The 428,877-nt window shown below is 45.4% G+C and overlaps 2 protein-coding genes across 4 annotated transcripts in view; one reads left to right on the forward strand and one right to left on the reverse strand.

Moving 5' to 3' along the window:
* depdc4 (DEP domain containing 4) overlaps positions 1–1,159 on the reverse strand; it is a 32,175-nt gene extending 31,016 nt beyond the window's left edge. For 2 of the 3 annotated variants that reach the window (XM_038780985.1, XM_038780981.1), the window contains exon 1: positions 1,038–1,159. In XM_038780985.1, the coding sequence (XP_038636913.1) occupies positions 1,038–1,104 (67 nt within the window). In that variant the 5' untranslated portion in view covers positions 1,105–1,159. Of the gene's footprint in view, positions 1–1,014 lie in introns of all 3 variants that reach the window. The other variant, XM_038780983.1, reaches the window with a different exon arrangement.
* Positions 1,160–70,596: 69,437 nt separating this feature from the next.
* On the forward strand, positions 70,597–361,888 carry LOC119955117 (protein phosphatase 1 regulatory subunit 12A-like). Its single transcript, XM_038781005.1, is given in 33 exon segments — positions 70,597–70,894; positions 179,915–180,045; positions 203,514–203,632; positions 214,097–214,256; positions 214,911–215,055; positions 226,958–227,032; positions 230,896–230,984; positions 231,120–231,274; positions 231,519–231,646; positions 245,213–245,329; positions 247,207–247,443; positions 249,756–249,853; positions 249,941–250,096; positions 258,217–258,363; positions 271,226–271,251; positions 271,254–271,345; positions 271,347–271,363; positions 273,925–273,941; positions 273,944–274,037; positions 278,371–278,394; positions 287,332–287,394; positions 287,396–287,420; positions 293,872–294,063; positions 316,049–316,211; positions 320,142–320,278; positions 326,203–326,265; positions 338,746–338,762; positions 339,154–339,295; positions 339,934–340,038; positions 346,101–346,148; positions 347,911–347,961; positions 358,200–358,372; positions 361,749–361,888. Coding segments are annotated over 32 exon segments (3,399 nt in total). The 5' UTR covers positions 70,597–70,663; the 3' UTR covers positions 358,335–358,372; positions 361,749–361,888.
* The last annotated feature ends 66,989 nt before the right edge of the window (positions 361,889–428,877 follow it).

The following is a 428,877-nucleotide window of genomic DNA, read 5'->3' on the forward strand; positions in this document are numbered from 1 at the left end:
GGGGGGGGAGAGAATTGGTTGGGGGGGGGAGAGAATTGGTTGGGGGGGGGAGGAGGAATTGGTTGGGGGGGGAGAGATGGTTGGGGGGGGAGAGAATTGGTTGGGGGGGGAGAGAATTGGTGGGGGGGGGAGAGATTTGGTTGGGGGGGAGGGGGAGGGAGCAGGAATCTGGTTGGGGGTGGGGGGGGGGAGAGAATTGGTTGGGGGGGGGAGAGGAATTGGTTGGGGGGGGGGAGATGATTGGTGGGGGGGGGAGAGAATTGGTTGGGGGGGGCGAGAGAATTGGTGGGGGGGGGAGAGAATTGGTGGGGGGGGGGGATGGGGGGGAGAGAATTGGTTGGGGGGGGGAGAGAATTGGTGGGGGGGGGAGAGAATTGGTTGGGGGGGGAGAGAATTGGTTGGGGGGGGGGGGAGGAATTGGTTGGGGGGGGAGAGAATTGTTGGGGGGGGGGGAGCGAATTGGTTGGGGGGGGGGAGAATTGGTTGGGGGGGAGAGAATTGTTTGGGGGGGGAGGAATTGGTTGGGGGGGGGAGAAGAATTGGTTGGGGGGGGGAGGAGAGATGGTTGGGGGGGAAGAGATGGTTGGGGGGGAGAGAATTGGTTGGGGGGGGATGAGAATTGGTTGGGGGGGGGAGAGAATTGGTTGGGGGGGGGAGAGAATTGGTTGGGGGGGGGAGAGAATTGGTTGGGGGGGGGAGAGAATTGGTGGGGGGGGGGAGAGATTGGTTGGGGGGGGGGAGAGAATTGGTTGGGGGGGGAGAGAATTGGTTGGGGGGGGGGAGAGAATTGGTTGGGGGGGGGAGAGAATTGGTTGGGGGGGGGAGAGAATTGGTTGGGGGGGGGGGAGAGAATTGGTTGGGGGGGGAAGAGAGAATTGGTGGTGGGGGGGGGGGGGGGAGAGAATTGGGGGTTGAAGACATTGTGGTTTCGGTAGCTTGGACAGAATCTTTGTGTCCCAATCGATTTCCCCGGGAGCTGTGCCATCACTGCCAGGTGAAATAGCGGCCTCCCACCTCGAGCCGCCTCTTCTCAGTACCTGTCTTTCTCCTTAGGGAACTCCGGCTCCCCAACCGCCGAAACCGGGGTGTTAAATTCAGCGCCATTCCCAGCCGACTTCACTGCAGACACGTCCCTCCTGTCAACGTCACCACGGACACGCCTTTCCTGTGAACGTCACTGTGGACACGCCCCTCCTGTGTGGACACACCCCTCCTGTGAACGTCACGGCAGAGACTCCCATTTCCAGCGGCTGACCTCAGGCAGTGTCTCAGGCAGCGAAGTTCAGTCTCTCAGCCGGAATGAGGGTTCTTGGTGACCCACGGGAGCTTTGAATGACCAATGCACCCGAACACATTAACATTCGAAATTGGAGAAGTAGGCCATTCGGTCCCTCGAGCCTAATCTGCCGTTCAATTAGACAGAGGCTGTTCTGTTTGTGTTGTGTTCAACATTCCTATCTATCCCAATAACCTTTGAGTCCGTCGCCGAGCAAGAATCTATCTATCTCCCCCTTAAAAATATTAAATTACCCTGTGTCCACCATCTTTTGACACAGTGAGTTGCAATGTTGCACAACCCTCAGAAAAAAAAACAATCCCCCTCATCTCTATCTTGAAACGGTGACCTCTATCTAATTCAGTAAGAAGTCTTACAACACCAGGTTAAAGTCCAACAGGTTTGTTTCAAACACGAGCTTTCGGAGCACTGCTTCTTCCTCACCTGTTGTAAGACTTCTTACTGTGCTCACCCCAGTCCAACACCGGCATCTCCACATCATGGCTTCTATCTAATTCAACATTTTTAAAGAAGTGTTCCCTAGTCCTGGACTCGCCCACAAGAGGAAACATAATTTCCATGTCCACCTTGCAAAGACCATTCAGGATAGTATATACTTCAATCAAGTCACCCCTCACTCTTCTAATCTCCAATGGAAACAAGCCCAGCCTGCCCATCCTATCTTCATAAGACAGCCCACGCATTCTCCGTAACAAACTAGTGAACATTCCCTGAACTGCTTCCTTAAGTAAGGAGACCAAAACTGCGCACAATATTGAAGACAGTCTCACCAATACCCTGTATACCAAAGCAGAACATCATTACGTTTATGTTCAATTCCTCTCATTATAAATGATAGCACTCCATTAGCCTTCTTGATTACATGCTGCCTGTGCATATTAAGTATATGTGACTCAAAGAGGAGGATACCTAAATCCCTTAGCACATCAGCATTCTGTAGGCGTTCTCCATCGAAGTAATGCTCTGCTTTTTAAATTCTTCCTGCCAAAGTGAACAACTTCACATTTTCACAGATTATGTTCCATTGGCCAGATTTTTGCACACTCACTTAAACTATTTGTATCCATGCAAACTTTGTATGTCTTCTTCACAACATACCTTCCTCCCGACCTTTGTGTCAACTGCAAATTTAGCTACCATGCCTTTGCTCCCTGCATTTAACACATTGATGTAAATTACAAAAGGTTGAGGCCCCATCACAGACTCCTGTGGAACTCCACTCATCACATGCTGCCTATCAGACAAAGACACATTTATGCATAATCTCTGTTTTCTGCCAGCGCCAATCTTCATTCCAGGCTAATATATTACCACCTACACATGAGCTTTGATGTGGCATCTTAGCAAATTCTTTCTGGAAAGCCAAGTGTAGTCTATCTACAGGCTTCCCTCTGCCCATTGCATACTTTACTCCTTCAAAGAACACTAGTAAATTGGTTAAACATGACCGCCCTTTCATAAAACCATGCTGATTCTTGCCAATTACTTTGTGCTTGTCTGTATGCCACGTTATAACCTCATTAATCAACGATTCCTTTTTTTAAAATTTAGTTTAGAGTAACCAATTATTTTTTTCTTCAATTAAGGGGCAATTTAGCATGGTCAATTCACCTACCCTGCACATCTTTGGGTTTTGGGGGTGAGACCCATGCATTCACAGGGAGAATGCGCAAACCCCACACGGACAATGACCCAGGGCTGGCTCAGGAAATTAAGGAAATTCGGCATGTCCACACTGGCTCTTACCAACTTTTACAGAAGCACCATAGAAAGCATGCATCAAAGCCTGGTATGGCAACTGCTCGGCCCATGACTGCAAGAAACTTCAGGGAGTCGTGAATACAGCCCAGTCCATCACACAAACCTGCCTCCCATCCATTGACTCGATCTGCACCTCCCGCTGCCTGGGGAAAGCGGGCAGCATAATCAGAGGCTCCTCCCACCCAGCTTACTCGCTCTTCCAACTTCTTCCATTGGGCAGGAGATACAAAAATCTGAGAACACGCACAAATAGATTCAAAAACAGCTTCTTCCCCACTGTTACCAGGCTCTTAAATGACCCTCTTATGGACTGAGCTGATTAATACTACACTCCTGTATGCTTCACCCGATGCCGGTGTCTATGTATTTACATTGTGTACTTTGTGTTGCCCTATTATGCATTTTTCTTTTCTTTTCATGTACTAAATGATCTGTTTGAGTTGTTCGCAGAGAGATATTTTTCACTGTACCTCAGTACATATGACAATAAACAAATCCATCCATCCATCCTTAGCGCTGTGAGGCAGCAGTGCTAACCACTGCACCACTGTGCTGCACCTGTTAATGATTGATTCCAATACTTTCCCCATGATAGATGTCGAGCTAACTGGCCTATAGTTTCCTGCCTCTCTCTCTTCTTGAATACAGAGGTTACATTCACTACTTTCCAGTCTGATGGAACTTTTCCAGATTTTTACAGATTTTGGAAAAAAAATTTAAATTCATTTAGAGTACCCAATTATTATTTTTTTCCAATTAAGCGGCAATTTAGCGTGACCAATTCACCTACCCTGCACATCTTTGGGTTGTGGGGGTGAATGTGCAAACTCCACATGGACAGTGACCCAGGGCCAGGATTCTAACCCGGTCCTCAGCGCCGCAGTACCAGTGCTATCCACTGTGCCGCATGCCGCCCTTCAAATTTTGGAAAATTAACTCCGACACATCCACAATCTAATTAGTCGCCTCTTTTGAGACCCTAGGATGTAGTCCATCAGAATTTGGAGACTTGTCAGCGAGCACCTCCATTAGTTTGCTCAGTCTTGCTACAATCTTGATTGTAATTTTGCCAAGGACGGCACAATAGCACAGTGGTTATCACAGCGCCAGGGTCCCAGGTTTGATTCCCACTTGGGTCACTGTCTGTGTGGAGTCTGCACATTGTCCCTGTGTCTGCGTGGGTTTCCTCCAGGTGCTCCGGTTTCCCTCCCACAAGTCCCGAAAGAAGTGCTGTTCGGTGAATTCTGAATTCTCCCTCTGTGTACCCGAACAGACACGTGACGACTAGGGGATTTTCACAGTAGCTTCATTGCAGTGTTACTACTTGTGACAATAATAAAGATTATTATTGTAAATTCCTCTCTCTCTTCCATCTCCTGATTTACAGTTATTACAGAAATGTTTCCTATTGAATACAGAGGCAATATATCTGTTCATTTCATCAGCCATTTCCTTACTATCGACTATTAACTCTCCATTCTCACATGCTAGTGGACCAATGCTCACTTTACTTACTCTTTTCTTTTTAAATGCATGTAGAAACTCTGCGTCTCCATTTTTACATTCCTTGTTAGCTTTCTCTTGTACTCTGATTTCTTTCTCCTGATTAATCTTTTAGTTATTCTCTGCTGTTCTTTATATTCTGACAAATCTTCTGAGTCACCTGCCTCTCAGTTTTACAGTTATGTGTTTTTCTTAAGTTTGATGCTTTCCTTAACTTCTTTGGTTAACCATGGATGGTAGTTCCTCTCTTTAGAATTTTGTTTCACAGCAGGAATATACTTATTCTGAGTATTCTGAAATATCCCCTTAAATGTCTGCCATTGGTTCTCTATTGATCTATCTCCTAGCCTAGTATCCCCATTCATGTTAGCTTGCTCAGCTTTCATGCCCACATAGTTGCCCTTATTTAAGCTTAAAATAGTCGTCTTAGACCCACTCTTCTCCCTTTCAAACTGGATGTAAAATTCAATCATATGGTTGCTGCTACCGAAGGGTACCTTCATTCTGAGGTCATTAATTAATCCTGTCATATTTCAAGATAATATGTTGGGGCGGGGGTTAAGTGACGAATTAGGGTTTTGAGTGATAAATGACTTTTGTTGGGGGTTTTGAGTAACTGATGGGGGTTTTGAGTGACCGAAAGGGGCTTTGAGTGACCAATGGGATTTCAGTGATTATTGGGAGTTTTGAGTAAGTGATGGGAGTTTTGAGTGACTGATGGACGTTTTGAGTGACTGATGGGGGTTTTGAGTGGCTGATGAGGGTTTTGAGTGGACTGATGGAGGTTTTGAGTGACTGATGGGAGTTTTGAGTGACTAATGGGGGCTTTGAGTGACTGATGGGAGTTTTGAGTGACTAATGGGGGCTTTGAGTGACTGATGGGGGTTTGAGTGACTGATGGAGGTTTTGAGTGACTGATGGGGGTTTTGAGTGACTGATGGGGGTTTTGAGTGACTCATGGGGGTTTTGAGTGACTGGTGGGGGTTTGAGTGACTGACGGGGGTTTTGAGTGACTGATGGGGGTTTTGAGTGACTGATGGGCGTTTTGAGTGACTGATGGGGGTTTTCAGTGACTGATGGGGGTTTTGAGTGACTCATGGGGGTTTTGAGTGACTGATGGGGAGTCTGAGTGACCGATGGGGGTTTTGAGTGACTGATGGTGGTTTTGAGTAACTGATGGAGGTGTTGAGTGATTGATGGAGGTTTTGAGTGACTGATGGGAGTTTGGGTGATTGTTGGTTGTTTTGAGTGACTGATAGGGGTTTTGAGTGACTGATGGGGGTTTTGAGTGACTGACGAGGGTTTTGAGTGATTGTTGGGTGTTTTGAGTGACTGATGGGTGTTTTGAGTGACTGATGGGGGTTTTGAGTGACTGATGGGGGTTTTGAGTGACTGATGGGGGTTTGAGTGATTGTTGGGTGTTTTGAGTGACTGATGGGTGTTTTGAGTGACTGATGTGGGTTTTGAGTGATTGTCGGGGGTTTTGAGTGACTGATGGAGGTTTTTGAGTGACTGATGGGTGTTTTGAGTGACTGATGGGGGTTTTGAGTGACTGATGGAGGTTTTTGAGTGACTGATGGAGGTTTTGAGTGACTGATGGAGGTTTTGAGTGACTGACGAGGGTTTTGAGTGACTGATGGGGGTTTTGAGTGACTGATGGGGGTTTGAATGATTGTTGGGTGTTTTGAGTGACTGATGGATGTTTTGAGTGACTGATGGGGGTTTTGAGTGACTGATGGGGGTTTTGAGTGACTGATGGGAGTTTGGGTGACTGACGGGGGTTTTGAGTGACATGGGGGTTTTGAGTGACTGATGGGGGTTTGAGTGATTGTTGGGTGTTTTGAGTGACTGATGGGGAGTTTGAGTGACTGAAGGGAGTTTTGAATGACCAATGCGTTTTGAGTGATTGTCGGGGGTTTTGAGTGACTGATGGAGGTTTTGAGTGACTGATGGGGGTTTTGAGTGACTGATGGTGGTTTTGAGTAACTGATGGAGGTGTTGAGTGACTGGTGGGGGTTTGAGTGACTGACGGGGGTTTTGAGTGACTGATGGGGGTTTTGAGTGACTGATGGGGGTTTTGAGTGACTGATGGGGGTTTTCAGTGACTGATGGGGGTTTTGAGTGACTCATGGGGGTTTTGAGTGACTGATGGGGAGTTTGAGTGACTGAAGGGAGTTTTGAATGACCAATGCGTTTTGAGTGATTGTCGGGGGTTTTGAGTGACTGATGGAGGTTTTGAGTGACTGATGGGGGTTTTGAGTGACTGATGGTGGTTTTGAGTAACTGATGGAGGTGTTGAGTGATTGATGGAGGTTTTGAGTGACTGATGGGAGTTTGGGTGATTGTTGGTTGTTTTGAGTGACTGATGGGGGTTTTGAGTGACTGATGGGAGTTTGAGTGACTGACGAGGGTTTTGAGTGACTGATGGGGGTTTTGAGTGACTGATGGGGGTTTTGTGTGACTGATGGGGGTTTTGAGTGACTGATGGAGGTTTTTGAGTGACTGATGGAGGTTTTGAGTGACTGATGGGGGTTTTGAGTGACTGATGGAGGTTTTTGAGTGACTGATGGAGGTTTTGAGTTACAGAAACATAGAAAATAGGAGCAGGAGGAGGGCATTGACCCTTTGACCCTGCTCCACAATTCATTATGATCATGGCTGATCATCCAGCTCAAAGTTAAATCCCGCTTTCTCCCATGTCCTTTGATTCCCTTTGCCCTAAGTGCTATATCTAACTGCTCCTTGAAAACATACAATGTTTTGGCCTCAAGTAATTCCTGTGGTAATGAATTCCATAGGCTCACCACTCTCTGGATGAAGAAATGTCTCCTCATCTCTGTCCTAAATGGCCTATCCCGTATCCTCAGACTGTGACCCCTGGTTCTGGACACCCACCACTGGGAACATCCTTTCTGCGTCTACTCTGTCTTGTCCAGTAATAATTTTAAACGTCTCCCCTTGTCTGCGAGGATCTCACCCCACAAAACAAAGATGTGCAAGGTAGATGGATTGGCCATGCTAAATAATCCCTTAATTGGAAAAAAATATTTGGTACTCTAAATTTATTTGAAAAAAAGAACATCCTTGCTCAGACAAGGAGGCCAAAACTGCTCAATATTCCAGATGTGGCCTCATCAAGGCCCTGTATAATTGCAGCAAGACATTCATGCTCCTGTACTTGAATCCTATGAATGAAGGCCAGCATACCATTTGCCTTCTTTACCACCTGCATGCTTTCCTTCAGATACTGATGTATGAGGGCACCCAGGTCTCATTGCACATTCCCCTATCCTAATCTATAGCCATTCTGATAATACTCAACCTTCTTGTTTTTGCTATCAAAGTGGATAACCTCAAATTTATCCAATTATACTGCATCTGCGATTCATTTTCCCACTCACTTGTCGAAATTACACTGCAGGATCTCTGCATCCTCCTCACAGCTCACCCTCCCACCAAACGCGATGTCATCTACAAATTTGGAGATAATACATTTTTTCAAGTGCCCTGCTATAAAATCTTTGCTAATGGGTTGTAGAATTTTTCCCACTACCGACATCAGGCTTACCGGTCTATAATTCCCTGTTTTATCTCAACCTCCCTTTTTAAATAGTGAAGTTATATTAGCCGCCCTCCAATCTGCAGAAACTGTTCCAGAGTCTATAGAATTTTGGAAGATGACCACCAATGCATCTACTATTTCTAGAGCCACTTCCTTAAGTACTCTAGGATGCAGATTATTAGCCTTGGGGATTTATTAGCTTTCAATCCGATCAATTTCCCCAACATCATTTCTATACAAATATTAATCTCCATCAGTTCCTCCTTCTCACTAAGCCCTATGTTCCCCAACATTTCTGGTATCTGATTTGTGCCCTCATTTGTGACGACACAACCAAACTATATGTTTAGTTAGTCAGCCATTTCTTTGTCCCTATTTTACATTCACCTGTTTCTGACTGTGAGGACCTACATTTGTCTTCACCAATCTTTTTCTCTTCACGTTCCTGCAGAAACTTTTACAGTCAGTTTTTATATTCCCTTCCAGCTTACTCTCGTACTCTATTTTCTCCATTAAAAAAAAAATGAATTTAGAGTACCCAATTAATTTTTTCCAATTAAGGGGCAAGTTAGCGTGGCCAATCCACCTAGCCTGCACATCTTTGGGTTGTTGTGGCGAAACCCATGCAAACACGGGGAGAATGTGCAATATTTTCTCCATCTTAATTAATCCCTTCATCCTTCTTTGCTGAATTATAAACTGCCCCCCATCCTCAGACCTGTCGGTTTTTCTTGGCCAATTGGTATGCTTCTTTCCTGGATCAAATACTATCTCTAATTTCTCTTGTAAGCTCTGGATTGGTCATCTTTCCCATTTTATTTTTGTGCCAGACAGGAATAAACAATTGTTGCAGTTTGCAGTTTCCCCATACATTCCTGAAATGTTTGCCATTGCCTGTCCACTGTCATCCCTTTAAGCAACGTTCCCAAATCGATCAAAGCCAACTCACACTTCAGATCATTGTAGTTTCCTTTATTCAGATTCAGGACTCTAGTCTCAGAATCAACTACTTCACTCTCCATCTTGATGAAAAATTCTATCATATTATGGTCGCTCATCCCCAAGGGGAATCAATGGGTTTTGAGTGACTGATGGGTTTTCAGTGATTATTGGGGATTTAAGTAACTGATGGGGGTTTTGACTGGCTGATGGGTATTAAATAAGAGACCAATAGAGTTTTTCAAGTGACTGATGGATTTTGAGTAACCAGTGGGTTTTCAGTGGCTAATTGGTTTTGAGTGTCTGATCGAGGGTTTTGAGCGACCAGTAGGTTTTGAGTGATCAATGGTGAGGGTTTTGCATGACTGATGATGGGGGTTTGAATGACTAGTGGACTTCGCTGAAGGATTGGGAGATTTGGGTGACGGGGGATTTAGGTGATCGATGGATTCCAGTGACCGATGGGGCTTTTGGATGACGAGTTCCAGATCTTATAGTCACAGAATCATTTATGACACCAAAGGAGGCCATTTGCCCCATTGAATCCATGTTGGCTCTCTGCAGAGCAATCCAATCAGCTCATCTCTCACCATGTTTGAGATGTTTATTTATTTCAAGAGCCCATTCAATTTCCTTACAAAATCATTAACTGTATTTCCTACAACCCACATAGACAGAGAGCTCTATATCAATTCCACTCGTTACTTGTTACTAAAAATGTCCTTCCTCGGGGTGGCACGGTGGTGCAGTGGTTAGCACTGCAGCCTCACGAAGCTGAAGACCCGGGTTTGAACCCAGTTGCTGGTCACTGTCCGTGTGGAGTTTGCACATTCTCCCCGTGTCTGTGTGGGTCTCAGCCCCGCAAATCAAAAGATGTGCAGGATCGATGGATTGGCCATGCTAAATTTCCCCTCAATTGGAAAAAAGTATTGGGTGCTCTAAATTTATATTTAAAAAAAGTCCTTCCTCAAATCTCCTTCGTGTATCTTGTCCAAAACCTTTTCTTTGTACCTGTTAGTCCTTGTACCATCAGAAAATAGGAACAGCGTTTCCTTATTTACCTTATCCAAATTTATCATGAGCTTTTATGTCTCGATCAAATCTCCCCTCAAATCCTTTGATCCAGAGAGAACAACCCCAACTCTCCCAACATGATCGTTAACTAAATTCCCCACCCCCATCCCCATTCTGCATCATCGAGCCGATGGGTAGAAGGAAAATTTTAGCCCAGTTTTTCTGGGGGCAAACTCTGCAGCTTCTTCCTGACCCACAGCCTGAAATGCTTAGAAAATAAGGAGTGCTCTTCCATTGCCCAGCCTACAGGAGCACTCCACCAGTAGCTGATCAGATTGTGGTCTGAACCTCAACTTTCTGGCTGTTCCCCGTAACCCTCAACTCCCTTGAAGATATAAAATCTATTCAACTCAGTCTTGAATATATTCAATGACCCAGTCAGTCTCCACTGCTGCCTTGAGTAAAGAATTCCAAAAATTATCAACCCTCTGAGAAAAGCAATTTCTTCTACTTTTTGTCTTAATTGGGAGAATTCATATTTTTTAAATGCCTGCTCAGTTCTAGATTCACCCATGAGGGGAAATATCCTCTCAGCATTTACCTATCAAGAGTGTTATACCACTCAGAGTGTTATGTTTCAGTAAGATAATTTCTCATTTTTCTATACCCCAATGAGTATTGACCCAACCTGCCCAACCTGTCTTAATAAGGCGACCCTTCACCTTTTGAAACAACTTAGTTCACAGAACGTGCACTATCTCCAATGGAACGATATCACTCCTTAGATAAGGAGACCAAACTGTACACAGCACTTTAGGTGTGGTCTCACCAACACCCTGTTGTTGCAAGACTTCTCAACTTTTATATTCCATCTCCCGTGCAGTAAAAGCATGTATTCCATTTGCTTTCCTAATTACTTGCTTTCCCTGGATATTAACTTTTTTGGTTCATACACAAGCACTCCCAATCCCTCGGACCCACAGCAAATCTCAATTCAAATACTTGGTTGCCTTTCATTGGAACTAATATCCAGCATTTTTTGTTTTATCTCAGTTTTGGTGAGAGGTCATTGACCTGAAATATCAGCTGGGATTTTACCAGCCCATTTTATGACCGTGCAGCATCGTACCAGTACTGGCACATTGTTACACAAGGCTCCCAGAGATTTCCTGTTGGAGGCTTTCCTTTATGAATGGTCAAGAGACCATGGCTACTCACCACCTCGCTAAAATAGCTTAAAGAAACACATTCTGGTGTGGTGACGAGTGGCACTAGCTCCTTCTCCCTGCAGACTTGATTGAAGGCACCTCTATTTGTGGCACTTTGCATCTAGCCCTCTGAATGTACCGCAGCTAAAAGAGGCAGGCTGCCATCCTTAACTGCATGCGGGTTCCAGTAGCTTCTGCTACTGGTAAAATTCTCTCCAAGGTCCCGCCCTTCACCCACACAGGCTCAGGATATTTGCATATTGGCAGCAGGAACCAGGGTGTAATGACTTAGGCCAGGCTTTTGAGATTGGCCAATTAGAATATTACTGGTCCAATCAGGAAATCCCTTTCTCTGTACCGGCAGGCAGGAAGGTGGTTTAAAGGGTGTCTACTTCAATGCTAGGAGTATCTGGAATAAGGTGGGTGAACTTGCAGCATGGGTTGGTACCTGGGACTTCGATGTTGTGGCCATTTCGGAGACATGGCTAGAGCAGGGACAGGAATGGTTGTTGCAGGTTCCGGGGTTTAGATATTTCAGTAAGCTCAGGGAAGATGGTAAAAGACGAGGAGGGGGGCATTGTTAGTCAAGGACAGTATTACGGTCGCAGAAAGGACATTTGATGAGGACTCGTCTACTGAGGTAGTATGGGCTGAGGTTAGAAACAGGAAAGGAGAGGTCACCCTGCTGGGAGTTTTCTATAGGCCTCCAAAAAGTTCCAGAGATGTAGAGGAAAGGATTGCAAAGATGATCCTGGATAGGAGCGAAAATAACAGGGTAGTTGTTATGGGGGACTTTAACTTTCCAAATGTTGATGGGTCCGTTTTTGTCCAATGTGTGCAGGAGGGTTTCCTGACACAGTATGTAGATAGGCCAACAAGAGGCGAGGCCACATTGGATTTGGTACTGGTTAATGAACCAGGACAGGTGCTAGATTTGGAAGTAGGTGAGCACTTTGGTGATAGTGACCACAATTCAGTTACGTTTACTTTAGCGATGGAAAGGGATAGGTATATATCGCAGGGCAAGAGTTCTAGCTGGGGCAAAGGCAATTATGATGCGATAAGGCAAGACTTAGGATGCATAGGTTGGGGAAGGAAACTGTAGGGGATGGGCACAATTGAAATGTGGAGCTTGTTCAAGGAACAGCTACTGTGTGTCCTTGATAAGTATGTACCTGTCAGGCAGGGAGGAAGTGGTCGAGCGAGGGAACGTGGTTTACTAAAGTAATTGAATCACTTGTCAAGAGGAAGGAGGAGGCTTATGTAAAGATGAGACGTGAAGGTTCAGTTAGGGCACTCGAGAGTTACAAGTTAGCTAGGAAGGACCTGAAGAAAGAGCTAAGAAGAGCCAGGAGGGGACATAAGAAGTCTTTGGCAGGTAGGATTAAGGATAACCCTAAAGCTTTCTATAGGTATGTCAGGAATAAAAGAATGACTAGGGTAAGAGTAGGACCAGTCAAGGACAGTAGTGGGAGGTTGTGCGTGGAGTCTGAGGAGATAGGAGAGGTGCTAAATGAATATTTTCCGTCAGTATTTACGTAGGAAAAAGACAATGTTGTCGGGGAGAATACTGAGTTACAGGCTACTAGGCTAGAAGGGCTTGAGGTTCATAAGGAGGAGGTGTTAGCAATTCTGGAAAGTGTGAAAATAGATAAGTCCCCTGGGCCGGATGGGATTTATCCAAGGATTCTCTGGGAAGCTAGGGAGGAGATTGCTGAGCCTTTGGCTTTGATCTTTATGTCGTCATTGTCTAGAGGAATAGTGCCAGAAGACTGGAGGTAGCAAATGTTGTTCCCTTCTTCAAGAAGGGGAGTATAGACAACCCCAGTAACTATAGACCAGTGAGTTTTACTTCTGTTGCAGGCAAAGTCTTGGAAAGGTTATAAGAGATAGGATTTATAAACATCTAGAAAGGAATAATTTGATTAGGGATAGGTTTTGTGAAGGGTAGGTCGTGCCTCACAAACCTTATTGAGTTTTTTGAGAAGGTGACCAAACAGGTGGACGAGGGTAAAGCAGTTGATGTGGTGTATATGGATTTCAGTAAAGTGTTTGATAAGGTTCCCCATGGTAGGCTATGCAGAAAATACAGAGGCATGGGATTCAGGGTGATTTAGCAGTTTGGATCAGAAATTGGCTTGCTGTAAGAAGACAGAGGGTGGTGGTTGATGGGAAATGTTCAGCCTGGAGTTCAGTTACTAGTGGTGTACCACAAGGATATGTTTTGGGGCCACTGCTGTTTGTCATTTTTATAAATGACCTGGAGGAGGGCGCAGAAGGATGGGTGAGTAAATTTGCAGATGACACTAAAGTCGGTGGAGTTGTGGACAGTGCGGAAAGAAGTTGCAGGTTACAGAGGGACATAGATAAGCTGCAGAACTGGGCTGAGAGATGGCAAATGGAGTTTAATGCAGAAAAGTGTCAGGTGATTATTTTGGAAGGAGTAACAGGAAGACAGAGTACTGGGCTAATGGTAAGATTATTGGTAGTGTGGATGAGCAGAGAGATCTCGGTGTCCATGTACATAGATCCCTGAAAGTTGCCACTCAGGTTGATATGGTTGTTAAGAAGGTGTATGGTAAGTTAGCTTTTATTAGTAGAGGGATTGAGTTTCGGAGCCATGAGGTCATGTTGCAGCTGTACAAAACTCTGGTGCGGCCGCATTTGGAGTATTGCGTGCAGTTCTGGTCGCCGCATTATAGTAAGGATGTGGAAGCATTGGAAAGGGTGCAGAGGAGGTTTACCAGGATGTTGCCTGGTATGGAGGGAAGATCCTATGAGGAAAGGCTGAGGGACCTGAGGCTGTTTTCGTTAGAGAGAAGAAGGTTAAGATGTGACTTAATTGAGGCATACAAAATGATCAGAGGATTAGACAGGGTGGACAGTGGGAGCCTTTTTCCTCGGATGGTAATGGCTAGCACGAGGGGACATAGCTTTAAATTGAGGGGAGATAGATACAGGACAGATATCAGAGGTAGGTTCTTTACTCAGAGATTAGTAAGGGCGTGGAATGCCCTGCCTGCAACAGTAGTGGACTCGCCAACACTAAGGGCATTCAAAAGGTCATTGGATAGGCATATAGATGATAAGGGAATACTGTAGATGAGCTTTAGAGTGGTTTCACAGGTCGGTGCAACATCGAGGGCCAAAGGCCCTGTACTGTGCTGTAATGTTCTATGTTCTAAGTTCTGTATATAACAGATATACAGATCCTCTGCATTCCCAATGTAGACAGCAAGCTGAATGCATCTGGTTGTTCAGCTGTTGGTTTTGTAAATAAAAGGAATTCTGGTGAAGGGGTTCTGCCTCAGTGAACTTATTACACAGACCATGGCAGTCCATTTACAGCCATTAACTCTGTGTCTCTCCACAGATTCTGCTAGACTTTGAGTATTTTGATCAATTCCTGTTTTTATTTCAGATCTCCAATATTTTCTTTTGGCTCCAACAGAGAGACAAATATACAGACAGATATAAATCGAGTCAGAGGCAGAATCTTATGGAGCCGAAGTGGGTTTCAAACACCGACTGGAGAGCTGGCGAGATCCTTGCGTCCCATCTTTTCGGGAAGGCTTTCTGCAAGTCAGGCACTTGACAGGCCAGGGATGGGATGTTCCTCAGGATGAAGGGCCCCGGGGTGGTGGCCCTGCCCTCTGAGAGGAGAAGTTGGTAGCTCTTTTGAAAGGCAGCACAACTGGTAAAGTGTTAGCTGCTGCCAGTCCAACACCCAGCCAAGGCCTATAGGATCATCACTGGATCTCACGTTGCAGGTGATTGATGGTGAGATTGTGTTGAAATTTCAGAAGAGGTGTGGGCTCAGCAGCAAGGCAAGGCAAATGGGAAGGCTGTCCATGGGCCCTCCTGTTAAAGTCTTGATTGGGGTGAAGACAGGAAGGTGGTGAGGACCCCACCCACCACCAACCTGCCTGATTAAATGGCTCCCTACCACCTAACTCACCACTGGGGCGGGGGAGGGGTCACAAGAATAAGTCCATACATTGACAAACAGATAGATAGACAGATAGATAGACAAATCTTTCAGATAATGGTATTTAGAGGTCAATCTGTCTGCCCGTTAAGGTGCAAATTAAAGATTCCACAATATAATTTGATGCGCAGAGATTTCACCTCATGTCCTGGCCGATGTTACTTCATTAATCAGAATAAAAACCACCAAATCATTGGTATGATCAGAAGGGTGCAGCACTGATTTTCTCTTATCACCTGTCCATGAACAGAAGGTGTTTTGAATTAGCTTGTTTGAAAGAATATGTGGAGTATTTTCCCCAACCCCTCAATTTTTGTGTGGTTCAATTCTACTAATAGGCAACAGAAAACCCGAGTTAGGATTAACTCAGACGGTTTGTTTATTTCACACATTCAAAACCCACAAAAAGGAGTGTTTGCAATGTTTCACTGCATTTGCAGAGTAAAACTGAGGTAGGGGAGAGAGAAAAAGGAGGTTTACTGCAAAAGGACCACAGGAAAACTGAGTTCCAGAATCCAATGAGGAATTATTTCACGTATGCATGTCGAGTTCGGCTGTCTGGAGACCAGTGTTGTAAGATTCATTTTTAAAATGGTGCTGGTGTCACAAGATGAAGTTGGTGCACAGAGATTGGGGTGGCTCTCTAGGTACAAAATCATTCAGCAGAGTCATGTCAGATGGGTCGGTTGTCCTGTCTGGGCAGAGTGGCTACTTCGTGAATTTCCAGTCGATGGTAAAGCAGCAAACTGGGTGTGCAGTCCTGAAATGGAATATTAAGGACCAGTGTCTTGGGTCACGTGACATTCCTCCGCCACAATGATTTCCAAAGAAATATTTATCGAGCGTCTGGAATTTGATTTGTTTTCAGGACTAATAATGTCTCAGCCAATATGGGTTGACAGGGGTGTCATTTATGTTGAGGATCTGGTGTTTGTCTCCACTGTCTCCGTAGATTCACCGATTCTGCTGACGAGGTTGGCTTAAGAAAAGCAAATGGCATTCCTGTAGCTCCCTTCAAAATTGGCCTGAACAGTTCCAACTTGTCAATAGCTCCCTCAGCACTATGTTCCAGAAACTGAGAAGATAATTTGTTCTGGTGCAAAAGTCCAGTTTAAAAATAAAAAATAATACGGAAAACATTTTGAAATATTGAGGGTGTTGTGTTTCTTTTCCATGTTGGAGTGTCACAACATCATTTAATTTACTCTACTTAAGACCAAGGGGTGCCACATCTGCTGTGAATACCAGTGTCCATATTTCAAACATGATTCAATAACTGTATGCTTTGGGACTTTGGGGCATATGGTGGCACAGCAGTTAGCACTGATGCCTCACAGCACCTGGGTTCGATTCTGGCCTTGAGTGACTGCCTGTGTGGAGTTTGCACATTCTCCCTGTATCTGTGTGGGTTCCCTCAGGGTGCTTTGGCTTCCTCCCACAATCCAAAGATATGCAGGTTAGGTGGATTGGCCATGAGAAATGCGTAGAGTTACGGGGATAGGGTGGGTGAGTGGACCTAGATCGAGTGATCTTTCGCAGGGCCGGTGCAGACCCAATGGTTGAATGGTCTGCTTCTGCTCTGTAGGGATTCTATGGCCTCTTTTTTTTTCATAACTTTAGAGTGCCTAATTCATATTTTCCAATTAAGGGGCAATTTAGCGTGGCCAGTCCACCTACCCTGCACATCTTTGGGTTGTGGGAGCGAAACCAACACAAACACGGGGGGAATATGCAAACTCCACACGGACAGTGACCCAGAGCTGGGATCGAACCTGGGACCTCAGCACCATGATGGGGCAGTGCTAACCACTGCACCACCATGCTGTCCGATTCTATGGCCTCTATGGACATTCTGAAGATGTGAAAAGTGCTATATAAATGCATGCTCTTTCCTCCCTGCTTATTCCCTGGCTGTTTGCCATCGCTGTATTTATAAGGCTGTTCTTCTCAAATATGTTCAGGTTGGTGTGACCTGAGCAGACTGCTCTCAATCTCTTTGGCATTTTCTCGCCACACAAAATATTTTACAAACATTTCAAACAATAAATCAGCCCCAGGAAGTAAAACTTCTAAATGATAAGTAATTGAGAGCATATGTGTTATAAATCTAATATATATTTATGTGTGTAATACATTGTTGTCTCTACCTGTAAGTGGCTATTATAGACATTTTCATTGGACTCACTAACTGTGCTGATTATACTTATACAGTAGAATTGTTTTGCCCTGTCGCGGAAGCGATGGGGTTAGAAAATGTGGTGAGCTATTTCAACGTCTATTGACTTCAGCGGGAATGGATAATCCCGCCATTGTAACCTCCTACAAGTTGACAATCTTCCGGGATAGCTCCATGCTCCAGTTTGGCCCTCATCAATATTTCCAAAGCCATCGCTCTGCCATTGGCAAGTCATCAACTGCGTAAGCTGCATTATATTTTGTTGCCGCAAAGATAAAAAGTATGAAGGTTCCCACACTCTGGATTCTTGTAAAACACGAATAGAAGTTTATTCGGGATACTGCTCATAAAACCATGATGGTGATCTGCTCAAAGCCTGTTCAAACACTCTGCTGCCTTCATTACACATCACGTGATGCATGACCAGCAGGAATGTATCCTCTCATACATACTTCACTAATGTAATGACAACAATTAACATTTTAATTTTTGAGTGGTTAGCACTGCTGCCTCATAGCGCCAGAGACCCGGGTTCAGTTCCCACCTTGGGTCACTGTGTGGAGTTTGTAAGTTCTCCCCGTGTCTCACAGTATTGGGTTACGGGGATTGGACGGGATGTGGGCCTAGGTAGGGTGTTCTTTGAGAGGGTTGGTGCAGACTTGATGGGCCAAATGGCCTCCTTCTGCACTGTAGTGATTCTCTGATTTATTCAACTTATTTCTATACATATACACATTTCAATCAGACAGTCTCTGTGATGGACATCTATTCCTTTTTAGTTGAATTCGGTGTTCTTGAACTTGACTATTTGTGACCTCAGAAGTGTCCTCGTTCCTTTCTGTAGATAGTATTTCTTGGGTAGTTATTTCAGTATCTGACACTATTGGCATCGAAAAGTCCTCAGAAACAGAATCCGCACTCATCATTGTCTCTGGTCTCTGTTCTGAAGTATTGCTGTCCAGAATGCTCCAGGGAAGAACCTCTCGAGAAGGTTCTGCAATCTCATTTAGTGCAGTAAGTAACTGATCAGCATGACATCGCCAAACTCTTTCATCATCCGTTTATACGGTGTATGATATTGGACCCGTCTTTGGTAGGATTATAGCTGGTACCAATTTCTCATTGGTGAGGTCGCTCCCAGCTAATACTTTCTCTCTCTGGTTGAATACTTGCTTTTCAGAGATTTTCTCCCTCCTAACAATTTTTGCTTTTTGTTGTTGGTTGACAGTCTCTGAAGTATCAGGTGGAGTCAATAAATTAGACTGTGTTCTTAGTTTCCTCTTGAACAACAGCATTTCTGATGAACAGTGTGTGGTAGTATGTACAGTGTTCTTGGAAGATATCAGAAATTTGTTTACTCTTCTTGATAATGTTCCCTGGTCCTGATTGTGGTGGTATGATTTGCATAGCTGTCTGCCATTGGTGCAGAACACCGGCTTACCATTGGCCCTGGTCGGTCATGTGCCTCTCGACCGATTGGTTGAGACCAGTCATGTGACGGCTCTCCGATTGGTGAGTTAACCACGCCTCCATACCGAGGTATAAATAGTCAGAAATAAGTGCTGGTGGTCCGGACTGGGGAGAAAAACCGGATGGCCATCGACTATAGCCAGACCATCAACCGGTTTACGCAACTGGACGCGTATCCTCTCCCCCATATTTCCGCCATGGTAAACGATATTGTGAAATACAAGGTCTTCTCCACTGTGGACCTTAAGTCCGCTTACCCCCAGCTCCCCCTCCACGCGAGTGACCGCAAATACACCGCGTTTGAGGCAGATGGGCGCCTCTACCACTTCCTTAGGGTTCCATTTGGTGTCACAAATGGGGTCTCGGTCTTCCAACGGGAGATGGACCGAATGGTCGACAAGTACGGATTACGGGCTACCTTCCCGTATCTTGATAATGTCACCATCTGCGGCCACAATCAGCAGGACCATGACGCCAACCTCCAGAAATTCCTCCAAACCGCAAAACTCCTTAACCTCGCATACAATAAGGATAAGTGCGTGTTTAGCACCTCGGCTACGTAGTGCGTAAAGGAGTGATAGACCCCGAACGCATGCGCCCCCTGATGGAACTCCCTCTCCCCAATACCCTCAAATCCCTCAAACGCTGCCTGGGTTTCTTCGCTTACTACGCCCAATGGGTTCCCAACTACGCTGACAAGGCCCGTCCCCTCATTCAAACCACGACCTTCCCGCCATCGACAGAGGCCTGCCAGGCCTTTAGCCGCATCAAAGCGGATATCGCAAAGGCCACGATGCACGCCATCGACGAGTCCCTCCCCTTCCAGGTCGAGAGCGACGCATCAGAAGTTGCTCTGGCGGCCACCCTGAACCAAGCGGGCAGACCTGTGGCCTTCTTCTCCAGAACTCTCCAGGCTTCTGAACTCCGCCACCCCTCTGTGGAAAAGGAAGCCCAGGCCATAGTCGAAGCGGTGCGACATTGGAGGCACTATTTGGCCGGCAGGAGGTTTACCCTCCTCACAGACCAACGGTCAGTAGCCTTCATGTTTGATAATGCACAAAGGGGCAAGATTAAGAACGACAAGATCTTACGGTGGCGGATTGAGTTGTCCACGTACAACTATGAGATCTTGTATCGTCCTGGGAAGCTCAATGAGCTTCCTGATGCCCTGTCCCGCGGTACCTGCGCCAGCGCACAGATAGACCGCCTCCGCTCCCTCCACGCGGACCTCTGCCATCCAGGGGTGACCCGTCTCTACCACTTCATTAAGGCCCGCAACCTGCCTTTCTCCATCGCGGAAGTCAGGGCAGTAACCCGTGACTGCCACATCTGCGCAGAGTGCAAACCGCACTTCTACCGCCTCGAGCGCGCACACCTGATCAAAGCATCTCGCTCCTTCGAACGTCTCAGCATTGACTTCAAGAGGCCCCTTCCCTCTAACAACCGCAACATTTACTTCCTGGCGGTAATCAACGAATTCTCCCGCTTCCCCTTCGCCATTCACTGCCCCGACATGACCACATTGACCGTCATTAAGGCCCTCCTCTCCATCTTCTCACTGTTCGGCTACCCCGCGTACATACACAGCGATCGGGGGTCCTCCTTTATGAACGACGAGCTGGGTCAATTCCTGCTCAACAGGGGCATTGCCTCTAGCAGGACGACCAGCTATAACCCCCGGGGTAACGGACAGGTCGAGCGGGAGAATGGTACCATCTGGAAGACCATACTACTGGCCCTCCGGTCCAGAGATCTCCCTATTTCCCGATGGCAAGAGGTTATCCCCGATGCCCTGCATTCTATCTGCTCACTCCTCTGTACCGCAACAAATCAGACACCTCATGAACGTCTTCTTGTCTTCCCAAGGAAGTCGTCCTCCGGATCCCCTCTCCCGACGTGGCTGGCTGCCCCCGGACCCATCTTGCTCCGGAAGCATGTGCGGGTGCACAAGTCCGACCCGTTGGTGGAATAAGTCCAGTTACTCCACGCTAACCCGCAGTATGCGTATGTGGAGTACCCCGACGGTCGGCAGGACACGGTTTCCGTCCGGGACCTGGCACCCGCCGGCGTGCGGCCTCCCCCCCCCCCTTCACCACAGACCCCCCCCCTGTTTTTCCCCCCCAGCGCCCCACCCAGGCCACCCCTTCCCCATCCATGGCATCTCCACAGCCAGCTCGGGTGACGGAGACTGTTCAAGGACCATCGCTCCCGGACTCCAGGACGTCAGCTGAACCACCACCATCGGCTGAACCGACGTCACCTACTCCACTGCGGCGGTCTGCCAGAACGTCATGGGCCACGAAAAGACTGATCAAATCGATTTAAATTACAAGCTCCATGGACTTTGTTGGGACTTTGTGTACTATTGCTAATTGTCTGGGCCAATGGGAAGCCAAAAATGTAATAAAAGAAAAGAAGAGAAAATTTTTGTTCTCCTGGCTGCTACTCATACCACCAGTTCTCTCTCTCCCCCCCCCCCCTAGCTCTCGTTGATACCCCCCCCCCCCCCCCGGCTTCTTTCTCCGCAAGGGGTGAATGTGGTGGTATGATTTGCATAGGTGTCTGCCATTGGTGCAGAACACCGGCTTACCATTGGCCCTGGTCGGTCATGTGCCTCTCGACCGATTGGTTGAGACCAGTCATGTGACGGCTCTCCGATTGGTGAGTTAACCACGCCTCCATACCGAGGTATAAATAGTCAGAACGCCCGGCGGTCATCCATTTATTGTAGTCGACCGCAGGGCTAAGTTCTTACTTATTAAAGCCTAACTTTTGTACAGCAACTCGTCTCACGTGCAATTGATGGCTCATCACTGATAGAATGCTTTAATGACTGCACAAAATATCCAGCCAATCCATTTGTTGCTGGATGATATGGAGCTGACTTGATATGGTGTATACCATTCCCTTTCAAGTAGTCCTCAAACTCCTTCAAAGTAAACTGCGTACCATTATCACTGACAATCTGCTCCGGTGTTCTAAATCTGGCAAATCTTTAATCTAGTTTCACAATGGTTTGCTCACTCTTCGTTGACTTCATTATAACAATCTCTGACCATTTTCAGTGTGCGCCCACAATCACCAAGAATGTACATCCCTCCAGTGGAACAGCATAATCGATACGTATTCTCGGCCATGGCTCAGTTGCCCCATTCCCACAAATGTAATGGTGAAGTGTTCCTTAGTTTTGCACAAGATTGGCATTGCCCAGTTTTCTCTTCAACTTGAGCATTTAATTCCGGCCACCAAAAATAACTGTGTGCCAATTCCTTCTTCCTCACCCCCCCCCCCCCCCCCCTCCCCCAGGGTGTCTCTCATGGAGTTGGTCAAGGACTCTACTACGCAAGCGCGGATCCTCCACAATAGAATTCCTTTCTGAACTTTCAACTCAAGTCCTCGTGTGATATAGGATTTGAGATCTGGATTTTGTCTGTGAACTTGTCACAGCGTTCTTTTTGGACCAGGTCCATCACCTTACCCATTACTGGATCGGTTCTTATATAACTTCGAACTTGAGATGAAGTCTCAGGTACACTATCCACAAGCAAGGAATACAAAATAGTGACAAAATGTTCTTCAGGGTCATGCCTGACTCGCAATGTCAATTGTGATAAAGCACCAGCATTTACCTGCTGCTCCGACTTGCGATACTGGATTTTGTAAATGTATGCCAACAATAGCAATGATCATCTTTGCAATCTACTCGCTGCCAAAGAAGGCATACCTTTATACAGCCCAAAGATTGCATTCAAGGGTAGATTATCCATCAAAAGAGATTTGTGGACCTGAACACCCATATCCATCTACCTGTTAATACTCTTAAGAATTCTGACATATACTGTATATTTTCCACATGTATGCAACCTTCCAAAATGCATTACCTCACATTTGTCCAGATTAAAGTCCTTTGTCGATAATGCGACTTTGGAATTCCTGGATGACTTGAAAAAGTCAAATTTTTCCTTTTTAACTCTCAAGCTGTGGCTCTGTAACTGCTTCAGGACGGCTTCCAAATACTCTGGAACTGGAATCTCCACTGTCGGAATTCTCCGTTTTGCCGGCAGCCCGGGGATTCCCTGACGGTGTGGGGCTGCCCACAATGGGAGACTCCATTGGCCGGCTGGTGTGATGGAGAATCCCGGTGGCCCACCGCACCAGAAATCCTGCCCCAAGTGTTCCTATTCACTCGAACTGGTGATGAGCATGTCATCTAAATAACATTGCACTCCATTCAACCCACTTAGAGTTTGATCTATTGATCTTTGAAAAAGAGCAGATGCAGATGTTATTCTGAAAGGACGTATTCTGCAATGAAACAGATCTTTGTGTGCTATGATGCTGATTGGTGGCTGTGATTATGCAGCCACATTCATCTACAGAAATGTCTGTGAAAGATCAATTTTTACAAAATTTCTGTCACCCAGAAAGCCTAGCAAACAAGTTTTCAATCAGCAGCAGTGAATAAAGATCTGTGCATAATACTGGGTTCAATGTGGTTTTAAAATCTCCACAAATTCTCACTGTGCCATCACGTTTTAATACAGGAACGATTGGTGTTGCCCAATTATTTGTAGCAACAGGTGCAGTGACTCCTGGTCGTACTAATCTTTCTAATTCTTGTCCAACTTTAGGCCTAATGGCATATGGTATGATTTTAGCTTTGAGATATTTGCGTGTGCTGCCTGGCTTGATTTTTAGGTGTTCCTCAACGCCAGTCATAGAGCCGAGTGAATTTTCGAACACCTTTGTGTACTTCTTCAGAAGTTGTTGCAACTTGCTCTTTGAATCCACTAATCGATTGACTGCTTCCCAAGCCTAATCTTAGCCAACCATGCTATGCCAAACAGAGCAGGAAGGTTTCCACAGACAATGTGACAAGCCAATTTTGGCATGTGTGCATTTGCTTCTACGTTGACCCTAATTCATCCTTTTAATGGTATGACCTCTTCAGTGTACGTTATTGGGAATAAATTTAATGGTTTTAAAGGCAGATGCTTCAGCTTTTAAAAAATAAATTTAGAGTACCCAATTCATTTTTCCAATTAAGGGCAATTTAGCATGGCCAATCTACCTACCCACACAAACAAGGGGAGAATGTACAAACTCCACACGGACAGTGACCCAGAGCCAGGATCAAACCTGGGACCTCGATGCCGTGAGACTGCAAATGCTACCCACTGCGCCACCGTGCTGCCCTAATGCTTCAGCTTTTGATAGTAAATTGTCTCAGGTATTAGCGATACTGTGTATCCACTTCTATTTTAAATCATGACTTTTGGATACACACAAGAACGTTGTTGATCGCCCTGCATTGATAAAACACTAGCTCTAGCTCTTCCAGTAGCTCAGTTTCAGTCTTTTGAGTGACCTTGAGCTTTATCCACTAATTTGTAGAGATGACTAGATTGTTTTACTGTGTTTTCCTTCTTGCAACTTCATGGTGTAGGAGACATTTTCTGAGCCCAACATGCCTTGGCGATGTGGCCCTTCTTGCCACAATTCTTAATTGTATTCGATTTACTCCAGAATTCCTCCGCTGAGTGTCCAACATGTGTACAATGGTGACATGGTTGCACCTTTGCAGCCTTGTTCCTTGTAGTATCAATTCTGTAGATCTTGGCTCCAGGCCCTGTGAACCTTCTGTTAGCTCCTTAGATGTGGTAAGTTCCACAGCAGCTTTTAGAGCTAAATCACTTATAGGAAGCAGCTTCCTCTGAATAGCTTCACTGCAGTGTTCACAAACCATTCTGTCATGAAGAGTATCATCAAGTGTTTCACCAAACTCACAATATTTAGCTAACCTTCTTAACGTTGCCATGAACTGAAAATGCTTTCATCTTCTTCCAGACTATGGCGATGGAATCAAAATCTTTCTGCAATCAATAAAGTTTTGGGGAGAAATGTCCCTCAAAGATTTTCATGAATTCGATGTAGGACTTATCTCCTGGTTTTCCTGGTCAACTAGATTAAGTGTCAGCATTAACGTTTTATGCCCAACTAAGCTGAGAAATGTTGTGACCTTTAGGTCATCCAGTGTCTGATTTGCACTTAGAAACAATTAAAATTTTTTCTCATATGAATTCCATGTCTCATAACCCTCATCAAACGCATCCATGGTACCTGGATTCCCTCCATTATTGGGTCACGGCTCATGTGTGAATGTGCAAGTCCCGAGAATCTTCCATTGTTCCCGATGTCATCCTTCTGTTAGTTGACTAATCTTTTCTTCAGTGATTTTTCTGCCTCAATCCTAGTCCCCAGTTTTCTCTTTTGTTATATTTTATTTTTTGCCACAAAGAGAAAAGTTATGGAGGCGCCCATACTCTGAATTCTTGTCAAACACAATGAGAGGTTTATTAAGAGATATTGCTCATACAATCAAAATGGTGATCTGACCAAAGCCTGTGCCACCACTCTGTTCATGCCACTACACATCACGTGATGCAGAACCAGCAAGAATGTATTCTCTGATACATAACACGAACCTCTCTAGCCTCCTTGAAGACGCTCCTACCTCTTTGACCAAGATTTTGGGCACCTGATTGTTTATCAATCCCAATATCTTATGTGGCTTGGAGATAAATAATATCTATAAAAAAATGCCCTGTGAAGCACTTTTTCAAGATAATATGTAAATAAACATTGTTGTTGTAAAGGTGCCTCTTTTACATCAGTTAGTTAAAAGTTTCCCCAATGAGACTTAAAAAGAGCAGAAATAATGTCCGATCAGAGAATTATACTCACAAGAGTTCACCTCAAACAAAATACACCAGTTCAAAGTATCATACTTTTATATCTTTAAAATTTTAAAGAGGAACTTCTTGTATTTAATTGACTCACTTCCTGACTCCCCAAGGTCTGTCCACCATCTACAAGGCACAAGTCAGGAGCATGATGGAATACTCTCCACTTGCCTGGATGAGCACTGCTCCAACAGCACTCAAGAAGCTCGACACCATCCAAGACAAAGCAGTCCATTTGACTGCCACCCCTTCCACAAACATTCAATCCCTCCCAATGAACAATGGCAGCAAGTGTGCTATCTACAAGATGCACTGCAGCAATTCACCAAGTCTCCCTCACCAGCACCTCCTAAATTTACAACTTCTACCAACTAGAAGGACAAGGAGGAAGGCACATGGGAGCACCACCACCTGTAAGTCCCCCTTCAAGTCACACATCATCCTGACTTAAGACTATACCACTGTTTCTTCATTGTCACTGAATCAAAATCATGGAACTCCCTCCCTTAGAACACTGACAAAATACCTTCACCACAGAAACTGCAGTGGTTCAAGTAGGTAGCTTACCACTGTAGTGATCTTTACTTGGGTATGTACAGAAGGGACTGATAGGTAATGGAAAGACCACTAGGGGGAGCACTGATGTGTAGAAAAATGGGAAGCAACCAGCCCTCTGGGCTGTTAGGTGGATTAGACTGTGACGAGAACAGAGACAGAGATTTAGCTCAGGGCTGCTAGTGTGGTCAGGCCTAGTTGTAGTGTACGGAAAAGTTGTAACCTTTCGACTAGTACAGTTCTTAAAGTAAGAACTCACGCAGTTATTTAAGTTGGGTTGCTCAATAAACCTTCTGTAAAACTTCTAGACGACTTTGAGCCTTCTTCCAAAGCCTCTACTGTAACTGAAGTGAGTAGCACAGATTACCTGCCTTGCAGGTAACAAAACATGGTACCAGGTTGACTTTAATCGGACAGTACTAGATAGATTAGGGTAGAGACCAGAAAGAACCAAAACAAGCAGCAAAAGTAACAGGCCAGCCACTCGGCTGTGGAAGACTTTGCAGCATTTTGATTCCAAACAACCTACCGAAGTGATGGACCACACACCACATCCAGTTACTGAAAACTACCGGTAATTTAAATAGTAACTGGAAAACGTATAAACAGCAGCTTCAAATATACATGGCGGCTACTGCCCTAAATGCAGCCACCGACGAGAGAAATATTGGGATATTACTCTCAACTGCAGATCGGCAAGCTGTAGACATTTATAACTCTTTTACGTATGGTGACAATGAAGATAAAACTAGCTTTCAAGTGATATGGCAAAATTTGATGAACACTGTAAATCACAGTCAAATGAAATCATGGAACGATTTAACCTGCGTAACAGATTCCAAAAAAGCGGGGAGACTATCTCTAATTTTGTCACAGATCTCCGATTGCTAGCACAAGGTTGTAACTATGCTGATGTAACAGACTCCATCATCAGGGATCAATTAATCGATTGTCTCTCAGATGGAAATTGAAGGGAATCCTTAATGCAGCAAATTGATTTAATTTTAAAAACTACCATAGCAAAATGCCTACAGCAAGAACAGAAAAAACAACAGTACCTGGAGCTTCTTGAAAAGAAAAACATGGAGAAAGTACTCCATGAGGTGGAAGATGTAAAAATGGTGGCCTCTCCTCACAGGCCTTCTTTACCGGCCGCTGGCACCCATTACAGCATGTCTGCACATGCGCGGTCAGGAGAAACGCAATCACGCAAGATCCTGATATGTAAAGTACCGACCCCAGCCAGATGAGCGAGTCGCGCATGCGTGATCGCTGCCATCGCGTGACATCATAGACGTCATGATGTGCTACCGCTACAGCACCGCCCATTTAAAAGGGAAGTATCCTGCACTAAGGAAAAGATGTTCAAAGTGCTCCAAAATGAATCATTTTGCCTCCCAGTGTCAGTCCACAGCCAAATATTACTCTCCAATGCAAAGACATGGAAATTTCAAGGTTTGCACAGTAGATGCAATGGACACTCACACACCCGAAGAAAACTTTGCCAACCACGAAGAGTTCCACTCCTGGGAGAACACATCTGGCATTGGAATCATAAATGCCACAGATGAACCACATGAGCTGACCACACAGCCGCATACCATTGAATCCACAAGTGAATGCAGTGCCACGGTGAACAACTCCCCAATTACATTCAAGCTTGACACGGGAGCATCCGCGAACCTGATGACAAGCAAAGATCTCGCATCCATCCCAGGGACACCTGCTGCAAGCAAGTTAACAGACTACAATGGCAACCAGATTGCCTCGAGGGATCATGCCACCTACAAGTAGTTCATAAGAAAGTCACAAAAGGACTACGTTTTGAGATCATGGATGACAAAAGAAGGTCACTTTTAGGTGCTCAAGCCTGATTTTTTTTTAGTTACATCTCTGCAACTATGAAAAAAACAGTGAAAAAGGGGGATGTAGTGATCTTTACTTGGGTATGTACAGAAGGGGCTGATGGGTAATTGAAAGACCACAAGGGGAGCACTGGCATGTATAAAGGGGGAAGCAAGCAGCCCTCTGGGCTGTTGGGTGGATTAGACTGTGAGGAGAACAGAGGCAGAGATTTAGCTCAGGGCTGCTAGTGTGGTCAGGCCTGGTTGTAATGTACAGAAAAGTTGTAACCTTTCTACTAGTACAGTTCTTAAAGTAAGAACTCACGCAGTTATTTAAGTTGTGTTGCTCAATAAACCTTCCATAAAACCTCTGGACGACTTCGAGCCTTCTTCCAAAGCCTCTGCAACTGAAGTGAGTAGTACAGGTTACCTGCCTTGCAGGTAACAAAACAACCACCACCTTCTTAAGGGAAATTAGGGATTGGCAATGAATTCTGGTCTAGCCAGTGAAGGCCACACTCGATGAACGAATAAATAAAAGTGGAAAAAAACAATCATAGCAGCACGTGTGCTGAAAGCTTTTGTCCCTTCTCTGGTGAATTGTTTTAAGGTTGTTTGGTGTCACACTAAGAGGACTGGAAGCTTGTGTGGTTGAGCATAAACAGTTTATTGGTAACCCATAACTATGTACATTGGGTATAGTCCTATCTAGGTGGTATAATCTGACCAACTTCCCTCAGATCCTCTCTGCACCATTCTGCCATTGTCATGTGTCTTTCTGCATCATGTGATGAGATATCTTTAAAAATATTTTTGGGACCATGTTGGTTTCTGTACAGGGAAAGAAAGCTGTGTATGTGTGTGTCCAGGGTTAATTAAACAAGGGAGAAGTTACTGGAGATAGGGGGCGGGATTCTGTGATCCTGAGGCTAAGTGTTGACGCCATCGGAAACGCCGTCGCGTTTCTCGATGGCATCAACAGCCTCAGGATCAGCAATTCTGGCCCCTACAGGGGGCCAGCACGGCACTATAGTGATCCACGCCGCTCCAGCTGCTGACCCTGGCATGAACTGGGCGCCGCGGGGTCCGCGCATGCGCAGTGGCACCTGCGCCAATGCGTGCTTGCGCAGTGGCTCCCTTCTCCGCGCCGGCCCCGACGGAACATGGCGCAGGGCTACATGGGCCGGCGCGGAGGAAAGGATACCCCCAGCCAGAGAGACCGGCCCGCCGATCAGTGGGCCCTGATCGTGGCCCAGGCAACATCGGAAGCCCCCCCCCGGGGTCTGTTCCCCCCTTCTCACCACAGGCCGCCCCCGGACCCTTCCACGGCGAGGTCCTGCCGGCTGAGAGCAGGCGTGAACGGCGCCGGCGGGACTCGGATTTTTTACGATGGCCACTCCGATCCCAGGCCGAGAATCGCCAGGGGAAGGCCGCGCGGAGCGGGCTCTGACTAGCGCCGCGCCAACCATGCCGGCGCCAATGCCGCTAATTCTCCGCTCGTGTCCCGCCGTCGGGGCTCGATTTGCGCCGGACGCGGTGATTCTCCGGCCCTGCCCTGGGCTGAGAGAATCCCACCCAGGGTTGACTTTGCGGGTTAAGAGACAAAAGTTTAAAGGTGTTAGATTGATGCATTTGTAATGAGAGGCTCTGGTGAGTTTAAGTTACATGTAAACAGGTCTGAAATTTGCATTGTGAGGTTAGTGGGAAACTAGGTTTTTCAGCTGTTGAATTTCAAAAGGGAGTTCAGAGATGGTAAGGAACTTTTCCATCTTACAAAGGTTTGATGGGTTTTTTTTAAAATTTAGAGTACCCAGTTCATTTTTTCCAATTAAGGGGCAATTTCGCATGGCCAATCCACCTAGCCTGCACATTTTGGGGTAGTGGGGACGAAACCCACGCAAACACCGGGAGAATGTGCAAACTCCACACAGACAGTGACCCTCAGCGCCGTGAGGCAGCATGGCAAAGGTTTCATGGTTAAACAGGGAATCATATTGATCGAAGGTAGAGGCAAAATAGAAAAAAATTGAAAGATTTTTATGTTTGGAGAAGTTGAATTCAAAGAGGTGTTTGAGGACAATGAAACCTGAGATGAAAATTATAGTTAAGAAAGGATGTGCAACTGAGTTGTGGTGGCTGAGGGGTAAAGCCATGAAAGCCAACTCCTTTGTAGCAAGAAGCTGTGAAAGGTTTGAATTAGAGACAACTACCCAGCATTAAGACAAAAGAGTCTTCGTTTTCAAAAACAGTTTGTTTCTGAGCCTCCTTTTTGGAACTCCACCTTAGAGTGGCAGTGTTGGAGAAGTGGTGCAGCGTAATATTCCTGCATTGTTATGGCTAAAAATCTATAAGGGGTGTTACGGCCCCTCAGGGACCAAGCACTGTGTTGTATCCGATTCCCCTCCTAGACCATGGAATATGAACTCACCTGGTAATTGAGGGGGTGCAGGTCGGGGCGGGTGTCCCTTCAGGGTGAGGAGTGGTTATTGTGTACAGTAAATAAACCTCATTCTTATCCAGCCGATCCATGAAGTCTCCTCCTTCAGCTACTACAAGGGGGCTGTTGCACTTGTGTACTTTTGACCAAGTAGGATCTTTGGGCCCACTTCCGTAAGACTGCTTTAACTGCGTAATTTAAATCTCGTGTGTTCAAGCTCTTTTCCCTTATCAATAAATCTTTTTTTTTAATTTGAAAGGTGTTACTGGAGTTCTCTGTTTTGGGAGGGGGGGGGGGGGGTCATGAGCTCTTTATCCTCATTTTCACAATTAAAAAAACTTAAGACAGACTTCACTCTGGAGTCTCTCTTGCTCAGCAATAACATTCGCTGTGCGTAATCAATTTGGGGGCTTTGGTGAGATCGAAATTCTTTGAATGGATTGGAATTTGTGAATCCAAAGGATATGAGTATGAGGTGGAATCCTGAACACAGGAGTTTTGCGTTCAGAAATTTTAAATTAGTTGGCCGGCAAAATGGCTTTTGCAGTTGCTGAGACCTTTCTGGGAGTCCAAGATGTAACTGTGGAGTATTTGAAATCTCTGACTAAGGTTCAGCTGAGAGAGTTGACAGATAAGGTGCAATCTGCTGGGGTTGTAACAATAATACTGTGGGCGGGACTCTTTCCCTGGTCCCACATTAACCCTTACTACCCCAAACACCCTTCTATTACATGAATTACCTTTACAAAATGTGGAGACCCGTGAATTTCATTATTACTGGAGTGTCACAGACTTCATGGGCGGGATTCTCCCAAAACCGGCGGGCTGGCCGCGAACCGGCGCCCAAAACGGCGCAGATCACTCCGGGGTCGGGCCCCCTCAAATGTCGCAAAGTTTCCGGGCCCAATGAGCTAGCAGCGGCGTGACGCCATTCGCGACGGCGTCACCCGCCGTCGAACGCGCCGCGTCACTTGACGCTGCACAGTGTAATCAACGCCACGCGGCATCACAGCACAAAAGATGGTCCCCCCACCCCACCGGAAGACCTGCAAAGATGGCCGGCCACCGCGCAGCCCCGAGGTTCCAGGTGCGCGTCATCGAGGCGCTCCTGGACGCCGTACAAGAGGAGGGAGACCCTGTACCCCGGACATGGCCGCAGGGTCGCCCCACGCCTCAGCCGGCGCCTGTGCAGGGAGGTGGCAGAGGCCGTCAGCGCTGTGGCTGTGACACCGAGCACAGGCACCCAATGCCACAAGAAGGTGAACGACCTTGTCAGGGCAGACAGAGTGAGTCCCTCCCTGCCCCCGATGTGCGGCACACCCCCAGGTGCAACCAACCCTTATGCTAACCCAACCCTAACCCTAATGTGCTGCGCACCTCGGCCAATATACGCGCAACCGCTGTCGTGGAGTCATATACCTGTCTAACACTGTTGCCCTTTACCCCTGCCCCCCACCCGCCCCCCCACAGGAGAAGCGTGCACACAACAACAGGGTGTGTCAGAAGACTGGAGGGGGCCCAGCTGATGAGAGACCACTCACCGTCCATCAGGAAATTTGGGGCAGCACGGTAGCATTGTGGATAGCACAAATGCTTCACAGCTCCAGGGTCCCAGTTTGGATTCTGGCTTGGGTCACTGTCTGTGCGGCGTCTGCACATCCTCCCCGTGTGTGGGTGGGTTTCCTCAGGGTGCTCCGGTTTCCGCCCACAGTCCAAAGATGTGCAGGTTAGGTGGATTGGCCATGATAAATTGCCCGAATGGCCTCCTTCTGCACTGTAAATTCTATGATAATCAGGTTGTTTCTCGTGTTGGTGAGTCGAGAATGACTGGGCACTTTAAAAAAGAGATCACCATTTCTGGACGGAGATGAAGAGATTATTTTATTTTTTTTTAAAAAAGGGCCCTGGAACTGGCAGGCGGACCTGAGGACCGGGAGGTTGCCGATGCAGAGGTTGGGGGCCCGCCAGCAAGTGAGCCACCCACGGCCCTTCCCCCTCCCCCATATCCCCCCTCCCCCATATCCTCCATATCCCCCTCCCCCATATCCCCCCACCCCCCATATCCCCCCCATATCCCCCCACCCCAGATCCCCCATCCCCATATCCCCCCTCCCCCATATCCCCCTCCCCATATCCCCCTCCCCCATATCCCCTCCCCCATATCCCCCCACATATCCCCCATCCCCATATCCCCCCTCCCCCATATCCCCCATATCCCCCCTCCCCCATATCCTCCAATCACTACTGCGTGTCTAACCACGCATGCTGTATTGTGGATTGCAGGACCAAACGTCGAGGCACCCGTCCCCGCGGATGCCCCAGGGCGGCCATGAGAGAGGGAGAGACCCGGCCCCTGTGGCGTGCGATGCCCGCAGGCCCCCCCAGGGCGGCCACGAGAGAGGGAGAGACCCGGAGCAACATGGGTACGACGCCCCGTCTCGTGCGGGTGCGGCGATGCAGGCATGTGACACCCAGCGACGAGGGGAGCAGCCACAGGCCCCCGTCGCAGCCCAGGACAGCCCTATCCAGGACACTCCTACCCAGGACACTCCAACCCAGGACACCCCTACCCAGGACACTCCTACCCAGGACACCCCTATCCAGGACACCCCTATCCAGGACACCCCTACCCAGGACAGCCCTACCCAGGACACTCCTACCCAGGACACTCCTACCCAGGACACCGCTACCCAGGATAGCCCTACCCAGGACTCTCCTACCCAGGATAGCCCTACCCAGGACACCCCTATTCAGGACACCCCTACCCAGGACACCCCTACCCAGGACACTCCTACCCAGGACACCGCTACCCAGAACACCACTATCCAGGACACCCCTACCCAGGATAGCCCTACCCAGGACTCTCCTACCCAGGATAGCCCTAACCAGGACTCTCCTACCCAGGACAGCCCTACCCAGAACACCGACACACATGATACTGGAAGACAGGACAGTGACACATGGCGGATTGGAGGTGCCACCCCAGGGGACCATGGACTCGGAGTCTGACGATGCACACGCCACAACGCCACTGCTTTCTCCAATACCCTCCACCATCGCAGAGACACTCACCTCAGTTGGGCACTTTAGTGATGAGGCTTCTGGTACACTCACTGGTGCGCACAACACAGCCGTACCGGTACAGCAGGTGGAGGTAGAAGCAGCAGAGGGTCTGGGAGGTCGGAGGGCATCCTGGCGCAAGCGAACATCTGCCGCCCAGAGGGGTCCTGGGTTCCTGGAGTTACCACACTCACCCATAGATCCGATGCAGCCACCAAACCTGGGACGAAGGAAGAGAATGATGGCTGGCTTGCAGCGGCTGCAGACGCAGGTGGAGGAGTCCACCCGCGTCCAGGAGCTGGGAGTGGTGCCGGTCATGCGGGCCACCCAGGCCGAAACCGCACGGGTGGCAATGGGTGCGACGGTGCCAGACATGGGGAGCAGGATGAGAGGCCTGGGGCGTTCCTTGAGGGCGGCGTGTGTGGCCCAGGATATGGCTTCTCTCTCACAGGAAGCCATGATCCAGAGCCAGCGGCAGATGGCAGAGGCGCTCAACGCTGTGGCCCAGTCTCAGCAGGCCATGGCGCAGTCCCACCTGGCAATGGCCCAGTCTCTGCAGGCCATGGCCCAGTCCCAGCAGGCCATGGCTGAGGGCATCGGCGCCATTGCCCATGTGCTAGCCGGCGTCGCACAGGCAGGGATGGGCAACTCCCTGAGCTCCATGGTTGCAAACCTGCAGACCCTTGTCAATACGAGCACGGGCCTCCAGGACTGGCAGATGACCGGCAGATGACCGGTCCGTTCGCACCCCCGACCCATGTAGAGGCCCGGGGGCCATCAGGCACCCCGAGGGAGGAGGAGGTGCTGGGGCCCGTCCTGGGTCCCCCTGTAGGGGAGGTCCCGGAACACCGCGGCACCTTGGACTCCCCCCTTCCATCCCAGGTGCATCTGGTAGGCAGCGGGCAGGACAGGCTGGCAGCTCGCCATCCCAGTCGCCCGAGCTGCAGCCTGGCCCATCTAGGCTGGGTCGCCCCAGGAAACGGCCGCCAAAGGGATCCCGAGTCACAGGGCAGGAATCACAGGAGCCCACCTCCAGTTCTGCTGTACCGTCTGGGGAACCACCTAGGCGTAGTCAAAGGGCCCGTAAGGCCAAACAATTAGGCACTGAGTAAGTTGGCACGGGTGCAGGGCACAGACGTGTTTCCGGGGCTAGGGCACGTATATAGACAGTTTGTAATTAAAATCACTTTCACACCGACAGAAATTGCCTTTGTGTTCTGTCCGAAGCGTGTGGGGGGTGTCATGTACGTTGAGCGCCAGTGTGTGTGTGTGAGGGGTGGTCTTACGTCGGCCCCAGGTGAGTGTGCCCCCCCTCCACCTGGGCCGCCCTCTCCATCCCCCCGGGCAGAGGATGGGACCGTGCGCTGCAGTGTCACGGCCGCATGCAGGGATGGTCCGGGTGGATGGTGGTACTGAGGCCATGGGTCAGACATTGTCCAACGATGTGGAGCCAGGAGCTCATCACAGAGCGGGTCGTCATCATCCTCCATGGCCTGCAATAGACACGCTTCCACCGGCATGCGTGTGAGCCCGGCCCGTTGTGCCGCAGGTGGATGTGCAATGGAGGGGTGGTGTGCATGCGAGTGGGGTGGGGGTGGTTGGTGGTGGGGGGGGGGGGGGGGGGGGGGGGGGGGGGGGATTAGGGTGTTGTTGTTGGGTGGGTGAGGGGGGGGTTACGGTGTTGGTGCTGAGTGGGTGAGGGGGAGGTTAGGGTGTTGGTGCTGGGTGGGTGAAGGGGGGGTGAGGCTGGTCGGATGTTGCCATGGTGTGCGGTATGTGGCCATACTCGCCGATTCGCATAGTCAGTGAACCGGGCGGCTATCAGCCTGTCCCGTGCCCGCTGGCCCAGCTGGTAACGGTGGGCAGCCACCCGCCCATGTCCAGCCTGTCTACCCTGACCATTGCCCCCATCTCCAACATCTGGGGAGGTCTGCGCCTCTTCCTGCTGCTCCTCCACTCCCCCTCCTCTGCCTGCGACACATCGCCCCTCTGCTGGCCTATGTTGTGCAGGACACAGCAGACCACAATGATGAGGCCGACTCTATCTGGCGGGTACTGGAGGGCCACCCCCGGAGAGGTCCAGGCACCTGAAACACATCTTCAGCAGCCCAAAGCACCTCTCTATCTCACCCCTTGTCGCTGCATGGGCATCATTGTAGCTGTTCTCCACGTCACTCTGTGGCCTCCGTATAGGCGTAATCAGCCATGACCGCAACGGGTAACATCTGTCGCCTAGCAACCAGCTCCTCAGCCGGGGGTGGCGTCCCTCGAACATGCCGGGGATGTAAGACCGCGACAACATGTATGAGTCATGAACACTTCCCGGGTACCGGGTGCAGATGTGCAGGATAATCATGCGGTGGTTGCAGACCACCTGGATGTTCATGGAATACATCCCCTTCCTATTGGTAAACACGGCCCTGTTATCTGCAGGTGGCCACACGGCGACGTGCATCCCATCGATTGCGCCCTGGATCATGGGAAAACCTGCCACGGCAGCGAAGCCCGCTGCCCGGGCATCCTGGCTGGCTCAGTCCACAGGGAACCGGATGTAGCGGTCCGCAATGGCATAAAGGGCGTCTGTCACTGCCCTGATGCACCGGTGCACCGATGCCTGTGAGATGCCGGACAGGTCCCCACTCGGTGCCTGGAATGACCCCGTGGCATAAAAGTTCAAGGCCACCGTAACCTTGACGGACACGGGGAGAGGGTGTCCTCCCCCCCAGTGCCACGCGGTGCCAGGTATGCCATCAGGTGGCAGATGTGTGCCACGGTTTCCCGGCTCATCTGGAGTCTCCTCCTGCATTCCCGGTCCGTGAGGTCCTGGTACGACGAACGGGGCCGGTACACACGGGGCCTCCTCGGGCGTCTCCGTCGCCATGGGGCCACGACGTCCTCCACCCTCTCCACGTGCTCCTCCTCTTTGTGCTCCTTCTCCTCCTCCTCGTCCTGTCGGGCGGGTGGCCCTCCAGCCTGGGCGCCTGCCGCCTGCCCCTCTGCGGCATGCTCCTCTGCGGCAGTCTGCGCCGCCTCACTGCCACGCTCCTCCTCCTCCAGGGCAACGTGTAGAATAGCGGCTGCCGCCACGGTGGCGGGAGAGACGACATCATGTCATCATTACCGGTCGGAGACTTCGGGAGACGGCGGCGGGTCCCCCCCCCCCCCCCCCCCCCCCCCCCCCCCCGGAGGGGGGTCGGAGAATCACGCCCCATGTCTGCAGTTCTAGTATTCTCTTCTTCTACCTTACATTTCTCAAAAGTTTATTCCACACAAATGGGGTGCTGACATATTTAGCTCTATTTGAGACCTAAACCAGAGAAAGTGGCTCTCACTGTGGTGAAATGCCTGTATATCTACTCTTTCCCGGTGTAATTAGCTTAGAGGTTTCATGCCGTAATTATTTCATGGTTTTTAGATCTGAAGGAACCATCAAGTCACCAGACACATGCTTTCAGATATGAACAGTGGTTTTAATCTACTTACTACAGAGCCAGCCTGTTACCCGTTGATGAACTCTCGGTGAACTGCAGGCTGACTCTGGACAAGGGTATTTATACAGCAGCACAAGGGGGAGAAGTCATGGGCGGAGCCAAGGATGGAGCCCTGTACAAACTCCTGAGCATTCCCAGAGATAATCCCCCTAGTGGTCGGATAACGCTGCTGCGTTTACAAAGATACAGTGTGAATGACCAAGTTACATTCACCGCAAGATCAGGAATTTATTACAGGCGGGTTTTACCGACCAACCTGCTGCGTGTTCTTTGGCGGTGGAGTCGGACATCCAGCGGGTTTTCTGGTTCCGCTGTTGTCAACAGGATAGCGTCGACGTGGTTTACAACAGCTACCTTTGCGGTTGTAGGGGAGGGGAGAGTTTTTTTTTATAAATGTTTTTTTATTGAGTTTTCATATTTTATATATGACAAATTACAAGTTATTAGAGAGAGAGAAAAAAAAAGGAAAACACAAAAATTTAACATGAATATTTACAGGTAAGCATCGTCATAACAATAATTGTGGCCACCCCCTTTAGCCAGCATACATATTTTACATTCCCCAATATGGCCGAGGCACATGTTTATAGGCATTTATTTATAGTTTGGTTTTGGGCCTTGGCTTGCCATCAAACCCCCATACCGAGCCCGTAGCCCCCCCCCCCTCCCCCCGGCTACCTTCCCCCGATTCCCGCCCATTTTCCCCTGGTTCTTGGCCACCCGACTATTCTTCCTCATGTACGTTGGCCACAAACAGGTCCCGGAACAGTTGCATGAATGGCTCCCACGTTCTGTGGAAGCCGTCGCCCGACCCTCAGATGGCGAATTTGATTTTCTCCATTTGGAGAGATTCCGAGAGGTCGGACAGCCAGTCTGCAGCTCTGGGTGGTGCTGCTGACCGCCAGCCAAACAGGATTCTACGGCGGGCAATCAGGGAGGCAAAGGCAAGGGCGTCCGCCCTCCTCCCCAGGAATAGATCTGGCTGGTCTGAAACCCCGAAGACCGCCACTATCGGGCATGGCTCCACCCTCACCCCCACCACTTTGGACATAGCCTCGAAGAAGGCTGTCCAGTACTCCACAAGTCTGGGGCAAGACCAGAACATGTGGGCGTGGTTGGCCGGGCCTCTCTGGCACCGCTCACATTTGTCCTCCACCTCCGGGAAGAACCTACTCATACGGTTTCTCGTTAAGTGGGCTCTATGTACTACTTTTAGTTGCGTCAGGCTGAGCCTTGCGCACATGGAGGTGGAGTTGACCCTATGCAGTGGGGGAGGGGAGAGTTAAACGTCACTGCTGATCGTGACACCCTTTTTAAGATGGTGTCCCGATCTCTGTGGAGGCGGGTATCAGCTCTATCAGGTCCTACCCCGCCAGAGTGAAGGCGTAAACCACACCCACTCGTTTTCATTTCTCAGAGATGCTCAAATAGAGAAAACTGGTCTGTGCAACTGGAGAGCGAGACATCAGTTTTCTGTCTGAGCCTGACACTTTGAAAAAATATGGTCAGATTCCACTCAACAGAAAGAAGTGAAGTAAGGCAATGTTGAAACTGGCTTGTGGTAGGAATCGTGGAACTGTTGTCACAAACAGTACCTTGCTTCTTGGCAAAAATATCATCAGTCAGCCTGGTAATACCATATTATTTCAGTGACGGAGTGTTCTGTTTAATTATAACCTGAGTCGTGTTGCTCCACCATGCCCTTCCTGTGACCTGACAGTCACGTTGCATGAGTTGGCTGGTGAGGAGTTTATGAATAGACTGGGCCAAAATACTCATCCAATCTTGTGTGATATTGATCACAGCCTGACTGCCTCACACAATCCTCATTTTTTCACTTTTCTCCGGTACCGATTTATGTTAATTGTTTCAAATGCATACCTTAAAACTTACTCACTTTTTTAGGAAATCGATTTTAATCTATTCTATAATTGCCCTTTTCATGCCCCTGAGGTTTTGTCACATCTCCTAGTGTCCACCTCCAATCTTTCACCAGATCACATAATGGAAGACATGGAGTTGAGATAAGAGGGGTGTTTTCAGGGTGGCAGCCTATAAACAAGTGGAGTGCCACAGGGATCAGTGCGGATGGGTACAATATATTTAATGATTTGGATGAGTGATGTACTATTGTTAGGTTTGCGGATGCCACAAAATAGGTAGGAAGGCAAGTGAGGAGGATGACACAAAGAGTCTACAGAGGGATACAGAGAGATTAACTGAGTGGGGAAAAACTTGGCAAATGGAATGTAACATAGGAAAAAGTGAAGTTATGCACTTTGGTTGGAAGAATAAAGGAGTTGAATATTATTTAAATGGAGAAAGACTGCAGAAAGCTGCAGTACAGAGAGATTTTGGGGTTGTTATGCATAAATCACAAAAAGCTAGTATGCAAGTTCAGCAGATAATTGGGAAGGCAAATGGAATGTTGGCCTTTATTTCAAAGGAAATGGAGTATAAAAATTAGGAAGTCCTGTCAGACATTTGTTAACCCACACCTGGAATACTATGAAAAGTTTTGGTCCCTTTACATCAGAAAAAATATACTGGCATTTGAGGCAGTCAAGAGAAGGTTCACTAGGTTGATCCCAGGTATGGAGGGATTTTCCTATAAGGAGAGATTGGGCCTATACTCATTGGAGTTTAGAAGAATCGAGGCAAAATTATTGAGACATATGGGGTGGGAAATTCCAGTCTCACACCAGCGCACGGGTTTCCTGGCGATGAGGGGTGCTGTCAATGGGATTTCTCGTTGACAATGGCAAGACCAGTAGATCCCGCTGGTGGGCCACCTCCCCTTCCGAAAAACACGCAGCAGGGTGGTCGGTAAATCCAGCCCATAGGATTCTCAGGGGGCTTGACAGGGTAGATGCTGAGAGTCTGTTTCTCCTTGTGGAAGAGTCTAGGACCGGAGGGCATAATCTTCGAGTAAAGAGTCGCCCATTTAAGACAGAGGTGGGGAGGATTTTTTTCTCTCAGGGGGCAGTGAATCTGTGGAATTCTTTACTGCAGAGAGCTGTAGAGGCAGGGTTGTTAAGTTTGTTCAATGCTGAGATAACAGATTTTTAATCAGTAAGGTATCAAGGATTATGGGGATAAGGTGGAAAAAAGGAGTTGAGGATTATCATATCAGATCAGTCATAACCTGACTGAATGGTGGAGCAGACCTGATGGGTTGAATGGCCTACTTTTGCTTTTGTATCTTATGGTCACACCAGGGCATTCCTTTGACTTATTTTTTTTTAAATTTAATTTTAAATTTTTTTTTAGAGTACCCAATTCATTTTTCCAATTAAGGGGCAATTTAGCGTGGCCAATCCACCTACTCTGCACATCTTTTGGGTTGTGGGGGACAGGGAGAATGTGAATGCAAAGACAGGGAGAATGTGAAAACTCCACACGGACAGTGACCCAGAGCCAGGATCGAACCTGGGACCTCGGCGCCGTGGGGTAATAGGGCTAACCCGTTGCGCTACTGTGTTGCCCAGATCTGACCTCACTTTCTTCACCTTTCATCACAATAAAAGATTTCTATTGGCTACGTTTGATCTTCTTTGTGCAGCTCAAAGGCAATATTATCCTTCCTCAAGCAGTATTACACAATATTACTTTCCTGCACCACAGTGCTCCCAATTTTAAAAACACATTTTATTCAGAATTTTTCATTTATAATAACTTTATAACAAAACTAACATCATATACAATGGATGTAACACAAAACAATATAGCAAAATACAACCAACCATATAAATCTCATCCAGAAGGAAAAAAACCCTTCCCACCCATAAACGAAACCTGCCCCCGCCCCCAACAAATGATAATCACTAACTCCTTGAAGAAGAAAATGAATGGCTGACATCTCAGGCAGAACCCTTCAGCCGACCCCCTAACGGTGTATTTGACCTTCCGGAGATGCAGAAATTCCATTAGGTCACCCAGTCCGAGGAGCTGGGCCTATCAATGAGGCAAAGGTGAGGACATCTACCTTCACCGCTGTTTGCAGCCCAAGCGAGTCCAACACCCCAAAAATGGCCACCATAGGACAAGGCTCCAGATCAAAGTTAAGAATCACTGACATGGTGCGAAAGAAGGAGACCCAAAAACTTACCAGTTTGGGACACGACCAGAACGTGTGGGTGTGGCTGGCCAGCTTCCGGGAACACCGCTCACACCTGTCTTCTACTCCCGGAAAGAAACCACTCATCCTAGCATTGTTCAGGTGAGCCCTATCTACTGCCATAAGCTAGATCAGGCTGAGCCGTGTACAGGAATATGTGGTGTTCACCCTGTGAAGGGCCTCATTCCACACCTTCTCATCCAAAATGGGTCGCAGTTTTCCCTCCCACTTCGCCTTCACCTCATCAACTGGGGCTGACTCCACTGACAGGATCTGCCCGTAGATAGCTTAAATACTCCCCACAACAGACCCTGCTGGAGAAAGAATCCTCCCCAGTAGGTATGACGGTGGTGTCAAGGGAAATGACGAAAAGGCATTTCGCACAAAATGAGCATTCTGGAGGTATCTGAACAAATCCATCCCAGAAAGTCCGAACTTTACTGACAGTTCCTCCAGGCTGGCAAACCGTTCCTCCACAAGTAAATCACCAAATCTCTCAAGTCCCTTCCCTCCCTATGACCTAAACGTGGGGTCTAATCTCGACAGCTCAAACAGGTGGTTATCGCAGATAGTGGTCAGCAACGACATGAGTTCAACTTAAAATGCTGCCTAAACGGATTCCATATCCTCAGAGTGGACACAACCACTGGTTCGAAGAGTACTTCGCTGGAAAAACAGGAGCAAGGCTGTTACTAATGTACCTAAGATAGAACTCTCTACACAAACTCCATATGGAACCTGAGTTGCTGACCCACCCCAAGACCTTCTCAATAATAGAAGAATAAATTAGGCAACGCTAGACTCCACAACTGCCTGTCCCTCTGAAGAACTGCCCTACGGATCCTTGGGGTCGTGCCCACTCATATAAAGGATGTTACCAATTTATTAACTTTAACAAAAAAAGTTTTAGGGAGAAAAGTGGGGAGATACAGAAAATGAAACTAAAACCGAGGGAGGATATTCATTTTAACAGACTGGATTCTACCAGCTAAAGACGAAGGGAGGTTATCTCACTTTTCCAACTTGGACTTAACGTTGCTCACCAGACAAGCGTAGTTCAGTTTCTGGAGCAGGGCCCATTCATGGACCAACTGGATACCCAGAAAACGGAAGCTAGACCTGGCAAGCCGAAAAAGGTAGCACCCCCAGAGTGGCTTCCCTCCATGGGGGATTAACTGGAAAGCATGCACTCTTTTCCAGATTCAACTTGTCCACGTAATATCATGAAACAGCTGAAGGCACTGGATATTGCAAAGGCTATGGGCCCTGATATAATTTCGGCAATCGTACTGCGGTCTTGTGCTCCAGAACTTGACGCGCCCCCAGTCAACTTGGTTCAGTACAGCTAAAACATCGGCATCTATCCAGCAATGTGGAAAATTGCCCAGACTGTACACAAAAAGCAGGACAGATCCAACCCAGGCAATTAATGGCTCATCAGTCTAATCTCGATCATCATCAAGGAACTGGAAGGGATCATCAACTGTGCTATCAAGCAGCACTTGCTCAGCAATACCTGCTCACTGACGTGCAATTTCAGTTCTGCCAGGGCCACTCAGCTCCTGACCTCATTTCAATCATAGAATTACAGTGCCATTTGTACATGGCCCATCGAGTCTGCACCAGCTCTTTGAAAGAGCACCCTACCCAAGTCCACACCTCCACCCTATCCCCATAACCCAGTAACCCCACCTAACACTAAGGGCAATTTTGGACACCAAGGGCAATTTAGCATGGCCAATCCACCTAAATGCACATTTTTGGACTGTGGGAGGAAACTGGAGCACCCGGAGGAAACCCACGCACACACAGGGAGAACATGCAGACTCCGCACAGACAGTGACCCAAGCCGGGAATCGAATCTGGGACCCTGGAGCTGTGAAGCAATTGTGCTAACCACTATGCTACCATGCTGCCCTTGGTTCACTCATGCGCAAAAGAGCTGAATTCCAGGGCAGCATGGTGGCGCAGTGGATAGCATTGCTGCCTCACAGCACGGAGGTCCCAGGTTCGATCCCGGCTCTGCTTCACTGTCCATGTGGAATTTGCACATTCTCTCCATGTTTGCGTGTGTTTCGCCCCCACACCCCAAAGATGTGCAGGCGAGGTGGATTGGTCATGCTACATTGCCCCTTAATTGGGAAAAAGGAATTGGACGCTCTAAATTTTTTTAAAAATAGTTGAATTCCAGAGGTTAGGTGAAAGCGACTGTCCTTGACATCAACTCAGCAAATGACTGAGTGTGGCATCAAGAAGCCCTAATTAAACTGGAGTCAATGGAAATCGAGGGGGAAACTCTCCACTGGTTGGAGTCATACTTGGCACAAAGAAAGATGGTTGTGGTGTTTGTAGGTCAATCATATTGCAGGATATCATTGCAGGGGTTCCTCAGGGTAGTGTCATAGACCCAATCATCTTCAGCAGCATCATCAACGACTTTCCATCATAAGGTCAGAAGTGGGGATGTTCGTTGATGATGCACACTGTTCAGCACCATTTGTGACTTTTCATATACTGAAGCAGTCCATCTCCAAATGCAGTATGATCTAGACAGTATCCAGGCTTGGGCTGACAAATGGCAAGTAATATTCACGCGACACAAATACCAGGCAATGACAATCTCCAACAAGAGAAAATCTAATTATCACCCCTTGGCATTAAATAGCATTACCATCACTGAACCCCAATATCCTGGGGTTATTATCATTGACCAAAAACTGAACTAGCCATATAAATACTGTGGCTGCAAGAGCAGGTTAGAGGTTAGGAATCCAGTGACGAGTAACTGACCTCCTGACTTCCACCATGTACAAGGCACATATCAGGAGTGTTATGGAATGCTCTCCACGTGTCTGGATGAGTGCAGCTCCAACAACTATCAAGAGGTGTAACACTATCCATGACAAAGCAGCCTGTTTGAGTGGCATCCTATCCATAAACATTCACTCCATCCACAACTGATGCACAGTAGCAGCAGTGTGCACCATCTGAAAGATGCACTGCAGGAACTCACCAAGGGTCCTGGCACAGCACCTTCCAAGCACATGTCCACTACCATTTAGAATGACAAAGGGAGCAGACACATGGGAAAACCACTGCAAGTTCCCTTTCAAGTCACTCACCATCCTGACTTGGCAATATATCACTATTCATTCACTGTCACAGAGAGAAAATCCTGGAACTCCCTCCCTACACAACTCATGGATTGGAGGAGTTCAGGAAGGCAGCTCACCACCACCTTCTGAAGGACAATTTAGGATGGACAATAAATCTGGCCTAGCCAGTGATGCCCACATCCCATGAATGAATTTTTTAAAAAGCGACAAAGAATTACCCAGACTTGAAATGTTAGCTCCTTTCTCTCTCCACAGACCTGCTGAGAATGTCCAGTATTTTCTGTTTTTGTTCAGAAAAGCTTGTTGTCTGCTGTAGGACATCTCTCAGTTCTGAACTGGCAGATAGTCCTGGACAACTAACCCTGGGATTCATTTTTTGGGTAGAATGGGAAGCTGTGTTTGAAGCTTTCTACCCATCCACATTCCAGTCGGATAAATCTTGATGTTGCAAGTGCCTTTGGAAAATCCTTGTTCTTCTTCAAGAAGGTTGTTCAAAAAAATCTTTTTATTGGCATTTTCAAAATTATGGGCGCGATTCTCCGCAAAGGCGGAGAGTCGTGAAGGCTGCCACGAAACCAGCCGTGTTTCAAGGCAGCCTCCGCGCCCCCTCCCGGGACCCGATTCTGCTCCCCGGTCGGGGCTAGCATCGCGGCCCCGTGAACTCCGGCATCGCAGGCTTAACGAATTTCGCTAAGCCCGCGCGCCAAAATTAGCGACGGCTGACTCATATGATGACGTCAGCCGCGCATGTGCGGATTGAACGACTCCAACCCGCGCATGCGCGGATGACGTCATCCGCACATATGCGTCAGACCCGCGCCTGCGTGGTCCGTAATGCCCCTCAGCCGCCCCGCGGACTTATCCTGCGGGGCGGCGGAGGGAGAAAGAGTGCGCGGGAATCGGACCCGCTGCCCATGCCACCCTTGGCACGGCCGTGGTGCGGCTGTGCCAATCGGTGGCATGGTTGTGCAGAACGCACTTTGCGGCCGTTTTCATGAACTGGTATAGCAGGTGTATTAAAAATCATGAAAACGGCCGTAAAGGCCTTCGAAATCGGCCCATCGGCCAGGGGAGAATCGCTGCTCGCCGTAAAAAAACGGCGAGCAGCGATTCGTGTCGGGGGGTGGGCGTGGGGGGGTGGGGGAGAATGGCGGGAGCGCATCGGACCAGCGTCGCCGTAAAAATTTGCGCCGCCCGCTATTCTCCGCCCCGTCGTGAGTGCGGAGAATTGCGCCCTATATACATTGCTCTTCGTTTTCATTTATTGTACAGTTACAAAGGTTTCTTCTTAGGTTTCTCTATTTACAGTCTGTCGCCGTCTCAGCACACAATCCTTCCTATCCCCCCCTCCAGCTCCCTTCTCCCTGACTCCTGACTCCCTTCTCCATTTGGAGAAATTCTGATAGGTTGGACAGCCAGTCTGCAACTTTCGGTGGTGCTGCTGATCGCCAACCAAGCAGGATTCAATGTCGGGTGATCAGGGAGGCAAAGGCAAGGGCGTCTGCGCTCCTCCCCATGAGGAGATCTGGCTGGTGTGATACCCTGAAGACCATCACTTTCAGGCATGGCTCCACCCTCATCCCCACCACTTTGGACATTGCCTCGAAGAAGGCTGTCCAGTACCCAGCAAGTTTGGGGCAAGACCAGAACATGTGGTTGGCCGGGCCTCCTTGGCATTGTTCACATCTATCCTCCACCTCCGGGAAGAACCTGATCATTCGGGTTCTGGTCAAGTGGGCTGTGTGTACCACTTTTAGCTGTGTTAGGTTAAGCCTCATGCATGTGGAGGTTGACCCAGTGCAGTGCTTCGCTCCAGAATCCCCACCCTATTTCAAACCTCAAGTCTTCCTCCAATTTCCTCCTTGTCGTGTCCAGTTCGGTGTCGGCCCTCTCCAGCAGTCGTTCGTACATGTCAATACAGTTCACTTGAACATAGAACATAGAACATTACAGCGCAGTACAGGCCCTTTGGCCCACGATGTTGCACCATCCTGTGAAACCCTTCTAAAGTCCCTCTACACTATTCCCTTATCGTCCATATGCCTATCCAATGACCATTTGAATGCGTTTAGTGTTGGCGAGTCCACTACAGTTGCAGGCAGGGCATTCCACCCCCTTACTTCTCTCTGAGTAAAGAACCTACCTCTGACATCTGTCCTATATCTATCTCCCCTCAATTTAAAGCTATGTCCCCTCGTGCTGGACATCACCATCCGAGGAAAAAGGCTCTCGATGTCCACCCTATCTAATCCTCTGATCATCTTGTATGCCTCAATTAAGTCCCCTCTTTTTTTTTATAAATTTAGAGTACCCAATTATTTTTTCCAATTAAGGGGCAATTTAGAGTGGCCAATCTACCTATCCTGCACATCTTTTGGGTTGTGGGGGTGAAACCCACGCAGACACGGGGAGAATGTGCAAACTCCACACGGACAGTGACCCAGGGCCGGGATTCGAACCCAGGTCCTCAGCGCCGTAGGCAGCAATGCTAACCACTGTGCCACCGTGCTGCCCCTATTAAGTCCCCTCTTAGCCTTCTTCTCTCTAACGAAAACAGCCTCAAGTCCTTCAGCCATTCCTCATATGATCTTCCCTCCATACCAGGCAACAGTCTTGTAAATCTCTTCTGTACCCTTTCCAATGCTTCCACATCCTTCCTATTATGTGGCGACCAGAACTGCACACAATACTCCAAATGCAGCCGCACCAGAGTTTTGTACAACTGCAACATGACCTCATGGCTCCGAAACTCAATTCCTCTACCAATAAAAGCTAACACACCATACGCCTTCTTAACAACCCTCTCAACCTGGGTGGCAACTTTGAGGGATCTATGGACATGGACACCAAGATCTCTCTGCTCGTCCACACTACCAAGAATCTTACCATTAGCCCAGTACACTGCCTTCCTGTTATTCCTTCCAAAATGAATCACCTGACACTTTTCTGCATTAAACTCCATTTGCCACCTGTCAGCCCAGCTCTGCAGCTTATCTATGTCCCTCTGTAACTTGTAACATCCTTCTGCACTGTCCACAACTCCACCGACTTTAGTGTCATCTGCAAATTTACTCACCCATCCTTCTACGCCCTCCTCCAGGTCATTTATAAAAATGACAAACAACAACGGCCCCAAAACAGATCCTTGTGGCACACCACTAATAACTGGACACCAGTCAGAGCATTTCCCATCAACCACCACTCTTTGTCTTCTATCAGCTAGCCAAGTTCTGATCCAAACTTGCGTCCAGTAGCTCTTCTAATAGTGTCTGTCGTGGTGGTTTCAAGAGGGTTTTAATAGTGTGCATGCCCTTTCTGCCTCACAATTGGATTGGGGATACGTCAGGGAACTGGTGAGGAGGATTCCATAGTTCTTGGTAAATTGCCAGCCATTTTTGGCCACCTCCTGGCCCAGGATGCCATGTGTTGCAAAGAGTTTTTCAACAATCAATCGACTGATTCTGTGGTCATAACCTTTCACTCGTTCCACCTGGAGAAGTAGTTGATGATGAGAAGGAATGATTACCCATTGCACATAAAAAGATCCATTCTCACGGTCTGGAAGGGAATTGAATGGGGATGAGGACCTCCCTTCAGTCTGGTTTGTGCACTGCTCACACCTGGTACTATGAAATCATTGCTTCTATTGATCTCAATATACCTGGACAACACACTGCAGACTGGACCTATGCTCTGCATTTCATGTTGAACAGGTGGCCTTGGTAGATACTTTCCAGAATATCTGGTTGGTGAGACAGGATTTATCAACTGCTCATCATACACTTGATTTTTGTGGGTCCGCCATTGTACTTTGGCTACTTACTATGTGGCTGAAAAAGCAAATGCATGTTTGGCAAATTCACATTTACCATTCAGTGTTGGTCTTTCTTCTGCCAAACAGCTCAAGACAGCAATAGGTCTCAGGTCATGTTCCTCAGCAGTTGCTCCACGGACAAGGACATCACCCATGTGACATTTTATGCCTTTAAGACCTGCAAAATGGTAGACCTAGTTTGTGGAAAATATTTGGGTGCTGAGGTTGTGCCAAACGACAAATCATTTAAAGATTTGTCCCAGCTGGGAGCTGGGGTAAAGAAGGTTGGTAGCAATTATTGGCAGCGTGCAGCTGGAGAGATGAAACTGTGCCTCAATACAGATTCTGGAGAGCAGCCTGACAAATACCTTGGGACAGAGTCTTGGACAAAGTGTTTGACAGGCTGGGAAGTGAGCAGTTCGGGTAGTCTGAGCTAGAATCGGATTGTGTGACAACTCATTGCAGGTTGAAGAAACAAGAAAGCTTCCAGGCTGGGTTGGAACTGCTGTTGAGGCAAATCAGAAGCTAAAATCCTTCATGGGGAAGACAGTTTAAAGGATTTTGTGACTGATACTGATGCCTGGGTGTGCTGCTGAGAAATCTGTGGGATCTGTCTTAGTTGTGTCTATCATTTAATATGTTTGTGTGATGTGCTTAACTACAATTTGCCTGTCCATTCATGCTTACGTCATTTTAATTCTGTGTGTTACAGTATAAGATAGATAGTATTCACTGTTTTCTTTGGTAACTCTCGTATGGTGACACATGTTCTTCTGTTTTGGTATTGCCTAGCTAAGCTAGCATTTATTGCCCATCTCTAATTTCCCTCTGGTTAGAAGGTGGTGCAAAACTGTTTTATTGAACTACTGCAGTCCATGTGGTGTCGGTATACCCAGAGTGCTGTTAGGAAGTTCCAGGATTTGGGCTTTATTCTGGGATTGCAAATTTAGTCCACTTTGCACCAAATGTCCTTAACTGGATCGGAACAATCATCCCAGTGTTGTTGAGCTTGCCAAGTGCAAATTGGTTGCCTCCTTTCTTACAGTGACCATACCTCAAAAGTACTTTATTGACTGTTAAGTTTTTTGGGACATCCTAAGGCTGTGACAGAGTCTATATAAATGCAGGATCTTTCTTTTGCTGACGGAAGTTGGAGATGATGCTTCAAAGAGGGAGAGAGGGAAACTCACATCTTCATGGCACCCTTGGAGGCCATGGTAAGGGAGGGAATGAAAGGAGGCATTTACCTTGGCTGTAAGGTGCACCCTCGTTAGAAAGCTGGTGTCCAGGGCTGCCTGGGAAAAGAGGTCAGTGCAGGTTAATGTCAGTGTCCTTATCAAAGAGTTAATCCTCCCAAGTGAGGAAGAAATTCAGCTAGCTGACAAAGTTTTTTAAAATTTCCTTTTTAAAAATTTAGTGTAGCGAATTATTTTTTCCAATTAAGGGGCAATTTAGCGTGGCCAATCCACCTAACCTGCACATCTTTGGGTTCTGGGGGTGAAACACACGCAGACATGGGGAGAACGCGCAAACTCCACATGGACAGTGACCCAGGGCCAGGATTCGAACCCGGGTCCTCAGCGCCGTAGGCAGCAATTAGCTGACAAAGTTTGTCAAGATATGTGACTTCTGCATGTATCTTATGTATCTTTCAAGGGTGTTCTCACAATTGCAGATTGGTTACAGCACCATTAGGCCATCTTATCTGTATTGGCTGTCCATAGGTGCTCCCACACCGTCTCCCCATAGCCCTGCACATTCTTTTTTTTCAGAAAACACTCCGATCTCCCCCCCCCCACTCTGATTCCCCCCTCCCCCAAACCGGTCTCCGCAATTGAACCTGCCTTCACCTCAATCTCAGACAGTGCATTCCAGATCATAACCACTTGCTTTGTGAAAATGTTTTCCTCATGTCACGGTTGATTCTTTTGTCAATATCTCCAATCTGTTCCTTCTTGCTCTCGATCCTTCCATATATAGAGAGACTTTTTCCCCTCTCTGCTCTGACCCCTCATGTTTTTGAACACCTCTATTAAACACCTCAGTGAAACAGTCCTAACTTCGCCAATCTATCGGTGTAAGTGAAGTTCCTCATCCCTGGGACCATTCTCATGATTCTTTCCTGCATCTTTTAATGCCTTCACATCAATTATTTTTTTTTAATTTAGAGTATCCAATTCATTTTTTCCAATTAAGGGGCAATTTAGCGTTGCCAATCCACATATGTTGCACATATTTTGGGTTGTGGGGCGAAACCCACGCAAACACGGGGAGAATGTGCAAACTCCACACGGACAGTGGGCCAGAGTCGGAATCAAACCTGGGACCTCGGCGCCGTGAGACAACCGTGCTAACCACTTGTGCCCCCGTGCTGCCCTTTTCACATCATCCCTAAGGTGTGGCGCCAAGAATTCGACCTAATACTCCAGCGAAGGTTGAACCGGTATTTTATACAAGTTTAACAAATCCTCCTTGCCCTTTTACTTTATGCCCCTATCAATAAAGCTGAGGCTACTGCTCGCTTTACTAATTGCTCTTTCAACATGCCCTGCTATCTTTAATAATTTATGCACAGATACACCCAGGTTCTTGCTCCTGCACCCTTGTTAGAATTATACCCGTTATTTTATATTGTTCTTACCAAAATGAATCACTTCACATTTCTCTACTTTAAATTTCATCTGCCACTTTTCCACCCATTCCACCAACATGTCTATGTCCCTTTGAAGTTCTGCACTTATCCTCCTCACAGTTCGCAATGCTGCCAAGTTTTCTATAATCTGCAAAGTTTGAATCTGTGCCTTGTCACCAACGTCTATGTCATTAATATGTATCAGGAAGAGCAAGTATTCCAACCCTGACCCCTGGGAAACTCCACTATAAACCTTCCTCCAGTCCAAAACACAACCATTAACAACTGTTTTTTGTTTCCAGTCAATTTTGTATCCATGATGCTATTGTCCCTTTTATTCCATGAACTATAACTTAACTCACAAGTTTGTGCTGTACAAATGCCAAGTCTGTACACGGCATGTCAACATGTTTGTCCTCATCAACATTCTCTGTTACCTCTTCAAAAAAATCCAGCTAGTCAGTTAAGCATGATTTGCCCTCAACAAATCCATTTTCTTAATGAACTCGCATTTATCCAACTGACAATTCATTTTGTCCCAAATTATTGAGCTGAGTTTTATCAGGTCTGCTGTCGTCCTGCGCATGTGTGAAATCTGATGTGATGACAGTTTTTGGAATTGGCAGTCCGTCTGGCATTTTTAAAATCTCATTAACGGGCAAGTGACCGGAATATTGATGTTACCCATGCCTTAATATGATGGGTGCATGGGAAGCAGATTCGGTGGGTGTTATGATTTTCAATGGGAAAGGCTACAAAGGCAGGTACAAACTCTACAAGTGAACTGTATAGGTCAAGGAGAGTTTGGTATTGTTGCTGCATTTATTTTACTTTCAATTTAATGGGAGTACTCCATTTTGAAGGCTCGTCTTCCAGTGTGGAGGAGGACAGATGGGCAAGGACAGGTTGTGCCCTGTGCTCCAGCAAGCTGGTTACCTGATCCTGAGCAAGAACCTGCGAAGGGGAGGCTCCAGCAGACATGACAGGTAGACGGATGAAAAGACACATGTAGCCAATCGAGTCTATTAGCCCAGGCTCACACACTTGCAAATAAAAGTGTTCCAATGGGTCCAAAGACTCCTGCTGTCCAGGGAGATGGTCATAGCAATCTGTGACACATTGGCTGCTGACAGAGCACCGAATTGTGAAAGTGGGCACCTGATGCCTGTGGCCTTCAAGGTCACAATGGCCCTGCATTCTTTCGTCACAGGATGCTTCCAGGCCTCATCAGGAGACCTGTGTGAAATTGGCATCTCTGCAACACATGGACAAAATAGTTTCCCCCTCAATCAGCTGCTTAGTATAATGCCCTCCTCTCTTTATGCACCACTGTGCTTTCTCTGGCACAGGATCAAGGTAACCCAGATTCATGTGGGATGCATCTTTTTGTATCTGTGCGATGTGAACTTTGGTTGCATTCAGGCAATTTAAGCACAAAAACTGCACTTCAAAAAGTAATCCATAGGTAGCCAGTACTTTAAGTTAGATCATGAAGGGATAAGAATGCCGGACAAGCAACAGTGGACAAACGGGTTTTTCCAGGTCTTTGCTCCGGGCTGAAAATTTCTTTCCAGAGTGTGACAGCAGTTATTTTAAAACACAGCTTCTGTCAAGGTTCATTCTTTTTATAACTGAATCCAATAGGGACCGCTTGGGAAAGAAGATTATTACCTCTTGTTGTCATACAAACATATTGAACTAGAAGCAGGGGTACGCCACTCGGCCATTCAATACGATCATGGCTGATCTGATTGTAACACATTCCTGCCTACCCCAATAACCTTCCACCCCTTTCTTATCAAGAAGCTATCTAGCTCTGCATTTAAAATATTCAAAGACTCTGCTTCTACTGTCTTTTGAGAAAGTGTTTCAGAGACTCATGACCCTCTCAGAAAAAAGTTCTCCTCATCTTTGTCTTAAATGAGCAACCCCTTATTTTTAAACAGTGACCTTGTTCTAGATTCTCCAACGAGATGAAACATCCTCTCATGATCATTCCTGTCAATACCCCTCAGGATCGTGAAGGTCTTGAACAAGTCACGTCTTACTGTTCTAAACTCCAGTTTAGAACACACCTAACCTCTCCAACCTTTCCTTCGAAGACAACCTGCGCATTGATGCCATTATTCCAGGAAGCCTTCTCTGAACTGCTTCCAATACAGTACACAATACTTCAGATGTGGTCTCACCAATGTTATATAACCAAAGCATAACCTTCCTACTTTTGTAATCAATTCCTCTTACAACAAATGATAAATTTCTATTAGCTATCCTAACTACATGCTGCCCCTGTAAACTAGCTCTTTGTGATTCATGCACAAGAACACTCAAATCCCTCTGCATCTGTGCTCTGCAATCACTGACCATTCAGATATTTATTCTTCCTGCCAAAATGTACAATTTCACGTATGCCCAATTGTACTCCAATTGCTAGATCCTTGTCTGCTCACATAGCCCATCTATGTCACTTTGTAGCCTCCTTATGTCCTCTTCACAATTTACTTTCCCATCTATCTTAGTGTTGTCAGCAAATTTAGCAATTCTACCTTCAATCCCAAGACATTTAAATAAATTGTAAAAGGTTGAGGGCACAACACTGATCCCTGTGGCACACCACTTGTGACACCAAGCCAAACAGAAAAGGACCAATTTAGTCAACTCTCTATTTTGTTAGCTAACCAATCATCAATCAATCCTTAAATGTTTACACCCTACACCATCAGCTTTTATTTTACACAATAACCTTTGATGTGGCACCTCATCAAATGCCTTCTGGAAATCTAAGCACAGTACATCTACCAGTTCTCCTTTACCCACAGTGCATGTAACTCCTTCAAAGAACTCCAATAAATTGGTGAAGCATGAGTTCCCTTTCACAAACCCATATTGACTCTACCTGACTGTCTTGAATTTTTCCAAGTGCCTTGCTTTTAATAATGGCTTCTCACATTTTCCCTACGACAGATGTTAGGCTAACTAGCCTGTAGTTTCCTGCTTTCTGACTTTCCCTTTTGAATAAAGGAGTTACATTTACGTTAGATTGGAGAACCCCAAATATAGGAGAGTTTGGAAAATTAAAACCAATGCATCAACTATCTCATCAGCCACTTCTTTTAAGGCCAAAGTGTAAAGTCCATCTGGACCTGGGGTTTTGTCAACCGACTGACCCAACAATTTGCTCAATTCCAGTTCCCTGGTGATTGTAATTCTCCTAAATTCCTTCCTCCCTTCCACATCCTGATTTACAGCTATTTATGTCCTCGAAAGTGAATATAGATTCAAAATACCTGTTTAATTTATCCATCATCATCCTACTTTCCATTTCGAGTTCCTCAGGTACACTTTCCATTGAACCAACGCTCACTTAGTTAACTCAAAAGAAATCTAAATATCAATAGAAACTCTTATTATATTTATATATTATTGTATTGCATTATATTATATGTTACTGTATAACTTTATATTCTAGCTAGCTTTCTCTCATCCTCTAATTTCCACTCCTTACCAATCTTTTGGTCATTCTTTGATGTTCTTTATATTATTTCCAATCTTCTGACCTATGACTCGTCTTTGCGCAACACATGTTTTTTCTTTAAGTTTAATACTTTCTGCAACTGTTTTATTGAACCATATATTCTTTTATCCAGTCTATTCGTAAACCACCAAATCCTGAGACAATCTCATTATTATTTGAAGGCATGTCATGCCATTTTTATTTTAAGTTGCCTGTAAAATGTGACCCTTCTGTTGTATAGATTTTTAAAAATAAATTTAGAATACCCACTTCTTTTTTTTTCAATTACGGGGCAATTTAGCATGGCCAATTCACCTATTTGAGCATCTTTGTGGGGGTGAACCAGACACGAGGAGATTGTGCAATCTCCACACACACAGAGACCCGGGGCCGGGATTGAACCCAGGTCCTTGGTGTCGTGAGGCAGCAGTGCTAACCACTGCACCACCGTGCCGCCCATTGCTGTTGTCTAGATCTACTTCCCAAAGATCTCTTTGACTAAATAAAAAGAAAAATGTGCACTTTTCACAACCACTGGATAACGCAAAGCATTTAATAGCCAATTAAGTACTTTTGAAGTATAGACATTGTTGTAATATGGGAGAGGCAGCAGCAATTTTGTCACAGCTTTATCCCACCAAGAGCAATATGATAACAGATGTTTGTGTGATGTCAATTCAGGGACAAATGTTGACCAGGACTCCGGGGAGAACTCTACTCCGTTTCTTTGAAATAGTGCATGGGGATATTTTACATCACCCAAACAGGCAGATGGGGCCATGGGTTTAAGATCTCATCCAAACGATGGTATCACTAACAGTACGGTCCTTCCTCAGTACTGCACTGGCGTGTCAATGTAGATTTTTGTGCTCAAGACCTGGAGTAGAACTTGAACCTTGTGACTCAGAGACGAGAGTGCTACTTAGTGAACCACAGCTGACATTTCAGTCGCACAACAGCTTGTAGTTTTAGCGTGGGAAAGCATCTTAAGGTATTTCACAAGAGTGCAATCAGAAAAAAATGTACACTGATATTGGGAGAAGTAACCAAAAAACTTGGTTAAAATAGTAGGTTTTAAGGAAGGCATGACCATCAATGTTTGAGCGAGCAAAGTGAGGGATGCATGTGTTGAAGGCACAAAAGGGTTTCGGCAGGTTATGGGGGCTACAGAGGGATTTGAACACTCAAACCCCTTCATTGGAATTAGAAAACAGTTGAGAATTTTTAAATAGAGCCATCGCCTTTCTATCACTCTGCCAGTTGAAGCAAATGACGATTCAGCATATCTGCTTCTGCTTTGGTTGTGTTGGTGTCACAGACTCATACCATATTCTACCAACATTTATATGGGTAATGTGGTAGTCACCACTGTTTGTATATATCGCATACATGAGATGTAATACGGTAAGGCTCCTGTACCACAGGTACGGGGGTAGATCCCTGCCTGCTGGCTCCGCCCAGTAGGCGGAGTATAAATATGTGTGCTCACTGAGCAGCAGCCATTTCGGCAGCAGCTGCACATCTCTGCTTAATAAAGCCTCGATTACACTCTACTCTCGTTTCGTCATAATTGATAGTGCATCAGTTTATTCAGCAGACCTCCGCATCAAGCAAGATCGCCTGCAGCTGCACCCTCAAGCAGACAACGCCATGTCGGCCTTTGCCCACTGGCTAGCTTGCTTTGAAGCCTACATTGGATCTGCGCTGGAACAACCCCAGAAGCACAGAAACTCCAGATCCTGTATACACGGCTGAGCTCCGATATCTTTCCCCTCATCCGAGACGCACCCACCTATGCTGAGGCCACGGCGCTTCTGAAAGAGAACTACACCCAGCAGACCAACAAACTCTATGCCAGGCACCTCCTGTCCACACGGCATCAACTCCCCGGTGTGTCTGTGGAAGATTTCTAGCATACCCTGCACGCCCTGGCGAGGGACTGCGATTGCCAGGCAGTTTTGGCCGTTGAACATTCCGAACTCCTAATCAGGGACGCTTTTGTTTTTTTAAAAAATAATTTTTATTGGAATTTTTTACAGAAAATATAAAAATATAACAACAAGTATAGCAACAAGCAGTAATATGCAACTAACAGCCCCATAACACCCACAATTCTCCCCATACCGTAACATCACATGTATCACACTCCCCCACCCCCCCCAACAAGGGAACTTAACCATAAATTAAAATTAAATAAATCAAATGTAAATAAAATAAGCAAACATAATCAACGTCCGTTCCCCCCCCCCCCTCCCCCCCCCCCACCCCCCCGGGTTGCTGCTGCTACTGTCCCAGTACCGTATCGTTGAGCCAGAAAGTTGAGGAAAGGTTGCCACCATTTAAAGAACCCTTGGACCGACCCTTTCAGGGCGAATTTGACCTTCTCAAGCTTAATGAAGCCCGCCATGTCATTGATCCAGGTCTCCATGCTTGGGGGCCTCGCGTCCTTCCACTGTAGCAAAATCCTTCGCCGGGCTACTAGGGACAGGGACGCTTTTGTTACGGGCATAAGGTCAGTGTACACCCGCCAGTACCTCTTAGAAGGGGCTACCCTCGACCTCGCGGCGATGAAGAAACTCGCGACCTGACAAACAGTTGCCTCACGTAATGTATAAGCATACGCCCCCGACCGCACGCCCCCCCCCACCCCGGACATCATGGATCGCCAGCGACTGCCCCATCGTGGACCTCACCAGCGACCGCCCCAAGCCAACCCCAAGCCTGCGCCGCGCGGCAGCCAGCCAAACCCGGGGGGCCCCAAGTGCTATTTCTGCGGGCAGACAAAGCACCCCCGGAAATGCTGCCCGACGTGGAGCGCACTCTGCAGGGCCTGTGGGAAGAAAAGACATTTCGCTGCGGTGTGCCAGGCCCGGTCGATCGCCGTTGTAACCAGGCCCATTGTTCCTGCACCCCCCACTTGCGACCCGTGGGCGCCGCCATTTTCATCCCCGCAATCCACGTGTGGCCCGTGGGCGCCGCCATCTTCCTCACCCCAGAACACGTGCGGTCCGTGGGCGCCGCCATCTTTAACGCTGCCCACCACGTGCGCCCCGTGGGCGCCGCTATCTTCCTCTCCTCAAGACCTCTGCTTGTCGGGCACCTCATCGGGCCGCTCATCGCCCGCAACTGCCACCGACCAGCTCGGGGCCTACCAACACCAGCTACAGCTCGCTTCCATCACGATCGACCAGACCCGGCCGCACAATCTCGCAACCGCATCGATGACGGTAAAGGTCGATGGGCACAAGACATCCAGCCTTCTTGACTCCGGGACTACAGAAAGCTTCATCCACCCCGATACGGTAAGGCGCTGCTCCCTCGCGGTACACCCCATTACACAATGAATCTCCCTGGCCTCCGTGGAGATCCGGGGGTACTGCACCCCTCTCCCCCCCCCATCCAAGGCGTAGAGTTCAGCAACTACCAGCTCTACGTCCTTCCCAATCTCTGAGCTGCCTTGCAACTTGGCCTGGAATTCCAGTGCAACCTCCAAAGCCTAACTCTGAAATTCGGCGGGCCCCTGTCACCCCTTACTGTATGTGGCCTCACGACCCTTAAGGTCGACCCACCTTCCCTGTTTGCAAACCTCATCCCGGATTGCAAACCCGTTGCGACCAGGAGCAGACAGTACAGTGCCCAGGACAGGACCTTCATCAGATCTGAGGTCCCGCGGCTACTGCGGGAAGGCATCATCGAGGCCCTGGAGAGCTGGAGAGTGGTAGTTGTGAAGACTGGGGAGAAACACCGGATGGTCGTTGACTACAGTCAGACCATCAATCGGTACACGCAGCTCGATGCGTACCCCCTCCCACGCATATCTGATATGGTCAATCAGAATGCACAGTACCGGGTCTTCACGACAGTGGACCTGAAATCTGCCTACCACCAGCTCCCCATCCGCAAGGCGGACCGCCAGTACACCGCGTTCGAAGCAGACGGCCACCGTTACCAGTTCCTTAGGGTTCCCTTCGGCGTCACGAATGGGGTCTCGGTCTTCCAACGGGAGATGGACCGAATGGTTGACCGGTAAGGACTGCAGGCCACCTTCCCGTACCTGGATAATGTCACCATCTGCGGCTACGACCAGCAGGACCATGACGCTAACCGTTCCAAATTCCTCCACACCGCCAAACTCCTGAACCTTACGTATACCAAGGAGAAGTGCATGTTCAGCACCAACCGCTTAGCCACCCTTGGCTATATGGTGCAAATTTGAGTTCTAGGGCCTGACCCTGATCGCATGCCTGACCCTGACCTCATGGAACTCTCCCTGCCCCACTGCCCAAGGGCCTCAAACGATGCCTGGGGTTCTTCTCATACTACGCCCAATGGGTCCCAAACTATACGGACAAGGCCCGCCCACCCGTTCACTCCACCGCTTTCCCCCTGATGGCCGTGGCTCTCCAGGCCTTCAACCGTATCAAGGCCAACATCGCCAAGGCCACGATGTATGCGATCGACGAGACGCTGCCCTTTCAAGTCAAGAGCGATGCATCAGACCAGTAGGCGGAGTATAAATGTGTGTGCTCACCGAGCTGCAGCCATTTCGGCAGCAGCTGCAGGAGGCTACACATCTCTGCTTAATAAAGCCTCGATTACTCTCTACTCTCGTCTCGTTGTAATTGATAGTGCATCAGGTAGCACGAGTTAAACCAGCCACGAGCTGCTGAGATAGCAGTTCTGATAATGAAAATCTTTAAATGGAAACAATCTAAAGATGGATCTTGAAGATTTCCCGTGTTGGGACAGTGATTGTTTCATTTGGCAGCTTGTTCCATTGTCGGATTGTCCTTGAGAAGAAAGATGGTTGATACGCTGTCTTGGACACAAGTGGTCTTTGTAGTTTCTGTGGATGGCTACCTTGGGGGCGGCACGGTGGTGCAATGGTTACACTGCTGCCTACGGCACTGAGGACCCGGGGTCACTGTCTGTGAGGAATTTGTACATTCTCCTCGTGTCTGCGTGGGTTTCACCCTCACAACCCAAAGATGCGCAGGTTAGGTGGATTGGTCACACAGACAGTGACCCCGGGTCCTCAGTGCCGTAGGCAGCAGTGTAACCATTGCACCACCGTGCCGCCCCCAAGGTAGCCATCCACAGAAACTACAAAGACCACTTGTGTCCAAGACAGCGTATCAACCATCTTTCTTCTCAAGGACAATCCGACAATGGAACAAGCTGCCAAATGAAACAATCACTGTCCCAACACGGGAAATCTTCAAGATCCATCTTTAGATTGTTAGATTAGGTGGATTGGTCACACTAAATTGCCCCTAATTGAAAAACAAATTGGGTACTTTAAAAGTGGATGGCTACCTTCCATTTTGTCATTGCCGAGGGCACCAGGTACGTGTTCCCGTCAACTCCCACTTGCTCATCCCATACTTCAGAGAACATGGTTAGCCTACTTTTCTCCCTCCTTAGCTGCAGTGATTCGCATTCCAAACCGTTGATCAAGAATGTGACACTTGTGTAGTTCCCATACTTGAAAGGTGTAAGAATAATACATTATTGAGACATAAGAGATAGATTCCGAAAATTAACAGCCAATCCCTGCACACTAGCACTTTATGTTTAAATAGAGGTTTAAGGTTCTAAATCATGGATTTATTTTTACATGTCTCTAAGGATTGGTAATTATAATTCTTAAACTATTGATCACATAATATGATGTTTTTAATCATGTTGTGTAATTATCCGACTAAATCGACTAAATCGACATCAAAATGTGTTATATTTTAAGTACGTTCAGTGGAATACACAGATTTGGACTCATTCTGGGCAGTACCCTGGCATTCCCGCTGGCACTTAGGCATTGCCACCTGAGCATCTTGGCAGTGCCAAGGTGCTGATTGGCACTACCAGGGATCAGGCAAAGGTGCCCTGCCCATATATGTTGGGGTGAGAGGGTGCTCGAGGACCCCCTAACAGGTAAGTTGGGGCATAGGGGGTGTTCTGAGGCCACGGTGGGGTTGGTGGGCAAGTCCAGAGATCGGGGCAGTGTTTAGAAATGGAGCCCCGATCTCTTCCTGCAGTGTCTAGCTCAGCTTCTTAGTGCAGGAAATGAAGGTAAAGGTGGCTTCGGTGGGGCATTCCTCGCGGAGGCCAATAAAAAAATTCCCATTTGATAGCGTGGCCATTTTCAGCGCTAAGAAACACCCTGTTAAAGGGGAAGCACGGTGGTGCAGTGGGTTAGCCCTGCTGCCTCGCGGCGCTGAGGTTCCAGGTTCGATCCTGGCTCTGAGTCACTGTCCGTGTGGAGTTTCCACATTAGAACATAGACCATACATTGCAGTAGGAGGCCATTCGGTTCATCAAGTTTGCACCGACCTCCTCAAGCCCTCCACCCTATCCCCACAACCCCGCCTAACCTTTTGGTCACTGAGGGCAATTTATCATGGCCAACCCACCTAACCTGCACGTCTTTGGACTGTGGGAGGAAACCTGAGCACCCGGAGGAAGCCCACGAAAACACGGCGAGAATGTGAAAACTCTGCACAGTGACCCAGCGGGGAATCGAGCCTGGGACCCTGCCGCTGTGAAGCCACAGTACTATCCACTTGTGCTACCTGTCATGTGAGAGTACCTTTAAGAAATGGGTGTGTATATAAATATCTGTAGTGAGAGTACCTTTAAGAAATGGGTGTTTACTACAGCAGTGACGTCAAAGTGGGTGAGGCTGGGCTGTCTGTCAGCTTTTTACTTTTGTTTTTGTGCAGGTTGCAGGGTGTGTTTTAGTTTTGTTTCCAGTGTTGGAGCTGAAGCCAGACCAAGCAGGTGTACTGCTGTTCTCTCTGCCATCAAAAGACTATCTGTTGATCATTTGGTGAATTCAGAATTATAAATGTTTTCAGTAGTGACTTTAACCTGATGTGCTTCCGATAAAGGTTTTGTTTTTAAGTCATATGGATGTTAAAAAGGAAAGCTTAAAGGTTTACTTAGTGTTGTACTTTTTGGGGGTTGTATTTGAATAAATGGTTACTGTATGTATAAGATGTTCACTGTATGTTTTTTAAAAAGTTAACTTGAGTTCATAGAATAAACATAGTTTTGCTTTAAAAAATACTTTTCCATTTCTGCTGTACCACACCTGTAGAGTGGGCCGTGTTCTCCCCATACCACAATCTATTAAAAGTTGTGGGTCAGGTGAAATCCATGATACACCTCGGGGTTCTCTAAACCCTGGCCCATAACAAATTGGGGGCTCGAGGGGGATAAAAGTCTATCTATTGGATTGGCTTAGTGAACTAAAAGACAGTAAGGGGTGAGCATATTGTGGATGCTTTTCAGGTGTGCTATTTTAGTTTAAGTAGGGAGTGTGTTGTGGACAATGGCTCTTTCAGAGGCTCAGAAGTTTTTGGGGGTGGAGACGGTCACACGCAGTACCTTACGGACAGAGACTAAAAGCAGACTGTTAGATTTGGCAAAAATATTGCAGTCAACATTTGCTGACAAAATGCGAAAAGGTGAGGTAATTATGGCAGTGGCTAAGCATTTAAAGTTACCTGAGATACAGTTTGACTCACTGGAAATAGCAAAAATTCTGTTGCAAATTAAACAAATGGAACATGAGAAAGAATTAAAGCAGCTTGAATACGAAAGAGAGAGAGAGGAAAAAGAAAGAGAAAGAGAAAGTGAGAGGAAAAAGAAAGAGAAAGTGAGAGATGAAAAAGAAAGAGATAGAGGAAAAAGAGAGAGAAGAAAGAAAAAAGAAAGAATAGTCCAAGCAGAACAAAAGGAAAGAGAAAGGGAGGTACAGATCAGGGAAAAAGATAAAGAGAGAGTTTGAACTTCAGAAAATGGCCATGAAACATGACAGTCAGTTGAAATTGGCAGGCGTAAAGGGAAAAGTACAGTAGGTGATTGTGATGAGGATAGTGAGAAAGAGTGTCATAGTCAAAGGCTTGGTGGGGATCTATTTAAATACGTCCACGCATTGCCAGGGGTTGATGAGAAGGAAGTAGAAGCCTTTTTCATTTCATTTGAGAAGGTAGCTAAACAAATGAAATAGCCACAGGACATGTGGGTATTACTGATTCAAACAAAGCTGATAGGTAGGGCGAGTAAAGTTTATGCATCACTATCAGAGGAGGTATCTGAGTCGTATGAGGAGGTGAAAAAATCCATCTTAGGTGCATATGAATTAGTGCCTGAAGCCTACAAAGGTTTAGAAATTTAAGGAAAGAACCTGGTCAAACATACATGGAGTTTGAAAGGCTCAAACAGATTAATTTTGATAGGTGGATAAGGACTTTGAAAATAGACCAAACGTATGAAGCTTTCAGAGAAATTATGCTTTTGGAGGAGATTAAAAATTCAATTCCTGATGTAGTGAGAACTCATGTGGAAGAGCAGAGGGTTAAAACTGTGAGTTTAGCAGCAGAAATGGCAGATCATTATGAATTAGTTCATAAATCAAAGCTTGGTTTTCGACATCAGTTTCAGCCTGTGAGGGATAGAAACTGGGGACATGAAAAATACTCAAGTGTAACGATAAAGGTGATCTGATGGGAGATAATTAGGAGAGTGTACCTCAGATTAAAAAAGAAATCCAGGAGGGTGGAAGAGAAATGAAAAGTTTCAAATGTTTTCACTGTAATAAACTAGGCCATGTAAAGTCACAGTGTTGGTGGTTGAAGAAAAGCACTGGGATGGCTGATTTGGTAAAACAGAATAAGACAGTCGGGTTTGTTAAAGTGGTAAAGGAAATCCCAAGTGAAGCGAAGGAGGTGTAAAAGATTGTATAACCTGATCAAGAGGTGATTGATAAGAAGGTGCCAGATCTCTTTAAAGAATTTACTTGTGTGCGTAAATTTTACTCATGTGTATCAGGAGGAGCAGGTAAAGAGATATGGGAGCTAATCAATCTTTAATGGTCAGAGATAAGGAGTTATGTAGTTTGGGAAGAATATTGCCAGAAAAGATGGTAATATGTGGAATTCAGGGTGAGAGGAGTAATGTTCAATTATATAAGGAAAGGTTTGAAAGTCCAGTGAAGAGTGGTGGTGGTAGTAGGAGTAATAGAGAAACTATCTTGTTGAGGAATAGTTTATCTTGGGTAATGATATAGCTGGGATTGCAGGTGGGAGTGATGCCTACTGTGATTGATAAGCCATTGGAAAATCAGACAACAGAAGTGTTGAAGGACGAATATCCTGGGATTTTTCCGGATTGTGTAGTAACAAGGTCGCAAAGTCACAGGTTAAGACAGGAGGAGAAATCAAAGACTGAAGATGAAGTTGAAGTGCAATTATCAGAAACAGTTTTTGATCAGATGGTTGAAAAAGAACAAGAACAGGTGGAGGATGAGGCAGATATTTTTAGTTCAGGAAAATTGGCGGAGTTACAACAAAAAGATGTAGAAATAAAATGGATGTATCAGAAAGCATACATGGAAGAGGAATCTGCGTGCATTCCAGAGTGTTATTACCGTAAAAGTGATGTCTTGATGAGAAAATGGAAACCTTTACATATGCAGGCGGATGAAAAGCGGGCACATGTTTATCAAGTAGTATTGCCGGTAGGGTATAGAAAGGAAATGTTGCGAGTTGCACATGAGGTTCCAGTGGGAGGTCATTTGGGAATAAGGAAAACTCAAGCTAAAATCCAGAAACATTTTTATTGGCCTGGACTACATAAAGATGTAGTTACATTTTCTCAATCATGACACACATGTCAAGTGATAGGGAAACCTCAAGCAGTGATAAAACCAGCGCCCTTAATACCTATTCCAACATTTGAGGAACCTTTTACAAGGGTTCTAATTGATTGCGTCGGACCGCTTCTGAAAACAAAAAGTGGGAATCAATATTTTTTACAGAATCATAGAATTTAAAGTGCAGGAGGCCATTCGGTCATCGAGTCTGCACCGGCTGGAGGAAACCGGAGCACCCAGAGGAAACCCACGCCCACACGGGGAGAACGTGCAGACACCACACACAGTGACCCAATCCGGGAATCGAACCTGGGACCATGGAGCTGTGAAGCAATTGTGCTAACCACTATGCTACCATGCTGCCAAATGGATAAGTGGAAGGGGATAGTGAGGGGTGGGTGGAGCATAGTGTGTCTTTGTATGCTGATGATTTGTTGTACATCTAATGGATGTGTCTACTAGGTTTCCAGAGGCCATTCCAGTACATAATATTACAGCTAAAAAGATTGTGGAGGAGTTAAATTCTTTACTAGATATGGACTACCCGCAGAAATACAATCGGATCAAGGATCGAATTTTACCTAAAGGATATTCAAAGAAGTTATGGATAGCTTAGGAATAAAACAATTTAAATCAACTGCATACCATCCAGAATCACAGGGACCATTAGAAAGGTGGCATCAGACATAAAAGACAAAGTTAAGGGCTTATTGTCATGATTATCCAGAGGATTGGGATAAAGGAATTCCATTCGTACTGTTTGCAATTAGGGATGCACGTAATGAGTCAACCAAATGTAGTCCTTTTGAACTAAATTTTGGTCATGAGGTAAGAGGACCACTTAAATTGATTGAGGAAAAATTGGTGAGTGAGAAATCGGAAATTACATTATTGGATTATGTGTCAAATTTCAGGGAACGATTAAATAGACCAGGCGAATTGGCTTGACAACATTTAAAAGTTGCACAAAATGTGGTGAAACGGGTAGCGGACAAGAAATCCAAAGATCGTAGTTTTGCCAGTGGAGATCAAGTTTTAGTGTTGTTACCAGTGGTCGGTGAACCTTTAAAAGCAAGATTTTGTGGACCTTATCAGATTCAAAGAAAATTAAGTGAGGTGAATTATGTGGTAAAAATAGAAGGAAGACTCACCGCGTGTGTCATGTGAATATGCTTAAAAGGTACTTTGAAAGGGAAGGAGAGAAAAAGGAGGTTTTACTGATTCTAACTCAAAGTGCGAACCAAATCCAGATGATTGTGAATTTGACATACCTCAAATTAAATTAGAAAACGAGGCTGTTCTTAAAAATTGGGATAAATTGTTGAGTTACCTTCCAGAGGAAAAATGGACTGACCTGAGTTATTGATATCACATGGGCATATTGGAGGAGATAAATTGGGAAGTACTAAAATGGCCAATCAAACTACATCTATATAGACTTAACGTTTTAAAATTGGCACAGGTTAACAAAGAGATTGAGAGTATGCTTAAAAATGGCATAATTGAAGCCAATGGAGCTCACCCATAGTGACGGTACCAACACCAGACGATACCCAACGGTTGTGTGTGGACTATAGAAAGGTTAATGCAGTGGAACGGATTCTTATCCTATCCCACGTTTGGAGGATTGCATTGTGAAAGTGGGACAATCAGCTTTTATTTCCCAACTGTATTTACTTAAAAGGTTACTGGCAGGTACCTTTATCCGAAAGGGCGAAGGAGATTTCAGCTTTTGTGACTCCAGATGTTATTTACCAATTCAAAGTTATGCCATTTGGCATGAAAACCACACCAGCCACATTTCTTTTCTTTTTATAAATATTTTTATTGAAGCATTTGCAAAATTTTTATAATAACAAACAAAACAACAATAACAGAAACATAAACATGGTAAACTAGACATTTCCCACCCAACTCCTTCTGTACATCACTTAACCATATTGCACCTACCCACCACCTACCCCTTCAGAATGGTGCTTCTGCTGACATTTTAATTTCCCCCGAGAAAGTCGACGAACAGCCGCCACCTCTGAGAGAACCTCAACATTGACCCCCTCTGGTCCCAGGTTCGATTCCCGGCTGGGTCACTGTCTGTGTGGAGTTTGCACGTCCTCCCCGTGTGTGCGTGGGTTTCCTCCGGGTGCTCCGGTTTCCTCCCACAGTCCAAAGATGTGCGGGTTAGGTGGATTGGCCATGCTAAATTGCCCGTAGTGTAAGGTTAATGGGGGGATTGTTGGGTTGCGGGTATACGGGTTACGTGGGTTTAAGTAGGGTGATCATTGCTCGGCACAACATCGAGGGCCGAAGGGCCTGTTCTGTGCTGTACTGTTCTATGTTCTAATTGGAAATAAAACAAAAATAATCTGTGATTTTTTTTTTAAAAAAAGAAAAAAAAAAAAACATTGACCCCCTCAAGGCAAACTTTATTTTCTCCAGCTTGAGTCACTGACCCAAGTCTCTACACTCGGGGGTTTCCGAGTCCCTCCACATTAAAAGGATCCGACTCCGGGCTACCAGGGAGGCAAAGGCCAAAACATTGGCCTCTTTTACTCCCTGAACTCCCGGGTTTTTTGACCAATAGATCGCTATCTCTGGACTCGGTACCACCCGCGTACCTAGCACCTTGGACATTACCTTGGCAAACCCCTGCCAGAATCCTCCAAGCTTTGGGCATGCCCAAAACATAGGAAAATGATTTTCTGGGCTTCCCGCACACCTATCTTTCACCCCGAAATACTTGCTCATCCTCGTCGCCATCATGTGTGCCCGGTATACCACCTTAAACTGTATTAGACTGAGCCTGGCACATGATGAGGAGGAATTAACCCTACTTAGGGCGTCTGCCCACAGACCCGCCTCTAACTCCCCACCTAGCTCCTCCTCCCACTTGCCCTTCAGTTCCTTCACCGGGGTCTCCTCCGCCTCCAACAACTCCTGATAGATATCCGACATTTTCCCCTCCACCACCCAGGTACCGGACACTACTCTGTCCTGTATCCTCCGTGGCGGGATCAGCGGGAAAGACAACACCTGTTTCCTCAGAAAGTCCCAGACTTGTAAATATCTGAAACTATTCCCCGGCGGCAGCTTGAACTTGTCCTCCAGCGCCTTGCCCAGTGCGAACCTGGGGTTGTTGCAAATTGAGGTCCAGGCTGACTCATCCTCCACCTTCTTATACCTCCTCCATTGCCCCCATATCTTCAATGCCGCCTCCACCACATGGGCTAGTGGAGTACCGGGCCAGCGAGAACGGCAGAGGTGCCGTTACCAGTGATCCCAAACTGGTGCCTTTTCATGGCGCCGCCTCCATCCATTCCCATGCCGACCCCTCCTCCATTACCCACTTCCTAATCATCGCTATATTCGCGGCCCAGTAGTAGTTGCAGAAGTTCGGCAGCGCCACCCCACCCTCCCCCCGACTGCGCAACATTTTCTTCACCCGCGGAGTTTTAGCACCAGCCACATTTCAACGGTTAACGAACAAAGTTGTTTCAGGATTACCCAATTGTGCGGTATACATCGACGATCTGGTAATTTTCAGCCAGACATGGACAGAACATTTGAAACATCTGATGGAGTTATCGATCGACTTCAGGAGGCAGGTTTGGTGATAAACCTAGCCGAAAGTGAATTTGGAAAAGCCCATGTCACTTTCCTTGGTCATACAATCGGACAGAGTTGAATGGTCACACGGGATGTGAAACCAACAGTTATTGAGGAGTTTCCGATACCCTCAAGATGAAGGGAAATAATGCGATTTCTTGGCATGAGTGGATTTGATCGATCATTTGTGCAAATGTTTTGTAGTGTGATTGCTCCACTGATGGACTTGCTGAAGAAACATCCAAAATTTCAGTGGACAGCGGAGTTTCAACATGCATTTTACTGCCTGAAAGCTGTGATAACTAATGCTCCTGTGTTGGAGAATTGCAAGGGGCTCTGTGATCAGATAGAACTAAAGTATCTGACTTAAAAGAGACATGCCGAGGCGCAGAGAAATGGATGGATCGTGCAGAGACCTTCTTGTTCAAAGAGACTGTCAATCAGGAAGGATTTCAGTTGGAGGAAGAACAAAATAGACTATATTATTGTACCTGTTTGCATGTGTTGTTTTTTTTTAAAGAAAAAAGTATATTTACTGTGTGCATTTCTTAAAGAATAGTGAAAAGAGTGAAAAATGAAACCATCTTGAAGTTGATGGTTTATTTTTTTCTTGGGGGGGTGTCATGTGACAGTACCTTTAAGAACTGGGTGTTTATAAATGAGTATGCATATAAATATCTGTCGTGAGAGTACCATTAAGAAATGGGTATTACTACTGCAGTGATTTCAGAGAATGGGTGGAGCTGGGTTGTCTGTTAGCTTTTTACTTTTGTTCTTGAGCAGGCTGCAGGGTGTGTTTTAGTTTTGTTTTCAGTGTTGGAGCTGAAGCCAGACCAAGCAGGTGTACTGCTGTTCTCTCTGCCATCAAAAGACTATCTCTTGATCATTTGGTGAATTCAGAATTATAAATGTTTTCAGTAGTGACTTTAACCTGATATGCTTCTGATAAAGGTTTTGTTTTTAAGTTGTATGGATGTTAAAAAGGAAAGCATAAAGGTTCACTTAGTGTGTTAGTCTTTGGGGGTTGTATTTGAATTAATGGTTGCTAAGATGTTCACTGTATGTTTTAAAAAGGTTAACTTGAGTTCATAGAATAAACATTGTTTTGCTTTGAAAAATACTTTTCCATTTCTGCTGTACCACAACTGTACAGTGGGCCATGTGCTCCCCATTCGACAATCTATTAAAAGTTGTGGGTCAGATGAACTCCATGATACACTTTGGGGTTCTCTAAACCTGACCCATAACATACCGTTCTTTCCCTAAATTCCCTACATTCTCCCCATGTTTGCGTGGGTTTCGCCCCCACAACCCAAAAAGATGTGCAGGCTAGGTGGATCGGCCACGCGAAATTGCCACTTAATTGGATAAAATGAATTGGGTACTCTAAATTTATTTTAAAAAAATAAACACCCCATTAAATGTGCCCAAAACTCTTTTTTTCACCTGATAAATCGCACCCATGGTTCCAAGGGATGATATGTGTGGCTTGAAGAGAAGTTACAGGCAACCACTGCCCGTACCTTGTTCCATGGGATTGTTCCATATCTGAGTGCACTGTCCCATGTCTCGACCTGCATGGGTCCAGAATGGTGTTTTTCGTTTCATGTGCATGTGTAGTACCCACTCTCCTATTCACAAGTTCCAAAATTGTTGACATCTCCGTGCATAAAAGATTAATTCAGAAGGTGAGATCGCAGGGAGTTGGGAGTACACTACTAAATTGGATCGAAGATCAGCTGACTACAGAAAGCAGGTCGGGTTATATCGGTCCTTTTCTGGCTGGTGAACTGTAACTAGCAGGGTGCTGAAGGGTTCAGTTCTCCGACCTCAACTGTTTACAATCTATATAAATGATCTACAAGCAGGGACAGAGTGTAACAGAGCAAAATTTGCGGATTATACTAAAATAGGTGGTAAAGCAGGCAGTGAAGAGGAGATACAGATTTTACAGACATATATATAGGCTAGGAGACTGGGACACAATCTGGCAGATGGAGTTTAATGTGGATAAGTGTGAGGTTATCCATTGTGGCCTCTGCGTCTCTGCTCCCGAACTAACTCGGGCAGTGAATTCCAGACTCCCACCACTCTCTGTGTAAAAAACAGTTCTTCCTCATGTCCCCTCTACACCTTCTGCCTCTTATCTTGAATCTATGTCCTGGTTCTAGAATTCTCCACCAAGGGGAACCATTTTATCCTGTCCATTCTATCTCTTCCCCTCATATTTTTGTACACGCCAGTTAAGTCAACGATCAGCCCTCTTTGTTCCAAGGAAAATAACCCCAACCACTCCTCTAGCTACAATTTCTTAAATGTTGTGATGTTCGCACCTCTACAGTGGCTCATAGATTCCCTACAACCTGTGGATGAAAAGAGTTTTCCTCAAATCCCCTGCACTTTGCCGTAAATCTATACCCCCTGGTTTTTGACACCTCCACCAAAGGGAATAGCTTTTTCCCATCTACCCTAACAATGTACCTCAAGAACCCAGTCCAAAGATTTGCAGGTTAGGTGGATTGGCGGTGTTAACTTGCCCCTTAGGGTGGGGTTATGGGGCTGGAGCGGGGGATTGGGCTTGGGTGCTCTTTTGAGGGATCAGCACGGATTCTGCACTGCAGGGATTCTACAATGAAGACCCCCTGTGCGAAAGAGAACAGCCCCAGCCTGGCTTCACTGTTGAAATGCCCAGGCATCCTTTCATGTAACTTCATTGCATTTGTTAATCTAAGCCTACTTGTGACAATAAAGATTATTATCATTAACCTCGTGGTGAATCGCCTCTGCACCCTCTACAGTGCAATCACATCCTTCCCCTGGTGTGGTGACCAGAACTGCACACAGTACTGTGGAATAGCCAGCGTTTTATACAGCTCCTCCTTGCTCCTATATTCTCAACATGCCCTGCCACCTGTATGTGTGATACGGTGATCCTCTTTGCTCCTGCAAACCTTTTAAAATTGTCCCCCATTTTCTCTCCATGTTCTTTACCCAAATTGCATCTTCCAACTGAGAGCAATCTGCCCAACAGGCTCTTGACGCCACCCCCGGCTGATGACGTCAGCGAAGGGGGCCGGGCCTCCAGCTCTCGCGGGATTATGCAGATGAGCGGCGCCATGGCTCCCAGGGCGATGGGATAGCCGGAGGGAGACGGCCCACACAAGATGGCGGACGCTAAACAGAAGCGGAATGAGCAGTTGAAGCGCTGGCTGGGCTCCGAGACCGAGCTCGAGCCGCCCGTCCTCAAGAAGAAGAAAACCAAGGTCAAGTTTGACGATGGCGCTGTGTTCTTGGCTGCCTGCTCGAGCGGGGACACGGATGAGGTGAAGAAGCTTCTGGATCGCGGCTCGGACATTAACTACGCTAATGTGGACGGACTGACCGCCCTGCACCAGGTGAGGAAGGGGAGAGGAGCCGGCCGCGGACTGGCACCAGGCCCGGAAAATTAGGCCGGGGTCCTTCAGCTCCATCGGTTCCGGGCACTTGGGAGGCGGAGATTAACCCCCTCCTCCCCTGGCACACTGCCTCCCAATTTCCCTACCTGCCCTCGCCAGCTTCCAGCCGGTTCTCTCTCCTGTACACCCTCTTCGTCTCCCCACCCAAAAGCTGGGCACCACACCCGCTCCCTCCTTGCCTACCCCCTCACCACCTTGCCTACCCCCTCCACCGTTCCTTCCCCAGGCCCCTCTCCAAATCCTCATCTCTCCTCCCTGCTTCCCTTCTCTAGAACGCCCCCCCCAGGAGGTTACGATGTGACATTTGCTTTGGGTGACCGGGGTTCACCCTTACAAGGAGATGTTTTGCCAGTCACTTTGTTCTTGCCCAGCTTCCTGGCAATATCTCTGAAATGAAGTTACCATCCTTTGCATGAGGGTTGGTTTCGGGCATGACACATTTGCACTGCAGATTTCGATCCTCATTCTCGTTGTCTCAGCCAATATCGCTGCCCAGTGGAGATTGAAAGCTTGAGTTTCCAAAACTGTTGCGCTGAATTTGGGTGTAAACCGAGTTAGAAAGTTGAAAATTTCCAGGCTGAATGTCAGCTCGCTTGGCCACCACTTAAACCACCTTGCTGCACCACAAGTTCAGGTTTATGAATTGCACAGTTTGTGTGATCATAAAGTTTGCACTGCTTAGGGATTTGAGTTTTTTTTGGGGGGGGGGGGGAGGGGGGCGTTGTGAAGACTGTTGAAGCCCGTGTGTAGCATATCCAGTATTTTATTCATTTGTTTGCAAGTAGGTTCTATAGTGATACTTAACGTTGCATTTTCTTTTATTGATGAAAATGCTGTGATTGAGTGTTTTTTTCCCCCTGTGAAATTTAACTTGGGCTGTATTGAAATGGTACAAATGGATCTTGTGCACTCAGCTGTGTTTCTGATGCATACTGTATAGTTTGTCACATTGTTTTAGATTGTTGTCATGAAGGCTGGTTGCTTTGCTATCTTGAAAGAATTGTTCTAATTATTGAATTTGTCCACAATGCTGAGAAATGAGAACTGAACAAATAACACATCCAGTATCTACCAGGGATTGTACAACAGTCTGTCAATGATGCTAAACGTGGCAGAAAAGCTGGTATATTTTGCAACTTGTCAAAACCCCGAGATCAGCCAACAGCTGTGGAATCTCTCCAACACACTTTAGATGTGTGTCTTTGTCTTTTGTTGCTGATAGAAGTTGTCATTGTGTCCTCTGTGATCAAAGTTCATGAAAGTATTGATTTTCTAAGCTCATTGCTCGTACATTGAAAAATGTGATTAACTTTGTTGCTGAGGATTCACACTTGCTCCATGGTTAATGTTAATGATTTCAGCCAAGGTTCAGGCATGTATCATCTACATTGATGTTAATCTGGTTACATAACATATAGCATACATGCACCTATCGGGAAGTCTTGTTTTTGAAGTTTAACAAGTTACTCCTAATCTTGTAATTTAATGTTTCAAGACAACTACTCTGGAAAAACATGTTGGACTTCAAAAACTAAATTGTTCCACAGCACAGTCTTCTGTACCTGACATTCCAAGATGACAGCAGGCGTAGAATAGAGAATAGTTATTTTATGGAAAAACAGATATGTATATCTGTTGCTGTTGCAAATGTATATCGGGCAACACGGTAGCATGGTGGTTAGCATAAATGCTTCACAGCTCCAGGGTCCCAGGTTCGGTTCCCGGCTGGGTCACTGTCTGTGCGGAGTCTGCACGTCCTCCCTGTGTGTGCGTGGGTTTCCTCCGGGTGCTCCGGTTTCCTCCCACAGTCCAAAGATGTGCGGGTTAGGTGGATTGGCCATGCTAAATTGCCCGTAGTGTCCTAAAAAGTAAGGTTAAGGGGGGGAGTTGTTGGGTTACGGGTATAGGGTGGATACGTGGGTTTGAGTAGGGTGATCATTGCTCGGCACTAAATCGAGGGCCGAAGGGCCTGTTCTGTGCTGTACTGTTCTATGTTCTATATATAAAAATATATTGAACATTTCCCTTTAAATGTAAATTAAGCTTGTAGTATAGGAAAGTATGATTCTCAGTATGCACTGCACAATGCCTATTCTGATGATATCAGATGGGCGGGTGCATTCCACCCTGCCATGCTTTGCAGTGTACATTCCTGAAATGACAGACAATAGAAATGATGGTTTAGGAGTGGATGCATTCCTTAGCTGCCAGGTTTGAAATGACCTCTGATTGAGGATGCACATTTTGTTGATAAGTAGAATTGATAAGAAAGTACAAGAAGTTTCTACTTTTATACTGGCAGCAAGAAGTTATTGCAGCAAATCTAATACATCTTCCATAGTTCAGTTCGGAAGAATGCAGTGAAGCTAGTTTTGATGATCCATGTTAAGGACATTTTTTTTCCGATGCAGAGGTCCTTTGTTTTCAAATCTGAGAGGGATTACTTTCCTGGTTCAACTTGACTACCTTGCAATGGACTGAATGTTGAAGTTTCTAAACATTAGACCCAGTTTACTTTCCATCATTAGAAATTGCTCATATGTCAATGATGAATCTTCCTGCAGATGGCTGGCTTTAAGTGAGATGTCAGTGTTGGCTAAGGTGGCAGATGAGCCCCATCCTAACCTTACAGGCTCTTCCATTTTGTATATGTCAGTTGGTAAGAGGTGGTGGCGGATTGTTGGCATGAGCCATCTCTCCGCATTGTGCTTTGTTGGCTGCTCTTGCTGATTGGATGGTCTTGATACGATTGTTTTTGATGAATCGCCAATTTGGTTGCAGTTGGGCATTTGTCTCCCATGTGTTAATGCTAACAGAGCAGATCTTCAAAGAGGCGTTAAGATTGTCTTGCACTTGAAAGGATGGCACTGTGGTGCAGTGGTTAGCACTGCTGCCTCATGATGCCGAGAACCCAGGTTCGATCCCAGCCCTGAGTCACTCCGTGTGGAGCTTTCACGTCCCCTCCCACCCCCGTGTCTGCGAGGGTCTTGCTCCCACAGCCCAAAGATGTGCAAGATAGGTGGATTGGCCATCCTAAATTGGCCCTTGATTGGAAGAAAAAAAGATTTGCATTTAAATTATTAACAAAACAGATCGTCTTTGAACTATTTACATCAGTTCCGTGCGAGCAGGTTCCCTGGTGTAGTGAGTACAAAAAATATTGGCAGTCCTGAATGAGGGAATCTGACATTGCGTCCTGTCCATAACGCCTGATGTGAGATTATCACGTCCTTTAATCTGGACATTTTTGTGTTTTGTGCTCATGCTTGTCCGTTTGTTCTCCCATTTGCTTTGCAAGAACCAATAAGACCGTGGTTTTCAGACCTTGAAGTGGTGACTATAACTCGTTCAGGCTTCAGCATCGTAGACGTGTTGGGAGTGCCACTGCCCAACAGACGAGTTCAGTGTCAGACTTTATATTACATTCTCAAATTCGGGTACGTGATACAGTATCGGTTGAGTTAGAGGTACACCACTGAATCCAGTGTCAGCTTTTTGGACTGGATAGGGTTTTATAATCTTTATCAGTGTCACCAGTTGGCTTACATTAGCACTGCAACAGAGTTACTGTGAAAACCGCCTAGTCACCACACTCCGGCACCTGTTTGGGATATAATAATAATCGCTTATTGTCACAAGAAGGCTTCAATGAAGTTACTGTGCATTTTCCAGCCCTTTAAATTCTTTGCTTTGGACTGCTGCCTCATATTTGAACACAACTCTATTTTTAAAAAAAAAATCCTTGATGTATTTTGAATTGAAGAAAATTATTTCAATTAAGACACAATTTCAGCATGCGCATCTCTGGGATGTAGGGGTGAGACCCACGCAGACACAGGCAGCATGTAAAGCACCACACAGACAGTGACCTGGGATTGAACCCGTGTCTTCGGTGGCTTGAGGCAGCAGTGCTAACTGCTGTGCTTCCCCCTCTTTGATATATTTGATGAGAGGCATGTTAGAGTCATAGCACAGAAAGAGCCTCTGGCTCATTGTCTCTGTAGGCTAACAAACACATCTATTCTTTTTTTAAAAATGTTTTTATTCTCTATTTTCACATTTTCCGTCAAAATTTACACCTCACCCACAGACAGTAAACGGTAACAAATACAAAATTAATCCCCTTAACAATAACAATGATCCCATCCTCCCACCACCCCAAACAATGGCCACCTGTCAATGGATATACAATGCCGCACTGTACCTTGCTAATGTACAGTGCCCTCTTCACCCGGTTGAAAGCAGCCCACCTCCTCGCCAGCTCCACCATAAAGGCCTGGTATACACGTATACCAGCTCCAGCCCACTGCACCACCCGCTTCCGCTTGGCCCAGCACAGGACCTTCTACTTCACACTGTACCTACTGAAGCACAGAGTCACTACCCTTGGTGGCTCACTCGCCTTTGGTACAGGTCCTTCAACTCCTTCGGGCAACCCCACAATCTTCAAATTCTGTCGCCTGGATCTGTTTTCCAGGTCTTCCATTTTTCCTCACAGTTCCTTGTTAATCTCCATCACTTTCTGGATCTCCTTCCTCATCGAGGTAAGTTGATCACTGTGCTTCAATAATGTCTCCTCCACTTCCTTCAGCGCCTCCCCTTGCTCCTGCACTTCCGTCACTCCGCTCGCCGTCACCGGGGAAATCGCCTCCTCCACCAGCACACTCAGAACATCTCTCATCTCCTTCCTCATGGTCTCCATGTATTTTGTAAACTGCCTTTCGAATTCCGCAGCCATCACCGTAGTTATTTCTTCAGCCGTAAGCAATGAAATGAAAATCGCTCCATTTTCCTTGGTGACCCTGCGGTGACCTTTCCACTCCCCGATGGACCTTCGGTCGTTTTTTTGCTCACCCTGACATTTCCCTTTACTGTGCCTCCTCTGTGCCTTCTCCCTGCTTTTGCCGCCTCTGTGGACCCTGGGACCAGGGTTAAAGCCCCGAAAAGGCTGTTCCCGAATGGGAGCCCTCCATTGCGTGGCTGCCTCCCGCCCGCCGTCACTGGACATCCAAAGACATCTATTCTAGTCCTATTTTCCAACATTTGGTCTGTAGCCTTGTATGCTATGGCATTTCAAGTGCTCATCTAAATGCTTCTCAAATATTGTGAGGGTTCCCGTCTCTGCCACCCTTTTGGACAGTGAATTCCAGATTCCCACCATCTCTGGGTGAGAGACTTTTTCACTAAATCGCTTGCCTTTAACCGTAATTCTATTCCCCCGGTCATTCATCCCTCAACTAAGGGGGGAAAGTTTCTTACTATCTATGTCTCATAATTTTGTACACCTCTATTAGCCTTCTCTGCTCTAAGAAAAACAACACCAGCCTAACTAGACTCCCTTCATCACTGAAATGCTCTAGTCCAGTTAGGATCCTTGTGAATCTCCTCTGCACTCTTTCCAGTGTAATCGCACCGTGCTATAGTGTGGCTACTAGACCTGCAGACCGTACTCTGGCTATGGCCTAATGTGCATTTTATACAGCTCCATTATAACCTCCCTGCTGTTGCATTCTATGGCTCGGGTACTAAAGGGCTTCTTAACCACTAGCTGCCTTCAGGGACCTTTGACATACTCCCCAAGATCCTTCTGGTTCTCTGTATTTTCTAGCATTGTGCCATATATGGTGTATTCCCTGGCCTTATTAGTCCTCCCTAAAATGCATCAACTCACACTTTTCAGGGTTAAATTCCACTTGCCACGGTGCTGCCTATCTGACCAGCCTGTCTCGAGTATCCTGTAGTCTAAGGCTTTCCTCCTTGCTGTTTAAGACATTAACCGTTTTTGTGTCATCTGCGAACTTACTGATCATACCCCCCACATTCAGGTCTAGATCATTAATGTACACTGCAAACAGTAAGGGACCCAGCAGGGACCATCAATGCCTATGTCACACCACTGGACACAGGCTTCTAATCACAATATAAAAAAAAAATATAGCGTATCCAATTCATTTTTTTCCAATTAAGGGGTAATTTAACGTGGCCAATCCACCTATCCGGCACATCTTTTGGGTTGTGGGGGTGAAATCCATGCAAATATGGGAAGAATGTGGAAACTCCACATGGACAGTGACCCAGAGCCGGGATCGAACCTGGGACCTCGGCACCGTAAGACAACCACGCTAACCACTTGTGCCACCATGCTGCCCTTTCCAATCACAAAAATAACCTTTACCAATCACCCTTTGCCTCCTGCCACTGAGCCAATTTTGGACATTCTTTGCCAAATTGCCCTGGATTATCCTTGATCAGTCTCCCTTGCAGGACCTTGTCAAAAACCTTACTTAAGTCCATGTAGACTACAAGAACTGTACTGCCCTCATCTATGTACCTCGTCACCACCTCAAACAATTTGGTTAAATTTGTAGGACATGGTCTTCCCTGGCAAAGCCATGCGGACCTCCTTGATTAATTCATTTCTCTCCAGGTGGGGATTAATTCTCTTCAGAATTTCTTCCGATAATTTCCCTACCATTGATGTTACTCATTGGCCTGTAATTATCTTTTTTTCCCTACTTACCTTTTTGAATAATGGAACCTCATTAGCTGTCCTACAGGCCCCTAACACCCCTCCTGTGACCAGAGAGGATTTGAAAATTTGCATCAGAGCCCCGGCAATCCTCTCCCTTACCTCCCACAGAAACCTAGCATACATCTCCTCTGAACCTGGGGATTGATCTACTTTTAACCCCACGAAAACTATGAACGCCTCCCTCTCGAGGCTCTTCATTTTACACTTATCAGGACAGATGCATAAATGTCAAATTTCAAAGGGAAAATCAATTATACTGCTTGGGGGAAAAAAGTGCTTATTGTTTTGTAAATCAGCTTTGGTTGAGGTGTTGCCCAGGGGAATGCATCAGGGCGCTCTTGTCTCCCATGCTTTACTTTATTCCTAAAAGTTGTAACATTTTTATGTGTAGTCATGGTGTCTTTTCCCCACATGGTACAGAGCTATGTAATTGATCCTTATTGTGTTAAATAATATAGTCAGTCAATCAGTCCCATGAATAAAATCTCTAAAAGACACATTGTCCACCTTGGCACAGCTGGTGGTAGTGGTCAGTAAAGCTGGCCTGTGCCACAGTTCACATTCCAAAGACAAACCTGGACTGACCTCAATGACTTTTGCCAACTAGAAGTGCTCTTGTGGTGTGCCAATCATCATGCTTCCTCCATGTCTGTCTTTTATAGCCCCTCCCAACTTAATATTCTGTAATGAGACGTGGAGGAATAAATGACAAAACTGCATTTGTGTTAATGAGGATCAATGTCACACGGAATTAGGATAACGGTCAGTATGACAGATTTGGACATGACTAAATTTCAGAATGATGTTCCTCTTTGATCAGTTTGGATTCTTGCAAGTACTAAGTATGGTTATGTCACCAGTTGGGTAAGTATGTGCTTTGTACCACCGGCTGTCAGCTGTTTCTTTTGCGCACAAAGCCACAAAAATGGTGCAATCAAGAAGACTTGCATTTATTTGATACTGTCTGGTTCTCAATGCTCCAGTACTTCCCTTGACACCTCATAATGAATCAGTCATGTTTGAAATGCAACAGCCAGTTTGCACATAGCAAGGTCCTAGAAACTGATATGCAAAATCATATTAATTCATGGTATGTAACATAGTGGTTAACACTGCAGCTTCACAGCGCCAGGGTGCCAGGTTCGATCCCTGCTTGGATCACTGTCTGTGCGGAGTTTGCACGTTCTCACCGTGTCTTCAGTAGGTTTCCTCCGGGTGTTCCGGTTTCTTCCCACAAGTCCCGAAAGACATGCCCGTTAGGTGAATTGGACATTCTAAATTCTCCCTCAGTGTACCTGAACAGGCGCTGGAGTGTCGCGACTAGGGAATTTTCACAATAACTTAATTGCAGTGTTAAAGTAAGCCTACTTGTGACGATAAAGATTATTATTACTTATTTATTTTTGGTTGTGCAATGCCAAATCCTGCAGTACTACTTGACTGAATTAATATTTGTTCGATGTGTAAATGTATACTCAAACTGGAAGTTAGCAGTAAAACAGAAGTTGGCAAAAACCAGACCTTTACAGCGTTGAACTCTCCATTCAATGTGGTTCTCACTTCTGTTTTCGCTGGGATAAGTGCTAAAAGTTAAAACTATGGCATTTTGGCCCCAGCAAATCCCTGTCTTCGGAAACATGCTTCTTAGGCTACATTAAATGTGGTTTGCCTTTGTAAATGTTGACATTTTCTGTTTGTGGGAATGGAGATGTGGAGCAGAGGGATGCCTTAGAAGGAGGCAAAATAAACTTGCTGGTATTCAGCTCCTGGAAGCCAATGTTTGGAACTTTTAAGTCTCACAAGAGAATTTGAGATCCCATTATTCAAAGGTTTGCACTCAACAATTGCAGTATACTGTAGAAACAAATGTTAACTGTGTTCATGGCATTAGAAACTAGAGATAGTTTCAAGTAAGTTGCAAGTGTGAGTGTTGCGTATAAGCTATCGCTTAGTTTATTTATATTCTGTATTTGTGTGTTAATAAAAGGGGTATGAATTTTGGTTTCATTTTAAAAGGTGTCTTTACTTCTGGGGACGTTTGTATTGTAATTAAATTTTATGATCCTTGGGGTGGATGCTGGTTTATGGAAGCTAAAACAAAGTAGAAAAACTGGGCTGCTGCCTGGCATCAGCGGTCTTAGGGTGAAAGGGAACAGAAGTTTTAGTTCAGTTGGAAGCAGGTGCCAGGAGAGAGCACTGCAGGAAGTGGGCTGCAAAAGAAAAGTGGAACCAAGAGTTAGATCCAGAAAAGAACAGGAATCTAGAAATCCTGTTAAGTGAGGTAAGACTAAGGAGCAGAGGAAAAGGCTACAAGTTAAAAGATAGAACTTTAGGGAGCAGATTTGTAACAAATTAGGCTTGCAAGAAGCCAGAGATGTGAGGAGACAGCCGAAGGTTGGCGTCTCCTTACTGCGGGTCTTTGGAGTAGTGGTGTCTTGTTTTGCACAGCCGAATACCTAAGAAGTTGCACTTCTTAGAAGATGAATCCTTAATGCGCATACAGATCCAGGGCAAAGGAACATCAGAAGGAGAGATTGAAACCCTGGATGTGGATCATTGTTGAAGGCATGCAAGTGAAAGCATTGTTTGGGAGAAGATTTTAGAAGTGTTGAAATTGGAAATACTTTAGAGAAAGGTGGAGTTCAGTTTTATGATGGTTTGCAAGCATGGGCGGGGGGTTTGGGGAGAGTTGATGAGTGATCCATAGTATCTGTTTTTGATGGCATCTATCATTTGGTTTCAGATTGTGGTGTGTGACTACAGCTACTTATTGGTTTACATGGACTGTACTGAACAGAGTACAAGGTGGAATTTGTGTTATCCTTATGAAATTGCATATATTTGTAAAGGTAAGGTTGGGTGAACGAGTAGTGTAATGTAATTTGTCTTGTCCTGTTTTATAAATGTTTATTCTTTTGTTCAAAGTTTATCAGAGGACTCTGCGACTGTTTGGTCATCGTTTTTGGACACAAAATATAAGCCAGGATCTGTCAAGCTGGGTTCCAGCCTGGATCTGACTTGTCCAGCAGTAACATCAACTGGGATCATAACAGTGGTGTAGGTTGATAGTCATGGCTCAATAGGTAGCCCACTGCAGGGACTTAGAACACAGAAATCAAGGCTGATCCTCTAGTGCAGTACTGAGCGAGAGTACACTGTCAGGGAAGCCATATTTCCGGTAAGTAGCTAAACTGAGGCCCCACCTGAGTCCTCAGGTGGCAATCTCTGGCATTTCCTGATTTCATGAAAGGTGCGAGAAAGATGCAAGTTTTCTTGAATATTTTTGGTGTGAATTTTGGCCGTCAAATGAACAGCGAAGCTAACTTTGGAAGGACAGAATGCTGCAGTATAGAAATCGGCTGTTCAACTCATCACACTCTTGTTAGCCAGAACTACTTAAATGATATGGTTTTGGCTGTGGACGTGCTTGGTAAAGTAATGTTTTGAGAGTGTTCAAATGATACAAAATATATGAATACATTATGATTTATCCAAAGGACAATTTTTGAAGCAAGCCAACCACACTTTCTCCTTGCATATGAGGTAGGAGCATCAGTAGATCATTCGGTTCCTCGAGTTTCTTCAGCTATTCAGTCAGCTTGTGGCCTCCACTCGTTTACATCCTATCCCCGATACCCTATGACTCCCTTGCCAGTAAAAAATGTATATAACAGCCTTAAAAATATTCACTGACCCTGCCTCAATTATTCCCTGGGGAAGAGAGAGTTTACAGACCCATGACCGTCTGAGGAAAATAAATTCTCCTCCTATCCGTTTTAGTTTTAAACTGTACACTGCTCGTTCTAGTCTCTAAGGGTAAACATCCTCTCAATATCCACCCTGTCAAGTCCCCTCAGGATCTTGCATGTCTCAAAAGATCACTTCTCATTCTTCTAAAACTCTAATGGATACAAACTTGATCTACCCAGATGTTTCTCAGAAGCTAACCCATTCATCCCAGGTATCAGTTGAGTGAACCATCCATGAACTGCTAATGCAATTATATCCTTGAGTAAAGAGACTAGTACTGGAGGCAATGCTCCAGATATGGTTTCACACATGTCCTGTAAAACTGTAGCAAAATGCCCCTACTTTTATGTCCATCCTTTACAATAAAGCCCAGAATTCGATTTGTCTTCCTAATTCATGTGCTGTACTTGCATTTAACTTTGATTCATATACCAGGACATCCTGATCACCTCTGACTCAGCAATCTCTCCTCTTTTAAATAATGTGTTGCTTTTTTATTTTTATGTCAAAGTGGACAAGTTCATATTTTCCCACGTTATACTCCATCTGTAAATTTTAACCTATATATCTTTGCAGACTCCTTGTGTCTTCTTCACAACTTGCTTTTCTACCTTTGTGTCATCAGCAAATTTAGCCATCATGCATTTGGTTCCTTGACATTAAATTTTGGTCATTAAATTCTCCTTAAATTCTCATTGCATTTGATGGTTACGTTTGAGTGTTTGCAACCTTCAACAAATCAGCATTGATGTGTACATGCAAAAAACCTGACCAACATGAAAGCAAAATGTGAGGGCTGGTCCCACGTGTGCACACAGTTCTGTAGTTATCCCCACCGTAGAGTATCCGAGGCCTGAAGCCTGGCATTGACCAGCCAGACTAATTGGGGAGAAGGTACATATATGTTGTAGGTGTATTTGATAAACGATGCGGTATTAGTTTGTTCAGGTTTGCAGAACTTTTTTATTTAAATACTGTGTATTGATACTTTAATTTTAAATGAATGTTAATTATGGGGCAGTGAAAACTTAACCCAGAATCTAATTACTTTGTTTTAAGTGGTTTGGACAATGCTGGAAATTGCTTTTGAGGAAAGCTTTAGATGGTAACAGGGGTATTTTTATTGCTTAGCAGCACTTGAAGCAAAACCCTTTATAGCTTGTCTAATATTTTTTTTCAAATGCACAGGAATTTTTTTTATTGCAAATTATTTAGTTGTCTACTTAGTGGAACAGAAAATCTGTGTATATTGATATATTAGGCTTTCAAAGCTGCATAATTGAGAATTTAAATTATGGTTCACAATTTCAGCTAGAAGAAAATGTACCTTAATTTTTTCAATTAAGAGTCAATTTAGCATGGCCAATCCACTTACCCTGTACATCTTTGGTTTGTGGGGGTGAGACCTATGCAGGAACTGGGGAAATGCACAAACTCTACATGGACAGTGACCCGAGGCTGGGATTGAACCAAAGTCTTTGGCGCTTTGAGGCAGCAGTGCTGACCATTGCACCACCCTGCCACCCGTTGATTTTGTATTTTAGGATAGACACTGCATTCTTGACACCCTTTAATCTATATTATTCAATTTGTTCTAGACATGCATTTTTGTTGAAGTCTTTTTCCTTTGCTATCTGCCTCCCTCAAAAACGTAGTTTAAGGCATGATGATTGGGTAGTTTGTTGCTTTTAGATTGTTGGATTATTGTAGTTCACACACTTTTTATTGGAAACAGCAAAATACCATATGAAGCAAGGGATAGGTTAATAGAGATGCGGTGGCAAACAGTTAAGGGGATATTTTCAGAATACACAGAATAGATGCATTCTAACAAGTAAGAAAAAAATCAAGGGACAGATACTAGTTAACTAGAAAGATAAAAGATGGTATTGAACTTAAATTTAAAAAAACATAATTGTGCAAAACAGGAGGAAGGTCAGAAGATTGGACAGAATGTGGCGACTAGGGTTTTTTCACAGTAACTTCATTGAAGCCTACTTGTGACAATAAGTTATTATTAATAATAAAAGGAAATGTATTAAAGTAACAATGGCCCTATGGAAAGTGAATCTGGAGATTTGATGATGGAAAACAAGGAGATGGCAGAGATTGAATAGTTATTTTGTATCAGTTTTCACTCTAGAGGATGCAACATCCCAGAAGCAGCTATAAACCAGGAAGGGAGGGAGGAACTCAGGAAAATTATGGTCACCCGAGAAGTGGTACTGAGAAATTGTTGGAGCTGTGGATTGGCAAGTACCCAGGTTAAAAGAAGTGGTCAATGAGATAGTTTGCGCAGTGATTTTAAGTTTCCAAACTCCGTATATTTGTGATAAGTAGGTAGATTGGAAATGTAATTCTATTATTTTAAAAAAGGGAGGGAGACACAGAGACAAAGTACAGGCCAGTTCGTTTAACATCTGTCATAGGGAAAATGTTTGGAGCTATTATTAAAAAAGCTATACAAGGGCACTCGGGTACGTTCATCAGGCAGACCCAACATAGTTTTGTGAAAGGGAAATCATGTTTAACCAACTTTTTTTTAATAAATGTTTTTTATTCTGTTTTCATGTTTTATATTGAACAAATTACAAATTGTTAGAGAGAGAGAAAAAAAAAGAACATGCAAAAATTAACATATATATATTTACAGGTAAGCATCTTCGTAATAATAACTGTGGCCTCCCCCCGTTAGCCGGCATACATATTTTACATTCCCCAATATGGCCGAGGCACATGTTTATTGGCATTTATTTACAGTTTGGTTTTGGGCCTTAGCTAGCCATCAAACTCCCGTAACGAACCCGTAGCTCCTCCCTCCCCCCCCTCCTGGCTACCTTCCCCCGATTCCCGTCCATTTTCCCCTGATTCTTGGCCACCCGACTATTCTTCCTCTTGTACGTTGGCCACAAACAGGTCCCGGAACAGTTGCATGAATGGCTCCCACGTTCTGTGGAAGCCGTCGTCCGACCCTCGGATGGCGAATTTGATTTTCTCCATTTGGAGAGATTCCGAGAGGTCGGACAGCCAGTCTGCAGCTCTGGGCGGTGCTGCTGACTGCCAGCCAAACAGGATTCTACGGCGGGCGATCAGGGAGGCAGAGGCAAGGGCGTCCGCCCTCCTCCCCAGGAATAGATCTGGCTGGTCTGAAACCCCGAAGACCGCCGCTATCGGGCATGGCTCCACCCTCACCCCCACCACTTTGGACATAGCCTCGAAGAAGGCTGTCCAGTACTCCACAAGTCTGGGGCAAGACCAGAACATGTGGGCGTGGTTGGCCGGGCCTCTTTGGCACCGTTCACATCTGTCCTCCACCTCCGGGAAGAACCTACTCATACGGTTTCTTGTTAAGTGGGCTCTATGTACCACTTTTATGTTTAACCAACTTATTGAATTTACTTGAAGTGAATGAAGGGAGACAGGGGCATATACTGCACATTGATTTCAAGACCGCTTTTGACAAGGTGACACAACAAAGGTTATTGCGGAAAATAAAAGCTAATTTTATTGGGGGTAACCTATTGGCATGGATAGGTGGCTCACAAAAAGCTGAGCGTAAGCATAAATGGATTTTTTCAGGTTAGCATCAGGATACATGCTGGGGCCTCAACCTTTTATGATTTATATAAATGACTTTGGATGATGGGAGGTTGCCAAATTTGCTGCTGACACAGATAGGAAAGTAAGTTGTGAAGATGACATAAGGAGGCAACAAAAATATATAGATGGATTAAGTGAGCGAGCAAAAATATCTTTGGACGAGGAAAAAGATAGTTCTCAAATATGAGTATCATCCCTCTATTGTGTTGCAGCTACAACTAGTTATTCAATTTGGATATTGTTTGTGCAACAGGGGAAAGTATTAGTTCAGGTATGGTAGATATATTGTGCAACGAGTGTTTTATAGAAACTGTGTTTAATCATCCATATGTACTAATTGGATAAGAGTAGAGTAGTCAGTTTTGTGTGTATTTGTTTTTTATTTTAAGAAAAAGTCTTTTATAATTAGTGCCTGACAACTGAGATTTTATTCTCGCTGGGGTTTCGCAAGGTTCCGTACATCAAAAGAAAACTATACACCTCCACGAACTGGTATTCCAAGTTGGGATAACAGATGCAGATTTTAAGGTTACTATCGGATCAGCTATGATATTAAATTGTGAAGTGGACTCGGGAATAACAGTCACAGATAACATCAGCGTGCTTTGTGACATTGCGTTGAATTGAAATTTCTGCAGAATGTCAGAGCCATGTTTGAGTGAGAAATTTGTCAACTTGTATATGTATCTTTTTGTATCTCATGCTCTCGGTGATATCAAAATGTTGATATCTGAATAAACTTCAGACTCCCTTTCCTATTTCAACCTCTTGACTTTTCCAAACAATTGCAATTAACTTTTTTTTTGACAACTGAACACTGATTTGCATAAATTAATACAAAGACATGTCTCTTAGTGATGGATACATTCAGAAGATATCCTCTTCTGACTTGGAACTATATTGCTGTTCCTTCACTTTTGTCAGGTCAGAATCCTGGAACTCCCTCTCAAGAGCACTGTGGGCATACCTAAATCACATGGACTGCAACGGTTCAAGAAGGCAGCTCACCACCACCTTCTCGAGGGAAATTAGGGATGGCCAATATATGCTGGCCTAGTTAGTGACTTCCACACCCTGTAAATAAATTTTCAAAATTTGCAGATCTGTACCCATCATACAAAAACTGCAGTGGATCATGGAAACCTTTCACATTAAAGGGGGTTGCTGGTGTTGAATGATGGAATATATGCCATGAATACTGTAAACAAAACTAACAATTCATCTTTGACTGCATAGCCCTCTAGCCAGCATACCCGGCGCCATTGTTAAAATGTCTGTTGGATTGTGTTTCCTCATTGTGGTAGATTCACCTGGATTAGTTGGCTACTCATTTTCAGCCTCCGATCTGGCAGAAGTAGAGGAGCTCATTCCTGCAGGATTTCAGACTAGCTGAATTACTTAGAATTGACTCCAGGTTGTTGACTTGTTGAGTATTTACTTCATCATGATCAGGTTTAATTTCTGGTGACAGATGTGGGATTTTCCAGAATGTTTATTTTGAGATTGTCATTCCAACAATTCTTTTTGTCAGTGGTTGTGCTGTGGGTGATGTTAGATCTCTTCCGATTTAAATTTATGGATTATTGAGTAACTTTATTCCCTGATATCAGTTGTGTTGGACAGACAGGAGTCCGGTGCTTCAGCCTTGGAAAAAGTCTTAATTTAGTTATAGTCTCCAGGTGTGCAGTGTTTACTATTATTGCCTAGAACTGGGTTGCAAGTCGCTTTCATGTTCCCACCATTAAAGTTTAGGAGAGCAATAGCTGTGAATTAGGGCCAGACGTTTGCACAGTTCTATCTGGTTCCTTTACTTTGTTAGCTGGCTCAGTAATCCACAAAACACGGGGGCTTCTGTTTTTGGTACATGGTACACCTAATTGAAGGCACTAATTATTCAGAATCCAAATTTTAATCAGTGCTAATATCAAAGCAGTTTAGTGCTAATTATCTGAAGCTTGGTTGCCTTCTCAATATAGGACTATTGTGTGATTTAACGAGTGGGCTGGATGGAATGACAATACGTAGATCAGAATTAAATTGGGTGTTGTGATGCCAATGGTGTTGATGAACAGACGTATTAGGCTTTCAGCCTGAGCTTGGTAGCAGACCAGAGACCTTTTTTTAAATTTAGAGTACCCAATTGTTTTTTCCCCATATTCTTTGTACCCAATTAGTTTTTTCCAATTAAGGGGCAATATAGCGTGGCCAATCCACCTGTCCTGCACATCTTTGTATTGTGGGGGTGAGACCCACGTAGACACGGGGAGAATGTGCAAACTCCATACGGACAGTAACCTGGGGACGGAATCGAACCTGGGTCCTTGGCACTGAGACAGCAGTGCTAACTACTGCACCACAGTGCTGCCCTGCAGACCAGAATCTTGAGCACTGACACTTGAGTATAGCATTGAGAATGCTGCATTGTCAGAATTTCCGTCTCAACGGATCAGTCAAGACACCGTAGCTCCTTGTACCTTCTCAGCTTGGTGTGAAAGATCAGCAACACCCTTAAAGAGCAGGAGAGGGATTCTGACATTTTGGTCAATACATCATTATAACCTTTATCAGGTCGTTAATTTGGTCTCTTCAGCCATCAGAAAAAGTGCACAATATGAAGCTAGCCTATCCAAAACAGATTTGATTTGCTGATTATTCATCATACACAGATGCCAACGACAAGTTATTAATTTCGTGTATGGGCATTGGCTGCTGACTTTCTCTACATTTTCATTTCCACAGTGTCCACGCTTCAAAAAAGCGCAATTGGCTGCAAAGTCTTTACGAATGCTCTGAGAGCTTGAAAATCTCATTTAAATGCATGTTTGTGATGGCACGGTGGTGCAGTGGTTAGCACTTCTACCTCATGGCGCTGAGGACCCGGGTTCGATCACGGCCCTGGGGCACTGTCCATGTGGAGTTTGCCCATTCTCCCAGTGTCCGCGTGGGTCTCACCCCCACAACCCAACAAGATGAGCAGGATAGGTGAATTGCCCACACTAAATTGGCCCTTAATTGGGAAAAAAAGAATTGGTTACTTAAATTTATGTTAAAAAATGCACACTTGTTCTTCCAAAATTGGCTTTGGGACACAGGTACTGGACATTTTATCCAGCATCCCAAAATCTGGAGGGACCCAAAACTGGCGACATTTAAAGATGGCACTCTGGGTAGAAATTAGTGCGCTGGGTACTACTTTGAGCTGCTGCTTAGTTTGGTGATGTCACTGATTCCTGCGTGGTTCAAACACTGCTCCATGTGCTTGTAAGTGCCTCTCTGTAATTCCAGTCTTTTTTTAGCTCCGGGTTTTTTCAGTCATGTGATAAAGGCCAGCACACAACCCTGTGGCTAGTGGGAGGGCCAAGAAGAAGCGCTTGTCGTTAAGTATTGACCAGGAATGGGAGTTGCTAAGTTTTTGTGAGAGAGGTGTCTCAGTGAAAATATTACATGGTGGTGTTGGTACATCGATCATTTATGATTTGAAGAAGCAGAAGAAGTTACTTACGTTTTATGCTGATAGTGATGTACCAAAATTAATGGATAATGGGAAAACACTACATCAAAGACTGACCATGTAGGCAGTGTTAGTAGAGTTGAGTTGGAGCAAAAAACATCCATTGGATTTCTTAATTGTCATGGCCCATGTGAAGGAGTTCTATGAAATCTAATGACACCATATGCATATTCCTCAGGATAGTATGACAAATGTTTTAAAAAACACACCGTGGCATGTGTTTGCTGTAAAAATGCAGTAAAAAAGCTGAGGCATACTTGGATACATTTTTACGATAATATTGAAAGAAGGTTTAACAGCAGAGGAAGTGTACGATGCTGATGACAACATTTATTTTGTGAGTATGTTCCCAGGAAAATCGACATTCTAGTCAGCACCAACAGAATGCAAAGATTCTAAAGACAGTTTGCTGTACTCCGATCTTCAAGTACAGATGACACTTGCTTATTATTGGAAAAGACCAGAATCCTTGGGTTTCCAAGGGGATTGCGATTTTTCCTGATGTTCATAAGGCAATAAGTGTACATGGATAACAAGATAAATTGGTGCAACACCCATTTTGCCCCTGACGCCAAGGCTCAATGTTGGTTTGTAGGTCTTCCCACGGACTGCAAAACTGTTACCCCTTGATAATTTTCTGATTCAACCCAGTGCAGAACTCCTTATCAAAGTCTATGTTTTGGGGTATTTATATCCCTATCCAGCTCGGGGGCCAAGGCAGCCTGTGTGCATTCAAGACCAGGTATGAGGCTGAATTCGTGTTGAGGATTGCCTGAACATTGACAATGATGCTCCAGTTTGCCTCTAATTCTCAGACAATGAAATATGAGACGGTCATTAACAAGAATAAAGAAATGAATGAGAATGATGACGATAGAAATGGTGCATTGGATGACCAGGAAACAGTGCCTAAGCTTTGCGGAGGAATTAATTCATGGGATGGAGCAGAAAACCTCTATTACAGAGCAGCATATTATGTGGATGTACAAAATATAAGAGGTGTTCCTGAAAGAAAAGTTCAGATATTTGAGACAACTTAAGCTGCAGAACATGTTTAAAAGAATAATGAAAGAGCCCCAACCTTCAGCTTCCTCGACCTGTGCCTCTATTTCAGCTACCAACCCAGACATTGCTGTTGATGATGATTCTTCAAATAATAATAAGATGCAATGTAATTTAAAAAGCAATAAATTTAGAGTACCCAATTGATTTTTTTTCCAATTAAGGGGCAATTTAGCGTGGCCAATCTGCCTACGTTGCACATCTTTCGGTTGTGGGGGTGAAACCCAAGCATACACGGGGAGAATGTGGAAACTCCACACGGACAGTGACCCAGAGCCGGGATCGAACCTGGGACCTCGGTGCAGCGAGGCACCAGTGCTAACCACTGCACAACCGTGCTGCCCTCTGATGCAATGTAATTTAAGAAAATAAATCTATCAGCCTTCATATGGAAGCAGAAAAACTGATGATGATTTGGTCAGTAAATAAAACCCTTTTATTCTTTATCATACTATATTTTATATGTAGTTAGTGTACATGTTATGCCTTGACCCAAAATCCATCAAGTCCCCAAATCAGGTCCTGAGCTTCCTGGATATGGGAGCTGGTACCTGGATTCTTTTCTTTTTTTTTTCTTTTTGAAAATAAATTTAGATTTCCCAATTCTTTTTTTCCAATTAAGGGTCAATTTAGCATGATCAATTCACCTACCCTGCCCTGTGGTGTTTTCTGATTACATTTGTCCATTTGGATTCCTTGGAGATGAAGCGTCAAAGCATTTTCTCAGGTGCATAACATGGCAATTCAAGACTGAAGGTTAAGCCATGTTCCATTAATTTGCTTATACCTGCAGTTTCTGTTATGTTTTGAGAAGAATGTATGTACCACTGGAGCAGCATCGGAAAGAACAGGCCATTCCCAACATTCCATTCGAGCAGGACAAACAAGCAAAAGAGAAATATAGGTGAAATAGGATCAAGTTGCCTCGGCTGTGTCGACTGGATTGCCCCAACCACAGTAGGCATGTGACCAAAGGGCCAGTGATTAGATGCTGCTGAACTATAGAGACTAGAGTGACATCTGGTATTTAAATATGAAACACCTGTGTTAAAAATTTGGAAAGGGTGGATGTTTTGGGTCCACAGTCACAAGCTTCATGTTTGATTTTTCTGGTCATGCTTTTTGTTAGCATATCCTGGTCATGCTTTTTGTTAGCGTATCCAATTTGTTGATTGAAACAATTTTGTTTTGCGAACTGCCACTGCTACCAAGTAGTAATAGCTCTGGCCACTAACTGGCTCTCTAGAGTAGGATTCTGTAGTCTGTTCAACTCCAAGTCTTGCCAATTTATATATTAAAACTCAGATTAATCAAATAAATATGGACAACATCAAAGGAAATTTGCTAGTTGTGGGGAACATGCAATCAATCCTACATTTTAAAAATGTGATGCACCGTGTCCCATCTGAGCTCTTTACAAATGTTAATTGGAGAGATTTTGTTCAAATCTGTAGCAATTTTATCAGTTGGTATTTAAAAGTTAAATGTTTAAGATGACAAGACTGCATTAGAACCATCACTCAACAAGGCTGTTCAGACTTCACTTCCCAAACCCATGATGCTATGTCAAAGCACAAGGGCAGCAGATGCATGAGAATACAACCACCTTCAAGTTTGCCACCAAGCCACTCATTATCCTGACTTGGAAATATATCGCTGTTCCTTCACTGTGAGTGGGTTGAAATCCTGGCCAGGACAGTGGGTGTACTTATACCACATGCTGAACAGCCAGCGTTCCAGGAGAATCAGGGAGCAGAGGTGAGTACAGTGGTCGTCGTTAAGGAGAAGGTTCTGGGGAAGCTGAAAGGGCTGAAGGTGGATAAATCACGTGGACTGACTGGACTACTCCCCAGGTTTCTGAAGGAGATAGCTGAGGAGATTGTGGAGGCATTGGTGATGATCTTTCAGGAATCACTGGAGGCAGGGAGGGTCCCAGAGGACTGGAATGTAACACCGTTGTTTAAGAAGGGAGGGAGGCAGAAGACGGGAAATTATGTGCCAGTTAGCTCAGGGTTATTCAAACTCCGGGTAATGACCCGTGGGTTGGTGTCAGGAGGGTCATGGAGCGATCGGTTATGGCGTTCCTGATCGTGGGAAGAAGTTCCCAAATGCAACGACCGGCATTTTAAGAATGCCGGCTGTGGGTAGTCCCCGATTGGTTGCGGTGGTTAAGGGGGTGGGCGGCGCGAGGCTGGGCTATGTGCTGGTCACTGTGCGCAGAGTGGGCAGTGGAAATGGGCGAACGGGCATCCACGTGGATGCGATGCTAACAATGGTGGCCCCAGCTTGGAGCTCCGCTCTATTGCTTGTCCTTTGCTCGCTGCTCGGCTCATCCCCTGCCATTGATCGGCAGCATGCAACCTGCAGCTACTTGGTCAATCCATTCAATGGCCAGCACAACGTCCTCCTGCACTCCTGTGACGGTAAGTACTGTTCGGGAAGTGGTCTGTGACTGGGGTGGGTACAGTGAATGGAGTCCAGGCCAGGTTTCTTGGAATACTGATTAACCGAGGCCATTCGATAGGTCTGACATATGTGAACACTGGAAGAAACCTACAGTCATCACTTTGTGTCGACATACTCTGGAAACCAGGAAGTAAGTCCTTTTAGTGAGAATGGAGCAGGAGGTGACTTGGATGTTTGGATAGTGCAATGTAGTGGAGCCAGTAAGAAATAGTGTGACATTGTGCGTGTTTGACAAGTAACTTCATCTCCTCTAAAGTCGTAGTGTGTAAAGTAAAAACAAGATTATACTTTTTTCTATAATTGGTTGCATTTCTTTTAAAAAAAATATTTTTATTCTCTTTTTTCACATTTTCTCCCGAATTTACACCCACCAACAATAAACAACAACAGATATGTCAATTCCCATAACAATAACAAGGATCCCATCCTCCCACCAACCCCCAAACGTCAGCCCGCATGTTTACACAAACAAATGACCAAAAAGGAATCGAGGATTACCCATAATCATCCCCCCCCCCCAAAACTAATGTTCGATGTTATCCAGTTCTTGAAAGTGCATAATAAATAGTGCCCCTGACTTGTAGAACCCTTCCGAGCTTCTCCCCCCTCCCCCAACGCGCACACACATCTTCTACTCCTTTAAAGAATCGGCTCATCCTCGCCCTCGTGAGGTGTGCTCTGTATACCACCTTCAGCTGTATCAGCCCCAACCTCGCACATGAGGTGGAGGCATTCGCTCTCCGGAGCACCTCACATCAGACCCCCTCCTCTATAACATCTCTCAGCTCTTCCTCCCACTTTGCTTTGATCCCTTCCAGTGGTGCCTTATCCTCTTTTAAAATAGCTCCGTACACTGCTGACACTACCCCTTTCTCCAGTCCCCTTGTCGTCAGCATCTCCTCCAGCAATGTGGAGGCTGGTTCCTCCGGGAAGCTCTGTATTTCCTTCCTTGCAAAATCTGGAATCTGCATGTATCTAAACATTTCTCCCTGTTCCAGCCCATACTTTGCTTCCAGCTCCTTCAATCCTGAAAATCGACCCTTAAGAAACAAATCTTTTAGCGTCTTAATCCCCTTCTCTTTCCATTTCCGAAAACCTCCATCCCACTTCCCTGGCTCAAATCTGTGGTTCCCCCGAATCGGCATTTCCCTTGACCCAGCCCCCAACCCGAAGTGTTGGGGAAACTGCGTCCAGATTTTAAATGAAGCTATTATTACTGGACTCCTTGAGTATTTTTCTGGAGCTATCGGGAGCGGCGCTGTTGCTAGTGCTTTCAGTCCTGACCCTCTGCACAAACTCTCCTCTATTCTGAACCACTGGGAACCAACCCCCCTGACCCAGCTCCGCACCTTCTCCACATTCGCCCCCCAGTAGTAGTATATCAGGTTCGGGAGACCCAAACCCCCTGCCTGCCTTCCCCTCACTCTGGCCACCTTCCCTCCCCATATGAATGAGGTAATCCTTCCCTCGACCTCCCTGAAAAAAGCCTTTGGGAGGAAAAATCGGTAGGCATTGAAAAATAAACAGAAATTGCTGCAACACATTCATTTTAACTGCCTGTACCCGACCTGCCAGTGACAGAGGGAGACCATCCCACCTTACCAGATCGGCTTCACTCTCCCCACCGAACTAGTGATGTTGTGGCTGCGAAGCCTCCCCCACTCCCGGGCAACCTGCACCCCAGATACCTAAAGTGAATCCCTGCCCCCACCCCCGGCCGAGACACCACAAAATACTCACTCTTGTCCAGGTTCAGCTTGTACCCCGAGAAAGATCCAAATATTCACAGTAGCTCCAATATTCCCCCTATCGACGCACTCAGTTCCAACAAGTACAGCAGCAAGTCGTCGGCATATAAGGACACCCTATGCTCTATTCCCCCCCCCCCCCCCACCCCCCCCACCCCCGCCCCCGCACTATTCCTTTGCATGCTCCCGAACTACTTAATGCGATGGCCAACGGTTCAATCGCAAGTGCAAACAGCAGGGGGGACATAGGACATGTGGAGAGAAAAGTATCTTGAACTGATATTGTTTGTGCGGATACTCGCCTTCGGCTCCTTTATACAATAGCTTTACCCAGTTCACAAATCTTGGTCCAATCCCAAACCGCTCCAGAACTGCCATCTACCCCCATTCTACCTGGTCAAATGCCTTCTCGGCGTCCAATGCCACAATGACCTCTGTTTCCTTCCCTGCCGCCGGTGCCATAATGATGTTCAAAACCCTCCTAATATTGGAAAACAGCTGCCTCCCTTTCATGAACTCCGTCTGATCCTCACCTATCACCTTCGGGAGGCACTCCTCCAGCCTACCCGCCAGTACCTTTGCCAATACTTTTGCGTCCACATTCAGAAGTGATATGGGCCTATACGACCCACATTCTGTCGGATCCTTATCTTTTTTTAGCAACAGTGAAATCGATGCCTGCCCCAAGGATTGTGGCAGTACCCCCTTCCCTATCGCCTCTTCAAACATCCCCACCATCAGGGGTGCCAACTTATCCTTGAATTTTTCATAATATTCCACCGGAAACCCATCCGGCCCTGCCACCTTCCCCGACTGCATCCGCCCAATCGCATCCTTTATCTCCTGCTCCACTATTGCTCCTTCTAATGTAGCCCTGTCCCCCTCCCCTAACCTCGGGTACTCCAGCCCATCTCAAAATTCCTGCATCTCATGGTCTTCCCCGGGTGGCTCTGACCAACTCTCATAAACTCTTCCAAAAACCTTGTTAATCAGTTCCGGAGCCACCACGATCTTTCCTACCCTATCCCTCACCTGAACAATTTTCTTTAATGCTGCCTCCCTCAGGAGCTGATCTGCTAACATACCTTATCGCCATGTTCATAAACTGCACCCCTTCCTGGTGGACAGTCGGTCGAAGCTCGCCTGTAGTTCCTTCCTCTTTTCCAGCTTCGCTGGGTCCCCATCTTCTGCATAACTCCTATCTACCTCCAACATCTCATCTATTACCCTCTGCCGCTCCTACCTCTCCTCTGGCCACCCTGGCCTTAAACAAAATTACCTCGCCCCTCTCCACCTCCTTTAGAGCCTCCCAGACAACTGCCTTCGACACCTCACCCGTACAGTTGAAACCTACATATTCCTTAATTACCGTTTCAATTTTCTCACCGAACACTTGGTTTCCCCAAAAGCCCCAATCCAGTTTCCACCCTGGCCTCTGCCCTACCCCCTCCCCAGTACCATATCCAACCAATGCGGAGCGTGATCTGACACTGCAATTGCTGAGTATTCCGACCCCTTGACCCCAGCCAGCAAAGCCTTTCCCACCGCAAAAAAGTCGATTCGCGAGTGTACCTTATGGACTGCTGAGAAAAAAGAGGACTCCTGTTCCCTTGGGTGCAGGAACCTCCAAGGGTCCACCCCTCCCATTTCTACCATTGGCCCAGCCAGTGCCTTCGCCACCCCCTGATGGGACCAAGGAGCGCGGCCGTGATCTGTCCAACCTTGGCTCCTACACCAAGTTCCAGTCCCCCCCACAATCAGCTCGTGTGTCCGAGGCAGGAATGGCCCCAAACACCTTCTTCGCGAATCCCACATCGTCCCAATTGGGATCGTATACACTTAACAGCGCCACTAATCTCCCCTCCAACGCCTCTGTCACAATCACATATCTGCCCCCCTGGTCTGCCACCATCTTCTCCACCTGGAAGTGTACCCTTTTGCTGACCAACATCGCTACCCCTTGATCCCTTCCATCAAATCCAGAGTCAAACATTTGGCTAACCCAGCCATTTTTAAGTCTCACCTGGTCCTTCACCGTCCAGTGAGTCTCCTGCAGCATTGCCACATCGGCTTTCAAACTTTTAAGATGCGCAAGCACCCATGACCTCTTCACCGGACCTCCTAGCCCTCTCATGTTCCACGTGACTATCTTTACTGGGGGTCTCTCACCTCCCCCACCTTTCTTATCCACCATCATCATACCACCGAGCCCTGCCCCATAAGCCTGACCTGTCCCTGTCCATTGTTGATATTGAACCCCTCCCACCCCTAAGAACCCCCTCTACCTTTCCCCCTGAAACAACATATCCCAGCATCCATCCCATCCTCCCCCCTCGCTCGCCTCGTAGGCCTGCTATCCAGGCTCCAACGTCCGCTGCCCCCTCTCTCCTCGCCTCCGTTCACTAGCTGACTTTAGTTAGCTAGCGCGCGTGGCTCACCCTGCCAAGGTATATCGTCCCCTTCCACCCAGTCCCAGAGAAAGAAAAAACAAAAAGAAACAAAACCATCAAACCAACCCATACAATTCACTAACATAACATTTAACCGTCGCAACATGGAACGCCAATCAACCCACCATTAACTTGAACTCTGTTACAATGCAAAGATAAGTAAATTACAATACAGTAAAAAGAAAGTTGTAGCATTTATGCATTTTCCAGCTGCTCAAACACAGTGCACAGTCTCTCCTCCAGTTCCACTCCTCACGCCTGTCCCAAGCCTTCTGCCCTCACGAATGCCTCAGCCGCCTCCGCTGTCTCAAAATAAAAGTTTTTGGCGTTATACGTTACCTTCAACTTCGCCGGGTACACCATACCAAATCGCACCCCCTTGTACAATGCCACCTTCACTCACCCAAACGGCGCTCGTCTTTTTGCCAACTTCACCGTCAAGTCCTGGTAGATCCACACCGCAGTACCATCCCACAGCACGTCACGCTTCTGCTTCGCCCAGTTTAATACCTTCTCCTTCATGCAGAACTTATGGAAGCAGATAATTACTGCTCTTGGCAGCTTGTTCACTTTGGGGTTTGGCCTTAATGATCGATGAGCTCAGTCTAGTTCGTACCGGGAGGGTTTCTCACCCTCCCCCATCAGCTCCGCCAACTTCTCAGCAAAGCATTGTGTTGACCGTGGGTCCTCTGCCCCTTTGGGTAAGCCCACAATTCTCAAATTGTGCTGCCTTGAGCGGTTCTCCAAGTCTTCGAGCTTTGCTCGGAGTCCTCTGTTGACCTCCATCACCCTCCGCAGCTCAACCCATCGAGGTGACCTGGTCGCTGTGTCGTGACACGGCCTCTTCCACTTCCTTCATCTTCTCGCCCTGCTCTTTCACCTCGGCGATTGCCTCCTCCACCAATGACTTCAATACAACTGCCGTCTCCTTTCTCAAGGGCTCCATGTGCCTCGCGAACTGCTTTTGCAGCTCCACCGCCATCACTTCGGTCATCGTCTCCACTGTAAGTAGTGCGGCCCCGCCTTGCGGTTCGGCTTCCGCCATCTTGTCAGCACCTCTGGTCGTCCTCTCATTCAGTGGCGAACCTGCGTTTCCTTCTTTCTTCGACGCTGCTCTTTGCATCTTTTAGCGGCTTATTGTTTTTTCTTTCTCTTCTCTTCTCTCCCCTTCCACATTCCTGTCCTTCATCAATCTGAATTATTCATTTTTTTGGAAAAAAACAATTTTTCTTCCATCACACACAAAAAGGAAAAAGGGGAGAAACAAAAACGTTCACCAAACTTCTTTAAACCTTCTTTCTTTCTCCTCTGCATTCCCCCAGAGCTCCCCTGGGACCGGATGTCAGCCGTCTTTCTTTATCCTAGGTGGGAACCATCCGCTAGCTGCCCGTGATGGCCCCAAAGGCCGACAATAGTGGGGGGGGGATGTTGTGACTCGGGGAAATCGCCGCAAATAGTGGCCACAGGTGGGAGCTCCTCTTACTGTGGCTTGCCTACGCTACTGGAAGTTCTTTTTTAAAATAAATTTAGAGTACCCAATTATTTTTTCCAATTCGGGGGCAATTTCTTTTAACGTGGCCAATTCACCGATCCTGCACATCTTTGGGTTGTGGGGGTGAATCCCATGCAGACACGGGGAGAATGTGCAAACTCCACACGGACGGTGACCCAGGGCCGGGATTCGAACCCGGGTCCTCAGCACTGTAGGCAGCAATGCTAACCACTGTGCCGTCGTGCTGCCCCCATAATTGGTTACATTTCTAAAGAAATTGGAATATATTTAAAACAAAGATGGTGTGTAAATGTAAGGGTGCACATGTTCAACTGAAATTGTTTTAATTTTTGGCAGTAAAAAGTCATACATTTGGAAAAATACTGTTAATTATGTTTCAAAGTTTAAAAAAAATGCCGGCCACGACCGGCCTTTAAATACGAACAATGAGTCTTCTCCGCCAGAGGCAGTGGCAGAGAGAAGGTCATGCGCCGACACGCCAATGCTTTGGCTGTGAAATCATAAGAGAAGAGATTCCTCCGCTTTGTAGCTGCAAGCAAGCAACAGGACTGTGTGAAGAACTGAAGATGGGTGATTTTGTAATAAGGTAGAGAGGGCCAGAGATACAAACAGAACAGGATCTCACAACTAAATCTGCTGGAGAGAGGAGAGTCCACGTGCTGGTGTGAACTGTATCCCGAGCTCCAGGGCCCCTGGTGAACAAAAAATTAAGAAGAAACTGAAATCGGGACCAAAGCAGTACAAAGATGATTTCTTGAGGTATGGTGCTCATTGTGCCAATGCAAATCAGGATGCAAAGCCCATGTGTGTTATATGCTGGGAAGTACTGACAAATGAAGTTTAAAACCTTCAAATCTTCAAAGACATTTGAAGACTCAGCATGGCGAGTTCGAGGACAAACCTCTTGATTTTTTTTCAAAGCATGCAGCAAGAACTTAAATCGTCAGCTGAAGTCCTTAGCAGAAAGTAACATTGACTGACGAAGCAAGAGAGATTGTGAGGACCAAGCAGGCCCACCTGTCGCATTAAAGGTAAGCAATGATGGTGTCTTGCGAAGAGCGGCCGGCATGTCTCGCGAGCATTGGCCGCATGGGTCCCGCAGGTCTGCCGGTTGGTTAAAGTGTCCCCCGCGGGAAAAAGTTTAAAAAATACTGGATTGGCTTGACTTCGGTCATTGGCAAGATTTTAGAGTCCATTATTATTGATGAGATCGCGGAGTACTTGGAAGTGAATGATAAAATAGGACTGAGGTCATGTCTGACAAATCTGTTATAGTTGTTTGAGGAAGTAACAAGGAAGTAAGACGAGGAGAATAGTGGACGTGATTATATTTAGATTTTCAGAAGGTCTTTGACAAGGTGCCGCATAGAAGACTGTGAAATAAGTTAAGAACCAATGGTGTTCAGGGTAAGATCCTGGCATGGATCGAGGATTTGTACTTCTGATGCTATATCAGACTCTGGTCAGACCCTATTTGGAGTATTTTGAGCAGTTTTGGGCTGTGTATCTAGGAAGGATGTGTTGGCCTTGGAAAATATGCAGAGGAAGTTCATAAGAATGATCCCTGGAATGAAGAGCTTGTTGAGGACTCTGGGCCTGTACTCATTGGAGTTTAGAAGGATGAGGGGGGATCTTATTGAAACTTTCAGGATTGATTGATTTTGATTTGTCACCTGTACCGAAGTACAGTGAAAAGTATTTTTTGCAACCGAGGGAACGTACAGAATACTTACATAGTAGACAAATAAATGATCAACAGAGAACATTGACAAACGGTACATCGGCAAACAGTGATTGGTAACAAACGGTGATACTGAGAGGTCTAGATAGAATGGACATGCAGAGTATTAGTAGGAAAAATTAGAATGCAAGGGCACAGCACCAGATTGAAGGGACGATCCTTTAAAACTGACATAAGGAAGAATTTCTTCAGCCAGAGGTTGGTGAATCTGTGGAACTCTTTGCTGAAGTCTGTGGAGGCCAAATCACTGAGTGTCTTTAAGACAGAGATATATCGGTTCTTGATTAATAAGGGGGTCAGGGGTTGTGGGGAAAAGCTAGGAGAATGATGAGAAAAATATCAGCCATGATTGAATGGCGGAGCAGGCTCGATGTGCCGTGTGGCCTAATTCTGCTCCTATGTCTTATGGACCGCAGCGGTTCCAAAAGATAGCTCACCATCAACTTCTCGAGGGCAATTAGGGATGGGCAATAAATGCTGGCTTATCCAGAGATGCCACCACCCCATGAATGAGTAAAAAACAAGGTGCATATTTGTTATCTCTGCAGTCTTGTCATCTGAAATAGTTGCCCGTATCCTAACTCCGCCATTACCCCTTTGCTCAATTACCTGCATTGGCCCCCAGTTAAGCAATGTCTTAATTTAAATGTTTCCACCGTTTCATATTTTTCATGGCTCATCCTTCCATATCTCTGTAATCTGGGATACCTTTGCTTCTCCAATTCTGGCCTGATAACCGCTACACCATTGCCTTCAGCTTTCTAGGCACAAGTCTGGAATTCCCTCTGTAAACCTCTCTACCTCGCCACCCTCTGAAGTCACTCCTTGAAACATGTCTCAGGTGAAGCTTATCTGCACTAATATGTCTATGTTCCTTGGCATCAAATATTGTTCCTGTGAAGTTCCTTGGGACATTGGTTGCGCCGAACTCCAAGTTATTGCACAGTTGATATCTCTGATAAATTAAGGTGACATCAGAATGAGATGACCGATTGATGAGATGATGTAGTTGATGAAATTTTATCGGCCAATCTGAGAGGAAGTTCTGTATGCTATATCAGATCAGTGAAGCGTCAAAAATTATGCAAGTTCAGGGGAAGGGGGAGGAATGGAGCTCCCGAGAGAATGGAGTTCATTTTGGCTGATAAAGATCAGGGAGTGGACAAACAGCCATGGGAAGAGGATTTGTAAACTCTGTAGCTGTATTATAAAGTTTAGTACGAATAAGTATAGGCTATACACATGCCATCTGTGCATGCTACATTTACCACCTTGTCTTCAGTATCCAGCTTTAAAATTCACATTAAGACTGTTTTCCAATTTCGTTTTACCTCAACTGATTGTAGCTATTTGAAGGCATGACCTAATTAACATTTCAGAAATTCCACAAAGATTTCAGTCAAAGTTTGCAAACAATAAGTTAATTGACTTTGGAATATTGAAAAGTGAAAAAAACTTGCATATGCTTATAGATTGTCCTGAAAGGTAGTTGCAAGTGTTTGTTGTTTCTGTTACAGTATGCTTTGAAAGCCTTCTACTTATGTTACTCGAAGATTAAGAAGTTATCAAAACTACAGTTGATGCAATGACCTATCCTAATGTGTATAGTCGGCTGTACATACATTCGTGTGCATGTTGTTACTGTTTTAAATTTTGTGAATGACTTTTTATGCTCTCCAGTGAATTGCATAGATACCTTTTGAGATCCTGAAACAAATTCAGTTAAGTTTGAAATGGGTGCTAGCTGTTTAAATAAATAAAAACTAGATCCTTGTGCTTGCTTCAAATGCTGACTTCCTCCACGGTCCCATCCGATAGATAGAATATTTATAATATCTCACAGAGCTGCAAAGTCAGTCATATCATTCTGATGTCCGTGATAAACGTAATTTCATTTTGATGTAAAACTTCAGGGTTTCCAAAGTACTGTATGTTGTACAATAAAAGTTTTCTTTATATTTTGTAAACTGTTCCTTTCAGACTATTACAAAAACACAACTTTGGTTTATAGCTGATAGGTTACTTGTTTAAAGCCTTATATGGTGGTTTATTTTGAACCCATTTACGTCATGTAAGCCTGCAATTAAACTATGTAAGCCTTCCAAGAATGAGAGGTGATATGATTGAAACATGTGCGAGTTAGACAGGGTAAATGTTGTGGGAATGTTTCCACTCACCAGAGGGCATATTGCAGAATAAGGGGGTGCTCATTTAAGATGGATTTGAGGAAGAATTTCTTCCATGATGAGTCTTTGGAATTCATTACCCCAAGAAGCTCTTGAGGACAGTCCTTAACATTTTTAAGGCTGAGATCAGTAGGATTTTAATCAGCAGGAGAACTAAGGGTTACAGAGAGAAGGCAGGAAAGTGGATGGACTGAGTGTTACATCAGTCATTATCTTATTAAATGATGGAGCAGGCTCAAAGGGCCTACTGTTGCTATTTTTTATGGTCTCTGACTTGCTGACAAAATTTCATAAAGTACATCATCTCATCAATATTCTGATGTCACCTTAATTTATCAGAGATATTTTGATGATGGGAAATGCTGCTAAGTTAGCTCTGCTGTGGACTTTGATTGCACCTATGCACAGCAGAAAACACAGCTGTGCAGGAACAGTACTATGTACAGTTTTAGCCTAATTTGAGGAGCAATATACTTGCATTGGAGACAGGTGATGGTTCGCTGGAGTGATGCTTGGGGTGAAGGAGTTGTCTTGTATGTACTCATGGGAGTGTAGAAGAATGAGACATGATCTCATTGAATGACAAAGCAGATTTGACAGGCAAAGTGGCCACCTCCTGTTTCTCATGTTGGGTTTGTAACTGTTCCAATTCTGACTAGCCCGTGATAACTCAGCTGGCAACATCTGTTGTTTGGTCATTTTCAAGTTGCAAAAGATTATCGGGGGAAGGCAGGAATGAGGGACAGATGTTACATGCAAATTTGCGGATCAGGCTTGAGTGGCCTACTCTTGATTTGTACATTCGTGTTTCAAACTGCACTTTACATTGATGTAAAGTTGCAACACCCCAACAACTCCTGGTTTCTTTCTCCATCTTTGGTGACCATGCTTTGTATTGTCAGCAAACTGAGTTGAAGAGGCAGAGTAATGTATCTAAATCATTGATCCAGATTTGTAAATAGCTCATGTCTCAACATTGATTTTTGTGGCACCCCATTCGTCAAAGCCTGCCAACTTGAAAAAGCCCCATTTATCCTACTCTTTGCTATCTGCCCATTGATTAATTCTCTAACACAGCTAATGTGTTGCCCCCAGCCCGCGAACCCGGTGTAACTTTCTCAAATGCTTTTTGCAAATTAACACCTCTACTAGTTAGTTAGTTCAGAACAGTCAAATTAATTTGTCAAACAAAATTCCCCTTGCACAAACGTGTTATTTAATCTGATCATGCAATTATTTTCTGAATGCATTGTTTAAAGTTCCTTATTAATGGATTCCAGCACTGTCAGGCTACAACAGGCCTGTAATTCCATCTTTTCTCTCCCTATCTTGCTGAAGAGCATTGTTACATTTGCTATATTCCAATCTTGTGGGGCTGACTCAAGTTAGGAAAATTATGGCATCCGCCAGCTGTTCTACAGCCCTAAGATGAAGGCCATAAGGTCCTGGGGATTTGTCAGATTTTGGCTCCTTAAGTATCTCCACTACCTTTTCTCTGATAATTACCTTAATTTCTTCCATTTTTAAATCCCTAGGTTACTGTCTATATCTGGTATGTAATTTTTGTCCCTCAAGTGCCTATCCAATTTCCTTTTGAAATCATTCAAGGTCACTGCTTCTACCACACTTGCAGGAAATCAATTCTGGGTCATTACCATGTGCTGTACATTTTAAAAATATAATTCCCCCCTTCATCTCTTTCCCAAAACAGCGAATGAACAACTTATCTTTGCCTACTGTACATAAACCTGTCCTAAGTTTGTGCATCTTTAGCAAATCTTCCTTCCCCTCCTTTGCTCTTTGCTCTAAAGAGAGCAATCCCAGCACCTCCAACCTAACAATGTAGCCTTATCCCTCATCGCTGGAACCATTCTGGTAAATATTGTGTGCACCCTCTTGAACACCCTTGCTGGCGTGGTGACCAGAAATGGACCCACATCTCTAGTTGTGGCCTAACTAGAGCTTCACACAGATTCAGAATCCCGTCCCTTGGGTTCCATCTGCCTTTCCCCACTTCACCATTCTTTGGCATTTGGTCATCCCGTTTCAAATTTTTTTTGCCCTCACTTCGACAGCTATTTTTTGGGCACCTTTATGACATGCTTTGTGACACATTTGTGTGATGACACTATATAAATGCAGGTTATTGTGAGTGTGTGGACAGTCACCAGTTCTCTAAAATGCTTGACTTTTAATGTGCCCGAAAGCCAGACTGAGATTGAAGTCATAAATTATACTTTAATGTTTATTTTCTGAAGCTAGTTTACTAGTGTAAAATGGGGAGTGTAACTGCAGAATATGATTTAGTAAAATATCTTTACGACCACATTTTCAAAGCATTGAAAATTCTCTTAAAATGAACCAATGTTTCTTGAACCAACGTTAATATGTGTTGGTGATTTGAATTATTGAATGTGATTCATTTGAGGGTCTAATGAATCTAACAAAATCTAACAAAACTGTGCTGTTAATTCAGAAAGTGTTTTGAATTGGAAGTCATAAATTACTTTCTGTGAAGTATAGTATGTGGAGACCTTTAAATGTATACACTTTAGAACAGTACAGCACAGAACAGGCCCTTCGGCCCTCAATGTTGTGCCGAGCCATGATCACCCTACTCAAACCCACGTATCCACCCTATACCCGTAACCCAACAACCCCCCCTTAACCTTACTTTTTTATTAGGAGACTACGGGCAATTTAGCATGGCCAATCCACCTAACCCGCACATCTTTGGACTGTGGGAGGAAACCGGAGCACCTGGAGGAAACCGACGCTGCCAGTGTTTTTGCATCCCTTGAACTTTGGCATCTGGTCCTGCAGCCTTGTGGTTTTTGAAACTTTGATTCTTGCCAAAAGGACTTTGGGTCTGAAGCCCAGAAAGAGGCCCTTCGGCCCATTATGTCTACACTGGCCATCAAGCACTATCTATTCTCATCCAATTTCCAGCACTTGGTCTGTTTTTAGCCTTGTATGCAATGGTGTTTCAAGTGCTCATCCAAATGCTTTTTAAATGTTGAGAGTTTGTTCATTTCAATAGAATTTCCACAATGCATTGAAAACATGGTCATAACTAATTGTAAAATACTTTACTAAATCATGTTCTGCAGTTACACTCTCCATTTTACATGAGTAAACTAGTTTCAAAAAATCATAATTTAAGGCATCATTCTCAGTCTGGCTTTCAAGCAGGTTAAAAGTCGAGCTTTTTAGAGAACATGTGAGTGTCCTCTGTTCCCATTCAGGCAGAGTTCCTCTTGTCGAGGAATCTAGTGCTAAGGACTACTGCTTAAAAATAAGGGTTGCCCATTTAGGGCAGAGAGTTCTGTCACTCCCATGCTAATATCTGTATGAAATCATTTATGCCTCCAGCAACAAAGCTAGGTGTGTTGGCCACCGACATTTGAGTTTCCTTAATGGCTGGTTTCAGCATATCGTCTGTCCTTATTCACAAATCTAGTCTTTAATGTGGAAAATTGGATTGGATTGGATTGGATTTGTTTATTGTCACGTGTACCGAGGTACAGTGAAAAGTATTTTTCTGCAAGCAGCTCAACAGATCATTCAGTACATGGGAAGAAAAGGGAATTAAACAGAATTCAAGAAAATACATGAGGATACACAATAGGGCAACACAATATATACAATGTACTACATAAGCATTGGCTTATGTCACCTGAATGCAATAATGCTGTATTACGTTTAACAGACTTGCTCATCACACTGGTTCTTCGATAACTGCTGCACCATGACTTGCTCTTCCCTTGAACACAGCTCAAAAAAGTATCCAGCTTCTGGATTTTGCCAGATTTAAAAATTCCGCATTACCCAATTTACTTCTGAACAAAGGAAGGTAGAGGCAGTCACTGTGCCTGTGAATATTCTGTACTCCAAGGTCTAAGTTGCCATACCATAAAGATTTGGTGAGATGTGAACCTTTTTTCTTACATCAACCACTTGCATTGGTTATTCCGAGCTTCTCACTCCGACAAACAAACTTCCTCAGCTCAAAACTACTGGAGATAACAAAAACTGCTGTGGCAGCAAGTAGATTGTGGTAACTAAGATGTGTGTGTAGCTTTGATGCAAAGCAAGATTCCTGGTAGTTGATAATGAACAATGCAGACCGAATCCCAGTTTAATGCAGTTATTAAACAGTTGTGGGAATGAGGAAGTTTCTTGAATTTCGTAGCTTTTAATGCAACAGTGGTGCAGCACTAAAGCAGCATTTTTAACTTAATAGTCTTATTCGGAGCAGCTTTAAAGCTTTGTTTAAATATACTCGTTCACTTGTTTGTTACACTCATTGGCACAGTGGCTGCTGTACTGGATATTCAATCTGCAGGATGCACTGCAGCAACTCAGCAAGGCTATTTTGATAGAAATAAAAATGAGGTGCTGAAAATACTTGGATCTGGCAGTATATCTGGAGAGAGAAACACAGTTTTGACCTTTTGAGTGTAATATGACTCGTAATCTAGGTAATGCTATGAGGACTTGGATTCAAATCACACAATAGCAGATGGTGGAATTTGAATTCAATAAAAAAAATCTGGACTTAAACATACGACCATTGGTGATTATCATAAAAACCAGTCTGGTCTATTGATGTCCTTTATGGAAGGAAATCTCTCTTTACCTGGTCTGTCCTACATGTGACTCCAGAATGCTTCCTGAAATGGGCGGACAAGCCACTCAGTTGTGTCAAACCGCTTTAAAAAAACGAAAAGGAATGGAACTGGGTGGAATACCCAGCATCGACCTCGGCACTGGAAACAACAATGCCAAACTCAGCTGCATCAACCCGTGCAAAGTCCTCCGTACTAACTTCTGGGAGCTTGTGCCAAATTTGGGAGAACTGTCTCCCAGATTAGTGAAGCAGCAACCTGACATCACAGTCACGGAATCATGCCTTACAGATAATGTCCCAGACACCACCATTGCCATCCCTGGATATGTCCTATTGGCAGGACCAACTGAGCCAGAGTTGGAGGCACAGTGGTATGCACTCTGGAAGAAGTTGCCCTGGGAGTCCTCAACATTGACTCTGGGAAACATTGAGATGGAAAAACGTACTTTATCTCATCCTCCATCCTCTAATTGATTGCCTCAGATGCATCTGTCAGTATCGGTTGGGTACTGCATAATCCTTTTGGAGTCAAAGTCCCATCTTCACATTGAGGATGTCCTCCATGTTGTATGGCACTACCACCATGTTTTATAATCTTTATTGTCACAAGTAGGCTTACATCAACACTGCAATGAAGTTATTGTGAAAATCCCCTAGTCACCACATTCCGGCACAGTCAGCGACACCCATGTTTGAACAAATAACAAAAAAGAGATCTACAGTGCTATCAAGTGGCACTTGCTTAGCAATAGCCTGCTCACTGACACAGTTTGGGTTCTGCTTGTTCAGCTCCTGACATTACAGCACTGGTCCAAACGAGGAGAGTGTGACTGTCAAGGCATTATTTGACTTGAGTGTGGCATCCAAGAGCCCAAGCAAAACTGGAATTGATAGGAATCTGTGAAAAGTCTCTGCAGGTTGAAGTCATAACCAAGACAAAGGAAAATGGTTGTTGTTGGAGGCCAAAATACACAGTTTCAGGATATCACAGCAGAAGTTATTCAGTGTAGTGTCATGGCCCAAACATCTTCAGCTGCTTCATCGATGACCTTCCTGCCATCGGAAGATCAGAGGTAGAGATGATAGCACAATGTTCAGCACCATTAGTGACAACTCGTACTGAAGTAACTCGTATCCAAATGCTGCAAGACCTAGATAGTATGCAGGCATGGCTATACAAGTGACACCATGTTTCACGAATGACAGGCAATAACCGTCTCCAACAAGAAAGAATCTCTCTATTTCTCCATGACATTCAATGGCATTGCCATCGCTGAATCCCCCACTACCAACAGCATGTATGTTACCATTGACCAGAAACTGAACTGGCCCAGCTATACAAATGCTGTGGCTAAGAGCATGTCAAAGGCTAGGAATCCAGCTGCAAGTAATTCCCCTCCTGACTGTCCAAAGCCTGCCCATAAGGCACAAGTCAGGAGTGTGATGGAACACACTCCACTTGTCAAGGTGAATGCAGCTCCAACACCACTCCAGAAATTTGACGCCATCAAGAGCGTAGCAACTCAATTGGCATCCCGCCAACTGCGTTAAACATGTATTCCCTCCTCCAATGGCAGCCGTATGTATCACCTACAACAGGGGTGGGCAAACTTTTCTGTGCAAGGGCCACATTCAGAAATTCACAATTCACAAAGGGCCGCATAGTATATTAAGTAAAATAATTACTTCACCCGGGTATGATTCTGGGCGCCCCATGTAGAACATAGAACAGTACAGCACAGAACAGGCCCTTCGGCCCTCGACGTTGTGCCGAGCAATGATCACCCTACTCAAGTCAACGTATCCACCCTATACCAGTAAGTAACCCAACAGCCCCCCCATTAACCTTAAAAAAAATTTTTTAAAAATAAAAAAATTATTATTTATTTTTTTTAATGACTTGGTGGGCCGCAGAAATACCTTTGGCGGGCCGCATGCGGCCCGCGGGCCGTAGTTTGCCCACCCCTGACCTACAAGATGCATTGGAGCAACTCAGCAAGGTTCCTGCGACAGCACCTTCTAAACTGTTGACCTCTTAACACTTTGAAGGACAAGTGCAGCAAATACATAAGAACAACAACACCTGCAAGTTCTCCTCCAAGCCACTCATCATACTGACTTGAAAATATATCACCATTCCTTCACTGCTGCTGGATCAAAATCCTGGAGCTCGCTTTGTAACAAGAATGTGGGTGTACCTATGTCACATTGACTGCAGTGGTTCAAGAATGCAGCTTGCCACCACTTTGACATGGTGATTTGGGATGGGCAACATGCTGGCCTAACCAATGGCGTCCACCACAACCTGTGAACGAGGAAAAATAAACCTACCATTTATCTATTGAGATAGTTTCACTGATTAATCTGCTTTATGGCAGAAAAACGTTTACATTTTTAGCCTGACAAGGCACTCTTGGGTCGCCTATCCAAAGTTGAAGAGTTTCAGTAGCATTGAGCAGCAGAATTGCACAATCCTAATCAAAATGATTAGGACCCGGTAGCTGCACAAGGGAGTGAATGCTGGACTAAGATCCGTTGTGTGTGACTAAGTCCTTCGACTAGTGCCATTGATGCTGTTCCAGTGGTTCTGGGAGCAATGGGATTTGCAAGTGCTGTAACAGCAAGTGCTTCCATTGCAGCAAGTATTATGTCTGGAGCAGCTATTGCCAATGGAGGAGGTGTAGCTGATGGAAATCTGGTGGCTGCACTTAAATTTGGTGGGACCATCCGGTTGTCGACCAGTGCCAAAGCTGTTCTGGGAGTTTAAAAAAAAAAAAATATATTTTTTTATTGAGATTTTCAAAAAACATATCAAAAACAGAAAATAACAACAAGAAAACAGTAAACACATATACACGTTTCTCCGGACTGCTGCTGCTGCCAGCCTATTTTCCTACCGTTCTGCCAGGAAGTCCAGGAAAGGCTGCCACTGCCGAAAGAACCCCTGTACTGATCCCCTCAGGGCAAATTTCACCACCTCCAATTTGATGAACCCCACCATATCATTGATCCAGGCCTCCACGCTTGGGGGCCTCGCATCCTTCCATTGAAGCAAGATCCTCCGCCGGGCTACTAGGGATGCAAAGGCCAGAACACCGGCCTCTTTCGTCTCCTGCACTCCTGGCTCCACTGACAGAGAACAGGCCACGGGCCTGACATGTACACTGACATTACATACCCTGTACATCTGTGCTTTGGACAGACAATCGAGGAGAGATTCCTCCCATTTTCTAGCTACAAGCAGCAATGGCACAGTGAAGAATTGAAGATGGATCATTTTGTAATATGGAAGAGAGGGCCAGAGACACAAAGACCAGAATCTCAAAATTGAATCTGCTGGAGAGAACTGCTCAGGAAAGACATGACATAGGAGCAGAATTTAGGCCACTCGGCCCATCGAGTCTGCTTCACCATTCAATCATGGCTGACGTTTTTCTCATCCCTATTCTCCTGCCTTCTCCCCATAACCCCTGATCCCTTATTAACCAAGAACCGATTATCTCTGTCTTAAAGACACTCAATGATTTGGCCTCCACAGCCTTCTGTGGCAAAGAGTTCCACAGATTCACCACCCTCTGGCTGAAGAAATTCCTCCTCATCTCTGTTTTAAAGGATCGTGCCTTTAGTCTGAGATTATGTCCTCTTGCTTCTAGTTTTTCCTGCAAGTGGAAACATCCTCTCCACGTCCGCTCTATCCAGGCCTTGCAGTATCCTGTAAGTTTCAATAAGGCCCCCCCCCCCCCCCCCCCCCCACACCACACAATCCTAAACTCCCAATGAGTACAGACCCAGAGTCCTCAACCGTTCCTCATACAACAAGCTCTTCAATCCAGGGATCATTCTTGTGAACCTCCTCTGCACATTTTCCAAGGAGAACACATCCTTCCTTAGATAAATAGCCCAAAACTGCTCAAAATATTCTAAATAGGGTATGACCAGAGCCTGATATTGCCTCAGAAGTACATCCCTGGTCTTATATTTTAGCCCTTTTGACATGAATGCTAACGTTGCATTTGCCTTCCTAACTGCTGACTGAACCTGCATGTTAACCTTAAGAGAATTATGAACAAGAACCCCAAGTCGCTTGTGCTTCTGATTTCCTAAGCATTTCCCCATTTAGAAAATAGTCTGCGTCTCCATTTCTCCTTCCAATGTGCATAACCTCGCACTTTTCCACATTGTATTCCATTTGCCACTTCTTTGTCCACTCTCTGAGCCTGTCTAAGTCCTTCTGCAGCCCACCTGCTTCCTCAATACTACCTGTCCCTCTACAGGTCATCAGCTGTAAACTTAGCAACAGTGCCTTCAGTTCCTCCTTCCAAATCGTAATATATATTGTGAAAGGTCGTGGTCCCAGCACCGACCCCTGAGGCACACCAGTCGTCACCGGCTGCCATCCTGAAAAAGACCATTTTCTCCCCACTCTCTGCCTTCTGCCAGTCAGCCAATCCTCTATCCATGCCAGGATCTTGCCCTTAACGGCTCTTAACTTATTTAACAGCACCTTGTCAAAGGCCTTCTGGAAATCGAAAATCACGCCCACTGGTTCTCCTTTGTTGAACTGTCTCAAAGAGCCATGTCAGACATGACCCCCCTTGACGAAGCTGTGCTGACTCAGTCCGATTTTGTTGTGCACTTCGAAGTACTCAGATTTCATCTTTAAAAACTAATTCTAAAAACTTACCATGACCAAAGTCAGGCTAACCAGCCTATAATTTCTCCTCTTCTGCCTCTCTCACTTCTTAAAAAGCGGTATTATTTGTCCCCTGGGACCCTTCCTGCCTCCAGTGATTCCTGAAAGATCTCCACCAGTGCCTCCACAATCTCTTCAGCTATCTATTTTAGAGCCCTGAGGTGTAGTCCAGGTGACTTATCCACCTTCAGACCTTTCCGTTTCCCCAGAACCTTCTCCTTAGTGATTGTCACTGCACTTATCTCTGCTCCCCGATTCCACAGCAAGACAAAGCAATGCGGTATGAGCTGCATACAGAGCTCCACAGTGACTGGTGAAGACCTCATTAACAAGAAACTAAAATCTTTAACTAAGCAGTTCAAATTATTGCTTTTATGACTTTGTTAATTGTGCCAATACAAATCAGAATGCAAAGCCCTTGTGTGAGATATTCAGGGAAGTACTGTCAAATGAGAGTTGGATGCTAACTATGTATTACCTTTCAGACATGTTTTTAATTCTAAATGAACTGAACCTCAAATTGCAAGGCAAAAATGATGATTGCTTTTGGCACTGAAAAAATGGATAACATAGGTACTGAGGTATTAGGAGCAGAGGTAGACAGTTCAGCCCATTGAACCTGCTCTGCCATTCAATCAGATCATGGCTGATCCCTTCCTGGTCTCAAATCTACCTCCCTGCCTGTTCCTCATATCTCATTAAAAAAAATATAAATTCTCTAAATTGTACCAAGTTCATTTTTTCAATTCTGGGATAATTTAGCGTGGCCAATCCATTTACCATGCACAACTTTAGGTTGTGGGAGCGAAACCTTCGCAGACACTGGCAGAATGTGCAAACTCCACAAGAACAGTGACCCAGAGCCGGGATGGAATCTTGGAGCTCGCCGCCGGCAGGCCGCAGTGCTAACCCACTGCGCCACCGTGCTGCCTTCGAAGTCTACAAAATTATGGGGGGCATGGACAGAGTGGAGAGTCAGAAAATTTTTCCGAGGGTCGAAGAGTCAATTATTAGGGGACTAGGGCAAAGTTTAGAGGAGATGTTGCTATGACACATCGAAGAAAACTGATGGTAAGTGAACTGTCAATAGATTGGCAAGCATTATTCAGCCGCCTCTGGCTGCGTTCATCAAAAGTTTTTGTCACTACTTTCCTGAGAAGTTTCAGATTTGGAAAGGGAAGAGGTGGGTGAAAAATCCTTCTTGAGTTTGAAACCCCAGGGTCAATTATTAACTTAGCTGACTCCAAATGAAGAGATTGAACTTTTGCACTTCACCTGTGGCAGCATATTAAAAGTATGCCACAAGTCCATGAGGTTGTCTGTATTCTGGAGTAGCATCTCCAAGGAGTATCCAGTGCCGAGTAAAAGGAACATTGTTTTGCTTTTGCACTTCACAACAACCTACACAGCACTAAGATTTATGTCCGAATGCTAGTCAGATGAGTGCCCCATGCCATCCGTAGACTGCTGGTGGAGATCCTCTGGGAGGAACATTCAGTCAGTAGTTCCAGGCTGTAGGATTCACTCTGGGGAGTCGCTTTAACTTTTATTAACCTGGGCCTTCACACAAAGGATGCCTGTTTAATTCACATTTATTTCCAATTCTATCAGCATGCCCAACAGCCGTACTGAGATCAGAATAGAGTTCCTCACACAGGATTTTAAAAAAGGTTTTTAAACAACTGACCCTGCCCGGTGGTTGGACTGAATTTCCCTGCAGTTCAATCTGGCTGTGGCCGTTACTTTATATCTTCAGAAAGAATCCATCAGATGAGAGAGAGAGATCAGAGCTGTGGCCCTCCAGCTTCTGACCAAAATGAAAGTAAAAACAAAACAGTCACATACAGAAAGAAACTTGACCTATCAGGGCCTTTGATAAGGCCCGGCCACTCGAAACAGTCCATCGACTGACAGCCAAGTTAATCGTGATTTGTCATCACTGATCTCCCTTAAATCTCCTGATCCGAAATCTAAACAGCTCTTTGTAACCTGTCTTGCTAGAGGTCATAAGTCAATCTTCAATTTCCCAGCCACTGGAATTAAACGTGAAGTTCCTCTTGAAGGCAAAGGTGCCACTCATTGTCCATGTTCATAAATTGAAATAGCAGAATAACAGAAATTAAAAGGAAAAAAAAACAAGGGACAGATAGGGAATAACAGGATGATCCTTACACTTCCCTTGCTGTGAACTTTGTTTTTTAACCTGTCTCTGTCCCCTTTCTATTTTATTTTTTTAAAAAACCTCTCCCTGTCTCTCTCGCTTTTAAAAAAAAAAATAAAAATTTTGGTACCTGATTTTTTTTTTAACCAATTAAGGGGCAATTTAGCGTGGCCAATCCACCTATCCTGCATATCTTTGAATTGTGGGGGTGTGACCCTTGCAGACACGGGCAGAATGTGAAAGCTCAACACAGTGACTCAGGACCGGGATCAAACCGAGGTACTCTGCAGTGTGAGGCAGCAGTGCTAACCAATGCACCGCCGTGCCACCCCGTGTCTCTCGTTTCTTCCAGGGTTTTGCGCCCTTTTTGAGTTTTCACTTTCTGTGGAGGCTCATTGGACCTTTGTCTTGAGCTCCAAGTCCCATTGGTCATGCACATGGGCCTGACCAACATCAAAAATCTAACCCATGCATGCGCGCGAGACCCAAGATTCATCAGGCCTCGGAGATGCCAACCACAGAGCTGAAGACTAAGGTTACTTTTAGTTTAATGACATTAATTTTGAATCTTTGTACCGGGTTGCTGCTGGAATGGCCAGGAAGGAGCTGGTGTGGGCCGGAGGGTTAGAGGAGAGGCGTTATCGCCATGGGGAACGGGTCAGGCGGGGCGAGCAGTCGATAAGCTATGGCTAGCCGGCGGGGGAGAGGGGCGGGTTGCCCTCTGATCCGGCTGATTTCCTGGAACGTGAGGGGGCTGAATGGGCCGGTTAAGAGAACTAGGGTATTTTCTCATCTGAAGGCGGACGTGGCTATGCAGCAGGAGACCCACTTGAAGGTGGTGGACCAGGTTCGTCTGAGGAAGGGGTGGGTGGGGCAGGTTTTTCACTCAGGATTGGACGCGAAGAACCGGGGGTGGCGATTCTGGTGGGGAAGAGGGTGGCGTTCGAGGCGGCTGAGGTAGTGTCGGACAAGGAGGGCAGATATATTAAGGCGAAGGGTAGGCTGCAGGGAGAGAAGGTGGTGCTGGTTAATGTATATGCCCCGAATTGGGATGATGCCGGCTTCATGAGGCGCTTGTTGGGCCGCATTCCGGACCTGGAGGCGGGGGGCCTGATCATGGGGGGAGACTTTAACACAGTGCTGGATCCCCCACTGGACCGGTCCAGTTCAAGGATGGGTAGGAGACCAGCGGCGGCCAAAGTGCTGAGGGGGTTTATGGACCAGATGGGAGGGGTGGATCCCTGGAGGTTTGGGAGGCCGAGAGCGCGGGAGAATTCCTTTTTCTCCCATGTCCATAGGGTCTATTCCCGAATAGAGTTTTTTCGTTCTGAATAGGGGATTGATCCCGAAAGTGCAGGATGCCGAGTATTCGGCCATAGCGATTTCAGACCATGCTCCGCACTGGGTTGATCTGGAGATGGGGGTGGCGCGGGACCAGCGCCTGCTCTGGCGCCTGGATGTGGGGATGCTGGCTGATGAGGAGGTGTGTAGGAGGGTCCGGGGAAGTATTGAGGGGTATCTTGATACCAACGACACGGGGGAGGTCCGGGTGGGGATGGTCTGGGAGGCTCTGAAAGCAGTGATCCGGGGGGAACTGATCTCCATCCGGGCCCATAGGGAAAGGAGGGAGAGGAAGGAGAGGGAGAGACTGGTGGGGAGCTCCTGGATGTGGACAGGAGATACGCGGAGGCACCGGAGGAGGGGTTGCTGGGGGAACGGTGTAGTTTGCAGGCCAGATTTGACTTGTTGACCACCAGAAAGGCGGAGACACAGTGGAGGAGGGCACAGGGCGCGGTATGAGAGTATGGGGAGAAGGCGAGCAGGATGTTGGCGCATCAGCTCCGCAGGCGAGATGCGGCTAGGGAAATTGGTGGAGTGACGGATAGGGGTGGGAATGTAGTGCAGAAGGGGACAGAAGTAAATTGGGTCTTTAGGGACTTCTATGAGGAACTGTACTGGTCGGAACCTCCGATGGAGAGAGGGGGGATGGAGAGCTTCATGAACAGGCTATGTTTCCCAAGGGTTCAAGAGGAGCTGGTAGAGGGGCTGGGGGCCCCGATAGAGTTGGAGGAGCTAGTCAGGGGGGATTGGACAAATGCAGTCAGGTAAGGCACCGGGGCCGGACGGGTTCCCGGTGGAATTTTATGAAAAGTATGCGGATCTGGTGGGCCCCCTGTTGGTGCGAGCCTTCAGTGAGGCATGGGAGGGGGGGGGGGCTTTGCCCCCGACGATGCCGCAGGCACTGATCTCTCTGATCCTGAAGCGGGATAAGGACTTCTTGCAGTGTGGATCATACAGGCCTATCTCGTGCCTCAATGTTGACACTAAGTTGGTGGCGAAGATCCTGGCCACCAGGATAGAGGACTGTGTGCCAGGGGTGATACACGAGGATCAGACAGGATTTGTCAAGGGACGGCAGCTCAACACGAATGTGCGGAGACTGCTAAATGTTATTATGATGCCGGCAGTGGAGGGGGAGGCGGAGATAGTGGTGGCGCTGGATGGGGAGAAAGCGTTTGATAGAGTTGAGTGGGGGTACCTGTGGGAGGTGCTGGAGCGGTTCGGATTCGGGGAGGGATTCATCAAATGGGTGAGGCTGCTCTACGCGGCTCCGATGGCAAGTGTAGTTACCAATGGAAGGAGATCAGAGTACTTTAGGCTCTACCGTGGGACCAGGCAGGGGTGCCCCCTGTCCCCCTTGCTCTTTGCACTGGCGATTGAACCTTTGGCTATGGCGTTGAGGGAGTCAGGGAGATGGAGGGGTCTGGTGCGGGGTGGGGAGGAACATCGGGTATCGCTGTATGCGGACGACCTGCTGTTGTATGTGGCGGATCCAGAAGGGGGAATGCCGGGGGTGATGGAGCTGTTAGCGGAATTTGGGGGCTTCTCGGGCTATAAGTTAAATTTAGGCAAGAGCGAGGTATTTGTAGTACACCCGGGTGATCAGGAGGAGGGAATTGGGAGACTCCCATTTAAGAGGGCAGTAAAGAGTTTCAGATACCTTGGGGTGCAGGTGGCCAGGAGTTGGGGGGCTCTCCATAAGCTTAATTTTACCAGGCTGGTGGAGCAGATGGAGGAGGAATTTAAAAGGTGGGACATGGTGCCGCTATCGTTGGCGGGTAGAGTGCAGTCCGTCAAAATGACGGTTCTCCCAAGGTTCTTGTTCCTTTTTCAGTGTTTGCCCATCTTTATCCCTAGGGCCTTTTTTAGAAGGGTGACTAGCAGCATCATGAGCTTTGTTTGGGCGCATGGGACCCTGAGGGTGAAGAGGGTCTTCTTGGAGCGGGGTAGAGATTGGGGGGGGGGGGGGGGGGGGGGGGGGCTGGCGTTACCCAATCTCTCTGGGTATTATTGGGCGGCCAATGTGTCGATGGTGCGCAAGTGGGTAATGGAGGGGGCAGCATGGAAACTGATGGAGAGGGCGTCCTGTGGAGATACAAGCCTGGGGGCCCTGGTAACGGCGCCGTGGCCGCTCCCTCCTACAAGGTATACCACGAGTCCGGTGGTGGCGGCTACCCTCAAGATTTGGGGGCAGTGGAGGCGACATAGGGGAGAAGTGGGGGGCTCGATGGAGGCTCCGTTAAGGGGGAACCATAGGTTCGTCCCGGGGAACATTGATGGGGGATTTCAGGGTTGGCACAGAGCGGGCATCAGACAGCTGAGGGACCTGTTTATGATGGGAGGTTTGCGAGCCTGGGGGAGTTGGAGGAGAAATTTGGGCTTCCCCCGGGAAACATGTTCAGGTATCTGCAGGTAAAGTCATTTGCTAGACGCCAGGTGGAGGGATTCCCTTCACTTCCTGGGAGGGGGGTGAGTGACAGGGTGCTTTCGGGGGCCTGGGTCAGAGAGGGGAAGATATCTGATATCTGCAAGGTTATGCAGGAGGCGGAGGAGGTGTCAGTAGAGGAGCTGAAAGCTAAGTGGGAGGGGGAACAGATCGAAGACGGGACATGGGCTGATGCTCTGGAGAGGGTTAATTCTTCCTCCTCGTGTGCGCGGCTTAGCCTCATCCAATTCAAGGTGCTGCACCGGGCCCACATGACTGGGACGAGGATGAGTAGGTTCTTTGGGGGTGAAGACAGGTGTGTCAGGTGCTCGGGGAGTCCAGCGAACCATGCCATATGTTCTGGGCATGCCCGGCACTGGAGGAGGACTGGAAGGGGGTGACGAGGACGGTGTCATCCAGGGTCAAGCCAGGATGGGGACTCGCGATTTTTGGGGTTGGGGTGGAGCCGGGAGTGCAGGAGGCGAAAGAGGCCGGTGTGCTGGCCTTTGCGTCCTTAGTAGCCCGGCAGAGGATCTTGCTACAATGGAAGGATGCGAGGCCCCCAAGCGTGGAGGCCTGGATCAATGACACGGCGGGTTTCATTAAGCTAGAGAAGGTCAAATTCGCCCTGAGAGGGTCGGTCCAAGGGTTCTTTAGGTGGTGGCAACCTTTCCTCGACTTTCTGGCTCAACGATAGGGTACGGGGACAGTAGCAGCAGCAACCCGGGGGGGAGGAGGAGTGGTGGTGGGGGGGGGAAGAGGGGAGGGAAAGGGGGGGGGGGGGAAGAGGGGAGGGAAAGGGGGGGGGAAGAGGGGAGGGAAAGGGGGGGGGGGGGGGAAGAGGGGAGGGAAAGGGGGGGGGGAAGAGGGGAGGGAAAGGGGGGGGGGGAAGAGGGGAAGAAAAGGGGGGGAAGAGGGGAAGAAAAGGGGGGGAAGAGGGGAAGGAAAGGGGGGGGGAAGAGGGGAGGAAAGGGGGGGGAAGAGGGGAGGGAAAGGGGGGGGGGAAGAGGGGAGGGAAAGGGGGGAGAAGAGGGGAGGGAAAGGGGGGGGAAAGGGGAGGGAAAAGGGGAGGGAAAAGGGGGGAGAGACGATGACTATGTTTGTTTATTTAATTTTAATTTATTTTTAAGTTCTTTTGTTGTTCATTGGGGTGGGGGGGATGTGATACATGCGTCGATACGGTCGGGGGGGGCGTGTTACAGTTATTATGGGCTATTTTGTTGCATGTCATTGTTTGTCGTTATGTTTTATATTTTCTGTAAAAAAAGTCCAATAAAAATTATTAAAAAAAATTTTTTTTTTTGAATCTTTGTGGCACAAATGAGTTGGGAACCACTATTCTACATCCCGCACCAAGTCAAATATAAAAGCAGCTTGTTGAAACATAAACCAATTACAATGGCCAAATGAAGAATATTGGCGCTTCCATGTTCTCCATGGGCTCTCGGAACCATTTTGCAATATGACTGAGTTCCAGCAATGCACTTTGAGAATAAAGGCTATGCATTAATTAGTAACTTCCTACTTTTTGAGATTTTAAATTACTGGACAGGAAAAATAATCATTATCAGCCCACTGCTGCTGCCAAATTCAACTTCAATATGCTTTTGATCAATAAATTTTCTTCTTAATTGGCTATATTTTCTGTAGTAATCTTTGGAAAAAGTTAATGCTCTTACCGTAATGTTTGTGTCATTACAAGACTTTGGTGTTTTGTGATCTGAGGTATTTAGATTAGATGTAATGTTTTGTCTTGGCTGTATCACAAAACTTTTCTTTTAGTTAGTTTGACCGCAAGCTGTGACATGAGACTGAAATATCGCAATGTTGGTTTTGCAAAATACTGTTGATTTTAATTTAAAAGCTGGGATGTAGATTTTGTGAAAAGTTTATCTGAAAAGGGATACTGTAGTTCAGTGATGGGCAATAACTTCCTGTTATTGAGATGAAATGTGTTGTAGCAAGGGTAGTTAAGTGTAATTTCCCGTGGAAGTCTTGGTTGAGACAGTGACTGGTAAAGCTGCTGCTAGTGCATTGATATTTCTTACGTCCATTTTTGGAATTCTGTGGCAGCATCAAATCTTGTCAGTTTTATTAGTCTTGCGTACATCAAGTGGTTCCAGTGCCAAGTTGCCCTTAGCATTTGGACACTTTTAATGTGAGGAACTTAAATAGAATAGAGGGTTTTCTTGAAATGGTATTTTCATTTGCATTTAAATCATAACCAAGTAATTCATCTTATCTCTGTTTGGAAAGAAAGAAAACCTGATAATTTCAGGACACATTTATGAACGCAGTCAATGGCTTTGTGCTTAATTGTGGGCGTGCAGAGATGATTTGCACGGACTCATCCCAACCATTCTCATTTCCTCATTACAAAGCTGCAACAAGGACTTCCGGTGACGGCGGGCGGGAGGCAGCCGCACACTGGAGGGCTCCTGTTCGGGAACGGAATTTTCGGCGTTTTAAAGCCTGGTCCCAGGGGGAACGGAGGCTGCAAAAGCAGTAAGAAGACACAGTGAGGTGAAATGTCCAGGTTGGGGGAAAAAAACGGCTGTGAATAAAGTGATTAACGAAATTCCGCCGGGGAGTGGAAAGGTCAGCGCGGGGACTGCAAGAAAAGCGGAGGCTGGGGCACCAGGGGAGGCCGTATTGCTCACGGCAGAAGAAATTACCAAGGTGATGACCGTGGAACTTTAAAAACAGTTCACAAAGCACATGGAAGAGATGAAGAAGGAGATGGGGCAGTATTCAAAGTGCTGGTGGAGGAGACGATTGTCCCTTGAGGGCGGCGGTATCGAGCGCAGCGGCGGAGGTGTGGAAGCAAGGTGAGACACTGAAAGAAGTGGAAGAGGCAATATCGCAGCACAGTGATCAATTCCCCTCGATGGGGAAGGAGTTGCGGAGGCTGGATAGAGACCAACAAGGGTTTGCGAGCCAAGATGGAAGACCTGGGAAACAGATCCAGGCTACAAACCTGAGGATTGTCAGTCCGCCCGAAGGAGTGGAAGGCCCCAAGGCCGACGGAGTAGTTTGCCATGATGTTGGCGAAGCTATTGGGGGAGGAGGACGATCCTTCCCGATATGAACTGGATTGGCTCATCGGTCGTGGAGGCCTATACCAAAGGCGAGTGAGCTGCCAAGAGTAGTACAGCGTGAAGGAGAAAGTCTTGTGCTGGGCAAAGCAGAAGCGGGTGGTACAGTAGGCTGGAGCTGGTATACGCATATACCAGGACTTTACGGTGGAGCTGGTGAGGTGGCAGGCTGCCTTTAGCCAGGTGAAGCAGGCACTGTACATAAGCAAGGTGCAGTGCGGCATAGTATATACAGCTAAGTTGAGGGTGACCGATAAATCCAAGGACTTATGTTTTGGGACAGCGGAAGCAGCGGAGGAGTTTGCAAAGGCAGAAGAACTGTGGCCTCATATAACTTTAGTTTTTCACTGCGTGTTGGTGTATGTACTAAATGAGTCAACGCTGCATGTATTTGGACAAGGGAAGAGAGGGGACTTTCACTTGCAATGATGGTTCTTTGGGATTTGGGTGTGTATGTGGGGGTTGTGTGCTAAAGGGGATTTCTTCGTTTTCTTAGGACCGGGCAAGGGGGAAGGAGACCCGGGCGGGGGTCTCCATGCTTGCCGGTTTAAGCCGGCCAGTGAACGGGAGCGAGGTGGGGGGAGGGGCTGCGGCCATTGGAGCCTGGCAGAACAGGTTCCGGTGAGTCTAGCCGGGGTGAAAAGTTGGGGCAAGGAACCGGGGTTGGGGGGAGGAGTTTATAAGAGGGAGTGGAGCGGAGGAGTCTGGGAGGGGAGGCGGTGGGGGGGGGGGGTTCTACAATTCATGGGTGTCACTCACGGGACTCTTTCATGGATTGGATGGCATTGAATGTTAGGGGGAGGTTTGGGGAGTGGACTCTATGTCAATGGTGACCATGATTCCTTTTTGTTTTTTCCTTTTTTTTTTCTTTTTCCCACTTTGGGAGGGTTTATTTTATTTAATGCTTATCTTGTCAGGTGTGCCGCTGTTTGGGATGGTGGGAGGATGGGATTGTTGTTAAGGGTATTGACATTGTATTTGCTACCGTTTACTGTTTGTTGTTGGGGTGTAAACTCTGAAGAAAATGTGAAAATGGAGAATAAAAATATTTAAAAGAAAAAAAAACAAAGCTGCAACAATGGATTACACCCGAATATCCTAATTGTACAAGACTGTGTGGGAACAAAATAGCTTGAGGCGTGAAGTGCTCAAGACACGGTAGGCAGCATGGTAGCATAGTGGTTAGCATTTTGGCTTCACAGCGCCAGGGTCCCAGGTTCGATTCCCTGCTGGGTCAATGTCTGTGCGGAGTCTGCGTGTTCTCCCTGTGTCTCCGTGGGTTTCCTCCGGGTGCTCTGGTTTCCTCCCACAGTCGAATGATGCGCAGGTTAGGTGGATTGGCCATGCCAAATTGCCCTTAGTGTCCAAAAAGGTTTGGAACGGTTATGGGTTGATGTGAGGGCTTAAATGGGTTGTTGCAGACTCGATGGGCCGAATGGCCTCCTGCACTGTATGTTCTATGTATGTATAAACAGTTATACGTTGTGGTGAATGATCTGCAGTTTATGCTTGAAATCCAAGGGCGTTGCCTCCGCTTTGACCATGTTTACCATAATACGTTAGAGCATAGTAAAGTAGAAATTGCTGAAGTAGGCATGTGAATATGTTCAACTGCTGTTTTAATTTGTCACAAGTATGCCACTCTTGTGAATGTCTGCTGAGGGCTGATAACCTCTGGCCACTCCCTCAATGAGATCATGAGACCAAAATGAATGTGAATGACGAGACGTAATTCAATTCTTTTGATTCCACTGTATATGCCCGTTTGTTTGTGTGTTGTGCAGCTGGATGCAATAGTCCCTCTGAATCCCATTCTTTGTAAATTCAGCAACACTTAATGTGACTAAAAAAATTTGAAGCACCAATCTTTCCAAATCAATTTTTAATGTTGATACTGTTGACTTTGTTCCTTAATATGGGCAACGTGGTAGCACAGTGGTTAGCACTGTGGCTTCACAGTGCCAGGGTCCCAGGTTCGATTCCCGGCTGGGTCACTCTCTTTGTGGAGTCTGCACGTTCTCCCTGTGTCTGCGTGGGTTTCGTCCGGGTGCTCCGGTTTCCTCCCATAAGTCCCGAAAGATATGCTGTGACATAATTTGGATATTCTGAATTCTCCCTCTTGTGTACCCAAACAGGCGTTGGAATGTTGCGACTAGGTGCTTTTCACAGTAACCTCATGTAAGCCTACTTGTGACAATAAAGATTATTATGATGTACATGTTATACAGCACCTTCACAGTACCACTGGCCTTTTTCACACCCTTGCTCAATCTTTGGGAATCACTCAAGGATCTATCTTGGCTGCTTTTTCCTCAATTGCATGTTGTCTAATGGTGATATCTAAACAAGACATGGGACTCGGCGTCTATACAGACTATGACACCCCACTGTCTGTGTGCTGTCAGATTGCTTGTCTCATATCCAGGATTTGATGAGCAGCAATTTACTTGACCATAGACCATGGCATGTAAGACAACCTCATGTTTTGGCACCAAACATTATGTTTAAGCATGTACTCAGCATATAGAATCATAGAATTTACAGTGCAGAAGGAGGCCATTCGGCCCATCGAGTCTGCACCGGCCTGTGCAAAGAGCACCCGACTCAAGCGCACATATCTCGACCATGTCCCAGTAACCCCACACTTAACCTTTTTGGACACTAAGGGCAATTTAGCATGGCCAATCCACCTAACCTGCACATCTTTGGACTGTGGGAGGAACACTGGGAGAACGCGTAGACTCCGCACAGACAGTGACCCAAGCCGGGAATCAAACCTGGGACCCTGGAGCTGTGAAGCAACTGTGCTAACCACAATGCTACCGTGCTGCCCACTGTATATAAACCACTGCACTCTCCCTTTTCTGCTTTGAAATGCAATATTTGCATTTGGAGTTGGCCGTAAATATTTATCTCAAATGCATGTTTTGCTCAATTTGTAAGTTTAAAGAAAAAAATATTTTCATTCTCTTTTTTCACATTTTCATCCAAACAACCCTCGTCATTTCAAATGCAAACATCAAAGAAAAGGATTCAGGAATCCAGCATCAACCCATACATAGTCACCAACAACATGCACAGTCCAACCCCCTCCACTTTCAACTTGTAAGTTAATGCATTGGATCAAGCAGGCAATAGGGGCCAATTTGCCGAGGTGATGCCTGGGAGTTTAAGACATGTCCACAGAACAGCCTGAGCATGGTGAATGACTAACATACATAGGGTCTATGATGAAAAGAATGCAGCATGAAAGTAGTTTCAAATGACAAATTACATTTGTCAACTTGGCAGGTATGATGTAATTACCACTGACAATGAGGACAAGGAGGAAGACTGGAGGGAGAATTGCCAAATGCAAACCATGGCATCATGCCTCAAGGCTGTTGAAAGTGGGGGAAGAGCGGGAAAATAGAATTATGATGGTAATAGGACACACTGCATAATTACGGGAAGTGATAATGTTCTCTGCAGTCAAGAACAAGAACCACCTAGGGGTGGCTGGTGCCAGATTAAGTGTTATTTTATGGCAACATGATGGGAGCTTGCAAGAGAGGGGACAAGTCGTGTTTTATGGTCTGTGTCTATTGAGTGAGGAGGTTCTGCTGATAAGAATATCTTGTTACGCTCAAAGGTATGATAATAACTTGGATTATTGCTAATTGGTATGTGACACAGGCAAAGGAGCACACAGATCATGCAATGTACCTTGTGGCTAAAGGGCTGGTGTGGGGAAAAAGGTGTTCCTTTCCGTGGGACACTGACACCAGAACAGGAAGGAGCTGTACCAATGGGATAGACTGCACCTGAATCATAATTGGACCCATGTCCTAGTGGAAAGGGTAAATAGGGATATGACAAAGGCTTTGAGCGAGTCAGCTGGAAGCGGGGGGAAACAAGGGGTTGGTGAGGAATGTTTAAGAAACATGAGCAACCTACACATAGGATCAAAGATAATAACGGATCAACCTTGTTCATGGGTGCAAAATACAGACCACCAAATAGTGGAAGGGGAATAAGAAATATGTAGGAAACTTGGTAAATTTAGAGTACCCAATTATTTCTTTCCAATTAAGGGGCAATTTAACGTGGCCAATCCACCTAGACTGCACATTATTGGGTTGTGGGGGTGACACCCACCCAAACACAGGGAGAAGGTATAAACTCCACATGGACAGTGACCTGGGGCCGGAATTGAACCCGGATACTCAGCGCCATGAGGCAGCAGTGCTAACCAATGCGCTATCATGCCGCCTGAGGGAATTTAATTTCGAACAAAGTTGGAAGAATAATCATGAATGTTTCCAATTTGCCTGTGGTGCTGAGGAACTGGGTTTGATTCCGGACCCGGGTCACTGTCTGTGTGAAGTTTGCACATTCTCCCTTGTCTGCATGGGTCTCACCCCCATAACCCAAAGCTTAGGGTAGGTGGCTTGGCCAAGCTAAATTGCCCCCGAATTGAAAAAATTAAGAGAAAAAGAATGATTCCAAGTATTCTGATATTCATTGACCTGAACAGGTAGGTTAACTGGTACGAAGTCCAGCAAGGGAAGATTTGCTATTGAATCTGGTTATGGGGAGAGGCAGAGTAAATGATAGAAGTCAAGTAAGGGGACATGTAGGTAATGGTAGCCATAACATACTCTTTAAGATGATGACAGAAAAGGGCCCAAGTATAATAAACACTGGGTTAATATGTTGAAGAAAAGCTGATTTTTGAATAGCAGAAAATAGAATCTAGGAAAACAAAATGAACAACAAACTTGACAGAACACTTGGAAAACAATGGGAATCATTTAAAACTACTCTCGAACATCTTTTAAAAAAAAAAATTTAGAATACCCAATTCATTTTGTGTGGCCAATCCACTACCCTACACATCTTTGGGTTGTGGGGGCAAAACCCATGCATACACAGGAAGAATGTGCAAACTCCACACAGACAATGACCAGAGCCGGGATTGAACCTGGGACCTCGGTGCCACGAGGCAGCAGTGCAAACCTCTGTGCCACCGTGCTGCCCCTGCTCCTGAACATCTTGACAACAAGAACACCTACGTCAGGCTGTTGTTTATAGACTATAGCTCCGCCTTCAACATCATTATCCTGACAATAACCAAACTCTGCATCCCTGTGCAGGTGGATTGTTGACTTCATCACCAACAGACTGCAATCTGTCAGGGCAGGTAACAACACCACCTCCACAATTGGCCTCAACACCGGGGTCCTGCAAGAATGTGTGCTCAGTACTTTACTGTATTCCCTATACACACAAGATTGTGTGGTAAGATTCAACTCCAATTCAATCTATAGGTTTGCAGATGATACAACTGTGGTGGGTCATATCTCAAAACAGTGACGAATCAGACTGCAAAGGGAGATAGACCACTTGGTTGCATGGTGTACCGAAAACAACCTCTAACTAAATGCTGCAAATACCAAGGAGCTGACCATTGACTTCAGGAACCATAGTATGACCCCCCTCGTCTGCATCAATGGCTTCGAAGTGGAGATGGTTCCTGGGAGTCACCATCACCAACAGTCTGCCCTGGTCCACTCAAGTTGATGCAACAGTCAAGAAAACCCAACAACGTCTCTACTTCCTATGGAAGCTAAAGTAATTCTGCATGTCTGCATCGACTCTCTCAAATATCTACAGATGTGCCATAGACGGTATCCTATCCAGCTGCATTACAGGTTGGTATGGCAACTGCTCGGCCCAAGATTGCAAGAAACTGCAGAGTATGGTGAACTCAGCCCAACGCATCGCACAAGTTTGCCAACCTCCCATTGATTCTGTATGCATCTCCCGCTGCCTCATGAAGGCAGACAGCATTATCAGAGACCCCTGTCACCCAGGCATTGCTTTCTTCCAGACCCTTCCATCATGCAGAAGGTACAGAAGTCTGAAGACCCGCACATAAGCGGCTGGTTTAGCACAGGACTAAATCGCTGGCTTTGAAAGCAGACCAAGACAGGCCAGCAGCATGGTTCAATTCCCGTGCCAGCCTCCCCGAACAGGCGCTGGATTGTGGCGACTAGGGGCTTTTCATAGTAACTTCGTTGAAGCCTACTTGTGACAATAAGCGATTTTCATTTCATTTTTTCATTTCATTCTGATATAGGAACAGCTTTTCCCCCCACAGTTACTAGACTCCTCAACGACTCTCCCTTGGACTGACTGTTCCCTGTAAGAACACTATTTACGACGCTCTATGCTGCTCTTGTTTGGCCCTTGTTCTGCACTGTAACCAATCTCTTTGTTGATGCACCATTATCAATGTACTCTGTCGATTTATTCTTTTGTCTACAATGTGCGTACTGTGTACGTTCCCTTAGCCGTAGAAAAATACTTTTCACTGTATTTTGTCTCTTTATCTAAACCAGGGGCTGATTCAGCACACTGGGCTAAATAGCTGGTTTTTAAAGCAGACCAAGGCAGGCCAGCAGCCCTGGTTCAATTCCCGTACCAGCTTTCCCGAACAGGCGCCTGAATGTGGTGTCCCGGGACTTTTCACAGTAGCTTCATACTTGTGACAATAAAAGGTTGTTGTTGTTATTATGTGGGGATACAGATCAGCAAAGGATTGATAGGTTTGATCTTGTGGCTTTGAGGTGACCTAGGAGGTCTTTAAAATTATGAAAGGTTTTGATTTAGTGGATACAAAATTCTTCCAATTGTGAAAAGCTTAACTCGCAACCAATATAAGATAGTTATGAATAAAATCAACAGGAAGTTCAGGAGGAACGTCTTTACCCACGGTGGCGAGAATGTGGAACTTGGTACCATGGGAAGATGAGAGACTTTTACTCTGTCATTCTGTAGAATTCTCTTCCCCAGAAACCAGTAGAGGCTGGGTCATTTAATTTATTCAAAGCAGAGTTAGAAATAGATTTTGGGGCGCAGCATGGTGGTGCAGTGGTTAGCACTGCTGCTTCATGGCACCGAGCTCCCAGGTTCAAATCGCCCCTTCGTGTCCAATGTTGTGCAGGTTTTTAAGAAGTAAATTGAGTACCTAATTTTGTTTTCCAATTAAGGGGCAATTTAGCGTAGCCAATACACCTACCTTGCACATCTTTAGGTTATGGGGCGAGACCCATGCAGACACTGGGAGAGCAGTGACCCGGGGCCGGGATCGAACCCAGGTCCTCTGCACCGTAGACAGCAGTGCTAACCACTGTGCCGCCCATCGTCTTGTGACTTTACTCTTTTTCATTCAATTTCTGTTCTTTAGAGTGGGACTGGGTATCAAAAATAATTGGATACTCTAAATTTAAAAAAAACAGTAATTGTGTTTACAGTGTGAAACCTTCATTACAATGCAGGCAAAATTGAAATTAAGCTGACAGACTTGTAGGCACCTTTGTTTAACGTGAAGCTAAACCGGTTTTAATCCTTTTTTAGCTCGCAAATGCAGAAACCCATGTTAAGCCTTATTCCTAATATACATAAAACAAATATAATTAACTTAAACTATCTCTATTTCCTAACATTACATATCAAGAAGTGGCTGAAGTCATTGGATACTGCAAAGACTATGGGTCCTGACAATTTCCTCTTTCTAGTTCTGAAGACTTGTGTCTTAGCTGCACCTCCAGTCAAGTTTCCCATACAGCTGCAGCATTGGTATCAACCTCCAGTGTGGAAAATTGCCCAGTAATGTCCTGTCCAAAAAAAGCAAGACAAATCCAATATGGTCAACTATCGCTTCATCAATCCACTCTTTATGATGTAAGGTGTCACTAACAGTGCTATAAAGGGGCACTCCTAAGCAATAACCTGGTCAACCATGCTCACCTTGGGTTTCCACAAAGCCACTCTTCTCCAGACTTTGTTGCAACCTTAATCTAAACATTGGCAAAAGAGCGGAATTCCAGAGGTGAAATGAGTGACTTCCCTTGACATCAAGATAACATTTGATCCTCTGTGACGTCAAGGGACCATGGCAAAGTTTTTTTTTTTTTTTTATAAATTTAGAATATCCAATTCATTTTTTCCAATTAAGGGGCAATTTAACGTGGCCAATCCACCTAACCTGCACATCTTTGGGTTGTGGGGGTGAAACCCACGCAGACACGGGGAGAATGTGCAAACTCCTCACAGACAGTGACCCAGGGCCGGGATTCGAACCCGGGTCCTCAGCGCCGTAGGCAGCAATGCTAACCACTGTGCCACCGTGCCGCCGGGACCATGGCAAAGTTGAAGTCAATCAAAAACCTTGAGAAGCGTTCCACTGATTGGAGTGACACCGAGCACAAACTCAGCTGACTGTCCCAGGACAACGCTGCAGGACATCTTCAGGGCTTAGTCCAAGGCTCAACCAGCTTCATCTGCTTTGACATTGACCTTCCCTCCATCATGTGGTGAGAAGTTGGGACAATCACTTCTAATTGCACTGTTAAGTATCATTTACAACTCTTCACATGCTGATTCGGTCTGTGTCTGCATGCAACAAGACCTGGATGACTTTCAGAGTTTTGACTGATCAGTGACTAGTGTTGTTGAAAACTCACCACTATTCTTCGAATTCCCCCTATACCAAAAAGGGCCGACATTCTAAATGGTGAACAGGGATTCTCACTCCCTGACTCCGATGCAGGCTTCGGTGGGTGCTATTCAGGTCAAACTATATTTTCAAGTTATCCCCCGGTATGACCCATACCTTAACAGAAGATTTCATCTACTTACCATTTAGTAGCATCGATTCTGGATCCTGTATTGCTAAGTAAGTAAAGTAGACTTTGGAATAACCACTGTTTCAGGTTAAAACTTTTAAGTTATTTTATTATTATATTTTTTTCTTTTAAAAGCTGCAATCACTGTTTTTACTGGATCCTTCTGATTGGTTGAAGGTACCTTCAGGCCCACCTTGACAATCAATCTTCTTTAAAGTCTGTTCTTTAGATATATTCGCTGGTTAGCTCGGTTGCTATGTCTTATCTTTCCCAGGACCGAGCTGGCTGTAAGCTGAATCTGCTTCTCTTGTTCCTTCTCTCCTTCTCTGAGTTCTGATTCTGGTTCTGCTCTGGTCTCTGGATTTATATTATTTTTCTAACAGTTAAGTTTTTATGACCTTATTGTAAAGTAACTTATTTCACTTTGATTGTAAAAAGTATCTTTGATATAAACATTTTAATACAACTAAGTATTCATTTTGACATGACCTCACCTCTCGGGTCTCTGATTACATTGTCCTTTGTGATGTTCAAAGTTCCTTTGTGATATTCAAAAATGCTTTGCTTTCAAAAGAGGTGGTGTGAATTTTGGTTTGGTTCCTGTTATTTCTATAGTTTTATTTTCCAATTGTGTCCTCAGACTTTGATTTTGGCTTTAAATTATGTTTCTCGTAGACTGATAGTCTCCCTCCAATTTTCTTTAATTTACCTGATATCGACAGAACCTCACACCTAGAATCATGAGCAAATTCAACTAAACCTCATCCTTTCCTTTCCAGTTACTTACTAAGAGAGTTAATTTCAATGAAGGTGTGAAACATTGATTTTAGCTGTATGCTAAAAATTCACTTGGTTATGACTTGAAAGGTTTACATTTATCACGTAGCTCAACTGAAACTCTCATCCATGCTATTCCAGATGCTTACTAAGATAGTTACTTTCAATGAAGGTGTGAGCCATTGTTTTTAGCTTCATACACAAATCCTGTGTGTTTGTTTGGGAGAAGGAATCTGCATTTTATAATCCTGCTCTTTGCAACTGCTATTAACCCTTTGTGGGATCTTTCCGTACATTCTCTCATGTTTCTCTCAGACCAGATATTGCCAGACTTCCATGTTTCAAATTACACATCTTTCCATATTTTCAATTACACAAGCAACCTTCATGCCACACAAGTGTCAGGCAACGATGACCTCCAACAAGAGAGAATTTATGTTCACAGTGAAGGGAATTACCATTATTGAATCCCTCAGCAGCCTAGAAGTTACTATTTAAAAAAAAATTATTTTTATTGAGATTTTCAAAAAACATCAAAAACAGAAAATAACAACAAGAAAACAGTAAACACATATACACGTTTCTCCGGGCTGCTGCTGCTGCCAGCCTATTTTCCTACCAGGAAGTCCAGGAAAGGCTGCCACCGCCTAAAGAACCCCGATACTGATCCCCTCAGGGCAAATTTCACCTTCTCCAATTTGATGAACCCCGCCATATCATTGATCCAGGCCTCCACACTTGGGGGCCTCGCATCCTTCCATTGAAGCAAGATCCTCTGCCGGGCTATTAGGGACGCAAAGGCCAGAACACCGGCCTCTTTCGCCTCCTGCACTCCTGGCTCCACTGCAACCCCAAAGATTGCTCCACTGCAACCCCAGAAATTCGCCTTCTCCCTATATTCGTACACCGCTCCCTGTGCCTTCCTCCACTGAGCTTCCGCCTTCCGGTGGTCAGCAAGTCGAACTTGGCCTAAAGGTTACGTCGCTCCCTCAACAGTCCCTCCTCCAGCGCCTCCGCGTATCTCCTGTCCACCCTCACCGTCTCTCCCACCAACCTCTCCCTCTCTCTTTGCTCTCCCCTCTCCCTCTGGGCTCGGATGGAAATCAACTCCCCTCTAATCACCGTCTTCAATGCCTCCCAAACCGTCCCCGCCCGGACCTCCCCATTATCAGTGGCCTCTAAGTACCTCTTGCTACACCCCCGAACCCGCCTGCCCACCTTCTCATCCGCCAGCAGTCCCAACTCCAGGCGCCAGAGCGGGCGCTGGTCCCTCTCCTCCCCAGCTCAAGGTCTACCCAGTGCGACGCATGGTCCGAAATGACTATGGCCGAATACTTGGCATCCTCCACCCTCAAAATCAGACCCTGCTGAGGACAAAAAAATCGATCCGGGAATAGGCTTTATGCACGTGGGAAAAAAATGAATACTCCCTGGCTCTCGGCCTCGCGAACCTCCAAGGCTCCACCCCTCCCATCTGGTCCATAAACCCCCTCAACACCTTAGCCGCCGCGGGCCTCCTGCCCGTCCTGGACATGGATCGATCCAATGGGGGATCCAGCACTGTGTTAAAGACCCCCCTCCAGTATCAGGCCCCCCGTCTCTAGGTCCGGAATGCGGCCCAACATGCGCCGCATAAAACCCGCATCGTCCCAATTTGGGGCATAGACATTCACCAGCACCACCCGCTCCCCTTGCAACTTGCCGCTCACCATCACATACCCCCTCCACTGTCAGCCACCACCGTTGACGCCTCAAACGACACAATGTTTCCCACCAGAATCGCCACCCCCTGATTTTTGCATCCAGCCCAGAATGAAACACCTGGCCTACCCTGCCCTTCCTCAGCCTAACCTGGTCCGCCACCTTCAGGTGCGTCTCCTGGAGCATAGCCACATTCCGCCTTCAGCCCCTTCAGGTGCGTAAACACCCGGGCCGGTTTGACCGGCCCATTCAGTCCCCTCGCATTCCAAGTTATCAACCGGATCAGAGGGTTCCCTGCCCCCCCTCCCCTGCCGACTAGCCATAACCTGTCCCCTACGTGCCCCAGGCCAGCGCCCCCCTGCTCAGCCCGTTCCCCACGGTGGCAAACCCCCCCTGCATACTCCTTCCTGGCCATTTCAGCAGCAACCCCGGCAGCTCCCGCTACACCACCGACCGATTTCCCCAGCATAAAACAGAGACCCTTCCCACCAAACGTTAACACAGTTATTTACAAACCCCCGGCCCTCAGTCAGAGTCCAACTTCTCGGCCTGCACAAAGGCTCACGCCTCCTCCGGGGACTCAAAATAAAAGTGCCGGTCCTTGAAAGTGACCCACAGACGCGCCGGCTGTAACATGCCAAACTTCACACTCTTTCTGTGGAGCACCGCCTTCGTCCGGTTGTACCCGGCCCTCCGCTTAGCCACCTCCGCACTCCAGTCCTGGTAGATCCGCACTACCGTGTTCTCCCACATGCTGCTCCGCTCCTTCTCGGCCCACCTAAGCACGCACTCTCGGTCAGCGAACCGGTGGAACTGCACCAGCACCGCCCGTGGCGGCTCATTTGGCTTGGGCCTCCTGGCCAGTATTCTGTGGGCCCCCTCCAGCTCCAGGGGCCCCAGGAAGGACCCAGCTCCCATCAGCGAGTTCAACAAAATGACCACATAGGGCCCCAGGTCTGACCCCGCCAGCCCCTCTGTGAGGCCCAGGATCCGCAAATTTTTCCGTCTCGACCAGTTCTTCATCTCCTCGAACCGCTCCTGCCACTTCTTATGGAGCGCCTCGTGCATCTCCACCTTTACCGCGAGGGCCGCGGTCTCATCCTCTCTTTCGGAGGCTTGTTGTCGGAGCTCTCGGATCTCCACCCCCTGGGCTGCCTGCGTCGCCAGCAGCTTGTCCGCATTCGCCTTCAGTGAGACTAGCAGCTCCACTTTTAGCTCCTGAAAGCATCGCTGGAGCGTCTTCTGCTGCACCTGCGCCCACTGCCTCCATTCCTCGAGGCTTCTGCCGGCTGCCATCTTGATTCTCTTCCCCGGCTTTTTCTCAGGCGCTGCCACCGCTATTTTGCTGGCTCCACTCCTGGTCAAGACCATAGACCACTGGGGATCCGCTGCAGACACCTTCCCACGTCGGGAACCGTCGAGCAAGTACCACTGGGTGCCCTTAAAAGAGCCCAAAAGTCCGTTCCTGGCGGGAGCTGCCGAATGTGCGGCTTAGCTCCGCATAGCCGCAACCGGAGGTTGTCTAGAAGTTACTATTGATTCAAAACTGGCCATTTAAATATTGCGGCTGCAAGAGAAGGTCAGACAAGCTGGGAATGTTTGCAGAGAATAATTCACCTGCTGACTCTCAAAGCCTGCCCACCATCTGGAAGGCACAGGTAAGGAATATGATGGAATACACTCCAATTGCTTGACGAGTGCAGCTTCAACAGCACTCAAGAAGCCCAGGAAAAAAGCAGCCCTGCTTGTTTGGCACCCCATCCACCACGTTCAACAGTTACTCCCTCCACCAATGACGCAAAGTGCCAGCAGTGAGTAACAAGGTTAAGGTACACGATGCGATGCAACAGCTCTCCAATCCTCTTAGGACAGCACCTTGCAGACATGCAGTCTTTTACTACTTGGATAAACCAGGGCAGCAGCTGCATCCTGCCCCCCCGTCTTGCCCGCCCCCCCGTCTTGCCCGCCCCGTCTTGCCCGCCCCCGTCTTGCCCGCCCCCCGTCTTGCCGCCCCCCACGTCTTGCCCGCCCCCGTCTTGCCCGCCCCCCCCCCCCGTCTTGCCCGCCCCCGTCTTGCCGCCCCCCGTCTTGCCCGCCCCCCGTCTTGCCGCCCCCCGTCTTGCCCGCCCCCCGCTTGCCCGCCCCCGTCTTGCCCGCCCCCCGTCTTGACGCCCCCCGTCTTGCCCGCCCCCCGTCTTGCCCGCCCCCGTCTGCCCCCCCCGTCTTGCCGCCCCCTCTGCCCGCCCCCGTCTTGCCGCCCAACGTCTTGCCCGCCCCCGTCTTGCCCGCCCCCGTCTTGCCCGCCCCCCCGTCTTGCCCGCCCCCCGTCTTGCCCGCCCCCCGTCTTGCCCGCCCCCCGTCTTGCCCGCCCCCCGTCTTGCCCGCCCCCCGTCTTGCCCGCCCCCCGTTCTTGCCGCCCCCCGTCTTGCCCGCCCCCCCCGTCTTGCCCGCCCCCGTCTTGCCCCCCCCCGTCTTGCCCGCCCCCCGTCTTGCCCGCCCCCCGTCTTGCCCGCCCCCCGTCTTGCCCGCCCCCCGTCTTGCCCGCCCCCGTCTTGCCCGCCCCCGTCTTGCCCGCCCCCCGTCTTGCCCGCCCCCCGTCTTGCCCGCCCGTCTTGCCCGCCCCCCGTCTTGGCCCGCCCCGTCTTGCCAGCCCCCCCCGTCTGCCCGCCCCCCGTCTTGCCCGCCCCCCGTCTTGCCCGTCTTGCCCCCGTCTTGCCCGCCCCGTCTGCCCGCCCCCGTCTTGCCCGCCCCCCGTCTTGCCCGCCCCCCGTCTTGCCCGCCCCCCGTCTTGCCCGCCCCCGTCTTGCCCGCCCCCGTCTGCCCGCCCCACGTCTTGCCCGCCCCCCGTCTTGCCGCCACACGTTTGCCCGCCCCCGTCTTGCCCGCCCCCCGTCTTGGCCCACCCCGTTTGCCCGCCCCCCCCGTCTTGCCCGCCCCCCCGTCTTGCCCGCCCCCCGTCTTGCCCGCCCCCCCGTCTTGCCCGCCCCCCCGTCTTGCCCGCCCCCCGTCTTGCCCGCCCCCCGTCTTGCCCGCCCCCCCGTCTTGCCCGCCCCCCCGTCTTGCCCGCCCCCCCGTCTTGCCCGCCCCCCCGTCTTGCCCGCCCCCCCGTCTTGCCCGCCCCCCCCCCCGTCTTGCCCGCCCCCCCGTCTTGCCCGCCCCCGTCTTGCCGCCCCCCGTCTTGGCCCCCCCCCCCGTCTTGCCCGCCCCCGTCTTGCCGCCCCCGTCTTGCCGCCCCTCTGCTTTCCCGTCTTGCCGCCCCGTCTTGCCCGCCCCCGTCTTGCCCGCCCCCGTCTTGCCCGCCCCCGTCTTGCCCGCCCCCGTCTTGCCCGCCCCCCGTCTTGCCCGCCCCCCGTCTGCCCGCCCCCGTCTTGCCCGCCCCCCGTCTTGCCCGCCCCCCGTCTTGCCCGCCCCCCGTCTTGCCCGCCCCCCCGTCTTGCCGCCCCCGTCTTGCCCGCCCCCGTCTTGCCGCCTCCGTTTGCCCGCCGTCTTGCCCGCCCCCGTCTTGCCCGCCCCCGTCTGCCCGCCCCCGTCTTGCCCGCCCCCGTCTTGCCCGCCCCCGTTCTTGCCCGCCCCCGTCTTGCCCGCCCCCCGTTCTGCCCCCCGTCTTGCCCGCCCCCCGTCTTGCCGCCCCCGTCTTGCCCGCCCCCCGTCTTGCCCGCCCCGTCTTGCCCGCCCCCCGTCTTGCCGCCCCCGTCTTGCCCGCCCCCCCGTCTGCCGCCCCGTCTTGCCCGCCCCCCGTCTTGCCCGCCCCCCGTCTTGCCCGCCCCCCGTCTTGCCGCCCCCCGTCTTGCCGCCCCCGTCTTGCCCGCCCCCGTCTTGCCCGCCCCCCCGTCTTGCCCGCCCCCCGCCTTGCCGCCCCCCCCGCCTTGCCCGCCCCCCCGCCTTGCCGCCCCCCCGCCTTGCCCGCCCCCCGTCTTGCCGCCCCCCGTCTGCCCGCCCCCTCCGTCTTGCCCGCCCCCCCGTCTTGCCCGCCCCCGTCTTGCCCGCCCCCCGTCTTGCCCCGCCCCCCGTCTTGGCCCGCCCCCCGTCTTGCCCGCCCCCCGTCTTGCCCGCCCCCCCAGTCTTGCCCGCCCCCCGTCTTGGCCCGCCCCCCCGTCTTGCCCGCCCCCCCGTCTTGCCCGCCCCCCCGTCTTGCCCGCCCCCGTCTTTGCCCGCCCCCCGTCTTGCCCGCCCCCCCGTCTTGCCCGCCCCCCCGTCTTGCCCGCCCCCCCGTCTTGCCCGCCCCCCCGCTTGCCGCCCCCCGTCTTGCCCGCCCCCCCGTCTTGCCCGCCCCCCCGTCTTGCCCGCCCCCCCGTCTTGCCCGCCCCCCCGTCTTGCCCGCCCCCCCGTCTTGCCCGCCCCCCCGTCTTGCCCGCCCCCCGTCTTGCCCCGCCCCCGTCTTGCCCGCCCCCCGTCTTGCCGCCCCCCCGTCTTGCCCGCCCCCCGTCTTGCCCGCCCCCCGTCTTGCCCCCCCCCCGTCTTGCCCGCCCCCCCGTCTTGCCCGCCCCCCCGTCTTGCCCGCCCCCGCCTCGCCCGCCCCCGCCTCGCCCGCCCCCCGTCTTGCCCGCCCCCCGCCTCGCCCGCCCCCCGCCTCGCCCGCCCCCCGCCTCGCCCGCCCCCCGCCTCGCCCGCCCCCCCGCCTCGCCCGCCCCGCCTCGCCGCCACGCCCGCCCCCCGCCTCGCCGCCCCCCGCCTCGCCCGCCCCCGCCTCGCCCGCCCCCCGCCTGCCGCCCCGCCTCGCCCGCCCCGCCCGCCCGCCCCCCGCCTCGCGCCCCGCTCGCCGCCCCGTCTCGCCCGCCCCCGTCTCGCCCGCCCGTCTCGCCCGCCCCCGTCTCGCCCCCCGTCCTCGCCCCCCCCCCCGTCTCGCCCGCCCCCCCGTCTCGCGCCCCCCCGTCTCGCCCGCCCCCCCGTCTCGCCCGCCCCCCCGTCTCGCCCGCCCCCCCGTCTCGCCCGCCCCCCCGTCTCGCCCGCCCCCCCCGTCTCGCCCGCCCCCCGCCTCGCCCGCCCCCCGTCTCGCCCGCCCCCCGTCTCGCCCGCCCCCCCGTCTCGCCGCCCCCCGTCTCGCACCCCCCCGTCTCCCCCCCCGTCTCGCCCGCCCCCCGTTCGCCGCCCCCCCCCCGTCTCGCCCGCCCCCCGTCTCGCCCGCCCCCCGTCTCGCCCGCCCCCCCGTCTCGCCCGCCCCCCCGTCTCGCCGCCCCCCGTCTCGCCCGCCCCCCGTCTCGCCACCCCCCCCGTCTCGCCCGCCCCCCCGTCTCGCCCGCCCCCCGTCTCGCCGCCCCCCCCGTCTCGCCCGCCCCCCCGTCTCGCCCCCCCTCCTCGTCTCGACAGCCTCCCCCCTCTCCCCCTCCCCCCTCTCTCTCGCCCCTCCCCCTCTCTCTCGACAGCCTCCCCCTCTCTCTCGACAGCCTCCCCCTCTCTCTCGACAGCCTCCCCTCTCTCTCGACCGCCCCCTCCCCCGAACTGCTGACCAAGTGTCACCTCTGTGCATACCTACTGCACTTCCGTCTGCATTTCATTCATCTTTGCCGCTATCTCAGTCCAACTGCTATTTCAACCTATATCCATGCTTTTGCCTCTTCATACTCAACTATTTCAAAGCATTTCACATTAATGTCTCATCCTCCACCTCTGTTCCTTTTCCTTGCCCAAAGCCTAGCTAACAAATGCTATTGTGCCAAGTCCTGTTGCCCATTGCTGTTGTCCTTTCCATGTGCATCAGCCCCACAGATTCTAAGTTAAATTAAGCAACGGGTCAGAATTTTAAGCTGTGGCTGTGCCCCATCCCGATCTCTGATTTGCGGGCAGCATGGTGGTATAATGGTTAGGATTGCTGCCTCACGGTGCTGAGGTCCCAGGTTTGATCCCGGCTCTGGGCTGCTGTCCGTGTGGAGTTTGCACATTCTCCCCGTGTTTGCGTGGGTTTTACCCACTCTACCCAAAAATGTGCAAGGTCGGTGGATTGGCCACGATAAATTGCCCCTTAATTTGAAAAAAATGAATTGGGTACTCTAAATTTAAAAAAAATAATCTTTGATTTGCAATTAGTGCTCTGCCCTGTTGTTTGTCCTACATTCTCCAATTCTACAACTTCCTGTCCACTCTCTTTGACCCAGTGTTGGTGGCTCCATTTTGAGCTACCTTAAAACTACGTGGGCTAGAAATCTTACCGTAAGTCCCTCAGCAGTTCCTCCTGATTGTCACATGAGTTAATTGTTTCCCCTGTCGACCTCTGTGAAGCATTTTGTGATGTCAGATATGAGTGCACGTTGTGGCAATATTGTGTTCAATTGCATCAGTGGACTTGGGTTGTAATTTTTTGTCGGCCATCAATCTGCGAATGGTATCCTGACATATGTGGAATGGGCTAAGAGTTCTAATGTGCAAAAGCCAGGATAACTGGTGGCAGTTGACATTTGTCACAACCAGCAGGCTTCCAGAAGTAATGACAAAGTCACCTTCTTTGGCAATGGCCGCTGTATCTTGTGACCAGTTAGCATTGATGCAAATGGAAAGCATGATGAATAGAGCTGGCAGCTACTACTCTGAAATCAACACTATTTGCCAGGTTGTTTGCTTGATATATGCATATTGTTTCTCATCTAGCTTTAGTAAAGTTGAAACTGAATGTGATTATTTTATCTACTTTTTATGCTTTTATTAAGATGCATAATGAGCTTTACTGGGAGGGTTAATATTCAACCACCCAGCTAATTTAATTCAGTGGTGCACAAACAAGTCCATTTGAATCATTCAAGCCCTCTGCAGTACAAATAGAGATTTTGCAATTCCAAATTCTGCTTGCTGGACATTGCACTTTAATTGTATACTTGCTGGGTGAAGATTGGATGAATTAATTAAAAAAAAAAAAAAAAATTTGGAGTACCCAATTGGGGCAACTTAGCGTGACCAATCTACCTAACCTGCACATCTTTGGGTTGTGGGGTGAAACCCATGCAGGCATGGGGCGAATGTGCAAACTCCACACAGACAGCGACGCAGGATCAGGATTCTTACCCGGGTCCTCTGGTCCGTAGCCCCTGTGCTAACCACTGTGCCGCATGCAGCCCTGTTGATGTAGTAATTATGAGCAAATTTTAAACATTGCTCAAGGAACACTGCTCAGCAATACCTTGCTGACTGGTGCTCAGTTTGGGTTTTCCAGGGTCACTCAGCTCATGATCACATTACAGGCTTGGTTCAAGCCACTCCCCATCCTGGTTTGGTAATATATTGCCGTTCCTTCACTGGTGCTGGATCCAAATCCTGCAGCTCCCTCCCGAACAGCACTGCAGGTGTATCTGTACCAGTGTTCTTCAAACTTTTTTCCGGGGATCCATTTTTACCAGCCGGCCAACCTACGTGACCCGCGCCGGCCGACCTGCGTGACCCCGCCTAGCCCCTGAACTGCTGTTGTAGCCACAGTATTTTTATGGCTAGTCCAGTGCCATTCCTGGTATGTGGTAACTCCTAGAATTTTGCTAGTGGGGGATTCAGCGTTGGTAATACCATTGCTTATCAATGGTTGATAGTTAGATACTCTCTTGTTGGCTATAATCATTGCCTGGCATTTGTCTGGCATAAATATTACTTACCACTTGTCAGCCCAAGCCTAGATATTGCCCAGGTCTTGCTGCATGTGGATTTACACTGCTTCAATACCTGAGGAGTCATGAATGGTGCTAAACATTGTGCAGTCATGAATGAATTTCCCCACTTCTGACCTTATAATGGAAGACAGGTTATTGATGAAACAGCTGAAGATGGTTGGTCCTTGTGCACTGCCCTGGGGAACTCCTGCTGTGAAGTGCTGGAACTGAATGGAGGTGATTTACCGACAACAACCACAATCTTTTGTGCCAGACATGACTCCAACCAGCAGAGAGGTTTCCCCTCATTCAAATAGATTCAAGTAAGACTCCTTGATCTCGTACCCAGTCAAATGCTGCCTAGATGTTGAGGGCAGTCACACCCAGTCACACATTCTTGTCCATGCTTGAACCAAGGCTGTGACGAGGTCAGGAGCTGTGCAATCATTGCTCATAGCAGGGTTTGACACAAGTTCTCTGTCTTTTGCAGAATTTAATTACAGGCTTTAATTAGTTTTCAACAAATCAAAAGTTTTCACGCCCACAACTCTACCCAGGTGTTTATTCCATCACTGGATGAAGAAGAATGTTCTGAAAATTTCCACCCAAAAATTGCTGTTTGTTAAGTTGAAACTCCGGTCCTTTTTCCTGCACACTCGGGTACTGCTAATTATTCTGACACTAAGAATTCCCTGAAGCTGTACATGAACTATAGCAGATGAATTTATGAGTTGCCATAACCCATATGAGAAGAGCATCCATGCTGTGTTTTGGTCTTGTGTCAATGAAATGATGATCAAAGTGGGATTCTGGTTTCTGCTCACACGGAATCATTTGTCATTGAACTGTTGGGAGAATTCTGAATTTGCTCGTTGTGTGCAGCAGTGAATTATGTGGTGAAAATAGCAAAAGACAGGGTAAAAACACTGATGTGGAAGAGTGAAGTGCCACTGTGGTTTGCTGTGAACTAATTTGTACTGAACTCTTTCACCCGAAACAAATTAGGCTTTGGCAGCTTTCCATTTCAAAACTGAACATGTATTGTCTGATAACATTGTGCATGGTCTCCTTTTTGATTCCAGTCACGTTGTAATTTGTGAGAATGAGTAAAGAGAGTTCAGTTTGCCAGAAATTGCATTATTTTGGACAATTATTGTATAGAATGCCTAACTTTTACCCCACTATCCATTTTCATTCTTTGCTTTGTTAGTGATATAAAAAATAAACCTGTATATTAGACAGTAATTCTAGCAGCTGATCAGAATACTTAAAAACCTATTTTTGCAACAGTAACTTTTTCATACTCTTATTTTGTCAGATGCATATCTGTGCATATCTGATAACTCTCGTGTTCAACAAAGAATTTTACCACTGTTAGCTATTTTCCTGAAATTAGATTTTGACTTTTGAGTAGTTTTCTTGTATCTTCATGTGCTTCCGTCAGAGAAAAGTGTGGTTCAGTGGAAAGGTTCACAAACTGATTAATGGTTTGACGGGCCCCAATGTGACTACATATTCCATGGCTGTAATCATCTTCATACTGTTACAGTAATTCCTCATTTAACGTCATGGTTGCATTCCTGAAAAGTGCAACATTAAATCAAAACATGAAGAGAATCCGGTTGACCCTTTAGAGAACGAGCAAAAGCTTGAGTTCGGTTCTGTAGGATTTTAAAAATATTTTTATTGGGGTTTTAGTAGCAAGGTTTGTACAAGGGACCAAGCCATTGCCAAAAACACAAAAGAAGAAATTAAGCAACACTAACTTAATAAAGAATTGTACAACAGGTTGTCAGAGTTCCCGTGCTCACATTATCTTCTTTACATGTGTTTTCACAATCAATGCCTCAACACTGCTTTCTTTTTATTTGCACTTGTTTTGGTGGTGTCTTAGTTATTTGCTGGTTGCAAACAGGTCCTCGGAGGTTTGTAGACTTCTACAGTGTCTCGTGCAATCTCTCCTAGGACCCTCTGATAGTTTTAGTTTCTCTAGCCTCAGGAACTCGACCATGTCTGAGAGCCTCTCCGAGGACCTAGGTGGCGCTGCTGACTTCAATCCTAGCAGATGTCTCCGCCTGACGATCAGTGAGCCGAAGGCCAGGGAGCCCCCCCCCCCCCCCCCCCCCCCCCCCCCCCCCATTCCCTGTGCAGAGCTCTGGATGCTCTGACACCCCAAAGGCCATCACAGATGGGCATGACCCCACCTCGATCTCCACAACACTGGACAAGGCCTCAAAAAAAGGCGATCCAGAACTCGAGTCTGGGACTGGACCAGAATGTTTAGGCGTCGTTGGCCGGGACCCCCTGACGCCGCTCGCACCTATCTACCATGTCTGGGAAGAAACTGCTCATGCCTGTCTTAGTATGTGCGTTCTATGTACTACCTTGAGCTGCAACAGGGTTAGCCCAACAAAAGAGCAGGCGGGGTTGACCTTGTACAGTGACGCGATCCAGAGTCTTCCCCTATCTCCATGCCCGGCCCCTCTCTTCCCCAACCCCTCTCTTCCCCAACCCTCCCCCATCCACCAAATTTCCGTCTCATCTTGTCCACTGGGGTCCTGACCTTTTTCTATGAATCGTCCATAAATGTCACCACATTTGTCATCTCCCAACCAGTCCACCCCTACCATTGTGTCCAGAAATGTGTGACCAGGTCTCTTAGGGGAAAGTTTTTGTCTCCTTGCTGAGAAAGACACGCAGCCGGTATGGGTTTATTCTCTTCCGGGAGTTGAAGCTCCTCAGAGTTCATAGAATCATAGAATTTGCAGTGCAAATCTGCGATGGCCTTTGGGGTGTTAGAGCAGAAGGAGGCCATTCGGCCTGTCGAGTCTGCACCGGCTCTTGGAAAGAGCATGCTACCCAAGGTCAACACCTCCACCCTATCCCCATAACCCAGTAACTCCACCCAACACTAAGGGCAATTTTGTACACTAAGGGCAATTTATCATGGCCAATCCACCTAACCGGGGGAGGAAACCGGAGCACCCGGAGGAAACCCACGCACACACGGGGAGAATGTGCAGACTCCGCACAGTGACCCAAGCCGGGAATCGAACCTGGGACCCTGGAGCTGTGAAGCAATTGTGTTAACCACAATGCTACCGTTATCCCAGGGTCGCCAGTCTAATGTCCATATGCATGTCCTTGAGTCTCAATGTCCCTCTGTCCTCCCTTCACATCCCAAATGTGTTGTTTATCTTTGCTGGTGTTAACCTGTGGTTGTTGCATATGGTATGGGGCTTCCAGGGGGCAAATGGGCGTGAGCACCCCCCTTCTGTGGGGCCAGTCATACTTCCTCTGTGGGTCTGAAACTGTTCGTCTGGGCCTGTCCTTGCTCACGTGCTATTCAAGATGGCTGCCAACTACTCCCTCATTTTTGCTGTCTCCATGTGCAAACCCTTGCAACTGATGCTCTACCCTCCAACTATTCTGGACCAACTATTTTGCCTCCTCCAGGGCATCAAAGTAGAGTTCTTTACCCTGATATGAGACCCACAGTTTGGCAGGGTAGAGCATGCCAAACCACATGCACAGCACGGATTTGGCACCATTAAATTTGCCCGCTGCTTGGCCAGGTCTGCACCAAGTCCTGGTACACGCAGATGGAATGGCCTTTCCAGTTGCACCATTTTGTGCTCCTCGCCCACCGCAGGATTCGCTGGTACCTGTAGAGCCTCACTATTATTGCCTGCGATGGTTCCTCAGCCCTTGGCCGCTGCCAAAGCGAATTGTGGCCGCGATCTACCTCCGGCTTGGCGAAATCCTTCTTGCCGACCAGCTTCCCGAGCATCGCTGCAATGTTTTGTGGGGGTTCTCTCCGTTCCCTCTGGCAGCCCCATGATTCTCATGTTTTGCCAATGTGATCAGTTTTCTTGGTCATCAAATTTGTCCTTCAACCCCTTTTAGGGTCTTGGCCAGCCTCACCACCTTGGCCTCAAGTGCCACGATCCGGTCCCTTTGGTCCATGATGGCTTTTTCGAGGTGCGTGTCATCGTCTCCTGGGCCTCTAGCTTCCACTCCACGTTGCCCATTGCCTCCCTCATGGGGCTGTCGCGATCTCCACTGCTGTCTCAACGGCTGCCAAGAGATCTCTTTTAATCTCCTCCCTATGTTTCTGGAACTCTGAGGTGATGATCATTGTGCCCATCAGTACCTCGGTCTGTGCTGGGAACTCTGCGGGGTCGACCCTCGCAGTTTCTATGCCTTCACGTATGTTTCTCCATTCTGAAACTGATGTTTCCCTCCCCTCGACTCTGCAGGCTTTTCGGCTGGGCGGCTGAATCTTTCCCATGTTGGTTGTCAGTGCGATTGATCAGGGATATGTTGGGGGCTTTTGTGTACTTGTGCCTATTTCTGAGGGTAAAAGGGCCTTAGTCAATGTTCTTAGACATGAGCCACTTTTCATGTGATTGCTCAACTCGTGCTGGCCTCTGCAAGTCCAGGTTCTTATAAGTTCAAAAGATATAGGAGCAGAATTAGGCAATTTGGTCCATCGAGTCTGCTTTGCCATTTGACGATGGCTGATCTCATCCTGGCCGTAACTCCACCAACCTGCCCATTCTCCGTAACCCTGCAACCCATTACCAACTAAAAATCTACCTAACTTCTCAAATTTACTCACTGTCCCAGCATCCATCGCACTCTGGAGTAGCGAATTCCACAGATTCACAACCCTTTGGCACAAGTAATTTCTCCTTAACTCTGTTTTAAATTTGCTATCTCTTAAGGCTAGAATGCCCTACAAGCAGAAGCATCCACTCCATGTCTACTTTCTCCATACCTTTTATCATCTTGTGTACCTCAATTTGATATCCCCTCATAAATTCCAGAGAATATAGACCTAAACTGTTCAATCTTTCTTCATATGACAAACCCCTTGGCTCTGGGATCAACCTTGTGAACCTCCTCTGAACTGCCTCCAATGCCACTGCATCCTTCCTCAAATAAGGGGAACCAAACTGTGCATAATACTCTAGATGTGGTTTCACCAATGCCTTGTTTAGTTGCAACAACATTTCTTACCTTTTTATATGGGTGGCACGGACAAGCTGGGCTTTTCCATGCTGTAAGCATCTATGATTCAATGACTATAACTCAATGGCTATACTCTATTTCTTTAGCTGTAAATGCCAACATTCCATTCGCTTCTTTTATGATCTGCTGTGCCTGCATGTTAGTTTTCTGTGATTCATGAACGAGGAACCCCCCCCCCCCCCCCCCCCCCCTGTAGGATTTATACCCTGGGAGTTCAAATATGTACATTACTATGTTGGTAAACAAAATAATTTTAAAAATAAATTTAAAATTATGGAAGAACCTCTTTGCACTTAGCTCCAGCCTGTTGTCTATCATGCTCACCACCTCTCCCACTCCTCAGCCTTCCAAACCCCTCCCTTACCGCATGCTGCCTGTTTGAATTGCAAAATGCAAATATCCCCTTACAGAATGTGCAGTTTTGAGTTGCAGGGTCATGGAGGTAACCCACAAGCTAGAGTGGCAGTGTATGCAAAGGTCAGTGGCAACAAAGATGCTGGAGCAGCCACTCCAAAATGGCAGTAATTGCATAATGCAACCCTATATTTCACTGGTACAAAATGGTATAAATCAGAGTACACAATGCCAAACATGAATGCCATCCCCATTAACAACAAGATGTCGAGTTAAATTGACTTGTATCAAGGCAACTTAAAGTGCGGACTTAATGCAGTTTCCATACTGCAGGAGGAATTTATGGCCATCCATAACTCATAATCGGCGGCAGGGTGGGAGATGCCCATGCCATATGAGCTAGATGTGAACCTGCAATATAAAGCTGGGGCTCACTCGCCAGGACTCTCCAAAGTAGATTCCAGCCCTATACATTTTGACTCTTGTGTAGGGATGCTCTTACTGAGCCAAAGGCTCGCTCTCTATCAAGCACTTAATATCGAGACATGGTGGCACTTATATCATAAACATCGAGTAACATTAGTTATTGATTTTTTTTTTTTCCAGTCCTATTCTTAATGTCTGTACAGATCCTAAGGTGCCTGCCAATGACTATCGGACCTAGCGTGTGAGCAGCGTTAATTGTTTTTTTTTCCATTTGGAGTGCTTTTACTGAATGTCTGCATATCTTATTAGAAAGCCATGAATCAGGAAGAATGCAACATGGCTCCTCAGCTGATCATTATTCTCAATATATATGAAATGTTGGTGGACAATATTTAGCCATTGATAAAGGGAAATCTCAATTTCCTTTTAGCTATGTCCTTTTCTTAATGCTTGTTTGATATACATTTCTGTGAAATGCATTGTGATTGGTCTGTACATTAATGGTGCTATATAAGTATACACATTGTTGAAATTAAAACTGGGTGACTCTTTGCAGTGCTTTCTGTAAGTTTCAGTGACTGCAACATGAGGAATGTCACAGGTGGAGGAAAGGGATATTGATCAAGTAGACTGCATGGTATCTAGCTTCTTTAATGTTGTTGCAGCTGGAACCATCAAGGTGAAGTTATTCATCACTCAACTTGCTGCTTGTTGGCGATGGAGAGGCTGAGCACAATACTCAGTCTGTGATCTGCTTCAGCAGCTGCAACATTTCCATAGCCTGTTAAGTTGCATTTCTCCTGACTAATGGAGACCAGAATATTGAGTTGGGTACTGAGTGCAAGTCATGTCCTTGGCCATCAAGGCGTGATTGGTAGTCCATCTCTTGTTGGAAATTTATTATTGCCCGACAAGTATGGTGCAATTGCCATTTGTTACTTATCAGCCCAAACCTGGATGTTATCCAGATCTTGCTACAAGTGGTAATTGGCTCAATGGTTGTGACAAATTGAAAGTGTGGCTGAACATGGCAATCGTCCACGAACAGGTCCACTTTTAACCTTGAGGCAGTGACATTGCTGAAGCTTCAGAAAACAGCTGGTTTTAAGATTGTCTTGACGAGCTCTGTAACAATGTTCAGAGGCTGAGCTGATTGAACTTCATAAACTATAACCATCTTCCTTTGGCCCAGGATGAACTCCAACCACTAACGTCACCCGCCCCCTAATCTTCACTACCTTTATGCCGTGAGCACCCACTCCCACCTCACTACTTTTTTTTAAAGCTTTAAAAAAAAAAATTTAGTGTACCCAATTCATTTTTTCCAATTAAGGGGCACTTTAGCATGACTAATCCACCTAGCCTGCACATCTTTGGTTGTGGGGGCGAATCCCACGCAAACACGGGGAGAATGTGAAAACTCCACACAAGTGACTCAGAGCCGGGATCGAACCTGGGACCTCGGCGCCGTGAGACTACAGGGCTAACCCACTGTGCCACCATGCTGCCCCTCCCACCTGACTTCTGAAGTTCAGCGCTTTTGCCCATTTTGGATAGAGGCTGTAATGTTTGAAGCCAAGCGATTATCAGAACCCAAACTGAAAATATTATTGATTTAAGCACCCCTTAATTGCAGTGATAATTGAAAGTAGATTGATAGATTGCTTTTTGCTAGGTTAGATTGATTATGTGGACAACATGGTAGCACAGTGGTTAGCACAGCTCCAGGGTCCCAGTTTCAATTGCTGGTTTGGGCCACTGTCTGTGTGGAGTCTGCACGTTCTCCCCGTGTCTGCGTGGGCTTCCTCTAGGTGCTCCGGTTTCCTCCCACGGTCCAAAGATGTGCAGGTTAGGTGGATTGGCCTTGATAAATTGCCCTTAGTGTTAGGTGTGGTTACTCGGTTATGGGGATAGGGTGGAGATGTGGGCTCAAATGGGGTGCTCTTTCCAGGGGCCAGTGCAGACTCGATGGGCCGAACGGTCTCCTTCTGCAATGTAGATTCTATGCTTTTTGTGGGGAAGGCCACATAGTTGGTTTGGTAGTAGTCAGTATTATAGGTGCACTAGAGCAAGTTTATTAGAGGTGTGATTAGTTGTGGAGTAATTTCATGATATCGTGGAATGAAAGCATTTGTTTGTCAGACACCCAATACTGGTTGAGTATGAATTTCCTTTAACAAAATATTGGGATGGTAAAAGTCATTGTCTTCAGTCCCTGTCACAAAGTTTGTTCCCTTGCCACTGATTCTATACCATTTTGTGGCAGCTGGGAGGCTGAACCAGATTGTTTGCATCCTTGGTGTTTTATATTTGACCCCGAGATGAACTACATTTCTTTGCCATCACTCAGACTGACTATTTCCATGCTGTGATACCAACCCTGCCTCCGCTTATCTGCTGCTGAAAGCCTAATTGTGCGGTAGTTATTTCTATCCTTGATGGTTCCAGTGCACTCCTGTCTAGCTTCCCTAATTCTACCTGGGCAAACATAAGGCCATTGAAAACTAAACTGTCAGTCATAATTCACACCAAGTCCTTCTGACCCATGTCCCCAGTGCTCACTGATCCATATTCCCCCCTGGTTCAATAATGCCTTGAGTTTTAAATTTATTTCATTGTTTTAAATTTATATCATTGTTTCCAAGTCGCTTCCTATTTGTGATCTTCTCTACTCCCTACAGCCCTTTGAGATCTTCGTGCTCCACCAGTTCTGGCTTGTTGAGCATTTCCAATTTAATTTCTCTCTCTCTTCCCCCCCCCCTCCACTTCATCCTTTTTCTGTATTTTAACATGCTCATTGAAACCTGTCTCTTGGTCATCTGGCCAAGTACATGGCTTTGTGTCAAATTTTGGATTCTGGATCCTGTATTGCTAAGTAAGTAAAGTAGACTTTAGAATAACCACTGTTTGAGGTTAAAATTTTAAAGTTATTTTGTTATTATATTTTTTTCTTTTAAAAGCTGCAATCACTGTTTTTACAGAAAGGTAAAAAGATCTTGCTTCTGGATCCTTCTGGTTGGTTGAAGGGACCTTCAGGCCCACCTTGACAATCAGTCGTCTTTAAAGTCTGGTCTTCTTTAGATGTATTCACTGGTTAGCTCAGTTGCTTTGTCTTATCTTTCCCATGTACTGAGCTGTGAGAGCTGGCTGTCTCTGAGCTGTCTCTGAGCTGTCTCTGAGCTGACTCTGAGCTGACTCTGAGCTGACTCTGAGCTGACTCTGAGCTGACTCTGAGCTGACTCTGAGCTGACTCTGAGCTGACTCTGAGCTGACTCTGAGCTGACTCTGAGCTGACTCTGAGCTGACTCTGAGCTGACTCTGCCTCCTCTTTAAATTCTGGTCTTCCTTAGATGTATTAGCTGTTTTAGCTCGGCTACTTTGCTTTGTCCCTTTCCCATGATCAAGCTGACTGTAAGGTGACTCTGAGCTGCTTGTTCCTTCTCTCCTGGACTTGCTAATCTCCTGTCCCCTTTCTCAGGGTTTATATATCTTTCTAACAGTTATTACGTTTTTATGACTTTATTGTAAAGTAGCTTTTATATCACTTGGATTGTAAAAGGTACCTTTAATCTCAATTTTTCTAACACGACTAAGTATTCATTTTGGGCGTGACCTCAACTCAAGATTACATTGTGCCCTTTGTGATGTTCAAAATGCTTTGATTTCAAGAGGTGTTACTTTTAATTCCTGTCATTTCTATAGTTTTATTTTACAATTGTGTCCCTAGCTCATAATTTTGACTTTGATTTTGGCTCTAAATTATGTTTCTCGCAGACTGATAGTCTCCAATTTTCTTTAATTTACCCGGTTTCAGCAGAGCGTCACACCTATATACATGACTCCCTAGTCATTCTTTTATATCTGTTCATTTTACTTCAATGAAGGTGTGAATTATTGCTTTTAGCATAATGCTAAAAATTCACTTGGTTATAACTTGAAAGGTTTACATTTATCACCTAACGCAACTCAACTGAAACCCTCATCCATTCTATTCCAGATGCTTACTATGATTGTTAGTTTCAATGAAGGTGTGAGCCATTGTTTTTAGCTTCATACAAAAATCCTGTTTGTTTGCTAAGTTTGTTTAGAAGAAGGAATCTGCATTTTATAATCCTGCTCTTTGCAGCTGCTATTAACCCTTTGTGGGATCTTTCCCTGCATCCTCTCATGTTTCTTTCAGACCAGATATTGCCAGACTTCCATGTTTCAAATGACACATCTTTCAATATTTTCAATTACAATATGAATTGATAAATTGGCAGGTGACTGTGTCTTGTTTATTTATATATATATATATATATATATATATATATATATATATCTAAGATTTTTCAGTCATGTAACCACTAAGGGTGCTTTCACACTCCATAGTTTAACCTTGGTCCAAAGTTTAAACAGCTTCATATTTAAGCTAAATTTACAAATGTAATTAAATTGAGGTGGAGTCTTCTTGAGTCTTACTTGTCTTTTCTCCAGTGTTGGGTCAGGCTCGGGTGCCCCATTAACTCCAATAATTTAGGGCAATAATTTTCCAGATGCAGGGCGAATCCAAAGATTGGTTAGAGAATTTGCACTTAATTACCAGATATAACCTAGACGCCTCTTTTTAAAAATAAAATGCCTTTTCCTAAAATGGTGAGGCAATATTGTGATTGGATGCTTAACCTGCAACCGTTAAGGCCATTTAGAATTTTTCACCTGAATGGGGTCAAGGAGATTTGCTGAATGCACAGGCAACAAAGTCTTTGGACGCTTCGACAGGCATGATCCAATAGCACATTGGACAGTGTGAAGTGTTGAATAGCCTCATGGGTAAGAATATATGGAATGCTTTACATAATGTGTTTGTTTAGATGTCATTATTGGTCTTGTGCTGTGCAAGCAGTCTGCCTAGTCTAAAATTGTATTGAGCACACTATCTATCTGGCTAAATGACAGCCAATGAGAATGCAAATCCTTTTAAATTCCAGGTATTGTTATAATGGTATTTTAAACTGTAAAGCTGGGCTTCTCTAGGATTCCTATTCCATATATAGTAATATGCTACCATAACGATCCTGAAGAGTCGAAGTAAAATCAGCTCTGCCCTTTTTATGGCCTCCTGTAACAGCACAGTAGCTCGCTTAATGAAGCCTGCTTGAAGCTCTGTACTGCAGTGCTGGCGCGGGAAGAATGTAATTTTCTTGACCGTAATTATGTGAAGGAAGCTATCTTCATGCTTTTAGCCTGTATCATGTTCAGGCCACACATTCAATTTGGTAGGAATATTAATGCTTTCACGGGGTTTGGATGTGGCTGGCCAAGTCAAGATTGCCCATCTAGAATTGCCCGTGATGAGGTGATGGTGAGCTGCAAAAATAGCCATATTTTTACTAAATGTAGCGTGTTCTTACTTCGCAAAATCGCTTTCATAATACTCCAGCTTGATGCAAATTTTTAGATAATTGTCCATAACTTTAGTTTAATCATTCCTTTACTTGGTGAACTTTTAAAAATTCTGTTCTTTTGCCTAAGTGGCTATTTGACTGTTTCCAGGTGTGGGATGGAGAAAGATTTGGCAAACATTGAGAAAGAATAATGAAAGGTATTCAGCTTGTATGAAGTAGTTAATGACTTAAGTTGAAAGGAACTGGTTTATATACTGTGTTCTTTCTGATCCTATTAAGAACAGTTGATGTTTAAAGGAGATAACTGAATCACCCAGCAATTAACCAGCAGAACTATGCCACTAGATTTCACGATTTTAAGCTAACTTTATTGCATGTATAAAGAAATTAAACAAAGCAAGCACCAGGAAATTAAAAAAATAAATTTAGAGTAGTCAATTTGTTTTTTTCCAATTAATGGGCAATTTATCATGGCCAATCCACCTACCCTGCATATCTTTGGGTTTGGGGGGGGGAGAGAGATATCCACGCAGACACAGGGAGAATGTGCAAACTCCACACGGACAGTGATCCGGGGCTGGGATCGAACCGGGTCCTTGGCACAGTGAGGCAGCAGTGCTAACCACTGCATTACCATGCTGACCTACCATTAACTTAACACTAAAACTCCTGCAGACTTATTCTCTAAACTCTTCTTTTTACTGCCCCCACCCCACCAAAAGAGTTCCTTTAGCGTATCAACACAAGGTACATTCGGCTTTTCTTGGACCAACCCAAAGGGATGCAACAGACTCTGAAATTTACTTCAATTCTGTTCACTATTCCAGCTCCTTTAAAGTACAAGACTAATGGGGATCTTACCATTTGTTTTTTGCGAAGCGGGCCTCAGTTTTCCTTAAAGACTGCGGAATATTAAATGCAAGCCTGATGAGCAATTCATATTCTTTGGCTCTTCTTGTTCAATGTATTTCCGCCTCTGTTCCCAAACTGAACTGCTTGCTTTTGTCAGCAAACGCACACAAATTAAACTAAAGGACCTTTTGCCCCCACACCCTGTCTCTTCGACCATGTAGCATGATGCTCTCAAACCGGGTTGTAAGCAAATCCTTTTACCTTCCATGTTACTCTTTGATTCTGTCATCTATGCAAATAATTTATATTGCTATTAGAACTATATGAACTTTTCTCCCATATTTCTTTTTTTTTAATAAACAATTTTATTGATGTAATTTTTGGCTTTGTAAACAGTTACAGACATCAACAGAAAGAAAGCAAAAAAGGCAAAAATGTGCAAACATCCACGTACATTCAATACTCCAATCGTAACATACTGAACAAGCCCGCTCCTCTCCCACCGGTACTACCCGCCATTTTATCCCTCCTACTCTACTGTACTCCCCCCCCCCCCCCCCCCCCCCCTTTCTCCCCCTGGACTCCCGGGTCTTCCGAAACCCCAAAAATTGCCACCCCTGGACCCATCGCCACCCTTGTTTTTAGCACCCGGGACATGACGCCCGCAAATCCCTCCCAGTACCCCCTAAGTTTAGGGCATGCCCAAAACATGTGAACATGGTTCGCTGGTCCTCCCACATTTGTCCTCTATCCCAAAGAATTTGCTCATCCGAGCCACCGTCATGTGGGCCCGGTGAACGACCTTAAATTGAATCAGCCCGAGTCTGGCACATGTCGCGGTCGAATTTACCCTACTCGGGGCCTCTGCCCACAGCCCGTCCTCCATTTCCCCGCCTAGCTCCTCCTCCCATTTAAGTTTCAGTTCCTCCGTCTGGGACCCTTCCTCCCTCATGAGGACCGTATAAATATCAGAGACTCTACCCTCCCCTTCTTTCCCCCCTAGAGACTATTCTGTCTTGGATCCCCATTGGTGGGAGGCGTGGTAAAGATGGGACCTGTCTATGAACAAAGTCCCGCAACTGTAGGTACCTAAAATCATTTCCCCTTACCAGCCCAAAGTTCTCCTCCAAGCTCCTCAAACTCGCAAAGCTCCCTTCCAGGAACATATCGCCCACCCTTCCCACCCCTGCCCGCCGCCATGCTCGAATCCCCCCATCCATACTCCCGGGGGCAAACCGATGGTTGTCGCAGATTGGTGCCCAAACCGACACCCCCGTCTCCCCTACATGCCCCCTCCACTGGCCCCATATCCGCAGGGTCACCACCACTACCGGACTGGTGGAGTACCTGGCCGGCAGCAGCGGTAGAGGAGCCGTGACCAGGGCTGCCAAGCTGTAGCCCCTGCACGAAGCCGCCTCCACCTGCTCCCAGATAGACCCCGTACCCACCATCCACTTCCTTATCATAGCGATGTTGGCCGCCCAGTAATAATTAATCAGACTCGGCAAAGCCAGCCCTCCCTTGCTGCGGTTCCTTCTCCAGCATAGCCTTCTTCACCCACGGGGATTTTCCCGCCCAGACAAAGCTCATGATCATCCTGTTAACTCTTTTGAAGAAGGACTGTGGGACAAAGATCGGGAGGCACTGAAAAATAAACAGAAATCTAGGGAGGATTGTCATCTTTACAGTCTGCACCCTCCCTGACAGCGGGAGTGCATCCCATCTCCGAAACTCTCCCTTCATTTGCTCCACCACCCTGGCCAAATTTAACTTGTGCAGCCTGCCCCAGTCTCGTGCCACCTGGATTCCCAAATATTCCTCAACCAGCCTAAACGGTAGCCCTCTCAATCTGTTCTCCTGGCCCCTTGCCTGGACCACAAACATTTCACTCTTGGCTGCATTTAATTTGTATCCTGAAAACTGGCCAAACTTCCTCAACATTCCCAGTATACTTCCCATCCCGGCCACTGGGTCCGACGCCTACAGGAGCAGGTCGTCTGGGTAAAGAGAGACCCTATGTTCTACCCCGCCCCTCACCATCCCCTTCCATCCCTCTGCGGCGCTCAGCGCAATCGCCAGCGGCTCTATGGCCAGCGCAAACAGCAGCGGGGAGAGCGGGCAGCTCTGACTGGTCCCTCGGTACAGTCTAAAGTACACCGACACTTCTCTGTTAGTTCTGACGCTGGCCTTCGGGGCCTGATATAATAATTTGATCCAATCCACCAGTCCCTCCCCGAACCCAAACTGTCCGAGCACCTCCCATTGATAGTCCCACTCCACCCGGTCAAAGGCCTTTTCGGTGTCCATCGCCACCACTACCACCTCCCTGCCCGCCGGGGGCATCATTATCACATTAAGTAATCTTCTCAAGTTGGCTGCCAGCTGCCTACCTTTCACGAACCCAGTTTGGTCCTCCCCAATCACTACGGTACGCAGTCCTCCATTGTAACCGCCAGTACCTTTGCCAGGAGCTTGGCATCAACATTAATCAGGAACATTGGCCTGTAGGACACGCACGCCTCCAGGTCTTTACCCCGCTTCAATATCAGTGATATAGTGGCTTGCGACATTGTTGGCGGCAAGGTCCCTCTGTCTCTTGCCTCGTTGAAAACCCTCGCCAAGACCGGGCTCACCAGCTCAGAAAACTTCCTATAGAACTCTACTGTGTATCCATCCAGCCCCGGGGCTTTCCCCGACTGCATGGCCTTTAGGCCCCCAATGCCTCCTCCACTCTAATCGGGGCCTCCAGCTCATCCACTCGCCCCCCCACCTACTGTTGGGAATGTTAACCCGTCCAGAAACCTTTTCATCTCCTCCGGTTCTTCCGGCGGCTCCGAAGTATACAGCTTGCGATATTATTAGCCTGGTCTTATTCAATCCTGCCGGGTCCTCCACTTTGCACCCCTCCCCATCCATCACTCTACTTATTTCCCTGGCCGCCTCCCTCTTCCTGAGTTGCTGCACTAACAGTCTGCTAGCCTTTTCCCCATGCTCGTACACCACGTCCCTCGCCTTCCTAAGCCGTTCCACGGCCCTACTCGTGGATAGTACCCCCAGTTCTGCCTGTAGTCTCTGCCTCTCCCTGAGTAAAACCTCCCCCGGGGACTCCGCGTGCTCTTCATCTATCCAACCCATTTCCCTAACCAATCTATCCATCTCTGCCCTGTCTGCCTTGGCTCTGTGGGCCCCAATTGAAATCAGCTCCCCCCCGCACTACTGCCTTTAGCGCCTCCCACAGGGTCGCCGCTGAGACCTCCCCCGTGTCATTCACCTGCAGGTAATTTCGCATACACCTCCGAAGCCTCTCACAGATCCCCTCCTCCGTCAGCAATCCGACGTCTAGCCTCCATTGTGGGCGTTGGTAGCTCCCCCCCCTGATCTGCAGGTCTACCCAGTGCGGGGCATGGTCTGAGATAGTAATTGCCGAATATTCCGTGTTCTTTACCTCCCCTATACAATCCCTGCTTAGTACGAAGAAATCTATCCTAGAATATACTTTATGGACGTGCGAGTAAAACGAGTAGCCCCTTCCTGTCGGCTGTCTGGCTCTCCAGGGGTCCACTGCGCCCATTTGCTCCATAAACCCTTTCAGCTCCCTTGCCATTGCTGGGAGTCTACCCGTTCTGGGACACGGCCGATCCAAAACCGGGTCAAGGACCATGTTAAAGCCCCCCCCCCCCCCCCATTATTAGCCTGCGAGAATCCATGTCCGGGATCTTCCCCAGCACTCTTTTAATGAAGTCCACGGCATCCCAGTTCGGGGCATATATATTCACCAGCACCACTCCTCCCCTCCAGTCTGCCCTGTACCATCAGGTATCTGCCCCCCCTGTCTGCGGCTATGCCCTCCGCCTCAAATTGCACCCGCTTGTTGATCATGATTGCCACCCCCCTGGATTTCGAGTCCAGGTCCGAGTGGAAGACCTGGCTAATCCAGCCCTTCCTGCGCGAACACCTGTGCCCTCTTAACCGGCCTATTCAGTCCCCTGACGTTCCAGGTGATCAGCCTGGTCGGGGGGGGGGCACAATCCCCCCCCCCCCCCCCCCAACGCTTCTCAGCCATAGCCTTTCTCGGGGGCTGTGATTCCCCCCCCCCCCCCCCCCCCTCCCCCCCCTGACTCCCTTGACTAGCCAATCTGCTAGCCCGGTGACTCAACACTCCGGCGCCTTCCTGTCTCATTCCCATTGTTTCCCCGTCCTCCTCCCTGGCGCCCCATCCCCCTCTCCAACCCACTGGAGCAAACTCACTGGCACAGGAAGGCATGAACATCAACAAAACAAAAAAACCCCAACCCACATCCTTGGCCCCCCTTGCTGACCGGCCCCCCTTGCTGACCGGCCCCCCTTCGTTACCGTGCCGGCTCCAGTATCCTACGCGAGCTGCACAAAAAGTACAAATCCGCCCATCTGCGCATCCTCCTGCTCCTCCACCGCCTCTCCCAGCTGCTTAACTTTAACATCTTGCGCATCCAGCCTCTGGTTCAGCTGATCCACCACTCTCTAGGTTGGGTCCAAGCTGTCCCGCTTCAGCGCTTCAAAACTGGACTTCATTACCTGGAGCATGTTATCCAGCGCCTGCTGGATTGCTGAGTCCAGGGTCCGTGTGTCCGCCATCTTGGGTTCCAGGTAAGTTTCTTCAGGTCCTTGTATCTGTTCCTTTTTCTCTCTTTTCTTCTGCCTCCTGGACTCCCGCTGTTCCATGTGCCGCAGCCCGCTCCTCAGCACTTTCGCTGCCGCCTTCCTTCAGGTCCGTGGTCCCGCTATCACCGGGAATCAGCCCCTAAACGCCCGCCGGAGTGAGAGCCCGCCGAATGTGCGGCTCACTCTGACATCGCCGCCACCGGAAGTCATCTCCCACATTTCTAACCTACAACGAAAGTTTGCAACTGGCTTTCACTTTTTTTCAGCTGGCTGGGAACTACATAAACAATTTAAAGCTTTATTGAAGTAAGTAGACCTTCAAGCACCATCATAAGCTCAGAGATGGGTCATTCATTGTTCAACACTTCTATCTCTGCCCATGTAAGATGAGCAGAAGTTAGCGTTTAACTGTAATTAACTCCATGAGCAGAAGTTAGCGTTTAACTGTAATTAACTCCAAGCTTGGTTGAAGCGCATTCACTTGAGATGCCTATTAATTTCTGAAGCAGATGCCATCAGTTATGAGTCAGTGCGTTACAGCACAGGAAGTGGCCATTGAGTTCTTGAGGGGCAATCCCGTCAGTCCCACTCACCACTCGATTTCTGTAGCCTTGCAAGTTGGCTTCGTTCAATTGTGCATCATCTCCTTTGCATCCTCTCAAGGACCTTCAGATGTTTGCTTAAGTATTGTGAGCAGGACTGGGCACAATTCCAAAGTTGGGGCGTAACCAGATCTTTATAAAAAGATTCAGCATAACCTCTCTCTCTACTCAATGCTTCTGTTATGAAGCTGAAGATCCCATATACTTTGCTACCACTATCTCAGTGTAGCCTGCCATCTTCAAAGATCAACGAAGATGCACCCCTGATCCCCCTCTTCCTTTATGAATTGTGCCATTAACTCTATATTGCCTCACATTTCGGCTAGCCAGGGGAACGAGCTAAGGTATCTGCGCCTCAAAAACTTCTTACGAAAGGAGACAAGGACGTACCCACAACCGCCACGACAGACTCTACTGGAAGACCTACTGGACGCAAGTATCCTAGATAAAGGGAACTGTAGCGACAGGTAGACCGACTGGTAGAAAGGGCCGACACCGTACTGGACGCAACAAGAAAGAAATGGGAGGAGGACCTGGGGATTGAGATAGGGTGGGGACTCTGGAGCGAGGCACTGCATAGGGTCAACTCCACCGCCACGTGCGCCAGGCTCAGCCTGACGCAACTAAAAGTGGTACATACAGCCCACTTAACAAGAATCGTATGAGTAGGTTCTTCCCGGAGGTGGAGGACAGATGTGAACGGTGCCAAAGAGGCCTGGCCAACCACGCCCACATGTTCTGGTCTTGCCCCAGACTTGTGGAGTACTGGACAGCCTTCTTCAAGGCCATGTCCAAAGTGGTGGAGGTAAGGGTGGAGCCATGCCCGAAAGTGGCGGTCTTCGGGGTCTCGGACCAGCCAGATCTATTCCTGGGGAGAAGGGCGGACGCCCTTGCCTAGACGGCTAAACGTATGGGGGGGGGGGGAAGAGGAAGACAGCTAAACCTGGGGAGAGGGAGGCGAACCGTGGAGGGGGAGGGGGGGAGAGAGGAGGGCCGGCAGGGGCAGGGAAGCGGGAGCTGGAAGGAGGGCACGTGCATGACACCTCCAGGAGCGGGGAACGAGGAAAATGGAGATGGAGGGCGGGGGCGGGCGTGTGACGGCAGCGAGGGGCGGACGGCAACAACACACAGCACGGTCAAATGTCGCACACTGTGATTTTCTCCCCGGCACCCAAATGTGTGTCCCCCCCCCGGCGCAGGCAGTCGCCTACTTATGTGGTGTGGGTAATTTTGCCAGATGTACAGAACTGCCGCTGTCGAACTGGTGCACAATACCCCACCAGTTATTCTATTTCATATTTTATGATATTTTAGTAATGTCGTGCCCTTCTCCTCTAAGTGTGTGTATATATGTTTCTTATTCTGTGTACATAACGGTAATTATACCGTGTTCAAAAACCCAATAAACACATTTATAAAAAAAAAACTTCAGCAGCAACCCCGGGGGGGGGGGGGGGGGGGGGAAAGAGAGGGCTATGGGTTCGTTATGGGGGTTTGTTCTCATGGTTTTATGCTTATTTCTTTTTCTTAATTTATTGATTTGTATTGGAGGGGAGGGGTATAAGAGATAAAAAGCTAAAGTAAGAAAAGAAGACTCGAGCATAAACTAAGCAACCACCATCTCTACTTAATTTTCCAGCCCCCCCCCCCCCGCACCTCCACCCTCTGCAATCTCTCCTTCTGGAAATGCAGGTTCCGAGAATCATAGAATCCCTACAGTGCAGAAGGAAGCCATTTGACCCATCGAGTCTGCACCGACCCTTTGAAAGAGTGCCCTACCTAGGCCCAACCCCCTGCCCTATTCTTGCAACCTCACCCTAGGGGCAATTTAGCATGGACAATCCACCTAACCTGCACATCGCTGGACTGTGGGAGGAAACTGGAGCACCTGGAGGAAACTGACGCAGTTTGTTTGAGAATAAGCCACACAGATACTCTAGAACTGATCAGGTCTCTGTTTAGTCACCCTCAGCCAGATGGGCGTTGAGTAATTAGAGGGCATTGCCATTAGTAAAACAGTAACCCACCAAAATTTAATCTTGAGCAGATTGGTGGCAAGTGTTTGGTGCTAATCATTGAACCTGAACCAAATGCTTGAAGGGAAAGAAAGGAAAAAAAGGAGTATTTCTTCTCACCTGTTTTATCTCTGGTCCATTTTCCAAAATTATGATGTATGATTCCATGGCTGCTGTTGCCAGTGACGACGTGCAGTTTTCTAGAACCTTTAATTGTCTCAAACTTTCCTAAGCCACCACTCAGGATAGAATGAGGTATGATGTCATGGTCTATTCCTCATCGCAGCCAAGAACGACTCTTTGGAGCTAGAGAGTAATTTCAGTGGCTAAAAATAATTAAAAGGTAAATGTGTTTTCGTACATGTTACTGCAACAGTGGTTTGCTATTAAGGCTGAAGGTTAAGAATTAGTACATAGAAATATATGCATTAGGAGGAGGACTAGGGTACTCATCCCTTTAGCCTGCTCCCCTATTCAGTGAGATTATGTAGCATCAACTCTACATTCTGCCTATCCTTGATAACTTTTGACTCCTTTGTTCGTTAAGAATCTCTGGCTTAAAAATATTCTTTGATCCTGCCTCCTTCACTCTCCGGGGAAGGGAAGTCCAAAGATTCACAACCTCAGACAAAGAAACTTCTCCAGTTAAATGGAAGAAACTTTTATTTTGACCTGTCCCCTAGTTCAAGTAGCAATTTCAGGCATTATTTTAATTGCCTGAAATTGGAGGAAGAATGGTGAGCTGAAAAAGTTTACCACAAATAGTAGTCGTGGGGCATAGAATGGTCTGCCACTGGCAGAGGAGCAGAAAATAGATGGACCAGAAACTGGACCACCAAAGAATATGCTTGGGATTTAAGGGTTTGAGGTAGGGTGGATGGGAGGAAACCAGGAGAATTGTTTGTCTTGTCTGTTTTATCTCCATTTGAAGATGTGAAATGCTAGTAAATATTGGCATTCAGAGGGATTTGGGGTTCTGATATGTGAGTCACAGAGCGCTAGCATGCAACTACAGCAAGCAGTTAGGAAGGCAAATGCCAGCCTCGCAAGGGACTTGAGGTAAAGGCAGAAACGCTGAACTCATTTAAAAGTTTCCTGCGTATGCACCTGAATCCAGTAACCTCTCGGGTGACCGACCAAGTGCTGGAAAGTGGGATTTGGATGGATGGCTCATTTTATTTGGCCAGCACAGACATGATGGACCAAGTGGTTTCTTTCTGTGCTGTAAATTTCCTATGATTCTAAGTCTTGCTGCAATTATACAGGCCTTTGAGACCACATTTGGATTAGCGCATACAGGAGGAAGGATATATTTGCCTAAGACACTCAATTGTTTGTAAATTGCCAGACTGCTTGTCCAACATGGAGAATTGTATGAGTAGAAATTTCCACTAATGTTAAGACAGAAGCCATTGTTTTGAGACCCCCAAACTTGCCTACCTAGCCACTGACTCTATCCCGCTCCCTGACAACTGTCTGAGGTTAAAGGAAGCTATCTGTACAATCTTGGTTTCATAGTCAATCGTGAGATGAGCTTTTGACCACATCGGTGACGTCACTAAAATTCCCTAGTTTCCTCTGCAATTTCAGCCAAATTAATCTCTGCCTAAGCTCATCTGTTGAAATCCGCACCAATTCCTTTGTTATCACTAACCGTGACTATCTTAACACAGTCTTATTTGGCCTTCTACCACCCCTAAACTTCAGGTAATGCAAAACTGCTGCCCTTATTCGCACTTGAGTCCCATTCGTTTGATCCCTGATTTGCTCACTGACCTATATTGATTCCTGTTGTGCCCACACCTTGATTTTTAAACATTTGCATCCTTGTTTTCAAATCTATCCATGGTCTTTTCCTTTCCTATCTTTGTAATCTCTCCAGCCCTACAATCTTTTAAAATTTGCTTAATTCTGGTATATTGATCAATCGTGATTTTATTCACTTCACAGTTGGCAGCCTTGCCTTTAGCTGTCTTTGCCTTCATCCACCTCCTCTCTTTTTCTCTTAAGGCACTCGACTCTTTGACCAAACTATTGGTTATCTGTTTCCAAGATCATCTTTTGTAGCTTGTGTTTTTATATAATGCCCTTATGAAGCACCGTAGGTTATTTTATTATGTAGCTATGCAGCTGGTATTTTGCGCAGTAATTAGACGCCAAACACTGCAATAGTGATTGCATTCCAAAAGTGCTCCATTGGCAGCCGAGTGCTTTGATGTGGAGATGCCGGCGTTGGACTGGGGTGAGCACAGTAAGAAGTCTTACAAAACCAGGTTAAAGTCCAACAGGTTTGTTTGAAACACGAGCTTTCGGAGCACTACTCCTTCCTCATGTGAAGGAGTAATGCTCCGAAAGCTCGTGTTTGAAACAAACCTGTTGGACTTTAACTTGGTGTTGTAACAGTACTTTGAGACATTTGGGTTCATAAATGGCATTATATAAATATAATTCTCTTTTTTAAAACTACTTTCAGGATTCTGTTCAAGGCAACTCGTGACTCAGTTCTGGTGCTTCATTTGGAGACTACTATTTTCATCTTTTCTCATGCTATAAAATAGGTTTAAAATCACAGAAACCTGAAAGCAGAAAATTATCATTGACCAGAAATTAAACTGATGAGCCATATAAATACTGTGGCTGCAAGACCAGGTCAGAGGCTTGAAATTATGCAGCGAGTAACTTAATTCCTGACTTCCCAAAGCCTGTACCATCTACAGGCACAATCAGGAGTGTGATAAAATACTGCCCACTTGCATGAATCAGTGCAGCTCCAAAAACGCTCTTAAAAGCTTGACGTGCTGGACAAAGCCTGCTTGATTGGCACCCCAACCAGCACTTTCAACAGTCACTTCCTTCACAGCTGATGCACAGTGGTAGCAATGTGCACCATCTCAGAGATGCATTGTAGTAGCTCACCAAGGTCCTTTGACAGCACCTTCCAAGACTGTGACCTCAACCACCATGAAGGATAAGGGCAGCAGATACCTGAAGTTCCATTTAAAGTCACACAGCATCCTGACTTAGAACCATATTGCCATTCCTTCTGTTGGATCAAAATCCTGAAACCTCTTTCCAAACAGCACTGTGGGTGTACCTACGCATGGACCACATTGTTCGGGGAAAGTGGTTCATCACCATCTGAAGTAGTGCTCTTCAAATTTTCCCTGGAACCCACTTTCGCCGGCGGGCCTGGTTGACCACCCCTGCTGGCGTGCCTGGGCAACCCATCATTATTGCTTGCCTTTAATACGACAGATGAGCCTGCTTGGTACTCGTGATTACCCTTGCTTTGCCATTCAATGTTACATTTCACCTAAGGGCTTCAGCTGATGATTTCAGTTCCCGCTTTGAGAAAAATAGAGAGTTTATCCTCGAACTTGCCATGCCGAGTCTTCAAATGTCTTTGCTGTTTTGAAGGTTTAAACTTTCATTTTCCAGTACTTCTCCACATACAAGAAACAGGTTAAAGGGACATGGGGAACAGTTAAGGATCAGCCATGATCTGATTCAATGGCGGAGCAGGCTCAAAGGATTGAATTTTCACAATTAATAAAGTCATACCTCAAGAAATCATGTTTATACTGCTTTGTTCCCGATTTCAGTTTCTTTATTGTTTGTTCACTCGAGACCTTGGAGCTCTGGATACAACTCGGACCACTGCTTTGTCCTGCTGTGGACTCTCCTGAGACGTGCCCTCCAGATTCAGTTGAGAGATGCTGACCTGTTGTGTCTCTGGCTTTTGTTGCAAAGTGATCCATCTTGAGTTCTTCACACAGTCATGTTGCTTGCTTGCTGGCAGTTACAAAATGGAGGAATCTCTCTTCGGTGATTTCATGCCCAGAGCACGTAATATCAGAGAGCGGGTGACCTACTCTCTGCTGTCCTTTCTGGTGGGAAGATTCCATCGATTTAAAACGAATCTGGTCCTGGGTTAGCTCGCTGCTGTCAGGAGGATGCGGTCTGCCCTGCTGGGCTTGGGCCTGCGCGCTGCTAGATCCGGCTGAGGGGGCATGCATGCGCGGGACAGCCAGCATTCTTGAAAGTCAGTCACGGCCGGCATTTTTAAAAGCCAGTCGCGACCGTTGGGCATGTCTTCCTGCAATTGGGAATGCGCGATCGATCGCTCCTCAACCCACTTGTGGCTTGCGAAGCTGAGTTTGTAAACCGCTGATCTTGAGGGCAATTAGGGATAGACAATAAATGCTGACCATAGACTGTAACTCCTGCATCCCTTAAAAATTAAAACCAGCCAATTCTTAGTGAAAGGACAAAACATTTCAGTAATGTTAGTGACAGTATGAAATACGTCTATGTGAAATTGGGGCTGTTTAGCGCAGAGCTAAATCGCTGGCTTTGAAAGCAGACTAAGCAGGCCAGCAGCACGGTTCGATTCCCGTAACAGCCTCCCCGAACAGGCGCCGGAATGTGGCGACTAGGGGCTTTTCACAGTAACTTCATTTGAAGCCTACTCGTGACAATAAGCGATTTTCATTTCCTTTCAATTGATTACAAAGTCAAAATTCTGAAACCAGCAAGGTTCTGATGCATAAAATATAGTTTGCGCTTAATTATGATCAATCTGTTCTTGGGTCCAGAAAATAATGAAATCAGACCACAATGAAGTCTTCATTAGCTGAATAGTGAGAGCAAGGGAACAGTGACCTCGCAGGTACCTCCCAAGTAATATGCAGTCAGCGTTTGATTGTTGAATGCTATGTTTGTTTTCTTCGTACCATGTATTTTGGGTTTCTCAGTTGTGCATTGCTGTAGATGTGGAGTAAATCATTATTTGTGAATGTTCATTACCATTTCCATAAATGTTTGGGCTGCGAAGTGGCAAGTAACATTCGAACCACGCAAGTGGTTAGAGACAAATGACTCTCTCTAACAAAGGGGAATCTTTTTTTGAAAAATGATTTTAATTCAAATTTTTCAACAACAAAATTGTCTCCCAACAATAAAATAAACAAGGCGTAGAAAAAACAGAAACAAAAGCCCCTCCCCCACCATACACAGCAATAAATTAACAAAAAAAATATAACAAATGTATAATTGCAAAAACAAACCCCCTTATCAGACCCATAATCCCCCCCGGGTTGCTGCTGAAATTGACCACCCTCTAACACTCTGCCAGGAAATCAAGAAAAGGCTGCCACTGCCGAAAGAACCCTTGCACCCCCCCCTCAGGGCAAACCTGACCCCCTCCAGTTTAATGAACCCAGCCATGTCGCTGATCCAGGATTCCGGGCTCGGGGGCTTTGTGTCTCTCCACTGTAAAAGGATCCTTCGCCGGGCTACTAGAGACGCAAAGGCCAGAATACCGGCCCCTCTCACCTCCTACACTCCTGGCTCCGGTGCTACCCCAAAAATAGCGAGCCCCCTAACCTGGTTCCACCGTGGAACCAACCACCCTGGACAGGATCCCTGTCACCCCTTTCCAGAAACCCTTCAATGCCGGACACGCCCTGAACATGTGGGTTTCATGTGATTCGCTGGGGTCCCAAACACCTCCCACACCTGTCCTCACCCCCAAAGAATCGGCTCAACCTGGTCCCAGTCATATGCGCCCGATGCAACACCTTCAGCTGAATTAAGCTGAGCCGAGCGCAAGAAGAGGACAAATTCACCCTCCCCAGGGCATCTGCCCACGTCCCCTCGTCGATCTCCTCCCCCAGCTCCTCCTCCCACTTCACTTTCAGCTCCTCCACCAAGGCCTCCTCCCCCTCCTGCATCACCTGATAAATTGCCGAGATCCTCCCCTCACCGACCCACGACCCCGAGAGCACCCTATCCTGCACCCCCCCTTGGCAGCAGTAGCGGATATTCCGCCACCTGCCGCCTAACAAACGCCCTAACCTGCATGTACCTGAAAGTATTCCCGGGGGGAGACCCCACTTCCCCTCCAACTCCTCTAAAGTCGCAAACTTCCCGTCGAGGAAGAGGTCCCCCATCCGCCTAATCCCTGCCCTACGCCAACTCAAAAACCCACCATCTATTCTCCCTGGTGCAAATCGATGGTTGCCCCGTATCGGGGTCCAGATTGAGGCCTTCACTTCCCCCCTATGCCGCCTCCACTGCCCCCAAATTTTGAGGGAAGCCGCCACTACTGGACTCGTAGAATACCTTGCCGGGGGGAGTGGGAGCGGGGCCGTCACCAGTGTCTCCAAAGTCGTGTCCACACAGGACGCCACCTCCAACCTCTTCCATGTGGCACCTTCCCCCTCCACCACCCACCTACGGATCATCACCACATTTGCCGCCCAATAGTACCCACACAGGTTGGGCAGCGCCCACCTCCCTGCCTCGCTCCAAGAATACCCTCCTCACTCTCGGGGCCTTCCGCGCCAAACGAACCCCGGAATACTCTTATTCACCCTCCTAAAAAAAGCCTTCGGGATCAAGATGGGGAGACACTGGAAGAGAAACAAAAACCTTGGGAGCACCGTCATCTTAGCCAACTGGACCCTGCCCGCCAAGGAGAGTGGCAACGTATCCCACCTCCTGAACTCCTCCTCCATCTGTTCCACCAGCCTCGAAAAGTTTAGCCTATGAAGGGCCCCCCAGCTCCTGGCTATATGGACACCCAGATATCTAAAGCTCCTCTCCGCCCTCTTCAACGGGAGCTCTCCTATCTCCCTCTCCTGGTCCCCCAAGTGATAGATAGAGAAATACAGTACAGAACAGGCCCTTCGGCCCACGATGTTGTGCCGAACTTTTGTCCTAGGTTAATCATAGAATTTTGGATACTACGGGCAATTTAACATGGCCAATCCACCCAACCTCCACATCTTTGGACTGTGGGAGAAAACCAGAGTACCCGGAGGAAACCCACGCACACACAGGGAGGATGTTCAGACTCCACACAGACAGTGACCCAAGTCAAAATCGAACGTGGGACCGTGGAGCTGTGAAACAATTGTGCTATCCACAATGCTACCGTGCTGTCCTTAAGAAGAAATTAATCTACACTCCATTATTCTACCCTAATCCATGTACCTATCCAATAGCCGCTTGAAGGTCCCTAACGTTTCCACAGGCAGTGCATTCCATGCCCCCACTACTCTCTGGGTAAAGAACCTACCTCTGACATCCCCCTATATCTTCCACCATTTACCTTCAATTTATGTCCCCTTGTAATGGTTTGTTCCACCCGAGGAAAACGTCTCTGACTGTCTACTCTATCTATTCCCCTGATCATCTTATAAACCTCTATCAAGTCGCCCCTCATCCTTCTCCGTTCTAATGGGAAAAGTCCTAGCATCCTCAACCTTTCCTCGGAAGACCTACTCTCCACTCCAGGCAGCATCCTGGTAAATCTCCTTTGAACCTTTTCCAAAGCTTCCACATCCTTCCTAAAATGAGGCGACCAGAACTGCACACAGTACTCCAAATGTGGCCGTACTAAGGTTTTGTACAGCTGCATCATCACTTCACAGCTCTTAAATTCAATCCCTCTGCTAATGAACGCTAGCACACCACAGGCCTTCTTCACAGCTCTATCCACTTGAGTGGCAACTTTCAAAGATCTATGAACATAGACCCCAAGATCTCTCTGCTCCTCTACATTGCCAAGAACCCTACTGTTAACCCTGTATTCCGCATTCATATTTGTCCTTCCAAAATGGATAACCTCACACTTGTCAGGGTTAAACTCCATCTGCCACTTCTCAGCCCAGCTCTGCATCCTATCTCTGTCTCTTTGAAGCCGACAACAGCCCTTCTCACTAGCCACAACTCCACCAATCTTCGTATCACCTGCAAATTTACTGACCCACCCTTCAACTCCCTCATCCAAGTCGTTAAGAAAATTACAAACAGCAGAGGACCCAGAACTGATCCCTGCGGTACGCCACTGGTAACTGGGCTCCAGGCTGAATATTTGCCATCCACCACCACTCTCTGTCTTCTATCGGTTAGTCAGTTCGTTATCCAACTGGCCAAATTTCCCACTATCCCATGCCTCCTTACTTTCTACATAAGCCTACCATGGGGAACCATATCAAATGCCTTACTAAAATTCATGTACACTACATCCACTGCTTTACATTCATCCACATGCTTGGACACCTCCTCAAAGAAGTCAATAAGTGCAGCACAAACAGCTCACTCTTTCCCACATTGAGCTTATAGCCTGAAAAATCCCCAAACTCCTCAAGTCACCTCAAGCACCCCCCCCCCCCCCCCCCCCCCCCCCCCCCCCGCCGGATCCGCAATATACAGCAGTAAATCATCCGTGTGCAACGACAGCCGGTGCCCCTCCCCCCTCCAGGCCAGCATCCGACTTGCCTTCTCCCCGTATTCGTATATCGCTCCCTGTGCCCTCCTACACTGCGCCTCCGCCTTCTGGGTGGTCAGTATATCGAACTCCGCTTGGAGACTACGACGCTTCCTCAAAAGCCCCTCATCCGGGACCTCCACATACCCTTCTTACCATTTCTTCCACCAACGTCTCCCCCCCCCCCTTCCCTATGCGCCCGAATAGATATCAGCTCCTCTCTAACCACCGCCTTCAACGCTTCCCAGACCACCCCAACTTGCACATCCCCATTATCATTAGCTTCCAAATACCCCTCTATGCACCTGCGGACCCACCCACATATGTCCTCCTCTGACAAAAGTCCCACATCTAGCCTCCACAATGGGCGTTGATCCTTCCCCTCTCCCAGCTCCAGGTCCACCAAATGCGGAGTGTGGTCCGATATGACTATCGCTGAATACTCCACCCCCACCACTCTCGGGAAATGCGCCCTGCTGAGTACTAAAAAATCAATCCGGGAATAGGCCTTGTGGACATGGGAGAAAAAGGAGAACTCCCTACCTCCTGGCCTCAAAAACCTTCAAGGATTTACCCCTTCCATCTGATCCATAAACCCCCTCAGCACTGTGGCCGCCGCAGGCCTCTTGCCCGTCTTAGACCTCGAACGATCCAGAGCTGGGTCCAGCACTGTATTAAAATCCCCTCCCAAAATCAAGCCCCCTGACTCCAGGTCCGGAATCCGGCTCAACATTCGCCGCATGAAACCTGCATCGTCCCAATTGGGGGCGTACACATTAACCAGAACCACCCGCTCCCCTTGAAGCCTACCACTCACCATTACGTATCTGCCACAGCTACCAGCCACCACACTCGACGCCACAAATGACAAGCTCTTACCAACTAAAATCGCCACCCCTAGATTCTTCGCATCTAGCCCCGAGTGGAACACCTGCCCAACCCAACCGCTTCTCAGCCTCACCTGGTCCACCACCTTAAGGTGCGTCTCCTGGAGCATGGCTACCTCCGCCCCCAGCCCCTTCAAGTGCTCCAAGACCGGGGACCCCCTCACGTTCCATGTGACCAGCTGAATCGGGGGAGTCCTTCCCTGCCTCTGCGGCGGTCAGCCATGACCCTCCCTCGACTCACCACGTGCCCACAAAACCCCCCAGGCCCGTTCCCCACGGTGGCAGACCCTCCTGGCAACCCTTCTCTCCCCCCCCCCCCCCCCCCCCCCCCCCCCCCCCCCCCCCCCCATCGCCAGCAGTTCCTCTTCAGCCCCCCCCAGCAGCAACCCGGTACCCCCCCACACAGCTGCGTAATCCCTTCCATCGTACTTCCGTAAGTCAGCCGACTCCTGCTGACCCTGGCTACTCCCGCCACCCCAATGACTCTCCCCAGTGCAACACAACCACCACCCCCCCACCCGCCCACTGCCCCTCCAGCGCGGGAAGAAAGCCCGCGCTTCCATCTCAGACCCCGCCCCCCCCGATCCGACACACGGGAAAAAGGGCGCATGACCCAGCGGGCCCGCGAACAGCTCCCCAGCTCTCCACCAGTGAAAAAACAAGAATGCACCAAAATGAATAAATAAGAGCCCCAAAAATGCAAAAAAGCAACAAAAAAGGCAAAAAGACATTAACAACCCCAACCAGAAAAACGAAAGGATACTACGGAGGATAAGCCTCCGGACTATGGACCTCAGTCCCCAGCCCCTCAGTTCGAGTCCAACTTCTCTGCCTGGACGAAGGCCCAGGCATCCTCTGGGGAATCGAAGTAGAGCTGGCGGTCTTTGTAAGTGACCCAGAGGCGTTCCGGCTGTAACAGGCCAAACTTCACCCCCTTCTTGTGAAGCACTGCCTTCGTCCGATTAAAATCAGCCCTTCTCTTTGCCACCTCTGCACTCGAGTCCTGATAAATCCGAATCTCTACATTCTCCCACTTGCTGCTCTTCTCCTTCGCCCATCTCAGCACACACTCACGATCAACGAAGCGGTGAAAATGGACCAGCACCGCCCTGGGCGGCTCATTCGGCTTGGGCTTCCTCATCAGCACTCGATGGGCACCCTCCAGTTCCAAGGGCCCCTGGAATGACCCAGCACCCATTAACGAGTTCAACATCACGGCCACATAGTCCCCCAAGTCCGAACCTTCCAGCCCCTCCGGGAGGCCCAGGATCCGCAAGTTCTTCCGACGGGAGCGAATCTCCATCTCCTCCAGCCTCGCTTGCGAATTCTTGTGGAGCCCCTCATGCGACTCCACCTTCACTGCCAGGCCTAGGATTTTGTCCTCGCTCTCCGAGGCCTTTTGCCGTTGCTCCCGGATCTCGACACCCTGGGCCGTCGTGAGTCGCCGTGAGCTTGTCCAGCGAGGCCTTAAGGCGGTTCCAAAAGCTCAGCCTTCAGCTCTCTGAAGCAGCTCCTGCTGCTCCTGCACCCATTGCTGCCACGCAGCCGGCTCCCATCCTGCCACCATGTTTCTCCTGCCTCGCACCTTTCTCTGCTCCAAAGCCGATTTTTAAACCGCTCCACTCTTGGTCCAGTCCATCCACCGGCAGAAGACCGCAGTGAATGTGTTCCCACACCGGGAAAAGTCCAACCCGCACCACAACGGGCCCTTAAAAGAGCCCAAAAGACCGAAAATAGCGGGAGCTACCTAACGTGCGGCTTAGCTCCGCATCACCGCAACCGAAGTCAACAAAAGGGAATCTAACCATCACTCCTTGACATTCAATGACATTCTCATCACTGAACCCCCCATTGTCAATATCCTGGAGGTTATCATTGACCAGAAACTGAACTGAACTAGGAAATAAATACTGTAGCTACAATAATAATAATAATTATTATTAAAAGCAGTCTGCTGATTGGCACCCCTTCAACATTCACTCCTACCACCAATGCTTCGGAAGCAGACTCATGGTCTCTGCCACTAGACGCATGGGAGCAATACATGCTGGCCCAGCCAGAACAACTAAAAAAGCAATAAGGGGGGAGATGATGAAGTATGAGTGCACGCTAGCTAGTTATAGAAAGGGAGATAGGAAGAGTTTTTTTTCAATATTTAAAAGGTAAGAGAGAGGCACAAATAAACATTGGATGACTGAAAAATGTGGCTGGAGAAGTAATAATAGGAATCAAAGAAATGGTAGATGAACTGAATAGTTACTTTGCATCAGTCTTCACGGTGGAAGTCACCAGTAGGATGCCAGAGCTCCAGCAGAACCAGGGGCCACATGTGATTGCAATGGCCATTACTAAGGAGAAAGGTCTGGGGAAACTGAAGGTCTGAAGGTGGATAAATCACCTGGATTGGTTGGCCTACACCACAGGGTTCTAAAAGAGATAGCTGAGGGGATTGTGCAGGCGTTGGTGATGATCTTTGAGAATCACTGCAGGCAGGAAGAGTCCCAGAGGACTGGAAAGTGGCTAATGTAACACCACTGTTAAAGAAGGGAGAGAGGAAGAAGACGGGAAATTTAGGCCGGTCAGCCTGACTTTGGTCAATGGTAAGATTTTAGAATCCATTATTAAAGATGAGATCACGGAGTACTTGGAACTGCATGACAAAATAGGACTGAGTCAGTGCGGCTTCGTCAAGAGGAGGTCATGTCAGGCAAATCTGTTGGGGTTCTTTGAGGAAGTAACAAGGAAGTTCAACAAAGGAGAACCAGTGGACGTGATTTATTTAGATTTCCAGAAGGCCTGTGACAAGGTGCCGCATAGGAGACTGTTAAATAAGTTAGGAGCCCGTGGTGTTCAGGATAGGATCCTGGCATGGATAGAGGATTGACTGACTGGCAGTCGGCAGAGAGTGGGGATAAAGGGATCTTTTTCAGGATGGCAGCCGGTGACTACTGGTGTGCCTCAGGAGTCGGTGCTGGGACCACAACCTTTCACAATATACATTAATGATCTGGAGGAAGGAACTGAACACACGGTTGCTAAGTTGCAGATGATGCAAAGATCTGTAGAGGGGCAGGTAGTATTGAGGAAGCAGGTAGTATTGAGGAAGGACTTGGACAGGCAAGGAGAGTGGGCAAAGAAGTGGCAGATGGGATACAATGTGGAAAAGTGAGGTTATGCACTTTGGAAGGAGAAATGGTGGCAAAGACTATTTTCTGAATGGGGAAATGCTTAGGAAATCAGAAGCACAAGGGACTTGGGGTCCTTGTTCATGATTCTCTTAAGGTTAACGTGCAGGTTCAGTCGGCAGTTAGGAAGGTAAATGCAATGTTAGCATTCATGTCGAGAGGGCTAGAATGCAAGACCAGAGATGTACTTCTGAAGCTATACAAGACTCTGTTCAGATCCCATTTGGACTATTGTGAGCAGTTACAGGCCCCGTATCTAAGGAAGGATGTGCTGGCCTTGGAAAGGGTCCAGAGGAGGTTCACAAGAATGATCCCTGGAATGAAGAGCTTGTCGTATGACAAATGATTGAGGACTCTGGGTCTGTACTCATTGGGAGTTTAGAAGGATGAGAGGGGATCTTATTGAAACGTACAAGATACTGCGAGGAGTGGATAGAGTGGGAGCAGAGAGGATGTTTCCACTTGTAGTAAAAACTAGAAGCAGAGGACACAATCTCAGACTAAAGGGACGATCCTTTAAAACAGAGATGAGGAGGAATTTCTTCAGCCAGCGGGTGGTGAATCTGTGGAACTCTTTGCCGTGGAAGGCTGTGGAGGCCAAATCACTGAGTGTCTTTAGAACAGAGATAGATAGGTTTTTGATCCATGAGGGGATCAGGGGTTATTTGGGAGAAGGCAGGAGAATGGGGATGAGAAAAATGTCGGCCATGATTGAATGGCGGAGCAGACTCGATGGGCTGAGTGGCCTAATTCTACTCCTGTGTCTTGTGGTGTTACGGTCCAACACCATCTCTTACAAGTTCTCTAAACCACTCACCACCCTGACTTCGAAATATTTTGCTGTTCTTTCACTGTTGCTGGGTCAAAATCTTGGGACTATCTCCTCAACACTACTATGGGTGTGTCCATGCTGCATGGACTGTAGCAGTTCAAGAAGGTGGATCATCATAACCTTCTGGAGGTTATTTGGGGATGGGTGACAAATGGACAGCAATACATTCGTCCCACGAAAGAATGAAAACTTAGGCAGCACGGTGGCCTAGTGGTTAGCACAACCGCCTCACGGCGCTGAGGTCCCAGGTTCGATCCCGGCTCTGGGTCACTGTCCGTGTGGAGTTTGCACATTCTCCCCGTGTCTGCGTGGGTTTCGCCCCCACAACCCAAAAATGTGCAGAGTAGGTGGATTGGCCACGCTAAATTGCCCCTTAATTGGAAAAAATAATTGGGTAATCTAAATTTATAAAAAAAAAAGAATGAAAACTTGTCATGAAAATGGCAAATGCTAGAGATACTCGGGCAACATCTGTGGTGAAATATCAATAGTTCTGATCAATTTCTCCCACTGATCAATTGCTCCAACTTTTTATAATCTTAATTATTTTCACAAGTAGGCTTACATCAACACTGCAATGAAGTCACTGTGAATATCCTCTAGACGCCACACTACGGCACCCTGTTCGGGTACACAGGGAGAATTCAGAATGTTCAATTCACCTAACAAGCATGTCTTTCGGAGGAGCATCCAAAGGAAACCCAGGCAGTCACGGAAGAGCTTGCAGACACCCCACAGACAGTGACCCAAGCCGGAACTCGAACCTGGGACCCTGGATCTGTGAGGCAACAGTGCTAGCCACTGTGCTACCGTGCGTGCAGCCCGACATTTTGATTGTGGGAAAAGTGCTTCCTGATTCCACCACCAGAGGAAATAATTTTTCTGTCTTTGCTATTTAATTTGTATGATTTTTAAACCCCACTTACCAGCTCATCTTTGAAAAATTGTGAAATTATCCACCAGTTATTTAAAAAATAAACAAACTTGTGTAAACTTGCAGTTTTTCAAATTCTAAACTTTTTTGACATGCTAGTTTTGCTGATGTCAAACCAAGGGATTTTGGCACCAAGGAACAGAACAGTTTGAAATTCTGCAAACCATAATCAGCATAAAATGTTCTTTTTTCTGGTAGAACCTGGTGAGCTGAGGACTAAAGCTCATTGTTTTCTGTTCCAATAATGTGCATGAGCCACTTCCTATACCTGCCATTTTTTGTGGTGTTTTCCCATGCTAGTAATCCAGTGGTTTCTGTGAAAGATTTCAGTGCGAATGTCTGTTAGAAACTGAATCGAGATTGCTGCAGTGAGAGCTCAAGATTATTGAAACCTGGAATCCTTCCAACCAGCAGTAAGCAGACTTGCCATCAGTTTGGCCTGAAACTGCATCAAGATCTCAGTGGTACAAGGCTGGTATTAAATCCACTGCCTTTATTAAGAAGTCTAATTATCTGTTCGCGAAATTAAAACCAGTGTAAGAATCCATTCTGAGCAAAACTTTTTGTGGATACATGGGAGAACACTTGCTTGCCTCTAAAACAAAATGTGATGCTGAAAAATTGTACTAAATCTAATTTGTCAATTTTCCTTGAAATTAATTATTTTCCTGTGTGGAGTTTGCACATTCTCCCTGTGTCTGCCCAGGTTTCACCCCCACAACCCAAAGATGTGCAGGGTAGGTTGTTTGGCCATGTTAAATTGCCCCTTAATTGGAAAAAATGAATTGGGTACTCTAAATTTAAAAAAAAGGAAGCCCAATGCCATTCATGACGAAGCATCCTGCCTGATTGATGCATCATCCACCACTTTCAACATCCACTCCCTCCCTCAAGTACCTTTCAAGCACTTATTAGACAAATTTCAGAAATTTGCTCATTAAATTTGCATTTCCATCTTGGTCTAGTGTGATGTCATGAATCTACAGAATTAAATCTTGCTTCTAGGATGTACAATTACATCTGTTTGGTTCAAGTGCCATATCAATCAATAATTATTGTTAACTGAACAATCTTTTAGTCTTAAATTTTCATGAGCAAAAACTTAGCATAATGGAAAACATCCAAGTGTTTCACAGAATCATAAAGCAAGGTAAGATTCTAAGCCACGTAGAATGGAGGTCATAAATCAATCCTCAGTTTACGAGCCACTCAAATTAAAGGTGAAGTTCATCTCAAATGCATAGGTCCCATTTATTGTACAAGCACAAAAATTGAAATAGCAGAGTAACAGAAATGAAAAGGAAAAGAACAAGGAACAGACAGAGATTAACAAGTAGATTTTTACAGTTGTAAATTTCAATGGTCCTACTGTATGACATTTGGGCTACAAGCTCTCTTAAATTAAATATTTATAAGATTTCTGTTCAAAAATTACATGTAGGTGAACAATTGACGTTGCAGCAGCATGCCCTTCCAAGATGGGGAGTGATTAAATGTAATACTAGAAAGGCAAGAGGTATAATTTGATTTTTTAAATAAATATGGTAGTTTACACTCCACATTTAAAGCGAAATGGATTGTAAAATTGGAATAACGTAAAAGTGCATGTGAGCTACTCCTTACACCAGTCCATAAGGTCCAATTTGCTGAATTGTGTCAGGCGAGTGTTATGGGCCAGGGTTTTGAGAACCCCAAAGTTTAGCATGGAGTTCACCTGACCCACAATTTTTAATATATTGTGGCACACGGCCCACTCTACAGGTGTGGCACAGCAGAAATGGAAAAGTATTTTTTAAAGCAAAACAATGTTTATTCTATGAATTCAAGTTAACCTTTTTAAAACATACAGTGAACATTTTAGCAACCATTATTTCAAAAACAACCACCAAAGAATACTACACTAAGTAACCCGTAAGCTTTCCTTTTAGCATCCAGAAGACTTAAAACACCATTTACCAGAAGCAGATCAGGTTAAAGTCCCTACTGAAAACTTTAGAATTCTGAATTCACCAAATGATCAAGAGATAGTCTGTTGATGGCAGAGAGATCAACAGTACACCTGCTCTGTCTGGCTTCAGCTCCAACACTGAAAACGAAACTAAAACACTCCCTGCAGTAAACAGCCTAAAACAAAAGTAAAAAGCTGACAGACAGCCCAGCTCCACCCACACTCTGACATCACTGATAAACACCCATTTCTTAAAGGTACATTTCTTAAACACCCATTTCTTCAAGGTACTCTCACATGAGTTATGAGCATTTATTTAAGACACTAAAAGATGATCAGAACTGCACCATTTCTATTTAAACCTTGTTAGAGGTTTCCACAAATGACACTTTCTTCCTGGCAGCAACACAAGGTCTCTTATGGTCAACAGTATTTTGTTCAACTATATCAAAATTTGAGACAGCAGTCTCTTGGTTGAACAGCATTTAGTGCAACTATATTTGCTGATTCTGCTGAACACATCCATCACATTTTGGGAATGCCAGGGAGGGATTTTGACTGTGCTCTTTGGTGGCATGCCGTTTTTCCAATTTTCTAATTCCATCCACAAAATGGAAAACTTTTTTTTCTTTTGCAACTGAATTAGGCTTCTTTTCCTCCTCCCTTTTAAATTATTTCTACCCCCCCCCCACCCTAAAAGAAATTGGTAAATCTGGTTTCTATACTTTCTACTGTCTTGCAATTCTAAGTCCTGAAAACACCCTTTAAATTAATCTTTGAATTCCCTTAAATGAATCATTTTCATTTTGAAGGCAAGATGCCTAAAATTGATCTCACCTTTCAATATGCATCCTCTCCAATTATGTATGGGATATTAGAATAACTTGCTTTCACTTGAAGCCAAATTGCAGAGTTGCAACCCAGTACTTGTCTATCCTTGTTAACAACCAGGTATTACTAAATGAAAAGGTCATCACCACCGATTCTATTTACTTTTGAACAGTTTGCTAGTGGACATCTTTTCATGTCAAACATATAATTATTTTTCTTATTCCAAAGTGAATTGGATTCCCTGCCTAAAAATCTGCAGCTCCGAAGCTATCCACATCATTTGTGCCATCTTGTAAATTCAATCAGTTTCCTGAAATATTTGTTGCCTCACCATACAGTTTGGTGTCATGAGCAATTAAAAATAGAATCCGTAGAGGGAACTTAATCCATGTTCGTTTGTCAATCGAGTTAACTGTAGAACTTTACTGCTCAGACCGCCTCCCTCACTGGTGTGGGCGTTTGACGAAAGCTAAAAATTATTATACCATATTACTGATGTTTAAGTACTCATGTGCATGCTGTAAACGGATCTGCCTTTTATCAGTTACAAAGTTTAATATTCAGTATTTCAATGTTACTGTATCTTCTGGAACTCTTTTCTCTGTCCATCCTCTCATCGCTTCATTTTTACTTTGTGCATCATAAATTGTGTAAGAAGTGGAATTTAATATTAAATTTGCACTTTAATTTTCAGCAAGTTATAATTCAGATCAGACAGAAGAGTTGCTTTAGTTTACACTACTGAATAAAGCTTCATGATTGTAAGCCAAACCTATTCCCATCAATCCAGACTTCAGGCAACATGCAATGCCAGAAATCCCTGTGTGCGCACTGTCTGTTCAATTCAAGTGAATTGAGGTTTGAGGAGTGACTTTTAAAAAAATGTTAGCTCATTGGTTGATTAATCTTAAATCAGTATCAAGATATATTAGTATCAGCAACTTGAAATATAAGCAAACCCATGGGAAAATAAAGTTAAATTTTATATGAACTGCCTGTGAGATTTGCAAGGACAAAAAGCATGCCCTAGCTTTAGAACACCGTACAGTTGTTTCTGTGTGTGATTTTGTTTTGGACTGATGGTTAAGGGTATCATTAGTGGAAAATTAAACACTTAATATGCATAGTTCTGGCACAGTATAACCTGATGCTCAGGTACAGAATAACCTGATGCAGAGAGGACTGTCCATACCATCTAATGGCACCTTCTATCCTGTAATCAAACGGCAATATTATAAGAGCATGATTATCTCAATGGATTCCATCCAAACTCAATTCAGTGCTGATTTGGACATGTGTGACTGCTCTTTCTATCTCTTTAATATATGTGAACACCCATGCCATTAATGGGCAGCACGGTAGCATTGTATGGGCAGCATGGTAGCATTGTGGATAGCATAATTGCTTCACAGCTCCAGGGTCCCAGGTTCGATTCCGGCTTGGGTCACTGTCTGTGCGGAGTCTGCACATCCTCCCCGTGTGTGCGTGGGTTTCCTCCGGGTGCTCCGGTTTCCTCCCACAGTCCAAAGATGTGCAGGTTAGATGGATTGGCCATGATAAATTGCCCTTAGTGTCCAAAATTCCCTTAGTGTTGGGTGGGGTTACTGGGTTATGGGCATAGGATGGAGGAGTTGACCTTGGGTAGGGTGCTCTTTCCAAGAGCCGGTGCAGACTCGATGGGCCGAATTGCCTCCTTCTGCACTGTAAATTCTATGATTAAGGGATTACTGTCATGGGATTACTGTCATGAACAAGCAGATCAGCAATTCAAGAAGGCCCACCAACGTCACCCAGCTCCTGAGGGAGGGTAATATATGTGGCTTTGTCAGTGTTGTTTCTTCTTCAGGAACAAAACTAATAAAAGTTGTAGGATTTTTGTGCTATCTAGTATCCCCTTCAAGATTTATTAAATTGCTGCCTCATAACGCTCAGATCCCAGGTTCGATCCTGACTCTGGGTCACTGTCTATGTGGAGTTTGCACATTCTCCCTGTGTTTGCGTGGGTTTTGCCCCCACAATCCAAATAAGTGCAGGGTAGGTGGATTGGCCACGCTAAATTGCCCCTTAATTGGGAAAAAAATGAATTGGGTACACTTATTTTTTTAAAATAAGTAAGAGGTATTGGGTACAAAAACAGGGAAGTTATGCAGAATCTTTCTCATTAGACCCAAATTAAAGGTATTACCTTCAGTTCTGCTCATCACATTTTGCAGTTAGTATGAAAATTAAAATGGAATTATGCTAAGCCTGTATTGAACTGTAGGTAGACCAACTTGGAGAAAGTGTGAAGTTCTGCTTACGATGTAAGGCGAATATAGAGGCACAGGAGAGGGTGCAAAGGAGATTTACAGGGCTGTAACTGAGTGGACATAGTAGAAAATAACATAGTTTGAGCACGAGTTGCAAACCAAAGACCAAAAGCTACAACCAGCGATCCCTTTCCCCATTTGTCATCTCAGTCAATAATTCAACTAACTCTTCATAAATTGGAAATATTGGCAAAAATGTCATGCTTTGAAAAGTCTACATTGAAAGTATCAGTAAGTGAAGCATTGTGACAAGTAATTACTCATTTTTGAAAGCTGACATGAGGCACATCGGGAAAAAATGCAGAGAGCGTGTTCCTATTTGAACTGATAGGTGGTTTGTTGGATGCATGAACAGCTTTGAAAAATAGTTATTGCAGCAAGTTGGGCCAAGAGGTAATTTGTGAATGAAGCGGATTTTTAACTCCGAAAGGCTGAGAGAATTTATAGATGAAACTTCTGTCGTCACTCTTGTTACCCATTGGTGCTACTGGCCAAAGAGCTGAAATACATTTCTAGGTGTTGGTGGTGATGATCTTAGGAAATGGTTGAGGCTTTTGTGGTTGAATGGCCAACACCTGAACAGGGTCATTAGTGACCGACTCTAAAGTAAATAATATTTGGCTGCAAAATATTTACATTTGAAATGGTGAAACTGAAAACTTCAGAATTTATTTATTGGTTATATACATAAACATGTTAAAATTAACCATTGGAAATGTCTAATTTGTTGAAACTATTCTTGCAGTGTTTTATTTTTCCAAAGGAAAATAATCACTGGAAATCTTTGTTAGTTTGCCCCATGTTCGTTCCATGCTGTATTGGATGGGGGACAAAAGCTGTCGCTGGTCACTGAGAAATTAGCTTATGTACGACAGGTAAAATGCATGTCAGGGTTGTGTGGTTAATTTTTCTGAAAAATTTCAGTTGTCATGTATTCATTTAAAAAAAATATTGTGTACCCAATTCATTTTTTCCAATTAAGGGGCAATTTAGCATGGCCAATCCACCTACTCTGCACAGCTTTTGGGTTGTGGGGGGCAAAACCCATGCAGACATGGGGAGAATGTGCAAACTCCACACGGACAGTGACCCACGGCCGGGATTGAACCTGGGACCTCGGCGCCGTGAGGCAGCAGTGCTAATCACTGCACCACCGTGCTGCCCTAGTTGTCATGAGTTCATGCTGGTTACATCCAACTGACCATGAAGGAGCTGACTCCAGTCAACCAAATTTAAAGAAGTGTATGCATTTCGCAAACTGTCTTGATTTTGACGGTTGTTGGGTAAATGATGGGGACTATATATTCCTCCACCTACAAATTGTGCAAATAGCACAAGATTTGCCATTCTATTACTGTCCTATTGTATAAGTTGAATATGCTAATTATTTTGGTTAGAAACTGGTAAATTTGCAATTGCACCCTCAAGTGGCATCAGCTACATTTCAGATCAAATATATTGCAGCTGAGCACTGACTTTCAGAGTTTGTGTCTGAATTGATCCAAATAAATTCATATTTGAAGTATTCTAGTGAGGACCTTCAAGGAAAGAACTGACTACATTTATCCAAATGCAGTTAGCCTGTTGTGCTGTCTGTGCGTGCATATAATAATCTTTGATTTGGAGGTAAAATATCTGGAACAATTAATCGTTCTGGTCCCCAGGAGGGAAAATTCTAGTTTGAGAGACAGATTTCTCCAATTATGCAGCCTCACTCTCTCAAAATTGCCATAAATTGTCCATCGAGGACAAGATGGTTGGCACCAATTGATGTCTCTCGCACAGTTGACCCTTTGTGCACCTCTCGAATCTATTCATTCAATTATTTTATTAAAGCATTTGAATCTCTATTTTAAGTGACATGCATTGTTTACCATAAGTTCATCATAATTCAGCTAGACTTTTGAAGATACTGTACTAATAGTTGCATTTCAGTATGAAATATAGGCATGGTTTAATTACTCTTGGCAGTTTGACAGTGAAATGTTAAGTTTCAGTACAGTTTTGTACCCTGTTTTAGTTTATCGGATTTCATACTCTGAATGGAACAGATTTGTGAAGCAAATAATGGTGATTTAAATCACATTCAATTGAATTAGGTTGTTTGTGAACGACTTTGTTGTGACACTGCTCTTCCACATGCTTTTGGCTTGAAACTTTTCAGCGATCATGACTGTCAATTCTCAAAATATGTCCTTAATATTCTGACAATTAAGGATTTGTCGTGTTTTGTTCTTTAAGGCATGATTTGGCTTAGTTTCATTTCATTTTCAGTGTTCTTCACCATTTTGAATGTTTTGGACATGTTATCTGTGAAGTCATCCAGTATCAAAGGCCAATTCTCCTTTATTGTGATAGTTTTATTTTGAACGTAATCATAAAGTACTTGATTTAAAATGATTTGCCTTCTCTCAGCAGTTTCTCCGAATCTGTTGGAAATCAGCAGCATTTTCTGTTCCTATTTGTTCTGCATTCATGCTTCCACTTCACCTGCAAAAGAAAATTTCTGATGTTTGGAAGTGAATGTGGTAACTCCGGGGCTACAAATTTTAATTTTAAAAGAAAGCTATTTAATTTGCTTGGTCTTGCTGTTGCATTTGGAACATTGATGAATGGGCGCATCAAGAACATAAAATATTACTTGATGCTAACTTGCAGTGCAGCTTTGGCAGCTAGTAACAAAGCCCAACCATTGAATATCTCTGGGTTTTGTCCATTTAGTACATAGACCAGTACTTTTAAGATGCTCTAGTGAGAAGGTGTGCTTGAGTTTTCTTTTGGCTCTATTTGTAGCAAATATTGAAACAAAATATTTTTCATCTCTTGTAGGCATGTATAGATGATAACCTGGATATGGTGAAATTCCTAGTGGAGCATTCTGCAAATATTAATCAGCCAGATAATGAGGGTTGGATACCATTGCATGCAGCTGCTTCCTGTGGATATGCAGACATAGCAGAGTAAGTACACAAATCCACAATTCTTTTACAGACTTGCATTTATGTATTTTGCCTTCCTTGCTCTCCTTCTATGGTATTTAGAGAACCTGAAAGGATGGTGAGGATGGAACCGTCTGTGGAGATTCAATAGTTCTGTATAATTGGCTGAATAGTGTCTCAGGGTGACTGGATGTACCCCCCCGTTTTATACTTTCGCCGCTGATTAATAGATTTTCATTTGATTCTGTAAAACTCGCGTTGATGTTAGGATTCATTACTGTTGGCACATTGAAGTTCCCCGAGTTAAGAAGTGCTACACTGTTTTAAAGCATTTTCTTGAAGATTGATTATTTTAAAGAACGAATTAGTCATCCTATTCCATCTCATTTGACTCAGTTATTTGGATATAAGATTCTTTCAGTTTGATGATACAGGTGTGACTGTTGCTTGCTCTCTGAACCTGGGGGTGTGAGCTTTGCACGCTCCCTAAACCTGGGGGTGTGAGCTTTGCACGCTCTCTGAACCTGGGGGTGTGAGCATTGCACACGCTCTGAACCTGGTTGGTGGGGGAAGGTACGGGGCTGGCACGCAGTGTTGCATTTTCTCTGAAAGTGGGGATGCGAGTGCTGCATATTCTCCGAAGCAGCAATGTTAGCAGTGTGACCTTTGCTGGTCTAATAAAGACAACATCAATTACACAATGCAGAGATCTTGGAGTGCTCTCAGTAGATTCAAATTACACATTCCAGGAAAACTTGTCTTCCGGGGGACAAATCAAAAATCTGGTCTAACCCACAAATGTTTGATTTGTAACAAGTTCAAAGTGCAGAGACAGTGTAAGTGGGCGATGTGTGAAAGTCTGTGGTGCGTTGGGAGCAGGAGAAATCAAATACCATCATTTTGTCACATTGCACAAAGTGAGGTGGGATAGCTGTAACTAGAAATGGTACAAATAAACACCTCAAAAGTGTCTAATTCAATGGTGCGGTTAGTCTCAGTATTCAAAAGTATCTTGGATTCTTTGTAGTTCAAGTGGCTGGTAAAGTTGAAGCATTTTTACCACTGAGGAACCAGATAAAGTTGACCACTGCAGTTCTTGCACACAACCATAGCTGCCTGTTGGCAAAACATTTTTTTAACAGTTAGTTGTCAACTCTCTTTATTACTTTCATTGTGTTGTTCAATTCTGCTGTGCTGAAAGTACCTGAAACAAATTGAGTATGTATAGTTAAATGTTCACTTTCAGAAAATTGATTTGGTTTGTGTTGAATGTGGAGAAAAAAACCTTGATGTTCAGTTTTAGCTTGTGCTGAGAACAAGTTTTGTTTGTCAAATGTGCGGCACCTGGGATCTTGTCAAAAAATTGGAATATGATTCTTAATTCCTTATTTGTAATAGGTAAGGCAGGAGTTCAAGTCTTGATGGTGTTTCTATTGACTGAGCCTCAAATTATTACATCGGGTGCCACAAGGAGAAACATTGCACAAGGAGGTTTGGATGAAGATGGTCCCATGTTACTTTTTTAAAATTTCCCAGCCAATGTCCTGAAATGCTCCACCTATCAGTTAACAGGAGCACCGTCACCACCACCTCAGGGCAACCATGAACAATAAATTCTGGTTTATCAGTGTTGTCTGTACTCTGATGATAACATGTACCATCTTTGTTACCTTGCGATTGCAGCAGTAGTATTAGCAATGTGAGCATTGCAATCTGTCAGCTGAAGGCTGCATCAAATTGTGAAATGTTTTTTATTGTCTTGGCTATTCTTCCAGATAATATGTGCCAGCTGTAAAGAAATATCTCTATTTTGTCTTCCATAAGCCATTCATGCTGCTGACTATCCTCTCACTAATCTGATTTCATAGAATTTACAGTGCAGAAGGAGGCTATTCGGCCCATCGAGTCTGCACCGGCTCTTTGAAAGAGCACCCTACCCCAGCCCATACCTCCATGCTATCCCCATAACCCAGTAACCCCACCCAACACTAAGGGCAATTTTGGACTCGACGGGCGATTTAGCACGGCCACTCCACCTAACCTGCACATGTTTGGACTGTGAGAGGAAACCGGAGGAAACACACGGAGAACGTGCAGACTCCGCACAGATAGTGACCCAAGCTGGGACCCTGGAGCTGTGAAGCAATTGTGCTAACCACTATCCTCCATTTTTTGAGTAACTTGATTTAACAAAGAGAAGCAATCTTTGTGCAAAGTTCTTCCTTTATTCTTTACAAATGAACTATATGGATCAATAACCTGATTTATTTAATGGCAGTTTTTTTGCTGCGTAATACTTCAAGTTGTTCTTGACACCAAAAGATGTTTGTTGACAATTAAAAAAACAGAGCAGGTCTCTCTCTTGGTAGCTGGAACCTTTCCGTGTGTTCCCCCAGGGTTGATGCGTTCAAGTCAAAAACATGCTCTGCAAAGAAACGCCGACATACCCCAGATACCAGTACACTCACTAGTAGAAATACTGCTGAATGCAGGTGACTTAGGGGAGGGGAACTGTTGGGACGTGTATGAGCAACTCCTGGTGGAGGTACACTGCCCCCTGGGCAAGTGAAGGAAAGGATAGGAGGAGGAACTAGGCATAGAGGTATGGGGAGGACTCTGGATTGAATCACTGCAGAGGACGAACACCATCTCCGCATGCGTAGGACTGATCCTAACACAGCTAAAAGTGGTGCACAGAGCGCACCTAACCAGAACTCGAATGAGCAGGTTCTTCCTGGAGATGGAGAGGGAGGTTTTGCCAACTACACCTGTTCTGGTCTTGCACCAGGCTTATTGTGCATTGGACGTCCTTCTTTGAGGCCATGTCCAGGTTTGTGCCCAAAAGTTGCGGTCTTCAGGTATCGGACCAGCCAGAGTTTTTTATGGGAAGGGGCACCGATGACCCAGGTTTTGCCCCCTTGATCACCTGCTGGAGAATCCTGCTTGGCTGGCGGTTTGCCACACCACCTAAGACTGCAGACTGGCTGTCCGACCTGGCGGAATTTCTCAGGCTGGAGAAAATAAAATTCACCGTCTGCAGGTCGAAAGAAGGCTTCCGTCGGACATGGAAGCCATTCACCAATTTGTTTCAAGACACGTAGCCAGCAACCAGTTGAGCAAGGTGGGGAGGCTGGGTGGAGCGGGCAGCGATGGTGAAGGCAAACCAAACGGAACACTAGAAACGAGGAAGAGGGACAAAACAGCAAGGGACTGGTCCAATGGCAAGCAAAGCCCAAACCAAGTTGTGTATAAATGGCTGTAAATATGTGTCTCGCCCATATTGGGAACATAAAATATGTATGCAGGTTGGGGGGGGGTTATGACCACAGTTGTTATAAAGATGCTTGCTTGTAAAGATGTATGTTTTTTCTGATAATGTAGAATTTAGAATTTGTTGGATATAAATTATGAAAACTCAATTTTTAAAAAAAATTCTTAAAACCCCCCCCAGAACAATCCATAAAAAGAGTTTAGAACTACTTTCAGTCCTAAAATTGCTAAACCGCCTTGGTGTGCTTTCTGTAAGTAAGCTCAACTATGGAGGTGCTTAAAATTCACAAATAATCTTCATCTAAACAAAATCTGAGGAAATTATACTTGGGTAGAAAAGATAGGTGGATTTGTTTATATAAATTATCTGCATTCAAAGACCTTTTAAACAGCTTAAAATCTAATTTGAACATTGAAATTAAAAACTAATCTAACTTCAATCAATGTTGACCGTACCTTGTGCTGGCAACTTTTCTGAATTTCTTAAATTGGAATCAATTTATTGCAACATTTTGCTCACTGGATAATAATTTCAGGGAAGAATTTTTCAGATGTGTGGTATCAAAACTGTTTGTGCTACTGAACATGTTTTTTCCAGTTGAGTGGGCAGAGATTGTGCAATGCATATATGAATAAAAAATTGTATGAGTTGGGAACAGGAGTAGGCCATTTAACCATTTGAACCTGCTCCACCATTTAATAACATCATGGCTGGTCTGATTGTGGCCTGCAGTCTACTTTCCTGTCCACCCCCATAACCTTGATTCCCATGTCAGTTAAGAATCGGTCTCTAACTCGGCTTTAAAAATATTTAATGACGTTCCCACCTGCCGCTCTCTGGGAAAGTTAATTCCACTACTCACAGCACTCGAGAGAAAATATTTCTCCTCGGGGAAACTCCTAATTTTTAAACTGTGTCGCATCATTCTCGTCTTTCCCATAAGGGAAAAGGTCCTCTACATCCACCCTGTCAAGTCCCCTCAAAATCTTGCGTTTCAATAAGATCACCTCTCAACCTTAAAAACTGCAATGGATACAGGCCCAGTCTGTCCAAGATTTCCTATTTACATAAACCCTTCATCCCAGGAATCAGTTGCATCAACCTTCTCTGAACTGCACAATTATATCATAGAATCCCTACTGTGCAGAAGGAGGCCAATCAGCCCATGGAGTCTGCACTGGCCTTTGGAAAGAGCACCCTACTTAAGCCCATGCCTCCACCCTATCCCTGCTTTGGACACCTAATGGGCAATTTAGCATGCCCAATCCTCCTAACCTGCACTTCTTTGTACTGTGGGAGGAAACTGGAGAACCCAGAGGAACCATGCAGACATGGGGAAAAAGTGCAAACTGCCCACAGTCACCCGAGGCTAGAATTGAACCCGGGTCTCTGGAGCTGAGGCAGCAGTGCTAACCACTGTGCCACATCACTTTAAGTAAGGACATCAAAACTCTACACAGTACTTTAGATGTGACCTCACCGACGCCGTGTAAAACTGTAGCAAAGCTTCCCTACTTTTGTATTCCACTCCTTGCAATAAATGGCAACATTCCATTTGCCATCCTAATTATTTGCAATATTTTGACTTAACAGTACTCCTTCAAAGTCCCGGCCATTACTGAAAACTTGCAATAACTAGTATTAATATAGAAGTTCAATATAGAAATATTTTGATGTGTTTTAAAATGCGTGCTTTGGGACATTTTTAATATAATTTTATAATCGAGTTTTGGCAGGGTTGGATGGGGAATGTCTTAATTGGGAACTTGCAGATAATGAATTCCTTGAACTAAACATGGTGATGTGCTCTTTTAACATGAGAGTAAGGCCACTCTAGGGTTATGTTAGAGTCTGTTGGATTGCAGTAAGCTGTCAGTATATCCAGCACTCCAAGGTCATCAACTGTCTTTATTTTCTGTGGGGGAGAGCCTACCAGCTGCAAGTGATTCTTGCTACAATTGTGTAAGCCTGAATTTGATCACATTTGAGTAGTACTGCAGCATTTTTCATGCCTACACGAGAGAGCAGATGGCAGCTTCAGTGTTATCACTTCACCTGAAAGATGATGCTTCTAACAGGACACTGTGCTTTTTCAGCATTGCACGTGAGTGGGAGCGTAAATTGAAGTATTGTGTAGTGGTGGCATCATAGAAAGTGACTTATGAGAGTCCATACAATGGTTATCGAATCATTAAATTGCCATAGCCAAATTCAATTTTGTTTTTCCATTCGGAATGTGAAAAATGAGAAACCTAGACAAATGTTTATAAAAACAAAATCAATCCGTTAACTGAATGTTAAATCTTGTTATAATTCTGATTTAAGGTGCTTGAGCTTAGAGAAAATAAAAAGGCTGGCATTGCCAGAGTAAGTAACAGCAACATCTATGCACAGCAAATCTGTCATCGTCTGAAGAAAAGAAAAAGTTAATAATAGCATTATATTTTAGTGCCTGTAAGGTCATTCTTCTAGCTTTTTTCACTGATTCAACTTGCCAAAGAGATCGGGATAGTTTGGGATGGTGGGTGGCTGTGTGCTGAATGGCACCACTTCCCAAATCTCGAGAACAAAATTCAAGCCAGACAAATGAGCAAATCACAAATTTGACTGCTATGGAACTGATGGTTCTGGACTTTGTCTGCTTGTTATTTGGAGTTCAGCGAACCAGTACATTGGCTCTCTCTCCCTTTCATCATGTAACTGCATAGATCCTTGGACAATTTGCAGGCCCTTGATATGCTTAAACTCATTTCCACCTTTACCGTTCATAATGAAATGCTCTGAGTTGAAATCATCTTCTTCCTCAAACAAACACTTTGTTTTCCGAGACTTTTGTAAAACATTGGCATTTTCCCAAAATTAATAAAAATCTGGAAGAAAATACTCTGGAAGAGTAGTGCCATTAGCAAATCAAAGGTTTTTTTTTCCCAAACGTAGAAACTAAGAGCAGGAATAGGCCATTCTACCCTTCGAGACTGCTCCGCCATTCAAAATATTCATGGCCGATCCTCTATCTCAATGCCATATTCCTGCTTTCTGCCCATACATGCCCTTTGCCGTTAAAATCTAAAAAAAAATTTTCTTGAATACATTCAGTGACTTGGCCACCCAAAATGAGAACCTATTGTCTCTTTCAGGTGCTGATGAACCCTGCCGTGTATTCCCAGCAGATTTATTTGACCATTTCCTGGACAAACAAATCCTGTATTTATTAAGGGCTAAAAACAGGAAATACACTGGTCAGGTAGCATTTGTAGAGAGTGAAACAGGTAATGTTTCAGGTTGGTAAACTGTCAACAGTATCAAAAAGATTAGCATCATACCACCTTGGCATTTACACCCTGTCACGGATTCATGGGCAGCCCCCAACAATGACTGAGATACTGAACTAGACCGGTAACTTAAAATTTTTTTTAATGTGGTGCGGAAAGATAGATTCATCCTCGGAATGCTAATATGAGAAATAGGGCTTGGTTATTTTGTAAACCAACTTTATTAAAATGAAAGAAAACAATATTTGAACACTAGCAGATTACAAGCAGTTTTTTAGCCTTAACATACTAGTTCCAACTACGTTGTACATGAACATGCAGCTATTGTTTCACTTGCACAAACACGACAACGGCATACTTGCATTTAAAAGCACTTATCTTCTGTTAGGGACATTTGTTCCGGATCTTTTTTCAAAGTCTACCTCAGTGGCAACTTTCATGACCTCCTTGGTTGATTTCCACAGTCTTCTGTGTGTTTGTCTAAGCTCCGCCCACAAACAAAGGTTATTCCCTGAGGTGGCCAGACTTGAATCTATTATCGTTATCTTGGCTGATTGCCAACTCTCATTCGCACAAAAGAATAGAGTTACACCGTTTATATGCAACTGACCTTCCATTGACGGACAAATAGGTAATCAGTCTCTGGGATGGGCTGCTGGCTGGTCAAACAAGGTTGGCCTGAAGTACAATACATCTTGAGTAGATCATCCTGGCTAAATCGGGGCATCCTGTGTATTCCCACTGAGGAGGTTAAGTCTCAATGGAACAAGGTAACTCGGGCTGCGAGCGAATCCCTCTGACTCTGCTGCAAGCAGTCTTTTCCTTCAGTCTGTTCAACCCCTAAATTACCTGCTACATCTTGGACCCCATTTCTGGAACCAAGTTCCAAATATCATCACCCTATCATGGACTTTTCCTTTTGTTTATCGCTCTTCGCTGCCTTTTTACTTTAAAAATGTCACATACATGTTTCCAGTTCTGATGGAAAGTCATTGACCTAAAACATGAACTACTGTTGTTTTCTATCCACTGATTGATTTCACCTGAGGTTTTCCAGCATTTCATTTCGAGCTTCCAGCATTTTTAAGAATCTTGTTTTTGATTTAGTGAAGCCTACCTACTGTATTATAATATCAGAGTAGGAGATTAATTAACTTCAACCCTATCAATCCCAAACTCTTAATTAATGTTCCCTGGCTTCAGACAGCTTGAGGTTATTCTCCCATTTTTTTCTGTTTTCTGTCTCAAATGTCAAAGGATGAAGGATCTCAGTTATGAGTAACTTGCTGTTTTCAACCCATGGGAGACTAACCTCCTTGAGGGAGTGCAAATAGTCACTGGTGACATTTGAATTTTCTACAACAGTGGGCACTTGCAGATTACAAAATACAGCAAAACAAGTGTATGAATGAGCATTACTTGGGTAAAGTTGCTGTGAGCAAAAATACATTTTAACCCTCATCACTGCTCAAATGTCTCCCATGTTTCTGCCTGCCCATAAAAGTAATGGGAAAGTATCGACAAAGCTTGTGGGAATGACAACTATGTTGGGTGTTTTGGCTGTTGAACTGTTGTGATCAAACCAGCTTCAACCCAAGCTGCAAACCCCACAATCTTGATTTTGAACTGTTCAAGTGTATAACACATAAGGAGTCATGTGACCCAATAAATAGCAATTGTTAAACAATTTAAGTTTGTTGTATTTGATGCACGGGATCATAGAATACCTAGAATACTAGGAGTTTATTTTCATTTTTTTGAGGGGGCTGTTTAGCACAGGGCTAAATCACTGGCTTTGAAAGCAGACCAAGCAGGCCAGCAGCACGGTTCGATTCCCGTAACAGCCTCCCCGAACAGGCGCCGGAATGTGGCGAGTAGGGGCTTTCCACAGTAACTTCATTTGAAGCCACTCGTGACAATAAGCGATTTCCTACAGTCAAATATGGGAGGATGTTGGCATTTTCTGTCCCAAGTGTGTTGAACTCCTCTTCCAACGAATTCCTCCAACAACATGATTTGGTAACTGGCTTAAGTTCTGAATATACAAACTAGGAGCAGGAGTAGGCCAATGAGCCCCTCGATCCTGTTCCACCATTTCATAACATCATGGCTGATCTGGTTGCGAGCTCAACTCTACATTCCTGCCTTCCCCGATAATTTTTCACCTTGCTTATGAAAAATGTTTATGAAGAATCTATCTACCTATGCCTTAAAAATGTTCAAAGATTCTGCTTCCATCACACTTTGAAAGACTGAGGACCCCTCAGAAGATTCCTCCTAATCCTGGCCTTGAATGAACGACCCTTAAATTGTTTACATCTTTAAGGGGCTGTTTTCTAACTGTTGCATTGAATCCAGAAAGGTTTGTAGTTTGTGTTGGTGGCACGGTAGCACAGTGTTTAGCACTGATGCTTCACAGCGAGAGGGTCCCAGAAGTATGGAGATTAAAACCTCTTCCTCATTTAATACCTTGTGGCACAGGCTGGGTCTCTTCATAACCCAGTATGTGCTTCCAAATGTTTTGCCACCCAGCATCAAGCGGTCCATTAGGACATACTTTCTTGGAACTGATGGCATGGCATGCAAGTATTGGTGTATTGTCCACGCTCCTGAAGTCCTGGACAGCCTGTATCATTAAGGAATATGATGTCAAAGAGAGCTTTATTCACTGTTCTGGGGATGAGACAGCAGTCTGTTAAGGTGTATTATTATTTGAGCAACTTTCCTGTGTCCCGAAATAATAAAACCTCCCCTTGCAAACTAGTGTTGCTAGTTTTGTTAAGTGTGCTTTACACTTAATTGCTCTGTTTTATAACCTTTGCTCTAGAGTCGCCAGGTATTTTTATGATACCACCACGAGGTTCAAGTGCTGATCAATAACTCAATACACCAGTTAGTAAGGTTCAAATCAAAACACATTTATTATATACAGTCAATTGCTACTCATGCATAAAATACTACAGAACTAGACTATTTCTAACACTAACAAGCCAATACTTAGCTTTGGAAAAGGGACCCACTAGGTCAGGGGAACAATTGGCCTCTCGTTCGATCCTGAATCTGCAGGCTTCCAGCTGGTATGGACTAATGGTTAGGAACGCCTATCTCGTAGCGTGCGTTGACTGGACACTCACTTGTTGGTGCAGCTGCTAGGCTGATCTCTGTCAAGGGTTGTTTCGAGCTGCTGGGAGACCCTGCCAAGAAGACCGAATTGAACTTGGGGACTCTAATGTATAGTCCCCAGGGGCTTTGCGCCCTTTTGGGCGGACCCCGTACCTGGTTCCAATTGATTGGACCATGTTCCCAATCAATTGGTTTGATTTCCCCAATACAGGAGCTGTTCCCTGATCGCTGGGTGGTTCCTAAGTGTCCGTTGGCCTTCCTTTGATTTGGCTCCTGCTGGCGCCGAGGAGTCTGGCTTTGTCTCGATTATCTTAACTGTTGCTATTGTTCCTGGGGATCGCTCATCAATATGCAGATGGTTCACAGTTTCAGTGCTGTCTGGTTTTCTGCAAGTTCTAATATACAGGGAGCTTTGCATTCTGCTTGCTTCCCTGTACCTGTCCATTTTTCCCTGCGTTCTTTTTTAAAAATAAATTTAGATTACCCAATTATTTTTTCCAATTAAGGGGCAATTTAGCGTAGCCAATCCACCTACTCTGCACATTTTTGGGTTGTGGGAGCAAAACCCACGCAGACACTGGGAGAATGTGCAAACTCCACATGGACAGTGACCCACAGCCGGGATTCGAACCTGGGACCTCAACGCAGAGGCAGCTGTGCTAACCACTAGGCCACCGTGCTGCCCTCTTTCCCTGCGTTTTTAACGAATCTCCATTTTAAAGTCAGGAAGTGGCCAACCCAGGTGGCTACACTAGGAAAGATTTTTTAAATTTATGCTTTAAAAATGTTTTTCTTTAAGAGTATCCAATTAAGGGTCAATTTAGTGTGGCCAATCCTGAACATCTTTGGGTTATGGGAGTGAGACCCTCTCAGACGTGAGGAGAATGTGCAAACTCAACACAGTGACCCGGGGCTGGGAACGAACCCGGGTTCTCGGCACCATGAGGCATCAGTGCTAACCACTGTGCCACCGTGCCTCCGCTGTTTTAAATCTATGGTGACAGATTTTGTCAGTTATTTTGTATTTCCTCTGTGTGTGTGTGTGTGTGTGTGTGTGTGTGTGTGTGTGTGTGTGTGTGTGTGTGTGTTATGCATGTTTAGCTGGAGAAACCTTCCAAATCCAGAGTAGCGTAGAGTACCTCACAATATTGTTCCAGCTGTTGGCACTCTGCTTGTTACAGTGCTTCAGCTCATTGCACAATCAGTTTTAATAATCAAGCAGGAATAGAATTTTTCTTGCGTCTGTTAAATAAGTTTCAAATAGTTATCTCAAGATATAAACCACTATCTGCTGAGTTGGTGCCAACAACCTGTTAGAAAGATAGCAGGAAGCATGGGCGATACATTAGCTTGTCGCTTCTGGTAGCTTTCCTTACACCTGAATGTGTGACAACATAGCAATGTCTGGTTGAAATTGTGAGGATTTGTTTCTTGTGTAGCCTTCGCTTAACTTTAACATGCATAATTTACTATGGGATTTTTTTTGTACGTCCAGGCGCAGGCCAGATATTTGGCAGTGAAATCAGATTTGTCCCAGTGAGACAATTTTCTCAAATTCTAAGTGGTGGAAATAGATCTGTGCATAACTCTACTTTGTGCACTGCCAGTCTGAGGGGTTTTGGACCAATGTGCATTGACAGATTTGTGTGGTTGGAATGGGATGAGAAATTAAGACCAATAGTTGTACATTTGGGATGATCCAGAATGTTGGATAAGTTAGGATAGAGTAGGGAAGTCAGACTAGCCCAATAGAGCTGTACAGTGGACGAATATTACTTGTATCTTTAATTCCACTCACGGGCAATGTGTTTGAAACATTACATGGTGCTTTTTGTGACCAAGAAATATCTCAACATGTTTTAAAGGCAATGAATTACTTTTTTGCAGTATAATGTAGGAATTTGCAATACTATCTTAACTCGATGCATGCAACCCGTTGGGAAGTTTGCAGGAGAACATTCTGCAGGAATGAGGACAAATTAGCCACCATTGACTGTTCTGTGGTCAGGGAAATCTCCCTGCATACCTTCTCTTTTTCTTTCTCTATTCTGGCCCCATCCCACTTTGACTGACAAAGCTCGGGAAAATACTGTAATGGGTGTAGCTTCACTGGAAAGCAGTGATGGGGCATCAACTCAGTAGTTAAACTGAAATATCGTTGGATAAGTCAAAGTAATTTACAGCACAGGAGGTGGCCATTCGGCTCATCTAGCTCAAGCTGGTTCCCCATGAAGCAGCCCAGTCAGTCCCACACTCATTCATTCAGTCCCTGTCGCCCTGCAAGTTTAATTCTTTAGTGTCCATCCAAATTCCTTTCTGAATGGTTGATCGACACACCAACCTTGGGTAGTGAATTCCATGTTAATTCTAATTGCTTTGTTTTTGAAAAACCTCTTCCTCATTCCAGCTGCATCACTTGCATAAATCTTAATTCTGTACCCTCTCGGCTTTGTACCAACAGCTAATGGGAGGCGTTTTTCCTTGTTTACCTTAGCTAAGCCTGTCATAATCATGTGCACTTGCTTCAAAAGGTGTCTCAATTTATTTTCCTCTAAGGAGAACATACCTAGACATTCTAGCCTAACCTTTCAACAAAATCCCTGGAACCATTCTGGTAAATCTGCTCTCTATTATCTTTCCTATCTTTGCTCAAGTGTGGTGACCAGAACTGGATGCAGTAACGCAAGTTGGGGCCGAACCAGAGCTTTAGAAAGACTCAGCATAACCTCCAGCTTTTGTACTCAATGCCCTGCCACAGCCAGAAATCGATGCACATGGATCGTGCAAACGCTTTAGAATTGTACTATTAACCTGTAACAAATTGGACTAGCAAGATAAGCACTGGTTACAAAAGCAGGTCAGAGGCTCATGGCACACATCGGAGATTGTGGAAGCATTGGTGGTGATCTTTCAGGACTCACTGGAGGCAGGGAGGATCCCAGAGGACTGGAAAGTGGCTAATATGCCACCGCTGTTTAAGAAGGGAGGGTGGCAGAAGACAGGAAATTATAGGCCGGTTAACCTGACTTTGGTCAGATTTTAAGAGTCCATTATTAAAGATGAGATCGTGGAGTACTTGGAAGTGAATGATAAAATAGGACTGCTTTGGCACGGCTTTGTCAAAGGGAGGTCGTGTCTGACAATCTGTTTTAGTTCTTTGAGGAGGTAACAAGGAAGTTAGACAAAGAAGAACCAGTGGATGTGATTTATTTAAATTTCCAGAAGGCCTTTGACAAGGTGCCGCATAGGAGACTGTTTAAATAAGTTAGGAGCCCATGGTGTTCAGGGTAGGATCCTGACATGGATAGAGGATTGGCTGACTGGCAAACGGCAGAGAGTGGGGATAAAGGGGTCTTTTTCAGGATGGCAGCCGCTGACTAGTGGTGTACCTCAAGGGCGGTGCTAGGACCATACATTTTCACAATATGTATATTAACGATTTGGAAGAAGGAACTGAAGGCACGGTTGCTAAGTTTGCAGATGATACAAAGATCCAGGACAGGTAATATTGAGGAAGCAGGGGGGCTTCAGAAGGACTTAGACAGGCTAGGAGAGTGGGCAAGAAGTGGTAGATGGAATACAATGTGGAAAAGTGAGAGGTTATGCACTTTGGTAGGAAGAATAGATGTATAGACTATATTCTAAATGGGGAAATGCTTAGGAAATCAGAAGCACAAAGAAACTTGGGAGTCCTTGTTCAAGATTCTCTTAAGGTTAACGTGCAGGTTCAGTTGGCAGTTAGGAAGGTAATTGCGATGTTAGCATTCAAGAGCAGGGATGTACTTATGAGGCTGTATAAGGCTCTGATCGGACCCCATTTTGAGTGTTGTCAGCAGTTTTGTGCCCCGTATCTAAGGAAGGACGTGCTATCCTTAGAAAATATCCATAGGAGGTTCACAAGAATGATCTCTGGAATGAAGAACTTGCCATATGAGGAATGGTTGAAGAGAGTCTTTACTTGTTGGAGTTTAGAAGGACGAAAGTGATCTTATTGAAACTTACAGATACTGCGAGGCTTGGATAGAATGGACAGAGAGAGGATGTTTCCACTTGTCGGGAAAAACTAGAGCCAGAGGGTACAACCTCAGACTAAAGGGACGCTCCTTTATAGCAGTGATGAGGAGGAATTTCTTCAGCCAGAGAGTGGTGAATCTGTGGAACTCTTTGCCGCAGAAGGCTGTGGAGGCCAATTCACTGAGACCGAGATAGATAAGTTCTGAATCAATAAGGGGATCAGGGGTATGGAGAGAAGGCAGGTGAATGATGATGAAAAAAATATCAGCCATGATTGAATGGCAAGGGCAGCACGGTGGCCTAGTGGTTAGCACACCTGCCTCACGGCGCTGAGGTCCCAGGTTCGATCTCGGCTCTGGGTCACTGCCCGTGTGGAGTTTACACATTCTTCCCGCGCCTGCGTGGGTTTCACCCCCACAACCCAAAAATGTGCAGAGTAGGTGGATTGGCTGCAGTAAATTGCCCCTTAATTGGAAAAAACAATTGGGTAATCTAAATTTATTTTTAAAAAATGATTGAATGGCAGAGCAGACCCGATGAGCTGAGTGTCCCAATTCTGCTGCGATATCTTATGTCTTAAAAGGGTATTTTTCTGGTTGATAGGATGTAACAAGTGGTGTGCCACAGGGATCAGTACTGGGACCTCAACTTTTCATAGTTTATATAAATAACTTGGATGAATGGACTGAATGTGTGGTTGTGAAATTTTCTAACAACATAGGTAGAAAAGTAAATTGTGAGGAGGGCGTATGAAGGTTGCAAATGGACATGGGTTTAGTGAGTGGGCAAAACCTTGGCAAATGGAGTATAAAGTAGACAAATGTGAAATTGTCCATTTTGGCAGAAAGAATAAAACAGGTGTGCTGGTGCATGAATCAAAATAGACTAGTATACAGGTCAAGCAAGTAGTTAGGAAATCAAATTGAATGTTGTCATTGTGAGGAGAATTGATTACACAAGTAGAGAGGTTATGCTTCAGTTATACAGGGCCAGATGTACAGATGTGAGACCACATAAGAACTAGGAGCAGGAGTAGGACATCTGGCCCCTCGAGCCTGCTCCGCCATTCAATGAGATCATGGCTGATCTTTTGTGGACTCTCCTCCACTTTCCGGCCCGAACACCATAACCCTTAATCCCTTTTTTCTTCAAAAAACTATCTATCTTTACCTTAAAAACATTTAATGAAGCCTCAACTGCTTCACTAGGCAAGGAATTCCACAGATTCACAACCCTTTGGGTGAAGAAGTTCCTCCTAAACTTAGTCCTAAATCTACTTCCCCTTATTTTAAGGCTATGCCCCCTAGTTCTGCTTTCACCCGCCAGTGGAAACAACCTGCCCGCATCTATCCTATCTATTCCCTTCATAATTTTAAATGTTTCTATAAGATCCCCCCCCTCATCCTTCTAAATTCCAACGAGTACAGTCCCAGTCTACTCAACCTCTCCTCGTAATCCAACCCCTTCAGCTCTGGGATTAACCTCGTGAATCTCCTCTGCACACCCTCCAGTGCCAGTACGTCCTTTCTCAAGTAAGGAGACCAAAACTGAACACAATACTCCAGGTGTGGCCTCACTAACACCGTATACAATTGCAGCATAACCTCTCTAGTCTTAAACTTCATCCCTCTAGCAATGAAGGACAAAATTCCATTTGCCTTCTTACTCACCTGTTGCACCTGTAAACCAACTTTCTGTGACTCATGCACTAGCACACCCAGGTCTCTCTGCACAGCAGCATGCTTTAATATTTTATCATTTAAATAATAATACTGTTTGCTGTTATTCCTGCCAAAATGGATAACCTCACATTTGTCAACATTGTATTCCATTTGCCAGATCCTAGCCCATTCACTTAACCTATGGACAAGTTAGCTTTGCAGTGTCCACTAGAGTTTAGAAGAGCAAGAAGTGACCTTAAAAAAAAAGATTCTGACAAGGTTTTCATTATAAAGTAACAAAAATACAGCAAACCCCAATACAAACTACACGCACCTAAACCCTAGTCCACTACCTCTTCCTCCTCAGCCGACCATAAAGAAAACAAAACCTTGACCGATAGAGCCCTCACCCCCCCAAATAGCTGACGGTAACCAGTTCCCTGACAAGGAAGATAAAAGGCTGGACCCTTCCACTCGAGATAGAAAAATTCATCCGGGGTCCCAGCCAGGCTAAGGCAGTAGACGACATTGGGGATCTCCACCCAAGTAGAATTTGCCTCTGGCGATGGATGAGGCAAAGGCTAGGGCACCTACCTTCGGCCCTGTGTTCAGCAACGGCGAGCCCGATATTCCAAAAATTGCCAGCAACTGGCACAGCTGCAGCAGAATACCCCAAATCCCCAACACAGTGTTGAAAAACGAGATCCAAGAGCTTCCAAGCTTGGGGCAAGACCTCAACATGTGTGTTTGATTGGCTGGATCAAACCTCTAGACCACTGTTCACACCTATCCTCCATCCCAGAGAAGAACTACTCATATATGCCCTGGTCAGGTGTGCCTTAAAACATAGAACAGTGCAGCACAGTACAGGCCTTTCAGCCCACGATGTTGTGCCGACCATTTATCCTAATCTAAGATCAACCTAACCTACACCCCTTCAATTTGCTGCTGCCCACGTGCCTGTCTGAGAGTCGGCTGGCGTGGGTCACGAAGGTCGGCCGGTGTAGGTCGCGAAGGTAGGCCGGCGTGGGGCGTGCAGGTCGGCCGGCGTGGGTCGCGCAGGTCGGCCGGCGTGGGTCGCGCAGGTCGGCCGGCGTGGGTCGCGAAGGTCGGCCGGCGTGGGTCGCGAAGGTTGGCCGGTTGGTCCCCGGAAAAAAAGTTTGAAAAACATTGACCTAACCTACACCTTCAATTTACTGCTGTCCATGTTCCTATCCAAGAGTCGCTTAAATGTCCCTAATGACACTACCTCCGCTGGCAGTGCATTCCATGCGCCCACTACTCTCTGTATAAAGAACCGACCTCTGACATCTCTCCTATCCTTCCTCCAATTACCTTAAAATTATGTCCCCTCTTGACAGCCATTTCTACCCTGGGGAAAAGTCTCTGGCTATCCACTCTATTCATGCCTCTCATCACCTTGTACACCTCTATCAAGTCACCTTTCTGTTTTCTTCGCTCCAGTGAGAAAAGCCCTAGCTCCCTCAACCTTTCTTCATATGACATGCCCTCCAGTCCAGGCAACATCCTGGTAAATCTCCTCTGTACCCTCTCCAAATCATCCACATCCTTCCGATAATGAGGCGACCAGAACTGGACACAATCTTCCAAGTGTGGTGTAACTAGGGTTTTATAAAGCTGCAGCAAAACCTCGTGGCTCTTAAACTCAATCACCCTGTTAATGAAAGCCAACACACCATGCGTCTTCTAACAACCTTATCAACCTGGGTGATAACTTTGAGGGATCTATGTACGTGCCTTGTGCACCACCTAGCACATGAGGAGGTAAAGCTGACCCTGTGAAGAGACTCACTCCGCCCCCTCCCCTACTAAAAAACAAAACCCAGTTCATTCTCCCTTTCAATGAAGCCTGCTCTGTTGACAGGATCCATAGCTCATAAATATTCAAAATCTTACCGTCCCCTAACTTGCCCAAGTATAGGACTTTAACCGAGAGTGAGGGAAATGGTGCCAAGGTAAATGAAGGAATCTCATTACATAGAAAGCTGTGAACCTGCAAGTTACCTGAATACGTTAACTCTCAGAAGCTGAAACCTCTCCTCCTAACCAGCAAACCTCTGTCAAGAAACATGCCCCTAAACCTCTCCAACCCCTTCCTCTCCCATGTCCTGAACAATGAATCTAAGCCAGACGACACCAACTATGGTTCATGCAAATCGGAGCCAACTGTGATATGGAGCCCTGTTTAAAATGCTGTGTAAACTAATCAAAGTGAATCAAAGAGGAAAATAGGAGTGGGGCAATAGCCAGTGCCCTCAGATGCGACCCTCCTCCATCTGCCCCCAAATAGAATACGGATCCCTGAACCACCCCTGCACCATAATCAACATTTGCCGCCAAATAGTATCATAACAGTTTAGCTTGTGCCAAAATCCACCCGTCCCCTTCCTATCCCTTGCAGTAATGTCCTACCAGCCCAAACAAAAGTAGATAGCAATATATTGACCCTGCAAAGAAAAAAAAACCTTGTGAAGGAAGGCTGGAAGACACTGCAACAAAAACCTAATTTGGGTGGCTCAGTGTTTAACACTGCTGCCTCAGGCCGCCAAAGTCGCGGGTTCGATCCCAGCCCCGGGTTACTGTCTGTGTGGAATTTGCACATTCTCGCCGTGTCTGCGTGGGTTTCACCCCCACAACCCAAAGATGTGTAGGGTAGGTGCATTGGCCATGCTAAATTGGCCCGTAATTGAAAAAAAGAAATGGGTACTCCAAATTTATATATTTTTAAAACTTTGGGAGAATATTCACCTTCACCTTCTTTACCCTTCTGACTAAGGTCAGAGAGAGTGCCCCACCTTGTTAAGTAAGCCATCCATCGCCCTATCCACCAGGCTAATCGTGAGCCATCCGGATTCCCAGGTAACAGAAGCTATTCCTGACCAGGCGAAATGGCAATCTCCCCCTCCCCAGATCATCTCCCTTCCCGGGGGGGAGTTTCACTGGAAAATATTCACTTTTGCCCAGATTCAGCTTTTACCCGAGAAGGAGCCAAAACCCGGTGCAATCGAGAATTTATTTCATAGAGTTTTCATAGAATTTACAGTGCAGAAGGAGGCCATTCGGCCCATCAAGTCTGCACCGGCTCTTGGAAAGAGCACCCTACCCAAGGTCAACACCTCCACCCTGTCCCCATAACCCAGTAACCCCACCCAGCACTAAGGGCAATTTTGGACACTAAGGGCAATTGATACTGTCTGGTTCTCAATGCCCTAATACTTTCCTTGACACCTCATAATGAATCAGTCATGTTTGAAATGTAATTACTATAATGTTTATCAATGCCATAGCCAGTTTGCACATAGCAAGACCCTAGAAACTGATATGCAAAATCATATTAATTCATGGTACGGTAACATAACGGTTGGCATTGCTGTTTCACAGTGCTAGGGTCCCAGGTTCGACTCCTGTCTTGGGTCACTATCTGTATGGAGTTTGCATGTTTTCGTGAGTTTCTTCTGGGCGCTACGGTTTCCTCCCAGAAGACCTGAAAGACGTGCTTGTCAGGTGAATTGGACATTCTGAATTCTCCCTCGGTGTACCCGAACAGGCGCCGGAGTGAGGGGATTTTGAGTAATTGCAGTGTTACTGTAAGCCTACTTGTGACAATAATAAAGATTATTCTTATTATTAATAATAATCTTCATTATCTCCACATCGGAGCATGGGTCCGTGATATGTAGTAGCAAATCATCTGCGTACAACGACACTATGTGCCCTTCCCCATGCTTTATCCCCCCTCCATCTGGCGGACGACTTCAACGCAAAGGCCAGTGGCTCAATCGCTAAGGCAAACAAATGTGGAGACAATGCATTCCCCTGCTTTGTACCCGTATTCAAAGAGGTACACCCACTCAACCTTAACACTCAACCTGAGGAGGAAGACAACACAACGTTAAATGATTCCTGAATGTTCGCCGACAACTATCGGCCCTTAGAAAACCCAATCCGTTGCTCCGAGATCCCAGGAAGGCAGGGCTCCAAACGTGTTGCCAACACTTAGCCAACAACTTAGCGTCAGCATTGAACAACAAAATGGGTCTCCATGACCCCCCCCCCCCCCCCGACACTGAATCATTTAACATATCCAGCAGAATTGGGACCAACTGATCGTCAAACCATAAAATTCGAACAGGATTCTGTCTGGACCAGGTGGTTTGCCTATCTGCATTAACCTAATACAGTTTATTCGGCGAGACCGCCCCTGTTCAATTCAACATACTCCCCAATGGCGGAGGATATACGCTGCCAAAATCTCTTATCCGCGAGCAACACGGTGTGCAATCTCCACGGGGATTGTTGAGAGGGCACAGCTCCACCATCAATTCCACACAATGCTGATTATGATCTGAGATAACGATCGCCGAGTACCATGCGCCCCTTACCTCTGGGCGAAGAGACCTACCCACCAAAAATAAATCAATTTGAAAGTAGACCCAATGGATGTGGGGGGGAAAAACCCTCCCATCTGGGTCTGCTAATATATTAACCGCAGAAACGGACACTAAGACACACACACACACACACACACACACACACACACCAAACTTTAAGACAGAATAATAGAGGAAAAAGAGGAAAATAACCTCCACCCCACAAACAATTCCCAGCGGCACAATGTACAAACCCTAACTTCACCCAGAAAAATCACTTGAGCAAAGTCCCATAACAACCCCATACCCTCTCCCCACAATACAAAAATCCCACAGTAAACACATATACAGATGAACCTGTGGCCAAAAATCTAACTTAGTCCTTGAGCACTTTAATTCACCCCCAGTCCATGGTTCTTGACAAGTTCACTTGCATCAATAGTAATCTCTTTCATTGAAAATCACCAGAAGACGAGCCAGGTACACCACACCAAATCTCAAATTACTCTTGTACAGCGCAGCCTTTGCCTTTGATGAATGCCGCATACCTTCTTACCAGCTCTGCCCTCATGTCCTGATATATTCTGATGTTGACGTCCTCCCAGCTACAGCCTTTATGGTTTTTTGGCCCACCTTGGACCCGTTTCTCGTCTTCGAAACTGTGAAACCTGACTCTGATCACCCAAGGTTGCTCCCCAGATCTGGGCTCCTGCTTCAGCGACGAATGGGCCCGGTCCAATTCGGGAGGGGACAGCAAACCCACCTTCCCCCACCAACTTTCCAAACATCTTGGACGTATAGGTGGAGCTTGAGCCCTCGGGTAATCCAACGATTTAAATGTTGCCGCCTGGAGTGGTTCTCCAATTTGTCTACCTTAGTGCTCTTCAGCCAGCAACTATGCCTCCAGGGAGACAATCCGATCATTGTGGTCTGAGAGTGCCCCCTTCACTTTCAGTATCGCTGAATCTTGCTCTTCTATCTACCAGTCCATCTTCTCCAAGACACCTGAATAGGGACCAAAGACCACCCCTCCCTCTCCTGGCTCCAGGAGCTTCGGGCTTCTGAGTCTGACAACGATCCTTTGCCTGACTTCTGCCTTGTATGGGGACCCTATCCCATCCATTCAATCGAAACAAATACCGCCATCCCACAAACATCGCCCATAAACCGGCATAAAGGGCCAAAATCAAATTACCCTGGCGGCAACTACCACATGTAAATGCTCATCACAGAGCCGCCACCGGAAGTTCCAGTAAGAGGTGACTTGATCAAAACTTTGAAGATCCTGAGGAGTATTGATAGGCTGGATGAGGAGAGGATGTTTCCTCTTGTCAGAGAATCTGGAATGATGGGGCATTGTTTAAAAATCAAGGGTAACTCATTTAAGACACGTGGGAATTTTTTTCCTGAGTGTTGTGGGTCTCTGGAACTCTCTTCCTCAAAAGGCAGTGGAAGCAGGTTCTTTGAATATTTTTAAGTCGTAGCTAGATACGTTTTTGATTAACAAGATTATCGGGGATAGGAAGGAATGTCTGGTTGAAGTTGCAATCGATCAGCCATGATTTTATTCAACGGTAGGCTCAAGTGGCCTACTCCTCGTAATTTGGGTGTTTGTGTGTCCTGGCTCGTGCCCAATATCTACTGGGCACAAGTCAGCCCTGTGATGGAATACTCTCCTCTTGCCTGGATGAGCGCAGCTCCAACAACTCTAGAAGCTTGACACTATCCAGGACAAAGCAACCCGCTTGAATGGCACTCTGTGCACAAACATTCATCTCTCCATTATTTTTAAAAAATAAGTCTAGCATACTCAATTCATTTTTTACAATTAAAGGGCAATTTAGCATGGTCATACACCTACTATTCACATTTTTAGGTTGTGGGGGTGAAACCCGCGCAAACATGGGGGAGAATGTGTAAACTCCACACGGACAATGTCCCAGAGCCAGGATAGAACCTGGGACATCGGTGCAATGAGGCAGCAGTGCTACTCACTGTGCCACATCTTTCCATCATTGAAATACAGTGGCAGCAGAATATACCACCGACTAAATGCACTGCAGGAACTCCCAGGTCTTGTTTGATAGCATCTTCAAAACCCATGACCTCCATCATCTAGAAGGACAAGGGCAGCAGACACATGGAAACACTGCCACCTGGAGTCCCCCTCCAAGCTCACCCCATCCTGTCTTGGAAATATATTGCAATTCCTTCACTCTGGCTGGGTCAACATCCTGAAACTCCTTCCCTAATAGCACTGTGGGTGTACTGTGCTACATGGACTGCAGTGGTTGAAGACGGTTCACCACTATCTTATCGTGACCAACTAGGGTTGAGTAATTAATGATTGCCTATCCAGCAACACCGCATCCCATAAATGAATAAAGAAAAAGTCTGCTTGCGTTGCCTTGCCTCACCCCACCCCTGTTGCCAAATTGTATCATGTCACACTTCTCTGTATTAATTTCCACATGGGGGTCTGACCATTCTGCTAGCCTATGTCCTGTTGTAGACAATTGGTATCAACCTCAGTTTGCCATGTTTTGAAATTTTATTTGCATCCCAAGATCTGAGTAATTTATACATAAATGAAAAAAAGCACTGACCCTTGGGGAACACCACTGTCTATCCTCCAGTCCAAACAACAACCAACTACTCCCACTTGCTCTCTAGCCTTAAGTCAACTTTTTAAAAATGCAATTGGATACTGGCCTTCTTATTCCTTAAGCCTCAATATTGTTAACCAACCTTTCTGCTATCTTGTCAAACACTTTCTTAAAATGCATATTGACAGCATCCACAGCATTCTCTTCCATCAGTTGTCCCCGATTCTTCGATTCATTCAATTAGATTAGTCCAGCATGATCTCCCTTTATCAGTGCCCAGTCTCCTTAACTCTAACCTTTCAAAGCACCTGGTGATCCTCTAACTGCCCCACCCTAGATTCAGATCCCAAAACCTTTGTTATCACTGATGTTAGACTGACTGGCCTATCGTAGCTAGAAATGTCCTTGACATCCATATTCAAGAAAAGATATTACATTTATCACTCTCCAGTCCTGTAGCAGTTCTCTCATATCTGGCTAAGCTTGAAAAATTAAGGTACTCCTTAATTTAGGTTGCACTTCATTTAGCAACCTATCAACTCGGTGATTTTTTTGGTTCCCTTACCATTCCCCTTTGTCAGCACGTACTTATCCTGTTCCTGAAGCACCCCTTAAAGATCACTGTGCCCTGTTAGTTTTTCCTGTCTGTCTCTGACTCCATTTAACCTTTAAGGCTAGATCCTTTTGTGCCCCATTAAAATTAGCACACTTCCAATTTAAAAGTTCTATATTAGATTGTTCCTTGCTCTTCTCCATTACTATTCTAAACCTTATGACTTGAGTATGGGGTGGTTGGGAGAGTTTTGGAAGCGATTCAAAGAATGTATTCCAATGGTTTTATGCAGTTAAACTTGCTTACACTTGGGAAAACTTGATTAAGTAAAATAAATTGAAATTCAATCTCCATTTTGTCAAAAGTAGGAAATTAAACTCTGTTTAGGATTAAATTCATGGAGTAATGAAGATGTTGAATTTGTGGTGTTCAGCCTCAAATTGATAAAGGCTACTTTAATTCCAAATTTATTTTTAAAAACGCCATTAGAACAAAGTTAAAATCTTAATTGGCATTGTTAATTCACATTTGCCATTTGTTTTTATCCAGTAAGTGAAATCCAATAAAGACTGTTTCTCTTTTAAACATAATTTTGCAGGTATTTAATTAGTCGTGGAGCAAATGTAGCTGCAGTCAACAGTGAAGGAGAAACTCCATTAGATATAGCTGAAGAAGAGGCCATGGAAGAGCTCTTGCAGGAAGAAATTAGTAGGCAAGGTAAGAAATGAGTCATGGGGAAATTATCTCAACAATACTGTGCAGCTAAGCTAACAGTAGAATGCAATAAATGGATGACTTTCAAATTTGTGCTAGTTCCAATATAATTGGAATTGTTTGATCCCTCAAACTCTTCAGTGGACAATCTCATCGGAAAAACCATAGTTAAACCGTGCCTTGGAGGCTATTTTCATATAACCTAAATTATCTTGCTTTCCAAAAGCAAAATGCTGTGAATGCTGGAAATCTGAAATAAAAACAGAAAATGTGAATATACTTAGCAAGTCAGGCTTTGTGGAAAGAGGAACAGAATGAATGTTTCAGGTTTTGTCAGAATGTTCTGTCAAAAGTCTTGAAGCATTAATTGTGTTTCTCTGGGGCGGCATGTGGTGCCGTGGTTAGCACTGGGACTGCAGCACTGAAGACCTGGGTTCGATTCCCAGCTCTGGGTCACTGTCCGTATGGAGTTTGAACATTCTCCCCATGTCTGTGTGGGTTTCACCCCCACAACCCAAAGATGTGTTGGTTAGGTGGCTTGGCCATGCTAAATTGCCCCTTAACTGGAAAAAGAAAAATAATTGACAACTCAAAATTTATTTAAAAAAAAAGAAAAAAAATTTGTTTCTCTCTCACAGATGCTACCTGGCCTGCTAACAATATCCATAGATTTTCTGTTTTATCAGATGCTTTCTCGTGCCTTTTAACATTGCATCCATTGGTCTCTGTCTTCACTTTCTTTTCTGCATTCAGTCACACTGAACTTTGCTTTGCTCAACATTTTAAGTCTAAGCCTGTTGCCCTTATGAATTTCAAATTGAACCAGGTTCTGAACTTAGCAGTAAGTTCGGAGAGCACTTCAGCGCTGACTGCAATCCAATGAAACTTTGCATTCCGTTCACGCTAATTTGTTTGTAAATTCTATTAGTAAATTCATTGTGACGTGGATTCTACCCAGGCAAGGCACTCCACGTTTAGATTAGGCATATAATGTGATCTCAAGGATCAACCTAATGGAAGATCAGATGCTTGTTATTGATGGAAAGAATTTCACCCAACTGCCCCACATTTTTCCTGCTTGCGGCACAAGAATAAGGGCTATCGGGAAGACTTTTCAATGAGGTTTGTCGCACGAAGCACACACTTGAACTTCAATAAATATTACAACAGGCCATTTGACCCAACCAATCTGTATTCATGTTTATCCTTTATACAAATAGTAATCCTAACTTTATGCCCTGTATCGCTGTCATCTAACCTATTAAATGTTGACTTGGTCACTGCTTCAGTCATCAACTTTGCGACTGCATTCCACACATTTTTAAAAAAATGTTTTTTTATTGAGTTTTCATATTTTATATACAACATATTACAAATCATTAGAGAAGGAAAAAAAAACACGCAAAAATTAACATGTATATTTACAGGTAAGCATCTTCATAATAACAATTGTGGCCGCCCCCTTTAGCTGGCATACATATTTTACATTCCCCAATATGGCCGAGGCACATGTTTATAGGCATTTATTTATAGTTTGGTTTTGGGCCTTAGCTTGCCGTCAAACCCCCATAACGAACCCCCCCCCCCCCCGGCTACCTTCCCCCGATTCCCCTCCATTTTCCCCTGATTCTTGGCCACCCGACTATTCTTCCTCTTGTTCGTTGGCCACAAACAGGTCCCGGAACAATTGCATGAATGGCTCCCACGTTCTGTGGAAGCCGTCGTCTGACCCTCTGATGGCGAATTTGATTTTCTCCATTTGGAGAGATTCCGAGAGGTCGGACAGCCAGTCTGCAGCTCTGGGCGGTGCTGCTGACCGCCAGCCAAACAGGATTCTACAGCGGGCGATCAGGGAGGCAAAGGCAAGGGCGTCCGCCCTCCTCCCCAGGAATAGATCTGGCTAGTCTGAAACCCCGAAGACCGCCACTATCGGGCATGGCTCCACCCTCACCCCCACCACTTTGGACATAGCCTCGAAGAAGGCTAGAAGGCTGTCCAGTACTCCACAAGTCTGGGGCAAGACCAGAACATGTGGGTGTGGTTGGCCGGGCCTCTTTGGCACCGTTCACATCTGTTCTCCACCTCTGGGAAGAACCTACTCATACGGTTTCTTGTTAAGTGGGCTCTATGTACCACTTTTAGTTGCGTCAGGCCGAGCCTTGCGCACGTGGAGGTGGAGTTGACCCTATGCAGTGCTTCGCTCCAGAGTCCCCACCCTATCTCCATCCCCAGGTCGTCCTCCCATTTCATTCTTGTTGCGTCCAGTACGGTGTCATTCCACACATTTATAGCTCTGTAGAAAAAGGTTTTGGCATTCTTAGGTAAATCTTTTGTCTTTGATTTGTGTCTTGTGTCATTTCATTATGGACTCCAAGTTACTTGAAGCTGTTTCTACCTGACCGTCCTAATTTGAAACATCTTCATCAATTCACTGATATTTGTGCCCTAATGAAACCAGCATCAGTTTGTCAAGTCTTCCCCACGGTCAGCATCTTGGTGACTGTACTCTTCCCTACCTATTGTCTTGGCATATAATTGTGCTTTCATTATAGATGTATATCACCTCGGGGCAGCATGGTGGCCCAGTGGTTAGCACTGCTGCCTCACGGCACCAAGAACCCGAGTTCGACCCCAGCCCTGGGTCACTGTCCGTGTGGAGTTTGCACATTCTCTCCAAGTCTGCATGGAGTTTGCACATTCTCTCCATGTCTGCATGGGTCTCACCCCCACAACCCAAAAAGATGTTCAGGCCAGGTGAATTGGCCACACTAAATTACCCCTTAATTGGGAAAAAAAAAGAATTGGGTACTCTAAATTTAAAAAAAAAAATCTGTATCATCTTGACTTTTATATTCCTAGACCCAATATTTTATATTTTAAACCCAATATTGTCTTACCATTTGTTACTGGATTAATTTGAAATTGTTTCTATACTGTCTCTCATAACTGCCAACCCCGGGACCGAGTCCGGATTTGGAAGCTTGCTGGTTTTGGGTTCAGGGTGGGTGGGTGGGCAAGCGAGCGAGCTGGGTTGGGTGGGATCAAAGGTCATTCGGACCACTGCAGGCGCAGGAAAAGACAGGCGCACAAAGCCAATAACCAGTTTGTGTGTAGTGCAGCACCTAGCCGAACAAGTCAGTAAGTTAGTTTCCTCATTTGATGATTAACATTCAGCTTAAAATTGTTTTTTTGGGCATGGCCAGTTTTGTGAGTTTTCAGATCGCCAGTTTTGTGAACCTGAAGTCCCTCCTCTACATTACATAAATTTCCCCCATTTTGGACTGTAAACATTACTTTCCTTTTTTTATTGGCAAGTCATATGATATTTTCTAATATTAGCAAACATATACACCAACCAGCACTGCATATATTTTTGCAAATATTGTGGGCTACTCATAAGCTAACTTCTCTTGCTCTGTTCACGATGTAAATGTAGCTGGCCACATTCCAGTCTGCCGTTTGTCTTTATGCTGTGATATAACCTATGATTTTACTGGGGATGGCTGGAGAAAAGAATGCATCTATACAGCATCTCATTTTACTGTTTAGAAAAGACTGTGTTGTTCACAAAGTAAACAGATCTGAAGCATAGTGACTGTTAAAGAGGCTAACAGTCATACAAATGGTATGATGAAAGGTCAGTTAATCTTTATGGTTAGGGCACCAAGAGAGTTTCCTGGTGACCTAGCCACTGTTGATTTATTTAATTCCTTTTGAGGTCTATAGGAGATCTTTATCATCCACCTGAGTTACAAATAGGCAAGCAAGATCTTGGTTTAACATTTGATCGAACGGACAGCATTCCTAGAGTACAACACTGAAATGTACACTGAATTCCTGGAATGTGCTAGAGCCCTCTCCGATTTAAGCATGAAGATGTCTTTTCCTGTGCTCCCAGGGTCCGAATGTCCTTTGATCCCAACCAACCCAGCTCGTTCGCCCACCCACCCAACCCGAACCCAAAACCAGCAAGATTAGAAATCTGGCATGGACTCAGTCCTGAGGTTGCCAGTTTTGAGAGACAGTTGCTGTAGAAACCACCTCTTCACGTAATACTGTATTTCAACACCAGTGTAATTTAATGTTGTGTATTACAGCCCTCCTTGACTTTTTTTTCTTTTTAAGTTGATAAATATTCTTTATTAATTGTTCACACAACACCTGGACTATTTCTCCCGGTTCTCACATTTTTCTCTCTGTATACCAAATTGAAAATATACACGACTTGGTGTTCCAAGTTACCCATCTGTGTTTTGGGGTACCCTTGCATTTAACATCAGGGTTCTTGTTAGTAGTAGATTTTGTCTTAACAAACCTCATTCGTCCAATTATTGTTTGTGTGAACTTTCTGGGGTAAAATGATTGTCAACACATTGCATTCCAAAGAAACACTTCATATTTGTCGCGCTTGGAATATTTTTGAGCTGTGACAAGACTGAAAGTTTTGCCCTGACTGGTGAGCCCCATTATTCAATAGATTCTAATTTAAATTTGATGTGTAAGTGGAATCTTTATTTCTCTTGAATCTTTATTTTATAAATTTAAAGTGCCCGATTCTTTTTTCCCAATTAAGGGGCAATTTAGCGTGGTCAATTCATCTACTCTGCACATCTTTGGGTTGTGGGTGTGAGACCCACGCAGACACGGGAGAATGTGCAAACTCCGCATGGACAGTTTCCTGGGGCCGGAATCGAACCCGAGTCCTTGGCACTGTGAGGCAGCAGTGCTAACCACTGTTCCACTGTACTACCCCCTTGAATCTCATTTAAATTTTTGCTATTCAAAAAAATCCGCTGTAAGGAAAGTTTCTTTTCTTCTGTTCAAGCCCGACAGCATACTACATCGCCCTCTGCAGGTACTTTTTTCATCTCACTGTATCACAAATCCTGGACAATAAAATTAATAATGTATTGAATATAAAATACGGCATTATAATGCAGTTTGGTTTCTCAGTTCTGTGCTATAAATGTATTGGCACATAAACTGTTCCAATAATTATAGAAATATCTCCTTGGGGGTAGGAAATATTTAATATTTAGCACCTGCCTTTCACTGAATCTATTTTCCTCAGCTTTTTTAAAACCGGAATGTTGAGAATGTGTTGGACTGCTTTATCATGGATGGTATTGAGCTGCTTGAGTGTTGTGGGAACTGCGTTCATCTGTGCAACTGGAGAATATTCAGTGTATTGGAGAGACATTGGTTGTTATTGGATGTGTTACTTGCTGTTGCAGCCACAGTATTTATGTGGCTGATTCAGTTAAGTTTTTGGTCAATTATGACACCTAGGATGTTGATGGGCGAGTGATGCGTGATAATACTGTTGAACATGAAGTGAGATACAGTAGTTACATTCTCTATTGGAGATAATTATTGCCTTCCACTTACCTGGCATGCACATTGCTTGCCTCTTATCAGCCTGAACCTGAATGTTGTATGGGTCTTGCTTCAGACAGGCATGGACTGTTTCAGTACATGAGAAGTTGCGACATGACTGAATTTTAGTTTGTGGCATAATACAACTGATCCTCAACATCTATTACACAAAACAGATGGTCTGATTTTAATATCTCATCATTAATATGGTGCCTCTGACAATGTAACACTCTCTTATCAGCACTTCAGTGTTCTCTCAACCTGGATTGTGTTCAAAATTCTGGAGCCATGAATTCCTAACACTGACTCAAGAGTGAGCTACAACCCGGGTTCGAATCCCGGCCCTGGGTCACTGTCTGTGTGGAGTTTGCACGTTCTCCCCGTGTCTGTGTGGGTTTCGCCCCCACAACCCAAAGATGTGCAGGTTAGGTGGATTGGCCACGCTAAATTGCCCCTTAATTGGAAAATTTAAAAAAAAAAGTGAGCTACAACTGATCCAAGTTGCTGCTGGATAAGAATGACTGCCTTAAACATGGTGCCAGAAGAAATGAAGTTGATCTTTCATGACCAGTTGCGTTCCTTGGAACTTTTTCTCCATCCTGAATCTAGGTTTTGGGCTGTTTTAATGCTTTGAATGTTACTATCCTTGCCTAATTTTGAAAATGTGTGCATGTTCGATCTGTGATGAGCTTTTATTGGGGAGGTCTGACTCTAGTTCTTTGGAAGACAGTAATTTCTATTTCAACTTTCATTGATTTATTAATCTCATGCTTCTCACAGTGGTCAATGTACATTTAAGTCTTTGAACTTGGCCCACCAGGTTCTTGATCTTGGCCAAGTAAGTGCAGGCGGATGTTGGAGGTCAGGCAGTCCTCTAATGGAGAAGGGAAAGTTACATAGAAACATGCATAGAAAATAGAAGCAGGAGGAGGCCATTAGGCCCTTTGAGCCTGCTCCACCATTCAGTACGATCATGGCTGATCATCAAGTTCAGTACCCTGATCCCGCCTTCTCCCCTATATATCCCTTGATTTCTTTAGCCCCAAGAGCAATATCTAATTCCTCCTTTAAAATTACACAACGTTTTGGCCTCAAATACTTTCTGCGGTACTGAATTCCACAGATTCACCACTCTCTGGGTGAAGAAATTTCTCCTTACCTCAGTCCTAAATGTTTTACCTCTTATTCTTAAACTATGACCCCTGGTTCTAGACTGTCCCACCATCGGGAACGCATTCTTTCTGAATCTACCCTGTCTAATTTTGTTACAATTATGAGTTTCTATGATATTCCCCCTCACTCTTAAATTCCAATGAATATAATCCTAACCGATTTAGTCTCTCTTCATGTGACAGTCCCGCCATCCCAGGAATCAGCCTGGTAAACATTTGCTGCACTTCCTCCACAGCAGATGAGGACACCAAAACTGCAAACACTACTCCAGGTGTGGTTTCACCAATGCCCTTGACAATTGCAGTGAAACATCCCTATTCCTATAGTCTAATCCTCTTGCTATGAAGGCTAACCTTCTCCACAGGTGCTAGGGGCTGGTTTAGCTCACAAGGCTAAATCGCTGGCTTTTAAAGCAGACCAAGCAGGCCAGCAGCACGGTTCGATTCCCGTACCAGCCTCCCCGGACAGGCGCCGGAATGTGGCGACTAGGGGCTTTTCACAGTAACTTCATTGAAGCCTACTCGTGACAATAAGGGATTTTCATTTTTCATTTCAACCTCCCATTTGCCTTCTTTACTGGCTGCTGTACCAGTCCACTTACGTTCAGCGAAGGCTAACCTATTTGCCTTCTTTATTGCCTGCTGTACCTGCCCACTTACTTTCAGCGACTGATGCACAAGAACACCAAAGTCTCATTGAATATCCCCCTCTCTCAATTTACATCCATTTAAATATCTGCCTTCCTATTTTTGCTGCCAGAGTGCAAACTAACCTCCCTTTTGTCCACATTACACTGCATCTGCCATGCATATGCCCACTCTCTTGAACTGTTAGTATTGAACTTTTGAACCCCATCTTTCAGCTGCCATACCTAGTTCTCTAAACCCCCACAACAGTATAAATCTGACCCTATTTCCAGTTCTCTCTAGCTTTGACAAAGAGTCATTTAGATTCAAAATGGTAGCTCCCTTCTCCACAGGTGCTATCAGACCTGCTGAGATTGTCCAATATTTTCTGTTTTGTTTCAGATTCCAGCATCCACAGACATTTGCTTTTAACTAGTTCTCTGTTCATTGTTGTGTTTTAAAGTCGCGATAGTCCCAGATGACCATAGGCGGCTTTCCCCTTTGAGGGTGAGAGCTGACTGGTGGTGATTTAACCTGACAACCACCAGACCTCGGTCAAGGGACAAGATTGAGAAGACGGGTCTTCATGAATAATCTCAGCCGGTACGGGGATTGAACCACCGCTGCTTGTCTCGCTCTGCATCACAAAACCAGCTGTCTCGCCAACTGAGCTAAACATATAATATTGTGTATTGCTTCAGAAGATTACAATCCTGCATTGCTGTTCACCCTTAAATTGGAAGGAGAGCTAGGATGTCCCATCTCTTGGGTGGGCTTGCATTTATAATTCTATTGTTGACGCTATTGTTTCATATTATATTCTTAAAAGAATTTCTCTAGGATTTTTATTTGGTGAATGAGATGAGTTTGTATGTCTCCAGTATATATGCCATCAGTATATGAGAAGAACAAACAGCCCTGTTTTCAAATTGGGCTCAAACGTTTAACGTGGCAATGTTCCCTCTAATTTTTTTGTGGAATGCGTGGGCAATTTGTGTTAAGTGCACAACCCCATTAAAATTTTCTTTGAACGCGCACTGGGCTAAATCGCTGTCTTTTAAAGCAGACCAAGGCAGGCCAGCAGCACGGTTCAATTCCCGTACCAGCCTCCCCGAACAGGCGCCGGAATGTGGCGACTAGGGGCTTTAACAGTGACTTAATTTGAAGCTTACTTGTGACAATAAGCGATTTTAATTTTATCTGCTTCCACAAACTCCCCTGGCAATGGGTTTCAGGCACTCACCACCCTCTTGTGTAAAGAAAAAACATGCCTCGTACATCTCTTCTAAACTTTACCCTACGGACCTTAAACCTATGCCCCCTAGTGACTGACCCCTCCACCCTGGGAAAGTGTACCTGCCCATCCGCTCTATCCATGCTCCTCATAATCTTGTAGACCTCTATCAGGTTCCCCTCAATCTCCGTCTTTCTAATGAAAACAGTCTGAGTCTATTCAGCCTCTCGAAATAGCTGACACTCTCCAGACCAGGCAACATCCTGGTAAATCTCCTCTGTACCCTCTCCAAAGCCTCCACATCCTTCTGATAATGTGATGACCAGAATTGTACGCAATATTCCAAGTCCAGTAGCAAGGTTCTATGCAACTGTAGCATGACTTGCCAGTTTTTATACTTGATGCCCTGCTAATGAAGCTAAGCATTCCATATGCTTTCTTGACTACCTCGTCCACTTTCAAACTTGCCCAGATCTATCTGACTTTCTATATTCCTAAGATTTTTACCATTTACGTCATATTTCGCTCTAAGTTAGACCTACCAAAATGTATTACCTCACATTTGTCCAGATTAAACTCCATTTGCCATTTATCTGCCCATGTCTCCAACCTATCTATGTCCTGCAGTATCCTCTGTCAATCCTCAACACTATCTGCCACTGCACCAACCTTGGTGTCATCCGCGAACGTACAAATCAGACCAGCTACATTTTCCTCCAAATCATTTATGTATACTACAAACACAGCGGTCCCATCAACAGTATCCTGTGGAGCACCACTCGTCACAACCTTTCATTCAGAAAAAAACCCTTCTACTGCTACCCTCTGCCTTCTGTGACTGAGCCAGTTCTGTATCCATCTTGTCACCTCACCTCTCATCCCGTGTGACTGTAGATTTATCTGCATCAGGAAAATCAACAGATCCATTTTCCCCCTGACAGCACCAACAACTTGCACTTCTGTTATAGACCCCACATGTGTTATGAGACAAAATTGACACTGGCTGAAGAGTGAAATATGAGGGGAGGTGACCAAATGCTTGTTTAGAGGAGCAACACTTGAAAGAAGGGAGAGAGCTTGAGGCTCAAGGAGGAAATCTCAGAGACTTGAGCCCAGATGGCTGAAGATAGTGAAGGAAATTGCACATGTGCAAGTGGCTAGGTTTGGAGAACTGCAGAGTTCTAGAGGAAAGAAAATAAACAGGGCAATGCCAGGAGGGATTTGAATGTTAGAATGAGAAGTAAAATTTGAAGTGTTAGGTTAGTAGGCTCTTAAGTAATCAAAGAACAGGACTTGGTATGACATGGAATAATGAAAGCATAGTGTTGAATAAATTCTACGTTATGGAGACTGGAAAATAGTAAGCTAATAAGAGGCTGGATGTAGAAAAATAATGGATAAGTGACTCAACACCATAGGCAGAAATAGGGGATATTATGGAAGAGATGACAAAGAGGATGTAATGGACTTGAGAGATCTCGTGGTGCTCTTTGGTGTTCGATCCAATATTGATTCCTTAAAGTTATGAAAACATATTACCCGGTCTCTTTCTTGTTGCTATATGCCAATTGTTACTCTTCTACGTGACCAAACCCTGAAAGATACTCAAATGAAATTTTGTTCCTTCCTTTGTTCCTTATGTCATGAGCCTAAGGGGAATATAAACATGAAAATTGGATGTTATTTATTACACGATGACAACTGCGCAAGCAATATCAATAATTTCTAATCGGATGTAATTCAATTTATATTCACAAAGCCTTAATTTTGAAGTTGTTAATGCAGTGTGTTCTGTCGAGCAGTAGCCTCATATAGATATCATGTTGCAATCCACATTTTAGGTGGCCATGTTTTTTGTGTCGTTTCATTGCTGCATATGGATTTGTTTTCTGTGCTGAAGCATATATATATTATATATAAATATATTATAAAATACAATATCCTTTGACTCTTGGGTATGCCAAGTTTTGTAAATGTAATGATGCATGCTCAGCATTGGTTAGGTGTGAGGATAACCTGGTTGCTGACTTGCTTTTTTAACTGGCTTTCTTTGTTTAGGAGTGGATATAGAAGCAGCTCGGAAAGAAGAAGAACGAATCATGCTCCGCGATGCCAGGCAGTGGTTAAATAGTGGACAAATAAATGACAATAGGCATCCCAAATCTGGGGGAACAGCTCTTCATGTAGCTGCAGCTAAAGGCTACACAGAGGTTTTAAAGTACGTACTTAAAATTACTCCAATACTTTGTACTTAAAAATTAATAAAGGAATGAAATGAGGAAATTGGTTCCTTTTCTATTACACAATGCACCAGAGTGCCTTGTGTTTCAAAATTATAATTACTGTGGCTAAAATGACTGGTTCATGCCCTGTAGCCATTTGATGGAGGTGGGACACTTTGTGATGCTTGCATGCTATCAAGAGGAGCATGCAACATAATTGCTCATTCACTGTTTTAGAAACTATCGTTGGTGACTAATGGCAGTTAAAATGTTGAGAAGTGGTAGTAGGAAATTGGAACGTTGAGTTGAAATCCGTAAAGTGAAGATGGCCGTAAATTACACCCACTAGTGGGGAGTTGGTTGAGTGAGCCTGGTAATAGGGGTGTTCTACTCTGTTAACATGTTCTTGTCTTGTATACACAAACCTTGAGCTTGTCTTGAAGTACATATGACTGAGAAGTGATTAATATAGTGCAGCTGAATCAAAACCTTTTCCCTGGGTTCTTGGACAACTAACTCAATTTAACTTTTTAAAGTGTACATGAGAGATCCAGAAAGCTACTTACTGTAACTCACTAAGATGACATTTATGGGGTGTTCCTTTTCTTAGTTGACTTTTTCCCAAAAGTTTACTTTTTTAAAATCCACAGACTTCTACTCCAGGCAGGTTATGATGTAAATATTAAAGATTATGATGGCTGGACCCCACTTCACGCTGCAGCACACTGGGGTAAAGAGGAAACCTGCCGAATCCTGGTCGAAAGCTTCTGTGATATGGAGACGATCAACAAAGTGGTTTGTTTCCAGCTACATTTTATTTGTTTGGCGTACCAGTTTTTAAATATTGTTTTGAGTCACAAGTGTAAAGAGAAGCAGATGGTTAAATGATTGCAAGATCAGATTGAAATAACAATGGTGTGCAAGTTGCCAGGGAAGGGCACCTATCACCCCTATGTAGCCTGACAAACAGACTATTCCAGTTCCATGATACTAATGGACTCCAAATATCCTCTGAAGTGACCAACAAACCACTTGGTTGTAAAATCAATTGTCAGAAAGTCAGCCCTCCATCACCTCAGAGGATGGGCAAAAATGCAGTCAACTGTTATGCCACATTGACTAGAATTTCAGTAACGTCATGAATCGGCTTCTCAGCATTTAAATGTTGCATTTAGGTAGCAGTACGGGCATATCAATTTATCTTTGAAATATAGGAACACATTTAGTAGAAGAAAGTGCCTTTCATGGCTTCAGCATGTTTCAAAATACTTTGCAGCTGATGGTATACTTTTTGAATTGCAGTTACTGTTGTAATGTAGAAAACGTGGCAAATGTGCACACAGCAAGATCCCACAAATGGCAATGTAATGGCCAGATAATCTGTTTTCAGTCTTGTTTATCGAGGGAAAGATATAGACCAAGATGAGAACTCCTCAAATAATGCTATGGGATCTTTTATGTTTTTTCACGAGAGATAACAGATTGTGACTTGTCTTGACGAACAGGCTCGCATAAACTTAGGCTTTCGTGTCTTGCCTAAATGTATTTATTTTCTGTTTTCAATCATGTGTTAATCCTGTGATAACAGAGCTTTGTAAGACACTCTCCTGAAACACCTAAATTTAGTCCAGTTTTTTTCTCCCTTCCTGTTTTTCCTAAAATTCTCTAAATTGTACCAAGTTCATTTTTCCAATTAGGGGATAATTTAGCATGACCAATCCACCTACCATGCACATCTTTGGTTGTGGGAGCGAAACCCTCGCAGACATGGGGCGAATGTGCAAATTTCACACGGACAGTGACCAGAGCCATGATTGAACCTGGGACCTCGGTGCCGTGATGCAGCAATGCTAACCACTGCGCTGCCCTCACACAGGCACATTCCTGATCCCCTTGACCCCATTGGCCATGCAAAGCACTCGGTGTCAATGTCATCCTCATCTGAATGAGAAGCTGTTTGGTGGCAAACTGCAGCTGTGCTTGAGGGGAGACCCATAAGGAAACCATGTAATCAGAAAAAGATGTTTCCAATATTCCAATATATTTTTAAAAAAAAATAAGTTTAGAGTACCCAATTCATTTTTTCCAATTAAAGGGCAATTTGGCGTGGCCAATCCACCTATTCTGCACAGAAAGAACAAAGAACAATACAGCACAGGAACAGGCCCTTCAGCCCTCCAAGCCTGCGCCGATCACGTGTTCTCCATTGAACCTTTCCTTCCCTCCTCTTGAACTTGTGGCTCTTGCAATTTTCATTTCCGCCCTGGGAAAAAGCCTCCAACAGTTTACCCTATCTATACCCCAAATAATTTTATAAACTTCTATCCGGTTGCCCCTCATCCTCCGTCTCGCTAGGGAGAACAATCCCAGTTTATTCAATCTCTCCTCACAGCTAATACCCTCCATTCCAGGCAACATCCTGGTAAACCTTTTCTGTACTCTCTCCAAAGCTTCCACGTCCTTCTGGTAGTGCAGTGACCAGAATTGGACACAGTATTCCAAATGTCTCCTCACCAGCATTCTATATAACTAACATAAGTTTCGAGATTTTATACTCGATATAAGGCAAGCATGCCATATGCTTTCTTTACCACCATTTCCACCTGTGCTGCCACTTTTAAGGATCTGTAGATCTGCACGCCTAGATCTGTGTCTCGCGCCTGATGTTTCTGCTGTTAATTTAAAAGCTCCCACCTGAATTGGATCTACCACAATGCATCACCTCTAATTTGTCCGGGTTAAATTCCATCTGCCATTTCTCTGTCCAATTTTGCAGCCTATCTATATGCTGTTGTATTCTCTGACAATCTTCATAACTATCCACAACTCCTGCAATCTTAGTATCTTCCGCAAGCTTGCTAATCAGACCGGCTACGTTTTCTTCCAAATCATTTATATATATATATATATTACAATGAGCAGAGGTCCCAGTACTGATCCCTGTGGAACACCACTAGTTACAGACCTCCATTCGGGAAAAACACCCCTCCACTGCCACCCTCTTGTCTTCTATGGCCAAGCCAGTTCTGAATCCACCCTGACCCCATGTGATTTAATCTTTTGCACCAGCCTGCCATGAGGGACCTTATCAAATGCTTTACTAAAATCCATGTAGACAATATCCACAGCCCTTCCCTCGTCAATCATTTTTGTCGTCACCTCAATAAATTCAATTAAATTAGTGAGACATGACCTCCCTCGTACAAAGCCATGCTGTCTGTCGCTAATAAGGCCATTCACTTCCAAATGTGCATAGATCCTATCTCTGAGAATCTTTTCCAACAATCGCACTGTCACTGACGTCAAGCTCACTGGCCTATAATTACCCGGATTATCTATGCAACCCTTCAAAACATTGGCTATCCTCCAATTCTCTGGGATGTCACCTGTGGTCAACGAGGACACAAAGATTTCTGTTAAGAGGCCCAGCGATTTAATCTTTTGTCTCCCTCAGTAATCTGTGAAAAATGCCATCTGACCCTGGGTTATTTGTCTACCTTAATGCTTTTAAACACGCCTTGTAATAATGATCTGTTCTAAAGTGTTTACGCATCCATCTGAAATATCACCAATCAACGTGTCCATCGCCTTTGTAAATATCGATGCAAAGTACTCATTAAGGACCTCTCCTACTTCCTCTAGTTCTACACATAATTTCCCTCCATTGTCCTTGAGAAAGATCTCTAGCTACCCTCTTGTTCCCAATATACATATAAAATGCCTTGGGATTCTCATTAATCCTGTCTGCAAAGGACATTTTGTGACCCCTTTTTGTCCTCCTAACTCCCCGCTTGAGCTCTCTTCCACTTTCCTTGTATCCCTCAAGTGCGTCATCTGTTCCCGAATCCTGCTTTTCCTGTCCTTCCTTTTCACCAGCACATGCCTGACCTGCACTCCCATCAACTGCTCCTTAAAAGACTCCCACATGCCAAATGTGGATTTACCCTCAAACAGCCTCTCCAAAACAACAGCCTCCAAATCCTGCCTAATCTGGTTGTAGTTAGCCTTCCCCCAATTTAGCACTTTAACCCTAGGACAACACTCGTCCTTTTCTTTGGGTTGTGCGGTAAAGCCCACGCAAACACGAGGAGAATGTGCAAATTCCACAGGGACAGTGACCCAGGGCCAGGATTGAACCTGGGACCTTGGTGCTGTGAGGCAGCAGTGCTAACCACTACGCACCGTGCTGCCCTAATATTCCAACATATTAACAAGAGTTAATACTCCATATGTTCGCACGGTTCTCATTAATCACTTTGTTCAAAAATTTAGATACACAAGCTAGCATTATAAACTTACTTGCTATTTTGAAGCTATGCTGGAGAGCTGCACTAAATGTTTTGTTGACCGTGATCCTCCAGGTTCATTTTCCTGTCACGCTGTTTATAAATTGGAACACAACGCAAGCAAGAATGACATCCCATTTCCACTAATCATGGACTGGCATTTTCACTCTGGTTGTAAATGGTGCATAAAGTTGAAGTTGGAGTGTAACTTTGATCAGATCAGCTTTTTATAGTGCAAATGTGTGGTTGGCAATTGGGATTCCATATTTCCTTTGCTGCAGTCTTGCAATGGCACGTAACAGGAATGAAAACTTGCCTCACAACGAAGATATGACAGGAGTGTGGTAGTGTAAGGGTAAACGGGGTTAGTGTTCGGTGTGAGGAGCTTAGATGTGCTTTTGATGTGCTTGGATGTAATGGCAACAAAGTAGGCTGCAGTTGAAGTCACTATAATAAAGAAGACAAAATTCTATGTCACCCTAGCAACGATCCGTGAGAGGATGTTTTCTTGGTATGGCTTGAGGTCATCAAATTCCCAAGGATTGGCTTTGATTCTGTTTATGGAAAACAAAATTCAAACTTTTGGGGAATAAATGCTTTTCTTACATACTACATTTTTATAACCCGTTCAACGTAGCAAAATGTTTTCTAGGAGCATTAACAATTGACATTAAAGCCAAAGAAGGAGTTATCAGGACAGGTGACCAAAACCCTGATCAAATATGTAGGTTTTTAGGAATGATTTAAAGGAGGACAAGCAAAGTTTAAGGACGGTCTTCCATAGCTCTGGGCTAAGGATGCTGACAATACGCCTGTCACCAGCTAAGCAGTTAAAATCAGGGATGTGCAAGAGGCCAGAATAGGAGGGGCATAGAGATCTTTGAAGGCTTGTAGACCCGGAGGAAGTTAGAGATGGGTAAGTGTAAGACATGGAGGAATTTAAAAACAAGGTTAAGGGTTTTAAAATCAGGATTATTCAAGATAAAGCCAATTTTGTAAATATGCTGCTGTTTCTTTTATTTCATGCTGAGAAACCTCAAGTGGCACTCTGCCAAATGCCTTTTGGAAGTCCACGTATGATATGTCAAAGGTATTATCCTCATCAGCCCTCTCCTCGTCATAAAACTGAAGCAAGTTAGTTGAACTTTAAATCTGCGTTGGCTTTCCTTCATCCACACTCCTATGAATGACTTTTTTGTCTCAAATTATCATTTCTAAAAGCTCTCCTACCACCCAAGTTAAAGTGCTAGGCCTGTAGTTGCTGAGTTTAACCTTGCATTCTTTTTTGAATAGGGGTGTAATTTTTGCAGTTCTCCAGTCCGCTAGTTGGTAACCTATAAAATACTTCCAGCAATATAATGGTGTCATTGAGCATCAGTTAGCTCAGTTGGTTAGATGGCCGATTTGTGATGTGGAGCTATGCCTATTCCCGAATCGACAGAGGTTATCTGTGAAGCCTTCTCAACCGTACCCCTTACATGTGGTACATAGATACATAGAACATACAGTGTAGAAGGAGGCCATTCGGCCCATCAAGTCTGCACCGACCCACCTAAGCCCTCAGTTCCACCCTATTCCCATAACCCAATAACTCCTCCTAACCTTTTTGGACACTAAGGGCAATTTGTCATCGCCAATCCACCGAATCTGCACATCTTTGGACTGGTGTGGTGACCCTCTGGGTAAATCCCCACGAGTCAGTCAGCTCTCTTTCAAAAGGGGAGAGCAGCCTATGGTCATCGAGGTCGAGGCAACTTTCACTTTTATGGTACCTCCATTGTTTTTTTGTTTTAACCTTCAGGACCACCTTCACCTCAACCATGCTCGGACCAGTTTTCTTGCAAGTTGTATTACTGGGGCAGTAGGGGCGGCTTTAAATGAAATAGTGGGATAAAGGGATTACCTGAAGGAAGACGTTGGATATTCAAGGGAAAAGACCAGGCAAAAGAGCATAGTCGCAAAAAGGATAATAATCAATGTGGCCGGAAGGGTCCGAGCTAGCAAATTTGTGTTACGCAAATAAGGCCAGAATTTCAAAAAAATAGTGAAGACAAAACTCAAAGCCTTGTATCTGTGAGTAACATTTGTCACAAAAAAAATGAATTGTCAGTTCAAATGTAAATAAATATCTGTGATAGCCATTGCAGAGGAATGGTTGCAAAGTGACCATGGCATATTCAAATGGACTTACATTTCGGAAGGACAGGAAGCTGGAAAAAGTTGGTGATGTAGCTTTGTTAATTAAGGATTACTCGAGTACAGTAGTGAGAGATGACCTTTGTTCTAAATATCAAGATGTAGAGATGAGAAATAACAATGGTAAACATGGTGGCATAGTCGTTAGCACTGCTGCTTCACGCACCAGGGTCCCGGGTTTGACTCCGGCCTTGGATGACTGCCTGTGTGGAGATTGCACATTCTCCCCGTGTCTGCGTGGGTTTCCTCCAGCTGCTCCGGTTTCTCTCAAAGTCCAAAGATGTACAAGTTAGGTGGATTGGCCATGATGAATCCGCGGGGTTACGAGGACAGGGCAGGGGAGTGGGGCTAGGTTGTGGTTTTTCAGCGGGTACGTGCAGACTGGTTGGATGGACTGGCCTCCTGCGCAAAGGAAAAAAAGTCACTTGTGGAAGTTTTTTTTATTCGTTCATGGGACATGAAGGTCGCGGGGTGGACCAACATTTATTGCCCATCCCTAATTGCCGTTGAGGGGGCAATTAAGTGTCAACCACATTGCTGTCGGTCGGGAGTCACATGTAGGCCAGACCAGATAAAGGTGACAGATTTCCTTCCCTAAAGGACATTAATGAACAAAATGTTTTTTTACGACAATTTGAACCCAGGTCCCCAGAGCATTACCCTGGGTTTCTGTTTTTTTTAAAAAAACAGTCCAGTGCCAATACCACTGCGGCACTGCCTCCCCATAACTTCTAGGTCCGTTAACAGTAGCCACAATGTAGGATGTAATACAAAGAAATAAATCATGGGAGCTTGAAAAAAGGTATGGCACGAATCATCAGTGATTTTAATCTACATATAGACTGAACAAATTAGATTGGCAAAGTTAGCCTGGAAGATGAGTTGATTGTTTTTGGAACAATTTCTTTGATCAGAATGTTCGAGAGCCAACCAGGGAGCAATCTATTTTAGACCATGTACAATGTGACAGGGTTAATTAAGGATCTCCGTGAAGGAGGCCCTCAGTAGTGGCGATGATAACATGGTTGAATTTCACATTCAGCCTGAGGGAGAAAGAGTGGGTCGACATCAAGTGTTTTAAACTTAACGGCAATTGCAAGGTATGAAGATAGAACTGGCTAATGTGAATTGAGAAATTGGGTTTGCCAGTTAATTGAGTTGCAGTGGAAGACATTTCAGGAGCAATTTCATAATCTTAACAAAGATACATTCGACTGAGAAAGAGCGACTTTGGGAAAAGGATGCACCATCCATGGCTAATTAACAAAGTTAAAGGCAGTGTCACATTGAAAGAAAAAACACTGCTCTGCAGCCACTCAATGGCATTCTTAACCTGCCACCAACAAGGCAATGTATTGTTAATCAAGGAAAGTATTACGGCGGTAGAAAGGACGTTTGAGGACTCGTCTACTGAGGTAGTATGGGCCGAGGTTAGGAACAGGAGAGGAGAGGTCACCCTGTTGGGAGTTGTCTATAGACCTCCGAATAGTTCCAGAGATGTAGAGGAAAGGATTGCAAAGATAATTCTCGACAGGAGCGAGAGTAACAGGGTAGTTGTTATGGGGGACTTTAACTTTCCAAATATTGACTGGAAATACTATAGTTCGAGTACTATAGATGGGTCAGTTTTTGTGCAGTGTGTGCAGGAGGGTTTTCTGACACAGTATGTAGACAGGCCAACAAGGGGCGATGCAACATTGGATTTGGTACTGGGTAATGAACCCGGCCAGGTGTTAGATTTAGATGTAGGTGAGCACTTTGGTGATAGTGATCACAATTCGGTTATGTTTACTTTAGCAATGGGCAGGGATAGGTATATACCGCAAGGCAAGAATTATAGCTGGGGGAAAGGCAATTATGATGCTATTCGGCAAGATTTAGGATGTATAGGATGGGGAAGGAAACTGCATGGGATGGGTACAATCGAAATATGGAGCTTTTTCAAGGAACAGGTACTGCGTGTCCTTAATAAGTGTGTACCTGTCAGGCAGGGAGGAAGTTGTCGAGTAAGGGAACCGTGGTTTACTAAGGAAGTTGAAGCACTTGTCAAGAGGAAGAAGAAGGCTTATGTTAGGATGAGACATGAAGGCTCAGTTAGGGCACTTGAGAGTTACAAGTTAGCCAGGAAGGACCTAAAGGGAGAGTTAAGAAGAGCGAGGAGAGGACACGAAAAGTCGTTGGTGGATAGGATCAAGGAAAACCCTAAGGCTTTCTATAGGTATATCAGGAATAAAAGAATGACTAGAGTAAGATTGGGGCCAATCAAGGATAGTAGTGGAAAGTTGTGTGTGGAATCAGAGGAGATAGGGGAAGCGTTAAATGGATATTTTTCGTCAGTGTTTACACTGGAGAAAGACAATGTTGTCGAGGAGAACACTCGGGTTCAGTCGACCAAGCTAGATGGAATTGAGGTTCGTAAGGAGGAGGTGTTAGCAATTTTGGAAAGTGTAAAATAGATAAGTCCCCTGGGCCAGATGGGATTTATCCTAGGATTCTCTGGGAAGCCAGGGAGGAGATTGCAGAGCCTTTGTCCTTGATCTTTATGTCGTCTTTGTCGACAGGAATAGTGCCGGAAGACTGGAGGATAGCAAATGTTGTCCCCTTGTTCAAGAAGGGGAGTAGAGACAACTCTGGTAATTATAGACCTGTGAGCCTTACTTCAGTTGTGGGTAAAATGTTGGAAAAGGTTATAAGAGATAGGGTTTATAATCATCTTGAAAAAAACAAGTTGATTAGCGATAGTCAACACGGTTTTGTGAAGGGTAGGTCATGCCTCACAAACCTTTTGAGTTTTTTGAGAAGGTGACCAAACAGTGGATGAGGGTAAAGCGGTTGATGTGGTGTATATGGATTTGAGTAAGGCGTTTGATAAGGTTCCACACGGTAGGCTATTGCAGAAAATAAGCAAGTATGGGATTGAAGGTGATTTAGTGGTTTGGATCAGTAATTGGCTAGCTGAAAGAAGACAGAGGGTGGTAGTTGATGGCAAATGTTCATCCTGGAGTTCAGTTACTAGTGGTGTACCGCAAGGATCTGTTTTGGGGCCACTGCTGTTTGTCATTTTTATAAATGACCTGGAAGAGGGTGTAGAAGGATGGGTTAGTAAATTTACAGATGACACGAAGGTCGGTGGAGTTGTGGATCGTGCTAAAGGATGTTATAGGATACAGAGGGACATAGATAAGCTGCAGAGCTGGGCTGAGAGGTGGCAGATGGAGTTTAATGCGGAAAAGTGTGAGGTGGTTCACTTTGGAAGGAGTAACAGGAATGCAGAGTACTGGGCTAATGGCAAGATTCTTGGTAGTGTAGATGAACAGAGAGATCTCGGCATCCAGGTACATAAATCCCTGAAAGTTGCCACCCAGGTTAATAGGGCTGTTAAGAAGGCATATGGTGTGCTAGCCTTATCAGTAGGGGGATTGAGTTTCGGAGCCACAAGGCCATGCTGCAGCTGTACATAACTCTGGTGCGGCCGCTCCTGGAGTACTGCGTGCAGTTCTGGTCACCACATTATAGGAAGGATGTGGAAACTTTGGAAAGGGTTCAGAGGAGATTTACTAGGATGTTGCCTGGTATGGAGGGAAGGTCTTACGAGGAAAGGCTCAGGGACTTGAGGTTGTTTTCGTTAGAGAGGAGAAGGCTGAGAGATGACTTAATAGAGACATATAAGATTGTCAGAGGGTTAGATAGGGTGGACAGTGAGTCTCTTTCCTCGGATGGTGATGACCAACACAAGGGGACATAGCTTTAAATTGCGGGGTAGTAGATATAGGACAGATGTCAGAGGCAGTTTCTTTACTCAGAGAGTAGTAGGGGTGTGGAACGCCCTGCCTGCAACAGTAGTAGACTCGCCAACTTTAAGGGCATTTAAGTGGTCACTGGATAGACATATGGGTGAAAATGGAATAGTGTAGGTCAGATAGGCTTCAGATGGTTTCACAGGTCGGCGCAACATCGAAGGCCGAAGGGCCCGTACTGCGCTGTTATGTTCTATGTAACACCCTGGACTCATGGCTGCAGTCACAGAAATGCATTTCTGTTCCCCTTGCTATTGAATCCCTTGTCATTGTTTTTCCACCCAGTCTTTCTTATGCCCAGTTGTACAGCTGAGCCTGCAATGGGCTAGGCTCTGGCTGCAGACTGTTTGAAAAATATATATTTTTATTTAAGGCATTTTCAGTTCATGTAGAAAACACATGAAACATTCATCTTTATACACGTACCATAATATTAAAAAACTCCATTTCCTTTAACACGCCACATGCTGCACTTTATACTTATTTTTAAAAATAAATATATTTAGAGTAACCAATTCATTTTTGTCAATTAAGGGGCAATTTAGCGTGGCCAATCCATTTGGCTGGCGAGAACCGAAGAGGCGCCAACACAAGTGCCCTCAAACTTGTACCCCTGCTCGAAGCATCCTCCATCCACCCCCACACCGGCCCTTCCCCCATGGTCTACTTTCCAAGACTTCTGCAAGTTCGCTGACCAGTAATAATTCAACAAACTCGGCAAATCCAACCCTCCCTTCCACCTGTTCCTCTCCAAAAACACCCTCCTAAACAGAGGTACCTTACCCCTCCAACCAGAGGTAACTTACATGCCCATAGAAAATCCAGAATGAACCTGTTTATCCTCCCAAAAAAGACTTGGGCACAAAAATCAGGAGACTCTGAAAGACAAACACAAACTTTGGTAAGGCCGTCGTCTTCACTGTCTGGACCCTCCCTGCCAATGAAAGTGGAAGAACACCCCACCTCATGAAGACCTCCTTCATCTCCTCTACCAAATTAGTACAAGATTCAACTTCAACAGAATTAACAATAGAGTAGGTAATATGAACAAAAATATACTTAACAGTGCAAAAAAAAAAAAAAAAAATCCCTCCCTCCCACTGAATAAAATTTCCCCAGTCCAATTCACAGGCGAACGCGCTCAATATCCAAACTCCCCCAGTCCATGGTCCCTTAAAAAGTTACTTGCCTCCTCCGGCGTATCAAAGTAGTACTCTTTTACCCCACGCGTGACCCACAGGTGAGCAGGGTACATTATCCCAAACAGCACCCTGTTCCTGAATAGGGCTGCCATGACCCTATTAAAACCCAGCCATTCACTTGGCCAGCTCTGCTCCCAATTCCTGGTAAATATGAACCGTATGGCCTTCCCACGTGCATTCCAGGGTCTTCTTCACCCATATCAGAATCTTCTCCTTGTCGAGGTATCAGTGTAGTCTCACGATGATTGCCCACGGCAGCTCCCCCGTTCTCAGTTTCCTCCTCAACAGCCGGGATACGAATTGTGGCCAGTGAATATAGATTATGATGGGACCAAAGACAAAAGGTTTCGGTCTTTGCAGTATTTGGTTGGAAATTTATTTTTGTGCAATTTTTGATGTTGGAGAAGCAGTGTGAGCAGAGGCAGTGGAGGGGTCTAGAAAAGTGATGGTGAGATAGAGCTGAGATATCAATGCATGTATGGAATCATATGTATTTGGATAATTTGCCTTGGAGTGGAATGTAGATGGAAAAACCAAAGGGCTCCAAAGATAGTAGCTCCAGAGCGAGTGGAAAGAAAATCAATCGCAGGTCACTTTCCAACTACAATTCCAGTGGAAAAGAATGAAACTAAACGAGGGCAGTTCCACCCAGTTGGATGATGGAAGAGAGACGTTGGAGGAGGATTATGTTGTCAGCTGTGTCGAAGACTGCAGATCATTCGAGAAGAATGAAGAGGGTTAGTTGTTTGTCAAAGCCACCGGGGATATCATTTGGGATTTTGCTAAGAGCCATTTCAGAACTGTTGTCGGGCTGGATATCTGATTCAAAATGGAATTGTACATTGGATGGGCATGGATTTGGGAGGTGACAAGATGTGCAAGGACTTTGAAGAGAAAAGGGAAGTTTGAGATGGGGCAAAGACCGGTCACGGTAAGTTCTTGAGAAGAGTTAATACTGGCAGATTTGAAGTGAAGAATACTTAAGCATAAACAAAAAACAATATCAGTGAATGTGGTGGCTGATCACTGACACCCCCCCCCCCCCCCCCCCCCAATTCTGAAGAGAATATTGTGAAGGGTTTGAGAAATGTTTTATGTCTTTTGAAACTGTCAAGCTCAGTTTGTGCTTTATTAACTTGAATTAAGCGCATGGATTAGGAGAAAGATTTTCCTTTTCTGTCAACCTCTTTTTGAGACCTCTAAATTTTGTCCATAGGGGCAGACAGCTTTTGATGTAGCTGATGAAGACATTCTTGGGTACTTAGAAGAGCTGCAAAAAAGGCAGAATATGGTAAGTATCTGGCCCCTATTGCAAATCAATGTTTTTATTTATGGCTCTTGACAGGAGATGAATTAGTTCAAAAATAATTATTGTAATTGGAGTATTCATACAAAAACATATAAAGTTTTATGCTGAGTAAATAAAGATGGAAAAAACTCTCCGGTCATAATATTAAAGCTGCCTTACATGGAAACAGAGACAATAGGAGGAGGCCATTCATTATGATCATGGCGGATATAGAATCATAGATTCCTTACAGTGCAGAAGGAGGCCCATTGAGTCTACACCAACCCTTTGAAAGAGCACCCCACCCAACCTTTGGACACTATGGGAAGTTCAGAATGGCTAATCCACCTAACATCACATCTTTGGGTTGTGGGAGGAAACCGGATGATCTGAAGGAAACCAACACAAACACGGGGAGAGCATGCAAACTCCACACAGCCACCCAAGGCCGGAATTGAACCCAGGTCCCTGGCACTGAGGCAGCAGTGCTACCACTGTGTCACCGTGCCGCTCTTGATCTTCCAATTCAATTGCCTAATTCCACTTTCCCCCATATCCTTTGATCCCTTTTGTCCCAAGACCTATATCTAACTGCTTCTTGAAAACTACTTTCTATGGTAACAAATTTCACAGACCCGCCACTCTCTGGTGAAGAAATTTCTCCTCCTCTCGGTCCTGAATCATCTACTTCGTATCCTGAGTGTGACCCCTGATTTTGGACACACCTATCATCGGGAACATCCTTCCTGCAGCTACCCTGTTTAGTCCTGTTCGCAATTTTATAGGTTTTGAGATCCCCCTCATTCTTCTGAACTCCAGCGAATACAAACCGAACCGATTCAATCTCTCTTCATAAGTCAGTCCCGCGATTCCAGGAATCAGTCTGGTAAATCTTGCTGCACTCCCTCTAGAGCAAGAACATCCTACCTCTGATAAGGAGACCAAAACTGCTCACACTGTTACAGGTGTGGCATCACTAAGGCCCTGTATAATTGCAGTAAGATGAACTCGAGCAGTACATTCCAGTAGAACTCTTGAGTACTTGTCGTTTAAATCAGAATTGACATCTTTATGGAAATTGCACTTTCACAACCATGGAAGACACACACACAGCCCCTTTTAGCCTTTTGTTGGTTTTCAGTATGTTTTGGAGTGGCAAATGTTGTTTCGAACAACTATCATTGTGCACAACTAAATATTGCTTTTTTAATATTCTATGCAAGGAAAATCTGTTTGAAATTCCTCTGTGTGGAATCTCTGTCTGCATATAATTAGTTCAAAAAAACCTGACTGCTGCCATGTAAAATTCTGCATATTGATCAATGGTTCTGCTACCAGTAAGTTCTTATTTTGCCTGTTGCTATCCCCTGGTGACACTGTTCACAAGCACTGAGTACATTTTCACATCAATGAAACCTGTGGCATCCAACTTTACCTCTGGTCAGTCATCAAGTCTGCATTTTTTTCTTCCACCTCCAGAAAATGGTTTTCCTCTCATTTACTAAAGTCCTTAACCCATTGCTTCACAGGAATTTGCTTATCACTTTGCCAGAGTCCTCTCTTCTTTTCCCTCCTCCTTTCACAACCTAAATTGGTTTCACTCTGCGGCTTCCAATAGCACGTGTCCTTGCTGTGTTACATTAGCTCTTTCCCCATGATGTTACATTTTTTGGATTGCCCTGTGATCTTGTTTCATTTAAGTAAACCTCTCGAGCTAGCTGTTCCAACTTTTCTCACCATCTACCCTTCAACTCGGCATTAACATTCTTTGGAACTCTGTCAAAGAAAAATAATTGCTAGCGTTTAATTCGGGGGAAGTGATGGGGTTGTCATCATCAAATATTATCACTGGAACAATAATTCACTGGACTAGTCATCCAGAAACCCAGAGTAATGCTCTCGAGACCTGGGTTCGAACCCCACCACAACTGGTGGTGAAATTTGAATTCATTAAAAATAAATCTAGAATTCAAGGCCTAATGATGACATAAAAACCCACCTGGTGCACTATTGTCGTTTAGGAAACTAAATCTGCCATTTTTACCTGGCCTGGCCGACATGCAACTCCAGACACCCAGCATGACTCTGAGACAACCTTCTGAAATAGTTTAGCAAGCCAATTATTTCAAGGCAAGTAGATATGGGCAATAAATGCTGGACCAGTTAGCGATGACCACATCCCATGAATGAATACAAAATATATACTTTGCAGCAAATATGAATTAAAATTGACTGTAGGTATTGATTTTGAGACCCCTTTGCCACTGTTTGGGGAGAGGCCAATACATAAAACTGCCTAATCCATGTGTTTGCTCAGAGTCAAGAGAGCAGAAGCAAGTTGTTTGCTACATGAACCAGTTAGAAAACAGATGCATACTGTTAGCCACTTGAGTTCCAGAGAAATTGATGTTTGATCTGTTGAGTCCCAACAATTATCCATCAGATTGGTACAAGCCAGAAGCTGTCTGTGTTCTTCAAGTCTTTACGGTGATGTTTGCCATGAAAAAAGAAAATTGAATTTTCATTCTAGACTCGGTCCATACCTTCAACAGCTCTTTTTGCTGAAAACAATGTTACTTCTTGAGGTATAAAATGAAATATCCCAGCAACAAATGCATACATCATTGAGACATGGTCTTTCTAACTCAGATGCGCTGTTTCCTAAAATGTGGTTTAAGCATACAGTGTGCAATGTCTTTGAGGATCCTTTATCAAAATGCAATTGGTTCCCAGAGATTGGAGAACGGATGGTTACTCAATTTCAGTCAATTGCTTTTTCTGAAATTAAAAAATAATATATGCCATAGCATAAAGCAGCATTTTGGGATCAGAATTTTAAATATTTTCTGTTTTCCATGTATAGTTTAATTTATTCAAGTTTTCAAACATGCAAGAAAATATTGCACAAAGTTGAAACTGTCCAAAACCTTGAATTTGCAAACTTGAAAACTCCTGAATTTGTTAGGCTACTTAAATTGCTCAGCTTCAGGTTGGTTGGGGTAACAGAGCCCTTCGCCTAATTTAAGCTAATTTCTCGAATGTCAAATTTATTAATTTCCTTTTGTAGCCCCTATTGGTTCAATTTAAATTAGTCCAAAGAGCAAAGAAAAGTACAGCACAGGACCAGGCCTTCGGCCCTCCAAGCCCGTGCCGACCATGCTGCCCGTCTAAACTAAAATCTTCTACACTTCCTGGGTTCGTATCCCTCTATTCCCATCCCATTCATTTATTTGTCAAGAAGCCCCTTAAATGTCACTATCGTCCCTGCTTCCACCACCTCCTCTGGCAGCGAGTTCCAGGCACCCACTACCCTCTGTGTATAAAAAAAAAAGACTTGCCTCGTACATCTCCTCTAAACATTGCCCCATGCACCTTAAATCTATGCCCCCGAGTAATTGACTACTCTACCCTGGGGAAAAGCCTCTGACTATCCACTCTGTCTATGCCATTCATAATTTTGTAGACCTCTATCAGGTCGCCCCTCAACCCCCGGCGTTCCAGTGAGAGCTCCTCCATACCAGGCAACATCCTGGTAAAGCTCTTCTGCACCCTCTCTTAAAGCCTCCACATCCTTCTGGTAGTGTGGCGACCAGAATTGAACACTATACTCCAAGTGTGGCCTAACTAAGGTTCTATACAGCTGCAACATGACTTGCCAATTTTTGTACTCTACTGTTAGCAGTCTCAAAAAACTCTCCCCAACTGCCTGTTACACCTTCAAATCAAATAAATATGTTGCGTGCCTTCCTTAATTCTGCACTTCACCTGGTCAGTTCATGTGTGCTGAATGGAAATGCAATTGAGTGTCATAATGTGAAACCATTTTCAAATTGTACCTTGATTTTTTTTTTTTTACCCCCCAAAAGCTTTTTAGGGAGAAACAAGCAAATAAATCCCCATTGATCGAGTCAACGACAACAATGGATATCAACCAACAATTAAAACCCATCAAAAGGTAAGTAAAAGTGAGATTAACAATATGTTAACGATGATTGAATTGGGAAATCAAATTTTCTGTTTCCTATTTCTGCTGATGAACAAGGTTACTCATAATCTACAATCTGGTACCTTATTGAAATTTCTCCAACAGTAAAGAAACCCTGCTGAATGAACAAAAGATTCCAGTGCATATAGAGTCTCTGGAACAGGAGAAAGTGGATGAAGGAGAGGAAGGAAAGAAAGATGACTCTAGTTGTTCTAGTGAAGAGGAGGAAGAGGATGACACTGAGTCAGAAGCAGAGACAGGTAACCTCCGAGAAATATTCAGACTGTTACCCATAAATTCAACCATGGTTATAATAATTCGACCACCTCAAAGCCTGGAATAATGTCGAATAACTTTACCCTTTTCTGAAGGTTATTGTATTTTTTTGTCTAACATTGTTGAGTTTTTGTTGTTGCAATGCGAATGCTACGACTACCTTGGGTAGCTATTTATTTTGAGAGTTTTTTTTAGTTTACTTGGTTAACAAGTACAATTTTCTTCCAGAAAAAAGCAAACCTACAGCAACTGTAAATAGTGTAAACCGTATCAACTGTGAAAGTATACAGTCTGCTGCAGTGGCCCCATCAACTATACCCACAAATCCAGTTGCACCAACATCTCCAGTGAAAAAGGTATGGAATAATTTAAACTTTAAAAGATAGCAGTAGGTGGACTAGTAATCTTGGCAGCAGATGTTTGGACACTTGACCATTGGATTTAGATCTCTCTCTTAACTGATAAATCAGAACAATTTATTGTTGGGTTAGTTTAATATTAGCTGGTTTGCTGTACCGTGCAGCAAATGCAAGCTTATATCTGAGGAGAAAGATGAAAAATGAAATGAAAATGAAAATCGCTTATTGTCAGAAGTAGGCTTCAATGAAGTTACTGTGAAAAGCCCCTAGTCGCCACATTCCGGCGCCTGTTTGGGGAGGCTGATACGGGAATCGAACCGTGCTGCTGGCCTGCCTTGGTCTGCTTTCAAAGCCAGTGATTTAGGCTTGTGCTAAACAGCCCCAACTTGTACTAAACAGCCCCAACCGCTGTCCTTTGGCCTGTCCTAAATAGCTCTGTGTGCAACCTACCTGCAGCTGTTGAATGATATAGTAATCTTGGTCGTATTTAAATTGTTCAGTCTTTCATTCTACCTTCCTAGAGAGAGAGTGACAGCATTGAGTAGAGAAAGTGAAGATTAAGCTTGAGAGATCAAAACATATATTTGTTGCAGTTGGCAGATTAAACTGCAAAGACTGGTAATGAGCATGTCAAATGAATAGATTACTCAAGTGAAAATCAGGCACAGTCCCTTTAAGACTGCATCACAACTGTCCCAGGCTAGTCCAAGAATAATAGTAATAATAGCTTGTTGTCACAAGTAGGCTTCAATGAAGTTGCTGTGAAAAGCCCGGAGTTGCCACATTCCGGCGCCTATTCGGGGAGGCTGGTACGGGAATTGAACCCACGCTGCTGCCTTGTTCTGCATTACAAGCCTCCTGTTTAGCCCACTGTGCTAAACCAGCCCCCTCCAATCCTTTTAAACAATCCTTTGTAGTGAGAAATTACAACAAGGTTACAATACATACACAAAAATCCCCCAATACTTAAGCTCAGAGAAGGGAAGAAATTTTCTAAGCACGAGAAAAACGTTTGAATGCGGTTACTCCAGCATTCTTCTTTAATTATTCATCATTTGAGAGTTGTGGCTTGAAAGATAGAACATAGAATATTAAAGCGCAGTACAGGCCCTTCGGCCCTCGATGTTGCACCGACCTGTGAAACCATTCAAAAGCCCATTTACACTATTCCCTTATCATCCATATGTTTATCCAATGACTATTTAAATGCCCTTAATGTTGGCGAGTCCATTACTGTTGCAGGCAGGGCATTCCAAACCCTTACTACTCTCTGAATAAGGAACCTACCTCTGACATGTCCTGTATCTATCTCCCCTCAATTTAAAGCTATGTCCCCTCATCATCACCATCTGAGGAAAAAGACTCTCACTGTCCATCCTATCTAATCCTCTGATCATCTTGTATGCCTCAATTAAGTCACCTCTTAACCTTCTCTCTAACGAAAACAGCCTCAAGTCCCTCAACCTTTCCTCATAAGATCTTCCCTCCATACCAGGCAACATCCTGGTGAATCTTCTCTACACCCTTTCCAATGCTTCCACATCCTTCCTATAATGCAGTGACCAGAACTGCACACAATACTCCAAATGGGCCGTACCAAAGTTGTGTATAATTGTGCAGTTCAGAGAAGGTTGACGCGACTGATTCCTGGGATGAAGGGTTTATGTAAATAGGAAATCTTGGACATACTGGGCCTGTATTCACTGGAGTTTTTAAGGTTGAGAGGTGATCTTATTGAAACACAAGTTTCTGAGGGGACTTGACAGGGTGGATGGGAAAGATGAGAATGATGCGACACAGTTTAAAAATTAGGAGTCTCCCCGAGGAGAAATATTTTCTCTGGAGTGCTGTGAGTAGTGGAATTAACTTTCCCAGAGAGCAGCAGGTGGCAACGTCATTAAATATTTTTAAAGCCGAGTTAGAAACCGATTCTTAACTGACAAAGGAGTCAAAGGTTATGGGGGTGGACAGGAAAGTAGACTGCAGGCCACAATCAGACCAGCCATGATGTTATTAAATGGTGGAGCAGATTCAAAGGGCTAAATGGCCTACTCCTGTTCCCAACTCATACAATTTTTTATACATATATGCATTGCACAATCTCTGCCCACTCAACTGGAAAAAAAAACATGTTCAGTAGCACAAACAGCTTCGATACCTGAAATTATTATCCAGTGAGCAAAATGTTGCAATACATTGATTCCAACTTAAGAAATTCAGAAAAGTTGACAGCACCAGGTACGGTCAGTATTTTCCTCCTTAAATTTCAATGTTTAACAACATTGATTGAAGTTGGATTAGTTTTTAATTTCAATTTTCAAATTAGATTTTAAGCTGTTTAAAAGGTCATTGAATGCATATAATTTATATAAACAAATCCACCTATCTTTTCTACCCAAGTATAATTTCCTCAGATTTTGTTTAGATGAAGATTATTTGTGAATTTCAAGCACCTCCATAGTTGAGCTTACTTACAGAAAGCACACCAAGGCGATTCAGCAATTTTAGGAAATAAAGTATTTCAGAAACTTTTTTTTTTCTGGATTGTTCTGGGGGTTTTTTTTTTAGAAATGTTTTTTTATTGAGTTTTCATAATTTATATCCAACAAATTCTAAATTATGCATTATCAGAAAAAACACACATCTTTACAAGCAAGCATCTTCATAACAACTGTAGGGTCGTGACCCCCCCCCCCAACCTGCATACATATTTTATGTTCCCAATATGGGCGAGACACACATTTACAGCCATTTATACACAACTTCGTTTGTGCTTTGCTTGCCATTGGACCAGTCCCTTGCTGCTTTGTCCCTCTTCCTCGTATCTAGTTTGGTTTGGTTTGCCTTCACCATCGCTGCCCGTTACCCCCAGCCTCCCCACCTTGCTCAGCTGGTTGCTGGCTAAGGGTCTTGAAACAAATTGGTGAATGGCTTCCATGTCCGACGGAAGCCTTCTTTCGATCTGCAGATGGTGAATTTTATTTTCTCAAGCCTGGGAAATTCCGCCAGGTCGGACAGCCAGTCTGCAGTCTTAGGTGGTGTTGCAAACCGCCAGCCACGCAGGATTCTCCAGGAGGTGATCAAGGGATTTCTGCTTCTCTGGGTTGGGCTTTGAGAGAGATGACATCTGTACAAGCCAGATGGTTGCACCTAAACAGAGCCGGAACCGAGTTCCTTGTAGGGTGTTTTGCTAGTGCTATAGAGATTTTAAACAAACTCAGTCAAGGTGTGGAATCAGGAGATTATTAGAGAGTAATACCAAGGTGCACAAATTACCAGGAGAGACAGATAGCACTGAAATAGAGAATAGTAAGTTAATAGATGGAGTCGGAGTTTATAAATCAGGGTTAGGGGCCTCACGGTAGCATGGTGGTTAGCATCAATGCTTCACAGCTCCAGGGTCCCAGGTTCGATTCCCGGCTGGGTCACTGTCTGTGTGGAGTCTGCACATCCTCCCCGTGTGTGCGTGGGTTTCCTCCGGGTGCTCCGGTTTCCTCCCACAGTCCAAAAGATGTGCGGGTTAGGTGGATTGGCCATGCTAAATTGCCCGTAGTGTAAGGTTAATGGGGGGGATTGTTGGGTTACGGGTATCCGGGTTACGTGGGTTTAAGTAGGGTGATCATTGCTCGGCACAACATCGAGGGCCGAAGGGCCTGTTCTGTGCTGTACTGTTCTATTCTATACTGCATACATGAGAATAGATGCAGTGCAGCAAATAAAATTGGTGTTGCAGGTGCAGATTGTCAAGCGGAAGCATGATGTTGTGATAAGACTGAAGGAAGGGAGAACTGGGTGTTAAATATTCCTGGATACGTGTACAGGGAAGATAGGGCAAGAAGAAAAAGAGGAATGGCACTGTTGGTTGAAGAAAGCATTACAGTGCTGGAAGAAAAGATGTCCCAGAGGGTTCGAGGGCAGAATCCATTTGCCTGTAGCTGAGGAACAAAAAGGGTGTAATTACAGTGTAGTTTATAGGCCACCAATTATTGGGAACGATATAGAGCATAAAATCTGAAGGGAAATTACGGAGAGGTGCAAACATTTTAAGAATACTTCGAATGGAGGACTTTAATTACCGGATCATAGACTGGGATAGCAGTGTTGTAAAGGGCGGAGAGAGATCGAAGTTCCGAGATTGTGTTCGGAAGAATTTTCGACAGCAGTATTGTTATGATCCCAGATGAGAACCCAACTATTCTCAATTTATAAAACTGAGAGGAAAGGAGACTGTGCCAGAGGAGTGATGACACTGTCTTCCACAAACACATTAATCGTAAAGGGTGATAAAATGAGAAGTATGTTCGATTAGGGACCAAAAAGGGAATTTATACATGGAGGCGGAGGTGTTAAATGAATCCATCTTTATCAAGGCGGTAGATGCTGTCCAATAGATGGTGACAGACGAGGAAATTCTGTCATCAGAAGAGTTCAAAATTGATGAGGAGAGGAGGTTATGGATAAGGCCTCAGTACTTAAGGCACTGGGACCGGATAAGGTGTATCCAAGGATATGGAAGGAAGTGAGTGTGGAAATTACCAAGACACTGGCCATAATGTTCAGCTAGATTCTGGGGTGGTACCAGAAGATTGGGGAATTGCAAACATTATGCCCTGTTTGAATAAAGGTTGTACGGTTAAGCTCAGCAATTATAGATCAGTCGGTTTAATTTCTGTGGTGGGGATAATTCCAGAAACATTTATTTGGGATAGAGTTAATAGTCATGTGAAAAATAATGTGTTTATTAGGACCAGCCAGTGTGGATGCTAAAGTGAAATTGTGCTTCAGTAACTTTTGCTGTAGTTTTTATTTTGATAAGGTAACCGAGAGGGTTGATGAGAGTAAAGATGTTGATATGGTGTGCATGGACTTCTGAATGACATTGTGACATTCAAAATAACAGACTTGAGAGAAAAGCTATAGCTCGTGCAATAAAAGGGATAGTTGCAACATCGATATCATTGGCTGAGTAATAGGAAACAGAGAGTAATGATTAATGGATATTTTTTGATGGAGGAAGGTTTGTAGTTGTGTTCTTCAGGGATCGCTGTTGGGGCCCTTGTTTTTACTGAGTGTAAATAATATATCTATACATTTATATCTGGATCTTGGTGTATGGGGACAATTTAAAGTTTACGAATGACACAATGGAAGCATTGTAAACTATGAGGACAGGTAGAATTTCAGAATGACACAGACAAGTTGATGGGGTAGACAAGTGGCAGATGAAGTTCAATGCAAAGAAATGTGAGGTGATTCATTTTGTGAGGAAGAACATGGAGAAACAGTGTAAAATAAAGATTGTAGCTCTAAAGGGTGCGGAGGAGGACAGGGATCTGGGCATATATGTGCATAACTAATTGAAGGTGTCAGGACAGGTGGAGACAGCAGTTAACCAAGCATATAATATCCTTGGGGAATAGAGTACAAGAACAAGGATCTTATGCTGAGTTTGTATAGGACACTAGTTAGATGTCAACTGGGTTATTGTGTCCTGTTCTGGGCGCTATATTTCAGGAAGGATGTGAATATTTTGGGGAGGAAGTGCAGAAGAGGTTCACAAGGATGGTACCAGGGATGAGAACTTCAGTTGTTAAAATAGATTGGATAATCTGGGACTGTTCTCATTTGAAAGAAGATGTTCAAAACCAGGAGTGGATTGAACTGGGGTGGGCAGAAGAAGAAGTCTTACAACACCAAGTTAAAATCCAACAGGTTTGTTTTGTTTTGAATCACTAGCTTTTGGAGCGCAGCTCCTTCATCAGGTGAATGCGTACAGTATCCTTGGGGAATAGAGTACAAGAACAAGGAGCTTACGCTGAATTTGTATAGGGCACTAGTTAGACTTCAACTGGATTATTGTGTCCAGTTCTGGGCGCTATATTTCAGGAAGGATGTGAACATATTCACTTGATGAAGGAGCTGCGCTTCGAAAGCTAGTGATTTAAAACAAACCTTTTGGACTTTAACCTGGTGTTGTAAGACTTCTTGGACAGAGTAGATGGGGAGAAAGTTTCCTCTTGTAAAAGGATTGTGAATGAAAGGGCACAATTTTAAAAGAATTTGCAAATGCAAAAAGGTAGCAAATGCAATATGAAAATCTGTTTCACCCAATGAGTGGCTCAGGTCTGAAGTGCAGTGCCTGAAGGTGTGGTGTTGGCAAGTCAACAAGTCATTCAAGAGGGCATTATGTGCAGGGCTATGGGGAAAGGGCAGGAGAATGGCACAAAGTCAGAATGCTCATTCAGTGACAACTGGTGCAGACAGGGCAGGCCGAAAGCCCTCCTTTTACACTGGAACAATTCTGTGAATTTTGCATAGATATACCAGATGGAACTCGACTGAATATTGAAACGGCTGTGAACCACCGAAATGCCAAAGCATTCTCCATTGTATAAAATAAATTCTGAAGCATTTAAGCATGTAGTTGGTACTGCACATTGGTTCAGTTGGTACTGAAACTTGACTAGAATGAGTCTTATGTGAAATTTCACAAGTTGAAGTCTAATTCGGAGCAATGAGTTTTGTTGTCAGTTGGCCATGTTTTTAAAAAATGGTTTTACCCAAGCTCTTACTGTCAGAAGGAGGCCATTTGGCCCATCGAGTGCACGGGCCCTGGAAAGAGTACCCTACTTAAGGTCAAATAGTGTTCTGTACTGGAATGTGACCGTGGTCCTACAAGCATAGATAGCCAAGTCACTAATGAGCAAAGTTGCGTTTTAGAGAAAGCAGGTGACAAATAAAAATTAAGCAACAAAGCTTGACCAGTGAAGGGCAGGTTTAAGCAAGCGCTGACAATGTTTTGTTTTATATTGGAATGCCAGGCAATGCAGCTTAGGTTCACTCATCTGCAGATGTAGACTAAATAATGGAAAACTGGAATTTTCCACGTGAGTCACTAAAGGGAGACATTTTTTCTTTTTTAAGAGGTATGAAACAAACTATTTTGTCAGCCGCACTCACGCATCCTTACAGTTATCTCCTAAAGACATGTCACTTACCAGGCAGCTCTCAATAGAGTATTATGTATCGGCAATTGGTCTCGTAGTGGTTGTGAATGTGGTTGTGTCCAAGCCAGAAAATATACTATTGGTTATTGCAGAAAGTTTGATGGAAAAGTCGGATTATAAGGGCATAATGTGATGTAATGCATATTCTAGAAAAATTTGATTCAATATTCTGCATCCTGTTTCAGGCAAAGATAGTTTTTGGAAGACAGCCCACAACAGGTGAAACAAATTAGCTTTCTGTGCAGGTGTTGTACTTTGTTTTGAATGCTGATGTGTGACTGCTGCAGTTGGTTTGAGGTATTTAAGGGAAAAAAGGTGAGATCGACTTTCGTTGTTCTTGTATATAGGATTAACAATCTGACAATCTCTGATGCTAGACATGTGGGTAGCAAGCATGAAGTAAGCCCTCCAACATGTAATTTTGGACAATAGCAAGCCTAAAAATGAAGGGAATTTTGCATGCTTGTGTATTATGTAATTCTATCACAGCGCCTTTTAGAATATTAAACTTGATAGTAATGTTGCAGATTTATTATGAACTGGTCAGGTAGTAAGGAAATTACGTACACAGAGAACTTTCTAATACTGATTAGCGATCATATCTTGGCTCCGGTTAGGATTGAAAGAATTTTGGCATTCCCAGGAAACCCATAAGAGGCTGTAGTGTTCCAGTGTATTTTCTATTACCAAAAGTGCCCAGTGGATAAATGTGTTAGATTGTCAGATAGTTCAGATAGATGTTGAGCATTGTATGACACTGGGGAAAAGGAAGTTCTGGTGCCTCGTCGTATTTCTGACCAGAGATGTTTTTCAGAACATGCGAAGCAAGAAATGGACGCTGGTTGCACTGAAACGTCAGACCCATTCAAAGCTTTCCAAGATACTTGTTTGACATGCTAAGTCCTTGAATAGAGGCCCAACCAGTCCCCACCTACCATTGCCCTCTTCCGCCTGACTGAACTTATTTTCACATTGAACAATTTGCCTTTATCCCACTTCTTCTACCAAATAAAAGGTGCTTATATGCATAGGTCCTAGTGGGGGTTATGTGGAAGAATTTTTTGGTCCAGTTCTACTTGGACCACTTCCCCATCTCTCTTTTTCCCTGTACATTGATCACTATGTTAATGCTATTTCCTGCTCTTGTCCAGAACTGGAAAACTTAATCAACTTTGCTTTTTCAATTTCTACTGTTCTCTTGCCTTAACATGGACCATCTATAACACTTTCCTTTCATTCCTAAACTTCTTTTCTCCATATTTGAGGCTTGACTGTCATCTAATATTTGTTACAAGCCCATCGACTCTCTGCTCTGCCTCAACTACACTTCCTCACGTTGTCCCCTGTAAGAACTCCATTCCATTCCCTGTTTCGCTGTCTCCATTGTATCTGTACTGATGCAATATCTTTCCACAAGAGAGCTTCTGATATGTCTTCCTTTTAAAATCCAGCAATTTAATCCTCCAGTTGTGAAAAAGAATAATAGTCGACTCTTCATAGCCAATACTTTAACCCTCGCTCCACAGACCTGCTGGGTATTCCAGCATATTCTATTGCAGATTTCGAACATCCACAGTATTTTGTTTTATATTAAATGAATGGGTATTTTTCATATCTTTAGAAATGGAAAGCCATACAGTCCATTTTAGCTCAACTATCGGATAAGATTCTACAGTTTTCTCTCCCCTCCTTTCCTCCTTTACATCTGCAAATCTCTTCCTACGTTTAATGCATAGAAGAAACTGGTAGCATCAGCCCTGCATTTTCTTCTTGAAACTGTTCTCTCTTTGCTTTGTGTGGCTTGTCTGTGGCACTGAGCAATCCCTTTAAAATTATTGCACATCTGTGCGGCATTGAAGTTCTTGAGCATGTAACAAGCAGGGTGATAAAAGGGAACAAGTAGATGTAGTACACTTGGACTTCCAAAAGGTGTTCAGTTACGTGCCCCGTAGAAGGTTACTGCACAAAACAAAAGCTCATGGTGTTGCGGTGATATTATTATGGATAGAGGAATGACTAACAGAAAACAATGCATAGTTGGGTTATTTTCAGGTTGGAAAACTGTAACTGCTGGAATGCCACAGGGATCAGTGCTGGGGCCTCAACTATTTATGGGGTGGGCAGCACGGTAGCATGGTGGTTAGCATAAATGCTTCACAGCTCCAGGGTCCCAGGTTCGATTCCCGATTCACAGACGCACTGTCTGTGCGGAGTCTGCACGTCCTCCCCGTGTGTGCGTGGGTTTCCTCCGGGTGCTCCGGTTTCCTCCCACAGTCCAAAGATGTGCGGGTTAGGTGGATTGGCCATGCTAAATTGCCCGTAGTGTACTAAAAAGTAAGGTTAAGGGGGGTGTTGTTGGGTTACGGGTATAGGGTGGATACATGAGTTTGAGTGGGGTGATCATTGCTCGACACAACATCGAGGGCCGAAGGGCCTGTTCTGTGCTGTACTGTTCTATGTTCTATGATCTATATTAGTTACTTGAATGAAGAGACCAAGTGTATTGTAGCAAAATTTAGCAATGATACAAAGATGGGTAGGAAAGCAAATTGTGAAGAGGATACAAAATCTGCAAAGGGATATAGATAAGTTAAATGAGGGGACAAAAAATTGGCAGACAGAGAATAGTGTGGAAAAAAGTTAAGTTGTCCATTTTGACAGAAAGAATAAAAAAACAGCCTATTACTTAAATGAAGAGAAATTGCAGACTTCTGGATGGATTGGTCTGAGGACTTTTTTCCACATTATTCTCCTTCTGACAATTTTTGTCCCCTCATTTAACTTATCTATATCCCGTTGTTGAATGAAGAGACCAATTATATTGTAGCAAAATTTAGCAATGATTCAAAGATGGGTAGGAAAGCAAATTGTGAAGAGGATATAATGTCTGAGGATGTTGGGGAGGTCCTAAATGAATGTTTTGCTTCAGTGTTCACTGGAGAGAGTGATCTTGTTGCTTGTGAGAACAACATGAACCAGGTTAATAGGATTTATGATTATGTAAAAAAACATAGTTTGATTAAAGATAGTCAGCATGGCTTTCTGAGGGGCAAGTTATGCCACACAAGCCTCATTGAATTCTTGGAGGAGGTGACTGGGCACATTGATGAAGGTCGGGCAGTGGATGTGGTGTATATGGATTTCAGTAAGGCATTTGATAAGGTTCCCCATGGTAGGCCCATTCAGAAAGTCAGGGGGCATGGGATACAAGGAAATTTGGCTGTCTGGATACAGAATTTGCTGGCCGAAAGAAGACAGCAAGTTGTAGTGGATGGGATGTATTCCGTCTGGAGGTCGGTGACCAGTGCTGTCCCGCAGGGTTCTGTTCTGGGACCTCTGCTCTTTGTAGTTTTTATAAATGACTTGGATGAGGAAGTGGAAGGGTGGGTTAGTAAATTTGCTGATGACACGAAGGTTGGTGGAGTTGTAGATAGTGTCGAGGACGGTTGCAAGTTACCACAGGACATTGACAGGCTGCAGAGCTGGGCTGAAAAGAGACAGATGGAGTTGAACCTAGATAAATGTAAGTGATTAATTTTGGAAGGTTGAATTTGAATGCTGAATACAGGGTAAAAGGTAGGATTCTTGGGAGTGTGGAGGAACAGAGGGATCATGGAGTCCACGTACTTGGATCCCTCAAAGTTGTCACCCAGGTTGTTAAGAAGACGTATTGTGTGTTGGCTTTCATTAACAGGGGGATTAAGTGTAAGAGCTACTTTGAAGAGGGTGCAGAGGAGATTTACCAGGAAGCTGCATGGAATGGAGGGCATGTCTTATGAAGAAAGGTTGAGGGAGCTAGGACTTTTCTCACTGCAGCGAAGAAGGAAGAGAGATGACTTGATAGAGGTGTACAAGGTGAAGAGAGGCATGGATAGAGTGGATAGTCGGAGAATTTCCCCCAGGACGGAAATGGCTGTTATGAGAGGACATAATTTTTAAGGTAATTGGAGGAAGGATAGGAGAGATGTCAGAGGTCGGTTCTTTATTCAGAGAGTGGTGGGCGCATGGAATGCACTGCCAGCGGAGGTAGTGGAGTTTGAGTCATTAGGGACATTTAAGCGACTCTTGGACAGGCATATGGACAGCAGTAAATTGAAGGAGTGTAGGTTAGGTCAGATTTTTCAAACTTTTTTTCCGGGGACCCGTTTCTAACAACCCGCCAACCTTCGGGATCTAACGCGGCCGACCTTCGCGGACCCGCGCCGGCCGACCTTCGCGGACCCGTGCCGGCCGACCGCCGCGGTCCACTCTTACCTTGTTTGTTGCTGACAAAAATGGAGGAAATAGTTTTGGGTCCCTTTCGCCCCAATGGTCCCTTTGGCCTGCCAACTTGTAAAAAACAAGGCTTGCAACCATGCATGTTCGGGCACATATGTGCAGTGCGGCCAAATTCTTTTCATGTATTGCTGGCATTTTGAAGGCCGCTCGCAGCCGGCATTATTATATCCCGGCTGTTGCACATGGATTTGCGCGATCGGGAGCGCCGCAACGGACGGCTACGTGATCCTCCCGCCACCCGCCGCTCCCAAGTTTGACAGTGCCTGGGTTAGGTTGATCTCAGATTAGGATAAGTGGTCAGCACAACATCGTGGGCCGAAGGGCCTGTACTGTGCTGTACTGTTCTATGTTCAATAAACACCGGCATCAGATGAAGCATAAAGGGGTGTTGTGTTAATCAGGTTAGTCCATTGGAGGGTCATTCAGGCGTCTGGTAAAAGTGGGGCAGAAGCTGTTTTTGAGTCTGTTTGTGTGTGTTCTCAGACTTTTGCATCTCCTGCCCGATGGAAGAAGTTGGAAGAGTGAGTTAGCAGGTGGGAGGGGTCTTTGATTATGCTGCCTGCTTTCCCCAGGCAGCGGGAGGTGTAGATGGAGTCAATGGATGGGAGACAGGTTCGTGTGATGGATTGGGCTGTGTTCACGACTTTGAAGTTTCTTGTGGTCTTGGGCCGAGTAATTGCCATACAAGGTTATGTTGCAGCAGATGGGTTGCTTTCTCTGGTGCATCTGTAAAAGTCTACAGTATGGAGGATTCTTAGTGTCTCAAAAAGTGAGTACACAGCTATAAGAAGTAATTTGAAAGGTAAATGGAATGTTTCCCTTTTTTTGTAAGGGAGATGGAGTATGAAAGTAGGCAAGTCTTGGCACAATTCTACAGGGTATTGATGAGGTTGCAGCTGCAGTACTTTGTGTCCTTACACAAGGAGGGATATACTTCCATTGGAAGCAGTTCAGAAAAGGATTGACTCATTCCTGGGATGAAGAGGTGATCTTATTCAAACATATAAGATTCTGAAGAGACTTGACGGTGGATGCTGAGAGGATGGTTTCCTCTTGTGAGTAAATGAATAACTCGAGGGCACAGTTTTAAAAATAAGGGGCCTTGCATTTAAAACTGAAGAGAAGGAATTTCTAAACTTGGAAGTTGTTATTCTTTGAAATTCTGTACCCCAGAGGGCAGTGGAGGCAGTGGAGGCCGGGTCATCAAATATATTCAAGGCTGAGTTAGATTGTTGGTTGGCAACAGAGTCCATGGTTTCACCAAGAAAGTGGACTTGAGCCACAATCAACCAGCCGTGATCTTATTGAATGGTGGAGCAGGTACGATGAGGCATTATTCATATTTCTTATGTTCTTATGGTGAATGTTGCTTTCAACTGTTTTGAACTTGTAACTAATTCTAGTGGATTACATTTAAAATTTAACTATCCAGATTTACTTTATTGTCTTTATAATTGCCACTTAGTTTTCTGCAACCTTTTAGTGAATTATTGAGATTATAGATTCATGTTGTTTTTCAATGGAAACCAATAGTTTTGTCCCATTTAAAGCTTGATGCGAAATGATTTAAAGGTATGCATTTACTTGGGAAAAGCAGTACAAATTGGATGCAAGGTTCCAATTTAGCTGTAAAGCCAAGACAATAAACCTCCCATCAAGCTTCTCACTACATTTGGGAGCTGGTGGTTTCTTGCACTGTATGAAAGCATTAAAAATGGTCAATGAAATATTTGAAAACGTGGGTACTCCAGTTGGGCTCTAATAATAGTAAAGGTTATTTTCAAAACTAATGGAACAATAATCTTGTGAGAAGCTCAGTTACTGTTGCACCAGGATGCCAGTTAGACTGAGGTCAGAATGTATTTCTGACAGCTGCCTCTTGACGGATGTGGCCTGGTGAGCAGGTAACCGTTGGTAATTTGCTGCAGCATGTTGGCAGTAACCTATTACGTTTTAATGGAAATTAAATTTGTAGTCTTATTTTGAGCTTCAAGGCTTGTTGCCCGTTCTGCAATTATTCGGCTTATGATCTTGACGTCTAGTCTAGTCTCATGTGAACTTTAATGGAACCGAACATGTATTAAAAACACTAAACTATCTAAGCTTTGATTTATTCAAGGTTTAAGACTGTAAACTGTTTGTTACTGTAGGGTGTTGAACTATTCCCACAGTGTTCCCTGATGGCTGTTATTCACTCCGATAGCGTACGACTCATGTCACTCTTGCTTATTTCTCTTTGCAGTTTTCTCATTGCATTTTTTGTTTTAATTGGCTTCAGTATGAATCCATTACTCCACCAATGCCTGTGGCGGAGCCATTAGATCCGACATCTTGGCGTCAGGGCTTGCGCAAAACTGGCATTGTTCTTGTGCCCCAAAAGGGTGAAAAAATTATGGTGAGCTGGCTTTTGTGTGCACAGAGGTTTGTGTTTGTGTTAAGTTACGTGTTTACCCAGAAGTATCCGGGTTTCACTGCATGTTGTGATGACACTCATTTCCCACGTGTTTTCAAACAAATAGTTGGACATCTGAGCATTTGAATTAAAATGCAGAATTTGTGTGGTTTGTGTGCACATATGTTTTTCACATTTGTTTTGTTGCATTCCTTTAATCTGCCTTCAAAGTGCATGAATGACTATTGCGTAAATATAGAGTAATTCATGGAATTATAGTTTAACAGTCGTGGTTTCCTTCCTGACATCCAGCTCCCCACCCCATTAGCTCTTGGGGACCAAAGGCACCACACACAAGTAAAATACACTATGATGTGACCTACTTGAATAGTGCAGTGTTAATTGTTTGTCTTTATGTTCAAAGGTTACATGGTTTTTGAGACAAGTCTTAGCAATTTTTCCGTTTGGGAGCAGGTTGGAAATTGGCTCTTTTCTTGTGAAATATAGGCTTGTTGATTCCTTCAATTTATAAATTGTGTTCACTTTGTAGAAATTTTAAAAACCTCACAGACAAATAAATATATCTGAAATTAAGCTGGAGGAGCAAATATTTCAATGTCAAATTGGAAAGCGATGTACTCCTTGATTTATCCCGAAGAGATTTAGAATATTCCAGTGTTTCAATAAGAACAAAACAGTCGTACAACAAAAGCTGTTAGAATAAATGATATTTGACAGCATTAGCAATAATGGTTGTTCTCCATTATTTTTATTATTTCAGATAGCTATTCAATGCAAAGAACAAACCTGTAATTGATGAGAACGCTGCATATTTTTGTATTCTAAGAGATTGCAGTTTTGAAAGTTCTACGTTTCCAGAATTTTGCTAAGTATTAAAATGTTGCCATCATTAGGCCTCAAAGCTGCTGAATCAGATCGTGGTCAGACTTTTAATCATTCAGCTGTAGTGATGGATTGCTTGTGTTTCTGAGTCATCTTGTTTCAGTAAAATTTGGAATGTTTTGTCTTTTGGTGAAGGGAATCAACTGTTTTCTAAATCTGATTGCTTGTTGAATGATTCATTGCAAGCAAACCTGAGGAAAACCTTTCAAACATGACCTAAAACAATGGCATATTAAAAACCATAATGTACAGAAGGAGGGTATTCGACCCATCGAGCCCTTGGAAAGAGCACCCTACCCAAGCCTACAACTCCACCCTCTCCCTGTAACCCAACCCTTTTGGAAACTAAGGGCTATTTAGCAAAGCCAATCCATCTAACCTGCACATCTTTGGACTGTGGGAGGAAACCGGAGCACCTGGCAGAAACCCACGCAGACACAAGGAGAACATGCAAACTCCGCACAGACAGTGACCCAAGCCAAGAATCGAAACTGGGACCCTGGAGCTGTGAAGCAACTGTGCTAACCACTATGCTACCGTGCTATCTATGATGTTTGAGATGTTCCTGCAGTTCGACAGCGAAACAGTCGTGGATTTCTGATTTTCACACCTATAATTTGAAATTGCCTGATTTTGTCCGCTGAAAAAATATTACAGTTTCAGTACTGAAGGACTTGTTTGCCAGCATATTTGTATGATCTGGACCTTAACTTCCTCAGTGTAGGAGAAAAGGGAATGTTCCGGCAAAGTACGATATCAACAAATACCAAGGTTAAGATAGCTAATGAATTGATACATCTTAACTTGAATCTCTACTTTTGTAAAAGGTTGACATGGTAGTTTTAGGTTTACTGTGAAAGTGAAGTACCAAAAGAATGAGTGGTTGTTTTGACAAGCCCTGACCTTCATATATGGTCTGTCCAGTCACAGGTGCTTGTTAAAAACTTGTGAATAGTATATTTTTCAATATTTTACAGTTCACCACTCCATTAATCAAGTCTTCAAAAGAGGAAGAAAAAAAGAAGAAAGATGAGGAAGAAAAGAAAGATGCATCTCCAGCATCTTGGAGGTCTGGGCTTCGGAAGACTGGAAGCTATGGTGCATTGGCTGAAATTAGTGGTTCGAAAGAGGCACAGAAAGAGAGGGATGTTACAGGTGTGATGCGTTCAGCCTCAAGTCCCCGACTCTCATCGACTCTAGATAACAAAGAGAAGGTAGCTCTTCCATGCTCACATCATCCCATTTATGTTGAAAACTATTTAAGTTGTATACTAAATTGTCTCTGAAAGTTGAATATGAAGTAATTCTCTCATGCATCCCTGACCCACCCCCAAAAGATGTTCAGTTTGAATTGATTGTCCAATGACAATTTACATTTTTAAAAAAAGCATTCCCATTGTTTAGATGGTAGATTAAAGATCAGTGTGCCATTGGACTGTATAAATATGTTTTCTATGTCACCAAAAATGAACATTTGCTCATTCTGATTATCGTCTGGACATTAACCCCTTCAAGCATGCTCCACCATTTAGTAAGATTATGGCTGTTGGTTGTGGCCACAACTTCACTTTGATGTTTAGGCCCCCAAACCTTTGACTCTCTTGTCTATCAAAAATCTGTCTTATCTGTGTCTTGTATCAATTCAGTTACCCAGCCTGCGCTGCTTTCAGGGGAAGATAATTACACATACTAACCTGCCCTCTTCAAGAAATAGATTCTCTTCATCTCTGCCTTAAATGGGAGACCTAGTATTCTTAAATTGTATCCCTCAGCTGTCGACTCTCCTACAAGTAGAAACATCCTCCCAGTATCTAACCTATCAAGTCCATTTTGAATCTTATGTTTACCTGAGATCACTTCTAATTCGACTAAACTCCAGTGGGTTTAGGCCCAACCTGTTCAACCTTGCTTCATAAGATAAGCCCCTTTTCTCATCTTCCCTGAACTGCCTCTAATGCAGTTTTAACCTTTTTTAAATAAGAAGACCAAAGCTTTTATATTCCACTCCCCTTGCAATAAACGCCAGTATTCAATTTACCTTCCTAATAACTTGCTGTATCTACATGTGTTTCTTAATTCAAGTAAAGGGACATCCAGATTCCTCGATCACTGATTCCTGCAATCTCTTTCCATTTAAGTAGTATACTACTTTTCTATTCCTCCTGCCAAAGTGGACAAGTTCACATTTTCTCACATTATACTCACATCTACCAAGCTTTTTACCTACTCACTTAACCGATCTCTCTTCCTTTGCAGACTGTTTCTCTCCTCTTGATAACTTACTTTCTAAACGACCTAGGTGTTATTGGCAAATTTAGCTATCATTCAGTGCCTTTATTGATGTAGATTGTCAATAGTTGAGGCCATAGCAGTGATTCCTGTGAAACTCCTTGTTACAGCTTGCCAAAAGGACTCATTTAACATAGGACACTGTTTCCTGTTAGTTAACCTGTCTGTGTGGAGTTTGCACTTTCTCCATATGTCTGCATGGGTTTCCTCTGGGTTCTTCTGTTTCCTCCCACAGTCCAGGTGTGCAGGTTAGATGGGGTTATGGGGTTACAGGGATAGGGTGGGGGAGTGGGCCGAGGTAGGGTGCTCTTTCAGAGGGTCTGTGCAGATTTGATGGGCTGAATGGCCTCCTGCACTGTAGAAATTTCATGATTCTATAATAAAGTGGTCAGATCTTCATTAAAAAGCAGTAACTAATACTTTACTTTGGGAGCTGGCTGTGCCCACCAACCAGAAGATCATGTCAGCACACTTGACAAAAAAACACACTTGAGTAAAATAATTACCTACTTTGTACTTGAGACCTAAATTGTGAATCCCCACTCCTGATTAGTAAACTGCAAGCAAGTGTCTTGTAATTTCTTTACTTTTTTTTTCATGGTGCAATTGTAAATTATTTATGCAAGGGTTGAAAGATTGGATTAGCCTGATAATTAGCACCAAGGTTAAATGTTCTTTCCTGGAACATGATTCTGGGCAAGCCACTGGTAGACAGGGGAATTGAAGACAGCTGATTTGGAAAGAACAAATCATGTGATAAATGAATTTTTTTTTAAATGCTGGAAATATTTGGCCATGATGTGGAGATGCCGGAGTTGGACTGAGATGAGCACAATAAGAAGTCTTACAACACCAGGTTAAAGTCCAACACGTTTGTTTCTAATCACTAGCTTTTGGAGCGCATCTCCTTCCTCGGGTGAATGAAGAGGTGGGTTCCAGAAAAAGATGTATATACAAAGATGTGATGCAAGAATATATTTGGGTCAGAGAAACAGAGGTAGTGTCATCTTAATGACTTTCTCTCCCCAAAGGTGATGCTTAATTTCCACCATTTTGTGACCTATCGTTCCAGCATTTTTGTTTTTGACAGATTTCCAGCATTCTTCGCGTTGTGCTTAAATGTTATGACTGATAAATGGTTTCATATATTGTTTTAATGTGGCAGAGAAGTCGCAAGATTGTTTAGCACCTCTGGGGAAAGATTTGTTGTTGAAATAGTTCTCCCCATTGCCAGCAGGAAAAGGACCAGAAAGGAGCGAGGCTTGCATATGTTGTACCTACCATTCCATCCAGAAGACTGGCCAGTGCATCTGATATTGATGAGAGAGAAATCAGGTAAATTCCTGCTCTGATTTATTTGATTATTTCCTTCGAGTCTCTTCCTTTCTTTGCATGTTTTCAACTGAGCTGATTGCTTCACAGAGATTCTGCGAGTAACTTAGTGCGTAGTGGTTCTTACACACGGCGACGTTGGGACGAAGATCTGAGGAGGAAAGAAATAAACCATGCATCCACCATTGAAGGGCCAACATCGCAAAATCCTGCTATCACCAATGTAGTGCCTAGTTATCAAAGAAGGTAATTGAAAGCTCTTGATGTTTGTGTTGTAATGTGGTTATGGAAACAAGTTGGAGGAAAGGAGCAGGAGTAGGCCACCTGGTCTCTCGAGCCTGCTCCGCCATTCAATGAGATCATGGCTGATCTTTTTTGGACTCAGCTCCACTTTCCGGCCCGAATGCCATAACCCGTAATCCCTTTATTCTTCAAAAAACTATCTATCTTTATCTTAAAAACATTTAATGAAGGAGCCTCAACTTCTTCTGGGCAAGGAATTCCATAGATTCACAACCCTTTGGGTGAAGAAGTTCCTCCTAAGATCAGTCCTAAATCTACTCTCCTTATTTTGAGGCTATGCCCCCTAGTTCTGCTTTCACCCACCAGTGGAAACAACCTGCCCGCATCTGTCCTATCTATTCCCTTCATAATTGTATAAGCCCCCCCCCCTCCCGCATCCTTCTAAATTCCAACGAGTACAGCCCCAGTCTACTCAATCTCTCCTCATAATCCAACCCCTTCAGCTCTGGGATTAACCTAGTGAATCTCCCTTGCACACCCTCCAACGCCAGTACGTCCTTTCTCAGGTAAGGAGACCAAAACTGAACACAATACTCCAGGTGTGGTCTCACTAACACCGTATACAATTGCAGCATAACCTCCCTAGTCTTAAACTCCATCCCCCTAGCAATGAAGGACAAAATTCCATTTGCCGCCTTAATCACTGTTTGTACCTGTAAACCAACTTTTTGTGACTCATGCACACCCAGGTCTCTCTCCATAGCGGCATGTTTTAATATTTTATCATTTAAATAATATTCCCTCTTGCTATTATTCCTACCAAAATGGATAATCTCACATTTGTCAACATTGTATTCCATCTGCCAGAACCTAGCCCAGGGGTGGGCAAACTTTTCCATGCAAGGGCCACATTCAGAAATTCACAATTCACAAAGGGCCGCATAGTATATTAAGTAAAATAATTACTTCACCCGGTTATGATTCTGGGCGCCTCATATAGAACATAGAACAGTACAGCACAGAACAGGCCCTTCGGCCCTCGACGTTGTGCCGAGCAATGATCACCCTACTCAAGTCAACGTATCCACCCTATACCAGTAAGTAACCCAACAGCCCCCCCCCCCCATTAACCTTAAAAAAAATTTTTTAAAAAAAAATAAAAAAATTTTTTAAGAAAATTTTTTTTTTTTTTTTTTTTAATGACTTGGTGGGCCGCAGAAATACCTTTGGCGGGCCGCATGCGGCCCGCGGGCCGCAGTTTGCCCACCCCTGACCTAGCCCATTCACTTAACCTATCCAAATTCCTCTGCAGACTTCTGGTATCCTTGCTCTTTTTGCTTTACCACTCATCTTCATGTCGTCTGCAAACTTGGACACATTGTACTTGGTCCCCAACTCCAAATCATCTATGTAAATTGTGAACAATTGTGGGCCCAACACGGATCCCTGAGGGACACCACTAGCTACTGATTGCCAACCAGAGAAACACCCATTAATCCCCACTCTTTGCTTTCTATTAATTAACCAATCCTCTATCCATGCTACTTCTTTACCCTTAATGCCATGCTTCTTTATCTTATGCAGCAATCTTTTGTGTGGCACCTTGTCAAAAGCTTTCTGGAAATCCAGATAAACCATATCCATTGGCTCCCCGTTATCTACCGCAGTGGTAATGCCCTCAAGAATTCCACTAAATTAGTTAGGCACGATCTGCCCTTTCTGAACCCATGCTGCGTCTGCCCAATGGGACAATTTCCATCCAGATGCCTTGCTATTTCTTTCTTGATGATAGATTCAAGCATCTTCCCTACTACCAAAGTTAAGCTAACTGGCCTAAAATTAGCCGCTTTCTGCCTACCTCCTTTTAAACAGTGGTGTCACGTTTGCTAATTTCCAATCCGCCGGGACCACCTCAGAGTCTAGTGAATTTTGGTAAATTATCACTAGTGCATTTGCAATTTCCCTAGCCATCTCTTTTAGCACTGTGGGATGCATTCCATCAGGACCAGGAGATTTGTCTACCTTTAGCCCCATTAGCTTGCCCATCACTACTTCCTTAGTGATAACAATAATCTCAATGTCATAGCCTTATTTCCATCAGTCACTGGCATGTTATTTGTGTCTCCCACTGTGAAGACCGACCCAAAAAAACCTGTTCAGTTCCTCAGCCATTTCCTCATCTCCCATTATTCCATTATAAAGGGAAAATCAACTCAAGACTGTCCTAGATCCTTGTTGATTTTACTACATTTGAAGAGGCCCATCAGGTCATAAAGGCAGGAAAATATCACCTCATTGAGGGTTGTACCTGTAACCCTGATTCAGGAAAAATAAGAGTAATTATTCAAGTTTAAAAAAAAATCTAGCTCATCAATTGGTGTTTATGTCATACATTAAATGTTTCATAAATATATCTATCTGTATGATAAAAGAAGTGTTGATGAGGAAGAACCTTGGAGTCCTGCTGTTATCACCCTGGTTTCAACAAAGTTGCTTGCTACCAATGCGTACTAGTGCGGAATCAGCATCCTGGGTTTATTGCATCCCGTTGGCAGGCAAAGCGCCTCAGCACACTTGAAGATGAGCAAATCAACAATTGCATATGTACTGTTCACTGGTACAATTTCTTTGTCCGTCGTTTTCCCTCTCAAATTCCCCCAAGGCAAAGAAAGGCAGAGAAGAAGAATGACCATACTGTCACCTGCCTGAGTGACAGATCTGCGTTTGGAAGATAGAATCTCTACAGTGCAGAAGGAGGCCATTCGGCCCATCAAGTCTGCAATGACCCTTGGAAAAAGGACCCTGCCTAGGCCCATGCCCTGACAGTATCCCTGTAACCCACCTTTTGGACACTAAGGGACAATTTAACATGGCCAATCTACCTAGCCTGCACACCGTTGGACTGTGGAAGGAAACCGGAACATCCGGAGGAAACCCACACAGTCACGGGGAAAACGTGCAAACTCCACACAGACAGTCATCCGAGGCTGGAATTGAACCCGGGTCCCTGGCGCTGTGAGACAGCCATGCTAGCCACTGTGCCACCATGCCACATTTTGCACTGTGCACACAAATGATGGGTCCTTGAATCTTCCAATTTATGACATTTTACTGGCACTGGTCTAGAAAGCTAGATGCAGTCACCGAAAGTAGTGTCATTAGAAATGGAAAGGACATTTGAACATTTTCGAAAAGGTGCGAATGCCTTGTTCTTGGAGGTTGCCCAAGGTTTGTAGAGAATACTGACCTTTAAATAATGGAGTGTGCTACACTTTGCAGGTGAGAAATTTATCTTTCACTTAAAGCTGCTTTTCTGTTCAAGCATAAATCAAAAAAAGGAACGCTGTTGCCATGTATTTTTCATAGAACATACAGTGCAGAAGGAGGCCAACCCACTTAAGCCCTCACTTCCACCCTATCCCAATAACCCCGCCTAACCTTTTTTGATCACCAATGGCAGTTTATCATGGCCAATCCATTGAATTTGCATGCCGTTGGACTGTGGGAGGAAACCGGAGCACCCGGACGAAACCCACGCAAACACGGGGAGAACGTCTAGACTCTGCACAGACAGTGACCCAGCAGGGAATCGAACCTGGGACCTTGGCGCTATGAAGCCACAGTGCTAATCACTTGTGCTACCGTGCTGCCCCGCTCATGCTCAACCATCTGAAATAATAAGTAGATACTAGATTTTTCCCAAGTGTTACTGAACTGTTTAGTGCTGTAGATATTAATAAGCTAATATTTTTACTTTGTATTTTGCATGTAAAATTCAGCTACCTTCTGCAAAATAGATGAGGTCATTCATGGTTCAATTTGTAAATCGGATAATTTCCAATAGTGAAGGACTCCTGAGAAATGTCACCTGTAAAAGGCTACACAGTGAAGCAAACCTGATCATAATTTTTAATTCTAATGCTGTAGGTACATGCCTCAGTATTTTTTCCAACTGTTTTGTGTACTGTTGTAACTTGCTCTTGATCTAAATGGAAGTCCTGTGCTCCATGTCAAATAATTGCATGCGCTGTCTTGAGTTGTCTGCAAATATAATTGAAAGGCTATGAATGTTGTTGACACACCTCTGCATCCTAAAAAAGCTGTACAAGTTGATGATATCGAGAAATTCTGCCACATTGTATGAAGACATCAGTGATCATTCTAAATTCGGAATTTAAGTGTAATACTGTGTGTTCTGCTGTCATGACTGGTGAGAGCTGGAGTGTAGTGTTGAGATAGAGGACCAGCCATGATACTGAATGGCAGTGCAGACTTGAGGGGCCTATGTTTCTATGATGTTGGCAAGGTATCTTCAATTTGGCACCCTAAAAACGAAGGCAGTGCTTGAGAGTAACTTCTGGAAGTGAGTTCATCACCAGCTTCCTATACATAATAAACTCAGTGTTACAATTTTGTAACATCCGAAATGTTACAACTTCTCCAACTCATAAGTATATCTGGAAATCACTGTCCATTACATATTAAACATCATTATTCTTATTGAAATGTAAAAAGAACAGGATTTGTTGGTCAAATCGAATTTAACTAACTTGCTTGAATTTGGTGAGGTAGCAGAGAGGGTTAATGAGGTCAATACTGTTGATGTGAACGCTGACTTTGAAAAAGCATTTGGTAAAGTGTCACACAACAGACATAAGCAAAGTTACAGCTACAGGTGTAAAAGGATCATGGATACAAAACTGGCTGAGTGACTGGAAACAGAGTAGCGGAAAATGTTGTTTTTTGATTGAGGAGTTCCTCAGGGATTGGCGTTAGGGTCCCTTAACTCCCTGATTATATATGCATGACCTAGATCTTGGTGCACAAGGTACAATTTGCATGTTAGGAAACATTTGAATCATGAAGAGAGTAGAACTTTACAAGGATGTAATTTGGTGGAACAGGTGGACAAGTGGGAGATGAAATGTAGAGAAATGTGAAGTGATTCATTTGGTAGGAAGAATGCAGATAAATGATATAAAATTCTAAAGGGGTGCAAGAGCAGAAGTACCTGGGTGTACTTGTGCATAATTATTTACGGTGGCAAGACAGGTTGAGAGTGCACTCAGTGAAGCACACTGCATTCGGGTCTAGGACAACTCATCGCGGCCGACTCATCGCGGCCGACTCATCGCCAGCCCAACTCATCGCCAGCCCACAATAATTACCGACTAACTAGATCCACAAGTTACTCAATTACCAACACACCTATTTGTCAACAAATAAATCTGCTCCTCCACAGAACACAAATTACCTTCAGGACAGGAACTTCAATTTTAATTCTTCCAATTGTAAACCCTTTACTTCAATTTTAATTCTTCCAATTTTAAACCCTTTACAATGGAGCAAATTTTAAGTCAGCGAGGCAAAGAGAAGTTTTCTCATAATGGATATTTGTTCATTTTTGATAAATTCAGTAAAACCGAAGGCGATTTGATGTTTTGGCGATGTGAACAGCTCAGCAGATGCAAAGCAAGAATTCACACAAGATTTGGAAATGTAGTGAAATTCATAAAAACTCACACCCATGACTCTTCACCAATACGAATAGAAGTGGCAAGGACGACTACAAAAATTAAAACCCAAGCCGAGGAGACAATGGAAAACCCAAGTGTATTGATTAATGAAGTTTTGGCGAATGTTTCCCAAGCGGAACAAGGATCACTACCGTGTGCGTCTGCTCTGAAGAAAACAATTCGACGGAAACGGAATCAAATTAGCGTCCCTCCGCCAGACCCAAGTGACCTTCATCAGTTAGCAATCCCTGATGAATATGCGACGTACGAAACGGAGCCAAACCAGAAGGAAGTTTTTTTACTAAAAGACAGTGGTCCCGGAGAAGACAGAATCTTGCTGTTTGGAAGGAGAAGTTGGTTGCAACAGTTGGCTTCATCAGAAGTTTGGTATGTCGATGGAACCTTTAAGATAGCTCCGAAGTTATTTTCTCAGGTTTATATTGTACTGGCTCAAAAATTCGGAGGTGTCATCCCAGTACTTTATGCTCTTTTACCTAACAAGCAAAAAGTCACATATTCAAGGGTTTTTGAAATGATAAAAGAAATTGAGCCCACCGTAAACCCAAAATCAATTGTATGTGATTTTGAACTCGCGGCATTTAGTGCAATCAAAGAAATATTTCCAAACGTAGAATTAAAAGGGTGCTTCTTTCACCTTAGTCAAAATATGCAGAAGCACATTGCGGCTTCGGGTCTAACTTCTCGTTATAATAACGACAGCAAGTTTTCGTTACAAGTCAAGATGATACTGGCTCTTGCATTTGTCCCTGTCGAACATATAGATTCCTATATTGATGCCTTAGTTGACGAATTATCTACAGAGCATTTGCCAATCCTGAATTGGCTCGAAAACAATTATATAGGTCGGTTAAACAGACACGGAAATAGCAGACGTGCCCCACTCTTCCCAATGGAAATGTGGAATTTGTATGTTCGAACTTTAAATCATGAAGACAGAACCAACAACCACGCAGAAGCAGCAAACAGAAGACTACAAATGGAATTAGGGATGGAACATCCTACAATATGGAAATTCATTAATGCACTCAGAAAAGTTCAAAAAGGACGAGACTGTTATTTGGAATTGCTTATAGCTGGCAGTGCACCACCAGCAAAATTAAAAAGATACCTAGATACTGATAACCGCATTCTTAGGATAGTCCAAAGTTTTAATGAAAGGATTCCTATTGAATATTTACGCGGTATTTCTCATAACATAAAATAAGTCTCCATGAATTTCAATTTTAAATACGTCTTTTAACCTCCATTAATTTTTATTGAATTTGAAATACCACCGGTCTGAACTGTGATATAACTTGGTTCACCGGCCGGTCTATCTATCAAATGCTTGGTGCGGGCCGTTCAAATGTTACCCGCCGCCAACAGCTTTTACCATGAATTACCATGAATTTCAATTTTTAGTTGGGCTGGCGATGAGTTGGGCTGGCGATGAGTTGGGCTGGCGATGAGTTGGGCTGGCGATGAGTTGGGCTGGCGATGAGTTGGCTGGCGATGAGTCGGCGGCGATGAGTTGTCCCATTCCCCTGCATTCTGGACTTCTTCAATAGGGGTATGAAGTACAAAAAGCAAGGAAGTGGTATTAAATCTGTATAAAATGCCAGCTTCCGGGTGGCACAATCGTTAGCACTGATGCCTCACAGTGTCAAGGACCCGGGTTCGATCCTAGCCCCGGGTCACTGTCTGTGGAATTTGCACAATCTCCCTATGTCTGCGTGGGTTTCACCCCCACAACCCAAAGATGTGCAGGGTAGGTGGATTGGCCATGTTAAATTGTCCCTTAATTGGGGAAAAAAAGAATTGGGTACTCTAAATTTAAAAAAAAAACACTGGCCTCAACTGGAGTATTGTGTCCAATTCTGGGCACCACACCTGGAAGCTTATGAAAGGTGTTAGAAAGGGTGCAGAAAAGATTCATTAGAATGGTTCCAGAGATGAGGGACTTCATTTGGGGAAGGTAGGAGTGTTCTTCTTGAATAAGAAATGGGTGAATGAAGATTTGGTCATGTTATTCAAAATCAGGAAGGTCTGGATAGAGTAGATGGGGGGGGGGGGGGGGGGGAGGAATCTGTTCACTGCGGTGGAAAGATTGAAAAAGAGAGGGTACAAATTTAAGATCACTGCCAAAAGAAGCAATGGCGACATGAAGGAAAGCTTATTCATACAGTGAGTGGCTTGCAGTGCTCGAGAGTATGGTGTCGACATGTCATTTGGGGCATTCCAAAAAGTGGGATCGTTATCGAAAAGGAAACTGCAGAGAGAAACTCCAGATGAGTTGCTCCCTCAGCGGGCCAGCGCAGACACGATGAGCTGAATGGCCTCCTGTGCTGCAATCATTCTGATTCTACAACGGCTAAGTAAATTTTATTCATTGATGTTTTTGTAATTTAAACCAAAATTGGGTTTTGTTTGTTCCTGTCCAGTCAAACTAAATGTTGCAAACAATTTTCCAGCTTTTGTCACTCACTTAACTGCTTGCATATTTAAGACTTTTTATTTTACATTTGTGCATGATAGCATGTATTCCTATTGCTTTTGTTACATTTTTCTAATTGTTTTGATGTGCTTTCTTGCTTGGTATGCATGCAGTAATTCGTATCTGCTAGCAATAGGCAGAAGTAGCAGTGCCAGAGATCTCCCAACCAGCTCTTCCTCAATCATCAACTTGGATTCCACTAATTCTAAAGCTAGGCAACCATCTTCAACTCAGTACTCATCTTACTGCATCTACAAAAGGTATAACATTGAACTGTTTGAAAAGGCCAACACCTTAGTTTGACCAGAATGCTTTGCTTTTGTGTTTCATGCTCACCTTTGGTGTATGCATGTACGTGTCTGTTACTGTGTGTGTGTAAGGTTCTGTCATCATTGTTTTCCTAATTTTTTGATTGAGGTATTGGCTTTTAAGGAGTATAAAAGATAAGTGCAGCAACTGATAACTTTACGATTAGTGTGCAAGATCTAATATATTTACAAGTTCTGTTGAGATTTTGCTCCAAAATAAATGTTGATAAACATCAGTTTGCCACCATATGAAAACTGGAAAAAGTGGGTCATGTTTTGGGCATAGATCCTTCTGCTCTGTGGAAAGGACTGTACCCAGATAGCAACTTTATTTTTTTCACTCTTATAGTGAATTTCTTGCCAATTATTTCTGACTTCCAGTATTTGGAGTCTTTTTATCTGTCTTTTGTGTAATTCTTTTGTGGATTTCAATGATTTATGTATTAAACATATGTATGTATATATATATATATATATATATTGAGATTCGTGGGAAAGAGGCAGTTTGTTAGACTGACATGGCCTTTTTTACACATGCTACCATGAGTCAGATGTAACCTTGCCAGTAATCTGTTTGCATTTCCATTGCAATTTTGCACCCTGGTGGCCACGATGCTAACGGTTATGCGTCTTTATCACCTGAGCCCCATATTTTATTCCTGCCAGATAGTAATTTTCAAAAGGAAATTGATAAAAGCTTAAAGGAACACAGTACGCTTGGCTGTGGGGAAACAATGGGTAAGTGGGACCAGTACAATGCCTCTGCCATTGAGCTGGTATAAACACGTTGAGATGAATGGCCTCATTCTATCGCAGTATTTTTATGGAGCAGGAGGCCATTATGACTCATCATGTCTGAACTGGCTCTCCAAATGTGGCTTCATGCCATTCCCCTGGCCTTTCCCTGTACCCCTGCACATTGTTTCTATTCAATTACTCTTCTGATGCCCACTTAAATGCACTGATTGAACCTGCCTCTACCGAATTTCCAGGCAGTGCATTCCCAATCCAAATCACTCACTGAAAAATATTTTTTTCACATTTCATTTGCTTCTTTTGCAAATCAGTTTTAATATAGTGCCCCCTCATTCTTGATCAGTGGGAACAGTTTCTCCCTATTTACCCTGTCCAGCCCCCTCAGGATTTTGAACATCTCTATAAAGTCTCCCCTAACCACCTCTGTACGGAGAACAATCTCTTTTTTTAAAAAAAAACATTTTATTGGAATTTTGAAGTTTGTACAAAAAGTGGTCATCATGTAATGACATATGTATAGTTCCCTCCCCTAACCCTGTTTAGGTGTTGCCTTGGCTTCTAGGTCTATTACATTTTGGTAGTATTTTACTTGTTTGCCTGCACCGGCCCTGGCCCTATCCTGTCACTGGTTCTGTTTGTTTGACTGTTAGAATGGACTTTTGGACCCTTTGAACCTGCTGCAGGGCCCTGTCTCAGTGGCTTTGTTCTTGGCTCCCTATTGTCCATTCTAGTTCCCATTCTCTTTATTCCCCCCCCCCCCCTTCCCTCTTCCTGCTCTTTGGTGTCTTAGTGACCTCTATGCACCCCCTCCCCTCGCTCTATTGGTCGTTGACTCCAACAGCTCCTGGAACAGGTTGGTGCTGTCTTGTGGACGTCCTCCTCCGACCCTCGGATGGTGAATTTGATTTTCTGCAGGTGGATAAATTACTATGAGCCTGTAGCCCTCAGCAGCTTCATGTACCGACCATGCTTCTCTGTGGGTGGAGACGTAGAGGAGAAGGTCATCTGCATAAATTTTGTCTCTTTGTCTCCTCTTCGGATTCCCTTCCAGTGTTTTGTAAATTTGAGGGGTGACAGTGGACATCGCTGCCTTGTGCTTATGTGCAGCTGGAAGTATTCAGAACTGATGATGTTGGCCCGTACGTTGTACAGTAGTTTCACCCTTGAGGTGAACCCTGTCCCCAACCCAAACCGCTCTAGTATCTCGATGAGGTACTTCTACTTGACTTTGTCGAAGGCCTTTTCTGAGTCCAGAGAGATAATCACCTCTGGTGTTCGGTCCCCTGATGGGATCATGGTCACATTTAGCAAGTGTGGGGCCAATGCTTCCGTGAATTTTCTGTAGAAGCCCGCTGGGAACCAACCTGGTCCCAGTGCCTTCCCTGCCCACCCGCATGGAGCTGATGCTCTCCATGGCTTCTCCCACCTCTAGTGGTAGTTCCAGTCACCACCTAGCATCCTCCACGACTGGCATGTCCAGTCCATCGAGGAACTCTTTCATCCCTGAGTCCCCGTCGGGGTGCTTGGAGGTGTACAGCACCCGATAGAAGGTCTCAATTGCTTTGACTACCAATCAGCGTTTGCTATCCTTCACCTGCATTACTCCTTTGTAGCTGCCTGCTTTCTCAGCTGGTGAGCCAGTAGGCGGCTAACTTTGTCTCCTTGTTCGTAGAAGGTCCCCCGTGTCTGGTGGAGTTGCTGCACTGCTTTCCTGGCAGAGAGCAGGATAAAGTCCATTTGTAGCTGCTTCCTCTCTACCAGAAGCAATACGGTCGGGGCCTCAGCGTATCATCTGTTTACCTCCAGAATGGAGTTGATCATTTGTTGCCTAGTTGCCCTCTCTTCCCTGTGTGCCTTGTTGGCGATATTTCTCTTCTGATCACAGCCTTAAGCATCTCCAGAACATGGCGGTGAGACCTCCCCGTTCTGGTTGTTGGTAGTATACTCGCTTATGGTCATGGACATGGGGCACAGCCCATCTTCAACCTCACATCCATGTAATGTGGAGTGAGGTCAGAAATTATGATTGCAGAGCATTCCGCTCTTCCTATCCCTGGAAGCAGTGATTTTCCCACCATAAAGAAGTCGATACGGTTATAGACCCTGTGTACTTGTGAATAAAATGAGAACTCCTTCTCACCTAGATGCGTGAACCTCCATGCGTCCACTGCCCCCATCTGCTCCCTAAATGCTCCTAGTTCTCTCGCCATGTTTGACTTTTTTCCCATTTTGGGGTTCGACATATCCTTCAGCAGATCTTGTGCACAATTAAAGTCTCCCCCCCCCCACCCCAATTCATTAGTCTGTGGGTGTCTGTTGGGGATTTCCACCATGGTCGACTTTACGAATTCCGTGTTGTCCCAGTTGGACGTGTACACGTTCACCAGGACTACCAGTGCCCTGTCAAGGACACCGCTGATCATGACGTACCGTCCCCCTGGGTCTGTAACCACCGCTCATCACGGTAAATGTTATCCTCTTGCGAAGATGTTTCGCTACCCTCTCGTGCTCTTCATGTAACATGCTTTGGTCACTGTCTGTACAGAGTCTGCACGTTCTCCCCATGTCTGCGTGGGTTTCCTCCGGGTGCTCCAGTTTCCTCCTCCAGTCCAAAGATGTGGAGTTAGGTGGATTGGCCATGCTAAATTGCCCTTAGTGTCCAAAAATGGTTACGTGGGGGTTACTGTGTGACGGGGATAGGTTGGAAGTGTGGGCTTAAGTAGGATGGTCTTTTCCAAGAGCTTGTGCAGTCTCGATGGGCCGAATGGCCTCCAGCACCGTGAATTCTATGATTCTATCCCTTTCTTGTCTTCAGTTGGTCTTTCTCAGATCTGTGTCTCGGAGGAAGACCATGTCGGCTTTCATACTTTTCAGGCGGACAAAGACTGTATCTTTTCACTGCGCTGTTGAGACCCCGGTCTTTCCAGATGACGACTATGATTGGGCCGGGGGGGGGGGGGGGTTTAACCATACTTAACTTGTGGATAAGTCCCTACACTCCAGGGTTTTCCTTTCTTCGGGAGCCATCGAATGGCTGTGGTCACCGTAATCATGTACCCGGGCCCCTGGGGTTTGCCTTTATCCACAGCCACCCAACATGGCCACCAACTGTGTGTATATGCCATGTGAGTGAGGCCATGCACTTGGGGGTGGGGGTTCAGTGACCCTCCAAATTGGATGCTTGTGGTGAAATTTTGTTCCTTGTTGCCAAGAGTGGCCTGTTGTAGCCAGTGTAGAACCCTTTACCCTACATGTCGTTTTGTTCTCCCTGTGGGTTTGCTTGCCCTCCTCTGGCCTGCCTGTCCCACCTCCCCTTGCCTGCCTGCCCCCCTCCTATGCCAGCTATGCCAATTTCCCCTCTGTCTCCTTTTCATTCTCTCTTGCGCTTGCCTGCATTTGCCCCTATCTTTTTGAAATGAAAAAATGAAAATCGCTTATTGTCACGAGTAGGCTTCAATGAAGTTACTGTGAAAAGCCCCTAGTCGCCACACTCCGGCGCCTGTCCGGGGAGGCTGGTACGGGAATTGAACCGTGCTGCTGGCCTGCTTTCAAAGCCAGCGATTTAGCTCAGTGAGCTAAACCAGCCCCTTGTGAACTAGCCCCTAGTTTGTGAACTAGTTCCCCGGTTCAGAATGAGGCAGTACGTTTCCGTGCAAACTGTCATCTAGCTTTCTGTCTCCTCAGTGTCCGCCTCGTTGCTGCCTTCTCTGTTGCTTGTCTCGTCCTTTCTTTTGGATTAACTTGTCCGCATCCATAGGGGCAGTAAAATAGTGTTCCCTCTTCTAGTTTGTTGCCCAGAGTCTTGCTGGATACAGCATCCCAAACTTTATGTTCTTGTACAGGGCCAGTTTTACCCTTTTAAATTCTGTCTGGCACTTTGCCAGGCCTGCTCCCGTGTCCTGATCCTGTGACCCTCCCAGCTGGAGGCCTTTGTTTGCCTGGCCCAGCATAGGATTTTTTCCCCGTTCCTGGTACCGGTGTATTTTGGCAATGATCGCTCTCAGCTGTTCCCCTGCCTTGGGTTTCGGCCAGAGTGACCTATGGGTCCTGTCGATCTCTGGTGGGTTGGGAAGCTGTCTCCACCCACCAGGTTTCCCAGCATCTGGGCCATGTCGTCTGTTGGGTCCCTGTTCTTGGTTCGTTCTGGCAGGCCCACTGTATTAATAGTCTGGTGTCTTGCCTATTAATTCTCCTGTTCGTACACCTGCCGCTTTAGGTTCCCTGATTTCTTATTTCTGCCTCCAGGGTGATGATTTGGTCGCTCTGGTCCATCGAGGCCTTCTCCAGTTCTTTAATCATGTTCCCTGGACCTCTAGCCTCTCACACATTTCTTCAATAGCCACCTGCATGATGGCCAGTGCTTCCGTCACTACCACCTGGACCGCTACCTTGATTTTGGTTTTTATCTCTTCTTTCAGTTACCGTTTGAGGAATGTCTTGCATCCATCTTCCGGTGGTGGTGGTGGTTGGGGGGGGGGGGGGGGGGGGGGGGGGAAGAGGAGAAGTTGTTTTATGGGTTACTGGGAGGGGGGGGGGATAGAGTTGTTTTATGGGTTACTGGTCTCCTCCTCCCTCGGGAGTGACCGGGACCCCCCTCATCCCGCCTTGTGGGTCCGCTGACCCGCACGCTCATGGCTCCTGTCCTTTATCTCTGTTTCTGGTTTCTCTATGGCCTCTAGAGCTGCTGCTTCCTGGCATTTTTGTTATTCTTTGTGTTATTGAAGGTGGGGGAATGTTTTAGTCTGGTTTTTGTGGGCTAATGTCTACTAAAAGTGCTTATTTTGTGTCCTTCAGAGGAGGGCCACCTGACGTGCGCTCAGCACATCCTCATCACGGGAAGTCTGACAGAGAACAATTGCTTCTTTGTTCTCCAATTTATCGACTGCAATTTCTCATCCCTGGAGCCGTTCTTGTAAATCTCATGTTCACTCTTTCTCTTGAGCTTACATCGAATAGTGTGGCAACCAGAATGTTCCACAACAATACAGCTAAGGTCTAATTGGTGTCTTGTACTCTGTCCCTATAATTATGGTAAGAAGTCTTGCAACACCAGGTTAAAGTCTAACAGGTTTGTTTCAAATCACTAGCTTTTGGAGGACTGCTCCCTCCTCAGGTGAATGGAGCAGTTCTCCGAAATCTAGTGATTTGAAACAAACCTGTTGGATTTTAACCTGGTGTTGGGAGACTTCTTACTGTCCTCACCCCAGTCCTTCGCCGGCATCTCCACATCATGCCTATTATTATGGGCCAGGGTTTAGAGAACCTTAAAATATATCATGGAATTCACCTGACCCTCAACTTTAAATAGATTTTGGTTATGGTGAGCAGGTTATTTTTAAATAAAGACAGCAGGTTTAAATTCTCTACAGAAACAGGTGTTACTTTGAAATCATCAAGTGATTTGGAGACAGCCTTTAGATTGCAGATATACAGCTTCTTGTTTGAATGCAGCTCTCCAACTCTGAAAACAAAACTAAACACACTGCAGCTGCCAGCTCAAAACGAAAGTTAAAGCAGAGACGGAGCTCCGCTCCACCCACACAATGACATCACTGCAGCTATTTGATAAACACCCATGTCTTAAAGATACATCCACCTGACACTGTTAATTGAGACCATAAGACAAAAGAGCAAAATTAGGCCATTCAGCCCATCGAGTATGCTCCGCCATTCAATCAGGGCTGATATGTTTCTCATCCCCCATTCTCCTGCCTTATCCACATAACCCCTGATCCCCTTTTAATCAGGAAGCTATCTATCTCTGTCTTAAAGACACTCCGTGATTAGGCCTCCACAGCCTCCTGCGGCAATGAGTTCCACAGATTCACCACCCTCTGGCTGAAGAAATTCCTCCTCACCTCTGTTTCAAAGGATACTACATGCTTTGTTAACTGCTCTCTCCACATGACTTGCCATCTTCAATGATTATTGTACACCTATTCTCAGGTCCCTCTGCTCCTGCAAGCCCTGAATAATGTTACCCTTATTTTATATCATGTGCCATGTTCTTCTTAGCCAAATGCATCACCCCACATTTCTCTGCATTGAACTTCACCTGCACCCTGTAATGATGAATCCGCTGAAGAGCACCCCTCCCCTTTGGGGTGCTTTCCCACTCAGAGTACCAATTGGTCACCCAGGCCACAAGACCCTTTTTCTGCTGTGTTCCCCTTAAAGGAGCAAAATGGCAATCACCACAGACCTTTCTGCCCATTCCAATTTGCCCATGACCGTTTTTAAGTTCTGCACTCTCCTCTTACAGTCCACAATACTTCCAAGTTTTGTACCATCCGCAAACTTTGAAATTGTCCCCCGTACAGAGTAGTGGGGGGAACGTTCAAAAAGGAAATGGGGAGGGTCAGGCCCAGCATGTTCCCTCAAGAGTGATAGGAAGGAGTAACAAGCCTAGAGAACCATGGATGACCAGAGACATTTCGGGTACAATGAGAAGGAAAAGAGAGGCTTTTAGCAAGTGCAAGGGGAGCAAATCACCAGAGGCATTAGTGAGAGCACACAAAGTACAGATAGAGCTTAAAAAAGTAATTAGGAGAGAAAAGAGGGGATATGAGAAAGCCCTGGCTGGTAAAAGTAGGGAAAATCACAAGATATTCTAAAAGTATATCAATGGGAAGAGTATAGCCAGGGAAAGGCACCAAGGGGGAAATTTGTGTGGAGCCAGAGGACATTGGTAGAGTGTTGAACTAATATTTTGCATATTGGGGTCGGCACGTCGAGCAGTGGTTAACACTGGGTCTACGGACCTGAGGACCCGGGTTTGAATCCCAGCCCTGGGTCACTGTCCGTGTGGAGTTTGCACATTCTCCCCATGTCTGTGTGGGTTTCACCCCCACAACCCAAAGATGTGCAGGTTAGGTGGATTGGCCATGCTAAATTGCCCCTTAATTAGGGGGAAAAAAAGTAATTGGGTACTCTAAATTTATTTAAAAAAATAAAATTTTGCATCTGTTTTCACCCAAGAGAATGAGGATGTAGTTATGGAATGTGGGGAGAGACTGAGGTTTTTGAGCAAATTGGCATAGAGAGTGACATGGTATTGGAGGCGTTGGCAGGCTTAAAAGTGGACAAATCTCCAGGTCCGGATGAATTGTGTCCAGGTTGCTGTGGGAGGCGAGAGAGGAGATTGTAGGGGCTCTGATGCAAATTTGTAATTCCTCTCGCCATGGGGGAGGTTCCAGAGCACTGGAGGAGAACAGCTAATGTGGTTCCACTATTTAAGAAGGGTTCTAAAGATAAGCCAGAGAACTACAGACCAGTGAGTCTCATGTGAAACATTTGGAGGAAAATTCTGAAGGAGAGAATCTATCTCCACTTGGAGAGGCAAGGTTTGATCAGGATGGTCAGCACGGCTTTGTCAGAGGGAAGTCATGCCGAACAAATTGGATTCATTTTTTTGAGGAGCTAACCAGGTGTGTAAATAAGGGGTAGTGCATTGAACTAATTTGTATAGAATTTCAGCAAAGTCTTTGACAAGATTCCACATGAGAGACTTACAAAGAAGACAAATGTATATAAGATGCAGGGTAATTTGATAAGATAGATTCAAAATTGGCTTAGTTGGTAGGAGTCAGAGGGTGAAGACAAACAGTTGCTTTAGTGACTGGAAGCCAGTGTCCAATGGTGTACCACAGGGATCTGTATGGGTCCCCTATTATTCGTCATGTATATAATGACATAGATGCGGGTATGATCAGTAAGTTTGCGGATGGTTGCAGTAATATTGACCAGGTGGTTAACAGTGAGGTTAAGTGTCTTGGTTTACAGGAAGATATTGATGGGATGGTCAAATGGGCAGATAGTAGCAGATGGAATTTAACCCTGAAAAGTGCTTTGGAAGGAGTAATTAGACAAGCAAGTATTCAATGAGTGGCATGACACTGGGAAGTTCCGAGGAACGAAGGATCCTTAGCGTGTTTGTCCCTAGATCTCTGAAGGCGGGAGGGCAGGTTAATAGGGTGGTGAAAAAGGCATTTTTTAAAAATAAAATAATTCTTGGGATGTGGGCATCGCAGGCTGGGTCAGTACTTGTTTTCCCATCCCTACGTGCCCTTGAACTGAGGTGCTTGCTGGGCCATTTCGGTGGGGGGCAGTAGAGTCGACCACATTGAGTCACAAGGGCATTAGTGAACCAGATGAGTTTTTATGACAATCGGCAATGGTTTCATGGTCATCAGTAGACGTTTGATTCCAGATTTTTATTGAATTAAAATTTCACCATCTGCTATGGTGATGTTCAACCCTGGGACCCCAGAGCATAATCCTAATTCTCTAGAATACTAGTCCAGTGACGATACCACTACGCCACCACCGCCTCATATGGGATTCTTGCCTTTATTAATCGAAGCATAGGTTACATAGATACATAGAAGATAGGAGGCAAGAGGAGTCCTTTACAAAAGCAAGGAGGTCATGTTGCAGTTGTATAGAACTTTGGGGAGGCTACAAGGGACACAAGTTTAAGATGAGGGGCAGGAAGTTCTGGGGGAATGTGAAGAAAAACATTTTTACCAACAGTGTGGTGACGGCCTGGAATGCACTGCCAGGGAGGGTGGTCAAGGTGGGTTGCCTTGTAACCTTCTAATAAATACTTGGATGTGCAAAACATTCAAGGCTGTGGGCCAAGTGGCTGGCAAATGGGATAAGGTGAAGTCAGGTGATTTTCATACATCAGTGCAGACTCGATGGATGGAAGGGCCTCTTCTGCACTGTATCTTGTGATTCTGTGTGCCTACCACTGATGTTGAATTGACTGGTCTGTAATTACGGGAGTTATACGTACAACCTTTTTTTAACAAGAACGTAACATTTGCAATTCTCCAGTCCTATGGCTTTTCAAGTAACTCATTGCAGTGTTAATGTAAGCCTACTTGTGACAATAAATATACTGAAATTAATTAAAATTAAATCTTCCTTGAGTCATAGAAGGACTGGGAGAATATGGATAGGTTCCCTGAAATTTTTCATTCTCACTTCCTTCAGCATCCTTGGATGCATCTCATCTGGTCACTGTGCCGTGTCAACTTTAGTACCAACATTATATTTAACACTTCACATCTGTTCCAATTTTCCACCCTTTTAGGGATAGAGATTCCTCCCCTGTCGTCCTTTGCCTGTGTAGCATCTATCTCCTTGGTGAAGACGAACAAAAAATATCCATTAATACTTTAGGGTGGTCCCCCTTTGTGGTCCATGATTCGCCCTACTCCTTTACCACCCTTTTACGCCGAGAGACTTTTGGGTTCCCCTGTATATTGGCTGCCAATCTTTTCTCAGTATCCCTCTTCACTTCTCTCACATGCTTCTTTACCTCTTCCTCTGAACCTTCTGTGTTCCTCTATGCTGTCAACTATATTTTCCACCTGTCAGAGGCATATTTTGTTTCTTCTTTATCTTAATTTCTATCTCCTTTTTCATCTAGAGAGCTCCAGATTTGTTTGCCCTAACCTTTCCCTTTAAAGCAAATATACCTTGACTGTGCCCTTTGTTGAACATAGTCATTTGTGCAGCTACAGTTTTTGCCCACCAACCTTTCAACCCAATCTAACCGACCCAGTTCTGTTCTTGTCCGTTGAAATCCGCTCTCCTCCAGTTAATTATTTTTACCCTGAATTGCTTTTATCCTTTTCTATCATCATCCTAAACCTTTACAGTACAATGATCACTGTCTCGGAATTGTTCCTCATTTTGAAGGATCGGTCCAACAGTGCATCCTGTCTTGTTGGACTGGGCACCCACTGCTGTAGGAAACTGTCCCGATCGCAATTTATGAATTTTTGCCCCCCCCCCGCCATAATAATCTTTTATTGCCACCAAGTATGAAGTTACTGTGAAAAGCCCCTAGTGGCTCATTCCTGTGCCTGTTTGGGTAAGCTGGTACAGGAATTGAACCTGGCCTTGTTCTGCATATACAAACCAGCCATCTAGCTCACTGAGCTAGACCATCCTTTGCAGTCCTATCATCCCAGTCTACATTCAGGTGGCTATAATTCCACCATTGTAACTACTCTATAATACTGGCATTTCTCTCATTTCTGTGCTGTATCATTCTATGATGTAATTGAAGTTGGTATGGGGTCATTCTAATATGCACATGGTGGCTTTTGCCCACTTTCTCTTGGTATTGCATGGAGCTAACATGCAGGGGTGACTTTTGGTACTCATGGAACATGGGTAATCCTGGGAATAGCACTTAAAACTATTCCATGACTGGTTTTCCTTTGTTTTGTGTGTCCAAAGAAATCCAAGTTCCATTCATTTAAATTAATGTTTGGCAAGCTCTGTAGAGGTAGTTTCCTCCCAACCTTATATTTCTACTGCACTCAGGTGTTCCAGTATGCGCAGTAACGGAAAACATGTCAGTGTTGTCTCGTGTACAAGGTATCCTTACTGTCCCAATCTTTTGCTGAACTGCATTGTTGTGGACAAGCATCAAAAAATTCAAGTATGAGTGCAGACTAAATCTTTGACAGTTATTTTAGTCAACCTGTCTTTAGCAATCTACCAATAGTTTGAGGATCCTTTCAAAGATTGGGATTGTTGACACTCCCTTGGTGTCCAAACTTCATTTTGAATGGCATGTTTAAAGACTTGAATGTTTCATTGGACCTCACCAAACAGCACCATTTTCTGACCTTTTTGCAAAGCAGTATGGGTTGGATGGTGACATTGAGAAATATCATTGCACTACATTTTTTTTTGATTGCTTTTTTAACAAACATAATTTGATTATAGTTCTGCAGAACTGGAATTCAACCCCCCATAAACCACACATTCACCAAACTTCAGTAGCATCTTCTCGTGATGCGTGTTTCTTTGGATAAATGTACTGGCTGAAAGGGAAATGTGTGCATTTGATAACTGGTTAATTTTTAGTTGTGTAGCTGAAAGAAACATTGGGGCAACTCTTGCTTTTCATGTGTAATAAAAGTTAACCATCTGTAACTTCACAAATATAAACAAAGGACAACTTTTTAATAACCTTAACAGTGTTGAGAACAAAGCAAATCACAAGCACTATGCTGATGCATTTCCATACATGTTTTTATTCAATCCATTTGACTTGCCATCTTTTCTATAGCTACTTCTCCCAGTCTTGTTGCACATGTCTGCAAACCATGTTTATTTTCTGGTCAAATTATTTTTTCCACGTTGTGAAATACTGAACTCCAATATACTTTTGTAGCCTGAAAACTGGATGCAATAAAAACCATTGCCAAGCTTAGAAGGTATACTCAAACTGAAAACAAACAAAACATCTGTTCATTATACAGAATTCAATGTTTCAGGCTGCTCTTTTTAAACGACAGCAGTGCTTAGAAAATGTTTGATAAAAATTCTCACAAAATGTCTCTATTTTGAAACTGTGTCCAATGAATATATTATTCCCACAGGGACAGCCTATAAAACAATTGTGCAAGCTTCACATAAAAGTTTGGATTAACCAAATTCGTGCCTTCATTTGTTTGACAAAATTAATTGATATTGCACAAGATGTTAGGTGGATTGGCCACCGCTAAATTGCCCGTAGTGTCCTGGGTATAGGGTGGATACGTGGGTTTGAGTAGGGTGATCATGGCTCGGCACAACATTGAGGGCCGAAGGGCCTGTTCTGTGCTGTACTGTTCTATCTATGTTGTTTACAGAGGGCTCTTTATCCCTGTCTATTAGTGAAGATGGTACTTTTGGACATTGCAACAAATTAAGTTGTGTGTGTGCATGTGTCAGCAACACTATCTTTTTAAATCATTCTGGAAGGGAAGAAAGAGCTTGGCATTAGATCTTGTTTTTTATTTAATTTTTAAACAGCTCATAATATAGCCAAGTGATTCCTTTAACATCAAATTTTTTAAAAACTCTAAAACATGGATTGAGGTGAAGAATTTCACCAATCCTTCTGTTTAATATTACATCTAATGTCGGAATAAATTGTGTGCTATTTGCAGAATGGTTTATTACGGTTACTGAAAAATTAATATTTAGCATTGAGGTAAGATCACAACAAAGACTTTTGATGAATCCTTCTCCCCACTTTTCCCTTCAGTAGTTCTTTTGGACGAAGGAAAGAGGATTGGTCAGTCCTGTTCAAGTGCCATCTTCAACCAACACCACAGCAACCATTACCTCATCAAACAGCCTGCAACCGATAACCAGGACATCTGCATTCCACGTCATCTGGCAGGTAAAGCAAATGAACTGTCGAGATTTTGCAAGGAAGTTGTAAGTTTCCTTTCCTTCCTATGTTGTATGTTTTCTTTCCTTTGTATGTCTTAAGGATACTCAATGACAGTGCAACAGTCATTTGGGGAAAGTCAAATCTTGCTCAGAAAAGAGGCCATTTGGACTATTGGCTAGTGGCGTCACTAATGCACATCAGAATCATCTACTCGAAATTTATTTTCTTGCCTACTTCATGTACTCAAATTTTAAAAAAAAATTCAAGGGATGTGCATCATTGGCACGGTCAGCATATATTGCCCTTGAGAAGGTGAAGGTGAGCCCTGCCTTGAACCACTGCAATCTGTCTGGTGTAGATGCCCTCAGTGTTGTTTGGAAGTAAGTTCCAAGTTTTTGACCCAACGACAGTGAATTAATGGCAATATGGTTCCAAATTAGGATGAGTGTGGCTTGGAGGAGAACTTGCAAGTGTTCTCATGAATCTGTTGCCACGTGTTGGAAAACTGCAGTTGAAGGAGCCGTGGCAAGTTGTTGCAATGAACCTTGTGTGTGTTATACCTGCTGCCACTGTCAGTGGTGTTGGGGAGTGAATGTTTAAGGTTGTTTGGGATGACAATCAACCTGGCTGCCTTTTCATGTGTGGTGTTATGGTTGTCTCTTCAGTAGCTGCTTCTAATAATGCCTTCCATGTTCCCATAATCCTTTGCTATGAAGAATTTATAACATCCCCTACTCTTATGCGTTTATTGTTATCTACCTTATGGTGTACTGACTGCAGAAAAATCTATTATGTTTACTCCTCAGACCTGCTGAACACCCCATTAACATCTTGTCCTGTAAATATAGTTTGTATCTTCCAAGCCCTTTCCTGAAATCTGCCATCTATGGCCATGCTTGAACATTTTAGCATGGCTTCAATAGTTAATATTTATAATGATTTTGGGCAAGTACCCAGATGTATCTATTGGCCAGTTAGTGTTTAAAGAAACTAAGTGGTAATCGCAAATTGCCAGGGCAAATCGGGAATAGGTTGGGAGACTCAAATCAAAATTAATATGGTTGAAATGTATGAGATTCTTCAATAAGAATAATGAGATACAGATTTTGAAATATTGGTCCAGATTTTGAAATAGCATCATATTTAGAAATGTGAGAATAGGTTGACTGTGGCTTATTGATGGACTTTGATGAATAGCTATTGGAATGATGTTTACCCTTTAGCTTAGTTGGCTGGACAGCTGGTTCGTGATGCAGGAGTGAGGCCAACAGTGGCTGAGGTTATTCATGAACCTTGCCCCTCGCTTGAGGTGTGGTGATCCTCAGATTAAACCACTACTAGTCAGCTCTCCCCTCGAAAGGGAAAGCAGCCTATAGTCGTCTGGGACAATGGTGACTTTATTTTACCCTGACATTGGTAAATTATTTATCCTTTCCCCTCAAAAGGGAAAGCAGCCTATGGTCGTCTGGGACAATGGCGACTTACTTTACCCTGACATTGGTAAATTATATATCCAGTCAGTCCACAGGTATACTTGTGACTCCAAAGGTGTAAACTGCTGTGTATTACTTGGGAAGTTCTATGACGATTGGCAGGAAGGCAAGGTGAAGTCTCATGTCCTTAAAGAGATCATGCCAACACAATTAACATTTTAAGAATATTCTAGCAAAGCAGCATTAGGCTGTTCTTTAAGGTTTGTAAACATGAAGTATTTCAGACCAGGCAATAGCATAGCATATCCAAATAGTAGTGTCAGAGTAAAATTCCTCGAAAATACACCGTGAATATACAAAGACAGGTTAACAATTCAGATGTAGGCCTTTCATGATTCCAGTGGGGGAGTCGGAGAACAAAGAAAATCAACCCAAACTTCTTTCTCGCTCTCGCCTCTCGCTCTCTCGCTCTCTCATCTCGCTCTCTCCCCTCCATCTCCTTCCTCCATCCCCCACCTCCCCGTAATGTTATCATTTCCAGTGCTGTTTCATCTGATGTGTGTTTCCAGTACTGTCTGTTATGAATTCCACAGTCCATTGTTAATTTTCTCCGTCATTTCAGACAATAAGATATGAATATGTAACACTGTTTCTTAACTCTCAGCAGTAGTGTAATCAATTTCCTACCCTCAGCAGATTGCTTTTTAAAATTCTTTCACAGTATTTGGATCTGGACTGGCGAGAGGAGCCTTTGTTGCCCATCCCTACTTATCTTGAAAAGGCGATAGTGAGCAGAATATTTGAACTGCTGTAGTCTGTGGTGTAGTTACCTCCACAGTACTGTTTTTGTTCTTCCCAAAAGAATACATTCTTTTTGGATGTACCAAGATTCTAGTTCGCTGATATTTGAACAGATTCTCAAGTTGTAGATTAAACTGCAGAAACAAAAGTAGCCCAGAAAAGTGAAAACAGTTCAGCAAAGGCCCTAAATTATTGACCTTTTATTTAACATTTAAAGCCAGTCCTTAAGTCATACAAAATCTGTTTGAAAATTGATTTTGGTTGATTTTTTATTTCATGTTTGTTGTGCTTTGCCTTATTTTCTTGTTTGTGTTGCTGCTTGATATGCCGTAGTACCTCAAATCGGTTCTCGACGGGGACAATACTGAAAAGAGAGAAGAGAATGTTCCTTCAGCGGTTACAACTGGCACTGTCTCTTCAACAACAGAGGGCAGGGAGAGACGCAGGTGTGTAGCCTTCCTGGTAGTGTTTGATGCAGCTTTAGAGAGGTGGCGATTAGGTTTTCGAATCGTCTAATTTTGGAATTTACATAGATCCAGCATGTACTTCAAAAGTCGATTTAAAGGTTCCAATGTTGTGACCAGATTCCTGAATGTGTAATGTCCCTAACCCCCACTTTTGTTCCATTCACCATTATCTTTCCACTTGTTTTTTGGTGAATTTTGGAGCCACATGTTGGGGCGGACGACACTCCTTACAACTGCTGCAAAATGATGGATTAAATTATTTAGTTGTAGGGTTTATGAAGCGGACATATAAAATGCATCAGAATACAGGCTAACTTGAGACAGACATTGAAGCATTGGGGACCGATATTAGGTATTTGCTGACGATACGACCATAGGTGGGCCGGATCTTGAATAACGACGAGTCAGAATACAGGAGGGAGATTGAGAACCTAGCAGCGACAACAATCTTTCCCTCAATGCCAGCAAAACTAAAGAGCTGGTTTTGACTTCAGGAGCAAGTACTGTACAAACCCTGTCAGCATCAAACGGGGTCGAGGGTGGAGGATGGTTAGCCGTTCAAAGTCCTAGGGGTGCACATCTCCAAAAATCTGTCCTGGTCCACCTACGTCAACGCTACCCACCAGAAGCACAACAGCACCGATACTTCCTCAGGAAAACTAAGGAAATTTGGCATGTCCACATTAGCCTGAACAGACTTTACAGATGCATCCATAGAAAGCATCCTATCTGGGCTGGCGTCACAGAATGGGATGGCAACTGCTCGGCCCAAGATCGCAATAACTTCAGCGAGTCGTGAACACAGCCCAATCCACACACAAACCTGCCTCCCATCCATTGACTTCCATCTACACCTCCCGCTGCCTGGGGAAAGCGGACAGCATAATCAAGCCCACTCCCACCCCGGCTTACTCACTCGTCCAACTTCTTCCATTGGGCAGAGATACAAAAGGTCTGAGAACACACAACAGACTCAAAACAGCTTCTTCCCCGCTTTTCCAGACTCCTAAATTACCCTCATTATGGACTGACATCATTAACACTACACTCTGTATGCTTCATCCGATGTCGGTGCTTACATAGTTACATTGTATACCTTGTATTGCCCTATTATGTATTTTCTTTTATTCCCTTTTCTTCCCATGTACTTAATGATCTGTTGAGCTGCTCGCAGAAAAATACTTTCACTGTACCATCGGTACACGTGCCAATAAACAAATCCAATCCAATCCACATCCAACCCAGTGTTGCTGACTCTTTATATACATATCTGATCATAATGAATCAAAACCAAACACCTGTTTACCGTATCGCCATAAACTCCTTATTTAACATCCATCACACAACCTGTTCAATAAGTCATTATGCTAAAGGTTTGAGATTTTATTCTTCAAGAGGAGGTATGGAAAGTAAATTAGGAGCTATTTTTTAATTCTAATACAGCATAGGAATGGCACATTGTTCATGCTACCAGACTGAGAATTGCATATGTAGTCAGAATTTGCTTAGGGCTTGGCAGAGGACCATTGCCAGTATGGCTTTCTTTCATAGTTATTGACAGAGGCAGGTAATGCTGTTATATCTGACCATAGTTTCAACCATCACACTTTGTATTTCCCCAAAGTGGCAGTAAGCGTGATGTGCTGGTTGAGCCAGACATGGATTTTAATATATTATTTCTTGTATGATGTTTTTAATATTCTCCAAAATAAACTATTTGAAGATCAAGGCAAACAAAGTATCCTTTAGCCTCTTTCTCAACCTCGGGAAGTCACAAAGTGCTTCACAGCCAATAAAAGTACTGTGAAATATGTTACCGTTATAATGTAAGGAAGAATTGGCAGCCAGTTTGCAGACAGTAATAGTCCCACAACTAGTGAGATAATGACCAGATAATCAGTAGTATGACTCAATTAATTAGTTGGTCACTTTTATCATCACTACTTGGTAATAGCCATAGGAAACCATGATGATGAAATATTGGAGTTGTTTTGAGAAGTATTTTTTCCTTCAGCTTTTTTCGAGGAAGGTGTAAATGGGACTGGAGGAGTAGCTGAGGAGAGGAAAAGAGATACATATTCAAGTTAGTGTGTGACTGGAGGATTTTGGGAATATTGGATTCTGAATATTGGGACAATTGGGTTTGTAGTGTTTTGACTGCAGTGGTCATGTTTTTAAAAAGGATTATGTTTGCAGGGCCTGGGAGTCTTTAGGAGCCAGAAGGTGAAATTGACCAGAGCAATGTGTTTTTCAGTCTGGGCTGATCCTTCCAGCTTGAGAAAAGCATCATTGCTGGGTGAACTAAGGGAATTGGAGAGATTTTTTTGAAAGGCTTTGGAGAGGAGCTGAGATCTGATTGTCTGACACTCCAACCACAATTTCTCTCCCACTGGGATAGTTATAAAAAGATAAATGTTTAAAGCAGAGCATGTCTTGTCTGAGGACAATGTAAGAAGCTGAAAAATGCCAAATGAACATCCTTTGGAAGATATTCAGCCAGGTCTAAAGGGGTTCTAGTGGAGCCATATCTGTCTGTAAAGCAAGTATTACTCAATGCCGTTGCTGATTTTAAGATTGATTGAGAGCTGTCTGTTTCTTGTTTAATGGGAATTGAATGGTGGTGTTTAAGCGGTAATTGTAACGTTTGTTTTGGATATGAAGTTGAAGAGTTTAATATTGTATTCATAATAAAGTTTTGTTTTAAAATACCAATCTCTATTTCCTCATGCCAATCACTGTTGGAGTGAATCATTCTTTTCCACACTGTCATATAAAATAAACTAAAATATTAGGGTTTAGATCCAGTATCCTTGCCCCTATTGGGGTCTTGGTTGGGATTGTAATATTAGTAACAGTAAAGTGGAAAAGACTTAAATGGTAACCATCCCAGAATACTGAAGGAAATAATACAGGCTTTGTCATAATTTTCTCTTAGTTTGTCAGAGCTTTGCAGGTAAGGGATAAACCGTGAAATGGTACACTGGCTAATCCCATGTATGTAAACTTCTGAAGCTCCTCGTGGGATGAAATTTTCAAATACTTAGAAAAGTATGAGGGATCAACAAACGACATGGCACACTTGACCAATTTAATTGCATCTTTTGTGGAATTTGTGATGTTTGATAAAGAATATGGTCAGTATTATATATCTCATTTTCAGAAGTCATTCGATAATATAGACTCAGGAACAGGAATAGACCATTCAGTCAGTCAAGCCTGCTCCACCATTTAATATGATTGTGGCTGATTGGACACTTCAATGTCTTTCACACTCATCCCCATAACCCTTTACATTATTATGAAACTACTTTCAATGGAACTATGAAGGGAATGCATCTGCCTAAATATAGAGATGGATGAGGGACAAATGGAAATCATAAGTATAAGGTGTTTCTGAAGTGGCGCAACAGAGAATTCAGAATAAAGATCTAGATTTGTAATTGTATCAGTGGTTCTAAGTGGACGCATTATGTATTGCTTTTCCCAAGAGTCAAGGCAAGACCTGATTCCAGTATTACTTGGCAAATTTAGTGTTGCTGCAATTTGGACAAAACTAAATTAACTTTCCAGACTCTGTGGACATTCAAGTGTCCAATCAGCCACGATCGTATTAAATGGTGGAGCAGGCTTGACTGACTGATTGGTCTATTCCTGTTCCTGAGTCTATATGGCACATTATCAAAGAACAAAGAAAAGTACAGCACAGGAACAGGCCCTTCGACCCTCCAAGCCTGCACCGACCATGCCGCCTGTCTAAACTATCGAATTACTTCTGAAAATGAGATATATAATATTGACCATATTCTTTATCAAACATTACAAATTCCACAAAAGATGCAATTAAATTGGTCAAGTGTGCAATGTCGTTTCTTGATCCCTCATTAGCCCATACTTTCAGTTAAGTGTCTATCAATGTGACAGTAAATAATTCATGATTGACATAAAAATTATATTGAATATAAAATTATAATTGAAGAATGCTTCATTAGTGTCATGCAATGCAACAAATTACTTTGGCATTTTAATTTATTTGATCAAGTTGAGAATGGGAGATTAGTCAAATCAGTGCATGAGTTTATGAACCAGTCAAATTCTCTCTCATTTTGCCTTTTCTCTTTGAATTTCAGCCTCTTGATCCAATTCCCTGCTAGTTCCTCACTTGTTATCTCCTCTTTTTTCTTTCCAATTTCCACCCTTCCTTTTTCTTTATTCTTTCTCTCACTCTTTATTTTTAAAATCTAGACAGTACTCAATAATAATCAGTAATTCCATGTTTTGAATTTTTACCAAAACTTAATTTTTTTTTCATCAGACTATTGGTTCCTTTCGAGATTCGGTGAGATGAAGATCTGCATGCTTTGTGGCCATTAATACTGGCTTGTGATTTTAAGAATGTAATTTCAATACACTGTAACCAAAACATTAGAATTACTTAATTACCCAAATACCTCGTATGAAGTGAAAACAATTGGCATGATACAGGCTTTCTCTTTTCATTAATGTTCCTTTTATAATTGCTGACTCTGAGAATTGCATAAAATTTTATAATTGAATTGGATGCTTGGGGCTACTATAAATATGATGCTTCTAAATTTGCATGCGTTTTAACATCTGTATTGGTATAAAATGTTTGAATTGAGCACTTGCAGTTAGAAGTATCATCTATGTTCTGTTTTATTTTCACATCAGGCACCTCTAGGGGCTTTTCACAGTAACTTCATTGAAGCCTACACGTGACAATAAGCGATTTCATTTTTTTTTCATTTCTAATTGTAAATATCTAATGTAGCTAATTCTTAGTTTTGGCAGCCAAGGTGTGGAGATGCCAGTGTTGGACTGGGGTGAGCACAGTAAGAAGTCTTACAACACCAGGTTAAAGTCCAACAGGTTTGTTTCAAACACTAGCTTTCGGAGCACTGCTCCTTCCTCAGGTGAACGAACCTCTTGATTCACCTGAGGAAGGAGCAGTGCTCAGAAAGCTAGTGTTTGAACAAACCTGTTGGACTTTAAACTGTAAGACTTCTTACTTAGATTTTGGTGTAATTGTGTTATGCCATGTTGCAATGAAGGAGGTCCTGAGATGCAATGTGTAACGTCACTGACTCTGAGCCAGTAACCCCGTGTTTGAGTCTTACTTTAGACTTGATGGCCAAGGAAGCTGTGTTCCGAAAGTGGCCAACAGGTTGGCTATCAGGCTTCAAAATCCTTCGAACATGCCAGTGGCAGATGGGAAGAGCGGGAGTGACTCCTGGTCAGCTATGCTTGATGTGGAATGGTGCCCTTCAAGTTCCAAGCCCATGGCAACAGGCTAGTACAGGAAAAAAACCATTATGGGAACAGCCGTATGCACCACTAGGTGCGGGAAGAGAAACGATAACAACAATGCTATACTGAATCTGTATGGACATAGCAACATGATTAGACCACCTGACCCTTCAAGCCAGCTCCACCATTCAATATCATGATGGCTGATGTAAACCAAATCTACTTTTCCACACTTTCCTTGTACCTCAATTCTCTTCACATCTAAAAATCTGTCGATCTCCTTTTTCTTTATTTGTTTATGGAATGTGGGTGTCGCTGGCTGACCCAGCATTTATTTCCCATCCCTGAGGGTATTTAAGAGTCAACCACATTGCTGTGGGTCTGGAGTCACATGTAGACCAGACCGGGTAAGGATGGCAGATTTCCTTCCCAAAAGGACATTAGAGAACCAGATGGGTTTTTGTGACAATCGACAATGGTTTCACGGCCGTCGTTAGACTTTTAATTCCAGACTTCTTATTGAATTTGAATTCCATCATTTGCCCTGCCGAGATTCAAACCAGGTCCCCAGAGCATTATCCTGAGTCTCTGGATTACTAATCCAGCGACAATACCGGGATATGTGTTGGATATACTCAACAAATCAGCATCTACAGTTGCCTGGGGTAAAAAAATTCTAAAGATCTAAGAGTGTTGCAATTTCTCCTCTTGTCAATCTCAAATTGCTGGTTCCTTATTCAGAGACTGTGATCCTGTGTTCTAGACTAGCCAGCCAGGGCAACATCCCCTAACATCACTGTTTCCTCTCATTTCCCTCCCCATACATAGCCCATTTGTTCACAGAATCACAGGATTGTTAGCAAATAGGAGACTGCCATTTAACCCATGGCTGTACCAGATCTCCGAATGAGCAATCAACGTAGTGCCATTCTCCCAAATTCTGCCTGTAACCCTACACATTCTTCCTTTACCTGGATAATTCCCTTTTGAGTGCTTCAATTGAACCTACCTCCACCAACACGGGCAGTGCATTCCAGACTGCAACCACTTGCTGCATGTAAAAGCTTTTCCTCATGTCACGTTTTCTTCTTTTCCCAATTACTTTCAATTGTACATCTTCTTCTCGATCCTTTCACAAGTGAGAACACTTTCTCCCTATTTACTCTATCCAGACTCATGATTTTGAATACCTGTATCAAATCTGTTCTTGACCTTCTTTGCTCCAATGAAAGAAGTCCTAAACTTCTCCAATCTCTTCTCAAAACTGAAGTTTCTTACCCCTGGAACAATTCTCATGATTTTTTTCTGTATTGTCCCAATTCCTTCTCATCATTCCTAAAGTGCAGCACCCAGAACTGCATAGAAAAGTACAGCACAGAACAGCCCTTCGGCCCTTGATGTTGTGCCGAGCTTTGTCCGAAACCAAGATATAGAACAGTACAGCACAGAACAAATGTGCAACACAGGCAGGACAATGTCCTATGAAATTCAGCATAACCACCTTGCTCTGCCCTGTTAATAAAGCCTGGACTATTGAATGCTTTATTAACTTCTCTATCACACTGTCCTGCCACTTTCAATTAAAAATTGCACATACACATCCAGGTCTCTGCTCCTGCACTCCCTTTGGAATTGTGCCTTTATTTCATATTGTCACTGCCATATTTTCCGACCAAATGAATCACTTCACGTTTCTCCAGATTGAACTTCATCTGCCAACTGTCAATCCATTCCACAAACTTGTCTGGTATCTTTAGAGGTCTACACCATCCTTCACACAGTTCACATTGTTTCCAAGATTGTATTACTTGCTAACTTTGAAATTCTTCCTTGTGCACCATGTTTAGGTTATTAATATGTTACAGGAAAAGCAAGGATCCGTACACTGACCCAAGGAGAACTCGACTAAAATCCTTCACAGAATCATAAAATCCCTACAGTGCAGAAGGAGGATATTTGGTCCATTTGAGTGCACCAAACCTTGGAAAGTGCACCCTACCTGGGCCCATGCCCCCACCCTATCCCAGTAACTCCACCTAATCTTTTGATCACGAAGGGGCAATTGAGCATGGCCAATTCACCTAACCTGCACATCTTTGGACTTCCAACAGCTCAAAAAATATAAGACCATAAAAAATAGGAACAGGAGTGTGCTACTTTGTCCCTTGAGTGTGCTGCTTACGCTATTCAATAGGATCATGGCTGATGCAACATTCTTCACGTCCACTTTCCTGCCCTTCATTACCTTACTAATCAAGAATATATCTGCCTCTGCCTGAAATATACACTAGGACTGTGCCTCACAGTGCTCTGTGACAAGGAATTCTAAGGACACTCAACCCGCTGAAAGAAGACATTTTTCCTCATCTCAGTCTTAAATTGACACCCCTTTATTCTGAGATTGTGCCCTCTGCTCCTAGAATCTCCCATGAGGGGAAACATCCTCTCAACATTTACCCTGTCAAGCCCCTTAATAATCCTCCATGTTTCAATGAGATCACCTCTCGTTTTTCTAAATTTCAATGAGTAGAATCCCAATATTTTAAATCTTTGCTCAGAAGACAGCCCCCCCCCCCCCCCCTTTTCCATACCAGGGATCAGGCCTTGTAAGCACTGCTGCCTCACAGCCCCAGGGACCCGGGTTCAATTTGAGACTTGGGAGACTGTGGAATTTGTACTTCCTCCCTGTGTCTTCATGGGATTCCTCCAGATGCTCTGGGTATTCCTCCCCCAGTCCAATGATGTGCAGATTGGGTGGATTGACCATGTTAAAATTGCCCCTTGGTGCCAAAGATTTGCAGGTTGAGTAGGGCTAGTGTGGTTATAGGGTGATGGTATGGGGGATTGGGCCTTGGAGGTAGTGCTCTTTCAAGCGGGTCGGTGAAGATTCGACGGGCCAAATGGCCTTCTACACTATAGGAATTCTATTAAATAATATCTTTCCTTAAATAAGGGAACCAAAATCTGCTCCTCTATCCAGCTATGGTCTCACCAAATATATCGGACAGTTACAACCATTTCATTAACCACATTCTCTCTCTTTCCTGTCACATCAGCAATATTTTAGATCCAGATTGCTAATGTCCCCTTTATTCCATGATCTATAACTCTGTTCACTAGTCTGTTGTGTGCCATTGTATCAAATGCTTTTGGAAGTCCAAGTACATTATATCAACTTGTATTACCGTTCATCAACCCTTTCTGTTGCCTTCCTTCAAAAAGCTCCAAGTATAGCTAAAACATGTTTTCCCTTAAGAAATCCATGCTGGCTTTCTTTAATTACTGAACACATGGACAATATGTTCAACCTCAGTGAAGCAGCTTGTGAGGAAGAACAAAAGTGGGAACATCCGCTTACAGTTTCTAGTGGGAAGCCTAGCAAATGGCTTCAGTTTGAACAATCGGGCAGGCAATGAGATGCATAGTGATCACTGTCTTGAAGGTGGTAATAAAATAATGTGGGTGCCATCAGTATCCATATGTAGAAACTAGCACCATGCTATGTGTAGATTAATTTGTAAAACCGAATTGAACTTATACGAGTTCTTGTGATGTGTTGAACTGGTGAAAGTGTTTATTTCCGCACTCTTGGGATACCCTGAGAAGCTGGTGGCCTTGATCACTGTAATGTTTGTCAAGCTGCCCCTAAAGAAAGGCAATAAACTTGGAGGGCACTTGTAGGTCAAACCAAGCACTGTGTCATGTTCCCTTCCTTAAAAAGGTAGGGAAGTGAACCCTTTTGGGTATCGTAAGACCTTTTCATGATCAGATTTATTGAATTCAATTCACAGGCTGGCAAGGGCTGCAATCAGTTGCCCAACCCTAAATGCTCTTGATAAGTGGTGGGCTGCTATCTTGCACCACTAGTTCATGGAGGTGCTGCATTTAACTGTGAGCTGAAGGAATAGCGAGTCAGGATGTTGTGTGTGATTTGTGATGTTAAGAGGAAGTAGTTGACTCTCCTTTGTTAAAGATGATCTTTGCGCAGGCCTAATATGAATTGACATCTGTCAGCTTAAGCCTGAAATGTTGTCTAGATTTGTGGGCTTAAGAACATTGATTGCTTAATTAGTTGAGGAATGCAAGATGGAGCCCTGAGCATGGTATGGCACAAGGTAATTGATGGAGTTCTTGAAGATCTTTGTCTTGTGCACTACCCTGAAGTACTCCTGCAGCAATGGTTGTGGAGCTGAGATGATTGGCCTTTGATTCAAACTGTTTCACGTTTAGTCTTATTAGGACTTCTTGGTGCCTCAGTCTGTGCAATGCTTCCTTTATATCCATAAGACCATAAGACCATAAGACATAGGAGTGGAAGTAAGGCCATTCGGCCCATCGAGTCCACTCCACCATTCAATCATGGTTGATTTCAACTCCATTTACCCGCTCTCTCCCCATAGCCCTTAATTCCTCGAGAAATCAAGAATTTATCAATTTCTGTCTTAAAGACACTCAATGTCCCGGCCTCCACCGCCCTCTGTGGCAATGAATTCCACAGACCTACCACTCTCTGGCTGAAGAAATTTCTCCTCATCTCTGTTCTAAAGTGACTCCCTTTTATTCTAAGGCTGTGCCCCCGCGTCCTAGTCTCCCCTGCTAATGGAAACAACTTCCCTACGTTCATCCTATCCAAGCCATTAATTATCTTGTACGTTTCTATTAGATCTCCCCTCAACCTCCTAAACCCCAATGAATATAATCCCACGATCCTCAGACGTTCATCGTATGTTAGGCCTACCTTCCTGGGATCACCCGTGTGAATCTCCGCTGGGACAGCCGCTCCAGTGCCAGTAATGTCCTTCCTGAGGTATGGGGGCCCCAAAATTGCTCACAGTATTCTAAATGGGGCCTAACTAGTGCTTTATAAGCTCAGAAGTACTCCCTGCTTTTATATTCCAAGCCTCTTTGAGATAAATGACAACATTACATTTGCTTTCTAATTACGGACTCAACCTGCAAGTTTACCTTTAGAGAATCCTGGACTAGGACTCCCAAGTCCCTTTGCACTTTAGCATTATGAATTGTTGTCACCGTTTAGAAAATAGTCCATGCCCTCTATGTCTTTTTTGCCAAGTGCACGACCTCGCAACTTGCCCACGTTGAATTCATCAGCCACTTCTTGACCATTCTCCTAAACTGTCTAATCTTTCTGCAGCCTCCCCACCGTCCTCAATACTACCTGCCTCCTCCACTCTATCTTTTATCATCGTCAAAACTTGGCCAGAATGCCCCCAGTCCTGTCATCTAGATCGTTAATATATAAAGAGAACAGCTGTGGCCCCAACACTGACCTGCGGGACACCACTTGTCACCGGTTGCCATTCCGAAAAAGAACCTTTTATCCCAACTCTCTTCCTTCTGTCTGACAAGCCAATCGTCATCCATGTTAGTACCGTTGCCTCGAATACCATGGGCCCTTATTTTACTCAGCAAGTCTCCCGTGAGGCACCTTGTCAAAGGCCTTTTGGAAGTCAAGGGCAGTTACACTCTCTTCACCTCTGGAATGCAGAACCTTCACCCATGTTTGGACCAAGGTTGTAATTGAGGTCTGGAGCTGAGTGCCCCTGGCAGAACCCAAACTGATTGGGGGTCTCAATTTGTGTTGCTAGTCAAGTACCATAGTCACTAGATTGCTTTTCTTCCATAGTTCTAATTGGTTGGTTCGTACCTTGCTAAAAATGCAGCACATTTTGTTCTCTGTCAACTTAGTGTTCACTTATGAAAACAACTGTTGAATCAACTCAAAAATTAGGATTTGACTTAATTTAGCAATCGCACATTATTTTAGCAGTTTATTGATGAATGTTATCATTAGCAAATTATTTAACAGTTTTGTTTATAGGACTGTTAATTTATAAAATTAAGCATTGTATTTATAACGAAGAATGCTTATAGATCATTTTAATAGCTTTTTATCATTCAATTGTGGCAAACTGCAGAATTGATTAGTTTTTTTGTGTTTGATTACTTAAGCTGTTCTGTGGAGGCAGAAAGTTGTGATGTGCCAAACTTTGTCTTGCCAAGCTCCAAATTTGATGCAGTTTTGGTGCAGTGTTCTGCCATTTGCAGCCAAATGATGTGTCCCTGTTATCAGCTATTGTAATGCATGCCAAATAGTACAAGCTTTTCCTCTGAAGGTTACATGTGTGCCTTTGAATAATTCCCTTCAGAATCCAGTCTAATTGTGTCCTGCATTTCTGTTAGCATATGCTGTCTAGTGTATGAGTGTAAGTATGTCAGTGGTGCCTGTAGTACAAATGATTTTGAAGTAAATGCTTGTTCCAGAATGAACAATCTGGCCTTGAGTTGAAATGATTGAATATAATTTTTTAAGCCTGGTACTGAAATTTGTAATTAATTTTGCATACAGAATGGATACAAATATCCATTGTCTAAATGTGTTTAGATCAATGTACAGGTCGAGTGCCTCAAATCTGGCAACCCAAAAAGTGTGTTCCGAGTGGCATAGTAAACCTTGAAACCACCCAACCCAGTTTGGACGTATCCATCTGACCTGACCCACATAGGAGAGCCTTCTTACAGTTGACCTCAGTCAGTTCAAAGTCAGTTATTAAAAGTACTTTACAATCTTGCATGAATAAAAACAAAGTTTTCAGTTACAACTACAGAGTATTTATAACATCTCTTCAATTTGATCTTTTTGTTATAACCAGGATGGGAGGAGCCCCAATACTCAGCAGGTCATACCATTAATATAAGAGTTCAGTTTACTCACCAAAATGTTGTTTACCTTTTGCACTGGTACACAGTATAAAATAGACTTTAAATGGGCTTCGATGAATACACTTAGAGCAATTGTTTATTATAAAACAAAACTTCTTAGCAAGTTGCAAAACTGGTTAAAACCTATAGAAGCACATGTAAACAAAGGACAAACAAATAGAGTATCTCTACAGAAATGGGCTTTCAAGGATAGGCATTACAAAATAAAGGATAAGGTTTGCAGGGGCTCAACGCTGTCGACCTACAGTTCCCTCTTGAAGATGAGACGATGGTCCCAATGGGCATCTGGGAGTTTTCATCAAGGGTACTTGGCGCCCTGATCAGCTTTGTAGCTCCAAATGCAGACAAGTTACACTTGGATGAGGATTCTTTGACAGCAGATTGAGAACCTGCACACAATCTCGGGTAATGCAGATGAAGAGAGTAGGGAAACCGTCTCTGCTAATTACGCAACAAGACTGACTTTAAAACCAGCAGGAAACCTGAAGCTTGTCCCTGACAATTGATTTCCCCCATCAATTAAAGTGATAACAGTACAAAACAAACAGATCTTCCTCCAGTATCATGCAGGTTGATGATTTCTTGGAAGAAGACAGGCTTGCTTCCAGGCAAAGGTAAATGACCTTTTTAAAAAAGAAACTGCAGATCAATATCCAATGTGTTGAGATAATGCAATTTTATTCCATACTTAATAAAACAATATAGTTTTCTCATTTTAAACAGGGTTTGCTGATTTTGGGAAGTGGATGTGGCATGATAGTTATTAAATCCAATGAGTAATATCAGTAACCACATGGCCATTAACCTAAAGTGCTTTGCAATCATATCACTTAATTTGTCTTTGTGCCTTGCTCACTGAATTAAGTGGTTCCAATTTCTCCCCAAAACCTGGCAAGACCCAATAGTATTAGTCCCAATGTTGCTGGTTTTGAAGGACTTTCCCTGTAATTAATTAGATTTGAAAAAAAGTGAGATTGATGCCGAAGTTCATTTTGGAATTGGTGTACTTGCACAACAGTTTAAGTAGAGATACATATGTTCTTCTGTTTTTAAAACTGTCGAGATTGGTAGGAGATATTAAGTTGAAGACTGTTTATGTTATCATTTGTGAATAACTACAAATGGGACGTGGATATATTTGGCTTCATATTTAATAAGTGATTTGCACTCAAGTTGTTGAGCAAATTACACTTCTCATTGAACAAATATATGCGAATTACAAGTCATTTGTCATTTCCTGACTCAAATACATTTACTGTTGAAGGGTCGTATTTACTCCTGTTCGAGATGAAGAATCCGAGTCACAAAGAAAAGCCAGGTCCAGACAGCAAGGCATCGCGAAGGTCAACACAGGCAAGTTTTGTCTTTTCCTCCTCTTGATTTAAAAAGTTATTGTTCTTCATTTGCCTACCCAGTCTAATCTTGAATTTTTGTCTTGCTTTCACATCAATTGTCAACCTTGGATCTGAAATTCAAAGCCTCTTAGCTCTGCAAAGCAGTTTCTCTTTCCCTCTGTCCTGAAGCTGACATTTAATCTTGAATCTAGTTTTCTTGTTCTTGAAGCCCACAACAACCAGAAGAATCTACTTCTGTCTGACCAATTGTATCACAATGTTGTTCTCATGTGGAAAAAGATGCACCCCCATCTTTTTTGGAATCTTTGTTTTGCCTCATACCAATCAGCCAGCACATGGTGAATATAATGTGCCTTGTACTTTCTCATGCTCAAATCTTTCTTTGTGTTCTTCCATGGAATGTAACCATCACTGGTTAGGTCAGCTTTTATTCTCGATCCCCAATTGCCATTGAGCCAATTTGCACAGCTGCAGATTTTATAATGAAATGAAAGTCGCCATATTCTCAGAGGACCAGAGGCTGTTCCCCTCTATTGACAGAGAACTGCCTGGTGGTGATTTAACTGAAGGTTACCACATCTCGGGCAAGGAGTAAGGTTAAGAAGGCGGGGCCTTCATGGATAACCTCAGCCGGTATGGGAAATGTACCCGTGTTGTTTTGTAAATAGTGAAGCTGAAATCATGGAGAGCATCTGCTCCATGCAGGTGGGGAAGGCACCGGGCCTTCTGCAACACTCTTCCCCCCCACCCACCCCGGACCTCCTCGAGGTACTGGAAGTGTTTGGGCTAGGAGCGGGATTCACCACCTGGGTGAGACTCCTGTACAATGCTTCCAAAGCGAGTGTCTGAACTAACACCACCAGCTCTGAGTACTTCCAGCTACAGAGAGGATCAAGACAGGGCTGCCCCCTGTCCCCACTCTTGTTCGCGATAGCGATTGAACCCCTGGCGATAGCCCTGCGGGACACAAAAAACTGGAAGGGAATCCGGAGAGGAGACAGACAGCACAGTCTCACTCTATGCAGATGGCCTGCTCCTCTATGTCGCAAAGCCACAGGAGGGACTGAAGGCAATACTGCAAATACTGAAAGAGTTTGGAACCTTCTCGGGCTACAAACATAACCTGGGCAAAAGCGAGACATTCTCAGTGAACCCAAAAGGGGGAGGGGCAGAGCTGAAGGGGCTCCCGTTCAAAACGGCCCAGAACAGATTCCATTACCTGGGGATCCAAATAGCCAGAGACTAGACACAGATCCACAAGTGGAACCTGACCAGTCTGGTGGAGGAAGTAAGAAAAGACCTTCAAAGGTGGGGCTCACTCCCACTCTCCCTGGCAGGAAGAGTGCAGACAATGAAGATGAACGTACTGCCAAGGTTCCTCTTCCTGTTTAGATCCATCCCCATCTTCATCCCCAAGGCCTTTTTCCAAAATGTAGACAGGCTAATCATGGCATTTGTGTGGGGTGGTAAAAACCCGAGAATTCCCAAACCAACACTGCAAAGAGGGAAAGTCAGAGGGGGCCTCGCTTTACCGAACCTACAATACTACCACTGGGCAGCAATGGTAGAAAGAGTGAAGGGATGGGTACAAGAACCTGTCGCAGACTGGGTACAAATGGAGGAGGCATCCTGTAAAGGAACAATGGGGAAATCAGTGGGGGGGGGAGAGGAAGGGGGGATATCATAGACCGATCCAGAGGGCAGCAAAATGTACGTAGAGTTAGTCAAATGAAGGACAAAACAAACCTCTCTTTAAAATAAAGCAAATTAGTGTGGGCAAGAAAAATGTTACGTATATAAGCAACAACTGTTTATAAATGAGAGAGGCCAATAAAAAGATTTTTAAAAAATTAATGGAACTAGCTAACAGGTCTACAATATTGGCTTAATATATCTTGGTATTTCTATTCTAAAGCTCCTTAAACACTAAAGTAGTAAGTGTCCATGTGGCGGGAGACTTGGACAACATTTCAGCTTGGTCGATTAAGTGGCTGGTAATATTCATGCCACAGAAATGGTAATGACACGAGCAATGATCATCTCCAACAAGAGTAAACCTAACCAACTCTCTTGACAGAAAATAGCATCACCATTACTGATTTTCCCTACTATTAGCATGATGTGGTAGGTGTTTCCATTCACCAAGAATTGAATTGGACCAACCGTATGAATATTGTACCTCCAAGGGCAGGTTAAAGGCTGGAAATTCTGTGGCAAGTAACTCAGTTGCTGTCCAAGGTTTGCAAGACACAAGTCAGGTGTGTGATAGAATACTCTATGCTTAGCTGGATGAGGGCAGCTCTAACAACACAAGAAGCTTAACACAGCCCAGAACAAAGCAGCCCACTTGATTGGCATCCCATCCACCACCACAAACATTCATTCTCTCCATCATCATGGTGGCAGCATTATGTACCATCTAGAAAATGCACTGCAGCAACTCACCAAGGCGCTTCACCTTCCAATTGTGTGTCATCTGATACGTAAGACCAGGGCAGCAGATGCGTGGGATCACCATCATCTATAAGTTCCCCTCCAAGCCACACATCATCTTGCTATAGAAGTTTATCAATGTTCCTTCACTGTCGCTGGACAAAATCCCAGAACTTGCTCCCTAACATCACTGTGGGTGTACCTACACCACATGGCCTGAAGCCGTTAAAGATGGCAGTGCATCACCACCTTCTCGAGGGCAATTTTAGATAATCAATAAATGCTGGCCTCGCCAGCAATGCTCTCTCTCTGACAGAATTTTTTGAAAATGGACTGCAGTTGTTCAAGAAAGCTGCTCATCACCACCATCTCGTGGGCAATTAGTGATGGATGACAAATGCTGACCTAGCCAATGATGCACACATCCTTAAGTTTTTCAGAAGTACCATCAGGCAGAGCAAATGTTTCGCTAGTTTTAAACTAGTTTCGCGAACAAGTTATTTTTTTGACATGACTTGGGTGGAAGTGATGAGTATCCCGACTGCACCAGAGGCCCTTCATTCATAAGACAGAGGAGCAGAAGTAGGCCATTCGCTTCGTCAAGTCTGTTCCGGCATTCAATGAGACCTTGACTGATCTCCTATGATGATCCTCAACTCCACCTTCCTGCCTTATCCCCATAACCCTTGATTCTCTTTCAAATTAAAAATCTGTCTATTTCCGCGTTGAGTACACTTAATGACCCAGCCCCTACAGCTCTCTGTAGTAAAGAACTAATGGGCAAAAGGTCGAAAAGTCCCCTGGACCTGATGTGCTGCATCCTAGGATATTAAAGGAAGTAGCTACAGAAACAGTGATGTACTGGTAGTAATCTTCCAAGAATATTTAAATTACGAGGATAGAGTGGGGGCATGGGCCCATGTCGGGTGCTCTTTCGGAGAGTTAGTGCAGACCCGATGGACCGAATGACCTGCACTGTTGGGGTTCGATGATTCTATAAATGTCTGCCATTGCTGATTAACTGCTTCTTCTGCTAAGCTCCTTTCCTAATCCACTCCAGCCAATTCTACCCTCATTTATTTGTTGTTTAAGTTTCACACAGTTGTTTCTGGCCCAGCTTTCTTGCTCCCAAACTTAATGCTAAATTCTTCCATTTATGGTCACTGTTTCCTTGGGGATCTTTTACGCAGATTGTTTATTAAGCTTGCCTCATTACCAGGTACAAATAGCATGATCTCTGGTTCCATCCACAACATATTGTTCGAGGAAACTGTTGCGAATACATTCTTTCTCATGGCTATCTCTTCCAATTTGATTTTCCCAAATCCACAAAAAGATGAAAGTCAGCTGTGATTAATTAACTGCCTTTCATACATGCTGTCTTATCTCCTGATTTATTTTCCATCCTACAGTATAACTACGGTTAGGGGGCCTATAGACTCCTCCCACCAGTGTTGTCTTCGCCTTGTTATTTCTTAACTCCACCCATGAGAATTCAACATCTTCCCATCCAAGATCATTTCTTGCGATCTTACTTATTCCATCTCATACTAAAAAAGCTAACCAACTCCCTTTCCTTCTTGCCTGTCCTTCAGAAAAGTTAGATACGCCTTGTAACCATGTCTTTATAATGGCTATAAGATCATACCCATTAACCTCAATTTGTGCCATGAATTCTCTTTATGCAAGAGCCATTAATCTTGTAATTTTTTAAAATGTATTTGTTTATTTTATAAATTTAGAGTACCCAATTATTTTTTTCCAATTAAGGGGCAATTTAGCGTGGCCAATCCACCTAACCACATCTTTGGGTTGTGGGGTGAAACCCACGCAGACATGGGGAGAATGTGCAAACTCCACACGGACAGAGGGCCGGGATTCGAACCCGGGTCCTCAGCGCCGCAGTCCCAGTACTAACCACTGCGCCACGTGCCGTCCTCTTAATCTTAATTTTATCAATTTTTCCCCCTCTGACCCTGTTTGTTGCTGTTTTTTATGTTTGTACACTTGGCCCCTTCCTGTTATACTCTGGGTATCTTACCTACATGACTGCTTGCAATGCTGCCATTTTGTTTTGTAAGCCTACATATCCGTTCTCCAGAACCACTCCCCCCCCCCCCCTCCCCCCCCCCTCCCCCCCCCCCCCCCCCCCCCCCCCCCCCCAAAAAGCCCCCTCTACTTCCCTAGTTGTGCAGCTTGCAACAACACTGGCCCCAGCACAGTTCAGATGTAGGCCGTCCCAATGGTACAGCCCCAGTTTCCTCTGATGCTGGTGCCATCATGAACTGAAACCCACTTCACCCACATCAGTCTTTGAGCCACGTATTCATCTTTCTAATTTTGTGTACCCTATTCCAATTTGCATGCACCCCGATGATTAATCCAGAGATGATAACCTGGGTGGAGGGGTTCTTGTTACTTAATTTAAGTGCCCAGCTCCTCAAACTGTATGCCAAATCTCTTTCTCATTCTACCTCTGTCGTTGGTGCCTACATGGACCACAGCAAGGGTTCCTCCCCCTTCGACTGCCTGGAGCAGTTGTCCTGAACGCTGGCACCAGGCAGGCAACACAGCCTTCTAGACTGTCACTCCTTGCTACAGCGCCCAGTGTCAGCTACTATACTGTCAGCTACTACCACTACAGTCTTGTGTGCCTTCCCATTTGAATGATATATTGAACCACGGTCCCATTACCAGTGAGTTCATGCACCCTGCAGCCCTGACTCACATCCAAACAAGCTGAATGAACCTCCAACCTGTTGGACAATTGCTAAGGCTGATGCTCCTACACTCTTGCTCCCTCTCCCCTTACTTGCCTTTGGTGCAGTCACACCCCTTGTGTCCCTGACCACTGTCCAAACCAGAGGTTCTGTCCTTCGGGTCATGACCGCCTCCTGAATCAAACTGTCCAGGTAACTCTCATCCTGTCACAATGTCCGCAGCTCAGTCTTCAGCTCAATGCCTCTGATGAAGCTCCTTAAGCCGCAGGCACTTATTGTGGACCTGCTTGCCCTTGATAACATGAACTCCTGCGTGACGCAACACCTATCCTGCCAGATTTATGAGCTTTAATTCATGACTTGAATATTTTGTTCAATTAATTATTTTCTTTTAAATGTGCACCAATCTGATCACAAACTTCAGTACTATTTTAAACCTTTGGAAAATATACCTTGATCCATCAGACACTCGCCATCTCCCCCATGCTACACCAGAAACCAATTCCAACAGGGTGAAAATGTTAGAAAAGTAAAGGAATACCTCTCTCCCCTTATTACCAAACGTCCACACTCTATCTGAGAAAACATTCAGGGCTGGTCGATAAGGGTGTGTCTGAATTTTTGTTATGAACAAAGGGACTAGAAGAGCCCAGGTACAGCAGAGGCCAGTTCAAGCTAGTTTTCTTAATTAACTCTTTTCACCTGCTGCCGATCGATGGCTTCTATCTCTCCCATTCAGGCCCCTGTATGAGGCCATTGTTCTTGCACCGAACAGCTCACCAATTTATCCCCTGATAATCCTCACATTTTATTCATAGATATTTGTGCAATTCCCTTTTGAAAGTAACCATTGAATCTGCCTTCACCACCTTTACAGGCACCACAACTTGCAATGAAGGAATAAAGCTAATTTCTTCATTTCCTCTCTCTCTCTCTTTCCCCCCCCCCCCCCCCCCCCCTTTATTTGACCAATTATTTGAAGTCTGTGCTGTCTGATAACCTACCTAATGGTTACAAACTGTTCCTTTTCATCTACTCTATCAAGCCCCTTGTTATTTTGAAAGCTTCTATTAAATTTCTTTAACTTAGGCACTTTCATTTTGGAACTGACAATGTCTGTGCAGAATTGACATCTCTTCTCTCTCGTGCATATTTTAAATTGGGGTATTAAGAAATGGACACAGTACATGGGCCTAACCAGTATTTTATGAAGGTAATGTTCCCTGGGTGTAGACTATAATGGGTACAAGAAATGCAGTGAGCCAAGACTAAACATTGAACAAAACTGTCTTCCAGGGTGTAACTCTGACAGACCTACAAGAAGCCGAGAAAACAATCGGGAGGAGCCGTTTAGACCGTCGAACTAGAGAACAGGAAGAAAAAGAAAAGGAAGAAAAAGAAAAGCAAGACCGAGAAAAGCAAGACGATAAGAATCAACCGGAAACTCAAGATGACGAGAGACAAAGGTTTAGTCACAACACTGAAGAGGTATTGATCTTTATGAAAAGGAAATTCCTTGATTTATTCAGTAGATATGTCAATATTTGAGAACTAGTGTTTTTATTTTCATTAATCATGGTAAATGTGTTTTCAAAGTAAAATTCTAATGACGGTTCTGGGGGAACTGCTTCACAAAATCCTATCATACCATTGTTGATTAGTGGCGCTGTCCACTTCCTTCCGCTTTTTATCAAGTACATACCAATTTACAAATTAGGAGCAGGAATAGACTCTCTTTCACCCCCTTGTTTATCAAGAATCTATTCAAAGAGCCTGCTTCCATTACTTTTGAGGAAGAGTTCCAAAGACACTCAACCCTCAGAAAAAAATATTTCTCTTCACCTGTGCCTTATTTTTAAACCCTGACTCTTCGTACTAGATTCTGCCACAAACATCCTCTTACATAACACCATTGTGCCAATCCATCTATTATAGCTGAAAAGATGGTGTTCTTTTGAAATGTATTTTATTTCAAACTTATGGAAAAGGTCACAAAACAACTAATTCGGGGAACAAACTCCCCAATTACAGTTTGTGCAATTCCCCCCCCCCCCCCCGGTGACGAACAGCTCCTCAAACACAGCCACGGTTAGCACTGCTGCCTCACAGCGCCGAGGTCCCAGGTTCGATCCCGGCTCTGGGTCACTGTCTGTGTGGAGTTTGCACATTCTCCCCGTGTCTGCGTGGGTTTCGCCCCCACAACCCAAAAACGTGCAGAGTAGGTGGATTGGCCAGGCTAAATTGCCCCTTAATTGGAAAAAATAATTGGATAATCTAAATTTATAAAAAAAAAAAAAAAACACAGCCACGAACATCCACCACCTTGTCTCAAAGCCCTCCGCTGAACCCCTTAATTCGTACTTAATCTTTTCCAACCAAAGAAAGTTATATAAGTCCCCCAGGCAAGCCACCGCCCCTGATTGCGTTGCTGACCGCCACTCCAGCAGAATTCTTTGGAAGGCAATCAGAGAGGCGAAAGCCACAACATCGGCCCTCCTCCCCTCCATCAGCTCCGGCTTCTCGGCTGTCCCAAATATCATCACCAATGGGTCCGGTACAACCTCAACCCCCAGTATCCTTGTTAATGCTGCGAACGCTCAGGCCCAAAATCTCCCCAACATTTCAAAGCCCCAGAACATATGAACATGATTTTCTGGTCCTTCACCAGTGGCTTTAGCTCACTGGGTTAAATCGCTGGCTTTTAAAGCAGACCAAACTGGCCAGCAGCACGGTTCGATTCCCGTACCAGCCTCCCCGGACAGGCGCCGGAATGTGTCGACTAGGGGCTTTTCACAGTAACTTAATTGAAGCCTACTCGTGACAATAAGCGATTTTCATTTCATTTCACTTCTCTCACTCATCTGCCACCCCTTGAAAGAACCCACTCATTCTTGCCTGAGTCATATGTACCCTGTGTACCACCTTGAACTGTATTGGGCTCATCCTTGCAAACAAGGAAGTCGCATTTACCCTTCGTAGTGCCTCACTCCATACTCCTCGGTTTATCTCCCCTCCCAGCTCCCCTTCCCACTTCACCTTAATCTGCACCACCTGTTCACATGCCTGCTCTCCTAGCCGTCCGTATCTGTCTCTAATCCTGCCCTCCCCTTCCAGCTGCTCCAACAGGGTGTACCTCGGCAACCTAGGGAACTCTCTCCAAACCTTCCACGCAAAGTACCTAAACTTACTTCCTCTCAGGAGCTCTACCCTCTCCTTCAGTTCCTCTATACAGGCAAACCCTTCTTCCAGGTACAAATCCCTAACCCTAAGCAGCCTCACTTCTCTCCATTTCCTATACATGCCATTTATTCTCTCTGGGCTCAAAACCTTGGTTTTCACACAACGGCATTAACATGGCATAATCCCGGCTACCCTAAAGTGCCTCTTCAACTGGTTCAGACCTTCACCGTGGACTGCACCACAGGGCTGTCCGATGGTTTCCTTGGCGCCATTGGCAATGCTGCCATCATCATAGCCCTCAAGCGGGACCCCCTACAAGATTCTTCCTCCATCCTAACCCATTCTACCCCTTCTCCACGTTCGCCACCCAGTAATAATGTAGCAGGTTCGGCATCACCAACCCGCCTTTCTACCTCTATCTCTACAACAGAGTCCTCTTAATCCTTGGCACCTTCCCTGCCCATACAAAATCGTAAATAATCATATCCAGTTTTCGAAAGAAGGCCTTCGGTACAAAGGTTAAGAGTGTCTGCAATATGAACAGGAAACTCGGCAGAATGTTTATCTTCACCACCAGGACCCACCCTGCCAAAGTCAAGTGCAGAATGTCCCACCTCTTCAGATCCTCCCTAGCCTCCTCCACCAGTTTTGTTCAATTCCATTTGTGTACCATCACCCATTCCCTTGCTACCTGAATCCCCAGGTATCTATACCTGTCTCTGGCCACCTTAAATGGCATCCCCCCCATCTCGCCCAGATTGGCTCACCTACCCAACTCGTTCACTGTGAACACTTCGCTTTTCCCTAGAACTTGTAACCCGAGAACACCCCAAACTCCCTCAACAGGCCCATGATCCTCTCCATGTTCTGCAGTGGGTCCAAAATATACAATAGTACGTTGTCCACGTATAACAACACCCAATGCTCCCTTCGTCCCATTATAATCCCTCGCCAGTCTGCTGACCCCTAAGAGCCATTGCCAGAGACTCAGCACAAACAGCAGCAGTGACAGCGGGCATCCCTGCCATGCTGCCCTGTGCAATTCAAAGTTCCGTGAACCCGTGTCATTGGTCTGCACACTCTCCATCCGTGCCGCATATAACCGGCGCACCCATGCCACAAACTCCGACCCAAACCTTCCCAGAATCTCAAACAGGTACCGCTACTCCACCCGGTCAAATGCCTTCTCCGGGTCCATGGAAACCACTACCTCCGATATCTGAGCTGTCGACAGGGTCATGATCATGTTTAACAGCAGCGTTTTATTACTAGAAAGCTGCCTGCCCTTTACGAAACCTGTTTGGTCCTCCGCAGCCACCTCAGGGACATGAACTTCCATCCTTCCCGCCATCAACTTAGCCAATACTTCCATATCCGTAGTTCTTTTTTTTAAATAATTTTTATTGAAGACATTTTTCAAAATACAAACATTTTAACCCCCCCTACATTTACATTTAAATTATAACAAAACAAAGTCAAACCCCCCCTACTTAACAAGAAAAAGAAAAAGGTCCCCCCCCCCCCTACTCACGCGTCCCCCCCCCCCCCCCCCCCCGCCGGCGAACCGACAGTCAGACCAACTTATCATTTCTAGCAGCGTCCTCGGGCAGGCCTTGCCCGTGCCACCACCGCTACCGTACTTCCTTCGTCTTTGTCCCCCCTCCCCCCCCCCCTCCTCCCCCCTCCCTCCCGCCCTCCCCTCCCCTCCCGGGTTGCTGCTGTCACGGCCTCAGTTTCTATCTCTGATCTAAGAGGTCCAGGAAGGGTTGCCATCGCCTGAAAAACCCCTGCACCGACCCTCTCAGGGCGAATTTGATCCTTTCCAATTGGATGAAGTTTGCCATGTCGTTTAACCAGGTGTTAACACTTGGAGGCCTTTCGTCCCTCCACTGAATCAGGATCCTCCTCCGAGCCACCAAGGACGCAAAGGCTAATATTCCAGCCTCCCTCGCCTCCTGTACCCCCGGCTCCACCCCAACCCCGAAGATCGCAAGTCCCCATCCTGGCTTGACCCTGGACCCCACCACTCTCGACACCGTCCCTGCCACCCCCTTCCAGAACTCCTCCAGTGCCGGACATGCCCAAAACATATGTGCATGATTCGCAGGGCTTCCCGAACATCTAATACACCTGTCTTCACCCCCGAAAAACCGACTCATCCTTGTCCCCGTCATGTGGGCTCTATGCAGTACCTTAAATTGAATGAGACTTAGTCTCGCACATGACGACGACGAGTTGACCCTCTCCAGGGCGTCTGCCCATGTCCCGTCCTCTATCTGTTCCCCCAGCTCTAACTCCCACTTATCTTTCAGCTCCTCTACTGGTACCTCCTCCACCTCCTGCATAATCTTATAGATGTCCGAGATCTTCCCCTCCCCGGCCCAGACCCCTGATAGCACCCTATCACTCACCCCCCTGTCGGGGAGCGCGGGGAACCCCGCTACCTGTCGTCTGGCAAATGCCTTCACTTGGAGGTACCTGAACGTGTTCCCCGGGGGGAGCCCAAATTTCTCCTCCAGCTCTCCCAGGCTCGCAAACCTCCCCTCTATAAACAAGTCCCTCAGTTGTCTAATACCCGCCCTCTGCCAGCTCTGGAATCCCCCTCCTGTGTTTCCCGGCGCAAATCTGTGGTTCCCTCTTAGTGGTGCCCCTATCAGACCTCCCACTTCCCCCCTGTGTCGCCTCCACTGCCCCCAGATCTTGAGGGTGGCCGCCACCACCGGGCTCGTGGTATACCTCGTGGGAGGGAGCGGCCATGGTGCCGTTACCAGTGCCCCTAAGCTTATGCTGCCGCAGGACGCCCTCTCCATGCGCTTCCAGGCTGCCCCCTCCCCTTCCATCATCCACTTTCGTACCATCGATGTATTTGCCGCCCAGTAATATCCTGAAAGGTTGGGTAACGCCAGCCCTCCACTATCCCTACTCCGCTCCAAAAAGACCCTTCTAACTCTCGGGGTGCCATGTGCCCACACATACCCCATGATACTACTCGTTACCTTCTTGAAAAAGGCCCTGGGGAGGAAGATGGGCAGACACTGGAACAAAAACAAGAACCTCGGGAGGACCGTCATTTTAACTGACTGCACCCTCCCTGCCAGCGACAGCGGCACCATGTCCCACCTCTTAAACTCCTCCTCCATCTGTTCCACCAGTCTGGAAAAGTTCAACTTGTGGAGGGTCCCCCAGTTCTTTGCCACCTGCACCCCCAAATACCTAAAACTTTTAACTGCTCTTTTGAAGGGGAGCCTCCCAATTCCCTCCCCTTGGTCTCCCGGGTGTATTACAAAGACCTCACTTTTCCCCAGATTTAATTTATATCCCGAAAAGTCCCCGAACTCCGCTAGTATCCCCATTACCTCCGGCATTCCCCCCTCCGGGTCTGCCACATACAACAACAAATCATCCGCATAGAGCGAGACCCGATGTTCCTCCCCTCCCCTTGTCAGTCCTCTCCACCTCCCTGAACCCCTCAGTGCCATCGCCAACGGCTCAATCGCTAATGCAAAGAGTAAGGGAGATAGGGGACATCCCTGCCTAGTACCTCGATGGAGCCCAAAATATTCTGACCTCCTCCCGTTTGTTACCACACTTGCCATCGGAGCTGAATAGAGCAGTTTTACCCACTTGATAAATCCCTCCCCAAACCCAAACCTTTCCAACGTCTCCCACAAGTATTCCCACTCCACCCTGTCAAATGCCTTCTCCGCGTCTAGCGCTACCACTATCTCCGCCTCCCCTTCCACTGCTGGCATCATAATCACATTTAACAATCTCCGGACATTTGTGTTAAGTTGGCGTCCCTTCACGAACCCCGTCTGGTCTTCATGGACTACCCCTGGCACACAGTCCTCTATCCTGGTTGCCAGGACCTTTGCTAACAGCTTGGCGTCAACATTCAGGAGGGAGATGGGCCTGTAGGACCCGCACTGGACCGGGTCCTTGTCCCGCTTCAAAATCAAGGAGATCAGGGCCTGCGACATTGTTGGGGGCAGAACCCCCCCCTCGCGCGCCTCATTAAAGGCTCGCACCAGCACTGGACCCACCAAGTCCACAAATTTCCTGTAAAACTCCACCGGGAACCCATCCGGCCCCGGCGCCTTCCCCGCCTGCATCTGACCTATCCCTTTAATTAGCTCCTGCAGCTCTATCGGCGCCCCCAACCCTTCCACCAGCTCCTCCTGTACCTTTGGGAACCCCAATTTATCGAGAAAGTTCTTCATTCCCCCTCTCCTCTTCGGCGGTTCAGACCTATACAATTCCCTATAGAAGTCCCTAAAGACCCTATTCACCTCTTGCCCCTTCTGCACTACGTCCCCACCCCTCTCTCTCACTCCCCCAATCTCTCTGGCTGCATCTCGCTTACGAAGCTGGTGTGCCAGCATCCTGCTCGCCTTTTCCCCGTACTCATACGCCGCACCCTGCGCCCTTCTCCACTGCATTTCCGCCTTCCTAGTGGTCAGAAGGTCGAACCTGGCCTGCAAGCTACGCCGCTCCCTTAATAGCCCCTCCTCTGGTGCCGCCGCATATTTCCTATCTACTTCTAGGAGCTCCCCCACCAGCCTCTCCCTTTCCTGCCTCTCCTTCCTCTCTCTGTGTGCCCTTATGGAGATCAGCTCTCCTCTAATCACTGCTTTCAAGGCCTCCCAGACCGTCCCCACCTGCACCTCACCTGTGTCATTCGTACCCAGATAGTTCTCAATGCCCGTTCTCACCCTTCTGCACACCTCTTCGTCCGCCAACAGCCCTACATCCAGGCGCCACAACGGGCGTTGGTCCAGCGCCTCCCCCATGTCCACGTCCACCCAATGTGGTGCATGGTCCGATATCGCAATGGCCGAGTACTCCGTGTCCTGCACTCTCGGTATCAGCCCCCTGTTCAATACGAAAAAATCGATCCTAGAGAACACTCTGTGGACGTGGGAGAAAAAAGAATACTCCCTCGCCCTAGGCCTACCAAATCTCCATGGGTCTACCCCTCCCATCTGCTCCATGAACCCCCTTAACACCTCTGCCGCTGCCGGCCTCCTATTCGTCCTGGAACTCGATCTATCCAGCCCAGGGTCTAACACCGTATTAAAGTCCCCTCCCATGATCAGGCCCCCTGCCTCCAGTCCCGGGATGAGGCCCAGCAGGCGCCTCATAAAACCCGCGTCGTCCCAGTTCGGGGCATACACATTTACCAGTACCACATTCTCTCCCTGCAGCCTACCCCTCACCATCACGTACCTGCCCTCCTTGTCTGCCACCACCTCTGCCGCCACAAACGACACCCTCTTTCCCACCAAAATCGCCACCCCCCCGGTTCTTGATATCCAAGCCTGAGTGGAACACCTGTCCCACCCACCCCCTTCTCAGGCGGACCTGATCTGCTACCCTCAAATGAGTCTCCTGCAGCATTGCTACATCAGCCTTCAGTCCCTTCAGGTGTGAGAAGACCCTTGATCTTTTGACCGGCCCATTCAGCCCCCTTACGTTCCACGTGATCAATCGGGTCGCAGAGCGACCCGTCCCTACTCCCTGTCGATTAGCCATGTCTTGTCCCTTGCTCGCCCCGGGTCATCCCTTCTTTTCTGACCCGCTTCCCATAGCGATGGCCCCCCCCCCCCCCCCACCCCCCCGGCTCTCCCCTTCTCGTCCCTGGTCTTTCCAGCAGCAACCCTGTGTCCCCCCCAGCCCCCCCCCCCCTTCCCCCCCCCCCCCCCCGGCTAGGACCCCTCCTAGCCGCGATGTACCCCACATCGTACTCCCGAGAGTCAGCTGGTCTCCGCTGACCCGGCTGCTCCTGCCACATTCCGACTCCTCCCGGTTCACCCCATCTGCGCCCGTGAAAGATCCCCTTAAAACCCCCGAGAAAGACCCGCATAATCAACCCGCTCCCCCCCCCGTCCCGTCTCCCCAACTTAACGATATAAATACCCAATGGCAACTAAATACATAAATACTTAACTACATACTTAAATAACAAAATAATTAACTAGCTATCAACTAACAGTGTGCCCAACCATCACCCTCCATCAAACAGTATAAATAACCGCAGATAACCATAACCCGAAAAGAAAAAAAAGAACAAAAAACCCCCCCAAGCACCCAAAGAAAAAGGGTAAGAGGGGTAAATAACTAAGGGAAATTGGAAACGGGAAGAAACACCCCATAAGAAGCCAACGACCCACAATAGAGATTTCAACAGTACAAATATACAGACACACCCAACAACTCGAAACCTTCAAAATATTCAGAAAAGTCAACCGTTCGAGAAAAAACACCCCAAACAATCCACGAAACTGTTACCCAGTTCCGACCTGGCCTGAAAAAGAAAAGGGCCACTTGCTCAATCAAGAGTCCCCCGGCGGCTACGACCGCCGGTGCTCCCAGGTTTTAGTTCGTGTCCAACTTTTCCTCTTGTACAAAGGTCCAGGCCTCCTCTGGGGACTCGAAATAATGATGTTGGTCCTTGTAGGTGACCCACAAGCGCGCCGGTTGCAGCATTCCAAATTTGATCTTTTTCGCGTGTAGCACCGCCTTTGTCCGGTTGTACCGGGCCCGCCGCTTTGCCACCTCCGCACTCCAGTCCTGGTACACCCTTACCGTCGAGTTCTGCCACTTGCTGCTTTTCTCCCTTTTTGCCCACCTCAGGACTTTCTCTCGATCACTTAGCCGCTGGAACCGCACCAGCACCGCCCTCGGGGGCTCGTTTGCCCTAGGCCTCCTGGCCATGACCCGGTATGCCTCTTCCAATTCCAGGGGCGCCGGACCGGCCCCTTCCCCCATCAGGGAGCTCAACATCTCCGCCACATATCCCGGGAGATCCGACCCCTCCAGGCCTTCTTCCAGGCCCAGGATCCTCAAATTTTTCCTCCTCATCCGAGTGTCCAGCTCCTCGAAGCGGCTCTGCCACTTCATGTGGAGTGCCTCGTGCACCTCCACCTTTGCCCCGATGACTGTGGCCTCCTCCTCCCTCGCGGTCATCTCCTGCTGCAGATCTTTAATCGACGCCTCTTGGATCGCCTGGGCTCCCACCAACCTGGTGGCCGTCGCGTTCATGGACTCTAAGAGCTCCACTTTCATCTCCGTGAAAAAACGGAGGAGAGTGGCCTGCTGCTCCTCCGCCCATTTCTTCCACTCCTCCGATGCACCGCCGGCCGCCATTTTGATTTTCTTCCCCCGCTTTTTTTGGGGAGCTGCTGCCGTTTTTCTTGCCGCTCCGCTCCGGGTACCGACCATAAAATCGGTCTAGTTCTCCTCAGGGGACCTTCCCCCACCGGGATTCGTTTTTTCAGCGCCGTTGGGGCCCTCCAATTGGCCCAAAAACACCTTTGTTGCAGGAGCTTCCAAATGTGCGGCTTAGCTAGTCATAGCCGCAACCGGAAGTCTCCATATCCGTAGTTAACAATGATACGGGCCTTTACGACCACATTCCAACGGGTCCTTCCCAGCTCTGCCAATAAACACAGACTTTCCGTATTTCATACGGAAAATCTGCTTAAATATGGCAATACGATTTCTCGCGTTGAAATATGAAATCCACTGCTGCCCTCGAACAAATTCCACACACCGTACTTAAGGAGAGTAATTTAAGCGAGAGGAGGAGTTTTTTGAGGGGGAAGAAAAATATTAGGAGGGAGCTCATTGTAAATGTCTGCATGGGTGTGTGTGTGAGCGTGCGCTACAATTTATATGAGGAAAATGGATACAGAAATTCTGTAGACTATAATTGGTATAAGAAATGCAGTGAGCCACAGCTAAACTTCAAGTGAAGTTGCACCAAGAGAAATGCCAAGAGTAGGAATGCAACTTTTATTCAACGTTTATTGTGACTGAAGTCTCAGCAGAGTTAGTTGTGAGGGCCTATGGGAGATTGTAGCAAGATTTGACTCTCCATAAAAATTCTTCATAATTGTAAGGCGTGCTTGCTCATGGCCTGGATGGTGGAGAATCATCTGAAGGTTAGCTCATTGAAAGGAAATGTTCTAGTGGCCGTCTGAAAATGCACTCAAGGACATCTTGAACGTCTCGCTGAAGCATTTCTTTTTTTTAAAAAAAAGATTACCCAATTCATTTTTTTCCATTTAGGGGACAATTTGGCATGGCCAATTCACCTACCCTGCACATATTTGGGTTGTGCGGGTGAGACACAGGGGGATTTGTAAACTCCAGATAGACAGTGACCCGGGGCCGGAATTAAGCCCGGGTCCTGGGTGCCATGAGGCAGCAGTGCTAACTACTGCACCACCATGTTGCCGCTCACTGAAGAGTTTCAACATAACCCCTGAGGCATGAGAGAATCTCACATGGGATGTTTCGATATGGCAGTCAATATAGCAAAGACAACCAGCTCCTATGAAGGAACAGTGTTGAACAGGCCAACAGGAGTAGTGGGCTTCACAAGTCTAGAGCTGCAAACGCCTCTTTGGGACCAACAATACTTGTGTCCAACTATTTTGTATAACATAAAGAACTAAGTAAACAAATTAACTGTGGGACAAATTAAAGGGACAGACCCTCAAGGAAAACTGTCTTAAACAAAAACGAATTGCAAATGAAATTTAAATGTGACTAACAGTGTTAATAAGGCACCCAGCACCTGTGGCACCCAGAGAGCTGACTGATGGTGATTTAACCTGAGGGTCATTATACTTCAGGCAAGGTGCAAGGTTGAGATGGATAACCTCAGCTGGTACTGGAATTGAACCCACACTGTTGGCCTCACTCTGCTTCATGAACCAACTGTCCAGCCCAACATGCAACATCTTTTTGTGCTCCAATTGAACTGATTAGTCATCATTGAACACATTGCTCCAGAAGCTGAACTCATTGAATTCTCATTGCTGTCATGATAATCTTTGACTGCAAAGGGCAAACCCATTCCAGAAAGCTAGATGGTAAAGCCTAGCATTGGAGCCAAACTTTACACACATTTTAAGCATTTATTTAGGGATCCAAGGTATAAACATCTCCTAATCCATCGACCACCGTTTCAGTCTATTCCTATTTGTAGCAGCACACGTGAACCCAATTTCATGCCTGGCCAATTGCATGCAATCAAACACAATTAACATATATTTGACAATTGAGACACGTCTTCAATTGGACCACAAGAAGTTTGACAGTTCATTTTTCTCACTTTTCTGTTTCTTCTCATCCATGTTTTTCTCACTTATGCAAGTTCTGTCCTGCAATTCTAGACATTAGCACTGATGAAATCTGGCGCAGAAACCTCCAGAATGAGTATCAGTGGAAACACTGCTGCCCTGAAAAAGACATTTGTGTGAATAAAATGAGGCAAAAGCAAATGGACAATTTCAAGCTGTTCCTAGATTCCGCAGCCGACTGTATTCCATTAATTTCTTCTGGCCAGCTTATTGGACTGAATGGCTCTTTTGAAAGGACCCTGAAGCAGATATCGCTCACTCTTGATTGTTATTGATACCGATCAGTGTAACTTTAATGAATCATTGCTGTTCAATACATTGTTGGCAGTGACAACATAATGCCAGCATTGAAAACCAACATGTTCTCTGTTTGGATGAGGCTCGTCTGTTCAGCTGCTTTACCTTGAACTATCAGGAGGGCTGATGCCTGCCTCAGTGTGATTAGAATATCTCTGCGCTAGCAGATAGAGCTGAAATGCTTCACTGAACCTTTACACTGCATAAGGAAGCCATCTGCCCATCGACTCTGCTTCGTCCCACTCCCCAGGCTTTATCCCTGTAACCTTGCACATTCTTTCTTTTCAGATACCAATCCAATTTCCTTCTGAACACCACAATCAAAAACCTGCTCCACAATCTACTCAGGAGGTTTATTCCAGATTTCAGCCACCATCTGGGTGAAAACATTTTGTCCCCCCATCGTTTTTACTCATTTTGCCAATTATTGGCATCTGTATCATCTAGTTCTCGATGCACTTTTTTTGCAGTTTTTCCAATTCAGGGGCAATTTAGCGAGTCCAATCCACCTGCCATGCACATCTTTGGGTTGTGGGGATGAGACCCATGCAGACACGGGGAAAATGTGCAAACTGCACACAGACTGTGATCCAGGGCTGGGAGCGAGCCCAGGTCCTCGGCGCCTTGAGCCAATAGTGCTAACCACTGCACCACCTTGCCACCCCTTGATACACTCCTGATTGGGAACAGTTTCTTCCTATTTACCTTGTCCATACCCCTCAGGATCTTGAACGCCTCTATCAAGTCTCCTCTCGGCCTTCTTTTCTCCAAGAAAAAGAGTCCCAACCCCTTATCTATCCTCGAGGTGACAGTTCTATATCCCTGGAATCATTCTTGTGAATCTCCTATGAACTCTCTCCAATGTCTTCACATTCCTTCTCCAGCTTTGATGTGGAGAAACCGGCATTGAATTGGGGTGGGCACAGTAATACGCCTTAAAACACCTGGTTAAAGTCCAACAGGTTTATTTGGAATCACTAGCTTTCGGAGCGTAGTTCCTTCATCAGGTGAGTCCTTCTCAAGTGTGGCACACAGAACTGGATGCAGTACTCGAGGTGTGACCTCACCATTGTCTCATACAAGTTCAACATGACCTGTACTAAATGTCCCCATTCATCAGACCCAGGATACGATATGCTTTTTAGTATTCTCTCAAAGTACCCTAAAATCATCAATGACTTCTGTACATATACACCAAAGTCCCTCTGTTCCTGCATCTCCTTTAGAGTTCCTTTTTTAAATTCATACTGTCTCTCCATATTCTTCCAGCCAAAATGAATCAACAAATACTTCTCTATGTTGAACTTCATATGCTACTTGTCTGCTCATACATCAGTGTGTCAATGTCCTTCTGAAGTTCAAGACTATCCTCATTACAGTCGGCCACGCTTCCAATTTTCTTATCGTCTGCAGATTTTGAACACTACAGTCAAGGGCATTAATATATATCCGGAAGAACAAGGGTCCCAACACACCCCTGAGAACTGCACTGCAAAGCTTCTTTTAATCTGAAAAACAGCCATTTATTACCACTCCCTGTTTCCTGTCACTCAGCCGATTTCTTATCCAAGTGCCTACTTTCCTTTTTATTCTATGATCTAGAACTTAGATCTAAGTTCTAAGAACTTAGCTCACAAGCCTGTTGTGTGATGCTGCATCAAATACCTTTTGAAAATCCATATAAGCCACAAACAGTGTTGCCCTTCTCTGTAACCTTCTCAAAAAACTCCATGTTAGTTAAACGTGATTTTCTCTTGAGGAAAGGCAGCATGGATTCATTAATTATTCTGCACTTATATTATCCTGAAATTTCTCTACTAGTGAAACCGACTGGTCTGCAGTTTCTGGTTTTATCCTTGCACCCTTTTTTTGTACAAGAATAGAAATGCACAATCACCCCTGTGTCTAGGGAAGGCTGGAAGATTATCTCCTGTGCCTGTGCATTTTCCACACTCTTCCCTCCGTAACCTTGGATGCATTTCATCCAGTCCTGATAACTTGTCTATTTTAAGTAAATACAGCCTTTCTGACACCTCAATTGTAAATTCTTTGCGTATACCAGTTACCTTCTTGCCTCAGTCTTTCCTTTGCAAAGACAGATGCAAACTACTCATTTATTACCTCTGCAATTATTCCTGTTTCCATGTACAAATCCTCTTTTTATACCCAGTTGGCCCTACTCTTTCTTTTAGCACCTTTTTAGTATACTGAAAGAAGACCTTGGGATTCCACTTGGTTAGCTGCCAGTCAACTTTCCTGTTCTCTCCTTTGCTTATTAGTTTTTTTAACTTCCTCTCTGTATCCAGCCAGATTCTCCTTGTATTTTCTACCTGGCATCTGTCGAGCACACCCTTTTTTACTTGCACCTGTATCATCTCTTGCCATATTTGTCCTACTTTTCCCCTTCAAGGGAATATATCTTGGCACTAGCTCCAATAATTTCTTTGAAGGTGGCCCATTGTTCAGCCCCCATCTTATCTGTCAACATTTGATTCCTACTCACTCAACTCGGATGCATTCTCATCCCATACGAAGTTGGCATCTCCCAATTCATTATTCACACTCTGGGTTGTTCCTTGTTCTTTTTCATGACTAACCTAAACCTGATTATGCAATGGTCACTAGCTCCTAAATGTTGTCCCACTGATACTTGATCCACTTGGGCCAACTCATTCCCCAGAATAAGGCCCAAGAGTGCCTCCCCTCTCATTGGACTGGAAACGTACTGCTGCTGCAAATTATCCTGAACACATTTCAGGAGCTCTCTCCCTTCTTGTTACTTTGCACTATTCCTATCCAGTCTATATTTGGATAATAGAAGTCTCCCATTATAAGCACTCCATAATTCTTGCACCTCTCTGTACCTTCTTTGCAAGTTTGTTTTTCTACATTTCTTCCCCTATTTGGTGGTCTATGTACCACATTCAATCAATGTTATTGCTCCTTTTCCATTCCCTACCTCTAGCCAGAGAGATTCAGTCCTTGACCCCTCTGAAACATCATCTCTTTCCCATACTGTAATACCATCTTTAATCAACACTGCCACTCCATGTCACCCCTGGTTTCTGCCTTTCCTGTCTCTCCTAAACACCTTGTTACCTTTGAGCCTGGCTTCTTTTACACTAATAATATCATAATTGCATTTATCAGCCTGTGCCTGTAGTTCACCAATCTTACAAACCATATTCCATGCATTGACATATGTGCACATTAACCCTGATTAAGAATTTTTAAAAAACATTTTCTCTTATTCTAACACCCATCTAATGACTTCCTGCCTATTCTAATTCCCTAATGCAAGTATCCTATTTACCTTGATACAATTTTCGGACGTATCCTCCTGATCAGTTCCCACTTCCAGTTTTTCTCCTCTGCACTCTGATTTTCCCCTAAGCTTCCCCCACCTCCAATCGAATTTAAACCCTTCTCAACAGCACAAGCAAAACTCTCCATGAGGGCATTTATCCCAGTCCTGTTGAGGTGTTACCTGCCCTCCTTGTACAGATCCCATCTGCTCCATAACCGATCCCAATGCCTCAGATCTGAAGCCCACTCTCCTACTCTATTTGTCCAACCACAAGTTGCACTGCTCAGTCTTCACATTTTGATGCTCACTAGTTTGTGACACTGGGAGAACTTTAATCTTTATTGTCACAAGTAGGCTTACATTAATACTGCAATGAAGTTACTGTGAAAATCACCGAATCGCCACATTCCGGCGCCTGTTCAGGTACAGAGGGAGAATTCAGAATATCCAAATTTCCTAATAGCACGTCTTTTGGGACTTCTGGGAGGAAACCGAAACACCCGGAGGAAACCCTCGCATACACTGGGAGAGCGTGCAGACTCTGCACAGAAATTGACCCAAGCTGGGAATCGAACCTGGAACCCTGGTGCTGCGAAGCCATTTTGCTAACCACTGTGCTACCGTGGTGCTCTTGAACTCCTTTTTAATTCCCTAACTCCCTAAAATCTGGTTTCAAGGTTCTCCCGGCTCTCTCTCCGCTGTTTTATGGGCTCATTCTCTCTCTGAACTCCCACTGTTTTACGTGCTTCCCCTTTAGCAAATTAACAGCCAGCTACTGGAGGCTGAGGAAAGATTAAAAAAAGAAAGTAGAACCTCCTTCCCCTCTTTACCAAACTGCTTCACTCGCCAAACTCCAACTTAGCACTCTTATGCACCCAAAGCAGCACTCTAGTGCCAACCCTAGATGATGAACTGTTGCTGTTGCCTTGGTTTCTCTAAATGCAGCTTGAGTAAGCCAGTCTGTGTATTTGATCTCGCGGAGTGAAAATGGAATCTCTAGTTGGTCCTAAAGAGCCCCAGGCCCCAACTGTTGAAGATGGGTGGTATCTAGATTTGACCGCATGTATTATCCTTCATAGCTGTGCTGAAGTTGTTTTACGGTGCCATTCTTTTCTTGCACCGTACCAATGATAACGAAGAATACTGAATGAAAGACAGATTTCTGACACTGTCGGCTGGTTTTCATTCATTTTTTAAAAATATATTTTTTTATTCTCCTTTTTCACATTTTCTCCCGAATTTACACCCACCAACAACAAACAATAATCAACAACAAATATGTCAAACCCATAACAATAACAACAATCCCATCCTCCCACCAACCCCCAAACATCACCCCGCATGTTAACATAAACAAATGACAAAAAGGAATCCGGGTTTACCCATAGTCATCTTTAATATACACAGCCCCCCCCCCCCCCCCCCCCCCCAAACTAATGTTCGATGTTATCCAGTTCTTGAAAGTGAATAATAAATAGTGCCCGTGACTTGTAGAACCCCTACGAGATTCCCCTCAGTTCAAACTTAACCTTCTCAAGGGTCAAGTATTCCAACAGGTCCCCCCGCCACGCCAGGCAGAGGGTGGAGAGGCTGCTCTCCATCCCAGCAGGATTCACCTTCGGGTGATCAACGAGGCGAAGGCCTCCGCACCCGTTTCCAACTCTGGCTGGTCCGACACCCCGAATATGGCCTCCCCGGAACCCGGGTCCAGTTTCACGTGCACCATCTTGGAAATTACCCTAAACACCTCCTTCCAGTACTCCACTAGCTTTGGACAGGACCAAACATATGAACGTAATTATCCCCCCGCAACGTTCACACACATCTTCTACTCCTTCAAAAAATCGACTCATCCTCGCCCTCGTGAGATGCGCTCTATATACCACCTTCAGCTGTATCAGCCACAACCTCGCACATCAGATGGAGGCATTCACTCTCCGGAGCACCTCACACCAGACCCCCTCCTCTATGGCCTCTCCCAGCTCTTCCTCCCACTTTGCTTTGATCCCTTCCAGTGGTGCCTTATCCTTTTCCAAAATAGCTCCGTACACTGCTGACACTGCCCCCTTCTCCAGTCCCCTTGTCGTCAGCACCTCCTCCAGCAATGTGGAAGCCAGTTCCTCCGGGAAGCTCTGTATCTCCTTCCTGGCAAAGTCCCGAAACTGCATGTATCTAAACATTTCCCCCTGCTCTAGACCATACTTCGCTTCCAGCTCCCTCAATCCTGCAAATCGGCCCCGAAGAAACAAATCTTTTAGCGTCTTAATCCCCTTCTCTTCCCATTTCCGAAAAAATTTCCATCCCACCTCTCTGGCTCAAATCTGTGGTTCCCCCGAATCGGCATTTCCCTTGACCTTGCCCCCAACCCAAAGTGTTGACGAAACTGCCTCCAGATTTTCAATGAAGCTATTATTATCCCTGAGTATCTCCCCGGAGCTATCGGGAGCGGTGCTGTTGCTAGTGCTTTCAGCCCCGACCCCCTTGCACAAACTCTCCTCCATTCTGACCCACTGGGAATCAATCCCTTTGACCCAGCTCCGCACCTTCTCCACATTCGCCGCCCAGTAGTAGTACATCAGGTTCAGGAGACCCAAACCCCCTGCCTGCCTTCCCCTCTGTAGCAGCACCTTCCTCACTCTGGCCACCTTCCCTCCCCATATGAACGAGGTAATCCTTCCCTCAATCTCCCTGAAAAAAGCCTTTGGGAGGAAAATCGGTAGGCATTGAAAAATAAATAGAAATCGCGGCAACAAATTCATTTTAACCGCCTGTACCCGACCCGCCAGTGACAGAGGAAGACCATCCCACCGTGCCAGATCGGCTTTCACTCTCCCCACCAAACTGGTGATGTTGTACCTGCGAAGCCTTCCCCACTCCCGGGCAACCTGCACCCCCAGATACCTAAAGTGAGTCCCTGCCCTACGGAATGGCAGCCTGCCCTCATCCCTGCCCCCACCCCCGGCCGAGACACCACAAAATACTCACTCTTGTCCAGGTTCAGCTTGTACCCTGAGAAAGACCCAAATACCCGCAGTAGCTCCAATATTCCTCCTTGCCGCATACAGCGGCAAGTCGTCGGCATATAAGGACACCCTATGCTCTACCCCCCCCCCCCCCCCGTCTTAATGCGATGGCCAACGGTTCAATCGCAAGTGCAAACAGCAGGGAGGACATAGGACATCCCTGCCTCGTCCCACGGTGGAGAGAGAAGTATCTCAAACTGATATTGTTCGTGCTGACACTCTCCTTCGGCTCCTTATATAATAGCTTTACCCAGTTCACAAATCTTGGTCCAATCCCAAACCGCTCCAGCACTGCCATCAGGTACCCCCATTCTACCCGATGAAACTCCTTCTCGGCATCCAGTGCCACAACCACATCTGTTTCCTTCCCTTCTGCCGGTGCCATAACAACGTTCAGAACCCTCCTAATATTCGAAAACAGCTGCCTCCCTTTCACGAATCCAGTCTGATCCTCACCTATCACCTTCAGGAGGCACTCCTCCAGCCTACCCGCCAGTACCTTCGCCAATACTTTTGCGTCCACATTCAGAAGTGATATGGGCCGATACGACCCACACTCCATCGGATCCTTTTCTTTTTTAAGCAACAGTGAAATCGATGCCTGCCCCAAGGTTTTTGGCAGCCATCCCTTCCCTATCGCCTCTTCAAACATCCCCACCATCAGGGATGCCAACTTATCCTTGAATTTTTTATAATATTCCACTGGAAACCCATCCGGCACTGCCACCTTCCTCGACTGCATACTCCCAATCGCATCTTTTATCTCCTGCTCCAGTATTGCTCCTTCTAATGTAACCCTGTCCCCCTCCACTGGCCTCGGGTACTCCAACCCATATAGAAATTCCAGCATCTCACGGTCTCCCCCATGTGGCTCCGACCTGTACAACCCCTCGTAAAACTCCTCAAAAACCTTATTAATCAGCTCCGCAGCCACCACCAGCTTCCCTGCCCTATCCCTTACCTGAAGAATTTCCCTTGCCACTGCCTCCCTCCGGAGCTGACCTGCTAACATACGCCTTATCTCCATGTTCATAAACTGCACCCATTGCTCGTCTCAGTTGGCGCACCGCCTTCCTGGTGGACCATCGGTCGAAGCTCGCCTGTAGTTCCTTCCTCTTTTCCAGCTTCGCTGGGTCCCCATCTTCTGCATAACTCCTATCTACCCCCAACATCTTATCTATTAGCCTCTGCCACTCCAACATCGCCTCTTTGTCCACCCTGGCCTTGAACGAAATTACCTCACTCCTCACCACCGCCTTTAGAGCCTCCCAGACGACTGCCTTCGACACCTCACCTGTACAGTTGAAACCTACGGTACATATTCCTTAATTACCTTATCAATTTTCTCACCGAATACTTGATTCCCCAAAAGCCCCCCATCCAGTTTCCACCCTGGCCTCTTCTCCACCTTCTCCAGCACCATATTTACCCAATGTGGAGCGTGATCTGACACTGCAATTGCAGTGTTTTCCGACCCCTTGACTCCAGCCAGCAAAGCCTTTCCCACCACAAAAAAGTCGATCCGCGAGTATACCTTACGGACTGCTGAGAAAAACGAGTACTCCCGTTCCCTTGGGTGCAGGAACCTCCAAGAGTCCACCCCTCCCATTTCCACCATTAGCCCAGCCAGCGCCCCCCCCCCCCCCCCCATGGGACCAGCGAGCGCGGCCGTGATCTGTCCTACCTTGGCTCCTGCACCAAGTTCCAGTCACCCCACAATCAACTCATTTGTGTCCAAGTCGGGAATGGCCCCAACCACCTTCCTCGCGAATCCCAAATCATCCCAATTGGGACCGTATACACTTAACAGCGCCACTAATCTCCCCTGCAGTGCCCCTGCCACATTCACATATCTACCCCCCTGATCTGCCACCACCTTCTCCATCTGGAAGCGTACCCTTTTGCTGACCAACATCGCTACCCCTCGAGCCCTTCCATCAAATCCAGAGTGAAACACTTGGCTAACCCAGCCCTTTTTAAGTCTCAGCTGGTCCTTCATCCTCAAGTGAGTCTCCTGCAGCATTGCCACATCGGCTTTCAAACTTTTAAGATGCGCAAGCACCCTTGACCTCTTGACCAGACCTTCTAGCCCTCTCACGTTCCACGTGACTATCCTTACTGGGGGTCTCTCACCCCCCTTCTCTTCTCCCCCCCCCCTCCTCTCATCTACCATCGTCATACCACCGGGCTCTGCCCCATAAGCCTGACCCGCCCCAATCCATTGTTAACATTGAACCCCTTCCCCCCCCTACATTTCTCCCAGAAACAACATCCCCCAACATCCATCCCTTCCCCCCTCTCGCTCGCCTCGTAGGCCCATTGAAGCCTGCTATCCAGGCTCCAACGTCCGCAGCCCTCGTCTCACCTCACCTCTGTTCACTAGCTGACTTTAGTTAGCTAGCGCGGGTGGCTCCCCCCGCCAAGACATATCGTCCCCTTCCACCGAGTCCCAGAGAAAGAAACAACAAAACAACCCCAAAGAAACAACAAAACAACCTCAACAATCCAACCCCTACTATTCACTAACATAACATTTAACTGTCGCAACACAGACTGCCTATCAACCCACCATTAACTTGAACTCTGTAACAATGCAAAGAGAAGTAAATTACAGTACAAATCCGTAAAAAGAAAGTTGTAACATTTATACATTTTCCAGCACAGTCTCCCTTTCAGTTCTGCTCTTCACGTCTGTCCCAAGCCTTCTGCCCTCACGAACGCCTCAGCCACATCCGCTGTCTCAAAATAAAAGTCTGTGCCGTTATACGTACCCCTCAAGTTCGCTGGGTACACCATACCAAATCGCACACCCTTGTACAACGTCACCTTCACTCGCCCAAACTCCGCTCGTTTTTTTGCCAACTCCACAGTTAAGTCCTGGTAGATCCGAACCGCAGTACCATCCCATAGCACCTCCCGCTTCTGCTTTGCCCAGCTTAATACCTTCTCCTTCATGCAAATCTTAGAGATAATTACTGCCCTTGGCGGCTCGTTCACTTTGGGCTTCGGCCTTAATGACTGATGAAGCTTGGCCTAGCTTGTACCAGGAGGGGTTCTCACCATCCCCCATCAGCTCCGCCAACTTCTTAGCGAAGTATTGTGTTGGCCTTGTCCCTCTGTCCCTTCGGGAAAGCCCACAATTCTCAAATTGTGCCGCCTTGAGCTGTTTTCCAACTCTTCAAGCTTTGCTCGGAGTCTTCTGTTAACCTCCACCACCCTCCGCAGATCGTCTCCTTTCGAGGTGACCTGGTCGCTGTGTCGTGACACTGCCTCCTCCACTTCCTTCATCTTCTCGCTCTGCTCTCTCACCTCGGATGATGCCTTTGCCACCGCCACCTTAACCGGGACGATTGCCTCCTCCACCAGTGATTTCAATACGACCGCCGTCTCCTTCCCCAAGACCTCCATGACCTCGCAAACTGCTTTCCCAGCTCCTCTGCCATCACCTCGGTCATCTTCTCCACCGTAAGTAGTGTGGCTCCGCTTTGCAGTTCGGCTTCCGCCATCCTGTCAACACTTTGGCTCGTCTTCTCCTTCAGCGGCGAACCCGCGTTTCCTCCTTTCTTCGATGCTGCTTTTCGCATCCTTTAGCGGCTTAATGTTTTTTATTTTCTTTCTTTTCTCCTCTCTCCTCCTCCACCCTCCTGTCCTTCACCAATCTGAATTATTCTTTTTTTTTTGAAAAAAAAAGGGGGAGGGAAAAAAAAACCTTCACCAAACTTCCTTAAACCTTCTTTCTTTCTCCTCTACATTCACCCAGAGCTCCCCTGGGACCAGGCTTCAGCCTTCTTTCTTCCTCTTAGGTGGGAGCCATCCGATGTGGGACACCCCACCTACATCGTGCCCTGGTCTCTGGCCTGCCGCCTCGGCCTCCTCCACTGCTCTGGCCTCGACGCTGCGCTGGGCCCAACGCCTCAGCCCCCGACACCCGCGCGGGGTTCTTCACCGGTTTTTAAATCGGCCCCGCTGGCTGCTCCAAATGCCGACGATAGTCGGTGGGTTCGTTAAGACTTGGGGATTTCCCCGAAATCGCCGCGAATCGTGGTCACCGGCGGGAGCGCTTCTCGCTGCGGCCCCCCTACTCGCCCACGCCACTGGAAGTCAGGCTGGTTTTCATTCTTAAAATGTAGATCATTCTCCACAGACCACAATCCTGTCGATCTTCAGACGCCATCAGTATGTTGGAATTTCCTAGTTTCAATTTTGATTTAAAATGCTTTGGTGCAGCAGTGTCTAAACTTTCTTCGGAGTTAACATGCAGCTTGGCTACAGTGTACCAGCAATCATAATTTTTCCATTGGTGCAAGGCGTCCAGTTCCCCTGTGAACCATCATGTTGATGTAGCTACTATGCCAGGAAGTTGCAGATAATTTGATATATGCAAAGGACTCGACAAGATGAATAATTACTCGGTAATTTGCTGAAAAGGAGTTTTAAAACCTATGAAGTTAATGCTATCGCTGTAAGTATTTACATGTTTTTGGTGAAATTGTTAATGCTCTGTCTTACTTTTGAAGCTATATCAACGCACCAGATCAAGTACCACAACATCTTCAACTGCTGCTATCTCTGCCCTCAATAGTTCATATGTTCCATCCCAATTCAATCGACCCAACAGCCTTATCGGCATTACGTCTGCTTACTCTGCATACTCCCGAGGTCCTGGAGAAGCTGAGAAAGGTAGTGTTGCAATTGTTTCTGCATGATCTGTTGCTGAGATCTAAGCATGAGTCTGTGACTATATACTTGCTCCAATTGAATGGGCTTCAAGATCAAATAATCGAGTTTTGTCCATTTAAAAAATATATATTTATATTTATGTCCATATCTGTGAAAATATTGTATATTAAACATAGAACATGCGCACACACAAATCCTGTATGTTTAGATTAAAATTCCAATGGAAAAAAAATTTACATCTTGGCAAACCTTTCCTCTTCCCAGCAAAAAAACTTGCAGTCACAGGCAGCTTCGCACCCAGCACTTGCAATCAATGTATTCCTTTCAAAATGCAGTGACTCCTGGCAACCAGCTGCCAATGTGCATAAAGTTAATTTTAGTTAAAAGTTGGTTGACAATGGGTTGTTCGCCACTGAGGAAGCTCCCTAAACTTAAGCAGGTAGTTTAATATCTCATTCAAAAAACAACACTTGGATTAAAGCATTAGCTAAAATTAAATGCTGAAATCCTGGAGTGGAACTGGAATTTCTGATTTGAACTGAGTTGCAAATGCTAATCTGCTCATTATTAATCATCCATTTCCTACTGTACAACAGTGACAGCACTTAACTAAATTTTGATTATTTTAACCAGTCCTCTAATAATTTGCAGTGTTGTGTCTGCTGGCACAAGCATCCTGTGCTGGAAATCTATTTGATTCTATTCGGAGTGCAGAATCCTGGGAAGGGTTTCTTTTATCTGTGGACATTACAGCCTGACCACTTTCCAGAGAGAGTAAGATGATACTTCACAAATATTCCCACCCTCCATGATGAAGGAGCCCAGCACATCTGTGCAAAAGATCAGGCTGAAGCATTTTCAACAATCTTCAGCCAGAAGTGTCAATTGGATGATCCACCTTGGCCTCTTCTGGAGGTTTCCAGCATCATAGAGGTGCCAGTCTTTCGATTCAATTCACTCCACGTGTTATCAAGAAATTCTTGAAGACCTTGTATACTGCAACGGTTATGGATCAAGACAACATTCTGGAAATAATACTGAAGACTTGTGCTCCAGAACTTGCCGTGCCCCTAGCCATGCTGTTCCAGTACAGCTATGATGCTGGCATCTACCCGGCAATGTGGAGTATTACCCAGGTATGTCCTGTACAGACATGTGTAAGAAAAATCCAACGCGTCTATATGCCGCCCCATCAGCCTACTCTTGATCATGTGATCAAGTAAAGTGATGGAAGGGGTCTTCAGCAGTATAATCAAATGGAAGTGGCTTCGCAATAACCTGCTCATGGACGCTCAGTTTGAGTTATGCCAGGGCCACTCAGTTCCTGACCTCATGAGAGCCATGATTGAAACATGGACAAAAAGGCTGAACTCCAGAGGTGAGGTAGGCTGCACTTTATATCAGTGCAACATTTGCCCGAGTATTGCTTCAAGGAGCCCAAGTAAAATAGGAGTTAATGAGAATCAGAGGGAAAACTACTATACTGGTTGGAGTCATAACCTTTCACAAAGGGAGATGATTTGTTTTTGGAGGTCAATCCTCTCATTTCCAGGACATCACTGCAGGAGTTCCTCTGGGTAATGTCTGAGGCCCAACCATTTTCATCTGCTTCATCCATGACCTTCACTTGGTTAGACGGTCAGAAGTGGGGATTTTGCTGATGATTGCACAATGTTCAGCGCCACTTGCAATGACTCGGATACTGATAGCAGTTCATGTCCAAATGCAACAAGATATAGACAATATCCAGGTTTCGGCTGAGAAGTGGCAAGTATTATTTTCATCCATCAACATCCTGGTTTGGGCTGACAAGGGGCAAGTGTCATTTGCATCACGGAAGTGAAGACAATGACCATCTCCAATAAGAGAGAGTCTAACCATTACCCCATCTCATTTAATGTCATTGCATGGTAGCACAGTGGTTAGCAACGAGCTTCACAGTGCCAGGTTCCCAGCTTCAATTCCCGGCTTGGGTCACTGTCTGTGCAAAGTCTGCACGTTTTCCCCGTGCCTGCATGGGTTGCCTCCGGGTGCTCCGATTTCCTCCCACAAGTGCCGAAAGACAGGCTTGTTTGGTGAATTGGACATTCTGAATTCTCCCTCAGTGTACCCAAACAGGCGCTGGAATGTGGCGACTCGGGGATTTTCATAGTAACTTCATTGCAGTGTTAATGTAAGCCTACTTGTGACAATAATAAAGATTATTATTATCACCACTGAATTCCCCCACTATCAGCATCCTGGGGATTTGCCATTGATCAGAAAGCCAGCTGGTCTAGCCATATAAATAATGTGCCTACAAGAGCAGGTCAGAGTCCAGGAAATCTGTGGCGAGCAACTCGGCTCTTGACTCCCCAAAGCCTGTCGGCAATTACATAGCACAAGTCCACTTATCTGAATGAGTGTAGCTCGAGCAATTTTCAAGCTTGACTGCATCCAGGACAAAGCAGTTCACTTTATTGGCACTCCTTTCAGAAACATTCTCTCCCTCCTCCACCAATGCATGATGGTAGTCGTGTGTGACATCTGTAAGATGCACTGTAGGAACTCGAGACAGCACCTTCCAACCCCTGAACCACGACATCCAGAAGGACGAGGGCAACAGATACATGGGAACACAAGCACCAGCAAAACTGGAGTCAATGGAAATCGGGGAAAACGCTCCACTGGGTTGGAGTCAGACGGAGCACAAAGGAAGATGGTTGCGGTGATGGAAGATCAATCATTTTATATTCAGAACGACACCACAGGAGTTTCTCAGGGGTGTCCTTTGCCTAACCATCTTCAGGTACTTCATCACTGACCTTGCATCCAGCATGAGGTCAGAAGTGGGGAAGTTTGCTGATAATTGCACAATGTTCAGTATCATTCCCGACTCCTCCAACATTGAAGCAGTCTATGTCCAAATGGACAATATCCAGGCATGGGCTGACAAGTGGAAAGTAACAATCGTGCCACATAAGTGTCAGACAATGACTATCTCCAAGAAGAGAGATTCTAATCATCGCCCCATGACACTCAATGGATTTACTATCAGTGAATCCCCCACTATCAAAATCCTGGGGGTTGCGATTGATCGAAAACTGAATTGGACCAGCCATATAAATACTATGGCTACCAGAGCAGGCAAAAGACTAGGACTCCTGAGGCGAGTAACCCACCGACTCCCCAAAGCCTGTCCACCACCTTGAAGGCAGGAGTGTAATGGAATACGCTACGCTTGCCTGGATGAGTGCAGCACTAACAACACTCAAGACGCTGAACACCACCCAGGACAAAGCAGCTGCTTGATTGCTACCCCTTCCACAAACATTCAATCCCTCCACCACTGACGAACAGTGGCGGCTGTGTGTACCATCTACAAGATGTACTGCAGGGACTCACCGAGGTTCCTTCGGCAGCACCCACCAGACTCGCAACCACCACCCTCCAGACCCACGACCACTACCATCCAGAAAGACAAGAACAGCAGATACCTGGAAACACCACCACCTGGAGGTTCACTTCCAAGTCATTCACCATCCTGACTTGGAAATATTTTGCCGTTCCTTCACTGTCGCTGAGTCAAAATCCTGGAAATGCCTCCGTAACAGCATTATGAGTGGATCTCCACCTGAGGTACTGGAACGGTTCAAGAAGGCAGCTCACAACCATCTTTTCAAGGGCAATTAGAGTTGGGCAATGAATACTGGCCTAGCGAAATCCACATCCCTTGAAATAGAAAATAAAATAATGGAGTAGATGTGGGCAAGTATCTGTTTGTGTAGAAAGCTAGACACAGTTGAAAAAGGTTTTAGCTTTTCCATTTACCTCGCATGCTAAAAGCTGTAGAAGCAAATTTGTGCTATGATTATGTTGCTTGAGTAAAACTAGTGACGTGTGGTTTCCTTATTTGTCGAAATAAAATCATTATTTTCTTTAATTTACTAGAAATGGACAAAAGGGAGGATGAGCGAGACGGAGAAGAGAAATTGGATGATAAGTCACAAAACAAACCATCAATAAGAGATCGGCGGCGGCCGAGGGAAAAACGGAGATCCACAGGTGTTTCTTATTGGACACAGGATGTAAGTGTGATGTCTTTCCAGGTTGTTAAAGCAAGGCACACTTGATGCTATTAAGATATTTCCTGCTCAGTCAGCTCCTTGAGATTGACACCTTTGTCAGAAAAAGCAAGAATCTGCTGTTTAAATATGTTCAATCTCCTAAGAGAGTATGCATCGGGCCAATTGGATCCAGTGTTTCTCCAGGTGCATTGTCGTGTCAAATAATCCACAGAGTAAGTACATGGCATTCTTTTGTTGGCAAGTACCCAGTGGTCACAAAAGTTCCCATGTTTTCATTTGTTTTATATCATTCACGTAAGCAAAAAGAACAAAACATGTTAAACACAAAAGCCAGGTCTCAGATGTGCAGATTCTTCAATGACTCGAGGAGATGGGAGGAGGCTCTGGTCTTTCAAAGTCTGTGGAACTTCTGACAGCTCCAGCAGTCAATATGCACGCTTCTGTAACTATCTAGAAATGCATCAGGAATGCTCCACAAGGCAATAGAGGCAATTCGGCAATCAGCCGGAGGGAGAAAAGAAAGAAGATCCGTACACTAAATTCTACTTATGAAACATTGCTTTTTTATCTAACCTATAGTAGGTCCTGATCCTTGAATTGATTTGCTGTTTTTTGTCATCAAATCTCTTGCCCTCCCAACATTCTACACTCTCCCGACAACTTCAGTTTTGCTTGATGCTGTCCAAGCCCTAATCCCTCCGTTGCTCAACCTCCTTCCGCTCCCTTAATATTCTCCTTTGCTTGAATCTTTGGTCATCTCTGGTAAACTCTGTTTGGCTCTGTATCTGTTTCCTCAGTTTCCTTGGAAGTGCACTGGGATATATTTCTTCATTTAAAAAAAACAACCTAAATGTGCATTGTTGGTATATAAAAATTTGAATAATTTTTATTCAAAACATTTGCTTATGTCTTGCACTTTTCTGCTGAGCAACTATTTTATTTTTCGCTTAAATTTGATACATTGAAGATATTAAGAACATAATGAGAAATAGGAACACCTGAACCAGCTCCTGCAGTCAAAACAATCCTGGCTGATCTTGGGCTTCAACTGAATTTTCCTGTCAGTCAAACCATGAGAACTTGTTTTAATCGTTTCCAAAGTGCCGTGTTCAGACTTCCTTAACAATAGATTCCAGCAGTTTCCCAACAACCAACAATAGGCTAACTGGCCTGTAGTTCACTGTTTTCTCTCTCCTCTGCTCTCTTGAAAAGCTGAGTAACATTTGCTAACTTACAATCTTGTGGGATCATTCTTGATTTTAACGAATTTTGGAAATCATAGCTAATACATTTGTTATCTCTGCAGCTATATCTTTTGGAGCCTTTGGGTGTAATCCATGAGGTCCCCGGGATTTGTCAGATTTTAGTCCCTTAAGTTTCTCCTGTACTTTGCTCTGCTGATTTTCCCCAATGTCCTCACTGATTTTAGCTCCTAGTTTTTCTGGTATGGAACATGTATCTCCTCTAAAGACAGACACAAAATGTGTGTTCATTGCCACTGCCATTTTCTCATTCACCATGACTATCTCTCCTGTCTCTGCTTCTTTCGCTAGTCTCCCCCTTTTTATATACCTACATACGCTCTTATCTGTTTTGATATTTCTGGCTAGTTTACCTGATTTTATATTTTCCCTTTAAGTTAACTTTTTGGTGGCCTTCTGCTGGTTTCTAAACAACACCCAATCCTCCAACCTGCTACTATATTTGCAACATTCTAAACCTCTTTTAATCGAATACTATGCTTAACTTCCTGAGTGAGCCGCAAATGGGTCTTTCTCGTTTGAGGCTTTGATCTTAATGGATTTCTTTTGTTGTTGAACACTTGCATGGTTTCTTTAATTGTTTCCCACTGCTCAACTTCCTCCATACCTTTCAGTCTATTTACCCAATTAACCTTATCCCGTTCTCTCTCTACCCCCCCCCCCCCCCCCCCCCCCCCCCATACCTACGTAATTGGCTTTATGTGTTTAGTGGATTTAGTATACAATATGTTGTTTTCAAACTAAATATGGAATTCAGTGGGATAGTGATATTATGATCATTTTCCCAATGGATCTTTCACTATGACATTACAAATTACGCAAGACTAGATCGGAGATAGCTTTTGTTCCTTGTTGGTTCCACTTTGTACTGCTCCATGAAACTCAGGAAAATGTAAAAACAAATTGTCAAGACCATTCTCGCCAATTTAATTGTTCAGCCAAAATGAATTGTGTTTCCTTTGTTACAAGCTCCAATAATCTTTTGTTTAATGCTCATAACAACAATATAACTATTAGGGGGCCTATAAACTACTCAGACCAGTGTTTTCTGACTCTTGGTTTTCCTAATTTCGACACAGATTCAACTTTGTGATCTTCTGAGGCCAGGTCCTTTCTCACCACTGCCCATATGTTGTTCTTATTATCAGGACGAATCCTTCCCCCTTTGCCACTCTGTCTGTCTCCTGAAACATAGTGTACCCTGGAATACTTGTTCACAACCATGATTACCTTGTAACCATCTCCTGTAATGGGGATTTGACCCCAAATTGTTTACAATAGTCGTGCTGCTAATTCAACTATCCTCTTGCAGATGCTTTATGCATTTCGGTAAAGAACATTTAATTTAATTTTTATTCCTTTTATTCCCTGTAATGACATTATTCAGTAATGTGCATTTTTTGTTAAACTCTATTTTTTCCTGTCCCACTGCTTGCTTCTACATACACTGCTATTCCAATATCTCAAGCTTTCTCTTTGGAGAAACTTTCTGTTCCATTACCTGAACTTTCTCCTTCCTCTTTTAGTTTAAAGCACTGTCCATAGGCCTCGTTGTTCAGTTGCCCAGGTTAAAGTGAAGCGAATCGCAATGCAATAGCCCACTCTTTCCCGAGTACTGATGCAAGTGCCCCATGAATCCAAGACCCCTCCTTCCTTCATAACTGAGGCACATGTTTAATTCTTTGATTGGTTGATATCTATGCCAGTTGATACATGGCTCGGGTAAGAATCCAGAGATGATCACTTTTAATTTTATGCATTTTAGTTTGGACCCTAACTACTCAAATTGTCTTAGCAAAACATCATTCTTGGCTCTACTGATGTCATTAGTTCCCACATGGACCTCAACAACTGGATCCCTACCCCCACTCCCACTCTCCGTTCCTCTTCAGCCTCCAGATGTCCTTAAACCTGGCATCAGGCAACACAACCTTCAGAGCTCCCTGTCGTTGCTGCAGAGAGTAATATCTGTCCTCCTTATGATACTGTCTCCTATTGCTACCGCATTCTTCTTTTCTCCACCCACTTGAATGGCATTCTTCACCATGGGTCAATCTGCGCATCTAACTTGCAGCCCTTCTCGTCCCAAAAGGTAACAATCACCTGTTGAACAAAAGCAAGGGCTGAGGCTTCTCCAATACTAGATGTTGGGTGCCCATATGTGCCTGACTTGCAGTTACACCCTCCTGTCCCTGACTGTTGACCATCTCTGCAGTCCTGCTAGTCTAAGGGGTAATGTGTGTGACAACCTTGTGGAATCAAGTGTCTAGGTAACTTTCCCACTCCCTGATACATTGCAATATCTGCAGCTCAGTCTCCAGCTTATTGACACTGCTGATGTTGTTATAAAATGGACACTCTCATCGTGTTGTTTTCAATCTCTCATTTCTCTCGCCTCTTTCTCCATGTTGTATTAAAATGGACCGCTGTCTTTTGTGCTGTTTTCAATCTCCCGCTTCTCTCCACTGCCGTTTTTGGTTTAAAAAAATTCTGAGCACAGTTCCAGGATGGAGATTTCTTTATGTTGCTTTGTGATTGGAAGGGGATGATTTTGCAGGCTGACTCCTGATGCCAGTGCCCCCACCCCTACCCACCATTCCCACTCTAAGTTCTCTTCAGTCACAAGACTAGAGTTATTCAGGTCAGGCAAAATCAAAGGACCACTTATTGACTGTACAAGTTATTAGTAATTTGAAGACTTGAAAAATGTTGGTGCAATTACACCTGTGACGACTACAGCAAGGGCCATAGGTCTACAGGAGGCAGTAAAGGAGAACAGTTACACATATCATGAAAGATCTGGGGAAAGAAAAGTGTAAAATATAAATCAACATCTTAAAACGTAAGCAAATTGTACAGTCCACGATGAGATCATTTTTGTAGAGAGAATAGACAGGTAGTTGCATATAAACACATTTTATTTGATGAGTATCGCAGATATATCTTTGGAGCCCTGTATCTTTCACAATTTAGCCATGTGCTAAATTTAATTGTGTTAATCATGTGATAAAACTCTGCATGACCGACTGGGTAACCTCATGAATGTTCTCTGATGGGGCAGCGTGGTGGCGCAGTGGTTAGCACTGCTGTCTCACAGCGCCGTGGTCCCAGGTTCGATCCCGGTCCTGGGTCACTGTCCGTGTGGAGTTTGCACATTCTTCCCGTGTCTGCGTGGGTCTCGTCCCCACAACCCAAAGATGTGCAGCGTAGATGAATTTGCCACACTATAAATGCCCCTTAATTGGAAAAAAAATGTAATTGGGTACTCTAAATTTTTTTTTTAAATGAATGTTCTCTGACTGCCTCCAATGCCAGGATATCTTTGCTTAGATAAGGGGACCAAAACTGTTCTCAGTTGTTGGCTAATTTGTGCCTTGTATAGTTTTAGCAGGACTTTCTTATTTGTACATTCCATTCTCTTTGAAATAATGGCTAATATTCCATTTCCCATCCCAATTACCTGCTGGACTTGCATGCTTTTGTGATTTTCGCACGAGCACCCCTAAATCCCTTTCTGCTGCAGCTTTCTGCAGCTGTACTCCATTAAAATAATACTCCATTCCTTTATTCTTTCAACCAAAGTGCATAACATCACGTTTTTCAACATTACACTCCATCTGCCAAGTTTTTGCCCATTCACCTAACCTGTCTATATTTCTCTGTAAACTTTGTCATCCTTGCCACTTGCTTTCCCACCTATTTATGTTTCATTTAACTGCAAAATTGGCAATAGTACATTTACTTCATCCAAGTCATTAATTTAATGTAAATAACTGTGACCCCAGCAGTGATCCATGCGGCACTCCTGTCGTTAAAAGTTGCCGTCCTGGAAATGCCCCTCTTATCCCAACTCTGACTTCTATTAGTTAAATTGTCTGGGACTTCTCTGGAATTTAAGGAGTCTTAGAAGATGACTACCAATGCATCTATTGTCTCTGCAGCTACTTCTTTTAATATCCTAAGATGCAACCCATCAGGCCCAGAGATCTCATCGGCCTTCAGCCCTAGTTTCCCTTGTTCTTTTTCTCCAGTAATATTTATTGTATTTATTTCCACCCCCACATTACCAGGTCCAAAATAGCTGATCCATGGTTGGATCTATTGGATATGCTTGTTGCTTTAACATGTTGAAGGAAACTGTCCCCAATACACTCTTTTATGAATGCTTCCTCATGGCTATTTCTGCGAATTTTGTTTTCCCATTCCTGGAACTCCATCCCTAACAGCACTGTGGGTGTACCGACACCGCACGAACCGCAGCAGTTCAAGATGTCAGCTCACTCCCACCGTCTCAAGGGCAATTAGGGATGGGCAATAAATGCTGACCTATCCAGTAATGTCCACATCCCTTAAATTAATAAAGTAGACTTAAAGTCTTAAAACAGGGGCTGGTTTAGCTCACTCAGCTAAATCGCTGGCTTTTAAAGCAGACCAAGCAGGCCAGCAGCACGGTTCGATTCCCGTACCAGCCTCCCCGGACAGGCGCCGGAATGTGGCGACCAGGGGCTTTTCACAGTAACTTCATTGAAGCCTACTCGTGACAATAAGCGATTTTCATTTTTCTTGGACTGTCCATTATCAATACCATGGAGCAAATGAGCAAGTGCGTAAATATCCTCAGTTTGCATGCCTTTTATCCTCACATTTGAAACTTCTTTTTAGAGTGATGAGAACGAACAAGAGCCCCAGTCGGATGCGGAAGATGGAACGAACAAGAAGCATCAGGTAAAATATCTTCCTCTAAGTACTCAATCTTGAAATGTTTCTCTTGGAAAGGTGACAAATTTGCAATCAAAAGGGTAAGCTCATGCAATCCTGCGAGTTAGCTCGTGTGTGTGCTTTAATATTGGGGTCAGCTGTGTTTGAGCCAGAATTGGTTGAAATACTTCAAAACAAATTAAATTTCAAGTGGAGGGATTTTCTGTTGGTTGTACTATTTGTGATGTTCATGGTGTTCTGTTTATGGAAACGTTGATCTGCCATTTAATGCTCGCACGCAGCTTTACAGCAATAACAAATCAGCACTAAAAATGCACATATTTGGGCATGATCGGTGACAATTGATAAACCACTTTTGTTTGTAAAATACTTTTATTAAGGCATTTGTTTCAATACACCAAACACAGCCAAAAAGAGAGCAAACAAGAATTCACATAGCAAATAAATATCTAACAATCCACCCTCCATCCGCTGCATTCCACCTCCACTACATACTTTTTTAAACCCTAACCTCCCACCTTGCTGACTTAACTATTCTTGAAGTAGTCGATAAACTATTTCCATCTCCAGGCAAACCCCTCCACAGTCCCTCCAAGGCAAACTAAATAGTTTCCAACTTGTGGAATTCCACGAGGTCCCTTGCCGCTGCCCCAAATCCCTCCATTCCAGGAAAATCTACCAGGGAAGCAAAGGCCAGCACATTGACTTCTCTCGCCCCCTGGACTCCGGGTCTTCAAATGTCGCCACTTCTGGACTCGGGACCACCGTCACCCTCAACACCTCAGACATCACATCAGCAAACCCCCGCCAGAATCCCTCCAGCTTCGGACAGGCCCAAAAACATGTGGATGTTTCCGGGCCCTCACCGCATCCTATTAAACATGGATGTGCAATCTCTTTACACCTCCATCCACGGTAGCATAGTGGTTAGCACAGTTGCTTCACAGCTCCAGGGTCCCAGGTTCGATTCTCACCTTGGGTCACTGTGTGGAATCTGCATATTCTCCCTATGTGTGTGTGGATTTCCTCCGGGTGCTCCGGTTTCCTCCTACAGTCCAAAGATGTGTGGGTTAGGTGGATTGGCCATGCTAAATTGCCCTTAGTGCCCAAGAAGGTAATTGGGATTATTGGTTAAGGGAATGGGGTGGAGGAGGTGTGTGCTTGAGTGAGGTGCTCTTTCCAAGGCCCGGTGCAGACTCGATGGGCCGAATGGCCTTCTGCACTCTAAATTCTATGATTCAGCTCCGCATACCCCCGAATAACAGCCCTCACCCGCTCACAAACCTCCTCGTCTACTAATAATCCCAAATCTAACCATCAAGACACTAATGTGGAAGCTGGAGCCCCGTGAGACCAGTTAGTGCACAGTGTAATAATGATCTGGAGGGACTTGAGGAGAAATCCACAGAAGTTCGATTAGGGCGGCATCTGCCACTTGGTTTCAGAGTGGGGCGTCCACCACAAGCCTTTTGCTTTACAGGAACTGTGTATTTACTGAGATCGTTTTGTAACCTGGATCATCCTTAAAATCTGTGTACATTTGTGAAGATAAATGGGAACGGCATTATCGCCAAACTTTTCATGTTTTAAATATTTTTTCTGCTAATAGCTAATTGCCGGGCCTGTGCCTCTGTTCATCCATGTTTTATTAAAAACAAGTAAAATGTTACGGTCTTTTGAGCCAGGGTTCCCCTTCAGTTGTAACATTAACTGGGATCAGAACACTGGTCCAGTTTAGTTTCTGGTTAATGGTAACCCCAGGGTGTTGTTGGTGGGTATTCAGTGATGGTATTATTGAATGACATGGACAGATGATTAAATTCCTCTTGTTAGAGATAGTCATTGCTTAGCACTTGGGTGGCATGAATGTTGCCACTTCTCAGCGCAAGCCTGGGTTGTCCAGGTCTTGCTGCTTGCTGGCATGGAATTCTTCATTATCTGAAGAGTTATGAATGAAACTGAATGCTATCCAATCATTGGCAAATATCCCCACTTCTGATCTAATGATGGAAGGTAGATCATTGTTGAAGAAAGATGGTTGCCCCAAGAAGCTCGTGCAAGCAAAGTCGTGGAGAACATAGGATTTGGAAGCAGGAGTAGGCCTTTTTCCGGCATTAAAGTCTGCTCCACTGTTCAGTAAAATCATTGCTGATCTGGTTGTGATCGCTCCACTTGCCGTCTATCCCATGTAATCCATGTTTCTCTTGGCAATGGAAAAGTTGTCTGACTCAGCCTTGAATAAATCATCTTTGTCTTAAACAGGACACCGCTTCTTAAACTGTGTTCTCTGGTTCTAGTCTGTCCCACAAGTAGAACCAGTCTCCTGGTGTCCACCCTCTAAATTCTCCTCTGGATCTGCTGTGTTTCAAGGGGATCATGTCTCATTCTTCTAAACTCCAACATGTCCAATCTTTCCTTGTAAGATAAGCCTCTTATGCCAGGAATGAGTTGAGTTGAACCTTCACTGTACTGATTCTAAAGCAATTATATATCAATTCAAAGTCTTACCAAGGCTTTGAACAGCTGTGGCAAAATTTCCCTACTTTATATTCCATTCCCCTTGCAATAAGCATCAACACCCATTTGCCTTCCCAATTACTTGTACCTGCACACAAATGTTTTGTAATTTGTGTGCCAGGACACCCAGATCCCTCTGTGCCACTGAATTCTTCAGTCTCTCCCCATCTAAATAATATGCTGCTATTTTTATTCATCCTGCCAAAATGAAGAAATTCACATTTTCCCCCATTACACTCCATTTGCCAAAGTTTTGCACAGTCACTTAACTGACTATATCCCTTTTCAAACTCTCCAACTCTTGATAACGTGTTGCCCTATCTATTTTGGTGTCATCTGCAATTTTAGCTACCGTCTATTTTGGTCCTTTCACCCAAATCATTGATGCAGATTGTAAATGTTTGAGGCTCGAGTACTGATCCCTGCGATCTCCACTTGTTTCAGCTTGCTTGAAAAAGAGATCCATTTAACCCTACTAGTTTTCCCACTAATTCCCACTAATTCCGATTGACTCCAGTTAACCAATCCTTTATCCATGCATATGTTCCCACCTGTACCATGTAACCTTTGATATGTCAGCTTATTAGAGGCCTTCTGGAAATCACAGTACACCACAGCTCCTCTTTATCTTGCTTGTTACTTCCTCAGAAAACAAATGAATTAGTTAAACATGATTTCCCTTTCACAAACCCTTGTTTGTGCTTGATCAAATAATGATTTTCTGAATCCTGCTACAACCACCTTAATAATGGATTTAGCACTTACCCTGGGTCAGGTGTTTGACTATCTGGCTTATAGTTTTCTGCTTTCGTGAATAAATAGGTATTTTCCAATCTTCTGGGACCCTTCCAGAATCTGAGGAATTCTGAAAGATTATAATCAATGCTGTCTACTATCTCTGCAGTCACTTCCTTTAAGATCCTTGGATGGGGGCTTGTCAGCCTTCTGGTGTAATGATTCTCCAGCACCTTTTCATGGTGATAAGTTCTTCCCTCCCATTCACCCCTTGATTTTCCAAGTATCTTTTGGAAGCTTGCTTTTTTTTTTTAAATTCATTTTTACGGGATGTAGACTTTGCTGGGTAGGCCAGCATTTGTTGCCCATCCCTAATTGCCCTTGAGAAGGTGGTGGTGATCTGCCTTCTTGAACCGCTGCAGTCCATGTAGTATAGGTACACCGACCATGCTATCTATTATGGAGGGAGTTCCAGGATTCTGACCCAGCGACAGTGAAAGAACGGCGATATATTTCCAAGTCAGGGTGGTGAGTCACTTGGAAGGAACCCTTCGCGTGGTGGTGTTCCTATGTATCTATTGCTCTTACCCATCAGAGGCCTTCTGGAAATCAGAGTACACCACAGCTCCCCTTTATCCATCTTGCTTGTTACTTCCTCAGAAAACTAATGAATTAGTTAAACATGATTTCCCTTTCACAAACCCTTGTTGTCTGTGCTTGATCGTGATGGTCGTGAGTTTCAAAGGTGCTGCCAAAGAAACCTTTGTGAGTTCCTGCACTGCATCTTGGAGATGGTACACACTGCTGCTACTGTGTGTCAGTGGTGATGGGAGTGAATTTATGTGGAGCGGGTGCCAATCAAGTAAGCTGTTTTTTCCTGGATGTTGCAGAATTCTTGAGTTGTTGGAGCCGCACTCATCCAGGCAAGTGGAGAGTATTCCATTGCACTCCTGACTTGTGCCCTGTAGATGGTGGACAGGCTTTGGAGGTCAGGAGGTGAGTTATTCGCCCCTGGCTTCCGAGCTTCTAACCTCTTGTAGCCACAGTATTTATGTGGTTAGTCCAGTTCAATTTGTGGTCAATGGTAACCCCCCCTAAGATGTTGATAGTGGGGGGGTTCAGTGTTGGTAATGTCATTGAATGTCAGGGCGATTGTTTGGTTCTCCTTGTGTGGCCAAATGTTCCTTACCACTTGTCACACCAAGCCTGGAATTTGTCCAGGTCTTGCGTTTGCATGTGGACTGCTTCAGTGTCTGAGGAGTCGCAAATGGTGCTGAACATTGTGCAACCATCAGCGAACATCCCCAAATCTGTTTGAAGGAAAGTCATTCATGAACGAGCTGAAGATAATTGGGTCACGGACACGACCCTAAGGAATTAATGCAATGAATTGATGACTGACTTCCAACTACCACAGCCACCTTCCTTTGTGCTAGGTTTGACTAACTAATGGAGAGTTTTCCCACTAATTCCGATTGGCTCCAGTTTTGCGAGGTCTCCTTGATACCATACACAATCAGATGCTGCCTTGATGTCAAGGGCAATCGCACTCACTTCTACACTGGAATTCAGCGCTTTTATTCATGTTTCAACCAAGGCTGTAATGAGGTCAGGAGCTGAGTGACCAAGACGGAACCCAAACTGAGCATTCTTGAGCAGGTTATTACCGAGTAAGTGCCGCATGACAGCACTGGTGATGACTCCTTCCATCACTTTGCTGGTGATGGAGAGTTGACTGATAGGGCGGTAATTAGCCAGGTTGCATTTGTCCTGCTTTTTGTGTACAGGACATACCTGGGTAATTTCCTACATTGCCAGATAGATGCCAGTGTTTTATCTGTACTGGAATAGCAGCAAAAGTTTGCAGTTCAATTGCCGGAATATTGTCAAGGCCCAAAGTCTTTGCAGTGTCCAGTGCCTTCAGATGTTTTTTTGGTATTACGTGGGATGAATCGAATTGGCTGAAGACTGGCATCACTGATGTTGGGGACCTCTGGAGGAGACCGAGATGGATCATCCAATCGACATTTCTGGCTGAAGATTGTTGCAAATGCTTCAGCCTGCTCTTTTCCACAGATGTGCTGGGCTCCTCCATTATTGAGGGTGGGAATATTTGTTGGGCCTCCTTCTCCAGAGAGTTATTTTAATTGTCCACCACCATTTGCGACTGGGTGCAGTAGGACTGCAGAGCTTAGATCTGATCCACTGGTTGTGTGATTGCTTAGCTGTGTTTGTCACTTGCTGCTGATGTTGTTTAGCATGCAAGTAGTTCTGTGTTGGAGCTTCACCAGATTGACATCTCATTTTTCAGTATGCCTGGTGCTACTCCTGGCATGCTCTCCTGCACTCTTCATTGAACCAGGATTGATTCCCATGCTTGGTGGTCGTGATAGAGTGAAGGATATGCCAGGGTATGAGGTTACAGATTATGGCTGAATACAATTCTGCTGCTGTTGGCCACAGCCCCTCATGCATGCACAGACTTGAGTTGCTAGATCTGTCATCAATATATCCCATTTAGCACGATGGTACTGTCACACACCATGATGGAGGGTATCTTCAATGTGAAGATGAGACTTTGTCTCCACAACGACTGTCCAATGGTCACTTCTACCAATACTGTTATGGGCAGATGCATCTACAGCAGGCAGGTTGGTGAGGATGAGGTCAAGTATGCTTTTCCCTCTTGTTGGTTCCCTCACCAGCTGCTGCAGTTCCAGTCTATCAGCTATGTCCTTTAGGACCTGGCCGGCACCACTGGGCCACTCCTCGTGATGGGCATTGAAGTCCCCAACCCAGAGTTGATACTCAATGCTTCCTGAAATTAAATGAAATGAAATGAAAATCGCTTATTGTCACAAGTAGGCTTCAAATGAAGTTACTGTGAAAAGCCCCTAGTCGCCACATTCCGGCGCCTGTCCGGGGAGGCTGTTACGGGAATTGAACTGTGCTGCTAGCTTGCCTTGGTCTGCTTTCAAAGCCAGTGATTTAGCCCTGTGCTAAACAGCCCCATTTAATAATAATCTTTTATTGTCACAAGTACGAAGTTACTGTGAAAAGCCCCTTGTCGCCACATTCTGGCGCCTGTTCGGGTAAGCTGATATGGCAATTGAAGCAAACCAGCAGTCTATCCCACTGAGTTTTTGTTCAACATGAAGGAGTGCTGATTCATTAGCTGAGGGTGGACGGTATGTGGTAATCAGGAGGTTTCCTTATCGATGTTTGACATGAAACCATTTGCCTTCTTGGAGTCCAGAGTCAATGGTGACTCCGAGGGCAGCTCCCTCCTGACTCTATACCATTGTGCTTTCACCTCTGCTGGGCCTTTCCTGCCGGTGGGGATGGTGATAGTGGTGTCTGGGACATTGTCTGTAAGGTATGATTCTATGAGTATGGCTATGTTCAGCTGTTACTTGACTAGTCTTCGAGAAAGCTCTTCCAATTTTGTCACAACCTCCCAGATTGTGGCGTTTATAGCCAGATGTTAGAAAGAAGGACTCTGCAGGGTTTGGTTTGTCGTTTCTAGTGCTGGGTGGTCCGTCCGGTTTCTTTCCTTTTTATTGACTTTGTAGTGGTTTGATACAACTAAGTGATTTGCTAGGCCATTTCAGGGGGCATTAAGAGTCAACCACATTGCTTTGGATCTGGAGTCACATGAAGACAAGCTCGAGGATTGCAGATTCCCTTCCCGAAAGAGCATTTGTGAACCAGCTGTTTTTTTTAACGACAAATCATTATTAGACTTTTAATTCTACATATTTAATGGATTCAATTTCCACCATCTGCCATGGAGGGATTTGAAAATCACCAGTCCAGTGGCAATACCACTATGCCACCACCTCCCCCTTCTAAGTTGTCTATGGTGAAGACAGACGCAAGACACCTGTTCAATGCTTGTGCCCTTTCTTTGTTTTCTGTAATCAGTTCCCCAATTAATTTCTGGAAGACCAACACAGTCTTTAATTACTAGTTGGATTCCGCAATCATCTTTGTGTTGGGTATGACTCCAGCCAGCAGAAAGCTTTCCCCACTTCCCATTTACTTCAGATTTATTTGGGCTCCTTGATACCACACTGGATCAAATTTAGAATCAATCAAGTTGGCACCCATTGTATTCAAAATGTTCTGTTGGAATCAGGCGGCATGGTGGTGCAGTGGTTAGCACTGCTGCCTCAATGCTGAGGACTCTGCTTTGATCCTGACCCTAGGGCACTATCCGTGTGGAGTTTGCACATTCTCCCCTGTCTGAATGGGTCCCACCCCCACAACCCAAAGAGTAGGTGAATTGTCCCCTTAATTGGAAAAAAATTGAATTGAGTACTCTTAAATTTAAAAAAAAACGAGTAATGGAAGAATCTGGCCTCGTTTTCTTTCCTTGGTTTAATTGAAAACATGCTTACTTCAATATGACAGAGTAAAACTCCAACACTCAGATTTGTGGCTGTACGGGATGTTGCGAATAACTGTGTATAAGAAAGCAACCTTTTAGATGAGAATTATCTGGGGCTGCATATGTAAATTTCCAATGTCTGCAGATCTATCATCAAAGGTGAACCACTTTGTTGGGGCTGAAGGGGAAGCCAACTGATCAGGTCAATTTTGAGCACTTCAGTAAATGGTCAATCCACATTAAATTAATCTTTAGGAGTAAATCCCCTGAGCACTCCTTCCCAGCAGAGAAAATATCCTTTCTGATGCATGTCAAGCGGCTTAAAATTTCTTTGTACACCTTTTGCTTTGTCGTATTTCTGTAACATCATCGCACATATGTCTGGAAGCTCTTCAGTAACAGACAATGGTTTCTGTTCTGTGTGAAGCACTCTGGTCATGTCAAGCGTTTCATATTTTTTTAGGAGATCATTTGGGAAAAGTTAGCTTAATATTTTTTGGGTTTGTGCAAATATTGAGAGCCTGACTTGCAGCGGTTAAGATCAATATTGTATTTGTATGGCACCTTTCACAATCTCCGGATTTCCCCAAATCCTTCACAACTAATGAAGTTCCTTTGAAGCAGACACTTTACTTCAATCATTTATGATAAATATTCTGTTTGGCCTTTGTGTTGTTTGCTTTTACTAATTGATTTAAATTTCCAAATTATAGTTTCATTTTGGTAGATTATAAAATCTAATTCACAAAACTAGAAGATTGAAGGGGGAAGCAACTTCTCAGTTATTGACAGATCAAATACTTTGTTTCCTGGGCAGTGACCATAAATATAATCTGAAAGGGAACTGGTAATTTTTTTAAAAGAAACAGTACGTGTGTGTGAGCAAGCTACATCTATATCTTACCTGAATGGATTGAGCACGTGTGCTGCCATTTCTGTTGTGTATTCCTTCAGTAGTCCAGGGAGGTTAGGTTTATTTTGGTCCAATGGCACAACAACTGAGAATTTGTCGCTGCTGTTCTTGGCAAATCCTCAAGAATCTGAATTCTAAACTTTAAGGGATGTGGGGATTCAGTAATGAGATTGGACACAAACTTTTGAGGCCTGTGACACGATGGAAATAATCCAGTTCTAATCCTCCCACCCATAGAATGAATCCCTGAATATGTCCAAACTTAACATTTGCAGCAGTCGTGAGCTTAGGGTGCTTCACCAACCATGAAGGACCAAGTTGATAGTCTGACTGGAATGTAGAACATTATAAGAGCATGTAAAGCTTTGTGATCTTAAATAAGACAGTTCAATTACTCGTGAGCTTGTTCTGGAATAGTTGTTACAAAGCATGAAATGTTAAAAATGGCTCGATTATCTTGATAGAAAATGGCTTGTATATAATATTTGACCATTGCATATCCGAGTTATAATGAGTAATTTTTGTGTGTTAATTAATCATCTTGTGTTGTGACAAAATGCCAAATTTTAACTAACTCCCATTGTAACTCCATTCCATTGTTTTACTCCTAAAATTGTAATGAATTCGAACTTCTATTTTTGATTAAAATATTGATTGCCCCATGAAAGAAGCATTGTGCTCAATAAATGATGAATAACCTGAATTAACATTCGTGCAAAAAAGTGCTTTTGGTTATAGCTATCTTTGTGTGAGTGTTTTGTTTAACATGCAAGTCTTTAATTTTGGCACTTTCAGAAAATGATAATGGTGAATTCCAAACTGTGTTAATGTTGGCTATTTGCTGTTATTTTTCTCCGTCTTCATACTTTAGGAAATGTTATGGTCATAATTTCTCATTGCCCCATAATTAGAAACAGCTGCAGTGATCTGTTTAAAATGACAAAGGAATATTCAATCAAGGACACTAAATTAATCCTTAACATTGGCTATAGCACCAGAGTCTAGAGTTTATCACCCAGTTTATGCCTGGGAGTTTATGCCAACATTTGTGTCCCTTTGTTTTTGATTTATATCAATCAGTTGAGATTATATTAGCACCTATAATCACTGACCTCCCATCCATTCTCACTATTTGCCGATTGCATTAACAATTTTTTTGCCAATTAGAAAACAGATCGGGCACCAAAGTCATGAACTAACACTTCTTTATTAACCTTAGAATCTTCGGACTGAAACATAACATTGAGTCTGCAAATAATTGTTGGGATGAATTGACAAAATCCAAAAGCAGTTACAGAAGCAGGCAAAGGTTACCATTATGTCTCGGTAGTTCTGTATTGATTATTGTGCATTTGCTATTGAGGCCACTGAGATTGTTGCAAATTGTTGCTTTCAATTTCAATTGTAATTTCTTGATCAAGGAGTTAACAGAATTAGATAACCAATAATTGAGTAGAATGATGTTTACAGGCTTGTTGTGGCCCATGTCCTTATAAATGAATGTACATTATTATGATAGGATAACAGGCTGCCTCAGCTTCACCTTCCTCCACGGAGGCTTGGACTAGCCTTACTGGTCAAAGTTCCTCATCTAGGTTGGCAGGAAGTCCTATCCATCCCTTCTGGATGTTCTGCTCCTGCATAAATTCATTGTGTATCTGGCAAAGCTGTATTAAATCTCACCTCTTTTGATCTTCAAATCTGTACACGATCTAGCATATGTACCTGCCTACTGATATAGCCCTACTTCTCAACTGTAATTGTTGATACAACAGAATACCCTACTCTATAGTCTAGAAATAGAACTCCACACATTCTACTGCAAATCCATGCAAAACTGGCATTTAGTCCTCTCAGGGTCTTTGTTTACTCTATGATTTCTCTGGCCTTTGCTAGCAAAATGGTGCCATTGGGCCAAATAAAGCTGGGAAAACTTTTTATTTCAAAGTTTTTTTCCAAATTCTTAATATTTACAACAAATAGGGCAGCACGGTGGCCTAGTGGTTAGCACAGTTGCCTCACCGCGCTGAGGTCCCAGGTTCGATCCTGGCTCTGGGTCACTGTCTGTGTGGAGTTTGCACATTTTCCCCATGTCTGCGTGGGTTTCGCCTCCACGACCCAAAAAACAAATGTGCAGAGTAGGTGGATTGGCCACACTAAATTGTCCCTTAATTGGAAAAAATAATTGGGTAATCTAAATTTGAAAAAGAAAAAGTACAATACAACCCCCTCCCCCCCAGCAGTAAACGGTAACCAACTCTCCCAAAATGCAAAAAACCCCTAACTATTTTTAACCCCCTCCCCCTCTAGCAGCAAATTTAACTTTCTCCAGGACCAAAACTCCCAACAGGTGCCCCGCCACGCTGAGGCACAGGATGGTGGAGAAGCTGACATCCACCCAACCAGACCCGCTGCGAGTAATCTCATAGAAACATATAAAATCCTGGTGGGACTGGACAGGCTAGATGTGAGAATAATGTTCCTGATTTTGGGGACATCCAGAACTAGGTGTCACAGCCCAAGAATAACAGATAAGCCATTCAGTAATGAGATGAGGAAGAACTTCTCTCAGAGTTGTGAACTTGTGGAATTCTCTCCCACGGAGTGAAAGCAGTAGTGGGATGTTGAATGTGCATGATCAGATCATATTGAATGGTGGTGCAGGCTCGAAGGTCAGACTGGCCTACTCCTGCACCTATTTTCCATGTGCCTGGCGCGTCAACGACCGAGGAAGATTGTCCCACCTCAACAAGTAGGCCTTAAAACCCCCCCCCCCCCCCCCCAATTTAGCTAGTGGAATTTGAACTTCCGGAACCTGTCCAGTCCCAGGCACATCCAGCCCCAAATACCTAAAGTGAGATGCCGCCAAACAAAATGGCAGACCCCCACCCCCGTCCCCACTCATAGTTCAGGTGCTGCTGACTGTTTACAAGGCACAGTTTTAGAAAGCACATTGGTGAGGTGCAAAGAGGCACATCCAAACCAATACCTATCTTAAGACATCTGTACTGGAGACTTACAGAATCATAGAATCCCCACAGTGCAGGAGGACATTCGGCTGATTGGGCCTGCACCAGCCCTTGGAAAGTGCACCCAATCTAGGCCCATGCCTCCACTCTACCCCAGTAACTCCACCTAACCTTTTTGACGCTAAGGGCTAGTGCTAGCCACTGTGCCACCTTGCTGCCGAAACTTGAAAGATTGTTTAATTTAAGAACAATGGTTGGGAAGTTTCGCAGTTCTGAAAGGAGTAGGTGCATAGTACTTTGCTAATATACCTAAAATTGCGACAAACTTAAACCAGCAACATAGGGGAGAATGGTAGATTTTGTGGGAACATTTGAGGAAGAACTTGACTGATGTTTGAATGTGGGTGAATGGAAATAGTTTTTGAAATGACCAGATGGACATAGGTACCTTTGGCTTCTCGATACTTTGTTTCTAGTCTCATGGGATTTAGAATTGTTATGTATAGGATCTGAATTCACCATATATAGTTGCTCTGAGAGGATATGGTCTTGCATTTGGGAACTGTACACTTAGTTGAATGAGAAAATTTTTAAATGAATAGACAATTTTGAACACTATCCTTCTGATTCTTCTCTGGTAGAAGTGACTTGATCTCTGGTGCAGAATTTATTTAACTAATGATCAGTGGTTAACCACTCAACTGTGAGACTCTTGATCATCGCTACCTTTAGTGAGATTTTTTTTGAATAAAATGTATCTTGTTCGCAACATAATTTTATCCTGAAATTGTGGGTAAATGCAGGATCACATTGAATTTGGATGAACTATGAGCTCCAAACCTTTTCCTTTTTTGGTCAAAAGTAAATTATACTGTTGCTCAATTTGTTTCATAGTTTATTAACTGGTTTTATCATGGTGATTGCAAAATGTGCTAAAATTCAACCTTTCTAATTTTTTCCAGAATGACAGACTTTCAAGGTATGATTTTGTTCATTTTTCTGCCATTCCAAGATGATGTACTTGCTACATAATCAAAGCTATAAACGACACAATTTTTTTCAAAACCGTGTAGATTTTGTGTTCGTGCCGAACGTCTGATTTGCATCTTGTTGGGAGTCTCTGGAGAAAGAGTGTAATTGCGCCTTTGAGCATAATTGGGGAAGTCAAATTAGAAAGATTTACAGCTTTGTGAGCGATGCTTTATTTGTTGCAAATGTTTTGCTGGGAAGATTACCAAAGTTAGTAAGAAACCACAGTGTTCTGGAGCTGTTGCGTGAGGATTTATTTGATTGCAATAAACTTCTGCTCGGCATTATCTGATCTTCGAACCATAAAAAAATCAAGCTGACAATGTCTACTTGTTTTACAGGTTTGACTCTGGGCTTTCTAGCACTGTGCATAATGAGGGTTCCGACCAGATAACTGGTCGAACCAGTTTCTGTCCTTACAGAGGAAGCCGGCATGCAATTCACAACAGGGCAGAAAAGGAAGACTCGTTGGATTATAAAAAGGTGACCATTTACCTGGTGTCTTCTCTATATTGGTGCTTCGCAAAGGGGTTTATACATTGTAAAATAACCCTTGTCCCTAAATTGCTTGTATCTAGGTGCAAATCAGGCCCTTGAGTTACAGTCATATGTTAAAGCCCTACTCCCGGACCTGAGCACATAATCAAGCTGATAGTTCCAAACTGTGATTCTAAGGGAGTGCAATGCTAATAGAGTTCCTGTTTTTCAGATGCACTGTCAAAACAAGCTGTTTGACTGCTTGTTTGGGCTAAAAATTTCACGGCGCAATTTGCTGAAGTTTAGTGGAGTTCTGCTGTCCTGGAGGCAATATATTATTCCTCGACCAAAGCCAATGATCCGTCCAGTTACCTTGTTTTTGTGTGACATGCATAGGTGAAAAATGGCTGCTGTGTTTCATAAGTGACTACATTTCAAAAAATAAATAATTGACTTGAAGCAATTTTGTAATTACCCTGGTTTGTGCAAAGCAAGTTCATTCCTGCTAATGACAACAAGTTTTGCCAAGTAGAACAATTTATTGAAAAGACAATGCTACATTTGGTGAACAGTGGTATTTAACTTGTAGCATTTAAATGTGAAATTCCAGGTATTACAATGATTGAAGTTTGGTATTTTCACAGCTTTATGAACAGTTCCTGGCAGAAAATGAGAAACTTAAGGCGAATCTACACGACACAAACATAGAACTCAATGAGTTAAAAGTGCAATTAGAGAAAATGACACAGGTAAATGCAACAGTTAACTCTTTGGTGGATGAAAAAGATGAACACATGCGAACATTTGAAAAAATGTATTCTGCAACATTGAAATTGAAAGTTTGAGTCCGAATAGCAAATGTTCAGTTTATCTTGCATCCATATCTTTAATTGATCTTAATCCTGAGTAGCTCTTATTGGATTGCTTTTGTCTTGGTGTTTTGAATGGACCAATATTTGTACAGTAGATTCTAATCAGACAGGTTATTTTGACCAATGGAATCTAGCAAGGCTGCCCAGTCACCACTGGTCAGACTTACCTTCAGTTGTTACCAACACAAAACGCTTCTGCAGCTGTAGGAACTGATCATGGAAGAAACTTAATCACTGGCACCAAATCTAAAGTGAGGGTATGGCAGATAATGTAAGATATAAGTGGAACCTTATCCAGTAAGTTAATTTCATAGAATCTGTATGTTTGCCACCAATGTTTTTCCAAACTTCTCATTGTTGGGCGAGACAAATGGAGGACATTGGTGATTGAGGTTTGTGCATACCCCATCTGCATTCAGCTTGTAACTGTGGCCTTACTGGTTCACAGAATCTTAAAGTGCAGAAGGAGGCCATACAGCCAAGTTTGCACTGGCTTGCTGAAGGAGCATACTCTTGAATGGGAACAGTTTCTTACTATTTGCAAGCAAAATACGGTGTACGCTGAAATCATTAAAAAAAAAGCCCAGAAAATGCTGGAAAACCTCAGCATGTCTGGCAGCAACCATGGAGAGAGTGTTACAATCTCAGTTGGGTGTTATAATTGGATAGGAAGATCCCAGAATGAAACCCTGGCTTAGGGCTCGAGATGTACACTCAAGGCTTCCAATGGTTAAAAAAGGGTTTTATTGATGAACACTATACAAACACTATACAACAGGTCTTAACACTTGGTTCTCTGGTCCTCACTGCCTGGGATCCAGCTCCCAGAGCCCTGTGCAAACTCACCATTGGCCAAGGTTCGCATGCGATTGGCCCTCAGCCAGTGATGGGGTCCATGGTGCCGCCACCCCCCCCCCCCCCCCCCCCCCCCCCCCGAAAGGGGCTGCACTACCACATCTATTCCTCCTTAACTTCCTTTTTACAACTACCGCAAAGAAAATATATACAGAAGTTACAAATGTTAACAGAGGAAAGGAGAGTTAATCAAAAATCAGTAAATCTGGAGATCTCCAGGTCCTCCCAGAACTCTGTTGCGCTGCCACTCTTTGGGTGATCAAGTGGTCAACCAGTCAGTGCCTCCTCAGGAGGCACCACTTCACAACAGGCGAACTGGCGCCATAGGCCTCAACATATGCAGCTGATTAAACAGAAACATGAGTCTCTCTCCCTCGATCTTTCTCTCCCTCGCTCTCTTTCCATTGCCCTCTCTCTCCCTTTCCCTCTCTCTCCCTTGCCCTCTCTCTCCCTTGCCCTCTCTCTCCCTTGCCCTCTCTCTCCCTTGCCCTCTCTCTCCCTTGCCCTCTCTCTCCCTTGCCCTCTCTCTCCCTTGCCCTCTCTCTCCCTTGCCCTCTCTCTCCCTTGCCCTCTCTCTCCCTTGCCCTCTCTCTCCCTTGCCCTCTCTCTCCCTTGCCCTCTCTCTCCCTTGCCCTCTCTCTCCCTTGCCCTCTCTCTCCCTTGCCCTCTCTCTCCCTTGCCCTTCTCTCTCCCTTGCCCTCTCTCTCCCTTGCCCTCTCTCTCCCTTGCCCTCTCTCTCCCTTGCCCTCTCTCTCCCTTGCCCTCCCTCTCCCTTGCCCTCTCTCTCCCTCGCCCTCTCTCTCCCTTGCCCTCTCTCTCCCTTGCCCTCTCTCTCCCTTGCCCTCTCTCTCCCTTGCCCTCTCTCTCCCTTGCCCTCTCTCTCCCTTGCCCTCTCTCTCCCTTGCCCTCTCTCTCCCTTGCCCTCTCTCTCCCTTGCCCTCTCTCCCTTGCCCTCTCTCTCCCTTGCCCTCCCTCTCCCTTGCCCTCCCTCTCCCTTGCCCTCCCTCTCCCTTGCCCTCCCTCTCCCTTGCCCTCCCTCTCCCTTGCCCTCCCTCTCCCTTGCCCTCCCTCTCCCTTGCCCTCCCTCTCCCTTGCCCTCCCTCTGTCTTGCCCTCTCTCTGTCTTGCCCTCTCTCCCTTGCTCTCTCTCCCTTGCCCTCTCTCTCCCTTGCCCTCTCTCTCCCTTGCCCTCCCTCTCCCTTGCCCTCCCTCTCCCTTGCCCTCCCTCTCCCTTGCCCTCCCTCTCCCTTGCCCTCCCTCTCCCTTGCCCTCCCTCTCCCTTGCCCTCCCTCTCCCTTGCCCTCCCTCTCCCTTGCCCTCCCTCTCCCTTGCCCTCCCTCTCCCTTGCCCTCCCTCTCCCTTGCCCTCCCTCTCCCTTGCCCTCCCTCTCCCTTGCCCTCCCTCTCCCTTGCCCTCCCTCTCCCTTGCCCTCCCTCTCCCTTGCCCTCCCTCTCCCTTGCCCTCCCTCCTTTGCTCTCTCTCCCTCCTTTGCCCGCTCTCTCCCTCGCCCTCGCTCCCTCTCTCCCTCGCCTTCTCTCTCCCTCGCCCCGCCCCCCCTCTCCCCGCCCCCCCTCTCCCTCGCCATGGCCCCTCTCTCCCTCGCCCCGCCCATCCTTTCCCTCGCCCCGCCCATCCTTTCCCTCGCCCCGCCCATCCTTTCCCTCGCCCCACCCATCCTTTCCCTTGCCCCGTCCCCTCTCTCCCTCTCCCCGTCCCCTCTCTCCCTCTCCCCGTCCCCTCTCTCCCTCGCCCCGTCCCCTTTCTCCCTCGCCCCGTCCCCTCTCTCTCCCTCGCCCCGTCCCCTCTCTCCCTCGCCCCGTCCCCTCTCTCCCTCGCCGAGTCCCCTCTCTCCCTCGCCGAGTCCCCTCTCTCCCTCGCCGAGTCCCCTCTCTCCCTCGCCGAGTCCCCTCTCTCCCTCGCCGAGTCCCCTCTCTCCCTCGCCCCGTCCCCTCTCTCCCTCGCCCGTCCCCTCTCTCCCTCGCCCTGTCCCCTCTCTCCCTCGCCCTGTCCCCTCTCTCCCTCGCCCTGTCCCCTCTCTCCCTCGCCCCGCCCCTCTCTCTCTCGCCCCGTCCCTCTCTCCCTCGCCCCGTCCCCTCTCTCCCTCGCCCCGTCACCTCTCTCCCTCCTTTGCTCTCTCTCCCTCCCTCGCCCACTCTCTCCCTCGCCCACTCTCTCCCTCGCCCACTCTCTCCCTCGCCCACTCTCTCCCTCGCCCACTCTCTCCCTCGCCCACTCTCTCTCCCTCGCCCCCGCTCTCTCCCTCGCCCTCGCTCTCTCCTCTCCCTCGCCCCCGCTCTCTCCCTCGCCCCCTCTCCCGCGCCCCCCCCTCCCCCTCCCCCGCCCCCCCTCCCTCGCCCCGTCCCCCCCTCCCCTCGCCCCGTCCCCCCCTCCCTCGCCCCGTCCCCCCCTCCCTCGCCCCGTCCCCCCCTCCCTCGCCCCGTCCCCCTCTCCCTCGCCCCGTCCCCTCTCCCTCGCCCCGTCCCCCTCTCCCTCGCCCCGTCCCCCTCTCCCTCGCCCCGTCCCCCTCTCCTTGCCCCGTCCCCCTCTCCCTCGCCCCGTCCCCTCTCTCCCTCACCCCGTCCCCTCTCTCCCTCGCCCCGTCCCCTCTCTCCCTCCTTTGCTCTCTCTCCCTCCCTCGCCCACTCTCTCCCTCGCCCTCTCTCTCCCTCGCCCTCTCCCTCGCCCTCTCCCTCGCCCTCTCTCTCCCTCGCCCTCTCTCTCTCCCTCGCCCTCTCTCTCCTCGCCCTCTCTCTCCCTCGCCCTCTCTCTCCCTCGCCCTCTCTCTCCCTCGCCCTCTCTCTCCCTCGCCCTCTCTCTCCCTCGCCCTCTCTCTCCCTCGCTCCCTCGCCCCCTCTCCCTCACCCCGCCCCCCCTCCCCGCCCCCCCTCTCCCTCGCCCCGCCCCCCCTCTCCCTCGCCCCGTCCCCCCTCTCCCTCTCCCCGTCCCCTCTCTCCCTCTCCCCGTCCCCCTCACACTCGCCCTCGCCCCGTCCCCTTTCTCCCTCGCCCCGTCCCCCTCTCCCTCGCCCCGTCCCCCTCTCCCTCGCCCCGTCCCCCTCTCCCTCGCCCCGTCCCCCTCTCCCTCGCCCCGTCCCCTCTCTCCCTCGCCCCGTCCCCTCTCTCCCTCCTTTGCTCTCTCTCCCTCCCTCGCCCACTCCCTCGCCCTCTCTCTCCCTCGCCCTCTCTCTCCCTCGCCCTCTCTCTCCCTCGCCCTCTCTCTCCCTCGCCCTCTCTCTCCCTCGCCCTCCTCTCCCTCTCTCTCCCTCGCCCTCTCTCTCCCTCGCCCTCTCTCTCCCTCGCCCTCTCTCTCCCTCGCCCTCTCTCTCCCTCGCCCTCTCTCTCCCTCGCCCTCTCTCTCCCTCGCCCTCTCTCTCCCTCGCCCTCTCTCTCCCTCGCCCTCTCTCTCCCTCGCCCTCTCTCTCCCTCGCCCTCTCTCTCCCTCGCCCTCTCTCTCCCTCGCCCTCTCTCTCCCTCGCCCTCTCTCTCCCTCGCCCTCTCTCTCCCTCGCTCCCTCTCTCCCTCTCTCCCTCGCCCCCTCCTCCCTCGCCCCGCCCCCCCTCTCCCTCGCCCCGTCCCCCCTCTCCCTCGCCCCGTCCCCCCTCTCCCTCGCCGAGTCCCCTCTCTCCCTCGCCGAGTCCCCTCTCTCCCTCGCCGAGTCCCCTCTCTCCCTCGCCGAGTCCCCTCTCTCCCTCGCCGAGTCCCCTCTCTCCCTCGCCCCGTCCCCTCTCTCCCTCGCCCCGTCCCCCTCTCTCCCTCGCCCCGTCCCCTCTCTCCCTCGCCCCGTCCCCTCTCTCCCTCGCCCCCGTCCCCTCTCTCCCTCGCCCCGTCCCCTCTCTCCCTCGCCGAGTCCCCTCTCTCCCTCGCCGAGTCCCCTCTCTCCCTCGCCCCGTCCCCTCTCTCCCTCGCCCCGTCCCCTCTCTCCCTCGCCCCGTCCCCTCTCTCCCTCGCCCCGACCCCCTCTCCCTCGCCCCGCCCCCCCCCCTCGCCCCGCCCCTCTCTCCCTCGCCCCGTCCCCTACCCTCTCTCCCTCGCCCCGTCCCCCCTCTCCCTCGCCCCGTCCCCCCTCTCCCTCGCCCTGTCCCCTCTCTCCCTCGCCAGGAATCTAACCTGGATCCTGGAGCTGTGAAGCAACTGGGGTAACCACTGTACTACTGTGCTGCTCGAACTTCATCAACACCACTACCCTTATATACACTCTGGTCACATGCTCAAAGAAATTCAATTCAATTTATTAGGTATGACATCCCTCTGACAAAGCCGTGCTGACTATCCCAGATCAAACCTTACCTCTCTAAGTGGAGATAGATTCTCTCCTTCACAATTTTCTCCAGTAGTTTCCCTACCACTGACATGAGAATCACTGGTCTGTAGTTCCCTGTCTTCTGATTGCCAATGTTGAATAAGGAAGGAAATCTGCTGTGCTTAGTTGTCATAGCCTACATGTGACTCCAGTCCCACAGCCAAGTGGTTGACTCTTCACTCAACTCTGAAAATGCCCAGCAAGCCCAGAGTTCAATGGCAATTAGGGATTGACACCACATTCTGACTATGCCAGTGATGCCCACACCCTATGAAAACATTTAAAGATGCAGGGCACTAACTTGTGACTCTCAATATTTCCAAATTGGCTTGTTTGCAAACAACTTAATTATTTTGAATGTAGGGCTTTGGATTCACCAGGGCATTCACACTGAGCAAGCATTGATGAACAAAGATCATTGATTGATTGCTTGCATTTAGCAGATCTTCCTCTTCAAATATGATTCTGTCCACACGCACTTCCTTCACAATTCCTGAAATTTGGTGATATGGAGTCTGTTGGGCTCAATTTCAAAGCTCCACATTATGCTTCAAGAATAGCTAAAATGTTTTGACCTGTTTGGGAATAGGTAATATGAAATGTTTTCCTTGATGCACTTTTGGAAAGAGAAATTATAATTGGCGTCAGTAGTCTTAAAATGTCAATGATAACTGTGACTTAAAAATGGCATTGAATAGCCACACTTTGTCTCTGCTATGTTGAGTGTAATCTGATATGAACCAGCGAGATGATGCTCAATGCACATAACCTAACATTGTTTTTCAGAGGCAAGAAAGGATAGCTGATCGATCGCTGCTAGAGATGGAGAAAAGGGTAATCTTCAGTTTACAGTTCAATCCTGTATCGTACTGGTACTGAAAATTTTAAAAACATTCAGTGATCGTGATACTTTCAGCAATTTGTGAGATTACTGTGTTACGACTCTCTGTCGTGTTCAGTCAGTTCCAGCCCCACAAACCCTGGAGTCCCAACTCAAGTGAATTAACCCAATAATTTGTGTACTCTCCTGATATCTTTAACTCTCGACTGGTCCAATGAGTTGCAGACACCGATTTTTAAGTAAAACAAATTATAAACTGTTTATTTGTAACAAAAGGAAACAATGAACATATAATGGAACAATGGTCCACTAGTCTAACTATTCCCAAAACCCTGTCCCATCGTCCACCCAGGCACACATGGTGAAGGGTGTAGGAGAGGTTATAAAAACAACAGAGGTGTGAGAGATTTGTGATTTTTGTGGTCCACGATCTTCCAAAGACACACAGTGTCAGACTTGGGTGGATTGGCTTTCCTAATGGTTGTCGTCAATTATAACATGGAGGCAGTAGAATTCCCTTCAGAGTCACTTGCATTTGTCAGACCTCTGCCAGTCTAACCCTCAGATCACTGAGGTAATATTAGAACTCTTCACCTGGAGATTTCACCAGGTTTTTAAGCAACCCCTTCTTCCTGCAGGTGGCACTGGACTAGGTCCTTCTGCAGGTTGAACTGACTGCATAGAGAAAGGTCTTTAACCACAGGTCATCAGTTGAGAAAAGTTAGTTTCAGCTCCCAGCCTTTTACTCCGAAGTGGAACTTTCACGGACTGGCACTTTGATTGTCTGCCTGAGCTGTGACCAATCACCAGTGAAAATATGAAAAGGTCCGGAATTCCAGAAGAGGTGATTGGCTGGTAGCCGAGCCCGTTAAAATGACATCACGGGCTATGCCGCAAAGCATACTGAATCAGAGAAAATCTGCCGGATCAGTCCACAGAGCATCTTGCAGCGGTTTGGAGGGGAAGGGGGTTTGGTTCAAAACCAAAAGTCTGTGGTTTTAAAACCAGCCAGAAGGACGGGCATTAAAATAGAAACACAAAACAGCCCAGGGTTTAACAAGTTCCAATTGATTTAAATGACATTGTAATGTCCAGTTGAACTTTCGTGGATTTATAATCCGCGTGGACAAAAGTTTTCTTGAACCCTGAACATATTAAAAATGTGATATTTTAGGTAAAAGTGATCCACTGTGGCATGAGGACTAAGTTCAAAAATGGATCTTGCATTGAATTGCATCGTTATCGTAATTTTATCAGCATTGCAACTTTTAATAAAACTGCAGCAGCAAGTTGAAAAATGTCTGAAAATAGATTGTACAGAATGTGTTATTGTTACAGAATGCATTTAATCTTGTACAGTAGAAGCTGACTTCTTTCCATCACCGTTAAACCACAAACACTGTAGTTTATTAAAGTTTGTTTCCACAAATATCAGATGTTGACTGCATGCATTCTCAAGTGCAGTCCAGAGTTGGAGCTCCATAATTGTGCACAGGTTGGTTAAAAGCCATGGCACAGGGTGTAATTGGTTCAACAGATCCAGACCTTGCAGGGTGTCTTTCCATCACTCACCAGAACAGCATGCAAACTTTCATTGAAGTGGAAAACAGTTTGCTTTTGTAAAAAAGGCAGCCTGGGGGAGGAGGATCATTTTAGAAAACAGTGGGTGAAGAGTTGGAGCAAAAAGTGATTTTTCTAAACCTCGATTTTCATTTTAATGCAAAGTTGGTGTGACGATTTGTCATTATTTAACAGGAAAGAAGAGCTTTGGAGAGAAAGATTGCAGAAATGGAAGAGGAGCTTAAGGTGAATTATTGTTCATCAAATTAATTAATATTCTTTACATGAGAGAGTTTCTTAGATTACTTAAATACAAACTTGAAAAATCCTCAAAAGGGGATCTTTTAAATGGCGCTAGAAGTTTTCTGGTGTGGAAATGAGATTGTATGTTAACTTCTGGTGTATAACAATGTAATTAAATGACTGCTGACCAAATAAGATTGAATATGTTGAGACTAGTGATTGTAATGGCAGATTAAAATTGGAAACAGCAATATAAACAAATTTCAGACTGTTTACCAGAATATTATACAGCTATTAGAATTCTTCAGTGATATTGTTTTTCAGAAATAAAATTGTTACTGCTTGATTTGATCTTGGAATTGGCAGCCATCTACAACATGGTTTTCTTTTAATGTACATGATATATAAAGAGGCTGTATCATAATGCATTTGACAAAACCTCAAGGCCCTGGTTTTCCCCTTGGTTCAGTTAGATAACTGGCACAATTGTTTCCATGCAATCAAATAAACCGATTCATGTGATTGTTAATTTGTTTTCTAATAATTAAATTGAAGGAAGGCTTCCGCTGCTAACTAACACAGTAAACCAGTGTAAGGGCGTGCTTATTATTTTGTTGCTCACAGTGCACAGAGAAACTCAACCCTATTACGTTAATGGTGCAATTTCTGTGAGCTACCATGACCTGGTTCATTTTGAACATCTGCCTTCAACAGGGTAAGAGTCAAGTTAAAATATTTTCTTCATGCTCAGCTGCCTGTTTGAATTGTATTTTGTTATCCCTCAACATCCTGCAAAATCATGCTGCTTTTTCAACATCTCTCCTTTGTTTCAGAATTTCCATCCTATATTGGGTTATTTAAGCACTCATTCCTAAGTAAAAGTAATTTTCACTATCACGTGGTCTGAACTTCCAACTTCATCAAGCTGGAGAGAAGCTGAATGTTAAGTTTTGCAGATGGTGGTCTTTTACATCGAGGCCAGGAGATTGAAATTCTTGGCATTAATCATCATGTATTTATTTACTTGCTGGACCTCATTAATTGAACAGCATCATTTTTGTTCCTGTATTAGGCCCATATTGTAATTTGAATGCTTCAACAATTGTTTTGGGCTTTTAAGAGGAGGGACAGCAGTTGCTTGCGTAGAAATATCTCCACCGAGCTGCAACAGGTCCTATTTGGATTGGATTGGATTTGTTTATTGTCACGTGTACCGAGGTACAGTGAAAAGTATTTTTCTGCAAGCAGCTCAACAGATCATTCAGTACATGGGAAGAAAAGGGAATTAAACAAAATTCAAGAAAATACATAATAGGGCAACACAAAATATACAATGTAACTACATAAGTATTGGCATCGGATGAAGCATACAGGGTGTAGTGTTAATGAGATCAGTCAATAAAAGGGCCATTTAGGAGTCTGGTGACAGTGGGGAAGAAGCTGTTTTTGAGTCTGTTCGTGCGTGTTCTCAAACTTCTGTATCTCCTGGGCGATGGAAGAAGTTGGAAAAGTGAGTAAACTGGGTGGGAGGGATCCTTGATTATGCTGCCCACTTTCCCCCCGGCAGCGGGAGGTGTAGATGGAGTCCATGGATGGGAGGCAGGTTTGTGTGATGGACTGGGCGGTATTCACGACTCTCTGAATTTCCTTGCGGTCCTGGGCCGAGCAGTTGTCATACCAGGCTGTGATGCAGCCCGATAGGATGCTTTCTATAGTGCATCTGTAAAAGTTGGTAAGGGTTAATGTGGACATGCCAAATTTCCTTAGTTTCCTGTGCTTTCTTGGTTATAGCGTCAACGTGAGTGAACCAGGAGAGATTTTTGGTGATGTGAACCCCTAGGAATTTGAAACTGCTAACCATCTCCACCTCGGCCCCGTTGATGATGACAGGGATGTGTACAGTACTTTGCTTCCTGAAGTCGATGACCAGCTCTTTAGTTTTGCTGGCATTGAAGCAGGGATTGTTGTTGTTACACCACTCCAATAGGTTCTCTATCTTCCTCCTGTTTTCTGACTCGTCGTTATTCGAGATCCGGCCCACTATGGTCGTATCGTCAGCAAACACGTAGATGGAGTTGGAACCAAGTTTTGCCGCGCAGTCGTGTGTGTACAGGGAGTAGAGTAGGGGGCTAAGTACGCAGCCTTGCGGGGTACCGGTATTGAGGACTATTGTGGAGGAGGTGTTGGTGTTCATTCTCACTGATTGATTGTGGTCTGTTGGTCAGAAAATCGAGGATCCAATTGCAGAGTGGAGAGCCAAGTCCTAGGTTTTGGAGCTTTGGTATGAGCTTGGCTGAGATTATGGTGTTGAAGGCGGAGCTCTAGTCAATAAAAAGGAGTCTGATGTAGGAGTCCTTGTTTTCGAGATGCTCTAGGGATGAGTGTAGGGCCAGGGAAATGGCGTCTGATGTGGACCGGTTGCGAAGGTATGCGAATTGAAGTGGGTCAAGGCGTTCCGGGAGTCTGGAGGTGATGCGCTTCATGATTAGCCTCTCGAAGCACTTCATTACAACTGACATCAGAGCCACCGGGCGGTAGTCATTGAGGCACGTTGCCTGGTTCTTCTTTGGTACCGGTATGATGGTGGTCTTCTTGAAGCAGGTGGGGACCTCAGAGTGGAGTAGGGATAGGTTAAAAATGTCTGTGAATACCTCTGCCAGCTGGTCTGTGCAGGCTCTGAGTCCACGACCAGGGATCCCGTCCAGGCCCGTCGCCTTCCATGAGTTCACTTTCAGGAAGGCCGATCTGACTTCGGAAGCTGTGATGGTGGGTATGGGTGAATTATGGGCTGCTGGGGCACTCGACAGTGGATTGTTGGTTACCTGCTCGAACCGAGATCGAATGCATTAAGTTAATCGGGGAGGGGTGCGTTGCTGCCAGAGATACTGCTCGGCTTCGCCTTGTAGCCCGTTATGTTGTTTAGTCCTTGCCACAATCGCTGAGAGTCTGTGACTCTAGCTTAGTTTGATATTCTCTCTTGGCATCTCGGATGGCTTCTATTTCTATTTATATCTTTTCTGGCTGGAGAACCATTTTGGAGATATCAGAAACTTTTCATGGAGCATTCGAGCCATTGCAGTACACAATTGAACAATTGGTCCATGCCGGTTCCCTGGAGAGCAATCTAGTCAGTCCCATGCCCCTGCTCTAACCCGTAGCCTCGCAAGTTTATTTTCAAGTGCCTATCCAGTTTCGGGTCCTATCCAGATTTTTGAACATCACTACTTTCACTTTCTCTGTCGGCAGAAAGTTCCAGGTATTACCACTTGCTGTTTGAATAAAAGTTCTTCCTGCATCTTTTGCCCAATATCTTAAATCTTTGTATCCTTGCTCCTTTTACCATCAGCTAATGGGGGTTATTTATGAAGGCCTGCCTTCTGAACCTTGCCCCTCGCCGAAGGAGTGGTGATCCTCAGGTTAAATCACCACCAAGCAGCCCTCCCCATCAAAGGGGAAAGCAGCTTATGGTCATCTGGGACTATGGCAACTTTACCGTACCTAATGGAAGTGGCTTTTCTTTGTCTACTTTATCTAAACCTATCGTAACCTTGTGCCTATCAAATCCCTTCTTAATCTTCTTTGCTCCAAAGAGAACAACCTCTGCTTCTCCAACCTGATGTTCGAACTAAGTTCCCTCGTCCCTCCAGCCATTTTGCTAAACCTTCTGTGTTCACTTGAGGACTTTCACATCTTTGCCGAAGTATGATGACAAGAGTTGGGCACCATCATCTAATTCTGGCCTGGCTACAGTTTCAAAAAGATCCAGTGGAAATTCCTTGCTTCGGTACTCTACCTCCTATTTATGAAGCCCGAGATCCAATTAATCTTGCTCAGTACTCTCTCAGTATATCCTGCTGCCTTCAAAGGTCTGTGCACAGGAACCCTCGGGTCCTTCGGTTTTTGCGCACTCTTTCGAATTGTGCCAGTATTTTCTTTCTTCGTTTCTGCCAAAATACAGCAATTCACACTTCTTCATGTTAAATTCTATCACAACTAGCCTATCTTTTCCCTGTTGCTGCCAATTGGTAACATCCTCACCATTTGTCACACCTCCATTTTGGTATCATTGGCAAATTGAACTTCCCTGTATTCCTTGCACTATTAATTCTGCATTAGGCATTCTCTTTTGAAGGGGGCTCCATTATTTCAACACAACATAGTCAAAAGCTGAAACTATTTATATTTAAATTCAAAGCCACTTTCAAGTCTTGAATTAGACACTAGATTTACTGTTTTGCATCGTTTTTCCTTGGGTATCGAGGAAGGAATGACATTTTTTGAAACTAATCACTTGATAGGGCTCATTTAAATGGTTTCATGGGAACGCAACAGATTGCTCCTCTTCCCCTGCAACAAAAAAGGAGTCCACTTTTACTCTTTCGTATGAAAACCTGTTTTGTCAGACTGGGTTCTTGCTGGTCTCCATGTGATGAGGGTTTGCGGTTGAGGTCTCTACACTCCAAGAAAAAGTTGGTCATTGTGCCAAGGAGCTGGCTCTGCTGGGTTTTTGTTTGTCATTTCTGTTCGGATTGCTGTTCCGTGCCCTTTTTCTGCGCAACCCGTAATGTCCTAGTAATTATTCTGACCCCTGATAGATAAAGTTGAGTTTGCATCATTTGCTGCCTTTTGGGGAACGTGTCTCACATTCTTCTTGCACTATTTATGAGATGTTTCTTCAGTTCACTGGTACTTCATGAACATTTGAATTCCCCGTTAAAAGGAAGAGGAGTCGCAACATGTTTAGAAAAAGTTCCCTGCTGTGGAACTTTTCAAAAGGCAACCTTTGAATCATTGCTGTCCTATCACTAATACTTCACATGAAGAATTTCAGTTGCTCTGACCAGGTGGAGGAACTTGCTTCAGGAGTTCATTTGTCACTCAACTGCTTAGAACATAGAACATTACAGCGCAGTACAGGCCCTTCAGCCCACGATGTTGCACAGTCCTGTGAAACCCTTCTAAAGTCCCTCTACACTATTCCCTTATCGTCCATATGCCTATCCAATGACCATTTGAATGCGTTTAGTGTTGGCGAGTCCACTACTGTTGCAGGCAGGGCATTCCACGCCCTCACTACTCTCCGAGTAAAGAACCTACCTCTGACATCTGTCCTATATCTATCTCCCCTCGATTTAAAGCTATGTCCCCTCGTGCTGGACATCACCATCCGAGGAAAAAGGCTCTCGATGTCTACCCTATCTAATCCTCTGATCATCTTGTATGTCTCAATTAAGTCCCCTCTTAACCTTCTTCTCTCTAACGAAAACAGCCTCAAGTCCTTCAGCCTTTCCTCATATGATCTTCCCTCCATACCAGGCAACATTCTTGTAAATCTCCTCTGTACCCTTTCCAATGCTTCCGCATCCTTCCTATAATGTGGCGACCACATTTTGGCTACTGAGTGGTGATCTTTTCTTCATGAAGCTAACCACAGATTATTTTGATTACTTTTTTCCTATGTCACATATGTTTCTGTCATTTTTAATATCAGTGTGTATCAAGCAGTTCTGGAGACTGCAAATAGTCTCTGGTTCTTGAATCAACAGCAGGCGGTTAATGGCATTGACTAGAGCTGAACTAAACCAACCATAAGAATACCATGACAACACGAGTAAGGCAAAGGCTGTACTTGAATGTGTGAGTTACCTTCTGGTCCCTCAACTTCTCCACCATCTACAAGCACTTGAGTCTTGAATATGATTCATTTCCACCCTAAGTTGCACACCGTCCTATTTTGAACATATGTTTTTGTTCTTTCGTCTGTGCTGCATCAATATCTTGTCATTCCCTACCTAGCGCCCTCAGCACAAGGTGGGCAGTGATGCAAGAAGAAAGTTCACAAGCATTAGGTGTTAACGAATGGTCCATAAAGGCATTGGATCACCTTGCAATCATGGAGTGTGGTTCCTGGAAGCTTGCTCACAGTAGCCATAAACAGCCAGAATAATGTGTGAAACTCTGACCTTGTCATATGCGTGTTTTTAGTAAACAGTGGTCTTGATCTGTGTATGTCTTGTCCTGATGATTTAAATCATTTCACCTGCTATTGGGGATCGTGATTGGCTTTTTTCTGTCTTAATTGCCTGATTGAAAGTGCAATGAATATGCATAGGAGTGTTGGGATATGCACAAATATTGTGCTTTTGTCTCCTCATGGAATTATGATGTAACTCTTTTCATGACACCATGGAATCTATGCTTGCAGCATGGTAGCACAGTGGTAGTATTGTGGCTTCACAGCGCCAGCATCCCAGGTTCAAATCCTGGCTGGGTCACAGTCTGTGCGGAGTCTGCATGGTCTCCCTGTGCCTGTGTGGGTTTCCTCCTGGTGCTCCGGTTTCTTCCCACAAGTCCCAAAAGACGTGCTGTTAGATAATTTGGACATTCTGAATTCTTCCTCTGTGTACCCGAACAGGCACCGGGATGTGGCGACTAGGGGCTTTTCACAGTAACTTCATTGCAGTGTTAATGTAAGCCTACATGTGTCAATAAAGATTATTATTATAATAGAAAGTTCAACATAGCACAATTAAGGAAGGTGGTGTAGTGGTATTGTCGCTTGGCTAGTAATCCGGAGATGGAGGATAGTGCTCTGGTTCGAATTCCATCACAGACGATGGAATTTGAATTCAATACAAAATCTGGAATTAAAAAGTCTCATTATGACCATGAAACCATTATCAATTGTCACAAAAAATGCATCTTTAGGGAAGTAAGTAAGTTGACGTCCATGTGACTCGAGACCCAGAGCAATGTGGTTGACTCTGAAATGCCACTCCAACTGCTATGAAGTCTAGAAAAGGGAATAGCATTGACCCAGGCACCAGAAATGACAGACCAACTCAGCCCCTTTGACCCTGCAAAGCTGTCTTTACTAACATCTAGGGCTTGTTCCAAAATTGGGATAGCTGTCTCAGACTAGTCAGAATCATACCTCTCACACAATTGTACCAGACGTGATCAGCACTATACTTGGACATGCCCAAGCAAAGGTAGCAGCACAGTGATACAGATGGTCAGGATTTGCCTTTGGTGTCTCGTGAAACCGGTGAAAGATGGCGAGGGAGTTGCCCTGGGAGGTTCGTGAAATGTGCGGCAGGTCATAAGGAAACCAACAGGAGGGAAAAACATATCTTAACCTTCATGCCACAGATGCATCTGTCCATGACACTATTAGGAGGAGTGAAGACCCTTCTTCACACTGAAGACCCCTTCATCATGTTGTGTGGCACTGCCACCATGCTAAATGAGATAGACTTCGAAACAATCTAGGAGCTCAAGACTGGACATGCATGAGGCGCTGTGGGCAATCAGCAGCAGCAGAATCGTATTCGACCACAATCTGTAACCACATGATCTGGCATTTTCCCCCAAGTCCTAAGTGGATGATCCAACTGAAGGTGTCCAGCATTCACTACATATGATATCAAGAAACTGCTGAAAATACAGGATACTTCACAGGCTAAGGGTCGTGACAGTATTCCTGCAATAGTGCTGAAGGTTTGTGCTCCTGAACCTGCCGGGTCCCTAGTCTAGCTTTTCCAGTACAATTACAACACTGACATCTACCGGCAATGTGGAAAATTGGCCAGGCATGTCCTACACACAAATTGCAGGTCAAATCCCATCAGCCTATTCTTCATTATCACTAAAGGGATGGAAGGGGGTCATCAACGGCGCAATCAAACAGCACTTAACAATAACCTGCTCATGGCGCTCAGTTTGGGTACTGCCAGGGCTTCTCGGCTCCTGACCTCATTACAGACTTGTCTCAAATATGGACAAAAGAGCTGAACCCCAGAAGTAAGGTGAGAGTGAGTGCCTTTGATGTCGACATTCATTTGAATGGCAGTGGGGGTTGCATTCATACCACGGGTTGCATTCATACCAAGCACACCGGAAGATGGTTGTTGTTATTGGAGGTCAGTATTCTCAGTTCCAGGATATCACTGCAAGAGCTCCTTCCAAGTAGTGCCCTACACCCAGCCACCTTCAGTTGCTTCATCCATGACCTCCCTTCCATCTTAAGGTCAGAAGTGGGGATTCGTTGATGCACAAAGTTCACAATTCGAGACATAGATACTGAAGCAGTCTCATGTCCAAATGCAACAAAATCTGGACAACCTTCAGGCTTGGGCTGACCAGTGGCAAGTAGCATTTGTGCCCCACAAGTGCCAAGCAATGGCCATCTCCGACAAGAAAGGATATAACCATCGTCCCTTGACATTCCATAAGACATAGGGGCAGAATTAGGCCACTCAGCCGATCGAGTCTGCTCTGCCATTCAATCGTGGCTGATATTTTCTCATCCCCATTCTCCTGCCTTCTCCCCATAACCCCTGATCCCCTTATGAATCAAGAATGCTATCATTCGATAGCATTGCCATCACTGAATCCCCCACTTTCAACATCCTGGCGGTTACCATTGACCAGAAACTCAAGTGGACTAACCACATAGATACTGCGGCTGCAAGAGCCGTTCAGAGGCTGGGTATTTTCATGGCGAGCAACTAATTTTCTGACTCCCCAAAGTCTGTCAACAACTTACAGAGCATAAGTCAATAGTGTAATGGAATAAAGCACTTGCCTGGATGAGTGTAACTCCAGCAATACTCTAGAAACTTGATACATCCAGACACAGTGGCGCAATGGTTTGCACTGCTGCCTCACACCGCCGAAGACCCGGGTTCGATCCCGGCCCCAGGTCACTGTGCATGTGGAGTTTGTACATTCTCCCTGTGTCTGCGTGGGTCTCATCCCACAAACCCAAAAAAGGATGAGCAGGGTAGGAGGATTGGCCTTGCTAAATTACCCCTTAATTGGGGAAAAAAGAAATGGGCACTCAAGTTATATTTAACAAAAAAATAAACTTGACACCATCCAGGACAAAACAACCCGCTTGATTGACATCCCTTCAACAAACATTCACTTCCTCCACCACAGTGGCAGCAGTATTTACCATCTACAAGATGCACTGCAGCAACTCACCAAGACTCCTTAGACAGCACATTCCAAACCCACAACCACTGCTACCTAGAAGGACAAGAGCAACAGATACATGGGAACTCCACCACCCATCCAAGCCATTCGCAATCCTGGCTTGGAAAGATATCGCTGTTCCTTTACTGTCACTGGGTCAAAATCCTGGGCTTCCCTTCCGAGCAGCAATGCAGTTGCACTTCAACAACATGGACTGCATCAGTTGAAGAAGGTAGCTCATGTCCAGCTTCTCGTGGGTAACCAGAATGGGCAGAAAATTCATATCTTGAATTAAATTTTAAAAATAATTCCCAGGGTAAGTGACTGGAGCACTATTAGATGAAATTCAACACCGAATCACATGGGAAATATTTGAACATGTCATGAAAAGCATTGCCAGAGCTAGGTTTTACAGTGTTTTTCTAACAGAGTGAGAGGTAGAGAGGCAAAGAGATTGAATGGGAGCTCCACAGTGCAGAGTCTCAGCAGCTGAAGGCGTAGCTCCCAAAGGTGAACTGAAAAAATTTGGATATGCTTTAGAGACCAGGTTTGCAGGACTACTGAAATCTGAGTGTTGTTGGTCTAGAGGAGATTATAGAGATGGGGAAGGGCGAGGCCGTGGATTATTTTTGAAACAAGGATTGGAATTTTAGAGTTGAGACTGAAGGATTGAATTTAATCCTATGGCATTGTAAACCTATTGTTAGACATATTGTAGATCTGTGTCTTTATTTATAAACAGTGGCTGCAACATGTTTCTGGCCGATTGTCTCATTTTCCCTGTATTGTCCCCTGACAATTGCTGACAGTAGGCCCTTTTTCCTCTGCATGTATAGTTTGATGCCTTCTCAGTTACGTCTAAGAAATTGCTTCTGTGTATATGTGTGCACAGTTTAATTTGTCTTGGAAAGCAAATTTGTGATGGGTTAAAGAAATCAAAAACTGCTCCATTGGCTAAACTGTAAGTTCCAAATCCAGAATTGCATGGAGACCTTGTGCTGTATGATATAATTTGTATTGCTATTAAAATTGATATGAATTACAATTTACAAATCTAATATGTTAATTGTACAAACTTGAGTTGCCTTACCATCATGCTGCCAAACTCATTGTGAGGGGGAAACCCCCAAGGTCTGTGTCCTTGTGCCAAGTGGAAAATTGGGCACCGAGTATCATTTTATTAACTTTTTTCTTTCCTTATGCCTGCTTTTCATTCTGCTTTCCAATTCTGTTTCTTCTCCTTGTGTTTTGATCCCTTGCAGAATCTGCATCAAGTAAAAGAGTTTCAGACTCTGAGGCAGTTAAATGAGCGGTTGCTGGCTGAGAATAGGGCTCTGACCAGAGTGGTTACCAAGCTTTCTGAGTCCTGTAGGCAGCTCCAGGCTGTGGACTCGTAGCTTCTTACCTTTTCTTCATTACTTCCCTTCACAGCCAGGCAGGTGTTAAACTTCAGTTAAGTTTCTAGTCCCACTTTTTGCAATCTTTTTGAGTGAGGACTGCTTCTGTTTGCTGCAGTGCTTCATCTAAATTTGTGGAATGCAAATGTCTTGCTGCTTTTGAGAGTTAGGCAATTTGATGTGACTTATGTATATTTGTGCTGCTGCTGATGTGGTTTCCCCCGTCTCCCCATGTTTCATTGAGCAATATCTCGAAAGCTACGCTATTTCAATCAGAAGTGTACTTAAACATGACCTACAAGCTCACCAAGAACTTTATTTGCATTGACCAGCGATGGTGGTTTGTTAAAAGTTGCCAATACAAATTGCATGCATTTAACTTCACTGGAAACTGGTTTGCACACTAGAACTAAATTACTATTTGACTTCCTTTCACTTGTGTTCCTTTGTGGTTGACATGAAAATCATACAATTCTGTTAAAGATTGTTGTGCCAGTGCAATTCCAGATGTGCAGGGACCTCTGAGGCTTGAGGTAAAATAGCTTCAAGCCAAGAGAAAACTCTTGCAGCACTTGGAAGAAGAGGTGCAAGAGAGGATAATTTTCCATTCATAAAGTTCCTTTGGTGACCCCGGGATGTTCCAAAATGCTCAACCAATGAAACTTCTGAAATATAATTTCTGTTGTAATACTGGAAACGTAACAGCCAGTTTACACTCGCAGGTGAGGCCTCCGACTATATAGATTTTCCTTTTGGTGACGCTGGTTGAGGCATAAATATTGCACTGAAGATCTTGATTCCCAGTTCTTGTTTTAAATAGTGCCAGGAGATCTTTCACTTGAGACTGGACCTCAGTTTAGCATCTCAACTGAAAGATTACAGATTTGATAATGCTGTGCTCCCTCAGTACTGCACTGAAGTATCAGCCTCTGTTACAGGCTCAAGTCTTCAAAGTGGGACTTTGAACCCACAATCTTTTCATAGATTCCTAGACATTTACAGCACATTCGGTCTATTGTGTCCATGCCGGTCAATAAAGATCTGACTACACTGATCCCGTTTTCCAATATTTGGCCCAAGGAGGTTATGACAGTGTAAGTAAATATCACATTGTCTGATTCAAATGAAATTGCTACCAGTGAGGCACGGCTGCAATTAAGAAAGGCCCAAAGTACTATGAGCCATTTCATAGTTGAAACAAAAATTGCAGGAATAACTGTAGTACTGACATTTAGAACACAGAATATACAGTGCAGAAGGAGGCCATTCGGCCCATCGAGAGTGCACCGACCCACTTATGACCTCACTTCCACCCTATACCCGTATCCCAATAACCTCTCCTAACCTTTTTGAACACGAAGGGCAACCATGCCCAATCCACCTAATCTGCAAGTCTTTAAACTGTGGGAGGAAACCGGAGCACCCGGAGGAAACCCATGCAGATACGGGGAGAACGTGCAGACTTTGCACAGACAGTGACCCAGCTGCGAATCGAACCTGGGACCCTAGCGCTATGAAGCCACAGTGCTAACCACTATGCTACCGTGCTGCCCAATATTTAGGCTCTGTTTATCACCAGGATGCTCCAAAGTTAGGCAGTCCCTGGTTGCAAGTTCACACAACGATTTAATATGTGCAAGATGTGTGACCATTACAGTTTTGTAACTGTAGCTTTGCATGGTTTTTAAAAAAATTATTTGCGGGGTGTGGGCGTTGCTGGTTAGCCCTATTTATTGTCCACTCCTTGATGCCATTAATAAGATGGTGGTGAGCTGCCTTCTTGAACTACTGTGGTTTTTACTCTTTCTCATAGACACTCCTGCTAATTCCATTTGTCTATATTCCTTTTCCTCCTTTTAAAAATCCTATCTAACTATTAATTGTTGACATATGGTCCCTGCCCTGATTTCCAGCTCTGCAACCCCCACTTCTTTCGAGGGTTTAATTTCTCCGGCGTCGGGTTGCAGAAATAGTGAACGCCAGTCTCCTTGTCTCAAAATCCCACACATTCTTTTGTGCACCATCCCCTTTAAAAGGCCATTGTCTGCAGATGTTGCTTCCCATAAGGACAGTCACCAGTCACCTCTTGCCAGCCTGCTGCACCCCAGTAACCAGTTAGAAAATGGGGTTTCTGTTAATCAATTCCTAAACTAATTTCAGGACATGATGATGATCATCATCATCTCAGAAGTGTCTGATGCATAACTTGCAGTGAATACTGCAATTTTAAAACTGATGTGGTAACATTGCTGTCAAGTTAAAATTAGTAGTATTGCAATTTACTTGACGATAAAATCTTGCTCATTTCCCCTGCTGTAAATGCAATAGAAAGAGAACACTTAACAGGCACAATAAGAACACATATAACCCAGCTACAGCCCAAATAAATTAATCCTAGCTGTAACTTAGTTTAGGATGGATGATCACCTTTGAGATCAAGTACATGGAAGAAGTTGATGTTGCCTGCTCTTTTTTTGGAGACAAATAAAAGTTTAAGCTTGATTTAAACAGCGTACAATATTAAAATGAACTGGGGTCCTTTATTTTTCATTTATTCATCAGTTAGTTCTTTCGTATGATTTCCACTTTTCTGAAGAATGACTCCATGCTAGCTCTGTTCTGATCCGGCAACTCAAAATGTGGTCTGATGCTGCCAAGTCCAAAAGAGTCCCTAAACAGGATGATAACCGTTGGTAGGGTTGAAGCTCATCTCAACAGTTGATATATGTTACAAAGTTAGCATGCGTAAAATTGTCCACAACCCACTGACAGTTGAAGAAAGTTGCCACAGTGCCATTGCAATTGAAAACTAACTAACTCCTACGAGAAATGTCACTTTTAAGGGTGAAAAAGGAAAAGAAAGAACCTCAGAACATCCCAAAGAACATTGCAGCCATTGAGTTACAATTGAAATACAATGGTGTTTTCGTAGAGGAAATGCAGCAGCCTATTTACGCAGAGCAATCTCCCACAAACTGCAATGTACTGACCAAAATCTCTTGTTGCTACTGTTGTTTAAAGAATTAATATTGGGCCGGAGACTGGGGAGAACACGCCTGCTGTTCTTTGAAGAGTCCCAGAGGGTTTTCTATATATGTCTGAAAGGTGGAAAGGGCCTTAGTTTGACATCTCATCCAATTATATCTCATTCACCTGATTATTTTAATATATCATGTGTATTTGAGATATTTGAACATGACTTCAAGAAGTATCAGAAAGAATGAAAGCTCTATGGCTGCAGTAACTTTCACGTGCACAGATATGAAGCTGTTCATGCTCCACTCTCAAAATCTGTATATGATCCCATAACAGGTTCTATTTTGTACAATTTTGTTTATGATCCTGGTTATCAACTTTGTGCAGGCTGAAGGTTATATTAACAGTGGCTTAACATGTTCTTTGCTTTCACTTCAGATGTTACCAGACTTGAAAGCAGACAACCAGAGACTGAAAGATGAAAATGGGGCTTTGATCAGGGTCATCAGCAAACTTTCCAAGTAAACAGGATTCTGACTGCTGTTTATGCCATTGCATGAAAACTGATCAACTTTGAGCTATGTCACACTCATCCAGCAAAGTGATGAAAAGGAGATGGGAGTGACTGACCAGGCTCCCACCTTGAAGAGAATCATCTTTCTTGAACCGTTTGATGTCTTTTTATATATATCATATACATATTTTATATGTATATATGAAAAGCCATTTGAACAGACACAAAAACTGCTGAAGAAGTGGAATGACTGAAAATCTTGTTTACAGTAATAGAGGAAAGTGTTTAAGGGCAGAAGCGCCTCAATATTAAACCAATAAGCCTTACTTGTACATAAAACTCTTGCATCAGCAAACTGCTTTCATTGTCACAGCAAAGACAGTTAAGAATACAAGTAAATTTTATTGTGCCACAGAGTTGTTTTCCTTTTTCACATGCTTAAAAGTGTTTAATATGTGCTTGACCACCCATGTGCCATTTCAAGTTGGGGCAAGTATTCACAGAATTATCCCATTTTGGAAATAACGCGGCTAAGCTCAGAAGAGGAGGTAACTGCGAATGGTGAATTGTCCCTCCATATTGATGGATACAGTTGGTGAAACATTTGCTTTCACTGTTTGTGCAATATGCATTTCTTTATAAGATGCTTTAACGAGTCAGTTGAATTGGAATTATTTTAACAATGTTTTCATGACTTACATCTGTCACAATTTTTAAGTCTGTAGCTTAAGTTCTTAAAGAATCTGTAACCTGCACTTTCATTTTAGCAGGTCCTGTGTATATATATTTTATATTTATATAGATATATATACACACACACATACACATCCTGTTTTAAGTTTCAATGCACCATGTAGGCGTAATTGGTACACAAGCAGATTATTCAAAGATTTGTCTTTTTAATGATGAGGTTTTATGGCTTAAAGGTGCATATATACATGAAATGATTCTTTGGAAAAGCATGGTGTCTTGAATGGTAAGCGGTACTTTTCAATTGGGATTCCAAAAGGTGCATCAAAGATTACTGAGAGGTTTCTCACTTATTTTACATTCTGTGAGTCACGTCCAGGCCATTTAAGTTCCTGCCAAAGTAATATCACTAAAGAATATTTGTTTGGGAAATCGAACTTAATGGCCTTCACATACCTTATTTAGTTTTGTATCTATTGATTTGGAGCTAATGGGAAGAGTCGCTGAAATTTTGAAGAGTATCATCATGTTGGAGCCCAGAAATCTAAGCCCACTTCTGATATTTTGGTGGTCTTTTACAAAAATACAATTCAGTGACAACTCTTACCATTTGACCAATATTGTGCATCACCCTTAGGTTATTTTGCATATATATTTAAACGTCAATACAACTTCATACGGCACATATTATATGTCAAGTAAAACCACTGAAGAGTTCAAACATGCTGAGTTATTGTACATTGTTAAGCTTGCAGTAGCTGTTGTATTATCCTTAAATATATTGTATTAAATGTGAATTTATACCCCGTCATCATAAAAGCACGGTTCTTGTGTTACATTGCTTATCATAATCTTCTGGTAATTGGGGCATAATACCTCTTGTCTCTGGGGCGTGATATTTTCTGTTAATTGGTTTAATGCAGGTGTGGATTCATACTCTTACTACCAATCTCAGGAGATTGATTTTATAAAGGTACCAAGAAAACTAGATTTTCAGATTCAAATGGTATTTGGACTAAGTGATTGTTGAGTTGAAATTACCAGTGGTGTGTGACATTTTACTGTGGTTTGACATCAGAAATAGTGATGACAGAGGGTTTGAATGCTGGTTCACCACAGTGCTTTGGGTGTGTGACTGACTGACTGGCTAGCAGATTGTGGAATGTGTTGAGTGCATGTGCAAAATTACCATAGATATTTCTAATATTTTAGTGTTTTATATTTAGGTTATTTATTCTTTATATTGGATTCCATGATGTAGCCGGTGTGCTGTTTCAGTTTTATTGGTAGTATTGAGCAGACAGTGCATCTGCATGAAACTGATTGCAAAAACTTCCAACTATTTTCTGAAAATTGTATTTTGACATATACAAATAAAAATTAAAAACTTAATTTAGTGCCACATTTATTGATTCATGAACTGAATAATAAAATACAGTGTAACCTTGACTTTGAAATTACTGCAACTGCTTTTAAGTATTCACGAATGCTCCCTGACAGAGTAACGTGTGGAAGGTCAAATGTGTAATTGTGAAAATCAGGCAATGGCATTTGTCGCAGACTAATCTGAGGGAGGATGTTCTTTCTCTGGAGGGGTTGCAGCAAAGATTTACCAGACAGATACCTGGGGTGGTGAAGAGTACTTGAGTCGGTTAGGATTATATTCATTGGAGTTCAGAAGAATGAGAGGGTTCTCATAGAAACCTATAAACCTCCAGCAAGACTAGATAGGGTAGATGCAAGAAGTATGTTCCTGATGGCAGGTAGTCCAGAACAAGGGGTCACAATCTAAGGATGCGGGGTAAACCATTTAGGATTGAGATTAGGAGAAATTTCTTAACCCAGAGAATGGTGAATCTGTGGAATTTGCTCCCACAGAGAGCAGTTGAGGCCAAAACATTGTATATTTCAATAAGGAGTTACGTATGGTTCTTGGGGGTAAAGGGATCAAAGGATATGGAAGGCAAAACAGGGACAGTTGCTGAGTTGAATGATCAAACATGATAATGAATGGTGGAGCAGTCTCAAAGAGTCAAATGGTCTGCTCCTATTTTCTATGTTTCTATGACAGCAGTTCTGGAATCCATGTGGTCTCTTAATGTGTCCGATCCCAGGGGTGTCCAAACAGGAATGGTTGGTTTTCATGACTGAGCAAATCTCAAGAACTCAAGAAATAGGTGCAGGAGTAGAGCACATAGCCCCAGGAGCCAGTCCGAACCATGTTCAAAAACAGAAATCCATGTGTGATATGATGGAAGCAGGTAGGTGTTTGGCTGGTGAGTATTTCTTATATTTTCTATTTATCTTAAGTAGTTGATTTCAATTGTGATAAGAACATTTATTGGAATATATAAGACCATAAGTACAGGCATGACTAGTGACATTTTAAGTACATTTTATTTCATTAAATGCTATAAAGATGGTAGCACAGGTGATGTGTGGCGGCTTCAGAATGTGGGAGCTTGTGGACATTGTGTGATCTGAGGCAAACATGTTTGTAATGGGTATCGTGACTTGAGGAATTTCGGCTCGGTTATTCAGCTGAGATCGAGCTGCAGACACTACGACACATCAGTTAGGAGCAAAATTACGTCAACACTTTATTCTTGGAGGCATTCATATCGCTCAGGCAGTGCAGAACTATAGAGTTGGTCAATGGTTAGGGACAGGGCAGTGTGACTGCGAGTTAGGTAGGTATGGGCAATCAGCATGTCATATTAGAGGAGCTCTAGCCTGGGCGGCATGGTGGTACAGTGGTTAGCGCTGCTGCCTCATGGCGCTAAGGACCTGTGTTCGATCCTGGCCCCGGGTCACTGTCTGTGTGGAGTTTGCACATTCTACTTGTGTCTGCGTGGGTCTCACCCCCCACAACCCAAAGATCTGCAGGGTAGGTGGGTTGGCCATGCTCAATTGCCCCTTAATTGGAAAAAATAATTGGGTACTCTAAATTTATATTTTAAACAAAATATTGGCGGTGCTTCAGTCCCTGGCTTTATGGGACAGGAATGAGGTATTTACTTCATGTGTGGATAAGGCGAAGGACCACAGGGTGGGTGAGCAGACTGACCACGGCAAAATAATTTCTCCTTATCTCTAGACTCCTTATTCTTCAATTGTATCCCCAAGCTCTAATTGCCCCCACAAGAGGAAATGTCTTCCTGGTATCCACCCTTTCCAGTCCATTCAGGCTCTTGTATGTTTCAGTCAGTTCACTTCTCATTCGTAAAAACTTGTAATGCAATTAAAGCTCTTTCAAATAGAGGGACCAAAACTACGCAGCACTCTAGATATGGTTGCATCAAGGCTTGTATAGCTGCAGTAAAGCTTCTGTACTTGTACATTCCATTCCACTAGCAATAAACAACATTCCATTTGCCTTCCTAATCACTTGCTGTACCTGACTTTGTGATTCATGTACCAGGACACCCAGATCCTTTGGCAATCTCTCACCATTTAAATAGTTTACTGCTTTTCTATTCTTCATGCTGAAGTGGTCAAGTTCACATTGTCCCACATTAAACTTCATCTGCCAAATTTTTGTCCACTCATTTAACCTGTCTATGTCCCTTTGAATACTCGGTAATAATAACTTATTGATCTAGCTATCTTTGGGTCATTGGCAAATTTAGCTATCACATATATATTCAGTCCCTTCAACAAAGTCACAGACATAGATTGGAAATAGTTGAGGCCCCAGCACTGATCCCTGTTGGAAGTGCAGCTTGCCAATCTGAAAAAGATAAATTTATCCTGACTATCTGCTTCCTGTTAGCTAACCAATTATTTGTCCGTGCTGATTTATTACCCTCTACACCAAGCATGGTCAAAGTCGGGGGCGGGGGATGGGCGGGTCGCAGAGCCATCCGTCGCTACGTTCCCGATTGAGTAAATCCGCGTGCAACTGCCGCAGCAGTCGGTTTTTAACAATGCTGGCTGCTGCGGCTTTCAAAAGGCTGGGAGCGTATTTTAAAAGTGCAGCTGCACTGCGCATGCGTCCCCGCCGTTTACGCATGCACACCGTTGAGCGGGTACGCATACACAGTGCAGCCGCATTTTTTTATATGTTCCCAGTCTTTTTGAAGGCCGCAGCAGCCGGCATTGTTAAAAGCCGGCTGCAAAAAGTTTGGGGAGAATGATGTGATTGGTTGCTTTCTGAACTTTGATGCCTTAGAAGTGGAAGTCTCTTACTCCAAGAATCGTCAGGATCTGGGTGTCACATTTAAGATTGGGAAAGACGGTCTCGTTGACAGAGCCTTATTGCCGCATGTTCTGTGCCACAATTGTGCTGTGGAGCTTAACTTTGGACAGATGGAGACTCCATACATTCTGACAGCGGAAGGCTTCACCTTCATCCAACAGGTTCCATTGGAGGAGCATGTATGAGGGCCAAAGGGACCCAAAACCATTTCCCAGATTTTGACAGCAGCAAACAAGGTATGAGAAAATGGTGCCTTGCCAAGGTTCGCCAGCGTGGGTCGCAAAGGTCGGCCTGCATGGGCCGTGAAGGTCGGCCAGGTTGGGTCCCAAAGTTTGGCCGGTTGGTAAAAATGGGTCCCCGGAAGAAAAGTTTGAAAAACACTGTTCTACTCTGTGTTTTTGTGCTTTGATATAGCGCCTTTTCGAAATCCAAGTACTCTTGGTCCTGGAAGTTGTCAGTCTTCAGGCATAAATAGGTGATGGTGACTGTTTTAAGCGCCTCCCTATCGCCTCTTGATTTTCAATTATCTTCTGGAGGTCTTCTACCATAAAGACACAAAAATTACCTGTGCAACGCTTCTGCCGTTTTTGTTTTGCATTATAATTTCTCCAGGCTTGCTCTCTAGAGGACCAACAGAACCTTTAGTCACTCTTTTCTGATGCAAATACTTGTAGAAACTCTTACTATCTGTTTTATACTATTAACTAGCCTGCTCTCATACTCTACTCTGCTTTGTACGTCATTTGTTTTGTCATTCTTTGCGTTCATAAGTCTGTCCAATCCTCTGACCTCCCTCTCATCTTTGCAGATTTTTACAGTGTATCTTTCAATTTACTACTAACCATAGATGGTGCATATTTCTCAAAGATGCTTTCTCAAGGGGATAAATCTTTGCTGAGAGTTGTTAACTGTCTCCTTAATAGACTACAACTTTTTTTTAAAATAAATTTAGAGTACCCAATTCGTTTTTTCCAATTAAGGGCCAATTTAGCTGGCCAATTTAGCTGGCCAATCCATCTACTCTGCACATCTTTGGGTTGTGGGGGCGAAACCCACGCAAACACAGGGAGAATGTGCAAACTCCACACGGACAGTGACCCAGAGCCGGGATCGAACCTGGGACCTCAACATCGTGAGGCGGCAATGCTAACCACTGCACCACCGTGCTGCCTTGACTGCAACCTTTTTACCTCGTTTCCCAATTCACCATTGCCAACTCTGCCTTCATGTCCTTCTTGTTACCTTTATTTAGGTTTAAAATATGAATAAGACCATAAGACGTAGGAGCAGTAGTCCATTTGTTCCATCAGGTCTGCTCTGCCATTCAATGAGATTGTGACTGCTCTGACAGGTAACAATCAACTCCACATTCCTGCCTCTCCCCATAACCCTTACAATCTAATGCTAAAAGTCAGAAGTATTATGTTGTAATCACTATCACTTGGAGGCTCATTTACCATGGGGTGATTGATCAATTCTGCCTCATTACACATAATCAGGTCCAGGATAGTCTGCTCCCTGGTTGGCTCTAGAATGTACTGCCAAGAAATTGTCCCAAAAACACACTTAAGAACTCCTTTTCCAGGCTACCTTTACCAATTGGATTCTACCAAACTACATGTAGATTGAAGTAACTCATGATTATTGCGTTATCTTTCTTACATGCCTAATTTATTCCTTCCTGTCTGCAGCGTAGGACAGCAATGTAATAATTGTGGGAGACTTAAACTGGGACAATCAAATTGGCTGGAGTGCTGTGGGAGATGAGTTTGTACAATCTTTTCATGACACTTGGAGTAATATTTCATGGAACGTATCTTCTCCTCGATTTGGTATTGTGTAATGGAGCTGGGTTAGTTAGTCATGCCATAGGAAAAGATCCACAGGGAAATAGTGATCAGGTATCATTGAATTGCATATTCAGTTTGAAAGTGACATGGTCTAATCACAAACACAAACCTTAAACATAAGTAATATAGGATGGCAATTAAGGTTCATTGGAGAAATAGATTAAAAGGTATGGTGGGAAATGAATAGTGGGAGACATTTAAAGAAACAATTGAACGTATTCAACAAAAATAAATTCCACTGAAAAACAAAATCTCGGCAGCACGGTGGTGCAGTGGTTAGCCCGATCCCGGCTCTGGGTCACTGTCCGTGTGGAGTTTGCACATTCTTCCCCGTGTTTGCATGAGTTTCGTCCTCACGACCCAAAGAGGTGTAGGGTAGGTGGATTGGCCACACTAAATTGCGCCTCAATTGTGAAAAATGAATTTGGTACTCTAAATTTATTTTTAAAAAGAAGAGAAAAATAAAAACTCTGCGTCCGAAAGCTTAGTCGGGAAGTTAAGGATAACGTTAGATTTAAAGAAGAGCCTTACAATCTTTCAAAAAAAAGTAGCAAGTCTGAGGAGTCGGAGTGTTTTAGAAACCAGCAATGGGCCGCCAGAAATTGAGAAAAAGCAGGGAAAATAGAATGAGAGTAAACCAGCTGGGAAAATAAAAATAGGTTTGAAGAACTTAGAAAAAGAAGCAGCTAAAGAAATAGAGAAAGAAAAGAAATAGAGAAATACAGCACAGAACAGGCCCTTCGGCCCATGATGTTGTGCTGAACTTTTGTCCTAGGTTAATCATAGAATTTTGGACACTAAGGGCAATTTATCATGGCCAATCCACCCAACCTGCACATCTTTGGGATGTGGGAGGAAACCGGAGTACCCGGAGGAAACCCACGCACACACTGGGAGGATGTGCAGACTCCACACAGACAGTGACCCAAGTCGAAATCGAACCTGGGGCCCTGGAGCTGTGAAGCAGTTGTGCTATCCACAATGCTACCGTGCTGCCCTGAAGAAGAAATTAATCTACACTCCATTATTCTACCCTAATCCATGTACCTATCCAATAGCCGCTTGAAGGTCCCTAATGTTTCCGAATCAACTACTTCCACAGGCAGTGCATTCCATGCCCCCACTACTCACTGGGTAAAGAACCTACCTCTGACATCCCTCCTATATCTTCCACCATTTATCTTAAATTTATGCCCCCTTGTAATGATTTGTTCCACCCGGGGAAAAGGTCTCTGACTGTCTACTCTATCTATTCCCCTGATAATCTTATAAACCTCTATCAAGTCACCCCTCATCCTTCTCCGTTCTAATGAGAAAAGGCCTAGCACCCTCAACCTTTCCTCATAAGACCTGCACTCCATTCCAGGCAACATCCTGGTAAATCTCCTTTGCACCTTTTCCAAAGCCTCCACATCCTTCCTAAAATGAGGTGACCAGAACTGCACACAGTACTCCAAATGTGGCCTGACCAAGGTTTTGTACAGCTGCATCATCACCCCACGGCTCTTAAATTCAATCCCTCTGCTAATGAACGCTAGCACACCATAGGCCTTCTTCACAGCTCTATCCACTTGAGTGGCAACTTACAAAGATCTATGAACATAGACCCCAAGATCTCTCTGCTTCTCTAAATTGCCAAGAACCCTACCGTTAACCCTGTATTCCGCATTCATATTTGTCCTTCCAAAATGGACAACCTCACACTTGTCAGGGTTAAACTCCATCTGCCACTTCTCAGCCCAGCTCTGCATCCTATCTATGTCTCTTTGAAGCTGACAACAGCCCTCCTCACTATCCACAACTCCACCAATCTTCGTATCATCTGCAAATGTACTGACCCACCCTTCAACTCCCTCATCCAAGTCGTTAATGAAAATCACAAACAGCAGAGGACCCAGAACTGATCCCTGCGGTATGCCACTGGTAACTGGGCTCCAGGCTGAATATTTGCCATCCACCACCACTCTCTGACTTCTATCGGTTAGCCAGTTCGTTATCTAACTGGCCAAATTTCCCACTATCCCATGCCTCCTTGCTTTCTGCATAAGCCTACCATAGGGAACCTTATCAAATGCCTTGCTAAAATCCATGTACACGACATCCACTGCTTTACCTTCATCCACATGCTTAGTCACCTCCTCAAAGAAATCAATAAGACTTGTAAGGCAAGACCTACCCCTCACAAATCCGTGCTGACTATCCCAAATCAAGCAGTGTCTTTCCAGATGCTCAGAAATCCTATCCCTCAGTACCCTTTCCATTACTTTGCCTACCACCGAAGTAAGACTAACTGGCCTGTAATTCCCAGGGTTATCCCTATTCCCTTTTTTGAACAGGGGCACGACATTCGCCACTCTCCAATCCTCTGGTACCACCCCTGTTGACAGTGAGGACGAAAAGATCATTGCCAACGGCTCTGCAATTTCATTTCCTGCTTCCCATAGAATCCTTGGATATATCCCGCCAGGCCCGGGGGACTTGTCTATCCTCAAGTTTTTCAAAACGCCCAACACATCTTCCTTCCTAACAAGTATCTAGATAGGAATAATATGATTAGGGATAGTCAGCATGGTTTTGTGAAGGGTAGGTCATGCCTCACAAACCTTATCGAGTTCTTTGAGAAGGTGACTGAACAGGTAGACGAGGGTAGAGCAGTTGATGTGTATATGGATTTCAGTAAAGCGTTTGATAAGGTTCCCCACGGTCGGCTATTGCAGAAAATACGGAGGCTGGGGATTGAGGGTGATTTAGAGATGTGGATCAGAAATTGGCTAGTTGAAAGAAGACAGAGAGTGGTAGTTGATGGCAAATGTTCAGAATGGAGTTCAGTTACGAGTGGCGTACCACAAGGATCTGTTCTGGGGCCGTTGCTGTTTGTCATTTTTATAAATGACAGAGGAGGGCGCAGAAGGATGGGTGAGTAAATTTGCAGACGACACTAAAGTCGGTGGAGTTGTAGACAGTGCGGAAGGATGTTGCAGGTTACAGAGGGACATAGATAAGCTGCAGAGCTGGGCTGAGAGGTTGCAAATGGAGTTTAATGTGGAGAAGTGTGAGGTGATTCACTTTGGAAAGAATAACAGGAATGCGGAATATTCGGCTAATGGTAAAACTCTTGGTAGTGTGGATGAGCAGAGGGATCTCGGTGTCCATGTACATAGATCCCTGAAAGTTGCCACCCAGGTTGATAGGGTTGTGAAGAAGGCCTATGGTGTGTTGGCCTTTATTGGTAGAGGGATTGAGTTCCGGAGCCATGAGGTCATGTTGCAGTTGTACAAAACTCTAGTACGGCCGCATTTGGAGTATTGCATACAGTTCTGGTCGCCTCATTATAGGAAGGACGTGGAAGCTTTGGAACGGGTGCAGAGGAGATTTACCAGGATGTTGCCTGGTATGGAGGGAAAATCTTATTAGGAAAGGCTGATGGACTTGAGGTTGTTTTCGTTAGAGAGAAGAAGGTGAAGAGGTGACTTAATAGAGGCATACAAAATGATCAGAGGGTTAGATAGGGTGGACAGCGAGAGCCTTCTCCCGCGGATGGGGGTGGCTAGCACGAGAGGACATAGCCTTAAATTGAGGGGTAATAGATATAGGACAGAGGTCAGAGGTGGGTTTTTTACGCAAAGAGTGGTGAGGCCGTGGAATGCCCTACCTGCAACAGTAGTGAACTCGCCAACATTGAGGGCATTTAAAAGTTTATTGGATAAGCATATGGATGATAAGGGCATAGTGTAGGTTAGATGGCCTTTAGTTTTTTTTTTCCATGTCGGTGCAACATCGAGGGCCGAAGGGCCTGTACTGCGCTGTATCGTTCTATGTTCTATCTCCCCGAGCTTACCAGCCTGTTTCACACTGTCCTCTCCAAAAATATGGCCCCTCTCATTTGTAAATACTGAAGACAAATACTTGTTCAAAACCTCTCCTATCTCTTCAGACTCAATACACAATCTCCTGCTACTGTCCTTGATCAGACCTACCCTCGCTCTAGTCATTCTCATATTTCTCACATATGTGTAAAAGGCCTTGGGGGTTTTCCTTGATCCTACCCGCCAAAGATTTTTCATGCCCTCTCTTATCTCCCCTAATCCGTTTCTTCAGTTCCCTCCTGGCTATCTTGTATCCCTCCCTCTCTGAACCTTGTTTCCTCAGCGTTACATAAGTCTCCTCCTTCCTCTTAACAAGACATTCAACCTCTCTTGTCAGCCATGGTTCCCTCACTCGACCATCTCTTCCCTGCCTGACGGGGACATACATATCAAAAACACGCAGTACCTGTTCCTTGAACAAGTTCCACATTTCACTTGTGTCCTTCCCTGACAGCCTATGTTCCCAACTTATGCACTTCAATTCTTGTCTGACAGCATTGTATTTACCCTTCACCCAATTGTAAACCTTGCCCTGTTGCACACACCTATCCCTCTCCATTACTAAAGTGAAAGTCACAGAATTGTGATCACTACCTCCAAAATGCTCCCCCACTAACAAATCTATCACCTGCCCTGGTTCATTACCAAGTACCAAATCCAATATGGCCTCCCCTCTGGTCGGACAATCTACATACTGTGTGAGAAAAGCTTCCTGGACACACTGCAGAAACACTACCCCATCCAAACTATTTGATCTAAAGAATTTCCACTCAATGTTTGGGAAATTGAAGTCACCCATGACTACTATCCTGTGACTTCTGCACCTTTCCAAAATCTGTTTCCCAATCGGTTCCTCCACAATTCTGCTGCTATTGGAGGCCTATAGAAAACTCCCAACAAGGTGACTGCTCCTTTCCTATTTCTGACTTCAACCCGTATTACTTCAGTAGGCAGATCCCCCTCGAACTGCCTTTCTGCAGCTGTTATACTATCTCTAATTAACAATGCCCCCCCCCCCAACCTCTTTTACCATCCTCCCTAATCTTGTTGAAACATCTATAACCAGGGACCTCCAACAGCCATTTCTGCCCCTCTTCTATCCAAGTTTCCGTGATGGCCACCACATCGTAGTCCCAAGTACCGATCCATGCCTTAAGTTCACCCACCTTATTCCTGATGCTTCTTGCGTTGAAGTATACACACTTCAACCCATCTCCTTGCCTCTCTCCTTTGTCAGTGTTACCTTCCCCACTGCATCACTACGTGCTTTGGCGCCCTGAATATCGGCTTCCTTAGTTGCTGGACTACAAATTCGGTTCCCATTCCCCTGCCAAATTAGTTTAAACCCTCCCGAAGTGTACTAGAAAACCTCCCTCCCAGGATATTGGTGCCCCTCTGGTTCAGATGCAACCCGTCCTTCTTGTACAGGTCCCACGTTCCCCAGAATGCGCTCCAATTATCCAAATACCTGAAGCCCTCCCTCCTACACCATTCCTGCAGCCACGTGTTCAACTGCACTCTCTCCCTATTCCTAGCCTCGCTATCACGTGGCACTGGCAACAAACCAGAGATGACAACTCTGTCCTGGCCTTTAACTTCCAGCCTAACTCCCTAAACTTATTTATTACCTCCACACCCCTTTTCCTACCTACATCGTTGGTACCAATGTGCACCACGACTTCTGGCTTCTCGCCCTCCCCCTTCAGGATCCCGAAGACACGATCCGAGACATCCCTGGCCCTGGCACCCGGGAGGCAACATACTTTCCGGGAGTCTCGCCCGCGACTACAGAATCTCCTATCTATTCCCCTAACCATTGAATCTCCTATTACTATTGCTTTTCTATGCTCCCCCTTCCCTTCTGAGCCCCAGAGCCAGACTCAGTGCCAGAGTCCTGGCCACTAGGGCCTTCCCCCCCGGTAGGTCATCCCCCCGCAACAGCATCCAAAACGGTATACTTGTTTTGAAGGGGAATGGCCACGAAGTAAACATTGGTTCTTCAGAATCTGGTCCTGCTGGATACTCAGCTTTTCAAGAAAGGAGGGAAGAGTGAAAAGTGAACTATAGGCCAGATAATCTCACATCAGTTGTTGGGAATATTGGGAAAATGCTGGAATCTATTATTAAGGAAATCTTAACACACATTTAGAAAATTATTAGAGTAAGTCAACATGGTTTTAGTAAAGGGAAATCCTTTATGACAGATTTTTGAGGATGTAACTGGTAAGGTCGATTAAAGGGAACCAGTAGATGCAGTACCCCTGGATTTTGAAAGCCATTCGATAACATGCCAAATGGTTAATAAACAAGGTCATGTAGTTGGGGCAATCGGTTTGCATGGATAGAAGATCCTGGCTAAGCAGCTGGAGAACTATGTGCCAGAGGTGATTGCAGAAGAAGAGATGGACATTGTTAAGCGTAGGCAGCTAACATCGAACATCAGGTGCTTGCTGAACGTGATAATGACCCCATCCAGGGGAGAGAATACCTGGAAGCATAAAAGGCCTTTGACAGAGTCAGTGGAAGTAACTCTGAGGCACTGGAGCATTTTGGGCTCATGGCCTGGGTGAAACATCTGTACAGCACCCCTACAGCGAGCGTGTGGACCAACACCATCAGCTCGAAATATTTCCAGCTGCACAGGGGCACAAGGCAGGGATGCCGCTGTCCCTGCTCCTACTTGCACTGGCAATCTAACCACTGGCAATCATCCTCAGAGCAGCAAAAAATTGGAAGGAGATCCAGAGAGCACAGAGTCTGATTCTATACGGATGACCTGCTCCTCTACGTCTCGGACCCCCAAAGCAGCATGGAGAGGATCCATAAAGCTCCTAAAAAGAGCTTGGAGCCTCTTCGGGCTACAAACTCAACCTGAGAAAAAGTGAAATCTTCCCAGTGAACCCGCAATGGAGAAGGGCAGAGCTGGAGGGACTAGTGTTTGAACAAGCCCAAAACAAACTCTGCTGCTTGTGGATCCAACTTTCCCACGACTGGACATGGATCCACAAATGGAACCTGACAACTCTAGTGGAAGAAGTAAAGAAGGACCTGCAGAGATGGGATACACTCTCACTCTCCCTGGTGGGGAGGGTGCAGACGATCAAGGGTGTGTACGTGTGCATGTCTTAGTCTTTCCACCTCGTCTCCAGAATGCAAGATCTCTTATTGATCATTGGATTTGGTCTTTGGCTGCTGTAGGTTCACTCCATTCACTTCCACTCCAGAGCGAAGTTCATCATCTGAATGACAGTCTTGAGGCTTAGATTCCCCAGAAACACCTTTTATCTGGCTCCTTGAATAAATTTCATTAAACAGTCTGCCCTGCAAAATTGAAGCATAATCGTAGAATTGTTGGGCAGCATGGTGGTGCAGTGGGTTAACCCTGCAGCCTCACGGCGCTGAGGTCCCAGGTTCGATCCCGTCTCTGGGTCACGTCCGTGTGGAGTTTGCTTCTCCCTGTGTTTGCGTGGGTTTCGGCCCCACAACCCAAAGATGTGCAGAATAGGTGGATTGGCCAAGCAAAATTGCCCCTTAATTGGAAAAAAAGAATTGGGTAGTCTAAAAAAAATTTTTATTTTAAATAATCGTAGAATTGTCCAATTTACGATGTCTGCTTCAACCCTGTTTTCAGATATTTACCCATTTTTACAGTTATGCACTTAGTTCTTTGTAAACGTGCCCTCTGTGTTCTTCCCCTGTTTGCAGCCTTTCCTTTTGTGTCTGCGAACTACAGGGCTTCTGTTCATAACTTCCTTCCTATTAATACTACTGCCAAGTCCGTGGTCATGTGGACCAGTATTTAGTATCCAGGAAAATTATAATTGATCCTTTTACAATTGATGCGAACTCTTTAAAAAGTTAGCTTAAAACATCCTTAACAATTACTGTAGATATTAACGACAACCTGTCCTTAGTATGCTAGTGTGGTGACCTTTAACTTGGAAGCAGTGAAGTCATATTCATAGAGTCTACAGTGCAGAAGGAGGCCATTCGGCCCTTCGAGTCTGCACTGACCCTTGAAAAGCACACCCTACGCCTCCACCCTATCCTTGTAACCAATAACCCCACCTAACCTTTTGGACACGAAGGGGCAATTTAACATGGCCAATCCACCGAACCTGCACATCTTTGGACTGTGGGAGGAAACCGGAGCACCCGGAGGAAACCCATGTGGTCACAGGGAGAAAGTGCAAACTCCACACCGACAGTCACTCAAGGCCAGAATTGAACCCGTGACCCTGGAGCTGTGAGGCAGCAGTGTTAACTACTGTGCCACTCTGCCGCCTAAAAGAGGAGTTAGTTGAGAGGTTGGATTGGGTAAAAAGTAATAGAGAGGAGGTATTACAAAGGCAGGCTGTACTTAAAGCTGATAAATCACCAGGCCTGAATAATATGCATCTGAGGATACTAAGAAAAGAATGGATGGAAACGGCGATAAGCTTCCAATTCCTCTTTGATTCAGGAGTGGTGCCAAATGACCGGAGATTTTTCAAATATTGCACCCTTGCTCAAGCAAGTGTGTAAGGATCAACCCAGCAACTTCAGGTCAGCCAGTTTAACCATGATGGGAAAGCATTTAGAAATAATAATTAAGAGCAAAATTAACAGTTATGCTCTGCATTCGGGAAGGATAGTCAGCATGGATTTGTTGGGCAAATCATGTTTAACTAGACTGATTGAGATTTTTGATGAGATGAGAGGGACAATGAGCATCATTCCCGGACAGGCGCCGGAATGTGGCGACTAGGGGCTTTTCACAGTAACTTCATTGAAGCCTACTCGTGACAATAAGCGATTTTCATTTCATTTCATTTCATTTTCATGCTGAGATTGTTCTCCAAGAAAAAGTTGCGAGGAGATTTAATTGTATTCAAAATCACTGGTCTGGACAGAGTAAATAGGGAGAATCTGTTCCCAATGGTGGAAGAACCAGGAACACTGATTTTAGGTGATTGGAAAAAGATACAAAGATGATATGAGAAAAAAAAAATTTTTTGCAGCGAGTGTTTAGGATCAGTAATGTGCTGGCTGAGAGTGCAGTGAAGTACAATTATCCCACCAAATATTAGAAATATTAGGGTTGTGGGGAAAAGATGGGGGTCTGGGACTTGGTGTGGTGTTCTTGCAGAGAGCTAACAGGGAGATCAAGGCCTGAATGGCCACCTGACCTGTAATTCTATTATTCTATATTTTTGAGCACCTTCTGTGTAAATCTTGTACAAAATGAAAATACTGGTACTGGTTGATGGGTTTTGGTATTTATTTGGTTACCTGTGTTTTGTTGCAGTGTGAAAGTGATTCTATGAACTCTGAGTTAGGAATGCACAGCTACAGGCAACTGTAAAACCTTATGGTATGAAAAAACTTCAAACAGCTTTTGAAATCAAAAACTGATTGGTTATTTTGTGGTGTCTCAGCCGGGGGTGGGGGGCTGCCATTCCATAGGGCAGGGACTCACTTTAAGTACCTGGGGGTTCAGGTTGCCCGGGATTGGAGGACTCCGGAGGTACAACATTTCTAGTTTGGTAGGGAGGGTGAAAGCTGATCTGGCGAGGTGGGATGGTCTCGCTCTGTCACTGGCGAGTCGGGTACAGGCATTTAAAATCCTTGCCGCAATTCCTGTTTATTTTACAATGCTAGCCGATTTTCCTGCCAAAGGCATTTTCTTTAGAGAGATTGAAGGGATGATTACCTCATTCATATGGGGAGAGAAGATGGCCTGAATTAGAAGAGATAGGTGCTACTACAAAGAGGAAGGCAGGCAGGGGGTTTGGGTCTTCCACAGCTGATGTATTATTACTCGGCGGCGAATGTGGAGAAGGTACGGAGCTGGGTCAGAGGAGTTGACTCCCAATGTGTCAGAATGGAGGAGAGTTTGGGTAGGAGATCGGGATTGAAAGCGCTGGCGACAGCGCCGCTCCTGAGAGCCCCGGGGAGATATTCTGAGTCCGGTAGTAATAGCCTCATTGAGAATTTGGGGGCAGTTCGGCCAGCATTTCTGGTTGGGGACAGGGTCAAGGGAAATACCGATTCGGGGGAACCATAGATTTGAGTCAGGGAAGTGAGATGGAAATTTTCGGAGATGGGAGGAGAAAGGAATTAGTACACTAAAAGATTTATTTCTTGGGGTTCGTTTTGCAGGATTGAAGGAGCAGGGAGCGAAGTATGGGCTGGAGCAGAGGGAAGTATTTAGATAGATGCAGGTTCGAGACTTTCCCAGAAAGGAAGCTTCCCAGTAGAGCCGGCTTCCACATTGCTGGAGGAGGTGCTGACGACAGGGGGACTGGAGAAGGGGGTAGTATCGGCGGTTTATGGGGCTATTTTGGAGGCGGGGAAGGCACCGCTGGAAGGGATCAAGGAAAAGTGGAAGGAAGTTGGGAGAGGGCCTGGAGGAGGGGTTCTGGTGTGAGGTGCTCCGGAGGGTGAATGCTTCCACCTCGTGTGCGAAGTTGGGGCTGATGCAGCTTAAAGAGGTGTATACAGCACACCTTACAAGGGCAAGGATGAGCCGGCTCTTTGAGGGGGTAGAAGATGTGTGTGAACGTTGCGGGAGGGGCCCCGCAAACCACGTTCATATGTTTTGGTCCTGTACAAAGCTGGAGGATTACTGGAAGGAGGTTTTTAGGGTAATCTCTAAAGTGGTGCACGTAGAACTGTACCCAGGCCCTCGGGAGGCCATATGCGGGATGTTGGACCAGCTGGGGTTGGAAACGAGCACGGAGGCAGATGTTGTAGCCTTCGCCTCATTTGATTGCCCGAAGACGGATCCTGTTCGGGTGGAGATCAACTTCTCCACCCTGTGCCATGGCGTGGCGCTGCTGGAATTCTTGACGCTTGAAAAGATCAAATTTGAACTGAGAGAAAGGGTGGAGGGGTTCTGCAATTCATGGGCGTTATTCATCATGCACTTTCGAGAATTGAATTACATCGAACATGGGGAGGGGGAGGGGGCTGGGAGGGTTGGGGGAGAGGGGCTGTTAATGGTGACTATGGGTGATTCCTGATTTATTTTTGTCATTTGTTTATGTTAACATGTGGGCTAATGTTTGGGGTTTGGTGGGAGGATGGGATTGTTGTTATTGATATGGGGATTGACATTACATTCGTTACTGATTATTGTTTATTGGGTGTAAATTTGGGAGAAAATGTAAAAAAAGAGGAGAATAAAAATATTTGAAAAAAAAACTGATAGGTTTGAATCCTCAAACCCACAGATTTTTAAAATAAGCGTAGTGTATCCAACTCTTTTTCTTCCAATTAAGGGGCACTTTAATGTGGGTAATTCACCTAGCCTGCACATCTTGGGTTGTGGGGGTGAGACTCACGCATACACGAGGAGAATGTGCAAACTCCACATGGACAGTGATCCGGGGCCAGGATCGAACCCGGATCCTCAGCACCATGAAGAATCAATGCTATCCACTGTGCCACCGTATCAAACCCGCAGTTGACTTAACTAGTTTATTTTTATTTTCTTTGGGGCTTTAAATGTACCTTGAAGTTTCAATTGTCATACAGAGGGTAACACATAGATCTGCTCTTCTCTGGGTTAAGAGAGTTGTATTGGGTCAGGTGATCCAATTCTTGCTGTACATCAGCTGTAAATTTAAATCTAGCCCAGAGTCAACATTGAGATTTTTTTGTTTTGCTCTCTGTCAATGCCCATAGAAGGTTAAGGGAGACTTTTGGACTGCATTTCATTTCTGGTATATAACTGAAATTTAGCAAGGGAAAAAAAAAGTTGTTTTTTTAAACCAGCAGGTGGTGCTTTTCACTGCCAGCTTTACTCCAACTACCTTGTGTACTGTGTTGTCTCGACTGAGTTGCATAATTTGAAAAACTAATCACCTGGCTGCATTTACGCGAACCGTTTTGCGCACATGGTTTTTATTCACTTCATATTGCATGCCATTTCTACATTTATGGGCAAAACTCCTGTGATCCAAGTTTTTTTTAATTTTAAAAGCTATCTGCGTGTGCACTGACTGGAAAACCAAAATCTTTTCGACAGTTTGTTTGCCATTGCATATTTCCATAAAGCTGCATAAGTTAATGCAACAAAAAATCTTTCTAAAATCTTTCCAAACTGTTTCACTAGTAGCTTGTGTGTATAGATTTTATATATGAAAATATACAACTCCAGAGCAAAGCTAATGTCAATGACAAAGCTAGACAATGCTGAAAAGCACCACTGTCCTTCCAGAAACGCAATAATTAGTAATTAAATCCATGAGATTGACCGTGGAAGATTTGGAACTAGAGAAGGAAAACCAGATTAATAAACTGATTCACCTGAGGAAGGAGCAGTGCTCCGAAAGTTTGTGTTTGAAACAAACCTGTCGGACTTTAACCTGGTGTTGTAAGACTTCTTACTGTGCTCACCCAAGTCCAATGCCGGCATCTCCACATCATAATAAACTTATTGGAATAGAAGCAGAAATCGATTGAGAATGTGTAAAACTGACCAATCTAAATCTTTATTCAGAGCAGTTGCACGGTCATTGTGCCTTTCAGTTGTTGTTTATATAGTTAATTCATAATGTTGATGAAGGTGAGGGATATCAACGTGTGGTGAATGCAAGAAATTGCTGTATATATCGTGTTATATTTATCTGATGCAGTAATGATTTTAAAAGCCTGGGTTAGGGTGAATATATCTGCTGCAGTAATTTTTTTTAAATCTTCGTTTAAAAGAAAGATAGACACTGACTATGAAAGGTTGCAGTTAAGATGTCATAAAAGTGAGATCATCATTATTTCAAGCCATACTTCTGTTGAAAAGGAGAGGCTAATAGTTTTTTTAAATAATTTCTGCGGAGTAGATAATTAGAGACATTGTGTTTAAACTTAAGTAATTAGGTCATGAGATTTGAGTGGGGTAAAGATGATCTCGGAAGAGGCTCTGGTTGATGACTTTGCATCAGAATATGAAGGTTTCCTGTTGGTTTGGGCTGGATTTGAGCTTGGGTCTTTGGTGAAAGACCCATCTCTTTTTTTTCTCCTGTTGTTTAAGCTGGTGTTTGAACATGGAAATCCAGTGTCCCCTTCGGAATTCTATAAAGCCAAAGTACTGTGGAAGTTTTAATTTATAGTGTGGAGTGCACACCATGGAACTTAAATCATGTAACATGTAGTACAGTGTTGGCCATTTGACCCATTGTGCCCTTGTCGCTTTGCTCTCCTCCATTTCCCTGTTGGACCGTGAATTTTTCCCTTCAAATATTTAACCAGCTCTTTCCTCAATGTTGTTGAATCTTCTTCCATTACCCTTTCAGGCAGCACATTCCAGATTACAACTTGCTGTGAAAAATGTAGCCAATCACTTTGAATCTGTGTCCTTTGCTTACTGACTGCAGCTAGAAATTATCCTTCCTCGCTTACTGTATCAAACTTCTTAACCTTCTCTACAGGAGAGCTCAACTTCTTTACATAACTGAAGATCCCCATCCTTGGTAATATTTTGTAAATCGTTCGAGCCTTGAAACTTCCAAACATGTAGTGCACAGAATTAAATAGCATACTCCATTTGAGGTTTGATGTAACTTTCTTGCTTTTATACTCACTTTCTTTACCAATAAAGCTCATGACCTTATGTTCTCGCTTGCATAAACTTGTCCTGCCACTTTCAAAATGTTGTGTTTATACATCCACAGGTGTCTCTGTTCCTGCACTTGGTTCCAAAATGAATTATTTTGACATAACAACACCCTCTTGCTCAGCTCCAGGCCGTTTGGGGCAGCTTAAATTGTTTAGGGCACTGCTGGAGTGTAAGCAGTTGATAATCATGTACCTTACCAATGAGTAAGCTTCCCACTGTTGGTCCTGCAAGAGCCATCTTGCCACAGGGGCACTGGGTTATCTGCAGTTGCTTTGGAGGATCCTAGTTCCCCCTTTATCAGATCTAAACTTCCAGCCTCTGTTGATGCGCCAAGCTGCTCGTGATTCACATTATCATTGGAGTGTATGGGCTTGTCTGGCTCTGCATCACTTACCAAGTCTGCCAAAAAAGGTTGATTTGTTCCAGACATGTTTTCCTTGGAACTGCTTTGATTCCAGGTTGCTGGAATGCTGCCAGCGGAGCCATTCCTGGCACAGAATAATTGGGCTGAGTGGTGTGTTTCTGTGCCAGAAGTTCAAAGTAAGAAGTCACCACCATCGAAAAAATGGGAAAAAGACAATGGAGCACAAAACCCATGTGAGGTTTAAATATAACTAATATTGAAACATTTTATTTGCGTTTTCTTCAAATATGATTTCCTAATATGTAGTTTCTGTGGGTTTGCATTGTATGATATTCCCAAGGGACACGTTTGGAGCTGCTTCGATAAATCTTTCCTACTTGCATATAAACTCACAACCTCTAGCACTGTTATGTAGCCCAGCTTTATGGTGCTGTTTTTTCATGGGATATGGGCGCCACTGGCAACACAACCATGTGTTTCCCATCCCGAAATGCCCTTAAACTGAATGGCTTGTGGTATGGTTTTTAAAAAAATTTTTTCGAGTACTTGATTTCTTTTTTCCCAATTAAGGGGCAATTTAGCGTGGCCAATCCGCCAAGCCTGCACATCTTTGGGTTGTGAGAGTGAGACCAATGCAAACACGGAGAGTAATGTGCAAACTCCACACGGACAGTGACACAGGTCCTCAGTGCTGTGAGGCAGCAGTGCTAACCTCTGCACTGTGCCGCCCCTGTCATGGTACCGGACTAGACCCCAATTTATCTTGGGAAACTGGACATGATCCAATAATTTTGCAGTTTGTAAAACTGTGAGTAATGTGTACTTCACCCAGAAGTAATTCCACTGACAAATAGGGATCTTTTATGTAAAAATAAGCTTTATTATTAACACAGTCTTAACCACATTAGCATAACAGAAAAATAGCTCGACAATAAAGTTAAACAGTTTTTTTTTTAAATTCAAAGTACCCAATTCTTGTTTTTCCAATTAAGGGGCAATTTAGAGTGGCTAATCCACCTACCCTGCATATCTTTTTGGGTTGTGGGGGCGAGACCACACAGACATGGGGAGAATGTGCAAACTTCACACAGCCAGGGGCCGGGATCGAACCTGGGTCCTCGGCGCCATGAGGCAGCAGTGCTAACCACTGTGCCACTATGCTGCCCCTCGTTAAACAGTTCTAATAACCAAACAGACAACCACTTTAACTACTACCTTATACTTTCTCTATTTTCAATTGCAATTACTGGTCAATAGCCACTGGTAAATAAAATTAGCAAACTGAGATACTTGCTGTACTCATGTGTAGAGCTTTCTTGGACAGACTGCTTGGAGAGAGAGAGCGACCCCTTCAGGAACAGGTCCTTCTGCTGTGTCAGACAATAATTGTACAGCCAAAACCTCTTGCTATCGACATGGCTCCTCCCATTAATTACATCATCTGTAACCTTCTATGTTCCATGAACTATTTAGCTAGGACTAAACACCACTCTCCCACACCACATAAATTATCTGCACTCCAGGGAATCATGAGAAATCACAATGTTTCATTCGGCTTCTTTGTAAGCAAGTAAATGGTTAAAATTAATCATAGTCTTGCCTTTTACAACCTCTTAATTGCAGCTTTTGCAGACAGAATCTGGATACCTTAACCTAGGTTCTTAATAACACCACTGCAACAGAGGTATATAATTCAATCTATATAATGCTATGTGGACCAAGGTTTGAATCCACCACGGCAGATGGTGAAATTTGAATTCAATCAATTAAAATCTGAAATGAGAATCCCTATAGTGCAGGAGGCAGCCATTCAGCCCATCAAGTCCACACTGACCCTCCGAAAGAGCACCCTACCTAGGCCCACTCATCCCCATAACCCCACCTAACCTGCACATTTTTAGCAATTTAGCATGGCCAATCCATCTAATCTGCACAGCTTGGGGCTGTGGGAGGAGACTGGAGCATCCAGAGGAAAGTCACACAGACACTGGGCGAATATGCAAACTCTACACAGACAGTTACCCGAGGTTGGAATTGAACGTGGGTCCCTGGTGGTGTGAAGTAACAGTGCTAACCACTATGCTGCCTTGCATTATGTAATGAGTTAATTTATAAATTTGGATTGCAACGTGTGTTTGATAATGATTTTTGCTGAATGGGGAGGTACAGTTGAAGTTACTGTTATGATTCATTGATGATTTCATCATGTAGAGCTAGCACAGTGGTTATACCACTAGAAGATAACTGTCAGTTGGCCTGTTCCTTCTTCATGATGAGATTGTGCAGCATGTAACAAATTGCTACAAATCTTGATTCCTGCTCAGCTGAGTACCCCTCCAGATTGGTCCAGATAGCAGAAAAGTAACTCTCTGCCAATAGTGTGCTCTAGAAAGTTCCTTGTGGCAACAAGGCTCTCATTGGAGGCAGGCTTAAAAGTCTAATGATGACCATGAAGCCATTGTCAATTGTTCTAAAAACTCATCTGATTCACTCATTCCCTTCATGGATGGAAAGCTGCTGTCTTTGCCTGGTCTAGCTTACATTTGATTCCAGATTGACAGCATTGTGGCTACTCCTAAATGCCTTCTAAAATGGCCTTGCCAGCGAGGGACAGTGACTGTCCTTGACATCCAACCTGCAAATGTGGCATCAAGGAGCCCCAGCAACACTGGAGACATTGGTAATTGTTGGGGGGGGGGGGGGGAAATGTCCACTGGTTGGAGTCATACTGAGCACAAAGGAAGATGATTTTCATTGTTGGAGGTCAATCATCTCAGTCCCAGGATGTCACAGCAGGTGTTGCTCAAAGCAGCGTCTGAGGCCCAACCATCTTCTGCTACTTCATCAATGCCCTTCCTTCATCAGTTGGTCAGAAATGGGGATGTTCATTGATGATTGCACAATTCTTAGCATAATTTGCGACTCCTGAAGCAGTCCATGTCCATATGCAGCAAGAGGCTAGAATGTCTGCCTCTTTCTTCTCCTGGATTCCCGGGTCTTCCGACACCCCGAAAATTGCCACCTCTGGACTCAGCGGCACCCTTATTTTTAACACCATGGACATGACCTCTGCAAACCCCTGCCAAAATCCCCTAAGCTACGTGATGTTGGTCTAACATCGACTGCAACTGGATGCAGTGAAACTAGAAACAGGTTTCCAACACAGGAGATGGACCAACACTGAACTTGCTGATTGCTGTACATAATCTGCTGTGGGTTGACGCTCTATTAACCTAACTGATAACCTCCTACTGGCTTGACCAGACTAGCTCTCTACCACATGGTGATGATGCTCACTGGCTTGTGCACTCTGACTATCTCAGTAGCCGTGTCCTGTGAGAGAGGGAGAGTCTTAATGCCCTGTCAGCTTTATAGTGGTGGTGTCCTGTCTGGTGATTGGTTGTTCTGTGTCGTGTGTGTTCATTGGTTATCCTGTGTGTCAATCACTGCCTGTCTGCATCTCATTATAAACATGAGTGGATATTATGACATCTCCCCTTTTTAAAATAAATTTTGGAACGTGGCTGTATATACATGCATAACTATGTACAAATGGTGAATGAATGAACGTATGTACACGGGAAGATGTCTAGCGTGCAGATACAGAGCAAACTGAACAAAATTTACATGATTTAAGTCTATAGATTCAGTCTTTGTGGAGGGCGACAAATTCCTGTCGATCGCCTCAGAGGTGGCGGGAGGACGACGGCACCTGGACAGGTGGGATTGCTGCCATTTCAGTGGCCTCGTGGACAGGCGGGATTGCTGCGGGTTCGGTGGCCTCGTGGTGCAAGATATCCGGAGGAGGCATGATGACATGCAGAGAAGTGTGATCAGGTGATGGGCAGGGAACTTTACGCAGCGCCCTCCTGTTGCGCCGTAGAATGGAGCCATCAGCCATTTGAAAAACTAAAGACCTGGGGGCAGTCTGTCTGATAACAACAGCTGGGGCTGACCAACCTCCGCGACTGGACGCGATGACATCTCCTGGAGCCAGCGCAGGCAGATCTGTGGCATGAGCATCATACGTGATCTTCTGCTGGTCCCTGGATCGCTGCACTTTCTGCAGCACCGTGAGGTGGTCAAGGTCTGGAACATGGATGGCTGGAACAATCGTCCTCAGGTTGCGGTTCATGAGCATCTGCGTCGGAGACAAACCAGTCGACGGAGGGGTTGCCCTGTATGACAACAGTGCCAGGTTGAAATCCGAGGCTGAGTCTGCAGCCTTGCACAGTAACCGCCTGACAATATGGACCCCTTTCTCAGCCTTCCCATTTGATTGCGGATAATGGGGACTGGATGTGATATGACTGAAGGGGTAGGATCGTGCAAAGTCGGACCACTCTTGGCTGTAGAAACATGGACCGTTGTCACTCATTACCGTGAGTGGTATCCCGTGTCTGGCAAACGTCTCTTTGCAGGCTTTGATGACGGACTTGAACGTGAGGTCTGACAGTTTCACCACTTCCGGGTAGCTGGAGAAGTAGTCGACCAAGAGCACGTAATCACGCCCATTGGCGTGAAAGATGTCTATCCCCACCTTGGACCACGGAGAAGTCACGATCTCGTGCTGTTGGAGTGTTTCCTTGGGCTGAGCTGGTTGAAACTTCGGGAATGCTGTGCAGTTGAGGACCATGTTGGCAATGTCCTGGCTGATGCCAGGCCAGTAAACTGCCTGCCAAGCTCTGCTTCGACATTTCTCGACCACAAGGTGAACCTCATGGATCTGTCTGGGCACCATGGTTTGCATGCTTTGGGGAATGACTATTCTATCTAGTTTAAGAAGGATCCCCTCAACAACCATTAGCTCGTCCTTAACGTTGAAGAACTGGGGGCACTGCCCCTTTTGCCAGCCATGGGCGAGGTGTTGCATCACGCGCTACAGTAGAGGATCTTTGGCAGTTTCTTCGCGTATTTGGACAACTCGTTCATCAGTGGCTGGTAGGTTGCTGGCACACAACTGCACCTGTGCTTCAATGTGGCGAATGAAGTTGCCCTGTTCACACGGCATGGTGACGGATCGGGATAGGGCATCCGCGACGATCAGCTCCTTACCCGGTGTGTAGACGAGTTAGAAGTCACATCGGCGGAGACGAAGAAGAATTCGCTGCAGCTGAGGTGTCGTCATTTAAATCCTTCTGGATTATGTGGACTAAAGACCTGTGGTCTGTTTCCACTGTGAACTTTGGCAGACCGTATACATAGTCATGAAACTTGACTATTCCTGTCAGGAGACCCAAGCACTCCTTTTTCGATCTGGGCATACCGTTCGGCCCTGAAGGCATATGCCACTGGAGCCCAGGACGAGGAGTCGTCTCGCTGGAGGAGCACCGCCCCAATGCCATCCTGGCTTGCGTCTGTGGATATCTTGGTATCTTTGGTTGGGTCAAAGAATGCCAGTACTGGGGCTGTGGTGAGCTTCGCCTTCAGCTCAAGCCACTTCGCTTGATGTGCGGGAAGCCACTGGAACACTGTCGACTTTTTAATGAGATGCCGGAGAGCCGTGGTGTGGGATGCCATATTGGGAATGAATTTGTGAGAAAATTTACCATCCCGAGGAAACGGAGGGTCGCCTTTTTGTCCTCTGGGGTCATCATGACATTGATTGCCAGCACCTTGTCAGCGTCAGGTTGCACACCCTGCTGTGAAATGTGGTCACCCAGAAACTCAATAGCGGACCTACCAAATGAGCATTTGGCCCTGTTAAGCTGGAGGCCATTTTCATGAATCCTCTGGAAAACCTGTTTGAGGTGAGCGATGTGATCCTTGGGTGTCGTGGACCAGATGATCATGTCATCCACATCGACTCGCACCCCCTCGATGCCCTCCATCATTTGCTCCATTATGCGATGAGATACTTCGGAAGCTGAGATGATACCAAAAGGCATGCGGTTGTAGCAATACCTGCTGAACGGAGTGTTAAACGTGCACAGCTTCCGACTGGACTCATCCAGCTGTATCTGCCAGAACCCACAGGAGGCGTCCAGCTTGGTAAAGAATTTGGCATGAGCCATCTCACAGGTTAACTCTTCACGCTTCGGGATCGGGTAGTGCGCTCGCATTATGTTGCGATTCAGGTCTTTGGGATCAATGCAAATGTGGAGTTCACCAGAGGGTTTCTTGACGCAGACCATGGAGCTGACCCAGTCTGTTGGTTTGTTACCTTTGTCAATCACTGCCTGTCTGCATCTCATTATATACATGAATGGATATTATGACACTTCGGACATGTCCAGAACATGTGGACATGGTTCGCTGGTCCTCACGTATATTTTGCACACCTGTCTTGCACCCCAAAGAAGCTGCGCATCAGGGCTGCTGTCATGTGAACCGGATGAACGACCTTAAATTGTATCAGTCTGAGCCTTGCACATGTTGCGGACTCATTGACTCTACTCAGCGAGCCTGCCCACAGACCATCCTCTATCTCTCCTCCCAGCTACTTCTCCCACTTACGCTTCAGCTCCTCGGTCTGCGTCTCCTCTGACCTCATAAGTTCCTTGTAAATGTCAGAGATGCTCCCTTCTCCTACCCACCCTCTGGAAACTACCCTGTCCTGAATCCCCCTTAGCGGTAGGAGCGGGAAAGTTGACACCTGTTACGTAGGAAGTCCCGCACCTGCAGATACCTGAATTTGTTTCCCTTCGCCAACCCAAACTTCTGCTCCAGCGCCTTCATACTCGGAAAGCTCCCCTCTATAAACATGTCCTCCACCCTCTCAATCCATGCTCTGCACCATATCCAGAACCTCCCATCCATACTTCCTGGGCAAACCAGTGATTATTACAGATTGGGGACCAGACCGATGCTCCCTCTGACGCCCTCTCCCCGACTCCGCTCAAGCATTACCTTCCTTTCTCGCGGAGTCTTGCCCACCCAAACGAAGCAACTTTGTTGACCCGTTTAAAAAGGACCACGGAATAAAGATGGGGAAACACTGAAATACAAACAGGAATCTCAGGAGGGCCGTCATCTCCACCGTCTGCACCCTCCCAGCAAGTGACAATAGAAGCGCGTCCCATCTCCGAAAATTGTCCTTCATTTGGTCTACTAGTCGGGCCAGATTTAATTTATGCAGCCGGTACCGTTCCCACACTACTTGAATGTCGAGGTACCTAAAGGTTCCCCCTACTAATCTAAACGGCAGCTCCCGAAATCTGCCATGTTAACATGGTCTCGCCTACATTTGACTTCAGATCCATAGCAACTACCCTCTGAAATGGGCTAGCAAGTGACACTGTTCAGGGCAATTTGGAATGGGCAACAAATGCTGGCCTAACCAGCAATGCCCACATCCCCTGAATGACTAAAAAAAGATCTCCGTCACTTGTAAAGTTGCAAGTTTTAACACTCTCAAATATTTTAGTCAGTTTGCTTCCTTCTGATTTGTATTCATTGTTCACTGGGGCGCAGATTGGAACCAGCGGAAGGTAGATATTTTTTGGTGTAGATTGCAGATCGGGTGGCTTCTCTTGTGAAAGAGAATATATTTTCAAACAGAAATGAAAAGGAGAACAAGTAAATAAGAATTCAATCAATAACCATTTGCATTTGTGTGGCACCTTTTAATGTAGGAAAATGTCCGAAGGCACCTTGACTCTGAGCCACATGAGATATTGGAGGGTTGATCATAAGAGGAAGGATTTAAGAAAAGTCTGAAAGGAGCAGACACATTTAGGGAAGGAACCTCGGAGCTTGGCGTCTTGGAGCTGAAAGCACGACATCATTTGTGGAACAATTATACTCGGAGATTCGTTAGAGGCAAGAATTGAAGGGGTTGAAGGACTGGAGATTGTTAGAGTTGTGAAAGGGTAAGGCACTGGCAGGATTTGCCAAAGAGGAAACTTGTTTCAAAGGGAATGATTAAATGTTAGTTATTTAAATGGATAACTGACATTTACGCAGAAGGCTATCCCCAGGATGGGAACTAAATGTGACTTTGCCACAGTCACTCATGCCAAGCGCATGCCCAAAATGTTGTCATAAAATTAAATCTGTGTCTGCAAGGGAAGCAAAAGCCTGGTCAAAGAGGCAGAATTGACAAGAGCCTCGAGAGGACAGAGTTTTCAGAGAGTGAATGCCAGAGCTTGAGGTCCGAGCAGCTGAAGGCACAGATGTTGAGTTTTAAATCATTCAGGTAGTTGTGCACAAAAAAGATGGAAACCTATCTCGACAGATTTCCTGCTGGCTGCTTTGGTTTTGGATTGCTGAGAGACAGCCAGGGAGAAAATATCTTTTCATGTGTGTATATATAATATGCTTCTATGTATGTGTAATGCCATGAAGATGTGCTTATTTCCGATGAGGAATCTTAATCTTCTGGCTGAAAACTTGAACTTTTTAAGAACAGACTTTTTTTAAGACAACAAGATAAAAAGGATGACTGACAATTATGGCCAAAATATGGCCACTCCAATTTGCATCACTGTGCGTTATACGTCACACTTCATTGGGAGAGAGATGACGGGTCTGTAAAGAACCCATCAGAGACCAGGAACTCCTGAGAAATGTGAAATCCCCTTTCCTGTATTATTAGCAAGGCATTAAGAGGACCTCCAATGGAATAGGGAGAAGTCACATACTAGGTGGCTCCCGCTAGGGTACTTTCTTTTTGGCCCTTTTCGCCCACTTTCTGGGGATTTTTTTTTTACATAAAATCCCATCAAATTCATGGTATTTAAAAAAAAATTATTTACAGCATGTGGGCGCCGCTGGTTAGACCAGCATTTATTAACCATCCCTAGTTACCCTTCAGAAGATGGTGGTGAGTTGCTGCCTTGAACCGCTGCAGCCCTTGAGGTGTAGGTATACGCACGGTGCTGTTAGGGAAGACATTCCAGGATTTTGTCCCGGCGACAGTGAAGGAATGATGAGATATTTCCAAGTCGGAGTGGTGAGTGACTTGGAGGGGAACTTCCAGGTGGTGGGGGTCCAGGTATCGGCTGCTCTTGTAGATGGTCCACACAGTTGCCACTGTTAGTCGTCGCTGGAGGGTTTGACTATTTGTGGAAGGGGAAGCAATCAAGCAGTCTGCTTTGTCCTGAATGGTGTCGACCTTCTTGAGTATTGTTGGAGCTGCAGTCATCCAGGCAAGTGGTGAGTATTCCATTGCATTCTTGACTTGTGTCTTGTAGGTGGAGGGCAGGCTTATGGGGTGGGGAGGGTGGTCAAGAGGTGTTACTTGCCATATGCATCCTAGCATTTGACCTGCCCTGGTAGCAACAATATTAATATGGCTCATCCAGTTCAGTTTCTGATCAATGGTAGCTCCCAGGATGTTCATAGTGGGGGATTCAGTGATGGTAGCGCCATTGAATGTCATGGGAAGTGGTTAGATCCTCTCTTGTATGAGATGGCATTGCTTGGCACTTGCGTGGCACAAATTTAACTTGACACTTGTCAACCCGAGCCTCAAAATTGTCCCAAGCCTTGCTGCATTTGGACATGGACTGCTTCATTATCTGAGAAATCGCAAATGGTACAGTCATCTCTAAATATCCCCACTTCTGACTTTATGATGGAAGAGAAATCAATGATGAAGCAGCTGAAGATGGCTGGGCCTAGGACGCTACTCTGAGGAACCCGTGCACTGATATTCTGGAGCAGACTTTTTTTCAGAAGTATTTTTATTAAGGTTCTGCAGAATTTTTCATACTAAAACATTAGTAACAATAATAACAAAACAAACTAGACTGAACATTAATATAGTGTAAAAAGAGAATATACAATAACAATTAAATAGACATTACCCCACGCGACTCAGTCTTCCCACACCATCCCAATGTATCAGTCACCCCCCCCCCCCCCCCAACCCCACCCCTACGGATTGCTGCTGCTGCTGACATTTTAATTTTCCCCGAGAAAGTCGACGAACGGCTGCCACCTCCGAGAGAACCTGAGCGTAGACCCTCTTAAGGCAAACTTTATTTTCTCGAGGCTGAGAAACCCAGCAATGTCGTTAACCCAAGTCTCTACACTCGTAGGGGGGGGGGGGGGGGCTTCGAGTCCCTCCACATTAATAAAATCCGTCTCCGGGCGACTAGGGAGGCAAAGGCCAAGATGGCGGCCTCTTTCGCCCCCTGAACTCCCGGGTCTTCGAGGATTGCTATCTCTGGACTCGGCCCCACCCATGTGTTAAGCACCTTGGACATTGCCTTTGCGAACCCTTGCCAGAACTCTCTAAGCTCCGGGCATGCCCAAAACATGTGGACATGGTTTGCTGGGCTATCCTTGCACCTCATACAACTGTCTTCTACCCCAAAAAACTTGTTCATTCTCGCTGCCATCATGTGTGCACGGTGGACCACCTTAAATTGAATTAGACTGAGCCTGGCACATGATGAGGAGGAATTAACCCTGCCCAGGACCTCTGCCCACAGACCCGCTTCCAACTCCTCACCTAGCTCCTCCTCTCACTTGCCCTTGAGCTCTTCCACTGGGGTTTCCTCTGCCTCCTGTAGTTCCTGGTAGATATCTGACACTTTCCCCTCCCCCACCCAGGTGCCGGAGACCACCCTGTCCTGTATCCTCAGTGGCGGCAGCGTCGGAAAGGCCACTATCTGTTTTTTCAGGAAGGCTTGTACTTGCAGATATTTAAAGGTGTTTCCTGGCGGCAGATTAAATCCGTCCTCTAGCGCCTTCAAACTGGGAAAGCTTCCGTCTATGAACAGATCTCCCATCCTTCTGATGCCTGCCCTCTGCCAGCTCTGGAACCCACCATCCATCTTACCCGGGACAAACCTGTGGTTGTTGCATATCGGGGTCCAGACCGATGCTCCCTTCACCTTCTTGTACCTCCTCCACTGTCCCCAGATCCACAGTGTCGCCACCACCACCGGACTTGTAGAGTAAAGGGTCAGCGAGAACGGCAAAAGAGCCGTTATCAAAGCTTCCAGATTAGTACTTTTACATGACACCACCTCCAGCTGCTCCCTGCCGTCCCCTTCCCCATCGCCCACTTCCTAATCATAGCTATATTGGCCGCCCAGTAGCAGTTGCGAGAGTTCGGCCGTGCGACCCAACCCCCCCCCCCCCCCCCCCCCCCCCCCCCCCCTCCCCCGACTATGCTCCAACAGCGATCTCCTGATTCACGGGGTCTTATTCGCCCACACAAAGGCCATAATGATCCTGCTCACCCACTTAAAAAAAGGTCTCAGGGATGAAGATGGGGAGGCACTGAAAGACAAACAGAAATCTGGGGAGGACAGTCATTTTCAAGGTCTGCACCCTCCCTGCCAGTGACAGCGGGAACATGTCCCACCTTTTAAAGTCCCCTTCCATTTGTTCCACCAACCGGGTCAGATTGAGCCTGTGCAGGGCATCCCATTTCCTGGCCACCTGCATACCCAAGTAACAAATCTTTTCTCTACCATCCTGAGCAGCAGCTCTTTCAGTCTCTCCTCCTGCCCCTTGGCCTGGATTACAAACAACTCGCTCTTTCCCATGTTCAGTTTGTACCCTGAAAAACTATCAAGATCCCTCCAGATCCGCAGAAGCTCCCCCATCCCCTCTACAGGGTCCGAAATGTACAGGAGCAAATCATCCGCGTATAGCGAGACCCGATGTTCCACCACCCCCTGAACCAGTCCCCTGCCTCGTTCCCCGGTGAAGCTCGAAGTACCGCGACCTCAGCCGGTTTGTACATACACTTGCTACAGGCGCCTTGTACAGCAATTTCACCCAGACAGTAAAGCCCCCACTAAACCCGAACCTCCCCATCGTTTGTTCTGGAGCTGACATGATTGACCATCTTCCTTTGTGCCAGGTATGACTCCAACCAGCGGAGACTCTTCCTCCTGATTTGCATCGACTCCAGTTTAGCTCGGGCTCCTTGATGCCATACTCCATCAAATGCTGCCTTGATAGCAAGGGCAGTCACTTTCACCTTACCTCTGGCATTGTTCTTTTGTCCATGTTTGAACCAAGGCTGTAATGATGTCAGAAGTTCAATGACCCTGGCAGAACCCAAACTGAGCATCCATGAGCAGGTTATTGCTGAGTAAGTGTCGCTTGATAGCACTGTTGATGACTCCTTCACTTTGCTGATGATGGAGAGTAGACTGCTAGGGTGGTAATTTGCTGGGTTGGATTTGTCCAGTTTCTTGTGTACAGGACATACCTGGGCAATTTTTCACATTGCCGGGTAGATGCCAATGTTGTAGCTGTACTGGAACAACTTGGCTCGGGGTGTGGCAAGTTCTGGAGCATAGGCCTTCAATACTATTGCCGGGATATTGTTAGGGCCCATGGCCTTTGCATTATCCAGTGCCTTCACCCGTGGAGTGAATTGTATTGGCTGAAGACTGACATCTGTGATGCTGGGGACCTCTGGAGGAGACCGAGATAGATGATCCACTGGGTACTTGGCTGAAGATTGTTGTGAATGCCTCAGCCTTGTCTTTTGCACATATGTGCCGGGATCCTCCATCATGGTGGGGATATTTGTTGGGCCGCCTCCTCCAGAGAGTTGTTTAATTGTCCACAGCCATTCACGACTGGATGTGACTGGTCTACAGAGCGTAGATCTGATACGTTCATTGTGCAATTGCTTAGCTCTGTCTCTTCCTTGTTGCTTATGCTGTTTGGCGCACACGTAGTCCTCTGTTGTAGCTTCACCAGGTTGACACCTCAGTTGATCCGGTTAATTTAATCTTGGACATGTTCAATGATTCCTTGTCCTGGGGTTCGTTGCACAGGTTTCTATTACTCTGATCATGAAGAAGGACGAGGGCTCTATGAAATGTGGGTCGTTTCAACCCATATCGCTTTTGAATGTGGATGCTAAATTACTTGCGAAAGCGTTAGCGCTACGATTGGAGACCGGCCTCTTAGAGGTGATTGCGAAAGACTAAACAGGCTTCATTAAGGGTAGGCAATTGTTGACCAATATACATCTGCCATTAAATAACATTCTTTCCCCCGCTTCTGTTTCGGAACCAGAGGTGACTGTCCATGGACGCTGAAAAAACATTTGATAGATTGGGGATATATCTTTTAGATCCTTGAAGGTTTGGTTTTGGGGCAAAAGTTCATATTTTGCATTTGGTTACTGTATGGGGCCCCCATGGCTAGTGTCCAAACTAATGCCTTGAGCTCGGTATTTTTTGTTGAACAGGGGTATATAAGGCAGGGATGTCCACTAGCTCTGCTTCTATTTGCTTTAGCAATTGAACCACTGGCCGTTGCGTTGAAATATTCCAATAGGTGGAAGGGGATAAGTCATTGAGGAAGCATAAGGTGTCCTTGTACACAGATGATCTGCTTTTTATTACGGACCCAGTCTCTCCTATGGATGAGATAATGAAGCTGCTGAGTTTTGGTTCCTTCTCGGGATGAAGCTGCTGAGGAGTTTTGGTTCCTTCTCGGGATGAAGCTGCTGAGGAGTTTTGGTTCCTTCTCAGAATATAAATTGAATGTGGACATGAGAGAATACTTCCCGGTGAATCACCCACAGAGGGGAGCCAATTTGGGACGTTTCCTTTTCACCATGTCAGATCTGGCTTCCATTATCTGGCTGGTTCATGATTACGCCTCATTTCATAAATTAAATTATGCTAGTCTGCTGAATTGGGTTATATCTGACTTACAGAAGTGGGATAACCTCCTACTCTCCTTGCAGAGCAGGGTTCAGACTATTAAAATGAGTGTTCTCTCGAGGTTTTTGTTTCTTTTTCAGTGTCTCCCCAAATTCTTTTTTGTTGGAGTTAAATTTGTGTCCTCTTTTATTTGGACAGGCAAGACCCCAAGGATCCATGGGGTAACTCTCAGAGGGATAGACAGTCAGGTGGTTTGGCTTTTTCCAATTTTTATTATTGGGCCGACATAGGGCAGCACAGAAGCACAGTGGTTAGCACTATTGCTTCACAGCGCCAGGGTCCCAGATTCGATTCCCAGCTTGGGTCACCGTCTGCACGGACTCTGCATGTTCTCCCCGTGCCTGCTCCGGTTTCCCCTCTCAAGTCCTGAAAAACATGCTTGTTCGGTGGATTGGACATTCTGAATTCTCCCTCAGTGTACCTGAACAGGTGCTGGAATGTGACGACTAGAGGATTTTCACAGTAACTTCATTGCAGTGTTAATGTAAGCCTACTTGTGACAATAATAAAGATTATTATTATTGACAATATTGCAAAAATGCTGGGGTAGCATTGAGCCACTCAGAATATTCCTTTTACATATAGACTCCAATTTGATCAACCCATTCTTCCTCACTCTAATGTGTGTGATCTAATATGTATTATATTATTTTCGTCAGTTTAGTACAATCAAACTAACCAGTTAAACTGAAGAAAACCTGTTTGGATATTTTGTGATCATAGCATGTAAACTGTTAAACACTTACAGAATTGGCAAGTTACATCCTTTTAAATTTGAAAACCCTGTTGCAATCAAACAAGGAGCAGGAGAGATGGGGAGCCATATGACCCCTGCTCATTTGGTCATCACAATAAATATAAATTATTTTATACAGTATTTTTAAGCAAATAATTGCCCTCAGTCCTCATTCTTGCAAGAAAAACCTTCTCTTCCACGCCCCTCCCGGTCAAGGATGGACTTTTTGCTGAGTTGTCAATAACTCTAAACAATTCAAAAGAAATTTAAGCCAATTGAGCTGTCCTGCCGAGAAGGACAAGGGCAGCCGATAAACCTGGGAACGGCACCACCTGGTGGCTCTCCAAGCCACTCACCATCCACACTTGGAAAGATACTGTTGTTCCTTCACTGTTGCTGGGTCAAAATCCTGGAACTACCTCCTGAACAGCACTGTGCATGTACCCACACCACATGGACTACAGGATTTCAAGACAGCTCACCACCACCTTCTCGAGGGAAATTTGGGATTGGCAGTAAATACTGGCTTGGCCAACAACACCTGTATCCCATGAAAAAAATAGAAATGTTGCCAAACCTGTGATGAGCGCTGCTGGTAAATACTTAATAGGAGTTGGAACAGTCACACCAAAGGCTGTCAGCTCATTTATTAGTACATTGTCACCTGGGATATCTGTGTCTGAACAACAAATTGATATTGCTGGCCATATCAAGCACAACCAAAAATGCTGGACAGCTGTGCTTCCTGTGCTGTTTGCTGAGATTTTTCATGTACAAATGTTTTATGTTTTTATTAAATCTTTTTATTGGCATTTCTTGTGTTTATAAATAGTTGTGTATTTATACATCACATTTTCACCGCGTTAATTCACTGTATTGTACAGAAAGTTTTATTTTGTCTTTTGATTGGTCAATTATACATTTCGCCGCCCCCCGGTCAGTTTATGGTCCCTCTCCTCCCGCCCCTGACCCCCCCCCCCTCGCGTAGTCCCCATGTCCCTTCTCCGCGCCCGCCTCCCCTCCCCCCATTGGCTTCAGCTGTGTTTTGCTTTCATTTTCAGGGGGGCAACCCCCTCGCTTATCTTTTTTCTTCTTTTTGTGGTTTCTCCACCTTCCTAACGTTTACCCCCCCCCCCCCCTCTCTCTCTCTCTCTCTCTCTCTCTCTCTCTCTCTCCCCACCCCAGGGTTGCACAGTCCTTTGATTCCTCACCTATCTTCTTTCTTTTATTCTTAACTTGCTCCTCGTTGCTGGCCTCAAACAGTTTTTGGAACAGACCGACAAACTGCCCCCAAGTAACTAGGAAGCCTTACATTTACATTGTGCCTTTCACAACTTTGGCATTGCAAGGTGCTTTTCAAACAATGAATGACTTTGGAAGTATAGTTATAATATATATTCTCATTCAAGCGCATCATGTTTCCACAAATAACAATGTGACGAAGATCAAATAATTGGTTTTAGTAATGTTGTTTCTGACACTAGTTCTTGTACTGGCCGGTGTTATGATATGCAGACATGCAGCTAATGATACACAGACAAGCACAGACAGGCAGCTAATGAACACAGAGAACAGGACATGACCAATGAGCAGGCAGGACACTCAGGGGTGGTATCTCACTCTAAAAGGCACGAGGCACTCACAGACAGTGAGTCAGGGTGTATGTACAGTATCACACCTCCAGCACGTGGCTAAGAGCTAGTCTGGTTCAGTCACGCAGAGTATGGTGGTGGGGACGACGGCGCCTTGACAGGCGGAATGGAAGCCTGACTGGTGGCCTCGTAGTTCGAGGTATCAGGAGGTGGCAAAACAACGAACGGAAATGAAGAAAAAAGCAGTTGTGGGCAGGCAACTTTGCGCAGTGCCCGTCTGTTTCATTGCACAACAGAACCATCAGCCATACGTACAACATACGAGCGGTGCGCAGCCTGTCGAACAACGACAGCCGGAGCAGACCAGCCACCATCCGGTATCTTGATCCTGACAGTGCCTGCCGTGGATAACACTGGCAAATCGGTGGCATGGGCATCATAGCCCTGCTTTTGCTGGTTTCGGAGCTGCTGCATGTTCTGCAGCACCGGGAGGTGATCCAGGTTGGGCAAGTGTATGGCTGGAAGTGTCGTCCGCAGATCCCTGTTCATCCGGAATTGAGCCGGCGACATGCCAGTGGACAGTGGAGTCGCCCTGTACGCAAACAGTGCGAGGTAGATGTCAGAAACAGAATCCACGGCCTTGCAGATGAGCTGTTTCACAATGTGCACCCCTTTTTCAACCTTCCCATTGGACTGCGGATAGTGTGGGCTGGAAGTGACATGTTTGAAATGGTATGACTCGGCAAACATAGACCACTCGTGACTTGAAGCACAGGCCATTATCATTCATGACAGTGAGTAGGATACCATTACTGGAGAACGTCTCCTTACAGGCCTTGATGACGGTCTGAGATGTGAGGTCTGAGAGCTTGGAGAAATAGTCAATAATCAATACGTAATCACGACCATTTGCACGAAAGAGGTCGCTACCAACCTTGGACCACGGGGAGGTCTCGATTTCATGCTGCTGCAGCGTCTCCTTGCCCTGCCCTGGCTGGAAGGGTTGACAATTCGCACAGTTGAGGACCATGTTCGAGATGTCCTGGCTAATACCGGGCCAGTAGACAGCCTGTCTGGCTCTGCGTCTGCACTTCTCGACGCCCAGGTGTCCCTCATGGATTTGGCGGAGCACCAAGCTCTGGAGACTGAGTGGAATGACAATCCACTCAGCTTGAGGAGGATACCATCAATCACTGTCAGGTCATCCTTTACATTGTAAAATTGAAGGCACTGCCCTTTATGCCAGCCATTGGCAAGGTGGTGCATAACACGCTGCAAGAGGGTGTCTTTGGCTGTCTCCTCGTGGATAGGAACCACCTTCTCATCAGACGCCGGGAGGGAGCTAGCACACAGTTGCACCTGTGATTCAATCTGCCAGATGATTTCCAGCGGTTCACGAGGCAATGTGACGGAGCGGGACAATGCATCAGCGATGATGAGCTCCTTGCCAGGCGTGTACACTAAGTCAAAGTCATACCTTCTGAGTTAGAGGAGAATATGCTTGATGCACGATCAATTACACAAAGACGAGAGTTGGATGCAATCGAGGCTTTAATACACTAAGATGTGTGGCCTCCTACAGCAGCTGGTGAAATGGCTGCTGTACGGGGAGCGCACACATTTATACTCCGCCTACTGTGCGCAGCCAGCAGGCAGGGAACTACCCCCATACCTGTAGTAAGGGCTTTACCACAAATCACCTAATATATACATCTGTCATACTACCACATTCACCCCCTGTTAAAATCGAGTCCAGCGGGGCTGAGGAGAATTATACAGAAGGATAATGTTTCAAGAGTCCTGATCAAGTTACAGGTTCAGTCGGTCCAGAGCCTTGATCTGCTGCTGGGAGCGCCGCAGTGGCGGCGATTCCGGTATCGGTCTGGTACTTGGTGACTCCGGGAGCGTGTTGAAATCCTCGCCATCCTTGGGCGTGGGCAGGGGGAGGACAGATTGTCCTGGGGCGGGAGTTGCGGCTGGGTGTGCCGGGGAAGGGGAGGGTGGCACCGGGCCGGAGGGGTGTGTGTGGGGAACCTGCTGATGCCATGTTCTTGAGGGAGATAGTATCTTGGCTGCCATCGGGGTACGCTACGTAGGCGTACTGTGGGTTGGTGTGGAGTAGCTGTACCCTTTCAACCAATGGGTCCGCCTTGTGGAGTCGTACGTGCTTACGGAGGAGTACGGGTCCTGGAGCTGCAAGCCAAGTCGGGAGCGACACCCCGGAGGTGGACTTCCTGGCAAAGGCAAAGAGACATTCATGGGGTGTTTCATTAGTCGAAGTGCATAGGAGCGACCGAATAGAGTGCAGGGTGTCGGGAGGACTTCCTGCCAGCGGGAGGCCGGGAGATTTCTGGACCGTAGGGCCAGCTGGACGGCCCTCCAGACCGTCCCATTCTCCTTCTCAACCTGCCCGTTTCCCTGGGGGTTATAGCTGGTTGTCCTGCTCTAGGCGATACCCTTGTTGAGCAGGAACTGACGCAGCTCATCGCTCATGAATGAGGATCCCCGGTCGCTTTGGACGTAGATGGTGAAGCCGAACAGAGCGAAGATGGTGTTGAGGGGTTTGATGACGGTGGCAGATGTCAGGGCATGAGATGGCGAAGGGGAATCTGGAGTACTCATCAACCACACTGAGGAAATACGTGTTATGGTCGGTGGAGTGGAGGGGCCCTTTGAAGTCCACACTGAGATGTTCAAAGGGGCGGGAGGCCTTCACCAGGCCCGCACGGTCTGGCCAGTAGAAGTGCGGCTTACACTCCATGCAGACCTGGCTGTCCCTGGTGATTGCCCTGACTTTCTCGACGGAGTAGGGCAGATTGCAGGCCTTGATGAAGTGGTACAAACGTGTGACTCCTGGATGACAAAGATTGTCGTGCAGAGTCCGGAGTCGGTCTACCTATGCGCTGGCACATGTACCTCGGGATAGGGCGTCTGGGGGCTCGTTGAGCTTACCTGGGCGATAAAAAAATCTCGTAGTTGTAGGTGGAAAGCACGATCCTCCACCTCAAGATTTTATAGTTTTTGATCTTGCCCCGCTGTGTGTTGTTAAACATGAAAGCTACCGACCGTTGGTTAGTGAGGAGAGTGAATCTCCTGCCGGCCAGGTAATGCCTCCAATGCCGCACAGCTTCAACGACGGCTTGAGCCTCTTTTTCGACGGAGGGATCCTGAATTTCGGAGGCATGAAGGGTTCGTGAAAAGAATGCCATGGGCCTGCCTGCCTGTTTGAGGGTGGCGGCTAGAGCAACGTCTGATGCGTCGCTATCGACTTGAAATGGTAACGTCTCGTCAACTGCGTGCATCGCAGCCTTGGCGATGTTGTCCTTGGCGGATGTAACCTGACCCTAACCCCGTAACAAAAGCATCCCTCATAAGCAAGTTCAAGTGTTCCATGGCCATTACAGCCTGACAGTCACAGTCTCTGACTAGAGGGATTAGAGCACGCCAGAAATCTTCTACTGTCTCACCAGGGAGTTGACTACGAGTGGAGAGGATGTGTCTGGCATACAGTGTGTTAGTCCTCTGAGCGTAGTTTTCTTTCAGTAGCGCCATGGCGTCGTCATAGGTCGGTGCGTCCTGGATAAGCTCAGCAGCGTGTCGAGGATCTGAATCTTCTGAGCTTCTGGAATAGGGTCTGGTGCAGGCCTGATGTAAGCTTCGAAACAGGCTAGCCAATGTTCAAAGTCCTTTTTGGCGTTGCCTGATGGCGGATCCAGCTGCAGGTGATCCGGCTTGATGGGGAGGTCCATCTTTTGAAAACTTTAGTGTATTAAATTGATGCACGATCAATTACACAAAGATGAGAGTTGAATTCAATCGAGGCTTTAATACACGTGTGGCCTCCGACAGCATCTAGCGAAATGCCTGCTGTATGGCGAGCACACATATTTATACTCCGCCTGCTGGGCGGAGCCAGCAGGCAGGGAACTACCACTGTTCCTGTAGTACAGGGCCTTACTAAAAATCACCTAATATATACATCAGGGGTGACTACCACATCGCTGCAACCGAGGCGTCATGTCGTTCAGGTCCTTGTGGATAATTTGGACCAGAGGCCTATGATCCGTCTTGACAGTGAATGTCGGCAGGCCATAGACATAGTCGTGAAACTTGAGAATCCAGTGAGCAGACCCAGGCATTCCTTCTCTATTTGCGAGTACCTTGTTTCGGTGGGCGTCATGGCCCTCAATGCGTAGGCTACCGGTGCCAAGCATTGAAGAAAAACTGGGCAGCACGGTGACAGTGGTTCGCATTGCTGCCTCACGGTTCTGAGGTCCCAGGTTCGATCCTGGCTCTGCGTCACTGTCCGTGTGGAGTTTGCGTATTCTCCCCGTGTTAGCGTGGGTTTCTCCCCCACAACCCAAAGATGTGCAGGGTAGGTGGATTGGCCACGCTAAATTGCCCTTAATTGGAAAAAAATAATTGGGTACTCTAAATTTGTTTAAAAAAAGAAAGAAAAACCAGCAGCACCCTGGATAATGGTGGTACTTGTGGGGGGTTTCCTCAAATTAGTTTGGTGAAGTTGCCATTTCTTTGCACCAATTATCGGACTAGCCTCCAAAATTGATGCTGCTATCTCCCCTAAACCTGCAATTCTGCACATTGATGTCAATCACAGCTGCTGAGCAGCAGATCTATTCACCTGAAACGTTTTACTGTCCCAAGCTGCTTACTTTTTATCAGATGATGTTTAAACCAAGTCCCTGTTTGTATGTTCAGGTGTACTTCCGATCCCATGGTACTTTTAAAATAAAAGAACTATTAGCAAACAAAATCCCCCAAAAAACGACTTTCATTGGGAACATATTAACTGGTTATTTATTTGTGCCAGTCATGGCTTCTTGCCCAGTACATGATAGTTGCCGTGCTTAAGATATATAATTGCAGTTTAAAGTATTACAATGATTTTTAGGTTCTTTGGGCTATACTTGGAGAAAGACAGATGGATACTGCATTGACAATGGTGCTGTTTTTGACCTCCGCAATCGGCAGTGTTACTTGGTAGTGCAGAACTTCAATTTTGCTGAAAAAAGGGACATGCTGTTAAAGCTTTTCATCTTGCACTCATTGGGACAGGCACAAGAGTACCAAATTTCAAAAGGAGCAACAATTTATACTGTATGGGGAAAAAGTTGCTGATTAGTTGGCAAGACAGCACGGGTCAAGGCGTTGCCATGGAGATTGCACCAGAGAATATGTTCAGGCATTGTGCTTTGTTTGAATTCACAAAAGTGTGGAAGATAATAATTTCCTGGTGCATGCTCCATGACGAAGCCTCAACGTGAATTGGCTTGCCACACCATGAGCCACCAGTCTGTTGTACAACTCTACTCTTCTCTAGGAAGTGCCCTTTCACAGACTCTAAGACTAGCTGGGCTGGATAAGTTGGTACTATATTGGCATTTGTTTTGTCTGGGATGTGTCTTCAAGCTTGAAGGTCTATGTAAGGCTATGGAGGCATTCAATTCATTTCTCACAGAACGTTAATGAGACAAAGTTGTCTACTCTTCCATTCTATGATATATTCAACAATTACATATTGGATGGAAAGAATGGTCTTTTCTGGATTTTTCTGAAAAACTTGCAGTGTTAATTTCTCAGAAAACATTGGTCAGCTTGCTGGAGATCCTGAGAATATTGTCGGAAAAGAAAGGTGTCTTTCGAAGTTGCCAACTTGTGGCAGTAGCTGGTGTTAGGAAAGAGTTAATGTTCCTTCATACTTAAATTGAAATTGGGGTTTGGAATTGGGGTTTTAAATGTTTAATAGACTGCACCAAATATAAAGGGGATACAAATGGCTCTGTGGTGTTGTTGAACTGATTGCTGAACACAAACTTTGAATGGAAGAAGTTGACACCTGTTTTCTCGTTCTGATCATTGCATTACCATCAGAGCTTAACAGCTGCTGAGTGCCAACTTCACTTTTGGACATTGTTCTTTCGGATTGTACTGAAATAGGGTGAAGGGCGTTAAGTTCCAATACTAGCCTACAAGAGGTGTCTAACCAATTTTCTTTCAGGGTTCAGGATTCCTGTGCAACAGAAGCACTTCTGGTGTATGTGCACAATCCAAGAGCAAGCCATGAGATGGATTTGCAGCAAAGAATGTTCTGGTCTAAGCCATCCAATCTCTTGGTAAACTTGGAAGTGCCATTGGGGATGGGAATTTCTACTGCATGTTGCACAATCAACAATTCTTATCTGGCGACATCCCGCTTCAAAGAACCTCATGCATAATGGCAGATGTAAGACACTTGGATGACCCAAAGGAAATGTTTGTATTACTTTCATTGTGCTAGGATCACAGTCACTACTTCCTGACATTGTCTTACAGAGTGAATGAACTTCATGAACTGAATCACCTTTCTCACCTTCCATACTTAATGTTCCTGATATTTTTAGAATAGGTCGCATGTGAAGGCTGTTTGATAGCATGGTATGCTGATGTGTAAATGAACCATGCACGACTCTAAGTGTAGATCAGTCAAAGAGGAGTTTCCCCCATAGGTGACCTATCCAGGCTTGTGAAAGAAGAGACCAGGCAATGTGTTTGCCACGATTAATCTCTCCCCTCTCATCAATTGGTTGCAGAAATTGGTTCAGTAACTGACGGAATTGTTGGTTGGAGTTTATCTCATGTTCGAGGAAGACATTGAAGAAAAGGGAGATGCTTTCTTTTAAGTTTGAGACATAGAAGTATACAAGTCACAACAACAATGGATCATTTGCAGAAAAGATTCTGTCAAACACAAATGTTTCAGAAACTCTCAAAATTGGTTCTGTACTCTTTTGCACTGATGCCAAGAATAGCTTCTGGCCCTCTGAGACTGGAATGTTCTGCAGTTGTTGGCTGAATGATGTAGATAGAACCTTGATGTAATGGACAGGGTATACTGGAGGTTCACTAGGAAGAAAACATTAACTTAGAGCAAGTTGATGATTAGGAGGACACAAATCAATCTTTACTCCGTTTTGGATTTATTCACAAGGTGAGACATTACAAAGATCTCACCACCTGTGTCAATAAATGAACTTTTCTGAAAAGAGTTATAAACTATTGGGGCAGCACGGTAGCATTGTGGATAGCACAATTGCTTCACAGCTCCAGGGTCCCAGGTTCGATTCCGGCTTGGGTCACTGTCTGTGCGGAGTCAGCACATTCTCCCCATGTGTGCGTGGGTTTGCTCCAGGTGCTCCGATTTCCTCCCACAGTCCAAAGATGTGCAGGTTAGGTGGATTGGCCATGACAAATTGCCCTTCATGTCCAAAATTGTCCTTAGTGCTGGGTGGGGTTACTGGGTTATGGGGATACGGTGGAGGTGTTGACCTTGGATAGGATGCTCTTTCCAAGAGCCGGTGCAGACTCGATGGGCCGAATGGCCTCCTTCTGCACTGTAAATTCTATGATATGAAATAATAAACAGCCAGTGAGGCACCCTCGTGTTCTTGTAACAAAAGCCAAAATCATGAAAGGAAACTTACCATATTTGAAATTATGTCCTGGTTGTTTCTGATGCACCCACTGATCATGAAAGGCTTCAAGAAGTGTCTCTTCGTATGTCCATAAGTCATTATCCAAAGAGTGCCCCACCTGTATGCATTTGACCTAGATTTGTGTGACCTGATTCAGTTAGAGGACAGTGCCAGGGACACAGGTTCGATTTCGGCTTTGGTGACGGTATGGAATTTTAACGATCGCTCGATGTCTGCATTGGTTTCCTCCCACAGTCCAAAGATGTGCAGGTTAGAACCCAGAACATAGAGAAATACAGCACAGAACAGGCCCTTCAGCCTACGATGTTGTGCCGAACTTTTGTCCCAGGTTAACCATAGATTATCATAGACTTTTGGACACTAAGGGCAATGTATCATGGCCAATCCACCCAACCTGCACATCTTTCGACTGTGGGAGGAAACCCACGCAGACACAGGGAGAATGTGCAGACTCCACACAGACAGTGACCCAAGCCGGAAACGAATCTGGGACCCTGGAGCTGTGAAGCAATTGTGCTCTCCACAATGCTACCGTGCTGCCCTTACGAACAAATTAATCTACACCCCATTATTCTACCATAATCCATGTACTTATCCAATAGCCGCTTGAAGGTCCCTAATGTTTCCGACTCAATTACTTCCATAGGCAGTGCATTCCATGCCCCCACTACTCTCTGGGTAAAGAACCTACCTCTGACATCCCCCCCCTATATCTTCCACCATTCGCCTTAAATTTATGTCCCCTTGTAATGGTTTATTCCACCCGGGGAAAAAGTCTCTGACTGTCTACTCTATCTATTCCCCTGATAATCTTATAAACCTCTATCAAGTCGCCCTTCATCCTTCTCCGTTCTAATGAGAAAAGACCTGGCACCCTCAACCTTTCCTCGTAAGACCTACTCTCCATTCCAGGCAACATCCTGGTAAATCTCCTTTGCACCTTTTCCAAAGTTTCCACATCCTTCCTAAAATGAGGCAACCAGAACTGCACACAGTACTCCAAATGTGGCCTTATCAAGGTTTTGAACAGCTGCATCATCACCTCACGGCTCTTAAAATCAATCCCTCTGCTAACGAACACTAGCACACCATAGGCCTTCTTCACAGCTCTATCCACATGAGTGGCAACTTTCAAAGATCTATGTACATAGATCCCAAGATCTCTCTGCTCCTCCACGTTGCCAAGAACCCTACTGTTAACCCTGTATTCCGCATTCATATTTGTCTTTCCAAAATGGACAACCTCACTTGTCAGGGTTAAACTCCATCTGCCACTTCTCAGCCCAGCTCTGCATCCTATCTATGTCTCTTTGTAGCCGACAACAGCCCTCCTCACTATCCACAACTCCACCAATCTTCGTATCATCTGCAAATGTACTGACCCACCCTTCAACTCCCTCATCCAAATAACAAACAGCAGAGGACCCAGAACTGATCCCTGTGGTATGCCACTGGTAACTGGGCTCCAGGCTGAATACTTGCCATCCACCACCACTCTGACTTCTATCGGTTAGCCAGTTCGTTATCCAACTGGCCAAATTTCCCACTATCCCATGCCTCCTTGCTTTCTGCATAAGCCTACCATAGGGAACCTTATCAAATGCCTTGCTAAAATCCATGTACACGACATCCACTGCTTTACCTTCATCCACATGCTAGGTCACCTCCTCAAAGAAGTCATGAGACTTGTAAGGCAAGACCCACCCCTCACAAATCCGTGCTGACTAGCCCGAATCAAGCAGTGTCTTTCCAGATGCTCAGAAATCCTATCCCTCAGTACCCTTTCTATTACTTTGCCTACCATGGATGTAAGACTAACTGGCCTGTAATTCCCAGGGTTATCCCTATTCCCTTTTTTGAACAGGGGCACGACATTCGCCACTCTCCAATCCCCTGGTACCACACCTGTTGACAGTGAGGACAAAAACATCATTGCCAACGACTCTGGAATTTCATTTCTTGCTTCCCATAGAATCCTTGGATATATCCCGTCAGGCCCGGGGGACTTGTCTATCCCCAAGTTTTTCAAAACGCCCAACACATCTTCCTTCCTAACAAGTATCTGCTTGAGCTTACCAGTCTGTTTCACACTGTCCTCTCCAACAATATGGCCCCTCTCGTTTGTAAATACTGAAGAAAATTACTCGTTCAAGACCTCTCCTATCTCTTCAGACTCAATACATAATCTCCCGCTACTGTCTTCGATCGGACCTATCCTCACTCTAGTCATTCTCATATTTCTCACATATGTGTAAAAGGCCTTGGGGTTTTCCTACCCGCCAAAGATTTTTCATGCCCTTTCATGCCCTCTCTTAGCTCTTCTAATCCCTTTCTTCAGTTCCCTCCTGGCTATCTTGTATTCCTCCAGCGCCTTGTCTGAACCTTGTTTCATCAACCTTACATAAGTCTCCTTCTTCCTCTTAACAAGACATTCAACCTCTCTTGTCAACCATGGTTCCCTCACTCGACCATCTCTTCCTTGCCTGACAGGGACATATATATCAAAAACACGCAGTACCTGTTCCTTGAACAAGTTCCACATTTCACTTGTGCCCTTCCCTGACAGCTTATGTTCCCAACTTATGCACTTCAATTCCTGTCTGACAGCATTGTATTTACCCTTCCCCCAATTGTAAACCTTGCCCTGTTGCACACACCTATCCCTCTCCATTATTAAAGTGAAAGTCACAGAATTGTGATCACTACCTCCAGAATGCTCCCCCACTAACAAATCTTTCATCTGCCCTGGTTCATTACCAAGTACCAAATCCAATATGGCCTCCCCTCTGGCCGGACAATCTACATACTGTGTTAGAAAAGCTTCCTGGACACACTGCACAAACACCACCCCATCCAAACTATTTGATCTAAAGAATTTCCACTCAGTGTTTGGGAAGTGGAAGTCACCCATGACTACTATCCTGTGACTTCTGCACCTTTCCAAAATCTGTTTCCCAATCTGCTCCTCCACATCTCTGCTGCTATTGGGGGGGGGGGGGGAGGGGCTATAGAAAACTCCCAACAAGGTGACTGCTCCTTTCCTATTTCTGACTTCAACCCATACTACCTCAGTAGGCAGATCCTCCTCAAACTGCCTTTCTGCAGCTGTTATACTATCTCTAATTAACAATGCCACCCCCCTCCCAACCTCTTTTACCATCCTCCCTAATCTTGTTGAAACATCTATAATCAAGGACCTCCAACAACCATTTCTGCCCCTCTTCGATCCAAGTTTCCGTGATGGCCACCACATCCTCGTCCCAGATACCGATCCATGCCTTAAGTTCACCCACCTTATTCCTGATGCTTCTTGCGTTGAAGTACACACACTTCAACCCATCTCCTTGCCTGCAAGTACTCTCCTTTGTCAGTGTTGCCTTCCCCACTGCGTCAGTACACGCTTTGGCGTCCTGCATATCAGCTTCCTTAGTTGTTGGACTACAAATCCGGTTCCCATTCCCCTGCCAAATTAGTTTAAACCCTCCCGAAGACTACAAGGAAACCTCCCTCCCAGGATATTGGTGCCCCTCTGGATCAGATGCAATCCGTCCTGCTTGTACAGGTCCCACCTTCCCCAGAATGCGCTCCAATTATCTGAAGCCCTCCCTCCTACACCAATCCTGCAGCCACGTGTTGAACTGCATTCTCTCCCTATTCCTAGCCTCGCTATCACGTGGCACCGGCAACAATCCAGAGATAGCAACTCTGTCTGTCCTGCCCTTTAACTTCCAGCCTAACTCCCTAAACTTGTTTATTACCTCCACACCCCTTTTCCTACCTATGTTGTTGGTACCAATGTGCACCATGACTTCTGGCTGCTCACCCTCCCCCTTCAGGATCCTGAAGACACGATCCGAGACATCCCTGGCCCTGGCACCCAGAAGGCAACATACTTTCCGGGAGTCTCGCTCGCGACCACAGAATCTCCTATCTATTCCCCTAACCATTGAATCTCCTATTACTATTGCTTTTCTATTCTCCCCCTTCCCTTCTGAGCCCCAGAGCCAGACTCAGTGCCAGAGACCTGGCCGCTGGGGCCTTCCCCCGGTAGGTCATCCCCCCCCCAACAGCATCCAAAACGGTATACTTGTTTTGAAGGGGAACGGCCACCAGGGATCCCTGCACTGTCTGCCTGTTAGTTTTCTTTCCCTGACTGTAACCCAGCTACTCTTGTTCAGTACCTTGTGTGTGGCTACCTCCCTGTAACTCTTCTCGATAACCCCCTCTGCCTCCCGGATGATCCGAAGTTCATCCAGCTCCAGCTCCAATTCCCTAACACGGTCTCTGAGGAGCTGGAGTTGGGTGCACTTCCCGCAGGTATAGTCAGCGGGGACACCGGTGGTATCCCTCACCACCCACATCTTGCAGGAGGAGCATGCAACTGCCCTAGCCTCCATCTCCTCTTACTTTACAGAATATAGCTGCCCTGTGGACCAACTGGACCTCCGCACTCCGACTCTGCTTCCAGTCAGCTGTACTCTAAACTCCTGGCTCCCTTCTCACTCTTTGCGGAAATGAAATGAAAGGAGCACCTTGCTCCCTCCTCACCTAACTCCCTCAGTCACCAAACTCTCACTATAGCACTCAAATGCACCAAGTTCAGCACTCAATGCAAAAAAAAAAGGTTAGGTGGATTGGCCATGCTAATTTGCCCCCTAAAATGTACAGATTATGTGGAGTTGAGGTTACGGAGATGGGGCGGGGATGTGGGTGCTCTTTCAGAGGGTCGCCGCAGACTGATGGGCTGAATGGCCGGGAGATGGCCACATATAGCCTATCAGTGTATTTTAGGTTGTGAACTCGGGTCACCTACGCTTGCACCAACCTGGAAAGGACAGCACATATACAGTTAGTATTTTTGCGTTCTTTAGACCAGGGATTGGCCCCACATCCTGACACAGAAGGAAAATAAGTGAAATGGCACAAAACAGGAGGTCGGGTAACCTAAACCTGGGTGTCATTCTAGAGAATACTGGGAGGGGGATCAGAAGAAGATGCCAAACTAAGAAGGTGGTCCCCGGCTGGGACAAAGACAGGGATCCGAAACAGGTTAAGTAAAGTTGAGAGAAAGGAGCAGAGAAATAGGCTCCAAGTCAAAGTAGGTCCTGCAGGGAACCGTCTTGAAGCAAAGTGGACCAGAGAGAAGCCTAGACAATCCAAGAGGGCATCTGAAGATTGGTGAGTTTGGGCTGTGGGGTTTAGAGCTGAAGATACCCTTTCGAGCAATGATGTTCAGCTTGGCATGGACAAAGATCTGAAAATGTGCTTGGAAGGTGATGCTAGAGTGTACTCAAAGATCCAGGGGAAAGGAATCTCTGACTGACAGCGAGAGTGAACTTTGCAGGTGGATCCTTGTTGAAGGCACCCGAGTGGCTGCGATATTTGGAGAGAATTCCAAGTCCAGGTCTTCAAAGATGGAGATTGTAAACCCTCGTGAGAAAGATGGTGTTTCATTGAGACTGGTTGTCTCAGTGTGACAAGTGTTTGGGTGAGTCTTTAAGAAATCCATAGAATCTGCTTTGGTCACCTCTTGTCATTTACTTTGTAGCGTGGTGTGCCTGACCATAGTTCACCATTCGGTTCACATATATTGCACACTCACCCTGAATATTATTAGCGCATAAGGTCGATATCATAAATTGCTTTATCTTTCAAGATTTGTATGTGCCTGTAAAGAGAAAGCTGGAATTAAGGGTTCGTGAGTATTTGATCATTTTCTTGTGTCTGTCTTGAGATCTTTCTGACCTTTTTGTCTAGTGTAATATAGTTCATGGGCAGGATTCTTCATTGGCTGATGGCAAAATCGTGAAACGCAATTGAGCGGAAAATAGGTTCCGACGCTAAAATCATGGTGGGTGCCGATTTGTTGCCAAATCGCAATTCTCCGCATTTGGTGCAATACGAAATGGCACCCTTCGTGATGGGCTGCTATGTGGACTTTGCAGTGAAGTTATTTTAGGAATTTACTTGCTGTTAAAAGACTTAACTCTCAAATCTGCTGCAGAGGTTGCCATGTCTATGGAGCGAGCAACAAAAGAGGCCTTGCAGATAGTGGCTGGAGCAAAGATCCACAAGATGGAGACCAGCAAAAGCAAGGCTGTAAGGGGGCGACCATGTCAGTGATGTACACAAGTTGGACACCCAGTGGGGGAATTCTGGGGTAGAGAAAATAGTTGCAAGGACTGTAGCAAAAAGGGCCAAATTGCCAATGCATGCTCGGCATGGCAATTCAACACCCGAGGTGTATAAGAAAAAAAAACACATCAATTCACACTATTCATGCCTATAAGTTAATAGTTGAAGTTCAAGATCCCTCAGGAGACGGCGCACACAAACAACTTCAGGTGCTAGGCATCTTCTCGGTATGGGGTGATCAACACCATTTCTGAGTATTCCCAAAACTTGATGGTAACCAAATAAATTTGGAAATGGATACGGGTACAGCATTGATACCCAAGACAATTTATAATCAGAAGTTGAAGCATCAGCCTTTAAAACCATTAAATGTTATTCTAAGAATGTGTACAGAAAAGGTTATAAAATTAAAAGGATACATTAAGTAGAAGTAAATGGACAAACAGGAGAGTTGCCCCTCCACATTGTCCATGGAAATTTTTCTGATTTATTTGTAGAAAACACAACTCAACTGGGAAGCAGTGAATCCAATGAGTGGTTTCAAAGAATGACGTGCAACGACTTATGGAAAAGTATGAAGACTCACTGGGCTCAATGACAGGAGTTGAAGTTCTACTCCAAATCAAGCTAAGCAGTATGGCAAAATGTCTCGAAGTTCACACCATATGCTATCAGGTCAAAAGTTGAAGAACTAGAAAGAGTAGTCCAAATAGGAGTCATTGAACCCATTGCTACAAGTGATTGGGCTACACCAATAGTTCCTGTGTTAAAACTATTCACCTGATATTGTGCATAGATTGAACACTTGTTGCTGGACTTGAGGTCAGAAATTCAATAAAATAGGTATATGACAGGTGTATTTCCAAATGAAGTGACTGAGAAATCACTCACTATTATGACACACAGTCTGTTTCATTACAGACTTCCATTTGGAATAACATCTGCTCCTGCTCTTTTTCTGAGGCTCATGGATCCAATTCTGAGTGGGTTAAATGGGGAGCAATGTTATCTAGATGACATCCTCATCACTGGTTCAAGTGAACAAGATGTACATGGAGATAATGCATAAGTGGGCCTGTTTGTTAAAAAGGTTAATGTTGTCATTGTACTAAAGAAGAGAGGGCCACTATGTAACAAAGAATACTTTCCTGCTGGTGCAACATCACGCACTAGGACTACTGCTGTTGAGTTATATATGGTGTGGACTTGGGTGTACATTGCACAATATTGAAACTTGGGGATGAGACAAAACTTGGGAAGTATTGTGAAGAGAAGAGTGAAGTGATCCATTTTGGATGGAAGAACGATGCAGGACAACATAAAATGAATGGTAGAGTTCTAAAGGGGCTGCATAAACAGAGTTTATGAACACAAATCATTGAAGGTGCCATGGATTGAGAAAGTGGTTAAAAAGGCATATAGAATCTCTGGCTTTATAATTAAAGGCATGAAGGACAAAACTAAGGGTGTTATGAAGAAACTTTATAAAACAGTGGTTTGGCCTCAACTGTGTCAAATACTGAACATGGCACTTTAGGAAGGAAGTGAAGTTTTAAGGTGCTGAAAAGATTCATGAGAATGGTTTGAGAGATGAAGGATTTCACTTATGTAGATAGGTTGACGAAGCTGGTATTGTTCTCTGAAGAGTAGGTGTTCAAAATGGTGAGGAGTCTGTACAGACTAGCTGGGAAGGTGGGGGGTGCTGTTCCCATTGGCATAAGAGGATGCTGATTTAAAGTAATTGACAAAAGGAGCAATGCCGACATGACGCAGAAAGTAGTTCGGATCTGGAATGCATTGCTTCTGTGTGGTGGAGGCAGGGTCAATTGGGGCTCTCAAAAAGGAATTGGATAAACACCTCAATTTGCAGGGCTATGAGGTAGAGTCGGGTGGCAGGTCGTGTGACTAATTGAGTTCTTGCAAAGAACTGACATGAATACAATCGGTTAAATGGCTGCCTTCTGAGCTGTAACCATTGTATGATGGAGTTTTGTTTAATAGTTACGGAACCAAGGTTGATATATAAAGTTAGGATACAGATCAGCCACAATCTAATGGAATGGTGGAACAGACTTGAGACATGAATTATTCTTGTGTTCCTTTGCTGTCCAATATAGGAACTACAAATATTAAGGCTGACTAAATTGGGCAGTTTTCATCATCATTGTGGAGAATATGGGTTGATTTAATGGAAATGTTTAAAATTGAGGGAATGGGACAGTGTAAATAAAGTAACAGGTGCAAAACGGTGGTTACAGATATTTGATCAAATTTAACAGCTTCCGGACAGAGCAGGAAAAACTGCCTGACACGCACGGGCTGAGGCTGAGAGCTGCACCATAGGGTTCTGGCTGTGCTGGCATATAAAACGAGTTTAGATGGATCTTTGCAGTAAAGAGAAATAGCAGGATATGGGAAGAAGATGGAAATGTGAGATTGGGATTCTGCTCATGCAGAGGATAAAAACCAGCACAACTGGTCGGGCTGCATGGCCTGTTTCATTTTGCAATTTTGTGTTCTAAATTTAGATTCAATGGGCCAGATTTTCTCATTTGTCCCATCTGCTCCGCCAGTGTGAGTTGGGCATAACAAAACTTTCAACAGCACAAACAAGGGGCCATTCAGACCTGTTTAGCTATTCCATGATATCATAGCTCATCTGCAATAGAACTCTCTTCACCTGCTTTGGCTTCATATCCCTTTGTAGCCCTAGCTCGCAAAAATCTATCTCATTTTAACATCTATTTTTGTAATAGAGTTCCACCCACTGTGTGAGGAAGTGTTTCCCCCCGGTCCTGAAGTTAAGGGTTAAGGTTATATCCCCTTGTCCTGGACACCCTCTCCCCTAATCCCCACACCAACGAGAAATGTTTTTCTCTATCTACACTATTTATTCCTTACACAATCTTTAAAAACCTCAATCAAATTATCCCTTAATTATCTGTGTTCATTCTCAGAATCTTGCCCGAGACCTGCTGCTGTTCTACAGACTATATTTGTATCTTGGCCAAATATGCTGTGCCCGTGTGGCACCCTGGCCTCCAGCAAACTGCCCAGATTGAAAGAATAATGAAGTGTGGGCTGAGATTGATCTTGGGTCCTCTGTGTCTGTTGTACGACAGCACCTTTCGTAGCAGAAAGCTCAAAACCCTACAAATACGGAGAGTTAATATTTGTACTGAGTTCAGAACATTCCCTTGCACAGTCTCCCAAGTTTTGGAACTGGTTACTTCCACCATGCCCAGAGCGATGAAGGCAACTGACTCACTTCAATGATGTAAGATGTATATCGCCATATTCCTTGCATGGCTTGCATCCTCAATTAAGTCCTTAATTGAGTATTTCTGTACCTGTAATGTAGAAATAGTGTATTGGTATATAATTTTGATTCAATGTTACCCTTTTAATATCACATCTATCATTTCCCTGTTACCTGCTGAATTTGGTTGCCCATATTTATTACTACATCATTGTTACATGTTTGCATGTTTTGAACATAATTACTTTGTCCATACCGGAATACCGTGATGTCAGTCGATTCAACCTTCAGGCTGTAAACATGCTTCTCGAATAACATACCATTAATACTGATGAGAGGGTGGCACGGTGATGCAGTGGTTAGCACTGCTGCCTCATGGTGCCAAGGACCTGGGTTCAATACCGGCCCATGTGGAGTTTGCACATTCCCCCTGTGTCTGCGTGGGTCTCACCCCCACAACCCAAAGATGTGCAAGGTAGGTGGATTGGCCACGCTAAATTAGAAAAAAAGGGCACTTTAAATTATTTTTTAAAAATACTTATGGGATTAATTTTGGAAAACAAAGAGGATCAAAGCAGGTATAACAGGCAGGTGAGGTTATTAAGGGACATTCAGTCCTCACCTGCTACTGCCCTCAAGGATACATCTACAGGCAAAGTCACAAATAGTTTGCTTTGTCAGAGGGTTTGTGCACCTGTTATTATGATTTGGAATGTGCTGCCAGAAAGGGTGGTGCAAGTAGATTGAATTGTAAGTTTTAAAAAGGAATTGGCTAAATATTTGTAAAGACTCCTCAAGTATGTATCCAAGATGCCCTGGCGTGGAAAATGAGGTCCATCAGTTCCTGCTAAGCTGTATGTGTGTGTGACTGCAGAGCAGCCTGGTATACCTTGTCCTTTGATAGATATAGTGCATGTATGTGAAAGAATTTCAAGGGACTGCACAAGAATAAAGAAACAGACTCTGCACCATGTACAACTAAATATTAAAGGGAATGTTCGCAACTCTTTTTCCAACGCGACATCAAATGATGTCACCATGCTGCAGCCCGTTTCATGCCTCCATGTTGGGTTTCCTGCCACTTTGAGATTGCCTGTCGCATCTTTCCCTTTCCCCGCAATCTTGATGAGTCAGCCAACAGATCGAAATGTTGTCGAAACCTTTCCGAAGGCTTTGAAATTTTTTTGCCTCTTTATACTCCTTAGCACTTTACAAACCCACAGCCTCCACCATCTAGAAGGACAGGACAGCAGAGACATGGGAACCCCACCACCATTGTGATTAATGGCCTTGCCTCCCGAAACGTAGAGGTATGCAGAAATCAGCTAATCAGTTGAACATGCATGATTGCCACACATCATACCAGCTTCGCCATCACTCCAAGCTGTTCTGGACGAATCTTGGGCAGGACAGGAAAAAAAATCATCCAAATCCATCAGTCCAATAGTAGCAGGTGATAGCTGGTGTAAATTTTGAATTCATTCTCAGAATGTGAGTGTTGCCGAGGTTGGAATTTGTTGCCCAGCCTCTTGTGGCCTTGACAAGGTGGCGATACAAGTGACGAGCAAAGGGCCAGATTGGATATAGTGGGTAGGTTTCCCTCCCACAGGACATTGGTGAACCCATTGGGTTTTTATGCCCATCCCATGGTTTCCTCGTCAAATTTACTGAGACTATCTTTTTATTTTGGGGTTTATTTTTTGTTTAAAAACAGGGAACAAATTCTCAAGCTGCTGTGGCAATGATTGAACTAAAGGCTTCTGAACTAATGGCCCGATAACATAGCAACCACCACACAACCGTAACCTTTATTTTGACTTGTGATTTTTGTTGAGAACAGAAAGCAAATTCCGTCTCCTTGAGGGATAAGAAAGCTCCTTTCTCCATCCCACTCAAAGGGAATACAACAAAAATAGTTGGAAAAATTGCAACATTAAAGTCAAAAGTGAGCAATTCTGTAAATATTTTGTGCGTATTGATGTTTCTGTAACATGAGTCACTTGGTTCGAAGCCACAGGCAGAGCAGCACCATCTCCGTTTACTGTTACTCACCAAATATGTTGCTTAAGTGGCACAAGATCTAAATTGCCTGTTCCAAATGGCACCAGGGGAAGGTTAGAACCTGCCTCAAATTCATGTTTTTGAAGATTCTCCCTCGAGATCCAAACAGGGGGTTGCTTTGTTTCTGAATTGCAACAATTAGGTGTGGCTCCATTTCGAGAAAGGAATTTCGGTTCAATCCTCTTCTCATTCCCCATCTTAAATGTTTGCACCAAACAAACTATACTCTTTCCTCCAAATCTATTGGAAAGTTAGAATTATCGTTGCTGCATCTGAGAGAACTTAATGAAATATGCATGGGTTGATGTCAGTTGTCTGGAAAACTGTGGGATGTTACGTGCAAACTATGTCTTGGTTTGAGTAAACTCATGCTCGACACAACTTTTCCTTTTTTTTTAAAAAACTTATTGGACTGAAGACTTTTGGAATTTTTTTCAAAACTAATAGGGGGGAGGCCATCATCAGTGAGATTAAAGGACTAAAAGAAAACCTTGCATTTATGTCAAACCTTTCACAAAGTCAGGCCCACCCAAAGTACATTGCAGTCATTTAAATACTTTCGGGTCCCAGGCGGAATGGTGATGCAGTGGCTAGCACTGCTGGCTGATGGCGCCGAGGACCTGGGTTCAATCGCGCTCCCGGGTCTTTGTCCGTGTGGAGTTTGCACACCCTCTCCGTGTCTGTGTGGGTTTCACCCCTGCAATCCAAAGATGTGTAGGTGGATTGGCTATGTTAAATTGTCCCTTAATTGGAAAAGAAAATACTTCCAAGTGTAGTAATTGCTGTAATGCAAGAAGTGTGACAGTCAAATTGCGCATTGCAAGATCCCACAGATAGCGATGTGATAGTGACCAGATAATGTGTGGTGGTGAAGTTGGTTGCAGGGTAAATGGCGGCCAGGGGCGAATTCCCCCTCCTCTTCCACATATTTCCATGGGATCTATTTGGATAGTTGTGGACATGGTTTTGATATCTCTTCAAAAAGACAGTATCTCTGACAATGCAACTCTCAGTTAATACTGCATTGTCTGCTTAAATTGTTGTGTTCAAGTCTCCGAAGTGGGACTTGAATTCTCAACCTACTGATTCGGAGGCAAGGGTTAAAATCCTGGAACTCCACCAACCCCCACATGGACTGCAATGGTTCAAGAAGGCAGCTCACCACCGTCTTCCCAAAGGAAGTTACGGATGAATCCTGTGAATGAATAAAAGGAATATCCACTGAGCCATTACCGACTTCCATAACCAATGCTCCAGAAACACATTTGATTTTTAATCAGCTCATTGTTTATGAAGGGGTCTGGGATGCTGGGGGTCTGTGATAAGCCACAATACAAGTCCAAGTTTCTTTCTGTGACAGGTGAAATAGTCTCACTTCAGAGATGCAGAGACCCAATCTCATCACTACCTTTGTGGCCGGTGAAGGTAAGGTGCTTCCCTGCAGAGGGGAGAGGAATTAGGGATATTGTGTGCAGCTCGAGAGAGAAACTGAAAAGGAAGGGTAATTTAGAGAAAGGTAAACAGAATGACTGTGGGATTTAGCAATTAAAGTGAGTACATTGAGGATTTTGAGACGCCTGAGGCAGGAATGTGGCAAACTGTCTGACATCACCGCATTAGAGGCCTTTGTTGTTACAGAAATGGGCATGTGTGTCTCACATCAGAAACTGTTAAGCTTAATCTTTCTTGAAAAACTTAGTTTGTACTAAGGACTGGAAATTTGTCACTTAAAACGGTAATTTCTGCATCGTAAAATGGAATTCAACGTCTGTTCATTTACTTTGGCTGGTATCATTGTTTTTTGTTGTTTGTGTTTGTGTGTTCCTTATGTCTCTGTCAGTGAAGCAGAACAAAAACTGACCATTCAGCCTCTCAAACTTGTTCTACCATCAATAGTTTCACCTATGATCTGTGACCTAACTCCACATATCGGTCATTGTTCCACTTATCTAAAGATCTTAAACTAAAAGAAAAAATTATTAATTTCAGATTTAAAATGAACAATGGATTAAACATCAATTTCTGTTTGTGGAAGAGTTACAAACCTCTCACTCGGGGCGTGTGTGTGTGTGTGTGTAGAAGAATTTTTTAATTTCACTCCTGAAAGGTCTGACTCTGATTCTTAGACTGTGCTAACTAGTCCTTGATTCTCCAACCAGTGGAAACAGATTTTCCCCCTCTCCACTCTCTCTGTTGGAAAGCCACAAAGCACTCCTTAACCTTCTAAATTCCCAGGGATACAATCATAGTTTGTGTAATCTCTCCATGTAATTTAACCCTTGAATTCCAGGTGGGATTCTGGAAAATCTTAACAGCATTCCTTCCAAGATCAGCATATCACATCCAAGATATAATGCCCAGAGTTCCTCACAGTGACGCAAGGTGTGATCTAAGCAGGACTTTGTATTGCTGAAGCCTCACTTCTACCCCCTTGTTTTCTAGCCCTCCAGCTATAAAGCCCAGCATTTAAAAAAAATTATTTGTTGTAACTGTCCTTGAAATGATAATCATTTGAGGGCAGCACGGTGGCACAGTGGGTTCGCACTGTGGCACAGTGGGTTCGCACTGTGGCCTCACGGCACCGAGGTCCCAGGTTCGATCCCAGCTCTGGGTCACTGTCCGTGTAGAATTTGCACATTCTCCACATGTTTGCGTGGGTTTCAACCCCACAACCCAAAAATGTGCAAGCTTGGTGGATTGGCCACACTAAATTGCCCCTGAACTGGAAAAAATGAATTGGGTACTCTAAATTTTTTTTTAAAAGTGCACAACATCACAATTTCCTAAATTATATTTGATCTGCCAATGTTTAGAGTGGATAACATTCCTGGTCTGGCTGGCTTCCATCCCAGATTGCAAAACGGAGCGAGAGTGGAAATAACACACGGGCTTGATGTAATCTTTATTTTCCCTAGATTCGGAGGGTGGGGGGAGTGCCAGTGGATTGGGGCGACACGCTGGCACAGTTGATAGCGCCTCAGCACCAGGTACCCGAGTTCAATTGCGATCTTGGGTGACTGTCAGTGTGTTCCTTTCTCAGCCTCCTTTTCTGGGCCCCCTCTTGCTGTCAGGTGTCCTTGAAGAATTGTGTCCCTTCAATCAGGAGGTTCCTCCAAGTAGGTCTCTTACGAACATTTCTTGAGGTAAGCTTTCAGGGTGTTGAGCTCGGCGAAGAAGATTTCCTTTGGAAGTCAGGACTCTGACATACTAAGCAGATGGCCGGCCCAGGGGAGTTGGTTACAGATGATCATGGCCTCTATGCTGGTGTTCTTGGCATCTTCAACGATGCTGGTGTTAGTATGCCTGTCCTCGCAGGCGATGCAGATGATCTGTTTTGGACAGCATTGATGGTACCTTTCCAGGGCCTTGAGGTGGCGTTTGTACATAGTCCAGTTTTCTGAGCAGTACAGATGAGTTGGGAGGGCAACTGGCTTGTTCACAAGGATCTTGTTGTCAGCATGGTTCATAGAATTCCTACAGTGCAGAAGGAGGCCGTTCGGCCTATGGAATAAGAACAATACAGCACAGGAACAGACCCTTCGGCCCTCCAAGCCTGTACTGGTCACGATACCAACCTTGACCAAAATCTTCAGCGGTTGTGCGGTATCCCTCTATACCAGGGGTGGGAAAACTACGGCCCGCGGGCCGCATGCGGCCCGCCAAAGGTCTTTATGCGGCCCACCAAGTCATTAAAAAAAAAATTTAAAAGAAATTTAAAAATTTTTTTTTTTTTTTAAGGTTAATGGGGGGGGGGGGGGGGGGGGGGGGGTGGTGCTGTTGGGTTACTTACTGGTATAGGGTGGATACGTTGACTTGAGTAGGGTGATCATTGCTCGGCACAACATCAAGGGCCGAAGGGCCTGTTCTGTGCTGTACTGTTCTATATGAGGCGCCCAGAATCATAACCGGGTGAAGTAATTATCTTACTTAATATACTATGCGGCCCTTTAAAATTGTGAATTTCTGAATGTGGCCCTTGCATGGAAAAGTTTGCCCACCCCTGCTCTATACCCATCCTATCCATGTATTTGTCAAGATGCCATTTGAACGCCATTAATGTATCTGCTTCCACAACCTCCCCTGGCAATGCATTCCAGGCACTCACCACCCTCTGTGTATAAAAAAAAAAACTGCCTCTCGCATCTTCTCGAAACTGTGCTCCATGGACGTTAAACCTATGCCCCCTGGTAACTGACCCCGCCACCCTGGGAAAGATTGCCTGCCCATCCACTCTATCCATGCTCCTCATAATCTTGCCTCCCATAATCTTGCAGATCTCTATCAGGTCACCCCTCAACCCCCGTCGTTCTAATGAAAACAGTCTGAGTCAGTTCAGCCTCTCCGCACAGCTAACTCCCTCCAGACCAGGCAACATCCTGGTAAATCTCTGCTGCACCCTCCCCAAAACCTCCACATCCTTCTGGTAGTGTGGCGATCAGAATTGTGTGCAATATTCCAAGTGCGACCTTACCAAGGTTCTACACAACTATAGCATGACTTGCCAGTTTTTATACTCGATCCCCGTCCAATGAAGGCAAGCATTCCGTATGCTTTCTTGCCTAGCTTTGCCTCTTTCAAACATCTGTGTACCAGTACGACCAGATCTAATTTTCTATATTACTAAGATTTTTGCCATTTACTGTATATTTCCACTCTATCTTAGACCTACCAAAGTGCATTACCTCACATTTGCCTGGATTAAACGCCATTTGCCATTTCTCTGCCCAAATCCCCAATCTATCTTCATGTCCTGCTGTATCCTCTGACAATCCTCAATACTATCTGCCACTCCACCAACCTTGGTGTCATCCGCGAACTTACTAATCAGACCGGCTACATTTTCCTCCAAATTGTCCATGTATCTTACAAACAACAGAGGTCCCCTGTGGAACACCACTAGTCACAACCTTCCATTCAGAAAAACACCCTTCTACTCTACCTGTTGCCATCTGTGACTGAGCCAGTTCTGTATCCATCTTGTCACCTCACCTCTGATCCTGTGTGACTTCACGTTTTGTACCAGTCTGCCATGAGGTACCTTGTCAAAGGTTTTACTGACGTTCATGTAAACAACATCTACCACCCTCCCCTCATCTTTGACGCCTCCTCAAAAACTTGATCATGTTAGTGAGGCACGAGCTCCCCTTCACAAAACCATGCTGTCTATCGCTAATGAGTCTATTTGTTTCCAAATGGGTATAAACCCTGTCCCGGAGAATTCTCTCCAATAATGTACCTACTACCGGCCTATAGTTTCCTGGATGATCCTGCTACCTTGCTTAAACAGTGGTACAACATTAGTTGTTCTCCAGTTCTCTGGGATTTCACCTTTAGCCAATGAGGATACCGCAATTTCATCCCTTGCTTCCCTCCGTGTTCTGGGGTAAATCCCAACTGGCCCAGGAGAATTATCTACCTTAATGACTTTTAAACACCCCATCCTCCTTTTTGATGTCACCAACCCTGAAAGAGCACTCTATGTAGGCCCATTACCCTGTCCTATTCCTGCAAAATAACCTACACATTTTTAGACACTAAGGGGCAATTTATCAAGGCCAATCCACCTAACCTGCACATCATTGGACTGTGGGAAGAAACTGGAGCACTCGAAGGAAACCCATGCAGGCATGGGGAGAAAGTTCAAACTCCACATAGGCAGTCACCCCAGGTTGGAATCGAACCCGGCTCTTTGGCGGTCATCAAAGTGTCTCATCCTTAGGTATCCAAAGGAGACGCTCGCGGATTGGATGCAATGCTGGATCGCCACATTGATGTCAGCCTTAGATGAGAGGTGGCTCCGTAGGAGGGGAAATGTTCTCCATTCGATGGGGTTTCTCTGTTGATGAGGAGAGAATCTTATCCTGGTGTGGATTGGTAAAGGACTTGAGTCTTCTTGAGGTTAAAGCTGAGACCGATTCTTTGGTATGCTTCCGCGAAGGTGTCAAGCATGGTTTGGAGTTCTCTCTTAGAGCGTGGAGATGGCGATGTTATCCGCATACTGAAGTTCCACGAATGATGCCAGTGTTGTTTTCTTATTGGATTTCAATGGGTTGATTTTGAAAAGTTGTTCATCCATCCTGGAGATGATGTCCACTTCACTGGGAAGCTGGTTCGTGGCAAGGTGAAGGATGTTGGCAATGAAGATGGAGAAAAGGACGGGGCGATGGCACTTTCCTGCTTGACACCAGTGTTGATCCGAAAGGTTTCTGTCGTATTTCTGTTGGTGGGGACTGTAGTTGATATCTTGTCTTGGAGGTGTCAGAGGATGTTGATAAATTTCTCTAGACAGCTGGTCTTTGACAGGGTCTTCCAAGCACTTCCTGATTGACTGAGTCAAACACCTTGGTCAGATCGATGAAGGTCATGTAGAGTGGTTTATGCTGCTCCTGGCAGTGAAAATTATGTCCACTGTTACACGGTTTGGTTGGAAGCTACACTGGCTTTCTGGAAGGATTTCTTCAGAGACCAGGAGAAGGCGGTTGGTGAGGATTTGGGCTATGATCTTCCTTGCGATGGAGAATAGGGAGATTTATCTCTAGTTCCCACAGTCCGTTTTGTCTCCTCTCATAAAGGAGATGGTGATGGCACATCCCTGAAGGCGGCAGGAATTTCTTCCCTGTCACAGGCTTTCAGGAACAACTGATGAAGATGATGGGTGATATTTTCTCCAAGTTTGAGTATCTCTGCTGGAATCCCGTCTACTTCTGCAGCTTTTCCATTCTTCATGTGTTCACTGGCAGCTTCGACTTCATCCACGCATAACGGGAGTTCAAGATCACTATTGATGAGGAGCTGGGGGATTTCCTCAAACACATTCTCATCTAATATTTTTTTTAAATAAATTTAGAGTACCCAATTAATTTTTTCAAATTAAGGGGCAATTTTAGCGTGACCAATCCACCTACCCTGCACATCTTTTGGGTTGTGGGGGGTGAAACCCACGCAAACACGGGGAGAATGTGCAAACTCCACACAGACAGTGACCCAGAGCCGGGATCGAACCTGGGACCTCGGCGCCATGAGGCAGCAGGGCTAACCCACTGCGCCACCGTGCTGCCCACACATTCTCATCTATAATTGTATCATGGTTTAGGAGTTCATCGAGGGCTGATGTATTCTTTGTCTCGCAAAGGGGTTCTGTCCTTATTCTGCACCGGTTTGAGGCCTAGGGTGCCTTGGTGGTACTGAAGAAGTCGTGCTGGTCAGCAAGGAGTGCAGCTCCTTAGCTTTCTCAGTCCACCATTTGTTCTTGATATTTCCCTAGTTGTTCTTTGTACCTCGACCTTTGCTAATTGATAATCTTTGACTTGCTGCGTTATGTCGTTTTGTTTTGCCAGTAGCGGAGAGCTTTCCCCTTCTTGCCGTTAAAGTCTTGCCTGGTGTGGTTGTTCTCAGTGAACCAGTCTTGGTGTTTCCTGGTCTTGCAGCTGATGGTTTCTTCACAGCTTGAGACGCTGGCTGTCTTCCGCTCTTTCTAGTTTTCCAACACTTGGGAGATTTGGAGAAGATATTTTTGGAAGTTCATGAGCATGCTTGGCTCTTGAAGCCGTTAAACGTTGATATTTTTCTGGGCTGTTTCTTCATCTTCTGCTGCTTCTGGTGGAGTTTGATGGACACACAGGAGCGATGAGCCAGTGGTCTGTCCAGCTGTCACCCGCACTGCTTTGGTGGGCCTTGACAGGGTCACTGTGGAGAGGATGTTTCCCCTTGTCTAAGAATCTGGTACTCGGAGCTACTGTTTAAAAATAATGGTCGCCCATTTAAGACAGATGAAAATAATTATTTTCGCAGAAGGTATTGAGTCTTTGGAACCCTCCTCTTCAAAAGGCAGTGGAAGCAGAGTCTGAATATTTTTACGGCATGATTAGATAGATTCCTAAGAAGCAAGGAGGTGAAAGGTTATCAGGATTAGGCAGGAATGCGGAGTTGAGCTAACAATTCGTCATGATCTTATTGCATAGCGGAGTAGACTCGAGCAGCCGATGGGCCGAATGCTCCCGGTTTGTCGTCTGTAAGATGGGGTTGGACACAGACATATTTCGATGGACAGAGTGGGTAGAATAATGGGGACAACCATTGTAAATTTTTAAATTTAAAATAAGAAAAATGAAGGCATGTGAATTTATATAAACAGATGCTGATCATGTGAAATGGCCAACGGTGAGGTGGCTGGAACAAGAAACTAATGCATGGACAGGTATCTAATCCTGAGTAAATGACTATAATTTGGTGGAAATTTCCCCCCCTCTTGTGTCATTTAATTTAACACAATGAAAACTTCCCAGAGCTGAGATTGAAATATACATTAAAAAAATATATTTGTGTGATTCTGGTATATGGGATCCATAGGAAGGAGGGTATGGGTTGGGGAAGAGAATGTGGGTGGGTGATGGTGAGAGATAAACAATATTTTCTGACTGTAACCATTTGGATATTTATTTAGATCTTCAGGCCAGCATTAATGTTGCCCGCAAAGATTTCTGCAACCCACTTTTTTTTGGATTTTTCTTCTGGGACCTCTGATCCTGGCTGGAGCATCAAAGGGTCAGTGTACATATTCGGGGAAAGACCGTCAGGCACAAAAGGTGGACATAATGGAGGCACATCCCATTTTTATTGCAGAAGCTGCCATGTAAAGGTAAGATCTAAAAGGCCCAAGTCTTTCAGTGGTTGGTGAATGGAAGAGTTTAGTTGAGTTGGGCAATTGTGGTTAGGGTGGTCGACTGTGATGCTCTGTTCATTCATGCTAGTTAATCACAGAGTTCGACCAGGTATTAACCAGCAAAACAATTCCCAAGGACTTATGCAGATAAGGCCTGCATATCTGGCCAGTCTCTTTATTAGTAATAATCTTTATTATTGTCACAAATAGGCTTACATTACCACTGCAATGAAATTACTGTGAAAATCCCCTCTGTTCGGCTACACGGAGTGAGAATTCAGAATGTCCAATTTATCTAACAAATATGTCTTTCGGGACTTATGGGAGGAAACCGGAGCACCTGGAGACATGGGTAGAATGTGCAGACTCTGCACAGAAGTGAAGCAAACTGGCGCTGTGAAGCAACAGTGCTAACCCCTGTAAAGAATTTTACAGAAGGGCCCAGACAATGGAAATTAGTCTTCGGAAGTTTAAACTTCCCAGGCAATTATCCTACATTTGTGCGTGTCAGGTCTTTGGTCAGAACATTTGGATGATGAATTTTTTCTACTTGCCTCTTGTTGCTTTCCAAAAGTGCTTACTTTTTACCTGTGCTACTGAAAATTAAACAAGTTCCTGTTGTTTCAGTAACTTTCCTTCGCGGATGAGATGGTGTTTGCTTGCTCAGGTTGTTGTGGAAATTTTGTTGCCCCTTTTCAGTCACATTCATCCCTCAACCACAACTACCTCCATTTATTTGTGAGATTAATTGGTTATTTCTGCCGAAGAAGAGCCACAAGAATGATGGGCCGAATGGCTGCCTTCTGTGTTAAATCATTCTATAATTCTCTAAACCAAACAGAAAGGAAGACTTGCCTTGATCTAGTGCCATTCATACTCCTGACTTTTTTAACGAGTAGAGACTTATTATGCAGGAAGATCCCAAAAATAGAATGGAAGGACGGATCCGGTGATTGGGGACACAGGAGAACTGCTTTCACCTTTGAAATACCGCTGTGAAATACGAGGGGACATAGCCTTAAATTGAGGGGTAATAGATATAGGACAGAGGTCAGAGGTAGGTTTTTTACGCAAAGAGTGGTGAGGCCGTGGAATGCCCTACCTGCAACAGTAGTGAACTCGCCAACATTGAGGGCATTTAAAAGTTTATTGGCTAAGCATATGGATGATAATGGCATAGTGTAGGTTAGATGGCCTTTAGTTTTTGACTTCCCATGTCAGTGCAACATCGTGGGCCGAAGGGCCTGTACTGCGCTGTATAGTTCTATGTTCTATAAATGTTGTAAATTCACCTGAGGGGGCAGACTGGGCTTCAGTTTAACAATTCCTCTGAAAAACAGCACCAACAATAGATTATTAGCAAAAGTATGCAAGGAAGCCAAGTCCTGTATGTAAACATTCACAGTATTGAACCTTTTACCTTCAAGTCAGAGTAAAGGTAATAAGTTCATAAACTGTCCAGCAGTATTTTTCAGTTGTGCATAATTTAGAGAGTTCGTGATCTTTCTCATTTTCCTCTTTGTTTCTGCCCTGATTGAAACTCGGATTATTCAAGGTGATGGGGGTTGGGAACAAGGACAAGGTGATCTCACAGTTGAGGGCTTTAATGCCCTAAAGCTAACTTCAGGCAACGTGTAAAATATCTGTCATTTTACAGAGCTACAATGAGGTGGGACTGAAAACAGGGATGGATGTTGTTGAATCAGCAGAATTTAAGGGGCTTAATCAGATAATTGCAGCCCCCGTCTCCGAGAGATTCTCTCTCTGTCACTCTAATTAATGTGTCTCAGGCGGCACGGTGGCGCAGTGGTTAGCATTGCTGTCTGATGGCGCCGAGGACCAGCATTCGATCCTGGACTCGATTCACCGTCTGTGTGGCGTTTGCACGTTCTCCCCTTGTCTGCGTGGGTCTCACCTCCACAACCGAAAAGATGTGCAGGGTAAGTTGACTGGTCACACTAAATTGCCCCTTAAATGGGAAAAAAAAGTGCTATAAACTTTTTTTAAAAATTGCTGTCTCCCATTCTTGCTCAATCTTTCTTCCTGCCCCCTCTCTTTGCCCCTGCTCTCTTTGCCCCCGCTCTCTCTGCCCCCGCTCTCTCTGCCCCCTCTCTCTCTGCCCCCTCTCTCTCTGCCCCCTCTCTCTCTGCCCCCCCTCTCTCTGCCCCCCTCTCTCTGCCCCCTCTCTCTCTGCCCCCTCTCTCTCTGCCCCCTCTCTCTCTGCCCCCCTCTCTCTCTGCCCCCCTCTCTCTCTGCCCCCTCCTCTGCCCCCCTCTCTCTCTGCCCCCTCTCTCTCTGCCCCCCTCTCTCTCTGCCCCCCTCTCTCTCTGCCCCCCTCTCTCTCTGCCCACCCCTCTCTCTCTGCCCCCCTCTCTCTCTGTCCCCCCCGCTCTCTCTGCCCCCCTCTCTCTCTCTGCCCCCGCCCTCTCTGCCCCCCCCTCTCTCTGCCCCCCCCTCTCTCTGCCCCCCCCTCTCTCTGCCCCCCCCTCTCTCTGCCCCCTCTCTCTCTGCCCCCCTCTCTCTCTGCCCCCTCTCTCTCTGCCACCCTCTCTCTCTGCCCCTCTCTCTCTCTGCCCCCTCTCTCTCTGCCACCTCTCTCTCTGCCCCCTCTCTCTCTGCCCCCTCTCTCTCTGCCCCCCTCTCTCTCTGCCCCCCTCTCTCTCCCCCTCTCTCTCTGCCCTCTCTCTCTGCCCCCCTCTCTCTCTGCCCCCCTCTCTCTCTCTGCCCCCCTCTCTCTCTCTGCCCCCCTCTCTCTCTGCCCCCCCTCTCTCTCTCTGCCCCCCCCTCTCTCTCTGCCCCCCTCTCTCTCTGCCCCCTCTCTCTCTGCCCCCTCCCCTCTGCCCCCTCCCTTCTGCCCCCCCTCTCTCTGCCCCCCCCTCTCTCTGCCCCCCCCTCTCTCTGCCCCCCTCTCTCTCTGCCCCCCTCTCTCTGCCCCTCTCTCTCTGCCGCCCCCT

This window comes from Scyliorhinus canicula, chromosome 20 (assembly GCF_902713615.1).
Source record: "Scyliorhinus canicula chromosome 20, sScyCan1.1, whole genome shotgun sequence".
In the NCBI taxonomy this organism is placed as follows: domain Eukaryota; kingdom Metazoa; phylum Chordata; class Chondrichthyes; order Carcharhiniformes; family Scyliorhinidae; genus Scyliorhinus; species Scyliorhinus canicula.